Source organism: Marmota monax, unplaced genomic scaffold, assembly GCF_021218885.2.
Source record: "Marmota monax isolate L192 unplaced genomic scaffold, Marmota_monax_Labrador192_F-V1.1 WCK01_AAM20220418_F8-fsc00045, whole genome shotgun sequence".
In the NCBI taxonomy this organism is placed as follows: domain Eukaryota; kingdom Metazoa; phylum Chordata; class Mammalia; order Rodentia; family Sciuridae; genus Marmota; species Marmota monax.
The window spans coordinates 7,745,267-8,321,982 of NW_026692132.1; the positions used below are offsets into that span (position 1 = coordinate 7,745,267).

General features: G+C 34.3%; 3 protein-coding genes and 1 non-coding gene across 12 annotated transcripts; 1 reads left to right on the forward strand and 3 right to left on the reverse strand.

Moving 5' to 3' along the window:
• Nucleotides 1-5,604: 5,604 nt before the first annotated feature.
• Msantd4 (Myb/SANT DNA binding domain containing 4 with coiled-coils) lies at nucleotides 5,605-18,865 on the forward strand. 4 transcript variants are annotated; one of them, XM_046466471.2, is made up of 4 exons: nucleotides 5,640-5,736; nucleotides 6,417-6,562; nucleotides 15,795-16,415; nucleotides 16,640-18,865. In XM_046466471.2, the coding sequence occupies exons 3-4, from the start codon at nucleotides 15,954-15,956 to the stop codon at nucleotides 17,213-17,215; spliced, it is 1,038 nt and encodes a 345-aa protein (XP_046322427.1). In that variant the 5' UTR covers nucleotides 5,640-5,736; nucleotides 6,417-6,562; nucleotides 15,795-15,953; the 3' UTR covers nucleotides 17,216-18,865. The 4 variants fall into 4 exon arrangements, with proteins under 4 accessions (XP_046322423.1, XP_046322427.1, XP_046322429.1 ...); XM_046466467.2 differs by lacking the exon at nucleotides 6,417-6,562 and having other exon boundaries at nucleotides 5,605-5,736; XM_046466473.2 differs by lacking the exons at nucleotides 5,640-5,736; nucleotides 6,417-6,562 and adding an exon at nucleotides 5,764-6,192.
• Nucleotides 18,866-35,334: 16,469 nt separating this feature from the next.
• Gria4 (glutamate ionotropic receptor AMPA type subunit 4) lies at nucleotides 35,335-377,706 on the reverse strand. 6 transcript variants are annotated; one of them, XM_058586584.1, is made up of 17 exons: nucleotides 377,377-377,706; nucleotides 376,746-376,919; nucleotides 375,408-375,566; nucleotides 250,531-250,770; nucleotides 134,174-134,358; nucleotides 115,867-115,920; nucleotides 107,158-107,316; nucleotides 102,242-102,409; nucleotides 100,921-101,025; nucleotides 94,716-94,826; nucleotides 87,748-87,954; nucleotides 81,113-81,483; nucleotides 78,889-79,087; nucleotides 72,529-72,776; nucleotides 42,900-43,014; nucleotides 40,569-40,703; nucleotides 35,335-35,721 (listed from the first exon to the last, which is right to left on the reverse strand). In XM_058586584.1, the coding sequence occupies exons 2-17, from the start codon at nucleotides 376,831-376,833 to the stop codon at nucleotides 35,557-35,559; spliced, it is 2,709 nt and encodes a 902-aa protein (XP_058442567.1). In that variant the 5' UTR covers nucleotides 376,834-376,919; nucleotides 377,377-377,706; the 3' UTR covers nucleotides 35,335-35,556. The 6 variants fall into 6 exon arrangements, with proteins under 6 accessions (XP_058442567.1, XP_046322434.1, XP_058442576.1 ...); XM_046466478.2 differs by lacking the exon at nucleotides 42,900-43,014 and adding an exon at nucleotides 48,142-48,256; XM_058586593.1 differs by having other exon boundaries at nucleotides 35,585-35,721; nucleotides 40,456-40,703.
• On the reverse strand, nucleotides 205,457-205,558 carry LOC124108800 (small nucleolar RNA U13). Its single transcript, XR_006856784.1, has one exon. It is a non-coding gene; the product is annotated as a small nucleolar RNA U13 (small nucleolar RNA).
• Nucleotides 377,707-448,036: 70,330 nt separating the features above from the next.
• LOC124108447 (large ribosomal subunit protein eL32-like) lies at nucleotides 448,037-448,753 on the reverse strand. The gene has a single exon (XM_046466898.2). It carries the CDS (start codon nucleotides 448,550-448,552, stop codon nucleotides 448,037-448,039), a length of 516 nt encoding a protein of 171 aa, XP_046322854.2. The 5' UTR covers nucleotides 448,553-448,753.
• Between the last annotated feature and the right edge of the window lie 127,963 nt (nucleotides 448,754-576,716).

Genomic DNA, 576,716 nt, shown 5'->3' on the forward strand with positions numbered 1-576,716 from the left:
TTGCTACACTTTAATCAAACTGAAAAGAAAAAAAAATGCTTAAAAAAATAAAAAAAAAAAAAAAACGGAGGACAAAAACCCAGAAAGTAGAATAAAAGTAATTATTATTAGAACTCAGTCTTTGTCTTAAATATATAGAAAAACTTCAACTTATGAAATTAAATTTATTGAAATTTAAAATCCAATATTAATGCATAAAGAAGAGGAGAAACTTTTTTTTTTTTTAGTATGGTGGAATAAGTCAAAAGAGAACCCAAAAGTGAGTAATGTAATTACTTGAGGTTTAGATGGGTTTTTGTGTTTAAGAAAATATTTTATGATCTACTCAGTCACTTTCTCACTTATGACTGATAACCAGGATATTCTTACATTATTTAAAAATTATTATATGTAATCCTGTATACATACTTTGGCTACATGTTTTAACAATGGAGAAAATAGAGATTAAAAAGTAAACTGAGGGAGAGAGTAGTAAGAATGCAATGTAGGACTAGAGATGTTACAAAGGAAATTTATTGTTAGTGTAATAGAGTTGGGTTAGTATAGAAGAAAGAACAAAAACACATGAAATGATAAGCAGAAAGATCCTAAAGGAAACAGAGCCAAACATCCTGAGAAGGATGTTTTGTAAGATCAGTGGTTAGTGTTGTATGGTTTCTGGGCATAAGATCAAAGTATTTGGGTTATCAAGAGCTATGTAAGTTGCCAAAGACTTGTGAAGTTCATTCAGCTCTATAGTAACTTTGAAAAAAAACTGCTTCTTGCTGAGGAGAATAGATACATAATGATTAAATAAAGCATAGGGCCTGTAATCAGGCAGTTCCACCACTTCCTTGCTATGTGATTTTAAGTAAGCCTCCAAATTTCTGAGCCTCAGTTTCCTTTTTCATAAATAGTGACATGCATTAAACTCTGCCTCAGTTTCCCTAACTATAAATCTCTTAGAAAAGATATGTGTGCAAAGTACTTAAAGGTGGCTAGAAATTATAAGAATGAAAGGAATTAGGACTGCAAACTGGGGCCCATTTTGCTGTATACTTTTGGTCTTTTGCTTCTGAAGTCAGAAATTTTTAATAAACTGAATAATTTGATGGAGAAGAACAAGCTTTTTGAATGACAGAACAAGGTTTAGAAGTAGAATGTGATATAGTGGAGAAAAACAATTGACGCCAGACTGTCTTTGAAACTTAAAAAAAAAAAAAAAATCTGCCAGCCCTAAGTAGCTAGTATCTCAACAAAATCTAAAGGAAAATAATTGGAAGAATTTCTGTGGAAAACATACTGTTTTTTCATTCAAAGAAAATTTTTTTAGAATCATACAAATTTCTGTTTAAAAGCTTTCAACATCATTTTATAATTTGTTATGGTTTGAAAGTCCCCACCAAATATTGAAATTTAATTCCCATTGTGAAGATAAAGAGGTGAGACCAGGTGTGACCTTCAAGTAATTAGGAGTATTTCATGGATTAATGGATTCATGGGTTAATTGACTATCTTAAGAATAGGTTTGTTATAAAAGCCAGTTTGTTTCTGTTTCTTGGATGTACCCTTTGCAATATGATGCTTTATGTCACCTTAGGACTCTGAAGAGTACCCTCCAGCAAGAAGGCCTTCATGAGATGTGTACCCTCACCTTGAATTCTCCTTCCATAATTGTATGAAATAAATTTTTCTTCATAAATTATTTAATATTAGTATTAGGGTAGGCCCCAAAAGGCTACAGTTAGGTTCCCTCACCAAGACTTCCTGTGGGCTATTTTATGTTTTAAGTATATAACCAGAAATCGCTTGTTATTGTTAGTCAAGGCCAGAAATACTCTGATTCACTGGGTATACACAAGGTCATGCCTCCAATATGTAACCTGTTGGCTTTGTGCCCCCTTTGTTTGGCCTGTACATTAAAAAGTGTCAATGTAAAAGACTTAGGGACTAATGGTAAAATGGGGGCAAAATGGAACTGGCTGGGTGCTAAAGCTCGAAGTTGGAGGCTGGAGCCTATGACCACCACTGAATAAAGTATGTCTACTATCCTAACTGCATCTTGCATCTTCTTCCACCTGCCAGGCTCCAAATCTTGTTTCCTGGGCTACAGCCCCTGCATGAGAGTTAGCATCATGAACAGGAGAGTGTAGCTCAGTGGTAAAGCACCCTTGGGTTCATGGTACCGAAAAGCAAACAAACAAACAAGCAAAAACCCCAAAAGGTATCTGAAGACTAGGAGAAAATATATTCAAAATATATATGTAATTAATAAGGAATTTATACAACTGGATAGCAGAAAAAAAGAAAAAAAAAAGCACCAAATAACCTAATGGTTATTTAAAATGGGCAAATGACTTTAGTAAATATTTCTTCAAAGGAAATACACAAATGGTCCATAGACATATGAAGAGATGCTACACATTATTAATTATGAGGGAAATGCAAATCAAAATCACAATATATCACTTTATGCCTGCTAGGATAGCTATTGTTTTTTTTTTAAAGTAAGTGTTGATAAAAGATGTAGAATAAAGGAAAAGCTTGTACACTATTGTAGAAATATAAATTGGTATAGCCATTATGGAAAACAATATGGCGTTTCCTCCAAAAATTCAAAATAGAACTATCATAGAATTAGGAATTCAGCAATCCTTCCTCTCAATATATAGCCAAAAAATATTGAAATCACAGTCTCAAGAATCAGGAGAATATTTGCATCCCCATGTTTACTGTAGCAGTGTTCACAATTGCCAACATATGGGGAAAAAAATCTTAGTATTTATGGATGAATAAATAAATAAACAAACTGTGATACACATACAGAAGAATATTATTCAATCATAAAAATGAAGAAAATTTTGCAATTTGCAATAACATGGATAAATCTGGAGGACTAAGTAAAAACAAGCCAGACAATGAAAGACGAATACTATAGAATCTCACCTATATGTGGAACCTAAAAACTGTTGAACTCATAGAAGCAGAGGGTAGAACAGTAGCTGGAGATTGGGTGGCAGAAATAGGGAAATGTTGGTGACTATAGTTAGTATTGTATTGTTTACTTGAAATTTGCTAACAGAGTATACCTTCTTACTATACACATAAACGCTAATGTGACTGTGTGGTGATGAATGTGTTAATTAGCTGATTGTTGCAACCAGTTCACAATGTATATGTATATCAAATCATCATAGTGTAGACTTTGAATACATATATTTTTGTCAATTATACCTCAATAAAATTGGAAAATACTAAAATTAATTAAAAAATACTTTTCTTTCCAACTGTGCAAGACATTATAATTTCAACTCATAATATCTTAACAATATTACCAATGAGATATTTCACATTGTAAAATATTCTACATCATGCTAAGTCTTGATATCTTCTATATATCTTATGCTCACAGCATATCTCAATTCAGACACTACTTCTTTTATTTGGTCTGTATTTGATTTTTTAAAAATTATATTTGAAAAGTAGATTCATAAAACTTACATTTCCCAAACATACTTGGAAATCCCTAATAACTGAATTTAATTGTTTTTAAATTAAAGTTAAATACAATTACAATTTAGTTATTCAGTTGGACTAGCCATATATCAAAGACTTATTTGGTCATTACATTTGGGTGCAGTTCTAGAATAAGTGTGTAAGTTTAGGTAAAATCTCTAGCTTGACATTAATATTAACAAAAATCAATTCAGTGAACAAAATATCAAGTTGGTAATGGCGTACTAATATTGGATATTATAGATTACCTTTAATCTCTTTCTGTTGGTTCATACCCACTCAGAGTTGATAAAGCTAGAAGAAATAATGAGGTTATCCAGAAAAGATCTTGTAAATAGCAAGGAGACTGAGGTTAACTGGAGGAAGATTAGACTTCATGATATGAAAGAAAAAATTTCTCAATACTTAACTCCTTCTAGACTTTATCCCTAATACTGAAGGAAATAGATTCAAATGGTGGATAGATTTTGGAAGAGGACAGAGAGAAGGTGCCTGGTCATTATGGAAGTGGATAGTTCTGTTACTTTTTCATCACGTTCAGCCAAAAAGCATCCACCACAACAAAACCAAAAATTATAAAGTAAATGTTTCTGCATTTTCTGAAAACAACAAAACTTTCTTTTGTTCTACTTAGGCAAATGTATAAACATGTTTCTTTGATAAAGTCATTAAGTAAAAATCTGTAAGATTATTCACTACATTTTGAAGAGCATATTTCACAAGTGCTTCCTATTTTATGACCTAGAACTCCTCTTGCAATATCCAGAAAGGATTCTCCATTGATCAAGAATATTCCATCATTTATTTATCAAATCTTCTTTCAGTAATTATTTTCTAGGCAATTTGCTAGGCAAAGAAAGAGTTGTATGAAGAAAGGTACTGGTTGTGATGAGAGCTCTCTTGAGTAGGGTTGCTAGATTTTGTAAATAAAAGTAATTCCAAATCTTGCATGGGACGTACTTATATTAAAACTTAGTTGATATTTATGTAAACTTCAAATTTAACTTAGCATCCTGTCTCATGTGGCAAACCTACATTAGATGAACAACTTGGAAGTGGAGGTACAGTGGTTGGAGAAGAAAGGAAGGCTTCCTTCAGGAAGTAATTTCTAAAGTGAATCCTGGGAATAGTAGAGAAGAGGCAGGGAAGAACCTTTTGGACAGAAATACAGAAATGCAAACTGAGTCCCAAGGCCACTGTAGTGAAGGAACTGAAAGAAGTAAAAACTGGGGTGAGGAATGCTGAGAATATGATGCCTGAGGGAAAAATAGGAGCCTTACCTTGCAGGATTTTGTAAGCCTTTTAAGGAGTTAGCACTTCAAGGTAAGATTAGTGAGATTACATATGCTAACGAACTCTAAGCAACTCATTTTGGCTACCGTTTGAATGGTACCAGTTAGGAAGCTACTGAGATAATTTTGGTGAGAGTGAATTAGGGGCCTGAACAGAGAGGCAGTGGGAAGACAGGTTCACTAGCTCACACCTCAACTGGAGACTGCAGAGAAGGAGACAACTACAAAGAGGAATAGAGAAGAGGGTTGAAACGGAGGAAAACCAGAAGCAGCACGTATTAGGGAAAACACTGAAAAAAAGAGTCGACAAGTCAGTTTTACTTATGTATTTATTTATTTATTTTTGAGTAGTCAAGTAAAAGAAGTGACTAATGGATTTTGCCAAAAGGAAGTCACCAGTGACCTTTGGCAAAGTCAGTCTCAGGGGAATGGTTGACACCAAAGGAAGTCGCAATTGTTTCAGTACATGATGCTGGCCTGGGAAGCCCGTTAGATTCAAGAATGTCAATTCTTCTCTGCCCTTTTAACAGTCGGTCGAGGGTGAAGGACAGGAGTAGAGTTTGGAGATGGAGCGGCCAATTCTCCAATCAGGTGGAACAGCGCGGCAAGCTGATCGCTAGGGACCAATCCTTTCCTAGAGGCCACTTGACTGACAGAGACAAGCACCAAAGACTGAGCGCAGAACGGGAGGCGACTCACAAAGGGGCGGATTCCAGGGCACTAACCCGGAACCGGTTTGGGATTCGATTCCCATTGTGAGGCCTGGCCTGAGGCGGGCTCTCGCCCAGAATGGTAGTGCCCTTCGGACCAATGGATGAGCCGCATCTAATGAGCGGCATGTACTCCAGCCAATGGAGGGAGTGAGAAGTTGGTGGGCGGGGAATTAATGAAGCGTCCCTTTTTTACCACCCTTAGAGGCGATCTTGTGGAGGTGCTGCCAGGGTCGCAGGTGAGCAGTACGGTGCGGGAGGAGACAGCGAGGGTGACAGGCTCTACGGACAGTGGGTGTCCTCGCATGGGGGGAGGGTCCCGGCGGGGTCAGCGGCAGGTTGCGTCTCGCCGCTACCAGCCTCTGACCCTGGCTTTGCAGCGTTAGCGGGACTACAACATTTGAAAGAAGTACCTAGCGCGGCTGTCCCTGATGGGAGAGGGTTAGAAGGGCCCAAACCCCTGAAACAAGGCTGCGGAAGTTTCTGAACACCCAAATCGGGACTCCCATTAAATATTCGGAGAAAGGAATCCTTTTCCAAGTTGCCCTGGCTCTCACCAGGTGCAGCCGCATCATGTGGCTGAGTCAGGTGCGCGCCCCCTGTTCCTGGGTGGCCTCGCGGGAATCCTGTCCTCCTGGTTTCTTCATAGGGGGTGTTTACTGAGCAGTCCCGCAGGAGGCGGCAGCTTGGAGCAGGTGAATGATACTTTGGTGACTCTTTTCTAAACTCGTTTACCTACAAGTTTTAAAGAAGAACATACTATTCGGCAGGGAAGTTAATTTCCTATAAGAACATTGGGGGGCAGGAATCATACTTTAAAGAGGATTGGGGTGGACATTGAGGGAAGTTTTGTAGGTGTATGATACTTTTCTTCTCCAATTGCTTAATGAATTTACCCTTTCATTTTTTTTTAACGCAGATTTTACTGCCTGATTTTTCTCAGACCTCTTAATTATGTCTTATCATGCAATATAGGAACGGAACTTCATTCTCAATTGTTAGTCCTTGTTAAAAATTGCGTGTTATAATATTGTTTTGGTGGTGCGTCATCTGCATGAGGATTACGTAAGTGAACTGCATATTATTCCTATTTCCTGACAGTAAAGAATGATTGTGAGATGGGATTTCAGGAAAATGACTGTTCTCTGTGATTGTACATTACAGGTCTATAAGTTTTAAAGATTCCAACTATTGAATTCCCTCCTCTGAAGATGGGGATGGCAATCAATTAAAAATGGGATGGCATTTTATGGGATGTTATATTCGGTGTCTAACACATAGTAGGAACTTAATAAATATATATATTTTTTGATGGCAGAAAACCCAAGCTTCCAAAATATAAAGAAGACAGAAAGATATCCATTCCTGAAAACATAGCCTTTATGTGTGTTAGCAAATTTTAACAACACAATATGCACTGAGGCTGGCACTTTTTTTTTTTTTTAACTTAGAAAATGTCAAGCTTTCATGCAAAGGTTTGTTTTCACACAATAAGCCAAGACTGTCAGGAAGTCTAAGATGTGTTCCAATATTGGTTTTGATGAAATAGTTCATTAGCTCAGCATAGATCACTCATGGCTTTGCAGCGTTAGCGGTACTACAACATTTGAAAGAAGTACTTAGCGCACTAAGTAGTACTAAGAAGTACTTACTGTCCCTGAAGGGGCACCACATTAGAAGCTAGAAGTATGGAGATAGAAATTCTTGGGAAAAATATGAAAATGGCAACAACTGTTGTCAAATTTTGACAATGACTGTTGTCAAAAAATATATTGACTTGGTGGTAAAAGCACTGCTATTTCTGCTGTTCCAATAAATTTATACCAAATTGATGAAATGATCTCAGATTCTAAGAGCAATAAAACCTGATGGTGGTTATCTGCATAAATTAAGATTCTCTTGACAATTTCAGTCGTTGTTTATCATATATTTGTTCTTATAGTTTGTATAGTATTATAGTAATAGTGCCTCCATATAAAAGGTAACCCTGAATTTCAAAAAAATGTGAACTTTCATAGTTATATTTGTCTTGTTCAGTACATTTTCTGATCAAAGTTCAGGGTGTTATTAAACCAACATTAAAGATTAGCTGATATTTGGCCCCGACCTAGTTTCTTAGCTTTAATTCCTGATACCTTCACCTTTTTTCATGTCCCTCATTAGTCTATTCATGTATAAGACCCACATCAAAAGCTAATTCCTTCTCAAAACCCTTTTTGATCCCATTGAAGATTTCTCCTTCTGGATATTCAGGGTATTTTGTTAGTACTTCTTTATTGTACTCTTCATATATTAGCATTAATCTTCAGTAAAGAAACAGTTGCTTACTATGTCCAGTTACTGTACTAAGAGGTAATGATAGTACATATTTCTTGTGGGCTTACTATATCTTTGTCATTATAAACTTCTTAATTGCATTTTCTCTTTTATTTTTTTTATTGGTTGTTCAAAACATTACAAAGCTCATGACATGTCATCTTTCATACATTTGACTCAAGTGGGTTATGAACTCCCATTTTTACCCCAAATACAAATTGCAGAATCACATCGGTTACACATTCACATTTTTACAAAATGGCATATTAGTGACTGTTGTATTCTGCTACCTTTCCTATCCCCTACTATTGCATTTTCTCTTTTAAATCTTAAAACATCATGAGTCTTATTATTATTTCCATTTATAGATGAGGAAACAAGTACAAAAGGTTACTTTGCTTGTCACAGAGCTATTAAGTGGTGGAATTGGCATATAAGCCTATGTAGTCTATTCATGACCTTCACTTTGCCAGATTCATTATAATTTTTTATGTGCATTTCATTATGCATCTATGTTTTACTAATTTCACTAGATTGTAAATTATTTGACAACCGGAGTAATATATTTAGCTTTGATTTCCTGTTGCCTTTAATGTAAAATAAGTGACTGTAGTATAGTCTGATAGTAGAAGTATATGGCAAGAACATTGGACTTATGTGAATGAGAACAGAAAAGTGCTCTAGAACAGGAGACATTTAAATTGAGTTCTAAAGGATGAGTAGACATTTGCTAGACAAAAGGGCAGACACCATGGGAGTTGGGGAGATGGGCTAGAGAACACAACTGTGATAGTCCTCAAATAAATAGGGATCATGACAGAGCTGTGGTGTCCAGTGTAGTAGTCAGTATCCACACGTTGTTGTTGAGTACTTGAAATATGGCTAGATTAAAAAAGTGAAGTATAAAATACTGACTGGCATTTAAAAAGTATGTAAAATACCTCAGTAATTTCTTAAATTGATTACATGTTGAAAGGATAACATTTAGGATATATTGCGTTAAATAAAATAGAATTCATTTTTACATGTTTCTCTTTACTTTTTTAATGTGGTTACTAGAGGATTTAAATTTATATATAGCTCTTATAATTTCTATTGGACAACACAGTTCTAGAATTTAGAGGAATATTATAACTGGCACTGATTTCATGTGGACTGTGCCTACACGTTTGTTGGAGAAAGTGGGTTGGGGGTTGGTATTAGGGTGATGGTTAAAATTGGAAAAGGTAAATATGATAGTATGTTGGTAAGACTCCATAATGAGTTTATAACAGGAAGAGAGGAGGAGCAAGGTAAGCAAACTTAGCTCTTAAGTGCAGTAGAAAGCCTTTGAAAGGCTTTTAGGGACTCTACATATTTGATAAATGAAGCAGTATTTCTTAATTATTCAGTCTGATAATGGATATTTCAGATTTATATTCTTAAGTTAGTCATAATATTTTCTAATAAAGATATGGGTGTCTAAAGACATTCTTCTTATAAGAATGCTTTATTCTCAGAAGAGTAGTCTGTTTCTTAAGTCTAAATTGACTTACCTGTATTGGTTGAAGTGTTTCCAATAAATAGAGGTGTGAATTGGTTCTTATGATTCGGAGGCATTCTTCTGGCTTCTGACATAACATTATGTCAGTCATTCCCCCCACCCCTCAAATAAACTGACTTTTTCTACCTTGTAAGTCTTTTGTGGTAGGTGAGTTTTTCCTCAATGATCTCTGAAAAGAAATTTCTTAGCAGTAATAGCATTTGTACTCCTTGCTTTTCTGTATATGTTTGAACAAGTAGGTTTTTAACACTGATTGTCTAAGCAGGATTGTTCTCAGTTTTGTCTGCCAATGAATATTACCTAGAGATCTCTTTAAATTCTTAATGCCTGCCTCTATTGCAAAAAATTGTTTTATATGGTCAGAGATGGGGATTGGTCATAGATACTTTGAAAAACTCCTTAGGTGATTGATTGTGTGTGTATGTGTGTGTGTGTGTGTGTGTGTGCGCGGGCATGTGCCCATTTGCTACTAGGTAAATGGATGTGGCTAGTACAAAGTAAGTTGTACCTGTAACTATTAAATTCATACTGGATTTTAGAAACAGTGAAAAAACAAGAATGGAAATGGAAATATTACTCAGTAATTTTGTATTGATTACATAATACAATGATAATATATTGAATATATGGTGTTAAATAAAATTTGTTAAAATCAATTGTACCTCTTTGTTTTATTTTTACTGTAGCTACTAGGAAATTTTAAATTATATGCATGGCTCACATATTTTATTGGTTACTATAAAGAGAGGAGGAGCAAGGTAAGCAAACTTAGCTCTTAAGTGCAAACTTAGCTCTTAACTTAGTTAAGTTGTAGTCCTAGGACCAACAGTATCACATGCTATTATAAACATATATGATTTTTCTGGAAAGAATCTTAAGAAATTATTAGTTACATTGCTGGTAGGGAGACTTTAACTTCATTTTGTACCATTACTTAGATTTTTTAAACATATATGCATATTTTTACTTTTTGTATCAATAAATTTGTAAGATATATATTTGTGAGACTTAAAATATCTAATTTTCTATAATAAAAATCCCTCATAAGTAGATTTTTAACATAATTTTAATCTCCTCATAGTAAAATATGCCATGGGCTAACAAACAGTCACATGGTTAAAGCAGTGATGACTTATACACATGATCCTTAGAGCCAGTAATGGTGGTGGACAGAGTTGGTGAGCTTGCTGTCTAGCACAGCATGTTCTGTGTCTAGCACAGCATGTTTTGCCTCTGTGAATATGTGCACAAATGAACATGTATATATACATTTCCTTTCCCACTTTTGTTGACTTGTATTAACTATAGTATCCATACAGGGATGACGATACACTAATGCTGTGTCTATAATAATATGACATGGTGCATATAGTTCATCATGCAACATAGTATTTGGTTTATTCATGCAGTACCCTACTGATGAATGTTTTTACTTTTACTTTAAAAATGTAATAGTTCAAGAAACTATTTAAATGCTCTGAAACAGTCTGTATCTTTTAGAAACAAAAAGTCATTCTTCTTACCACATTTTAGATAATTTAATATGGAATTGGATGTCACTTTAGCTCTCTGTTCTATTTTTAGGACATCTAACCTCTGATCCCATTTTTCAAAATGTCTTTTATAACCTGCTTATACTCAGTAGATACCCCTAGGAAGCGAGGTAGTCTGTTTGCTGAAAAAAAATTTCAGAATTTTTTTAGCCTATTAACTGTTAAATTCTTTGGCATGGTTATGAGGTGAGTAGTTTAGTACCTAATGTCTTCACTAACTGATTCTTGCCTATATTGACTTAGATTGCCTTCTTCCCTTAATATTATGCTTTTTGTACCCGTGGAAATTTCAGTTTTTCTTTCTTACCTTCTTTCATTTATTTTCTGTTTTTTTTTTTTTCTTTTCCCATCTGCTGAGCACGTTCTTTTAATTTTATATTTTTTACATCCTCCTAATTGTTAGGCATACTACCATGTATTGAAGATACTGTCTTTGGAGCAGGTAGACTACCCTCTTCCAGGTCCTCAGTGGTGGGACAAATGATGAAAAAAGGAAAAGGCCAAGTTTGACTTCAGTAATTCCTTTGAGTTATCTTTCAACTTAGTGTACCAAGAAGCAGCAAACTGAGGCTGGGTTAGTGATGTATGTCAGTTTGCTTCATTTCTTTTATTGTGCACTATAAACATGGTACCTCATGAGCATTTTCAGTCTCCTCTAGAGGAAAGCTGAATACTTACCCATCCTATTAGATAGCTTAAATTGAAAAAGGAATGTTAGGCTTTTTAGGCCTGAGTGCTAGTTAAATATGATTCTCTAAAACTATTTTCTAAAATGTTCACTAAATTTGCTTGGGATCTAATGTTAAAACATACCATTTCCATTTCTTTCATCTTATTGGTGGATATTATTTGATATGTGCAAATATTGTAGCCATAGTGTTCTAAAACTGATATTTTGGCTGATTTTTAGCTCCCAGCATGACACCTGTGAAAATAGAGTTGAGATGTACACATTTGGCATTTGTGAGCTTTCATGAGTAGGCTCCATAATATCACATATATATATTATAAAGCATATTAATAAAGAACCATAGACCTCCCATTCAGCTTACCTGGAACAATACCAATATTGTGACCTCTGTTTCATTTTGTCTTTGATGTAATAAAGTTTAAAAGCTTTTAATAGTGCTTAATATGCCAGTAACTGTTCTCCATATTTTACTAAATCTTTTTTTTTTTGCTTGTATTGTCTCTGAAACAACATTATCATCATTATTTTCCAAATAAAATTGCATACAAAGAGCTTAAAGGCCCCCCACCTAAGAAGTGGTAGATCTAAATCTAATCCCTGGATTCTGACTCCAGAATTTGTGTTTATAACAACTATACATACTGTCTTTTTTAATGATGTTTTAATTTATTAGTATATTTTCTTATATTCTTTTGACAAAAGGCTTAGATTTGACTGAAAGGCTAGCATATACGTAGAATAATATTAAGCATGCTGTCACTGATTATATTCCAATTTAATGGATTTTAATTTATCAGTAAATGTCTTTGAGAAATTCTGTTTCAGACATAGTTTGCTTGCAGTCCTGTTTTTGTTTTTATATACTTTGCTCTTTTTTGTGTTTGTGGAATTGACAGTTGATTTTTTTGAGAGTACATTTTCTGCTGTTTAGAATTTTTCATTCTCTCTGACCTCTATTTCAACAGCAAGTGGCCATTCAGGAAATGATTATTTCACATGAGTGAGTAGAAACAAAAAGATAGGGTGTTTGGCATATATTTGGTGATTTTTCTGGATACACACAAAGCCTGTGGAACAAAGATTACCGGAAACTAGAAAAGATAAAATATGAATAAAAGTTTGATGAAATGGAAATAAATGCTGTCTTGGTAAAGTTTAAGAATGAAGAATTAGCAACCACTTTTAACTGTAAAAGAGTATTCAAACAGTAAAAGAAAAGATTTTTGTGTATTTTTAAAATTTAACCTTATTTGTTTATTTTTGCTTTAGTAGAAGGTACTATTTCCATTATGAATTAGTAGAGAAATATTTTTCACATCAATAAAAATTTAAAACTGGTAGTCATGAAAGTGTTTGAGAAAAACCAGGTTAAAAGGTAAACTGAGATATAATAAAATTTTTTAAAGTTTATTTGAGGAAACAGTGGTTTATAAATTGGGCAGCTCCAAACTAGGAGTGTTTCAGTGATTCTGCAGAGGAAGTGCCAGGAGAAGGCTTTTATAGAATGAACATGGAAGTAAAGCAATGAAAATATTTGATTCATTACATTTATATGGTTGCCTCCATCATTCTATAACCATAAGTTGGCTGCTTCTGATTGGTTGGCCTTAGTTTTTTTTTTTTTGTTGTTGTTTTGTTTTTTGTTTTTAATGTGGCATTTACAAGAAGTAGCCCAAGTATTTCACTTATATTTGCAAATCAAAGGAAGGTCACTTAGGAGATCTAACTGATTACTTTGTTCAGGGATTCTTCAGGCCTTCTCTCCATTTTTATTTACTTTAATACATGACAGGGAAAACGTAACTGGTTGAAGTTTGGAGTTTTTCTGCTTATATATGGAATTTATCTGGACATTCCACATAGATAGGAATCTGTTCCTTTTGAAAATCTGCTAAGTGGTATCTCAAAATTCATCAGCAACACATTTCTGATTTAGCTGTCACAAGCTGATAATTAAGTTGAAGTAGATGTGACACAGAGAACTCGGATATAAATCCTGTCATTTAAGTAGCTGTGTGCAAATTAACCTTTCAATTTTGTTTTAAAAATAGAAATAACTGGTATCTTTAATACAGTGCTGTGGTGGGGACTAAATGACAGGATTTGGAACTTTATGAGTATTTGGTATTTTTTCTTCATAATGTCAGGAAAGGTTTATAGTCAGGCAGTGAGAGAGTTGGAAAGGTCTTTAGCAATCTCATTCCATCCTCTCATTATGTAGGCTGTATTCTATGGCAGTATTCGTTGAGTGAATTTGAAGTCAGAAATATAGTTTTATAAGTATTGCTTGTTCTTTCAGTCATTGTTTTCCTTTACATACTTTTAAAACTCAAATAAGAGATTTTCTAACCTTTATTCCTCTCTTTTTTTTTTTCAGTTAAACCAATATTTATAAAGCAGTATGTGCTACATTATACAAGGCACTTGAACCTTTTTAGTAGATGGTTTCATTTTCTGCCTCTAGGAAAAAAAGTGAATTCCTGACTCAAGTCTGAATATCTGTCCCAATCTTCTTAATGTACCTTCCCACAATGCAAAGTCTGGATAGCAGAAAAACATTTCCTAGGTCCATTACAATGAGGATTTTGATATACTTTATATTCATTCCACCAACCAATTACTCTTATATCAGACTTGGAATCAAGGTAGGCAAGAGAGCCAGATGTGTGAAACACCCATTTTACTGATTGATATATAGGTCTTGTTCAGAGATTCTCAAACTTCAGCATGTATTGCAGTCTTCTAGAGGGCTTATTAAAACACATTTGCTGGGTCCTACCCCTAGCGTTCCACATTCAGTTAGTCTAATGTGGGGCTAGAAAAGTTGACCTTTTTCAGAAGTTTCAGATACTCTCTTGGATGATACTATAGCATAAACGTCATCTGGAAATTGGAGAAACATTCTGTTTTAGATCTTAAGTGCTTGAATGAGGATTCTTTTTCCTTCAGAATTTATATTGAAATTTTGCCACATGACTATTTTAAAAATTATTTCACAGAGACTGAAAGTATACCTAGTTACTTGCTAAATCACAATGTTTAAACTCTACAATAAAAAGTGGCCAGAATGTTATAAAGTATTGCTGAGAAATTCTCCGAAGAAAATAAATATACCATTCAACCTGGTTTTATTTCATGTTAGATGTTGGGGGTGGGTTGAGGGAATGGGTACGTCATAGTATGCATTGAGGGACAGAATTAGAGTGGTAAACTAAGAATTGTACCCTAGATCCCCAAAGATTTAGAAATTTAAATTTTTGGTTTTTCTTTTAATCAACAATGTTGTTCTTTTCTGATTAATAGGTGGGATGGCTGAGGAAAAATCTTTACCATTTTTACATTACCCCTTTAATTTGTTGTATCCTTATGTTTTCATTAAGGAAATTTTATTCTCAGTTTACAGATTCTAAAAGTGAGTTTTAATTGTTGAAGTGGTAAAATGTGGATAATTCTTATTTTTTTGAACAGACATTGTCTCAAACCAGTTTCTGAGTTTTATTCATTTTACAGCTTAGACTTTCAGTTTTCCTATTTTCAGTATTCCAAATGGCCCTTTTAACAGATCATCTTATTCATTCAGTGTATATTTGTGTTGTGCTTGCCACATGCCAGAAACTAAGGCCTGAGAAAGTGATGGTGAGCAGAAATATCTTTGTCCTCAAACTTATGAAGTGGGAAAGAGAGTCTCTGAGCCATATTTTAGCAAAAGTACAAAAGTTAAACAAAAGTAGAATAGACTTTATGCTGTTTGACTTACCAAGAAAAGCTTCAATGAAAACATGTTTAATTTGGGGGCTGAAGCATGAGGAATTGAGTAGGCCAAGAAGGAAGCAGTCCATTTTCTAGGCAGAGGGAACAGTGTGTTGACAAAGGCTTTGAAGCAGGGAAAGAACTTGAAAGGAATAGATGACTGAAAAGTCCTGTGTAGTTGGAGACTACAGGTTGATTTAAAGAGAGAAGGAGCTAGAACAGTAGGAAGTGGGTCAAGAGTGCAGCTGGTGAGCAGCCATTGTAGCATTCCAGGTGAGAAGATGGCAGCTGGGATCATGGTAGTATTGGCAAAGACAGAGAAGTAGGCAATTTTAAGCCATAGAATGTTGTAGGTTTTTGTTTCTTTTTAAATTAATGTGGCTTATTGGGGTTAACAGAAGTTGAAGTTTGATTGATTGATTTTACTTTTCTTTTTCCCTTTAGGAATTATTATCCAGCCTGCCTCTACTACTAGATGAGTAGAAAATTGAGTGATTTAAACTAAGTTGCCAACAAGGGTTTGTCCTTGATTCATGTGCTTTGCAGCACTCTTCAAGTTCTTTTCACATTTTCTGTAAAAACTCCATTTAATTAGAAAAAAAAATGAAGCAGTTAAAAAGAAAAAGGAAAAGCAATTTTAGTGTTCAAGAAACTCAGACCCTTTTGAAAGAAATTACCAAAAGGAAAGAAGTCATCTTTTCCAAGCAGCTCAATACAACAATAAACGTGATGAAGCGAATGGCTTGGGAGGAGATAGCACAGTGTGTGAATGCTGTAGGAGAAGGAGAACAGAGGACAGGGACAGAAGTGAAAAGAAGGTACCTTGACTGGCGAGCACTTATGAAGAGAAAGAGGATGAAAGCGAACATTAAGCTGGTTGGATCGGGGTTTCCACTTCCCACATCTGATTTAGATGACTCTCTTACTGAAGAGATAGATGAAAAGATTGGATTCCGAAATGATCCAAATTTTGATTGGCAAAATGTGGCAGATTTCAGGGATGCAGGTGGATCCTTAACCGAGGTCAAAGTGGAAGAAGAAGAAAGGGACCCCCAGAGTCCTGAAGTAAGTATTAGCTGTGACATTTTATGCCTGTGTGTGTGTATGTATAAATATATAATTCTTGATTGTTTCAGTAATATCTGGCAATTCAATGTAAAAGGTTTTCACAATTCAAATTAAATGGTTTTATGTGTTTAAACAATACAGAAGGTCTTTTAAGAGCAATTTGAACAAATTGGCAACTATGAAGTAGAAATAACATTGAAAATGATTTTCTCTTTTCTCAGTTTGAGATTGAGGAGGAGGAGGAAATGCTGTCATCTGTCATACCAGATTCCAGGAGGGAAAATGAACTTCCTGACTTCCCCCACATTGATGAGTTTTTCACCCTTAACTCAACACCATCCAGGTCTGCATATGATGAGCCCCACTTGCTTGTAAACATAGAGAAACAGAAACTAGAGTTGGAAAAGCGGCGACTAGATATTGAGGCGGAAAGGCTGCAGGTGGAAAAGGAGCGCCTACAGATAGAGAAGGAGAGGTTGCGCCATTTAGACATGGAGCATGAGCGGCTGCAGCTAGAGAAGGAGCGGCTGCAGATTGAGAGAGAGAAATTGAGGTTACAGATAGTCAATTCTGAGAAACCATCTCTGGAAAATGAACTTGGCCAAGGAGAAAAGTCCATGCTTCAGCCACAGGACATAGAAACAGAGAAGTTAAAACTTGAGCGAGAACGCTTGCAGCTGGAAAAAGATAGGCTGCAGTTTTTGAAGTTTGAATCTGAGAAGCTACAGATTGAAAAGGAACGCCTACAAGTGGAGAAAGAGAGACTTAGAATTCAGAAGGAAGGACACTTGCAGTGATTTCTTTAGGTGGCCATTTAGTGACTGTTAGTAGACTAGGTTTTTCTCATACCAGGTGATATAAAGGTGATTTCTGGATTAGCTTTTTTTTTTTTTTTTTTAATTACCTAATGCCAGTGTTTTCAGTAGGAAAAAGATAGATACGTGTGGGTGATTATATGCTTGAATAGTATATTATATAAAAATCTCTGTGCCCTAGTATAAACACAATAGCAGAAATTATTGTGCTAGACTCTTCACATTAGTAATATTATATAGAGTCTTGTATTATCTGTGCACTCAGAGTTTACAATTATGTCTGTTAAATTCTAACCCAGTGGTTCTAAACTAGGGCTGATTTTGGCCCCCAGAAGACATTTGACAATGTCTGGAGACATTTTTGTCAAAACCGGTATGGGATGGCAAGTTGCTACACCGGCTAATATGTAAAGCCCAGGGATCCTGCTGAACATCTATAATGCATAAGGTGCACAGTTAAGAATTTGCAAACCCAAAATGTCATTCATGCCAGGTTTAAAAAACCATATCCTAGCCCAACTAAGCCCCTCTGTAATGTTTTAGAATATTAAAAACCTCAAATTATGTAGGTAGATACTTAAATTGCCAAAAACTTTGAACTATGAAACATGACTGTAGTATATTGAATATAGGAAGTGATGAAGATTATAGGTATTTTATCTCCATGTTTTCATCTATAATAGCCTGATATTCAGAAAACGACAGGGAACTCAGAGATTGTCTAAAATTGGCCACTTTGAAACAAAGTTCATTCGTCTATTGATGCTTTAGAAGCAACATACAACTTGAAAACTTTGGTTCCCTTTCCCCTTTGAATCTGTTGTCTCAGTTTGAATATAAAAATTGTCATTTTAATGAAGTACTGAAGTGTTATGTAAGACAATGATAGAAGCTAGTAAAAATGTTACCAGTGTAAAAGTGGTACCAAACAATCTGTGAGCTTGGACCCAGAACATGGTTGCTTGACTTTTAAATAAAGACTGTTTGGGAGTAGGAAGTGGGGAGAATTTCATGTGTATCAAATAATGATGATGATGTTAAAATAATGAAATAATGATAATAGCTGAGTGTTATTGGTGGGGAAAGCACTAACACAAAATTTGACCTAACCTGTACAACATTCGTGAGAATAGTGCTGTTATTCCTGAATCTGAAGCTCATAGAAGTCACAGTGAGTAAATGACTGTTTTTTGTTTTTGTTTTTTTTACATTGTAGAATGTTTTGTCTTTGCCCCTCTGCGAGAAGCAAAGTTTGTACCCTTAGTCTCTTTGCTGCTCTGAGGCAAAGAGCTTGCTTAACCTGGTAATTTGCCTTCAGTTTCCTGAAGGTATTTTTTCCACAGTCAAGATGAGGCTGATATACACTGAAGTTGAAAATGGCTGCACAAGTTCACTTTGTGTTTTCTGATTTCCAGGGCTGATATGTAGCTTTAATACATACTCTTCTATTGGCATACTACCTTGATTCTGTGTTTGTTTCTTATTAAGAACAGCTTGAAATCATGTTGACATTGAGTATGGGTATGCAAGAGAAAAATATACTTCTGCTTACTTACCCTGATTTGAAATAGTGTTATTTTTCTATAACTATAATAAATGCTTCTACCATAGAAATAAATTTGCCTATCTATTTGTCTGAAAGTTTATCATTTCAAGTGATGCTCAGTGCTCATGGGTAGTGGTTAACAAGCTTGGGAGAGATCCCTATCATGGTGAATGGGGGCAAGAGCCTAACATTCATGCTAGGCTTGGAGCTATGTGTCACATAATTATCTCTTTGCCCCTCAAAACAACCCTTAAGCTAAGTCATGTTATCTTCATTTTTATAAGAAAAGAAATAAACTTCCTAGATTCAATTAACTAAATGCCTAAAAATTATATGCCAATACGGACCCAAAAATTTAGCATAAGATCTCCCAGGAGAAGTAGTGAATATATAGGTGTAATCATACTGTAGCTTTGCCATTTGCTATTGTGAACGTTATTTAACTTGCCCTTCCACTTGATTTCCTTGCTTGTAAAATGAGTATAATGCTACCTTATCTGCTAGAGCTCCATAGTTTGTTTTATTTAAAGAAAATGGTGTGTGCAAGTATATAAACCATAAAATGGTGACTAAGTGTGAGATTATGTTAGTATTGGATTTGAGATCAGAAGATTTTAATTTCCTAGGGAGAATATGAATATAGGCAGTTATTAATTTTGGATGTAACATCCTCAAGTTTCTTAACTCTGCCCAGTGCAAATGGGCAGAGTTAAGAATGTTATTCCCACATTTATGAGGTGGTCAGCACACTTGAGTAAGTAGTGTTTGTTAACTATTGCTGTGCAGGAAACCAAAATTGGGTGGCTAGAAACAATAGCTGTTTTGCTTATGATTTTAGAGAAAACTGGAGTGAATGTAGCTGGGCCATTTTGATCTTCACTGGGTTCCCCTGTCAGCTGCAGGTGAACTGAGAGTTCAATTTCTGGGAGTTAACTGGATATTGGAACCGAGTTTTGTTGGGGCTGAGCTCTCCTCATGGTACTTGATCCTCAAGATAGGCTATCTTGGCATGGCTCCATGTGGGTGGTACTTGTCCAAGACAAGAGGTGCTCAAAGTATCGAGGGACCTAGTCTCAGAACGGGCACTGAATTATACTCCTGTTGTGTTCTTTTGGCCAAATTAATTATAGTCCCGAATTAAGAAGTGGGAATGGAGTTTACCTCTTGAATTGAGGAAATGTGAAGTTCCTTGAAAGATAGGGATACAGAGCTGGGTGAGATATTGTGACCACTTTTGCAATCAGTCTGCCATACCTCCATTCTGGCTGGCCTGGGATACTCCTGATTGTATCAGTGACCCCTGGGTCTCATTTAGCATTTGTCCTAGACAAAAATGTCCTGGTAAGTACTCTGAATTACCATCCTGGTCACAAGGAACTTCTTCCCATCCTTTTTGTGATCATGCTGATTTAGAAGAAAGAAGGGACAATAAATTTGCAGAAAAAGAGCATTCTCTTAGGCTTTTCCTCTCAATTAAACACTGTAGTTTCTGTAATTGAAGAGAACTGCTTCACTTCTTCCATTTTCAGATTTGTCCATTTTATATTATTCTGGTTCTCTCTCACTTTTGTACCTGTTCATGCTTTGCCACTTCTATCCTGTGTATAAAAGCATATCATAATGCTTCCAGAATATTTTATTGTGAGTTAATAATTACCTTTTCCTATTTCTCTGCCCTTAACATACTTTGTTTTGAATGCAAAATGATTCTTACCGTGTTATTCTGCATTTGCTTTAACAACATACTTTTTCAATAATAATCTTATTTTTTAATTTTTTTATTTTTCAGGGCCTTTTCTTATTTCACATCTGAAGTTTTAACTTCTAAAGCTCTCAGAATCCTAACAACCTGTTTTCTTTTTCAGCCTTTAACTTCTCTTTCACATGTGTTCATGCTTTTATATACACACCAGGCAGTGTTTTGCATAGTGCCTTAATTAAAATCCAGTTGAGGATTATCTGTCAACTGTATCTCTGAAAATCTCCCTTAATGCATTTCAAAAGGGATTTAGCCTATGTATAGCTGGGAGACAGCTGGAGAAGAACATATCCTCTTGGGGAAAAAATAGGCAAATTGGTTGTTTAAACCTCAGAAGATTAATTTACCACTGAGGATAGAAGCATTGAGACTATACTGTTAATGCTTTAGGATGAAATTAAGAAATGACAATAATTATAGAATTTTAAATTGTGAAATATTTTGAGAGATTTTGAAAATCTCAATAATTTTCATCAGTAAAATACCCTTTATTATTTACCACTTATTTTTATGCTGTAATTTATCTTTTTAAAAATAAATTGGAATATGAAGTTCTCTAAAATCAATTCAGATTTAAATCTCCATTTCCAACATTTGAACTGAACTATAAACCTGTATATCCAATTTTTACAAGCACCTCACCCTATATTTTGCTGTTTTTTCAAATATATTATGGATGTCAGAACTGAATTCATTAGCTTCTTTCTCTAATGAATCCTTTTTGCTCTGCAGTGGCGCTATTTATTTGTACCTGGTTGTTTGGAAATTTTAAAGGTTTCTTCAGATCCCTTGCTTCCTCTTTCTTCCCAAATTGTTGCTCAAATTCTTTCTTTCCTTCAAGTAATTGCTCAGATCAGCCTCCTCCAAGCTCACGTGTTTTTAGTGTGGAGGCATCTTCAGCCTGTATTCCAGTAGCCTCCACAGTTTTTTTCTGATGAATCCTCCTGCATGACACTTTCAGAACAGATTTCCCAGAATATGTTTCTTTGATGTCCTGAGACTTGACAGGATATAAAGTGGTGGAAGAGAAGCAGAGCTCAGGAAATACCTTAGGCTAGTCCCAGCTCTGCTTCATTTTCTGGGTGGTATTAGGCAATCAAGTCTCTGAGCCTCACTGTTCTTGTCTGTTACATACGTATTAGTTCCTTACCCAACTCTCACCATGTTTGGGATGACAATACACAAGAATGTAGTTTAAAATTAATAAGCAACTTAGAAAATAATTGACTATAATTAAGAGAGGTAGATCACATCAGTATAAAATACATACAGAAATAAATACTGTTTTTATACCCTCCACTACCATAGGTGTGGAAGCATACAGAGGAAAATTTACTCCATATTTTAACTCATAGGTTTTCTGTGTGTAATTTTCTAATACAAAGCCTCAACCATGCTCTCTATTTTCACCAGTTATTTGTTTTAACATTGTTATGGTTTGGAAATGGGATGACACCCCTCTCCCCAAACTCACATGTGAGACAATGTTGGATTGTTTAGAGGTGGTATAATTAGATTATGAAAACTAACCTAATCAGTAGATTAACACATTTTATGGGTTAATAATTTGAATGGATTGATGGCTGGTCACTATAGGCAGGTAGGGTGTGGCTGAAGGAAGTAAGTGACTAAAGAATATTGTGGGGTTTATATGTTGTCCCTTGTCAGTAGGGACAACTTACAAGGGACAGCATATAAACTCAGCTTCCTTATTGTCATGTCCTGAGTTTTTCCTCCACCAAGATGCTTACCTCATCTTAGGGCCAAAACAATGGAGTCAGCCAACCAAACTGAACCTCTGAAACTGATCAAAAATAAACATTTCCTCTAAGTTGTTCTTGTTGTGTCTTTTGGTAACAACAACAACAAACCCTGACAAATACATTATTGAAAAGCCTAATTAATTAATTAAGCAGCTTGGAGGTATTACAGATTTATCACCCCTAAAGAATCTCTCTCATTCCATTGGGCATAAAATGTAAAATCTGTAAAAGGAACTGTAGAGGCATAGATACTCAAACTTGGAACCGAACATAAGAAATAATACATTAGAAACATGACAGCCTGGCTGGTGGCCACTGAGGAAAAGAGGAATGTAGGCACAGAATTTAAAGATGATCATTTTGGCTTGGGGGAACCTCTGTATTAGAGAAGGAAGCTGATTTGAATAAGCACAGAGTTGGTAGTGGGAGGGGTTCAGTTAAACTAACTGAATTTTTTGGTTTGATTTGTTTTTGGGTTCCTCTGTATGGGGCACAGGATTCAGTGGGAACAGATCCTGATGTGGAAATTGACCACAGGCATGGCAGTCAGCAGAGACAAATCAGGATCACATAAAGCCAGCAGTCACAGTTTATGACTTGTGAAGTGCACCTGAACCTGATTGAAATAGCCAAACAAAAAAATTATACTTGACTCAAGTGTGTGTGTGTGTGTGCTCTAGATGCACCAACAGGCTTGGAAAAATACATATACATTTATATAAATTGACCTTCACATTAATAGTTTGGATTTGACTTTGGTTGCATATAATTATATGGGAGTTCAAGTAGTTTTAATCTCACATTTGTGGGTTTGTTTATACCTTGGTTCCTGTCCCACCTATCTCCTATTTTTTATTCTCTTTCCCCACTAACAGCCACATTTTCCTGTTCCCTCTCCTCTTTTATTCATTACTTTCAGTTAATTATTTCTTGTTTACATTCAACATCTGCTACTTAACTCCTATCTCTCCTCTGATAATTTTCCAAAATATTTCAAACTCTCACCTTCCTACCCCATTTTCTCTTACTTAAAAAATAGTAATCCCACTAAATAACAGGCCTAAATAGTTTATGCAATTCCTACCCCATTCATGGTGTTGTAATTATGGATACAGTGGATGACCTAGTAGACACCTGATTTGGTTCACAGTTTTTTATTCTTGGTGTTGATGCTAAATGCTAACCTTACCATTCCTATATAAATGACAATTAGTGTTAAAGTAGACACTGGATGTGTATATTAAGGTTGTACATCTGTTGCTCACATTAATGCTATCCTTGGTTCCCCCTCTAAGAGGGGATGGAAAATGATTGGAATACTTCAAGATCACAGAGTAGAGCTCGTGCTATTGAGAAATACAACTCAGCAAAACAATTGTGTGTTTCACCCCACACATGATCTAGCTCCACCTAAACCTTACCATTGCTTCACCTCTTAGAAATGGGGAGGCAAAAACCTCAAAACAACCAGGTCCCAAGGAAGAACAACCAGAGCGAGACCGCAGGTTCTACCCTTAACATCTACTCACATATCAAAAACAGAAGTCCCATAACAAAAAAGATAACTACACACTAAAGGACATATGTATAAAAGGCAAGAGGAAACCATCTCAGTTGATGGATGTGTAAATCCAAGACTTTTAAAAACATAAGGAAAACAAATCTCCCCAAATTCAGTCCCCTAACAAAAGATCCCATAGATATGGAAGGACATGGAATTCCAGAAAAAGATTATTTTTAAAAACCTGATTATTGATATGTTCAAAGAAGACCTAAGTAATTAATTAAGTGAGCAAATACAGGAGATGAAAGACTATTTCAACAAAGAAATAAAGATACTGAAAATATACCAATCTGAATTCATGGAAATGAAAGACACAATCAAACCAAAAAATTCACTTGAAATCATGAAAAGAGTTGATTGTCTATAAAATAGAACTTTGGCCAACCAGCAAAAGCTCTCTCAAATTTGAGGAGGAAATAAAAACTTTCCATGACAAGGATAAACTAAAAAAATCATGAGCACTAAGCTATCATTATAAAGAATATTCAAACTACATACAGAGCAACCCAAAAACAAATCTTAAAATTCCTGTATAGAAGATAGACAGGAGAGTAATCTACTAAATGAAAATCAAGGCAGAATTAGATTCAGCAAAAAAATCAAAATGGCAGGAAACCACACCATATATCCATATCAACACTGAATGTACATGGTCTCAACTCCCCAATTAAAAGACATAAATTATCAAAATGGATCAAAAACAAGATCCAACTATATGCTGTTTGCAAGAAACTCATTTCACAGGCAAAGACACAGGCTGGAGGTAAAAGGATGGAAAAAAAATATTTCATGCAAATGGAGTCCAAAAACATATAGAGCTTTTTATTCTCATATCTGACAAAGCAGATTTCAAAAATTAATCAGAAGAGACAAGGAAGGCCACTGCATAATGGTAAAGGGAATAATCCAAGCAGTATAACAATAGTAAGTATATATGTGCCAAATATCAGTGCACCCAATTACATACAAAAAAAGTACTCCTTGCTATTAATCTCAAATATACCCCAATACAATAATACTGGGAGATTTTGACATATCCTTATTACCAATAGACAGGTCATCAAAACATAAAATCAATAAAAAATTTCCAACTTAGAAATAGTATAAATCAAATGGACCTAATAGACATCTAAAGAATATTTCACCCCAAAACTGCCTGAATCTACCTACTCAGCAGCTCATGGAACCTTTTACAAAATAAACTATATTCTGTGTCATAGTGTGTTAGCAAATACAAAAATTTAAATTTAAACCAATGTATCTCATTGGATCAGAATTAAACTAGAAATCAATAACAAAAAATAATAGAAACCACATAAACATATGGAGAATGAACAATAATATTCTTTGTTCTTTTTCAGATGAGTTTTTTTTCAGAATTGATTTTTTAATTTGTTCTTTTTAGTTATATATTACAGTAGAATGTATTTTGACATATCTTCCATACATGGAGTATAACTTTCCATTCTTGTGGTTGTACGTGATGTGGAGATACACTGGTTGTGTATTCACTTATGAACATAGGAAAGTTATGTCTGATTCATTATAGTCTTTCCCATTCCCAACCCCCTCCTTTTCCTCCATTCCCCCTGTCCAATTTGGTGAAACTCCGCTCCTCACTGCCCCCAGCCACAACCTAGTGTGAGTCAGCATCTGCATATCAAGAGAGAACATTTGGCTATTGAGTTTTGGAGATTGGCTTATTTTACTTAATCATGATGGATTCCATTCCATTTTATTTACCAGCAAATGCCAAATTTCATTCTTCTTTTTGGCTGAGTAATATTCAATTGTGTATATGTACCACATTTTCCTTATCCACTCATTGGTTGAGGGGCACCTAAATTGATTCCATAACTTAGCTATTGTGAATTGAGCTGCTCTGAACATTGATATGGCCACATCACTATAGTATGCTGATTTTAAGTCCTTTGGGTATAGGCCAAGGAGTGGGATAACTGGGTCAAATGGTGGTTTCATTCCAAGTTTTCTAAAGAATATCCATACTGCTTTCCAGAGTGGTTGCACCAAATTGCAGTCCCACCAGTAACATATGAGTGTATCTTTTCCCCACATCCTCACCAACATTTATTGTTACTTGTGTTTTTGATAATTGCCATTCTGACTGGAGTGAACTGAAATTTAGAGTAGTTTTAATTTGCATTTCTCTAATTGCTAGTGATGTTTAACATTTTTTTTCATATATTTTTGACCATTCATATTTCTTCTGTGAATTGTCTTGAACAATACTCTTTTATGTATAAATACACAGAGACACACACACACGTGTATATATATGTTTTTGATAGACCAATACTCTTTTAAATGAATAATGTATTAAAGAAGAAATGGGAGAAGAAATTCTTAGAAACAAACAAATAAGAACAAAGATACAACATATCAAAATCTCTGGGACAGTATGAAAACAGATCTAAGAAGAAAATTTATAGCATTAAATGCCTATATTAAAAGAATAAATAAATAAATAAGCTTATGCTTCACCTTAATGTTCTAGAAAATTAAAAACAAACTAATTCCAAAGTTAGTAGAAGACAGGAGATAATTAAGTTCAGAGCCAAAATTAATGAAATTGAGAATTTTAAAAAATGATACACAGGACCAACTCAATGAAAAGTTTTTTTTTTCAAAAGATAAGCTTGACAAATCTTTAGCCAAACTAACCAAAACTAAGATATAAAGGACCCAAATAAATAAAATTAGAGATGAAAAAGGAGATATCACCACAGACACTTCTGTTATCCAGAAGATCATTAGAAACTATTTTGAAAATTTATCCTCTGAAAAAACTTGAAAATCTGGAGCACATGGACAAATTTATAGACACATATGACCTGCCCAAATTGAACCACCAGGAAGATATAAAAAAAAACCCTAAACAGACAATATCAAGTAATGAAATTGAAACAGCAATTAAAATCATTCCAAAAAAGAAAAACCCAGGACCACATGGACTCTCAACTGAGTTTTAGCAGAACTTTAAAGAAGAACTAACACCAGTCTTTCTCAAATTATTCCATGTAATTGAAAGGGTAGGAACACTACCAAACACAATCTATAAAGCTAGTAACCCTGATACCAAAACCAGACAAAGACACATCAAAAAAAGAAAACTACATAACAATATCCCTGATGAACATAGATGTAAAAATCTTTAAGAAGACATTAAAAAAACACCTTCAAAAACATATTAAGGAAATAGTACAACAAGATTAAGTGGATTTTATCCTAGAGATGCAAATCAATATATGCAATTCATCACATATATAATTAAGGACAAGAATCACATAATCATCTCAATAGACGCAGAAAGGTCTGTGATAAAATCCAACACCCATTCATATTTAAAAGGCTGGAGAAGGTAGGGATCAAAGGAACTTACTTAAATATTGTAAAGAATATTTATGACAAACCCTAAGCCAACATAATATTGAATGGAGAAGCACTAAAGTATTTCCTCTAAAATCAGAAAGAAGACAAGGATGTCCACTCACCCCACCTCTATTCAACATAGTTCTTGAAACTGTAGCTAGAGCAATCAGGCAATAGAAGGAATTTTAAGGAACACTAATAGGAAAGGAAGTCAAACCCTCTCTGTTTGCTGATGACATGATTCTATATCTAGAACACTAAAAACTCCACTGGAAGACTTCTATAGCTGATAGATGAATATAGGAAAGTAGCAGGATACATGATCAACATCCACAAATCAATAACTTTCCTATAATCAAACAGTGATTCAGTTGAGAAAGAAATCAGAAAAACCATCACATTCACAATAACCTCAAACCACACACACACACACACACACACACACACACCAAAAAACAACAACAACAACAAAAACAACCCTTGGGAATAATCTAACCAAGGAGGTAAGAGATCTCTACAATGGAAATTATAAAACACTAGAATACTGAAAAGAGAAATTGAAGAAGGCCTTAGAAGATGGAAAGACCTCCCATGTTCTTGCATAGGCAGAATTAATATTGTCAAAATGACCATACTATAAAAAACAGTGTACAGATTCAATGCAATCTCTTATCTAAATACCAAAACATTCTTCACAGAAAGAGAAAAATGTCCTTAAAATCATTTAAAAGAATAAGAGACCCAGAATAGTCAAAGCAATACTGAACAAGAAAAGATATGCAGGAGGCACCACATATCTGATCTGAAATTAAACTACATAGGTATATTATGAAAAACAGCATGATATTTGCATCTAAATAGGCATGAAAACTAGTGGGATACAATAGAAGAAACAGAGATAAATCCACATACTCACAGCCATCTGATACTGGAAAAGGTGCCAATATTTTTGTTGGAGAAACACAGCCTTTTTAACAAATGGTGCTGAGAAAACTTGGTAGTCACATGTAGAAGAACGAAACTAGATCCCTTTCTCTCATCCTGCACAAAGTGGACCAGAAACCTTGCAACTGCTAGAAGAAAACAGAGGGTCAACACTCTATCAAATTTGTGCTTCCTAAACAAAATACCTAAAGCTCAAGAAATAGGATCCTTAATGACAATCTGAGAAAAAAAATTACTTTTCATATTCTGTTTTATAGTTGTGCATCTATTGTGCTCTCATATCTACAAATCTCCCCCATACCCAACAAGACAATATGACAAAAGGACTCTCATCATTATGGGTCATCTTGGCATTTTGCCAAGGCTAAAGTTTAAAGTCTCTGTTTTATAGTTCTAATACCTGAATATGTGAGGTGTTCCAACACCTGAATATGGTTCTGGTTATTGTTTTATTTCCTGATAATGGAGTATTTTTTTCTTTGCTTTGTGTATCTATCTTATAATCTTTTTGTGAAATACTGAACATTGTAGGTAGAAGAATTGTAGAAACTGAAGTGCGTGGCATTTACATATGAAAATGGCACCTCCCTTTATCTGCCAGGATATATATATATTTTTGGAGGGGGGCTGAGTAAATCTATTTCAGAATTCACCTAGATTTGGGTTTTGTAGTTGGTATCACCATCTTCAGTGCACTGACCTATCTAATAATATGCTCTTCTTGCTCTGTGCTTAATGAAGACACCAAGGTGTCAGAAAGTTTTTCTTAATTTCTGCCTATCCTGATTTCAGTAATTAAGCCTACATTTGCCATGATGGAGGCCTCCTTATCCCTCCTAGCAGAAGACAGGGGTTGTTGGCTAATAAGTACAAGACTTGTAGAAGCAGCAAGCAAGATTTAGTCTCATGTTGTCCAATCTTCCCTTCTCTTCTTGAAGGGGTTTGTACTTCTTCAGAATTCAGTTTGCTTGGCTGCCCTGAACAGTTCTCTGATTTGCACATAAAAAGTTATGATTTTGTAAATTATTTGGTGTTTCTCCTACTTATGAAGAAAGTGACATTTTTTTAAAAGCTTTTTATTTCCTAGGTAGAAGCAGAAGCCCAGGGCTATAAAGAGGAAATACAGTTTTATTTATTGAAATTCATGACCAGATGCTGTGATAAGTAATTTATAAACATTCATTCTCAACTTCATAACAGTATCAAATTCTCAGTATTGTTGTTCCCACTTTACATAGCTTTTTCTAAGGCCAGAACAAAGATTCATGCTTAGTTTTGTTTGCCTCTAATGCTCAAAATTACTTCTGTCCCTTACTCCTTGTTCCCTCTACAACTAAAGAACCTAGAGAAAGTAGTTTATAAAAGAAATTGTATAACAATGGTATATGTGCTGCTTTTTTATTTTTTAAAAATTGCTTTTATTTTTTAAATACATGGCAGCAGAATGATATGTGTTGTTTAAAGGTAGTTAGGACATAAAGAGATGAAAAGGAGGGACCTCCAAACTGAATGTCTACCTGAGGATATAATTTCTAGAAAACTTCTTGATGGCAAAGTAGGAATTAGGCACAAAGGGTTTGTGTTTATTCGGCTCCTTTGAATATATTCCTATGTTTATTTCTCACAATATGCCTCCCTAAAATGAAAACCAGTACTCGGTTTCCCTGCCTTTTCTTTTGCTAGTTCGTAGCCTCATTAGCCGATTTCCAAAGGTTCAAATTGGTAAGAAGTGGTTCAGGGAATCCCTTTCTTGAGAAGGTGATGGAACATGTTAAGAGGGATCCTACTTCTGATGCAGTCCAAACAGAAATCCCAGCAGCAGTGTCCCTTATTCAATGTTTTTGCTGCAAATTCTGATATATGTGTCCACTAATAGTTGGGATAGATTGGTGACATAATTTGTCCCTTGTTCTTGGCGTCTTTGCCTACAGACCTGGTTCTCTGTCTTTGCCCCTGGGAAACTATCTAATATCCATTCTGTGAACTTTGAACTTTAATTAATAAATTCACTTTTTGCTTAACCAACTTAGAATGGATTCTGTTGATTATAGTTAAGAACTCTATCTGAAATAGACAACCCAATTAGAGGAAATAATTGGAAAATTTTTGAAGGGAAAGAACATGAAGCATTCTGGAAACTGGAATGGTGAATAATTTGGTGTTAGTGTTGTAGAAAGTAGTTGAGAGAAGATGTTGAAGATATGGACAGCCTTCATATAATGGACATCAAATTATCTAACTAGATGGTAGCAGAATTATATTAATGATCATAAAGTTAGCTCTTGTCCTTTGGCACGAATGATTTAAATAGCATACAGGTTGGGTTGGAGTTGTAGCTCAGTTGTGGAATACCTGCCTGGCATGTGTGAGGCCCTGTGCTCAATCCTCAGCACAATATAAAAATAAATACATAAAATTAAAAATAATTAAAAAGAAATAAATAACATATTGGCAAAGATCAATGGGGAGTCAAGGAATTGTAGGGTCAGCAGTCAAATGAAGCATCTGTACTAACCTTTAAGTTGTTCAGGATGGTAATAGAACTTAGGGTGCACTGAAAGAATAAGTCAGATTCCAAAGTCTTTGATGAATGTGCAGCAATGACAGAGAAGTCAGTAGACAAATAGGTAGTCCATATTAGTAGCAGGGTTAGACAATACACTGGCAGAGGTGTCATTTTTAAGGGTTGCCATTTCTTTTCCTTCTGGGTTTGTAATACATGGAGTGATGCTGTAAGAAAATGGGATAGTGCTCTAGGGAGAAGTTGAGGATGTTTGGAGTTTCCTTACTTTGTACCAAGGGCAATAAAAAGAATGGTGGCAACATCAGGGAAAGAGGTTAAAAGTGGGAAAATGAATGTGGAGAAGAAAAATGCAGAAGAATATTGGGAGAAAATGTGGACAAGACACAGAGGGATTATTGGGATGATTTTGATATGAGGTTGTGAACAAGAGTGGTATGGATACAGATCTATTGAGTTGAGCCTTAGGATTTTGAGCAAAACTCAAGTTAATATGTTATAGTTCCTGTGCAAGTCTGAGTCCCAATGATCCTGAAGCTACCTACTCTAATGGTGATCTTAGAAACTTAATGATTCTGGAAGACTTTGTGCTTAGATTTAAAAATAGACTATTGATGGGAAATATGACTCTAGAGAAATTCCATGTCTTAGAAGTTTGAAGGTAACCAAAGGATTCACTGAATCTCTAGACGAAGCTATCTATGAACTAAAAATTTCCCAATCCCTTCTTTGTTAAAAAATGTTGAAAACATTCATATTTATGTCAAGAAATTAACTCCAAAAACTGGCAGACATTTCTATACAGGCAATAATCACTAACTTTTTATCATTAACCAGAACAGAGGACTTAGAATTTTCTACTTGATTCCTTCCTTCAAGACAACCATGACATCAATCTGTGCCATGTAAGAAAACTTAAATGAGGTATGCAGATCTTAGGAAGAGAAACACATCAAAATCACACACTTGGAGGTGTAAAAGCCATATGCCAAACCTTTCTGTCTCCCAAGTCCTTTTGACCGCCAGGGGCGTCTTGCTGGCTTTTTACACAGGCTTTTACTTTCTTATGGTCTCCTTTCCCTTTATGTTTCGTTTTTCCAGATTCTTTTGCCGACTTTCCTCACTCACCCCAAGGAAAATAAAATCAATATAAAGCAAACAAACAGTATTTTCTTATTTCAAAGGAAGCAATTTAATTCTTGTTATCTGAGATAATTATCCAGCTCTCAACTTTTTCTCATAATAATTTACCAAAATCTTAAATAGTTCTTTTTTGAAAAGACTACTCATATCAACTGCTTGGGAAAATGTATAATTAAGCCCCCTATTATATTTGCAATTGGTTTTACAAATACTAAGACTCTAGCCTGCTGGACTGTGTGAAACTAAAACCACTTTGTGAACATATATGAAAAGACATACTTCCACACAGCATCTATTAATAAATTTAAGGCAGATGACTTTATCAAATTCGTCTTTTCATCAACTCTCCAGGATACCACTTTTCATTTATTTCTTACTGCTATTACCACCACATTGGGTGGTGCAAATTGGGATAAGAGGTTTTCTTACAAAATTATTTAAACATTTTTCCCCTCCGCTGATACTGACTTAATATATAAAGTTGTGTTCGTGCATGGACAAATAAATGTGACACAGTTATCATGTACTATGCCTTAGGGAAAAAGAATTAATTGATCACCCTCAGGCGGGTAAACCAGGGAACTAATAACCTGAAAATATGCAGCAACCTGAAGCAAGTGCAGCCTTGGTGAGACGGGCATTTCAATGAGTTGTGACTGAATTGAACCAAGTGGTTCTCTTTAGATCTTTCAACTGTGGTCATTGCATATGTATATCCAGCTGATAGAGCTACATAGTTGGCTTTGTCTGGTATGTTCAGTATCACTAAGTTGTGATCTTTTCTTTTTGGTAAATGAGGTTTTTTAACTTTGTAGAATCAAAAATTTTAACTTAAATGTTTTAAACTTAAACATGTTTTAAAAACACATTTCCATGTTTAAGAGCATTTGGTCAGACTAAAATTCAGAGAGGTATCCCTTTTCACCAATGTAAAACAAACAAACAAAAAACCTCCGACTTTTCAGTAAAATTATTCTATTATTCTTTACTGTAAGAAATACAACTCTCCAACTACAATATAAATCCATTCCAACGCTTCAATGAAAGCTATCCTTAGTAATATATCTAAAAACCAAACCAAAATTCTTGTTCTGAATTAGTTTTCTTATGACAATTTCTCTTGCTAAACAAATTGTACCACATCTTTGTATGATTATATACAGAAACTTCTCATCGGATCAGAAAATTAACCAAACATATTCTTTTGGTTCCTTTTAAGCCATATTTTCCAGTGACATAAGGAAATGTCATAAAATGAGCCAAACTTCAGCCTTTATTTTGACCCACTGTATACTTAGTGAACACTCCAGGGAACTTCAGTGAGGAAACAGTTGTCTTTCTGCTTTCCCTTAATTAAATTAATTCAATTAATTTCATTTTTTCGTTCAACAAATATTTATTAAGCACCTACAATATGCCAGGCACTGTGCTGGGTGCTGGGGATACAACTGTGAACAAGATAGACACAGTCCCTGCCCTCAAGGAGCTTACAGTCTAGTAGTTTACAGACAAATACACAGGCAATTACAATGCAGTATGGCAAGTGCCGTGATGGGGGAGAAACATTAAGAGCGGCACCTAACTCGTAGGCAGGGGTGGTGGGCAGTCGTGAAAGTCCTCCCAGGACAAGTACAATTCAATTTGAGTACTGAAGGATGAGTGTTAGTCCGGTAAGGAGGAGACAGGGAAGAGTTATAGACTGAGGAAATAATACACGCAGTGTTCCATGTGCTGCTTGGGAGGTTCATTTTCTGTCAGAGGAGTTAGATAGAAGTGAGAGAAGTCCTTGAAGATACACAGCAAGGGCCTGATCACAAAGGGATTCATTTGCTCAAGAACTTGGAATATTTCTTGAAGGAACAGTGCACTTGTGCATTATCAAATTTATACTTTTAAAGATTGCTCTTCCTGTGGCAGAGATTGAACGAGGGATGGTAATCTCAAGAGGTAAGGGAAGGAAATTAACCCTTCACCTTCTCCATATTATTTTGCATGATTATCACACCAGTGCTCTTGCCAGCTCACCTAGATGCATACATTCCTCAAGCAAGCCATTGACATGCATGGTGTTGGACACTGCTCATCCATAAGGCTCTCGACACCTTCTCCTCCTTTTAAAACTTGACTCATCCTTCAAGGACAGAGTTTTGAAATCATCCTAACTTGTGCTTTCTGCCAAGATCCCTAAGTATGTGATTTTTATCTGTACTAGAGTACTTATTTATTATTTCAAATGAGCCAAATCTTCCTTTGAACCTTGTTTATTTACTACATGTATAACAAATTAATTTTTATTAATGAATATAGATATAATTTTCATTATAATTTCCAGGTGAAATCAAGGACTAATTATTCATTTGTGGTCCACCCCAAACTATTACTAGTGCCTTCAAAGGATTTAAATGGAACAATAGGAATGGGGGAAGAAGCCCACCAAACACATAATTTTATGCAGCAAAATACAGTCAAGTAAAATTTCAGCACAGGTACAGGGTATGGTTGCTGTAGGACAATGATTCATTCCAGACTCAAAGACTCCATCTTTAACAATTTAACCTGCTAACCAGTCAAAGATCTGCAACAAAAGGACAGTTTAGTATGCAAAAAGAATAAGGGCTAGCTACATTTTCCAATATGGCCCACCATTTGACTTCTACAATCCTTTGTATACTCTTGTAATTTCTCAAATAATGTTTATAATGATAAAAAAAAACCTTTTAAGCTTTGTAGATATTGTAAGAACATCTGCTGTTTTATTCTTTTTGGTGGGTACAAAAACCACAATTTTGTACACAAAACAAGATTATAAATAAGATCGATAACATGAGTGACCCGTAGTCTCTGTTGATTCTACATTGTAGACTGATGATTTAACGTCAACATTTTCTTCATTTTGTTTTTGTTCCTGGTAGTGGAGATGGATGCAATCTGTGAACCGGCTCATGTGACAGAGTGAAGGTTACAGCAAACAAGAAGATGACCAACAACTTTTATAGAAAAAAGTCTCTAAAGTTTATTACAGTGATGGCATTTATATCAATTATTGCAATGTATTGTTCCCTAAGATGGTTAGAAAAAAGAATCGTGTTGTCCTCTACTGAATTTACGTCAGTTAAAAAGCAAGCATGTTTCAGTATTTTTTTTTTCTCCAAAGTGTAAATACTTCCTTTAATTTTTTTTTTCCACAGGATTTACATGTTTGTTTATTATTTTCTTATCACAGTTTAGTGATTTGTTTCCTCAGCTGGATATTCTTCCATTGACTATATGGGTGTTCTGGAGACGCAGGTTAGCATGTTCATTGACTTCTATTATCTATTTTATCCCTTTCGGTGACGACAAAGGCCTTTCTGAGCAAGAACTTCAGTGTAATGCGCTAACAGGCAAGTCTGATTAGTTTTTAAGTCCACTCAGTGAAATTTGTTGTTGTTAATACACCCGTCCCGGCTCCCCCCCCCCCCCGAAAAAACCTAAATTGTGAGTTTTCCTGATATAAAATCTGAGTTTGGGTTTCCGAGCTGAGCTCATGCACACGTTGCTGCGGCTGAGGTCCCCCCGCTTTAGGACGTACTTCCCGCTCTCAGCCAAAAGATTGGTTTAGCCAAGACCCGCGCTTGCGGTGTCCCTCAGGGCTGTGTTTCCATCAGTCACCAACACAGTTTAATTAAGGCACTCAATTATTTTTTTGGTTTTTATGGTAGGTCCGATGCAATGACAGCCAATCCTGAACTTTGTCTAATTGCAGTTCCCGTATGTACAGCCTTTGGGCAGTCGGGTGTCAAGACGCGGCCGTTTTCTCCCACGCTCCCAGTGATGGATAACCTGGCTTTGTTTCTTATGGCTTCAGAAAAGGTCAGCTGGGTTGCATGGAAAGGAAACAGAGAATGTGGTGTGTTATGATATTACTGTTTGTTCAACAAAATATGACACAACAAACACCGATATATCAATAATTAGACATCTGCATTTTTTTTCCATATTTTTTGGTCATATGCAAACTGTTTATGAGGGAAAGAAAAGCTGAACTACCCCAAAGAAGCCAAGCTTCAACTACCCTGAAGTTTTTCTCTGCAGTCTAGAGCTTGTGGTCCTACCTATTTAAAAAAAACTAATTCTAAAACCAAAAAATTAGGTTCCATTTAGCAAATTTTGGGCAGGAAACATCTTTGAACTTGCTCTGCTCCATACCCTAGAACTTCTAGTGAAACTCAGAAGTTCTTTTAGGTTTTACAGTATTCTTTAAATGATATTATTGTTTTGTTAGACTGTCTTCTTCATGGTGCATGGATTAGACTCTTCAAATTATAATAAATTGCCTAAAATACTATATGTATAAATACTGATGACAGATATTCCTGTTTCTATAACACAAACCTATGCACAGACACTTTCATTCATTCACACCCATTATAGACATGACTCAGAACAGCACAGTTACTGACAGCTGGTTCATTCTATGCCTATTATGGAGGCAAGGGTCATATTTCAAAACTAAGCTTCAAGAGGGGACAGCAAAAAGAGGCCTGTCTCAAGACCTGCTAAATGTCCATCAATAGGAAACTTCCCAGATTAAGGCTAAGGGGTCAGGTCTCTCAACTCCTGATTCCATTCCTATTCCCAATTTATTAGGTAGCAGATAACAGTACTCAGAGGAGAAGCAGACATTGGTATGTAAATCTAATTACTATCCATTCACAACCTCTGAATTCTTTCTAGTAACTGACTTATAATGTTAACTCAAGATGTTCCTCAAGTTTTTTAATGACTTAGATCATAATTCTCTCACAATTCATAATGTAGTAAATTTCCTGTTGTGAATTTAAGTTTATCTAATTTTTTATGAAATTCTATCCCTGTATTTCTTCTGCTCTGGATTCTAATATCAAAATAATTATACATTAAAACAAGTAAGTTAATAAGTAGGTTAAAAACTGTTTGAGTAAACAATGTTTGAAAGTAATTTGTCCTGATAACTTCAAAAAGTTGAAATCAAATTGTTGGTAATGATATATTTATGATAAAATCCAAGGTAAATTTCATAGTTCCGTTTTAGTGAACAGTTTAAAAAATTAATACTTATTTTCATAATCAGGACTTGGGATTCATCCTTTACAGAAACATTAATGGTTTTTATATTTAGAAATTATGGAAATACAATGAAGATTTTAGGGGAAAACAGCAATTTCCCCTTGCCTTAGCCTGAGTTCCTGGGATTGCATATTGATTTAAATTGAACAGAAGGTGAATTTTAGTATGCAAATGAGGAAATTAGAAATGAAATTATTCCATCCAATTAATATACTGATTGGATTCCTTAATCAAGGACCTCACTCATATGACAGACTCTTACCTGAGGACTAGAGAATCTCGCCAGATAACAAACATGTCTGTAATAATCTTGTTCTTTGGAGTAAGACTCTTGGGAGGTTGTTATTAGAGATAAATATTTTCCTACTCAATATTAGAGTGAATATGCTTTGGGATATTTGTAAAAAAAAAGTATTATCAAAATAGTACCATCGTATCAAGAAAATAAAACAATGGAATCATACATTTACAAAACAGGCAGGGATTGCTATCATGATTTCTGGATAACTTTCCGATGTTATCCTGTTTTTCACTGTTGTGTTAGATGGATAGTTTGGGGGTCAGAGCTATGGGTTCCTGGATGTTTGGAATACTCCAGTGCTTTTTCTATGAGCTTCTAGAAAAAAATAATTTGGGGGGGCAGTTTTGACAGCTTAGGTTAAGTAAAGAAAAACTAGAAAAATGTATATCTATGAGTTTAATCTAAGCCAATATATTAGCCCATCTTCAACATTAGGAAGCTTTGGAATCCTAAGACCACTCAGGCTTGTTTATAGAGGACTCAGTAAGTGGTTCCAGATAATTCAAGTTTTCTACAGATACTACACTTAAATAAAACTGAGGCCAAAGTCTCAATATGTTTCTCTAGATTCCATTTCAATAAAATATATAATTATTAAAAAGTTTAGATTTGTTTTAATTTTTATGAAACACTAGAATATGATTAATAAAAACAGTATAATGTTTTTAAAGCATTTACAGAGGCTTTTGCCATGAATCTGTTTTTGTTTTCTTTCTTTTCTTGATCAGGTTTGTGAGGAAAAGAAAACCTTCAAAGCTCTGAAAATTTCATATACTCTCAAATAACCTCTCCTCTTTTATATTAATGCAAATGAGTATATTATTTAATGAATTTTTAACAACTTTCTGTTATCTTTTTAAATATGCTCTGCCATTTTTACATTCTATACTTACATCACCCACTTCTTCCATAAAATGTCTTTTCTATTCCTTTTGGTTGACCCTACGGAGCCCCCTCAGACTGGAAGATGTCCTACAAGTTTATCTATGGTGTGGATTCGGTTACATTATCATGGCTGTCACCGTTATTGTGCATGTTCCCCTTAAGGGATGGTGACTTTTAAGTAGATTTTCCAATATTTCTAGAAATTTGCAAGGTTTTTTGTTTTTATTTTGGTTTTGATTCTGTGACAATATTATCTAACTTATAAATCATTTATATAATTAAGTCAATAGAGTTTTTGAAAGGAAAAAGTCTTTTAATTTTATAGTAAAGTAAAAACTGCTTATGCTCAAGGCTTCTCTACAGGTGCAGATCATTTCATTTACCCTGAATGCCAGTGTCTTTTAAAATTTCAGATCTGAATGCCTTCCTTTTATTTAAAATGTATTGACTTAAAAGTTAAAATTTAGCTTTAAAGGTAGTTCATATGATGAGCTTCAATGCCAGGTTCTGACTCCAAAAATATTATTTAGTGCAAATCATATATGTATAACCTGGGAATTCATATCACTTTTTAGCAATTTCCCAGAACTTTGTAATAAACTGTTATCCTTGAGTATTTCTTTCTAAAGGTTTTAAATATTCTCTTTCTTTTTCTTTGCTTTCCAACCCTTGGACCTTGCTAATGGCTGGCATGCCAAAGAAACATCAGTTTTAATGAACTAATAACAACAAATTTTAGGCGTCTTGTAAAATTCATCTCAGAATGCAGTCCAAGTAATTGGCTCCACAAACTTGTCAGATATTGCTTTCTTAGTTTTGGAGAGTTTCTCCTTAACTCTGTAAAGGTTAAGATGACAGCATTCTCCAGATGGACAAGGTACCTTGACACCATCTCTGTTTGCTCTTTTGCTATTTAGAAGACATGGTCAGCATGTCTTAATCTGAGGGAATTGAGGTTTAGTTCTTAATTCTTTTACACAAAACTTGAAAGAACCACCTTGGAATTATCTGTGTGCAGTTGTTCTCAGTCATTAATTTCTAGATTGTGGATAAAAGCAATTAGATCTTGGTAAACAGGGATGACTTTGTTCTTTAACATGCCAACAAGTACTTGAATAATTTCTATATGAATAAATATCAAAATCGGGCACATTTATTTGGTATAACCTCAGATGTATGTCTTATTACAATTTATTTTGATTTTGAGTTTAGAGTACATCAAGTACTGAATGTCTCTTGAAGGTTCAAAGACTTATTTATCATGTAATCGGAATGAGAAGCCTATTCACTAGACTATTATATGTCATTTTAGAAAATAGTTTTTAAAGTTCTGGTTTTAGGAAGAACAATAAAAAATCCATTCAGGTCTTACTTTAAAATCACTTCCTATCATTAGAGGAAAGAAGAAGTGGACATTTAGATTCTTATAAAAAAAAAAAAGATCTCTATCTCCTGTGTTTTACTGAATGTGTACAATTTTTTATTGTGACAGGATGAGAGAATGTGAATAAGTAAGGCTGACCTGGCTTGTATAAAAGCAATTGAAATAAAAAAAGTATGTAATAACTCACTGCAATTTTTTATCATTTACTGTATCACTCCTATAGAACACATATATTGCTGACATCTTTGATGGAAAAACTGCTCAATTGTCTAAAATGCCTGTTTATTTTAGTGCAACTGTGTATTGTAGTCAGAATTCTGACAAATACTCCTCCCTAAAGGGTTGACTCAAGGACTTCTGTCATATGAACAAAACCAAGGATTTATGCTTTGAAAATATAGAAAGACCACTAATGGTCAACAAATTAGAATAGGAGCTGAAATTCCTTGAGAACATACTATGTGCCTTGGAGTTTTTACATGTATTGTTTCTCAGAAAACAATATGACCTTATCAAAATAAGAAATTGCCTAGGTTTCCATCATTCAAAACAGATTTTGTTTTCATTTTTTCAGCACTTATCCTAAACATGGGCTATTACAGAGAAGATTTGCCTGGTCTGTGTGCAAGGAGGCCCAGATCTAATTTCCAATTTTCCCCAAATTTCAGGAAAATAATACTGTTTAAATCATTTTGCAGAGCAATTCTGGTGCTTTTTTGTCTTTCTGAACCTTGCAATGCAGATATCTATTGACAACACAAAATTTCAAACAGTACATCTGCAGCCAAAGAAAACCGAACCACTTTGCACTGAAGTTTTCAAAAATATAAAGCTCTAATTAGAAGCAAGCAATACCACCACTGGACAGACAGGTCACAACACTGCGTTCACAGGATGCATCCCCCACTCACTGGAGTAGGCCCTAAGTCCTACCCCTAAATTTTAATACTTTCGGTTCCATATACGTTGTAACCTTCTCTATAGGTTGCTAAATTCTGGGTATTCTGCGAGGAAGTTGGGTTAAAAGTCTGTGCACTCTTTGCCACCTTCATTCTCTTCGCTTCTGCCCTGGACTTGTAACAGAACTCTATCAAAGCCACCAGCATTGCCAAGCCCAAGCCGCCAACCAGAATGTAGAAGACGCCTGCTACGTTGCTCAGGCTCAAGGCACTCGTCTTGTCCTGGGGGGATAAAGACACTTCAGTTAACTGTGGAAATGTCACATTCAAAAGGTAAAAGAAATACATGAAATCCAAATAGCCAATTAAAGTAAATGCTTAATTTAAACTGAAATTATCTATAAGTCACTGATGTAGGTTTATAAATTTAACTATAAAGCTTATAACTTTCAGGAGAAGTGAAATTATGATAATTATCAATATATTGAATATAATTGCATTCATTAAAATCTGTATCATTTTACCATTATGAAATATGCAATGAAAACCACTATACTTAGCCATATATAAGCATTTATATATTTACACATAGGGTGCCAGAAGTGGGTTTATTATAGAGTTTGAAAATGACATATTTAAAATCCAATTATGTAAGAAAGGGGACTTCTTTTTGGCTTTGCTTCCTTTAAAACTCAGTTTTAATGTTTGAAATTCCTCTTGAATAAATCTAACTCCATAATTCTCCTACTGAAGGAACAAGGATCTTCTAAGCTGATAGTTTCACATTTTGTTTATCAATACTTTACAAACTATATAAAAACAATATACTATGGTACATATAATTTATTTCTGTTATGTCTATATGGGAAATCTCATGAAAAATATCACTTTTGCATATTGAATACTATTTAGGAATAATTATATAGGCATAATACTTGGGTAGTCTTTTTAAGATAATTTTTAAAAATACATAAATTATCATGGTCAATTGAGAAATAAGTTATTTATATATGGACAAATTTATAATTATTTTTAATGCTTTAAAAATACAATTCCATTCCCACTTAAATATATTAGAGATTGATTAATATTTTAGACATTATTCTTCAGTTTTACTATATTACTGTCTCATAATTAATAGTCAAACATATGATTAGAAAATATTAAATTTTAAGAAAAATTCAGAATTTCCTTAATAAATTAAAATAGTTTTATTATATAACATTATTTCCAAAAGTATTTTTTAGACAACCTGGAAGATGCTTTGTGGTCATCATTTTCTCAGCAGTATGTTTTGTTCAAAATGTGAATCAGAACCTTAAATAGTTTTATTAGGAAAGTGTTCATTTCAAAAGATGTATTATATATGTTGTTTACTTAGTCATGATATCAACTAACTAGGCCAAAAATTTAGGGTAATTTCAGTTTTAAAATAATCTTTCATTAATTGTTTGTGTCTCTCAAACTTTACATCAGAATTTGAGATTGGTTCCTTTTCTGGCCAATCTTCTGGTTCAAATGCAGATGAAAGTGGTTGATATGGAGATCAGATCTGCAGAAGAATCAATTAACCTGACTTTCTTTCCTTCTTAAATTAACTGAGGTTTTCCAATTTAAGCCAGCTACTTGTTTAATGTCTTAGAATGACGAATAATTCATTTATTTTCTAGGAGAAGATACAGAAAAAAATAAAAGGGGATTCAAAGAACCTTCAACTATGACTTTCAGGCACTGTTAACTATTTTCTATTAACATGTTTAAGTACCTTATTCAAAGACATACATTATATATTGTTTTCTTCAGAATAAAAATATAACTGTACTTCACAGAATTTGGCCTATAGGTTTCTGCATTGTTCTGAAAAGAATTCATAAATTAAAGGTCTTAGAACTTGAGGATATTATTTGTAAACATTGATTACTAAAATAACTTTGGAGAATAGAATTGGAAAGTTCATTCTGTTTATCTGTTAGCACAGAAGTATCAAAGGGCCTCTTCAAATCAAAGTGGAGTGTGTGGCAATATGATAACAAAAGATTGAACTTTGGAATAAACATTTATTTAATATTTAGCATCTTTTTTTCTGGATGACTATGGATTAATTTCCCATTTTGAGAATGTATCAGTTCTTGAAATAATTGATTTCATAATCTTTAGCTCCATAAGGAAAACCTAAACCAAAAAAAAGCCACTACTTTTATTAGTGGTACGTAGTTTGAGAATAACAAGGAATTTTGTTATTTTATATATATTTGCAGTTAATTTAAATTATTTAAAAGCCTTAATATTGGGGAGCACGTTGTGATTCCCTGGAAAGTTAATCCCTGTGGTTGGAATTCATGATATTAGCTTCTGATTTAGGCTGTGGCTCAGTGCATAGAGAAATGTTCAGTTTTTAAGGTTTCCATATGATTTTGACAATTGCTCCCGTTTATTGTTTTGTGAACACAAGAGGAGGCCCGAACTGCAGCGACTGACCTTGCTTCCCGAGTCCTTGGGTCCACATTCACCTTTATCGTACCACCATTTGTTTTTCAGCTTGTCTAAGACGCCTGCCTCACTGAGTTTCAAAACGGCAAGGTTTACAGGAGTTCTTCACGTGGAAAATAACATAAATAACATTATATATGTTATTTTATGTTATTCAAGTAAAACTACATTAGAATCGCATGGTAAAGTGACAGAGCAAAGGCCACAGTAGGTGTTATGTCTTGTACTGTAGGCCCAGGTTTAGGATCAGACATAAAACTGGGGCCTGCTCCATCGCTTTAGGTAACAGGCACATACTGCTAGGGAGGATCTTTAAATAAAATGTATGCAATTACTGTGAATCCAAAACTATTGGCCTGGGTTGGGTTCCTTGAGCATTTATAATTTCCCCACATAAATGTGAGTCTCAATATCCAGAAGCTATCTTCTTTCCTCTTTAAGACTTAATGAAAGTGGCTGCAAGTTGACAGACAGACATAAGCAGAAGGTAGACAGGACTGCTTTCACTTCTGACATGCATTATGATTCAGCTACTAGGACTTTGCTTTCTGCTCTAAAAGTATGTCCACAGTATCCATCAATAGATTGACTCCTTACCCACTGTATTCTAAGACCTCATTGAAAGAAGAGAGTGACTCTAGTGTCACAGACTAAGAGCATCTCATAACTCTTGCAAAGATCCTCATAAGTCTAATATGTAAATTATTATTTAAAAATCATAGCCCATGCTGATATTTTGCTTCTGAATTGCAGTATTTACCCTAAATAATATCACCAGAGCCATTTTCATCTATCTTATCTTGAGTTTACTATGTTAATATACTCAAAGTACAGGTGAAGTGATTTTAAGTTAGTAATGATAGGTTAGGGGTTACTAAAATTTTTCTGACTAGAAAATGATTCTTACTATAAAGTCATTTGAAAAATGTTCTTCTGTCTTTGATTCTTTCAATACTAATAGTGTATAATGAGTCTGAGTGAGATGTCAGCTATCATCTAGTATCAATATCTTGAGTAATATAAAATTATCCCAGCCTTTCATTTTCTATACAACAATATGAAAGTCAAGAAGATGAATAGGAAGCACTATCTGCTAGGATCATTTGTTGTTACTATCTTTATGGTTGGTTGGTTTTGGTTTCTTTCTGCTGGAGGTTGGCTACATTCCTATGGACATTTTTCAGGCTGCCACAGTCATTTTGTCTGGCATATGATTCAGAGCCTTACATCTGATTGAGTGCATTTGGTGAAACACAGCATGCATTTATTTGGCTACCAGAAGATTAATTCCATAAACCCAGCTACATAACTAGGTGATGTATTAATAATGACAGTGATAATGATTAATGCTTATTGTGCACTGACTGTGTACCAGACAGTTTAAAAAACATTTTACCTCTTTAATACTGTCATTCAGATTTTGCAAATGAGAAAAACAATGAGAGCTTAACTCAACTATTTACATGGCTAGGTGATAGCTGAATCAGGATTTGTCATAATCTGACTTCATAGCATATGCAATTAAAAATATAACTGAAGAATCAGAAGATGGGTTTTCTGGGTGTAATTAAATTTTTTTCTAAAAGTTAAACTAAAATCTATTACTTTCCATAATTTAGTTTTGAAAAATGTTTCCAAAATACCACTTTTTCATTTTGTTTGTATGGTTTTTGAATACAACTTAAATTTTGTATCAGTGTTGTAAGATCTTACTATGGCTTATATTCACTAATCCATTGAAGAAGTAATATGCATTTGCCAGGATCCCAGAATATTAGGTTGTTTTTTGGGGCTGAAATCTGACATAAGCATGATTTAACACTCTAAATGCTGTTTCGAGATGGGGTAGTTAATTGAAGTGCTTAAGATGAACCAGAGGAATCTAGGTTTTACTAACTATACCGTGCCTCTTCCATACATACTTCAGTTCTACCTCCATTTATGAAATGATTGTTAAAAAGTCAACAAATGGGTTGATGGTAAACTGTGAAGGAATGAATTAAAAAACCCTTACACCTCTAAAATTATACCTTTTCACTTATCCTTTTTGAAAGATGTAGGGCCCTTTCTTCATACCTTTTGTTAAATTTTTATGGCCAAAGATTCCTTCACTCAGAATTTCCTAATACTGGGAATGGCTACCAGGTGAGTAAGGATGCTGATTATCTCACATTGTGGAGTGTGAAATGGAAGCTGAATAGTTCAGTTGTTGGTCATATAAGTAATAAATCCCTTGAAGGAAAGTACAGTGGTTAATTCTCTTTTTCTCCACAGGTTCTACCACACCCCCCAATCAAAGCAGAAGTTAGATAATTTGGTGTTGAATGGAAGGTTGGAGATGTGTTCCATTCCCTCAACTCCATCCATTACAATCCTATGAATGACAGGGGATCAATTTTCTTTGTATAGGAACCTTTCCATGTGTGGCACTTGTTTCTGTGTTTTCTCCTTTCACGAGATGAAACACTTAGGAAAATTAGTGTTTTCCTACCAAGATTCTATATTTCAAAATCAGATCAGCCAGGACTTTAGCCATCTTGTGCTAAGATCTCTTGGTATGCTCCCTCTACACTCAGTTGGCAGCAATTGTCTCTCCTGCTTCAGCTTCCCAATCAACAAAAGCTTTAGAGCCAGCTGCATTCCTGGATTCTGTACTTTTCCTTCATATTTTACCTCTTTTGAGGGAGATCAGGTCAAAGGGAGGGGTGAAGTAAGTTTAAAAAGAAAATCAGTCACCCGAAGAAGTCCAAAATGAAAATGAAAAAACAACAAATGATGTCTGATAATTTGGTTTGATCTAAGGTAGGTCAGGCCATTTAAAATAGCACCTTTCATTACAAATTCAAAGTAGGGCATTATTACCATTTAGATTGCAACAACCTATTCTGTTGGTGATAAACTTTAGGTCAATGTACAACCTATTAGGTTTTTTTGTTTGTTTTTTATGCAAACAAAATTCTTGAGGGAAAATAGAACATACTATAAATTTCATTTGAGGTGAACATTTTATGTTAATTTTTATAACATTTTGGAAAGCTACTTGTTAAGATTTGAAATAACTTTTTAAAATAAACTTTTCTGGTTCATATTTGTGAAAGCAATGACTACGCACCTGAAAGAAGAAGCAGTTTAATTTTGGAAATGATAAGATTAGATTCACATTTATTCTTTTGGACAACAAATATTTACTGAGTGTCTAGTATATAACAAACAATGTGTTCAACAAACAATGTGTTGAAATTGATTAGATCTAAGTTGTTTAATCATTCATTTAAATCAATTACAATGATTTTTATTACATAATTTTGTTCCCTAATATATGTACATTTCTGCTATATTTTTCTGTTTTTCTCTGGAAGGTCTTAAGTATCCACTAAAATGGAACTTCAATATATTTTTAGAAAATTTTATCTGTTATAGCTTTGTTATACTTCTTATGTTTGTGATAAAAATAAAGTAAAATTTGCAAACAAAAATTTTGTAGTGGAATAATATATATGTTTTTATTCTTTCTGGTGTTACTATAGGACTTTTTGACCTTTCTAGTTTACATAGAGGAATGCTAGAATATTAGTATAAACTTGAATAATTTTGTATATATATATATATATATATATATATATATATATATATATATACACACACACACACTTATTTATACGCTTATAGAAACTATCAGAAAAATTCTAGGTAATTTGGGGCTCCAAAATTAATTAATACTCCTTAAAATGATATTATCATGCAAATGTGATTCTTCTCCCTCAAGGCTCAGATTGAGGCTTAAACTCTCAATGTAACAGTATTGTGGTGAGAATCTTTAAGACGCCTTTGGTGATGAGAGAGCTCTGTCCTCACAAATGGATTAATGCTTTTTTTTGAGACAGGGTGTTTCCTCAAGATTAGATTAGGTTTCATGGGACTGGGCCTCTGGGTCTCTTGCTTCCTCTCTTACACAAGACCTCATTCTCTCTTCTCCTTCTCTCTTTCCCGCTCTTCACTATGAGATGCCATATGGAATTTTAAGGTGTGTCCAGGTATCCTAATCCACTCTGCTTCGACTTTCTATCCACCATAATGATGAGCCAAATAAATGTCTTTTCTTTACATATTACCCAGAGTTGGGTATTTTGTTGGAGCATTTCAGAATGGATTAAGACAGATGGTGCCTAGGATACAGGCAAACTTTTTACTTCCTCTTTCTGAAGTAGATAGACTCCTAATAACAATTTGAAAGGCTTTTGAGAATGGGTTTAGGAAGGATTAATTGCAGCCACCCCGAGAAAGATACTCCCTGAAAACAGTATTGTTGTGTGAATTAGATGGCCAAGTGAGATAACATATAATCCAATGAAGTTGCAGATAAGCAGATTTGGACAAATTTCTAGATTAAAAAAAAATCTATACTCTTAAATAGATACTTTAAAATTTTCATTATTTTTACTTATCAGTTGGAGGTAGTTATTCAGTCAGAATTTTTCCATCTGTGGATTGGTTTCTTTAAGTCTATAAAGAGGAATATTAGTATATAGGGGACACTATGTAGTATGTTCTGCTAATTGTATTTTTATTGCCACATTATTTTATGAAGATGAAAATATGACATGGATGAAGTAATGATAGATTTGTTCTTATTTTTCTGGCCTGATAATTTTGTAATTGATCCATTAATGGAAGGCAAAAAAAAAATGTGTACTTTACATAACTATCTTTGAGTTCTTATTTTTTCTTCAATAGAAGCCTGAGGGTTTTATATGGAAAAAAAAAAAAACTTTCTGGTAGGATTTCTTAGTTCAAGGTGGAGCCATATCATTGCTGTTATTTACAAATAATTGGTAAAATTTCTGGCCAAGTAATGGTGAAGAAAATAAAACAGATTTACCTTCTCTGTTCTTTGTCATCTCTTCACTAAATTGCTCTGCTCTTATAGAAACTTGCATCTCTTCCTGTTTTTTGAAAACATGGCTCTGAGGACTATCAAAAAAAATGTCTGATCCACAGCCTTTTCTAACTACAGTTTTTCAGTGAGTATTTTCATCAGATTTTTTAATGTGTCAACAAATTGATAATAGTTGCAAATATTTTTGCTTTGACAGTAATTGCATACTTAGTTTGTGAAGGGATTTGACAAGCAATTCAACTGGTATTAGTAGGTCCAAACCAAATGTCTCCCAGCAGATGCACCTATTACTTTACATACTGTTTACCCGCTTTTGGTGACATTGAGGCTAACCTTGGAGTCACCTCCCCCGCTGCCACATTCTCCTTTGTCGTACCACCATTTGTTTTTCAATTTGTCCAAGAGGCCTTGTTCATTCAGTTTTAAAACTGCGAGGTTAACAGCATTTCTTGAAACGATAAAACATATTTTGTAAGAAACTGCACAGCTGTTAAGATGTTAGAAGGAATGAGGACTTAAGCTCTTTTATAAGCTTCTCCCAGACGCTAAATAAACCTCTCATTTTGCCATCCTGCAGTCCCTTCCACCAGAGTCCAAACCAAAGGCAATTGTAACCAATTTCAAATGTATTAAACATGCAGTATTTGGTGCTGTTCATTTTCATGGTTCTTTTATTGTCAAATAACTGATCTCATCAAACAAATATATGATTGTTTTTTTTTTGCACAACAGTAATAAACTTGTATTTACTCTTAATTGAGAAAAAATTGTGTCTCTAATTCCTTTACCTCTAAGAATGTCAATGACCCAAGAGAGACTGGAATGAAAATTCATTCTCAGAAGGTAAAACAAAATGGCATAAACAAACCAACAAAGCAGTCATTAATTTTGTATACTGATTTTCTGACAGCAAAGATTATGGCTTAATTACTATTCCCTTTATTTATGTGGGTTTAGTTTGCTTGATTTAATTGGTCTCAGAATCCAGGTGAGCTCGGTTTCATGGGCTGAAAAGGACAGGCTAGTCAAGAGACAGTAGTAGCAGCTCTTAGGGATAAGTTCTTACATATAAAGTTCTTGTTGCTTCTTGAAGGCATTAGATTCTATTTAGAAATTAGGATCACATATCCAATTTGACTGTTTAAATTAAGCAATTAAACCCAGGAAGCAATGCTGCATGTGATATGGACTTTATAAACAAACACTTTAGATTAGATTTTCTCTATGTTTATGGGGGAATAGGGACAGCAAATTCTAATTATTCTAAGAGGATTGAAAAAAAAATGTTATGGGCTTTTGTTTCCCATGCATTTGGTTTCTTTCCTGCTTTCAAGTTACAGTTTTTAATGAACCATTAACTTTTCCAAGAGGTTTCTCCAGAATTTAATGAAATTTCTGTTTTATCTAAGGAGTGGTTTATACACGGAGGAATTCTGGCTACAGTCTGTGCTATTTGAGAAACACTGAATTTGGTGATTACCTAATGCCAAATGAATTACAGAGCAGATGAAACAACTACAACTGTATTGATGAATAGCATGATTTGCAAGTAAAATGTCATTTAGCTGACTAATAAAGTGTTGGCTATTTTACTACTAAATAGCCTGTTAAAGTGTAAAATGTTTTCATGGTATTTCAGGTGAATAATGTACTTTTCCACTGTTGTGATGTGTTGATCCACTTGAAGAGTGGACATTTCCCATGAGCAAACCATACGCTTTAGGAGCATTAACTCTCTTTAAGACTGCCATTTACTACATAGATAATTAAATGATTAGGTGTTCCCACATTCCCAAGTGTCACGTTAGTGGCATAAAATAATTAATATATTTCAAAATGAACAATATCAGGTGATCAGTTTAATCACCAAAAGGACCAAATTAAAATGTAAAAATAAATACATATTCAGTGAAGCTAGAAACATCTATTTTTTTTTTTAAATTCTGTTGGGAATTTTGTATTTATAAGAAACTACATTTGTCTTTCAATGAATTGAAACTACTAAAGTTTTCCTATTTTGGAGAAAATGACTCTTATAATTCACATTATTTTAGCTTTAAATATTCATTTTAGGTTTTTTTTTTTTTTTTAGTGAAGCAGTATCCAAATTATTTTATATGTTGGTTTAGACCATTCCTTTGATAAAATTAAAACCATTTCATGAGAGGGTTATTTAACAGGGTTATTAGCCATATCCAAAGACAGTTTCACAGCACAATAAAAAACAAAAAAGCAAAATAAAGGAATGGATAAGGAAAAAAAGCTTTATGTTGGTAAAATTGTTTGGAATCAAGCTATCTGCAAAAATTATTCTAAAACATTGTCTTTCTAATACCATATAATAGGCCATGTAAAAACAGATTAGTTTCACACTGCTATCCATATGTGTGCACATATCTATATTTGATTTTACATTTGATTAATAAATAAGTCATTGCCCCGTTCACAAGTAATTCACATTTTCCTTCCAGAAATATGTGCTCCCTCAGTAAAGTCCACTTAATATCATCATATATAAAATTTTCTTTTCTTTGATGATATATAGTGGAAGGCACTTATAATTAATATCTTCAGCATTTCAAAATTTCTTGATAGAGCCTGTTATTTTCTGTAATTGTCAAATTAATATGTCATTTCCTTACATAATAAATTTAGGTCTAAAGGCCTCCTTGGATTGCTATTTATACTGCAACATAAACCACATATATCAGGACCATTTGGACATCTGTTCTATTTTATGGAATGATTAGTCTTTTCATATTGTTAATAATAAGAATCATTAAATGGTTAAAAAAAAGTATAAAGTTGTTTCTGTCACTTTACTACACTAGGTTAAAAAGTATTTTTTTATTCAGCAAAAGTGAAAAGGGAATCCTGAAAGAACTGTAGTAAACAAGGTCAGGGCACCCTAAGCAGTCAGGTAAACGAGGGACACAGGAAGAGATCCTTACTGAAGCACATTTAACTACTGCTTTGGAATCTCCTTGATACATCTGAGAACTTGATTTCAAAATCAATGTCAGAAACTCATATCGATTATATGGGATATTTGTACTTTATAGTTAATTATTAAAGAAGGTGTAATAGTGGTCTGCTAAGCAAAATAGAGAAGAAAAATATTGTGGGTTATTTCCTACATTAATTATACCTTTTATTGTATTAAATGCAACTTTTACAGAATAAAGTCAATTAAAATGATTTTTTCCCCATTTAAAAATGGGAGGGAAGGAAGAAATAGTAGCTGAACACATTCTTGCTGGATATATAAACCACACTGGAAAACCCTGGTGTGTTGACAATGGCCTTTTACAGAGTGCAGTAGAACCCAGGAAATTTTCTTATTTGCCTTTGCCTTTTATGCATCATGTGAAGTCTACGTAAGAAAAAGTCTCCAATTAGTTTTTTTTCCTAGTGGTGAAATGATACGGAATTTGACTATGGGATGAAAATGCTCACTTGATCAAATTCCAGGACCTCTGGAAAACCTCCAAAGGTTTTATTCCTAGAATTCCCTTCAATTGAGCTTGAGATTATAAAATTTTACCTTACTGCCTGATTTGGGACTTAATTTTGTTAAGGATGTAGTTGAAATGTTACCTAAACAAAACTTTTAAAGCAGGGAACTAACAGATTTACTTTTTTCATTTATTAATTTTGGGTAAATTTAAAAAATTAAAAGTAAGATTTTTCTTATAAAAAGCATGCTTAACACAGGCTAACACATTTGCCACTCCCTTGACTCTTCCGTAATGACTTATCACCAAATTCTGTAGAGTCGAATATGCTCGGGATTACTTTATGCCTTATGCGTTATATTTACTTCTAAACTATGTGTCTTATAGTGTAATTTCCCGTTGGTGAGGTATTAAAGTGTACATTTGCTAAAACATGTATATAAATTAATGGGACAAATTTATAAAGCTTAAGTTTAGTAAAGTGTTTTTATGATTTCCTGTATTATTGTAAAGAACTGATGATATAAACACTTAGAATTAGTTTCCGACCGATCACAGGATATTCAGGGCATGTGTAGTTTGTAGAATAAATAATTTGCAATAACAGGTTTAGCCTGGCTAAAACAAATTCAATTCTTTTTCACTTACTTGGACAAACACTTTAATGTTGGATGGCCATAGTATGTGGCCCTACTACAATTTATTTCTCTAACCATTGTGTGGTGTTAGTGCTCTATTATCCTGTTAAAAAAGGATTCCTTAGTTTTATACATATGAAAACATCTCACTGATTTTTAAGATGGCTGTTTTCACTGACATACTATCTTTGTACTATGTTCTTTATAAAATTTAAATACCAGGTGTTATGATGTCTAAAATATTTATCAAAACAAGACTGAGATTTTTTTCATAGTTTCCATCCAGCACATCCTAATGTAGTTTAAAACAACTTAAAAATGATGTGAATTAACCAGAAATTGTGTAATGAAATAAGGAAATTCCTTTTGAATCATCAAAGGGCTTTGATAGATAATTTATGCAGGAAGAAATACAAATCATATACAAGTAATTCAATCTTAGTTGGAATTAGTGAGTTAAAGTACTATAAATTCATTTTTCTTCATTCATATTAGAAAAATAAAAGTAAACATGATGTTCAATATTGTCAAGAATTTAATATTGTGGGCAATCTCATAGATTGATGACAGTGTTAAAAACCAGAAAAAAAAAATTTGCCTTGATAGAACAGAAGCTTTAACCCAATCCTTATCCTTGATCCAATAATTCCTCTTTTAGCAATCAATCCTAAGAAATTAGTCAAAGATGTTGGCAAAGTAACCTGTAATAAATCTAATGGTATATTTCTTTTTGTTTCAAAACATAGAAGACAATGTGCATGTCCCAAACAAAGGGAGAATTAAATAATTTTCTGTTCAGACCACTATCTAGAAGCTTGATTTAAGCCTCAAAACTTACAAACACAGATGCTCAGACCTAAGCCTATTCTATCAGATTCTTCTGGATTACATGTAAATGTATGTAGGTTTTTATAAAGCTTTTGAGGTAGCAGTGACAAGTACCATTTATTCCTATGACATATTTCATAACTATTAAAATTTAATGACTAGGGAAAATACTGACAGTATGATGTTAAGTGCAAAAAAAAAAAAGAGAAATTTGTATATTCTTTGTGATATTAGTCTGACAATAAGCTATACATATATTTAATACTAATAAAAATATTGGCTAAAGATACAACAAATTTTTTTTTCTGGGTGGAGGGTTTGTGATTAATTTGGATTCCATTTGTTTTTTATGCTTCCTCACTCATTTAAAATTTTTTACAATGGGCAGTGATACTTTAGTAATTGGGAAAAAGCAAACCAAAAGACTATTCTCATTTATTTTATAAATACAATGCCTTATAGAATTGTTCTCTTCAAGCCAAAATTTATACTCTACTTTGTATCAAATATAATTTGAGAAAGAAGTAAAATCTAGGGGTTATTCTTCAGGATCTCAGAAAAACATTAATTGTTCTTAATTATATGATTTGCTTTGGTGCACTTGGTTTTGTGCCTCTGATCACAGGATGGAGAACATGTGCAGTACTTGGCTTCTATCAAGGTTCTACTTTATTTGTGGGGCATGGGTCAGGCAGAGAAGTATGAACACTGTAGGAGTTTCAGGCCTGCCCCATCAGGTAGAATCTGCAGGAGGTTAATAGAACTTTCAGTGGCCCAGAGAGAAGGCTTGCCCTTTCATACATATTTAGATAGACAAGGTGAGTCTTCTCCCTCAGGCTCCATTAAATGAAAGTGACTGAAATAGACTTGAGTCCTGATAAGTGGGCCATTTGTATTAGAAAAAAATGTATATAGATCTATTTCTAGAAAAAGAGGTTTCATGGCTAACAACTCTGTTCTTTCCCCATTAAGTGTTAGGGATCTTCAGAAAAATAATTTTTTTTTTGGTAGGAATTTTATAAAACACAATTTGTTTTCCATCATACTATATATTGACTATATCCCTTCCTTGAAACCAAATTTAAATTCCGAATTGGAAAACTCATCTGATTTAAAATTCATTGTAATGCAGATACACACACACACACAAACACATTCACCCATACATGCTAAATTTTTGGGGGAACTATTTTAATAAGAAAATAATAATTTTATGTAAAATGAATACAAATTAACTGTATATAGACGATTCATTTTGTTATTAAATGATGGCTGCAGTGTAAATATTGTTACAAGAGTTGCATGCATGAAAGCCTGTTCCATATAACAATATGAGTTAGGTAGAAGAGCAATATATAGGTAGAAGAGCAAATATCAACTAGGATCTACTTCTGTAATTTCATTAACGATGCTTTTCCAAATAAAGGTGGATGAAGCAAGTTAGCAGAAAAACAGAGTTTATAACTAAAAATCACAACTTTATATTGTCTATTAAAAACCAACTGCAAAAAATAACTTATCAATCAGGAAAATATAAAAAATAAATAAAAATCAATAGAATGGCATATGATAAGAAGTCAAGAGCTAAATATGTCTGAACTTAAAGAAAGGCATTTGTATTCACATTTCTAAACTTTATCGGCTATTTAGGCCTGGAAGAGTAACCAGTCCTAAGCATTATCAATGCTCCACTTAGTTTTCAATTTCACTTGTAGCTGTGCTATTACTTTTCTTGGCAAATTATTCCTTTCGATAGACAAGCACAAGGCACTTTTTGCTTCATTGGATTTGTGCACTCATTTCCAAAAGCAGACTTTGGGCCAAATTACTCCACATATACATGCAAAAATTTTAAAAAAATGATAATATGTTTTCACTTCAGTTTGCCTTTTCAATGACAAATAAGGTTTGCAAAAGTTTTGTAGGTGAAAAGACAACTCATATCCAGCATAATTTATGAGTATTTGAAAAACAATTTGATAAATCAAGATGGATTTATGTCTTTACATTGGATTTTATATAAGCAAGTTATTATACAGACCTTTGTATTTCATATTCCAAGTACTTGTATTCATATTGATTCCTAAACAAATGAAGTAGGTACTGGCTTAGCTTTCAAAAATTGTCTCTAAATTTCTTATTCTTTGGAATTGCATGACTAATTCTTATTGGAGAATTGAGCCTGAAGGATGTGAATCTTTGAAAGAGCATGGTGATTTTTAGGAGATTGTCTGTCAGCAGTTATAGCCAGAGCATTAGCTAAGGATTGTGATAATTTTAATTGTGTATTTTATGTTGAATGTTTTCAGTGGTAACCCTTACATATATTTTATGCAGTTTGGTTTCATGATTTCATCAATTTGAGATCACAGAGTAAATTCTCTAACCTACTTTGGGTCATGGATTTCTTTAAGAATTTAATGAAAGCTGGATACATTCTCAGAAAAATATACATAAACATATAAGAATTGACTGGCATACAATTCTAAGAGATTCACAGACTTTGGAAAGAAAATAATGAATATGGATTTAAAAAATCTGTTCTAGATTTTAGTACACTATTTTAAAATTAACTAATAATTCCTTTTATGTAGAAGAAATTAAATGACATTTTTATCGCAAAGATGTCTCCTTTCAATAGAGAAGGAGTTTTAAGACTGTCATTTTTCAGGAAGGGACTTCTAAGCTAGTGGTCTCAATCTATTATTATTCTTCAAACATATTATGTGTGAGACTCTTCACAAGACTGCATATTAAATTGACAAAATAAAAAACAAAACTGTAGAAGGATACTTTTAGTTATAGTTAAATAAATTGATAGAATATCAAATATTCATTTTATATAGTGTAAATTTTATTTATGGTATCCTTGGGGTACTTTTGAGATTATGAGGGCTAAAGACTTTCATCCAATTCACACTGTTGTTATTATTATCTGTGTTCGAATCATATAAAAGGGAGCTTTGTTTCCAGGTCAAATCATGTCTGCCTAGATTGTGAAACACTTCACGTATCCTCTGAATATTATTCGCGTTTCAAGTTGTGGTTATTATTAGTCTAAAGTACAATTTCAAAAATGAGAGTGCTGGTCACTGTCACATTCACAGCATGTGGGTGGTTCATCAGTTCTGGGCCTTTCATGCAGATGCCTTCCCTGGACCAAGATGTGCTGTGTGGACTTGCCCCTGTGGCTGACTTGGATGCTTCATCCTCTAAACCATGCTCCTTTCTCTCTTTCAATGATAACCAAAATACAAAACCATTCTATGAACCACAGGTCATGTTTCTTTTTCTAGTCTATGCTGAGGCTAAAAACTTTCATCAACTGCTTTAAAGACTTAGAATCCTAGAATTTTTGAGTCAAAATGTAGGTTAGAGGTTATCTCCAACCTTTTCATTTTACTGATGGTCACTGGGGCCTAAAGAAAGTTAGGTGACTTGTCCATCAAAGCCCAGCTGGACACAGGTCTTCTGCCTTCTGGTCCAGTGCTCTTTCCTAAGTACTGTGATGCTCTTTTGCTTCCTGTTGGTGCCCTTTCCTATATAGTTATGCTATTTATTCAGTCCTTCTCTGTCTTGCTATTTCTCTTTTTTCCTGAGAAGTTTCCTAGGTGTCAAAGAATTTTCCCTAATTAAGCTTTAGAATCAGACTTTCATATCCCCTTTACTAGTAAGTTGGCAACTTCTGATATCTCTGGCTAAATCCTCCTTGAGTTGAGATAAAACCTGAAAGGCAGTTAGTCTTGTTAACTAAATTGATCTTTCCTAAATACCCAAGAAGGAAGAGGAGCAGATAATTTTCTTTAAAAAGCATCCCAATTAATTATATGCTGACTTGATTTAATTAGATGGTAACATTTATTTTCTCCCAAGGTTAAAATGGGGTGTCTATTTAAATACATACAAAATTCTTAATGTTCTAAGTTCTAATCTTTCAGTACATATACTTTTGGATATCCAAGCATAATATCACAAAGAAATTTTCTAATCCAACATAACAGATTAGAACATTTCCCCCCCAGAAGAAATAGAACTGTAAAAATAAATAATAAAATAACAGCCATAAAAATTCAATTGACTACTTAAATTTTCATTTCCCTTCTTTTCCTAAAGCAGTTTATTCAGTAAGAACTGTTTTTCTGAAAAGTGCCTCCCAAATTCATACTCTCATTTCTACTAGACTGGCATCATGCAGTTGAGGCCCTTCTAACCCAAGACCAATGGTTATTTCGATCCATACTCTGCCACCCACAGTCAGAACAACCTTGCTCTTGTGCTTGTTTATAGTGCTTTGTTAAAAGCCTTCAGCAACTCATGATTACCTTTTTCTGACAGATGAGGTTTCTCAACAATTTACTTATAAAAGCTTTTAAAGTATAAATTTGGTACATTTTATTGAGCCAGATAGTGCATCAAGTTTTCATTGAATTCTAGTAATTGAATATGATAGATTTATTTCTACATTTTATAAATGAGCAAAGTAAAGCCTAAAAATTGCACAGCTAGTAAATGGCAAAGGTGGGATTAGAACCTGTGTCTGTCTAACACGGGAGTCTATTCTATGACACACTAACCCCCCTGCAGGCTCTCTGCCTCCAGTCATGCTAGTTTTTTTCTAGTCCCAAAGGTATTTTGTTTAGAATTGATTCCACAGTCAAAATAGAACTTTCACCATGAATTCCTTTTTTCCTTCCCCTTGTTGTTTCTGAATTTCTTATCATTTTCCGTAATCACTCACGACTCATTTATTTAATTAATATTTATCAGCTAATATGTCTGAAACTTACTTACTTGGAGTTATACATTACTTTGTGATGATACATGTGCACATATTTTTTCCCTCTTGGAGGGAAGCAACTGTGTCTTATGGTATATTATACCATTCTCAGCTCCAGTGTAGAGCAAGAAATGCAGATGATATGCAAATGACAACATACGGAATTGATATAACATTGAATTAACTTGAGCTGCTATTTTGCAAGTTACTCATTATAACAAAAGAACAGTGTGCTGGGTGGTGACAGGCATGCCTTCAACTGTGAAACCAAACAGATTTGGGGAAGACCTGATATAAAATGTATTTCAAAATTAAATTTAACAAGATTCTTTAAAACTACCTATAAAATGTTGGCAAGAGGAGCATCAAAATATTATTGACACTAGATCCTATTATAGCAGATAATTTGGTACATTGTGTAAACAAAATAATCTAGGAAGGTTCTTCAGTGAGATTATAGGTGGTTAAAATAAAGGGGTCACCAGTTCACTTCGTGTGGCAAAATAAGAACACTAAATGATTAAATCTATTACAATTTTGGCAGCATTATCTAGGGAAATATGATACTCCCATATAATTTAATTAAAATGAAAGTCCCAAGTAATGGTATTTTTATAAATAAATTTCAATATATTTATGTTTAATAAATAAAACATATCACCTTTGTAAAATTCTTCTCACCTTACCAATTAGAATATTTTAGCCTATTTTAGAAATTAAAAGTATTTATCATTAACAGATACTTAATGCCAGCTGTATATTTGGTTTAACTTGATTAAGATTTACTTCACTGAATAACTCACTAAATATGTCTAGCTAATCTTTGCATTCCAAGATTTTACATTTTCTGTCTGATTCTTGAGAGTAAACAAAAATTCAATTTGAACTTTTTTCTCTTATTTAGGGTTTCAGGTTCCTTAGCAGAAGGCAAGTATTTGGGTATAACTCTTATCATGTCAAATATGTTTTAATTGCTCTTGTTTCACCTACTTTGTTTTGTCTTTGCTTTTGTCTTGGTGGGATGACAGCACAAATAGAAAAAGAAGCTTGGGTGATAAATACATAGCTTTGTATAGAAAGAGGCCTTACAAATCAATGAAAGGAAGCTGTCTGCACTTCCATTAAAAGTTCAGAACTATGGCAATTAACATAAAATCAGGTTTGCACTACACTAAATAACAAAGCCAAGGAAATGGTGTTTTCATCTCAATTTCAGGTTGTCCTAAAGAATGTCACCACCCATTCTTTCCTTGAATGATATTACCATAAAATATTTCATAAGAATTCAAAGCACAAAACAAAGCTTCCTGACATACCTATTGTCCTTGCAGACATCAAATTCAACACATAAACAGTTTACTAAAAGTATTGTGACAATTTCCTTGTATTTTTTGGGTACAATTTCTTAAGCAGATATCCCATATGTCTGGCATATGGAATCAGGAATGAATAATGTGACTCAGATATATCCTGTTCTCTTTCCTAAAGGGGACAATGTGTGAGACAGTCTAACCTAGGTTTTGTGTGATGATCTGACAATAAATGCACCATGTGCTAAAAGTCCAATGCTTAGGTTTCTGGATTTGGCAGCCATTACAGTATAATCATCTGCATGAACAGCATGCATTAATATTAACATCATCTTCTTGATTTGTATATGTCCTTTCATTTATGTTCTCAATCACATGGCTACTATTGTTCCTGATCAGAAGACAACAGTCTGTAATAAAAATACAACTTTCTGAAATACTTTTCTTTCATTAAAAATCTCCAAGTCTCTTATATCAGGATTTTAAACACATTTGTAACAAAATGATATAGTTGCATTTCTGAAAGATGACTCAATTTTTGTACAATAAATTGATAAAATTCTTGTTCTTTGGGTATGTTTCTTTCTTACAAAGAATCCCTTCTTCTTGAAGCTCAAGTGCTTTATTTAATGGATCCTAAAATATTTCTAAAATCTACTTTAATAATATGAGATCTAGCCTCTTTGGAGGACAATGACAACAAAGAATTCTTGCTGAATAGGATCTAGAAGCTGGTGTCTTTTGTAAATTCCATGTGATCCATACTTGGACAATCTCAAATTCTAGTGGCTTTTTAGATCTCTCACTTGTATCTCCCCTGGGGTTCTCCCCTAAGGAAGGACCAATTTGGAAAAGATACTGAAGTCAGTGATTACTGATGATTTCCAAAGAGAACATAAAGATAGAGAGTACAGTGAAAATCACTAAAAGCAATATTAAAGAGGTCTGGGAAGGGTGTATCAGCACTGGGAAATAATGCTCAAGATAATACTTCCTCCCTTTCCTCTTATTTTTCTAATCATTTGAATCATTTCATTAAAAATCTCATTAAGTCTATATTACTACAGATCAAAAGTTTTGTTTGATTATATTTCAAAATTATTGAAATTATATCAGTGGCTTCTTTTATTAAAAACAATTTTAATAGTGACATATTTCATTGAACTTTAGTTTTAATATTTTAGTGCCTTCTTACTACTCATTATGGTTTTATTGTCAGTAACTATGCATAATTCTACATATAGAGAAATTAACAGCTGAAGAATATAAGCCTTAATGGAAGACTGGTGCTAATATTTAATGATGATGGAAAACACAAAAGTAGTAGCATATAACTGGTATGATTTTTGTGAAAATTTTTCTTTTTGCTTGCTATAACATTTGTAGGTGGATGTTCAGATAACTATTATGCACAGGTGGCAAGCTGGTTTCCTAATGCTGGTGGGTTAAAAAATATAAATGTATAAATAAAAAGGGATTAAAAAATAGGTGGGGGAGGGGTTTCCTTCAAATGGATGGAACCCATTCTTTTGAAAGAAAACTCCCCTCTTACCTTGGTCCTGGAGCTGGTTAGTTCTCCTCTGTCCTCCTCCTAGGGGAGAAATACCCAAAGTTAAACAATAATAGAACATGGTCTTGTATTAAAGTCAAGTTCAGTTCTGGCCAACCCTTTCCTCAGGTCTCACAAGACCCTACCAACTGTCTGATATACTGGGGCTTTCACAGAATTGAATTTTAAACCCGTTTTAAGGATTAAGCCAAAGGGGAATGAACATTAGCTTTGTAAAGGGGGAAAAATGTGTCTGCTTTTCAGTCATTTTGTCTTGTCAGAGAGCTCTTATAAATCAAAGATTGACTAAGAGCATGGAATTCAGGGAAGGGCATTGCTGGGTTAATTTTCATCAGCTGCAGTGAATAATGGAGGCTGTACCATGGGGAGCACCAAGAGTTTCCTAGGGAGCAGGAGGTGTGCTGTGGTGTTCTCTGCCAACCTCCCTGATATGCTCCTGGTCTGTTGATAATAAAATGATGGTGCTACAAGCAACACCCTGTGTAAAATGGCACTTAATCTCATATGAACAATAATGATTGTAAAAATCTAAGAAATAAAGGCTTATTAGATGTAAATATTAGAAAAAAGTCTGAGAAATGGGTATTATTAGATACTAAGTGCTTTTTAATTTTTTCAAAACAGGGAATTACATATTAAATAAACATAAGATGTTTCCCCCTTCCCATCCAAGTACTAACCAGGCCCAACACTGATTAGCTTCCAAGATCAGGCAAGTTCAGGGCAGTATGGCCATTATTAGATGACTTTCTTTTCCCCTTAATGTGTCTCTGGCTAACTGGGACTCCAGGTGTCATTGGAGAGAAACAGGAAGCACAGAGAAGGAAGTATGGATTTGGGAATTCAACACTAATGGCCCCAATACTGTTTCCGTCACTCATTAGCTATCTGACCTGAGATTCAGTAGCAGCATTTGGCCAGATAAAGATAACGGCACCAACTTCAAGGAGTTTTGGAAGTCGAGTTAGAAATACATTCATATACATATGCTTGGTATTTGGTATTTGGTTATTAAATTTTGACTTTTTTTCATTTATGTAGTCTCTGACATGGTTTTATTTGACTTATCTTTTTTGAGATTAACCCCCAATTAACTGGGCTTAGAGTCAGTTCTTAGTTACCCTTTGGCATAATTTCAGAGAAGGTGGGTGATTGGCTCCCATATAAAATAAAATACCAGACAATCGATTGAATTCTGTGAGACGTGAAGGAGAGTGGAGACCGAGAGTGAACCTGAACCCATACAAGATCATGTGCTATTGTTATTTAACTTTGGGTAACTTATTAAAATTCTTCATCAAGTAAAATGACAGTAGGTGAGAAGATGGATGTGCTTTGGAACCTCGGTGTGTCCCAGTGTATTCCAGAGACATTAAAATGAGGGATGTTGTCATCATTATTCTAATGGCCATCATGAAAATGTGCAGGGAAAAAACACTACATGACAGGTTCTATGTTACACAATGACATCTTGTATCCATATGTTACTGTCACCATTTGTTTTGCATTAGATTAATACTATGATCTTTAGTCACCTTAAAGTTTCATGATATAATATGGTATAATAAAATTCCTATAACTATAATATACATATATTCCCTGTGTTCTTGTCTGGGAACTTTAATTTCATTCATTATCTTTAATGAATGTACTAAAATTGGCTACTTTGACAAACCAACCTTTTACCCACAAAATGCTATAAAATCCAAAAAATGTACATATAAGGAGAATTTCCTTTTTTTCTGAAATAAATACAACCAGAAATTGTAAAGTTATGCTTACAATGGGCAAAAGAATTAAATTGTGTTTATGGAACACCTACTTCATCTACGAAAGTCAATTATATGACAGTTTTAAAGGAAATATCCTTTTATTTAGAAATAAGCTGGGAATCTATGAATAAGAACAACTATAGGTATACTGCATAGATTGAGTAAAATTATAGTGGCTGTGCAATATTCATGCTCCAGGGCATAAACTGATTGCTATTCTTGATGAAGAGAAAAATGGAAAAAGGATTAAATAGTACTGAAGTTGTTAGGGTTATTATGATGTCCTTAAAAATCACCTTCCCAAGCATTTTACATTGAAATGCCACAGGATACAACAGTACATCAATATCAGTTTTTATCATATCTAGATGTAGAAATACAAGCTTTGTTTTGAAAAAAAATCAAAACAATTCCTTATATACTCATGTGCCTTACTTTTGCTGTTTTATCCCCCCTTTTAAATAATCCAATGAATTTTGTCAGGTTTGAACCTTGTCAACATATAATTTTAAATGTCTGCTATATAGGAGCACAAAACCTACATCTATTTGCAGCTCTGTTGGTTTACACAGAGAAGTGCTCTCCTTAAATATCTTTCCATTTCACAATGTAGTCTGCAATGAAAGTAGCTATTCAATAACAAAGTGATTTATTTAATTCCAAAATCAGATGAGCTTCTATCAAGGTTCTGAGATTGAATTTTCTCACAGTCTGATTAAGTGTCCACACTCCAAAGAGGTATAAGAGAATTCTTAGGTTGTTCTGATAAATGTAGCCCAGGGTATACTTCAGATTGCAATAGTCTCAAAGTAGGAAGAGAATACAGTGGTCACTATCACTATCTCCTTTCTCTGAGATGTGAGAATCTTTTCTGCTTTCACTTGGACAAGTCTGATTTTTGGGGATCCTAAGCCAATTTTCTCCACATTTATTGGAACCAGCTTTAATTGTTGTAAAATCTTTCTTTGTGCTAACCTGAAATCTATCTTTGTGAAAGTTCTTCAACTCAACAAGAATATTCAATTTTTAACATAAATTTGAAATTGGGAAAATCGACCTCTATGTGGGTATTTCCAATATGCCTTGAAATTGCCAGTGTTGTCAAAACTGTAGCAGGGAAGAATCACAGATAGTGTTTAGTAAGTTTTAAGAGTAAACTGTATTTTATATAGGAAATACTTTTCGTTGTTGTTGTTCTTTTCCTACAAGAGCACTGGAGAAAGTCAGAAGATCTTAGTTCTAACCTCAGCTGACAGTGGGCAAGTCACTTAACGTTTAATTTACAGTGTCTCTATGATAAAATGACATCATAAAAGAGTTAAATGGAGCAAGTTATAAAATATATGTGGAATTTGTTTGAAAAGTATAACATTATACTATTACTGTTAACGTTATATTTAAGAAATATAGTGCTGTAATTTTTAGTTTTCTATATATGATATTCTCATTGTATCATTTAGTAAAAAGTAACTTTTTTCTTTTTTTTTCAGTCTATATTATTTGCTTTTTTACTCAGGGAGACAATCTGAGGTCAACTGTACTTGGATCCTATTTATGTTTACCTTTACTAGCTTCAAATTTAAGGTAAAGGTTAGGGTACTGCCTTAGGACTCTGAAACCTGCTTACATTTTAAATTTCTCTGTTTTTTTTTTTTTTTCTGCTAAAGACATTAGCAACATAAAGGAGTTGTACTTGCTAATAATGCTTTATGAGTATTTTTTTGTGGTTCTAGTTGTAAATTCCTGGAAAGAGGAGACACTGTGGACTGGGGAGCTGAAGATGCTTTTCTTGGTTACTATTGGAACTTTTGCCTATTACCACGTCAAAGGGTGAGATTCAGAAACTGCAGATCTTTCAGCACCATATATGAAATAACCAGGATTTTATAGCAGCAGAAATCCTATAGGTGGCTCCTGACAATTTTTATATCTTCTGTGAAGTGAAGCAACAAGGAAGAGAATCTGTATATTCTTTTATTTGCTTTAAAATCACAGAACTGTTTTTGTCACATTTGTTTGTTTAACTTGAATTTAATTCTTATTGCAGTTAACTCCCTCATATTTAATGCTTAGAGAAAAGATTGATTTTTTAACATTTCTGTAAGAATGTATTCATGGGTCAGTTTCTTCATTGAGCACTCAGAATTAAGAAGAAATGAAAGCCAAAAAATCTAATTTATTTCAGCATGATAAGAATAAGACTTAGTATTGTCAATGGTATTTTAAAATCATAGATCTCTCCAACATTTCAGCATTGTACATACACTTAATGTTTTTGTGTCTTTAATTTTTCTTTATTGTTGAGTTGGGTGACATTAAAGGATGCATTTAAAGAGTTTCACAAGCATCTTGAAAGTATATTTCATTATATATATATATCTTAAAAGTGAACTTTATATTTTCAGAAAGTATGAAATCTGTCCATTTAAAAGAAAATATTTTCAATTATGAAAAAGATTTTATATTAAGGAGGATAAATAATGCATTAGTTCATGGTATATATGAATTTTGTTAGTGTAATTATTGTTTATAGAATATTCAGACAATTAAAATCATTCTTTTTCTGAACAGGCTCAGGACCCAGACTGAATAGTGATTTTCTAAGGTGTTGCTGGGGGGTATGCTGCTATATATTTGTGGCAAAGTTATCTCAGATACATGTTATTTCACTGTGAAAACAGAGCTATAAGACTGATTTGTGCATAGAACAATCTTTAAAATAAATGATCTATGGTTTCTTATTCTCAGCTAAATTAAACTTGAAGAGACATCATGAAGAGAATCATGACCATATTCTAATCCATTCTTTTAAGTGGATGTTGATTATTAGCATAAAACTTCTTTACAGCAGCACAGTATAGAATTCTACACTAAAGAGTAGATTGTATCTCCATAACAAAGTGGACTTTATAGTATTTTATAACAGGCATTTTGGAGTTTTATGGTAAACTTGATTGTCACTCCCTCCAAAGCCCTGTTTTAGTTTAGTGTGTGTGTGTGTGTGTGTGTGTGCGCACGTGTGTACATAAAACATTCTCTATGTATCTAATTATTGAAAGCATCAAGAGCCCCTTCTACTATTCTTCAGTTTCTCCCCACTTTACCTCCACATTCTCAGCTGAGAGGTGGGAATTTACTTCAGCATGATTTGAATACTTCTCTTTTAGTCCCCATGAAACTATTCAGAGTTGTAAGAGTTATCTAAGAGTTACAATCTCTCTGAGCATCCTGTGTTGTCATCTTCCTGGCATACTTATGTTTAGGAAGGTGGCTCTTGAAGAATAGAATCCTATAGAAGAGATGTGCAAACAAGAGCAACGCAGAACTTGTCCTTGCACCTTTGCTCATGTTCTGAGGATAAATGAAGAACTACTCATAAAATAAATACAGATAACGGTGTAATTGTGAGTGTTTCCTAGCTATAGAAATCATGGTCCCATACCCTGAGATCCTATAGTGAAGAAAATTAACCTCAAACATTTTCTTTAGTTTTGTCTGTTTATTTTTGTTGTGCTGGGGATTGAATCCAGGCCTTTGTACATGCAGGGAAAGCTCTGTACCACTGAGCTACTTCCCCACACTTATTTTCTTAAATAATTGAATTATTATTAAAGTGGTTCATGAGTGGCTTTGTAGTAGTTGTCAAACGTCATATTATGCAGAAAAAAAAATAAAACACCTTCTTTCTTGGAGGATTTAAATCTTGTTCTGGAGAATTCCAAGAATGAGGAAATGAAAAGAAATTCAATAGCAAGGGAATACTATTGAAATTTGACATATTTAAATCTACTTTGACCACTTCTAAAGGCAAACAGGCACTGCCCTCCATACATGGATCTCCTGCATTTCTTAACTCCTTACCTTTAATCTGAATGCCTGCTCATAATGACATGGCATGCCTTAGTGTCCTTTCCTGTCATGGGAGTGCAGACCTCTTCTGCCTGCACACTTTGTCAATTCCTTGCCAGTTGAATCTGGGGATATTGAAAGCCTCAGATGGATAATTTCTCTGGCGCAGGGCTTTTGTCCTCCAGCTAAGACTTAAATGTAAACAACAACATACCCATACAATATAAAAGCCGAAACAGTAGCTCCCACATACTGATATCTGCTGCTCTTCCTTTCTTCAAGCTTTAGGATTCCTGGTTCCATAAATTTCCCTTCCATTTCTTTCTCCTACCTCCCAATTTTTGTTAGACAATCCTTTCAGATGCTTTGCTTTGACTGACTGGATTTCTTTCTTTCTTTTTTTTCCTCATTAGGATGTGCTTCTTTCTAGATCTTAGCATTGCCGGAAACCTCAGGGGGACTGTTTTTCCTCCATTGCTTTATAGCTTTAGTTCCAGAGAACTCATATCTGGGCTTCCGCCCATCAGTAGAGAAAGGGGATCCAAATTCACTGAAAGTTTCACACACTTGTTCTGTTCCCATGCCTCTTCTTAACCTGACTACTGTGTGTGTGTGTGTGTGTGTGTGTATGTATGTATGTGTGTGGTGGAGAGGGGAGTGTGAATTGTATCTGGAGATTATTCCTTATGTGGAGATGATCTGTGATCTGTGAAGATCAGTGACATAATATGAAACCTGAATGGCTGCTTGTCATATACCAAGAAAATACTTAAATGTAATATTAATGTATGGGTAAATTCACCTAGAGATTGTTCAGCACACTTATTATTAATCATATTATGAGTTTTGATTTTAGAATGATTTTGTTTCCAAAATACAGTTGGCATGTGGAGGTCCAGGCCACTTAACCTGATGGCTACAGGTTCTGCACTCATGTCAGGTGTATGCTGCCATGTTCAATTGTATGGGATACAGATATTCTTTGTGTGGAGATTCTTTACAATATTTGTCTATGAGGCAACTGCATGGATCAAAAGAACAACAGTTTGAAACTCTGACTTTTCTTAGAACCATCAGAATTAAGATCTAGTCTGAGATGGCTCATCAAATCAAGTTGTCAATATTTAAATAAGCTGCTAACTTTCTTTTATAGCAGTTTAATCTTATTAAATTTATCATTGTTGAAGTGGTAGCAACTAAAATGGTGACAAACTTTCCATTTTCTCAGGAACATTGCTAAAGTAGAATTCTAAGAATAGTGGTGAAAAGAACAAGTGTTAAAAAAAAAAAAAAAAAAAAACCACAACAAGTTTAAAAACTTTTCCACCTATTGTTGCAAAACATCCCCAAAGTGAACAATTTAAAAACTACATGATAAATTATCAGCTGGAAACTAGCAACCAAATATTGAATTATTTGTCAAAAGACAGAGTGAATATCATTTCAGAATTTTAAAAAATCTAATGAGGAGGGCACAAATGTACAATACCTGGTTAGTCTAACACAAAGTGGAAAAAAAAGTTTGTTTCCTCTTTATGAGGAGTTATGATTTTAGTCATTTTTTAATTATAGGAAAGAAGTAAATGAAAAAACTTGGAATTTTAAATGGTAATAGAAAGTTTTATGTTCCCTATTGTGTTCAGATTCAGAAAGGGAAGGTTGAAGTATACGGATCTTACTGTGCAATTATTTTCTCCTGGGACACATGTCCTATCGATACGTTTACCATGTGACATCTCAGTTTGTGAATGCAAAATACTTGGTGCCCACAATAAATATCAGCATCCCTAACAGCAAACTGAATAGTTATTTAACATAGTACCACAGGGAGTTTTGTGTACATTTGTGTGTATGTTGAGAGGCGCAATTGACTTTTTTTCTGTTTGTCTAATCCTTAGCCTGAGAGACTATATTCAAAACATAATGAAATCACAAAAACAAAGTTAGCTGTAGCAACTTTTAATGTGGCACTAAGAAAAATGGCATTTCTTTCCTCAATGTTAATATAAAAAATTGTGTACTAACCTACTGCAATTCCTTCCCAGAAGACATATATAAGTTTATTCATTTGAGGTCAAGAGATGCTTAGTAATATTAAGTACTCAGCCTCACATTTCTATGATTTTAAGCTTTTCTATTATTATGGTGCATACTAATAATTGACTTATTTTTAATAATAATGAAAAAAGAATACTCTTCTCACATACACTGTCTAGCGAATTTCTTTTTTCTAAACCTTCTAAGTACTTCTGAACTTGTGACTTGGTATGTGTTACAGGTTTATATAAGAAAGTGGTTCCTTAGGATAATACACTTTTCATACATGAATTTGAATATTAATTTTAATACATCTACTCTATAAAATGCTCCAAAGTGGAGGAAATACCATTTGTCGTACTGAGAATTCTACTCATTGTGAAGCAGAACTAGACTTGGGCCAAGTATCTGTGAGGTCAGTGATTTTGTTAAATACTGAGAGAGGTGGTATTAGACTTGCCTTTCTTAGTACTTCCTCCCCCCTGCTGTGGTATTTTGTGAGGCAGGGAGCTGCCTGTTGCATAGGAACTGTGATAGGCCTGCTTTCAAAAGCTTAGCTCTTGTTGCCATGGGTGCCTGCAACTGGGCATCGCCAAGTCCAACTGGGCATCATATTCTCCAGAGCTCACCCAGTGATGCAAGTTTCATTCTAGCTATTTTCTATTGAAGCATCTTTTTTTTTCTTTTTCCTCCCTCTTTTTTTTTTTTGCTGACAGGATATTTGTCTTATTTTTAGACACAGTCCTACAAACATCTTTTCAGCAAGCAAATTTGTATGGGAATTATTTCTATTAAATGGTATAGAAGACTACAGTATTTAAATTTGCTTTCAAATATAGGGGTCAAGTATATGAATTCTTATAAGGGCCAGCAGAAGTCTTCAGATAAGATCCTCTGCCTTGTTCAATGGAGACACTTCTGATTCTAAATATCGTGAATCTCTTTAAAAGGAGTATTCTCATCTAATAGCAGCTTAGTCAGTAAATCTGTGTTAATCAAATTATGATTCACTCTTAACTACTTTTAGTAGGTTTGTTTATTGCATAGTAAAATCAATAGTATAGTAACTAGTGTAGTATGGTTAAAATATAGTAAAGTTGATAGTATTTTGATAATACAGTATGTGTTTATTATAGCGTGTATCTATACTATAGTCAATTTATATAATAAAGTTGATAGTGTTGATAGAATTATTAGTAAAGTCAAAATAAATACAATTCTTCTTTCACTTAAATTTTATGTTTCATTACAATATCATCTGAAATGTATATTTTAAAACAACCTTTCACAATTTCTCAGCCAGAAGAAGTCTTTCACTATTCTTTTGGGTTGTCAAGGGTACTGGAGTAGGGAAGAGGAGGAAGCCAGAGTATTGATTAAAGTATAAATAGTATTGTGAGTGTAGAAAAAAAAAGATTCAGGAGAAATAAAAAGATTGATATACCTGATATTGTTCTGTCACCTAAAAATGGCAGAATTTACGTCAAAGTACAATAAACCAATAATTTCTGGGAATTGTCATTGGCCATCTAATGGATAGGTCAATTGATTTAATTCTCAGGTATATGGCCAGGTAATGCTCGTCTGAAATAGTCTATCTGAGAGCTCTGTATATCATTCTCCACCATAAAGATGTGTGATAGTCATCACTGTTGTGATATTTTTTCAGTCTAGTCACAAATATGCTGTAATGATTCTGACTGAATTTGCTTTAAAGTCTACAGTTAAGACCCAAGTCCTGATTTTCCATCCTGATTGAGTATCACATGCTTCCTTTTTCTGTGACATTTATTTTTAAGCATTTTGAACAGAAAGCAGGGATTGAAAACTTAAAACTCCCTAGACCAAAGGAACATTGCTAGTCATTTGTTGGCATTTTCTGGTTAAGCTTACATAGTAGAAACAATTACTATTTTTTCTTAAAGCCTTATGTTGCCTAATGAATCAAAACAGCAATCTGTGAAAAAGCCATCATTAATGACATTGAAATACACATGTCTGATCATATCCAGAGCAATTAACCTAAAGACCTGGTTAAGAAAAGATAGATCCTATAGGAGAAAAGACCTAAGTCTCTACTGACCTGAATAAGACAGAAGGCTTCAAAGACACTTGATACAGTTATGCCCTCTGGAACTTGTTCTGATGAATACAATTAATTTGAACTTGCTTCTACAAACTAAATAATTTATGCAGATGCCTGTTAGTTCATCTCTATATTAGTTTGTCTCTTTGAAACAAAACAATCCTAGTGGAATAAGAATGAGATTTAAATCTAGCAAGTCTTCTGCTTAGAGGCTGGGGATGGGGGAGTGGGGAGGGAGGGGGCAAGGTGAACGCTGGTTAGCCTTCAGTGTCCTTCTAATGTTCTCAAAAATAGGGCAAAATAACTGTAGTATTGGCATGCAGGGGCCAGCTTGCTCAGGAAACTGTGGCATATATAAAACAAAGTGCATAAACAAACTCTCCATCCAGGAAGCTGAGTTTAACAATTGCCTCATTAACAAGATCCAGGCAAGGACAGGAAAAGAGGGGGAAGCCAATGGCTGATTATTAAACAGTTCTAGACAGATGAAGCCCTTCAGCATCTTCCCAAACAATCCCTGTAGTGTGGATTTGACAAAGTGGCACATTTAAGAGGGAACTCTCTTGCCATCAATGGCAGTCAGACACTGCGGTATCTTAGGGCCAATTTTAGTCCCTGGAACTTGACTTTATCAGTACACACAAGACAGAGGACAAGGCAGCTACATCCACAGAGAATTAATTAAGAGCAAAAGAGACATCCAGTGAATGTAATCAATAGTCCTAACACTGATCTACATATCAACCACTGTCTCTTTCACCCCTTCTATTTTTTAAAAAAAATATTTATGTTAAGGTGCTCTTGTGACTACTATTACAACAGAAATTTATTAGCTTACTCAACCTCATTGAAATTACATATTTTTCATACTGCATCATACAAAATATATCATCAAAGGCCAACTACCCTGATGCCAGTTTAGGTTTCTGAATGATTGAAACCTTTTTGGATAGAATTCTATTATGGATAATTTATTAGTTTGGCTTTCTCCCTGCACATTTTTCCAGTTTTGTATGGGATGTATGTTCAAATAAACCAGAATTCAGAATTGCCAAAGTTCACACCCAAATTTGTCTTTACTAACTTTTATCAATCTTCTTTTGAAAACCATTCCTTTCATAATATACCATAAAACCCCTATTAGTGATTACAGTGTTGCTTGCAAACACACAATATTGGTTTAATGCAACCCTTTTCAGTACTGGTATTTGTTTCTTATATCTCTCAACCCTTCCCCCACCCAATGCACATTTTAAAGTATTCTGTAGTTCCCCTTTTGAAATCAATGAAAACAATCATATGATGTTTATATTGCTTTCATTTGTGCTGGGCAATAGTATAAGTCTTATTACCTTCATTTTTGAATGGCTTACCAGAGACATCATTTTTCAAGACCAGGTTCTTGGTTAAGTCCTTTAGCAAACATTCTGATTTCCTCTTGAATCTGTGCTTTGTGTGCATCTCTCCTAAGCAGCACTGAGACCAGAGTAATCTGTCAGTCATCACTTGTGATGGGCTCTAGCCCCATCAATTCAACAGCAGCCTTTATTGCTTAAGGAAAATAGGAAATTCTGCCTCCTGGACATAAACATGTGAATTTTCTATGTCCAGGACCAAGAGGATAAAAAGGGCAGATTTAACCAATATTTCCATAAGAATGAAAGTCTCACTTTTACCCCACATGTGTAACACTTGACTCACGAAGCACATTTAAGGGGCTTCTCTATAAACATTTTTTGTATTGTCATTGGATCTAATTTTACAGATCTTACTTACACCACACTCCCTTTAAAATAGGTGGGAGTGTGACTTGAGTAAGCACCATAAAACCAGAGCTTGTTTTTCCCTGATCTTGGTTGCTTTTATAAATAGATGTGGTTTTAAACTTAGCACCAATGTAATCTCAAGATAATATAAAATAGAATGACACCATAATAAATGAAACATCAAAATGGAAAAAAAAATATGGTTGGCTGGCAAGAAGCCAATTTCTTCTTAGTCAGAAACTAGAGGCCAGGCAATGTGTTTAAAAAAAAATAATGATAAAATGTAGAGTTATTACTGACACAATGACAGTGCAGATTTGGGTGGCCAAAAAAAAATGTTGATGAGATTTAGAAGTATATGCTACCCCTGTTTTAGGCCCACTGGAAACAGCTAGTGTTCAACCAGTTTGGTTTTTATATGGCCTTCAAAGGTTTATATCAACTAGATTATTCTAAAATTAAGAAAAAAAATTTACCTGATTGTTGACCAAAAAATATGAAATGGAGAAAAAGAAAATAAAACAAACAAACATACCATGTTTACACACAAAACAAAATAATTCTTTCAGGGACATCAGGGAAGGTGGAATACTATAACAACACATGTTATATTGTTATACTATTCCACCCACCTTAATGAGGAACCCTTGGGCGTTGCTACTCCATAGCCTTTCGAATCCAGATTTCCTCCCACTTTCATCGTGTCACATGGCTTTCGCTGTTCAATGTATTCATTCATAGTGGACTCCAGGAGAAAGGCAAATTTGCCCTTGGATTTGCGGACACGAGCCACTCCCTCAGCTGTAGTCCTAGTGAACACTGATGGCTCTGCTGATCGCATGTAGGTCCACATCTTTTCATACACTGCTATTTTTGATCTCTGGAGGAAATTAAAATAAAATTAAATACAGGAAAGAAGGGAACAACATGTTAAAATTGATCGAAGGAAAAAGAATGATAAAGCCCTTTAGTATCTTCCCATTGCCCTCTAATTTGCTATACAGTAACATAATAGTAAGGTTATTCTTTCACTATTGGAAAAATATCATTTGAAACTATTTAAGGAAATCACTGAAATGACAAACATTCAAAAATGATATTTTAAGAGGCCTGTACCTCCTGCTATAATAAAAAAATTACTATACTCAATTATTTTTAAATACCAACTTATTATTCATCTTAAACATACAAGGCCATGAACAGCAATGAACATTTAAAATCATGTTTTATATCACAGTCATGATAAACTCGAAAAAGACCAGACTGATCTAGTCCTTTTATCTTGACAGAACTCCTTTTAATATTATATCTGAATTAAACCCAATAAGGATAGTTATTTTTATCTTTCTTCATACCTCAAAGTAAGACATACATAAATGTATGGGTCATATCAAGTCAGTAATTGAACATCAAAGAAAGAAGAGAAATCTGCTATAGTATAAAAAGCAAATATTCACAACATACGAATCAAATTCTAGTTTAGTCAAAACATTTTTTTAGACATTGTCTGACAAAATCTCCAGATAGAATATACATCAAACTTTAAGGAGAAGTGATTCCTGTTTTCCTACTTTGTGTTTTGATGAGTCATTCTCATATCCTGACTCCAGCCAAGAAACATTTATTTCTATAAATTACTTCTGTCTACCTGAGCTCCGGCTACTTAATTTACCCAGGTCCTTTTATTAGAATCTGCATTGACATATTTTTTTTCATTCACACATACATTTTTAATGTGAAATTATACCCAAATGAACTCAAATGTCTTTCAAACATACATTTAGTAAGATAGAAAGTCTAACTCCATTTGATGTTTGATAATAGGATAATGCATACAAACTTTTATGATTACATTTTTTTCAATAACAAGTGCAAAAATTTTGTATCTGGATCTAAATAAAAAAAAAGTAATTGAGATTTCATTTAGATTTCATGTGTGAGGCATAATTCTAAATAATAAACACATTTATTAATATTAATATTCCTTTGTTTACCAAATATAGAATCCGATAAAGAAGCAGTTCTTCTTGTCCTGAATAGCAAATTTAGGGATACATGTATTTGGGCAAAAGCAAATTATTCAGGTGGACAAAGAAAAAACTGATAAAAGTGGGATTCAAAGTTTTGACTTTCTAAGATGGGAAACTAGTAATCAATAAACCTAAATAATAAGCCAAACAAGGATTGACTCAAATATTTGAACCAAAGCAAAGTATAGTCAAACACTGATAAATGTCAAATGGAAAATAGACATGCTGAGTTGTTCTGTGAAATAGTTTTATGCTACAAGCACTTGAAAATATCCCATAATGTGGATTGTGGGTTCTGTGTGTGTATGTGTGTGTGTGTGTGTGTGTATGTTTAGGTGTTTGACAGGTTAATTCTGGTGGGAAATTCTCATGTTAGGAAATTCTATGTCAACATGTCAATTCAGATGCAAATATTCTATGTGCATCCCAGATAGAGGAGTTCTGGGGTTCAAACCCAGCCACAGGATCCATTAAGCCACATTGGTAGGCCTCATTCAGCCTTTCTTTAAAACTAGAGTTCTGCTCCAGAGAATGATCTCTTTCATTTTATAATTAATTCTGAAAAATATAAACTCCATGGATCACATAATAGAGATTGTCCTCATATATTTACTCTGATGATTCCAAAATCAGACAAATGTTGGTAAACAACATCCTTTAGACATATAATCACTTTTTTAAAAATATAACTTCAGAGTTTCACCTCAAAAGGTATAGGTCTCCACATATACTGTAAACCCTACTATGTATAATACATTAAAACAGAAGAAATAAAATCAGTGAATTGTTTTAATTGAAATATTTTTTGAACATTTTAAGAAATCAGAAACCTGCCATTTATTTGGCAATGTTCCAGTTCCAGTTAAGTAGCATATTAAAGGAACAGGATAGTTAAATTAAACTAGCATAGCAAAATGGGAAAAAAATATTCTTAGGGCTTAGGAATTTTAGTTCACTGATAATTTTTGATAGTCCATTCTTATAATGCCAATGTGAATAAAATTACTGCTGCTTTTGTTTAAGTACATTGAATTATGTATACTTAAATGAGAAAGAATTGAACTCAAACTTTTTTTTTTCTTTGTGGTATTGGGGATTGAACCCAGTGGTGTTTTACCATTGAGCCACATCCCCCAGTCCTTTATATATTTCAAATTTTGAGATAGTGTCTTGCCAAGTTTCCCAGGCTGGCTTCAAACTTCAGATCCTACTGCCTCAGCCTCCAGAGTTGCTAACATCACAGGCATGCAATACCATGCCTGGCTTGATTCGATCTCTTTAAAATCAAGAAAAGGAAGAATCTGTAGAACAGTTGTGCTAAATTTGGGAGGTCTCAGGTACAATAGAAACTGTAAAATACAGACTGTCAGTGAAAAAAATTAGGAAGATGCAAGCAACTTTCTTTGGGTGGGGGAACAGCCCATTTGTCACCATGTTAATATTCAGGAATTCTGATTCTGATTTAAAGGGACATGATGCAGATAAGACCAGGTACATGGTAAAAGAATGAGGGGAAATCAAGAGGCAAAGGACTGGAAATGGCATGCATCACACTGCCTTTTTTTGTGACTGAAAGAGAATGTTTGTTGCAGGGTTAAAGCAAGCAAATATTTATAAAATTGATGAGAAAGGCTAAGATGAGGAAATTTTTGCAGACTCAGTAAGCTCATAAATACAATGAAAATGGAACTTTTAATTTACTTAAATTTTCCACTGTAGCATGTACTTTAAGGTCAGGCATGGGGAGTAAATATGCTGTTAGGTAATAAGCAAAGATAATTTGAGAGTTATTTTTTTTTTGTAATTAGGATATTAAGCTTGGGTCTATTTGTCTCATCACTGTTGTAAAAAATACTTGGGAAGCTATCTGATTTAAAGCATTATTTTATTGTTTAAAACAATTCTTGGAGTTTAAGAAATGTGCTACCTTTTAATTTCTCAAAAATTAAGTGTTTTTTGCTTGGTACATTTGTAATCTCAGTGGCTTGGGAGATTGAGGCAGAAGGATTGAAAGTTCAAAGCCAGTCTCAGCAACTTATCAAGGCCCTAAGCAACTGAGAGAGACCTTGTCTCAAAATAAAAAATAAAAAGTGCTGGGGATATGGCTCAGGGATTGAGAGCCTCTGGTTTAAATCCCTGGTACAAAAATAGATAAATAAAAATATTTTTCCATACCTTATTTTAATAGAAAATATGTATAAATATAATGCATTACAGTTAATGGTCATGTTTCTATCAGGTGGATTGCTTTCCCCTTCTTGTAGCTTACGCAGCAAGACTGGTATTCTAGTGATAGCTCATCAGTAGTAATTTGATAACATTATAAATCTTGAGATAGTAATCTACCCCACTTATGCATTCATGATTGCAGAAGACAATATCTGAATTGAAATGAAAACCAGTATGCTTGAATCAGGTGTGTAATATGCAAGCGTCTAAACAGCAAAATTGCCAGTAAGCGACAATTACAGATGTTCTTCTAATGTCTCTGTGTTTGTGCTTAAAAAGGTGCAGAGAACATGAAACATATTAAGTGTCATAATGGGGCAAAACCAAGATAAGATAACATATTAATTCAATGTCACCTTGACATGGCCTAATTCTTTTTTCAGTTGATTATAACTGCAACTTTTTTTGAAGTGCTGAGTGTAGGTCACTGCCTGAGGCAGCTTAGTGGGGCTGATAGATATGCCGTTACTGGGTTCCTAGGTGAAGATATTTTTGACAGGTACAAAAATACCCTTCACATCCGTTTCTTCCACCCATCAGACAAATCATTTATTGAAACCAGGTCATTGCAAAAAAGAAAGGAAGGAGGCAAACAAGGTAGGAAATGAATGACAATTTTACAAGAAAACTCCAATTTATGCATTCTTGAAAGTGTGCTACCCAGGGAAAATATTTTTTTTTGTTCCATTGGGATTCAGAGTGCTCTACAGCAATAAATACTTGTGCTTATAAATTTTTTTTCCCAATTTTAAAACTGAAGTTGTGGAGAGAGAAAGGAAACAAGGCATAGTGCTTGCCCAGCTTGCATGGAAAGACTCTGAACTTCGAAGACATGTTCTGTAGCCCCACACTTCTGATCAATATATTCTCTTGTCCACTTCCCCACTCTTGAGAATTTGAGCAATGCTTTTAAATTGTGTAAAGGTTATAAATACATATTTTAACTGGGCTTGTTGTTAAAGAGCTTTATAATGTGTTATTTGTGAGAAATTTTCAGGAAATCAATGTGACAATTCTTTTTACATTATCACTCAAGGCAGAATGATGAGCCCACAAATATTTTCTTTATTTAAATGACAATCAGCCATCACTTTTCAGTAAAATGCAAGTGATAGCAAAAACTTGCATTCTATTTTGATATATACACAGAATTGGTTCTAGGCAAAGCCAGTAAATTTTACCCACTTACTTTTCTGTAGAAGCAGTTTTAAACTGACAGACTTTCAGCAAGATGCTAAAATTATGCTAAAATGCATTGAGGTAGCATGTTTCTATTAAGCTTTAGTAGGGACATGATTACTAAGTTAAAAGAAAGGTTTGGTCAATTAATCTTATCCATAGGCTATTGTTAGTAAAACCTGCCATTATGACAATTACTTGAGTTTTAGAAAAATTTACAAATACTTTTCCACTACTTTTTAAGTTATATCTATTAACAATGCTTTAAATCATGTTGTTCATTGGTTTCTTTAAAAAGATGCCCAAAGATGTGTTTGACTGAGTTTTTGAGTGATTTGTTCCTGATTTAATTTTATGTAAACATTCGTAGTATCTTAGGATATCATTATCAAATCTTTTTTGAAAAGGCACCTAACTGAAATTCAAGTACATGAAACTTAAAACTGTCTTAAAGAATAGTTCATTTCATTTTAATTTTACAAGCTGAGTGAGAATATCTTAAATATTAATATATGAAATGAAATGTAATATGTCAAATGTTGTATATAAGCATGAATAATGAGCTATCATTAAAACTTAAAAATAATGAAATATATGTCTTCCAAACTATTAAATATTATTAAAATTCTAGTCTTTGAACAATTGATATTAAATACAAAATGTGTTCTATATTACCTAGTTCAATATTTGTGAAAATTTCAGCCTGGCTATTTTTTTTTTTTTTTGTTCTGAAGTCACAAAAAAACTCTTCTTAGTGATCAGACATTATCAAGTATATCTCTGGATTTAAGTGGAACCAGAATAAAAATACACTGATCAAAAAATTGAACCACATAATGGACCAAATATCTACAAACAGCAACAACAATAAAACTTGGTTATACTGATAGAAAACTCAAGGAATCATATCTATACATGTAAAACAATTGTATAAGTTTGAAAAATGTTATCTGCAAGCAGAGAAGTCTGCACAAACTAAACATCATATAATGTCTTACAGAAGGACCTTGAACTTAATAAGATCTTGCTATTAATATTTTGTGAGAAAACATACATTACTTTGAAACCCATTGTTACAGAATATATTACAGAATAATGAAACTCATAAAAGTTGTATAATCTGCAAATAAGGTTTTCAGGTTCAAATGCAGCAAGTTAAATGTTTCCTTTGAAAGTAAAGCTTGCTTTCATTTTTAGGCTCTTAGTGCAAAAATGTACAGAAATCCAATCTTTTCCAATCCAACACATTATCACAGCATTACCAACATTGGAAAGTTTTGAATAAATTATTCTATAAAGTTGCTTTAGTTACCTTTTCACTGATATGTCTTAGGGTTCCTCTTGCAATGTGAAAAAATCAATTTGGTTTTACAAATTAAATTAATTAAAAATTCAAGAAGTATTAGCATTAAACACAGTTGTTACCATTGTGTGTGCAGACTCTATAATAACTAAATCAATAATATAATTATTAAGGGAATGCCTGAATTTCAAAATGAGGAACATGTGATTTGTCATTGTTGGTTTTTATTTTTATTTTTTTTCTTAACTTACTCTGAAGAATTCTTTTGTTGACCCTGAATCCAGAGTTCCATAGGCAATTTCTGTTTGTTTGGCCAGGTCTTCTGCACTTTCTATTGGGGAGACCATTCGCTCAACAGTCAGAAAAGCAGCCAGGTTAGCAGTATAAGATGATATAATGATGAGTGTAAAGAACCACCAAACACCTCCAACGATTCGACCTGAGAGGGATCTAAACATGGATAAGGTAATTCATGTTTTTCTTTCTCCAACCAACATAGAAGAAACACCCTCAAGTCACTGAGCATATTTACAAATAACAATTGCAAGTATCATTTTATTTTCTGATAGTCTATTCAAGAATGATTCTAGTGTTTCTGTATAATCTTATATTTTGTATCTTAATATACAAGTGCCTCTGGAAATATGGAAAAAATTTCCTATTTGTCATTTCATTGTCAGAAAAGTGGAATTAATGGAGTTCCTTTAAATAAAGAAGAGAAATACATGCATAAACCCACTAATACCCTATGTCCCTTAAATTTTATCACTTCTGAAATTAGGCTAAGGTTGATGAGATAAAATATAGTATCATAGTTTATTTGGTAATGTTGTTACTCTCTTAATGGTACATAAAACAGCAATACATCTGGACAATGATGGGATCTTAGATTTGATAAAGTCATAGATACAGACCTTGTGTTTACCTTCCATCAGAGCCTGGCAAGGATGGATGGAACACAGGCTAAGGTGAGGCTAGACCAGAGGAGAGTCTAGAATTGGTCTCAAATTGATGATCATAGTTGAGGATAGCTTTTCATTTGGCATTCCAATTCTGAGCCAAGTGGAGGATAAGCCATGTCCTAAAATATCTTTCCATACTTGTATGAACATTTTCTCCCTTCACCTTTTCTCTGGTTATCAAGGATGTATAGGTGATTGTGAATGCAGAGGAAAAGTTAAAATGGGATGAACCAGAAATCCAGGGAATATACACAATTGATTTCACTCATGGGGATCAGTAAACTATTTAAAATTCTTGTGGAAAACAGTTTTTAAACATGTTTCATGTTAAACATGAAATGTGAAGTACCGTTTCATATTTTCCATGGAATTGGTAACTTTAAAGTGCTCCCTTATTACTTGTGATTATAAAAATGTTGCTGGGCACCAACTGTGCATGCCTGTCATCCCAGCAACTGGGAGGGTGAGGCATGAGGGTTGTAAGTTTGAAGCCATCCTAGGTGACTTAAGAGACCCTGTCTCAAAATTAAAAATAAAAGGGACTGGGGATGTAACTCAATAGTAAAACACCCTTGGGTTGACTTCACTATGTGTGTGTGTGTGTGTGTGTGTATGTATGTATATATATATATTTTTATATATATATACATATATGTGTATGTATATATATATATATATTTTACTGGTTTTAACTTAATGTTTGCTTTACCTTGTCTTTTTAAAAACACACTACTTGATTTACTTTAATTCTTTCTCTTTTCATTAATTGAAAGTTACTAATTTAGATTTCTATGTTACTGGAAATTAAGCATTTATAGTTTTCCTGGGTCTTAGGAATACCAATTACATTGTGGTTAAAATGCTTTTTTGAGAAATTTATATAAAAGAATGTATTTCCCTATTTCTTTCTGTCTCTCTGTGTATGTGTATAGTGCTAGTAAACAGTCAATTAAATTCACAAGCTTTGTTTTTGGTGAACACAGTAACTGAGAAATGTCTAAATGTTAGAAAAAGGAAGGGTACCATAGTCCTGTGCCTAAATGGTTGTTTTTTCTCCTACTGCTGAGCTTATTTATGTGTTGTTATGTAAAACAATCTCTGGTACAAACCATATTGACTGAAATTTTAGGAAACTCTATGGCAGAAATTTCCATTAAACTAGTGGGGTTGAATATCAAGTGCAACATTAATTTTTTAATGATGAATAGTAAAAGCAACATTTGTTTTTGAAAAGGATACACAATGAAAAGGAGTTCTATTTCAGTTTCCTTCTGTCAAAAGAGTGAGTGAAATATTGATACAAAATGATTTTCAAGAGTTCTTACACGTTTCATAGTTACTTTTCTATTGGTAAACTTGATCTATGAATATATTTATATTAATTTGGGAATTGAATTTTTTTCCCTGAATTTCAAATAATGCTGTGCAGCCAGGAAAAGAACTCAGAGAGATACTCCGTACAACATTTGGAATTACTTGGAAATTAGTGGAGAATGTGAGTTTTGAAACTAACCTGGGTGAGATGTCACATCCTTGCTGCATGAAAGCACCCAGGGAAAACCAGAGGCTGTTAAAGATGCCAAACTCATTGGGAGGCTGGTCGCTGGGTCCTTCTTTTCCATCCTCTGGCTCTTCTGTGTGCCACTCATACGGACTAAATCTACTAACTAGGAACAAGACCACGCTGACACCAATGTAGGCAAAGACTATGCACATCCAAATCTCATAGGCCAGAGGATCCAAGAAGGAAAACACTCCTGGTTTAGATTTCTGAGGCTTTTTGATCATGATAGATATACCCAAACTCATGAAGGGCTTAGAGAAGTCAATGACCTCCTCTCGTACCAAAGTGATTGTCAGAGGGGCAATAGCAATCTCTGCTTTCTATAAGAGAAAAGACACATGGAAACATACAGGTTAATCAATTTCATAAGCAATCAGCTCTGGGGTGATTCATTCAAAGGTAACTAGTCATGCACTCATTCTAATTTATTTCTTTCTTCTTTTTTTTAGTATCAACAACAAATGGTCCTAGATATAGGAATGAACATCAATAGTAATTTGTTTCCATAAGATATTACTTAAATTCCATGAAACATTTTAATTGGTGCTGGCAGTTAGATAAAAGGATGAGAAACAGAAAGAGTAAATAAGCAAAAGTAACTTGAACTCCAGTTACTGCTATTAGTCTTTAAAGAACTGGGACAGTGCAGCATTAGAGAAGTAATAGTCTTTCCGTATGGCTGAATTTCGGAATTCTTGGCCAGGAATGTGCTATGCTGCTGCCTTTTCTGTTGCACTTGGAATGTTGCCACTGATTCATTCCGTGGCCAGCCCTTAAGTTTATGAATTGCAAATTTCAAATAGTCTGTTCTTATTTCTTACCAACTCTGAGAAAACCAGTCATAAAGTCTGTGTTTGTATGATAAAAAGAAAACCCATTGTTTGACAATATTTTCCAATTAAGAGCACGCACAAAAATCTGGAAACTGGCATTTATTTCTTGCTATTCACATACTTTATTTTCTACTTCCAATTAAAAAAATAATTTTGGAACAAAGTTTCAATTCTCAGATATTATGATCATAAGACACCAACTTCCTTTTCAGAGTTCTGTGATTCTGAACAAAATTTTGAGCCTGTTTCTGTGTCTCTAAAATGAGGACATTTTTTTTTTGCCTGTTTACCTTATTGGGTTTATTGTATTAAATATTAAAACCATTAATAATGGCATTTATTAAGAGATTGTGTATCTGATGCTCATTTAAATGTTTTAAACTGCTCATTTAGTCTTCCCAACAGTCTTGTGTTTATTGTTGTCTTGTAGATGATGGGACTAAGACTCAGCCTGAGGGTTTCACACATTATGGCAGCTCTGGGGCCCAAGCTGCCTCTAAAATCAATAAAATAAAATAATCAAACAAAATTAAATCCTGCCCCCTCTAAAATCAAACTATGTGAAATATGGTGTAAAAAACAAGCTGTTACATGATCTAGCTGAAAAGCAATTTTGATTACTTCTTTTAAAAAGAAAATATCTGACATAAAAATAGAGTCAGAAACAGCCAGACACAAGCTGCTACTTATAGGCTGCCACTCTTACATTAACTCCTGTACATTCCAAGCTCCTGGTTTGATGCAGTGACCTCAGTTCCATACAAAAGCCAGAGGGATGTGAGGCTGGGTAAGGCACTTGTAGTGATGCTCTCTGCTGGGAGACCAGGAACTGGCCATATATATCTTCATGTGGGATTGAACTTCAATCTCATCACAAATGCTCACAATTTGCAAGAGCCAGAATATTAAGGGAAGCTATCACTTTTTCTATAGTAAGATATATGTAATTTTTCTTAAATAAGTAACATATGAACTGGCTATAAAAATTAGTATATAAAAACAGATAGAAAATTAGAAAATTATCTTATTCCTATCACTCTTTTTTTATCTTACAATATACCTTACTAGACTTTGCTCTACAAATATTTTTTTCTTTTTTAAAATATTTGATACTACAGAACATTATGCTTTATAATTTCTTTTCTCTTTCCAAAGAATATGACTAACACTTTTCCACTTCAGCTTCCAAATTATAAATAAGTTTTAATGCTTGCAAATATTTTATTAAATGAAAATATAAAATTTTATTCAAACACTCATATCATGGAATTTATTTATTTATTTATTTACTTTTATGTAATTTAAAACAGTGACTGCAGATATGTTTAAAGGCAAATCCTCACATACATCTTACTATTTAAAATAAATTTCTATGGTTTGAATGGTAGCACAGCAGTAAAGCACTTGCCAAGCCCTGAATTCAGTTCCCAGTACTGCAAAACCCCAAAGCAAACAAATGAACAAAAAACCAATCCAGTTTCCATAGGAAATTGTTAGTCCAAACAACAATGACCTTTTTAATGCTCATGATATATTTTACTTTACTTTTCTTCAGAAAAACAATGCAGATTTCTACTGGCACCAGCACTATGTGAAAAGAACATATAGCCTTGAACATCTCTTGTTGTTCTTTAATCTTATTTATCATTATCTGTTTTCTTTGTGAAAAATTAAATTTCATTGGTCTGATTTGGATTTTTTAATAAAAAATGGCTACTTTCACCTCTTTTATTCATTAACTATCAGAATCTGGCCCCATTTTTTTCATATAGAGTATTGATTTTTACTTTCCAATTTAAGAGTGGTTTTATTCTTTGTTTTTGTAGTACTGATGATTGAGCCAGGGGTGCATAACCATGGAGGCACAGCACCAGTCCTTTTTAAAAACTATTTCTTTTCATTGTAGTTGGACACAATACCTTTATTTAATTTATTTATTTATTTATTTATTTATTTTTTTGTGATGCTAGTCGAGTGCTCTACCGCTGAGCCACAACCCCAGCCCAAGTACCAGTCCTTTTTATTTTTTGAGACAAGGTATCACTAAGTTGCTGAGGCTGGGCTTTGAACTTGTGATCCTCCTGCCTTAGCCTCTCAAGTTGCTGGGATTACAGGCCTGTGTGTGTCACCACACCCAGCTATAAGTGGTTTTAAATTGATAAAATGTTAACTTTTATTTTCCATATATGTTTCTATATATTGTTTTGTTTTCACAACTTAATGGTGTTTTTCCACAATATATATGTTTTAAATTTGTTGTAGCTACATAAAATTATCTTTTTGGGTTAGCAGCCTTTGTTTCATACTTTAGAAAAATCTTTCTCATATCAATATTATTTTTTCTAGTATTTATAGTAAGTTTATAATTTATTTTGGTATATTCCATGATGAAATGTTACAGAATTACTAATTTTCCAATTGGTTGTTCTGCTGTCCCAAAAGGAATGAAAGAATAATGATGTGAAATGTCACTTTAAACATACTTTGTTCTATGTAGCATCTTCTATAATGTTTTAATTTATACATTATCACTGGCGGCACAAGAAACCTTAAAACAAAAGAAATGTAAACAGAAATTAAGGTGTTTTCAGCATACAAAAATAGATGCAACTGAAGGTGAACACTGGATGAAGGTGGTGAGAACAAATTCCAATAAAGGACATATTTTTGAAGCCTGAGATTTATGGGAGTTCTGAAAAAGACCAGTTAAGAAGACATAAATAGGCTTTCTCTAATAACATTGGGGATGTGTGTCTGCCTTGTCCTATGACCTCTCGGTGATGCCCAAAAGATAGTATGTAATACGTCTCTTTTAGTAGTTGGGAAGATTTGTATTCTTGAACATCTCTGGATGAGAGAGGGGTGAGGCTCATGAATCAACATTTTCATGCAGTAGTAAAATAGAACAACATTTACATGCCATAGGTAACTGTGATGCTAGTGGTCCATAGTTTGTGTTTTGAGAAATATTTCCTTAGATTAAATACACACACACACACACACACACACACACACACACACACACATATATATATATATTCACACACACACAGTATGGCAGGGCCCAGTAGAAGGCACCCTAGGGCAGCAGCACATCACAGGAAATATGAGTGAACTTGATATACAGGCAGGATCTAAAAATGTAAGAGAGGCTCTGAGCTCCTGGGCCTCTGTGTGGTGGGGTGTTGTGTCTCAGATGTGTGTTCACAAGCAAGAAATCTGTTCATACAGTTATAGTAGCAAAGTTGGAAAAGAGCAAGTGAAAAAAAATTGATTCAAAGTAAATAATTCAGCAGTCTAACAGCCTTTGTCTAGAAAAAGAGAAGATTGAGTTTTACCTGGAACTCTGTAAAGTGGATAATCATGTTTGTGTTAGCAGTAAAAAAGAAAAAAGAAATCTGAGAAGCAAGGAAGGATTTTGTAGACACCAGAAAAGAAAGTATAACACCTGTGGAAAGTTGAAGAGACATGGAAAAAAGATTCCTTTTGGGACAACTGCGGGCAACTCAAGTGGCAAAGATTGAGGTCTTCAAACACAGGTTAGCTGAAAAAATAGGATGACATTATTAATACCTATTATGTTAAACTTTTCTCTCTCTAAGAACTGCATGGCTTTGGAACTTTTTGTTAATGTGACATGTATTACTGATGTGTTTTTTGCTGTTAATTATGCTATTATCTTCATATCATTTGTTTTCATTATTTAAACAATTGCCCCCGAATAAAATTTGGTCAAAACACTTGCCAAGAGGTGATCCTGTGATGCTCAGTGGCTGGGGTAACATTATAGGATAGATGTGCAACAAATGCCCTAGAAAGTAACTCAGTTAGCTAGTGGATCCACAGTTAATTAGTAATCCAAGTATGATTTTTTTTTTTAGATAAAATACTCAGTAGTGTTTTCTGAAGGAATTGATTTACTGACCATGTTGAACATCCCTAATCTGAAAATCTGTAGTCTGAAATGCTCTAAAATCCAAAATTTTTTTGATTGCCAACATAATACCACAAATGCAAAATTCTATATCTGTCCTCATGTGATAGGTTAGAGTCAACATATGGTTTCACATATAGAAACTCTGTTTCATGCATAACATTATTTTAAAATATTTCATGAAATTACCCTCAAGCTATGTGTATAGGTTTATATGAACCATAAATTAATTTTGTGTTTCAGATTTGTGTCTCCAGGTATCTCATTATGTGTATGTGAATATCCCTAAATCTGAAAGAAATAAAAATTTTAAAAGCCTTCTGATCACAAGTAATTCAAATAAAGGATACCACACTGTAGTTTTGGCAACTTGGATAAGGTGCTTGTCTAAAAGTTGCTTACTGTAACAAAAGTTTAAAATATTAACCAAAGAATGTTTATGTTAGGAGTCCATTTTCCCTGGAACTTAAAACTCAATATGAACTGTCCAGGAATCCTGTGGTAAAATGTGTCTTGCTTTTTGTAAACTGCATTTTCTCCCTCATTTAGGGCCACTTAAGCAGTCAGCAGTTCTTTTCTCATGGATATAAAACTGATTGCTTTATAATGTCAAACAATTTCCTCTTTCTGCTGAGGTTGTACCTACTGTACTGTGCTGTACAGAAAATGGTCATTGCTTCATGGTCTGAAAAGCAGGATACAGAATCATGAAACTATTGAATTGCATTTCTGGTTGGAAAAGTGAGTCCCTCTGTAGACTTCAGTAATGTTCTAAATATTTCTATCTTTACTCTTTTTACACTCTGTATCATTTTTCATTTCAAAGGAGTCTTATGAGGATTAATCAGATAGAGTATACTTTGAAAATGAGATCTGTGAATTATGAATTGGCTCTTATAAAATTTCAGAATATATTTCAAGTGTATGTTACTTTTATTGATTACTGAATGAATAGAGCTGACTGTAAGCTACAGTTTTGGATTCTGGACTTTTGAAATATCATAGCACCACTAGCATTTGATAACTGCCAGCTTGATTTTGACACTGCAGTGGTAGCCAAAGCGAATGATCCTGATCTTGTTCATTCAGGCACGAATGTCAGCGCTATGTTTGCCCTCAGCTATCAATATATACACTAGATGTCTGACACACTCCAGGGAAGGGAATGGTGCACTTTGTGGGAAGCTCACTTCAGGAAAAATTCTAGCTTTTGTATTTTGCTCTGTATACTAGTGTGAAAAAAAGATGGCATTATATAAAGTTTAAATATACTGTGTTTCTGCAAAATTGGGAGAATCTTGCATGGTTGATGAATATTTTATAGAAACTAAAGCAGTGTAGTGATTGCTTCATCAGTTACTTTAAAGCTACTAATGAGTAATTACAAACAACAAGGATACAAATAACTAGGTAAAATAATGACCAACTTTATACCATTGAAGGAAGTCTGCTCTTGTAATTATCAAATGACAGACTTTGAATGGATTTGCTTTGTAGGTCTAAGGTTCTCTAGTATACCAGTCTCAAGCTTAAGGGTATCCTCAAGACAGATCCTGAAGCAAATGCTTTTGTTTTTTTCCCTGAATTCCTACCCCCCCCTTTTTTTTCCCTGATTTTGAAGCTATCAAACATCAGTTTAATAATTTGGAAATCACATTTTTACTGAAATGGGGAAATTATTGAATAACATTATGCCTCTTGAAACATCACTCTAAACTTAATAAAATAGTAATAGACATTTAAAAATTGATATGTGCCCAAGTGAAAAGTAATTTCAGGCCATGTAAGTAAATTCTTCAATAAATTGATTTGCTTACCCCGTAAACAAGTTCTCCTACCATCCCATTCCAGATTTTTGTGTCTGCATCCCTTGCTCCATATTTTCCATCAGGGACAATGGCAATTTTATACTTGATACCAATATGTTTTGCAATTTCAGATGCCAAATCTACACAGTATCCTTCATACTTGTCATTTCCTTCAAACATTTCGTGATTTTTCTTGTACATAACATAGGGGGATTCCTATAATGAGAGAAGCGAAACTGTAAAGGAGAAATTATAAAAACATTTGAAAACCTTTATGTAATTTGCCTTTACATAATTTTCAGAATTTAACATAAATAGTATATTCAGCACTGTTACACATGTGATTTTGAGTGGTCAGAAATTAATAAATAAAACAGATGAATACATAAATATGCTTAGGATTATATTAAATTGCTTTACATTGGATAATAAAAGTAAATCTTTAAAATAGTTTTCCACAGAATTATTATTACATATCCAGTACTGTGACTGTAATAAAAAAAGTCCATTATTAATTCTCTATAGAGCAGCTTAAGTTATCTTCTTTGGCAATGAAATTATATTCCCAAAATATCTCATGAAATTAGAGACTATTGAGTAGTCAGCTTCATTCAAAGTCATGTGTCTTAATATTCTTCTGTACTTTTTTAAAGCTATATTTAGCTGTGACTTCCTTTAGAAAGAGGCCTATATAATTTGTCTTTGATTTCTAATAATTAGTAAGATAATCTTTCTTAGAGCAGGCATTTGTCATACACAAAGTAGAAATAAATCAGTAATTTAAAAAATTTTACATAGTTAGTTATTTGCATTAAATTTACTTTCCTAAAGTTGTCCAGTATTTTGGCTTTAAATGCATGTGCTCTATGCATTTTAAGTCTATTATGAAATATGTTCCTATTGAAAGTTAATAATTTTCCTTCAGCTGTGATGAACACACACTTCAAGTGGTATTTCTATTTAGTTTTATGAGTGAGTTAGAAAATAGGAGCATCCTTACAATGTGGAAGTTTACCAGTGGCTAATAATTATGGGACAAGTTTCAGTTAAAACACATACTCCTAAACTGAAGCATTTAAAGGTCCTAACTAAAGAGACATGTTAGCAAAAGGCATTTTGTTTTTGCAAATGCCACCTAAGGCCTGGTGAACATGAGATAGGGATCTGTCACACTTCAGCTTTTTTTTTTTTTAAATATTTTTTTAGTTGTTGATAGACCTTTATTTTATTTATTTATATGTGGTGCTGAGAATCGAACCCAGTGCCTCACACATGCCAGGCAAGTGTGCTACTGCTGACCCCCAGCCTCAGCCCACACTTCAGCTTTTTTAATCATATGCAGATAAGAACTGACCACTTTTGGCCACAGATTTATTGATATAATGCATTTGTATTTTATAAAATTTTATTATAACTTTAATTGTTCCTAAGAATCTTTTTTCCCTAGAAAATTCACAGTCAAGGAAACTGAGCTCTGGATTAGAAGGCAATTTATTTTATATAAAATAGTAGTCCTACACTAATTCTGAATTTGCTTATAAGTACTTTGCAAATGTTGAAGCCCATTTTAAAAATAATAAAATGTGTGAATTACATGATATTTTCTCATAGAGATGCCCTAAATAATTACACAGTGGGAAATTGTTCATACTATTTTATTAAATACTACCCTGATAGGCATTATCAAGTGACCCAGAGGTCTCCTAATTCTTTGAATTTGATGAATATTCTAACTGGAATTGGGTAAAGAAAGTTTATCCACCTATAAAATTAAAGCACTCTCTCTTCTTCAAAATGAAAATTATTAGCTTACAGAAAATATTCTGAAATTTAAAGCATTTTCTAAATTATGAGTGTGATTATAGAGATTGGTGAATTGCTACAAAGCATTTCAATTTCTAAAATATGGTATAAAATCTTAGTTATTATAAGCCTACTCTTTTGTTTTATCTTTTTTTATAATAACCTAATCAAAATATGAAAGATAATGCAGAAAAAAGCAAGAGCACATATTTGTAAAATATTTTACATTCAAGTACATATATTGTATAGAAGTTTTCCTGGCTAGCAAATAATCAACTTTACTAAAGTGTCTTTTTACTACATAGTGAAAATTTTGCTTAATTAAAACAGCACATTTATTATTTAATCAGACATTTATTAGACACCCATTGTATGCCAGGCAATTTGCTGGGACCTAGGAATATAAAAATAAATAAAATAATAAAATATCCCCCTCTTCTAATCAAATTACTCTAAATTCTTTGTAATAAGGGTAAAGGAGTATAAATGGGTGAGGAGCAATAATGAAATTTAGTACTAAGAATGATAATAGTTCTTGCTTATTTAGTGCTTACTCTGTATCAAGTATGATGGGTTAATTATGTTCTTTCATCAACATTTTATATTGACATTTTAAAGTAGGCATTTCTTTTTTGCAGATGGAAAAGTTAAAAGACTGAGGGAATTTAAGCATTGTTCTGAAATAGAACTAACAAGTAACCAATGTGGGAGTTAGGCATACATTTTGAAATATCTGGAAAATTTTAAATTTATTATGGTACCCATTAAAAGATGTGCAACTAAGATTCCATATGATTTAACAAGAGAGGCAACAAGAATAAAGAAAACTATTTCTGTATTTTTAGCAAATGAAGTTGTTTATTTTATATTGTCTTTTGAGAAAACTATGTAAACCTTTCATTTCTCCTCATGGTGTCTGCCATATAGAAGGCACTCAATAAATCAGTACTTCCTAAATAAGAATTTCATTGCAAAGTAATTATAGTAGAACTTCTGATTTAGTTCTTCAAAAAGGGAGGTAAAAACTGACAAGTGCTAGGTTGTCCCTTTTGAATAAGGCATATGTATATATCAGTGAAATACTTAGTATCTTCTTTCATTTTTTTTTTTTATTTTATTTTTGGAGGGGGGTGGAAGTGCTGCAGGTCTTTGTTTTCCTGCCAAACACACCAGCCAAGGCTAGAAAAATCTTCAGCTTATTGAAGATGTTGATTGTGAATTGAGCTAGATGTTTTGCCTAACTAGGACCATAAATAATGACTGGGATTCAGAATGAATGATGCATATAGCTTAAAAGAAACAAGATGACCACCCTCCAGGAGGTGGGAAGAACAAAGAGAGAAAAACTAGGCTTTTCTTGCACAAAGTCTACCATATTGCTCAACTCTACCCAGTTTCTTTGAGTGTGGCTCATTTTGCTTTCCCTGCATGACAAATCCATATGAGTAGAAAGCAAATCCTCAACATTCCCAACCCTATTCGTCTCATCACTAATATGAGGAGTTGTCGGCATGTTTCTCTCAGAACACACTATCCTGGGGAAATTTATTACAATGTTTTAGGGTTACTAGGGGTGAACAAAATACCAAATCTTTTCAATATAACAACAACAAAAAAAAGAATTCTAGAAAACCCTTAAGAGGAACTTGTGAAGTATCTCTGCAAATCAATCCTATTGAGCCCCAAGTGTTCAATTTTGAATCACAATGGAAGGATCAGAGAGTGAAATATAACTTCTTCCTTCCAAACAGTGTAACCTTCCTTATTTATTATCAAGTACTGTGCTCTATGGAACAATACTTTCTTAGAAATTATTTTATATGAATTACTTGTTAGTGATTGTCAGTTTATTAAAACGATTTCCATAATAAATGTTGGTATTTATCTTAGTTTGCACTTGACATTTTTTTTTTTTGGTTTTTATTTATTTATTTATTTTTTAAAAAAAAATTTTATTGTTGGTTGTTCAAAACATTACATAGTTCTTGATATATCATATTTCACACTTTGATTCAAGTGGGTTATGAGCTCCCATTTTTACCCCATATACAGATTGCAGAATCACATCAGTTACTTGACATTTTTAAAGCTTAATTAGGAGAAACACAGTTGGATATTCTACATTTCCTTTTTTTCTTTTCTTTTCTTCTTCTTTTTTTTTAATGTGGCACAGATTTGGATTTGACCTCCTTAGGTTGTTATATAAATGATTACTTTGAAGGCAAAAAGTTAAATCAGTATCATCATCAGTTCAATAATACTACAGATTTTATAAAACTTCTAGTTAATGAGACTTAAAGATAAAAAATTATGATAGTGTCAATTTTATTTTCTATTTAGATTTAGCTATACTATATTCAGTATGGTTATATTCAAGTAAAATAAACTCATCATTAAAATGAAGATCACATTATAGATATATAACACTGTTGTAAGAAAACATAAAATTTCAGCAGTATAAAAAGTGACACCACATTTTGTTTAGGAATGAGAGCTATAATAATCATGGATTATGTTTCTTATCTGATTTTTCTTACTAGGATATAAATTCCACCGAGTGCAAGATTTTTGTCCGTTTGTTTTCTGACATATCCCCGGGGTCTATAACTGTGCCTAGCACACAGCAGACGCTAAATAAATATTTGTAAATGAATATTGGGAATTTCTCAATCAGTTTTATTTAACAATAGCATATATCATTACAGTGTATCAACATATAAATAACAGCATACACGAAGAAAAGACAAATGTAAAAACAGCAATATCATATCAATTTTGATCAAAATGGATGATTTCCAGTGCTCATTCTCAGACTTCTGTATCTAGAGATCTGTATTGTACATATTACAATGACCAGCGAACTCATCTGTATTGGGTATTTTCAGTTGAACTTGGGGAAGTATTACATGCAGTTATAAATATTAATCTACATGGAATCATATTTCTTTCAAAATGAATGAGGTGATAGAGTTGTTGTAAGTACTGGGCTACCATTTTCAACAAAAGCAAATAAAAAGAACACTTCCAGGGAAAGAATTCTAGTATGTATTTTTGAATTACTGAAAGATTATTTAGTTGCAAATACCAGAGGTATTATTTATATGAAGATTACAATTCATACAAAAAAGATAGATACTAGTATTACACTATTTGATAGCAAAAATAATGATGGCATCATTGTTAAACCACAGATAATTTTACAGAATATTCTTCATATAGAGAGAAAACAACTGGATTTTCAGTGACTTTTACTAATTTTTTGAGAGCATGCTTCCTGAAAACTAGCCATGCTTGCAAAATTAATCCAATATTTTGTGTTTAAGAATTTTATATCCAACCCTTTTAATAAAAGGGGTGGAAAGGAGATTCTCTACATTGTATCTATAATGCACAATAATACATTTCATTTCACAAAAAAACAAGCAAAATTCTCAAAAATCTCTAAAGAAAACAATTGCATATATTCAGAAAACAAGCACAGGAATTCAGAGATTTTTACTTTTAGAAAATCTACCCTTGGAAATAGGAGTGGTATCGTTCCATCATTTGTATACAAGGACCTCATTTCATGAGATGGGAACTGATATGTCATATCACTAAGTAATTTCTTTTTTGACATATATTTTCTTGGGGAAGATGAGGATTTATTCTTCTTTTCTTTTTCAGAAAAGTCACAGACAATTTTTTTTTAAATTGTTTTCTGGTAGTCCAGAGTTGGTCATCCAAGAAGATTCCCACATGAAAAATAAGCTTAAATTATTACACAGTAGAACAAGACTGGAGCCTTAGTTAGGAATGGTCGAACAGCGTGGAACTCTTTTCTTTCTTGATCAATTTCTTAAAATAGGATTCTTCATCAGAGGCTGAAAAGAGGAGGACTGTACTGAAGTATGACTTTCCATTACTGTGTCTTTTTTTTTTTTTTGGAAAAGAAATATAAATATATATTGCTTTTCAAGTCCCATGCAAATATTACACAATTAAATTAGAAGGTATACATAAACACTGCAGTTGGTTGGTTTGTATACTAAAATCATAAATTTCCAATCAGGGTTTGTCAGATTACATTAAATTGCTAACTGGTGATCCAACACAGATGTAGCTAATTGAAACATGTAAATGCTTCTCTATGGAATTTTCATGCTTTGACCTCAATGTCAGTTTTAGAAAAAGCGTGACATTACTAAAAACCTAAAGCTAAAAATTAAAATTCTGTAAGCTATAAACTAAATTATATAAAACACTTCCATTTTATTAGAGTAGGGATTCCATAAATAATTGATGATATATTTTGCCTGAAGAGACAGTAAGCTGAAGACGTTATAGCTTTAGATAGGAAATGTCACTGATTGTTGATCTCCTTTCACCACCATCGATTCTAATGAGCATGTTTGACTTTAGAAAAGAAAAGTACATAACATATTCTATTATTTAAAAGATAATTTCATAAGAATCTCTTGGAAAGTATAGCCTTAAAATTTAGAGTATTTTTTCATTTCATGACGTGAGCAAATGAAGCAATCACATTTTTCTTAATTCCTAGAAGTCCAATAGTTCATATGTGTATTTCTCACTAGACAATGAGAAAAATAATCAGTGCAAAAAACTCTTTTCACATTAAGAATAAATGCAAAACAAAATCAATTACTAAAACATTCTTTGTATAAAACATGCCCATTAAAATCTCTACATTTACATCTTTACTGTTATAAACAGACAATGTAAATCATTATCCAATGATTAAACTACCTGAAAAATTATAATTTTAAACACTATTAACTATTATTACATTGATGTTAAAGAAACATAATGACGATAATAATATGGTGTTTACTCCCAGATATCTTTATGATTGGAAGTTGGCCTTTTGCATGTTCACTGTTTGGTGTTTGGGTCTCAACACTTCATACATTTCCAACTAGATTTTGACAGTCTCATTTTTTTTTAACATCCGAGCACTTTTGCAAAAACAATAAATGCAACAGAAGATAACACAAATAACAGTACAGAAAAGACTCAAAGCTCAGGACAAACCTATTCAATAGATTTTGGTGGGTCAGAACACTCCCATCATCACTAAGATTCAGTTTCTGCCCTCCCTGTTCACTTTAGTTGGGGAGTTAATATTGCCTGTGGACAAAACGGAACACCACAAAGCATACACCAAAACTTACCATGATTGTGGTCACAACCACTGTTCTGTTCTCAATGGCTGCTGTGTCATTGCCAAGAGTAGGGACATCCTGAATCAAGACTAATTTGTCCATATCATTCCAGTAACCAACCTGCCAAACAGAAAAAATACTTGAAAACATGGAGAAGTGTTGGCTTTAGCTTTCTTTGGGATAGTGAGTGCTATAAATAACTAAGCAACCCAAACAAATTTAAAATGCAAATAAAAAAGAGTGATTGCAAGTTTTGTTAATTGATAATGAGCCGGTTTTCTTGGTTTTAAAGATACTGCCTTATTACATATTTACAACTTATTATCATGGTGTAGCCAAGATATTGGGAAGGGCTGGTTCCAAAGGGCATATGAGTTAGATGGAACACCATTTATGGTGATTCTCTCTTCTAGTGGTATAGACTGGCATAGCCTAAAATTGATTTATATGATCTTAAAATTAAAGCTACAAGTTGTATAGTAAAGGAAATAGCCAGCCTTTTAAGCAAAAGAAAATTTCATATCTGTTTATTTGTATATTCATTTATTTGGTACTGGGGATTGAACCCAGGGATGTTTTACCACTGAGCTACATCCCATCTCCTTCCTTCCTTCCTTCCTTCCTTCCTTCCTTCCTTCCTTCCTTCCTTCCTTCCTTCCTTCCTCCCTCCCTCCCTCCCTCCCTTCCTTCCTTCCTAAATTTTGAGATAGGTTCTCACTAAGTTGCTGAAGGTCTTGATAAGTTGTTGGAACTGTCCTTGAATGTGAGAACCTCCTGACTCAGCCTCCCAATTACAAAGTATGTGCTACTATGCTCAGCAGAAACTTGTTTATTAAAAAAAAAAAACATAGAAATGGACTTTGTCTTGCTACAATCTAACCACTAGATAATAATAATATCATTTTTGAAATGCTAACTATATCACAAATGAATATTAATGAATAATGTTTACAGTTTCAAAGCTTATATTTAAGATTACTTTTTTTGAGAGAGAGAAAGAGAGAGAATTTTTTAATATTTATTTTTTAGTTTTCAGCGGACACAACATCTTTGTTTGTATGTGGTGCTGAGGATCGAACCTGGGCCGCACGCATGCCAGGCAAGTGCGCTACCGCTTGAGCCACATCCCCAGCCCCTATTTAAGATTATGTTTGTATGCTTTTTCTTCTTCCTTCCCGGTACTAGGGATTGAGTCCAGGACCTGGCCCTGGCTAGGCAAGTGTTATACCACTGAGCTCCATCACCAGACCTTTTTTATTTTACTTTGAGATGGGGTCTTGATAAGTCGCTTGCCTTGAAATTGTAATCCTCCTGCCTTCAGCCTCCCAAAGTTATTAAGATTACAGGCATATACCAATATATGTGCACCTGGCAATATAGGTATTTGAAAGTTAACACATGTAGAAAATCTAAAAGTTGGTCCAAATATCTGCATTTTACAGATGAAGATTCATCTAAGAAGGTTTTAAACAAATCATACAAGGTTATGCTTTTGTGAGGCCAGAATTAAAAACCCAAGGTCTACATGACACCAAGTCCAAATACTTAACTCTTATGCTAAACAGACTTCCAAAAATAGTGTTCATTTAATTCTTCCAAACCTCCTTCTTGAATTTCCTGATGCTGTTTTTTTTTTTAAATATTTGCTTTGTTTTAGTTGTAGTTGGACATAATACCTTTACTCTATTTTTATGTGTTGCTGAGGATCGAACCCAATGCCCCACATGTGCTAGGCGAGTGCTCTACTGCTGAGCCACAACCCCAGCCCCCAGTAAAATGCATGTATTTGCTCACTGATCTGCATTCACTATTTGTTCTAATATGTTTGAGGAGTCTCTCTCTTGCCTCCTCCAAGTTTCTTAACTGCCATGTTAGTATTCAGGAACATATTACAATAAGGCAAAGACTAACATGTCAGCAAGAGGTGCTACAAGTATTGTGTATGTGATTCAGTAACAGAATGGACAGGAGAAAGAACTTCCATTAACATGGCTAGCTATACTTTTTGGTTTGACCCAAAATTATGGTATATTTACATTCAGCAATTGTTTTCAATTGTCCATGTGGATCCATTTCTAGCTGACATTTATTTAGCAAGTCTATGAAAATTTCAACTTAAAAACAAGTATGCCTTTGAGACTCTCCCTTTACTCAACTCCTGTGTGTACTTAAAAAATGCCAGTTGCTTCCTCTTAATTCTCCTTCTCATGTGACAGTTATGTGACATGAAAATGGATTTTACGGTTTAGTGCTTCATTAATGTGCAGCCACCCTACAGATCACAATAGTCCATTTTCAGGAAAGATAATTTTTCTTTATTAATGAGTCCCATCATGGAAAAAAACCAGAAATCTGGGGCACATTTTGGAGAGTATTCAATTATTGGCAAGACCTTAACATTTTTTACTTAACCTGTGTATTTGCAATGATCCCTTCAAAGAAAAAGGATTCAAAAGTGCTGCAAAATTAAAATAATAATCAAAATTTTGTCACCTTGTTTTTTATTTACACGCAATTCTAGTGAAAAGCCACATTGTGGGCTGGGGATATAGTTCAGTTGGTAGAGTGTTTGCCTTGCATGCCAAGGGCCTGAGTTCAATCCCCAGCAACACACACACACACACACACACACACAAAGCCACATTGTGAGATATACATTCAATTAATGGTAGATTTCATGAAGGCCATGGATTTATGGAAAAGTTAGACCATATAGGGGTTATTTCCTAAAGAAAGGAATTTAAAGTTTGGACCTAGACCCTCATTGGAGGTGGAGTTTCTCTCTAGTTAGTTTCAACACATTTTACTTTTAACTAAGAACTTTTCCCTTGCCTGGTCTCATTTAATCACACAGGGAAATAGCTATTTTTGCTAGAGAAAGAAAATAATGAAAAGTGGTTTTGTAAAACTGGAGCAAAAATATGAAAGCATTTAAATCACTAAACTTGTGTCAGATTAAATATCCATTAAATAGGGATGCCAGAAAAATACTTATCTTCTTTAGATTCTGAAAGGTAAATTGTGTGCAAATATAACCAGAACAAAGCATGTGGGTGAAAGTCCATGCATTTGTTGGAGGGTTTGGAGCCCAAAGCTGAGGGATTTGTTTGTATTGAGGAAGCCCCTGTTCCTCCTGTAAGGAACCCCTGTTCTATTTAAAGGTGGTTACTTTGAGAGCAACTTGGAGCTGTCCTGAAAAATCTGGCTTATTCTCCCACCAACCCTAAAAAGAATCTTATTAGCACTGGCACTGATGTTTCATAGCAGTCAAGAGAGTAGTCTCAGGAGGTATAGCAATTTTGTTCTGGCTCCCCTTGTTTCTAGCTGACTATCCATGGGTAGGTTAGTTTCTCTGAGTCTTTTTAGTAAAATGAGAAAAATATATCTTATTTCCATGTCATCATGAGGCTTAAATGTAAGAATGCACATCAATTTCCCATGACAGTGCCTGGTATATAACCTACTCTCAATAAGTCAAAGTTTCACAATTAAATCTGGTCTTGGAACACTGTCTCTGGAGCCCTGGCTGTCACTGTAATGTTAAGAAGATTCCACCTCATGTAGGGGCCTGGACTTAGAAAGAGCTTTGTGGCTTCAGCTTAATGAGACTCTCAATCTGTTTTTCTGTTACTGAAGTCAGACAAACTGATGGGTTGACTCTCTGATCTATTTTCAAAGATTGCTCCCTGGTTGGCAAGTGTTCAATTTACAAGAACGATCACTCACTTTGCAGACATATTGCCTGGTCTCAGCAGCATAGTGTTTCTCACTGTGGCTCATTTTTAAGTTTAATATTCTTGACAGAATGCCCAAGTTGATCATTGCCACAGGTAAAGGAAGACAGATGAATCTGCACCATTTTACACTTCACAGTTCTTTAAAGAGTCTTAGATGAATGTCAGCTGGGTGTGAAGATGTACTGTTGATTACTCTCCTGACTTACTCTAACTTTCTCCTCAAAAAACCCTAATGCTTGTTACCATCATGGTTCAATAAACCATGAAAAGATTCAGTAATATATAGATCACTTGATATTATTGCTCTACTTCCTGCTTCCTTTCCCCATGATTGTTTCTCTTATGGAGAATGATTTGAATTTCTGTACTTACTTTACAAAAGCATAGAGTTGTCTTTTGCCTTTTGAAAAGCTTCTGCTTTATGTGAATTTTGCAAGATCTGGTGCATGATGGGAAGGTGGCCTACCTTACCTCTCCCATTCCTTGGTCAAGGGTTTTAGGGGCCTCTGGAGTGCTCTGTCTGCTCCACAGCTAGTGGTACTTTCACACTTTGCTGAAAATGGGCCTTTTCCTTTCTTGTTGCTGGTGGTGTGGTAGCAGAGTGGGTAAAGTGGTATTGATGTGGGAACCCATGACTTTCTTTTTCCTTTGCTTTGGGCAGTTTCTTGTGGAGCTTAGAGGTGGTACAGCTAGGCTCCTCACCTGTCATCCAGCTTCCACTCTATCTGACCTACAGCTCCAGCCCAATGTGTGTCAGCGGCAACCTGCACAGAAGAAGATGCATCGAGAGGCCGACAAGCTGGAGGGGTTTCCATGCCAGGTGTCTCTTCACATGGATACAGGTGAAACTGAACACCATGCACTGGAGCAAAACACAACTTGGAAAGCCTTGGCCAGTTTCCATGAATGACCACAACTGCCCTGTCTCTAAGTCATTCCTCGGGTTGTTGCCTCTGCCTTGTCTGCCTACCTGAACCCTAGCTTCATGGATAAATTGAAATTCTCCTCCACGCAGCCTTCCTTCATCTCTTTCCCTCCAACTGGAAGTGGCTCTTCCTTTTAGAAATTCTACATGCCTTGTTTCTTTGTCACATGGACCATATATCCATCTCAGTAAAGATAAACTTCTGGAAATGAGGGTCCACACAAGACAAGGTGTGAGAAGGTTCTGGAACCAGACTCATGAGAATTAAAATTCTCTGTTTTCTCTTACAGGCTTTACATAAGCAACCATAATGTATTTGGACATAATTTTCTTGTTTAGAAAAAGGGAGATAATAATACTCAATTTTTTTGTTCTTCTTGTTGTTTTGTTCTTGTTCTTGTAAATTCTGAAAGTACCAGGTGAAGTCCTTGAGACTTAAAAGGAATTTCAGAAAGTACAGGTATTATTATTATTTTATTAAAGCAGGAAAATATATTTTGGAAAGATTTTAAACAGCCAAGTATTGACCCAGAGTATTTATTTATTTACTTATTTTAGTAAATATTTTTACTAAATATTTACTTATTTTTAGACACAGGGTTTTTAGATAAGTTAAACTGAATATCTCTTCCCTTGAAATCCTAGCCAAGCCTAGAGAAAAGGAATAGTAGAAATCACATGTGTTAGCTATAAAATGCTTACAACTAATTAATGTGGTACGATTGTATGGTTCCATTGTATGAAGTACTTTTTTTGATATTGGGAAAACTGCTGATGTATCTTAAGATATCTAGTTATATCTTAGGACCTACAGTTATCTTCTGAAATCCAAGACCCTGAAACCAGTACCTTCCTGAACTCAACTGGGGATTTGCTCTCCTACTCAGCCCAATAATAATAATCCTCATAATCTTATCTTCCACTTGCTTTCTCCTTTGCTCTTTTGAATTTGTCTACTTGCTTATTTCAACATCTATCCTGTTCTAAATACAACCATCCATTAGAACTAGTTTTTAAAACTTTGTACTCTAGTGACTTCATACAAGGTATATAGAGGTGCTATGTCTCTTTATTGAATTGTGTTCTTTCCTGCACAGTAGAGTTATGTTTTGTGGAATTTTTTTTCTGAAGCCCTTCCCCAAATATTGCTTCCATTGTGGAAAAAAATCACATAAATAGTGCATAATAAATTAGTAGTTTTAGCTTTGTCACACCACTGAACATACGACACCAGAATTTACCTCAGCACAGATTATCAAGATAGTACTATTTGTAAGTATTCACATTAAAAAAAGAAAGAAAGAAAGAAAGAAAGAAAGAAAGAGAAAGAAAGAAAGAAAGAAAGAAAGAAAGAAGGAAAGAAAGAAAGAAAGAAAGAAAGAGAAAGAAAGAAAGAAAGAAAGAAAGAAAGAAAGAAAGAAAGAAAGAAAGAAAGAAAGAAAGAAAGATCATATAGAATATCCAGCTGGCTTTCTCCTAATTAGGCTTTAAAAATGTCAGGTGCAAACTAAGAAACAAGATTTCCTTTTTTTGCAGTTTGATAGTGGCTTACCTTTCGAGGTCCTGTGCTCTTTAGCTCAAACACATCCATTGTGTAATTTACTCTACGTCCATAGTGGTCAAACTGAACATTCCCAGTCAGCCCTTGAATCCGAACCTATGAGAAAAAGAGAAAACCTATGCATGTATTTGTTTGCCACTTCACTACTAGAAATCTCAACTTCAGCTGCTGGGCTTATGACCACACACTGTGTGGAACTATAAGCTAAAACCACTCACTGGAATGCCATTGAGCATTTGAGTTTTGGAGTTAGAACCTGAAAGAGGGATATCACATTGAGGTAAAAGTGATTCTGCTTTATACCTAGAAGATGAATACACTTCATTTCTTTTTATATTGTAAAGTTTCCCTTTTAACAACAAGATTCTTCCTCAATATTGAAGTATTCTTTATAGAATAGAAATGTCATTTGTTTACAGCTAGTTTTCAATTTTATCTACGTATCTACGTAATATATTAGATACCCTTATTCCCATGTCAGATCATGTTTTCTCCTTGATAATACCAAGATATAAGAAACTAAAAAGTTGAATGTATTTTTGAAAAAATTCAAGTACATTTGATCCCAAATTTCCTTTTCATTCACTTTTACTTATGCTTTACCATGGCATTTAAAAACTTTTAAATTATAATATTTATATATGTAACATTCTGATATAATATATAGCATTATTTGAAAAATGGTATCCATATAATTATAAAAGAACAAAATAAATTGATTACTTAATACAAAGTGACAATTTAAAGATCTTCTGAAGTAGTCATTAGCTGTGTTTGCCAAATATTTCTTGTTCTTCTACATTCTGGGCCCAAGGTAGGCTTGTACTTCCTGAGTACCTTCTGGTTAGCTAGCATTATATAATTCTTTCTGATATATAACTTGTAAACAGATGTGATGAGCCACGTACAGCATTTAACTGCCAATTCAAAACCTGCCTGTAAGAATCTTTTTTCCTTTGCAGCAATCAAGATGACAGCTGTTTTGCCAGCCTGAGCCCCTGAGTGACTATAGTGGGCAGAGAGCCCTTGCTAATGTAGAGTGTGGCTAGTGAGCAAAGCTCCTTTGATTTTTGAGCCACAGGGATGGGGGGATTACTATATCACAACCCTGCTTGCTCTGACTATGCTGGTATGTTAAGATTAAAGCATCAAAATTTTTACTCTGCATTTAGAAAAAGATAATGATCCCTTGACTTATTAAATCGGCAATCGTAAATATGCATTTATGCTCAGAAAAATTAGTCAGCTTACTTGAACATTTCACTTAAACAAGATTGTCACATAAATTAAGCTTAATAAAAGTGCGAGTTACCTGTTTGAGTGTCCTCTCCATGTCAATTCCCTGGCCCCATGGGGCAGCAGGGTTTGCCAGACAATCTCCAGCATTTCCTCTCCTTGAGATATCGATTTTCTGCCTTCTGAGGCTTCGGAATGTTTCAGCCATCACCAGGACTCCGTCATAAGTCAGGGCAGAAGTGTACTAATCGAATGGAAGTGATTATAATGGTAAATGTTAAAAAGGTTATTTAACTCTAGAAATGGTCTGTGGGCTCTGTGGGCTCAATGACAAAGCCCAGTGTCTGGAGGATGATGAGATTAATGATGACTGATTCACTCTAGCCTCAAAAATTTGTACTGTCACTTAAATACAAAGACTGTATGCCAAATCTTATCACCCTAATTAAAAAGGCAAAAACACATTCTGAAAAATGGAGGGTATTAAACAGATTCCATCAGATGGGAGAAACAAGACCTCAGATGAAGACTTTCTGTTGTGTCCAAATATAAACAGCAGTGGAATAACAAAATCCTAGGTTCAGCATTCTTGGAATCTTCCTTGTCTGTTGCAGTTGGTAAGCTCCAGGAGTGCTGGGCTGTTTTATGCTATTCCTTCCCCAAAATGTCTATAGGGATTCTCTGAGATTTAATTTATCTATAATGACTTGAAGTGTATATCTTTGTTCAGTCTTCCAGAAGAATTAATGGGATTGTTTGTTGTTATTAAAAAATATGATGCCAGAAATTACATCTCCTTGCTCAACAAATGTGTATTCACCAGTTACTGCACTAAATATGAACAAGGATCATTCAGGAGGGTTAAATCATTTCTTGTAAGTTTCCATTATAATCTTGGATCAAAGTGCAGAGACAAAGCATAGACCATCTGCTTTCCAATGACCACCCCTGCTTCTTTGCAAAAAACAGTGAATTCCCCAGGAAAAATTATTAAGGTAAGAGAAGACATGACAAAAGACTCAGTAATTTGTTTAAGCTGAAAATGAAAACAATAGGGGGTTACATTTGGAAGAATTTGATTAGAGAGTTACCAAACACATGGGAAGCAGGATACATTTTTCTTGGTGCAAGGCTGAGCATCAATGACTAAGCATGACAAAAACTGTCATCTCTTTCAGAAATTCCATATGGCCATTTCCATGTGATGAATACCACCTCCACCTGTATGAGAGTAGATTTGTGCTGTGGAAAGTGGAGGATGATTTTGATTTTTACTTGCAAATGAAGAAATTTCAATTGTAGAAAGTAAACATAGGCAATATGACAGAGCAATCACTATTCCAGGGAAGAGAAAATCTAAATTACATATAAAAATAAGTTCTAATGCAGAACCTTTCAATAGTAGAGGACCTAACCATTAGGCTTGTATTAGGATTTATTAAGATTCATGTAAATTAAAAGACTTGCTGTATATATGTAAAGGACATGATAAAAAATAAAAGAAAAATAAACTTAAGAATATATACTCCCCCTCAAAACTGGGGTAGGATAGCTGAAGGACATTCAGGTGATTAGCAAGGTGATGTATCAACATAAATATGGCACGACTGTCCAAACCAATGCATCTTTGAGTAGATAAAGTCATCAAATCATCTTTATATAGGACAAGAAAATAAAAAATAAATAAAGTGAAACTTGCCAAAGGCATGAAGGTCAAGAGAAAAATGAATTACCAGTATTTCATGATCTACAGAGAGAAAAAAAGAAATACACTGTTGCTTTTTCAGTAGGAAGAAAGAAACTAAGAAGAGATGACATCAAAAATCAAACGCACTTGCTGTGGTTTTAAAAAGTTTATCCATTTTTGTGAAACAAGTACACTAGAAGAAAGAACAGGTATCACACAGGGTGGAGCATTAGCAAAGGAGGCAGTCAGAGCAGCAAAGACCTGGGCTTTGACAGGTCATAGAACTGGTAGACAGATAGAAGCTGTAGTTCAAATAAGTTTTCCCTTTTCAAGGGAGGTAGCCCTTTTCCATGTGCCTTATTGTATTACAACCCAGGAAACCACAATTATGGGCACACAACTTCTAGATGGCATCTAGAAAATCCCTATTAAATAAATATTTGGAAAAACTTGATCTTGGCTTAGAGTTATTTACAGCTCTAATCAATGATCAGAATGGTGGGAGGAGTTCTGTTTTCCAGGGTATAAGACAGAGATGAGCAGAATCATACTAAGTGGAAAGAATGTGGGCTTTGAAAAGAAAGAACTGAGATGAATTCTAATTCTGCTACTCATGGACGAATGGAAGAAAATGTGAAACCCCTTTTTTTTTCAGTTATGAAACATTAAACAGAGGAGTCAAATAAGAAAAGATAACAACAACTATATGCCATGGTCTTTTCCAGGATGAAATTTTGTATCATATTTGAGAACTCTAAGAAAGATGTACTGAAACAGTGGGTAGGAACTGGAAGAACGACAAAGGAGAGTGATAGATGGTTATTGCCCCAAAGGAGTTAATAGTTGTGAAACAGTAAGTATGCAAAGAAATAATGTTAAATCCTTGGTGAGAATTACACACTCAAATATTATGGAGAGTACAAAGGAGAAAGAAATGGACATTTACTGGAGAAAAAAGAAAAAGTTTCAAAGAGAAATTGAAATTGAGATAAAGCTTTGGAAGATGGTTGGATCTGGACAGGCAGAAATGAAGGTGGAGGACAATGGAAATGGAATCCCAGTCCTGGAGTGAGACAAGCATAGGGGCAGTTCTGATTGGAGCATTGGAAAGAGAGCACAGGGTCATGAAATAGAAATTGTTTAGCCTGCATTGGTGGAAGATATTTATTCCAGAAGATTGTTTAAAGCAGATATGTTTTAATATCAGAAATCATGTTGTTAATCTTGGCTGAAAAACTAAACAATTAATTACAATTGATCCTCATTATTTGCAGATTCTGTGTTTTTAAACTTGCCTACTTGCTAGTATTTCTTTTGTGATCCTCAAATCAATACTGGCAATCCTTTTTTTTTTGGTTATTTGTGGTCATGTATGGAGTAGTAAAAATCTGAATTCACTAAACATTGCAAATTCCCAGTTGTGATTGAGCAAGGAAACACTTCCTTTTCTTGTTTCTGCTCACATATTGGAAGCAAATAGCCTTTCTGTGGTCTATTTAGTGCTGTTTTTGCCAATTTTGTGCTTTTTGTTGATAATTTTACTGTTTAAAATGGACCTAAAGCATAGTGTTGAGTGCTGTCTAATATTTCTAAGTCCAAGAAGGTTGTGATGTGTTTATGAAGAAAATATGAATGTTAAACAAGCTTTATTAAGGCACAAGTTATAGAGTGGCTGGCCTTTAGTGCAATGATAATGAGTCAAGGACACATTAAACAGAAACACATAAACCAAGGTTATGCATTGACTGGTTGATGAAAAGGTTATATCCAGAGGCTCACAAAAGGTAACCCTATATTCTCCTAAGTGCAATGGCTTCATATTTGCAGATTCATTATTTGTAGAGACTTTATATAACTATCATAAATACTGAAAATTGACTGTATATATTTAATAATTGGCTTCTAAATGCATAGAATCATGACAAGAGCTATGAAAAATTACATATATTTATATGCATATATATTTGATATCTATTATATTGTGTCATAAAAGCTGTGTTTGTGAAAATATTGAAAATTGGCTTAAATTTAAATAGATGTCAACAAAGTAGATTATCACAAATGCCATAAACCAAGCTGTGGCCCAGACAAGTCTAGTTGGAGATTGTCAAACAGGAGACATTAAAAACGATTCTATGCTAGTATTTCATGAATTTGGTCCTCAATTTGAGGATAGCCAGTTAACATATCCATTTAACTTCTTGCATGTATTAATCTTCAATATCAGAAAGTAGGAATGCAGTGCTTGGCAGAGTGAATTCCCAATAAATGCTTTGTTTTGAAATTCCATGATTTTTTTTTTTTTTTTAGAGAGAGAGAGAGAGAGAGAGAGAGAGAGAAAGAAAGAAAGAGAGAGAATTTTTTGAATATTCGTTTTTTAGTTTTCGGTGGACACAACATCTTTATTTTATTTTTATGTGGTGCTGAGGATTGAACCCAGTGCCCTGCGCATGCCAGGCTAGCGCGCTACAGCTTGAGCCACATCCCCAGCCCTCCATGATTTTTATAGGCTAACCATCCAGATCCCAATATGGTAGTGGGGAAGTTGACAGCAGCAGTATGAAAAATTTTATAATTAAGAAATGGAATAGCTGAGACTCTCTGCGAGTAGATCTTAGTCTGTGCTTGAACAACCAAATTGTGTTTTAAGTCTCTACTGAAAAACACTGTCAGTGAGAGATTAGTAAATATTGATGGTGATGATGTCTCATTATGTGGGAGCTCACAAAACTGGAGTTGATATGTTATGCCATTATTTAATGATGTCTTAGAAAATCAGCTGTCATTTTTGATGAGAAAAAATGTACTCATTACCAGAAATTTACCAGCTTCCTTTGAAAATATTAACAAACACAACATGTAGTGTTTGTCAGAGAGTCAATGAATATGACTTTTACTGTTATTTTTAAAAATAATTTTTGCAAAAGTTCTACATTTTGCATTTCTACCAATTTCCCAATATTTCTACTCTTTATAAATAATCATTTTGCAGATATAGTTATTATCAAGGTAGAAAAATTAATAGTGGCCATTCACATTTGAAATAGTTAGAAAACAATGACCTATAAGTAAATTGGATGTTCAAAAATAAAGTTATAATAATAGTGAACTGTTTGAGTTAATATCTAAAAAACCCTTAAATACAGAAATTTAGAAATTTTGCTTGGGCAGTGCAGTATAATACCAAAGAGTTGCTTTCCCGAGCCATGCCATATCTGATGAAATGTTAGAGAAACTGTATAATGAACTTTTTATCATAAATTTTAAAAATACTAACAGTACATGAAATAAAAACAAACAAATACCTTTGGGGGAGTCTCAGATCCTGGATACTCTCTCTGATCTAGTTTCTTCCAGCGATCCATTAATTTGGTTACTATAGGTGTATTAAAATCTACCAACTGGAATCCTGTCACATTGGCTCCACCATGTATAAACCTCTCAAGTGAAATGTCCTTGAATCCCTATAAAATCCATAGAAAAAGTTGTTAAATTTACTTCATAATGATACATTTCAATTCTTTAATAGTAGCACAAATTAATGACTAAGATATATTTTAACAGATTTCTAATAGAGCAATGGCTAGTTGTCAGCTATTGAATTATGCCACTGTAGGCATTAAATCTGTCAGTCAAAATCCAATACATGAAAAAGCATATAAATATTTTCAGTTTAGCTCAACACAAGTATTTCTTGGATGCTTCTATGAATGCATGAGGGTATGGGAGACAAATAAAACAACATCAAAAAGTCTCCTGTTCAGGACGTAATTGTCCTCTGATACAGATATGTGCAAATGTGTATTATATAAAGGCAATATCAAGGTATAATGACATTCTGTGTCGCTGATAGGCGAAGTCATTTTAAGGGTTTTTGGTTTAATTGTAAAGTGGTCTAAAAGCAGAGAGAGCTGGGAATTTGAACCAGAGAATATAAAAATCTTTGATTATGTTAGTTACTACCATCCTGAGAATCCTGGGATACATTACTGCAAGAGAGGAGAGCAAGCAAGGCCATGCATGGGTTCCTGTGTTGTGGGGAAAAAAATGGTTTCCACTGGGTGGAATGAAGAAGCCTGGAGGAAAAGGGGTGTTATATTTTTGGCATAGAAATAGTAACCTGGGTTTCAAAAATTCTAGAAAGCTATTAATTTTCTATTGATTGATCAGTTGTTTTCTGTTGTGTATCAATTATATCTCCTCCTTCCCATCTTCCCTCTCTTCCTTTCTTTCCGCTTTCCTTCCTTCCTTTCTTTTATACCTAGCCCCTTTTCTCCATTAAGAATTTAAAGTGTCTTACAAAAATATGCACTCAAAGCAGGAAGAGGGAAAATGCATATTAAGGAAGTAAACTGATGAAGCCCAAAACATTATTAGCTCAGGGAAAGTGAACCACACTCTCACACACACACATACACGTGCACATACGTGCACACATAAACAGGCTTGGAGCATCTGTCATTGCTTTTTGCTTTATTTTCTTTTAGTGTTTTGTAAAGGATTTTAAAAATATATATACAAGGAAATTTATTGCAGGATAATTTGGAATGGCAAGACCTAGAAACAATCTGGGTGTTCTCAATAGGAGAATGATTAACTAAAATCATGGTGTTGATACTGTTTTTATTTGTTTATTTTATTTTTGTTTTTAGATATGCATGACAGTAGAGTATATTTGGGCATATTATACATACATGGAGTATTAAGTTACCATTCTTGTGGTTGTACATGATGTGGACTTACACTGGTTGTTTATTTATATATGAACATAGGAAAGTATGTCTGATTCATTCTCTCTTTCCTATTCCCATCTCCCCTCTCTTCCCTTCCATTCAGTCCCCTTTGTCTAATCCATTGAAACACCGACTTTTCAGTTTTCATCTTATGCTCCTGTGTATTTTCTTTATTTCCTTCTTGCTTTATTCCTTCCTTCCTTCTTTCCTTTTCTTTTCTTTTTAATTTTTTTAAATTTTTTCTACTTAGTTGTATATGGTAGCAGAATGCATTTCAATTTATCATACACAAATGGAGTGCAACATTTCAATTCTCTGGTTATACATGGTATAGAGACGCACCATTCATGCAGTCACACATGTACCTAGGGTAATGATATCCATCTCATTCCACCATCTTTCCTATCCTCATAATTCTTTTTCTTTTTGGTTTGGGAGATTGAACCCAGGGGTACTTAACCACTAAGTTACATCCCCAAGCCTTTTATTTTTTATTTTATGACAAGGTGTCTCTAAGGTGCCAAGGCTGGTTTTGAACTTGCGATTCTTTTGCTTCAGCCTCCTAAGTCACTGGGATTACAGGCATATGTGGTTTTGCCCAGCTCTTATGCTTCTGTGCACAAAGATGTGTTTTAATTTTATTAATTATCAAAGCCCTGGCAGAGGCACCATAATACCATCAAAAATAAAATAAAATAATAGCCCTGCCTTTGAATCCCACCTTTGTTACTTTCTAACTTAGGCTTCCTACATGCAAAGTGAGAAGCATTATTCAAAAGTAACTAGCACATCAGATTTGAATTCAGTAATTGATAGCAATTATTAATTCATTCACTCAACAAATATTTATTTCATGCCTTTTTATATGCCAGCTACTTTGACAGATAATCAGTAACATTCTGATTTCATTGAGAAATAAAGTAGATAGCAGAAAGCAAATCTATGTTTTGGAAATGGGAAAAACACTGACCATCAATCTTTAGCTACTAAAATGTCAGTTGAACATTTGTTTGCTTTTACCAGAGTATAGTGCAAACCCACAGGCAGGCAAATAATTTCAATATTTTCTAAAAAGGCACAGTAATTTAACTGTTGCATCGGTTGCTAATTGATGACAATATTATTTTCTTTCAGCCATGGCTGAAATGGAAGGTCTGTCAAGCCTTTTATAGCATTATCCACAGCTGCAAGACACTCAGGCAAAGCTGCAGCCTTCAGAAAAAAAAAAAAAAAACCATCTGATGTAAAGCCTGTCTAATAAACAACAGCCTACATTTCTCTTATTCCATCCTATTGTTACACTGAAGATAAGGGAAGAATTACCTTGTCACGATAAACTCATTTTACTTATGATTTGAATGAATGGTGGGTGGCTTAGTTAATTTTTGCTATGTCTGTTCTAGTACAGGAAATATTTTCTCTTTCATATATTTTCTTAAAATTTTATATAGAAAATGGATAAGATCTAGACAGAAAAGCAGTTTCCTTGGAAACAGTTACTTTAGTAGCCATTAAGTTTCAGTTTGTATCCATATAATATTGTGGAACTGAAAGTTCTGGGGCAACAATGTCATAAAATCATTTACTCTGCAGTCAGGGGGAAATCAGTGGGTGAGTGTCTTAAGCAAATTCTGCTTAGGGCTAGGTGATCAGAAGAAAGGCCCTCTACCTGTTGAAATTGGCTACTAAATTGCTTGTATTTAACCATGGTTAATGACCTTTCCAGATTAATTCCCATCTTAGTTTTCCTTAAATTTCCATTTGCAATTCACACATTCTCTAGGGGGAGAGGGGGAAATGTTTAAAATTATTAGCATCAGTTATCCTGCTGACCATGTTAATCTGTAGGTCCAATCACTTCACTGATATTTACTAAATGTTCATCCTTTACGTTTTATCTAATTCATGCAAATTTTCTGCTTCTTTGAATTTCAGGTTCACAGGTTGACTAAATCATATCAAGAAAGTTCCGGTGCAGTTTGCAGAAGGAACATCAAACAGAATGGGGAAATTCTCTCTCCTCATCTTTTAAAAATTAGTTTGAAGGAATGGACTTAAAGTATGTGCTTTTGATGTACATGTAGATGGTGGAGTGAGACCTGCTCCATGCAGAAAAGTTGAAACATAGGAAGCAGAAAGAAAAATGTAAAACAATATTGCCAAGTTGGTAAAATCTTTAACTGGAGTCACTGGACTTGAATTGCCTGAATAAAAATGTGTTAGATTGGGAATCTGGGGCACTGTTTCTAGGCCCCATTCTGAAATAAACCATACATATAAATGCAGACAAGTCACTTTGCTCTCTGTATATTTGTTTGCTTTGTAGGTGAGACATGAGTAGTATATTACATGTATGTGGCAGGTTGTGTGTGTGTGTGTGTGTGTGTGTGTGTGTGTGATGTGATAAGGGAGAGGTGAAGCATAGGTTTAGTTAGTCTTTAATTATATACCCTAAACATGTTATAGTTTTGAATTTCTTTATGTCAGAACCAGGTGTTTTCCTATATATGAAATGAATATATTTTTAAAAAATTAAAAATTCAAGTGATTGCAAGATTCTGACTTTGTCTTGCAGGTGCAACAAATGCCTTGTTGCTGTGGATGGCCACATAACTGTGAAGGAGGAGTGAATATCAATACCGAGCAATGTCCAAAGCCAGATTCCCCTCAGGGTGATGTGGGGGATGCTTAAATGAATGGTCACTTTGTGGCATTATTGTCACTGTGTGGCATTTCCCTGGGAGTTTAAATAACTCATATGTTATTTATTCATTAGTGAATTTATTTAATTTTTGCAAGTAGACAGGCCAGAGCTTCAAATTTGTCTTTGAGACTTAATGGTCTGTGTGATATTGGGTAAATTATACTGACCCTCATTTTCCAGTCTATAAAATAAACATCTATTTTTAAGGACTAATTAAAATAATTATAGTAACAAAACAAACACAATGACCATAGCTGGGTTCTGGAGGAAAAGCAGAAGTTGAACAGATAAAGAGGAAGGAAAAAGACCTGTTTCATAGACGTTGTAGGAACAACATCTTAAAGAGCCTGCGGTGTGCTAATGCCTTATTCACAGTTGTGCTACAGGCTGTTGGACAGTACTTGCTTCAAAGGAGGTTTTGATAAAGGAGAAAGAAGCCTTCACCAACACCAATGACATACTATCAAAGGCAAAAGGTGATGTTGAACACAGAAAAGGGGTCATCATCATGGTACTTAAGGACTGCTTTCAAAAAGAAATGGCTGTAACAATTAAGTAAGATTGGGTGGGACAAATGCTTTGAAGTAGAGACAGTGGCCAAGCTAAAGCTTCCAAGAGAAAAGCAGGTGTTTGGGAGTCAGTTTGATTAGGAGAACAGTTACACATGGGGTGGGCTCTGCATTGAGTAGGAATAAAGTCATTTCTTTTTTTCCCTGTGGTACTGGGGAGTGTGTGTGTGTGTGTGTGTGTGTGTGTGTGTGCATGTTAAAGCACTAAGGGTGCTTTAACACTGAGCTATATCCCCAGCCCTCCTTATTTTTTATTTTGAGACAGGGTTTTGCTAAATTGCTGAGGTTGACTTCCAACGTGTGTTCCTCTTGTTTCAGCCTTTCCAGTTCCTGGGATTACAGGTATGCACCACCACACTTGATAAGGGTGATAAAAACCTTAAAGGGCTATTTGCATTAAATAGTACAAAGAGTTGATCCTAAAGAATTTAAGTAGAGCAATGCTTCACTTTAGAATGCTTATTCTGGTAGAAGATTGTGAAAACTGGGGCAATGACTCAGAGTTAGACAGTATGTCATTTTAGAGAAACGAAAGTCCTATGGAGAGGTGAGACAAGTATTAGCAGGTAGGGCTGCAAGTCCACAGGACAGCATATCATAAAGGGTCTGATGTCTTTAACTATATTTGCAGTCTGGGACCATGGAAAAAAAATTAAGCGGGGAAATGATACAATCATGCCTGTGTTTAAAAAAATAACTGGCAGATCAGTGAAAGAACTAGAAAAGAGAAACTGTAAGGACTAAGAAATTGATTTCCTTACTTCAGTCTCTGAAAAACAACAACAACAACAACAACAACACAACAACAAAACAACAATGACATCAAAAAAAAAAAAAACAGACTACATGAACTGACAGATAACATATTCCTACTTCTATATCCTGGAAGAGAACACAATCTATTGAGAAACAATATTCTTTTCTAGTACCGCTAGATGGTTGGTGTATTGAAATAAAACATACATATGCCCACATACAAATCATATACAGGACACAGAAAAGATAAAGAGATTCTAGCAATCTCCCTTTCCTTGTGTTACTTATTCTTAATATGTAACAGTTAATGACAGTGGCAGTGAAGGTCATCGAGAAATTTCAAGAATCAGGGAGAGCTGTACTCCTTCCTTTAGCTATCAGCATAGTTCAAGCCCGTCAGATGATGTCAACTTCCTGTGGAGCTTATTAGACCCACTGCAGGCTGTGTGTGGCCTGAGTAATATGAGAAGGGATTATCATTTCTTTTAATCTGGCTAGAAATGAGATAATAGCACACTGCTGATAGTTGCAAAGGCTAGGGAGATCACTGCATGTAAAAAATGATTTCCTTTTTGTCAGGACAGACTGCTGTATGAGCTGTATGAGGATGATAGTTAATTAAGGAAGATAACTTCAACTCAGATAATGACAAGGCAGACTAAAGCAATGCAAAACAGAATTTCCAACTTACTTGCAGCCTTAGTCATAAATAAACTGAATATTATTTTATTTAAATACTTGGAATCTGTCTTCTTTTTTTCAGCCAAAGAGTTTAATGACCCTTGGGAAGTCAATATTTCTGTGACCTTCTTTACATTGATTCTTGGCTGAGAGGATTATCACCTTAAAAGACTCTAAAGGGTACTTAGATTTAAATTGTTTCTCCAGGGAGTTTAACTTGTGTAAATAAGGGATGTTCTTGGCTTTTACAAAATTCGTGTTTATAAATTGATGATACAATTGCTCTCATATTGATGTCTGCTAGTTTCATTCTTCCCTTTTTGATAAATATAGGTTGGACTTTACACTTTCTGCTTTGATTTTCAACATTGTACTTAAAATATTTGTTAGAATATTTCAAAAGAATATTTTAAATCTTCTGGAATATTTATAGCCAAAGGCAACCAGTAAGAATTGCTCTTTGAAAAATCAGTTCTTACATATTAAATCAGTCTTGAAGAGTTGGTTAATTAGCATATTTTTTAAATTATAAAATCTGAATTGTAAATTTTATATGAAATTATTTTCTTCATTTATTATAGAATGCTGCTATTATGTAGATTTACAATAGATTTTTGACTATTAACCTTGTATCCTGCAACCCTGCTAAACTCACTTATTGGTTTTATGATAATGTTTTGATTTCTTAGATTTTTTTTATAACAAAATCTTGTTCCTTTTAAATCTGGATTCCTTTTATTTATTTTCTCACTTAATTGACCTTGATGGGATCCTTGGTATGATATTCAATAGAAGTGGTGAGAAGATACCTCCTTATCTTATTTTCAGATATTAGGGAAATCATTCAGTCTTTCAACATTAAGTGTAATGTTAATGTAGCTTTTTATTTTGATTCTTGATTGGCTTCACATTTAAGACTCTTATGCACATAATTCTCAATAAATAGTTATTGATTGACCAAATGAAACAAAAATCACTCTGGTCTTGTAATTAAACGAGTCCTTTAGGGATAAATGAATGTCAACAGAATCTATCTGAGTACACTATATTATACAGACATGTTCATGTCAGTGATCTAATCATGTGATACAAAGATATCAACTGCATATGACAAAAACTTATTTTTAAGTGAAAGTGATGGTTCTATTGCTACCACAAGCAAAAGAGTTTTCCTGCTTCATATGTTGGTATTTTGGATAGCTTAAATATGCTGCCATCTACTAGGGCTGTTTATGACAGGTTATGCTATCCATTAGAGTGCTATAAATATTAATTCTTTCCATTTTGTGCTGGTTTATTTATTTTTGTTGCCAATGTCAGCAATTCACTTCTGGAAAGATAGTTTATAACATTGATTTTTTTTCCCCCTGCACTCTGTTGTTTGGAAAGAATAAATGTCAAACCCCTCTATTTGCAGTAAAGTAATTAATTAGAATCTCATTATATAATGTCACTGTAGATACAGACATCCCATAATCATAGGATCTTTTATAGTGATTAATGACAGAATATATTTGCTTTAAGATTTGAATCTTTATAAAAATAATAAAACACATCTATTGGATTATTAAAAGTAATGGAAAAGACAAGTAAAAAATTTCCAGTATTTATATGATAATCCATTAAGTTGCAAAATTATAGTTTATTCAAGAAATGCAATACGGTAATGACTCACAATCTATTGCTGCATTTCATTACCTTAGCTCCACACTGAAATCCTATTCACTAAAGACTAAAAATTTCTATCTTAACATGTGATGTTCCGCTCACTATATGAAATGAGGGACAAAGCTGAATCTCTTTTGTATCCTTTAGTTTCTTTCCTACTTCACTCAAAAGATACTCACCAAAGAAATGTGTCATGGGGGTAGATTAGAAAGGAGAAAGCATTCCTGACTTTTCCAGGATAAGCCACTTTGGGGATCAAGCCCTCAGGGCAGGTGGTACTTTAATAGAGCAAGAGAGAATGAACCTCCAGAGACAATTCCAGTGCATACCCCAACCCACACAGACATTGAAGGGCTAGCAAGAAGTATGTAGTGGGCCTTGTCAAGAGATCTATGAGTCCCTGTCTTAGCCCTCTAAGAACTTCATTAATGTGCATGTATCCTGTTCATTAGCCATCTCTGTGTAATATGTGAAAATTTGATGTAGTTTTTAAAAAATGTATTACTTCCAGTCAAAAGATTCAGTTATAATTATTATATTTTTCTTGAATTGGAGAACATAGGTTATTAGTTTAGATGATTCATGAAATACCCAAGTATTGGCAATCTTCATCCATAGAGAAGCATTTATCGTTTAGACAGACAAACCAGTATTTAACTTGACAAGTAATAAACACTACAATGAATTTTTAAGTCTCTTTGGCAGATACCCAGCTAATTTGCATAAAAATATTGAATTCTACATTAGAAATGTGATGATCATTGTAGTAAAATAGTCCATGAGTTAGAAACACAGTAGGCAATGTTGTTTGACTATTTATTGTAGCATTATTTTAAGGCATGGTTAAAATAGTTTTAATGCATGAGTGATTCATATGAAAAGTAGAAAAGAAAGAATTCTTACCAAATTTGCAATGATATAATGGTAGCCTTTAACATGCTTTCCAACACTCACAATCTGTGGAGATATAAGGAAATAAAATAAACGATTGTAGCATAATTTCATGTGGAAATATGATGGGGGAAATAATATAGTTTTCCTTATAAAAGTCAGATATTCTAATTAGAAGAACTTTATAAGCCACACTAAATATAAGTGGTTAAAATAAAAACAAACATTATTTTATTTCATTCATTCACTTTTGCTTCATTTATAACTAACCAATTATTTTATTGTACTTTGTTTCAAAAGTAGTTTAATTTCCTTAGAGAAAATGAAAAAGCTAAGAACCAACGATTTATTTCTAAAGAGAAATAAACTATTTCTAAAGAGAATATATTTCTAAATGTATCTATTTCTAAAGAGATTGCACTAACATAAATAATTATGACCTGAAGAATTTAGATGTAGTTTATTTATTGATAACAACTTTATTTTTCCTTTGGAGATTAAAAATTCTTATTTTCTATAAAACTGAAAATTCCTTGAATAAGAGAAAATCTAATTGTAATTGCTAATGAGCAGCTTTGCAACCTCTGATAGCCTAAAAAATAAAACAAGATTTTCATACTTTTTCATTATTAAGGAAAAAATTCATTTTTTAGCATTTTGATATCCTCAGAAATTCTTTTTGCATTTGAATGACTTGAGTATGAAATAAAGAAAAACCCCTGTAATACCAGAACTCAATTATGTTTCATGGGTGAAATGAAACTTCTGCCCATCTTTTCATTTCGATAGCATCATAGATACTCGTTGACTTCAAATTTCTACATTTTCACTATGACTAGTTTGAATTTCTAACTTTTCATTATTCAGGGTTTGTTCTACTGCCTATGAGGATTGCCCTTCAATTCTGGATAATTATCAGCCAAAATCCCTTAAATTATTACCACAAAGTGTTTTGAATTTGGTTCTAATAGATACTATGATACTAGAATCACCAACCTGTGGCTACTTTTTGATAATTTCTCAGATTATAGATCAGTGTGTGTGTGTGTGTGTGTGTGTGTATTCAAAATATAATCTGCATGAAGAAAAAGGCTCTGATAATTTTTGGCGAAATATTTCCCTCACCTCACTCAGCCCAATTGGGGACAGAAAAGACATAACTGACTTCAGGTATACATGGTGGATATTTTTCTCCTCCAGCTTTATTAGATTGTTACCTTTCGATGATTACACTTTATAAAGAGTCTAAGATCTAATTTGTTGCCTTGGCTGACCCCAAAGCTCTTGTTCTTGGATGAGCACTGAATCCCCAATTGGTTACCTAATCTGGTGAGTTCTCTAAAGCTCTTGGCCCCTGAAGATTTCCTTTACTTTCTCGAAATTCAGCTTTACATTTGTAACTTTATAGAGCTGTTCTACATTTTTAAAATTGCCAGATGTGCCATCAAGAAAAGGACAAGCAATAAAAAGATAAACTTATAAAGAGAGTTGAATAAAGAAGCATTTTAATGAATTGTTGTATTGGATGATCCAAACCTGTGTGATTTAGTATGAGTGTAGCAGGTTAGAGCCATTTTATTGTTTGGGATTCTCAGATATAGCTTGTGTAAAAGGGGAAGGGTAAACTTGATAATTGGTACTTGGTTAGGAAACTGCATACTCTAGTACTGAGTCTACCATAGATTCCTGCACTTTGGCCTCAGCAGGGATTGTTGCATTATTTTTTTCTTTCTGATTCACTACCACTTTCTCTTGGATGATTATTTAAGGCTTCTCTGCACTCTCTTTAAGCCTCCATGCCCAACCTGCTTCTTTTTATAACACTCTCAACTTATGGTCTTTGCATGACTACAGTCAAACACTTATGCCAGTTTTATAAAATATTCACTTTAAGGTATAATACAGTTGTAAATGTTAAAATATGTGGAACCACTGGAAAATTGGTACTGGGTATTTCCATAAAAATCATTACTGTCCAGCAAAGAACTGTAATCAATTAAAGCCACAAATAACTGAAAGGGATAAAAATCCTGACAGAAAAGTTCTCTCAGAACTCCATATACCTCAAGACAGGAGAATGTAGAGGTGAAGAGGCTGCATCTTTTAAATAGAAACAGATGATGCATCTAGACAAAGAATAACAACCCAGAGTCTGTTTAGAGTTCTGAAGATTAGATGAGGAAGGATACACGTTATATTGATCTCTGCTTTCAAAAGGCCCATCTTCACAAGAATTAAACATGTTATTGATTAATTGAATCCTTTAATTACATTTTTTGTTTATTTTCAGTAAATAAATAATTCTTTAGAAACATCAATGGTGTTGGCTGAATAATTTAGTTTTAAACTCAGGGTTATGTATATTTATAAGTTAAATACCAGATATAAACACTGTAATTGTTTTATTAACAAATTATGGCTTCATCAGTCTTTGTGAGTATAACTTCTAAGTCTTTTTTCTTTAATTAAAGTTAGAAAAAAATATATCCAAAGCACCATTTCTTCATGAGTTCACCTGTCAATTCAGCTTAATTCAGTGAAGTGCCTTCTATGTTTCAGTTTTGGGAGTAGGAGATTCAAGGAGCAGGATGGTAAATCATTCAGTGTTACTGTCACAAGATTGTTTATTATTCATAAGGGGATAAGACCCAAAGAGAAAAATCATAAATATAAGGAAAAGTGAGGAGAGTACTGTGGCTTTCAAAAAGAAAGCTATATTATTTGCTTGGGAGAACAAGGCAGATTTTTTTCCCTTCTTTCCACATTTTTTTGGTGTATTGTAGTTATATATATTGATGAGATTTGTGTTACATATATGCACATGTACACGATATTAAAATATAGTTTGGTCAATATCACTCCCCAGCACTTCACCCTTCTTCCCCAACTCCCACCCAGCCAACAAGATAGATTTTAAGACAATAGACACTAAATAAATATTGACTGAATGGTTGAATCTTAAGTTTAAGAGAATACAAATGCCACAAATATTAAAATAGTGAGGTTAACTTGAAACATGCAGATAAATAAAAGTTTGGCCTTCAATGCATAGACAGATCTTGTGGTAATTCTTTGTGGATCAATGGTTTATAAAGCACTCAGGAGTCCTTCTATAAGGGATGGCACATAATACCTGAAAGCATTATGAAACTGATTCTGTATCAAGCAATACCTTCTGCTAAAGACATGCAGTGGCACATTCAAGTATGAATGGTTCTGTTTTTCCTTTGAGTGTGATCTTATAAGTCATCTGGAACTTCTCTCAGATGTCATCATGTTCCAGAGAATTCACTGACATCAAGAAAAGAGTACAATGTGTATGGTTGTGTTCGGGTCACTACACTGGTAAATGCTGGAAGCTTACTCTCGTTAATCCTCCTTTATTTTTTATTTATTTTTTGTTATTAGTTGTTCAAAACATTACATAGCTCTTGACATATCATATTTCATACATTTGATTCAAGTGGGTTATGAGCTCCCATTTTTACCCCGTATACAGATTGCAGAATCACATCGGTTACACATCCATGTTTTTACATATTGCCATACTAGTGTCTGTTGTATTCTGTTGCCTTTCCTATCCTCTACTATCCCTCCTCCCCTCCTCTCCCCTCCCATCTTCTCTCTCTACCCCATCTACTGTACTTCATTTATCTCCCTTGTTTTTTTCCCTTTCCCCTCACCTCCTCTTATATGTAATTTTGTATAACAATGAGACCCTCATTGTTATACAAAAGTTAGTCCTCCTTTAGATAGAGTTCCTAACTCCCACATATCCCCCCAATGTTGATTTTTAAAGTGCTTCACTACACACACACACACACACACTTCTTTCCTTCCTTCCTTTTTTCCTTCCTTCCTTCCTCCTTTCATCCCTTTCTTCCTTCCTTTGCACATTGAACCTTGAACCTCTGAGCCATATTCCTAGCTCTTTTGATTTTTTATTTTGAGACAGGGTCTGTCCAAATTGCTCAGGGCCTCACTAAGATGCTGAGGCTGGCTTTTAAAAACAAAAACAAAACAAAACAAAACAAAGAAACACCTTTTAGTTGTTAATGAACGTTTATTTATTTATTTATTTTACTTATTTATGTGTGGTGCTGAGGATCAAACCCAGGCTCTCACACATGTGAGACAAGAACTCTCCCACTGAGCCCCAGCCCCAGCCCCCTAGGGTGGCTTTCACTTGGGATCCTCCTGCTGGGATGCTTCACAATATATTTTGGAAACAAAACTTTGGTTTTCACTGAAGAAAAAGGTAAGGCAAGGTGCTTTAGTAAAAAGGTTGCAGACTGAAACTACAATCTTGAAAAATAATATCACAACTTTAGTTTCAAGGAAAGATACATAAATGAAGTGAGGAAAATAAAGTACCCCAGACAAAGAACTAAGGCTGTTAAGTAACCAGAATTTAGGGAAAGAATAGAAATGTGAGTTCTCATCTGATATTTGAAGATAAAGATATGTATGTCTATGAGTATTGCATATGCCTGCATGTATATGTGTATGTGCATATATTTTTTATATTCTTCTATACTTGGAGAGGTTAGAGATTATAAAAGTTTCTAATTAGGAAAAATCCTTTTTTAGTGAAAGAGAAGGGTGTGAGAATTGCATGTAAAAGATTGGCTGCTTCTTAATGTAGTGGCCTTTCTCTCACTGAAGTTCAGTGTTTCATTCCCAGTAAAGGATGTTGGGGTAAGGTCCTTCTTTGGGTATAGAGTCCTATGTATCTTTGTGTCTTCATCAGGGACTATAATAGACTCTACTTACCCACCTTATCATTTCAATGCATACACACTCACATGTCCAAATTAGCACCTAGGTTTTCTTTCATCAGAGTTTCCTCTGGTCTTTAGATCCCATTCTGCCCTAGGAAGAGGGAAGTGGTCAGAAGTGACAGTGTGTTAAAGCCCTCTTCTGCTCTAGTAGTCTTCATTCAGTGTCTGACAAGTTGCTGTGTAAATCCTCCAAATCTTTCCCCTTCACAAGAGAAATGATCCCTATCTATGTGTCCTGCACTAGCTTCCTCCAGTAATTAGTTTACACTCATTCCAAACTGGATTAAACCTTTGTCACCCACATGCTAATTTGCTTGATGAATACACCTTTGATCCACTACATTTCTCTACTCCCTTTCCAGTATATTTTTCACCTCCCACACAGTTTGCACAAAAATTCTTGTCTTAAGGCTGGCTTCTGAGGAAAATCAAGCTATGCCAGTCTCCAAGTAAAAATCTCAGTGATATGGGAACAGAATCAGTAATGTAAGGGGTGGGGGAAGCTTACCTTTGTTGGCTTACTGTGTCATACTTTCATCTCAAGTGTAACACCTCTGTATTATATCTAAGTCCCTAATCTGTATGCATAACCAAGGACTCAAATTGCACAAACTGCCAGACTGTTATTTGGATATCTAAAATTAGTGAAAACTATTTATTCTCTCACATATATAAACAGGAATGATTTAGTGTCATTTTTTGATAATTTCTTTGTATTCTTAACACAGGATCTCCCCCCACCCCCATATTGTCTTATATACCCATTTTAAGCACTTATTTGTTACTGTTTCTTCTTTGCCTTTATCCAGAATGTCTCAACACATTCTTTAGTTGTTATCTTTTCCTGTAATAAAATTTGTATCAGTCTTTACCAATTTTACTAATTAGCAAATTGAAGGCCCTATAAGGTATACTGCACAAAGAGGGTCTTAGAGCTACAGGGTAAAAAGCTAGTGCTGAAATTCCGATGTTTAATTCCTGCTTTTGTGTGACATCCATTCATCCCTCTGTGGTATCCATAACTGACTACAGAAAGCATATTAAAGACTGTGTATACCCTTCCCTCTGCCTAGTATGATGGTTCTAAAATTCTACATCCATAAAGCTTGAATAATACGATTCTCATAATGTTAACTATGAACATCCCTTAGCAGATCTTCATTTTGATTTAACAGCATTTTAATTTACTGACTTAGATTATTTTCAAAGAAGCACCAAAGATTCTATAGCATATGTGATTATACATTTGAAGCACATATAATAGCTTGAAAGAACCAGTTAGAAACATGCTATTTTTTAATTAAAGACACATTTTGTAAGAAGCAATATAAAAGTAATTTGTATGAGATATAAATGGAAGAGGGTAAACTCTTGAAGGGGGTAAACAAACATATTTTTTAAAGATCAGTAAGTGATGAAACTGGGTCTCCAGTTCAGGTATTTTGAATATAGTTTTTGTATTTCTTTTATTACAGTCTTTCCCTTTAGACCATAGCCATTCACAAAAATGACTAATTTTGGAGCAATGATAATATATTTTTCATGAGAGGAGAATGAATAAAACATACTTAAAAGGGTGACATGCTTTATCACATTTGATATTTGATGAATATCATACTGGTTGATGAGAAAAATCAGCTTTCTCATAATGAAGCAAATGACACAATCCTTTTCTTGTAAATATCTCCTGTTTGAACATACTTCTTATTTGAATAATATATATATATATATATATATATATATATATATATATATATATATATATTTGAATAATATACTTCTTATTTGAACAATGTTCTTTGTTCTATTTTGTGTGAGATAGGGATAGAGACACATGGATGGAGAGCTACCAGGTAGGCTTAATGCATCCAAGTGTAGGTTTGCAGCTTCATCATACATCTCTAAGAAAGCTAATTAGCAGAAAAGCTTAAATAACTTAGATTTAATTTTAAATGGCTTGTACTTTACTAGATCTATATTTAAAATAACAGTTTGAGTATACCCCCTAAATTTAATACTCAACTAAATCCAATAAATGATTTATCAATTACAAGTTAAGCCATGTACACTATAATTCAGTATTAAATACCTTTTATGGTTCTCTCTTTGAAAAATGGCAATTCCATAAACAGAAGTACATAGTTAACATTTATTAATCAATAATAATAAGACTATTTCATCTCTTGAGCTGTCCCTTATTGGATATATCATCAACAAATCAACATCCATCCCTGCAAAACTTGAGGGGACTGTTGATGATAGAAATTCCAGTTATTTTTATTTATTTATTTTTTCTTTTTTGGTACCGGGGATTGAACTCCCAGGCACTCAATCACTGAGCCACATTCCCAGCCCCATTTTGTATTTTATTTAGAGACAGAGTCTCACTGAGTTGTTTAGCAACTCGCTGTTGCTGAGGTTGGCTTTGAACTTGAAATCCTTCTGTCTCAGCCTCTAGAGCCGCTGGGATGAGAGGCATGTGCCGCCAGTCGAGGCCGTAAGTTATTTTTCAATGTCATATATATCCCAAACAAATATATATTTATGATAAAATATTTGCTGAATTTTAAGACCAAATATGCTCAAGATGAAACCATTTGTTCAAACATGGCTGCATAGGCACCCTGTGGACATGGTGGTGGATGGATGACTTCTGAGACCCAGTCTCTCTGAGAGTCTGATTCTGTCACTGGTATAGAGGACTGTGTGAGCCACTAGTTCTGGGAGGCTTCTATTAATATAGCAGATTTCCACTCTATCCCCTTGATTTTATATTTCTTTCTTCATCATATTTGCACTATTATCATCTGAACATTCTTTCCTCTCTCATTTTAATTCAAGATTTCTGTAATCTTCTTGGATGAATACTAGGCAAATAAAATGTAAAGAGTGGCTGTGAAAAAATTGTTCTGTTGCCAATTTTGCATGGAACAGTAGGTTAAATAAGGCTTGAGAGGTTTCTTTAGGAATTTTTAGAGACTTTAATATGTTAATGTACACTGAAATCTCAAGAGCCAGATAGTGTTCAGTTGTGTTGAAGTTTTAAAAGGTGGTTTAAGGACATCCTTCCTCCAGCATTGACTTTCACTTACTTACCTCCTTCCTTAACTTTCACATGCAAGTCACACTTTGTTACTTTAGCACAAACATAAATGTTGCTGTAGAAACATTTAAAAATTTTCTTTCAGTATTGATTACTTTTTATCCACATTAACTCAACCAGATCATTTGAAGCATATTTAAAGTAAGTTCTGTCCATAACTTTTGGTAAAGCACCTTCCTCACTCTTTAATAACTTCAGTTAATAACTTTTTGATCACAAGTTTTAAAATTTGCATATGTAGTTATATTCAATGGATGAAAATGTGATCAATTAAATATATAAGACATATGATCCTGAAGTTATACTACTTGCATTTATTTTAGTAGGATAGTTCCTTTGCATTTGAGTTTATTTGGACTTTTTAATGGTACTCATCAATAAAAGTCAGGTAGTAGAGAATCAGATCCCTATATGGTAAATTCAGAGAGGAAGCAGATAAATGAGTATAAAAGTTTTACATAAACCCTTCACATTTTTTGAATGATTAACCCTAATATTATTTTAAAGAAGAAAAAAGTTATGACTACAGAGATAAAAGCCAGGAAAAAAATACCTCTCATAAATCAGATTGACCTATGTACTATAGGTATGTAATATTTACACCGAAAACTCCATAATAAGTATTTTGCCCGCATTTTATATGTGTCAGTCAAAATTTAAAGGCTATTTTTCCTTTTTTAAAAAAAAACCTAGTTAGGTCAGATCAGTTGTATTTCTCAAAAGCTTAATAAAGTAATGAAAACTATTAATCCCTAAAATAAGTGTGTATCATGGTTCTTGGCAAAGTAGACATTTAGTAAATAAGTTTAGTAAATATTATGAGTTGAATGTGAGATATCCCAAAGCTCATGTGTGAGACAATGCAAGAAGGTTTGGAGGAGAAATGAGTGTGTTGTAACCTTAACCTAATCAGTAAATTAATCCCTGATGTGATTAACTAGTGGTGACTGGAGACAGGTGGGGTATGGCTGGAGGAAGTGGTTCACTGGGGGCGTGGCTTTTAGGTACATAATTTTTTTGTATTTGGAGAGTGGAATCTTTCTCTCGCTTTCTGATCACCATGAGAACTGTTTCCCTCCACCATACTCCTCCATCATGATGTCAGCCTCACCTTGAGTCCCAAGAAATGGAACTGGTCTTCTATGAACTAAGAACTCTGAAACTGTGAGCCCTCAAATAAACTTTTCCTCCTTTGAAATTGTCCTGGTTGGGTCTTTTAGTGCCAGCAGGGAAAAAGCTGACTAAAACAGTAAATGACTTTTCATTTTCAGCTTTTGGCACCATCAGTTTGCTTGTTTGCCTTGATCATCTTCTCTTTCCCCTGTATTTGATGCTCAGTTACACTTACAAGCTTGCCCTGGATATACAGCTTTCTGTTGCTCTGTATTCGCAGGTCATCTGCCTCAAATTCCCATTCCCTGCTTTCCTTTCTGAGGAATTCTAATTTATCTTTCAACAATTGTATTTCATCTTTTCTTCACTTTTACACATTGTGGTAAATTATTTGTGTTCCTCTTTTTTTCTATTTGGAGTTTCTTCAAGAGATGAATTGAACTTTCATAAAAGACTTGGAACTTGTATGTATTAGTAAATTTGGGTAAAATAGTGACCAAAAGGTTGAGCATTGCATTCATGTATAAGACAGAAAACTTATTGTATGAAATGGGAAGACATAGAAAATCTGTTTTATCTTGTGTTGCCTGCAATATGTTTATATTGTTATGTCATTTTATCATAAGCACAACATTATAAAAGTGAAACATTGGTTCTGGTTCTGTGCTTTTAAAGGGGAGGACAAATGGCGAGTACAGAGGTAATTGAGGATTAGACATTAGAATATAACAATTGTTTGTTATAATTGCTCTCAGAAAAACCTTAAAAAAACAGAAAATAAATATCTTATGAACCATGTTAATCTTCTATTTTTTAATTTTTTTTTGTAAAAGCAATAGTAGTTTGATTTCCTTCCATAATATTAAACTTGAAACAAATTATATGCAAGCTTGGAGAAAACCTACATCAGTAGAAAAGTCATGTTCAGTTATGTGATTTATTTTAAGGGGAGAGTTAAGAATAAATTTGTTTCCTTACCTTTCTGACGGAATCAAAATGATTAAAAATGCATTATTTCATTTATTGGTGGCTATTTTGTTTTGTTGCAGAACTATATAAGTACTTTATGATTTATAAAAGTGTAGTTATATTTTTGATGCTTGAAAGACTCAGGACAGTGTCTTCAAAGGTACTATTGAATGTTTTCCTTCCTTTTTGTTACCCTCACCATCTTTTTAACATTTAGAGAGTAGATGTAAAATTCTATGGAAATGAATTATGAATTTATTTTCTCTTTTCTAATTAATAAGGAGTATTACATGCTTTTTCTTAAACCATAGTTAAATACTGGGGTGCAGCTTAGTCCGATTTAAGGCTAGAGAAACTAATTAATTTTAAACCTCTAAATTATCAAGGAGATTTTGCTTAATCTTTTTTAAAAGACTGAACTTTTGAATCTTCACATCCAAACAACAGAGGAAATTATCCTAAAAACTGTTCTTGTAACTAAAACAATTTAGTTGAACCAAACCTAATCCGAGAATTCTGAATTCTCCCAAGACAAAAAAAAAAAAAAAATTGCATTCTGACAATCATACTTTTCTTCTTTCTTGAAAAACTTATATCCTTTATTTTCATCATTTAAAAAACTTTATAAATGAGGTATAGCTGCAACATTGCAACAGTTGCTAGGAGACAATGAAACACACCCTGTTTCCATTTGCACTAGTCTGGCTGACATCTGTAAAGGTGTTTCTGTTTTCCATGAGAACAATCAGCTCAGTGTATTCTAATGGGACTTGTCCATTCAAACCAATTCAGACAAAAAGTAAGATTAAAGAAGTAAAATTCACTTTCTTAGAATAATTTTAAATCTTTTGAACTTCTTGTTTTGTTGCAGATCCTGACTGAGCAAAGCTTGATATGCAAAAGGAATTTTATAATGAAGCAAAAGCAGCCAGCTCTGCCAATGCTGCAGTGCGGGAAAACGCTGATATGATTTTTTTTTGCTGTAGTAATTTCTTTGGGTGCTTAATTTGTTCCTGCTGCATCTCATTCATTGTTACTTTAATATATGGAAATGAAACTCTAGTGGGTTTTTTAGCCTACACAACAAATTCTAGAATACATAGGTTTTCCTTCATTTTTTGGGGGTAAGAGTCTGAATAAGAAAGCTTTCCAGGTAATTGAAAGCTCACCTTCAGGAGCTCCAGGACTGCTGGGTGCTCTTTCCTTAAACACATAGAAGCAATGTCTCCTGCCCATGTTTTCAAGTAAGGCATATTCAGATTTTCAATTATTCGACAATTAGTTTTTGAGTGATATATTGGTAAATGATAAACTCTGCTCTGATGGAAAATGTATTTAATAAGGAAAGACAATTAGCTAAACTGATGCAATATAAGGGACCTACCCCTTTTCTCCCTCTAATCTTTACAACTTCATCCTCAATAATATTCCATTTTAATTTCTTCCTTTCCCCTTTACTCAGCTTTTATCATATAGAATACTCTTCATCTTCTTTGTATTTTTTTTTCTGCCCTGGACTATTCTTGCCCCTTTTCTGTACTTGGAAAAACACAATGCAATTTTAATTGAAATACCTGTTTTCTCTCTCAAACATTCCTGATTGCAGTGGACTTTACTTGTCATCCCATCTGCTGACTTCTGGATACATTTCATAATATTTCTGTTCCTGAAGCCATCAAATGGTCTTGTAATGATTCATTCATGCTTTTTAGCTCCCCGCTTGAGTGCAAGTATTCGTTGCAGGGATCTTCTATGACACTGCAGATCCTGCCTGGAACAACATCTGGCACGTAGATGTTGTATGAACCTACAAGGTGTGGAGCACAGAGTTGTTCTTCCCACTGCTATCCAGATGTTTGCTACCTCATCCTTGTATAAAAGACTTGAATGACCAAAGCCATGATCTCTAATTATCAGACAGCTTCTGGAGTGACTCCTTCTCCTCATAACTAAGGATCTTTCTTTTCTTCTTTTTGCTTCTTTTTTGTCTCTTCTGTCTCTTCAAGTTTGGTTCTGAGTTTTTAAAAAATTAATTTGATATGAAAAAAGAAAAAGATTTTATAGCCATTAGCCAGTAGCTAAAATTCCTCAACCAACTATGGGGTACAGTGGCTTTAAATCTCTAGCTTAAAAAAAAAATCCTTTATTTAATGTCTTTTTTGGGAAGTATAGGTAGAACATACAGAGTTTCAGATTTGGTATAATTCCTAATGTTTGAGAATTGTAAAAATTTGTAAATGCAGACTGTGGATGTACAATCTTGATCTTTCAGTCAGTGTTGTCATGCAATTGCCAATTTGCCCTAGATTCTGCCTGGGACCTGAGATCTCACTTTGGTGGTGCTAGACATGTAGATATCTCTGAGCTTAGAATAAGTTAATAGGAGCTAAGCCCATATTTCACCCTTATGCAAAAATGGTCACATTTATGTTGGGGGGGGGAAATTTCTTCTTTCTAATTGATCTTGCCCTGAGGTAGGATTATTGGTTTTCTTTGGTGATGCAATAAGCTTCTCAAAGGTCAATCATAGCCTCTAGGGATTTTTGATTAATTTGTAAACAGAATGGGGAGGTCACTGGGTTTGCCAATTATCTGAGGTTTACACTGTATCTCTTGGGACACTGACTTTCCCTCTCATATAGTGAAACTGGCAATACTGCTGAAAGGGGTGCCAATTAAATCTGAGATATGTCATAAAGAGACAGTTTGAGATATGCATGAGCCAAATGTAGAGCTGTTTTTCCCCCCCTGTCCTTTTATTAAATATCAGTTTCATACTGTAAGGCCAGCCTTTACTGTCTTTTCCTGATAAATACTAAGAATTCTTATCCAGCCATGATATGTCCTGGGGTTGATAGAGTTCCTATTCTCTTCCTAATGCCTTTTATGTCATCATCTATTCATGAAAACTGGCATTCATAGCAGATCCCTGAGGCAGTGTGAAATTCTTCTTCTCTTTCTATGAATTATATTTCTAAAAGAAAGAATATATTTTAATGGGATTTTGGCAAACAGCTTTGGTTTAAACTTAAGTAGATAGGAGTTACTAACCAAACATAAAAATTATCTGTTTAGTTTGTAATTTAGCAGAATATAGTACCTGCATTTATGTGGCTGTGTAGAGTAGATACCTGAGAAATATCTGAAGAATTAATAACTGTACAGAAAAGGCCACCCAATTGAGGTTTTACATCATACTTCTTTTCAAAACATATTCCATGTATAAAGTTATATATTTCTTCATGATCAAACACAATACAGAAATACTCCATTGGAAAGAGCATTATTGATTTTTAGAGCAAGCAAGGTTTTTCAAGACAATCTCAGATAAATTTTTCTTATTTAAAGTGAGAAGACAAAACATAGGTGATTCAAGAATAAAGTAATTCAATGTACTTTTTTTAAAAAATAAGCAATTGAAGATTTTTTATCTATCTCTCAAAGAGTGAAAATACCTCTGTTTTTAAACACTATAGTTCAGTTTATCTGTTCCACAGTATTAGAGTTGGAGGCTCAGTAACAAAAGGAAAACCAAACATCTAACTGCAGGACCCCAGGGTGTTTTCACAGTGAAGTGAAAGGTCTGAGCAGTCACTAAGTATTAAGTGATATTTTGCCAAAATGTATTTTGATGCCAAAAAGATAATTAAGGTCTAGTTTGTTGTTTTTTTGCTACTGGGTTAAAAATGTACATCAAAATCTAATATATTTAAATGTTCAATTGATAAGGTATAATGTAGAAACCCTAGGAATTCTGCAAGTATGAAATTGGGGATTTAAAAGTAATAGAAATGTGTGAAAATAATAGGTAGAAGGCTCTTATTGTAATCTGCTTATTTTGACATAAAAGCAGTTTATTCAATTTCAGTTATATTAACTCATTGTTCGATGTATTTATTTCTGTGAATATTTTAACAAAATCAACACATGTGCTTTAAGTTGGTTGGAAATCTTAATCTAGAGATTATATATATTTTATGTATATTTTCACGTATAGGAGAAATATGTTTATATTTTTTTCAAAGACTTTAATCATTCACCTATTTTCTTAAATGAATAGAACTCTAAAACATTTATTTATAAAGTTACCATAAGTGCTTTATATGTTGCTCAATTTAAATTGTCATGTGTCCCACCTTAAAGATGATGGGACTTAACAAGTTTGAGCTATTGAAAGCTATTCTAAAACCACTGATGCAAAATTACTCAAGAAAATTAGGTGAGATGAATAAAGCTAGTGTCCCAGATGGTACTTTATAATAGTACTGAGGATTGAACCCTGGGGAATTTACCCATGAGCCATCTTCCCAGTGCTTTTTTTATTTTTTATTTTCAGACAGAGTCTTGCTAAGTTGCTTAGGGCCTCGCTAAATAGCTGAAGATGGCTTTGAACTTGTGATCTTCCTGCTTCAGCCTTCCAAGTTGCTGGGATTATAGGCATGTGCTATTGTGCTGGCTGTACTAACTTCTAGTTCAGCTAGTAGTATTAATTCAAGCACAACTAGAGCCTTTTATCAAAAATTAATCACAAATACATCCAACATTTAAAAATATTGTAAATTTCTTTAAAAAAATTTTTCCCCCTGGAGATGGTGGACTGACTGAATGGTCCATTGAATTTAGAGAGCCAAAAATACAATTTGTTTGATTAAATTTGATACAAAGAAAGTCACAGTAGACCTAACTTTGTAGTTTCATTATATTTCTATTGCCTTAAATGGCCCAGTGGTGTTATTTACACAAATTCTTCCATTTTCTTATGTCATTTCATGAAAGGAAAAAATATCTTAAACTACACTTCCAAATATTTATTCTTGTCAAAAGATCAACATACAACTTTAAACATCTTAATTGACTTTATTTAAGATTCTAGAATTGGACAGGCCCTCAGAACTAGAGCAGGTTCAAAGATTTCCAGGGTTGTAAAGTAGTCAGACACCATTTATGGACAGAAAACAGAAGTGACATAAATGACAGCTTAATTGGTTACATTTCAGTGTTTTGCCTAGTTTTGAAAAAGCTGGCTGCCGGTGACTGTGCAGCTCAGCAGCTGTGGTGGACTAAGCCTCAGCTACCTGCAATAGGTTAGGTTGCACATCACACATCACTCAAGGATTCAAGGAGATAGCCTCAGGGCTAAACTTAATTTAATATTCTGATGCTCACTTTTTGAAATGTTTGAATGGGTATATGGCTAACTGCAATTTTAAACAGAAACACATTTATAAGAACTAATTAGTTCATGGCATAAAAATAAGTTAAAAAACATTTACAGAAGATGAAACGCTTCTCTATCCATTAACATATGGTTGTTGTCCATTAATATATGTTGAAAGAATATCATGTGGGCTATTTCTGTTATGTTTTTGCAAATTGATACAAATTAAAGTGTCAGGGAATTGATTACTGACAGCATTGCTGCCACATAATGTAAAGTGTGCTTGTCCTTCTAGAAATTTAATAATATATCCTCTTATCTTCATTTGGATTAATTTCATCATCTTCTGAGAGAAGGGCTACTTTTTCAAAAGCAATTGGCTGACTAAGTTTATTTAGCATTTCACCTTTTATTTTTAAAATTTTATTAAAACAATTTTTATTGCTGTAGTAATTGTACATCTTTATGGGTAAAAGTCTGATATTTTGGTACATGTACGTTGTATACTGATCAAACCAGGATAGTTAGTTTATCCATCATATCAAATATATATATATATATATATATATATATATATACACACACACACACACACACACACACACATACACATACATACACACACACCCCAGAGATTAAAACCAGGGCTACTTAACCACTGAACCACATCCCCAGCCCCCCCCCTTTTTTTTGAGACAGGGACTCACTGAGTTGCTTAGGGTTCACTAATTTGCTGAGGCTGACTTTGATCCTCCTGTCTTAGCCTCCTGAGCCACTTGCATTACGGGTGTGCCCCACTGGGCCAGGCTTCAAACATTTATTTTTTTCTTTGTGTTCAGGACATGTAAAATTCTCTTTGGTTATTTTTAAATGTACAATACAACCTTGTTAACTGTAATCACCCAACTGTATAATAGGACATCAGAACTTATTTCTCCTATCTGGCTGTGAGCTCATATTCCTTGACTAATCTCTTCCCATATCCCCCCTTGCTTCCCTCCCCAGTTTCTGGTAACCACTATTTGAAAAATGGTTGATTCTCTAAAATTATTTAATGGTTGGTTCTCTAAAATTATTTTCTATGTTATCTTAATTTATGAAAGAATTTTAAAATACAGATGTATTGTTGAAACTCAGGGTTATGTACAAATTTCTGACAAAATTTGGATTAGTTCTTCTGTTTGAATAAGAGTAAAACCAAGAAATACTAGAAGTCATTTTGCCTAAAACAATGAGGAATTAAATTACATATAATAAAAAATTATGTTCAGAATTGTTTTTAAAGTTTTTTTGGGGGGGGAGGAGGGAAAGTTATGGGAAAATTAAGAGTGCATTACTTTCTCACAATAGAATAGGTTTGTTCTAATATATGAGCTGTGTACCTGAGAGGCAGTTAAAGGGACAAGAGACTATTACCATTCTCATTTTTCCTATATAGTCTTGATAGAAACAAAACCTTTTAGAATTCAGCAAAAAGAATAGGCAAGGTAGGCACTCAAATTTTTACATTTCTTCAGAAAAAAAAAAAAGAAAGTCCAGTTCCCTTAGCAGGAGCTCCTTTAAGGCTTATTCAGAGTTTATCCAAAGCACAGGAGTGTGCTGATTTTCTTCTTAGAAACCAGCTAAGCCTCTGAAACGGGTCAGTGTGCTTTAGGCACTCAATTGCCTCCTCCAGACTGCATCTTTTAAGCACAGGTGCTAAGTGGAGGGTCTTTCTGAGCCTTACTCGCCCTCTGACAGGAACTTGGCAATGCAGGCAGTTCTTAGAATTGGCTGTTCTGTGGGATCATCATGAGTTATTTACAAAGCTTCAGTTGTTCAGGTCAAACAACTCAAACTCTCAATACAGGGTCGGGAGTGGGAGGGAAAGAGAAGGGGAGTTGGAGCTCAAGTGACTGCATTGCTTAAGAAAGTAGGGGAGAAAGTTTTTCTTGGATTCTATAAATACTACTTAAAAATGTTCACATGTCTTGAATCGCTGCAAGCTTAATAATTTTTTTTGGAATCCTTCAGGAATAAACCTCAGTGATATATATAAGCTTATAACTAATATTTCCTAGAAAAACAAATATACAATTGTATATACCTTTCTTCAGTGAAGTGTTTTTGTATTTAGTTGGTGCTTTTTCTTCTATAAAGGGATAATAGGAGGTAAATACTTTGTCAACTTCTCTTATAATGTTCTGGATTCAAGTCTTGAAAAAGCAACACACTTTTTACCATTATTATTATTATTTTTACAAATGCTAGCATATAGTTGAGGAATAAGACATCTAGTTCAGTGCCTTTAAGTATTAAGGAGGAACCTCTGAAACAATTTTGGTTTTGATGTTTTATAATTGAGTACTAAAATTATACTTAGAAATCAGCCTCCCAATTGCTAAGTTTACTATTACAAATCAAATCACATAATGATGCAGTAAAACAAAGTCATCAACTCCAAATCATGTTGCCTAGCCATTGTAGATAAATGAGTATGCATTTGTAAAACCACTAGAGGGCATACAGTCACTGCATTTTTGCTGAAGACTTCCACAAACCTTTATCATGATATGCAGGATTGGGGGAAAGCAAATATTATCTATTATCGGACAATATTTTCCTATCACTTAATGCAATGGCAAAGCTCAGTTTTATCTTTTCCTGCCTCCTTTAAAGCAAATAAAAATATTTATTGAAAGCTTGATTAAAGGATTCTTCCTTTGCAAAGTAGAGTTAAAGATCATCTTTACCATAGTAGATAATGTATTTACTTATAACATCTAGTAGAAAAATTGACCACACACAGTATTTACTTTAATTTTTTATATCAGTGCTTTGCCAGTTTGTGTTGCTGTTTTTCATGAAGCTGATTCTCTAAAGGATAAAAGGCCTACATTTTAAAATTTTGTAATATTTTCATAGCTGTAATCTTCAAAATTATTATTTCTTAAAAAGAAAGCCAAGAAGGAGCTCATGATGATTCACTGAGGGTACTTCTATTATTAAGAGTTAAAAACTGAGTAGAAATAGTGATCCTAAGTTCACGAGACCTAAGAACCAAAATGGACTTTGGTGATCAAGGACTATGATTTGGTCCCAGGGAAAAATCATGCAAAACTCACACTCTAAAATTCGATGGTTGGGAGAAGATATTATTTGAGACAAATTGGGCAAAGGTTGCCATTACAAGAATAATAAGATAATAGGACTTACCTGTTCTAATATATTTTGAAGTCTCTCTATCTCACAGTCTATCACAAATTTCTTCTCTTGTCTTCTGTCAAGTTCTTCTAGAAGTTGTCTGTAGCTGACGTCATTAAAATTTTCCACACATATAGCGCTGACATGCCAACCATTTTGTCCTGCTTTTTCCATTATAGCTTGAAGTATTGAGTATCCTATTGGGCAGGAAAAAGAGTTACTAAAAACCTGTTTATACTCTTTTTTAATGACATATGCAGGCAGTGAGTCTCCATCAATATTTTTAAGCTCCAAAATATACACTGATTGCTTAGAAACTTAAAAATCTGAGTGGCTGTTTCAGAATCATTTGATCTTACTTTCTGTATTCAGGGCAAAAAAAAATCTTGTAAGCTATTGATTGAATGAAGTAGCAACACCATTTCTTGTAAAAGCTCACAAAACTGCTCTATTGGAGAATATTCCATTGGTCTAGACACATTTTCGATGAGAAAACTAAAAACCAAGTCTACCATCACTTGTAGTCAATATCAATTTCATAAATGCTTTTTGTTTTTTTGCTCACTAGACAGAATTCATTTTGAAGAAATGTTTTGACTTCCCATTGGAGCAAAGTAGTAACAGCTTCGGTTCCACCATGGCAGAGAAGACGTAAAAGAAACAGTACAATGGTATTCATAGGAGAGCCATTACCAGCAGAGCCTCGTTTGATGATATGGACAGATTTATACTGCAAAGGCTTTATGTATTAAGCTTGTCCTCTCTTTACAGGAGTAATGTAGATTGGGAGTGAGTTGAATAATCACTTGGTAAGGGACTGGGTACTCATAAGACAACAGAAGAGACAGGCATTCAAATAAACAAATGCAACTTAGTTTTTAAAAGTGCAGTGATAGAGTACTCAGGATAAAGTGTTGACCAAAGGGAAGGCTAGGCTATGTCTGCCTGGGCTAGGTTATGTCTGCCTGGGACAAAAACAAACAAACAAACAAATAAACAAACAAACAAATAAAAACCCACAAAGGAGAAACCACTTGCATTGGTTTTGAGGGCTGAAAAGTGCTGGAGGTGAAGGTATTTTTTATGTGAAGACAGGAAGGTAGAACCACCACACAGATCTACCTGTGGGGAAGGAAAAACACCTGGTACAAGCATCTGGTTAAGGGAGGAATTATAAATTTATAATCATAGTACTGGAGTTATATCTTCATACTGCTTTCTCTAGCTCTCAGTTTTGAATTGTAATATTAGTGAAGAGAAAAGATCCTTCAAACCTATAAATACCCTTAAACATGGATTGGTTAGGATCACAGACTTTAGTAATTTTTTCACTTTACAGCTTAGCATAAACAAAACATTCTAATCCTCTTTAAGAAAATCCAACACTTATTTGAGCTCATGCTATATCACTTGCCTGTAATTTCTCCCTCCCTAAATTCTGGAGTTAGGATAGGGAGCTGGTGGTGGTAAAAGTGAAATGAATACACAGTGCTTGCAGGATAAGAGCACATTTTTTTTTTTTTTTTGGCTTTCTGATTATATGTGAGTCAGATTCAGAGACTTTGATTTTGAGTTATGTTTTCCACATGTCAGAGTTTCAAACATTACGATGCTCAGGTAATATCAACAGATGGAACTGATGATGAGATCATATTTGAAATATAAATTACCTGATATCCTGCCAAATGAAATACTGCAGCAGTCAGGATTCATTTTTAGCTAAATGAAAAAAAAAATCCCCAAAGAAGATAAAAGGGGGCATATTAATTACTCTGTTATTATTCTGGTGTATCTGTTGCTTTGCTTAGTCTTTCCTTTCGTAATGCAGGCCAGTAATTACCTTTTGAAATCTTCCCTAGCCCTCCCCACCTCTGTACCTTCCTGGAAACTTGGGACTCTTTATCAAAATTCCTATTCAATACATATGTAACATGATGGTATGCAGCCTTTCTTAATGCACATTTTCAGACCTCATTTCTTCTGTTGCTGGGAATTGCTCTCTGATGGAAATGAAGGCAACATTTCTTCTTTCTACTAACGTTTTGACACCTATGAATGTGTTCTTTGACTTCAAAGTAATACTTTAAAAAAATGCCTATTGACATTTTCCCCCTTTTCTCCTTTGACTTATTGTCATACAAAAATAATTCTAAGATTTTTTTGTTTGCTTGATTGTTTTATAAATGATAAAGATGGGCCACACACAGAGAAATAGTTTTTCTACTCCCTGTGATCAATCCACATCTTAGCTTAGTTCTCCAGACATTGCTGCTATTTTTCGGCCTCGTGTGGCTGTCAAGACTCATGTCGGTACTAGGTATCCTTGTTGTTATTCTACTGCTGATGTGACTTGTGCAGGATGCAGAGACACACACCTTCTGAACAAAATTTACATGTTTCTACACAGAATAATGAAAAGATTTACAATAATAAATCCATAATTCAAGTTTAGCATTTTATTATCTAATTGATTGGATTTAGAAATGATGCTAGACTTGAAATAAGAAAAAAAAACCCTCGGACACAATCTTTGTTAAATGTCAAAGAAAGTTGGCCACCTAAAAAGCCCCATTAATCAAAGTCAGAAATGAATGGCATCTTTTCAATGTGGTACAAAGGACACACAGCTACAGTTTCAGAGCCCTAGCTGAAAACTTACATTCTTTTATAAGCTATGTTTGATTTTAACATGCTCTCATATTATTCATTGCTGCTCAGATGTGTGTGTGTGTCTTATTTATTTGCCAAGATAGCTGGGAATAAATTGTAACTAGGAGAAAATACTGCTGTTGAATCTATGATTATGTAACTTAGTTGTTATATAAACTAGAAAGTCACATGTCAGGTCATACTATTTCTACATCTGGCTATAATTTATACCTTCTAGCTATTAAAAATGTGTAATATAATATATTGTGGTCAAAATATGAAGGCTGCAGATTTAGGTGAATTTCAAATGGTTGAAAGGAGATTTTCTACTGTAAAGAATATTTTAAATCTTGCTTCTCCTTAAAAAGCTGTTTTAACACTTTAATGTGTACTATTTACTGAAGACCTAAACCATCCACAATTTTATAAGGTATATCTAGATAAACAAAGATGTGATTCTTGTCTAGCAAAACTGATAGTTAGGTAACTAACCATTAAGCAAAATATACAGAATTATATAAATAACTTCAAAGGAATAAAAAAAAATTAGAATAATAGGGAGAGCATGCCATAGACATGATCACATTATCAGATTACAATAAGTAACCAAAGCCTTTTGCATAGACATCAGAGAATACTATCAACTGCACATAAAATATTCTAAAATGTTATCATACATATAATTATATGCACAATTTTTTTGAAATAAAATGACAGTGGGGTAAGAAGTCTTAAGCTACTGCATTCTTACACATCAACAATTTTTATATCATCCACAGATAATGACCTATTTTGGATGAGTAGCATCTCAGAGTTGCTGCTAACCACACAAATTCAGTTTATTTATTTGATATTCTTTTGCAAGAGTTATTTGATGCAATTGTCTGTACACAGAGCAGCAGGAAGAGAAGCCGGAGATATTTATGCCAGGGAGGAAATAATTTTTAAAGGACAGGAATCGTCCATATGCCATAAAAATTTTCACTTTGGAGAGGACAGAAAAGTGGCTGTTGTATTTTCAGTGAGAAGGACATTGACATATTCAACATGATCAGGCAATGAAATGCTGGATATAGAAGTCATATTTCAGATGGGTGAGACATTGAGGAGAAAACAGGAAGAGCTGACAATATAGAAATTTTCAAGGAATATAGTCAGGATAACAAAGTCATTAGATGAAGCATATGTCATTTTGATGAAGATGAGATAGAGAAACATCTAGGTTATGGGAACTAGTTTGGGAAGGAGAGACCTAAATGTGCCATAGGGTGTCACTTAATCTGAAAAGGAGAAGTAATAAAGGGAGATAGCAGCAGTTTGTACCTATTCACATTAGAGCCACCCTCATTGGTCTTACCAGTTGCTCTATAGGCACCTGATACTTCATCATCACTTGATTAATACAATCATGTAGCTAGTATTCTCATCTATCTGCCACAGACTCAAAACTCACTTTATCTGGTCTAGTGGACTTCAGGAGAAAGGTGTGTGTATGTTTGGAAATCTACTTCATGTTGCATATTGACTTGAGCGTAGGAGAGGAATAAAATTCTTCAATCCTCAGTGCATTTAATGTCACCAGACTGGAATTATAGAGCAGATTTAGTGACCATTTAGTTTGGACTCCAGCCAAAGCAACTTAGTCCTGAAATAATGTGTTCAAAGGCCACAGTCTGAACCTCAAGTTCTCAGTACACAGAAGGAGTAACCAACATTGTAGCTTGGTTAAAATTATCTGCAGCTGTGACTATGGCATTTACTTATGCCACAGTTCAAGAAGGGCATAATGAAATAAGCAATGATTTTCTTACTTACACACCTAGAAGCTATCTATGTAAACATGAGATAAGATGGAATTTTTTTTTTTTTTTTTGCTGCAAATGCAAAAATGGTAAAAAGAGTAAATCTATCTTCAGAGATGGATAGAAAATGACTATTTTCAAACATGGTCATTTTAGGTCCTATATTTTCCCCAAGTGTTTTTTAAAATATTTTTTTAGTTGTAGATGGACACAAAACCTTTATTTAATTTCTTTATTTTTATGTGGTGCGGAGAATTGAATCTAGTGCCTCACATGTGCTAGGCAAGAGCTCTATCACTGAGCTACAAGCCCAGCCCCTCTTGTATTTTTTGACAAAAAGATTTATTGTCTTGTGACCCTTATATTACAGTGCTCCTACCTAGTTCAGATGACACTTTATGAAGGAATTTGACAGATTAAAATTTTAAAGCATTATAGTAGAGTTTATTTTTTTTAAACTATCAAATCTCTCTTTATCCAAGACAATGGGATTTCATCCTTCACCATGTAAACAGTCACAATAAATGCATTTTCTTAACTCTTGTTCAGCTGGATATGGCTCTGTGACTGAGCTTTGGCCGACAGTTTTGTGTAGAAGCTTCAGGAAATTATCCTCCAAAGAGCATATAAGTATGCTTTATATCTTGTCTATTTGACCCTTCCTTCACCTTGCTGCCTAAATGGGAATTTCTGCCATTTGGTCATGGACTGTGAATGACAGAATGACCACACAGAAGGACCCTGGGTCTCTGGTGGACTACTCCTTCCTGGTCACCCATCCATATTTTCATATGACAGAAATAAATATATTATCTTGTTTTATCTGTTAATATGGCTTAAGCAAAGTTTTCTGTCAGTTACAATTGAACCTAATCTTGATTAATACAATCATGTAGCTAGTATTCTCATCTATTTGCCACAGACTCAAAGCACTAATCATCTCCTCCAAAGAATGCCCAATTTTCTCTTGTTTATCTTGACATGTTCCAAAACTGGGCCACTGGGAAACTCTTATTTCAATATTACAAATGGTTGATTCCCTTGATTCATATGTCCACTCATTTGCATAGCAACTGTATTGATTTCTGTAAACAGAAACTCTAATTATGGCATTTATTTACATAAATCCTTCAATGTTTTCATATTATTTTTATGATCCATACCAACAGCTGGTCATGCTTGTCCCCTACCTCTCTCTCCATGCTCATACTGGATCACTATCTTCCTTTCTCTCTCTAGCACTGGCCTTCTAGAGGAACCAGAAGGCACCACACAGTCTCAACCCAGGGTCTTTACATATACTAGTGCTCCCTTTGAAGGACGTCTTCCTTCCTCTTTTGCCTTCTATTTATCCTTAAGATATCATCTAAAACATCACATACTCCCTGACTAAAACACTTTCCACTGAAATAAACTCTCATAGCTTTCTGCACATTTTTTCAAAGATTTTTATTATAGTTTCTAATTATACATTTAAATGATGATCAGATGGGAGTCTTGTTTCTCTTACTATGCTATAGTTTCCATGAAAGTAGAAACTATTTCTGTTCAGTACTTTTCCTGGTAGCTACTCAGCAAAGTGATGTTTGGATGCATGAGTAAAGTAATGGCCAGCCTGGCATGGTGGGCATACCTGTAATCCCAGTGGCTCTGGAAGCTGAGGCAGAAGGATCTCAAGTTCAAAGCCAGCCTCAGCAACTTAGCAAGACCCTGTCTCAAAATAAAAAATTCAAAAAAAAAAAAAAAAGGGTAGGGACAGGGGATGTAGCTCAGTGGTTTAGCACCCTTGGGTTCAATCCCCAGAACCTTCCAAAAAAAAAAAAAAAGTAGCAGCCAGTTCACAAACAGAATCAGGGTATCAAAAGGCTCAGAGCTGAGAGGGAGCATAGCAGGTCACATGCAGGACCTAACTACTTCATTTTATCTTCTGTGTTTAAAAGGACAAGGAGTGTATGTGGCATGTGAAAAAACTTCTAAGGCTGGAGAGATAAACAGACAAGTGACAAATCAGAAAAACCTTTTGTATAATCTTAAGGAATTTGGTCTTTGATTCTCAAGGACTTAAGAAGAGATCCACAGTACAGAATGTGTCTTAGAGGGATACTTGTAGCTGAAGTGAGGAAAATGTGATATATGTGGGTGACGCAGAAAAAGAAAAGTCACTTAAAAGACCTTACTGCAATAAGAGAGATGGAAAGTAATCGGAGTGAGATTTGGGATCATGTAGAGATAGATTCTGGATTAAAAGGGAAGAATAAATCAACCTGGTGATAAATGAAACATAAGACAAAAAGAAAAGGATTTTGAATGCCACACTATGTTCTGGTGTTCATTCTACATTCTACTTTTTATTTTCAGAGGGAAGTCAGGTCTTTCAGGGGATATAGCTTAGTATTAGAGCACTTGCCTCATATACAGGAAATAAAAAAAAAAGAAAAGAAAGAGATGGAACTCAGATCTTTTTGGATCTCCAGAAGGAACACCTATTTTTCTATATGAATTTCAAGTGTCAATTAACTTCTGATGAAAAAAAATTTACAGCCACCTCTCTTTTCACCCAAAGCAGTATGATAAATTTTGATACAAGTTGGAGACACTCATTTTTATCTCTTGCTACAGGAATCAATTATTCCAGAGGTTTGAGTATTCTCTACAAATGCATTAAATCTCTTCAAGTTTGCCTCCAACACATTTTTTAAAAAAATTTTGTCTCATTTCCTGTGGGCCTTTACCAAAATCTTTTTGTAATATAAGCCAAAGTTTTAAAAATAAGCCATTCTTGAAGACTGATTTTCTACTTACAATAAATATTAAACATAATTTCTATATAATTACTGTTTTGCTTATAAAGTGAGATTTTAGCTGGGTATAGTGGTGCATGCCTATAATTGCAACTACTCTGGGGACTGAGGCAGAGGGATCTCAAGTCAGCCTGGACAACTTAGTGAGAACTTGTCTCATGTAAAAACAAAAGAGGTCTGAGGTTGTAGCTTAGTTGTAGAGCACTTGGCTAAAATATATGAAGCCCTGGGTTCAATCCCCAGTAATACACACACAAAAAGTGAGATTTTTATCTGTTTTCATATCACAGAATGTAAATTCACAATTCTAATTTTATTAATTTTTATATTACACTATACAAAATTTACAACTGAAACTTTCATAAAAACACAGCCATTGTATTCTCAAAAGGGAAGTAAAACATACGTTTGTGAATTGTCAAGAATCCGATGCCTTTGTCTTCTGTTAAGCATTTAAAATCCTTAAGACAAAAATCTTCAATGTTTAACTTATTCAATATCCAGTACTTGAGGGGAAAAAAAAGTGTTAAGAGGGAAAAGAGGGTCAGAAGTGACTTCACAGAGGAAGAATGCTCTGGACTACCAAGTGGTCCTTAGAGAATGAGGAGGGTCTACTGAATGGAGATGGTGAGGAAGAAAGAGCCACTAAACCACAAGGCCCATCCACAGATGCAGGAGGCTTGGGGAGCCCACAGTGCACATGAACAGTGGCTAGTTACTAGATTAGCTTGCCTGAGTAGAGGATTTACAAATGACATTCTGACCTAGTAGTGTTTAATAATATAATCAGAAGATCTTATCACAGCCCTATGAAGTAAGAATCATCCTGCCCTACGAAAAGGTTTACATGATTTCTATGAAATCATAACCCCACTAAGTGGCCAAGCTGTAAACTGAACTCAAGACTTCAATTCTCAAGTTGAAGGAGTTTTCATCACACTTTCTCCTGCAGATGATGAAATTAACAAGGAAGGGTGAGGCCATTTTGTGAAGGCCATTAAATAGCAGACAACATCAATTCTTCTTTCTCTCACAGTCCCAGCCCATATCATGTCATATGCTGTCAGTGCTACTTTAAAAATATACCAAGAATTTCTCCTTACCTGAGCCACCTCCACCTTAGCCCAAGTTTTTGGACAGGATTATTTCTAAGTAGCTGCATGGGTTTCTGGCTCAGACTTTGTTCTATTCTGTCAGTGCAGAAGCCAGCTTTGAGAATCAAACTTTTTAAGTAAGCCAATTCATACTACTAAAGGTCAAAACCCTCCAACTGCTTCTGTACACCAGCCTGCAAGACTCCAGAGCTCTGGCCTCCTGTAGGCTATCTCATGCTCAAACATCATGCTCAAACTGACCCCAAGTTTTGCCTTGGAGCGCTGTCCCCAAAGGTGGAGGTTCACTATTTCACTTCCTTTAGGTCCTTATCCAAATGCTGTCTTTTAAGTGAGGCCATCCCAGGTTACTTGATCTAAAATTTCAGCTCCCTCATCCTCGATCTCCTATCCTGCTTCTCTGCTTTACTTTCTCCAAGGCATTTGCTGCTATCTAGTGTACTCTTCATTTTCTTCACTCATCTTGTTTACTTTCTGTTTCTTCCACAGAATGTAAGCTTATGAAGTCAGGACTTTTGTTTTGTTCACTCTGCCTTTCAGTGCCTGGCATTTAAAAGGCATACAATAAACAATTTAAAAAAAATAATTAAATACTGTAAGTTAGAAATTCTTCCATTGATAGTAATAAAATATTGAAGCTTTGGAGGAAGGAAGAGACAGATTTTTAAATCTGCTTTTATCATGTTAGCTAGATATAGTGAAAATGATGGATGAGTGGAAAGAAGGAAGAAAAGGAATCCAAATGGGAGTTGACTAAAATTAACACAGGTATAATTCAATGACTCCTCTCGTCTAGCCTGATTCTGGGGGGTGTGGGATGGGAAGAAAGGAGACTGTCAGTTGCTTGTTTTATTCTAAATTATATTCTTGTTCTCTCATTCTGTACTTATCCATATATGATGAGGCCAATTTTTCTTACATCAACTGAAGCCATATGAAATTGCTATTTCTTCTGATCAAAAATAGTGAAATATCAGCAATATCTTATTGTTTGACCTAGAGATATCTTTTAAATTAATAATAAATAACACTCAGTGTTGTGAAAATACCTAAAAACTACTTAATTTGCAGTTTACACATTAAATCCTAAAAGAAGTAGGAAAATATAAAAATTCCCAAACCTAGGAATTGGGAGGTCATGAGTTGTAGGACCCAGGAGTACTATATGGGATATCTCAAGTTTTTCCCAAATATTACTCCAGTATTTATTATTCAATATTTATAACAAACATCCTGAGTCATTAATGAAAGTTAAAATAAACTTCAAAAATTTCAGAATTAAAGTAAGTTTGAAATACATTTTAAAGAGCCCCATTCTTGATTCCTTCGAAAGCTTGAAATGGCACCACTATTTGACCCAGCTATCCCTCTCCTCCATCTATACCCAAAGGACTTAAAAGCAGCATATACAGTGACACAGCCACATTAATGTTTATAGCAGCACAATTCACAATAGCTAAACTGTGGAACCAACCTAGATGTCCCTCAGTAGATGAATGGATAAAGAAAATGTGGTATATAAACACAATGGAATATTAGTCAGCAATAAAAGATAATAAAATCACGGCATTTGCAGTTAAATGGGTGGAGTTGGAGAATATAATGCAAAGTGAAGTTAGCCAATCATAAAAAAAATGCTGAATGTTTTCTTTGATATAAGGATGCTGATTCATGATGAGGTTGGCTCAGGGAGCATTGGAGGAATAGATGAACACTAGATAGGGCAAAGAGTTGGGAGGGGAAATGGGGATAAAAAAGATGGTGGCATGAGGTCGATATCATTACTCTAAAAACATGTATGAAGACACGAATGGTGCGAATATACTTTGTATACAACCAGACACATGAAAAATTGTGCTCTATATGTGTAATATGAATTTTAATGCACTCTGCTGTCATATATAACAAATTAGAATAGAAAAAGAAAAAAAATAGCTCCATTCTAAATGATTAAAAACAGAAATACTTTTGGCTTATAAAAACAAAAATGGAAACAATCAGGCATGGTGGCACAAGCCTGTATTCCTAGTGACTTGGGAGGCTGAGTCAGAGGGATGGCAAGTTCTAGGCCGGCCTTGGCTACTTAGTGAAACTCTGTCTCAAAAATAAACAAACAAACAAACAAACAAATAAATAAATAAAAAGGGTTGGGATGTATCTCAGTGTTAAAGCACTCCTGGATTCAATCTCCACTGCTCCAAAATACAAAACTAAAAACAAAATAAAATGATTAACTCTGAAATATTGGCTCATTGGTTGAGCAAGATAACCAATACTACATATAATTCTGGTTTTTAAAAGATCAATTAATTTATTCTACCTATGCTGAAGTTTGAGTCCAATAGATCTCATTAATTAATCATGAAAACAATCACTAGCAACAAAACACAGACATGTTACACAACATATTAAATATCAGTTTGTTATATTCACATGCCAAGCTGTGTACTGTAAATAATATTAATTTGCATCTGGCTTTTATACACAGAGCCAAAACCATTCATTTTGGTTGATTTGAAAGTGATGTTTTAAAATGTTACTTTTGTCTTTTCTTCAGCACAGGAGTAGCAGTACATAATTTTCTTGTGAAGATTCTGGTGAAAGGATTTGCATACAATTATCGAGACAATTTCTGCTCCTAGCAGGAACAAACACAGGATGAAGTAAGTATTCACAATATGATTAGCCTAATTTTCATATCCCACCGAGGCTAGCTCAATTCCAAGAAGTAATTGTAAGCTCGTGTCAGTGACTGAGAGTGAATACATTTGATTACTCACTATTAAATGTCTTTAGTGGGGAAATGGCCCTGAGCTGATCATCTAAACTCAGAGTGACTTCTTGAACGGCATGCCAGGCAACAAATGGTGGGTTCCTTGGCAGACTTAGTTACCTTCAACCATGAAAGCTGAGTTTCTTATTTTCACTCTGGTTCTAAGGCAGGTTATTTGAATTCCTTAACTTTCTACTGTTGCTTTCTATGTAACAAAGATGATTAATGTTGGGTTTTTATCAGTCATGATGTTTTTCATATTTATAATTCTGGACAATCATGGTGTATACTCAATATCCCACACTTCCCTCAAAAAGAAAAACAGAAACCTATCTCTTACTCTTGGTTCCTTATTTGGTTATTAGATACTCAGCCTCTTTATTCAGAAACACAAGAGATAGTCTCAAACTTGTCCCTCTTCTCACCTTTATGGAAACCAGTCCTGCTCTTTCTTCCTAAACTTGATATTTAAGACATTTTGTGACAATTACCTACTTGTTTATTCTTTCATTTTCATTCACTGCTTGTTTTCCAAGTGCTGACTGTATGCAAGTCCACTGCTCCAGATGTTGTAGATACACAAATAAGCAAAGTAGTAAGAGGAATCCTCTTTACAAAGTCTATGCTGAGACACACAATTAAAAAATACTAAATACATAAATGCATTTATAATATAATGACAAGAGGTGATAAGTGCTATGAAGAAAGGGTTGTAGGAGAGATGCTTATCTTCCCAAACCAAGTTCTCTCATATCAAAAAGTATAGTTCTCTGAATAAACCAGATTCACTGCTGTCTCAATGCTTTGTGAGGGCTGCTACCTGTGCTAAAATGCCTGCTTTCCCCACACTCTCTGGCAACTTCCAACCTTTCCTTCAGCTTCAGCTTCAGACCATTTTAGAAGACTCCCTTGACGTGTTCTATGTTGAGCCCTTTTTCTTTATAGTTCCCTAGCTAACTGTCTGAATGGTAATCACAGTTCATGCTACCTTGAAAATATTTATTTATTTATTTATTAAATAAGTAAATCCTATATGGTATTTTTGAAAGTACTAAATACAGTACTTGAGCCAGTCACTGATCTCAAGGATGTTCAATTACACAAAGTGTTAATTGCTGGTTTGCCTATTTAGCTCCCTTAAAGTCTAAGACTACTTTATTCATTTTTGTTTTCCTAGTTTTTTTCTAAATATGAAGAATGTATCAATAAGAGTTAATCAAAGGAGACAAGTAAAACTCCTGCCTTTAAAAAATGCCCCCCCCATTTGATCAAGTCTAATAATTATAAAGATAATAACAATAACACTTATGGAGGGCCTGCCTAATCCAGGAATATTGAATTAAGTGCTTTGTGGGAATAGTGTTAGTTTTATTATCTTCATTTTATCTAAAAGAAACTGGTGATAGAGAACTTAAGTTTTTGGCCAAGATCACTTAGCTTAATTGGTAGAGACTCATTCTGTCTGACATTAGAGCCTGCTTTTTATTCTTCTCTGAGATATGCTCTGTAATACAATGAAAACTTAATTCCATTCCGTTTGGGTTAATTTTATTCTCCTATTAAGAATTCATTTTTGGCCAAGAAATATCCCTGACCACAAAGCACTTCTAGGTTCTGTGGGTATTTTCAAGGAGTGCTGTGGCTTCTGCTTTTCACATTGGGAATGTGCTTGCTTTTTTCCTCCAAGCTCCCAGGGAACTGATAGCCCCTCCTGACAGCCTCTGCCAGATCTGGCCTCAGTGTTACAACTGCTACCAAGATTATAGTAACAAATACAGTTTCTTTTTCAGAGTAGATAGTTGATGCAGACCTGTGGTCCAGTTTGGTTAATGATGTGGCCCCTGGCACTGCTAAGGACACAACAGCAACTGCCCTCACTCTGCAGGACATCAAACATAAATCTAGAATTAGGTCAACTTTAGTCAAAAGCTTTTGAATCATTACTTAGATCCATCTATATGCTTGCCCAAGTTCTTCCCTTCTAGAAACAGTCACTAAGACTGGAAGTCACTAAGACTGGGAGTATTTCACAAATTAAATCTGAATCACAGTGTGAAATGACTTGTTGATGCCAGGATTAATGTAGGCAAGTTTTCTGAATAGGTATTAATACAGCAAATCAAAAATGTATTTCTAATTAGGATGAAGTTTTCCTGAAAGTTGTATTATATATTATAATGGATATAGAAATGTTTGTCTATAATTTATAATTTTAACAAATTTGGAGCCAAGTTGGTATTATCAACATGACATATGAGACCAAACTATTTTTAATCAATTATTTAATGTCAGTAAGTCATGATGTCACTCCCTCTTTTGCTTTCTGAATTGATCTGTACTGTTACCACTGACATCTTGGTTGAAACTTAATAAGGTTTTCACTCATTCTGATGAAACAAGGAGGCCCTATCGAATTAGTTGTGCTATTGAGTTTGATTTTATATAGATTTGGGAAAACATTGCTGTGATTTTTTTCTAAAACTGGAGAATTTAGGAAGGCAGTATGATATACAGAACATATAGAAATTATTAAGCAATTTATTAGGCTTGGTTCTTTTCAGAAATTTTGTTTTAAAAAATCCTGAGAACCATAAATTTGAGTGGGACATTTTAGGGTTGTTTTTTTAGGGCTAATTATAAAGTTTGATATTTCAGTGCCTATGATAAATCTTTGGTAACCAAGTTTGCAGGAGGGAAGGGATTGACATTGCTGTATGAAGTTCTATGCTTCTAAGTTTATATAGCTTGTCTCATGTGGGACTCGTATGCTGGTTCTGACTCATTCCATCCACTGCCTGTCAGTGAAGTCTGCTTTGGCTGTGCTGTTGCTGCCAATCTGCTTAAAGAGGTAGTCCAGCAGCACTGCCAAATTAACTACTTCAAGCGATGCCTCTGGAAATTTATCTTTAAGCTAGTGGGAAGGTAGGACCACCTTAAAAGGTTGTAATGATTAAACATAACATTTTAGGAAAGAGTGAAGTCAGTGTATTTTTCCCCATGATCCCTTTCCTACCAGGTTCATGTGGGACCTAGTACATCACATAAATACTGGCCATCCTCTTTGTTATTCAGTGTTCTCTATAAAACCAGTCGTCCCCTGCCTTGTCCATTCAGACTTATGGTGGTAAAGGCTCTGTGCTGTTGCTCCCTCTGGGATAAGGGCACCACCCCTTTCCTTATTGGTGTTCCTAAACCCTGTCTGCACCTTAAGTAGTTCCATTATTAAGCATTTCCTGATCACCCCATTAGTGCATACCATTGGTTTCCCAACAGCATAGCAACTAATTGAATTAACTTTAGTGTAAAGCAGTAAATTTGATAGAAGGAATATATAGGTATGATTTTTCCATCTGTCTCTTCTTGCTTTAATGTAATTTCCAAGAACTGTATGAGACAGTTTGTAACTTTTATTATGTTTTCACATCTTTCAGGAGATAAAAAAGGACAATGCTCAAGACTTATATTCTGAGGTATCACTCCTTTCAAATAAACTACATTTTAATACTGTGTCAAGTATTAAGAATGCATACACATATTGAGTCATATTATATATATACAGATATATATATATAACAATATATATGTATACATTGAATATATACAATCTTCAATAAAATATATATATATATATATATATATATATATATATATATTCTTTTTTTAAAATAAGGTGAGCTGGGTTTGTGGCTCAGAGGTAGAGCGTTTGCCATGCATGCATGAGGCACTGGGTTCGATACTCAGCACCACATAAAAATAAAATAAAGGTATGTGTTCACCTACAGCTAAAAAATATATTAAAAAATAAGGCAAACAATAGTTTATAATTACAGAGTTTTAAAAAAGCTACGTTTCAACCCTCTTTATTTTGGGGTTATACCTTAATTATCTTGCATTCCCTTAAAATTTAGACAAAGGAAAGAAAATGTTTTCCATTGTGATCATTATATATTGTTTTTATGAAGTAGATGTGCTAGAATAAAAAGGCTTTTGCTATCCAATTGCTGCCACAAATGATAGCTTACCTGACACAAACATGTCAAAATTAAAATTATTATTTTTGGTAGACATTATTCAAAATTAAATTGGTTAATTCTACAAACCCCTATCCAGCAAGTCTACTAATTAAATTACATGGAGTATATAGTCCAGTTTACTCAGCTGGCAGACACCTCAGATCTTTACAAGGTCTCTAATGAGATGAGATATTTAATAGAGGCATTTATAGGGGATTGTCAGTGGTTCAAGGATCAATTTTAATATCTATTCAGTACAGTTTTCCCAAATCTAAATATCTCTTCATTAGGATATGAAATTATAGGGTCACAATCAAAAAAATATATAAATGTTTGACCTGCCAGATCCAAAATTTCCTTGTGGGGAAAATGCTAGCTTTGTTGACAAGTAGCTTTCCACTGGGGAAGGGCGTTCCTTTTCTGTATGCTTTTAAGCCTGCAAAATAAAACGTCCTACCTTGCCACCTCATCATCTTTTTCTCAAAACATTTGATGCTGACTCAGTAAGTAGCAACAACAATAACAAAAAACCAGTGTTTTAGGCTCTCATTAAGCATACTCTTGAATTATCTGTTATTTTGGTATCAAATGCTGATAGAGGGAAAAAAAAAAGATTAGTTATGGACTGTTCCCTCTTCAGTAGTTTTTTTATTTTACATACAGCCTATATCCAAGTGAGTTATTGGATGGTATCTGGTCAGCCCCCACTGCACACATGGGTCAACAAGGTAAACAGTAATGTTATAACTTCAATTTTTATTGAAGGTCTTGGCAGTTAGTAGCAGTATGTAGATAATTTCTGATTTGTTGTAAACCTCTTTAAAGAAAATATTCGTACTCAATGTCCTTAAAGAAAGGTTTCATATTTAACCTTATTTTAAGACTTTCATCATCAGGGTGATCCTTGGAAAATTGGCATACTCAACGTGTGTGTGTGTGTGTGTTAATATGAATTAAACAATAAGTAATTTTCCACTTTCCCTACTGATTATCAAGAAGTTCAGAGCAAATGTTATGTTTAATCATTGCAATTGTTTTAGCCTTTATGTTTGCAAGTAAGTTTTTCATTCTTCATGACATTGGCTCCTAATTATTTATAAATACTAGGCACATGTGAAAATGTGTATGTGTGTGATAGTCATATATATATATATATATATATATATACATACACACACACACACACATATTGCATATTTACATGTGTCTATTGAACATATATAAAAACATATATATATGTACATTACATAATATATATTATGTATCTATGCATTCTTTACATTATAAAACCAGCACCCACCTTTTTTGTAGAAACAAGATATAAATACATATGAAAATACTTTCTGAAGTTATTATAGTCAATACTTCACATCTTCCAAATTATAGGTAATTGTCAAAATAACTTATATATAATGGAAATTAGAAAATCAGTAATTTAAAAGTGGACTTTCTTTTCAAAAATCTAAATCCAAGTCTTCTAATTTTTAGAATAAAGAAATATTATATATGTACCAAAGGAAATAGTATATATAGATTTCCAATGTTTAAATGTTGAGTCAGAAGCCTATTCTTACCATTAATTTTACAGATAAACAACATAAATAGTTCTTGATCAATTATTTGTCATTTTTGCTTGACAAAATGTGTTTCTCTATAGTTCGATTTCTTAATTTTCTCAAAATAACTGTATAGTATAGGTATTTTTATCCACATTTAATTTCAGATGAAGAAACTGGACTAGCAAATCTAATGGCAGATTGTATTTTCCAAGAGAGCTACAACAAAATCTCCTTTCTGACATGCTTCTCCTACCCTGCAACCCTGACCCTCCAAAATGTGAGAGTCAAGATTCACCTCCTCTTGAAACAAGGCAGGCCACTGACCATCAAGGAGGTGATGATACATGGCTTCCCAGATTGATCATGAGAAGCCAGTATTGTTTCTGCCTGGTTCTCTTGAGAAGGCTACTTTCAGAGTGCCAAACAGTCAGAGAAAAGGCTATCTTCATGTGTTAACAGCTAACAATCCCAGATGAAGCTTCAGGTGACAAGTGACAGCCATGATCAACCACCATACAAGAGTGAGAGATCTTTGAGGCCACCCAGTTCCAATGACCATCTGACTGAAATTTCATGAGAGATTCCTGAGTGAGAATCACCTGGTTAAGCCCAGTCGCCCCTACAACCATGTGAGATACTAATAAAATTGCTGATTGTTGTTTCAAGTCATTAAATTGGAAAGATTTTCCTACAGTAATAGATTACCAGAAGACTGACCAAATTCACAAACTGGGAGGCAGATCTTGGACATAGACCTTGCCAGTCCTACTTCATCATCTACACTTTCTAATACACCACTCTACCTCTTATTTACCATCATTTATAAACTGTAGAGAAACTCAGGTTTCTGTGTATGGATGCATGGAGCATTGTGTGTGTGTGTTTGTGCACATGGGTGTATGTGCACTAGAAGTAGCCGTATTAGCAGCAGCTGCAGCAGCAGCAGTAATAGAGTCTGGATGGCTCTGGCAGTAGAAATAATAGTAGTCTCAGGATAGCATCAGTGTATATTCTTTTAAAATGCTAAATAAAGGAAATCATTTCACGGAATAATTTGACTTTTAGAATATTTAGAGAAATGTCTAGATTCTTAAAATATATTCCCAGTAATATAAATCCTATAAACATACACAGACTACATTATACCCTGGATGGATAGTTACTTTAAAAGCTGTTACCAAATAGTTTGTTCTTAATGCCAAAGGTCTTGTTTTACAATTGCTCTGCAATTCGTTAATTTTCATTTTATTCCCTACAAGGACATTTAGAGTCTGGGTTATACATTTGTAAAATATAGCTCTCACTAGAATTATAATTTACTAGGCCTTAATACTCCATTTGAAGGGGTTCTTGGAACATGATGAGGTCAGAGGAGAATTAAAAAAGAAAACCATTTCCCATATCTAATAATAGACTATTTGTCCACAGAATAATCTGAAATGTTCTCAAGCATGACTGAAGGTGACTTGTATCTCCAATTCATTCAGATTGGTCAATTTATAGGAATTGGAAGAGGAGGTTATATACATTTAATTAAAATTTAGCTCAATGATATTAACTTTGGTGGCTTTTAATAAGTGGGTGACTCTACAATTTATCATACAGTCAGAGACATTTTCAAGAGAGAAAGTAGGCCCTTTTAATATTAAAGCAGGATATTCTGGACAAACCAGGACTGTGTAGGTAAACCTCTATGCATGAACCAGTTACAAGGCTGAATTGTAGAGGAGAATAGATAAAGACACTGAAAGGAGTTCATAATCTTCAAATTGTCTCTGTTTTCACTGAGAGCTAGCAAAAACATTGACAGAAAAAAAGATGACCAATGTAAAAGGACATGTGAAAATCCAGAGGTCTTATCTGTGAAGATGCTGTAGGTGTCCAGACAACGCTGTGCTTTTCTTTTTTTTTTTTAATTAATTTCTCATTATTATGTGGATTTAGAAGAATTACATGTGATCTCTCAACATTTGTATTTTGTTATCTCAGAAAGTTATGACCATCAGCCTTTCAGCTAGCTAGAGCTGGAGGGAGGATATCTAGTGTTTGAGAACAGATAATTCTAGATCTCCAATGTTTGCAGGATGTTGAGACCAAGATTATTGGATTGCGTTGCAATTCAATAGCAATGAAGGTTTTCTTAACTTGGGAAGGCAAGGACTTTTCAGTGCCTTCATTTCATCTTTAATGTGTTTGGGTTGAAGAATTTCATGGATTTTATTCCCCCAAAGCTTAATTAATATTTAGAGATATGAGAATGTCCAAACATAGGCTACAACAATTTATATATTGAATTTTGTTGATTGTATTATGTACTCTATGTTTTCAAACCAGTTTAAAAGTGTTGACAAATAAATGTAATAGTAACTTTTACAAAACAACATATTCTAGTAGATTGGAAGATCAAATGACCCTATTACACAAGCAAATTCTACTTCCAATTCTATCCATGTGGAATCAAAGCATCTTCCAGATGGGAAGAATCATAGTGACAATTTAATCAAACTCCTGACATGGACACAAAGGATGAGCAAGAGTGGCCACATGCCTTGCCCAAGGCAGAGTTAGTTATGGGAAAAGATAGTTGTTGGCAGATAAGAATCTTAAAACATATTCCTTTCTTATGGTTCTGAGGACAGCAGTGTCCTTACCCTTGGTGAAATCAGGGTAGGGAAAAATTTAGAGAAAGTTGTGTCTTCAAGAGAATTTGAGCCATTTGCCATAGTTGATATGAACTTTTGTTATGTCTGGGCAAAAGAGAGTGAAAAAAGTAAAAAGAGCAAAATAAGAATATGCCTATGGAATTTCCATTAAAATAAATCCTTTAAAAAGGTGCTTTAAGGGTCTGGGGTTGTGGCTTAGTGGTAAAGTTCTTGCTTAGCATGTTTGAGGCACTGGATTCAATTCTCAGCAACACATGTGAATAAATGAATAAAATAAAAGCCAATCAACATCTTAAAAATATATATAAATATATGCATATATTTAAAAGGCACTTTAATATGATCTAAAACTTTGGTTTTCTTTCGCTTAACAGTATATTCTTCCAGAAATAGAGGTGCATTTAGAAATTCTTGAATCATTCAGTGATTGGCTGGTTCCAGTCTCAGCAGACTAGAAAGCCTACTGTCCTGTGTGTTTCAGGGAAGTAGTCAGCTTTCTCACATCTCATTTGTCTTTAACTCTTTCATTTCATCTTTAAAATTAGTGGTTGCCTCATCATTGGAAGAGATCAAGAGGATACTGTCTAAGAATTATTACATGATCGTCTGAAGGCCTGCTCCAGAAAATTGACAGCTCAAGTATCTGCTGGAAGGTGACCTAGAAAGTGGCCAGTTACCCGTTCACGCCAGGAAAATAAACTTGTCAGTAAATCCTTCTGGATCTGTCTTCAAAATATATCTGGAAGCTTATCAACAGCTCAACAACTACTGTCTGGGTCCAATCCTTATCACCTCTCCTCTCAGTTACTGCAATGGCCCCCCAGAGAGCTATTTCTCTTTTGGCCTTGGACCCCTTTCACTCTGTCCTCAACGCGGAAGACAGACTGATGCTTTTAGATTGAGTCATATTATGTATGCTGTGCCTTGCTCAAAATCTTCCAATAGCTCTCCACATTACTTAGGTCAAAAGAAAACATCCTCACAATGTCATTTTCCCTCTGTACTTTTACATCTTGGGCTGCTTCTCTTCTCCTTGCTCCTTGATGTCTCATGTCCTAAGTAAACTGGCTTCATTGCTGAGCCTCAGTCAGCCAAGGCACATTCCCTTCACAGGTCTTCACACATGCTCTCCCCTCTTCCAGAAAGCCACTTGGCCCTGTCATCTTTTTCAGATTTCACCCATATAGTTCCTTCTCAATGAGATCTTATCTAAGAACCCTATTTTTAAAAATCAAGTTTAAAAATTTTTCAGAATTCCTATGTCCCTCATGCTTAGGACATAGTAGCCATTCAATAAAGGTTCATTCAGTGAAAGAAGGACAGTTGTTTTTATAAGCTGTGCCATTCACAGTTACCAGAACTAGGGCATTTCTTCTAAAATATGTCTGGCTCCTCAAACTTGTTTAGATTTGAGGACTGCAAACCCAGAACTGGAATTAGGTCTTCCTGTGATGTTGGATCCAAGGGCTCTGCAGTCTTTAGGATGGCAACAACAACAACAACAACAAAAATGGAGGCATCCACTTGGATTTGCCAAATTTTTTATCTTAACAAGTTAGGATGAGTTTTAAAAATGCAAAAACTTACAGCTACCCTCCATATCTGCATGGTTTATAAAAGACAATATCTTAAAGGAAAGGTAATTTTAAAATAAAGAAATTTTTTTTTTCAAAATGAAAAAATTAGCTTCAAAGAAAACTCTCACTGCAATTCTGATTTTCTTCCCCCCAACTCTGGAAAGCTGGGCATTGGACTTCAGGCCCACAATCCTGCCTTAACTGAGTCCCAACCATCCACAAGCAGAGATGGCTCCTTCTGTCCACAAGGTCACAAATAAAAAAAACATTGTGTCTGAATTTTGTCATCAAAAACCTAAGGGTTTAGGGAAACATGCCAGGGGTAAGATATTAATTGTAGAAATAAGGGTGTAGTACAAAGATGTTACAACTTTTCTTGGGAAAATCTACTGTTCATCCCATTTTCAGTTCAAGTGTCTGAATGTTGACTTTTTTGACTTTTCCAGTGAAAAATCACATCAGAGAGAAATGAGGGCAAAAGAGAAATCATTCAAATATACAGAAGAATGTTAATCATCTGAATTTTGTCATGGAGCAAATTGGATGCTTAAAAACATATTAAGTAGAATCAAACCTGTAAGGCTCCTTAATAAACAAGTACCTATTTCTACACAGGCCAACTTGTTTTCTTGCATTTGCAGCTTTCCATAAGTCATGGAGGGCAGGGGCATATTTTCTGAGGATTTAGAATGGTTGATTATGAAAAGGTCTACAAAGGTAAGGAAAGGTCAAAACCTTGTGGTTAATAATAGATGAAAAGGGAAAATTTATGAAACCACAGACATACTCAAATGGAAGAACACTCTGACTCTAGCTTCTATATGAGATCGTAAGTTTGTTACTCAGTGCACAATTTTTAATCATTTGAGTTTGTGAGTTGTTTGTAGTATTTTAGGTTTAATAAAAATCAAACTTAAGGAAAAAAAAAACTTCCAAAATTGTTCAAGGGCCTCTCTGAAGTAGTTTTGGTAGATTTTGTAATATAGTAAAGAAACTACATTATTCAAACCTTCTAAGTACATAAGTGCATGGCATCCAAACAACAATAATACACAACACCATGGGGTATATTCTTAAATGCCACACACACACAGACTGCAAATATATTTGGATGTTTCTGTCAAAATAAATCATTTGGGGGTCCCGCTACCATATTATATTTATTAAATTCCATAAGTTGTGCTGTCAATTTTGAGGCAGTCTTAGAGTTCCAAGCAAAATAATGTACTTAGAGAGCATTTATCTATGGTTCATCTAGTGCAAAAGAATAAATATGTTTTGGTACCAATATGACCCACTTTGATGTGGACAGAAAATTGGATATTGAAAATTTTGGATAGCATCAGAGAGAAAATCTTCTCTCCAAAATTTATAATGGTAGAGAATTTTAAGGTAATTTCTCCAAAGAAAAGTTTATTGCCTAAAATTTGAATGAAGGTCCTCAGGGATTTTAATATACTATTTTAAAAAAGAAACTTTGGTTTGTGTAGTGGGGAGTGAGTGGTGGGGATGGGAAGGATGGTAGAAAGAGACAGACACTATTACCCTATATACATGTATGATTACACTACTGGAGAGATTTTGCACCATGTACAGCTAGAGGAACGAGAAGTTGTGCTCCATTTGTGTACAATATGTTAAAATGCATTCTACCATAAAATAAATTAATTAACTAAAAAAAATCAAAAAAATTCAGAGACAGAAAGGAGAATTGTGGTTGTCAAGGGCTGGAAGGAAGAGAGAATATGGGTCACTGCTTGATGAGTGCAGTTTTACCTGGGGAGAATGAACATATTTTGGAGGTGGATGGTGGTGATAGTTGTCCAACAAGGAATATATTTAATGCCAATAAACTATATGCTTAAAAACACATGAAATGGTAAATTTTATGGTAAGTATATTTTATCACAAAGAAAATAATATAAAAAAGGAAAACAATTTGAAATGTTATAATATTATCTGTCAAATATTGGTCAAATTGTTTTAAAGTATACAATTTCTTTAGGTTATTTTCCAGGGTGGGACTGAACTCTGTATTCAGACATTTGTCTGGGGTCCTTGAGAGTTTAAGGTATGTAACTATAAGGTAGTGGACTGCGTCTGTGCATCCCCCAGTGGAAGAAATCCCGTAACTTTATACAGAAGGAAATGGGCCTTGGTCCTATGTAGGCACACAGGCTATATTATCACGCAGAAAAAGGCTAATATGTTGCTTAATTTGTAGGAATCGGACTTCCAAGTTTTAATTTAAAACTTAAACATTTTAACTCATAAAAGAACCATAATCATATGATTAGATTAGAAAACAATGCTAATGTTAGATCATTCCTGAAAACTTTATCTTCTATTACTGAGCATGGTAATCAGCTTTTTATCAAACTGTAATTTATTTTAATGATCGAAACCTTAGCACAGATTTGAAAATTACTAGAAATAGGTCAATAATTTTGAAACAATCCAAGTAAAGTGTCTTCAGATGAGAGGGGCTGAATGGGTTTTATCTTTCCCATCTCATTATAACTGATTGTAATAGAAAAAGAATTAATCATTCTGTCATGTTTTTTTCACCTAGCATTGCAAATCACAATAATAGTTCTTACTTCATAATTATAATGTGCCAACACTCAAATTTTCAATATTGTTGATAAAATTAAAAGATAAAGACAGTAAGTATTATATTAGAACTCAAGGAAAGTGACATTCAGGGGTTTCTGATTCAAAACAACTTCACACTTTAAGAACCTACCTCATGGTATGAAATGACCTCATTGATTTCTGATTGTTCCACCTGATAGTTTTCTTTTCCCTTGTGATTTCAAAATCTACTCTCCCTCTGTCTGTACTAATCTCCCCTTTAGTGCTTGTCCTTGCTGTTCATCCTTACTGAGAAGATGAAGGGCATCTGGATCCATTTCCTTCTGTTACCTTTAGCACAAATGAACATTTGAATCCACACTGTGCTATTATCCTTCCTTCAATAATGAAGGGACTAGGTGTACTTCCTATTCCTAATGCCAATGACTCTCTGGTGGTCTTGGTTCCAGCATGTGAAGATATAGTGTCTTGAGGTATTTATGAGAATATCCTCAGTCCTGGGAAGCATTAATTTTAAGTATGTTACTTGAATTATCCTATTGCTAATTCAAGAGTACTATAAAATTGATCAACAAATATATGAAAAAATGTTCAGTTTCTCTAGTAATTAGAGAAATGCAAATCAAAACTATTCTAAGGAGCTGGGGTTGTGGCTCAGTGGTAGAGAGCTCGCCTAGCATATGTGGGGCACTGGGTTCGATCCTCAGCACCACATAAAAAAATAAAATAAAGGTATTGTGTCCACCTATAATAAAAAAATGCTTAAAAAAACTAAGATTTCATCTCATTCCAGCCATAATGGCAATTTTCAAGAATACAAGTAATAAATAAGTATCAGCAAGGATGTAGAGAAAAAGGTACACTCATACAATGCTGGTGGCACTGCAATTGATGCAAGCACTATGGAAAGCAGTATGAAGATTCCTTAGAAAAGTTGTAATAGAACCACCATTTGACCCAGCTATCCCTCTCCTCCATCTATAGCCAAAGGACTTAAAATCAGTAGTCTATAGTGACACAGCCACATCAATGTACACAGCAGCTCAATTCATAATAACTAAATTGTGGAACCAATCTAGATGTCCTTCAATAGAAGAATGGATAAAAAAAAACTGTGGTACATACACACAATGGACTATTACTCAGCTGTAAAAGAGAATAAAACTATGGCATTTGAAGGCAAATGGATGGAGTTGGAGAATATCATGGTAAGCGAAGTAAGCCAATCCCCCAAACCAAAGGCTGAATGGTCTCTCTGATAAGTGGATGCTGATCCATAATGAGGAGTGGTGGCATGGGGAGAATGGAGGAACTTTGGGCAAAGGGGAGAGGGTTGAGGGCAGGAAAGATGGTGGAATGAGATAAGCATCATTATTCTAGATACATATGTGACTGCTCATATGGTGCAACTCTACATGGTGTACAACCAGAGAAATGAAAAGTTGTGCTGCAGTTGTCTACAATGAATTGAAGTGCATTCTGCTGTCATATATAACTAATTAGAAAAAAAATTAAAAAAAGAAAATGTCGATTGCAATATGGATTATCATACACATAAAATATAAATTCAAAGCTACCATTAGTAGAAGTAAAGTACATATTATAGTAAAGCCATCCTTGCATATTATTTAAGACTACTTCTCAATGTGTGATGTTTAGATCATCTACATCAGAATAACTACTCTGCTTTTTAAAAAGAACATCTTGGGCTGTACATTAGACCTACTGCATCAGAACCTCTCAGTGTGGGACTTAGAAGGTTCACATCTGATCATTATGGAAAATAAAGTTTGTGAATTATTGATTTAATATGATGACAGAGATAGTATCATCTCTGAGTGCTCTGAATGTAAAGTTTAAGATAAAGAAAAAAGTCCATAGCATGAGGTATGAAGATCTGCCAGGCAGGGAACCAGAGTTGAGTGTGCAGATGGCCTAACAGAGAGGACAGGTAACTATATCTTCAGCTAATCTGTGCTCTTCATGTCTCCATATTGCCTCCCAATTACTCCTAGTTGAAAGGTTAAAACCATTCAATTAAGTCACCCCCAAAATAAAACATCTCAATGGACAGCATTCACATTAAAATTAAGTCAGCCCAATATACACTCCCTGTCACTCTACCACCTACTCCCCCTTCCTGCCTTGTCCCAGCAAAGTAAGCTGGTCAAATAGAGCAAGTCAGCAACCTTTGCTTTCTCTGGGTCTGAGGGGAGAAAAGAGGAATGCAATAAAATTGATCCTAAAAGGGCCCCATGCTTCCATGACTATTTACTTTCCTTTTGAGGAGCTTATTTACTAGCCTAGGGGCTTAAACTCTTTACCACTGAGAAAGGCCAAAGAAGCAAGGAGTGAACTGAAATTCCATTGATTCACAATACATCTTTGTTATCACTTTTATCTCCTCCATGATGTTCTGAAACTCCCTTCTTTTATTGCCTCTTAGCTTCTACTCCCCAGTACATTGGAAGGCTTCCATCTTGATAAACTTTGTTTTATCCTGTCCCTTTTCACCGTATCAATTGTTTTCTTATTTTTATCCTTTCTTTCTTTACCAGATTTCTCAAATGATTAGCATATATCTTCAGGTTCATTTTCTTATAATTCTCTTTATTTTTAGTCCTTCACTTTAATGAGGCTGCTCTCTCAAATATCACAGTGTCTCTACTTTCCCAAATCTAGTAACTTTTACTCTTTTTCATATTAATTAAAAACTGTAAAGAACAATGGAGTTCAATGTGTATCAGCTGGGAATTCTCCAACCAAACTGCTAATTAATTATGAGTCTTAGTATAATAATCATTTCATAAATGCCCATGGATTTGCAGGTCTTTACTTGGATATACATGGATATATGTGGTTGCATTTCATCAACATTTGCTCACTGTTGCATTTAGAACTTAATTTATTTATTATTTCAGGCAGAGGATGAGAAAGGAAAATCATAGCATGATATGAGTTAAATATGTCACATCACATAGAGCAATACTTTTATAGATTTAGACCCTTGTCTAATTTATCATATGGTACACTACAAATGTATTATTCACCATGCCAGGAAACAGATGTATCACTCATGCATAAATCAAATTTTACATATCTGGTCACAGGAAAATTCTCTACTAAAACATTGGCAATGTAATAAAAATTTTTGCTTTGTTTTACTCCAATTTTAAATAAGTAAGTAGAAAATGTAATAATAAAATTACATAAAATATTAAGAGAAATTGTTAAATAAACCATAAAAAAGAGGGAAAAAAAGAATAATACATCTCAGCTCTTTTGGATTTTCTACTTAATATTATCATTCCCTTCATATATTATGACAAAATATAAGTAATTGGAAATCTTAACTATCCTCTGATAACTTACATGTACATTGATCAGAAACTCTTAAACCAAATACACTGTACTAATAAACTATAATTACTAGGATGATGTTAAAATTTGTGGAAGACTATTTGCAGCAGGTGACATTTAAACAGCCAACCTGAATAGGTTCTCTCTTTGTCAGTACATCAACTTGCTGCCAGCATGCTCAAGGCCTGGATGTCTGCTCCAACCCAGAGGGAACTGAACTTATAGGCTCCACCACACAGTGGTATCTAAAAATGGTCTTTAGGTAGCAGGATGGCAATACTTACATCTGAAAGTTTCTTTAAATAACTCTTTATGTTCCATTGCTTATTTCTAGGTAAAGGCCACATTTTCCATAGCTTCTTTGATTCACTTAAGACCTTTTCTATCCTTTTATCCTTAAAATGCCAGTACGCTCCCCACAGAGAATATGAGCATTGTTCTCTCAAAACACACTTCATTAGTGGAGTCCAAGCATAGCTGCATGCCACCATGTCACACCAGTTCGTGTCATCATAGTCACATAGTGTCTGGAAATATTTTAAAATGGTCAGAGCTCTACAATGCATGGGGCAGATGTAAGGGCTCCATCCCTTATCTGTCCTCACGTACTTTTCCACTGATCTTCTATTATACTTGTACAGATTAATTTTTCCATACTAATAATTACTATCCTGAATAAGATAGTAATTTAATCTCTTGGAAGAGATTAAAGATTGATATATGGAGAAGAAAATACATTTACATATATTTACATTATACACATTTTTTTTAGTGTGGAGACATAAAGACAGAAACTTCTGGAACAATGTCCGCTTCTGTGTAGAGAATGTACATTTTATTTTATCTAATTATGATTTATTCTTGGATATTCCTCTTGGTAGACCATAATGATAATATGGTATCATTCCAAAATCATGGTAATTAACACACCTAATTATAACTGTCATTTACATTGACTTCCTTGACACAATCCAAATAATCAACATGAGAATTAAAAGAAAGTATTCTAGAATGGAAAGGCACAGTAAAATGATTGCTGATGGATATTGATTCCATTAAATAAACAATTGAGACTTAACCAGGAATTATGGCTACAGGAAAGCAATATGAAAGTAATAAATATTAACCGTGTGAGATAATAATGTAATAACATTGGAAGGTGGCTCGGATGGGTGAGAGAATATGTAATGCCCCTCTATTCTGTACCTCTGACAACCCAGAGCCAATCTTGCTTCTTAAAATAGAAACATAGCTAAGAATGATTATACTGACTTCAGCCTCTTAATATTGTTTATTATCTTATTCTTAATATTAAAAGAATTTCATGGGAAGCAACATCTTTTTCAAAATTTACTTGAAGTTCATTGATTGCTTAAGCTTTTCCCCTTGGTCTGTTTCTATTTATCTATTTATTTAGTAGTGATGGAGATTGAATCCAGCATTGTGTATTTTGTGGTTGTACATTCAACTCCCTCTCTTTCTGGGGTATTAATTTCAGAGTATGGCATGAAGAAGGTTGATTGGTTATGTCTGTGTTTAGTGGTGCTGCTGAACAAAGCTTACAACTAGGAAAATGAACATGCTGCTTTTGTTGATAGAAGCGTCTGCCATTCTCTTCTCAGCACCCCATGAGAAGGGGCATTGTGCATGGTAGGCAAGTGCTGTACCACTGAGCCAGATCCTTGGACAGTGATTATTTTATGTATAAAAACAGCATTAGTGTTTGAACTCAACTTTGTAAAATTATTTCTATCCTACCAAGTTTATCTTTCTTTCTATCTATATTTTTCATTATATTCACCCAGTTTGATTTGCCAGGTTAATAATTATTATATTGGATAATTTAAATGTCATTAAAGATGGAAGAATTGAGATAGAGAATGTGTGTGTGTGTGTGTGTATGTGTGTGTGTATATAAGAGAAAGAATGATAGCTGAAATAATGTTCACTAAATGCTAACACTGGTTACTTTTGAAAAATACCCTATTGTTACCTAAGACTCTTACAAAATGTCTAATGTCTGTTCAGCATCCTATATATATTTGTTGCATGAATGATGAGAAAGGACAAGCTCTGCTCAGATATATAGGGTGAAACCTCTGTAGGGGAACACTGAAAGAAGGGGCTGCTGAAAGATGTGGAGACTTGAAGGAAATAGTATTGTTAGATTGCAAAAAAATTCATAATAATATGTTTATAATTGTATACGTTTGGGGCTGAAAAGATAACGAGAGATGCTTCTATCAATAAAAGCAGCATTTTCATTTTTCTACTTGCAAGCTTTTTTCAGTAGCCTCACTAAAGGCAGAGATAACCAATTAACCTTCTTCATGTCATACCCTGAAATTAATGCCCCAGAAAGAGAGGGAGTTGAATGCACAACCACAAAAGCTCAGGACAGGTGTCAGCCATCCTCAGATCCCAGATCCTGTGACACCTTCTCTGCCCAGACCGATAACGGTAAGACAGAAAACTCCCAATTTAGATAACCCAGGTATCTTCATGGCCGAATGAAAAGCAAGGACTTGATCCTTAATGTAATCTAGTGGCTTGGCGGAAACAGAATTGAATTGGGAGTCAGAGGACAGTTCCATTTTGGAATAATCACTTCTCTCAACTTCAGTTTGCTCATCTGTAAAATGAAGATACTAATACTTGCCCTTCGTACTTCAGGGGGTTGTGGTAGAGAAATAATTAGATAAGGGAAAAGAACCTGGCTTGTAAACTGTAAGGCACTACATATGGCAAATATATTATTTGAGGTCATCCTTGATGCTCTACAGCAGGAAGAAAGAGAGGAAAGAAAAATCAGCTTTCCTGTCAATTAACACCTTGTCTCTGGGAGCCCCTCAGGGAGATTGTGTAAAGACAGTGAAAGAAAGCTAATTGTCCCTAAGTAAAGATCTTTATGTTCATTCTAAGGAAATGGCTTTTACTGATCTGTCATTTTAGCAGACAGAGGTCAAGTTGCTGCAGCTTTCTGATTGTTCTTTCTCAGGATGCTTCTTCAGCTCCCACCTTTCCATCCCACCTTTCTATCACATCATTCCAGAGCTATTGTTTTAGGCTCTTCTTCCCCAATTTCTTTTCCTTTAATGACCCTGTATATCTTCTGCCTTATTCAGTTCTATATTGACATTCCTGGTCCATCACATACCTAGATAAGGATGTTGCACAGGCCTCTCAAATACAGCCCATTCAAAATGGAGCTCATCTTTTCTACTACACTTCCCCCAGGTTTTGCATAAACAGTTACTCTGCATTTCAATTTGGAAACTATAGAACAAGGGATATGGTGGATGGTTTTGTACTGCAAAATTTTAAGAGGTAGCACTCATGCAGAAGAGTCTCTGACTGGAGCCAAAGCTATGCAATGTACAATCTGTGTACTGAGCATGGACACCCTCCCAATACCACAGCCATTTGCTTCTTTACTCAGTGGTTACTAATTCCTTGATTTTATTCAACAGAGAAAAGTCTACAGACAATTATTATCAATTTATCAGAGGTGTTCACTTAAACACTAGTGGTATTTCACAATGGGTTCTATTTTCAGTTGATCAGTGCAGGGGAAATATCCTGAGTATGGGTTGTTGTGTGTGAAAATTACAGTGCAGGAAAGTTATTTATTTATTTACTTGGTTCTGGGGATTGAATTCAGGGGCACTCACTCAACCACTGAGCCACATTCTCAGCCCTATTTTATATTTTGTTTAGAGACAAGGTCTCATTGAGTTGCTTAGCACCTTGCTTTTGCAGAGGTTGGGTTTGAATTTGAGATCCTCCTGCCTCAGCCTCCTTAGCAGCTGGATTACAGGCATGCACCACTGCGCCCAGCCAGGAAGGTTTTTAATATTCATTTAAAATGCATATTTTTAACACTATATACAGGTGTGTGTTTGTGTGTGTGTGTGTGTGTGTGTGTATGTATGTATGTATTTAATAGAGTCTCCAAAGATAGCCCCCAACAATTTCCTTTCTGTACATGTTCATTCTGCTCCATGAAGCAGACATGAAGAAGAAGAGCCAATTGTTCCTCCCTTTGATCTGTCCATGGTAGCCACATGCCTAGCCGTGGCCAAGGAGATGTTATCAAGAGAGTTGCGGCTGAACGTTTGCCGAGCACTTGCACACTGCAACTTGCCCTTTGAATCACTCCTTTTTTGGCACTTGGATGTCATGTTTTGAGAAAGCTGCAAAGAGGAGGGATTAAAACAAAAAGCAAAAAATGCATGTTGGCAAACAGAACCAGTTGAGATTTCAACTGATTGTACCAACCTACCAGGCATGTGTATAAGTCATCTGGGATGGTCCAGTACCATCAAGTCCCTGAATAAATATAGCCCTAGCCATTATCATAGTGAGCAGAATTGCCTCACTAAGTCAATCACAGAAAGTCACTGGAAATAATAAATGCTTTTTAAAAGTCAGTAAATTTGGGGTGGATGATAAACCTTGTATGTTGTGTGTGTGTGTGTATGTGTGTGTGTGTGTGTGTGTTTATAAAACTCATGTCTTTTATGAATCTAAGATAGAGAAGATCATGAGCTAAAAATGATATGTATAGTTTTGATTAAAATCATTTTCAAAATAATTCTCTGCAATATTCAGTGAAACTATTTGTAAAGGCAGTGGGATCAATAACAGGAATGAAGAGGGGAAGGCTCCAGAGATGAGGTAAATGGGCCACTGACCTGAGTGGAAAATGTGGGAGGCGGGTCTCCTAAAGGACTTTCTGGCAACCCTGTAATATATTACGCCTATGTCCAATTGAGTACATAGGACTTAAAGCAAGTGAATATAATCTATGGCTGAGCTTGAAACACTTTTTCTACCATGAAATTCCATAATTAGAGCCCTTATCATCTTCTCACCTATCAGACCTGACAACCTGCTGAAATCTAGTACCATCATCTTGTGTAAGGGAGCTATGATCCAGCCAGCAGAGGAGTCTGCCTTTTTCCTATTAAGTCCTGATTTCGTGTGGAGCCTCCAGATTTCATATGAATAGCCTCATACAAAATATTTTGCATTCAAATAAACTTGATAAATATTAGGTAGAATTTGGAAACCCAAACCCAGCAAAATTCCCATTTTCATTTTCATTATTGTAGTTCATATCCTTGTCACCTTTGAGACTAACCTGAAACACTAATTTCCTACCTACCAGTCACCCTGTTTATATATAGTTCTATGTCCTTTTACCAATGTTTCACACTATTACCAGCGTTATTTTAAAAAGACAAATCTGTGACCTCACTGCTCAGTTAGAAAATTTGCAGCTGAAATCCTCAACATACAAAATGGTATAATTGTCAAAAGCAGCACTAGACAGTGGATGTCAGGCTAAAGAGTTGGGCTTTCTGCAGCAGGCAATAGGGAGCTGATAATGCTTTTTGTGGAGGGGAATGAAAAAAAATTAGTATTTTGCAAATATCCTTTCTATCCTCTCAATTTCAGATTCATTAATTACTATTTATTTTGACAAGGCTTACCCAACTATGTGGTCCAGCTTATAAAAAAATTATGTTTTGCTGGCTCCTTTTTTATATTTTTCCAACTTTCAACTGCACATTTTCTCATGCTCTAATTAATATCATATTCATATGCTTCCCAAACTCAGCTCTGCCCATGTCTCTTTGAGTCCATAACTTTAAGCATATATTTCATATAGTTACATATGGATAAAATAGCTTCTGGTAATTTCTATCTTATACAAATTTCTATCATATGCCAAAAAGTGGAGCCATTCCCGGTGGGTGATCTGAAACTCTCCCTTTCCTTTAAGCCTCTCCCCCAAACAAATATCAGCACCTCTGTTATTATATGTTAACATGATGGAAGGAACATGTCTTATAGATGGGCAACTCTAAGGGTCCCTCTGGTACTGGCACAAACTCTCTTGGTGTTGTTGATCGTGTTTCCGTTTAAACTGCCTGGCAAAGTCCTTTCACTTTCCACAAACTCAATTGTGCCGGCTGTTCCTGGAAGCTAGCAATCCTGACTGGTTTTGTCACTGGCAGATAGCAGTGATAATTAAAATCGTTCCATAGCCATCCGCTGAAGTCTGCTCAGTTTGTGGCAGATTGACTGAGTAAGAAGATTAAACATTAGGAGGCATTTCTTTTCCTGAATCTTTATATAACTCCTGCTAAAGAGCTAGTCATTCTTCTTGTGTTGCCAGAAGTTGAGATAGATGTCAGCTCAGAAGGGGCTTGATGTTTCAGTTCCTCATTTTAGGCATGTCTGTATCTCTTCATCTTACTGATTAGATGGTCTGCTGTGATTTACTATCTTAACAAGTCTCATTTTTCTCACCTATAAAAGAGTTACTATGTCATGTGCTAAGAATTAGAGATTATCTCTCTCTGTGTGTGCACTGCTTAATGTAATATGCAATAAATAGTAGCTATTACTATTAGGTGATTCTTACTCTTTCACCTGTTTCGGATCTGTCTCAGAATACTGAAAACTCTCTCTCCTTCCCAATTCAAAGTCTCCCATTTCTAACATCAGCAAGTCATTCTCTGTGGGTAAGATTACAATTTTTCTCTGAACATTTGGGGTTCTTTAAGTAGCTAACTATAAGGAATTTTATGTCAAAATCATGTCTTGGTACATCTCATGATGTAAGAGATAGTCCCCAAAGACATGAGTCTATGATGCTTTCTGATAAATCATTCTTCAAGTATTGTTCTCATTGTTTGAGAATTTTGTTACACCATATATTGAAAATCAGGTCATGGGGCACATAAAAATTGAAAGTCTGAAAGCTGTAGACTCTTTTTTATAAAAAACACTGGGATTTGTTTCACCAGTCTTTCATCTTTTAGAACGTCTGCTGACTGGCAAAATGTCATGTTTAAATCTGTTCTCATTATGCATTTTGACTGGGAAATGCTAGCTTTCCTAAACGTGGTTTTCATCCATTTTGGTAGGCTCAGTAATATCCCACATTAGTAGTCTCAAGTAGAAACTGCCAATGTGCTTAGGTAGCGTTTCTAACATATGGAATTATCTGGGTACATACCACACACAGGCTCAGTGGTGGCCACTGTGCCAACCACCGTTTCTCATGCATAAGAAATGTATCCTGGGCTATGTCATTTGTCCACCTTTAGAAATCCTCTAGGTTCAGCATGAGTACAGTGGCTCTTAAACAGAACAAAGTGGCTTGGGAGATTTTATTTTCCCTCTACAAAAGCCCTGAGGCTCTAGTTCAGTTAAAAAGCAAATTAAATTTTGTGGAGGAGAAACTAATATATTTGAAATATCCAGAGATGTCCCCCTTCACTTCTATTTAAAAATGGCCAAACTGATTTAGTTCATGTTTGTGATGTCAGTGGTGATATTGGAATAAGATCTTGTGGGCCTCTCTTTAATGAGTAAAAATAGAGTGGAAATAGCAGTTCAACTGAAAAATCTGCCTTGTTCCTCTGATAGTACCTTTACAAAGCATGCTATATAAAACATGCTTGCCACATGGTCTTTTCTATTGTGCACTAAAAACCTTCCTTGTACTAGAAACATAACAAAGTGTCTGGTAGAATATGATTCCTTATTTTAGCCTTGTGCACATAAGAAAGCAAATTTAGTTAATAGCCTATTGATTTAACTAACAATTATTGATTTAAAAAATTTTCTAGAGTATAATAAAATATAAGGAGATTAAATAAATACATATTTTCCTTGTTGGTAACTCAAATAATTTCCAATTAATTGATAGCTTGATCTCTATCTCTGCCCATAGTGCTGAGAAATGGAAGAAGATTTCAATAGTTTTTTTTTTTTTTTTAAAGCTCTCATTGTCTTTTCCTTTTATGAAGGTGGTGGTACCAGAATAGCCAAGCCATTCTCTTCTCTATCATTCTCTAACCATAAAATATAACTGGAGGACATTTCAATAAACCTCTGAAATGAAGATTTATTTTAAGATAAGTTGCTTCAACATGAGAAATATTTTGAAGTAGAAATTCAACATTGGGTTATTTTTTTCCAGTTTGGTGTTCTGTTGGTTTCTTCCAAATATTTTTTTATGCAGTTAAACAGTAATCTATCTGTAATACAATAACAATCACCACTATACTAATATCATTGATATTAGTAACTGGTCATATATAACACATAATCATTATTTTACTGTGGAAATATTTTCTGAATTTTTAGTTTGAATGAATAGTTTTAGAATTTGTTCAGATTCTAGGTATATATTTGGGAATTATACATGTCTGAAAACTATTTTCACATCCTGTTTTAAAGCAAGAACTAAATATTCTGCAAGGTCGTTAGAAAATAATAGCTGATCTTAAGGTTCTATGTGTGTTATCTGTGGAGCTCTTAAAAGCAATGATGCTAAATGATACTATATGCCCCAATTTCTCCTATGAGAAGTTAGAGTCCTTAATATTTTGCTTCTCCCGACCTCAATAGGCTCTTTATTTCCTCAAAAGGCTGTCATTCTACTTAAACATGGCAGACTGAATATTCAAACATGCATTTTTTCTTCCTCCTGGAATCCAACTAGGATGACATTGTAAAGAGATAAAACTGAGGTAGAAATCTACAAGTGGAGGAAATACAACAGCACATAAGAGATGTCAACAAAATATTGAAAGCTAGAAAGCAGATGGATGAGTGATGACATATTTAGACAAGAAGGGGAAACTGAAAGCCATGTGCTATTTGTTTAGAAAGCTAGAATCAAGACAAAAATCCTGCAAAACACCAAAACATAGGAACTGGAGGAGTCAGATGCTTCTGAAGGCTAAACCCATTAACATAATGGGTTAATCCCCTTTCTTCTGAATTTTGTCAGGAGACAAGTAGCAGTTCAGGTGCTGCACTGGATAGAGGAGGTAAAGTGAATGTGTATAAGTGAAAAGGTGAAGAAGCCAGTCCTTTCCTCTAGGTCCTTTTTGAGAATTCTGGAAACCAGGATAGTAAGCGACTGAGAATTCCTCTATGGGCATATTATCTACCCATGAAGGAAGGCCTAGGAAACAGAAAGAGCTGCGTTCTTGTCCAGTCTTCCACAGTGAGTGGGGCCAACCTCTTGACAAGCTCTACCTTCCCCCAGTGTTTCTAGTCAGCTCATGGTGCCTCAGTCTTACATGAGAGTAAATATGTTAGGAGTACCACACATTTCAAAGACTGTATGATAAAAGACTGACATCAAGACAAACAAACAAGGAACTTGAAGGTAACATGAAAATGTAGGGAACAAAATACGACTTAGGAGAAAAACCCACATTAAAAAAAAATTCTTATTATAGAATTAAGAGAAAACACTATATCCCTAAAACAAAAGATAATAAAATTTTGAAAAGAATCTTTTAGAAATTTTTATTAAAAAAACAAAGATTTTCAGAATTAAAAAAAGATAGTGGCCATTAAAATTTTAATAACTGAAACCTGAGGAAGAGAACATTGAGGAAATATCTAAGAAGGTAGAACAAAAAGAAAAGAAGAGAAAAAAGAGAAGATACACAAAAAATTAGAAAATAACTCCAGAATAACCTACACTTAAATAATAGAAGTTTCAGAAATGGAAAATGGGGGTCGGGTTGGAGGGAGGGAGATAGAGAAAAAATTACAAAAGAAACAATAAAAGATTCCCAGAAATGAAGGATATAAATTTTCACATTGAAATAATTTATTCAGCAATTAATTCAAGAACAAATATTTATCTCACAACTTGCATTGAGAGGCAGTTCTCCAAGGATTTCTCAAGTTTTAAATGTCTTGTGAGATTTGACTGCTTTTATTCCAGACTGCCTTTTCAAGGATACTTGGATAGCAAGAAGCTTTGGAAAATAGATAAAGTAACTTCCCCTGGAGCAAAAGGTAGGTTTTTTCTTTTTTTTCTTTCTTTCTTTTTCTTTTTTTTTTTTCCTTTATAGTTTTGAAAGTTCGTGTACCTCCATATGGTTGCAGGGCAAGTGTGCTTACTATCCATGATAAAAGATTCAGGATCCCTAAGCTTAGGGTTCCTTTCTTTTGATGCAATCTTCTGAGTATTCAGGTGTCATATGATCTTCTTAGTTTCACACTCTGGAAGATTTCACACTTGGAACTCGGGGAACTAGTACCATATAACAGATGATATCTAGTTATGACAGTTGTTGAGAATAATAAGTAGTCCTCTGTCTTTAAACCAGGAGTCTTATGACATTTGCCAGCAATCATGGAACTATGGAAAGGTAATTTGTCTGCTTGAAGTTTGGGTCAAACCTCAGACCCATCACAGTTGTTGACAATTTTGGCAATAATGATGAAATACATAGAGACATTGTTTTCAAGAAGAGGAAGGGTGGAGATATTACAGGTGATTTTAAGAAATCCATAAGAATCAGTAGCAAAGATGTTGACTAAACTGTATGGTTAACAAAACAATAAATTACCCTCCAGTAGATTGTCTATTAATAAGAAGGAATTGGCATGGTAATAGCTGACCAAGTAGCAGGAGGTAGATTCAAAGACAGCTACCCCAATAGTGCTCTATTGTTCTTAACTCTACTCAGGATGGGAACTATTGCTAATTTGGTGTTAAGTCTCAAGTCTGCCCTCGTGTACCAAGTATAGAATGAATTATAGTGATTTCTTCCTTTTAGAAAAATAATACAAAGGTACGCTTGCTGAGTGAGAAAGGAGAGAAATATGCCTGTTATGATCAGAAACTAAATTAGTTGTTGGGACTTTGTGTAATTTGCTTTAAAGATGAGAAATGCAGGTTATGCTTATTAAGGAAGATTGTCAACAGCAAGAGCTTCTAGGGGCTCAGACCCTCTTGTAGAGATAGCGGTCTATCATGATAGGCCTAAATTCATTTAAAAACAATAAAAGATCTAAGAGTTTATTTGTTTTTGCAGTGGGTGTTGGCTGTTATAAGGGGGAACTTTTGCTCTTTTGGAACTCCAGTAGGAAATCAGAAATGAGGCATTGATTAACTGTCAAACTCTTAATGCCCTGGGTTTGGCTTACAATGCTGACACAGGTATCCTCCTGGAAAATGAGAAGATGACATAAAGAAGTCTAGAATTCTAGCAGCAGCACAGCTTGAAATGGAAATTGAAAGCAAAGCCTTGTTACTGGCTCAGTCTTTCTCTCCGAGCCCTCTCTTCTTTATCCATATCTCTCCCATCCTCCCCCAACTGCAGTTGCTATAAGGAGAGAGATGTTTAGTGGTGGCACTGAGGCCTCTGTCCTCAAAGGACTATATACATTCATTTGAATATTTTGGGGAGGGAAAGAACTCAAACTTCTATGGTTCTGTTGTGTTCACATATCCACCATCCCATCTATCCTGCTTGGGAGAACACACACTCAAATTCACCTGATGGGGTTTGGATGGAGTTCACTGTGGGAAGGGAAGGTGAAGTGACCTCGTGAGTCAAACCCTTTGGGAGAATTCAATATACTATTCTTGTGGCTTCCACTGTGGTGTATATTAATTGCTAATGTATGTCTCTATTGTGATTGTTCATAAATGCCAGAAGAAATTTTCTCAATTGGGAAGAGCCACAAAATAGCATCTTTGATGCCTCACCATCCTCATGACCTTTTGAGCTAATTGCCTCTGTGACTGATAACTTTTCCAATTGGAGTCATCAGTTACTCCCTGGGGTTTGGGACTCTTTCTCTTTGACACAGCTACAAGGTAGGTATCTGCTTTGGTAAAGCAGCTATTAACTTGCTACTGAATTTTTATTGAAACTGAATGTCTGATGTGTATAAGCCTTGTGACTCTTTGACCTGATATTTCTGTTTTGGAATAGGCCAGCTTCTACTCTGCCTAACAAGGTGAACAGGACCACCTTGATTGTTAGATGGAAGTGATGTATTCAAGACTATAGATGGCTTGGAACGAGTAACATTTTAGCTTTCAGTGAAAGATGGCATTTCACTGCATGAAACCTTTCAGTTCATAGTATTTCCCCTAAATGTCTCAGCCTAGTTCACTGATGGCTCAGCTAAGCTGAAATCCAATGATGTTCTTCAAATGGCCACAGCTGTATGTGCTTTGCCAGCTAGGCAAAATTGAAAATAGACACAGTCACTTTGCTCAGTGGGCAGAACTCAGGGCTGCTCTCAGAGGTCTGGCCAATATTCTCCTTGATGAACCTTGTTATGTTTTTACTGACATAATGTCCCAGCTTTTTTGTCTGATGCTTGAAAAATTATACACTGACAATTTGTGAAACCCCTTTTCAGACCATGAATTGTGTAAACAAATTGTGACTGCTGATTGAACACCGCAGTTGCTCACTGGACTCAGTGACTAATGATAGGGAAGGGATGGTTTTCAGAGACTGTGCTTGAAGCCCATTCTCTCTGTTCCTAGAATCTAGAGCTGATCCAGCCTGTATCACCTGGATTGCTACCATCCTCTCTGATTAATCATCACATGGGCCATGGCAACACAAAATGAAGAACTTTAACTGTTGAGACAATCTCCAGCTGTAGCTAGGAGAGCCTACAAATGACTTCTCTCCAAAATGAGAATAACCTTGGTTTCTTGGGAAACCGTCCCTTTTTTTTTAAAGAGAGAGAGAAAGAGAATTTTTTAATATTTATTTTTTAGCTTTTGGCGGACACAACATCTTTGTTTGTATGTGGTGCTGAGGATCGAACCTGGGCCGCACGCATGCCAGGCGAGGGCGCTACCGCTTGAGCCACATCCCCAGCCCAGGAAACCGTCCTTGACTTCTTATTTATGCACACTTGTGAGGCAATTATAATTTCAGAGAAAACAAAATATGGAACAGATATAATCATGTTCTATATGGCTTGACTATCAATAATATTGAAATAGACATAGAAATGAAAACACCAAATATTTTGATCAAGTGCATTGTGAGACAAGAGAAATTTGCATATGGGTGTGTTTTGTAATAGAATAAGTTTTTGAAGAGCTAAATCCCCATCTTCCATTGTAGGAAATCAAGATGCTATCTAATTTAAAATTTGAGAAATGGTATAAAATGCTATTTAAGAAAAAGAAAATATAGCCAGAAGAAACAACTGAAAGAACTAAAAGTGATTGTCTTTGGGGAAATGGAATTGGGGTGAACAGGGGTAGAACAAGAAACTTTGAGTTATTTCTAAGCTTAACTAAACTGACTTTTAAAATCATATTCCCTCTATATTTGTGTGCTTGAGCTGCCACAACAAATTACCACACAATGAAAGGCTTAAATAACAGAAATGTATTATCTCATAGTTCTGGAGAATAGAAGTAAAAGGTCAAGGTGTAGGAAAGTTTCATCTCTTCTGAGGTCTTTCTCCCAGCAGGTGTCCTCACACAGTCTACTGTCTGTGTTCATGCATCACTAGTGTCTCCTTGTGTCCAAGTTTCTTCTATTAAGGACAGCAGTCAAAAAGGATTAGGGTCTACCCTAATGCTTTCATTTTAACTTAATGCCTTCTTCAAAGGCTAATCTCAAATTAAGTTCTGAAGAACTGAAGTTTAGGGTATCCACATATGACTGGGGAGATGAATTTCAACTCAGAACACAAGCATTAATTAAAATTTTAAAATTTCTTTCTCTAAAACATCCTTCAGAACCAGGTATGATGTTGCATGCCTATAATCCCAGCAACTTGGGATGCTGAGGCAAGAGGATTATAAATTCAAGGCCAGCCAGGACAACTTTGCAAGACCCTGTCTCAAAATGAAAAGTTAAAAGGGTTGAGGGTGTAGGCCAGTGGAAGAGTGCCCTGGGTTCAATCTAATTGCAATGTCTGTAGATATTATTATACTTTGCACATTATACCATGACTTGGAAAGTAACTTTTTTTTTTTTTAAGATTTATTTATCACATTTCAAGGAAAACAGCAGTAACCACAATGCCACACCCACTAATTCTAGCAGTCCTTTCCTCTCAGTCCTGGAAAACAGCTGCTTTTTTTGAGTTCACATCAGTTCTCCGAGCTTCTTATTCATGTTTCTGTGCTATTGTTTTTAAACCTCCTCTCTGGCTTAGGACCTAATTTTTTTCCACAAGAACCTAACTGCAGAATTTTTACTTTTCTTGTAGAAGAAATTGGGTGTTAATGACAAAAGAAAAACAGAAATCTACCTTTCAGGTCTGTAACTAGTTACTTCTATAATTCAAGCTGTGCTGTCTAATAAGTCAAGACTAGCTATGGTTAAATCCGTGGGGAGATATATGTGAATCTGCCAACAAGCATTGCAATTCAAAATGAAGTTTCGTAAGTAATGATAAGAATTCTGCTTTATCACAATGCATTTGAGAAGATCCTGACAGAAATCCTGAAGAAGATTAATGAGAAAATATGAAATGGGATTGAACTGAGGGAAAGTTAATATATTGCCTAGCAGTACTGTCTTTCTAAAATAACCAAAAAACATTCGGAAGAGTCTATAAATACTGAAAAGAAATGAATGCTTAGAAACTACAGAAGAAACATTCAAAAGGATTATTTGCATTAGAGATAGCAGGAAGGAAATGGTCAACAAAAATATATTTATTTGACATTTACATTGTATTTGGACTTTGCAAATAATTTCCAAATTTTATACATTCCCAGGGGGAAAAAAAAAAAGAAAGAAAGAAAAACTGTATTGGGAACTGTAGGTGTTGATATATCAAAAGGCTAACCAAATCAACTTCACCATAGTTTTTTTTTTTTTTTTTAACTAATTACCAAAACACATAAAATTTTAGTAAACTTATAAGAATGTAAAAAAGCACATATGCAAATTCAAAATGAAAATTCAGGTAGAAAAATCAGTGCTTTCCCTGAGCACTCTACAATTTGCCAGAAAGTATGTTAAATATTATAGACAGGGAAAGTATTCAAAATATATTTCCTTCCCAAGAGTTGACAATCTACTTGATGACATCGATCTGCATAAACAAACACTTATAGTGAGTATTTAACTTGCACATAATTCTCTAAAATCAAACAAAAGAAAAGAGAAAGGTCAATGGACTCCAGATTCCTTTACTCAGAGACCCACTCTGCCTTCCTCTGGAGGAAGCCTCAGGCAACTCTTCTAGCAATGCCTTCTGGCTGGCATTTAAACTTTATCTTGGTTATTATTGCTTACCAGTCATGAAAGTATATTTATATTATTTGTCAAGCCTTATTACTCTTGAAGAATGAGAGATGCTACAGGAGTTAAAATAACATTATGTCTACAAAGGGATGGCCTGGATTAAAGCTAAGCATTTCAGTTCCGTTTAAGCTTTAGGTATTACTCTCTCTTTGTGATGCAAATTGTTCTACAGCACAAGGATTTTCTTGGTTCTGGGAACCATCATGGGGAGCAAAGCTGAAACTAGCTCATCTGCAGTCTGCAACCATTCTGCTGCATTATGTGGATACCTCAGAGCAGCAGTGAAATCAGCCTGACTCTGTTTAATAGGATAAGTCATGGCTTAGGCCAGCCACTGGCCTAACGTGGAGGGTGTGTGTGTGTAGAATATCTTTTCAGCATAAATTTTATGGAGAAATTGTGAATAAGAAACAAAATATATAAATTCAAATTATTAAGACCCTGGTACAATTTCTTCAGAAGGAGCAATCTTACAAAAATTAAATTGCTTCAATACAATTTAGTAAAATCAGCACCACAATAAAAATAAATAAATAAAGGGTATTGTGTCCATCTAAAACTAAAAAAAAAAAAAAAAAAAAGAATTTGGACTTTTTTCTTTGTTTTTCAAGCATTTTTATGAAAATGCTTTTTAAAATATGACTTTGAGTTATAAGTTTTCATCTCACCCTTGTATTGAGACTAAGTGAGCTTTCAGCTAAATATTCAGTAAAATTTTAAATTTAGCAGAAGTTTCGTGATTAAAGAAAAAGGGTCAACCATGATATAAGTAGAAAACAATGACAACAACAACAACAAAACAGAATACTGTAAGACCAGGCCTCATATACTATCCTGATGTTTTCCCCTACTTCCTCTGTCCCTAACACACTACTGATCAATTTCTGGGTTGGAGAATAGGACGAAGATTGCATGCAGGATATTCAAATCATCAAAAACTACATTTCAAAATTGTTGAGTTACATAACATTTTCAGAATCTTAGTTTATTGTTCCTTAAAGGAGTATTACCTTTTTCATCTTCTGTCTAAAGACAGACTGCTGTAGACTACTAATTGTGTACAAACACAATGAAAAGAAATTAGAAATAAATGGAATAAGGAGGGATGAGATACAGAAACAAATCAGAAAAAAAGAGTAATTTTGACTATGTAGATAAAACAAATTCATGAGTTTGGAGCACTGGTGTTGGCAATTAAAGGATGAAGATTTTCATGTGAGAAAATTGGTAGAAAACTCATTTCACGTTGAGAGAACATATGAAGATTGCCTGAGTGATGCCTGCTACGGAGGAGCTAGTTAATAAATAGATTTTCCTTTCTGTGATCAATAAACAAAGCATGACAATGCCTGAATGTTTGAAGAAGGGTTAGTTTGAAGATCATAGCTCGAGTGGACAGTGTGTGAAGGACCCATGAAAAGAGAGAAGATGCTGGAAGCGAAGGAGTACAGTTTTTGAAGCCAGAAATGGGTTTCATTATTTACTATTTGTATAATCTTGCATAAATTTCTTCCTTGCGGGCCTGAATTTTCTCATTTGAGACATAGAGATTGTTTTGTTTCTTAGGGGCTATGGTAACAAAGTGCCACAACCTGGGTCATTTAATACAAAATAAATACACTGTCTCATAATTCTGGGGGCCACAAGTCTAAATCTAAGGTGTTAGTAGGGCTATGCTCCCTTTGAAGGCTGTAGGAGAATCCTTTCTTGGCTCTTCATAACTTTCGGTGCTTGTTGCAGATCTCTGATGCTTCATTTTTGCCTCGAGGTTTATAACTGTTATCTCTGCCTTCATTGTCACAAGGCTTTATCTTTATTAGTCTCTGTTTTCACGGCCATCTTCTTTTTTTTTTAATTTTTATTGTTGGTTGTTCAAAACATTACATAGTTCTTGATATATCATATTTCACACTTTGATTCAAGTGGGTTATGAACTCCCATTTTTACCCCGTATACAGATTGCAGAATCACATCAGTTACACATCCATTACATGGCCATCTTCTTATAAAGACATTAGTCACATTTGATTAGGAGTCTACCTAACTCTAATATGGCCTCATCTTAGCTAATTATATCTGCAGTGGCCCTATCTCCAATAAAGTCAAGTTTTGAAGTACTTGAGTGTTAGGATTTTAATATTTCCTTTTTGGGAACAGTGATTCTTATGGTTTGGATCTGGAGTGTCCCACCAAAATCTCATGTGTTAGGCAATGCAGTAATGTTTAGAGATGAAAATATTGGATTATCAGAGCTCACAAGGGGATTAGACCATTTGATGGATTAATAATTTGTATGGGCTACTGGGCAATGTGGTCCCTCTTTCTCTGCCTCCTGGCTGCCATGAGCCAAGCAGCTTTCCTCTGCCACTTGTTTCTTCCATGATGTTCTGCTTCCCCTCAGGCCCCAGAGCAAGACAGTCCCCTGATCATTTACTGAGACCATAAACCCAAAATGAAATTTCCTCTTCTAAATTGTTCCTGTCAGGTTTTTTTTGATCACAGAGATAAAAAGTTGACTAATATAGAAATAAAATTCAACACACAGCAGGAGTAGTAATACCTTCTAATTTCATTATGTTAATAGGAGGCTTAAATATGACAATGATGATGATGTATATATGTTATAACATACAACTTATCAGGTAATTCATCTACATTTAACTTCACCTAAGAGAGTTTCATGCAGCCATCACACCCTTAACCTAGGTGCCTCGTATGCTCCCTCAGAAATAAGAGAGCCTCCACAAATGTTATGTTTGAAACACTAATATGAAGTACAGTTGTTCCTCAACTGAATTTGTGGGAAATCATCAATGATATCTAATTTGATATATTTTTGAAATGGATTATGATTTCCTGATTGCTTATAAAAATGCAATTAAGAAGAGTTAAAATCAATTGAGTGCATGCTATGTCCTGAGCAAGGCTATGAATGATTTATGAAAATTAACTGTCACCCAAATAGTTACAGGAACATTCTCATTTTAACAAATGAGGAAAGTGAGGTACAGAGATGTTAATTGTCTTGCACAAGATCACATAAAGAGTAGAATCCAAAATCCAATGGTATAGATTTACATCACAGGTTCTAAGATTCTACCCTCTCTGTCTCATAGAGAGCAAACACATCAATAAATAAAGGAAAGAACCATTTCCATTTTTTCCCCCTTAGTTGCCCTAGTTTTTCCTGAAATCATAGGATGTTTCACCATGCCTCCAGGGACAAATTATATACTAAAATAAACTGACAGTGTCTCAACTCAAATGGCTGCTTTTTCCGTCCTTAATCCATGTTCTTTGGAAAGATGAAGGGAACAATTTCTTCCATTGTCCTGATTTCTTTATCTAAAATGCCTGGTCATAAAATTTAACCTAATTCACATAGCTGGACTTCGTTATACAATTATAAAAAGTAAATTAAAAACAGGGTAAGAGTTTAGGTTTAAAATGTGACTTCTAAAATCCCCATATCAAATTTGTAGCAATTTTCAAAGACCTATATTAAATGCATGTCAGCATCATAGAGTAAAGGTTACTTATGCAGGGCTATTAGCTCAAGCCCTCCTTTGCCTGCCTTTTCTGTCCTGCTGCTTGTCCTTTGGCCATTTTGTTCCCATTATGCCCTTGCCAGTGCGCATGAAGGAAAGATATCAGTATATGAAAGTTGTGTTTGTCCTGCAATTACTCTAGGCAAGCATTTTATGCTCTAGGCAATTAAAGCTTCATTCAGAGGATATGTTTGTGAACATTCTGAGATTGACATCAACCTAAACTATCTCTGTCACAGTTACTAGGTATAATAAAATATTAATTAAATATTTGGAAAAAAAATTACATAGCAAGCAAGGAAGGAGACTAGTTTTTCACGTGTAAGTATTAGTTGTTACAATGAAAGAAATTTTCACCAACCCACATGTATGTTATTGCCACTCTCTGAACATGAAGGAAATGTAACCATGGAGTTGAATTTGACTCTCCCCTAAGTAACAGACCTGTGCTTCTAGTCCTGCAAGAAATGTCCCCACATAAGTACAGCACAGGCAGTTCTAACTCCTTAGGGTCCAAACCAAGCATCATCTTTTCTTAGCCAACATGTGGTACTGAGACTATGCATTTGAGGGATCTCCTTGGATTATCTTCAATACCTGCAAGATGCTATCTAATCCTTTAAAAATGTTTAGCTATTTTAATTTTGGGTCACTTTTTGTGATCCAAACTATATTTTTGACAATGATGATTCTCTCTTGTCCTTTTAATTTTATCTTTATTTTTGGGGTTTAATTTTTTTCTTTCATTACCTTCTTGAGTTCTATTCTAGAGCATTTGTATCTCTGATTTGTGACCTTGCTTCAAATAGTTGTTTACATGATGAAATTAAAATTATGAATTATAATGCTTTCTTTTCTGCTGTTATGTATAACAAATTAGAATAAATAAATTTTAAAAAGAGAGATGAAGTTTTGCTTATGAGATTGTTAAGTTTCTTGTGTTTTCTAGGTAAAAAAATAAAATAAAATAAATACTTCCAGTGAAATAAATTTTGCACCTTGTGACATCTGATATGTGAATTAATCATTCAATCAATACATATTTATTGAGTATTTACTTTATGCTTATATATTTCCGTGTCATAATAATATGTCTATCATTTAAACTTGTCTTGACTATCAGAATTTTTTTTTTTTATTTTGGTAATCTGCAAAATTAATTAGAAGTCACAAATAGGTAAAAATACACCATAAATGTAACTTACTAATAATTTTCTGCAATATATTTAAAATACAAATTTTCTAAGAATAAATTACATTTTCATGAAGGATTGTAATTATTTTAAAAATAGTATTTATTCTATTATTTAAAAACATCATTATGAGATATTTTTGTGTCTGAAAATTTCAAAGTATCCTCTTTACATGGCAATTCTTGGAAATGGATGATATACCTAATATATCTAATATCTGACTGACATTTATAGTTATAAAAGGAAAGAATAGAAAAATATTTTTAAAAATTTTAGTGTTTTACTCTGGACACAATACATAAATGCTGTTCAAATTACTATAAAATACAGTGTTAATCAGCATTATATAACTAGAAACACATAAACACCATGAGGGTAAAAGTCTTTGTCACTGTTCTATGACATATACCCAAAACAGGCGTGGGACACAGTAGATGCTTGATAATTCCTGGATTCCCTCTCAGGTCATTCTGTAAGAATGTTCCTGTGTGAGAAGAAAGCAATAGTGTTGCTTTCGTGATAATTCTCTATTATTTCACTATGTAAGTTTTAGGAAAATGATGATTCATCAGTATTTCACTTAACTGCCAGGGCCAATTAATGAGATAGAAGGAGTCAACATTCTTTCATTACAGATGAGGATATTTCAGCTTTGGAAGGATAAATAACTTGTCTAACAGAGCAAATCTTGTAAACATAGGAGCTGGGATTCAAACCCAGGCCACTAGGTTTCAGAACCTGAGCTTTTTAACCACTACACTCTGCTGATAGAATCTAGTACAGTATGTATGATCCTATTAGACATGATACACGCACTAGTTCTAAATATGAGTAATCTTAAAGGGCAAGTATTATTTTCTTGACAAGGAAACCAATGCTTAAATAAGTAAAGTGTTTGGCCCAATGTCACAGACCTAGGGTAAGTGGGAAGGGACCTGGGCATTAGTAACTCAAAGCCCATACGTTCTATATCACATTGTGATGCTTCTTACCACTTGGTGCTTTCTCATATACCCAGAGTGCAAGTTGGAGTCAAAAGCATGGTATGTATCACATGGTGGGAGGGAGTGGATACCGGGGAGCAAGGAGAGGTGGTGCCTTGGTCCATTCCTGGAAACTCATAGATTTACTGCCTGCATAAATATCCTGGCACACTATTAAACCAAACCAACTTCAAAGTGATGGAGATTTTGTGAGATGATAAGATCTTAAAATCATATGCTTTGAATAATTGGTCTTTCTATAATATCTACTGAAAATTTAGATACAGAAAAAATTATTTCCAAACTCTGCTCTACTTTAGAAGTAATGAAGAAGATATACTCCTCTCAGGACTTATCCACACATTTCTTCTTTGGTCTTCTTTTTTTGGTCATTTCTTATTCATATAAATGCTTTAAACATAACTAACACTGTATCTAAAAGTTTTGTACTGAGGTTTTAGCAGTAACAGCTGGAGTAGTGTCAACAGCAGATGGAGCAGGAAGCAGAAAAGAGCCTAGAGAACTTTTAAAATTGGGGGTGACCTGGCATGTAAGCCAGATCAGGAGTTGGGTGAGAGGAAAGATAGATGGGAGAAGGAAGAATAGCAAGGCTCTGGGAGGGGAAATCCATTCCCATTTACTTTTCTGTAAAAAGGAAGTATTTTAATAGCAACCCTGTTCATGGCACCTGATAGTATTTCAAGTCCCTTTATCTAAAGCAGGTAAAAGATATAGTTTAGGAAATAAAATTTGTGATCAAAATAGATGAATGTACTTCTAGAACTGATTGTAAATTGCATTAGTCTATTAAGGAGGATTCTTTGATTATTTATTCATACTGGTTTATAAAAGTGGAAATGTTCAGTGGAAAGGGTAGCTTTATATATTGCTTTAGGGCCTTAAACATTGTCACCAGGACTCTGTATCTCTATCTGTCACTTAGCAAAAAAGACTAGTAGTAGCCCCTGAGTCAATTTATTTTTTTTTTTTAATTTTTTATTGTTGGCTGTTCAAAACATTACATAGTTCTTGATATATCATATTTCACAATTTGATTCAAGTGGGTTATGAGCTCCCATTTTTACCCCATGTACAGATTGCAGAATCACATCAGTTACACATCCATTGATTTACATATTGCCATACTCGTGTCTGTTGTATTCTGCTGCCTTTCCTATCCTCTACTATCCCCCCTCCCCTCCCCTCCCCTCCCCTCCCCTCCCCTCTTCTCTCTCTGCTCCCTCTACTGACATTCGTTTGTCCCCCTTATATTATTTTTCCCCTTCCCCTCACTTCCTCTTGTATGTACTTTTGTATAACTCTGAGGGTCTCCTTCCATTTCCATGCAATTTCCCTTCTCTCTCCCTTTCCCTCCCACCTCTCATCCCTGTTTAATGTTAATCTTCTTCTCATGCTCTTCGACCCTACTCTGTTCTTAGTTACTCTCCTTATATCAAAGAAGACATTTGGCATTTGTTTTTTAGGGATTGGCTAGCTTCACTTAGCATAATCTGCTCTAATGCCATCCATTTCCCTGTAAATTCTATGATTTTGTCATTTTTTAATGCAGAGTAATACTCCATTGTGTATAAATGCCACATTTTTTTTTATCCATTCATCCATTGAAGGGCATCTAGGTTGGTTCCACAGTCTAGCTATTGTGAATTGTGCTGCTATGAACATCGATGTAGCAGTGTCCCTGTAGCATGCTCTTTTTAGGTCTTTAGGGAATAGACCGAGAAGGGGAATAGCTGGGTCAAATGGTGGCTCCATTCCCAGCTTTCCAAGAAATCTCCATACTGCTTTCCAAATTGGCTGCACCAATTTGCAGTCCCACCAGCAATGTACAAGTGTACCCTTTTCCCCACATCCTCGCCAGCACTTGTTGTTGTTTGACTTCATAATGGCTGCCAATCTAACTGGAGTGAGATGGTATCTTAGGGTGGTTTTGATTTGCATTTCTCTGACTGCTAGAGATGGTGAGCATTTTTTCATGTACTTGTTGATTGATTGTATGTCCTCCTCTGAGAAGTGTCTGTTCAGGTCCTTGGCCCATTTGTTGATTGGGTTGTTTGTTCTCTTATTGTCTAATTTTTTGAGTTCTTTGTATACTCTGGATATTAGGGCTCTATCTGAAGTGTGAGGAGTAAAGATTTGTTCCCAGGATGTAGGCTCTCTATTTACCTCTCTTATTGTATCTTTTGCTGAGAAAAAACTTTTTAGTTTGAGTAAGTCCCATTTGTTGATTCTAGTTATTAACTTTTGTGCTATGGGTGTCCTATTGAGGAATTTGGAGCCCGACCCCACAGTATGTAGATCGTAGCCAACTTTTTCTTCTATCAGACGGCGTGTCTCTGATTTGATATCAAGCTCCTTGATCCAATTTATATATTCATCCACTCTAGAAAAGTCAGTCTTTTCTTATTGCTGTGCCATAAATGTTCCTGGATGAACTCTTTTGCTTGGGTAACTTGCCCTCTTTGCACCAATCATCATGGCTTATGAAAGAACTGTTGTTTGTCTACTTGTTAAGGGAAAGCAAGGTCTACTTTACCCTTGGTAATGACTCTTTATATACTAATTGGTGGAGATTCCCCATAAGAAAGGAATAAGAGGAAGAACTATGTAAGAATATAAGACAAAGGATGTTTATGCTTAGAGCTTTGCATTTATTTCTGTATGTTTCATGTTCCTAAGAGTCTGAAGCTGAAAAATGTATCCAATTATGTTTTCCCTTTGTGTATCCACTTAAAATGGTAATAATGGGTAACATTTGTTATTTGCTACTATCTGCCGCTACACTAGGCATCTTATATGTTTTCTCATTTAAATCCTACAATAGCCTTATCACCATTTTGCAAATCCAGAGATTGAAGTTCAGAGAGGTTAACTTGCTCAAGGCTACACATAAAGCAACATTTGCTGCAAAATAATTTATCCTACTGGATGGTAGTTACCATGTCATTTTAATTTTGCAAATGGTCATCACGACACGTCGCCATCATTAATACCCTGGGTGTGCATCAATAGTAATATAAAGAATAAAGAATAGTAAAGGTATCATTAAACAAACAAAATAATAACAGACTAATTACTAACATTTGACATTATATGCCAGATACAAATGGCCATTTTCTCTGTAGCAGCCACAGGAATTTTTCAAAACTATGAATCAAATCAGGTCAGCCCCTGTTTAAAAATCTCCATTGACTCACTTTGCAGATAAAATGAAACCCAACCTTCTTATCATGGGATAAAAGGCTCTGCTTCCCTCACTACACTCAACTCACACCCCTCCCCTCCATGCTCATTTTGCAACACATCAAGTTCTTTTTCAGTTCAACACATTTGCACTTGCCATTTTCATCCTCTGGCAAGTTTTTGCCCTTTTTGTGTGCTGCTTTTGTTGTTGTTCTTTGCAGGACTGGTTCCCTCTCACATCAGATTTCAACTGAAATGCCACCTGAAGGAAAAGCTTTCCAGGGCCATCTATTAAAGCCAGTCTCTCTCTCACACATCCTCTTAGTTACTTCCTTCGTGCTGTTTATAGTCTCTTATTGTCTACCTGGGGCTGCTCATGTGTCCTTAGCACTGTGAGCACAGAGCCAGGCACATAAAAGGTATCCAGTGCTTCTAGGGGAAAAGATTATTTATAGCACCCTATGAATTGGACATTATTGTAATCTTACTTTATACCAATAATGAGATGGGGGCAGGGGTGTGTGCGTTAAAGGGCCCCAGATAAAGTGTCGAAATTTTACCCAGCTAGTAAGCTGTGGAGCCTCCATTCAAAGCTCATTTCCTGTCCTTATTGGCTTGGGGCTTTCCTAGATCTTAGTTAGAACTGGAACTAAATAGCATAACTGTATGCTAATACCATTTTCTCTCTAGGGAGCAATATTAGTCATTTATAAGGTATAAGGCAGGGATGTGTCTGTCTTTTAACTCCTTCTAGCAATTTTTTTCACATTTCAGAACTATTCTTGGCACATTAATGACTCAGTATCAACAACATGGCTTTTCTTACAACTGTTCAATTCCTGAAAATATTTCAGGCTTCACATAGCATTGTTGAATATGAAATAAATTACACTGTGGATGCAATTTTCCTTATTGAAGATCTTCAGTTATGCCATCATTTAACTATGGGTAGACCAGATATACTTTTATGAGCCCTTCTTCTTTTCTCCTTTCCCTCTAGCCTTAAAAATGTCATTATTCAGTCTAACTCTGTATTTATTTGCTAGCCTAGATAAGTGACCAGATAGTTATTTCTAATTTTTTTTATAATCATCTTTTAAGTGGGAACTACTGCATTTATATCTGGACTTCCTCTTCAAAATCTATGGAGTTATCTCCATGAAGAGCAGAATAATTTGGAGAGAAGGGTAAGATCAGAAGCCCAGAATTTTAGTTGGGTTATAACATTATTTGGTTGTGATTTAGCCGTGTAAGAGAGAAGAAGGGGAAAGAAAGGAACACTAAGTCCCCATTCTGTGTTAGTCACTTGATATTTTTATTCTTTTTAAATTTACTCCCAAACCCAATTAGGGCACTATTATCACTGTTTCAAAGATGAGAAAAAAGGTTTGTGAATTATTTTCTAAAAGGAAAAGGCAGTGCTAGGTGACAGACACAGGATTCACAGGTAGGTGTCACTGAGTTTCCAGTCTGACAAAAATCTCCACATCACACTAGAAGATGACACCAGGTGGGGGAAAAGGACAGATCAAAATTTGTCTGGGTCTCAGTTCTTTAGTCTGGAACATGAGATGGCTGGGAAAGAGTTTCTAAGGGTCCCATTTAAACAAACTTAGAAAAATTCTCCGTTTCCAATTATTCTTAACTTATTAACAAAGCCCATTTTATCCATAAATGCTTATTAAATGAATCTGAAGAAACTCCGAATGTGACATGGGGAAAAAAGGAGAATAGGCAGGCCCAGAAGATACTGCACCAGCAAGTGGGCAATGATGCAGAGCAAACAGGAAAGCCAGCTCCCTGTACAAACTCAAAAGTTTGGGGGAATAAGTGACTAAATTCTCACTAAACAGAACTGGTTCTTGGCAAAAAAGTAAGCTAAAAGAAGTTTCTTTGACTGTTTCATTTTCACCATTCTCCTGGCCTGGCACATGCCCTCTCTGGGCACAAAGGGGCATCTGACTCTGCAAGCAGTCCACAAGTTCCCTTCCTGATAAGCATGGGAGGGCAGAGGATGGGGAGGGAACAAATGATTGCTTGGTCTCTGTGAATCTGAGCCCACAGGAATCAATTAACAGAGGAAGCAAGTATAAGCCCCGAATGTCATTTGCCTCTTTGTGGTTGAGCTTTGTGATACCGTCTCCATCTAGGGTTGCCAGATACAGTGAGTAAAAATGTAATGTGCTCATTTGAATTTCAGATAAATGTGAAATAATTTTTAGAATACCCCATGCAACACTTGTAACATAATTTTCCATAAAAATTATTCCTTGTTTATTTGAAATTCAAATTGAACTGAGAATCTTGTATGATTTTCAGGAAGCCCAATCTAAGTCACTTTTTACAAATGATAAAACATTCTGGTAATGTCACTCTCTTATTCATAGGTGGGTATTAAGAAAATTCTTTCTGGACTGAGCAATTCATCCACCTTTTGTTCACTGCCTGCCTGGTGCTCTGAAGCTGTGGCGACCACAAGCTGCCTCTGGGGACCTGACATTTGGGACTTGGCACACCAAAAGAATGAGAGAGAACTGGTGAGAGAAAAAAGACCCGGAGAAATGGCTGAAAGGTCTCTCTCTCCTTTGCCTTCCAGATAGACTGCGGGAAGAATTTTCATTTCTGTGCCTTTTAGTCTAAGACTGGGGAAGGAAATTTGAAAGTCACTTGTGTTGATTACTCTTCCCTCACCCTTGACTCTCTGGGTTGATTTGTTGATTCCCTGCAGCATTCCTGCCCACTGACTGTTGTGGTAGCCACCTTGCTCCTTCGACCACCTAAAGAATTCCTGCATGGTTAATTTTATAATTTTGGAAAAAGAGGATTATACCAGTCAAAAGGCAACTCTCTCTCTCAAATAACTCAGGCTTTTCTCTCTCCTTCCTTAATCTACAAGAGTTCATCTTGCATATAATTTGCTAAAAATTGTAGCACTAGAATCAGTATTACAGTGCATGCTAGAGAACTCCAAAATGGTACCCATATAAGAAAGTAAACAATAATCAATAATAATTTAAGAAATGTTTATACATAGTAGCAGATATTTCATTTTCTCATAAAAATAATTCTGGAAAAAGCAGCTTACAAATATTTAATTTTTCTTTTTGAGGGTTAATTCAAAAACACCTGTGTACTACTTTCTGTCTTCACATGTTAGGTGAAATTCTAGAAGGTTCTGGGAGGGAAATATTATTTGACTATCCAAGAAAAATTTAATATGTACATTAAAATTTCTTCTTCACAGGAAATTGCTTTGCCTTCGGAAGAAGGTGGAAGTCAGAAATATTCTGGATAAGTTCCTCAGAGTTTCTTTTCCTTCTGGCCCTACTAGCTATCCTCAAGGAGCTGCTTGGATAGGTCATCTCTAACAGTGGACAGATGGCTAGAGAGAGCAGCTGTGACCTTTGTTCTTGGTCAGGTTGAAATCTATTTCTCCCACTCTGCCTTTTCCCCTCAGAGGAAAGAAAGATAGTAACGATTGGCAAGCTGTCTTCCAGAGCCAAAACTAAATTAAATGACTGCAACTGCCACCCACAACCAGGCTGTTACAACATTAATTCATCAGCCAACAGTGTAGTAACAAACAGAATTTGTTCTTTTATGCAGAACAAGTGTCTCTCTTGAATGTTTAAGTTTTTAGGACTGTATTAGTGACCAATGACACAGTGCTTCATATTGATCATTTGAATAAAGATTCTTTTAGGAATCTTTTATCCTGTAATAGTCATGATTATTGTTAATAATACTATTGTAGGTAAAAAAATAAAAACATGGATGCTGTTTGTTTAGGTTCAAAGAAGGATAGTTCTGACTCAGAGGCCTCAAGCTGAATTCCACACTGGGCATAGGAAAACAGGAGGCACAATAAATTGAGGGCAATCCCTCGGCTTAGAGGCCAAGAGGGATGGATTGTGGAACAGAAACTGGGAAAAAGAGGAAATACTGTCTTTAACCAATAATAAATCTTACCCTTTTATCCATACAACTGCTTTAAACATTGTTAGAAATGATTACTAATTGACGTAGCCTCACTTTTATTTTGTAATCTGAATAAAAAATTTTAAATAATTTTTTGTGTATAAATATTTACCCCAGAAGTTCATTAAATGTTATACTTGTTTATATGTCTTGAATTTAGTCACATCTATTTTTGTTACTTATTTGTATTAATGTTTTATTTTTATTAGATATTAGACTTTTAAATAAGTATTTATTTTAAATTTATAGGCTGAGTCTACATTTTACTACTCTTAAGGACAGCATAGAAATTGGCATTAATTCATATTTAGAGAGAAAATAAACTTTGTTCAAATTTGTCTGTTGATTTACCATGTAACTTCTGTGACAAAGAAGTGAATTATATGCTCAAAGACCTTACCATTTCTTAGTTTCTTTTATTACTAGGAAAATGTTTTAGATCAAATAACAATAAAGGAAAAATGATAAGGATCATTACAAGTCCTAAAAGGATTTGTAACGGATTATTTACTTTCTCTCGGTTTGCTTTTCAACCTTGTACTTGGGGAGAAAGGACTCTAATAGCTCATGCCCTAAGGGAAAAGTAATTAAATGTTGCCCCTGAGGATTGAAATGGAGCAAATTATATTCCAGGAATGTGTAATTATGTAAAAATTGAACCCCACTATTTTATATAACCATAAGGCAGAGTTTAAAAGTTGCCCCAAACATTTTTTAAATGTTTTCTTTTTTTTTTTTTTTGTATGGTCCTAGATAGAGTAGGATTTCCTGTTTCAGTCAGTATTCTGATGGTGAGTTTTAGTCCTCCAAATTTGATTGAAATTAACAATGAAGATCAACAAATCAAATTCTTAAATGAATAAATACAAAACAATCACGCTGTATCCATGGAAAAGATATTTAGTTCATGCACAAAAAAGATAAACTATTCTGTAAAAGGTAGTGGAGGATCTATATTCTTAATTAGATTTAATATATTATAAAGAAAAAGATTTCAGAAATGGCTATTTTGTATTAAATAGAAACAAGATTTGATAAAAGAGGAGAATGATGAGATGAAATTGAAATGCAGGCACAGATTGAATAATGATGCTTTGGTCAATGAAGGATGGCATATATATTGGAGGTCATAGAAGATTATAATGGAGTTGAAGAGTTGCTGTCGTATAGTGGCATTGTAGTCATTGTTAACACTGTAGACTGTTTGTGGTGATGTTGTTGTAAACAGATGGACTATATACACTTCTGGGTAATGATAATAAACGACTGTTACTGGTTCATAGATTTACTATATTTAATCAATATTTTAGAGTACAATCTATATAGACATATATAAAAGTTAACTGTAAAACAGCCTTGGGTAGGTCATCTAGAAGTTTTCTAGAAGAAGCACTGTTAACATAGGAGGTGACATCACATATATGCCTCTTCCTCTGAAGACCTTCCAGTGGCCCAAAATGTGGACCAGGAGGACAGTGATATCAATGATTCTGATCCTGTGTGGCCTAGGCTTATGTGCATGTTTGTGTCTTAGTTTTTAACCAAATGTTTTTTTAAAAAATTAAAAATAGAAAAAAGCTTATAGAATAAGGATAAAATGAAAATTGTACAGCTGTGCATGGTGTTTATATTTTAAGTTGTGTTATTACAGGAGTCAACAAGTTCATAAACTTAACAATTTATAAAGTAAAAAATGTCACAGTAAGGTGATTTTAATTTATTTTTGCTGGGAGCCATTAGCCAAGTAGGTATGACAATTTCCTTGCCAGCGTACCCCACGTTGCAGTGACATTGAATGTAGGTGACCTTGCTCAAGGACCAAGGCGGATTAGGGCGTTCCCGGTTGAGGTTCCAGGTTTAAGGTTTAAGATTATTCCTGCTGGGAATAGGGTGTATCCTGCTGCCTGAGTTCCCCTTGAGTTCTCACGGGATTCAGACAGTATATTTTGGAGATAGAAGCCCAGTGGAGGTGGATTTGGGCAGAGAACGTGGATTTCCCCAGAACATGATTGTAGACGGCTGGTGTGAGTTCGGGAATAAAGAGTTGCTGTTTGAATCTACAAGCTGTGTGGTGGCTCGTGATTGTGTGCCCAGCCAGACTGTGGCATATTTTGAAGAAAGAAAAAAATTTTTAATAAATTTAACGTATCCTAGGTATGCAGTGTTTATAAAGTCTACAGCAGTGTCCAAGAGCCTCTGTCTTCCCCTTCACTCAGCCCTCGTGCACTGACTCATCGAGGGCAACTTCTGGTCCTGCCATCTCCATTTCTGGTTAGTGCCTGGATGAGTGTTCCATTCTTATGTTTTATATTGTATACTAGTGTACCTTATCTATTTAGGTATGCTCATATGCACAAATTCTTACCACTGTGTTAAAATTTCCCACAGTGTTCACTATATTACACTCACATGCTATACAGCTTGCAGCCCAGGAGCAATGTGCTAGACCACGTAGCCATGGTATATGACAGGCTGTGGCAGTTGGGTTCATGTTAAGATTCTGATGTTTACACAATTTAATCACTTAATGACTCATTTCTCTAAGGGTATCTCCTGTCTTTCAGCAATACATGATTGTAGACTAGACAAATTAATATTGAAAACAGTAAGAGGTAATAGACAATAAAGATTACTTGAAACTAAGCAGAAGAGAAATCTGAGAAAGATCCAGAACATGAAGAAAGCCAAAAATTCAGGGGGAAAAAATAAACAAAGTTATCAGAGTGGAGTATAGAAGGAGGAGACCTACTTTATGAATAACCAGAGTCACTAAAGAATAATAAACACAGTGGACTCAATAATTAGTCATGCAGTAGGATGAAAAATATAGGCTAATCATGTTTTGGAACTGGAAAAAGACTAAAACTGAATATTTATAGGACCCGCTGAACGTTTAAAAACCAAATAAGCAGAAATTAATATCAAAACATGCTGCTAATAAAAACAAGTCAAGGTTTTACATGAAGTTAGGCTAACAAGACAATTAGTCCTACAAGGACAGAAAGAAAAATATCTTTCTGCTCTAATCTCAATTTTCATCCCTTGGAGGTAGACACTTGAAATCCTTAGAAGTTTTTGATGGCTTTTTATTATAAATTTCTAAATATATAAGATCTAAGTGTCATATTGCTATTACTAGACTATTTTTAGTATTAAATATTATCTATTGACTTCCTGTATGAAAGATAAGGATCTAGCTGTCTTGATTCTCTTCAGCATCATCTTTTACCCTCTTCCATTCTAATCCTTCCAAGAAGTTGTTACAACTTTGACTTACAGTAATGTTATCCTTGTATTCCCAATTCTGAATCCTAATTATTTACTGTACCATTTTATTACTTCATCTATAAGCAATTAGAGTCTGCTCTTTTCATGCTGTTTTTAAATTACATAATGACATGAATAAGAATCCCCAACCCCATGTATTGAACCATCTGTGAATCTGTTCAATTTGAAAATTCTTATCCTTAGGGTCTATAGATTTTTTAACTTTGCTCTGTTTCCTTTTAGGAATTCCTATCAGTTGGACATTCAGTGTCATGAATTGGTTCTCAATTTTCCTCATTTTTTGCTTATATTTTTCCTTTTTTGACATTTGTTGATGCTACATTTCTTTTTTACATTTCATTTTATTTTTGTTGTCTTATTTTTAATTTTCAAGCGTTCTTTTTTGATTGGTTTATGAATATTCATTTTGTAGCCCTTTGTTCTTATTTCATGCATATATAGCCGATCTCTTTGTCTCTCTGAACAAAAGCATTTCAACATTTTAATTTCAACATTTTCCTTCACTAAAATCTTTTCACTTCAAAGTTATTCAAGCTGTTTTATTTTGCTTGGGCGAAAATTTTCCTATTAGGGGCTTTTCTCAAATTTATCATAGAGTGTGTGCTAATATTTAGAAGTATGGCACTAAGACATTCACAAGGAGGAAAATTCGACACAAACAATTTCCTTTCATAGCTTGTTTTCATAATGGCACATCTTCCCTAAATTCCTCATGTCCCCAGGATTAGACTATTCTTGATTTATTCTTTTAAAAGTCATATCCAGATTTGTGTGGGATGTGAGATGGGAAAAATGCCAGTTACCTGATTTAGGAAATGGTGGAGAGTTTCAAGTTTTCGAAACAGGTTTTAAACCATTATACCTATTTCCAGCCCCAGAGGTGTTCCGTGTTCCCCCACCCCAAGAACATCGATGCCTCCATTCTTGAACCTTTCTGGTGGTTTCTGGGATGTAGCATTCCTTCGTTTGTTCTGTCTTCCTTCTCTGGCTCGATGTCTGCTTCTGGTGCTTTGCCAAGTCAGGTACTTGGACTGTCTGCTTTACGGTTTCCAGTTTTGTTCTCCCATTCCTCTTGTTCATGTGGGGATGTGTCCACACTCCTCCACTTACTCATCTCTTCACTGTCAGTAGAATGATGGAGGATAGGGTGGCAAGGAAAAAAATTCAATTTATCTAATTTAAATAGAAATCTAACTATTTAAACTAAAAATAAAGAAGCCTAAAATTCTTTGGTCTAAAAGAAGCAAGGAAAAAAGAAATATAGATTACTTCTGTTTGAGTAAAATATCAGGCTAGCTTTGAATTTCTCTTCAGCAATTACAAATTGCTTTGATTCGGTGCTGTTTTAAGGCCTCTCTCTAATCCTTCTCTTCTCACCTTTACTGCTTAGATAATGCCAACTTTCCCCTAAATTTCTCGATTAAACAGAACTCTTCCGTCAGGCCCTTGGTTTCCAGTTAAGCCACATTTATGGGTTCCTAAGAAAGGCTCTCTGCCACAAAATAACTTTAACAGAATTTGACATTCTGCCATTTAATAATGGAATATACACTTTGTGTCTAGAAGGCTTTTAAAGTTTCACAAATCCTTATTAAAATGTAAATGTCTATGGATGGGATAACCTCCTAAGCTATTAGCAATTATTGTGGTCAAGAAAGTCCACTGCCTGAGGGAAGTGCAGCTGATCATGTATACTGACCTTTAGCATTCCAGAATTTTTTTTGGTGTGTGTTTGCCCTTTCTGTTGTATTGCTTTAATTTAGTCATTTATTTTATGCAGTTCTTTGACTTTGGTTAGTGCTTTTTGCTTCAATTATGCCAAATTTGGTTTTTGATATGGCTTCATCTTTTTGTAGCTGTTTTCCTTTCTTTTTGTTATTTCTTCCTCTCAATTTGGGTTTTACACTTCTTGGGCATTTTGGAGATTTGATTGACTTAAGGGCTATTTTAGACTCCTAATTGTTCATGTTTTCCCTCTTAATAAGCAGTTACTGGTGAGTGGGCTGTCTTATTAGATCATGGATGACCTCTTCACTCTTTCTATTTTCCATTCCCTGATCAATCTTTTCACTGATGAGTCACATTAATTGATTAATACACATTGTTTGCAGAAACAGTACTCTGAATTCTATGTTAGCCTACTCATTACTAAAAAATATCATGTTACAAGGTAAGTGTAACAGAAATGGAAAAAGAAAAGGCCAGCTTGAAATAATTGATGTGACAGTATTACTTTAAAATATTATTAGCAACCAATCTCAATTCATTATAGAACTGTTTCAAACTATAAAACTCTGTCTGAGGAGGTGGCCCTGAGATCAGTTGCTTTAGCTTATGAGGATACAGAGTCTTTAATGTGTTATTTCCTATTAGGTACTTGCACAAATCAAACCAGTCCTCCCCCACCCCCAGCAGTCATTTTTTGTTCTCTTTGGAAAAAGGTGAACTGCTGTGTTCTGGTCATTTAATTTAATTGAAAAAATTTTTGCAATGATCTTCATATCTAATGCATTTTCTGAGTGATTTTCACATAGGATTTTCAAGTAACGCACATTTTCAACCATTCAACAATGAGAACAGTTGAAAAACAAAGGACATTTTTTTAAACACCAGCTATCACCATGTTTTTAGACTTAAAATTATGAATTCATCCATAAAATTTTATTCATCTTTACAATACTTTGTTCCTCATTCCAATGAACTATTATTAACTATGACTTATTTACCCTCTTGACATCCTTCACAATTCTTATCAAAGGCTCCCTATGTCTACCATCATTTTTCTGTGCAAAAGCACACAACCAGATTTGTTTTTTTCTCTCTCTTTTTCAATATAATTCAGTTTCTTAAATCAGTTAAGAAGAGGATTCTGTTTTCTTTCCTTTAAATGGAAACATGTCATTTCCTGAGAATGGCTGTGTGTGTGTGTGTGTGTGTGTGTGTCTAAGTTCATTGTATGCACAGATATAATTTACTTAAATGGAAGCAAGAACTTTTGATGTTCATAAAGTTATGTTTATTTATTAGGGCAAACTGAACGCAGCTTTAAATCACAATATGCCTCTAATAATCAAGTTTGTATGCTTCACAGATTAAGCAAAATCATTATAAGAGCTTATACTATGAGAATCTATTAGTAAGATGTTTAATTAATGTTTCCTATGTGTGTAATGTGTGAGCCTCTAGATCACCAATCTTCCCTTTAAATAAACATAACTTCAAGTCCAATTAGATAACAATGCAGGGTTCAAAAATGTTTCAATCATATGTTATAAATGAACATGGATGACCTCTTCACTCTTTCTATTTTGTTAATTTTCTGTGCCCACATTCCTTATTTTTTCCATTTTTACAACTCCTTTTGGCTTTTTCAAATCTAAGAAAGGTTAAACATATGAGAGAGAGAGAGAGAGAGAGAGAGAGAGAAAGAGAGAGCTGTTCTCAATTGCAACCTTCAAGATATTAATAGCTGTTGCTCTTTACTTCTTCTGGTTTGGCATCAATGAGAATTACCTGTCTATCTAACCTACTAACCACGTTGTAAGCATACTTTGGAACTGGGGCCACATTTTCTATACCTTTGAAGCCCCAGAAAAAGCTCATTAAGGGTTCATGAAGTATTCCTTATCTGGAAGATACACAATGTGTGTTACTTAACTAATGGAAAATGGAATTATGATGGAAATAGCATTTCAATTTATTTAACTGTTCATGAACATTGATCTAAAATATTACTCAGAAGAGGCTATTGATTTAATCACTTCAATTATGCCTTAATGCAATTAAAACAGATAATTAACTTTTTAGCATAATTAAATTTTCACATTCACATGTATAATAAATGACCTTTGTTTCAATTTGTGAAGCATAAAGTAAAGTACATAACCTACAAGACTCTTATATGTATAAAATATTGTATGTTTACATCTGTATACATGTACATTGAATATAGCTTTATTTAAATAGTTTGGCATAAATATATGATTACCTAAGGAAATATCTAGACTTCACAGTGGCAAATAACCTAAAGTCTTGCAGTATGGATTAATGGAAAATTTGTAGTATGGAATGAGTAACATCTGCCTTGCCTATTGTAAGAAACTGTTAATCTTCAACAGAAATTCTGTAAATAAGAATGGTCTGAGGATGAATAAAATCAAAATGTTTCAGGAGACAATCTCATTAAATGTATAAAAATAAACAATTTTCACTCAAATAATGTACTATGCAAAAGATACATTTAAACACATAGACATTAATATATTAAAATACAAATAGGCATATCTATTTTTCCTGTGACCTGACAAAAGCTACAGTTAGAAAATGGTGGTCATGGAAATTCACATAGATTATCTCTGTTTTGTAACTTTTTATTTTCCAGTGATCTTTCACTGAAAAGTCGTGATTGAAAATTTCAAATGTTACTCACTGTGATGTAAGGTCAGAGATAGGTTTAAAATATCCTTAGTTAAATTCTAAATTGAATACTAATACTATGAGATTCTAGCATGCATGTGTGTGTAAGTGTGTGGTATATACAATGTTACACAATAGCTATGTTAATATTCTTAGCATAAATGTAATAAACCTGATATAAGTTAATAAAACACAGCTCTTAGTTAATAATATACTTTGAAAGAAGCAAATAAAAAATGTTGATGACTTCATAATGTACATTTGATAATTAATCAGCCTGAAAGATATTTTTTTAGTAAGAAATGCATTCGATATTCTTATAAAGAAAAAGAATTATGGTAAACAATAAGGTGATATTAAATATTTTTATTTGTAGGGATATCTGATGGAATTAACAAACAACATCTAGGAAACCTTTTAACAGATTCACTGAAATGTTGAATAGACCTAATTATTTTCCTTATTTTGTGCAGAGTTCAATTAGCTATTTCTTTCCACATTTTGATGGCTGAAGTTGCTGAAGAGGTCAGTGAATCCAAGTGTTTGGATTTTATTTTTTTTAAGTTGTGCTTTCTCATCTTCATTTTGTAAGTATCTAGTTATCTCAGGTGGTTTTCCATCTAGGAGACATTGACTCAGCTCTTATATAGGAATGCACAGCAGAAGCTGCATTTCAACATCATCTTGCCTAGTGCGGTCATTCTGGCTCTGGTTTTGGTGATCTACTAGCATATGGGTTTTTGCTGTGTGGTTTCTAGATTCCCTTTGGCTAATTTGTGTTTCTGTGTTCCTTCTACCACTGTCTGCTTTAGGAATATAATTACTCTGCATTTGTGAGTTTGTTCTAGGTCACTAACTAAACTGATGAATCTCCTTGATGTGGATGCACCTGCCCGCCTGTCCACCTGGGATTTTGTTCACTCACCAATTTGCCTGCCTTGTCTTGCTTGCATTGTCATCCCAGATATTGGCCTTTGCTTCAACTTTGCTTCATGATACTACGTTGTGCACGTTTTTTCTTTGTGATGTTTCTAGTTGTCACTCTCATAGTATTATAGAGCATTTTAGTTATCAAACTTCTGGTGATAAGAAGCACAATATCCACCATGGAACTCATTTTCATTTTTGTTCCACTTTTTATTAAAATGTCTTTTCTTATTTTGAGTTTAAATTAGCTTATTCATATTTTTTTTCTATTTTGGTCTAACTGAAAATGAACATAATGTTATTAGTACATTGTAGACTATAAATGGTAATTTATGGTACTGGTAGCTATATTTATACCTCAAAGTTTTCAATTCACAAAGTTTTCTCCTCATGTATAATATAATAGTAGAGATTTAAAAAAAATTGCCTCCAACTTTAATGGAACTCATTATGCTCTAAAGTTAAAATTCCCCCATTCCTTCCTTTAAAGTTTATTTGGTATTTTTTTTTCATTCAAAAAATAACAGTTATTGCAGTAAAACACAATGCCTTTTAACTTTTCCTGTTAAAATGATCATTTTTTCCATTCTCTGTTTATTATTGAAGTAAACCCCACATGCATTTAATCCAGTTCCTGCAAGTTTATTTTAAATTTTATTGACCTGGAGTTTGCTCTGACTTAATATTTCAGACTATACTCATATGAATCACACATCCCTAAATTCTATTCATTTTAAATGTTAAAGATTTATATATTTCAACAGCTGGATGCATTTTAATAAAGTTTCTTACTCTTTTTCCCCTTTTAGTTTTTAAGAGATATGATTTTGGTTTTTCACAATCTTTATTTTATTCTTAACTTCATCTTCCAAGAATCTTATTTTTGGCATTTTCTTGATTAAATAGCTAAATTTTATTAAGATTTCGTATATCTATTGTAAATAAATTACTGGGAAAAACAGATATATATTACTGTCTATACCATGCTACACTTAGTTAATACTTGATGTTAGCTGATTTAGATTCTGGATTGAATTCATGTATAATATCTACCTATTAATAGATGTACAACCTATGTTTCAGTATGTTTCATGATTCTAGACTAAAATCAAGAAGCTCACTTATGAAAGCAAACTTTGTTGGTTTATTCATCTATATTTTGGAATTCATTTTTAAAAGTAAGGCATTTTAATGTACCACAAATAATAGTGTCTTAGATGAGGCTTATGAAATACAAAATTAAAAGAAGTTTGGACAGTTTGCTTGTCATGGAAATAAAGAATGAGATTTACTTTCAGCTATATTTTTAAATTAAAATATTTTTTCCCAATTAGTTATACATGACAGTAGAATGCATTTTGACACATCATACATAAATGGAGCATAATTCTCACTCTTTTGGTTGTACATGATGTAGAATCACACAAGTCATGTAATCATATATGTACATAGGAAATAATGTCTGATTCATTCATTTACCATCCATTTACTGCAAATGCCATAATTTTATTCTTGTTCAAGCTGAGTAATACTCCATTGTGTATATGAACCATGTTTTCTTTATCCGGTCATTTATTGAAGGACATCTAGGTTGGTTCTGTAGTTTGGCTGTTGTGAATTGTACTGCTATAAACATTGATGTAGCTGCGTCCCTGTAGTATGCTGATTTTAAGTACTTTGGGTTTAAACCAAGGAGTGAGATAACTGGGTCAAATGGTGGTTCCATTACAAGTTAAGAATGAGATTTCATAATATATGAGTTCTTATTAATGCAGGATGTATTAATTATTTTAGCTAATTGGCCATATCTAAACTTAAATATGCTAAAAGGATTGATTTTTTAATATTTAGACTAAATTAATATTTATATTCTCTGATTTACAGCCTTTCCCCCTAATTCAGATTTTTGGTAATTTGAAACATCCAAATTCAGTGTTTTAGGGCATATGTACCTCATCTTGTTAGTTTCCAAACTCCTCATAGCTACATTTGGAACTCGGTATTATCTTCTTCATTACAATTATTAAGAAGCTAAAACTCAAAAAGTGTAAGTAATTTGGCAAAAGTTACAGTTAAAAAATGGTGGTAATGAAAATTCACACAGATTATCTCAGTTTTGTAGCTTCCTCTTTTCTGGTGATCTTGATTTCATCCTTTCACATTGGAAGCACTTACTTCCATTTGCCCTTGACAATGGCAAAAACTGTAACCGCTGTCTAATCTCAATTTCAGTCACTTACTTTGTGAATCCCATTGCCTGTCCCTCTGACTAATTCTCTCCACCAGCAGAACTTTGACCCTCCAGAACTCAGTGGTTCATTGGTTCTACTATTTTTGTTCTTTCCCTCATTGTCCTTAAGTGTTTTCTTACTCAAGATTTATGGGTAATCAGAGTAGTGCTTACATACAACTCCCTTTTTCTCTCTGATTTGCCTTATTTATTTGGCAAATTTAACCCAGATTAAGTCCAATTTTCATCACTCTGAACCTGTATCCTTATAGGTGAATGTGGCTGGCGAAAAACAAACAAACAAAAACCAGAAAAACCACAGTCTTAGTAACTTGTCTCCTTTTAAATTCTAAATGGTTTCTGGTGATCATATTTTGTGTTTGTTTTTCATTATCATTCTTACTTGCCCAAGTACTATTTAAAATATTTTTCTTCTCTTTCCTTAACTTCTCTACATATTCAACTTCAGCACGTCATCTTGACTTCTGCTTTATCTAAATATCAAAGCTCTCAGAACAGAACCCCTAAGAACTTCTACCATTCTATCTGCCCATGCATTTATCTTGGTGGGTGAACATTTCACGTTGTCTGCTGTTACTAGGGTGAACATTCTGTGCTCTAAGGTAGAACCAAGACTTTTATGTGTAGCGTAGGTCCCAACTTCTGTCACCTACTCAGGGACGTCTCCAGTAATTCTCCCATCTATCTCCATTATCATTATTATTTTTTATTTCTCTGGTGATCATTTCATTAGCTTGCTTATAAAAGTTGGAACTGAACCCTTTTTTCCTGCAGCTGCTGCCTCATTTTTATCCTTGTCTTTACAGAAAAATGTCTTTGGAAGAGTCCCTTTTCTTGTTGTCTTCATTTTCTTTCTTTCTTTCTTGAACAGCTTCTCATTAGGTGTTTGCCCTGTTCAATGAAGTTGCTCTTGTGGAAAACACCAGTGACCTCCATGTTTTTCCCCAGCAGGCATTTCTCAGAACTCATCTCACTTGATTTACAAAGAGCATTTGACCAAATCAGTCACTCTTCCCTAGAAACCATTTTATACTTGGCATGTAAACTGTCACATCACCTAGTTCTCTTTCTACCCTCCCAGCTACTCTTTCCCTAGTCTTTTCACTGATCCACTTTTTACTCAATCATTTCTAAAGCTTAGAGTGGCTCAAGGCACAGTTTATTATTATTTGGATCTATTTTTTTCTGTTCCAACTTTCTATCAGCTGATGATCTCTAGAGATGGCTTTCAGCATCATCTTACTACTAATAGCTCTCAAATTTATATCTTTATTCTGATCCTCTCTTTTGAATTGAGAACAACATATCTAACTGCCAACTTGGAATTTGTTCTGGAACAAAATTAGGCTTGGAACTATGTCTACTTGGAATTCTAATGATAAGCATTTCAAAATTAATGTTAAAACCTAACCTCTACCTGGTTTCCCACAAGTACTCTATCCTTTGTCCTCATCTCCTTAATGACAATTCTCTTTTCAGGTTCTAGAGCTCAATATCTCAGCATAATCCTGAATGCCTCCCTTCCTGTCCCACTCTACAATAGCAAACCCTGATGGTTCAACTTTTGAGTAAATTTACTAACTTTCTATATCCTGAACTCAGCCACCTCTCGTTACTCCCAGTGCTGGTCCAAGCATTCCACAATTGCCCAACTAATAATCAGTATCCAGTATCCCTTTTTAATCAGTATCCAGAGAGATGATGCAAAATGTAAGTCAGATTATATCATTTCTCTTCTCAGTCAAGATGAAATTCTTATCATATGCAAAGTCCCATGTGATAAAACATACATTACGTCTCAGATATTTTCTGTCTCTGTCCTTTGTTTTCTATTTCTAACCAATTTTGTTTTTTCACTTCTCCTCACACACTCTAAGGAAGCTGATGGTTTCTCAATCAAGGTGTCTCATTGAATGTTACTCCTGCCTGACAAACTTCCCCAGATAAGTTCTGAGGACGAATTTCCCCATTTTCTTCAAGTCTTTACTGAAAGTTACCTCTTCATGTGGTTCAATCTTTCCTTTCTCAACGTTTTTGTCATCTACTTTATTCTTTTCTTTGTTGATCTAAAAACAAATTTATCATTTTTATTATTCTCTTTGCTTGAATGCCAGCTTCATGGGTATAGAAAGTATTGTTTTGTGCGTGTGTGTGTAGGGGGTGGTGGCGTTGGTTGTGTGTATATGTGCTGTTATTGACTTTTTCTCATTTTTATTGTTGAATCTAGAACAGTTTCTGGAACATAGTGAGTACCCAATAAATATTTGCTGAATAAGTCAATGCACAGATGAGGTAGAATTCTAATTTGGAACTATCCTGTTCCAAAATTTCAAACAATTTTGTTATTTAAATATTAATCGGCAATCAACTAAATAAATGCATTCAGTTCTGTGGTAGACACCCGAAGGCAAGCAGATAGAGTTTGTGTTCTTGCCAGAAAGTAGATAACAACAAGAGTAAATAGTAGAAGTTAGCAGACAATTAATTTCAATGGTGTCATACTGATTCCAAGTCATACGAAGGGGAAAATGGACAAGATATAAAGGAACCCACTACAGTTTCAAAGTGGTAGGGTTATTAACTGATTTAAGTGAGAGATGACATTTAGCTAGATTATGGAAACAAAGCATTACTTAGATTGAAAGAAAACTGGAGTCCTAACTGCTGAGAATGAATTAGGGTTGGGATTAGGGAACAAATTTTAATATTGCAGATGATGTTCCAAGAAAATTGCAAGGGAATTTAGACTTTATGTAGTGGTAAATAGAGAGCCAGAATGTCCTCACAGACCCAAAAGCTCACTATGTAATCAGGCTACCTGACTATTTACACTGGTAGAATCAAACACTTTGATGTTTTCCCATTTTTAAAAATATTTGTTGTTTTTAGATATATACCACAGTAGACTATATTTTGATATATTATACATACATGCAGTATAACTTACTCTAATTAGGATTTCATTCTTGTGGTTGTACATGATATGGCATTTCACTGGTTGTGTATTCATATATGAGCACAGGAAAGTTATGTCTTTTTCATCTTACAGTCTTTCCTATGCTCATTCCTTCCCTTGCCATCATTTCCCTTTGTGTAGTCCAATTAACTTCTATTCTCCTCCTCCCCCTATTGTGTGTTAGTATCCATCTACCAAAGAAAACATTCAACCTTTGTTTTTGGGGGATTGGCTTATTTTACTTAGCATGATAATCTCCAGTTCTGTTTACTGGCAAATGCCAGTTTCATTCTTCTTTATGACTGAATCATATTTCATTGCATATATACCACATTTTCTTTATCCATTCATCTTTTGAAGGGCACCTACATTTTTCCATAGCTTAGCTATTGTGAATTGAGTGCTATAAACATTGATGTGGCTTTGTCATTGTAGTATTCTGATTTTAAGTCTTTTGGGTATATACCAAGGAGTGGGATAACTGGGTCAAATGGTGGTTCCATTCCATGTTTTCTGAGGAATGTTCATGCTGCTTTCCAGAGTGGTTGCAGCAATTTGCAATCCCACAAACAATGTGGGAGTGTACCTTTTCCCCACATCCTTTCCAACATTTATTGTTACTTGTATTCTTGATAATTGCTATTCTGATTGGAGTAATATAAAATCCTGGTGTACTTTTAATTTTCATTTGTCTAATTGCTAAAGATGTGAACTTTTTAATATATTTTTGACCATTCGTATTTCTTCTTTTAAGAAGTACATGTCCCCCAGTTCCTTTGCTCATTTATTGATTGGGTTATTTGTTTTTTTTGTTATTAAGTTTTTTGAGTTCTTTGTATATCCTGGATATTAATGCTCTATCTTAGGTGCAGATGACAAAGATTTTTTTTAAAGTTATACATATACCATGATTCTTTTTAAAAGAAGTGCATCACTAATTGGACCTTTAGGCTATAACTTTATATTGTTAGTAGGCTTGATTTGTGCATTGTTCCTTATCTAGACACAACTTCTTTGGCATTTCTTATGTGTTAGTGCTTCTAATAGAGTGCCTTTTGTATCATCTCTTGGATTTATTTCAGGCTTCTTCTTTTTATCAAGATAAGATGAAAACTTCATTGTAAAAAAAGGGCGATGATTAAAACTTCTTTGGGTTCTTTCTAAGACAAAATTATCAGTAGCTCTGGGAGTATTAATCTGAAAGTTAAGTCGAAATCATATCAAAAACATTAGAAGAAAATGGATGCTCACTTACTTACAGAAGATGTTACTTTACTATATAGTAAAAAGAACTTTTATTTCTTAATGTTATTTGCTTAGTTTCCCATGTGTTCATAACCACCTATTACCTACTATTGACTTGTCTTTTCTTTGGTCTCAAAGAATAACGGAGGGACAGAACACTGACGGCAGTCATATCACACTCAAGGGGAAAGTAACAGCAGTACTGATACCATGCTTATTGAATTCTGGAAATGTGACTAAAATTAATATCGATATACATAAGACTATTTACAACAAAAGCTAAATGTTTCAAGAGGCCAGCTCACATGATTTCCAAGTCTCATGCATTACTGCCAATATATACAATAAATGTCATAGTTTTTCATGTTTCAATGGGTCTGGAAAGAGAAAAAAGATTTAAGATGCGATCGATTGAAAACATCAAAATAAATAAATATATGTTAGGAAAAAATAAAGCAATCTTTCCAAAAATTCTGCATTTGATTGTAGGATAATGGATAAGTTGGATAGAATGAATGAAACTATTGAGTTGCATCCTGGGGAGGAGGATGTATGGACAAAAGAGGATTTGGCTGATGATAAAATTGAAATAGAAGCAGATAATAAAAAATTTCATGCAAAATGATGCAGGTTCTTGAAGGCTTAGGATAATGTTAGGAAATGGACATCACTACAGGCAGCATGTGGCTGGCAGGTCTTCCTGCATGGACTGTCAGTTAAAATGCCACTTGTCATTTGCTGAAACTCCTACTTATTTCCTCACTGAACTTCAATTACTTAAGCCACCCAGTTACTTAAATGGTCTGTATTATTAAGCAACAGCTATAAAGTTTATTGGTTAATTATAACAAATATTAATAACAATGGTAGTAATAATAAAGTTGAGTATAATTGCATAATATGTTCTAGAATCATGTCCATTTTCTTTATTTCCATATTTTTCTGAAGACAATGCAGGTTTCACACAATCTTCTTGAATTAATGCAACCATATTTCTCCTGGCTTAATGCTTACCTCTCCTCAAAGTGAATTCTTTTCAAAGTGATTTTTTTTTTTTACTTTGTTTTTAAAAATGCACCAGGAACTTCTCATAATCCTTAGAATAAAGTGCAAAATCTTTTGAGGCTTACCTTACTTGTTCTAATGTGATCTTTTTTTCTTCTTCTTCTTCTTTTTTTTTTTTTTTTACTTTTCAGTTTTCGGCGGACACAACATCTTTATTTCATTCTATGTGGTGCTGAGGATCGAACCCAGCGCCCTGTGCATGCCAGGCGAGCGCGCTACCACTTGAGATACAAGAGTCATAGGATCCTCAAAGTTCATGTCACATGGGTAATGTGCCGATGTCATAACAAGGTTTAGAGGGAGGCACATCTCACACTAGAGCATGAACACCCAATCATCACGCTCATGAACCGAAGGATCTAATGTGATCTTTTCAGCTTCATCTCTTGCCGCCAAGCATCTGTCTACCCACTCACAACTTCACATTCTAGTTCCTTTCCTAACACACTTCCTTTAGTTCCTCGAATGTGTGATGCCTTCCTACTGATTTTCAAGGGGAGCCATAGCATAACTTCTCTGGAAGTCTTTATAAGACCATCCCAATTTACCAGGTCACACATACCTGCACCTAAGGTAAATAAGTATTTTTCCCCTATCATGCATTCATCACATCATACATTAAATAATAATCACTGGTTTAATTAATTTCTTTTCTCTCCCTAGCCTGCAGTTCTTAATAATTTCTGGTATCACAGACCTATTTAGCCTATTTAGCATTCAGATGAGGTCTTTAGTTCCCTTATTTAGAACAATGCTTTTAAGTGCATAAGATGAATTTCATAGGATTACAAAAAAAGTAATTCAAAGTATCAAAAACTAAATTTATGATATCACAAGCTATTTGCTTTTTATTCATGCATTAAATAATAAAATCTAACGGCATATCAATAAACAAGAAACTTAAAAATTAACATGAGCAAAATGGTATTTTTAGATATGAGCAACCCTACAATGACACACGAAATTATCTATGATATTTTTTTAATGTTTGATGAAGTTACAGGTGCTGCTAAAATTTCTGTGGTTTGTGACCTATATTCACAATTGAAATTAATGCTAAATTCTAATTACATGTTAAGAAAGATAAAAGATGTAATTAAAAGGTAATTATTTTTCCTATATGAGTTACAACTCCCCTCACTTATTTTAGGTTAAAACCCTGGTACTAGAACATTTACACTACAAGGACAGGTACCAGATCTGTCTTGTTTATCTTTGAATCCCTATTTGTTACTAAATAGCCATAGTAAACAAACACCTGCATCAGCTTCTATTCTAGATGCTGGAGGTAGAGCTATGCATAGGGCAAAACCCCATATCATGGGGCTTTGATTCTCGTGGGAAAGAAAAGTTTTCCTTAGCATGTCAAAGACACCCATACTGTTTATGAACTTGAGTGCTTCTCTTCTGCTTTGTCTTCTAAGATCAGTAAGTGCCTATAAATACATACTGTAATAGTTTTTAATCAACTACGGAATTTCTGAATTAATTGACTAACAGAGCATTTTAAAAAAAATGCACACTGTCATAACCGTTGGCTACATTTAGGGATACTGGACATAAAGAGTTTAAGTCCTACATCTCTGTTCCCTGATTCACATGATTCTCCCTATTTTAAGTGCCTACTGCTCTGGTTACCTTCTACCTTTTCTAGCTTCACATATCACTTACTCTGGGGAGAGTTCTTTCGATTCTTTCCACACATCTTCACCATTCTGATTAGTATCCTTTTCTGGTTTTCAAACAGCAGGTTGATCAAATGTCAGGGACACTCGACTACTGAGCCACATCCCCAGTCCTATTTTGTAGTTTTTTTTAATTTAGAGACATGGTCTCATTGAGTTGCTTAGTGCCTCGCCGTTGCTGAGGTTGGCTTTGAACTCGCAATCTTCCTGTCTCAGCCTCCCAAGCAGTGTGCCACCGTGCCTGGCCAAATGTCTATTTTTGAACACTTTACAGACAGGAGTGAAATTAACTGCCAATGTATTCGTGTCCCCATTTTGCTTCCCCCCGACTCCATGATCCTGTGTCTGCTAAAGCTACAAGGCCCTTGACAAAGCAGGGCTATTGCTCCACCCTCTGAAAAACTGCAACCAAAATTTTACGGGGAGAACAATTTCACAGGAGGCTTTCTAATTTGAGAACATCCTTTCTTGCTTTATTAAGAAAGGTTTAAAAGTCCATTTTCAGAGGGGTAGAAGAGTCCTGCATTTAAAGATCTCAAAATCTTTTAAAATTGACAAAATGTGTACATTTTGAAATCTTGATGTGGGATTCTATGGGACTGTCTCTTTGATAGAGTAGGAGACAGACCATTTACAGTGCTTTGTCTGATCCAGGACTCCAAGGAGTGGTTGCCCAGTACTCTTACCATCCCTGGGAAACAGTATAGTACCCAGCACAAGGTGGTTCTCTATAAATGTCTCCTCCACAGAACCAAGGTGTATTTAATAGGATCATGAAATTTATTAGCTTGCTAGCAGAAGAATCTGTTTTTCTGGTAAGAATGTGTGCTTTTCCTAAATACGAGAATAAAGGAAACTTTGAGACTATGATACGACTTTACATGTATTGCTTTAAGTTTCAATAATTCAGTTTCTGAGTCAACAAGAGGGCTAATAAACAACGTATCTGTATGTTGAACAAATCTGGTTGGCAAACTTTTATAGACCAGACAAAGGCCCAGATTTAGTATTAAATATCAATTTAGTGTCCATCTCCTGATTTAGACTATAAACCAGTTGAAGAGCAGGTCTAAACTCATTAAATGACATTTATTGATCTGAACACTTTAGATAAAAATCTCAGTTAAAATTTAAAATTAAGCCAGTAGATGCAAGAATAATGGTTATGTATAGTGACTAAGTGCCTTTCCTTTTATTGATAATTATGGAAGAAATAAGAAAATATTTTCAGATATTTTATAAATATATGTTGCTAATTTGAAAAACTCACATCACCAATGTAGAGATAATGCATGCAAAAATTGTTGGGGAGATTGAACATGTATTAGGGTTATGATTAAGCACTTTCCATATGAAAAGGATCTAATTTACTCTTGACAAGAACTTTCTAGAAGGAATGATGCTTTTTATGACATACACACCCCCAAATTGTAATTGTAAGGTGGGAAGATTTTGTTACCACTTTTAATGTCTAAAACTTATTCTCTCCCAGGAACTTTCTTGCATAAATTTATGCAAAATAAATTGCATATCTGACTAAAGCCACACCTCTTGCAAATTACTTTTTATATTTGAGCATACTTAAAATATTTCCTAGATAATTTAAGTCTTAGCTCTTGATGTTGGTTTATTTCTTGTTGCACTTTATGTCTACTTTGTCATACTCTACAGCCTGGGGTTGACTTCTATCCTACAAACTTAATAGTCGTATGCAGTTCAGAATTAGTTTATTTCTGCTTTTCACATGAGAATATCCAAGTATAATTGCACTCTTTCACATTCCTGAAATGTTTTCCAAATGTTTTTAACATGCAAAATTTATAAGTAATATTTAAAAAGTGTTCTGTTACCTAAGGGAAAGTGATGTTACTGTTTATATTTTCATTTCAGCCAACATTAAATCAGTTCTGTCTGAACTCCTGTCACGTCTTATGTATCCTCAGAATCTCTCCAGCTCTCTCTAGCTCCTATTGGTCATTCTGGGATAAATACTTAATTATTAAGTTTTAGAACTGATGACATTACCCAAATGCAAATCACTTTGCCATTAAGTTTCTAATATTAAATTCAAATGAATATTTAACTGACAGCAAAATTCATACTATTATGATGTCTTTGGACACTGGATGTATCATCTTCCAGTATTGTCTATGATGACAGAATCTTCTGTGAACTGAGCCAGGTCATTCCATTTGGATAGTTGAAAGGGCCACTGAATGATTAATATTGTGCTGAACACATTTTTTTTGTGCAGTTATATGCTCCAAGTAGTTAATAAGACTAAATGTGACGAAATCTTGGCCCTTTGGGGCATATTCAGTAATTGGTAAAGAGAAACAATCAAGGAGAATTCAGGAGTGAAATGGAGGTAGTCTTCTCTACAATGAATATGGAAGACTCACATGCATATGTCTAGATATTTTAACCTTTAAAATTATATTTGAAATAATGTCCATGTCCTCTACATGAGGACACACTGAAATATGCAGCAAAGTATATATTAAATTCAAAATCATTGATTTTTGAGAACAATGCACAAAGCAGACTGCATTTGAACCTGTTAATAGTGATAGATATTCAAACACATATCAAAATTACTTCTCTTTATCACTGAGGAAATAACTTAACTTTGGTGATTATCTTTGAATCTTTTTAAGCTGCACTATAATTCATAAATGTTTTTTTTTTTTTTTTTTTTTTGCTATTTTAAGCTCTGACCAAACAGCTTCTGATATCTCCTACATTAAATGAGCCAGCTTAGGGGAAAGAAAAACAAAATAAAACAATCCTCAGACATGATCAGCAAGAAGGCCATCTGGGCTAGAAGCTCCCTCAGCACTTTCAGGGATGGATCAGTTGAGCTCATCATCCACCCAGTGGGAGGGCAACACTCAGAGCGGCCACTGGATCTGCTGACACAGACTCTATATGATGATAAATAGAGTGGAATGCTGCCAATATGAAGAGGGTTTTGCAATGGACAGCCAAGGTTCTTCAGGGCAGAAAAGTAAACAAATGATCAAGCCAGAGAAAATGTAAATGGAGGTATATATGGTTCCTCATGCAATGATTTGTTATTTAAACTTGCTTGTCCAAAACTTTGCTCTTCTCATCATCATCTTCAGATCTCAAAAAAACTTTTTTTTTTTTTTTTTTGGTACACCAAAGCATAAAATTTAAAGTGTCAATAGTTACACGATAATTCTCCTACATCTTGCATACCTGTATAATGCCTCCATGAACTGCCATATTTTTCTATTTATAGCATTGTATCTTATCCTTTTAGTTTTCTATCTTGAGACAGAAAGGTGGAAAGTAATGGAAGAATGGTGCACAAGGGCACAGGGTAATATTAGGGATGCTTCATGTTTTGTTATTAATGCATTGTGCTTGACAGGGTAGTTTCAAAACTGGAAAGTGAGCTATAGAGGTAGCATGTCATGTGAGTAGCCTGGGAGAAAATAACTAAGCTCATAGATCACTTGCTACTGGGGTCTGAAGTTCAGGATTGGGCAACACATGTATCTCTCCTTAGTGATTGACAGAGCAAAAGAGACTTTCAGACAAAGCTTGATAAACAGATTTGTTTCACAGTGTTGGCACTGAATAACTGAAGCATGACATACACCAATGTGCGTTGGCTTCTGTAAAGGTAACATGTCTTTCTGATAGGTTAGCTAGAGAAAACAGTTTGTATAGTAAACGGATGCAAAAAGGGGAACAAAATAAAGAAATCTGGAGAAGTTCCCACCCTGCTTGTGGTTCTTACCAATGCAGGTGGAAGGAAAGAATGAATTATCTTCTCTCTGATTTTGGTAGGCAGTTTTGCATTTGGAATAGCTAAAGGCATTTCATAGCTGTGTGAGAATGATAGAAAAAAATTCTGCATTTGTCTCCTCACTTGCAGAGGCATAAAGTCCCCTTGTGTGACTCAGACTGCCTTGATCATCCATCAGTGTTGCTGTCCACTCTGTTTTAAATAGGAGTGCTTCAGAAGAAGCGGCCTATTCTTCAAATTGACATTTAGAACTGTTAAGAATACCACAATGACTTCACTTAGCAATTTTTTTGTGCTGCTTCTTTTGATCAGTAAAGTCACCCTGAGCAACAATGAAATTAAAGACATTCATTTAGAGAATCTGCTTATGTAAGCTTAAATTTAGCTTCAACAGGTCAGGATATTATCTTTTGTGTTTTTCTTTTAAGTAATGTCAACAGAAATAAGGCTCTAATTTCCAGCTGAAAAAAAAAAAACCTGATGTCTAAAGAGGTAGAACTGCTCTTGGTCAGAGGGAAAGTTCATTAATGGCCTCTTGGATCCAACACAGAGAAAGCAGATTATGTTGAAAGAACAAAGCAGAAGCAAGAGGACCCACAGCCTGCCTCTGAACACTTTGAACATCTGTTTAAATATGCATTTTGGTTGGCGGACGTAAGTGTTAGATTCGTATTAGTTTTTTCATGTCCTAGATGAATTCAGAAAAGGTAAAAAGAAATGGGAACCCGAGTCATGGAAAGCTTCCTCAGCAGTCTAAGATCTAACACAAACCTTGAAACCACCGGAAGAGTCTATTTTTCAGGGCCTCTATAGTTGCAATTCCACATCATATCAAGGAATTTACTTCTTAGTTTGTTTTTCATACCCTTTATGTCTTTTAGTCATTATCAGTTCTACCTGTAAAGTAACAAAGTTTAGAATCTGAGTTTTTAAAATATTTACTCTTTAATTACATTTTATCTTCAGAATGAGGGTGAGATTCATTAGATAGTTTCATATAACTGTGTGTCACCAAATATCTAACTTCCACTTTTGGTTATAGACATTTTAGTCCTAAATCCTAATTCTGGAGAATTCTACCATTAACTGTTCAATTCACTTAATGTGATCTTCATGTCACTGTCTAGATTTCATATGCATATATTTTATCAACACTCAAAGATTTTTCCTTATTTCACTACCAGTTTGTGTTTTTTTTTTTTTTTTCATCTAATGAATGTCTTAAGTTTAGAACCATCAGGTACATTTTTTTTTTTTTTAGGTTGGGTTACATTTTTTGGGATTGGATTAAAGCACATGAAAGCCATTTTGTATATAGCATGTTACAAAAAATGAATTTAATGGGGATGTGGCTATTCAACTGAACATTATGCTGAACCTTATCTTATTGTCAACAGTTCTATTTGGTTTTAGTTTATGAATGAAGCCTGGGCTAATTCCATGCCTTCCTTTCTTTACTGTGAGGGGGAATGCTTGCTTGTAATGGATAGTCAATCCATAGCTGTTCATCAAATAGGAGCATATTATCATGAAGACTTAATTTTAGTGCTAATATTAATAAAATGAATACTGAAACCAACCAACCAACTACCCAAAGCTGAGGACACTGTCAAATCCATCTTTTTTTATTGAGGAAACAAAAATATCCAAGCAACATTTTTTTGTATGTATCAATAATCTGAAATGATGCTGCTGGCCTTCAGTTCTCTTGTTTCTGAACTTGCAGCACAGATCTATTACATAGAACTCTTTTTCACCACATACAGACTCTTTCGTGCTGTTTATAGAAAGCTCCCCTTGTCTTAGACTTCTCTAAACTTTCTGACTACAGGGACAATATCTGATGTTTTCTGTATGTTTCAGAGAGTCTATGGTAGCTCTACCCAAACAATGCAGCTTTATAAAATTTTAATTGATTGGGGAAAAATAATCACCATTTCTCATTTACTGAGTCTATCCAAATTTGCATTATAAAAACTCACATAGTAAGTTATTATTGACTCTGAGTGTGAATTTATCATAGAGTCAAATGCCTTTAGACCTCCAGCAAAAGAGATGGTGAACAGTTCTGGAGCCAATCTGAGATCAGTGTTTAACTAACTACCTTCAGTTTACAGAGACTACTTAGTCCCTAGCCTGGCAGTTTTGTTTTATTTTCAGACCAGAGTCCTCTGCCACACACATGCGTCACCAAGTCCCCAATGAGGCCAAGAAGCATTGATCCAGCGTGAGGCGCTGAAGTGGTGCTGCATGTGGTGTTGGCATCCTTCAACCCAGATATCAGCTCAGACAGAAAGAATCACCCAGATTCCTGGAACAAACTGGGTCCCGGTGATCAATACTTGGTCAGTGTGGATTATAGCAAACTGAAAAAAGGCAGGGTAAGACTTCTAAATGAAATGTTTCCTGTAAGACTGCATAGAATGAAAGCCTCCCAGAAGCCTTCCACACTTTTTTTCACTAACTCAGGAATATTTCTCCTTTAAAAGGAAATTATACTGATTTGTTGGAGTTTCTTATACTAATTAATAAATATCTGAAACTTAAATAAAAGTCTATGTCTTGCTCTACCCTGTTAGGTGGAGTCTGTCTAATCTTTTCAGAAGAAAGACAGAATGACCAGCACTGTGAAGCCTGAAAGATGAGTGAAGGAAGAGGGTGCTGTCAGCTCTGTCCCGAAGAGGGAGAGCAATGCCCTGTCCTCCTGGTGTGCGTGCTGGTTTGAGAGCCATTTGTTTGTGCTGAAGGAGATTTCTCTCTTTGCTGTGGAAGGCCATTTCTCTTTTCTGAAAGCCCAAGATGAGCCATAACAGCATGTTTGCAGTCTAATTCACAGTGGAATAGCTAGAGTGGTTCAATTAAAACCGCTGTTTTGTAGATTAAAAATCCTAACATGGCTTTCCCTGCAGAGTAAGGGCAACATTACTTTTAAGCTTACCTACAAAAACCAAAACCAAACCAAACTAAACCAAAACAAAACCCCCAAATCCCATTTTAATAGAATACTTTGCCTGGGGGAAAATATTCCCCTCTCTGTACTAAATCAGAAGAGAAAGAATAGAGTATATATTTTATTGTATTTGTCTTTCAACCTCCAGAATCTAGTACACACATAGTACAGAACCCTTATACAACTATTTTTTTTTTGGTTAAATGAAGGAATGATTGATTTGTCAGTCTTGAATTCAATTTTATATATATATATATATATATATATATATATATATATATATATATATATATATATATTTGATACTGGGGTTTGAACCCAGAGGCACTTAACCATTGAGAAACATCCCCAGCCTTTTAAAATTTATTTTGTTTTGAAACAGGGTCTTGCTAAGTTGCTTTGGAACTCACTAAGTTTCTGAGGCTGGTTTTGAACTTGTGATCCTCTTGCCTCAGCCTCCTGAGCCACTGAGATTACGGGCATATGCCACTATACCCAGTTAATTTATTACTTTTATCTTAAAAATTACACAAGGGAAACTACGAATAATAAAGCTAAATGTTTCACAAATTAATGGTATATTGAGACATAAAAAATCTATATTTCTCAGTAGACTCAGTTTGGAAATTTGCTATAATGAGTGAACCTAAGAAGAAACAACTTACTGCCTCAACTCCATCATGACTTGAGAAAATTCTCTGTAATAAAGATTTCAACTTAATAGTATATTCTTGAGAATCATAATGGGGCTTAGATATTTTATACAACATTGTCATAAATTGCTGGTCAACAGCAGATATTTCCTTCTAGGCATGGATACTCTTATACTAATCAATACATTGCAATTTATAAAGATTAAAGAAGGAGTTTTCCATTTTCCTTTGTTTTAATTATTTTATTTTAGTACCAACATAAAATATGGATAATAGCAATTAAGAGGGGTTATGAAATATGATACAAATAACATTCTGCTATCATATAACCCTGAAGATATGAGATGCCTTGATCCATATGTACATTTCCTATGGGAGAGACTATGATTTAAAAAATATTAGAAGTTCAAGATACACCAAAACATGTCTAATTCATGTGTTAGGAATGTGTGATGGTGATGATTAGTCATGACTCCCAAAGAAACACTTTGGGTCCTTCTGACATTTTATAGCAATCATTGAAATCGATCCTAAATTGTGTCCTATTATTTATCATTTTTCACTCCACCTTTTTATAATGTCTTGCTTATTCTTCATTTAATAATGGATAAAATGAACTGTATTGCCTTTCAGACTGATATAATCAATCAACCTAATAGCAATAACCAGTTTATGCATATTTATTTCCAGATGCAAAATACGTTCAGTATGTATTGGTGAATTTCACCTCATTTATTTCTCACTTCAAATGAATAAGTTTTGAATTTTCAAATAAGAAAACTGAAGTTTATGAAGATTACTTGCTTTCTGAATTACTTGCTTTCTGAATCCCCATATCTATAGTATGCACCAGCAAGAACCTGGGCTTGGAAGCAGGATTCCTGCGTTTGAATTTTGGTACAGGATGAGTTGGGGGATGAATTAGTTAATTTATATAGAACCTTTAAACAGTAGATATAATATTAATTGGGTTTAATACATGTTGATTTTATTATTATTACTTCACGTTTTTCAAACCCAGTATCCAGAATCAACCCAAATGCCCAAGACTGGGGATTCCTCAGAGTCACTGAATCAGAATCTCTAATTTAAGAATCATGACTGTATTCTTCCTAGTAACTGATATTGATCTTTTAAAAAATCATTTTTTCTTTGCAAAAGATGATAGGTTCCATTTAGCAATTTTTTTCCCTATGACACAGGTCTTATTTATGCTAGCAAATATTTAATAAGAAGCATAGTATGCTTAAAATTTTAAATATAAACTATACTGAGGAACAGGAGAATAGGTGATTTGTACAAAAAACATATGAAATTTCAAGAAGCCCAAGCCAATCCACCATTTACTAAATATTCACTAATCATTAAATAGCTCTTATTCATTCAACACATGCTAACCACCTAGCTTCTAAGGCCTAGCACTGTGCTAATCACCAGAGTGACAAAGAAGACTCCTGCACTCACAACATTTTAACAGTTTAATGCTCAGATTTGAAAGCATATATTGCCTTGAATATTTTAACAAATATGTATTTTGAATAGCTATTGATCAAAGCTATAGATTGTAGACATATATAAATTATAGGAATATTGAGGTGTCTACAGGAAATGCTTTTAAAAGTCTTTAATTCTGATTATAAGATCAGCAGCTTACATTGTAGTTAATTTTCTTAAACATTATAGGAATGCATTTATGGGAAAGTTAATAAGACTAATAACAACTACCATAACTTTCACAGTGCTTATAATGACCCAAGTACTATTCTAAGCACTTTTTTTTTCACAGATGTACTCAATTTTCCAAAATAACCATGTGAAGAAGGGAGTATTCTTGTCTGTATTTGACCTGTGAAGCTGAGGGACCAAGAGATGAAGGAATCCAAAGCTGCACAAGTATAAAAGACAAAGTCAGGAGGAAAATGCAGGCAGGCGTGGACCCAAGCCCCTACTCTCCAACAATCCTGTTACATTTAAATGCCCACTTAAGAGATTAATCTGTTCCAATGCATCTTTACATAGTCAAGTAATGTACAAGTATATGCTTGTGTGTTTTCTCACATTAATTCTTTCTGGTGATCTGAGAGTTTCAGTCATGAAATAGACTGGTAAGATTTGTACATACACCTTCACACATGTGTACACCCACATATATAACTAGAAGCTGTTTTATTTTTTATTATTTCAAGCTGTCATTTTTTTTTGAATAGCACAATTCATAAAATGTTTTAATACTGTGTGTAAAAAATTTCCAGTATAATTTGAAATTTCAACTATGTCAGGAAGAAACATATGGATAATAAAGAGGAACTTTGCAGCGTTTCTGATGAGCAGCTGTTCTGGTTGGTTGCATCCTTCCTTAGGATGACCGTTATTGAGTCTTTATACTTCTGCACTGGCATTATGCTGCTCTGAAAGGAATTCAGAATTATCCGAATGAATGGAAAGAGATCTATCTGTGTGCAATTGGATAATTCCCAGTGTAACAGCTGTGTGGGGCTAAGACTGAAAGTGACTCTGGAAATGAGATTATGTGACTTTGTGTTCCCTTCATTTTGCATTTCAACTTTCCTAAGTGTTTGGGAATTGCATACATTAAATTGTTCCTACAAGTTGAGTTCAGAATACCTTTTAGTTCACTTCAGTGGTAAAGCTAATATGTAAATTTTCTTTTCTTCATTGACAGTTATATATGTGGGGACAAAAAAACATAGTACAAGAATTTTCTCCCTGGATTATTTTACTCTTGATTCTATTCCAGGGCAGCATAGAATTATTAATATACGTATAAGCATAAAATTTGGTGTTAGAAGATCTCAATTTTATATTACTCTTTTAGTAAAGTGGGCATAACCTTTATTAAACAGCTCTTGGGAGTCAGACAGTCGATTGCATGTTGATAAAAGTTTACATTTTCTTTTTTTTTTTTAACTTAATCCTCAGCTCCTCCTGATATTTAGGAAGTTGAGTAAACATCTACAAAGTGCTGAAGTCAGAACCCAAACCTGAGCCATGTCTGTTCAAACCCAAAGCCCTTGACCTTCCAATAACACACTACAATTGCCCATCCTGTTCACAAACAATCATTCTGGGCTTAAGCAGAGGAGGAGAAGTGGGGAGTTTCCAAGATCTACCTATAAGTGATCAAATCCCTACCCACTCCTGCTTAGTTAAGTTGCCAAGTTAAGGTAGTGCTTCCTACAACTTGAGAAATCACAGACCCAAAGAAGATCTTTAGACTTCCAGGAGTCCATGGATACTAATGTTCAGAAACATCATCTTGAAAAGCTGAATGCTTTAACTTTACTTTCTGTTTTAAGGCAGTGTAACTGAGAATAAAAATCTATAAAGTGACAGAAACACTGAAACTATACACTACTTGTTTACAAAGGGATCCATAATAAGCCTTTACTAATTTTCTGTTGTTTGATTGGAATGAAAACACCCATTTTAAAAGTCTCGAAGAAGTTTATAATTTCTGATATGAAAACTTTGGGATATGTAATTTTGTTTCTAAGAAACTGTAAACATCAAACAGTTACCATGGCAGGTAGTACATTTATTCAGAATCATCTATTTGACACTGATTAATTTGTGAGATTACTTAGTAAATGTCTAGCACAATCCTGAAACAATGAGACAGAGGACAGAAATGAGTGAAATCTCTGCATCGCAATGGATCTTGATAAGGAAATAGATCAGAAAACTCAAACCCAGGACACCTTTATCACCCTTGAACTGACCATACAGGTCTCAGATTCAGCTAGGGAAACAGGTTGTGAGCTTTCATCCATGCTTTGGAAAAGATGAATTTTTCTGGGCATCATTTTCTGTTTCAGATTTGTTTATTTCATACTTAACAAAGGGGTTCTGTCTCCTCTGAATCCTTAAGCAAAAGTTCCTCAATTAACTTTTGTTAATTTGTAAAATAAACAAATCTGCAGTGAAGAAATAAATGCCTCCTTTTTTTTTTTTTTTTTTTTTGAGTGGGCGAGTGTTCTTATTTTAACTGCTCTTTCTAGGCCAGCTGGGTATGATTTACTCTTGAGTTCACTAGGACTTGAAAAGTAAGTACAAATTACAGTGCATATTCTAGCCTATCTAATTCCTGTGAGTTTAGAAGTGATTTTTAAAAGAAGGATGACTCAAAATCCTACCTACCTATAAATTAGAAGAATATCAATGAGATAACATTTTTCCCCCCTCTAGGAACGAAAATTAATTCTACATGAAAATAGTAACTTTGGCTTTCCACCGAAGCAAAATTATTAACATTACAAAATGAAATGTACCCTGGAAAGAGTGAATCAGGAAAAGGAAATAGGTAAGCAATTTATTTATCTAGAAACTTCATCTGTGATAAAAATGAAATTTAGGTTCCAAACCACAGGAAGACAACCAGAGGAGCCTGCTATGATAAAGGCAGTGGAATAACCAGGAGATTCAGAGACAATATCTCTGTTGGAGTCCCCATACACAAGAATGGAGGTGGTGGGGTTGAGGGGGGTCCTGGGAGGCAATTTCAGGTTGTGGCAAGGTCCCATGGAAACTCCAGGCAAATGAAAAAGTGGCAAAAGGGGATCCCAGGGGAACACGTGCTTCATGTTTGACTAATGCAGACGTTTCCAGATGGGTTGAGGTAAATGTTAAATGGGGAGAAACAAACACAATTCTTCAAGTTCCTATAATTAAATCAGTACAAATAAAGTTCAGCAGTTGTTAGCAATTTGAATGTATAGGGATCAATCTTGAAATTGACTTAAAAAATCAAATCATTTCTCCCTTTTGGTGGAATGAAATTGACCAAATTACGCTATGTACATAAATAAATATACCATAGTGAATTTCACCTTTGTGTATATCTAAAAATCACTAATCAAAAGAAGAAAATCCTATGATGAATAAATAGAAGGAAGTTCAGTAGCAGAGAGGAAGGGGAGCCAGGGATTAGGAGGGGAAGGTAAGGAAACACTGGGGACTGAAGTGGAGCAAACTATATTGCATGCACGTATGATTATGTCTAAATGAACCCCAATATTATATATAACGATACACTAATAAAATAACAACAAATCAAATCATGACCTTTTTCTTCCACTGCTCAAACATGAGTCAAATAATAATGGCAACTAATGAGATGAATTAGACAATGTTGACATGAATTAAGAGGTTGAATACCTTCAATTGTGATATGTAAGTGTATATAAAACAAAGGTTTGACAGTAATTTCCTGCTATTTTTGTTTTGTCACTTTAAACTGTTCATATCTGGAAAATAAGACGGTTATTTTGGAAGACAAGCAAAAAAAAAAAAAAAATGCTAGTATTTTGAGTGTGCCAAGCTCCTGAAAACTAACATGCATAAATTTTCATTGTTGATTTATGCTTATGCTTAGTTTTCTTTCAATTTATTTTCTAAGCCTTGTAATACACACCCACACATCAGTATGGAAGCAATAAGAAAGGAGAAGAACCATTACTTCTAGCAAGGCTTTGACTTTCAACAGTAGCAATATTTTTACTCTAGTTTATATCCACAAATTAAAAAATCTTAACTTTGAAACCTCTTACTTTTCTTTTTACACAATCCCTAAAATTGAAATAAACTTTAAACATATTTATGAGCAATATTTAAAGCTCAATTTGAAGTGTGAGCTAAATTTCTCTTGCAGTAGTAGAGAATCATGGAATATATCTGTATGAGCACAGATCTTATTCATTGACGATAGGTATTCTATAGTTGGAATGTTGAATAATATTTCCATTTCATAAAACAGAGATTCTTAACTAATTTATCAGAGATACATTTGGTCCCTGGAATGTGGTGAGCCGCTTCTGCCATTTCTGCAGACTATGGTCGCCTGCATGGTTTTTCACCACCCTATGAGAAAGCTCCACGTGGCAGCTTCGCATTGGGGCTTGAAATGCTTTATTAAGGCTGGGAGGGGCATCCGAGGGAGAGAAGAAGAAATATCAAAGGCCTGAATAAACTGCTGAAAGAAGATTCCTGAGTTGCGTCTTCCTTGCGGGCAAGGGGTCGCGACACTGGAAAAGTTCATGCTTGTTGTTCACATCTGCTACTTTTATGTCTTTTGCTGACACCAGTGCCTAAGTCATGCATCAGTTTTTCCAATGGTCTGTAACTTGGCTTTTTTTTGCCCCTTTTCTTGGTAAGTGGTAAAGTATGAATTCTTAATAGTTATGGGGGAAGACTAATTATAAAGAGACCAGTGGGTGTATCTTTGACTCAGTGTGTTGCAACTTATCTTCCTAAGAATGGTCAAACCTTTGTAATTCCACTCTCCTGATATTTTTTTTTATTTGTTTCAAATTTATTTCTTAAACCACTTGATCATTTTTAATTTCTTTTTTTAATTTAATTTTTTATTGTTGGTTGTTCAAAACATTACATAGTTCTTGACATATCATATTTCACACTTTGATTCAAGTGGGTTATGAACTCCCATTTTTACCCCGTATACAGATTGCAGAATCATATCAGTTACACATCCATTGATTTACATGTTGCCATACTAGTGTCTGTTGTATTCTGCTGCCTTTCCTATCCTCTACTATCCCCCCTCCCCTCCCCTCCCCTCCCCTCCCCTCCCCTCTTCTCTCTCTACCCCCTCTACTGTCATTCATTTCTCCCCCTTGTATTATTTTTCCCTTTCCCCTCACTTCCTCTTGTATGTAATCTTGTATAACCCTGAGGGTCTCCTTCCATTTCCATGCAATTTCCCTTCTCTCTCCCTTTCCCTCCCACCTCTCATCCCTGTTTAATGTTAATCTTCTTCTCATGCTCTTCGTCCCTACTCTGTTCCCAGTTACTCTCCTTATATCAAAGAAGACATTTGGCATTTGTTTTTTAGGGATTGGCTAGCTTCACTTAGCATAATCTGCTCTAATGCCATCCATTTCCCTGCAAATTCTATGATTTTGTCATTTTTTAATGCAGAGTAATACTCCATTGTGTATAAATGCCACATTTTTTTTTATCCATTCGTCTATTGAAGGGCATCTAGGTTGGTTCCACAGTCTTGCTATTGTGAATTGTGCTGCTATGAACATCAATGTAGCAGTGTCCCTGTAGCATGCTCTTTTTAGGTCTTTAGGGAATAGACCGAGAAGGGGAATAGCTGGGTCAAATGGTGGTTCCATTCCCAGCTTTCCAAGAAATCTCCATACTGCTTTCCAAATTGGCTGCACCAATCTGCAGTCCCACCAGCAATGTACAAGTGTACCCTTTTCCCCACATCCTCGCCAGCACTTGTTGCTGTTTGACTTCATAATGGCTGCCAATCTTACTGGAGTGAGATGGTATCTTAGGGTGGTTTTGATTTGCATTTCTCTGACTGCTAGAGATGGTGAGCATTTTTTCATGTACTTGTTGATTGATTGTATGTCCCCCTCTGAGAAGTGTCTGTTCAGGTCCTTGGCCCATTTGTTGATTGGGTTGTTTGTTCTCTTACTGTCTAATTTTTTGAGTTCTTTGTATACTCTGGATATTAGGGCTCTATCTGAAGTGTGAGGAGTAAAGATTTGTTCCCAGGGTGTAGGCTCCCTATTTACCTCTCTTATTGTTTCTTTTGCTGAGAAAAAACTTTTTAGTTTGAGTAAGTCCCATTTGTTGATTCTAGTTATTAACTTTTGTGCTATGGGTGTCCTATTGAGGAATTTGGAGCCCGACCCCACAGTATGTAGATCGTAGCCAACTTTTTCTTCTATCAGACGGCGTGTCTCTGATTTGATATCAAGCTCCTTGATCCATTTTGAATTCACTTTTGTGCATGGCGAGAGAAAGGGATTCAGTTACATTTTGTTGCATATGGATTTCCAGTTTTCCCAGCACCATTTGTTGAAGATGCTATCCTTCCTCTATTGCATGCTTTTAGCCCCTTTATCAAATATAAGATAGTTGTAGTTTTGTGGATTGGTTTCTGTGTCCTCTATTCTGTACCATTGGTCCACCCGCCTGTTTTGGTACCAGTACCATGCTGTTTTTGTTACTATAGCTCTGTAGTATACTTTGAAGTCTGGTATCGCTATACCGCCTGATTCACACTTCCTGCTTAGCATTGTTTTTGCTATTCTGGGTCTTTTATTTTTCCATATGAATTTCATGATTGCTTTCTCTATTTCTACAAGAAATGCTATTGGGATTTTGATTGGCATCTCGATAGTTGCGGAAAAAGCATTCGACAAAGTACAGCATCCCTTTATGTTCAAAACTCTAGAAAAACTAGGGATAACAGGAACATACCTCAATATTGTAAAAGCAATCTATGCTAAGCCTCAGGCTAGCATCATTCTGAATGGAGAAAAATTGAAGGCATTCCCTCTAAAATCTGGAACAAGACAGGGATGCCCTCTCTCACCACTTCTGTTCAACATAGATCTCGAAACACTGGCCAGAGCAATTAGACAGACGAAAGAAATTAAAGGCATAAAAATAGGAAAAGAAGAACTTAAATTATCACTATTTGCAGATGACATGATTATATACCTAGCAGATCCAAAAGGGTCTACAAAGAAACTATTAGAGCTACTAAATGAATTCAGAAAAGTGGCAGGCTATAAAATCAACACGCATAAATCAAAGGCATTCCTGTATATCAGCGACAAATCCTCTGAAATGGAAATGAGGACAACCACTCCATTCACAATATCCTCAAAAAAAAAAAAATACTTGGGAATCCATCTAACAAAAGAGGTGAAAGACTTATACAATGAAAACTACAGAACACTAAAGAGAGAAATAGAAGAAGATCTTAGAAGATGGAAAAATGTACCCTGTTCATGGATAGGCAGAACTAACATCATCAAAATGGCGATATCTCCTGATATTTTGACTCTTTAAAGCGATCCCTGTAGCCAGTATAACACGCCCCACTAAAAGTAGCCATTCCACAACTTTCAGATAACTACTACTGAATGGTAATGACTAATGTTCCCTAACCCACAAAGGAGGGATAATGCATATAAATGTGAACATTTCACCCTTCTATGGTTAGTTTACCACGATCATATAAATGAAGCATGAGCTAAGAGCTATACTCTGCTAGGATGGGATTTTAAATAGTGACTTCTTATGTTTAATTGGTGTTAAATAGCTCCTATTTTACTTTGTGTTGTTCATGTTTTATTTATACTCATTTAATTAAAATGGAAAGGCAATTATCCAATATATCTTTATGGATTGTGCATAGCATACAATGGTCCCCTTTCGTGATGTGATGTCCCATTTACAAAACTGAATTCCTGAGTTTATAATGACAAATGCAGCATAACATAGGCCAGGAGAACTTTAAAAGTGTGGGTGAAGATTACATGTACATAATTTATGTATCAAGTTGTTTGGGCAAGGGGAATTCCCTATCAAATCCAAGCCAATTGAATTCAATTTTCTAGAAATTTAGGATAAAAAATAAAAGGTCCTAATCTAGTTCAGTTTGGTTTAATTGCAGCATTTAAATTATATTTTTAGAGTGTTTATCTTTCAGCTTAAATACAGGGGAGAGAAAAATGAAGCAGAAGAGGATCCTGCTGCCTGGCCCTGATGGTCCTTTCAGCTCTTGACCTCTTTCACTTCCTGAGACTTCTTGGAAGTCCCTGAACTTTAGCTTAAGCTCTGTGAGACACTCCATAGGGACTGCAGGCAGTTTGTGTTGCTTTCAACTGAAGAGTTCAAAAAAGTAGCATTTTAAAAATTATTACTGTATATTTATTATTTCTATAGTTAAAATGATTAAGACACATGGTCATCACTTCTGTTAGGGAATGGATGGAATTACAATGTTGAACTTTCTCAGGCCCTCTGCCCTGTTTTTATGAATGCAGGTTTCATTTTTATGGCATTTGATGCTACAAAATTAAAGAAAAAACGTATACTCTTTGAAAAATCTATTATTTTTGACATATTAAAACAATTTCAAAGACTTTCCTGGATAGTCATGTATTAACATATATAATATGTATTTTAATCAGGTGATTAAAGCTTTTATTTAAATAAACTATGACAATGTAAGGAAGACATGACACATGAATATTGAACAGAATATCAGACCTCTTCTGGTAATGATATCTTCTAATATTGTAATTATTGGGTAATTTCACAAATCATCCCATTTAAATAAAATTTTCTAGCTTACTGAAGCAAAAACCTAAATTAAAAAAGCATATTTTGAAGGAGTATTTTCTTAAATGTATTACATATCCCATTGCTTCCTATTAAAACATTACTTTTTAAAAATAAAAGTAATATCTGTTCACTGAGGGAAAAATGTACAATAAATATGAAGAAAATATTAAAGTCACCTATAATCTCAATTCTAGAAATCAGCACCATTAATAATGATTGGATCATGGATTTCCATTGTAACATTCTCTGTGTGTGTACATGAGAGAAAGAGAGAGAGATATAGAAAGAGGAGAGAGAGAGAAAGGAGAGAGAGAGAGAGAGAGAGAGAGAGAGAGAGAGAGAGAGAGAGAGAGAGAGAGAGAGAGAGAGAGAGAGATTACGAGCTAGGTATTATTTGTCACTAAAACCTCCAAGATGGGGTCTCAGTGCTCTGCATAGATGAAACTGGGTTCTATGTAGCTGCAGAGCCAAGAGAACCCTCTGAAGTGTGTGGTAGTAGAAAATTTTATTGTATGTTTGTGTAAAATGCAATTTGAGACCAAATACTTTTGAGGAGGCGGTGCAGGACTTATTTTATTTTATTTTTATGTTTTTCTTTGCAACTTTGGCATTTGTATTATTTTTTGTTTACATATTTTTCTTAAGTAAACTTGCCTGTTATAATTACAAAAAATGGACTTAAAGCCTTAACTGTTTGTGGCAATTGTAAATATTTTAATTTCATTTTAGAGAAACAATTGCCTCAAATAATTTTTTTCAGTTGCAAATGGAATTTTATGTTTAATTTTTTTTTAAATTTTAATTTTAATTTGTTTTAATTAGTTACACACGACAGTTCAATGATCTTGACATATCATACATTTGAATCAGATGGGGTATAATTTCACATTTTTCTGAGTGTACAGGTTGCAAAATCACAATGGTCATGCAGTCACGTATATACATACAGCACTAATAATGTCTATTTTATTCTGCTGCCCTTCCTTTCCCCCCTTCCCCTCCCCTCCCCTCCCATCACTTCTCTCTACCCAATCTAATATGACACACTTCTTTTTTTCTTCCCCCTCACATCATCATACATGTATTCTGTATAACAATGAGGTTCTCCTTCCATCTTCCGTACAATTCCCCTTCTCCCTTCCTTTCCCTCCCACCTCTCTTCCCTATTTATTGGTAATCTTCTTCTAATGCTCTTCCTCCCAACCCCATTTTGAGTCACCCTCCTTATATCAGAGAAGACATTCGGCATTTGATTTTTAGGGATTGGCTAACTTCACTTAGCAATAATCTGCTCTAATGCCATCCATTTCCCTGCAAATGCCATGATCTTGTTATTTTTTAGTGCTTAGTAATATTCCATTATGTATAAATGCCACATTTTTTTTTTTTTTAATGAGTGATGCTTTATGTCACCTCTCATCACCAGTAAGGGCTACACACAAATGTTTGATGAGTGTCATGTTTCACTTGGACTCTCTGCCAAATGGGGAGAGATGGTAAGCTGAATGCCAGAACCAGGAAAACTATCTGGTTGTTCTAAAAAGAACAACAAACAAACAAACAAAAACCTTGATCCTTGGGTCTTTTCAAACTATGGAAATGGTAGTTCAAGGTACTTCAAATGGTAGTTCAAGGAGGCTTAACTTGGTATCTCACATACCTATCTTCCTTTAGCATCACCATGGCCCTGACACTTGGTTAAACAGTTTACAAGATTTATATCACTTAATTTCTGTAAAAATCCTATGTGGTTAATGGTAGACCAGATATTCAAATGTAGGCTATCAGGTTTATGAGTTAGTGTCTCTCCTTACTATTATCTATCTAGCCATATGTATCTCAAAGAAACTACTGTATTGGCAACTAATTTTCTCTTATTATTAATGTTAATACAAATTTGATATTTTAAAACTTTTTGAAAATATAATTATTCATTTTTACATTGTTTGTAAGTAAGTGCAATATGACTTTTAAATCCTGGTTATGTGCATTTAAGTATTTTTTCCTCTTACAAATAATAATGTAATGAATATCCTAATATTGTATTAAGTGAGAAGCTTTTATTGTCAAACTATACAAGTCTCGAATCAATAATTCAGTTTTAATTGTCATATGATTTGGGCCAATTTTCTTAGCCTCTTTGTGTCTTAGTTTCTTTTTCTTTAAAAATAAAAAATTTATGAGAACATTGTTAAGTACTATTCACTAAATGCAGAAATGGCATATGGTATAAAAATAAATAATATTTATTTTCTTATTAAATAATTTTTTATGAACATATTTTACATTAAATTTGTAAAATTTGCCTGTATGATTTCAGATTATCTTCTTAGGAAAGTTCTGTCAAGTGGAATTCTAAGTATATGTTTGAATCTTAAATTCCTATTTTGTAAATAAAGTTTGTATGATAAAATTTGTAAAAATTAATGGACAGTAGTTGAGAAGTTTTATTTCCTAACCCCGTTTTAAAGCCCAGTATCATTATTAGGAAAGGTGTTTTCTGACTTGATAAGTGTGTAGTAGTTCATCATAATTGGTTAATATGAGGTTGAAAATATTCTTTATATCTATTGGCTATTTATATGCTTTGTATATTTTGAAATGACATTCATGCTTTTTGTCTTGTTTTATAATTGAATTTATTTCATATTGATTTGTAACCACAATTTATATTAATTTCCAGTCATATATTATGAAAGAGTTTTTCTGGACTATTTGCCAATTTTGTTTTCATATAGAAATATTTAAAAATTCTCACTTTAAAAAAGTACATATATTTTTAAAATTGTCAATGGACCTTTACTTTATTTATTTATATGTGGTGCTGAGAATTGAACCCAGTGCCCCACACATGCTAGGCAAGAGCTCTATCACTGAGCCACAACCCCATCCCCAATATTGTCACTTTGTTTTCTTAATATTTACTTTTTTTTATGTCTCCTTCAGGAAAAAAGAAAAGAGCATAGGGTTTTTCTCTCCCTTTTTTTTTTAAAAAAAAATTGGTATTTAAGATTAAACCCAGGGATAATTTATCACTGAGCCATATCACCATTATCACTAAATTGTTTAGGACCTCATTAAATTGCTGAGGCTGGCCTTGAACTTGCAATCCACCTGCCTCAGTCCCCTGAGTGTCTGGGATTACAGGCATGTGCTGCTGAGCCCATTGGGTATATAGTTTCTCATGCCTTCAGATTTTACACTTACATATTTACTGTTTTGCATAACAGATTAAATAATGGCCCCCAAAGATATCCAGATACTAATTCCTGGAACCTGTAAATATTACTTTACATGGAAAAACATTTTTTTGCTTCCATGATTAAATTAAGGATTTTGAGATGCCGAGATTATCCTGGATTATCTGAGTGACTCTAACTGTAATCATAAATATCCTTGTGAAAGGGGTGCAGGGAAAAAGATACACAGACAGGAGAAGGCAACATGAAGGTGGAGTATAGAGATTTGAAGATTTAATGCCAGTGGCCTTGAAGGTAGCTAAAGGATGCAAAGACTGTGGCTCTAGAAGCAGGGAGTACAAAAAAATGAATTCTTCCCTACAGCCTCCAGAGGAAGCTTGGCCCTGCTAACAGGTCCAAGTTTTGGCCCAGTGAAACTCATTTCTCTTTTTGACATACAGAAGATGTACAGAACTGCGAGAGAATAAATGTGTGCTGTTAAGCACTGTGTTTGTGGTAATTTATTATAGCAGTCGTGGAAAACTGCACTTGGTAATTTATTATAGCAGCCATGGAAAACTAATATTTATTGATAATGTGTTTTGATAGGAGATACAAGGCAAGGACCTAATTTTATTTTATTTTTCAAATAGCCAAATGACCAAACACCATTTATTGTGTAGCCCAAAAGTTTCCAACTGACCTGAATTGCAAATTTTCTCTTTTATTTAATAAATTCTTAAAAAAATAATTCATCTTTTAAAATTAATGTTATCTTTTCTTGATATGTCTGGGTTTCTGGATCAGGAAGGCATTTATTTGAATGTTTTAACCTTATAAACATTAACATCTTGTAAAGAAGCACCTGCTCCCTGAAAACCTTTGTTCTACCAGCCCATACTTGTTTACATTTTTCATTTGCCTCAAACATTAATACTACATCCAGATGAATGTCAAACCATATTCACCTTTTTGAAGAAACAAGTTCTTGAAATTAAGTTACACATTTCCCTAGTCCTTCTATTTAAGCTTATGTCTTTATTCCTTCATGTTTCTAACTTTTTAAAAGAATTCTTTTGTGCTGTTTTTATTGTGCATATAAATAATTCTACTTTTATCTTCTGCTGTTTAATATAGTATTTAGTCCAAATTTGCATCTCAGTGTTGCTGTGATTCACTGCTTAAGTTTTTATTATTTTGAATTGGTTTTCTATTCATTATTTTTAAATAGTTTTACATTGAATTTTTATTTCTTCTTTCATTTAAGTTACTTTTTCATTATTTTCTTTTGTAATTTACATGAACTTTCATTTCTATTCTAAGTTTCTGTTATTAGCCTATACTTATTTATCCAGCATATGAGAAAATATGGTGTTATGATTTAGATAAGAAGTGTCCCCCTAATGTTCATGTGAGAGACAATGCAAGAAAGTTTAGAGGTAAATTGATTGGGTTATGAGAGCCTTAACCTTATCAGTGCATTAGTCCACTTGAATGTATTAACTGTGTGGTTAACTATGGCAGATAAGGTATGGTTGGAAAAGGTAGGTCCCTAAGGGCATGCTTTTGGAGACCCTGGTGAGTCTCTCTGTTCTTCCTTATTGTCATGTCCTGAGCTGTATTTTACAACTTTCCACCATGATGTTCTGCCTCACCTCTAACAGAGAGAAATGGAGTTGGCCATCTATGGACCGAGCTCTTAAATGCAGAGCTCTAAATAAACTTTTCCCTCTCTAAAATTGTTCTCATCAGGTCTTTTGGTCCCAGCAGCTAAAAAGCTGACTAAAACATATGGCTTCCTTATTATTTATTTTTTGATTCTAATAGTTTTTAAAGATAGTCTATTCAAACTGTGTCATGAAGAATTTACTTCATAAAGAATTTATAGTCTTCCTTTATAGAGCAATTCATTTTGTATCTTAAACAGAACATATTAAATATATTATATCCCCTATATCCTTATTATTAATTATTGTATTCTGTTAAAACAGTTAAAACCTTTTTGCATTCTTAGCTTTCTGATGATGTTTATTAGATGTTATGTAAGTTCATGGGTAATCATCATGGCTTTTGATATTAATTATGATTTCAATTATTATAAAGCTGGTTCATTTATTTTAGACATGTGATTTCATGCTTTATGTGAAATTAAAATACCCCTGTTATTTTTTGTTGGTTTCCTAAATAGTTGTTCTATCCCTTTTTTGAACCATTACCAATTTTCTTTTAGATTTTTCTCTTTTTCTCATTCTGCTCTACTTTGTAGTTTCTACCTGTGAGAAGGTCCAATTTCAGCAGATGAATATAGAGGACAGCACATTTAATGTCTCCAGTCACTGATTTAAAAAGTAGAATGAGGAAAAGGAGAAGTAGAGGAGATGAAGGAGAGAAAAGGGGACTATTTAGCAGTAAATGGGTAACTTAAAATTGTCTGTGGCTTTTAAAATCATGTGTATTCAATTCCTGCCCTTGTTTGCATTATTTAAATTCCTTTTCACATGCTAAGATTTATGATGTTTCTCTCCCTTAGTATTTAGTTTCTTGGTTGAAAGCTTAGCTTATTTGTTATTTTCTTGTTTTATAATAAATGTCTTCAAAGCTATAAAAATTCTACCTCAGTAAAACTCTGGTTACATCCCACACAGTTTTATAATTTTTACTTGGAAATAAATGTAACTTTACAGAAATTGAAAAATAAAAATAACAAGAGAAAGACCTGTGTATATACCCTTTGTGCAAGTTTAATCATGGTTAACCTTTTACATACATGCAACACATTCCATGGATACTAGACACACTTTCTCTGAATCACTATGTGTATGCCATGGTTCTTCACTCTTAATTATTTCAATTCATATTTCCTAGGTTTGAGCCAACTCATTATCTGTTTTATTTAAAACATTAATTATGCCTATTTAGAGGAACTTGTTGGAAAAGGGACTGAAGCATCAGCATGAGCTCACACAGACATGAGGGTTTAGGAATCAGTGACATCAAAATCATAGTGAGAGTGATCCAAGAAAGCACTGACCCTAGAGAGAACACTGAGAGAGCAGAAGAGTGTTACTTACACTTGGGATCAGAAACACCAGGCAGAGAACATGGTATTGAAAATGCTCATGGGAGTAGGACATTTAAACTGCAGAATGGTGTCAGATACCAAAGAGGAATTTAATAGGGTGAAGAGCAAGAGGCATTTAAGAGTGTGATGTTTCAAAATTATCTTTGGATTTGGATAGTTGAGGGTTCATTTTTGAAGAGGATGCATTCTGCCTGGTGAGAGTGGAAAGAATTCAAATAGCAAGAAAATGAAGACTGAACGTGCAGGAAAAAGGTTGGTAGAACAAGTGCTCAATGAATGTGATGAGAGAATGTGGAATGATCAGCAAATGTGACGACAGGCTTACAAGAGCACAGGTTTTAAAGGATATGTGATTCATAAGCCAGGGACGTTTGGCAATGTATAGAGTCAGAGCTGGGGAGAGACTGAAGCTTGGAAAGGGAGTATATATAATTGAAGAGAAACAACTTTGCTTATGAGGGTAAACATGGGCTCACTTGGAGGCTCAGCCTTAGATGAAGCGAAGAATGATTTCCTGATGGAAGAAAAAAATATATAGGAGGGAATAGATGAGCCTGCTGAGCTTTTCTATGTTGTAGAAGATAGAATGGTTCATGTTCAGGTTCTCAAAGTTGTCTGATCTGTAAAGAATTAAGACTGTAGAAAAAGTCCACTTTGATATTTGTGAAAACTGTAAAACACAAAAACAAACATGAGAATTAAGTGTTTTGAGAAAAGAAGTAAGGATTCAACTCAGGATAAATAGAGGAATGGCTCAGCAGGAGTGAGGGTCTTAGTCTATTTGTAATAGAATAAAGCGATAATATTTTATGTCTTTCTTCAGAACTGCTTGGCATTCTGGAAACAAGAGGAAATTGGATGACTCGGTTTATTTAAAAACAAATGTTAAATTTAAGGATATTTTAAAACAAGTGCTGTGTTAGTCAGCTTCCCATCACTATGACAAATACCCAATGTACATCACCTTCTAAGGAGGAAAAGTTCATTTTCATTAGCAGTTTTAAAGATCTCAGTCCATCACTTGACCCACTGCTTTGTGCCTGTGGCAGCATATCATGGTGAGAGCCTATGGAAGAGCAGAGGAGATCACCTCATGGCCAGAAAGTGAAAAAGAGGGAGGGGGAAGAGATCAGGCTTCCACAATCCCTTTCAAGGACATGCTGCCTATGATGTCAAACCTCCTATCTGATCCTACCTCTGAAATTTTACACTACCTCTCAGCAATGCCAAACAGGGAACCAATTCTCTAATGCCTAGGCTTTGGGAAACTTTCCAGGTCCAAATTATCACACACGCTTGAAGTAAATTTGGGAGTTATTTTAAGTGAGTGTAGGGAAGGCTGATAAAATTTGACTAAGTACCCAAACTTATTTAAATTACTCATATGAATGTAAGCAAACTAACAGAAAAATATAAAATTTGACAAAATATGATCAGTTAGTGGGAAAAGATATTGATTGGCCCATTTCATATATTAAACAAATGCTTTAAAGAAGGAAATGATTTTTTTCTTTATGAACTTGTAAAATTCTATAGAGTTAAACAACCAAATCACAAAACTCCTGCTACACTTAAAAAATCTCTCTCTAAATAGAGGACATAAGGATTGTCATGATTTAGATGTGGTGTCCCCCAAAAGCTCACATGTGAGACAATGCAAGAAGGTTTGGAGGAGAAATGATTGGGTTCTAGTTTTAATTTAATCAGTGAATTAATTCCGGATGAGATTAACTGATTGGTAACTGAAAGCAGGTGGGGTGTGGCTTGAGGAAGTGGTTCATTGGGGGCTTAGCTTTGGGGTATATATTTTGTATCTGGAGAGCAGAGTGTCTCTCTCTGCTTTTCTGATTCATTCTTCATGAATTTTACAAGTTCATAAAGAAAAAAAAATAATTTCCCACTGTCACACTCTTCTGCCATGATGTTCAGTCTTATCTTGAGCCAAAAGGAATGGAGTCTGCTGTCTATGGATTGGTATCTCTGAAACTGTGAGCCCCCAATAAACTTTTCCTCCTCTATAATTGTTCTGGTTGGGTCCTTTTAGTCACAGCAGTGAAAAAGATGACTAAAACAAGGATGATACATGCAAAGGGTCACTGTAGATTTAGCTCTCTCTGTATTAGGAGGTTAGATGTATTATAAAATTGTAGGAAATTAGAGCACTTTATCATCTGTATTCTATACGTGCATCATGTAAATAGACCAAAGAATTACATAAACAATGTATTATGACATAAGGAAAAAATATGCATATTGATATTTTTACTCATGTGTATAGTACTTATTGAAATATGTAGTGGGTGTAGGAATCCATAAGTTAAAAAAAAACTCATGATTTATATCTCATTTCTGTTACTTTTGAGTTAAATTAGAAGCAAAAATCTGTAAAAATAAGATCTGGCTCCAAACCAAAATGATAAACTTTGACTAAACCCAGCCTACTCTGATGACTCATGCTCTTGACACCTTCTTAGCATTTATGGATATGTGTTTTATGATGCTCATTTTCACTGTTCATGTGTCACATTGTGACTTTTCTGGTTGATTTTCTTGCCCACCAAACCTTCCATAATGGTTTAATGTTTGAAGTATAAATGTTAATCATGTCACTACTTTATCTTAAAATAACTATTGGTATCCTTTTACAATAGGTACAGAATCCAAATTTTCAGGTAAATAATTTACAGTCTGACATTATCTGTTCCCATCTGTCCCAAACAGCCAAAAGCCACAGAGCTCCATTTTCCCTGCCAGAATCTCCCATCCCACACCCTTTCTTCTCAAGCAATACTGAGTTATTTACTATTTGCATAACATCATACTCTTGTACATACTGTTCTCTTTAAAAAACACCCATCTTCCTCCACTTCATCTGGCAGGCTCAGTGCATCTTTAAGATCTACACAGCTCGAACGCTATTCTTTTTTTTTTTTTTTGTATTCAAATTTTTATTGATTTTTAAAAATAAATGACAGTGGAATGCATTACAATTCTTTATTCTTTCTACAACTTCCCCCTGACTTTTGTGTGAACAGAATGACCTGCTTTCTCTATAACTTTGTGCCATCTTGTAGAATTATGGTTTTACATTGTAGGATGTTTATCTGCAAAGGAGATAGACATTTCATTTCACCTAACATTAACCCAACAGCAATGGTAAGCTAGTATGCTAGCCTCTTACCCAGGTCAGCAGAGTCAAGAGCAAGAGCTAGAACTTGTCTTGTGGCGCATAGTTTTCTTAATAGATTAACACTTCTCATTCAACTGAGCCTGTGCTGCAAAAATGTGGGCTGCTCACCATAATGTTGACCCTTAACTTCTCTCTTTTTCTTCCCCTCTCCTCCTTCAGTCTCCCCTCCCTGGGATGCCTTCCTTCTCCTCTGGAAGCCTACCTTCACTTCTTCCTCACCAATTCAAATTCTACCCTCTACTCAGAATGTGTTGTAGCCCCAAATCTGATATGGGGTCATCTTTCTTTGAATTTCAACATTTTCCTTGTACTTCTTTTAGGTTGTATACCTAGGATACATTTTATTACAGGAGTTTGAGCTCAGCTCCACTCCCCCACACCCCACTGCCTCTGTAAAACCTGAAGTTTATACATAGATGTTTATACATACCTAGCATGGGACACACAGCAGATTACCCATGGGTATTTATTAAATTCAGTATAATGACTCAGAGTAGGAAGACTCTGGCCTATCACCTAGGCACCACTTATTCATAGTGATTCATATAAGCATTTGTTCATAGAAAGTACCAGGTGTGTGTGTGTGTGTGTGTGTGTGTGTGTGTGTGTGTGTGTGTGTGTTTAAAAGATGCTGGGTGTGATTTATTTCTTCTCTTTTCTTTTGAAAAGAATTTACATGAAAACCAAAGCAATTCTTTGGCATCCTAACATTGAAATACATGGATTCTGAAGGTTGTTTATGTCATCTTCATGAGATGATGTCTTGACACAACTGTCTGATTTTATCACTTCATCTTCTTGATCTTTAAGCAAAATTTTAATTGTTTAAGCCTGCCAATATCGCTATTTTTATGTCAATATCATTCTATATCTATCTATAGGTGATGTTTTGTAGAAAATATTGTTTTTCTTCAGTAAAAATTCATTTACAAGAAAACTGGCATATGCATATATTTCCCTTTCAGTATTAAACCTTGCACTACCTTGTGGGGCTGGCAGTCCCCATGATGCTGCCTGTCACCCAAAATTATGTGCTCTAGTTGTACAGCCAACACCTGTGGCTACACAAAGAACTGTCCATGGCAGCTGCAGGGCTCAGATGTCCATGCTGAAATACATTGCTAAAGCTGAACCACATTGGCAGCATGATGTTGTGGATAAGAGCACAGATTTTAAGGCTAAACTGCCTGCATTTGAAACCTGGATCTGCTACTTACTTCCTGTGTGATCTGGAAGAGGCCATATAACCTCTATGGCCTAAGTTTTCTCAACTATGAAATGGAAATAATGTCATCAACCTTACTGGAATGCTGTGAAAATGAAGTTCAGGTATGTAAAACTTTTAGAACTGTGCCACACATGGTAAGTACTATATATAAGTGCTTATTATTATTAGGTTATAAATTCTTGAAGAACCTCATTTATGATTTAAAAGCAAATTTTCACAATATTTATGATAAGCCCTTTTACTTGTTCAGAGGTTTCCTTTGCCATTTACAATTCTGTGGAATATGATTCTTGTTCATCCAAAAAATGTACAAGGGTCATCAATACATCTTGGTTTTATATCTAATCCTGGTGAATTTAGAACAAAATATCTATGAGTTTTTCCCTTTCTTTGAGAAATCCTTCTAAAGGCATTTAAAAATTTTTATTGGTACATATTAATTATGCACAACAGTGGGTTTCATTGTGACATATTTGTGAGCCATAATACATGGTTACCAACTATTAGGTGCTTAAAAAAATTGCACATTTTCCTTGCTCATTTAAAGAAAACTTTGTAGGGGTCAGGGATATCAGATACCCTGTGAATTCCACGCCTGTCTTCTTTGCCAAGTGCTCCTGGTCATTCATTCCTGGGCCTTAGGAGCTACTGAACATCTTATTAATTATTAAGTGACTATACAGGCTCAGTCCTTCATGACCTTTGTTAATTATTTTTGCCCATGTAAAAAATCGCACTTATCAAATTTTGACAAATATATGTGAAACCCTTTTTATGTTCCAGGTAAAATTCAAGACCCTGATGATATAGCAAGTGGATAAAGATGCAAAATGCTGTGTTGTAATGGAACTTCTGTTAAATAAGCAAAATGTGTGGAATATATTTTTCTCTATAGGAGAAAAATAAAAAAGGGAAAGGAGGAGGGAGAACAGAAGCCAGAGAGTCCCTCATTATGAGAAGGCAATTTGGAGCAAAGGCTTGAAGGAGAAGAGGGAGCAAGGTGTTGTTACATTTTTAGGAACAGTATTCCAGACAGAACAGAGAGCACACGCAAACGCTCCAGGGATGTGATGCACCTGGCGTCTGTCACGAGAGCCTTGATTTTACACTGAGTGTGAAAGAGAACACACTGCAGCTGTGGCAACACTGGGTGGCTCTGGGTGGAAAGGTGAAGAGATTTGCCTATTCTAGAAGGTTCACTCTGGCTGCAGTGCTGCAAAGAAACATTGGGGTTAGGGCAGAAGCCGAAATCAGTTAGGAAACTTTGATAACAATCCAGCCTAGACTTAATGGTGCCTCTACCTTTAGCCTGCTTCTTATTTTAGTGTGTAAGTCATCAAATAAAATAAGTCACACACACGGATCCAATTAGGACACTAGAAATAATTCTAAATTCATTTTATAGTTGAAAGTGCTGTTACTACATTACAGTGATTCCAAGCTTAATTTCCAAAGTCCATATGGAAAACTTACCATAAAATACAAGGCAGAACAAAACAAAAATATTAAATATAATTAAGATAAATGAAAACTCATTATTTTGTATAAAATTTTTCTTTAACTCTCATGTATACATAAATTGTAGAAATTACAAATGCCCAGGATTCCTTTCAGAAATAGCTTTTTTTTTTTAAACATAGACACATCTCTACATAGATACAGAAAATTAAACAAACATTTGGAATTTAGCCTAGTCTTAGTCTGTGATTTTTTAAAATAGAGGCTTTGATCAGACCTGAAATTCTATGGTATCTTGAAGAATGGAACATATTGTGCATTAAAAAGAAAGACTTGAGTTCTATATATGAACTTACAGAAAAGAATATTTCATCATTATTATGAAAGATGAAACCAAGACTTTGTTAGAGCAGGAATGTAATATATCAGGTACAATCACCTGTGTTTATGATATTGTGGATTCTCAGTAATGTTTCCATGGCATCCATAATTATATCTTTGCATAGATCCTGAAATAAACTTCACAAATATTTATTGAGTTGTTGCTTATGTAAAAATGTTTTAAAGGGTATTTTTGCATTATGCAAATTTGGTCTTCTTAGTGGTAGTGGTAATGAATGCAAGTACAGAAATCAATACAAACTTAAGAATCTCTTCTGTATAAGATCATTCCATTGAAATAGTCAATTTTCAATGAAAATTCTAAGTTTAAGATTGGTAGGTTTGCATAAAGGACCAGTTAGTAAATATTTTAGGCTTTGTGGGCTGTAGTCTCTTTTGCACCTACTGGGCTCAGCCACAGTAGTGGGAAAGCAGAGATGACACATAAATGAATGAACATGGCAGTCTTCTGATAAAACTTTATTTTAAAAATCTCTATTGGTCAAATTTAGCCCATAGGCTGCAGTTTGCTGACTGCTATTCTAGGATTTAAGAAGGAAAAGTTTCAGACCTATGAAGATTTGTGGAAACCACAAATTCTCTTATTATGTTGTTATCCAAGGGCACTGGTCCTGCATATGCACTTCAGCATCTTCCAATCCATAATGGTTTTCATTTAGATACTCATCTTCTCGTCATTGGTTTCTTTAGCAAGATGTTGGCTTCAGGAATTCTTCAAAGTCTCTCTGGTTTGTGTAATGTACAAGACTTTTCAATACTTTATCTCTTGCTAATGGTTGATACAATTTTACTGTTGCAATTTCTTAAATTATTATTTGTTGTCTTTTTAATTCAAACATCTACTATGGAATTATAGTGCTGATTAGGAGTATATGTCTGTGTTGGATCAGAAAAACCTTAACTATTTCATTATCCATTCCACTTTGCATCCTGGGTCAATCTGAAAGGAGGTTAGCTGCATAATGATTTTGCCTCTTGGGCAGCTCTTTGACTCCACCTTTCAAGGTTGTACTGCTTCAGTGATTTCCTCTCCTTCTGAAGATATTATTAGCCCCCCTTTAAATATGTGGCTGAAGGTACCCCTGGTCACATGCTTCTGGGTTTGCTGAACTCCTTGGCTATGGTAACATCTGGCCCAATAGATGGTACTAGCCTCATTCTGATAACTACATGACTTTTAGGGTAAATCTACTTTATTTCAATGTTTTTAGATAAGAAACAACAATTTTCTGTCCAGGAGCTATTAAGAGGGCTATTTCTAAGAAAAAAAAAATTCCTTCTGTTTAGTTTTTCTTTCTCTTTTCTGTTCATCTCTTCAAAAAACTACCTGCCTTCCTACCTCTCAACCCCACCCCAATTAGAAACAAACAAACAAACAGGAAAACAAAAACAAAGAAAGAAAACTACCTGCCTTTCCCCAGTTACAGTAACATAAAAGCAGAACATAATTCTCATGGAAGGACACAAATCATGGGAGACTTATTATCCTAATGGCACAGCCATCTTGGCCATGTCAAACCTGGTAACTTCTCAATGTAATGTAGGTGGCTCCTGTGTAAATCAATGCAGTTATTTTGCAGAGTGTTCTTTCTAGTATGAATACACTTCAAAAGGGTATTCTTTAAACTCAATAGGCATAAGGATTCTATGGTTCTCTATATCATTTTCCCCCTGTGTACTTGAGTAAAACGTTAGATAATATCAATAAGGTAAAAAAAAAATCACAAAACAAGTTAAGTAAAATGCTTCAAATAATATTTCCTTCAGATAAAAATCTTCATAGGAATTAACATAATTTGTCAAGTTTAATAATGGATTACAGAAAAAATAATATCTTAGGATATATCAGGGCCCACATAGTAGTGTTAATTTTAGATGCTAGTTATTGCCTATTTCTGAATTGGCCTTTTTAAGATTGTGTTTAAGGTATTTTAAGATACTTACAAATAGAAGAGCTTTTCAAATGAGTCATAGTTCAAATCTTCTCCAAGTGAGAATTGATAGAAATGTAACTCTTACATATCCTCTTCTAAAATCCATTTTTTAAAAACGTGGGGCTGAGGATCGAACCTAGTGCTTCACATGTGTTAGCAAGCGCTCTACCACTAAGCCACAACCCAGACCCTAAAATTCATTTAAAAAGATCTAAATGGTTCCAAATTGAGTGAGATAGAAAGTAACATGCACTCCCATAAAACACTCCAGGCAAGGTACTGATGCATCTAGCAGACATGCAGAAGCTGAGAAAATAATAACCTCCACAAAATTCTCTCATCTACCTTTTAAATTAAAGTGACAGACCACTGTAACGATGAGCATTTAAGTTGCTTTTCTCCATTAAAAGATGCTTATTTGTTATGATCTTAATCTGATACCCACGGAAACATACTTTAAAATTAACTTTGAAAATAGTAAGAGAAAAAGATTTTATATGATGATGACCATTTTCATTAGATACTAAAACAGGAAGTATGCATGTCATATAAAGGAAAATACAAAACAAAAATGCTGTCTGGACATTGTCATCAGTTCAATAGATCTGTTCTATTCTGATGTGACTGAAGGATTCTAGCTACATCATAGACTTGCTTATGAGTTTTCAAAAGAAGCCTAAATAAACACTCAGTGGCATAGGGGCAAAGCATCCCCCAGTGGAATGTAAGTGAAGCGTCATCATGATCACATCGCCAGCTTCAGCTTCTCCCTCCTGTAAACCCTGTGTGCCACAGAGTTTAATCAAATCAGACTTCTTCCCATTTGTACAACTCCATGAACTATTTTACCTCTAAGCAATAGTCTGTGCTGACTGGAGTGCTCTCTCTTCACTTCCATTTCTTCTAGAAAATTTGATTTCTTTAGACGCTTTAGTTTTCTCACAAAGATCATTATGGTCCTCTATTATTATTATTTTTAAAATATTCTTTAGTTGTTGATGGATTTTTATTTTATTTATTTGTATGTGGTACTGAGAATCAAACCCAGTGCCTCACACATGCTAGGCAAGCACTTTGCCACTGAGCCACAACCCCAGCTCTGGTCTTCTATTGTTTTGAAGCTGATATTTACTATGCCCTCTTTTTGTGTTGGATCTGTGCTCTTCACTCAAATTAATACAATACCAAGCACTGAAGAAGGGTCCCTAAATCTGATTCAGCAATCACTTCCCTGATGTAGATCTCAAATATTCTTTATGTCATTTGGTTTGCTATTCTACAAATTGTTAGGATGCAGTACACAGTTGAGTTGTGTGGTAACAAATGCTCACAGCATCTGTGGCAGGTACCTATTCCAAAAGAAATGGGTACAATATAGGATAGAGGTTTGGCTAATGTTGTGATGGATCAGAAAAATATTTTAATTATCAGCTTATCAGAGGGAAAATTCATGAAAAATAATTGTAATAAAAGTTATTACCCTGAATTCAAACAAGAATTTATCAATTTACAGGGTTTAAATATCAAGGCTTTCCAAAAGAATACAAGTAAGAGATATGAGGGGAATCTATGTGCATGCTCACACATGTGGGTAACACCTCTTTCTTTCTTATAATTTTGGAATTACTTCTAAAACATAAGAGAATTTTCTATTTAACACAGATTAACCTTATTAAACTATACAAAATTTACAGCATAGCTTCTTTATGAAAATCTGTATACATATTGAAAATATTGCCCATGAGCCAAGTATATCTGGCCCACTCCCTATCTTTGTATGGCCTATGAGATATGAGTAGATTTTGCATTATTATGTTTGGAGAGGAGGCAAAAGAATAAACAAGTTTCATGGCACATTAAAATTATTGAGAATTCAAATTTCATCATCTGCAAATAGATTTCTTTTTAAAACCCAGTTAGAGGGGCACGCAATGGTGCACACCTGTAATTCCACTGACTCAGGAGGCTGAGGCAGGAGGATCACAAGTTCAAAGCTAGCCTCAACAACTTAGTGAGACCCTATCTCAAAATTAAAAATATATAAAAAAGAATAATGTAAGGGGCTGGGGATGTGCCTCATTGATCAAACACTCTTGGGTTCAATCCCCAGTACAAAAAGAACAAAAACAAAACAAAACAAAAAACAGGCATATTAATTTATGTGTATGTATGTGTAAATTTTTTGATTTTTACTTTTGTGGGGATTGAACCCAGAACTTTATATAGGGGGTAAGCACTATACCACAGAGCTACATTTCTAGCTCTCCCCTTTAAAAAAATTTTTGAAGCTGGCCTCAAACTTGTGATTTTCTTGCCTCAGCCTCCCATTTAGTTGGGGATTTGGGCATGTACCATTATTCTCAGCTTGCATCTGTGTATATTCCTGATTTTCACTATAACATCAGAGTTCAATAGTTGTGACACAAACGATATGGTCTTCAAGGCCTAAAATAACTACTTCACAACCCTTTGCAGAAAGTTCATGGGCCCTGGAACAGATCATGCTCTCTCCTTAAGGTACAACAAATATGATGTAGGCTTCTTGAAATACATTAGAGTATATTGGGCAAAGATTAATAGTTGATTGATAGAGGTGGTTGAGTCCAATTCTATTACTCACCACTAAGTGGCTTTGGGTAAATTATTTAAACTCTTTCAATCTTAATTTTCTTAGGAATTCAATAGAATAATACTTCTATTTACCTTTAGAGCTTTGGGAGAAATAAATATGTAACCCACAGAGTACCCAGAGCATAATGGTAGCGTGAATGTTGAAGGTGGAAAGACAGCAAAAGAGACATTTAGAATATAGGAACCAAAAGAAAGCTTGAGAAGCTATGTTAGTATTGAAAAAAAAAAATGTAGACCTTGAGACAAAAGGCATTGCAAAGGGAAGGGCTCATTACATAGTCTAAAACTATTTGTTTACTAGGAAGATACTAAAGATTCTAAAGTATTTTGCATTAAAATATATCACATGTACCGTAATGGATTTGTAGACCTACATCAAGAAATTGACAAATCTATGACCAAGGTGAAAGATTTCCTTGGACCTTTCTCAATTCAACCAAATAGTCTGAAATGTAATAAAGATGTAGGAAATTTGAACAACCATATAATTTTTTTAAATAGTGGATAACATAATTACATCATCATAATTTGAGCATAATAATATTTAAGTTATAAGGATGAGCAAAAAAGACCATCATACTATGCAGTATATTTTTCTGTCTTCAAAAAAACAAAAACAAACAAACAGAAAATCACATTACTCACCAATATATATACATATATATGTATATATATTTTAGTTATAGTTAAAACAATCCAGAAATACAAAAGAACCTTAGAAACTTAATGGTCTATGTTCTGTTAAGTTTATTTAGCTACATGTGGATGCAGTGCAGACTTAGTAATATAAATGAACTCTTCTCTGCATGCATGACTTACGCGTCTGTACCTCATCAGTCACAGGACAGTTTTGGAAACTGAACCTCTGCAACATGCATATAACATATAAATTATATAGAACCTTGTAGCCAAAAATTAGAAAATAAATATTCTTCTTAAGTATGCATGAAATATTTTAAAATTTGACCATATGCTGGGATATAAAGAAATTCCCCAAAAGTTTCAAAGAATTATGGTCATAGAGACCACATTTTCTGGCCAGAAATTCACATGAATGCATTTTATGGATCTTAACAAATGTAACATAGAAAGAAAAGAAAAAAATTCATAGCCTTAAACTCATAAAAGAAATGGAAGTACTGGCGAGAAAGCCCATACAGTGCAAATGTCTAAGTCATGTTTTACTAAAATGTTGAGGAAAACTTCATTTAAACATTCGTATAAACTCATGTAGAAAACTGGAATATACGCTTTATTCTGAAATATACTCCTGAAGGAAAATATAACCTCACTACACAGTTTGCAAACACATTATGATATATCAAAACTATAGGTCACTGTGGAGCAGCATTCCTAGACAACATATTAGCTGGTAGCTCATCCTGCCAAGTCCAAACAAGATAGAGCTGAGCACAGTACGGGAACCAAGAAGAACAGTCAGTTGATGCAGAACACTGAAGAGGGCCTGAGCAATGGCAGCAGTAATTAGAATAGAGAATAGAGGAAGCATTTAGGTTATTTTTAGGAGATAAACATTTGGCAGGACTGATGATTGGCTGGATATAATTATGCATGCACAAGGAAGAAAAAAAGGAATAAAGACATGCCTTTCTAGCATGTGTGGCAGAGTGCCACCCTGGAAGATAGAGAATGTGCTCAAAGCAGCAAGTTTAAGGGGGCAGGTGGTTGACTGACTCTTGGAATATTGTTTTGAGATACAAATGGGACATCCAGTAGTTACTATTTAACTGAGTCTGGCCCAGGGGAGAGGGCTGAGTTCCAAAAACAGACTTTGAAATCATTGCTGCACAAATGGGACTAAGATTGCATGATTTACTCCTTCATATTGATTGAGAATGGCAATATTCAGGTTCAGTAAAATGTGATAAGACAGAGTTCCTGCTGTTGAAAACCTTAAAGAATCTTATGTGAAAGCATAGGATGAAACAAAGCATTTGATAGAGAAAATACCAATGCTGTAGAAGCACACAGGAGGGAGTTTCACTCATGTGAGGATACATATGTGGGAAAAGACTTCTTGAGGGAGGATCATGGGATGAATAGGAGTTATGCAGCAAAAATGTGTGCAAAAATGTTTGAGGTTACAGGAATGGCATTTTCAGTGCTGTTAAGGGAAGAGAGAGAACACAGGGTGCTCAGAATCTTTAAAAGGTCCATTTTCTCTGGGGCTTGGAGTTTCAGGATATCTGGGTTATGTGATGAGATGGGAAATGTAATCAGGAGACAGATTATGGAACATCTTTTAAGAACTGTGGACTTTATGTGAAGGATAATGAAGAGTCATGAAATGATTCTACTTAGGAATGTGACATATGTATTTTATATTTAAGAAGTTTACAGAGGAGGCAAAGTGGGTGAGGACAGAACCCAGAATTAGAAGGAGTAGTCAGAGGAAGGGAAGTCTACAAAGAAGAATAAGTAAGCAAAAGTTAAGCCTTGGTTTGTTTCTTTATCATTTTAACATTTACAATCAATGCTCATGTTTTTTAAAGGTCCATGTTCAATAAAATATTAATGAAATGACTTTGATTCATGATTAAGAATATTAAAATGATAAATATTTTTGGAGTTTAAGCACAAATGATTATATTAGTATACCACTAATGATGATAACAATAAAAACAGAATAATAGCTATAATTTATATGGTGTTCACTCTATGACAGGAACTTTATGAATATTTTATATATAATTCATAGTGGCCAGTAGACTGGATAAATAATATTATTCTTTTAGACTAGAAAACTGAAATCTAGTGGTGTTAGGGAATTTACCCAAGGTCAAACATGTAATTAATGGTAAATTTGGTATTTGAATCTATGTATTTATTTGTAGTCTCATGACTGTCCTACCCTGACAACATTCCTCTATAGAACTAAAAATTTCTCCCTGGACACGCAAAATAGAAAATTTCTACTTCTATTTGGACATGCAAAAGATTGACAAGTCTGTCATAGCTTCAATCACAGGGAATTTACATATTGCATAGAAGAACTCTGTTTCCTTGCAACAAATAGTAAGTTGCTGCTTTCCATAGTCCTGCTATCATACCTGTTATAATAACTAATTTATAAAGCACATTGTTGAGCAAACCTTATCTCTAACATGGGCTTTCCCCTGTAGGTATTTCAAATTTAATTGTGCATTACCATTGTACACATTTGTTTTATCTTTATAATAGAAAGAAAAATTCACCCAAGCAATCAGTCTGTTATATTGAAGCAATGTGCTCAATCACAGCTCTAAAAGGAAGATCTTTTTCTCCATATCTTCAGATCTTCAGAAATATTTTTTTAAATGAAAAACTTGTAAGGAAAGCATGAGTCATTTGCCAACTTACTACTTTAGAAATTCATGGGTCATTTGAAACACAGAACTGGAGAGCAAGCCTCTACAGCCTACTTCTCTCGACTAAAGGATTCTTCAGCAACATGATCCCACTCCTTAGCACTAAGACATGGCAGAGTAACTTAATTGATAGGTTCAGTATATGCTCAGGCTCTAGCTAAGTGAAAAATAGTTACACAAATATAATATTTTCAATGAAACATTAAAATAGTCTAAATGAGAAAAAAATCAGAACTTTGTTGTAATCCTATACGTTTATTTTTAAAATTTGCTTGTTGTAATTTTGAAATTCCATGAGTGAGGGCAGAATCACCTTTCCAGTGAGTAGGACCTCCGCTGGCCTTATCCAGATCTTCTCATGTTTCTTATTTGTGACTGAATACTGACAATGAGAAGGAAATAGGAAAGGAAGAACAGCCACTCTGGAGGTTTGTAATTTACCCAGCACAAACATCCATGGAGGAGATACTTTCTATACCAACCCTTCTGATGAACTAGTTGAAGGCTTCCTGTATCTCCACTCCATCTCCAGAATTTCTTTATTCTATCCACACACAACTTATTTTGTTGCTACTTTCCTTGCTCTTTCTTCCTTTGACTACTTTTGTTATAGTATCTTATCATTGTTCTTTGCTCAATCCCCTTGTTTGGCAGTCCTTGTTAGAATTTCAGCACTCCTTCAGGTTGAATTGTGGTATCTACTCCAGAATGCTTTGCTCTGTAACCAGGGACAGTGGTAGGTGGCAGGAAAGCATGCACCCCACTTTTCCTTTGCCTCCTCCCACCAGAGAAAAGGGATCCTATACATAACCCTCTTTATAAGGACATCAGCTGTTGTGTCTCCATCCCATTCACTCACCCCACAGTCCATTGTTCCCCTAACTATCCCAAAGTGGTAAAAATCTGTGGAAGGTAGGTTGATGAAGCCAGGGAATAAATGGTGCAGTGATCCAGAGGAGATGCTATGAGGGCAGTCAGGTCTGCCTGGCCTGTTTCTGATTGCTATTTCTTCCTCAGTTACAAGTGAGAATCTCCACATTCATATCTTTCTTTGCTCTCCCACTTGCCTACCTGGAACCTCCAGGCTCAGAAGATAGAGTTCAGTGTTCTCTCCCTCCTGGTGGAATGGATTATCCTTATACTTGGCAACTGGCAGCAAGTAAATATTTGATTTGTCATACTGGCTATAAATGTAATAGAACTTTGTAAGCAAATATATCTGGATGAGTTATAAAAATTAGACTAAATCCGGATAGGTTCACTATCGCACTGATAACAACCTATGATGTCATGGAGATGAAGGAAAGTCCTCCTCTTTCTAGTGAGAGTTTTAGGATTTTTCTTTCTTTGGGTTGAGAAATGAGTTTACTTTTTCTGGACTAGGAAAACAAGGTTTAATATTATCAAGTATTAAAGTTAAATTATTCATCCATTCTTGGATAATACCAGTTGAGAATCTGAAAGACTCTTAATTGTCTTGACTTTATATGTCAATTGTTTTACTACCACTTTTAATTTTATTTTTAATAAGGAAAATGGGTCAGAGGAATTTTAAGTGGCACCATCAATGATAGATGTCTGTTGATGGATTATTAGCAAATGTTGTAATTAGGAATTGGAGATGGAAAGAATAACAGGAAGAATGGTGGCTACAAAATGTGCTGCAGACATTGAACACTCAAGGCCAGTTGGCAAGAGGAGTATGGCTACCCTGATCTACCCCACTTCACTCCTATCTGAGATTTCAAAGGAGCAAATATCAGTAATTTTACTTTCGTCTGAATTGATTTCAATATGTTATATTTCTCTGAGTTATCAGCTCTGCCATCCTATCCCTCTATATTACTCATGAATTAAAGTTCAGAGGGTTCTTAGGCATTTTATTAATCAGGGCTTTATAGAGAACAGAACCATTAGGAAACACACACACACACACACACACACACACACACTTATTATGAGGGATTGGCTCATATGATTATAAAGGCTAAGTAGTACCATAATCTACTCTGTGAAAGATGGAGGCCCAATGGTATAGTATACATTCAAGCCTAAAGGCCTAAGAACCGAGAGCCAATGGCAAAAGTTTCCATCCAAGTCCTAAGGCCTAAGAATCAGGGAATGAATTGTGTGAGTCATGGTGTCAGTCTGAAAGCCTGAGAACCAAGAGTGCCAAAGTTTCAGCTCCAGCATGAAGAGAAGGTGGCCCTTCCTGGACCTTTTAGTTGTATTTGGGCTCTCAATGGATTTGATGACACCCACTCACAGGAGTGAGGGTGATCTTCTTTACTCAGTCTACCAATATAGATGCTAATCTTTTCTGGACATGCTCTCATAGACATATCCAGAAATAATATTTTACTAGTTATCAGGGCATTCCTTAGCCCAGTTAAGATGATGTGTGAAATTCACCATTACAGCACCCCTATCTAGTAACAGAAGAGAGAAGGAATCAGATTCTCAGTGTGCCTGAAATCATGTTGCTTATGTGCTCAGTATTTTATGTTCCCAGGGAAGGAGGAGAACAGGGAAAAGAAAAAGGAAATCTGACACTCTAAGAAGAACATGGAGAAGAAGAGAACTGAAGAAAAGGAAAATAGGAAGGCTCTGGAGTGATTTATACAGACTTATTATTGAAGAATAAAATAAACCTAATTTAAAGGTGTTTCATGCCCTTCCTCTTCATTTGTTCATTTTTAGTTACTTAGATCTTGACTTATTCCAAAACAATTTAAGGCAGCATAGAAATAAAAACGTGTGTGCAGTAAAACACAAAACATAAAAATAAAATAAACATCTCCCTTTCCAAACAAGCATACTCCTCTGTCCATCTCCTCATAACCTCTTGCACTGGCTTTCCACTAGAATAGCAGCATATAGACTTTATCCCATCCAAAACATCATTTCCTAGGTTTCTGAAAACATATTATGTAATTCATAGAATATATTTTTGTAAAAGCAACCCTAACAAGAAACAAAACAAACCAAACTAAACAAGCCAAAACAAGTCAAAGGAAATTTTCTACTGTATGCTTTGGCAAACATCTCTCTGCTACGAACAAAATTTATATAATGTTACAATATATGATATTGGATAAAAATATTTAGCAAGTCCTGAAGTAACACCACAAGCCTCAAAAACATTAATGCACCTAGAACATTGAGAATAAAGCATTCAAGGAAACCCGGATTAAGCAAAATATGCAATCGTTAGCCATCACACATTCTATTAAAATTGCTGTCCATCATAACAAGTTTGGAAAATAGCAATAGTGATCATTAGAATTTAAAAATTTTAGGATTTTTTTCCTCATAATTTCTTCCTTAATCATAAAAATAAAATAAACATCTCCCAGAAATGGCCAAAACCACATCATAAACATTTAAGATTCTGGAGAAACAGACACAAGTAAAAAAAAAATATATATATATATATATTCCTTTGAAAAGATCTATTTCATGTGAGAAAAATGGCCACTTTTCATATTATATATATTTAAATAAATATCCTTTTTTGCTTGATAAAAAGGACATCATATTAATTAAATTTGAAGAAATGTTCAAGGTTTCCATTACCAGAAAATCAATTTAAAACCCCAAATTTTCTAAACATTTACGTTTAAATTTAAATAAGAATATTACCTTGATCAACATTATAGTCAACATTTTTCATGGTAAGAAAACACATTTAATTCATGAAACATTGTTCTAGATGATTTTTAAAAAATTTTGGCTCTCTATTAACTTGATCAATAGTATAGCAAATTAATAAAAATGAATTATATAATCTGTTATTAGGACCTACTTATTGTCAAGCACTTCACTTGTTTAATTAGTTAATTCATTTTATGTTTATCTCATGCTTATCAGGGCATTACTATGCCAGAAATAAAAGGTAAAAGTGTAATACAATAAAATAACTGCTAGAGTTATACAATATAATAGTTATTGAAGAAACACACTTTTGGGGAAGAAAAGATATGCAAGATATAACTTGCATGTTCACTAAGTTATTTTCTAACAGAAAAAATATTAAGCATGAAGAGATTTGGCAATTTCACTCATAGTGAAATATGCTATCTTGTACAATGTGTTCTTAAGAATATTCTTTTTTTTTTTTTAAGATTTTTAATTACTAGAAAATAATGCCATGTGGTATGGCTAGGTTCCCTTATATCCAGAGAGAAGTAAAAGTAGGCTGCAAGCTTATAGAAAGTATAATGATGATAGTTTTTTGAGCTTGTTTCTGAAAGAGAAAATTACCAAAAATTCTAATACAAGGAATGTACTAGGAATATCATAGGTATGACATCTTAAATGATATACTGCTTCTGTCTAATTAAATACCTAAGTTTTAGGGATAAAGATGAATTCATTTAATGAGTTCATCTCTGAGTAACAGAAATGATACTTTGGATCTTTGAAGGTGGATAACACACACAAAAGATTTATTTTGCTTTTTTATTTTTTTTACAAGGGAATAAAGGCATTTATTGTCTTTACTCTTTAAATAGACAGAATTCTATTGAATGATGTTCTCAAAATATTGCCTGTTTCAACTTTTATTATAACTTCTCATCTTCTCGTAACTTTTAAGTCTACAGGAAAAGGACTAAATACAAAACCCAATCCCTAATGTTCACTTTTAAGTATAATATTTTGCTATGATTCTAGTCAATAAATAAAAAATGAACCTGAAAAAAATGTATATATAAACTCTGTAAGTTATGCCTGCAGGTGAATCCAACTATCAGACATTGTACAAAAATGAATGGATTGTCAATAGGGTAGTGTGTTGGTTATTTACCTTGTCTCTCCAACACAAAATCATGACTATGTAATCAAGTTTCCATGAAGACCTACAAGAACAGGGTATGGAGAACTTCTGGATAGCTCAGCATATGGAAATTCCAGGAGAGGGGTGTGCCCAGGGAGATTATGGAAGCCCCTGGCCCCATGTACCTCTTCCATTTGATTGTTTATTTGTATTCTTTGTAATATCCTTTAAAGTAAGTGTGTAAGCACAGGAAAAATGATTTGTGGAATTCTGTGTTTTCCTGGCAAAGTGACTCAACCCAAGAAGGGGTCACGGGAACCCTGATGTGTGGCTGTCAGTCAGAAGCACAGGTAAAATAATATGAAATTTGTGGTTGGCTTCTGAAATGGATGGGACTGAAGTCTCAACCTGTTGAATCTGATGTGTTTCCAGGTATACAGTATCAGATCCAAACTGAATTACAGGAAGCCCAGCTGGTGTCTGGTGGAAAATTAGTCAGAATTGTTGTTTAGTGTGTACATAAAAACCTCCGCATATTTTAGTGACCAGAAGTCACAAAGTATTCTGTGTTGGTTATTGTGTGATTATAGGAAAAGCACCTTAGTTTATTTTTCCTATCCACATAGTTATCTTAATTTTAATAAATTTATAGATCATGGTTTTCTTATTAGTATTTTTTTGTGGATTGTAAGAATATTTTTCTTTTTAGTTAGAAGTTTCTCCCTAGAGTCAAGGTAAAAATTCTGATAATACACATCAACTATTTTCTGATTTTAGCAAAGTTAAGGATCAACACATTTTGCTAAATCACACAAGTGATATGAGGCCATTTCACAATAAAAGTGAGTTTCCTTGAGAGAGTAAGGTATTAGGACTTACCCCTGTCTGTGTCATACAGGAAGACAAAACAGTTCCATTCATAGTGATCCAGCAGGCTCAGGAGTGCTCCTCGCAATGAAGGTCTTAGCTGCAGCACAAACTGGCTCTCCCCCTCAGTAGGGAAACTTGGTGTGATGAGGGAGATGTGTAAGGCGCTGCAGAACGAGGTCAAGGTATGTACTGACCTCTTATCATAGAGTCCAAAAATGGCAAATACTCCTCTAGAATACTGGGAACAGACTGGAAAAAAAAAACACAAAATATTAGCATACTTTAAAATTGTTGACTTTGTATCTATATCCTACAAAATTTAAAAATCACTGAATCATTGATGTTAGCAATATAATACAGAGTAAAATTAAAGTGTTCAATTAATTAATTTTTTGTTCTTGTATGCAAAACCATGTATTGAATGAAGCTGATCTGATTGAAAAGTCCTCTATTAAAAAGCCCTTTTGAGGGCTGGGGTTGTGACTCAGCAGTAAAGCACTTGCCTAGCACATGCGAGGCCCTGGGTTCGATCCTCAGCACCACATAAAAATGAATAAATAAAAAGCCCTTTTGAATTAAAGGGAAATATAATTAAAATGAGGTAATATATAGCCTTCTGTGATAATGTAGCAGATCCTATGGTAGAGATTTTAAGTGTGATAAATCCAAATGTTTCTCTATACTTTTTCTGTTGCCTGAAAAATATAATGAACTTTTGGAATTTTTGAGTATTAATTGAAGAAACCTTTAAATTATCTTCTTCCTAAGCTATATGCTCATCTTCTCTATTCTTGGATTGGGCAACATTTGTTGACAACTAAATTGTTATGTTTTTCTGCTTTTGTAATCAGTTTTATTTTTATCACAACCTTAGAATTGTCTTGTATCATTTTTGAAAACAGAAGTTGGATTTTTGGGAAAGTCACTCTTAGGATATCTGAGTGGTTTAGTGAATCTGGGAGAACTGCATAGCTATAGCACAAAGACAAAGCAATTCTAAAACCCATTAGACCAAGACTGCCTGAGGAAGAGAAGCAGAGGCAAAGCAGTGCACGACTTCCCCTGCCTTTCTGCACCCTCTGGTTGTTACAAGGACAATGAGGCAACATCACAGAATGCTCTATTCCTGTCCAATATATTTTGCTCACTCTTGACATGGCTGATTTCAGGAACAAACTTGGGTGACTTTTTCTGGTTTATTTTTAAAAGGCATAGATCTAAAATAGGGGATCCCTGTTTTTGTGTTCACACAGAAAAGCAAGAATGGATTCCAAATTCTTATAATTCTCCTTGTATGGCTAACTAACACTCATATTTCTCCTCAGTTTATATAGCTAGCTTAAGAAGTATTTAGTGCTATAAAATTTTTGTGTTTGGACTTTAGTTGCTAGTTTTAATTGTTAAATTTATTATGAAGCCCAGAGCATTGGATAAGCTAAAGGTACTAATTTTAGTGGAAGTTTATTATGATATAAATAAATTTTTCTTAAAACAGGCACTTGCAAAAATTATCTTAATAGAATTTAAATCTATTTTGTACAATATTTGGGTTTTAGGAAATTATAAAGCATAATTAAATGCAGATAATTTACTAAAACCTAGAAATTTTTCTTTCATTCTTATTTATTATGCTTCTTGAAATTGCAGAAAGAGTCTAAGCATTCTAATTATGACATGTACTAGAAATGTTTTATATATATTTTGAAGCCCACATAAAGGACCCAAGTCTATATTCAAGTGGACAAGACAAGGAAGAATTGACATTAAGATGGAGAAGAAGAAAATTTTGCTAAGTTCAAATCCTAATATTATCACTTAAAAGCCAGATGATTTGGTGTAAATTATCTTATTTGCATTAACTATGAATACATAATGTGGAAAGAATTCAATGAGAATATGTAAACTTGCTATCATGAGGTCATATGCAGCAATCAGTAAATGGCAGATTTTAGCACAAATTGTATGCATTATTATAGTTTAAGTATTTCTGTTGTTTGATAAGAAAGTAAAAGTAATTGAAGATAGATTACTACAGTTGATTTAAAGTCAAGAAAGGAGATTTCAGAGTCTATATAACAAATGTAATTTATTTTGGTATTGTAGTAGAATTTATAAAGAAGTCTATCAAAACATCCAGTCTAATTCTATGAATTATAATTTGGAACTAGAATTAGGAACTAGAATTTGATCACATGGGTGGATTGACCAATTAGGAAGGCTTGTTCTGACAGTTTGGCTGTAGTTTCTTGCAAGATACAAGGATCAATCATAATTTAATCATTAGGCATCTTGAGATTTAGTGTGATTCATTTCTTGTAACATAAGAAAGCCAGTAAACCATTGGCAGGATCAAACTCTAACTTCACGAATACCCCACCACGGCTTTGGGTGTATTATGCAAATGCTGTGCATATAAGTTGTAACCTGGAGTTACTAAACTCTTTCATATTTTCTTGTTGTCTGGATTTTCATGCAAATTGTGATTCCACTTTTAATCTCTACATGGTAAATAATCTGATTCAGTTAATTCATTTGTTTTGGGGTGATAACCACTGAACCCAGAGTCTCATGCATGCTAGGTTGGCATTCTATTACAGAGCTATCCTCCCAGCCCCAGGTTCAAAGGGTTTTTATTTTACTCTACTGAATAAAGTAAAGTCAAAGAGCAATAGAATTCAAATCTAAGATTCTGGCTTTCATTTAGTACTGAAAGTACACACAATCTTTAACACTTGTTCAAGAAAATGTAAGCAAACAGGATTCACAAATCATGTACATTAACTTGCTCATGAATAGAAAAAAAGCATTTGCACAATCTTGTCTGCTATGGCACTTTAAAACCATACTAGTTCCATGCTTTGTATTCCACACAGTGTTTTTCTAGGAATCGTAGGAGGTCCCCAAAAGACTCTGTACAGCTCTCCATAGGCCCTGTTGGACAAAATAATAGCATTTGTGGCCAATGCTGGACCCCCTTCCTTGGTGCCCCTCTTACCTCTAAAACACTTAACAGCTGTTCTGCTTTCATCTTTTAAAAATATTAAGCAAATGCCTATGTACAATTTTATATATAAAAAGTATTAAGTACTAAATAAAGTTCAAAAGCAACTAATATGCTATGCAAAAAGTCCCTCTACTGCTTATTCCTATTTTCAATCTAATCTTTATGGCTTCCAACTTTTCTGCTGCTCACTATATTACTTATTGCAGTTTACTCTTCTGGGACTCAACAAATTTAATATTTTCTGATATTTAATCACCGTTTGTTTATCTGTCTTCATTTGCATCATCATACATATTTATTTTTCTCTTTTTCATAGCTATCTGCCATTCTGCTACTATTTTTTATACTTATTTTGAAAATACACTAATGTCTCAGACTACATAACATTGCTTTTGGATGTATTCTGTCACTCACATTTTATTTTCCCTCTGCAAATTTCTAGTCATAACATCATTCTTTCAGACTTTTATTTTTGCTATTTAATCTCAATCCCAGGCTTGGCGGGTGAGGGTTATTGAGTTTTCTGTGCCTGAGAATAGGTTGTCATTAAAACGTTCAGTGTTATTATCTTCATGTGATACCCTGAACAATATTTTATTTGGTCCAATAGTTTCAAATTTTAAAGTATAATTATTTCCATATTTATTATTGTAATCTAGCTTTGAAAGCACTCATAAATCAAAATTTTGTTGGACATCTCTTATGTCATCTCTGGTTGCTTAGCATGCAAGTAATTGTTCAAACAATGGAATTTATTAGACTATACAAAAGTACACATAAATTAATGAAAATAAACAAGGGTAAATATGAATGTGGTCAGAATATATAAAAGGAAAACAAACTGAATTTTAACGTTCTCACATAAAATGACAAAATAAGGCAGAATTAATGCTTAGTCAATGAGTAGATGCAATATTAGATTGATATGTATTTTGGGATAATCAGGATAAAGCTTTCAATGAACTAATCCAATCATAATTTTAAGTGTCTACTCTATATTCTGCTTCACTAATGAGATCACTTGGATCATGTATTATGTAAATAAACACATAATATAAACACATGGAAAAATTCATTCATCTTTCACCTGATGGTGTCAATTAATTATGTCTTCTCATCAGATAATCACCCAGTTTCATTCCATATGCCATATTCCATATGCTTAACTAAGTCAAATTATTATATAATTTGTGACTTGTAGTTCTATATCACATACAAATAAATTGGCATGGTCTTAGCTCGGTATGTCCCCACCTGTGGCACACAATCCCAGAGGTGTGCTGAATTCAGTATGCCCACTGCAGAGTGGCACAGTGGTCAGAAAGAACACAGTCCACTTCTCCTTTGTCTTCAATTTTCCTCCCCTTAATATATTTCTCTAACTCTTTCTTAAACTTAATTCTTTCATTTTTTTTACAAGAATACACAAAACTTTTTAACCCTATGCTTCCTCTCTCATAGCCTTTGCAGTCCCTTTAATTGAAGGAATTTTATATTCAGTTTTTTTAACTCATGTGATGCCTACACTTCTCAGCCACCTAAACCACTCTCTGCTGAGAGCCATTGCCAAGTAGGAATGACACATCGCAATTTCTTTGTCAGCCTACTCCATGTTGCTTAGAGGAAGGACTCTCCATGGTGGACCCAGGTTTTGCAGTGACTTTGCATGAAAGGTGACCTTGCTCAAGGACCAGGGCGGATCCGGGTTTAGGGTAGATCAGGGTTTAGGGTGGATCGGGATTTAGGGTGTTCCCGGGTTTAGGGAGGTTCCAGGTATAAGGTGTACCCTGCTGGGAATAAGGTGTATCCTGCTGCCTCAGGTGCGCCCGCTCCTTGAGTTCCCCTTGAGTTCTCACGGGATTCAGAGAGTATATGGGATTCAGAGCCCGGTGGAGAGTGTGGATTTTGCCCAGAACGTGGATTTCCCCCAGAACGTGTTTGTAGAGTGCCGGTGTGAGTTCGGGAATAAAGAGTTGCTGTTTGAATCTACAAGGTGTGTGGTGGCTCGTGATTTTGTGCCCAGCCAGACTGCGGCAACTCTCATCAACTTTGTTAATGACCCAATATATCTTAAATCTTCTAATTTTGCTCCTATATTTCTGGGATCCTCTGCTGTGTTTGATATTTTTGGAAACTTCTTTTAAATTTTTCCTTGCCTTGGGTTCCCAGCACCACAGCTATTCATCTGATACCTGGGCATTTCTTGCTCTCTGCTCCTTTATGGTTTGTGTACCTTGTAATTTTCTTTTCTCTACTCACCTCTTCTTTCTAAATACATATTTCAGTGAACTCATCTAAAGTTTTGTCTTTAATTACCAAGTATGTGCTCCTGATCCCCCAGGTTATACCATCTACTTCAAATCCTTCCTTTGAACTACACAGATCAGTATGTCTAATTGTCTTTCACCACTTGGGCACAATGGTTTGTGACTGCTCTATTAACACAAAACAGTGATTATATGTGACTTCTGAGACTATGACTGTCCTTCTCTGGGGACACATGACCTTTGTATCTAGCAGCCATACTGTCAGGAGAACCACAGGTGATGTGAAGAGGTCCACATGTTAGGTAGTAGGAACCAAGAACATAGCAAGGTCCTGGGTTTTCTTTAAACTACTTTTAAGGAAAATGAATAATCAAATAACTTATTGAAAAATAACAGGTGCACAAACCTTGAGTATAAGCAGGTAGAAACAAAAGGAGCCAATTAAGAAACATGTCAAGAAAGAAAGATCAGTGGAATTAACTCCTGATAGGGTCTATTGGGGTCATTGTAAAGATAGGATTTATTGTCACTGGCTTCTCAATATATTTCAGAAGAGAAATTTCTTTAGTCGTGCAGGTGCAGTAAGGTAAATTCTATCAGGCAACTGACCCCAATTAAATTTACACACATTAAAATAGGATTGACTTGTAGATGAAGCCTCCTTGAATAAGATGGTTACCATGACAGTTCCAGAGAAGACCAGCTATAATCAAGACCTCCACTGCCAGAGTAAAAGAGGAGCTGAAGACCTGATTGGCAAAGGGTGCAGAAGGTTCTCAAGGTAACCCTAAAACAGCAATAAATTTGGAAACAGCACTGTTTCCTCTGTGGGTTCTCTGCTTAGAGAAGACTCACTCTTCCATTTGAGAATGCTTTTTGCCTAAGCCTTATGTTACTTTCACTTTAATTCTAGTAATAAAATTATATTCCTTGGCTTTTCTTGTTTGACTTTAACTTTCCTTTTGTCAGGACACAAAAACTGAGCTTTGTAGCTTCAGCTGTGACCTACTCTTCTGTGACACATGTAGAAAGGCACCAAGACACCTTACTCCTCAGTCATTGCTAGGTTCTCAACTGACAGCTAGATGGATGCTAAAGTGACGGATGCTCCAGCCTCCATTAAGCAGCTTCAGCTAATGTTTTATGAAATAAAGACTAAACCTTGCCCTATATATAAAGTCATGATCAAAAGAAATTATTGAGGCTCACACTTCAATCCCAGTGGCTCTGGAAGCTGAGGCAGGAGGATTGCAAGTTCAAAGCCAGCCTCAGAAACCTGGTAAAGATTTCAGCAATTTAGTGAGAACCTGTCTCAAAATAAAGTAAACAAACAAATAAATAAATAAAAAGGGCTGGGCTCAATGGTAAAGTGCCCCTGAGTTTAAACCTTGGTACCAAGAAAGAAAGAAAGAAAGAAAGAGAAAAAGAAAGAAGAAAGAAAGAAAGAAAGAAAGAAAGAAAGAAAGAAAAGAAAAGAAAAGAAAGAAAGAAAGAAAGATAGAAAGAAAGATCATTGCTATTATTTTAAACCACTAATATTGAGATTGGTTTGTTATATAAAAATACAAAAAAAAAAACAACTCTATTTGTACAGTACTTAGGAATAAGTGTAGACATAGTATACATTCAACAAATATTTTGTAGACAAATTAATGAATGTTGTTTGAAGTATGTGTAGTTTATGCTAATTCATATCTCTCCCAGTAGGACACTATCTACTGAACTGCTCAAGTTTTTAAAATTCTCCCCCCCCAACTCTTTAAGAAATTCTATATTCTATACTCAGTTTTAGTTATTGCTCTTGAGTGTTATATTCATACTTGATACAAAATTATAAATTTAATAAAGGTGTCCACATTATCAAAATAACAAAGGACTTTTAAATATTTTAACCTCAGACTTTATTCTCTTGTTACACATTATTGTTTTTCAGTGTTACAGCTTCACATTTAATCATTTTAAACATTTTGCAGCCTCTTTCAAATATTTCTATTTCTGAAATTCTTGCATCTTACTTTGTATATGTCCCAATTTTTGTTCAAGGGGGATTGAAAATATTTGCTTTATAATTTTGAATTAGGAGCCAATTTTTTTAATTGGTTGTTCAAAACATTACAAAGCTCTTGACATATTATATTTCATACATTAGATTCAAGTTGGTTATGAACTCCCAATTTTACCCCAAATACAGATTGCAGAATCACCTCGGTTACACATCCACATTTTTACATAATGCCCTATTAGTAACTGTTGTATTCTGCTACCTTTCCTATCCTCTACTAAAGCTCTGCAAGAATTTTAAAAGGTCTGTTTTTCAGAAACAATTCTACAAAATAGTTTTTCATTTACTTCTTCTAATTGTTCTGATGTGTTTATATGTGCTATATGTGTTTGTGCATGCACATGTGTCTGTGAATTTCTCAGTTTATGGGTTCCTAGAAAATGTACATAGTATAAATTTGAACAGAAAACTCATGTGACAGCAGATCAATATATAAAAATTATCAAAGGAAACTATCGTGTTTTCCATGCAGAACTCAAGGCAATCCAAAAAGTTTCTGGGTTAACTTTCTAAAACAAATAATTCTAATTGCTCTTATTAAATGTGTTTATGTTACAATATCAGAAACTTATGGAGCTAAAAATCTTTGCAGCCTATGTTTCAAAGATACTGTGATCTAAGGTCAGAATTTCATTCAACTCTATATTGGCAACACCAAATTATCAATCTTAGTGATCAAGAAATTTCATTTTTCAGCAAACTTCCCCCAATTTCATAAGAATGCATTAGTGGCTCTTCCTCTTGTGTCATAATGCTCCATGAACAGGAATTTCTAAAAATCTGAATTTCCTCAACTATAGTTTTCGTAATTATTTTGATGTTGTCCATCTTTAGGAATAACCATGAGTTTCTTGAGAGTCTTACTCATCTTACATTCTCAAGAGATACATTTTTTTTGAATGTACAAGAAAATAAACTTCATATATTATCATTTTCTCAGAGACTCTATTACTTAATTACTATCATTATATTGTAATAAAAATCACTTTCTCGCTTTCTTACATACCAGGTTTATGCATGCTAATATGATTAGCCATTACATGTCTCATAAATATTTATAAACATTTAAACTTATTATAGCAACAATTGTTGGGCATTATTATTACCAATTCCTGTCTATTATACTGTAAGGAAGAAATGTACTAGTTTCGGATACCACTAGAAGAATGTGTTGAGTTAGCAAGCAAAACCTTGAGGAGAAACAGGAAAGTTAAGAGAGAGGAGGCTACAGAACATTTACATTCCTAAGACCATGACAGTGAGGTAAGGTGAGAACAAGGTTGAAACTAGGTTAAATAGGACAAATCTCCGCATGGATTGAACTCCCTAGGTTTCCTTCCTGATTGTCATAATTCTGAGGGTTCTCCTCATATTAATGATGTTTTACTAATGCAAGTGGTAGTTAGGACAACATATGAACTAGCAACTACATTTTCAAGTTACCAAAGAGGATTTTGAGATAAGTTTTTGCACCAGACAGAGGTGATCTTGTGAAGACTGTAAATTAACAGCCTGGCACTGGTATGCTAGTTGAGTACTGGAGATCTGTTCTTCCCTCCTGTGGATTAGTCAGTGTAGGAAAAGTGGCTGTTCTGTGCTTATCTGCTCCCTCACTTGCTGTGCCTTGTGGCTGTAACAACATGGATAGAAACCCAAGAATTAACCCACTTCCTGCTATGATGGCATTAGCAGGTTGACTCAATTTGTTACCATCTGATGCCTTGAATACTCTTCCTAACCTTTGTTGACACCTAAAAGTGTTAGAATAAGTGGACAGAAGGCTACAAAATAACAATGACAACATACTTCTTTTACATAGATGTTTATATTTTACAAAGGACTTTTACATATAGCCAATTATTATGATAATTATTCTGTTGTCATCATCATTTATATTTTGTAAGAAAGAACTTCATTTATTTGTGAAAGAAAAGATAGGTTATGGAAATTGATACAACATTTCAAATTGCTCATTTTAGAACTACTGTGCTCTTCTTAGGTAGATTATAGAAATTTTTTAAAAATTCTGGTATTAAAAGGCTTAATGACTTATTTATTCCCTTTTTAAAACAATTCACTGTATCTATAGCAACAGAAACATGACTAGAGTCAGCAGCTGGAAAATGTGTCATGATGATGGAATCAATAAAAACTAGAAGCACTCTAAGTACTATGAGAAAGTTGACCCAGAATTAGCTGTGTGACACATGATCAGTTAGTGCCTGGGAAATAGGAGGAGAAAGAATATTAGAAAAAGGCAAAGGTGCCGGGCTCGGTGATGCATACCCTTAATCAGAGGGGCTCCGGAGGCTGAGGCAGGAGGATTGCAAATTCGTAACCAGTCTCAGCAAAAGCGAGGCACTAAGCAACTTAGTGAGACCCTGTCTCTAAATAAAATACAAAATAGGGGTGGGGATTTGGCTCAGTGGTTGAATACCTCTGAATTCAGTCCCTAGTACCCCCATCCCCTCCCCCACCAAAAGGCAAAGGTATTAAAAGGGGAAGGGAGGGGAGGAGGGAAGGAAGGATAGTAGAATGAAACAGACATTATTATTGCTGTGTGTATATACGTGACTGTGTGACCAGTCATATGATTCTGCAACCCGTACACTCAGAAAAATGAGAAATTATATCCCATCTGATTCAAATGTATGATATGTCAAGGTCATTGTACTGTCATATGTAACTAAATAAAAGAAATAAAAAAATTTAAAAAAACACACACACAAAAAAACACTTTAAATTGCCTTTTGCCTTATATAATTTGTATAGTGTATATAGAGCACATTTACCTAAAAAGTGTCATTTTCTGACCTAAGATAGCAGGAGTTCCAAGTTTTTACAGTGCATCTGCAGTAGGGATCACCAGCTGGAAACCCTGACTCTAGAAAAGATGAGGAAGATGAGTTTTACTTGTTCCTCCCCGTTTGTTTGTTTGTTTTTGGTATGAACACTCAAGGTGAGGTGTTTACTATCCCTAAGCTGCAGCCCCCATTCCCCTTTACTATCACCATGCCACGAAAGGTATTTATGATTCCTGTAGATATTTTGAATTTAGACAATAAACCTTTGGAGTTTTCAACATAAAAACAATTGTTTCTTATTTGAGGGAAAACTGCATAAGGCAGTGTAAAAAGTGTGTTTGGCAGTGTTTCTTCCTTGCATCGTAGAAGAAATACACAGCAATTTTTTTTAAAGGCAATATGGATTTGACATTTCCATTCATTCTCTTATTCAACTAATGCTTATATACTACCTAGTTTATTTCAGTCACTGTGCTAAGCATTTGGAAGAAAAACACATTTCATATAATATTCCTACTGAAAAGAAGTTCACAGTCTAGTGGAAAAGACTGAGATATGAACTGATATTCCAAGATGTAAATATTTAATGATAGACAGGAAATTAGGAAGCACAGAAAAGGAGTATTCACAAAAGGGGAGGCTGGCAGGAGGAAAGCATACCTGTCTATGAAGGTGGGGCTGAAGAGCAGTGATTAAAGACAGAAGCCAAAAAATGGGACATTGTAGTAAACCCAGAACAAGATAATAATGGGGCAAATCAGAGCAAATGTGATAGGCACAGAGTATAGAGGCTGAGTCTGGGAAATATTTAAGAATTAAATAAGAAGAATCTAGTAAAAAGTATTGTATGAGGGCAATGAATAAGGAGGAAAAGAAAGATGAAAGGTTTGGTTTTCATCTTAGGTGAATGAATGGATAGCTGTTGCTACACATTGGGTGATAGCCAGGAAACTTGGGAAGATTTACTTGGATACTATGAGAGAAGTATGGGTTACCAGGTATTTAAAAACAATGAATTTCATTTCAGATATCAGTTTCAGGTTTCAGGTGTCTAACAGGTAATTGCATATAATATGAAGTGGAACTAAAATAATTGAGTTAAATATGTATTTTTAAGGAAGTGGCTATAAAATTCAATGTAAGATTCAGGAAGAATGTTCAATGAAACTCTTATCTGAGGAGGGGAATGTGGGAAAAAATAATTTCAAAATTATAGCAGTGTAGGAGGCTTGGCAGATGAAATCAAAAGAAGTAGAAGTTTCCAGAGTAAAAGCTCAAAAGTATCAAATATTAGAGAAAATTTTGGAAATTTGCATTCAAGGATCTATTTTTAAATAAAATAATAACATTTTTTAATAAAAAGTCCATGAACTCTCTGTTAAACTTATGAAGTTACCATTAACATAATGTATATTTAAAAGTAGTATATGCAAATGGGATGTTGGATTACATAGATGACCACTTTGAAATAGAGAAATACTTTGGGATTTCAGTACCTGCATTTCCATTTTTTATTAGAATCACATTTAAACAATTTAAGGGACACATGGTGTCTAGACATGTTAAAGAATCAAATTATAACAATTGTTTAAATGAAAATATGGTGGGGGGAAGATGGGGTCATCATATGGGCACCTGGTTTAGGTACAAAATAGACAAAAATCTCTCACAAAGCAGTCAACACGCCATGCACTTTTTAAACATGTACATAGAAGTCCTGTCATAGTACAAGGCAACTTTTGTGAGATAATTAACAATATGAGTAATAACAAATTCTTGTAATACATCCTTAGGTTCACCATTCCATCAATTTGATTAGATATCAAAAAATTGAAGATTATGATTCAAAGAAATATAATCTTACAGAATATCCAGTTAGTATGTTTGTGTGTGTGTGCGTGAGCGTACATTAGATGCACAGTTGGTATTTCACATCAGCAGGTTCTTCATTCACAGACTCAAGCAACTGTGGTGTTAATTTTTGATCAAAAATACTTGGAAAAGATTGTGTCTGTACCGAAGACCTATAGACTATTTTTTCTTGTCATCATCACATAAAAATAGAATGTAATAACTATTTACACAGCTTTACATTATACTATGTACAGTAAATAACCTAAAGATCAATTAAAGGGTATGGGAGGATGTGATTTTGTAAGTGTGCCAGCATTTTATATAAGGAACTTGAGCACCCACAAATTTTCATATCCACAAGGGATTTTGGAATCAATTACTGGATGCTAAGGGATACCAGAGATTTGAGCATGTTTCTAGATTAAGGAATGGGATAGATAGGGAGATGGGATACAGAACAGGGAAGACATATTAATTAGGCAAGCTCCAAAAGGACAGAGTACACATGAGCAAGGGTAGATATAAGATTGACCTTGAATGAGATATGCAGGAGTATGGGAGATGCTACATTCCAAAGACTTCATACATCAAAAGGTTAGGTAAGATGTGTGTGGGTTTATAACTTTTACAGCTGTACCAACATAAGGAGCAAAGTGGTAGCAATGAGATTTGATGTTTGAAAGTAATACACATTACAAATAGTTACAAGAGGTAGGAGTGGAAGTTAATGAATAACACATAAAGCAGCTTTTTCCAGCATAAGGATGAGGCCTATTTTATATATAATTTTATCTAACATAACACATGCCACACAATAATTTGCATATGGTAAAAGTCTTATAATTATTGAGTGAATAACAAAACAAGAAAAAGCATATTTTTTTGGTATGTGTTTGTGTATGGGTTAATAGCACCTAAATCTACTCTTCTGGCACATTTTCAGTATATAATACAATATTATCAGCTATACTCGTCATGTGTACTTTGACTTATTCGTACTACATAACTGCAAATTTGTACCCTTTGACTTATTTATCTACATTGCCTCACCTTTTCTTGCCCCTAGTAACCATCATTTTTGGTTTTTGACTACTCTAATCATGTACATCTTAAACATATACAGTAAAACTAAATAAAAGAAAACTAAGGTGAATGGGTGAATATTGGCATGTTATAAGATTTGAGGATGTGAATTGACAGTGGCAACAGCTTAGAAATTCGCAATTTTTTGCGAGTACAGTATAAGGACGGTGACCAAAAGGAATAACCCGAGGAGCTGGTATCTAGGAGCTCACTCCTTTCCTTCTGCAAGCACACTTATCTCTTGGCTTCCTCAGCAGCACATTTTCTTGAGTTTCTTCTTATCTGAAAGCTTATAATCAGTTTCCTTTGCTTGCAGCTTCCTGTCCAACCAATCTTTAAATATTGAGATAGGACTTCCTCTGCTATACTCTTTCTTTAGGTAATTTCATCCATTTTTACATTTTCAAAGACCTCCATAAACCAGGCATATTGGTGCACACCTCTCACCCCAGTGGCTGGGGAAACCAAGGCAGGAGGAGTGCAAGTTCCAGTCCAACTTGAGCAGCTTTGTCTCAAAATAAAAACTAATAAAGGTTGGGAGTATAACTCAGTGGAAAAGGGCCCTTGGGTTCAATTCCCAGTACTGAAAAAAGAAAAAGGCTGAGGAGGGAGGATTATATAAGCTCATGTGCTGGAGACCAGTCTGTGCAATGCAGTGAGACCTCACTTCAAAAACAAAAAGCAGCTGGGTGCAATGGTGCATGCCTATAATCCCAGCAGCTCAGGAGGCTGAGGCAGGAGGATCTTGAGTTCAAAGCCAGCCTCAGCAATAGTGAGGCACTAAACAACTCAGTGAGACCCTGTCTCTAAATAAATACAAAATAGGGCTGGGGAAATAGGGCTCAGTGGTTGAGTGCCCCCGAGTTCAAATCCCCAGAACCCAAACAAACAAACAAACAAAAAAGCAAACAACAACAAAAAGCCAATTTTTTAATAAAAAAATCTATTGCTTCCATGGTTAATACATTTAGTCTTGTCTTTTTCTTTCCTATGAATTTCAGACTCAAATATCACATCTCCCTTTGATTATCTATTCAGCACATAAAACCAAATGGGCTAAAACAGAATTCTGCATCATCTACCCCTCCGCAAGCCTCTTCTTTGTTTTATCTCATTTCAATAAAAAGCATGACTGTCTGCCAAATTATTATTAATTCTTGTCTTTATTTCCTTCCCACATTTATCTCATGAGCAAACTTGAATGATTTATATTCAAAATATCTAAATCATCTTTAAATCCATTCTCTCCTCTACTTCCACAGAGCTGCTTTCTTGCTTGAATGGCTGCTTACTATCCTTCCCATTTCCAATTTTTTTTCCTCCCCAATTGCTCTCCACTGAGTGGAGGATATAAGTTTGAGGATATAAGATTGCCTTTTTACTTATGATTCCAGAGCTTTTTCATCATATTTAGAGTAACATGGAGTAACATAGTGGAAAATACACTCTTATTTAAGCTCAGCTTCTTGTCCTACTTTAGGACCTTTGCAAGAGCTGCTGCTCTGTCCTGCCTGATTTCCACGTGGCTGGACTTCTCACCATTCTTATCTCATCAAAATTTTCAAATTCAGAGAGATTCTGCATGACTCCTCCATGTAACCAGGCTCGCAAACCTTCAGTCACTTTCCACCATGTGACCTTGTTTCATTTCCTTTGCCTCACTATCTGATTTGTTTCCTTCTTGATCTATTATCTCTAGGATAATGTATGTTTCACAAGAAGAAGTAACTTGACTACCTTGTTCTCTAAACTTGGCCCTAAACTTGGCACATGGCAAGTTGTGAGTATTTGTTGGATGAATAAAATCATTGTTTCTGAAAGGAATAATGAAGGAGGGTGTGGAGTGACTGGCTGGAAGCCACAGAAATCTACTTTCAGGTCCCTGAGTTGATTCTGGCAATTAAAATTTTCTGTTTTTACAGTGAGTTCAAGCAATTTATTCTTGGTCCCTATGTGTATTCTCCCTTCTCATTCGACCATGCATCAACTCACCAGTAGTTTTTAATTAAAGCTCAGTTTCTGAACATTGCCAGCTATTATGACATAGACATTTAATGATTCCTACTGAGAAAACCAATTATAATCATAACTATGTATTAATTGTTTAACAATTTAAACTCAAGTAATGAGATAATCTTATTCATAGTTGACAAAAACATGCCTTTATATTTTATGGGTTTTTTTTTTAACCAGGGTAACATTATATTGCCATTTTCAGACGCTTAATTTTCCCTGTTTGGAACTTGATGAGGTTGTCGGTGCATTGGCAGCACAGAGATTGGAGCAGAGATTGAAATGCTATTAATTCCAGGTCTTGCAGCCTCTCTCCGCTCTCTCCCTGTAGTCCCCTGGTCTTGGATGTCCTCCTGGACTGTTCTCCACTCTGTATTTATCTAACAGCTCTCTGTTGATTTTCAGAATCCTGTTATTTACCTTTCTTTTAAAAGAAACCTTATTACCCACCTGGGTTTTAAAACTAATTTCTCTTAAAACACTAACATTTTATTGGAAAACTTTACAAAGTCAGGCTCTATTAAGCATTTTCCTCCTCTCTCTGATTATTTGATGTTCAAATGACGAGCTCCTCATGTTCAGATTTGAAAAGGCTCAATCAGACGAAGGATAAAGCATGCTGGGGCCAGAATTCATTAATTTATACCCTTAAGGCATTATCATAGGTTATTAATATGTAAATGCTAATTTTCTTAGAATTCTAAATGGTGGTTAGCTACAGTACATAAAGTTACTGAAGCTAATCACCATCAATGACAAGTTGAAATGCAAATTACACGAAAATATTTCACTTTAATTATATCACAATTAAGCACTTTCAGTTTCTCAGATGCCTTTTCTAAAGCTGCCCCTGGACAACACCATCCAAGATGACAATGAGATCCCATCAAGAGCTGCACTTGTACAGCCCTGCTCATGCTCCCTTCAGCTTTATGACATCTCAGCTAAAAAGCACATTGCAATTCTAAATTAAACTAATTGAGAGCTCAGTAAAAATATACAGGCTTGTTTGCACATTTCTTTCTGGAGTCAGGCCATCATAATGGAAACACATGGCTCATTTTCCTTCCAAGGCCTATAAAGGAATAAGCAGAAGGCTATTTGCAGTGCTCAGCACGAGAAGCAAGATTCCATTCAGTGCAAAGATGGCTTCCTTGGCAGTAATTTGAAAGCTGCAAAGATCACATCATTCTTTTATACTACTAATATATAACCATAAAAGCTCCAACAAGTGAGCCCTTGGAAGAAAAGAAGGTGAGAAAAGAGGAAAAAGCAATTTCTAAAAAGCACCTATATTAAAACAGGTGTGTTTGCTTCTTTACTTCCAATCATGGAGAAACAAAGTACAGCATAGAAAAAAGGCACCTAGGGATTTACTGTTTAGCACTCAATGATTGGGAATATATTTTTACCTGTAAGTGGGTGCTTAATGGAAACATTTGATTCATCATCTATATTTTATACTCTATAACTGAGTTGCCTAATTACAGTAAGATTCTTTTTTATGCTAGAAAAACACTTTTTCATGGGTCTAAATAACATGTTGAAAGCTTTCCTTCATCAAAGGAGACACAGCTATCTTTCTAAAAAGCATTTAAATGCATTTTGGAAGTAGATAACATCAATCAAAAATGGAATAGAATAATATTTGGGCAGATATTTGAGTGGGTTTTGGAAACAACTGTTCTCATGAATATTACATTTCCTGAATAACTGAACTGTCATCATTTATTTTGGATATAGAATTTTGTGACATTTGTTTAACATCTATTTGTACCTTTAGATATATCTCGGTGGTAACAAGGACTATGGTTGCTTTAATCAGCTTTTTCTCCTAGAGCATCACCACAGGCTTGGCACATAGTTGGTAGTAAGTAAATACATGCTGAACGAATAACTGAGAAAATGGAGGCAAAGAAGTGGTTATGTGTGAAAAGCACTTGAGACTCATGAAGGTATTTGACCTAATTAATTCACTGAATGAATAATGCCTCATTGTATTTGAGATTATGTAAGCTATCAAGGTTAATTTCTGTACAACTTATTTGAAATTTACAGTTTGCACAATTTTCATGGGACTGTCTGCACTATAATTTACCCCAAGTTTCTAAAGCTACATCTTCAGCATGAGAGGGAACCATTCAGGCAGCTAACCAGGGAATGGAAAAGATTAGCAGTCATTATACACCTACTGTATTCCAGGCTTTGTAGTTTTTGCATAGTCATTTTATGTTAATTGTCTTATTAAAAATTTATGACATTCTTATAGGTAAATATCATTTTCCTTGGTTTTTCTTTTCATTTTTAAAGATAATATTTGGTGAAGGGCTGGGATTGTGTGCCTCAGTGGTAGAACAGTTGCCTAGCGTGGGTGAGGCACTGGGTTTGATCCTCAGTACTACATATACAAATAAATAAAAGTTATTAAAAAATGCAATTTTTTTAAAAAAGATAAAATTTGGTGAATTTATGCTACTAATATAACTCTATATAGCTAATTGATGAAAGAACAATGTTTAATATAGGTGTGTTTCCAAAGTTCATGCTTATTCCATTCCACCACTTGAAAAGAAGATCACCAGCTAAGTATGTCTTCCATCCTGCTGTACTAAAGGGATTTCGGCCATTATACCTTTATTGCTACTGGAAGAGGCACTGTAAGAATACTTACACTTCATGGAAACAGAAGTAGGTCTTAAGGGATTATGGAAAATCGGTTTCTTGTTAAGAAGCCACTTCTTAAAGCAAACTGAGTTTTAGCTGTCAATTTAAAAAGGAGAAACACACATATAACTCAGACTAGTAAGACTGCAGAATCCAATGTTTCAAGATCTCTTTTTTGTGTGTGTAATTGTGCTTTGCTAAATCCTCCTGCATAAAATCCAAGTGGAGAAGTTGATGCTAACCATGGCTAGATGGAAATATTAAACATTTGCATGGATTAATTTCCTCATAAAAAACCAAGGCTAAACAGTTTTTGCCCTTCTAGAATGTAATGTAAGAAACATTTGTCAGATGTTAAAAAAGTATAACATGTCTGGCTCAATGTATTTAGATATATTATTTTGCCTGTATTCAAATTTCCAGACCAATTTTCAAACATTTGGGCCATACACTGAGAAGGAAAACATGAAAAAGAAATAATGAGCCATTTTAGCTCCTTTTTCTGTTAAAGATATATTTTTAAGATAATGGTGTTTTGAATCCTCAAAAACCTTCACAGAGTTTTGTGGTTAAATAAATACTAATTTATAAAGTCTCTCTCTTTATATCTCTAAATTATTAGGATGTTACAGAGCAGAATGATATCTAATAAAATGCTATTTTATTGCATATGGTATTAAACCACAATGTATAATTGAAAGACTAATATCAATAAGTTTAATCTGACTGCACCTCTGTGTGTTTGCATGTGAAGTAAGGAAAATGTTTTGGGGCTTTGGGAAATTATAATAGGATGTGGATTAGTGTAATAATCATTATAATCACAAAATTTGAAGTATACATTTTCTTCCACTTACACAACAGTATTTTTGATAATTTTTTATTTCTTAGGATAATTATAACTACTTATAATCCAAAAAATCAGACATTAAATTAGAACACAGACATCCAAAAAATGGAAGATATGTACCTCTATTTCCTAGTTTAAAAAAGTGAAGGAAAGTTTAATCATTCTACCTTAAAGTAAAATAATTACACAATATAAAATTTGATTATGTATACCAAGTAATTTATGTTAGATGCTGCAGAGATCAGCAGACACATACATTATACCAAAAATTATACAAGGAGACTTTTTTTCTAAACAACTTGATTATTTTGTATGCTATGTTAGAAAAGTAGAATCTTTCAGATTTGTAAAATAAGATCCACAGTTTTGAGAACAAATGACCACAAATATTTCAAATATAACAACTTTCTAAGTATCCCAGTGTTTCCTTAGAGAGATAAAGAATTATCGACTATTCTTTCAATATGGTTCATCAGCCTCCTAAATATCTATCCAGAGTTATTTTCCTCTAAATGAAAGCTGCAAAGTTCAGCACTCCCAGGGGGTAAGCATGTGAGCCAAGTGGGTGATCAGGCCAAGGGAATGGTGTCCACCTGTAGGGGCTAACTACTCTCATCTCCAGGTACTTGTTGATTGACAAGAGAGATTAAAAAATTTTGGCCACAAATAAAATATTTATTGATTTTAAAGTGGATCAAGCTATATTTTATTTGTGGATGGTGTATTCCCTAGAACTGGTAGTTTTCTGGGGCTGTTGCTGTCTGTCTTCATTGAGGTTTGACAATCTACTGCCAAACTACAGGAGAAGATCTTCACACTGTTGTTTTTAATCTGCTTTGAGAAGTTTGTCAGAATGAAAATGTATCCATGAGTAAGTTAGTGAGTATCTTCTAGTGTCCAGGAGAAATGATCTTGCCTGGATTATGGAACTCTGTGGCTGGAGAAGACTTGAGAGACTATTTAGATGAATTGAAACTTCTCACAAAGGAGGAATGGGAATCCCTAAGGTGTACAGTCACCTGTCTCCAGCTTTTGGACACTGACAAAGTAAGCAGATTTTCTTAGCTTACACAAAAAGCAGAGATGAAAACTCCATTCAGACAAGGGGAACAATTCAACAGAAAGAAACTACTTATAAGTTTACAGACATGCAAAATAAATGCGTATTTCTTGTTTCTGAAAGGAGGCAACACCTGTGAGCATGGAAAGTGTATACTAATCCATGTAATAATAATAATCCATGTATTATTATTAGTTAAACTATCTTTTATAAATTTTTATGTTTTCTCACAGATAATAATAAATATTTCTATAGATTTTTTGCTATGGAGTCTGAATGCATTCCAATTACTCAATTCTTTAATTGGTAATATTTGCATACTACAAAAATTATTATTTTTCTTCTGTTGACTAAGACAAATGAAATGCCTTATTTCTCTGATTCACTTACAGGGAAACAGATATAAACACCATGGTTCACTACAATGAGCCTATAGGCAGATTTTTGTGTGTTTTCTTTTTAAACTTGATTTTTCTTTCCTTTTTCTTGAAATTATGTGCAGACTTCATAGGCTGAAGTTTCTAAGCATTTAATTTTAAAGCTTATTATTTTGAATAATATTTTGTGTTTGATGTATGTTATATTATAGTTTGAGTCTGGAATATTCCCTCATGTTTTGAAGTCTTATTCCCTAATACAGCAATGTTCAGGAAGGGGGTGCATAGGAAATGATTGAATGATGAGAGCTCAAGCTCAGCAGTGGATTATTCATAAATTGAATGGATTATTGGGGAGTAGTAGAGACTGAAGGGGCATAGGACCTCATTGAAGAAAATTGTTTGCTGGTGACACACCTAGAATGGTTTATTTTGTCCCTATTTCCTTCTCTTTCTCTCTCTCTCTCTATCTCCTCTCTCTGCTCCTTGGTTGTCACAGGGTGAACAGCTTTCCTCTGCCCTGCCTTGGTGATGTCCCTATCTTGGAGCAAACTGACCATGAACTGAAACTTCTGAAACAATGAGTGAAAATAAATCTTTCCTCTTAAGTTGTTTTATCAGGTGTTTTGGTCACAGCAGTGAAAAGCTGACTAATATAACATAGCTATATACTAATCTAGTATATACTTAACTGATTTGCATATTATGTTTCAGGTGTTTTGGGATGTCTGAATACATAAAAACAAGAAAAACACATTTTATTATTTTGAAAATTTGCAAAATTAATGTTCTATTTAATAGAATTTAATTCCATCATGGTTAGAATAACTATTCATTCGGCAATATTGAGCATCCACTCTAAGTTAGATACCATGATAAGTGTTGGGAAATACACAAAAAAGAATTTAACTGTGATCCTCACTCTTATATTGAACTAATATTGTCAGTGCAATTAATACTTATAAAAGAGGAGGGCAGCTGGGCTCACGCAATCCCAGGTGCTCAGAGGTTATCACAGAAGGATCATAAGTTTGAGGCCAGCTTCAGCAAGATTCTGTCAAGAAAAGAAGGGATGAGGTGGTAAGAAGAAAGTAAAAGGGCTGGGGAGGGATGGAGTTGTGGCTCAGAGGCAGAGTCCTTATCTGGAATGTGTGAGAACCTGGGTTTGATCCTCAGCACCGCATATAAATAAATAAAATAAAAGGTCTATTGACAACTAAAAAAAACATTCAAAATTTAAAAAGGACTGGGGATGTAGTTAAGCCTTGGGTTCAATTCCCAGTACTACAAAAAAAAAAAAAAAAAAAAGGATTAAGGAGTGCTGCCAGGATGCAAACTTACTTGGAGTTTTATCTAGGAGTGTGCCAGTCACAAGTTGGTGAAACACTTTTTAGATATAAGAAAACTACAAAGAGCTTTATAGAAATTAAATTATTTTGTTTGGTATCTAAAGCAGGAGGGAAAATAGTGATTGCTATGGTTGCAGAAGAAGTACAAAGCCAGGTCTTAGAGGAAAGCATAAGAAACATTAAGAAAGTACTTAAGAAAGCATAAGAAAGTTTGGATCTAAAATTTGACCTAGTGTCAAAGGGACATCAATTTCCTATTCTGAAGCAGAATAGTGAAATATCTCTTTGTGGTCTTCAGAATGATAGCTGTTATGTGGGAAATTGATTAAACAGGTACAATAATGGTTCTTGTGAAACTTGATAGCTAGTATTGCAGCATTTCACACACACACACACACAAAACTGTTGATAGTTTAGAATTTGAAGACTAAGAAGATTGAAAGAAATACCTGGACTCAAGGTGAATACTTAACAAGTATAATTAACAGATTTTGGTTATCTGTCACATGTGAGCATTTGGCAAATTCACATCTTGGTCTCTTGCTAAAACAACTGGCTGAATGCTGCTATGTTCCCCACACATAAAGGTATGGTAAACTGTAGGAGGTTCATTGAGCCCATTTATGTATATGAGTTGGCAATGCTTGGAGGAAAGTCAAGAAGAAAGAAATGACAACTAGATATCTACCTATATCTGTCTATAGGTGAAGATAGAAATTACTGGAGATACATACACCACACACACACACACACACACACAGGAACACAGAATTTTTGAGAGCAGAAACAAACACTAGGAAATTTTATAGAAGAGGGCATCAAAGGGCCATCAAAGGAGTCTTAGCAGACAAGGCATGAGAAGTGAAAACAAGCCTAGTGTGATATCATGGAATCCAACAGAAAAATGTGTTTCAAAAAGAAGGTGCTTGGGGTTGAAGCTGTAGATCAGTGGTAGCGACCCTGGGTTTGACACTCAGTACCACATATAAATAGATAGATAGATAGATAGATAGATAGATAGATAGATAAGGATATTATGTCCATCTCCAACTAAAAAAATTATTTAAAAAAGAGGGGGACTGGGGCGGTAGCTCAGTGGTAGGCATTGGGTTTGATCCTCAGCACCACATAAAAATAAATAAAGATATTGTGTCCAACTACAACTAAAAAAGTATTAAAAAAAAGACGTATACTTATTAGTACCAAATGCTGCTGGGGCAGATTTATCATGCCAGGAACAAGTGGATGTCCTAAGAAATTAAAGAAACCAAAGAATGAAAACTGAAAAAAAACAATTCATTAAACATAAAAAAATATGTGTCACATTACATTGTGTAGAGAGAAGTGATAGGAGGGGAGGGGAGAGGGAGGGGGGATAGGAAGGACAGCAGAATAATATAGACACTATTATTGCTGTATGTATTTACTTGACTGTATGACCAATGTGATTCTGCAACTTGTATACTCAGAAAAATGAGAAATTATACCCCTTTTGATTCAAATGTATGATATGTCAAGATCATTGTACTGTCATGTGTAACTAATTAAATAAAAAATTTTAAAAAAAGATAACTTAAAGAAAAAAACATGCAAAGAATATACAAATTCTATATTAGGTGGGATCCTATTAATGTCTAACTTCCAAATTAACATCATTTTAATGCCTGCATTATATATATGTCCTATTCGTTTCTACTTGTACACATATATTGACACCACACATTGTTTTATCCAATACTGTGAACTGAAAATCTCACTGCTTATATTTATTTTCTCTGATTTTGTTAATTTTGTGCAGTTAGGTAAAATTTTATGCTTTAATGATCATGAAATATCTGACAAAGATTCTTTGCATATGCACTTTATTATTTACTCCAAGATGTTAATTTAGGCATGGGAAAGAAAAGATATGAAACATGAGATGTAAATAGAATGCTTAAATATGAGCTCTACAATTTGGAAATCTAGACACACAAAATGAGGTAATGAATGTGAGTGCAATTTGTAAACTCTAAAGCTCTGTTCAATTAATAGCAGCAAGGGTGGTAATGTTGTTAGTCCTTCTTTCGTGCTGCCTGACATCTGAAACACTTGCCTATGTTTAGAAAATTCACCACCCCATGGGTCTGAGAGCCTAAAAGTGCCAGATACTGTTCCCCAGCCCCCCTGGAAACTAAGCTATGTACTTACATACCGGTTACAACTTATTTCCTCTCAGCTTCAAATCTACTTTCCCTTGTCCTTCATTGTGCGATTGGTACTGGAACCAGTAAGCATTGTCCTTTGTCAGCTGGTAGAATACTAGGTTCTATAGAGGGCACAGGAAGGGGTTTTCTTTGGAGCTTGGTCCTCTGTCATTATTTTTCCATCCAAGAATATGGCAACTCACACTGAGGAATTCCAGTAGCACTTCAAACCACTCTTCTCCCTAGCCAAGGCTGCTTCTAAGAATCTCCTTCCCACAGTGATCCAGCAGCACAGGGCTGCTTATCTAAACTTTCACACTCCTCTCCCATTGCTTCTGTTACTTTTTATGCTTCCGCTGGCTCACACCCTCCATTCATAGAGAGCACTTTTATGGATATACTGTGGCCCTCCCATACCCTTATATCAAGGAGCTTTGCCAATTAAAGGTAAAAACTCCTGATAGCCACATCTTCTTCAAAGAAGTCTCAGTTTCAACCTTGAGAGGGATATTTAATTCCTTGCTGGTCACCCATCCTCAGCCTACAGGTAATAGCTGTGCCTTTACACTTGCTAATTCTGAACATTTCAGAGTCCTCATTTGCTTTTTTAGCACATAACATCCTTCTACTAGTTAATTATGCTTTATATTAATTTCCACACTGCAAGTGAATTGTGTGGTTTTTGATTCATGATTAGATGATAACTACTATAGGTCAAAATAAGGAATCTGCCAATCCAAACAGATATGGATAGTATGGAGAGGCAGTGACCACAGTATCTTCTGTGGCTGTGGTAAGGTTTGGCCTTACAGGTTCAGATGCAAGAGGCTGCCTGTTGTGTGCAGTACTGAAACCCAGCAATGTCACAAGGGTCCTCACTGGCCACTCATTTTTGTGTTTTCAGTTTGGGCAATGTTCATTTCTCCTTGTCCTAGATCTAGTTATCCAATCTTCCTGGCAATTGTTTATATATATATATATATATATTTATATTTATTTTTTTTTTAACTGAAGTGAGCCAGACCTATGTTGCTAGTTACTAAGAACAGTATTTGAAACAGTTAATGCTGAGGACTTAACTAACTCAGCCACTATGCTAATTACTCTATATGCATTATCATGTTTAGTGGGATAATGCTAATTAATTCTCATGCAAATCATAAATGGTATCAATTATCCACATTTGTAAAGCACAAAGACTTGTCCAAGATCATGGAACTAAGCAATGGAGTTGAGATTAAAATCCAGATGCTGATTTCTAAATCTCATGCTCATAATAGCACATGCAGACAACTTCTTTGTTATTTTTGTGACAGAAGGGTGATCAAAAAATAGTATCTCATTTTTCTCCAACAACATAGGAATTATGTATTTTTTATCAATCTAGAAGTGAAGAATATACTGTATATTATTAATATTCATGCCTGTAGCTAAAGTTTCATTGATCTTTAGGAAAGAACTAAATAGACTATTTCCATGACTATCTTGTTCTGATCACTGCCTATTTTTCAGAGTTCTACAAAAAAACCTGATAAATCAGGAAGCCCAAGCAAGACAATTAGTTCTCATTAGTTCTGTGTGTAGTGAACAGTCTAGATCAGGAATGAGGAATTTGGGGTTAAGGTTAATTCCTACTTAAAATTAAGGGAAATAAATTAGTGAGGAAGTAAGAAGTTTTATCCTGCCTTCCTCAAAATCTTAATTTTTCTTCCTAGAATTCATGTACCTAAATTCTCTAATTTATCTCTAATTTATCCTTCAGAACATTATCTGAAGGATAAATTAGAGACAACATAGAGCTGTCCCATTTGTCCTCTGGGAACCAATTTCTGACCAATCATTATTTGGTATAAAAGATAGTTATATCTTTTATTCTGGACAAACATAAAACTTATATTTTTATTTTAAAAGTATAATGATCTAATTCATTAAGTAATTCTTTAAGGATGTTGGTTCAAAAGACAGTTTAAGACACCAAAACGCTCAATTTCTGTACCTTTTTAGAAAAAGACATGGTTTAAACAATTTAAAGAACCCATTATGCTCAGCTACATTTTAAAATTGCATAATTTGATTAAATTGACATTTAAATGTCAAGTACTTTTCCAGCATTTCCTTTCTCATGATTGCTCACTACTGAGACGTTTGTATGTAATTAGAAGGGGTTTCTCCCTCTCTTTTTGATCAGTTTTATCTATTCAGTTTTTATACATTGAAAGGTTCCAGTGTCCAGATCTCTTGCCTGGGAAGTGATTATGGGTGGTCAAAACTAACCTGTAATAGTTCTGAAAGTGTTAATATTTAATTAAGTAAAAGTTTTTTAAAAAGATTCATTTAAGTGAGTTGACTCACAGAAGTGAAAAATTGTAAATGTGTGAATATAGGTTTGGTGGCAGTATGACTTCATTATAGCAATGCTTTGCAAGTAAATTTGAATGAAGAGTTTAAATCTTAAATATTTATCAATTTTTTACTTATTTTTTGTAGACTCCAATGGACATGGACTATAGTTATAATATCTTTATAAAATACATATTACATATATATATATATATATATATATACACACACATATATATCTAATTTAAAATGTAGTTTCAGGGAAATGCAAGTTAAATTTGACCACTTTGACCTCTGAAATTAAAAAGATTTTAAAGACATAATATTCAATGTTGGCAAGAGTGTAATGAGAGAGGAATTTTGTGTACTATTGATAGAAACATGAATTCATACAAACTTTAAGAAATACAATTTACAACTTCCTATAAGGAGTCCTAACTTTCTAAAAACTAGTACACAAAAGTACTCTCATATCAATAATGTAAGAGTAGAGGAATATTGAAAACTATGTAATTTTCTAGTATTGAAAAGTTTTGCTGTATCATAGTTACATATTGTTGTAGTTTGGATATTAGCTCAAAATCTCATGTGTGAGACAATACAAGAAAGTTTAAAGGTAAAATGATGGAGTGAGGAGAGCCTTAACCTAATCAGTAAACTAGAATGGATTAACTGGTAACTGTAGGCAGGTAGGGAGTGGGTGGAGGAGATAAGTCACTGAGGGAGTGCCTTTGGAGTTTATATTTAGTACCTAGTGAGTGAAACACTCCCTCTGCTGCCTGGTGGCCATGTCCTCAGCTGCTATTCTTTACCAACCTTTTCTGCCATAATGTATGTCACATCTTGGGTCTAGAACAATGGAGCTGGCTGTCTATGAACTGAGACCTTTGAAACCTTGGTACACCAAATCAACTTTTCCTTCTAAAATTGTTTTTGTGAGGTCTTTCAGTCACAACAGCAGAAATGCTGACTGAAATACATATACCACATGATTTCAAATTGGGAAAAAGTGTAGAGAGCATGAGTTAAGATATTAAGGAAAAAGTCTCTGAGGGATAAGTATATATATATATGTATATATATATATATATATGTATATATATATATATTTAAGTATTTATTAATATTTTACATATTCTTTTAAAATTTTCCATTTGCATCAGTTACTAAAATTGATCTTCACTACCTTTATATTTGAAAACAATTATTATTTTGAGTGAAGAAAGAGTGTTTCTAATGAGAGTAAAGCGGGGCTGGAGATGTGGCTCAAGAGGTAGTGCGCGCTCTGTTTCTCTCTCTCTAAAAAAATAAATAAATAAATAAAGAGAGTAAAGCATCTTTTGGATGAAGACTGAAGCCTTTCCCAATATTTCTGCTGCAGTGGGCCATATATGCTTTTCACACCCACTATCAGCGCCTGGGAGGATGAGAATTAGTGTCTTGTGGTATTAGCCCAGGGAAAAATGGTCTAGACAAAAGAAAAAAAATATATAAGGGTCGGGAGTAATAATTGCAGAATTAATTTGTGTAGTTTTTCTCTTCTGTTTTGTTGTAAACCATGCCAGGGGAGGACCTTCTATAGAAGGTCTTCTATAGGACCTTCTGAATTTTGTATAGTGCTTCACACTATTAATAAATTTTTGTAGAATCAAATGAAGCATATCCAATTATAGAGTATTCCTTTTTTAAAATTTTTTATTGTTGGTTGTTCAAAACATTACATATTTCTTGATGTATCATATTTCACACTTTGATTCAAGTGGGTTATGAACTCCCATTTTTACCCCATATACAGATTGCAGAATCACATCAGTTACACATCCATTGATTTACATATTGCCATACTAGTGTCTGTTGTGTTCTGCTGCCTTTCCTATCCTCTACTATCCCCCCTCCCCTCCCCTCCCCTAGAGTATTCCTTAATGTGTCACTTGAGTCCAAGTAAATAAATTATTTTTGTAAATAACAAGACACATGTTCCTAGATTTTATGCTAAACTTGACATTAAATTGTAAGAATTTTGGACCTGTTACTTTCCTTGCTTCTTTGTGAGAATAGAGGGAAGCAAGAAGGAAATGAAAATTCAAGCAGAGAACAGGAGAAGGAGGAGGGGTACTCTTGGTTCTTTGGTGCTTCTCGGAAATAAATGTGAGTCACTAATAGAAAAACTGGAATTTTGTCTTTATTTAAAACCATCCTACCTTTAGTAGTGAGCACCTTGTTATGAAATTGAAGGAGGCCACGTAATAGAGACAATTGCCTAGATGTAAAAAGCTCCTAAATATAGGCCCAAATCACAGTGTGATTAACAGGATGAAAAATGAAGAGCAGGCCTCAATTCCAGCAACAAAGCTCTGACCCAGGAGGAAAAACCAAACAATATAGATCTGTCCACAGTCATTTGTCCTCTGGGAACCAACATCCCTTTCTATTTAAAACACTGGATGAACCTCTCATAAATGGAATAGCTCAAATCCAGGTAATCTCTAAATACACTTTATTCCAGATATCCATAGATGGATCAGGACACCATTCCAAAGGAGCAGCAATTGGTTGAGAGCCTGAAATCTGTGATGTTGCAAAATCCTGCAGTTTTTCTGTGGCATGACAGGTTGGAGATTTATCTACTCAATCCTTTTGCATACTTCTTATTAATGTGGATAGCCACTTGATAGTGAGTAAACCAAGACATATATTAAAGCATTAATTTAAAACATAATTCCTAAGGCATTGAGCAAGTAAAGTGTGTAAATGAAACAATTTGAATGAGTCAAGAACCAGCCCATTTCCTACTGTGATTGTCTTTACTTCTGTTAAAAATATGAGCTTTTCCCACATGAACAGGGTTTCCTTCCTCATTAATAGTAAGAAATATACATTTTTCATTTTTTAAAAAAACTCATATAACTTCATAGGCCTTCTATTTTCTCAGGTTGGATATAATCACAAATACAAGAAACATTTCACTCTTAAGTAAGTCTACCATACGAAAGAACACAATTTTTACTATGATGAAGGGTGGCACGAAACTCTAGACAAATTGAAAAGAGCGTGGCTGACTGAGATCATTTGTTGCTATTCTGACAATGATTGCTATGTAGGCATGTGGACTCAGCAAAATGTTGCATTCTTAAATGTTCTGAGGAAAGTCAGAAATGGCATTTTACCAGAAACCTCACAATTTAAACATACTAGGCCCTAATTTTAAAATATTGTTGTAAAAAATATTGGTCTGAATGCCATGCATTGACAAAATTTTGCTCTTTGGTGTACAAAATCGGAAGAGGTTCTTTCCACAAATGGCAGGTAAATACATTTCATAAGACAGTATTTAAATTAAAAATACAATAATAGGACTGCTGAGAGATTCTAGGATGTAAGAGGTTGAGTGAAAAGCTAATTGGCAGGGTTCTTTTTTTGTAGTAATGTGAGCAAATGCCATTTTAAAGGATATTAGTTGCTGAGAAAAATATAGTATAGTACAGGTAACTTTCCACATTTGTAATTTCAATTCTCATTGTTTGGAAAATTATCCATGCCAAGTAAAGCTCCTTTTTTTTTTTTCAGTGATTTTCCCTGTTCCACAGAGCCAAAACCTATCTGAGTCAGAGTCACTTGTAAGGAAAAAGCTAAATGCCACCTTTATGGTTTGTGCCTGTGTCCCTTTTTACTTAAGGATCTCAAAAAAAAAAAAAGTCCAATGGATGTGGAATACTTCCACATTAGTGTGCAGAATAGACTGAGCATACATATTTATTAAAAAATATGATCTGTTATGTCTTGTTGTCTGATAAGACATGTCCTGAAGACTAAATAAACTCTACTGCTACTCTTACGTGGCTCATAATTATACATTCATTTTTCCAGCTCATATTTTTCCAATGATTAGCTGTTTCTAATACTAAGAAAAAATAACAGCATTCATGTGTACAAAAAGGATTACTATTTTGATGAGAGGAATATCCACCAATGATCAGAAATCCTAATTTCTCAAAGCATGGCAGCTCATGGAAGGACTCTATTATTACCTAATTCTTCTGATGGTTCCTAATGACAATCATAACTCAAAATTTTGTTCAATATACAATGATTGACAGGGAAAATGGAGGATACTATTTAGTCATTCCTGCCCTTTGGGTGATAACTAGAACTTTCTGCACCAATTACCAAACTCACAATTTAAACATTAAGTTCAGTTTTCTTATTCTAGAAACAACCAACATACTGTTAAATTTTAATCCTTTAACTTTCTTTAAATTAAAAAAAACCCCAACTTTTTAAATAATAAGGGCTGCAACAGTTTTAATGCCTCAGTTCTAGAGCTCCAGGAGAGATACCTCTGATGTAAACTCATTCATGCCTAACTTCCTACCTTGTGTTCCTTGGCTGGCTCCAAACTCCTAAGTAGGCAGCTGATTGAAATTGACAAGAATTTTGCTCTAGGTGTTTCAGCAAGCACACATCTTTTCCATTTCAATACTCTAGTAGCTCAAAGGAATGAGCTGCCAAGGGAGCAATGGAATGGAAAGTCAAGTGTGCATTCCTTCTTTCACCAGATCCATGTTAGCAGTGAACCAAGGCTCCACAGCTCCCTTTAATAATAGTAGTAATTAGTGAGTACAAAAAATAACCATTACCACCACAAACACCAAACAAAATGACCCCTGTGTGTGTAAGATAATTTTTCCATCTATAGTAAACTGAAAAGAGTTTCTTCATTCTTTTCTCTATATGTTATTGTGGAATAGCAATAGTTTCCTCTTGTTACTTATGTTGGCTTCAAGATCTTTGAAAACTTCATCTGCCTCAAACATCCATCTGCCTATCCATCCATTTATCCATCTAACCAACCAAATCAGTTGACATTTGCTTTATGCAAAGCGTTACAAAACCTAAGGTACTAGATTATTGATATGGCTGCCTGGTGTCTCATACTCCAGTACAAGCATCAGCCACCTGCAAATTATATCATGTCCCCTTAAAATAATTACACTAGTACTGTACTCATGTCCCTTTAAAATAATTACACTAGTAAAAGCTTGGCAGTGCTCAACCTATTGTCCCTCAGTCATTGCTACATATGCATTTTATACACTTGTGTGATGACACTGAATTTCATACATTAGTTTTATGGGTATGCATGCCCTTAAATAGTTTAAGACACAGCATTTATTCTTTTTCTATACCAGGCGTATGTTTGAGGTGAACCATAGTACATAAATTTGGTTTTAATTTTACTGTACAGTTAACCAATGACCCATTTCTTTTCCAAGAGAACAAAGCCTGCAATTGAAAATATGAGTCAGGTTGACTATTTTACATCTCTTCTTTGTTGTAGATCTTTGCAAAATGGCTTGCAAGTAAGGAAAATATACTTTCACTGGGATTTGTATTTCTCTTTCCCAGAATGATTAGAATCCCTTCCAAGAAAAAGAAGCTAATTTGTAATGATGTTTTCTTAGGAATTCAGAAATGTAATGTTTGACATTGGATTACTTAAAGAGAGTCTTGGGCGGAATTTTGCTTTAGGAGAGACAAAGAGGTTTATTTTTGTTTTTGTTCATTCTCTAAAGGATTATCAATAAGAATTCTCTAAGAAGATAACTGGTGGAGTGATTCAGGTAAGAGGAGGATTCCCATTTAGATTTTTTTCCTTTTATTTTTTGTTAGGTAAATATGCCCTATTTATAGTCACAGAAAAATGATCTGTTGGGGAGCATATTGTATTCTACAATGGAAAAATGAATTTTAAAAGGTGGCTTAAGTGACTGGACATGTTCATATTGCATTTCAGGAATTCAGTCTTTTAGTGGCTATTCTGAAAGATAATGTTAACCTCACTTTCAAAACAAGGGAAGATGTACTCACTTGTCATGTATATTTAGCAGATTAATGAATGAATCATCTATTGAGTATTTTTCTAAAATAAACATCTATATAAAACTGAATAATATGTATTACAGATAGTGGAAATGCAAATAGTTTCCTTTTTTATGGAGTAGAGCAAGTGCCTATCAAAAAAATGAGAACAATGTGCTCCTCTGAAAGTAAGGCATGAAAGTAATTTACATTATAATATAGTACCTTCTCTAGTTAAGGACCGAATTACAGTCCATCTGAGTGTGAATTTTTCAATCATTTTTCATTTATATATAATTTTTGCCCTCTGTTACACAGAGATATTTCTGTTGAGTTATGAAACTTCATAATAGTACATGTCTGGAGAAAGTGGTATTGATGTTAAATACCAAGTATTCTTCTCCAGGGGATTGTACTGGGGGACACTGATACACTTATAATGATGTACAGTGCTCTCCTTCCATGGTGATGCACAATTCAGGGGTTTCTGAGAAAGTGTCTACCAGTTACTCTAACTAGAAACAGTATATCACGTTTTGTAACAGTGCAGATATTTTGACTGTGAAAAATGACTATGAAAAATTCCAATTTAAATAATCAAATGTTCTATTTTATTTTAACCATCATCATTTAAAATTATTAAAATTTAGGAAATTGAGGATTTAACTATAATTAAAACCACTAAAGTCACTTGAAATGTATATATTGCAAATGAAATCTAAATAAGTTATTTTATTTGATTATGTAGATGGGAGTTTTTTCATTGTATTCTGTGCTTTCACAAAATTTACATTTAATCTTTGCTGAAATGTATTCCACATGATAGATTGGTTCCTGTCAATCACAATCCTTTAAAAGGTTCTGAAATCTCTGCATATGCAGTTGAAGTTCTTGTCTATGTGGAAACAGGGATGTTTTAATGGACAAGAAATTTATAAATTATTGTTGCTGTCTAATAAAAAAAATTACAGCTTTTACTATACCTGACTAGTTGCATATATATATATTTTTTCATACCAGTAATTGAACCTAGGGGCTCTTAACCATTGAGCCACATCACTAGCCCCTTTAAAAATATATTTTATTTAGAGACAGGGTCTCGCTGAGTTACATAGGGCCTCACTAAGACCCTCAGGCTGGCTTTGAACACGGGATCCTCCTGCCTCAGCCTCTGGAGTCCTGAGATTACTGTTGTGCGCCACCGTGCCTGGATGCATTTAAATTTTAATTTGTTATTTTGATATTTGTAAAGGAGACCTCTAACATCCATGATCCTCTTCTTCCTGGCACTTGGTTCTGATGAATTTTGGAGCCTCACTTGCAGTTAGTTGCAGCTGAGTAAATCCTAACAATGAGAGCTGAGTAGAAGTGTGGTGGGCTACTCTCAGGCCTGACATATTTCACCTGCAGCAGATCCACAGGTACTTTGTATTTTTTTTTTTTTCCTGACAGCTCCTGGGTTCCTAAAGGCAAGATGAAGAGAAGCCCTTCTCTATAGACTTTAATATCCACTGTAGAGTTACGACTGTTCCTTTATTGATGATTGAGTCTTTTTGTTACTACAGTTGAGTTTATCTTAATTAGCATTCTTTTCAATCTTTTATGCCTATTTACTACCAAAATATAATAGTCTCCCTTCATCCACTGCTTTGCTTTCCATGGTTTCAGTTGCACAATTAGTCTGAAAATGCTGCTATAGTGCAATGAGGAATTAATATACTGAGGTGGGGGTTGTGGGGGGTGGAGAGAGAGGGAACATTAATAGAACTTTTATTTTAATTTTTACTTTTCTTTGCAGTACTGGGGATTGAACCCAGGGCTGCTCTAAGAGTGAACTACAATACCAGCCCATTTTTATTTTAAGATAGGATCTTACTAAATTGCCGAGGTTGGACTCAAATTTGTGCTCCTCGTACCTCAGCCTACAGAGTCACTGGGATTACAGATGTGAGTGTGCCCACCTTTATCATAAATTTTTACACCATATTATTTTAATTGTTCTCTTTTTATCTTTATTACTTATTGTTTAATAATCTCACTGTGCCTAATTTCTAAATTAAAGTTTATCATATAGGAGAAAACATAGTATATATGGAATTTGGAATTATCTATAGTTTCAGACATCCACTGTGAGTTTTGAAATATATCCCTGAAAAATAAATGGGTTCAAGGTATATTCTATTTTTTAAGAACTACTCAATCTAGTTGTTTCTTTGCAGCCTTTTCCTTGGTCCTTTTGTCTCAATGTGAGTATTTCTTTTTGATCTGGTTTCTTGTACTAATATCTTGACAACTATTGAGAGGGGAACATTCATCTAGGGCTTCTTGCTCCTCAAAGCAGAAAGGGAAATAAAGACAGTTATATATTCCTATTTCCAGTGTGGATAATTCACACCAGTAACTGGGTTACTGAGAGCTAAATTCTAAAAGATATTTCCAATGTGAAATTTCACACAGAGAAGAGTAGTCAAATACTTGAAAATGTCTTCAATAACATTCTTAGAGCAAATGTAATTAATAGATGTAATAGTATGATAAGTTATAGCACCTTTTGATTATGACCATTGTCATAGTTGGTGACTCTGCAGATGTCAAGGTAACATGTAGCAAACATGTAATTGCTATTTATTGACTACAATCCAAATATCAGATTTACACTGATTTGACAATATACTCAAATTCTCATAAAATATAATAGCTGTTTATCGTATTTTCTTAAAAAATGAGAACTGCATTGCAGTCAGTTGTGATTGTGATTGCTTTCAGGTTTGGCCTCATTGACAGTGTGTACTATATTACTGGTTGAAAGTGAATCCATTACATAGGTGACCAGAAAAGCTGATGGTTTCTCTATAAATATTAAGGAACCTGATTTAATCTTTTTACTAAAAGAGTATGTATGTGAAATTGTATTACATTTCTAAATCAGATATCAAATCATAGTTCAAAAAAAATCTGCATTAGCCTGTCTAGTTTCAGTAATATAGATTCTTGGTAAATCTAAACAAAGTAGTTATTTTGAAATACATCTACTAAAATGGGCTTATTATGTATATTTATTATATATGAGTCAGTTACATTTGTAAGATAATTAATGCCATTTTGTAAGAGTCTTAGAATAATATTTAGGAAACAGAATTCAATATTGATTGAGGTCATGGCTAATTTGTGGTAGAATGACCATATGGCCAATTCATAATGGGACTTGTCCATCTATTTATTGTAGGGAAATCAGTCTACTAGGTTAACTAAAAAGTTCTATCACACTGTCTGATGTAAAGACATTGAAAAATTGCACCCAAAACTTTGAGTCTCAACTATATGTTAAGTTGAGGGTTTTTTGGTCTGTTTAAAATTTAAAATATTTCCTGATTAATCTTTGTGATTTTTAGTTTAAAGATTACTGAAATAATCGTGAGATCATCAATTACTGAGAGACAAAAACTTCTTTAATTTTATATATCAATGCAGCCTCTAAATAATAATTCCAGAAAATTAAATTTGGAAGTTGAACATAAATTGCATAATTCTCATAGATAAGAAACTCTCCAAATGGTTTACAAAATTTACATCTTAAAGACTGTCTTAAGGCCTAAGTTCAGTGGTTTCTATATTACTGTGGTGACAAACAAAATGAGCTTCTAACAGATCAATTCACTGAAAGATCACACAAGGTCCAAAGCCCGCCAGTGCACACATAATTCTTTCCCTGCAGCTGTTCTCTACATAGGTCCTGTAGGTCTATTGTTAATAATTTTTAAATTGTCCTTTGTTACTTCAGTGGCCTCAAGCTACTTTTAAAATTTCCATTCTGTTTCTGTTTTTGCATCTTTAAAATACTTTAGTCTTAATTAGCATATATTAATTAATAAATTCCAAACTATTTCCCTGAGTAATTTAACAGCAACCTCAAATTTAAAAGCTCCTTGTACAAGGTACAAAAGTTGAAAATTGATCAAAAGCTTTTATCGCTCTCAGATTATGCAGGAAAGAACAAAAACTTGCAGGTAAAATTGCAATGTATGATGCACTGTAGTGGGTTCCCCCCAACACACAAATTGAGTGTTGCTTTTATTTATAAAAGCACTGGAGAAAAAAAATGGGAAAGAACCCATAATCCTATAATTTTAATAAATTATTTTATTTTATAAATTTCCTTTTGAGTATATACCTATGTGTAATCAATTAAATGTATACTTTTAAAATTCTGTATCATAAAAAAACCCTACTGTTATTTAGTAAAAGAGTTCCATTTATGGTTCTAAAGATAAGTATACATTTTTATATTTCTTCCATGAAATTCAGCATCTTATCATATATTAGAAAATACTTAGCAATATATAACTTTTCTGAGATATTTTAAAAAGAAATATATGGTTTTCCTTTATTAAGTAATTTTTTTTCTTTTCTTACATGGTGCTCACACTTTTTGAGCTTTCATGAGTTATGAGGAATGGACTGAGATCAAATGTACTTTAAAATCTGAGCTGCAATGATTTATTCATAGTTAATTCAAAGTTTTTCCACCGTAAACCAACAGAAGATATATATATATATATATATATATATATATATATATATATATATATATATATGGCATTACCCCATTCAAAATAATAATAATAATAATAATAATATATTCCATATAATCAACATAGAAAATAATCAGAAGTTTAGACAAACTAAAATACAAATATTCTGTACCATATCGATAAATTATTCTTTTTCTTTTCATCATAGTTTTGACTTTGGAACCTAAGTTTGGCCCAAATTTGGTAAGTAAATTTGAATTATACAGGTGAGAAATACATTGTGTGTATGTTTACAATAATAATGTCTAGTACTGTCTCACTATCTTAGAAATTAGGAATTATAATCTTCAAATAAATAAATTGTCCTTTGTTTAATAACTTGGCTAATTAAATTTTCTATTATAAGTAATTCTAAATCGCTGATGCTTATTTTACTTCTTGCTTTCAAATAAAAGCAATGGGAAAGCAAAATGAATATATGCTTATTCACCTATTTAATATCAGCTAGATTTTGTCCATTTGTATCTTTTTGAAAACATGTAGAAGAGGTTCTGTACTTGATATTGAAGCTATTTCAAAGAATTCACCATGAATCTTATGAGTAGAGCGTTTAACTCCATTTTACACTCTAGAGAAATGAAGCTTAAATCATTTGTGCCAAGTGTCAATGTTCACAGGTATATATACTGTTGGTTAAGTAGGAGCCTTGAAATTTAAACCCAGACTAGTAGATCCAAAGACCATTCTATGATTCCAGATATTTTAGTATGGTGTAATGTGAAAGGTACTCTTAAGTATCTTATATGTACATAGAAAGTAATCTAAATAAAGTTGACATCATGAATTTAGTTTTAATTATCTTGTACAGTGATGTATGATTCAATGTGAATTTTACTAGGTACAATACAGACAGACTTGTTCATTATTTACCTCATTGTTTCATAGGCCCACAAATCAAAGAATCTGATAATAATATTTTAACTAAAACTGTACTTCTGGTTTATCTTCTGCAGTTGTGTGTATTTGCCATTACTGGGCTTTCTTTTTATTGTAAAAATAAAATTAATACAAATGGTGAATAGAAAAGATTTCCTGTAAACCCATTAAACATATCCCAAATTAAAAGTTTTATCATTCATTAATTTTTCAAAATTTAAAATGATTTTCTTGAATGATTTTTTTCTTGTACTACTTTTAAAAGTATTTTTTATTTGTGATGTATTTTAGTACAAATTACCTACTGTTGAACTTATGTAGATAATTTAGTATACTCATGCTTTTATACTTTAATGTCAGAAAGATTGGATTGTTCTGGATTGTACAAAAGGTTTTTAATTTGATGCCCCATTTAATATTTTCCCTTTTTTGTTTGTGCTTTTGATATCCTATCAGTGAATTCTTTGCCATGCAAGAACAAGGTCATGACACTTTTCTCTTATTTTCTTCTATAAGTTTTACAGATTCTGGTCTTAAATATAAATGTTTAGTCCTTTTCAATTGATGTTGATGTTTATGTATAGTACAAAAGTACAATTTTACTCTTTTACATGTGGATAACCAGTTTTCCCAACATCATTTGTTGAAAGTATTATCTTTTTCCATTGTATATTCTAGTCACTGTTCCTGAAGATTAATTGACTCTGTTTTTGTGGATGAATTTCCAGGCTATTCATGTTCATTGATCTCTATGTCTGTCTTTATGCCAGTACCACAGCAAAGGGAAGAGTTAACCAAGTGGTTAACTCTTTGAAATTGAGGATATGTATGCAAAAAAGTGTATCTAATATGGAGTCAATACCCCAAATACATAAAGAACTCATATAACTCAATAATAAGAAAACTAATTGTTATGGTTCAGATATCAGGTGTTCCCCAAAAGCTTACGCATGAGGTAATGTAAGGATATTAGAGGTAAAATGATTAAATCACAAAACCCTTAACGCCATCGATAGATTAATCTATTGATGGATTTATCAGGTGGTAAATGTAAGTAGGTGGGGCTGAATAAAGCAGGTCACTGGAGGTGTGCCTTTGGGGTTTATATTTTGTCCCTGGCATGCAGAGCTCTCTCTGCCTCCTATTGCCATGCCTCGAACTGCTTTCCTCTGCCATGCCCTTCCTCCATGAGGTTGTGTGTACCTCACTTTGGGCCCAGAGCAGTTGAAGTTGGCTATCTATGGAATGAGACATATGAAACTGTGAACCAAAATAAAATTTTCCTCTTCTAATTGTTCCTGTCAAGTCTTTTAGTCACAGTGATGAAAAAGCTAATGGAAACACTAATAATCAATCCAGTTTAAAATGTGCTAAGAACTTGAACAGAAATTCAGCAAAGAAGGGACACAAATGGCCAACAGGGACATGATAAAGCACTCATTGTTACTGTCAGAGAAATACAATCAAAGCCATAATGCAGTATCACTTCACAACTGTCAGGTTGGGTCCTATCAAAAACAAACGAACGAAAAACAAGTGTTGGTAAGGAGTGGGACAAACTAGAACCTGTTTTAATCAGCTGTTTTGCTGCTCTGACTAAAAGACCTGACCAGTAAAATTGTAGAGGAGGAAAAGTTTATTTGGGGGCTCACAGTTTCAGAGGTCTCAGGCCATAGACAGAAACATTCATTCCATGGGGCCTAAGGTGAGGCATGACATCATGGTGGAAGAGAATGCTGAAGGGATGCAGCTCACAAATTGTGATCAGGAAGCAGAGAGAGACTACACTTGCCAGGTAATAAATATATACCCAAAGGCATGTACCCCAGGACCTACATCCTTCAGCCACACCCTACTGACCTTCAGGTACCATCCAGTTAACCCATCAGGGGATAAATTCAGTGATTGTTTTAAGGCTCTCATAACCTAATCATCTCTCCTCTAAAACCTTCTGGCATTGTCTCACACATGAGCTTTTGAGGGACAACCACATCCAAACCACAACGGAACCTTTGCACATTTTTGGTGAAAATGCAAAGTGGGACATCAGCTATGGAAAACAGTATGCAAGTTCCTTTAAAAATGAAAAATAGAGCTATCATATGATCTGACAACTCCACTTTGGGGTACATACTCCAAATAATTGAAATCAAAATCTTGAAGAGGCTAGCACTTCCATGTTCATTGCAGCAGTTTCTATTATAGCTAAGGTGTCAAAACAACATAAATGTCCATTGAAAGATGAATGGGTAAAGAAAATGTAGTGAGTACATATACCCAAAGGAATACAGTTCAACCTTTAAAAAAGAGGAAATTCTGAAATATGAGACAATGTGGATGGACCTTGAAGATATTAAGTGAAATAAGCCAGATAGAAAGGCAAGAACTGCATGATTCCACTTATAGCATGTATTTAAAATAGATAAAATCATTAAAAAAACACTTTATTAATGGTTGTTACCAGGTACTGGAAGAAGGAAGAAATTGGGAGTTATTAATCAACAGACATAAAGTGTTAATTAAATAAGATAAATAAGCTTTATAAATATGTTCATTGCACCTATAGTTAACGATAGTGTATATTAATTTAACATTTGTTAAAAGAATAGATCTCATGTATTTTGAATATTGTGTTCCTACTATACTGACATTATTTAATCTTAATTGGCTTTTTAATTTTATATACATATATATTTAATATTTCATGTAATATTACCCTTGTATTTTGTTGTATTGCTCCATAATCATCTCATGACTTGGACATATAATTCCATTTTTAATGTAATTTTTTTATTTATATATGACAGCAGAATGCATTATACTTCTTATTACATATATAGAGCACAATTTTTCATATCTCTGGTTGTATACATAGTATATTCACAACAATTTGTGTCTTCATACATGTACTTTGGATAGTAATGATCATCACATTCCACCATCATTAATTATCTCATGCCCCCTCCAACCTCTCTGCCCTATCTAGAGTTCGTCTATTCCTCCTGCTCCCTATCCCACTATTAATCAGTCTCCTTATATCAAAGAAAACATTTGGTATTTGTTTTTTTGGGATTGGCTAACTTCACTTAGCATTATCTTCTCTAACTCCATCCATTTACCTGCAAATGCCATGATTTTATTCTCTTTTATTGCTGAGTAATATTCCATTGTGTATATATGCCACATTTTTTTAATCTATTCATCTATTAAAGGGCTTCTAGGTTGGTTCCACAGTTTAGCTATTGTGAATTGTGCTGCTATAAACATTAATGTGGCTGTGTCCCTGTAGTATGCTGTTTTTAAGTCCTTTGGGTATAGACCAAGGAGGGGGACAGCTGAGTCAATGGTGGTTCCATTCCCAATTTTACAAGAAATCTCCATACTGCTTTCCATATTGGCTGCACCAATTTGCAGGATCAAGGACTTAGGAATACAACCAGAGACCCTGGGTCTAATAGAAGAAAAAATAGGCCCTAATCTCCATCATGTTGGATTAGGCCCCAACTTCCTTAATAAGACTACTATGACACAAGAATTAAAATCAATCAGTAAATGGGACGGACTCAAACTAAAAAGCTTCTTCTCAGCAAAAGAAACAATCTGTGAAGTGAAAAGAGAGCCTACATTTTGGGAGCAAATCTTTACCTCTCACACATCAGATAAAGCACTAATCACTAGGGTATATAAAGAACTCAAAAAGCTAAACACCCCAAAACCAAATAACCCAATCAATAAATGGGCCAAAAATCTGAAGAAACACTTCTCAGAAGATGATGTACAATCAATCAACAAATACATGAAAAAATGTTCTTTATCACTAGCAATTAGAGAAATGCAAATTAAAACCACTCTAAGATTTCATCTCACCCCAGTCAGAATGGCAGCTATTATGCATAAAAACAACAATAAGTGTTGGTGAGGATGTGGGGGGAAAAGTACACTCATATAATTCTATTTTGACTTGTTTCATTTATATTTAATTTATTATAACTTATCATTGTTACCATAGCTTGGACCCCAGGTGAGACATGTTAACTTTTTCTCAAGAAAATATCATTTTATAGTGCAATGGCTATAGAATATGTCTCTATGATAATATATTTAATATTTAGTAAAAATATAAATCAAACCTACCTTTAAGGAAAGTTACCTTAAAATAGTATCAGGTCTAAATGTGATTTATGCTTATAAGTTTGTTCTTCATTTTCTGGTGCTGTCACTTAGATCTAACAATTAGCACTTTAAAGGTGGAAGAGGCTAAGTGAATGTGTAATCTTAATCAATGTATCCCCCATATCATTTAATTGCATTTAAGGAGTTTAAAAATTATGTTTGACTCACACCTGCTGAAACTAACTGCCAATGTTAAATAAATCTTGTTTCATATTCATATGAAAACGTTCTGTTCTATATTAGAATTGAATTCTTGATCATCATGAAATGGCTACACTGTGCTTTGAAATACAGTAACACTTACTTTAAAATTCTGCAGTTCATAGTCTATGAACTGTGCAGAAACTGTGAACTTCCCAAGGAGATTATAGGGAGATGTGATATGGAGTCATACCCTATCCATACCATTGCCACCCATATGGGTATACTTTTATTGCAGTGAAAGATTTATTCAACAAAGCTGAACATTTACTATGTGCCAAGCAAAGTAAGTAAGTAATTTCAGTACTGTGTGATAAATACTATGATGAAAGTAATCATACCATGATAAATGGTCAGAGATAAAAAGCCCCTAATTGAGTTTCAGGAGCAAAAGACAAATCTCTCTGGGTATGAATTTCTGGGAATGAAATTGGAGGGAGGAATAAATTGCAACAAAATGGGAGGCAAGCTTTACTAATCACAGGGGATAAGATGGACGAAGCCCGGATTCAGGAAGAGTAACTTCCCAGGAAACTCAGAACTCAGCTAGATGGAGATTAATTGGGAAGTTGGAAAATTAGACTACTGCATGAATGGTCTTTTGAGCCACATTAAAGAATTTCACTACATTCCAAAGATAATGGTAATCCAACATAGATTTGCATTTTTATAAGACCATTTTGAGCTCTGTGAGGTGAACACATGGGAAAGAAACAGTCAGGAGAAAGTGCACTAGTCCATGCAAAAGTTAATGGTAGCTTGAACTAATTGTATATCAGTGGGATATAAAAGAATAGGGTGGTTTCAAGAGAGAGCTGACTTAGCATATTGATGCTATGTACTCTCAAGAAGGGAGGAGCCAAGGATGACATCCCAATTTCAAGCTTAAGCATCTGGGTAAATGTAAGCCATCACTAGTGTATAGACATCTGCTGACAAATAAAGGAAAAGGAGAAGAGAGATTCAATGCAGGATTAGACAAATTCATTGATAGCTTGCCAGCATCTGTCTAACTAATAGTCACATGGGATTTGAGCACTTTTGTTGGCAGTGAGGCTTAAATATGGAAGAAAGTAATTGGGCCACATGGGATTGGAACTACTAATAGGAACGATCTACTCTGGTTTAGTAAGATGTGCCTGGCATCGGCTTTCAATTGCCAAAGCAATTGTCTCTCTAATTAAAGAAGAGGAGGATGATGTGGTAGATTTTTGAAAATATTTTCACTTATCTGAGGTTTAAGTATTACACCAGAAATGAGGTGACTCATTGCCCTCTTTCTGCAGTTATATAATTAGTACATCACATACAGTCAGTGGTTACCAGAAATGTTTGTAACTGCAAGCTGTGTCACCCTCCCAGAGGGGTACTAACTGTAGCATCTGCCACAAATAGAGGCACTCTTTATGTATTAACAGTGCCATATAATAAAATATCACAACTCTCTGTTTTGCCAGGCACTATATATTATGCATGAATTTACAACAGATATTCATTCATTCATTCCACAAATATTTATTGAATGTTCCACTAGATTCTAGGCATGGGGAAAAAAACAGTGAATCAAACAGACTATGTTTATACTTTCATGGGGTTTTTAGGGAAAACAGAAGATAAGTAAATAAGTATGGCAGATGGTGATAAATGTGATGAAGAATGTTAATAAATGTAAAAATAACTGGTGGGATGAGTGATGGTGGGATGGAAAGTTACAATTTTAAGTAGAGCTGCAATGGTAAGCCTCTTTATAAGGTGATGTTTGAGAAAAATAAAGGGAAAAGGGTGAGGGCCATGGGGATATCCACAGATGACTGTTTCAGGGTGCTAGCAAAGATAGGACCTTGACATGTCTTATGCAAGGTGCAGTAAGGGAAGAAAATAAGTAATAACAAAATCCTTACCCTCAGGCAACTTACACCTTAATACAGGAAATAAAAAGGTGAAAAGTCAGTAGGAAGAAAAAGTATTTCTTCTGGCACAATGGACTGGTAAACAGTCTAAATTTAGCACAGGAGCAAAACCTGCCATAAATTGTTTATCCATCTTTGAATGACAAAGTAGATTGACAGTAGCTGAAGTTATGGTAATGTTCAAATTTCCAGATGGTCATATGACACAAACTTGTTCTAAGGAGTACAACTACTTTCCTGAGTAATTCTATCAACTTCATTCATAGGTTACTTTTAAAAATTAATACAATTAGTTTGGATCTGAAATGGTCGCCCAAGGGCTTGTGTATTGAAGGCTTGGACCCCAGTGCAGCAATGTTCAGAATTACTTGGGAGTTCCCAGTTACTTGGAAAGTAACTGGATCAGAGGGGTCTGACCTCACCGGTGGATTAATAATAAGATGACATTATTGGAGATGGTGGAACTATATGAGGTAGGGTCTAATTGGAGGAAGAAGGTCACTGTGGGCATGTACTGGAAGGATGTATCTAGTCCCTGGCACCTTCTTCCCCTCCCCTCTCTCTGCTTGCTGGCCACCATGAGATGAGCAGCTTTGCTCCACCAAGCCCTTTCAGCTCACAAGCAATGTAGCCAGCCAAATATGGAATGAAACTTCTGAAACTGCAAACCCAAATAAATCTTTCTTCCTTTAAGTTGTTTTTCTTAAGTATTAGTCACAGGAGAAAAAGGCTGACCAACACAAATGTCACATTTGGAGCATCTGAAAAACAGGATCCTGGAAGGGGTTTGTCTTCTTTCTCCTCTACCTTAAGCATGTAGCACAGAAGTAGGTCCTCAAAAAATACTTTCTGAATAAATAGATAACTGAATTAAAAGAAAAGAAATGCCCAGTATTTAAATGATATTTATGAAAACATGATTTTGTCAATTTCGATATTTATAAAGAGCATAAAGGAAGACGTGTACTTGGGGAAAGTTCTGTGCAACCTGTCAAATGTGTTATAATGGTATGAAGTTGGGGTAACTCAGTGCAAGCAACCAGACTGACAGACACATTCAGGAACAGGGTGGCTCTTTTGTGTAAAGATTTGAGACTGACTTCATATCTAAATGGCTGCCCAGTAAATAGCAGTATGTCTCTGAATAGCAGTTGCAGCTGCAAAATTCAGGGATCTTTAATGGCAATGTGCAGAGTAAAAATGCTCATTGTTCATAAATAAGACTTTGAGCTACATCTGCATGTGCATCATAATTAGTGTGTCTAGTGTCATCATCAATTATAACAGATAACAATGTAAACATAGTCTTATATCCTCATTTCCAAGGTGACCATGCACATTCTCTCTGGTTTTCTAATAGATTATATACAAGAAGTTTACCTCAGTTCTGTTGCAGTCTACTTGATGCCACATTGTTTCTACAGTGATTTGATCAATATCTCCCCTTGTGTCTTAAGGTGAAGCATTTCCATGTTACTAGGCAAACAGATCCAACTCTGAATGTCAATGAATGCCTGAGAGAATAAAAATGTCAACCTGGGTTCAAATGAAGCTACAAGACTACTATCTTAATTTGAGACTTCCCTGTAAATACAAATAAATACAAATAATTCAACATAATCAAGAGATGTCACTTTTTTTCAGTAAGTTTCTGTGAAAGTATCACTTCTGATTTGGGCACTACTATGATTCTTAAAACTGTAATTGTGCAAAATTACTATATTAATTAAGTCACATTAATATTTTTCTGTTACAGTCATTTATTATTAATATAATTAAATTACATTATATGATTCTAGAAGTTATTAAGGACTTCATTTGTTTGCACATAATATCAATACTAATGAATAATTAAAAATGGCTAGTGGGCATAAAATCTGTGCGGGAGTAAGCAGAAACTTCCAAATGAATTCTTTTTTATTATCTCTAACACAGCATATAGTATATGTAAGAAACAGAAGATCTGCCTGGTTTACAATAATAACTGTTTCTCTCTGAGTTCCAAGTACAATTATTACTACACAGTGGAAGCAAATAAATGTATATTAATTGAATGGGTAAATGAATGGATGAGTGAGTAAGCATAAGTGTTTTGGTTTCAAATAATATAATCATCCTGTTGGGTAGCTTCTAAAATGGGCAGGATTCCACAGAGGCTTGTACAGCACTGGGCATGATTCTTTTCTGAAACATAAGTGTTATAGCCACTTTTTTTCCAGGGTTGGGGATTGAACCCTGTAACAGGCAGGTGCTATACCACCAAGCAACATTCCCAGCTTTCTTAGCTCTTGTCCTTCTACCTTTGTCCCACCTCTCAGCAAAGCCAATGTTCCTTTCAGGTTGATTTTGCTGTAGGATTTTTTAAAACCTATTTCTCTTGGATGAAATATGAGAGTCCTAAATTGCAGGGAAAACTGCTGAGTATATGAGCACGTGGGCATTTTTCTGGAGAGAGAGAGAGAGAGAGAGAGAGAGAGAGAGAGAGAGAGAGAGAGGAGAGAAAGAGCACACAAGAGCAAGAGAGAGCACACCTATAGCTTTTATTAGTTTTTCAAAGGCATGCTATTTCCCAACACATGTTAAGAACCATCTAAGTACCTTTTTCACATTTTCAAAACTGTCACTTGCTGCTCTACTTTTAAATGCTTGGGGTTTTTTAAAGAAAAAAAAAGTAACAAGTATAGAAAATATGAACAATAGCTATTTTAGAAGATGACATATGCTAGTAGGAATGTTTTTTGGGGGAGGGAGTTACTAGGGATTGAACTCAGGGGCATTTAACTGCGAATTACATTCCAAGCCATTTTTAAAAAAATATTTTTTAGTTATACATGGACAAAATATCTTTATTTCTTTTATTTATTTTTTGTGGTGCTGAGGATTGAACCCAGTGCCTCACCTGTGTGAGACAAGTGCTCTGCCACTGAACCACAACCCTAGCCCCCATTCCCAGCCATTTTTTTTTTTGAGCTAAGATCTCACTCAGTTGCCAAGGTGAACTTCTGATTTTCCTTTCTTAGCCTCCAGAATTACTGAGATTACAGGTAGGTGCTACCATGCCCAGAGGAAAAGTCTATTCTTACACTTCTTGGTTATGTATTTTGTATAGAATAAAATAAAATTCAAAAATATTTTTCAGGACTAAACATTTCAATTAACAAAATTTTAGCAAGAAGTGGTATCTAGAAAATTGTATAGCAGTACTTATAGAATACTTATACAGAATGCTTAATATCATTAAATTTTAAATACCTTCAAGAGAGAAATGTCACTTTGATACATACTGAATACATTTAAGGAATGCACAAATATGATAAAATAATTATATACAACAAAACTTTATTTTATTTCCACATTTCAGACAAATGGTTAATTTAACCTGATCAATACTTCCTGAGCCCCCCCCCCCCCCCCACACACACACACTTTGTTGCTAGGTTCTATGGTGTATGTACAACTTGACATATAAGAAATCATCATCTTGCCTTCACGTTTATAGTCCAGTGATGGAGACAGTGGTGCACACTGCAGGGTGAGAGGTCTTACCCTCAAGGAAACAATTGTGAGCAAAGGTCAAGTGCCTACCATGCCTTTGAGGTTTAGGAGGAGCTTTGGAGAGGAAGTAAACTTCTGAGTTTTAAGCATGAATAAACCAGATTCGAGGGAGATGGGATGGGAGAATGTGGTGTGTGATCAATGAACCAGGTAGAGGGGTCAATCAACATAAAAGTGCAGATATGACAGGGAGGGTGATGCCTTCAGGAAATTGGAGATTTCCTTGGGAGAGCTGAAATGCTAAAGCATTGAGTCCTTCATGCCCAATAAGAATTTGTCCCTTATCCATAGGGTAGTGGGGAACTCTTCATAGGGGTGAATTGGACACAAGAGAGACAAGAATGCCATGCCACATGTTACCTGAAGTGTTTAGATGTCAATAGCTGAGAGAAGTTACTTCAAATACTGAAGCCTCTAAAACTTGGCATTTGTAATCTTCACTTTTAACTAATAGCTTCTAAAGTAGGAAAAAAAAAACAAAAAATGAGGTTCTCATTTTTCTGCCAGGGAAACAGTCATTGTATCAACAGAAACATGTGACTATAAAGAATAAATGACTTTAAAAATTGTGCTCCAGTCGCAAATTAGTTCCTCTTAAGTTAAGAAAGAAACATTCATTAATGTTGATTAGAAAATGCCACTTTTTCACATCCAATTGAGAATAATGTGAGAAGCAAGAAACAAGCCTGCCCCTGCCCCTATCACCCACCCATCCTGGGTTGAAAAGCATAAAGAGCTCAGCAAGAAGAGGGACAAAGGCCATGCAGATGAGCAAGAGTGACATGAGCCATGGGGCAGTGACAGGAAGACACCCTCACAGCAGGAAAGAGAGTGGAAGGGAGTAAATGATGGACATTAAGGCTCTGTGATAGGGCTGAAAAACAAACAAACAAACAAACAAATAAAGCAAACACCAAAACCTGAGAGGACAAATACAATGCTCTGTAAGGCTCATACACAAGTAGAGAACATGTAGTTAATTTTTTTTCTAAACTTTTTCAATTTAGTTAAACAAATAATGCCTTGACACGTGAAAGATGAACCAGAGTGGTTAAAGAAAAGCTATGAATTAAGGCAAAATCTGGATTTCAACTCTACTATTCAAAGAGCTATATCCATGGACAAGTTACTTTGTTAACTTTAGTCCCCAGATTCTATATCTATTTAGATTTTTGCGATGAAATAAGTTGTCAGTCACAAAAATTAGTTATTAGAAAGTTTTATTAAGGCATATTAGAAATCATAGAGAAAACCTATTACAAAGCATACTTATGTTTGAAAAACCATGAATATGTGATTTAGCTTTTTGGAGTATAAATTTTGTGAGATTTAATTCCCATAAGAATTCAGCATTCAAATTGAGATGTGTACTAAGTATAAACTACACACAAGAATTTGAATATTTAGTTTTAAAAAGAATGTAAAAGCTTTCATAGATAGTGTTTATGTCAATTGTATGTTGAAATAATGTCTTACATGTGAGATAACATTATTGAGTTACAGAAAACATTATTAAAATAATGTAATCTGTTTTCTTTTTAAAATGCATCTACTTGAAAATGTATAATGTGTCCTTCTGTCTGACAATGTTGGTGTGTATATATATCTAAATTATATATATATATATATATATATATATATATATATATATATATATATATGTATATATATATATATATAATTTTCATTGGACTGTGTTGGTTTGCCTGTACAAAACAAGCAATTCTTCAAGGCTTCAGATTAAAAAATAATTACCACTTATTAAGTACCTGCTATGCTGTAGACCGTGGGTGGATTGGCAAACTTCTTTAAAGACCCAAGAGTAAAAATTTGAGGCTTTTGGGCCACAGGGTCACATTCAATAGCCTTTGTAATATGGAAATAGCCATGGAAAGTGCATCAGTGAATGAGCATGGCTGAATTCCAGGAAAACTTAACTTTCAAAAAGAGGTGGCAGGCTGGATTTGGCCTATGGGTTGTAATTTGCTGATTTCTGTTCTAGATCTTTCTGAAGACATATTTTAAACAATATATCTAATCATTATAACAGTGCTATCAAATGGAGCCTGTTATTCATACATAGAAAGGAAATATAAAATACTATGCCCTTTAGTAGAGTTTACAATTAATAAAACAAGCGAGAAATTATAAAAGAATGAAATAACATTCTACAAATATTTCCTGCCTATATAAACACACAAGAAAAAAAATCCAGTTTTTTTTTTTTTACACTGGTCATCAGGGAATGCATCTCTGAGGGAATATTTATACTATCCCTTTTAAAATCCTTGATTTTTTTTTATAAAAAGTGGGCTACTCTGTAATCAAACATTTTGAAAAGTTGCTGTATTTTCTCAGTTAAAACCACTACTTGAGGTTTTTTTTTTTTTTCAAATTGACTATTTTCAAAAATCCAAAATCTCAAATAGTGTTCTCTTTTCCCTTGACCAGATGTTATTTGCTGGTAACCTGTTGATTAAACAGATGCAGGAATGAAGTCACAGATAAGAATTATTTTATAATTCTTATTATAAATTATTTTATAATTAAATATAATTATTTTATAATTATAATTAACAAACTTTATTATTAGTGATGTTTTTACTCTAGTTTTTATTTATTTAGTTTTGAAGGATGATTTGACCATGGTCCTTTATTTTATTTGTTTAGGTGTTTTAATCATTAGTTGCTTAAAAATCTAAAAAAATGATTTAAAAAATGACACTGTTAATGACATAAAGTGGAGGGAAATAACTGAAGCCTTTCATTGCATACTCTCTATGAAGTCTGAGGCAGATAATGAACATGCAAGTTGATAGCATAATAAGAAGCCAGAGTCTAGAGAATATGGTTTTTGTACTGTTTTTGACAAACAACACATACACCAAAATGCCATAATTTTCCTTTGCATGTCCACTTATATTTCAGTAATGATACAAAGTCACATCATTTAACTTACATAAATAATATTAGAAATTAAATTAGTAATTTATATTATGTTATTTGCATTATCTCATAAATGAAAAATTATTCAATAATGAGATTGTTCTATTTTAAATGACTGAAATTCACACATAGATGTATGAATGCAAATTGTCCACATCCAGAATTCCATATCTTTGGGAGTAGTCAAATTTAAAAGCTGAAATAATGAATTGCCAAGAAGTTACATAAATGTATATTTGGACAAATGGCTATTTTGAGCTTAGCAGTTAACCAAGTATATTGATCTATTCTGAGTTAAGTATCAAGGGGAAGATGTTAAGATCGACTTTTTTCCAGGAAGATTTCCTATGACTGACTTGTATTTTCTTCCACTTTTCCTCTTTTCCACCCTATCCACGATCCCCTTTCTTTTCTCTATTGGTCTTCATTCTCTCTTTTTCTTTCTTTCTTTTAATTGGTGCATTATACTTATATATAAAAGTGGGATTCATTGCAATGTATTCATATATGCACACAGCAAAATCTGGTGGATTTCATTCTGCATTTCTTCCACTTTCTTTCTCTCCTCCCTTCCCCGGGACCCCTTTTTCTACTTATTGCTCCGACTTTCTAAAAGAGTACTATTCTCCATTATCAGAGTAGAGCCCTAGAGGTGTGGGACAATAGCAAATGTTTAATGGATGTTTAACTTGTCCCAGTGCCTATGATATGTCACTAACAGTACCAGTGGCCTCAAGAGTAGAGGCTTCACTGAATTCTGAACAGTCCCAATAGAAAAAAATATTTCTTTCTTTCTTTTCGTTTTATTTTTCAAGTAAGGGATGTGTACATGTAAGGTGCCCAGCATGGCTCTGACTCATGGCATGCACTTAATAAATGAGGACTATTATCCAATCTATCAAGATCATTGCCATCACCATAAACGTTATCAATTTCATACATTCTCTAATTCTTGCTCCATCCTGGAGATCATGCATCATTCAAATAGGTCAGCATCATGGAGTTCACTTTTATTCAGTTCTTGTTGATTTTTAGATATTCTCTTTAATGTATGATTTTATAATCTAGCAATGTGTATTTATTATTTAACATGTTCTCTAATTTAAAATATTTTAATAAAAATAACTAATTTTAATCCTCAGAATTATTCTTTGAGGTAATTACATTGATAATGTCATTTTATAGATGAGGAAACTGAGACATGGGTATCTACAGCTAACTTTTATTGATGCCAAAGAAACTATTAAGTATCTGGACGACTGCATAAAATTCAAATTTTACTTTCATGAGAAAATTTAATTGTGCCTTCTGACTAAATAAAGTACAATAAAGGAAACAGACTACAATTTTTCTAAACAATATTTTATTTTGTATTGTTTTTATTTTCTGACTTTTATCTTCTATGTTTAAATGCTACTTTCTGGAAGCTTAATTTGTTGTTGTTTCTGGTTACTCAGGTTTTGTCATTCTCAGGAGGAATACAGCTATCTATCCAACCAAGCTGTTGTTATTTAAAGAAGCAAGTAACACAGAATCATTCCAGCCTGCAAGTCTCAGCATCTTAGTCTTAGAGAACTATATAACTAATGAACTAAGTGTTTAATTAAGTGGTTATTGGAAACACTGGAGCCCTTCAGTGCAGGGCATACAGGACTTTCCTCTCATCCCCAGCTAGGTGCCCGATTCCTCCTTCTAGTCAGTGCAGACATCTAGGAAGCACCTGATTTTGCTTGTTCCCCTCAGGATTCCACCACCACGCTTCTTGGTCTCCTGCTCTCTGCTTTTGTTTGTTCAAGTGCAGTAATTTATTATGAAGGCTTGCTCCACCCAGGAAAAGTATCCATCTATTTATATTTCAAGTCTAATTTTCAAAAGTTTTCATGTTAAAGAAAACTGGCATTATCAGTTATTTTTATATAAGGGAAAGATAACATGATTCATTCCCCCCACCTTTCACAGAGTATTATAAAAAGCTTGTTCTAACCAATCTCCTTATAAGAGAATGGTCAAACCTCAGCATCCAGTGACATGCCCAACCTTCTCATTCTAAAGATAAGGAAATGAAAACTGAGGTCACAGACATACATTCACATAAAGAAAAAGAAGAAAAAGACAAATAAATTATTTCATAATTTAAACACTTATTCTTTTTTAAAAAAATATCATTATTTCATTTTTATCTGGTGCTGAGGATCCAACTCAGGGCCTTGCACATGACAGACAAGAGCTCTACCACTGAGCCACAATCCCAGCCCTAAATACTTATTCTTGAACTTCACTATGATACTTTAATAACTGTGCCTTGTTGGGCACAGTGGTGCATGCCTGTAATCCCAGCAGCTTGGGAGGCTGAGACAGGAGGATCTCAATTTTCAAGCCAGCCTCAGGAAAAGTGAGGTACTAAGCAACTCAGTGAAACCCTGTTGCTAAATAAAATACAAAATAGGGCTGGGGATGTGCCTCAGTGGTCGAGTGCCCCTGAATTCAATCCCCAGTTCCAAAATAAATAAATAAATAAATAAAAACTGTGACTTTATTAAAAGTGTTATCTGAGATGTAATTTTATTCTATTTTTTAAAATTCCTAGAAGAGGTCACATAGTTCAGCCTCCAGCCTTGGTAACATGCTATGCAGGGCTGGTGCATGAATATTCTCTTCTCAAGGTTCTGAGATAAGAGTGTGTGTACCTATCCTTTAATCTCACTGATTTACAAACATCTGTTATTCAAACATCTTAATCACAGAAGTCAGGATGCTATTGTGAAATAAGCCTCATCTTCATACTCGATTTTTGTTGTGAATGCTTGTTCAGAAATATCCTTTCCTTGTCAAGAGCTCCATTCAGACCCTCATTCTCCTATGGTTACTGAGAGTAACCCTATCCAAGATGGTTACTTTCCACTAGGGCATAAGTAACTGGTTACCACTTAAAATACTAAGTCAAACAGAGGAAATTTTATCACATATATTGTGAAGACCACTCAAATATTGTTTGTTCAAGTGCCACTAGTGCCTTAAAAACAGTTGCTTCTCTAAAGAAGTGAATACAAGCTGGGATAAGAAAAATAATGCAAACTCTATGACACAGAAGGAAAAGGTAGGGTAAACGCCTAGACAGGGGCAATGGGGGACCCCATGGAAATCAAGATATTCTGCCTTCTTGATTGGCCACAAAGTTATAGGATCAAGAGTGATAAAGGCATAGAATTTCTTCTTTATCTCCCTCTCAATCTTTCTCTCTAAGTTTAAAGGGAAAAAATATGTAAGCATAGGCACTAAGGGCAAATGCAATAAATGATTCTTAGGTCCTGCCAGGACTAGCAGAAGGTCATCCCAGATAAGGGAGTTAGCTAAAGTGTAAGGATAAGCATTAATTAAAAACTTGTGGCCCAGAAGCTGCTGGCAGGAACTTGATGGCTTTTCAGTAGAAATTCACTAAGCTTCAAAATAAGAAATAATCATGTTTCCCAGTATCTACCCATCACAACCTGACAAGGTCCTACTTTGCAAAAGCCAGCTGCTAGAGAGGCCAGACGTTGAACCACAAAGTTTTTTTCTGACTGCACAGTAGAGATTGTAGCACATGGTTTGCTGACACAAAGGAAAAGGAGAGAATAAAATCATAGTAAAGACACATCTTCATTTAAATGTGGTGTATATTATGACTTACTTCTGTAAATGATAATAGCTGGCCAAATAAAATCTGTAATCTCTTTAAGAAAATAATTATGACACTGAAAAATTTAGAGGCCTGTTTATAGAAGGAGAAATTCACTGCTAGATTTAATTTGTTCAAAATTCAGTTCAATTCATATTCATGTGTTTTTACAACAGAACTGAGACTCCAAGTTCTGGGTCACCAAAGGGGTCAGAAAAGATGTACACCTCTCACCAAGCTTTCTTGCAGCATTTGCCTTCTGGTAGGACATAAGCCTCAATTTTTGGCATCGGAGAGCAGGCAGAGAATGGTTTGGACAAATGCCATTTGAGCCATTTTTTTGTCTTTTAAATCACAGAAGTACTGTCCCCTATCCTAATGCATTTTTCCTTTTGCCTAATTAAAATTTCTCCAATTTCACCAAATCCCACTCTTCCTTGGCATACCCTTCAAATAAGCAGAGTCATGAATGATTGCTAGACCACTTAGCATCTTCATCATAAAATACATTTGTTAAATTAAAATAGCAAATAATGTTACATTTTGTTTAATATCAAACAAAGGGGAAATCTAAACATATATTCTCTACCGGTTGCACTTAACTTCTTTTTCTCTTTGGCATTGCTGTTTATCTCCATAGAATGTTCTTCCTTCAGTTCACATACTGGACAAGCCACCCCAAGCTCATTTTTCCCTCATCAAAAATCCCTCTCTTGGTCACCTACACTAGGTCAGACACCTCTGAGGTCAACAAAGCCCAAGACTTTTTCGTCCTCGCACTATCATTTTTGCTAATGATCTATCATTTGTCTTTTATGTCTACTGTGTACTACTCTGGTAACAAAATTTCCTTTAAATAATATAGGGTGCAAGTACTATGGATTATAAGCACCATAGGGTCCTGACTATTTTATTAACTGTTTTGTCCTCAGCACTTAACACAATCTCATCTCATATCAGTAGTTTAATAATATGATTAAAGTATGGATTTTTCCTGTTTCATTTTATTTTTACCCATTTTTTCTCTATTCTCTTCTACAGAGATCCTAAAGATTTCTGATACGTGCTAGTTATATATTTGAGGGGTAGGCAATGTAGTGGGAGGGGAATTTGAATGGAAGTAAACCTTTAGAGTACTGGTTAGTTTCTTCCTGGGTTACAGGGTTTTGTTCTCTACTTAGGGCTGAATATAAAGTCCTTTTTTCGATGGTGATTGAAATTTCATTTCTTTAAAAAAATAACCTATCAACTGATGCTAGTGATGGAAATGAAGAGAAAGTGAAGAGAATTAAATCTTGATAAAGTGACTTTATGAACATATGTGGAAACATTAAGGATCAGTTATGTTCTCTTGTATTTTGAAATCATGTAGATATTAACCATGTGGAGTTTTGAGAAGGTCTAGTGTATCAAACATCTTCTAACTCTGATCCCTCCCAGTATGCCCAGCCCCACACCTGCATCCAACTTCACACCTCTGACCTACATGACCTGAAGTCATTCATCACTGCCTCTCTGAGAACAGTTGCGTTGCCTCCAAGATGTCTTCATTCCTACACAGAGCAGTGCCATTCTGAGAGTTTGGAAATGTTTCTCTAATTACTAAATTTCTTGTACTTCATTCGTTGCTGAGTCATCCTGATGTATCCAAAGTCTGCAAATATTTGAACATCCAAATAAAATGCTTCCCTCTTTACAAAGCCTATCTGGTCTGTTCCCCAGGAGAAGCTCCTAGAGCACCATGTCTTTCTCGCACAACCTCACCTTCTGCCTTCTATGTGGAGCACACCTGGCTATAATCAGCACGTAGGAGCACCACTCAATTTAATAATAATAACAATAAACATGGAATTACTCTTGTTGCCCTCTTCTCTGACCACTAAGATCCCTGGAGACCAAATTTATATTTCACAGGACTTTACAGAGTATATGCTCTCATAAAAGCAGAGCAACAAATGTGTTAATTCCTTAAAGTCTTCTAATGTACCTCTCTGTCTTTCTCTTTCCTATGTCTTTTCTATGTTAACCACCTTTACTCTAGTCTTTGCTGCATTTATCTACAATAGTTTCAATTATTTTCTTAGTTTTGGTGTCTTCTGTTCCTTTGCCCAAGGTCCACACAATTGCCTTTCTTTCCTTTTAAATTTGTGAAAGTTGGTGTGACTTTTATGACTTGAAAATCTTTTAATGACATTTTCCTATCATATATTAGATTTCAGCATTAGTCACATAATTTTAAGGATGTTTAAAATTGGGCTGCTGTTGACTCTTGTTCTCTTTCCTTGTACATGTATTATCTATACCAGGCTAACTCCTGAAATTTTCCACCTTAATATATTTGTCAATGTTTCTCTCTTTTTTTGCAGAACATCTTTAATCCTACTTTCATTCTCAATCCAATATAATCCACCTTGAAACATTTCTAATCACATATAAATCATAAATGTTGACAGGTGTCTTCCTTTTCTTATATCATTAAGAAAGCACTCTTCTATTAGTTTGAGTTACATGAAAGTGCTGATTCAACATTTTGACCCTCAAAATAGAAATACTATGTAATTTAACACAATATTTTGATAGTGTAAAAAATTCAATTTGACAGTGATTTCAAGCCAAGGGAAAAGTGGGGTAAGTTTGGATGCAAAATTATTTGAAATTTAAACTTTAGTTTGAAAATTGGAGTTTTGGGTAAGACTCTCACTTGGAAGACAATCCAATTTCTGAAGAAAGACAGGCTGCAGCTTTTGGGTGTATGTCAGCCTTCTGGATGCACCTGAAGAATGGGAGTCCCCTTTCAATTTTCTTTTTCCTTTCTTCCTACCTTTCTTCAGATCATAAGAATCCAGGTGGCAGATAATCCATAGGAGGATCTACCACCTAATTATAAATACATCACAAAGATAACCCTGGAGCATTATCCTTTTTTTAGCTAAGAGACCAGTTACAGTACTTTTGACCCACAAGAGAAATCAATGTAAACAGTTATTCAACATTTCAAATTTTCACATGACATGAAAAAAATATATGTACTGAATATTGTTAGGTAATCTTTGTAAAGAGAGTTAGTGAAATAGAAGAGTTTCTGAAAATCCACTTTCCTTATAAGAACATCAGACAATGTAGTGCTTTAAAAATGTACTGCCTTAAAAATATTGATGCAATCAGTGTAACTGCATATCATTTACAACAACAAAGGTGGGAAGTTATACTTTATGTATATGTGATATGTCAAAATACAGTATTCTGTCACGTATAACTAAAAAGAACAAAGAAAAAATAAAAATACCGGTGCATACATTTAAGTAATATTAGCTATTGTGAAAAAGTTAATTCTGCTTCCAAAGTGCCCTTCTTATGAATAGAAAAAATTATTTAATTCAAATTATTTTCCTTTGCCACTAAAATAAGAATGAAAAACACTGTTTGGACATTGTTAACACTATTTATATTAAGAAAAGAAAACACTTAAATTTTTTTCAAGTGTAGTCACTCTAAATCAATATAATCTTCATATAATTTTATTTTAGCAATAGAATGAAGCCAAAGTTATTCATCCAAACAAATGTCTGAAACAGAATTATATGTAGGTGTTACTGATACATGGTGTGACCACATATCTTGTACACATATTATCACTGTGATCCCCAAGTTTAATCTCATTGAGATATTTGTAGGCTAACAACATATTGCAGACAAAACCTGTCCTCTCACATGAGTCTCCCCCTGAAATGCTTTGTTTGACATTTCCCTGCTTTTAAAGTCAAGCCCATCTTACCATTTCTTATATATTTTGTGCTTTCTCCATTTTCTCTTTTTTCATTCAGTCTGTATGATTTCATTTTTCTCTGCTTTGCTTTTTTTTTATAAAAAATTAGATATTTTATAACACACGCACACACCCCTTGCCTGTTCCACAAATAGGCTCAAATAGTCAAGTAAATGTATGGAGTGTTGTTTGCTAAAGGTGATGGTAGTCACTTAAGGTTTTACTTTAAAAAGAAACACATGTTGGGGTTGGGGGTATGATTCAGTGGTAGAATGCCTGCCTAGCATCCAGCATGCATGAGGCCTTGAGTTTGATCTCCAGCAATACAGACAGACAGACAGACACACACACACACAATCAAATATGAATACATATATTATACAAATATACACAAATACATACACACATATGTATGTGTATATATATATATATATATATATATATATATATATATATATATATATTTCAACCTTAGTAGTAGGAAATCTTGGCAAATATTCCCATGAATAACAAATGAAATGAAATATTTTATATACAATTTGATGAAAATCTTTCATAGCTGACTCATAAATTAAAACTTGAGGAATATATATAATAATTTTGTATATATATATAAAATTATTATATATATTATATATATATATATATATATATATATATATATATAAAATTTTGTACTGATAAGAATCTTTTGGACTTTACAAGCTTTGATTTTAAGCTTAACTTCAGCTTTAAGTAAACTCTCCTTTATTACACATTTTTCAATCAAAATACAGATTTTTAAATTTCCAAAAATACAAATTATTTGTTGCTTTAGATTAGCTTTGTAGAAGTAGACAAAAAATAGGGATGGGAGTTATTCATTGATATCACATTATTTTAAGATGAATCATATACAAGGCTTTTAAATTTATATAATGTCATGCACATTTAAAGTATAATTGTTACAAAATATCCTGAAATTAAATATCTGAAGAAAACTACCTCACATTTTAATGTACACAGATAAAAAGTATGAATTATTTGGGGGATTTTTTTTGTACTTACATCTTTGCTTTAACCTTAGTTTAGTGATTTAAGCCCTTAGAGTTGTAAGAATAGAAAAATCTAGACCCACCACTATTATAAATAGGTTATGGACTTCAGAGTCTCTATTAATATAGAGAACACATTTTTCCTCTCTGAGTAGAATGTATTTGACCTATCAAAAATAATGAATGACTTGTGGGTTATTTTTATACAGTGGGTGAAGGCTTTGTCATTGTTCAAACCAGGACTATGCATTATCACTTCAAGCATAAGATTTTTGCTAAGACACCTACATCTCCAGTTCAGATCATTCATTACCGTTAAGACTAATGCCATTTCCTAAAGATTAGTACTAGGGATGCAAGTTCTATTCTTTAAATTGTAGTGTTGTTTAATTAATCATCTGAACCAACGGAGGCCCTGAATTAAAATGAGAATGCAAACAGCAAAATCATAAGCGTGGCTGCTTTTTTGCACAGGGCTGGATAATACAGCCAGAATTCTGAGTAAGAACAGGCCTATCCCTAACTCTATTCTAGAAGTGAGTTAGGTGTCACCTGCTTAAATCACTACTAAATAGTTAGACCCTAAGTATTATCTATTAACAACAAAAAAGGAATCTAGATTGAAAACTTGTCTTACCAGAACTTAAATAAATTCTGGTTTCTACCATCATCTTTTCTTCAGGGGTAAGGACAGAGCAATGACCTATAAGAAATGCATTTATTCAAGACTGCTTCAACAAATATTTATTGAATGTAACCAATATGCTAGACCAGCATCGTCAGATAGAAATGTAATGTGATCTGCATGTATAATGTAAAATGTTCTAATAGCAATATTAAAATAGGGGGAAAAGAGAAATAGGTGAAATTACATTTTTTGGTGGGGAGATACCAGGGATTGAACTCAGGGGCATTCAACCACTGAGTCACATTCCCAGCCCTATTTTGTATTTAGAGACAGGGTCTCGCTGAGTTGCTTAGCACCTCATTTTTACCAAGGCTGGCTATGAAGTCACAATCTCCCAAGCTGTCTCAACCTCCCAAGCTGCTGGGATTATAGGCATGAGCCTGGCTTAAAATTACATTTAATAATTTATTTAAACTGATATATCTAAAATATTGTCAATTCAACATAATCAAATAAGATCTTCTACATATGTTTTCATACTAAAATCTTCAAAACATGGCATTCATTTTATACTGCAGCACATTTCAATTCAGACTAGTCACATTTCATATATTCAATAACCACATGTGGCTCACAGCTACCATTTTGGATTGTTCAGGGCTACACACTGAGATTTCATGATAAACCAGACAAAGTACTTAGCCTTATAGAGATAATGTTTAAGAGATATAGATATTTTGATATAATGTAATACAAATATTCCTTTTGTTTGTTTGTAGTACAAAGGATTAAGCCCAGAGACTTGCACATGCCAGGCAAGAACTCTACTTCTGAGCTACTTCCCCACCTTAAAATTCACCTTTTCTAGGAACTTTTAAGTGAAGCCAAATTTATTCTTGACTTTCCTTAAGTAATGTGTTATGATTTAGATATGAGATGTCTCCCCCAAACTCATATGTTTCTGAAAGAAAGTTTAGAGGTGAAATGCTTGGGTTAGGAGAGTCTTAATGCAGTCAGTGCATTGATCCACTGGAAAGGATTAACTGGGTGGTAACTCTAGGCAGGTACGTTGTGGTTGGAGGAAGTGGGTCACTGTGGGCATGTTTTGGGGTTTATATTTTGTCCTTTTTGAGCAGAGTTCTCTCTCTCTCTCTCTCTCTCTCTCTCTCTCTCTCTCTCTCTCTCTCTCTATCTCTCTCTTTCTCTGTTTCCGGTGTCATGTCCTGAGTTGCTTTCTTCTTCCACTGTAATCTTCTACCATGATATTGTGCCTCAACTAGAGCCTAGAACAATGAAGCCAGCTTTCTATTGCCTGAGACCTTTGAAACTGTGAGCAACAAATACATTTTCCTCCTTGAAAATTGTTCTTGTCAAGTCTTTTGGTTTCAGCAGCAAAAATGCTGACTAAAACATACTGCTTCTCAAATATTTAAAATAAAATCTGGTCAAAAACAGTGAACAACTCTGACTATTCCATCTCCTATCTCCCTCCTAGTACCTCAGGAAATTTCTTTGAGATCTTTAATTTTAGCAACAAGTACATGTAAAATTACCATTTTACTCCATAGCATTTCTATTTGCTTTACAAACTAGTGTTTTAAATTCCTAACTATTGAGCCAAATGATTCTCTAAGGATCATATGCTGTCTTTTCACGTCATAATGAAAAACATTCTTAAGTCTTGTGGGAGACTCCAGTCTAAGCCACATGGCTTTAGAAATAATGGTATTATAAAGTTGAACTTTTGGATACAGGAATTTAAAAAATTTCTCCAGAGAGGGCTTACACAGAGGTCACAGTGGTTGAAATGAACTGTGTGGAAGAATTTGTAGTGTGATAGCAGGGTTGACCATGGATACCTTAGAGAGGATATTTACTTATAAAGAGCAGGATTATTTGTAATTGGAGTATATTATGCACTCTGAGATTGGCACTTGTAAAATAAAACAAGGAGATAGAAATCACTTCCCAGAAACTCACAGAGAAGTAATATTTCCTGCTTAAGAGTCAGTTGAGAGAGCTCATCAGGGAAGGAAAGAGGTTAAATCCAGAACAGAATTTGAGTCAGTCTTTAACCTCTACTGGGAAGATTTAATTTATTTACTTATTTGGTCCTGGGGATTAAGCCTAGGGCATTGCACATGCTAAGCATGTACTACCACTGCAATACATATATTCCCCATCCATGGGTAAAATTATTAAAATTGTGTTCCAAGACCCCATCAGAGACCTACTGTAATGGTTTATTTTTACACAGCATGGTTCCTGATCAATGAATTCACTTCACAATAAATGAATGTGGCAACTAGCCTATATTCACAGTATATATTCCTTTCAATGGAATGACTCTGGTAAAATACAAGCTATGTAGCGATACCTTGCAGATCTGGAGCAAGGATTTCCAAAGTTGTGCAAGCTCTGTATCAGCATCCCAAATATGTTACTATTTCTTCTGTAACAGGTTCATGGGGCTAGTAATTAAGAGATAGAAATGAAATTGCACCACTCAAAATTCTTTGTGCCCACTAGCTAAATTTTTTATTTTGTGTCTCTATGTTCTTATGCTATGTTGTACTAGAAGACCTGTTTTCAAAAGGAGGAGTGCCATCACCAGAAAATTCCACAATGATTTCACTGAATTATAGGTTAAGATTGCCACCCTGCCACTTTGAGCTCCCTGCATCTCTAAATCAAAAGGGAAAGAATGGAGTTACTGCACTGGATAGAATTATTGGTCCTGAATACCCAGGGGAAACTGGATTGCTATTTCTTGGTGGAGTTAAGAAAAAAGTAGGTCTATAATACAAGTGATCTCTTAGGGACTCTCTTTCTATTACCATTCCTTACAGTTAACATTAATGGAAAACTAAAACATAGTCCAAGCAGGAAGGTTTGGGTCACCATATCAGATAAAGAATTATATGGCTGAAGTGCTTTCTAAAAGCAAAGGGAATATGCAATGGATAGTGTAATAAGGTAATTGAATATACCAGCTATGATCAGGTGACTGTAATTGTCATGAAACATTTCTTCTTTATTTTATTATAAATGTTTTTTGCATGTGTGTATAGGTATGCATGTGCAATATCTTTACTTTCTTCTTTTATTCTCTTATGTAATGTAAAATTTATTGACAACTTTATAGCAACATTTAAATATTGCTAGGTTTACATTATAATTTTTTTAAGTTATACAGTATATCAAGAGGAGTAAACAGTATATCCAGAGGAGTGAAAATTAGCCAAAGATTTTGAATCTGCTTATGAGGAGAATGATTCAGTTGTATGCAGGATAACTGTATCAGGTTGGACAAAATATGGCTTTGTTATTGTCCCTATTTGGAGATTAGGTATAATTTAAGGAAATGTATATGGGTGCCAAGTTGACTTGGGTGGACTTGTGATGGTTAATTTTATGTGCCAACTTGGCTGGGCCAAAGTGCCCCAATATTTGGTAAATCATTATTCTGGATGCTTCTGTGAGCAGTCTTTTGGGTGTGGGCATGGGAGGAGGGGTGAGGTTAAAAGAGGACTGAATGAAACATGTTGGCTTTCATAATGTGAATGGTTCTCATTAAATCAATTGAAGACCTTAATAGAATAAACCTGCTGTTCCCTAAGCAAGAAAGGATTCTGCCAGTGTACTACCTTTAGACTTCAACTACAACACCTCTTACTTAGGTTTTCAGCATCCCTAGTTGACTGGAGATCTTGGACATTCTAGCCTATATAACTCTGTGAAACAATTCTTTAAATCTCCCTCCTTCTCTCTTTCACATCCTATTGGTTATGCTTCTCTGAAGAGCCCTAATATATCCAATAAACCAAAATATCCTTAGTGGAACCTCCAAATAATTTTTACATGCTGGAAAGGCATTTTGATTCATAGTTAGAACCTCTTAAAGTGGGGAAAAAAACTACAACCTCCCTTAATTATAACCTGTCTATCATGAAAAGCCTCAAATAATACCCTCCATGATCAAATAATATCTTCATTTTTATTTCTGTAAATGTATGCACTTAGCTTAAAGATATGAGAAAATTGCCCTGGAAAGATTTATTATGATTTTTATCTAGTCATAATTTCTTGATTTGCTCCACTGACGTCAGTATGAATGGGAATTTCAATGAGAGTGTTCTGTGGAAAAACACTTGAAATTAATTTCAAAAGCTGAAACTCAGGAGTAAATATTAAAGCCTACACAAAGAGCCTATTCAAGTAGCAACAGGTTATGAGAGTTGCCTAAACAAGTGTATAGTACAAATTCAGTGTTGCTTACATGAAATCTCCAAAGCCATATTACACTCACAAGGAGACAATTATGAATAAAAAACTAAAATAGAAAAGCATTAGCCTCCCCAATTAAATACAGCATTAGAGTGAATAAAACAAGTACAAATAATTTTCAGCTATTACTACTCTCTTTTATCTTCTGTAATACTGGCTTACTAACAATCAGGATAATGGAGATAGCTCATTACAATCCTAAGTGAGAAGAAAAACGTCATAATCAAAGCTGAAATGATTTAACTTAAGGCATTAGCATAATTTGCCCCCCCCATGTGAACGTTACATATATTCATACTTTCTTGTTACTACAAGTGACACAAATGGAGCTTACTCACAGGCTATGAAATGTACATAGTTATGATTTCATAATCCATAAACTACAAATCTGAAATCTAACAGGCCCACAAATCTGAAACTTTGTGAGTGTTCACATGATTTCTATAAGTGGAAAATTCTACAATTGACTTCATAAAATGAGTTGCAGTGAAAACATAGACAGACAAAAACTATTTTATAAAATTATCTTCAGGTTAATTGTATAATGGATGGGAGACTTAAGTGAATTTTGTATTTACACTCAGGTCCCATTCCCAATTTTATATGCAATTTTCCAAAATCTGAAAAAGCTTCAAAATCCAAAACATTTCTGATCCCAAGCATTTTGCATAAGAGTTACTCAAATGTATAATGTTTACTATGTATACTTCCATAAACATTGTATGCAGAAGCACCAAATTAAACAAACCAACTTGCTCTTCTACCATTTCATGCAACAAATATTTCCTTAGTGCCTACTTCATGCCAAGTAGTTTGTGGATCATCAGTGATATACTAGAAAGTAAGATAGACATATTCTGTCATACTACATAAAACATGTTTATGTGAGAGGCAGACAAGTAAATAGATGATTCCAATGCAATAATTCTAAATTCCTTCTCATAATCTACAAGTTCTTACACTTTGACCTGATCATTGGAGAATGTCCTCTTTTTTGTTGCACTAGCCATGTTGGATTTTGCAGATGTTTCAAAAACCTAGAATTCTTTTTTCTATAGACCTTTGTATGGCTAGTTCTTTTCCTTCATTCAGGTCTCAATCAAATATCTTCTGTTTGGATTAAAATTCTGCATGATTGTAGTAATTCTTAATTTCAAAGGGAATACTAGGTAGGAAAGAAAGAAGTATGAGAGTTTGCAGGCTAAATTACATAGAAGTGGCAGTTGCAATATTCAGCACTTGTTTTCAGTTTTTGATTGAAATGTTTGCATGTAAGTTATCAAATGAATGTGTTTTACAAATAAGAATAAACTTTTGTCTTATTCATTCAAGTTGTTCTGCAGTATTATAATGTGTAGGAAAATAATCTATTTAGTCATTGCTGACAGAAACATTTGATTTATTTCTCTATTTTGCCTGACACAGTTTAAAATAAACTACCAAAACTGTCTCCTGGTGCTTGTGTAGGTTATTTTATAAAGAGGATACCAAATGCTGATTTCTAGGGAATATGTATGCATATGTAACTCAATATGTATTACCAAATATACTGATGTACTTATAATAATGTGTATGTCAGCACTGTATGCACAGATCTACTTTTTATTCTTTCCAACATTTATGTTCCTTATTGTATATGACCTTTTAAAAGAACACTCTTTTATTTATTAACACATCCCCTGCATATATTTTTAAAGTTTAGAGATGCTAACTAAATACTTTTCAGATAAATTAATAGATTTAAAATGCGAGAAGACTAACATAAAAGGATCAAAGAACACTGACAATGTTTTACATAAAATGTAATTAAATTGTTGGGATCAATATAGTCAGAACAAGTAAAATGATTCAGTATGTCTAGAATGTGTCTACATTTCTCATTTTTGTTTGGTTAATTGAAATAATATAAAAAGCAGAATATATAGATTCATAGATTATATTTGCCAAAAGTATATGATCCCTATATTTAAAAAGAGGTATTTGAATTCTGAAAGAATGTAGAGTACATAGTAAGCCATCCCTACCATCTGTTATAGGCAATCAAGCAGTACAATGTCAGGTTTTTTAATTCAAGATTAGAGAAACACCCAGATTAATTGGGCAATGACTCTACTAACTGATGTTCTTATAGACCTCATTCTTAAGAAAATAGGCCAAAGACATTAAATTGAATTGTGATTGGGGAATCATATGCCATCTGAGATAGAAAATTTTAATTGTTAAGTCATGTTACCTTGAAGTTTTCTTTTAAAATTTAAGGAAGAAATGGACTCTAAGACTGGCAATTGACTTAAATCCACTGGTCAATAAACCTTTGAGTCCTAAATATTTGCAGCAATTATTCTTTGACCATGTCAATAAGCAGATAATTCAAGTAATTAAATTTTTAATAAATTTAAAATGTGCATATTTCAGTTAAGAATTAAATTGGGTCACAATCACATACAATTTTCTATTTTTTCACATAAATGAATGATAGTTAACTTTTTACTAAGATAGTACCAGTACAAGGGGAGGCAGTTTTTCATAGGAATTTGTTCTACATTGCCATCAATTCATACCTAATTACTTGAAAGTAAAAATCAACGCAAAGCATGTGCCATTAATTGACTACCTTTCCTGAGTTTCAGCTATAATAAAAATCTTGAAAAGAACATGAACCCTCTGCCTGTCAGCTACTGTAAGAACATATCCCCCGAGGAGCTCTTTTACTGCTTTAAAATGGTCTCCATGCAGAGATTTCCTTTTTTACATAGGCACTTATACCTTCAATTCTTTACAAGTCTCTGAGGATTAAGATGAGAAGGTTAATACCTTCATCTGTAAGATGATGGCTTAGCACTACTGAAGTTTTGATTTTACAACTGAGCTTCTTGCTCAAATCAGCATTTGTTTTATTTTTCATGGAGTAAAAGATTTGTTTTATATTGCCAGATAGTGATACTAAAGTTACCATCCTTTTTTTTTTTTTTTTTTTTTTTTGCAATGCTCCTTTTTTGAACTTGGAGAGTAGGTTTTCCTTTGGACGCACACTTTTAATTCCTAGCAGTAGCAACTATGGTAATAGAATGTGCATAGGCATCCTATGTGGCACACATATCTTAATGGAAATGCTAGAATAACTGAACTTAGAGACAATTTCAAATGTGCTGGCAAATTGGAGCCTTGTGGTCCGACTGAATAGAAATTCAGAATTTTTGCCAGTAAATGTATTGAAACACAACTTATATTTGGCCACAAATACTATCACAAATGTTCCTGCTATCTTCGTAGATTGTCTGCTCCATCCTCTTCTTTTAACTAAATCACTTCAAAAATCATTCTAGACAGATGGGTTTGTAAATCTTCCAATATCCATTGTTGTAAAGACTTAACTTGACTACTGGAATAAATTTAAATTCACCAATTCCCTGAAACTCACACACATGCATCATCTATTTTGCTAAAGACATCCTTAATTTAACATTGCCAAAATTTTTGGTAAATTTGATTTATTTGCTCAACAAAATGTTAATATACCATGAAATATTAAAGTCATCAAAATAAAAGTTACATATTTTCATAAGTATGATTGTAATAATTGGTAGAATGTTCATTATTAAACAGAAAAAATAAATATTTAGAGTGCTTGCTATCCAATTATACATATATGCAATATAATCCTTTACACATCTTTCAGGTAAATTATATACTTCAAATTCAAAATATAACATAAATTTGGTTGTATATACAGACGGCTGTTTAAAATTATTTTGAATCTCAGTACATTTAAAAAGCACAGGAACACATAAAAATCCAATGCATTTTTAAAATAGCAGATATCATTTTCCTATTTAAATATTTGCCTCTGAAACCATGACTGTGTACTTTGGTATAGCTAATTTAAAAACAGTCTTAACAGTAATAAAATTATTAATTATAGTAATAAGTATTTTGCACATATTTTAAATATTTCCTAATTTTTATCTAACTACAGAAATGTTAATTAAATGCTCAAACTTTATTATAAAGTAGAATAGAAACTTCAAAATAAATGTAGGAGAATTTTTGCATGTGAGATGAATGTGGAAAAGTGAGAATGGTAAATTATGAGATGATATCTTATTATAATTCATGAAGTTTCTAAAAAGTAGATAAAAGTCTATCTGAAGTCCTACAATAAAAGGAGAAGTGATGAGAAAAACTGTTTCTTTTTTCATAGAGAAGAAAACACCTGTTTTCATGACATAAATTTAAGCAGGGTTTCAACTTGGTTATACACTTTGTCAACTTCAGCGAGAAAGTTAGGTAAATAATCTGGATTTGCAAACCCTCTTTCACATATTCACAGCATTCTATTAATGCTATGATTTAAGCATTTACCACACAGCCCTCAAATCCTTGTTCACAGGTTATTCATTCTTTGAATATTTTGTGAGCTGCGGGAAATAGACACCATCTCGTCATGTCTGTACTTTCAGCACCTAGGACAGCACCTATCCAGTTGCTCTCTTGGATTCTACAACATATTTAAGGTGCAAGGACAATGTCAGAACATTGTCCTTAGATGTGATAGACAGATAGGTAAGATGACAGGTCATGCTGAGGTCACAAGAGCTGGTAGATTGGCCCTTTATCTGGGCCAAACAGACGATCTAAACAGATTTGTGAGAATGTAGATCATTGCATGTTACAGTCCATGTATATAAGGGAAACTGGTCTTGTGAAGACAGAATATAATTTTCCTATTTAGATATTTGCCTTTGAAATGGTAATATATTGAAATACACCATATTTATTTAAGAAATTAAATTTGAAACTTAAAAATAATTAGCAAATTTCCATGCAAGATGTGGAATGTTTGTGGCATAGGAAAAAAAAAAAAAAACATGACTATTGGTTTAGAGAAGTGAAAGAGCATATGGTTTCCAGTTACTGGATTTTACTAGTTAGATGGGTAGAGGCAAGTGGTGTGCAGTGAGATCAGAGAGGTAAGTAGGAATCACATGGTATGTAATTTTTCAGCTACATTGAAAATTTTATAGATTACTCTAAGAGCATAGGGATGAATTAGAATATTTTAATAGGAGAAGATAAATTGAACCAATCAACCTGGTTTTCAATAAGGAATGTTCAGTTTGATTATATTTAATCAAATACAAATAATCTTAAAGTAGATCTAGATTGTCAATCACTTCTTGGCTATAGTAGTCTTAGACAAACATTAATTTTCTGAACACATCATTTCTTATCTGGGAAATAAGATGATGTGGAGATTTGTCCCCTCAAATCTCTGTTCTATTAAAATGAAACAATGCATGCAAAGACAGCTGCTAAAATTCAAATGTTCTACAAATGTAAGATTCAACTGGTCCTAACTTAGAATAGTTTGAGTTAAAATTCCTCAAATTTCCAGTGATACAAAAGTTATATACATTTAGTAGAAACCCTACTTCAAATTTTTAATTTTTTAATGGCTCTAGGGATTGAACCCAGGGCCTTATGAATACTAAGTACACACTCTACCACTAAGTCACACCCCTAGCCATATACATCAAATGTTAAATTTTGATCTTTTCTTAAGTGAGCAGTATTCCAGACAGTTCTCTCTCTGGATGCTGGGCGGTAGCTCTGAGCCACAGTTCCCTGTCAGTCACACAATCATAAAAGCAAACAACCAATATTATTCAATATATTGCATTGCTAAGCTATGATGCTTGGCAAGTTAGGTATATCATATTCATTATTTCAGGGTATTTTAAATTTAAAACATTGGGGTTTAAATATGTAACTCCATCTTAGATCAGACACTTCTAATTTAAAAATATTACAGTAAAGTGTCTATGATAATTAAGCTGCATTAAAATACGTCAACCTACAAAGGAAACAACAGAAGGATTCAATGTTCATGCTCTACTGAAATACAGAAACACAATATATCTTAAAAGTTTTTGGTTACATTCCCAGAATCTAGAAATAAATTTACTTCAAAGTGGTATATTATAATTACTTATCTGTTCTAGATGTGTCTTAAATTCTTATTACATCTCACATTTACTATATCCATCTAATCTAAAGGGAAGAACTTGCAATGGTTTGGGAGTCTAAATTTTACAAGCACATCTTTTATTCTCTGAGTCCACATGTTATTTTTGAAGAATCATCCCACTGGGTATAGAAACACAGGTGTCCACTTAAAATAGATGCCTGTTTTACAGATGTACCTACTCAGGATCAGCTGTCTGTAGAAACAACTTTGCAAAACTTGCATCATTGGTCTCACTTAAGGGAATTCTTTAAAAGAAAAATGACTAAAACAGACAAAGAATCATGTGGTAAATGAAACACTTCAACACAGAATGTTTATTTACTCATGAAGTTAGTACCTACCTAATTTGAACAAGCAGGCTACCATGTATCTGAGATAGAAAGGATAATATACATATGTATGTGAAGTCTCTGAGGTCTCTATGTTGCTAGACTCTGCTGTTTAGAAGCAATGTAGCAAGCGTGACAGGCACTAAAAAATGACTCCAAGTTTTCTGGGATCATTTGGGAATAGAACTGGGAAGAGGAACAGGTAAAACACAGAGTATGAAACTTGTGATTAGACGATCTAAACAGATTTGTGAGAATGAAGATCATTGCATGTTACAGTCCATGTATATAAGGGAAACTGGTCTTGTGAAGACAGAATTATCTTTTAGACTTTGATTGAAATATTTCTAGTCAGAAAGAATCAAATGGATAAAGACAAAAAGACATGATTGTGTTTCCTGTATGGGTGAATTTGAAGATGGTAAGAAAAAAAATTGGAAATTATACTAAGGAAAGGGTATTAACTTATTTTAAACAAAGGGATAAAATTATATATATAACATATATATTAATATATATATTTTAGCTGTATGGATAGATGATAATACAGAGAGACAAGTGTAAATAGTTTTAAAAAATAGAGTTAAAATGCCATTGTAATTGTCCCAGAAGAAGATAATGGTTGAAATTAGGACAGCAGCTATAAGAATGGAAAGAGGAGACAGTGTGAGAGAAAATGTAGGGATATCACTATAGGAAAGATCAAGATTTGGAGACTGTTTAAATGTAGCAGGTGTGGGAGGCACTAACAAATAATTTCAAGCTTTCTGCACACCTGACTGAAAAGCTCTAAGAACAACAGCAACAGATTGAGGGGTAAAGGATTTTTGACATAACACCATCTGAGACATCTATGTGGCAGTAGCAAGCAGAAAGTTAGACCCAGTCAATGGAGTGCAGAACAATAAATTAAATTTAGAACAATAAATTTGGAATTCATGTCTTATTCACCATTTTAACTACAATGACTAGCAAAAAATAAAGAATGAATGAATTATATGATTGCATCAAACTAAAAAAAAATCTTCTGCACAGCAAAGGAACTAGTCATTAGATAAAAAGACAAATTTCAGAATGGGAGAAAATATATGTAAACCATATGTCTGAAAAGAGGTTAATATCCAAAACATTAGGAACTCAACTCAGTACCCAAAAGTTAATAGCAGCAATGTGTAAATTGATAACTTGGCAGAGTGGCTAGCTAAGGACTTAAATAAATATTACTCAAAAGCGCACATACAAGTATCCAACTGGTGTATACAAAGGTGCTCAGTTTCACTAACCATGCAGGAAATTCAAAACAAAAACATAATAAAATATCACCTTATACTTGTTAGGCTGTCTGTTTCACAATGTATTGGTAAGGATGTGGAGAAAAGAAAACCTTTATAACCTGCTAATGGGAATGTAAGCTGATTCAGATATTATGGAAAACATTGTAGAGTTTCTTCAAAAAATAAATTTATGCTACCTCTGCTGAGTATATGCTCAAAGGTAATGAAACTAGCACCTCATGGCAGTATCATTGCTCCCATGTTCGTTGCTACATTATTCACAATAGTCAAACTGTGTAAACTATCAAAGTGTCCACTAATGGATGATCAGGTGAAGAAAATGTGACTTGTACACACAATGAACGCTGTTCAACATACAGAAGGACATACTGCCATTTGCAGTGGCAAAAATGAACCTGTAGTGTATTATGCCATGTACAGAAAGACACATACTGCATGGTATCACTTCTTTGTGGAATCTAAGATAGTCAATCTCATAGAAAAAGAGTATAAAATGGGAGTTGACAGAGGTTGGGAGAGGGGGAAATAGGAAGATGTTGGTTGAAGGGTACAAAGTTTTAGTTATGCAAAATAATTGAGTTCTTAATATTTAATTTGCAGCATGGCGACTATAGTTATAACCCTGAATTATTATTGTAATTTTCTGTGAGGGGAGGTCTTAACATATACACAAAGGTAACTATGTGAGGTGATTGAGATGCAAATTGGTTTCACAATAGATATATACTTATATCTAAATATCAAGTTGTATACCTAAACATATATATTTTTTTGTCAAGTATATTTCAATAAAACTGAAGAAAGAATAAGTGATAGTGATAGATATAAACCATTGGTTAATACACATTTTTCTGACAGATATAGTTCTTCCCAGGTTGTTCTGAACCACGCTTTACTGGAAAATTAATACAAATAGTGGAAAATCACAGAGATCACTAAAATAGGGTAGAAACTGAAGAAGACTTTTAGTTCTCTTAACATCTTCAGATTCTACAAAGGTTACTTGCATAATTAAAGATACAAGAAAGAAATCAAATCCCATTTCTCTCTGAGATGTTTTTCAAAACAGCCTTGTCAAGTGATAAGAATGGGTCAACTTTCAACATGTTCATTTTCATCTTCATTTCACACCACTTTGATTTCTCAGTATCCAGGGCCTTTTTATATTATCATCCCTAACTGTTTATCATTGCAGCACACATATCATGCCCTCTGATACATATAGGGTATCTTCATAAATAGAACTTTGCTATAAAATTTTTCTTTGCTAGGTACAAATAAAATCCAACATAAAGTACACGATTCCTTTTCTTAATCATTTTTTTTTCTAAATTAAATCACCTTTCTACAATATGTATCTTTTAAATGGCTCTGAATACACACAGTTATAGGACTTTATATATTTATGCATGTAATTAGAGATGTTCATTATAAGAACCACTTCATGCCATTCATTCATGCTTCCAAAGGAATAAATGAAAAGATCAAATGATCTTGAGAGTATGCACAGACCATGTGCTCCAACATTCATTGGAGATGCAGGTAATTAATTTAGGAATACGCTTAAACCTGATAGTGTAAGTATGACCATAAGAAGTAGAAATAAAAAGAAATAGGGAAAGGATATGCTCAGAAACAAAAGCAAACAAAGGAAGGCATTTAATAATGTTTTGTGTAAGGCAGACAGATTATCTCATTAAGTAGTTTTAAAAAAGAGAGAGAAAGAAAGTCAGTATAGTTCAGGTAAGGTAACCACAACATTGGCTTAACTATTCCTTTATAAATAACTAATTCAAAACACATTAAGATAATTTATTGCCATACATTAATGAAATATCTTTAGTAATTTTTTATATAATTTTAATAACACTGACAAAGAATAACATCAAACATTTATTGAGATTTTACTTTATGCAAAGCATTGCTCCAAGTTGACAAGATGCATTGTCTCATAATTTACTTTACTATCTCACATTTTTTAAAAAGGAAATGGAATTACCAAAATATCTTGCTTAAAACCAGACAATTCAGAACCATGAAGGAATCAATTCATTTTAATATGCATATGACTAAATCTTTGGCAAAATTTTTCTCAGTTTTCCACAGATAAGAAAAGACATACCATATATAGATAAACATTTTAACATCAACATAATACCCGGCACACTGAAAAATGCCCAACATACATTGTTTGGATGGATTAGGGGATAATAAGGTACTATCAGTATAAATTAGTAAATTGCTCCTTTGATTTTATAGTCAACTAAGATGATTTATTTCGTCTTTTTCATCTGAGAAAGAGAGACAGTGGTGATTAATGCAGGATCATGAATGTGTACATTTAGAAACTCATAGGCCAATGTTCAAAGTCATTTCAATACACAGCCTCATCTATTTTTAGCCACCACTTTGCCACTGCACAGAAAATCACTGAAATAATCCAAATTCAGAAAAAATATGAAAACTCTTGCTTTTGATGAATAACTGAATTTTACTTAACTGATATTTCCTGTCTAGGGAAATGTGGGAATGGGATCGTTCTTCATCAACAGCACTGATCCATCACATATGCCTGACTTAAGAAAGAAACCTTTCATAGTAGCACAGAGATGGAGCTCAGAATTTCCTTGTGTAAAAATATTTAACAGGCATTAAGTTCATTAAAAAAGAGTCTCACAAATAGATGTGCTATATTAATGTCTCACTTATTTGAATTGCATAGGATAATTTAACACAAATATTCTCCCAAAGTAAAAATTTTTAATTCCAGTGATGATTGAGAAATTAGCAGTCTTGGATACATTTTATTTTGGTTTTGTTGAAAGAATAAATTAATGGCTATGTATTGATATTGAATTGGGCAAAATCATCTTACACTCTGTTTCCTATTTTCTGGGCTCTCCCACCTTTAACTCCCAGTGCCCCATTCTGTGCCCTGACTCTGTAGCATAACCCTGGTCTTGGATCTCCATGGCCAATATAACATCAGAGCAGAGTGGTGGTTAAAAACCTGAAATCAAAGCCAGATAGGTTGTGTTCAAATCTTGGTTCTGTCATTTAATGTATGCATAATTGAGACAAGTTCCTAAAGCCTTCAAAAGACCAGGTTTCTTTATGCAAAATAGAAATAAAAATATATAGCTCATAAGATAATTTGAGTGTTATTACTGCCAAAATACTTGAAGGCATGTTTGTTATGAAGGAACAAACCATTATTATTATCCCATAACTAAATATTTTATTCTTTTCATGCCACTAAATAATTACTGGTGAAAGTGTTTTGATAAATAATGCACATTAAGACACTTATTTGAATTGCATAGGTTACCAATTTGATGTATAAAAGAGAGTGTCTATGATACTTTTCTTAAACATTTTTAGTAGTAAACTTACTAGCCAGGTGAGGCCAGAGCCCTTCCTTCTAAATACCTTCAAATTCTATGACAGAGGTCGCCACCTGCTCCTCCCTAAGCAGGCCCATGCTACTAGAATTTGATCTTGTGTTTAATATTAAAACATTACTTCAGAAAAGCATCCTCTCACAGTATCCATGTATTAGAAAAAAACAGATGGCCAGGCATAGTGAGACACATTTGTAATTCCAGCAAGTTGAGAGGAGATGGAGGCTGGAGGCAAGAGGACAGCAAGATTGAGGTATGTTTTAGGCACTTTTGGGGGTCCTAAGCAACATAGATAAAATAGAAAAAAAATAAAAATTGGGCTAGGGATGTAATTCTGTGGCAAAGTGCCCTGAGTTCAATCACCAGTACCAAAAAGAAAAATGAAAAGAAAAGAAAGGAAAAATTATTTAGAAAAATGAAAAGAGCAGATAAAGAAAAATTTTGAAGTAGCAACAAAATCACAATTTTGTAATAATGCCTTAAGAACTGTACTTTTTGATATTGAAATAATGTTTGAGAAACAAATTGATTTGTGTTATAAATTGCCTCTCATAAAACCAAACTTGTATTTGACTGCTAACCAATTGAAGAAGGATGTTGAGAAAAATTACAAAGATTTCTTCTCATAAAAGGAAGAATGTATTTTCCTTTTTAAAAATTTGCTAAAGCTAAAATATTTGGTAAATCATATCACGAGCAGGTGCTTTGTCATTATCCTAAATTAATTCTTTTGAATTATCTCCCAAAGATTGCCAAATCATCTCCCAAATAGTGCCAGTTTGAGTTTGAATAAATTAATTGAAAGTGCTTCTGATAATTGCTTATCATTTTTGAAAGAGAATCAAATGTTTGGATCCTTGGGGCATCATTAAACGAAATGAAAATAACCCAATTGATTCTATTGTGAGCCTATTAGAAAAAGACAAAAACCCAAAATATTAGAACTAAGCTTATTTCCCAACCTGCAAAACTAATTGTATTTGAGACCCTGTGAAATCTTATCTGATTTAACTCTTGGCCAGCAATGATTTACCTTCTGAAGATTGCCAAGACTATTGCTCTTTCTCAGAGGGGTAATTAAATCACACTAGTTAAATAAAATAAGGTTATTAAAAGGTTGTTCCAGCTACCTTACATGTAAAAATGACTACTGGTTCTGCCATAGAAGAAAGTGCTAGATGATATTACTAGCAAAGTGTATTAAAGCTACAAAATACAGACAGTATAGTAGCTCCCCTTGGTTCTCAACTTTGACTTCCATATTTCAATTACCAATGGTCAACTGCAGTCTGAAAATGATACTTGTCTTGACTCTCAAGGGACAGAGACCATAACACTCATAGTTTTTATTACAGTATGTTATTATAATTGTTTGAGTCTATTATTATTAATCTGTTACCTGATCTTAATTTATAAATTAAATTGTATCATAGTTATGTAGGTATAGGAAAAACATAGTATATATAGAATTTGGTACTATCCATGGTCTTAGGCATCCACAGGGGTCTTGGCCAATATCCCGCATAGGTAAGTGGGGACTACTATATGTATGGCTGAAGTTATCTTCTTAATTTATAAATCAAATTGTGTTGCTTTTCTCCCTTTATCCTTACTTGGGATAGAACTCAAAACTCCTTACTCCACTTTGTAAGGCTCCCACCCCACCCCCCACCACCAGAGCTCTTCTTGTCCTTTGCTCTCATCTGCTTGCTACACAGGTTTTCTTTTTGTTCTCAAGCTCAACAGCTCATTGTGATCATAGAGCTTTTCATTTGGACTTTTTCTTATCTTCATTTCCCTGGCTCCCAGTCATTCATATCTTGGCTAAAAATGTGACAATGTGAGAGACTTTTCCTAACCCTCCTCATTACTAGAATATATACCTTGCCTTCAATCCTGTACCTACCACATGATGGACTATGTCGTTAGTGATACAAGCCCAGACTCATGTGGTATTTCTAACTCCAAAACTTATTTTTCTACCAATTTACTATGGAGGGTTAAAAAATATAAGTGCATACTTGAGTACTATAAATCCAAATCCCACTCTTCATATTTCAAATGTTCTGTTCTGTTCAGGAAAATTTTATTATGACATAAATGTCAATGCCTTCATTCTTATTCCTTAAATGGACCTTACGGAACTTTGGAAGTCTCTCTATGCCAGTTTTAATTTTTTTTAATTAACTTCTCAGTGTCCTTGTAATACAGCTACCTAATGCTGGAATGCTTTTCTCCCTGATGTCTATCCACCATGATAAATGACCATTCCTCACAGATCCATCTCAAATGTTAGACCTCCTTTGCAAAGCCTTTTCCAAATTCCTTAGCAAAGCTTGTTCTCTCTCAGTTTCTACTTAAATACAAAAGTATAAATATTTCTGTTGCAGTACTTATCACCTTAAAACATATTCACATGTTGATTTTCCACATGAGAATGAGTTGCATGATAGTAATGACTGTGTCTTATATACCTGCATAACTATATAGCAGAAACATTAAATTTGCAATAAATATTTGTTGAAGAGATAGATGAATTTAAGGAATCCCATTTATTTATTGATAACTGAAATAAAATCTAGTTATTGAATTGATGCACTGTGGTGAGCTTTATAATATAATGAATTTTATTAACCAAATAATTGTTAATTATAAATTTTATGTATCTTGAATATATAAATATTTCCATATTAAAAAGTGCTGGAATGAATAGATGAATCTGACATAAAGAATTTAGGTGTTTTTTTTTTTAATTTTAGACAGTTTCAGTTATCATTCCCAGAAACTAAAGTTTATAGTAATTACTGGTATTCAATGATGATATTTCTTTAAAAGGGGAAAGGATATTTGGATTAACTGCCATGTAAGCATTTTTATCAAGACTGTTTCCATTCATTTTTACATAGTAAATTTTATGTATTTACCTCTGTGTCCTGGCTGTAATACATCAGGCAATTTGCTGTGAGACAAAGTGTGAGTGCTACTGCATGAATGTTGTTATCTGGATTTTAAGAACCAGATATGGCAATCTGCAATACTTCTGCAATACTGAGAAAACCCCAGTAACAGACTGGGAACTTCCTTCTATCTGCCTTTAACTATCTATCTTTTCCTGAAGTGTTTAGCTTCCTGCCACATCATTAATTTTCCTTAATTTATCTTTTTTACAGCGGATAGCCTCTTTTTTATGTAACACTTTCCATCTCTCAAAATTATACTTCAGTATAAGAAAGTATGTAAAACCCATTTTCCTTCCTAAAAATTTACTACATGCACATTAAATGGCCTTTTACCCTTATGGATTCTTCCTAGTGTCTGAAGGATTCCCTGCTCTCCAGTGTAACTCTCCACTTTGGTCTTTTGACTTTCTAACTTCCTACACTATTCTACTCCACCAAATGCCAAGTGCATTTATGAATTTAACATTTTTTTCCTATAGACATATGTGAGCAGTTTTTTTAAAAATAAAATAGTTAAAAAATAAATAATGATAAGGAAAATCCTATAATGGCAAGGAAAATCTCTCTCCTTAACCTTAATCTTTTTCTTGAGGGTCGGAAAATGTTTAAAATGCTTTCTTTACCCCTATATTCTACCACCCCAATCTGATAGTTATTAAGAATTTACCATATTGCATATATATTTCTCTTCACATTCTTTGTCTCAGCTAGAATATTTAAAAGCAGAGTACAGATACAATGTTAATTTAGCAGTTTATATATCAGCTTTTATAAAAAATAAACATGCATTTCTTTAAAAAGTATATCTTTTCATGTGCAAGATGCTGCCTTTATCTAACCTTATAAAATTAATTATTTTTTTCTAATACAGCCATTGTTCATATTTTCTACTTATCTCAAAATTATTATTTCTCTAAATGCTGTTTGAATCAGAATCCAAACAAGGGTCACATATTGCATTTACTCATTTTGAGTAATCTCTCAATCTACAGCAGTAATCTCTCAATCTACAGTCCAGTCCAGGACTGTTTTACACTCACTTTCTAGCGTATTTCACCATATTTAAGTAACATTCTTGTGCTTCTATTGCCCTATACACTGAGTGAAAGCACAGCCTGTGATAGACATAAATGTGACTCATTTTCTCTACCCACACCCCACTCCTCCCCTCCCTAGATCCTACCACATAGTGTTTATCTTTTCCAGATATGGATTGGTCACCTATGTATCATTTAATAATATAATTAACTTTTCATGACATCACTCTAGAAAATATCTCTAAGCATTCCACTTTGAAAAATAATATCAATGCTTCTAATTGCTTCAGTGTTTCTCACTCCATTTTCTAATTTTGCTCTGTGAATTTTTACTTTTACTCTGAGAAGGTTAACAACCTATACCTTCTCTTCAGTGACTACAACTAGGTCTTCTTTACCTTCTCTGCAGACCCATCTACAGGCTGTTTTCTCACGAGTCTTTCTTAGAAATTTCTTGAAAATTTTTATCAAAGTCTTCAAGAAGATTTTGCTCTTTTCACACCTAAGTCCTAAATTTCTATTAATTTCTTCTTGTACAGATTATGTCAACTGTCACTACCAAAATAATTTCTCTCACCTGCCAAATTTTACACAGGACTAATTTTTCCTTCTTATTCTCATTTCTTTATATGTGAAATTACTAGTATTTGGGTTCATTTCCTCACATAAATAACCTCCTTCAATCCCATATCTATTCTTTTTCTTAAATCTAGGATAATAACTTTGTTTTCTTTTTCTAGACACACTCCAGATTTTCCTTTGTTATACAATAGATTATTTTACACATTGCAGTCAATTTTAACTACTCTGTCTAAAGCTCATTTACATGTTATTCTGAACCTGATTTTTATAGTCAAAGTTTTTAAAGATTAAAAGATTATAGGTTTAAGAAGAAGAAAAATTATTCAGGATGAAAAATCAGTTATTTCATATTCTTTATCATATAAACTCACCAAAAATAACAGATTCATCTAAAAGAATATTTTGCATTTTAGTACTATTCCTAAATTTCTATACCTATTTCAGTAATATGACTAATAATTGGAATGAGGAAAGACCAGACACACAAACATTCTTTGAGACTACATGATGTTTATATTAATATTTCTCAACCTTTTGATATTCAACTCTATTTTCAAACATTCTGTTAAATTTTTTCTAAGAATAATACTTAAAATGAGAAATTTCTTCTTGATAAACATCTATAAACACTGACAATTAAAAGACATAATAAAATCTAACATTATTTTTAAACAGACTTCATTTTTATTTTTATGGGAGTTTAAGATTTCAAGAAAAATATCATTATCATGTATTTCCTTTGATACCTTTGATAAATTTGTACCTTTTAAATATTTCTTTTTTGGGGAGGCATACGGGAGATTGAACTCAGAGGCCCTCAACCACTGAGCCACTGAGCCACATCCCCAGCTGTATTTTGTATTTTATTTAGAAACAGGGTCTTGCTGAGTTGCTTAGCACTTCGCCATTGCTGAGGCTGGCTTTGAACTCATAATCCTCCTGTCTCAGCCTCCTGAGGTGCTGGGATTACAGATATGTGCCACCACACCAAGCCCTTTTAAATATTTTAATTCTGACTTTTCTTTTCATATTTCATATGTTCCTGTAATTCCATACAGAGCACAAATTGCACTCCTATCAGATAGACCACCCTGGTTGAGATTCTCAAATAAATTGCTGCTTATATGGTTACTAAATAAAATGGAACACTCATGCCAAGCCTCAGTCCTCAAGCATACTTGTGTTCAGGTATTCAGGTGGACACTTTTGTATCTGTTGTTGGTCAATCCCATAGCATAAAAGCCACCATTTAAGCGTTTATTCCATAACTGCTGCCTTTAGTTATAAGTTTTAAAAGTACATTTCCCCCTATGGGAATAAGAGTTTTATAAAAGCAACCAATAGATTCTAATATCTGTAAGAACAAAGTGAACATTTTGTCTTCACCTTAAAATCCATTGCTTCTTACTTCTTATTAGCACCTACTTTGTGGCTGTCCAGAACATATTGCAGTGTTATCATTGTGATGTGATATATATTCTCCTTCAAAATTTACCACACCTTCTAACCATAGATTTAAGAAATGAATAACTATCAAGTAATTCTATGTGATAAGATGTGAGAATTTACAAACCATAAGAAGATAAAGGTATTACATTGCTTTTCAAACACAACTATAAAACCAGTAGAGACGTGTTCAATGTTAAAAGGGCCAAAGAAAACACTCAAAAGAATTTTTTTTTCTTTTATGAAGAGAAATGTTCTGTTTTGTCTGTTTGGGCAGGAAATATATTTTCCCTAGTTCTAGTTTTTCATTTTATATGGCTGTTTAGTTACTTGGGTAGCAACCCTCCATTTTTCCCACAAAAGAAAAAACTACTGATGAGTGGAACCAACAGACTGATTTTCTGAATATCTGAATTACCACTTAGTGCTACCTGAATTATTGCAAATACAAGCTTATAAAGATGAACAATACTTGAAAAGTGGAAGGGAAGAATGTAACACAATTCCACTCATTCTGAAATATCACCTTAATCATTCCAACAAGTTGTCAAGGTCAAACCTAAGTTCACAATAAAAATATTGTCAAAATGATTGACAATATCGCAATAAAAGTGTACTAAGTAGGTTCTCAGTAAATACAATCCATTTTTAAGATTTTATCCTTATGGATTTTAATCTATTTATTGCTTGTTATTTGGGTAATATTATTCTAGTCTTTGGGAGGAACAACAGTGGCCTTAAACTTCAAAGTGCTCCATAAATAAGTCTTGCACTGTTCATTTAATTTTATTTCAGATTGCCACATCTACTTGGCAAATTTCTGAGTAGTCTATGATCATGAAGTTTGTATGTTAGGGACCATAGAGTTTGCGTATACTATCATGTTCAGAGGAAGATTAGGCATATTACTGTGTAGCACCAGTAGGTGGCTGATTATGAACCTAAAAGATGGTGCAGCAATCAGAAACACATATGAGCCAATTTTCCATAGGACTTGGAGAGACAATGTAGACTAACAATGCCTTAGCAATACTTTTCACTGAGAGTTTTATAGAGAAGTCCTTGTATCTATTCTCAAGTTTTGGTGATCATTCCTAACATGAAGTTAGCAATTCTCAACCAAGAATGGTGTGGGAAAATGAACAGATGACCATTTTGTGTGTGTGTGAACAAGCGGGAAAAAACTTATTCATATATTTGTGTAATATTTTGAATATTATATTGAGTAGCTTTTATAAAGTTTGGTTGTTGCAATAAAATAAGTAAGAAAAGTGTAAACTTCTGTCAATCAACAACAATTACTTCCTTAGTATATTCTTGTTACTTCTGTAAATAAGTGCTTGAAATGACTGATAGCCATCAAAGTTACTTCCTTGATTCTCATATGTTTTCTAGGGTTTATATTAGCTTTTAGGATATCAAGAATGCACTTAATTAATTTATAATCTTTTTGTTTCCTAGAGTAATGAACCTGTCTTTATAAATGTATAGATCGAATGTACAGTTTATATTCAGAACTTTAAATTATTTCATTATGAAAATCAACAGAACTTTAACATACATTTTCTTTCTTCAGTATCAAATTAATAAGTATTTATTTTTGATAGTCTTCCAACTGACAATTCATTCTAATATCATTTTTGCCTTTTGAAATCAAAGTTGACTTTTTATAGGATAACTATGAACTCACTTAGTAAATACAAAACCCATAATGATATTACTTTTTAAAGAAAAAAATAGCAAATAAAAAATATATACTTATTTTGATAATTGACATGAGGGTTCTCAAAAGCTACATTAATTAGAAATATCATGACCTTGAGTGAAATAAGTCAAACAAAAAATATGAAAGCATTAGAGAACCTCTAAAGGAAAGATGTATACAAAAACAATGAATGAATGTAATGGCTCAAAGCCTTAGAAATACAAAAAATTATTCCTTTGTTACAACATCATTTACATAGTTATTTCCCTTAAATGATAATATACAAAGAACCAGAAGAAGAAACCTGTTGTGTTAGAATATTAATAATAATAATCATGAGTATAAAATATAGTTTTTCCTTCAGCCAAGCATTATCATTTCTATCATAGCACTGAGGCTGTGTTCACCCAGGAAGATGCCTCTGGAAAACCTTTACTCCCATTCAAATGACAATGACCTAATTGATTGTTCAGTATAGCTAAATAATTTATTAGCATTCTCAGTACATATATGAATGAGCATAATCTGATACTGCTATTATAAAGAAGTCCACTTTCTTGGGGCAGAAAAGACCAGAATATCTGTGAAATGAGGCAGAAAGCTCTAGTTGTAAGTTTCATATCACCTGAAGAACCAAGTTTCCTAAAACTGTTGGGTGGCTATTATATTCTCCGTCTCAATCATGTTAAAAACAAATAAAGGAATGTAGTTTCAAAAAAATTCTCTGAGAGTTAAGAGTATGTGTCTGCATCTTACTGGTTAACCTGGAAGCCTATGTAAATGTAGAAATGTCCTGTTAGCCCAGTCCACCTGGTGTCAGCTGGGTTAAATAACCTGAGGAGGATTTGGTGAGATTTTCCTAGTTGCCAGTGTGTTCTTATTTCAGTGGGTGCTAATTTTCTACTGTCCTATTTTCATTTGTTCTATTCTTCTCTACTTTAAATCAAAATGATTTAAAATCTGATCACGCAGCGGCCCGCCGGCGTGATAGACACCTCGCCCCAATTGGAGGAGGGGCGGGGCAGAGCAGAGCCGCGGCCCACGACCGGAACAGGCCCAGCGGCCCGCCGGACACGTCACCCCAATTGGAGTAGGAGCAGAGCACAGCCGCCACCCGCGCCTGTAAGGTAGGCAGACCTGCGACTGACCGGCAGAACAGGCCCAGCGGCCCGCTGGCGTGGTAGACACACTGCCCCAATTGGAGGAGGGGAAGAGCCACCTCCCGCGCCTGCAAGGTAGGCAGACTTGCAACCGACAGGGAGAACAGACCCAGCGGCCTGCCGGCATGGCAGACATATCACCCCAACTGGAGGAGGGACAGAGCCGCCGCCCGGGCCTGCAAAGTAGGCAGACCTGCGACCTACTGGGAGAACAGGCCCAGCGGCCCTCCAGCGTGGTGGACACATCACCCCAATTGGAGGAAGGGCCCAGCTGCAGCCCTCAAGGTAGGCAGACCGCGAGTCCCAGAGAAGGGGCCCAGCGGCCCGCCGGCCTAGTTGAAAGATCACCCCAATTGGAGGAGGGGCACAGCCGCCGCCAGCGCCTGCAAGGTAGGCAAACCTGCAAACTGGAGAACAGACCCAGTGGCCCGCCAGCATGGTAAACAGATCACCCCTATTGGAGGAGGGGCCCAGCCGTTGCCCGCAAGGTAGGGAGACCACACGACCTGGAGAAGGGGCCCAGCGGCCCGCCGGCATGATAGACAGATCACCCCAATTGGAGGAGGAGCACAGCCGCCGCCCGCCCCTGCAAGGGAGACTTTGCAACTATACAAGAGCAATGTAAATATATAGGGGAAAATTCAATAACACAACAGTTTCACCAAGCAGAAAGAAATGCGAGGAGTATGAAAAGACAAGGAAAGAAAGGACCACAAGCAATGCAGGTCAACTCAACTTTAGAAGAGGTAATAGCTGCAGCAGATGGAATGTCAGATAAAGAATTCAGGATTTACATGCTTCAGATTATCTGGAATCTCAAGGAAGACATTAGACAGCAAAATCAGACAATGAAAGATCACTTCAACAATGAATTACATAAACAAATCCAGGAAGCAAAAGATCAACTAAACAGGGAGATAGAGGTTATAAAAAACAAACAGAAATCCTAGAAATGCAGGAAGCAATAAACCAACTTAAAAACTCAATGGACAATACTACCAGCAGAGTAGAACACTTAGAAGATAGAACATCAGACAATGAAGACAAAGTATTTCAACTTGAAAAGAACATGGACAGCTCAGCGAGACTCTTAAGAAACCATGAGCAGAACATCCAAGAAATATGGGATAACATAAAGAGACCAAACTTAAGAGTCATTGGGATAAAGAAGGTATAGAGGTCCAAACCAAAGGAATGAGCAATCTGTTCAACGAAATAATACGAGAAAACTTCCCAGACTTGAAGAATGAGACAGAATCCCAAATCCTAGAAGCCTACAGGACGCCGAATGTGCAAAATCATAAGAGACCTACACCTAGACACATTATAATGAAGATGCCCAACATAGAGAATAAGGAGAGAATTTTAAAAGCTTCAAGAGAAAGGAAGCAGATTACATTTAGGGTAAACCAATCAGGATAATAGCTGATCTTTCAACACAGACTCTGAAAGCTAGAAGATCCTGGAACAACATATTTCAAACGCTGAAAGAAAATGGGTTCCAACCAAGAATTGTGTATCCAGCGAAATTAAGCTTCAGGACGGAAGATGAAATTAAAACCTTCCACGATAAACAAAAGCTAAAAGAATATGCAGCTAGAAAACCATCTCTTCAAAACATCCTCAGGAAAACATTACAGGAAGAGGAAATGGAAAATAACAATGAAAACCAACAGTGGGAGGTAGTACAGTAAAGAGAAAAAATAATCAAAGAGGAAAAACAAACCATGTTAAGTAACATAAATAAACAAATATGGCTGGAAGAACAATCCATATCTCAATAATAACCCTAAATGTTAACGGCTTAAACTCACCAATTAAGAGACAGAGGCTAGTAGAATGAATAATAAAAAAAAAAGATCCAACAATATGCTGCCTACAGGAGACGCATTTGATAGGAAAAGACATACATAGATTGAAGGTGAAAGGTTGGGAAAAATCATATCACTCATATGGACTTCGGAAACAAGCAGGAGTGTCCATACTCATATCAAATAAAATAGATTTCAAGCCAAAGTTAATCAAAAGGGATAAAGAGGGACAATACATACTGCTTAAGGGAACCATACACCAACAAGACATAACAATCATAAATATATATGCTCCAAACAATGGTGCAGCTATGTTCATCCGTTCATCAAACAAACTCTTCTCAAGTTCAAGAGTCTAATAGACCACCACACCATAATCATGGGAGACTTCAACACACCTCTCTCGCCACTGGACAGATCTTCCAAACAAAAGTTGAATAAGGAAACTATAGAACTCAATAACACTATTAATAACCTAGACCTAATTGACATATATAGAGTATACCACCCAACATCAAGCAGTTACACTTTTTTCTCAGCAGCACATGGATCCTTCTCAAAAATAGATCATATATTATGTCACAGGGCAACTCTTAGACATTATAAAGGAGTAGAGATAATACCATGCATCTTATCTGATCATAATGGAATGAAACTGGAAATCAACAATAAAAGAAGGAAGGAAAAATCATGCATCACTTGGAGAATGAAAAATAGGTTACTGAATGATCAATGGGTTATAGAAGACATCAAGGAGGAAATTAAAAAATTCTTAGAGATAAATGAAAACACAGACACAACATATCGGAATCTATGGGACACAATGAAAGCAGTGCTAAGAGGAAAATTAATTGCCTGGGGTTCATTCCTTAAAAAAAGGAAAAACCAACAAATAAATGATCTCACACTTCATCTCAAAATCCTAGAAAAAGAAGAGCAAAACAACAGCAAAAGAAGTAGAAGGCAAGAAATAATTAAAATCAGAGCTGAAATTAATGAAATCAAAACAAAAGAAACAATTGAAAAAATTGACAAAACTAAAAGTTTGTTCTTTGAAAACATAAATATGATCGACAGACCCTTAGCCATGCTAAGGAAGAGAAGAAGAGAGAGAACTCAAATTACTCGGGATGAAAAAGGCAATATCACAACAGACACTTCAGAAATACAGAAGATAATTAGAAATTATTTTGAATCCTTATACTCCAATAAAATAGAAGATAGTGAAGGCATAGATAAATTTCTTACGTCATATGATCTACCCAGATTGAGTCAGAAGGATATAGACAACCTAAACAGACCAATATCAATTGAGGAAATAGAAGAAACCATCACAAGACAACCAACTAAGAAAAGCCCAGGACTGGATGGGTATACAGCAGAGTTTTACAAAACCTTTAAAGAAGAACTAATACCAATACTTTTCAAGCTATTCCAGGAAATAGAAAAAGAGGGAGAACTTCCAAATTCATTCTACGAGGCCAACATCACCCTGATTCCTAAACCAGACAAAGACAATTCAAAGAAAGAAAACTACAGACCAATATCTCTAATGAATCTAGATGCAAAAATCCTCAATAAAATTCTGGCGAATCGGATACAAAAACATATCAAAAAAATTGTGCACCACGATCAAGTAGGATTCATCCCTGGGATGCAAGGCAGGTTCAATATACTGAAATCAATAAATGTTATTCACCACATCAATAGACTTAAAAATAAGAACCATATGATCATCTCGATAGATGCGGAAAAAGCATTCGACAAAGTACAGCATCCCTTTATGTTCAAAACTCTAGAAAAACTAGGGATAACAGGAACATACCTCAATATTGTAAAAGCAATCTATTCTAAGCCTCAGGCTAGCATCATTCTGAATGGAGAAAAACTGAAGGCATTCCCTCTAAAATCTGGAACAAGACAGGGATGCCCTCTCTCACCACTTCTGTTCAACATAGTTCTCGAAACACTGGCCAGAGCAATTAGACAGACAAAAGAAATTAAAGGCATAAAAATAGGAAAAGAAGAACTTAAATTATCACTATTTTCAGTTGACATGATTCTATACCTAGCAGACCCAAAAGGGTCTACAAAGAAACTATTAGAGCTAATAAATGAATTCAGCAAAGTGGCAGGATATAAAATCAACATGCATAAATCAAAGGCATTCCTGTATATCAGCAACAAATCCTCTGAAATGGCAATGAGGACAACCACTCCATTCACAATATCCCCCCCAAAAATAAAATACTTGGGAATCAACCTAACAAAAGAGGTGAAAGACTTATACAATGAAAACTACAGAACCCTAAAGAGAGAAATAGAAGAAGATCTTAGAAGATGGAAAAATATACCCTGTTCATGGATAGGCAGAACTAACATCATCAAAATGGCAATATTACCAAAAGTTCTCTATAGGTTTAATGCAATGCCAATCAAAATCCCAATGGCATTTCTTGTAGAAATAGAGAAAGCAATCATGAAATTCATATGGAAAAATAAAAGACCCAGAATAGCAAAAACAACTCTAAGCAGGAAGTGTGAATCAGGCGGTATATCGATACCAGACTTCAAACTATACTACAGAGCAATAGTAACAAAAACAGCATGGTTCTGGTACCAAAACAGGCGGGTGGACCAATGGTACAGAATAGAGGACACAGAAACCAATCCACAATATTACAACTATCTTATATTTTATAAAGGGGCTAAAAGCATGCAATGGAGGAAGGATAGCATCTTCAACAAATGGTGCTGGGAAAACTGGAAATCCATATGCAACAAAATGAAACTGAATCCCTTTCTCTCTCCATGCACAAAAGTTAACTCAAAATGGATCAAGGAGCTTGATATCAAATCAGAGACATGGCGTCTGATAGAAGAAAAAGTTGGCTATGATCTACATACTGTGGGGTCGGGCTCCAAATTCCTCAATAGGACACCCATAGCACAAGAGTTAATAACTAGAATCAAAAAATGGGACTTACTCAAACTAAAAAGGTTTTTCTCAGCAAAAGAAACAATAAGAGAGGTAAATAGGGAGCCTACATCCTGGGAACAAATCTTTACTCCTCACACTTCAGATAGAGCCCTAATATCCAGAGTATACAAAGAACTCAAAAAATTAAACAATAAGAAAACAAATAACCCAATCAACAAATGGGCCAAGGACCTGAACAGACACTTCTCAGAGGAGGACATACAATCAATCAACAAATACATGAAAAAATGCTCACCATCTCTAGCAGTCAGAGAAATGCAAATCAAAACCACCCTAAGATACCATCTCACTCCAGTTAGATTGGCAGCCATTATGAAGTCAAACAACAACAAGTGCTGGCGAGGATGTGGGGAAAAGGGTACACTTGTACATTGCTGGTGGGACTGCAAATTGGTGCGGCCAATTTGGAAAGCAGTATGGAGATTTCTTGGAAAGCTGGGAATGGAACCACCATTTGACCCAGCTATTCCCCTTCTCGGTCTATTCCCTAAAGACCTAAAAAGAGCATACTACAGGGACACTGCTACATCGATGTTCATAGCAGCACAGTTCACAATACCAAGACTGTGGAACCAACCTAGATGCCCTTCAATAGATGAATGGATAAAAAAAGTGGCATTTATACACAATGGAGTATTACTCTGCATTAAAAAAAATGACAAAATCATAGAATTTGCAGGGAAATGGATGGCATTAGAGCAGATTATGCTAAGTGAAACTAGCCCATCCCTAAAAAACAAATGCCAAATGTCTTCTTTGATATAAGGAGAGTAACTAAGAACAGAGTAGGGATGAAGAGCATGAGAAGAAGATTAACATTAAACAGGGATGAGAGGTGGGAGGGAAAGGGAGAGAGAAGGGAAATTGCATGGAAATGGAAGGAGACCCTCAGGGTTTTACAAAATTAGGTATAAGAGGAAGTGAAGGGAAAGGGAAAAAAAACAAGGGGGAGAAATGTATTACAGTAGATGGGGTAGACAGAGAAGAGAGAGGGGAGGGGAGGGGAGGGGGAATAGTAGAGGATAGGAAAGGCAGCAGAATACAACAGACAGTAGTATGGCAATAGGTAAATCAATGGATGTGTAACCTATGTGATTCTGCAATCTGTATACGGGGTAAAAATGGGAGTTCATAACCCACTTGAATCAAAGTGTGAAATATGATATATCAAGAACTATGTAATGTTTTGAACAACCAACAATAAAAATTAAAACAAAAAAATAAAATCTGATCACGTTTTATATGCTCATGTGTTTATTGAAAAAAATCATTGTGTTCTCATCTTAAGACAATAAGAACATGGAGTGTTTCTCTTAAAATATAAAATTTCAATCCCTTTTTATGGACATGAGATTTTTCAGTAACTATCTTAAGGACGCTTTACAGAGAAATTCTTTTTGTCTTATTAATAAGTCTAAAATATCAAGAAAGGTGCCCCCCTTCTTTGCAGAAAATATAACTTTGGCAAATTAAGACCCAAATTAAGTTAAAAGTCTGTAATATAACTCACTTTGTGCATGAGATTTGGACCTGTTTCATTAACAATACTTAATTACTATGTTGGACATGAAGTGACAGTCCCATTAATTAGCTCAGGGACTGGCATTATTCATTCTTTTGGCATTGAAGCAAATCTCATTACAGTGAAGTTGATATGGGAATGATAAATGACAACAGGCTACTACAGTTGTTACTATGTATTAAGCCAAAGTCATGCAACCCCAAAGAGAAGTGTGCAGATGGAAATACTGTAGTGATATGGAGACAATGTGAAGCATTATCAATGTATCTGAGAAATACCCTTTGGTATGTAATGAAGCCAAAAGATAGGTCTTCATTAGGAAAGAACAGTTAAAGTACAGCCCAGCAGGTACACCCAGAAGAGTGGTCTGCAACATAACTGATCTCAAAATTATTCCAGAGAACGGGGAGTGGAGGGGAGAGACACAGAGAGAGATTGAGATTCCTGTATCCTTTCCGCCTGAAGTTTCTAAGTCCACATATCCAAGTATCTTCAACAATATCCCAGGTGCTGCTGATGCAAATTGGAAATTACAGAATATTCAAGTGTACAAATCCTTTAGTGAATCCAACGTAGTTGTATGCTGCAGAGAGTCCATGCACCAAATCAAAGTGGGGAATCATTTGAAGAAAGTATTGTTTGAAAAGCATATTTATATTTTCATTTATAATTGTATTTTATTGACTTTATCAATTGGGCATGAAAATCACATTTTGTGGATGTCTAGATTTACCAAAGTAAAACATAATTATTGTTTTCTATGAGCACTGAATCTGTCACTTAAAAAAAAAAAATTGATAAGAAATACCCACAATGAGATAATGGCTTTCTAGAATTTCATTTTTAAAAATTAACTATTTTTTAAAAATTAACTATTAACAACTGATTCCAATTGATTTAATTGCAAAATGTCCACTCAAATATACACCTACTTTAACAGATTCTGACAGATATAATCTTTCCAAAAGAGGGGCTAGAGATAACTTGTAAATATTCACATATTATCTATTTTACTGAAAATATTTATCCTAGATGTTAAAGGAAAATTCAGTTTTGTTATTTGCGAGATTAAAGGCAATTTGGACAAATTGAACCATCTGTATAAATAGCATAGGATGTTTACAAAAAAGATAGTAGTTCCTGTGCCCTCCTAGACCAAATGAATCTGATCACCAGAGATTAAAGTCCGGGAATTCATATTTTTAAGGTGCATCCCCACCTTGACCAGATATTCTTATGTACACTAAAATTCTGATTAGAGTCTAAATTTTTTCTTTGTGTTGATGTTTAAAAGTTTTATGTTGTTGTCAAATCTTTTTCAGCCAAGGAAACATTTTTCAAATTCGAGTTATTACATAATAAAATATTTAAATTGTACACGTTGTCATAACTGATGTCCTATTTGCCATTCTCAGGAAGTTGCTTTATGTAAAAGGAAGCCTGAGGGACCGTGTTGGTTTTGGGAATTCCCAGTCTGTGGAAACAAGACACACTACCACATTTTATCTGACAGTCCTTCTCCTTTAGGGAAATACTTTCTCCTCAGAGATCTATAATCTTCAAAGCCTCTCATGAAGAGGAAAAATGGACAAGCCCTCAAAGAGAGAGGGTTCTTGTAAAACAAAAAGAAGCATTTCTGCCATTTTCAAATTATAATTTTGGAACATCTTGAACAACAGTTTACAACAGTTTAATGATGTATCATTTCTTTTCTCACTCTGTGAATATTTTCACACATCATTATCCTAAATGACTTTTCATATAATTATTTATATGGAAAAGATCATATAATATGCATGTGGTTTGGGGTCTGGATTTATTTTTTTTAACCTTAAGATATTCTCTCATAGCTATTTTCTTAAATATTTTAAATTATAAGCATAATTTCTGTAATGTTTTAAAAAGGGTACATTTTGTGGGAAATTCATTATTTCAATAATCACAACCCTATATTAAAAGATCTAAGTTGTGAATTAAGATAGTTTTCCATTTTATAAGTAGTGCTGAAACCTATTTCTGAGTTGCTGAAATAGTCATTAATGTACAGGTTGAAACTTAAAAGCATTTTAAAGTTCTTGAAAAATATGATAAAAAATTTGCTTTCGGGAATAATTAAGCTAATTTAAAATCTCACTAGTTATGTGCAGGCAAGAAATTACACAAGTTTAATTTAATTCCTTTTCAAATTTTTGCTAATTTGTTGTGGAATGGGCATGTTGCCTTTGCATAGGTCGTTTTCAGTTACATAACAGGAGGAAGGGTCACATTCATGGGCCAGTGCTCATGAAGAACAAAGAGAAAGCCAAAGTCCTTGATGATTCCTATCTTAAACCTTGTTTGTCAAACATAAGAATTATCACACCAGTGGAATGATCAAAAAAATTATTAAGATTAAACCAAAGGCCAAGATTGGACAAAATAATTTTAATAACATACTTATTTTTCTAAATTAATTCCAATTCTATACTAAAGTATTGAAAGACCTTATAAATGAAAATGCGGAAACATTCTTAAAGATCTCTAGCTGAGGTAAACCAAAGAATTAATGATATTTATACATATGTTATAGCTTTACTTTTTAATTCTCTGATTTATTATGGTCTATTACTACTAATGCATTTCTATTGATTTCTTCCTAATATATTTTATGGTTTTTATTTCATGTACATCAATAATTCAATGTTTGGTGTCTAAAGATTTATGAGAACTCCATTGTCACTTAAAATTTATAGATCTGTACATGGCAAGTGACCTCCCTGGTCAGATTTACTGTGTGTTTGCATGAACATTGGCTTTGTCTAATAGCCACAATGGCAGAAGCGTGGTAGTGAAGGCTGTGGGCTGTGTGCCAGGTTGCTGATCTGGAACCCCAGGCCTTCCCCTTATAAGCTGTGGTACCCTGGGCTAGTCAGTTTGCTTCTCTATTCTGCAGTGAGAGAAATGGCAATGATAATGGAACTGTCCGAAGGCTTTATTAAAGGGCTGTGTTCATTATTAGGCCAAGGGCTTGAAGGACTAATATACCTGTGGTTGGTTTTTATTATTGCGATTTTCTATGCTTTTCCCTGTTTCTCATCTACTTTTTCTTTCTCCCTCCCTCTCTTTTCCCCCTCCTTTCCTTCCTTCTTTTTGCATTTCTTGATATCTTCGAAAATATTTAATCTTTAAACCCTCTGAGGCTTTTGAGTCACTTAGGTAACCCTTGGGTTACAAAGTATTTTTATATAACCATAAGGAACAATATTTTAAAAAATTGAGCCAATGCAATTATATTTATCATTATAACATAAACATCTTATTCCTATTAACTTATTTTATATTTTTTATTTTTTTATTTCATTAGTACTTCATTTGAAACCTGTTGATATGTGGTTTGCATATTTTTTGCCCCTTTTTTGCTACTGGGTATTTGGAGAGAATATAAAAGTGTTACCTCTATAACTTACGCTTTTGTCTCAATGTATCAACTTCAGCTGTTAACAACCTCTGTTATCATACTTCTCAGCTTCTACTTTTTAAATGTTGTTTTTCTGTAACAGTGAATTGTGTTCAATTTAATATTCTTTAGAACTTATTGTTTTTATTTCAAGAATAAAAATCAGTTTATCCAGTATAAAAAAGTATGAAATTTCCTCAAAAATATGCAATACATACACCATATGCTTTTGCATTTATACCAAAGACAATGAAATCAGACCACAAAAGAGATACCTATATACTTACATTTATTGCAGCACTGTTTACAATAGCTAAGATATGAAATCAGTCTAGGTGTTATCAACAGATGAATGTATCAGGAAAATGTGGTACATATAAACAAGGGAATATTATTCATTCATAAAGAAGAATGAAATCCTGTCATTTACAGCAAAAAGGACGGAACTGGAGGACATTATATTAAGTGAAATAAATAAGACATAAAAAGACAAGTACGACATAATTCTTCTCATGCATGGAAGCTAAAAATGAAAATAAAACCCAAAAAAAACCAACCTTCATTCAGAATAGTGATTTATAGAGATTGGAAAACTTATATAGGGGAATGGATCAAGGGGAGGTGGATCATATCATTGCACGCTATATATATGCATGAAAATATCACATTGAACTCCTTTAATATGTACAATTAATATGTGTTAATAAATAAAAAAGACATAAAAAGTTAGCCTGGATCCATTTTTTTTAGTAATAATGATTAAAGCTTTATAACATTAGGAAGGCCCTAAAGTTATGTAAATAATTATATTTATGTCTAGATCATTAATACCGTAAGTTTCCTATTAATAAGTTTAAGCATTATAACCAAATTTTCTATTTATTGAAATACAAATTGTTATATTTAGAAACACAATGGTAACTTATGTTCTTACTTACTATATTCTTTATACTGCTTTTAATTAAATCTTGGCTAACACTCATAGTTAATATTTTTCCCTCAGTAGCTATAGTTAATATCACATTGGCATTTCTTTGTTAATATTGGTAAAAATATGTCAGAAACAATCCTGAATTTTTTCTTGCTTTTCTTTTTAGGTAACCTCCTTCATTTATGACATATTAGATTCTTTATCGTGATTTCAACCAACTCAATAAAGTATGTCTATTAATTTTTCTTAATATAACAAGCTCAGGCTCTTTCTATATAGATCATTTTGCACAGAGATTGATCAATATAATTTAACCTTATTTGGTACTCATATAAGCCCAAGATAATGCCCAAATTTTAATTTTAGGCCATGTGGCCAAGATAAATTTGACATACCTGCTGTTTTATGGAACTTGGTAAGTAGATGAGTGGAAGAAAGTATTGGTCCCAATTATCTTTTTTTCCTAAAAATTGAGAATTTTGATGGTATTATCTAATTAAGAAATGCTCCTACATGAATGTAAACATTTAGGGCCCTATTTAGGAAGAAAGTTGCCTCTTAACCTTCCAGAAAGTGTTGGATGTGCCCCTCCCCCCCCGTATGGATGCAGTTTCATCATAATATTTAAGTGAGAATGTGTAACAGGTAATTTTATGAATAATCAGCTTCCCTCAGGGTTCACGGATGATTCAGTGTAATTAACTGTGGGTTCTCAGCTTGCTACCAACCAGTCAGTCCTTATTCCCTAAATGTTGATTTCTTCTGAAATAATTCAGAAATGTTATAAAGATGTTATGGAATAAATTGTGTCTCTCTAAAATTCATATGTTGAGGTCCTAACTCCATGTAGTCAGGATACCAATGTATTTAGATATAAGGCCTTTAAAGAGATGATTAGTTTCAAGTAAAGTCATTAGGGAAGTCCCTGATGTGACACAGATCGAGTCCTTATGTAAAGAGATTAGGACACAAACATACAGAGAGAAGAACATGTGAAGACACAGAGAAGATGGCCATCTATAAGCCAAGGATAGAGGGCTGAGTAGAAATCAACTGTGTGACCCCCTGATATCAGATTTCTAGCTTCCAGGATTGTGGAAATAAGTTTCTTTTGTCTAAGCCATCCAATCTGTGGCACTTTTCTATGGCATCCTAGTAAACTAATACTAGGCAGTTTTTATTTTGTGAGAAACAAGCAACCAGTAATGCTGGTGATACAATATGGACTGGAGAAACATTCTCCCTAATGCAAGATAGTGAAGGATGGGGAGGTCACTAATTTTATGTGTGAGAAGTGAAATTGATGAATGACATCACTGTGGAGACTTCAGGATTCATATACCCAAAATGGGAAGTAGCAAAGTATGTGTCACACGGTTGTCCATGTTTGTAAGATGTGCTGTCTCTTGTTTTATTGAGTTTCTCTATAGATTAAACAACAACAAAACAATCATACCCAATGAGAAATGTCTCACCTGGTAGGTCTGCTTCCATTTAACTAACACTCTATGGGGGTTGGGGGCATAGTTCAGTGGTAGAGTGCTTGCTTAGCAGACATGAGGTCCTGGGTTCAATTCCAAGCATTTCAAAACAGCAGAGCAACAACAACAAAACAGTTTCTATTCTAGTCTCAGTTCAGTTAACTAAATCTCCTGAAGCAAAAAAGTTCTTCCAAGTAGAAATTCTGCTCAAGTAACTGCTATAAGGAGCATCATTAATCCAGAGATGAGAAACATCACAAGAGAGAATAATTGCCATGACGGGTAGGGAGCAAAAGATGAATATAACACAACCATTTAAGTTAACCTCTGCTAGGATTAATTTCTGTTATTCTCAGAATAAAAGTGAACATAGCTACTAATTTCAGAATTTCATTAAACACATGAGGGTACCATTATTTTAACTAGTTAATCATTAAGTGCTAACAATTAACTATTTTAATTAGTTATTAAGTTTTAGATGTAAATGATTAATGAAAATTATATTTTGTTTTACTTTTACTTTCTTCAATATCATCATGACAAGTATTGGGTAAATAATCACCATCATAAGCATTACATGTGTTCATTAAAAGCCACAAGACAACGTTCTATGATTTTAAACGTAGTCATTTATCATAAAAAGAATAATTCAGATAAGAATGTTATAAAACATTTGCTTGCAGCTATAAAAGGCTAACTTAGTTTAATTTATTTTTACATGTTAAATGAATGGAAATGGAATTTTAAGAAATTAATTACAAAATAATCAAATAAAACAAAAATAATTTGCTATAATTAGTCATCTACCTAATTAAAAATTAAATAGCAGTTAATGCTCAATGTGATAAAAAAAATCATCACACAATCTCATGGACACATATATCCATTTAGGAAGCAGTTTCATAGTATGTGTCAAGAATCTTTAAAATATGTGCACTCCTTCGTTTAATTCTTCTACAAAAATACTCAAGAGAAGTATGGTCAAATTGTTTCTTAAAATTGTAAATATAGAAAAAAATGAAAAAATTAAACATATTTGTATTAATAACATTCATAAACTAAATTATAACTTGATCATAAAAAAGTATTTAAAAGATATTTAATAAAAATGCTTAAATAAAACTTTATTTCAAATAGAATAATGCATATTACAAATGTTTTTAAAATAGCAAAACTATTCTTATAGTTAAATTATTTAAAATTAGGATTATTATTATTATTTGAAATTCTGGGGATAAAACCCAAGGTCTCATGCTTTCTCAGCCCTCTCCCACTGAGCTTCATCTCCAGTTCAAGTAGACTTGTGATTTTAATTGTTTTATTTGTTACAACTGTATTTTTCAATTTCCTACCACAAGGAAACATTTACCCCAGACCCTTAGAAATAAATCTAGATTATATTTCAAATGATTATGTTATGTTGTAGACCTATATTCTACATTACATTTCAAATGGTAACATTATATCATATAACCTACATGTCATTATTCACTAATATAAATATTGCAATTCTGCTAGTGAATTTTAAAATCTCTATGAAAAAATAATGATTTTAGTACCATGACATTTGCTGACCAAGATGTAAGCAGTCTAAGAATATAAAAACATATTTTAGTCAAAATTGAAGTTAATTTATAAAATAACGGAGGTATGGAAAGCAAAGTTTTTATTGCTCTCTAAACTCTATGATTCTTGCTATCCTTATATTAATAAGGCTCCTATGAAATACTAGAAGAACCTGGAACTCTAACTGATATACATGGATTAATAGTCCCAGCTGTGTCCAATGAGTCATGTCATTTTAAGAATGTCATTTAATTTTCTTGGTAAAAAGAACTACATAATTTAATAGGTACTTTCCAATTTAGCTGTTTATAATTGTTATATTTTAAATATGAAGAGTATAATGTAACATCATTATAAATTAAAATTTTGAAGTAAAATATTATATTGCACAACCTTAAAGTAAAAATATTAACAATAAATATTTAAGATGACCTCAATATTATTGTAAGATAATTTTTTAAATTTTTTTCATTCAATATTATTTCTTTTACTTTCATAATACTGTAAAGTAACCAGGCATAACAGCCCATATCTGTAATCCCAGAGATTCAGGAGGCTGAGGTAGTAGAGTCATAAATTCAAGGCCAACCTCAGCAACTCTGTGAGGCCCTATGGAACTTAAGAAGACTCTGTATCAAAATGAAAAGTAAAAAAGGGCTAGGCATGTAGCTCAGTGGCAAAGTATCTCTGAGTTCAATCTCCAGTACTAATAATAAATAAATTACTTACTTAATTAAATACTGTAAAGAAATGGTTGACTCTGGCCATACACAAGATGTATTATTGTGATGCTGAGTTTTTTATCAAAAAAGAGGAACTGAGTCCTTTTTACAGTTATTCAAATATTTTCATTTATATATTGCATTCATAAAAATAATTCCATCTGCTTAAGAAAATTTTTAAAATATATTTTGCATTTACTCAGACACTTGTCCCATCCCTAAAACATTTTTTTTCTTTTTACTCTCCCTAAAAGCAAATCTGTTGCCTTAATGAATGCAGACATGCTCAATTCAGAGTTGGAAAGAGAAGGAGTAGTAAATTAGATCTGGCATAGCATAAATATTCCCTCCTCCCTATGGAGCTAATGTGATTAAATAAGTATTCCCTTTCCAAGTGAGAGGGAGATAAGATGAATTTTCTACTTTATTCATTTGCTTTCTTGGTTGGTTTATTGTTTTAAGAGAAAATGAAGACACGTTATAAGAATACTGACTATTTAAGAAAATATTTGCTGATTGTCTACTATGTGTACTGCATTGATTTGAAAGCTGAAATTAGATAACAGAAATGGATTTTTAATAAAAATGTAAATGAGGATAGGAAAGGAGAAGAAAGAATAAATATTATTCTGAGAAAGCTAAAGAAAAGGAGAATGGATTCTGATAACTCAAGAAAAAACGAATAAAGAATGAATCTCCAGAAGAGTAGGGATAATGTGAAAGAATAGCACTAAGCTGAGGTATCCAGTTGAGGCAACAATGTGAGAAACTGCAATGAATAAAAGTACTTTGAAATAGGGTACATAAAAAATAATGATTTCTAATAAAAATGGAGACTAAAAATCAAAGATGTTATTTAAAAAGCAGGACCAATAATATGTTCTAATAAAGAATGGAGAAAAACCTGAGGTGCAGATTGCTTTGTTTTATTTTTATTGTTGTTGTTTTGGTACCAGGAAATGAACCCCGGGGCGCTTAACCACTGAGCAACATCCCCAGGCCTTTTTTATATTTTTATTAGAGACAGGGTTTCATTAAGTTGTGCAGGGCCTCCCTAAATTTTTGAGACTGGCTTTGAACTTGTGATCTTCCTGCCTCAGGCCTCCTGAGCCACTGGGATTACAGGTATGTACCTGTGCACTAGGCTGAGGTGCAGATTCCTGATGAGAAAAATCTATATTTGAGCACATCACTACTTTATATTGATTATATTTTGTTAAAGTTATTGATATATTATTTATGGACTGATATAATATGATTTGGAAAAGCAGGTGTTCAACAGATCCAGGGCATTGGATGCACACTCTGCTTTTGGGGTGAATGCCCTGGGCCTTGTATCCTCTAGTTAGCACAATGTTCCTGATCCGTCTCTTCCACTACATCTCTCACTGTTCATATCAGCATGATCTGACTGCTGCTTTGGTTCCACATCAATCACTGTGCATGGCTTCTATCAGTGCTCCAATGCACAGCTTCAGGATTTCTTTGGGGACGTTATTCATAATTCCATTCTTGCAGTTCCCAGAATAAAAACTACTCTAGTTCTTCCAGAAAAAAGCCACCTATATCATCTATCAGGTGACTTAGCGAAATCAGTTCAAATGTACATGATATATTGATAGCAAAAATATTCCATAAGAATTTAGAAAACATTATGTTGTACATCATAAAAACATGCAATTTTTGTTTGCCAATATAAAAATAATTGATTTAAAAAAAAAATAAAATCTTAGAATCTTAAATATTGGTGATAAACCATCTTCCTCCATGATTATTAAGAATCTTCAAGTTTGAATTGCATTTTCTTCTACTTACTTTCTAAAAGACATGTCATAATGATCCTCAAATATGAGTTATTAAAATCTGTTCAGGTTTAAGATGCAGTGCCAGATTCTCCTGACTTGAAATGCTCTGTTCTTAGAACGTACAGAGCACACTTAACACCATCTAGTTTACATGATAATTACCTATTTACATGTCTTGTTTCTGCTACTAGGCTTCAAACTTCAGGTAGGCAGAGCATTTATATAGCTTTTCTTCGAATCTGCTGTAGTACTTAATATGGATAGGCACTTAATATTAAAATAAATGAGACTTTGAATAAATAGTCACTTTTAACTTTCAAAGAATCTGACCTTGAGCAAAATAATAAATATTGACAAATAATTATGCTAACAAACAAAAATGTTTTTCGGAAATGATTCATATTAAACAATATGAACTAAATCCAGATATTCTATTCCTCAGAGAAATTCAGTCCAATTTAAAATAATTACTTTTAGCATAACAATGATATTACAATAAAATTCTTATCATGCTGTTGTAAGCAAAAGAATTTTTTATAAGTAACAGCTATGGATTATATTTTTAATATCATGAAATGAATTAAAACTAATTTTGTATTTCCCTTTCTAGCATTAAGAGTAATACAGCTTGTATCCATATATCATACAATTAAAATTATCTAGCTTTCTGGAAAGCATTTCCAAAAAAGTGAATATTTTCTGAACAATATTGAGGAGCCCCAAATACCTAAGTTGAACCACATTTTGGGGAGTTTTAATCTTATAAATGTTCAAAATCCTTCTCTTTCCTTATACTTGAGATTTTTAAAATTAACATTATCATTTTGTATTGCTGCTCATTTTGATATACATTCCATTAAAATCAGCTGGAAAATCAAGAAACTGATTGGAGGGTAAGATTCAACACATCGGCCTGAAGAGAACTGGATGGGTTGGTGGTAGCCATAGACACTACACTAATTCCATTCTAGCCAAGCACAATGAGAACCAAGCATTTCTGCCTCTGTACTATATTTGCAATGATTTATTGTTGAGGGATACTGTCACTCCATGTCACTGTTTTAGGATTTCTCTTTACAAAGAACTCATGGATTAAATAAGCATCCTTTTTTCCAAAGCATATGTTTACAATGACCTTGTCACACCAGTGAGGAAGCATCACCATATGGTCTCACTAAATGAGGCTAGACTTTAGACAACGGACTTCCGAAACCTGGGAACACTAGGGGAAGTGGGGGAGGGTGGCACTCTTTTCCATTTAATCTGGTATTTATTGCTCAGGTAACTTGTTTTATTAAATCTGTGGGGAAAGGAAGAGGATGAAAATACATGATGTTTTGATTGGTAGTGTGTCCAGTGGGCTAAGGAAAGTAAATGAGACTTCGAATAAATAGTCACTTTTAACTTCCAAAGAATCTGACCTTGAACAAAATAAGAATTGTCAAAAGTACTTTAAATGATAAAATGAAAGAAGTGTCAGATTTTAAGCAAAATCAAGAAAATTATACTATCCACACTCTTGCAATTTCTGTCAGCAATTGCCTTAGGACGTTAATTTCATGAACGATACCTTGTCTTTAATAAACATAAAAATTTTATCCTATTAGACGTCTTATTTGAGGGATCATTTAATAAAAACCAAACTTATGAAAATGAAGCCAGTATTTGTCTATTATTTGCATTGCCCTGGAAGCTGTTCATTTTGTATCCCAAAACGATCAGTTTCAAGTTCCTAGATTATAAATGCACTTAATAATTAAAAGCAGTGTCTTGAATTCTTGCTGCACATATGCATGAAACGAAGATGTGAAGCAAAGCTGGCTTTGGATTCATATGAAACACTCATCTCTCTAGGTCTTCTGGCAGACTTCCACCTGAGCAATACAGAGATCACCTTTTAGAGCTTCTTGTTTCTATATTACCTTTCATACATTTGCTTTTTACATGATTTGAGTTTATGGGAAAAAAAGTTGAAATAAATAAGGTTAAGACTTTCTGGGATATTTAAATTTTAAGTGTGAAAATTAGTTTGTATTACCTCACATTCAAGGGTCAAAGTCTGCCCTTAACTGTAACACAATTTCCAGGGCAGTGATGGTGAGGGTCACTGGAGGGGGACCATTTGGCTGGATGCTCAGAGCTGGAGGCTCTGCATGGACTGATGCCACAGCCCCAGCAGGCGGGAAAGAGCAGCCTCCTTTCATGTCTCTAATGAACTGTGAAATGGCATGAATCCAGGACAAGACTCACCCCTGTGAGTCCCACTGAAAATTTAAAGTGTCCTTCATAGTATTTCCCTTGTCAAAAAATGTGATTCTCACAATTCCTATTTCAATTTTATTTAGCTGTTTCTGCTATAATAAAACCAAGGAAATATATAATGTAGATTCTTATGCTTGACACTATGTGGCTGTCATTTATCAATACTAAGACAGATTTTCCTCATACTGGCTTCCCCCTTTCAACCACTGGCTTTTGTTCCTCCAAGTTGCAAATGGTATATTTAAACTAAAGTTTCTTGGCATGCTTGTAATTCAAATACTAACTTTTTTAAGTTACTGATACATAAGTCCAAGAAGATATTTTTTCAACCAGAGATAATTCCCACTGTTCTATTTTGTATTCCAAAGAAAATTAAAAATAATCTAAAAGTCTCTAGTATCCTTAAAGAATATTTAAGTATGAGACTACTGTATTTTATTGAATATGTATTTTTGATTGCAGATATTTAAGAAAGGAGACACAGATTACAGTTTTAATTTCCAATATGCTCATCTAAAACATTTTATATCACCTAATTTCTTAGTGCCTTATTTTTGAAACACTGTGAAGTACTATACATGCATAGCGTGTTAATTGCATAGATATACAAGGGGCTGCAGATTCCTCAAATCCCATGCCCAAATTATACACCTGAACTCTTTTAATAAAATATTATTGCAAGCTTTCAAGAATGAATGCTTTTCACAATGAATTTTGCTAAGTTTTTTTTTTATCATTTGCCTATACTTAAAAAGTAATTTGCAATTTTTTAAAAAAAATATTTTTTAGTTGTCAATGGACCTTTATTTTGCTTATTTGTATGTGGTGCTGAGAATCAAACCCAGTGCCTCACACATGCTATGCAAGCACTCTACCACTGAGCTATAATACCAGTCCATGACCTACAACCCCAGACTTAACTTGCAATGTTTTACTTTCACAATCATGCAGCAAGTCCCGCACGTAATTTCCCATATGTTATATAATAACTCCATATGGGCAACCTAAGAAATCTGTGGACTGTCAGAATCTGAAGTATAAAAAAGTGACAACTTTTAAGAATGTGTAGTTATTTGTGAGAGAGGGAGAACAATTATAGACTTTGGAGTTCGAAGACCTGGATTAGAGTCTGCTTTCCAGGTGAGGGACCTCAGACGTGTGGTAGTCATAGCAAAAGTCATATTACCACGAACAACAGACACAATAATAAGCATTTCTCAAGCACGATCTCCATTAAGCTCACAGCAGGCTGTAGGTTACTACTATTAGTCCTGGTTTTGCAGATTAGGACTGAGACTCAGAAAGTTTAAGAACCTGAATAAAGTTACTGATGCATAAGTCCAGAAAGTGGCAGATACTGTTTTCAACCAGAGCCCTATCAGGAAAGTTCTAGAAGTGGCAGTTTGCAGTTTGCTATTTCTAGTTATCTCTCAGTTTTTTACATTATGCTTATTGGTGGATAAAGATAGTACATCTCTATTATGTCTAATGTGACATTTTGGTACATTTGGTACATTGGTACATATACATTTCATTTATTTGGTACATATACACTTTCAACTTGGGAAACAGTTTACCCATCATGTCAAACATTTATCATTTGTGATGAGAACATTTAAATTCCTTTTTTTCTAGCTATTTTGAATTATATAACACAGTATCATTCACTATAACCATTCTTCTGTGCAAGAGAACATAGGAACTTATTTCTTTTGTCTGGCTGTGACCCACCGCTCCCTGTCTCCCTGTCCCTCTGATTTCCTTCTCCTCTGAACTATAACCGCTATTCCACTCTCTATGTCTCAGAACTGGGTTTTTAGATTCCACATATAAGTGAAATCATGTGATATTCTTCTTTCTGTGCCTTAGCATAGGTCATATGTTATTTGAAAGATTTTACAAATGGTCAAGTGTTTGTCATTGAAATAATTTGAAAAATGCTATTCTAGGTCTGTTACTTCGATTTTGATATTTAGCTAAACTCTTTCCACTAGCAGAATCTGGATTTTTGTGGTGCTAGAGATTTCCAAACTTGTCTTCAATTATTCTAATGAGTAATATCTAGAGACTCCTTGAAAGAAAGCATGGTCATGACAGATAAATTTGTTTTTCTTTAATGGTCTCTAAACTCCAGTGCAATTACACTTGATCTGTGAAGTCACAGCATGAATAATAATGCAAATTTACATTCAGAAATATTTACTGAAATATTTACGGCGGGTTTACAATTATATATTATGTGTGTATGTACTGTTCTCAGAAACTTTAGTAGAAAAACAGAAGCAGTTTTTGCCCTCAAGAATCTTATAGTCTACTCAACAGATTTGCAATTTCCAGATATTATAAATTTACACTTCATATGGGAGGTATAGAACACGTGCAGTTTTAAAAAGGAAAGTTTTGAAATTAAAGTCATTTGCAAACAAAAATCCATAAAAATGGAATACTAACCATCATCTCTTTAAATTGTCCTCAGTCATGAAGACCAATTTGTGCATCTATGGAAGTTTTATTTCTCATAAAATATGAAATATAGCACACTATGGAGTAATTGCCTTCAAGGAGTTTTTAAGTTTAAATTATAATTTTTTATACATTATAAGTTTCTAGGAAGATTACTTGAGCACGTATCTTTAAGGTGAAAAGTACCTCCTAACCAAAGGCACTTCAGTTCTTACTTTCCACCCCTATCTGAAGTATGTAGTAGGGTTTGTATCCTATGGAGGATTCTGAGAAACTGCCCTCTGCTTATTTGTGACTCTTTTTTTTTCAAGAGTCATAAAATCAAACCTATAGGAAAAATAAATGTAAAGTACGTCTCCTGTTTTCTAAGGCTCCACTAAGGAGAAGAGACCATATCTTACTGGGTAGGAGCTACTTACTAAAGTCCAGGCAAATTGTTGCCAACAGAAAATCCTGGTGTACTGTAATAAAAATTTTCCAGAAAAGTCACAAATGAAAATTTTCATGAAAATATGCTGATTTTAGGTTGGAAGTAAACTAATTTTTAAGTCTTGTAGACTTTGTATCTTCTTTCTCATGGTATATATCTTAAATAGAAATATTTGTATTTTTAATGCTAATAATATTTTCAAGATCGGTCTTTCCACAGCTACTTGACTACTTGTCCACATTCAAAAGAGCTCTACCCAACAGAATTTCTAACTCAATCAGCTCTATAATGAATCTATAAAACAGGTGAGTATGACTTATCAGAACTGCTTGGAACCAGAGTATTTCAGATTTTTTTTTGGTGTATTTGCATTTGCATTTATATAATGAGATACCTTGGGAATATGAACAAAATATGAATATGAAATCCATTTATATTGCATATAAACCTTATACACATAGTTCACAGGCAATTTTATACATAATTTTTAGTGTGCCTGCTTATGACCTGTCACATGAGGTTAGGTTGAATTTTCCATTTGAGGCATCATATTGATACTCAAAAAGTTTTGGATTTGGGAGCATTTAGATTTTGGATTTTCAGATTATGGATGCATAAACTGTTTGCTTCAGCACCTTCTATTCTATCTGCATTTCATGGCAAATACAACTATCCTCTACCGTCTTCCACATGACATCCCTTTTCTAATACTCCCATCAGTCATTAAAGTCTGTATTTTGATTTGTACATATGAAGCTGAGTGATACACATGATTGTTGCAATAATTACTGTGGTTATACAATGCCTGAAATGTATTTCAATACACATCACCTTACATGTTTCTAATTAAAAACAAGGCACGTCCCCCAAGCTTTGATTTTACTCAAAGAGCATGATTAACTTACCAGCAATTTATACAGCTAGTAAGCAGCAAATCTTGGAACTGAACCAAGGTCTAGCTCCAGTGTATGTGATCTCCTCCTATATTAGAGTGCTGGGTTAGAAAGGGTGGAAGTGTTTCTATAGATATAATGTAGGTGAATAAATAGTCAAAACAGCAGTGCTATAAAAACTGGTGTAAGTGTAAAAGAGCAGAATCTGGAAAATGAAAGTGTAAATAAAGAGCTACCTATAGGTAGATGTTCTTGTGTGGAGATGAAATGAGATTTTCAATTAGAAACTGTATGTAGAAACTCTAGAACAATGAAGGACAGATGTGACTTCCAGTTGCTTCATTTCACTTTCTTGAGCCAATCCTCCTTGTTCTCTAAGTTGACCCATGTTGTGGTTTGGATGTGAAGTGTCCCCAAAAACTCATGTGTGAGACAATGCCAAAAGGTTCAGAGGAGAAATAATTGAATTGTGAGAGTCTTACCCCAATCAGTGAATTAATCCCTGATGGGATTAACTGGAGTGGTGACTAGAGGCAGGTGGGATGTAGTTGGAGGAAGTGGTTAATTGGGGGCATAGCTATGGGGTATATATTTGTATCTGGCAAGTGGAGTCTCTCTCTGCTTCTTGACTCCATGATCTGAGCTGCTTCCCTCGGCCACACACTCCGCTATGATATTCTGCCTCAACTGGAGCCTGCCTTCTCTGGACTAAGACCTCTGAAACTGTGAGCCATCAAATAAACTTTTCCTCTTCTATAATTGTGCTGGTTGGGTCTGAGTCACAGCATCAAAAAAGCAGCCTAAAACAACCCACATACCCATATTAGAATAACAGTCCTCTGACTTTACTTTCTACCATGCCATCTCCCTCCCCAAATCTTCAGATGCCTTTTTAGGTATGTAATAAATATGAGCACTAACCAATCAGGGATAGCTGAAAGTAGTCATAGATTTTCAAATTAAAATCTTCCTTTTTCTGGCTTCTGAGTCCTGGATTTATAATTGCTTTTGCCCTGCCTGTTTTTCCCCACTTGAGTCTAGTCTGATCCCATGAGGCATCCCCTGTGTAGCCTCTCCCTTCTCTTTGCCAGAATGTTTGCCTTCTCTCTTCAACACCTCTTTATATCCCTCCCTTTCCTCCTCATTCATTCACTATAAAATCCCACTTCATTAAGATTTATGATTATAAAGTCTGATTCCTCTGATATTTCTTCATTATTATTTTACAATATGGAGCACCTTCTAATTTAACGTATACTTATTTTTCTATCTCCTAGTAAGTCAATTCTGTCTCTCCAGCAGATTATAAGCTTTTTTAAAAATCCAATATCACATTTAACATTTCTTTCTTTCTTTCTTTCTTTCTTTCTTTCTTTCTTTCTTTCTTTCTTTCTTTCTTTCTTCTTTTTAGTTGAAGATGCACACAATACTTTATTTATTTATATGTTGTGCTGAAGAATCCAACCCAGTGCTTCACACATGCTAGGCAAGTGATCTATTACTGAGCTATAGCCCCAGCCCTAACATTTCTTTTTAATAAAGAATCTAGCACAATAAAAAATCAAAACTTTCACAAAGTGAACATTCAATTAGCAAAAGTTACAACTGAACACTTACAAAGCTGCACACTAATAGGGGGAGAATAACTTGGTAGCAAACTGTAATAGATGCATAAGGAATCTAGAATACAGAAATGATGGGTAATTTGGTATGAGGGGTTCAGATTCATAATAGTTGAGTCTGATACAGAAATGTGGAAGGATTTCTCTCCATACAAATTCTAGCATATAAATGAGTCCAATCTTACTTCATTAGTCAAGTTATTCTGGGCAACATAGTCTTTTCTTTAATCTATTATCTTGGCTTTATAAGAGAGAGTCTTTCTAGTCTCTGAGAAAAGACAAGAGCACATGCCTTTTTGGTATGTAATAAATATGAGCACTAACCAATCAGGAATAGTTTGCCTCCTTCTGAAAGTAGTCAGAGCTACTTGGATCTTAATTAATATAATCATTTAGTGCTACTTTATTGCCAGGCATTGTACCATGAGCCAAGCAGTAAGAATCACTTTAAAAACAATGGCATTCCAGTCATTCAGAAGCCCATGTTCCAGAAGGTGATGCACAATCAAACAATAACATGATATAACCAGGTGAATCCAAAGTGCCACAGGCCAAGTGAAGATTAAATCAGACTGAGGAGGTCACAAAAGACTCCCCAGAGTAAGTCACCAGATATTCAAGACCCATCAGTTCATTCATGCAGCTGCTGTCCTTCCTAGAGAATTAAAATAACATGCGCAATTAAAATTGGGGAGTTAACAGATTTCTACTGACTATGACAAAAGCTTGTAATCACAAATTTTCTTGGCTATTTTATTTATTTATTTGCTTTGTACCATTTCCTATTGTTTCTTTTTAGTTATACATAACATTAGGATTTATTTTGACATAATTTAAAAAGCATGGAATATAATTTGCTCTAACTCAGTCCCCTGTACTTCTATGTTTCTTCCCCTCCTTTCTCCTGTTCCCTTCTATTCTGCTGAATATTCTGCTACTTACTTTTAGGTTTTTGTTGTTGTTGTTTTTAGTGTCTTGTGGATGTACATGATGGTGAGATTCACTGTGGTATATCCATATATGCACATAGGAAAGTTAGTCAGATTCATTCTACTGTTTTTCCCTTATCCCATCCTTCCCTCCCACTCAGTCCCCTTCATGGAGTTCATGGGCCTGGTCTTTCTTCTCTTTTGATGGATTTCCCCTCCTTCCCCTTTCTCTCTCTCTCTTTTACCTTTTAATTTGGAATAGCTTCAGTCAACAAATATAATGACAATAATCAAAGTTATTTTCATTTTAAAATAATAAAGTTTGCAGAATTACACTGATCATGCAGTCACGTATATACCCACAACAATAATAATGTCTATTTTATTCTGCTGTCCTTCCAATGTGATTCTGCAACCTGTACACTCAGAAAAATGAGAAATTATATCCCATCTGATTCAAATGTATGATGTGTCAAGATCATTGTACTGTCATGTATAACTAATTAAAACAAATAAAAAATAATAATAATAATAAATAAATAATAAAGTTTATAACCAAACAGATCAAATGTGAACTGACAAGACCAGACCCTGGCCAAATATCTTCAGTTTTCTCTAATTTATGTTTTCCATGTGGGAAGAGCAAGACAAATTCAGTACATAATGACAACCCAGCTACATTTTCTTTTATTTCGTTACTGATAATCAGTAAAAGAATAAATATATACTTTTGTATTTGGAAATAGGTAAAAAAAAATCAAGGACTATGTAAATGAAAAATAGAAATACTTCAAAAAGCACTAAAGAAAATATAATCACTACCACCATTTTGGAATACTCTTTTCATTCTATTTATTATGGTTCTTATGAAATTGCTATCAAAAGAGAACCAATCTTTTCCACTCATCATTACATGTTATATATTTCTCATATTGTAAACATAAATCATAACATAAACATGAACATCTAAATCATGATGTTTGATCACTATACACTATGCTGTTAAATAGCACATTATTTGCAGTCTGATAACTAAAGCACTATCACTAAATAGAACATTTCCCTTTGAAATGAAAAAAAGTATAAAGTGTAAGACGTTGCTATTTTGAAAATAAAATACCACTTTAGTAATGGTTCTCTTTCAATAAAAAAATTCACACTTAGTTTCTAATCTGTGATTTTATCACTTCTCTAAAATGAGGGTTATTTTCAAACTTGTTTTGTAAAATGTCATCATTACTAAATCTTGTAAAAACAACAAGAATCAAATGCTACAGGTGTGCACTTTATATATATATATATATATATATATATATATATATATATATATATGAAGTTTTGATAAATGATACAGAGTATAGTTATTTATAGTTAGTCTGAACTATATGTATGTGTATAGTATATATATTCTTCTATTTTTATTTCAAGAAATAAATATGAAGAATGTTGCACAAAGGTATGCACATAAAATTTTAGTTTATTATTTTGAAGGGCACAAATAACCATATCTTGCAAATTATATATGATACTATCTTACTGTACTTTTTCTGTCATTAGACTGAGTATAAAGATAGTAACTGTACTAATTATTGTTTTAGCATTACAATTGTTCAACTCATGTACTTAAAACTATTCTTACTAATCTACAGTATGTAAGTGGCAAGTTGTAATTTTGGTATAGATTCTTATTTGTGCCAACTAAATTGAATAATTAACTTCTATAAAGAATGAAAACTAAAAACAAGGGAACAGTATGAAATTTAGTCAGGAATAGAATGTATAGTATTCTATCAGTATCTACATTAATCAGTAAGGGGATTTAATTAACTTTACATATAGTGTAGGCAATGTTCACCTTTTTGTTGTTGTTGTTTTTATTTCATCGCAGCAGTGCCAGCTCTTTTACAGTTTATAATCTTTAAAAGATCTGGTTTGCAATTCTGAAGATACATGTTTGAGATTATAAGCTAAGTATTTGTTACTGAATATAACAGTTCTTACTGAAAAATAGCGAGCAGAACACATACAATAATGGGCTTTACAAGCAGCAGCTGAAGTAACACAATTGCATTTCTTGTCTAGCAAACAGTTTCTTAGTGTAGGATTTGGTATGAGAAAGGAGCCATGCTTTGCTATATACATGAATGATGAACAGTGCTGCTGGAAGTCTTTCTAAAACACAAATATAATTATGTTATAAACTGCTTAGAATAATTCTTACTGTCTTCTCCCTCAGAATAAAGGACAGCACCCTCACCCTGGCCTACAGAGCAGTTAACCAGGTTCTCTACCACCTCTCATTGCTATATGCCCCTCCTACCCTTCCTCTCTGCACCTCCTGCCAAACCTTGCCACCCTACTATGCTCTCCAGACACATACTGATCCCCAGAGGCATCCAAAAACATTTACACTTTTTTTTTTTTGCTATTATGCTCTTTTTCTGCCTGGAATACTTGTATTTCTCTTCACAACATGGGCAAATTTCATGCATCTTTCAAGGCCCAAGTAGGGTCACATAATTTCTGAATCTTCTCAATACATTATGAGTTTGGGAAAATGAGAAGTCAGGATAAAGAAACAGAGAACATATTGGGACAAAAATCAACCAAAGTGATTTTTCATATCATTAGTTGACTAGATTGCCAAACATCTGTGCAAGGTCTGGCGTTCCACTTCCTCCAAGACAAAGTGCCTGCTTTTATCTGGACACTAGCCAGGAAAGGTGTGGAAGATCTGTGTTCCTCCAAATAATTGATACTTAGAAATCACTTAACTAGACCTATGAACTCCAGAAATCATTATGGTACTTTGAGGACATCCTTTTTTGCATTTGACAAGAGCATTTTCTTCCCCTACTATGACACTGGTACTTCTGTAAGGGGTGAAAAACAAAAGAAAAAGAAAGAAAGGCAAAACCAAGATAAAATACTAAAAAGAAGCACACTCAAAGAGTCTCTGCATACATAGAAAGAATTATTGAAATCAGAACCGTTGACACAAGTCAGTTGGAGAGCTTTTACAATGGACAGTCTTCCTCAATAGTCTGGTTGGGTCTTAATTAATATAATCATCTCCCAACTAAAGATTACTAAGTAATGCTTTCATGAAGAATTTCATGTTTAGAGATTTTTCCTTGTTCATGGTATCAAATAATTCACAATTTTGATGGCTTCTGTGTGTGGCAAACTGATTTTCAAAAATTTTAAATGCCTTAGCTAGCTTGAGTTTAAAATGCTTTCCATATTACTATCTTCAGCTTATTTATTACATAGAACTATATCTCTCATTTTAGTTTTTTTCACATTATTGAAGTTTATTTGTAAGATTTATTTATTCTAGTATGAAGTATCTGTTTTATATCATTTGTACATTCTTTCCAATCTAAAAGTTGTGTGTGTGTGTGTGTGTGTGTGTGTAAGAGAGAGAGAGAATATGTGAGTCATCCTTTATCCTATATGGTTGAAGGAGACATTTTTTTCAAGATTTTCTGTATTCATTTGTTTTAATGTTTAAAAAGTACAAATGCAGTGAAATAGCAATCTTTATGTGTAATACGAAGACATTTGATCAAATTAACTATTCTTAGGAGAATTCACATTCAACTGCCAACATATATCTAAAAGTATCGATTCAAATGCTAGTGTCATCTAATATCTATCCTATATTCCAACCTATTTGAATTTTAATCAGCAATATAGATAATAATAAAGAGTCACATAGAATTTTAAATAGTTTATAGCTAATTGAATTAATATTGAGGGTGGTCTTAATGTTTCCAAGCAAGGTGAAAATTAAGAATGTATATATAAAGTCTTTCATTGTATATATTTTAAAAAAGCCCCATGGGAAGGGTAGTTTGTAGTGATCCATGTGTGAAAAAGAACAGAATGTGAAGTTTTAATGACCACAATCTTAACATGAACCAACAGAGTGCTAACCTTATGTGTGCAATACCTAAATAACTGAAATTCATACTCTCACCTGGACACTTCATATCAGATAATATCCATGAGTTTAAGCAACGCTGGACAGGAATAACAGGAATATGAGGGTAATATAGGTCATTATAATTGAGGGAAATTATGGCAAATCTAGAGGATACCTATAACTTTAAATGAAAATGATTTTAGAAACTATGTTTTATAGAAATCTATTAAGCTTAGGAAAGTAGTGAGGGGGAATGTAATATTTGCTTTCTAAAATGTGGAGGGTGTGAGTCACATAGAAAATAAACTAGTTTTATTTTTGTGCTATTAAATTCAGGTTAAGAATGAGCTGTTACCAACTTCCAATCAAGAAATATGTTGTCTCCTTTCTTTCCTTTCTCCAACAATTTTTCAGCAAACAATTATTGAGTATGGAGCATTTATGCTCCCTACACATTGGCAGACGCTCATGGTGAAAATATTAACAAGGTATCATCCTTTCAGTCAAGGAACTCACAGCCTAATGGAGTAGACAGACTATCTATGTGTTTACCCACCATCCATTTTCTAAGGAGTATACAGGATACAGAGATTTGACCATTCAAGTAAATTCTGACCAATATCTATAATGAATGGGATCCATTTAGACTGTTTTAATTATAACTATAATACCTATGTGTTACTTTCTGAAAATGATTTGCTTATAAGATACATATATGCATATTAATAGAAAGTATTTATGTTATATTTAATATTAGAAAAGTCAAATATATAAAAACAAAGAAAATATTTAAAGTGATTAATAATGTTGTTACTAAATTAAAAATATGGTATTGAGCTTCCTGGATGTAAGAGTAATAAAAAAAATATTTATTATATTAGAAAGGAGGAGGCATGCAAACTTTTTCAGGGAAAAAAAATAATCACTTTCCTTTGATTCTAATTCTTCGGAGCAAAAAAAAATCTAAAATGTCTTTCAAATTTGCCCGGGGTAGACTGTCTACATGGTTAAACATTAAGTAATTATCTAAAAGATAAGTTAATTTCAAACAGGAGAAGGATAAGGGGCCATGAAAGCTAATCAATAATGAAATGTGTGAGAGAAGGTACAATGAAGAAAATCCTGAACTATTGGGAATGACATTATGTATTTGACTCCCAACCCCTTTGTACAAATGTCTTCAAGTTCCATGAACTTTAAGTGCTAAGGAAGCAGTCAATGTGTGAGATGGGACTCCTGAGTGTGTTCACCACTTCACCTGGCTTCCCAACTGGGCTCTCTCCTACTTTCAAAGTATTTGCTATCTGTATTCTCAAGTTCTTTTGTCAGCAGACATCAAATGTTATAAGTACATAGAACACTCCTCTACCAGACTTAAATTTATCTAAGAGCCATTTGGATAGCACCATGTACATCAATCTGCATTAATGGTCCCAACTTCTTTCTTACTTATTTATCTTACAAATAGAATCTGACAGAAACAAATGAGAAAAAAATGCTTAAGATAAAGTATGTTACATTTCTTTTGGATGTGTTCTTTCTATCCTTTGCTTGATATCTCTAAGAGTACACATGAAAAGTGTTAGATTAAGGCTGTCCCAAAACAAATAAAGAGAAAACTCATTACATATTTCTCATTCATGCATGCATTGATATTTGTTGATTCCTGCTTTGTATCAGGCATTGAGTGACCAGTACGAGGACATACCATTTAACAAATCAAACAAAGCCCTTTATTCTGAAAGCACTTATTCCAGTGGAAAATATAAATGATATATAGGTTAAAAGATAAAAATAATAATTACAGATTGCAAGAAAAGTAAAGTTAATCATTTGATTGTAGTCTCAAATAGCATACATGGGGTTTTGTTGTGGGAGGGTTTATGCTGGAAAGGTGAGCCAGGAAGGTTTTTCTTAGGTGCTGATATTTGACCTTAGCCTGAAGATTCAGAAAAATTGATCGAAGTAAGTAATTGGATCAGAGGAGTGTAGTAAAAGTGAATGAAGAAAGGCATGAAGAAAAGAAGACCAGAGTAGACTCCACCATGGTAAGAACAAGGTAAGAGTCAAATAATGCAAGACATAGAAAAGCTGGGATTTCACATTAAGGAATGAAAAGCAATTGGAGGGTTTTATGTCAGGAAGACAGTCTCTGACTTTTAAATTCAGGAAGGCAACCCTGGCTCAAATATATAAAGTAGCTGGAGAAAGGCAAAGTATAGAACGAGGAGATTAATTATGAAACCATTGAAGTAGTGCCATTGACTTGTACATGAATGGTAGGGTTAGAAATGAAGAAAGTGAAAATATTTGTGGTATACTTCGGATATAGAAGCAAAAGGACTTAGTCAGATGGTGAGTGATAATCAAAAAAAAAAAAAAGAGAGAGAGAGAGAGAGAGAGAAGAAAAAACTAGGAAGTATTAGGAGTAATAAACAAGCAATAAAAGTATCAAAACCAGCAATAGAACTGTCAGGAAAAGGTGGGTACGTAAAGAACAGCAGATAGCAGAACTTTCAAAGAGATAAAATTGAGAATTTTTGTACAAGTTCAAATTCGGTCAAAAAAAGGCACAAGTTGTGCAGAAATGCAGCAGTTCAAAGCAATTGGAAAAGATAAATAAACAGTGAAGAAAAAAATGAAGATTGATTTCCAACATACATAAGACAATATATTCTGGAAAAGTTAATATTAACAATATAAAATGTAAAATCACAAATATACCACAAAATGTAGGATAATCTATTGATAGCTTTAAGAATAGAATGCTTTTATATAATCTTAACACAAAACCCAGAGGTTGCAAGGAGAAAGATCCACATATTTGATTAAATACAAGTGTAAATTGTCTATATAAAAAATATATCAGAAATGGAAGCCAAAGGAAAAGTAGAAGAATACATGGCAAAGAGTTAATTTCTGGAGTATGTGCAACACTCCCACAAATGAAGAAAACTTTCAATGGCAAAAGAAGAACAGACAGTTCACAGAGAAGGAGGTACACAAGTCTTAAGAACAGGAAAATTTTCTCAGCCTCACTATTAATCAAAACTATGCTAATTAAAGCAGCAATTAGATGTCATTTTCACCCATCAGGACAAGTGAAAATTCAAGAGACTGATAATGGCTAGTGTTGGCAGGTCATAGAAAAACAATTATTCCCACATACTGGTGGTTGTAAATTTGAATAGCATTTTTAAAGGAGACTATATTATTTATTAAAAGCAAAAATTGAAATTTGAGATAGTAATTTCACCTTCAGCAATTGATGCTAAAGAAATATTCACACAGGTTCACAAAGAGTTTTATTGCTGTTCTGCTTATAATATAAAAAATGTAGAAACAATCTAAATGTTGATAGAAGATAGAGTACATTAATCATATGAATTTCTCACAATTGCAACTTATGTAACCATAAAAGAAAATGAAATAGTTCTTATAAACTGAAATAATTTTATGATTAAGTGAAATATAGCATTGTAAAATATAGGTATAAAATGATACTTTTGTATCAAATACTTACATTTCTAAATATGTATAACAGTTTATATTTATACTGCTATTCCTGTGTGTGTGTGTGTGTGTGTGTGTGTGTGTGTGTTACTGGATTGATCCCCTATGCACTCTGCCACTGAGTTATAACCCCAGATCTTTTTATTTATCATTTTGAAAAAGGGCCTCTCTAAGTTGTCCAAGTTGGCCTGGATTTTGCGATCCTCCTGTCTCCACCTCCAGAGTTTCTGGGAGTTGGGATTATAAGTGTGCCCTCATTCACCTAGTTTTATAGTACTCTCTCTCTCTCTTTTTTTTTTTTTTTTTTTTGTGGTACTGGGGATTAAACTCAGGCATACTCAACCACTAAGCCACACCCCCAGCCCTATTTTGTATTTTATTTAGAGGCAGGGTCTCACTGAGTTGCTTAGCACTTCTCCTTTGCTGAGGCTGGCTTTGAATTCGAGATCCTCCTGTCTCAGCCTCCCAAGCTGCATGTGCCACCACGACAGGTGGTTTTATACTACTCTTATCTTTCTAAGTCTTTATAGAAAAAAAAAGAAATACAGAAAGATCTACAACAAACTGTTTGCTCTGATTGTCTCCAAGTGGTAGAATTAAAAATATTCTCACTTTTTATGATGTGTGAATTATTTAAAATTTCCTGAAGTATTTGTTAGCTTTAATATGAAAAATGGGAAGAGCACAAAGTATAAAAATTTTAAAGTTACTGATGAAGAATACATTATGGAATAAGTATATAATAAAAAGAAGCAAACAGTGATTACAGCTTCTGGCATAAATTTTGCTCTATCTGGAGAAATAGATTATTGAATGATGCTATAAATCTTGAATATTTTTCGCCTTTTATTTATAATATAACATTGAAAATTGCATTCACAATATAGCATTTTTATTAAGTTGGAAATAAATGATGATGCTGTAAAGACTAGAAAAATTTTGACTTAGGCTAATATTTTTTAATTATCAACTCCATGTTCATGTGGAATCCAAAAACATGTTAAAAAAAACTGACAGCTGAGCACATCTTAGAATATTTCGCTCAGGAAAATAGTTGTGAAATGTATAGTTATTCTGAAATCAAATATTGTTCCTATAAAAAATTAGCTGGCCAATAGGCTGGACAACTAATGAAGCATCCAACACTGTATAACAGTTGAGTGTCATTTAGTCATTTTTTACACATGGTGGTATTTATGACATGAATTTGGCAATATGCAATAATGGGAGTGTTGCTATTTAGAACTCTGAAATTTTTGTGCTGCATTACAAATGACATAAAAGAATCACAAGTTTCAAAGAACAAGGTGCCATCAGCAAATCCTGCAAATATTCTAAGGCACTGAGGACTAAGAGACAACAATTGGATTTACTAATTTGTAAAGCATTCATGACCTTCAAGAACACAGTGTTCCCAGAGTGGTGATGGTGACAAAGGTAAATAGGGATAAAAATAGAAGGAGCTGAGGTAGAAATGTAGTACTTTTGATAGAAAGGGAAGGAGTAAAAATCACAAGATGACAAGTAGGGATAGATTTTCTGGAAAAATTCCTAGTTGATTTTAAGAATAAAATCCATTTTGTTTCTCAAGTGGCAAAGGGAATGAAGAGCTGTTAATCTAACTTAAGTGTGTCTCTTGTAGGACTGTAGTCCTGGGCCCTTTCTGTGACTGGAGCTCATCAAGGAGTTTAAATTCTCTCTCTGTAAATACATATGAATACAACACACACTACACACAAGCACACACAACTGTGCCTAAAATTAGAAGAGTTCATATTCCTCCCTTGATCTACCAGTGAAATAATCCTCTGTGAACTGTTCATAGATCCCAGATAAATTTACCTTCTCATATACTTCAAAATACTTTGGACAAATACAGCTTCAGACTTAAGTCAACTGAAATGAACAGTTAACTGAGAGGTCAGAAAAGTTTCTATGAAACATCAACCATACTCATTCAAAACATAAATTGCCTTGTCAAAATATAATAGAATATATCCCATTTATTGATTTTTAATTTTACTCTTGTGCTTTAAGAGTCTTATTAAGAAGTCAGTTCCTGAGCTGACATGTAGGAATGTTGGGCCTACATTTGTTTTTTCTAGTATGTGCAGGGTTTCTGGTCTAATTCCTAGATCTCTGATCCACTTTGAGTTGATTTTTTGTGCAGGGTGAGAGAGAGGGATTAAATTTAATTCTACTACGTATAGATTTCTGATTTTCCCAGCACCATTTGTTGAAGAGACTACTTTTTCTCCAATGTATGTTTTTGGCATTTTTGTCAAGTATGAGATAACTGTATTTATGTGGGTTTGTCTCTCTGTCTTCTGTTCTATTCTGCTGGTCTTCATGCCTGTTTTAGTGTTAATACCATGCTGTTTCTGTTACTATAGATCTGTAGATAATATAAGTAATTTGAAATCTTAAGTTTGCTCAGGAAAAAGTCTACTCCATATGAAACAGAAATAAATTAATTGAGTTCTATCTGTTTGTGGAATATTACTCACTTTTTTACTATTCATAAAATTTATATGTGGTAGGTGTGCTTTTCCTGTGTTGAGAAGAACAACAACAACAACAAAAAAGCTCAGAATGTTAAACAACTACTCTCAGATTGCAAATTTAAACATATCAGACTCAAAGGTCTGGAGAAGACTACCCCACCATACCTGTAAATAATAGATTAAAGTATTCTGAACCAACATATATATACAAAGGATTATATATAAATTGAATCTACATGGTCTTAAGACAACGCTTTTTTTCCTGTCCAAAATACAAAAGAACACTATAAAGAGAAAACAAAGATTTATGTTCAAGATACTACACATTTCTTTGCAATTCATTATTTGAACTCTGAAGCTTCTGCCATGGTTGATCACTATTGACTTAAAATTCTGCCCCCTTCTGGGCTGTTGTATAATCACTCTTGCCTCAATTTCCTCTGAACTCTCTGACCCATTTTCCTTCAGCCGCTTTTGTTTTACCCTTTTCCTCTCCCAGCCCCTTAGCTATTGGTACTTCTTGGCATTTGGTCCTCCACAGTCTTTCATTGCTGCTGCTCAGTCTGGATGAGCTCATTCATTCTCGTGTCTCTAGCCATTGCCGGTCCTCTGTCCTCAGTTCAGACTAAACCCTGAGCTCCAGACATTCATGCCCACATCTCTACTGAATATCACCCTCTAAATATCTTTTTAACACTGCAAAACCAGTGTGGTCACATGAAACTCATCTTCCACACTCAAATCGGCTTCTTCTCCTGGATATCCCTTTCTGTGATTAGTACCACTAGTTAAGCATATTCACCTAGGCCAGAAGTCTGAGAAACCATCATTTATTCTTACCTCATTTCTTTGCCACTTTTCCACAGAGACATCCAATCAATCACTAAGTTCTGTCAAAAGTTCTGCATTCCTGGATCTATGAGCTCTTCTCTCTTCTCGGTGCTTCTACTTTTATCCAAGCATCCATCATTTTAAATTGTATTATTTCGACACACAACTAACAGGGCTTTTCCTTTCTGTTTTGTCCTCTTCCAATTTATTCTGTCTCTTGCATCCAGCTTGTTCTTTGCAAAATATAAATCTGATCATGTCATTATCTGTTCAAATAATTTATGAGTCCCTTTTTTATTCCAAAGAATCTCCTTGCCACAGCTATAGATCCTCTGTAGCTATACAAATCTGCATCCCTTAGCACACCTCTCCTCCTCATACTCAATACTACACCCAGTTTAAATGATATTCAGTCGTTCAACACCCACCTCGCTCCTATTGCCTTTTCATGTACCATTCCTTTGGCCAGGCATGACTTCCTTCCTCCCTCTTCTTCAATAACTCAACTAGAGCCTTAACACCCAGATCAGACAGCATCATCCTGTCTGGTGCCAGGTCAAGTTTGTTGTAATAATCCTCCGAGTGTTCCTCTCTGTCATAGTACTCTGTTTTTCTGTCAGAGCATTTTACCTTACTGTACTGTAATCAGTAACAACTGGTTTGTTTACCTTTCCCACTGAGTTATGAGCTCACTGAGGGCAGCAACTACTTTTATAAGTTTTGTATTCTCCTTTTCTAGTATAGTATCTTGAATAGAATTGTTTTTGATAAATGTTTAATGAATATAGTTGTATGCATTATCTAAAGAATGAACGGATGGCTTCATTGTGTAATATGACTTCAGCCTTCGCTATATCATTCACTATCATGTGATTAAATGAATAAATCGCCCAGAACTGTCTTGCCCTATTTTCTTTAAAATGTTGCAATTAAATTAGAGAAAAGATAAATGGAAATTCTTTTCTTTTTTTCTTCCTTAATTCATGCAATCTCAGTGAAGGTTTATATTTCTTACACCAGTATGGCCTCTCAGTAGGATACTAGGATGGAAGTAAGAAGATCAGGTTTGAACTTTGGCTTTGAACTATTATTACATAGGCTTTGGCAAATTAATAACTTCCTTGAGACAAAACATGCCAAACAACAAAACAATGCCTGTCTTCCCAGATTGTCTCACTGTGAGATTCACATAGGGTCAAATAAAATCATGTACATGAAGACAGTCTAAGAGTTGTGTGAGGTTATGAAGTGTGTTATATGTATTCTTCATTTTAAAATTCAGAACAATAATAATAATACTCTTCAAATTATGAAGATAGATAGATAGATAGATAGGTTGATTGATTTTCTAATGCCAGGGAGTAAATTCTTTTTCTCTTTGGGAAATGAATAACACTGGAAAGAATCCAGACTGAAAACAACAAGTATTTTTTTCTGAAGTTTTAGGAAAGATTAATCTTGTTACAACTCTGAAATACATCAATGCAAATTATACATCATCTTATCATTTAAGAAAGGGACAAACCATAGAAATATGACTCATCTAGTCATTAATTTCAGGATGGAAAATTATGGAGAATGGATAAAAATTATAAAACTAAAGAACAGTTTCAAATCAACATAGGATGTTGCTCTCAATTCAAATTAAGGAAACCTAATATGAGTCACAGTAGAGTCACAGCATTATTTACCTAAAAATAAGCAAAACAGTATATTTAATTCTAACATCTTTCCTATCAATTTTGCAGAAATAGAATTTTATCTTTAGCATGTATTATGGTAACATAGTGTAAACTGTTAGCGTGCTTGTTTTGGACATCCTGTTTCTGGAAGGAGAACATACAACAATATTAAGATTTGAATTAAACCCCCAATATTATATTGCTTAGTACACTTAAGTTCAGTGAGTTTTTATTACATACCTACCAAATAAGTGGAAAATCCCGCAAAATCAATTTGGTATAGTGTCACATTTTCCTAAATTAACTAAACAACTGTATTTTACATACCTGGCTATTTTGAAAAATATCACTCTTTTGGATTATTTAGACAAGTAAATTGGTCAGAAAAAGAGAACTAATACCTAACTGTAAAAATAAGACTTTTTCATCATTTCTAGAATACAATATCTAGTGGGTTTGTGATTGTTGCAATCTCTCAATCTATTAAACAGTTGAAAAGAAAGATTTTGACAGAAAAGGAATATAAAATAAACACATCATTAAAAAAATCAGAGAAAAAAATTATTGTTCCTTTCTGTTAAGGTTTAAAAAGTTGGAACTAGTCTATATTTTTTTTCTTTTATGAAGATGACAACGTGTAAGTACTTGATATATTTATTATATATTTCCAATTACCCACCTGAAATTTAAAAATATTATTTATATATTATTTTATTATTATTATTATTATTATTATTATTTAGAAACAAAATATGTGTAGATTTCATTTTATAGAGACTGCCTTATTACAGAATTGATTTTTTGTCAAATTTTTAATGTAGCTGGATTAAACAAAAAATAGCAATGTCTCAAGTATTTTTGTCTTTTAAAAAGTTTGGTGATAGACATAATTTTATATTTTAGTTATCACTTTTGGTCAAATTTAACATACATTATCCTTCAAACCAAAATATCTCTATTCATTAACTACTAAAAAATACTTTTTAAGTTAGCCTACTTTAGGTTGTCTCAAGCATTTTTGGAAAAGACATTATTATAACTGGATTGTTTGTCTGCAAAGATAGTCACTTTAATATCTATCTCAAGTACAATTGTACAATATTTTCATTAAAATAAATTTCCTATATTTAATTCACTTTTAAAATATTCTTTTTGTCACTCTGTATAAATCACAATAAAGTACATTTAATTACATTTTAAAATTTGATTACAAAGAATATTTATTATACCTATATTTTTGTTAATGAAATAGATCATAATTTTTATTAAACATGTCTTATAATTTCAGTTTAATCAGCAAAGTGTGACTTTCAAACAATGGAATAGCTAAGAAAGAAAAACAATATTTTAATTGTACAAAAATATCGCTGAAACCGAAATAAAAGAGTAAGCTAAAATTATTCCTCCAGCAATTTGGGATTTATACCTGAAATGTAAGTTTGAGTTAATCAGGTTTGGACTTCTGATTATATAAACCCTACATATAAAATAGTTTTTTGCCTACACTTTTTGCAGAGCACTAATTTAACTTTGAGTATAAAAAACAGCATTACAATATATTTGTACAGTAGGTGACCAACACACTTTGTTCTTCAATCTGTCTTGAGTGAGTGTACTTTCTATAAAATATTTAAAGATAACCTGTATACTGGCCCTTATTCACAAGGAGACTACACTCTGAAGTTTTACAAGGAGCAACTATAGGAAAGTCAGCATGAAAATAAATCTAATAGGCCACTTATTCTATCTTTATATTTAATCCAAGACAAATCTGAAAATCTAGTCTGTATCACAGTGAAGAAAAGTTCAATGTTAATTCTTCATGATAATCAATTTCAAGACTTACTTATACTCTTTCGTATCCAAAGGCAGAGAGCTTGATCCATGAGGTTATCTTACACTTACTGCTTATGTTTTACCTTTAATTAGACTGGAAAATCATGCATGTGTATGCTTTAAAGTATTCAACAAACACCAATCACCTGACCCAAACTCTCCATTGATTTTCCCAAAATTCAGCTTAGATTTGCTTTGAGGACATATAGTGTACTCATTTGTTAAAATAATTAACATTTTCTTCACTAGAAGATGTTTTCTTTTTTACCATTATTTACATTTTTAAATGTTTGTTAATCCTACACAAAATCATTGAGTTCACTGACATTGTGCTATACTTGGATTCAAAACAAATTTAAAGTTTACTTGTTTTAATTTTCTCAGTGCAAATATATTAAATAATAGCATTCTCTTTATTTCATGATTTTCCTCCTTTTTTAAATTATATATACAACTTCCTATCAGTTTCTAATATTTACAAGGCATTTAACAATAATATCTCATTTCATATATATTCTGTTACATAAAAAAATAAAACTAGTTAAAATGGTCACAAATTAGGTTAACAAATATGGAAGAGGAAAGAATTAGCACTTCATAGTTTACCTAGCTGGAAGTCACTGTGTGAACTTCAGTATATTGAAGATCTTAATTTGTGAAAAATGAGACAAAATGAAACTAAATGATCTGCCACTTTTAAGAAAATCATTCAAAATTTAATAACAATATTTAAAAAATAATATACTGCTGACAAAGTATCATCACATATATTTGGAATATGAATTGTTTTTAAAACTAGTAACATGTATTGACAGAATCTTAGGAGAGACATGAGAAAAATATCTAAATAGACAAATAATTTTCAAGTGTTAAGGAGAGTACTTGCTGAGTACTAGTTGAAGTGTTGGCATCCCTTTTCAACACTTGGAATATAAAACAAATAACTTGAAAACTCTATAAAACTCACTATTCACAAAACTAGCTCTAATTTGTATGCATTTGAGCTTAAAAACAGCTCCCTTTTGCTATAATATTAATTTTATCACTAAATGAAACAAATTACTTTTAAGTAGTACTCATAGGAACTATAGCATTCCTGAAAAATAATATAATTATGGTATTTTATAAAACTGTCAAATGCTTCAAACTCTATAAAACTAAGTTTTAAGAATCAAGGAAAAGTGCTCATATTTGTTAAATGAACCAATGAAAAATAATTGTGAATTAAGATATATAAGTTAATAAAATAGATTTCCTCTAAACATTTAAAAACTCTGTTTTCAATTTCACTTGTTTCTTTGTTCAGTTACTTTCTTGTACTAATAGGATTTTTTAAATTAATATATGTCCCAACTTACTATAATAAAAATGCTCTAGAATTCTGATTAAACATTTTATGGCCGCTATGAAAGTATGCAAAATTTTATATGGAAACCATTCTTATATGTATTAATCTATAATCATGATCTTAGTATATAGAATTCAAGCAATGGTAAATTAACATAAAACTGAGAAAACATTTTAAATCTGCACTTCCTTCAAGCATGAGAAGGCAATACAATGCTATCGACTGATCACGTTTCTGAGTATTTTAAATTAATGCATAGTTTATGGTATTTTTGTACATTTAGTCATATAGGATCTTGATGGGTGAGCACTGTAAAACTGTTTCCTTGTAGCATTAGGTGAGATCACCCATTTAGTTTCAATGTATGGGATAATATATCCAGCTGGGTTGATTTGTGTATTCAGGTAGATCAGAGACTAATTTGGTTTGGCCTCAAGGTAGGATTCATGGAGTTATCCATAGAATATATGCATTACGTGATAGTAAGAGACATTTACAACCTAGAATATAAGAGCAGGGCAGCCTCAAGTGACATCACCAGATCATCGACAGCGTCAACCAACCGACTCAAATATATATCCTCCACACCACACTCCCCTCTCTTTCTCACTATTAGCAACCTTCCATTGCCTTTACCAGTGTAAAGAAGCATGTGTCTTCTTTAAAAGCAAAGCATACGCTTACTCAAGTGAAAAGCAAATAAGAAAAACCAAAGGAAATGAATAAAAAACTAGATGGAGTACAGTTTTCATTAAATTCACATTTAGATTATAGAATAACACATAAAGGAGAATTTGCCTTGGATATCCAGACAAGAAATAAAGAAAAGAAGGAAGAAAGGGAGAGACAGACCAGCTGCATATCCCTAAGACCAAATTTTGTTTTTAACTCTAATTGTCTCTGAAACAAGGCAACTGTAGGAATCTTGAATTTCTTTCTATAAAACATTAATAATGTTAAAGAGGAAGGGGAGTCCATTCCTTCCTTTAAATTATCTTCCAATTTATCCATAACTTATCTTTTACTTACAGGCATTTGTTACAGCAAAACTGTTGGCTGTCTCAATGTTGTCCACATGAGGTACCAAATTAAAAGGAGCTTCCGACGCATTGGGGCTGGTGTTATGAAGAAAAATTGCTAATCGAAAAGCGGTGTATTCCTGATCTGTGTTTCGGATGAAGAGACCACCTATTAAAAACAGCAGGAAAAGCACATTCACTGTTTTCTCTTGTGAATGTTATACCCACCCCAAACACTGTCAAATCTGCCACTCGAAAGCACATACAATCAAGGAGCTATCTTTGCCACATCTTGGGAGACTGCCCTTTGTCACTAAAGTGCATGCTTAGTATTTTAGTCTTTAGGACAGCTCAGCTTTTTCTTGTTCCAATTTGTCATGTTCACAATGACCTCTGAGACCATTTAGTGTGTTTTGCTTTCTCTCTCTTGCCCTCCCCAGGATTCCCAGCACACTGCTACATCAGCCAGCACAGGGCATCTCTCTTAAGAGACATGCAGATGAACGGAAAAGAGATTTACATTATCATAGAGAAATGATGGGCTGTGGTGACATGTAGGATAGAGGGAAATCAGAAAGGGGAAATGAACTTTGTTTTTCTGCAGCTCGTGGACTCAGCCTAATCTCTGTTTTGTGCACAGTCCATGAGAAATGATGCAGTGTTGAGGCTGGGCTTAGCTGGAAGAAATTCAATAGCTGCGTCCCATTAAAAGACAGGAGAGGAGAATAGCAAGAAAAGCCAAGGATGTAGGGGTTGGGGGGTCCCTGGAAATAGAGAGGAGGTAGAGGAATAAGAGCAAAAGCTTTAAGAGGAAAACAACATAAAAGAAGAGAAGGTTCCTGGAAAGGGATCTAACTTTGGAATCTACTAAAGGGTAGCAAGAAAAGACAGGGAGTGCGAAGGAAACGCTTTTTTTGCCCTGTCTTTCTGTAATAGCTAGAAAGCTGTGGTGTTCAGCATGTGAAGAAGAAGTGTAATTCTGAAAAAAATAATAATAAAAAAACTCGACCTCTCTACATGCTCTTAGAGAAAAGGATGAAAAGAAATACACAAAATATAATCAACCCCCACTAAGGTTTTTTTCCCCCAACTTATTCCAATCCGATTTAACGACTTGAACCCAAGGTGGAAATAGGGTAAGGTCTGAGGAAAGATGGGTGTTCATATTCAAAAGGTACTTGCACCAAGAGGCAGTCTTTTTGTAAAGGAGATAAAAAAAGAGAAAAGCAGAAGGGAAGGTAGTTGCTGGGGGTTTCCCCGAATTGCTTATCAGCAACTCATTTAACTCACTTTCGGAGGGTATCTGCTACAACCAGCTCCATGCACACCCCACCGGAACAGAGCTTACCTATTTGCACGCTGCTCGGAAAGGCTCCCATGGCGAGTCCCCAAAAGCCAGAAAATAACAAGACAATCTGTCTGCAAATAATCCTCATCTTCTTTTCTCCTCTCCCTGGCGCGCGCTCTCTTTCTCTCACACTCTTCCTAAAGGGTGTTCAGAGAGGCATTGAAGACGATGGCGCTAAAATTAAAAACAACCAAAAAGAAAAAAAAAAAGAAAGAAAAGAAGAAAGGTTTGGGCGGTTTACGATTACGACTATTTCCCTTTAGCAATCCATCGCGAGCTGCCAGATTTTTCCCGCAGTCTCCATAGCCCTGGGAGAGGTTTTCTGTCCGACTGCAAATGTTGCACATGCAAAAGATGGTGGTGGAGCGTCTAGTGGCTGCTCGCAGGGATGAGACATGCGCTCTATCTTTGCCTCACTTGCACTCGCGCTCGCCCCTTGCTTTCTCACATACACACAAACACTGGCGCCGCTGGCGCCGCACGCGCTCCCCAGCTCTCACCCGCCAACATCCCCCCAAGTCTGCACCAGCCCCGGGCTTCAATGCCCTCCTGGTGTCCCCTCACCCAGCGCGCACTAGCTCTGCACGCCCCTTGCCCACGGCTCAGCTGGCTTCACTAGGTGGGTGCTCACCGGAGCGCCCCAGTCTCTCCGACGCTCCGGAGCCAGTCTGGAGACAGGTTTTTCCTTCCCCTCTTCGCTCACTGACTCCTTTTTCTTCTCTCCTTTACCCCCGTTCGCCGAGGGACTGACTCTAGGGATGGGCACCCCCAGTTCTCCCTCGGCGCCTTTGCTTCTTTGCTTCACTTGGCAGGAAACTGACCCGCGAACCCGGTCTGTAAGCCCGGATCAGGGGCTGGGGGGTGGGGGGGGTTAGTACCTCCCCATGCCCCCGGTCCCCTGCCGCATCCTGCAGGCTCGCGGGGAGGGCGGGCTGTCTCCCTCCTCTACAGTCCTCGCCTTCCCTCTCAGCCTAGCCCTCTTCTGCCACTGGGCTGCGCGCGCGGGGGACTCCGGTCCTCTCTGCAGCAAAGATTTCTCACCAGCAAACAGCCCGGGAATCTGGAGAGCCAGTGACTGGAATGGATGAGGTGAAGGGGCTCAGGGAGAGAGAAGAGAAAAGGGGCAGAGGTCAAACCTCGGCGGGCCAAGGAGGAAAGAATTGGAGGACATAAGGCTTGGGGGAAGATCCAGAGAAGTTTAAATATCCTAGGAAAGAGAGAAGGAAGGAAAAGGTTAATTCAAGGCGCAAAGTTAAGGTTAATGAACAGGATGGGGGAAAGACTGAGAAATGAAAACGGGACGGGGTTTCTAACATGTTCTTTGAAAGATGTGAGGCAAAACTATGAATAAGAACTGTGTGAAGTGTAAAGTGGAAGAAGCCATTAAAAAGACTCTACTCCTTTCTTTCCAGGGGCTCCTTTAAGAGGCACCTTTCCCTCTATGCGTGGCCCACTTCAGGAGCAGGATTGCTGCCCTGCAAGGCTGATGGACAAGGCCAGTTCTTGGGGAGGTAGGCACAGATGTCTCCTGGAAAAATGGAGTGTTTTTCATGCACACCTCTCTGTGGCTGGGGCTCTAGAATGCACACTCTATTCCCTGTCACTCCAGGAACTCTTAAATACTTCATTGTTGTCAGTAATTGTTTAACTGTGTGGGAGAAAATGAAAATGAATTATCCTAGACGCTTCTAGGTCTACATTCCTCCCAGAGTCACCTTTAAGATTGTCATTTCACCTGGTTGTCATGGGTGGAAGCCCTGCCACACCCAGAGAAGGTGACTATGTTCCTGTGATAACTGTGGTAGGAACAAATAACAAGTTTCGTATTTCCTCTGTATGTTTTGAGGTTCCCTAATGCCTAATGCCATTAAACTGACAGCCATTAAATGTACAGATTCTTTTCAAAAGAATATAGCCAGAGCCTATGTTTGTCTGATGTAATGTATGGGAAAAGAGGAAAATGGAATGGTAAATGTGGAATTTTTCAACCCCCCCCCAAGTCATTATGAAATATGAGTTTTGTTTATTCTTTCAAGCCTCCTTTCTTTGAGTTTTTATTTTTTATTTTTAAATTGATAAATGCAATGTTATAATTTATGAATACAATATAGAATAATTAAATCTACATAATTAGCATATTCATCACTTCAAATACTCATCACTATTTGCATTGAGAATGTTTGAAATTTACTCTCAGGGATTTTTTATTGACAAAAATGTAGATAAAAGGGAACCCTTTACACTATTAGTGGTAATATGTGCCAGTATAGCCATTATGGAAAACTGTATGGAGAGTCCTCTATATACCAAAAAGTAGGATTGCAGTATGATCCAGAAGTCCCACTTTGGGATACCCTCCACCCATATCCATTGAGACACTATATGCATACCTCCTTTTAATTTATTTTAAATATTTTTATTTGTAGTTGGATATAATGGCTTTATTTCATTTATTTGCTTTTTTAATGTGGTGTTGAGGATGGAACTCAGGGCCTCATATGTGCTAGGCAAGCGCTGAACTGAACCACAACTCCAGCCCATGCCTTCTTTTATTAAATGTCACCAATTATCTGTATTTGTAATTTGTAGATGATGCTTAAAAATCCTTGCCAAAACTCCAGAGTGCTTTTCTATTTCCTAAACTCTGGATTTTGTTTTTAAAATAACATCTTTTTGTTTCATTTATTCATTTTCCTGTTACACTTCATCACAGATTGTTCTGACAAAAACAACCTAATTGTGAGTAATTGGAATACACAAATCATACATTTTTCATTTTAGTTTATGAGGTTTTAGTCCTGCACATCAAGTGGGATTTGAAATGTTTCCCTTCTTATCATTTCTGTCAGTATGAAAACCAAAGCTGCAAATAATAGCATTCTGTTTCCTCTTATAAGAAGATAATAAAATAGGCCACATAAAATTCAAGTTGAATTTAAATTAAATTAAAATTTCAAAACCCTCTAAACTGTTCATCTCATCACCTGCTTGGGTAACTAGTGAAGCTCTGCCTGATTCACAAATGCAATTATTAACTTTTATTATTCTCAAATTAAAAGGTCCGGGCCCTCAAATGTTAATAACACCTTTGCTATTGATGCAGGACATGCTTTATTTCTTATCCAGATGTAGAGAAGACACCTATATGACTACACAGGACACAACTTTATTTTTCCAACAAAGTAGTCTGTCTTTTTTAAATTTACCTTTTGCCAATCAATTATTACCTCTATTTTACTTTATTAATATGAATACCTCTCCTTCTCTGCCATGTAAGGGTTATATCATATATTAAGCACCTCTCATATATTTACTGTCCAAGTACTTGAAATAAAAAGGTAAACAAAACAAAATCTCTGCCATTTTTAGAAGATTCTCCATATTTATGAAAGCTCCATAATGTACATGTGCTCAGGTCTCACATGTACACTTACACGTTATCTGTGGAGAACTTTAGGTATCATTGTATTGATTAGAAAACCCATCTAAGTTAAAATTCTTCCTTATGCTTATTTGCTAATAAATGATAAAGCCAAAAGCTAGCAATGGAAGTCAAATTTTCTAATTTCAGACACTGTGCTATCATTGTAAAAAAAAAAAATCCTACTGAATCGATGAGCTTATGGTTTAGTGAAGGGTCTGGGAGCTCAAAAGAAAATTGGAAGAATTCACAACACTGAGAAAGATAGTATGATCTACTCAAATGTCTTCGGGCTTTTAGGGTAATTATCAACATCTGGCTTAAATGACAAGCCCTCATGGATGTTACTTAACTTTTCTGTTCTAACAGAATACATGCAAACTTTTGCCCACTTCTGTCATAGAATAAGTTATTCTTATTAAAGACTGACAGAAAATCCATGATCAAGGTTTTAATAAAAGAAGGTGCAGTGTGCCATGTGAGCAAAACAGTATCTTCTCTGACCTGGAGGGAATTCAGGAAGAACTTACAGGAAAAGAAAATTTAAACTGAATTTTTATGCATTTGTAAAGATTATCAGTTAGAGAAAAGTTAGGTGCAGAACATGAAATATTGTATATCTTTCTGGACACTGTTATTTCAAGTTGTATGGTAGTAAGACCAGAAAGCAAGGGAAGGTTGTGAACCATCTGTCTTAGCAGTTCTGTTTTCATGTCATAGAAGGGGTGCTGGGGTGGGGGACGACAAAGATTATGATCAAAGAAGTGAGATGATCAGATTTTTCACTTTAGGCTTTAAAATCTCTACATAAGTGTGGTAAAAGTGATACAATGAGTTATAATAAAACAGAAATTTGGAAACTTTAGAGTCACAGTGAGAAATGACCATGTGAACAAAACTGAGAACATAAAGATTTGCTCTTTGACCTTGAAATCATACCTTCAGTTTTTTTCCTAAATACATACACAAAATTACAAAATTTTTATACACAAATATATTTTACAGCAGTGTTAAATCACAACAAAACATAAAACAACCTACATACCTTTTGGTAGGAGGCTATTTTACTAACCTATGTTCTACCTAGATGATTCCACCTAGTATAGTTTCCTATACACAAGGAAAAAGAAATACCTCTATTTACCATTACGGAATGATCTCAAGGGTATGTGGTTGCTCATACTGGTCCAAATTTGGACATTGGGAGCTATTGATGTGTTGGAATCCTTTCCTCTTTTGAATATTTTCATGCTTGTTGCTTCTACACGATGTTCCAGAATCATCCGGTATGAACTATTATCTAAGGAGACCTGTTTCCTTTTACAAAATAAAAGGTCTGGACAAAGGGTTTGTTCAGTGTACTCGGCTGCCATTCCTTTCAGATTTTTCTCACATAAGACAGTTCTAGGTAATACACACACACACACACACACATACACACACAGAGAAAGATACACAGATGCATATATGTATGTATGTAAATATATATCAGTCTATGTATACATACATAATTTTTCAGTTTTTTCATCTACATATATCCATTTTATATGGATATATGTAGTACAGTATTACAACATTCATTCTGGTTTTGCTTCTAGTTTATCTGCAATTTCACTCTCCAATATTAAGAAAACTTGTTCCACAATAAATTAAAATATATTTATTATGATATTAAGCCAAAATTTTCCAAAAGCAATTGAAATTTTGATACCATATTTTTGTTTTCAGTCACTGATAATGACCAAAAAGCTATGTCTATTATAGTTAATTTTCTGCCTTCCCCCAAAACATTGAATTTCATAGACATTAATACAAATAGATGAACTTGTTCATGATATTCTGTTCTATAAAAAGTCAAGGCAATATTCAGACTGATATCAACAATTTAATAAATTTATGTATTTATTAGCTAAATCATCCTTTGCAGGGCCTGGTTTTTTCAATGTATATATGGTTTTGTTTTTCCTCCATTTGAGTTGATACATTTTAATTTTCATATAATTTGCTGCTGTCACTTTCCAATGATAGGAACAGTACCCTGGTGCTTCACAGAGTGCATTGCTTTACCTTTTTATCTATCTGTCAACCTTACTTGAAATCAGCACACTAATCTTGCCCTATAGCAGTTGCTTGATTAATCTTTTGTCATCTATCTACCTCACATGGTCTCTCCATGAAACTGATTGACATTGTGTGTGACTTTAATGCTGATAAATTATCTCTCTTCCAGGACCACCAGAATCCTTATTACACCAAAAGATTACTTTTCTTGTTTTATGTTCCTCATTCCTCTCTGGAGTCACTGTAATTGAAAGGGGTCACTGAGTAGAACTTGGCAGTCTTCCCCTCATCATGACTTCACCATGTATTCCTAAAACATTTCCTATGGATCACAATATCCTGAGAGAATGAATAGAAAAGAGTTTTATCCATCATGGCATTGATGCCTACCTATAAAAGGATTCTAAACATAGATACAAGTATATAAACATGCATAAACATGAATACAGAAAATTATGGTGGGAACCTTGTTAATAGAAAAACAAAACCAAAAACAAAACCCTAACATGATCTCGTTTCAGGCAGGGAGCTTGTTAAATTTAACATGGATCTTCTTGTACCCCAGTGCTAGTTCCTAAAATGGAGCTTCCCCCTGGCTTGTTAATAGAATATCGCCTATTAAGTCACAGGCCATTTTTCTTAACTTGGTTCATGTTAGACAGTAGATGGAGACTTGATGACATTATAAATGTCACAAAATACATGTTCAATCTTTTTAAGTTTAATTTTAGTTTGAACAATAAAACAGATGGCTATAATTGTCTTATATGAAGCAACTGCTGTAAGAATGTAATTTTTATTTATTAAAACAGTCCTTTGGTTTAGGTAGCATTAGTTTTATTTTAGAGATGAGAAAATTGGGGTTTAGAAGGACTAAAAATCCAGCTGTGCCATGGTTTGGATGTGAGATGTCCCCGCAAAATTCACATGTGGGACAATGTAAGAAGGTTTGGAGGAGAAATGATTGGGTTATAGACTTAATCTAATCAGTTAATTAATTCCTGATGAGATTTACTCATTGGTAACTGGAGGCAGGTGGGGTGTGGTTGGAGGAAGTGGTTCATTGCAGGGCATGGCTTTGGGATATATATTTGTATCTGGCAAGTGGAGACCTCTCTCTCTTTGCTTTCTGATCATCATGTGAGCTGCTTCTTTCTGCCACGCTCTTCTGCCCTGATGTTCAGCCTCATCTCTAGCCTGGAGGAAACCTTGAGCCCCCAAATAAACTTTACCTCCTCTCAAATTGTCTGGTCAGTCAGATCCTTTAATTGCAGCAGCAGAAAAAGACTAAAAGAAGCTCCATGTCTTAAACCTAGTAACAGGACAGTGGGATTCAAAATAATGTCTTTCTGACTTAAAGCCTGTGTTCTTTAGACTATATTTCTCATATATCTTTATGAGAAAAACCAACTGTTTTTACCAGTTATCTTTGCCTTGGCTGTGACTTAAGCTGAAGTTCAAACAACTTTAAGGTAAGAAAAATATATACATTTACATTTTTAAAGAAATTTTAATAACCTTTGAAACACAAATGACACAATGCTATGGTAACAACATTAGAACAATATTTACCTATTTTAGTTTAACAAATATAAATATCTGTTTTGTTAGAAAAAATTAAATATAAAGAAAGAAAATAAAGGTAGATACACTAGTTATGTTATCATCTTAATTGATTTACACTAGAGTCACTCCTCCATTCCTGAGTGTCTGTTATTAATCATATGCATCCCTGGTTGTTGGGTTTAAGTCCTATCCTAAATGTTCCCTCGCCTATTTTCTGATTCTTTTTCTCCTTCCCTTTTTAGCACCTAAGATTGAGTTGTATGTATTTAGTCACACTATCCTATGGCCTTCCGTAATGTCTTTTCTTTCAAGAAGGTCCTTCCCACAGAAATCTGTTCCTACACAGTCTTGTATAAAGTATTTTCTAAGCACAACTCTAGTCCAATATAGAGATTGTAGATAAAGTGTTAATGACAGTGTACCTCCATATGGACCATTTATATCTGGACATTATTTCTATATGTTTACTTTACTCTAGAAGAATACGAAAAAGAATTTTAATAAGAAAGCGTAAGATGGTGTGAATTAAGATAGAATTCTACATGTAAAATCAGACGCATATCTAAAAATACATTAGTGGTTATTTGGGGAATATGGGATCATAGGTGGATTTTATTTCTTTTGCATGCTTTTATTTCAAACACTATTCAAATTAAAGTTTGGTGGTGGTGTTGCCATGGTGATGGTGGTGGTGCTGGTTTTATGTGGCCTTTAAAATCATCAAACAAGTAATGAATATAGATTTTTTAAAAAGCCAGTATATTTTAACCTGTTGCACATGAATATTATACCAAATTACTTATACTTTATATGTAATTATTAAAAAATAGATTAATATATCTACCTATCACATTATTTTTTCTGAAATAGTAGGTGGGGCAGCTATAAAATAAGTTGACAACTATATTCCTCATAGGAATTGTATGGGCGGAGATATGTTATGCAGTATACAAATGTAATGTCATTACTTGGGAGATCCTTTTATAAAGCCACAAATAAATAAGGATAAAATATACCTTAAGAAAATAAAAATTGTGTATGTAATAAGGAGATTACTTTCACAACAAATGTAAAGGTCCATTGAGATGTGAAACTTGCTTTGTAATTGGAGGAAATAAAATGAACAAAACCAAAACAACCAAAATGCTTCCAGAACAAGTATTAAAGCATGTAGATATAGACAAAGCAATTGATTATAGACAAAGAAGATACAAAGCATCCTGTGCATACCTGAATCTTATGAAGGACTTTAATACTACATAGAGATGACAATGCTATCTCAATTTTTTATTTCATTCTTCTTTTGGCAAAATAAAAATGAGAATCCAGACACACACACAATCATTTCAATATATTAATATATTTGGATATGAAACAATATGTAAATTTGAAAGTAGAAAATAATATTTAAGTGTGTTTTATTTTGGTAAAAATAAAATATTTTCTCTAAAATACTGTTTTATAATCTGTTAACCTGATCTAATAATATTGCATGCCTTATAATACTGGATGTTTTTATTTTATTTTTTTTTAATTTTTATTGTTGGTTGTTCAAAACATTACATAGTTCTTGACAAATCATATTTCACACTTTGATTCAAGTAACGGATGTTTTTATTTATTGATATTTTCATGAAAACCACATGATAAAATGTGCTTCATTAGTTTTGAAATTTTGTTTTAATACTTTATGGTACAAATATCTAAAGATATGGTTATGATTTCCATTTGTTTTGGTACTGGTTTTAATGGATATCAAAGCTGAAAAATTCATCATAAAGATATGTGGATCCACATGGAACAAGTTTTGTGTTGTAGTCATCCAGTCACCATTTTTATTTTTCAGTATTCTACATTAAGCATTCAATGTTTGTGTATTGACAGCTTTTATTTGATTATATTCTTATCAAAAACTCTTATTTTAATTCTAGATTAAATATATACTGGGATTGTTTATTTGAATACTATTTTCTTGAGTTTTTCAATTATGTGGGTTTGTGTTGTAAGAGATCCAGCCATTTCTCAGCAATAAAATCATATAATGATAGAAGTACTCTCAAGCACCCATTTTCAGGATGATTTTTCTATAATATGCATTGTTTTTCAAAAACTCATTTATTTTCTCAGTGGATAAAGTTCCATCTATACTTTAAAGTGACAAATAAGTGTATCTAAGTATTTGCTACAAAAATACACACATAAAAATATGCTATATCTCATTTTCTGACACCTTTTACCTAATAGATCAGCATATTTGGAATACTATATTTTTTTATAAGCTTGCTGACTCTGTTCAGTAATTTTCCCTAGGTAAATAGCAGTCCTCCATCCTGAATGAAAGATTTCATAGTTAGTGTTCCACTAAGAACAATTACAAATATTGTAGGATTAAATATTTGCTTTTATAAAATTGACTATGAGAGCATTCTGTGGTTAGTAAGCTACTAAAAGAAAACATCCTTATTAACCCCTTTGAATTGTATAAATCCCAGCATTTTGTATTAAAAATATCTATATACTATGGATGGATAAATGGCTGACTAATGTATTGACAGGGTACTTACCCACAAATGTAAATCCATATATTAAAACTTTTAAAACGGTAGCTTCTAATTTTCAAATAAAGAAGTGGCACAGAGACACAGTTGGATTTCATAGATAGCATTGGTGTGGACTTCTTGACAACCTGGACTGAAGGAGGGCATAGGATTTAGAGATCAAGAGAAGGAAAAATGGCTGCCAGGTTTCAGCTTCCGTGAGTAAGTTCATTAATAGGAGTACAATATGAGACATTGTATAGGCAGTAGGATGAAAACATTTGGGGTAAAAAATGAATTCAATTTGTGACTTTTCAAATTAATTTGAGGAACATACTTAATAGAGATGTCCAGTGGACAATAGGCTAGATGGATCCCAGTCTCAGTTGAGAGTTCTGGACCAGATAACATATATCTAGGGAAGGCCAGCCAAACTGTGGTTGTTCACACCACAGAAAGGACACAAAACTCAGTTGGGCCAAGGATCTACCCTAGAGAATTGGGTTGGGCAAAGAAAAGAAGCCCATGAAAGATTCAGAGAAGTCGGACTAGAGGACAACCTTGAGAAAGTGGTTGCCAGGATTTCAAGCATAAAGGGAGTATTCAGAAGAGAGAGGTGACAGCTGTGCCAAACTCTACAGAGATCAGACAAAATGTAAAATGAAAATTTGTCATTAATCATTAAAAGCTATTGGTGAAGCTCTGAAAAGCAGTCATGGTTTACCAATGTGTGATAGAAACCAGTTTTAGTGGGTTGAGGGAGAATAAAAATGAAGGCATGAAAACCAGTAAAGAGGGGCATTATGTCTTGTTCCTGCTTTTGAACATATTATTTTCTCTACTTAAAACATGGCATTTTTCTTCTCATTTCTCTGTTTCACCTCATATTCACTGTTTCAATGCTTCTCTAAGTAAATGCAATTGGTCAGTGCCCTGAATCTCTATAGCACCATAGTTCAAGTAGTTTAATGCTTTACTGAAAACACTTCAGTCTATGTTCATTGAAATCATGGGAGATGAAGCTCTTTTAGAGCTAGTTATGTCTGTGATTGGTCCTGTCCTGTTGAAGAAGGGCATTTCCCTTTTTGTGGAATGGCGGGTGTAAACTGAAACAGATTTGAAGGCATCTATGTTAGGCTTAATGAAAAATCTAACTTCTATAATGTTGAGAACAATTAACCTCAAAGTAGTAAGGGAAATAGTAGATGATAAATTTATATCAAATATGAAAATATTTTTCCAGTTTTTGAGGAGAAACGAGTTTCCTGAATCTATATAGATTAATTTTTTAAAATTAAGTTTTATGCTTCGAATGGATAGATGCAGTTCTTCATGACTTTTCATTTTTGTCAGTTCTTTTCAATGAGAAACTTTGACCACAGAACTTGATGATAAAAATGTCATCTATTTATTTAATAATCATTTAACAGTTTTTCAGAGTTGAAGTTATTAAATAATTTGTCTTCTTTAGTTGACCACTTGTAATTAAACTCTTATAACAATAGGTATGAATTTTGGATGTAATCAAGGTGTTTCTTGTTAAATCTTAAAAAATAATGACCTTTGGTTTATAGAGCCCATATACACAGTTGGAACAGTTATCCAGAGTCAATGTGAAGCCCATACAAGGTACATCAAGCACAAAGAAACAAAAATATTCAGTGTATGTGAACAAATTTTAGAACAAGTACCTGAAGAGTTACCTGTCAAAAGTCACACTTGAACTTTCTTGCCCACTCCCAGTACCTTGGGCTGAGTGGTACGCTCCATGAGCACCCACTGGAAATTCCATAGGCCCCTCTGTAATGGATAGTGTATGTTGTCTACCTGGCTGCTGAGTTAGATCACCTTGTGGTTGATCTCAATACCTTATATATGAGCATTGAGCACTCATTATCCTTCTTCAGTGTGCTCAGTACCTACAAGAGAATGACTCCATATCACTCAAATTTCCTTAGAGAAACCAGTGACAAATATACTTTAATCTAGTTACAAATAGGATAAAGATGCTCTGTCTCCCACCTGTTCATCACAAGGACTAGAGCTAATATTTCATGACATATTTATTTACTATAAACTTATAAACAATAAGTAAAATATTTTATTTATTGAAGAAGGAAAGGTATGGAAGTGAGGAGAGGAGAGGAAAAGTAGAGAACATGGGAGGACTTGGGAGCTTTTCTGCAGAGACTAGAAATTTAAGGAGTGATAACCATTGTCAATCACAGTTGAGAAGTACAAAGTTTTGCATTATTATTGAGCATATACAATACCAAGATGCTGTGTTTTAGGGAAAGATGCCAAAATGTATGTAAATATTTGTTTGAAGACATACATGTCACAATAACTATAATACAAAATAAAGTATAGTAAACCTAATGAAGGTTAAAACTCAGTGTTATGAATTTAAGATTGACTAATCTAGACCCATAGGAATTAAGGGATCTCAAATATGTAACCAATATATAATATGAAAAATGGTTTCAATTTTTATCATTTCTTCATATTTTACACAGAAATATCAAAGCAGTTTGCAAACTTGGAGGGACCGGGAATAGAATTTAGGGGTACTTTACCACTGAGCTATAATATCCAGCCTTCTTAAAAACCTTTTGAAATTTTGAGACAGGGTCTCACTAAATTGCTGAGTTTGACCTTGAACATGCTATCCTCCTGCCTTAGCCTCCCAAGTACCTGGGATTACAGATATAATATGCACCACTGCACCCAGCAGAATTTGTAAATTTTTAAACAGCCAACAATTTTGGTTATGAAAGATAAATGACAAAGACTAAAGAAGCAATACCTGAAAATGAAAATACTTTTGATTCAGAAAAAGTATTTTAATCATTTTCACTAATTTGCTTATACTCTGGATGTAACAAGAGACATCTAAACTATGAAACAATTATTATTTTATTGTCTTGTAAAAACATACAAAGATTAAGATTGTTCAATAATTTGGATATTCTGAAGAATTCTAAAAAAGATGTACATTGTATCAGAATTGACATATTACCTTATATTAATATGTGTTCACTACAATACTAAATGTTATTTTCAGAGAAGGATTATACCAAGTTGTAATCTCTGCATGAAAAAATATGAACTTTACTCAAAGCTCTTCATATTTAAGTAAAGGAAAACTCAAACCACATATGCTCTTACACTCGTCTCTAAAGGAGTGTTGCAATGACATCACCATTTTCAGCAGAAGGTCACAGTAGCTGGTCATGGAATAATTCTGTTACTATTATATAAAAGAGTGTGTTAACAGATTTCTTAATGTCTTGTCACAAACAATAATTTGAAATGTTAGGTAATATTTTATATAGTGATTCTTGTTGATGAATACATTTTAATAGTTTACATTAAATACTTCATACACTTTTATAGTACGATTTAATACTCACAAAACTATTTCTATTTCCGACACTAATATTAATTTTATAACCTTTTGTTAAGACAAGAAAAATAAAAGGTAAATTAATCATACAAAACTATTTTATCAGATTACTCATTTAATTTATAATTAAATCATAAATGCTGAGAAGGAAAAGGTCTTTTGGTGGTGTTATTGGATCCAGCCTAGGGTCTCAGTCTTGCTAGGCAAGTACTCTATCACTGTACCACATCCCTAACTCTAGATTAAATATTTAAATCATTTCATAACAATAAGCAATGCTTGATATGTTCCAAACTATCTGCTTTTATAATTAAAGATCTGTGCTTCTATTGAAAAATAAGGTTATATATTTTGTAACTTAATTTCATTTTTTTCTTAAATATGTAACAAATCTTAAATCATTTTTTGAGATTTAAAATCCATTATTATGTAATTTTTCATGTATAATATTGACAATTTTAAATACACTAAAAAATCTCATCTGTATTTTTCATGTAATTTTTATTTTAGAGTAGTTTTAGCTTTACAAAAATATTGTATAGTACAATTTCCATAAACATTATACCCAACTTCCTTCATTATTAACTTCTTGCATTAGTTATAGTACACTGTATTCTAGCTTAGGGTTATTTATATTTGTTATCTTCAGTAGGAATTTGTGAAGGTAAAATAGAGGAGGTGGGGGGAAGGAAAGAGGCAAGAGAGCAAAATATAAAAATATATTGAATGATATGATATTATATTTATATGCAATTCATAAGAAGAGTTATAAAAAATATTCATCAAAGCATTGATTGTTACCTCCAAAATAGTCAATTTTAGAAGATTTTAACCACTATTTTCTTTCATATGCTATGTAAATTATTTACAAAAAAGCATATTGTGGTTGTAATTTTTAAAAGATAATTATATTTAATTTGTATGTTATAAAAATAATTAATAAATTTAAATTCACTTTACAATTTTAAGAGCTTGTTTTTCAGGGTTTTTTATTATTTGTTGATTATATGCTAATATATGTTTTGTAATGAAAAAAATAAAATAAAATTTTGGGGGGGTTCTTCTGAACGTTTATTGACATTGTATATTTCTATAATGTTTTTTCTACTATTAAACAGCTAGTTTCCATTTTTCATAATGCAGTAGACATTTCCATAATGTAGGCTTCATACTGACCTTTCCCTCAATAATTGTGTATCACAGAAAAGATAAATTGTGAATCATGGAAAAGATAGTTAAATATTTATTCTTTTCAAAGTTTGAAGCCAATTGAGTGTTTTTGTTTTTGTTTTTTTTCTAGCTTAGGTGCACTGCCACTGACAAATTAACTTGCCTTTTACAGTGTATTTCAATATCATACTTCTTATTATTTCATGGAGAAAATAAGCTAAAAGACATTTTCAAATTTTGATGTCTGTAGCCAGAGTACAGGACGGTATAATGTTTCAAAAGCACTATCTTTGGGATTCAAAGTTGCACAGGAAATAATTCTTATTTTTTGTCATATTCTAGTTCTCTACTTTAACATGTTGCATAGAGTTTTATACTAATGTACAAATGATGTCACTACAGTCATGATTCTGATTGCTAATATTTTATCTGTTTTCTTTAAAATTTTGTTCCAATGTAATCCTATTGGCAATGGTACTTCATCTATTTTAGTTGCAAAATGTTATGTAAAGGCTTAAAGTGATGGTTTCTGTATTTGGGGAGTCGGAAAGAATTATTACTATGACACCAGTTCAGATCTATGTTGGATTTTAAGGCCTGTGTTATCTCATCTAGCACTAGAATACAAAACACTGCAATATAAAAATGATTTAAAGTAATTAACTAAGTGATAGGGGTCCACAGTGTCTATGCTGTGCCATTCCATCTTAAAATCTGACACCTTTACATGAACATGATGATGGGTTTACTGAGCTGTTTCAGTCCCACAGTGACCGAAGCTCAACCACTGGGGAGATAAATGCTTTTCAATTATTCAAGGATTCACTGGGGACCCTATGGAGCAGAGAACAATTAAGGAATAGATAAATCTAAAGCACAGAATACAGAACACTAGGAATCAAGGATAAAAATAACAGCATGTTGATAAATGCTAAGCACTAAGACTCTTTCCATTTTACCCCAGTCTGGTTATCCGTTCTCACTTAAAATGAGATCTGCTAATTCCTACATGGAGACTTTGAAGTCACCAACTACAATGCTAAGTGTTCATTACTTTCATCAATTCCTTTAGGCCAGAGATATATAAACTAAATTCTCTAAACCAATGAAGCCCCTATGAATACCTAAGCAATGACAGATCAGCATGGTTATTTTATTTATGCATGCTGACCCATAGATATAATAATATTTAATCTTGGAAATGCAAAAAGGTAACCCATAACTGACTATTCTTATAAATAAATACTCTCACTTTTGCATATTTTTTCAGTCTTTCTATATAATTCTGAAACTAAAAACACTTTATTCATTATCATTTAAAATATTTTGTCAGTATTTTGAATTTCTCTGGATTTTCCTTTGGGTTGGTATTGGTTAGGTGAATGGACTCTAAAGAGAGGAACTTAAGAACGTGGCAAAGCATCTAGAAATCAATCAGAGAAAGCCTACACTGCACACCTGAACATACCTTCTTATTCAGTTAAAGTTTCAGAACTCTGGCTTTTTTGATGTAGGTAAATGGGAAAAAATGGGACCATTTTTATAGCTAATGAAATTATTTAAGGAACTATTTTTCCCTTAAGAAATAGCTAAACATCTTGAGATCAATATTCACCAATCCATCCTGAATAACTTCTTTGCCTATTCTCATTGCTTTTCTTCAACTAATTCTACAAAACAATTATCAATTAAGTGACTATGTAAAATAAAATAGAAACAATATAATATTCACTAAGACATATGAATATAAGTGATTACTAAATTTAGTGACCTTTATGAAGGAAAGATATGTAGTGGAAGGATGTGTGTGTGTGTGCGTGCGTGCACACACTTTTAATAATTTTCTAGTGTAAATTCAATTAGTCATGCTTAATATTGCCTTATATGAGTATATAGATTGTATAAATGCACCAGGAATCCAGTTTTCAAAAAAACAAAAAATAAAAACTCTCTTCTTGAATAAAATGCCACAAGACTCTCTTAAATCCAGAGGAAAATTATTATGTTAACACTCACTCTTCATTGGAGTGTCACTCTTTTTCCATTCTTAAAAATAAAAATGTTTCCTGAGTCCATATTTTATCTTTTCAGTGTTTTTAAAATGCCATTTTATCATAACATAATGCATTTTTAATTGACAATGGTAACAAAAAGTATAGTTTATGACTAAATTTTTATAAAATATTATAAAATAATTTATTATTATTATTATTATTATTATTATTATTATTATTATTATTAAGACTTCCATCTATTCTAAACACTATGTGTTATTAATGCCTTTGTGTCCTGTATGTCCCTTCACCATGGCAACAACAAATATATTGATCCTGGTCCTTATAGGATCATTTGAAAGGAAGTTCTAACACTTTGTAGTCTGTCTTCCTCAAAGCGTCTTCAGAAGATTGCTTCATAAAGGCAACGGGGAAAGGTGAAGTAGGGAGTTTAAATTATAGCACTCTGGTATAAGCAGTAGCAAAAGAAAAAAGTGTTAAATAAATTCTACTTTTATAGGATGTCAGGTTTATTTTCTTCAAGTCTCAGATCAGTTTTTGAATCCTCAATATTTTTAAGGCTACATTATTATTTTTAAAGCTCAATATTTTATATTTGTGAAACACAAACAGGACATTTTTATTGAGCTAAGTAAGAAATAGTAAATGCAGATTATGCATTTTATCTAAGAAAAAAGGAAAGCTGTTAGATATTGTAGAGTTAAACTAATATTTCTGCAAAATTAGCATTATTTAGACTACCTAGTAAATATAATTCATTTACAGATTGTTAAAATTATCATATAAATTTAAAAAAATTCCTGCTTTATGCTATGTATTATATATATATATATATATATATATATATATATATATATATATATGATATATGTAGATGAGTGGATACTTGCTGATGAAATATATATATATATATATATATATATATATATATTTCAAATATGTAGATGAATAGATAACTTTGTGGCATATGCTTACACGAAGTGCCCCTATATAGAACTAAGTGAATATTGATTATATAATGGAAGGAAAAAAAAGATGGTATAAAGAGTAAAAGTAGTAAGTGCAAAGGAACTGAGTTGGGTGGAAACTTTCATCAACTTGGGAAGGTAACTTGATGAAACTAAACTAAGGCCCATTTAGCTAAACCCACCCTATAAAAGACCTAAGTGATCTAAGTTTGGATGCTGCATGGGTATAGACTTATCATATATCACTTCGTGTTCCATATTAAGCTTTAATCCTTAGGTCAATAAAGGATGTCTAAAAGGCATTCATCACAATTTCAACAGAATCTTGTTTGTAATTATAAAAAGTCACTCTGACTGCAATATGGACAGCATACTAGAGCAGAGGATAATGTGGGTATAGAGAGACTATTACAATGCTATTATATTTGTGAAGGTGAAAAAATGATGTTTTAGGAGAGAGTAGTACTTTTGACTGATATTTAGAAGGCAAAATTCATTGGGTGATTGCATTGCATATAGAGACTGCACCCAAGGTATCACAGGTGCCTCAGTGCCAATCTTGTCCAACTGGTTGGTACCAAACCTTGAGATTGAAAACACGTAAACCTCAATGATAGGAAATCCTGTTTTTCTGTTTCTGTTGATTGTTTCAACATTAAAGGCAAATTGTAGTAGGTGACAACAAATAAGTAACACTTGAGGGCAAACATTTTGTATACTGCCCTAATTTCTGGTTCATCTTTATTTGCAATTTCTTTTCTTTCTTTTTTTCTTTTTTTTTTTTTTTGCTATGGAGAATTTAACCTAGGGGCACTCCACCATTGAGCCACAGTTACAGCCCTTTTTAATATTTCATTTAGAGACAGGATCTCTCTGAGTTACTTAGGGCCTCGCTAAGTTGTTAAGTCTGGCTTTGAACTCACCATCCACTTTCCTCAGCCTCCAGAGCCCTTGGGATTGCAGACATGTGCCACCACTGTGCCTAGCTCCATATTTGCAAATTTTGATTTTACTTGTCTCATTTTTATTAAATGTTTTCAGGAAAATATGTCTTTCTGAATGGTTGGTACTCTTGCAAGACATCTTAATTATTTTTAAAACAAAATGAAGCATGAAATATTGAAACAAATGCAATCTCAAAATTGTAATAAATTTGTTGATTTTTTTCCAACAGGATGGTTGCAGATAAAGTAGAATATTTATTGGAATATTGGTAGATAATGGGGATAACCAAAATACTTATGAAGCAACTAGCACAATTACCACTACCCTCACCTTATGTCTATTTTAAAAAACACTCTTCCAATTAGATTGCTATTGTTGCATTATCAGGAAAGACCAAAGCTTATTTTAATTTAAAAAAACAGTTAGTAAGCATTTATTCTATGATATTGGCTTCATTGACACCAATAACTTAAAAATTAATAAAATATAGCCTTATTCTTTAGATAATATTGTAATACACATAGAGAAATTTTGGAAAATAATTTTGTAAACACCAATAGTAATCACTATCAGTAATAGTAGTAGCAACATTTTCCTACCATGATATACCATGATATATATATGATATATATTGGTAAAACATTGTAAAGTTGGCTAAAAATAAGCACAATTGCTAAAACCTGCTAAGAGCCAAGTATATGATGCATGGCATTTTTGGTAGAAAGGTGACGCCAACTAGCCATTGAGATGATATGATTATGTTAAGATTTGCATTCATATGGATATTGGACTCCTGCTGTTCACCTAGGCCGGCTATGGGACTCCTGGAGGGTTCCCATTGGTTGGGGAAGTACAGTAGGAGGGAGTTCCGGGGGAGGAGCTCTCTGTGGGTCCGGGAGGAGGCCACGTGGGTGGAAAAAATCTTCCCGGGCGGTACCGGACATTACATTGGCGGCAGTTTCAAAAAATAAACTTTGTTCCTGCTTGAGTGGCTCTTGATTTTGTGCCCAGCCAGACTGCGGCAAAAACCTATAATGTTCATATCATTAATGACCCAAGGAAGTGCAAATCCAAACTTCAATGAGATATTATCTCATACTTGTTAAGATAACCATTGTCAAAAGACAAAAGATAGTATTTGTGTAGTGTGAAGGTAAAGAAACCCTTATATATTGTTAAACAAAATGCAAATTGTTCAGTTTGGCCATTGTGGAGAACAGTATGGAAGACCCTCAAAAAATTAAACAATAGATCTACCACATGAGCCAAAAATATTTTTGTTGGGTACATACCCACAGAAAACAAAATTGGAACCCCATAGAGATGTCTGTGCTCTCATGTTCTTTGAAGACTTTTTTCACAGAAAATAAGACATGTAAACAACCTAAGAGATTTTTTTAACAGATAAATTGTGTGATGTGTGTGTGTGTGTGTGTGTGTGTGTGTATTGGAATACTATATATGGTGTCATGTATATAACTCAGAAGTAGCCACTGTGACATGAGTACATTATATTAAGTAAAATAAGCCAGATTCAGAAAGAAACATACTGTAAGACTTCAAGAATACAAGTATATATATAATATATATATATACATATATATATTATATATATATTACTAATATTAATATATATATTAATATTAGTAAGTTGCTTATAGCCTCTTTAAGTTGCTGGGGCTGGCCTTGAACTTGCAATCCTCCTGCCTCAACCTCCTGAGCCACTGAGATTACTGGCATGTGCCGCCATGTCTGGCTATGTGGAATCTTAAATATCAAAAAGAGTAAAATAAATAGAATCATAGTGTTAGTTACCAAATATAGGCAGGAGAAGGAAATAGGCAAAGTATACAAATTTGCAAAAAGGTAGAATGGATAAATTTAGAGGTGGAATGTACAACATGAGGACTATAGTTAACAATAATATATATTAATGAAAATTTGCTGAGCTGGGCTGGGGATGTGGCTCAAGTGGTAGCGCGCTCGTCTAGCGTTCATGAGGCACTGGGTTCGATTCTCAGCACCACATAAATGTGAAATAAAGATACTGTGTCCACTTAAAAAAAAACTAAAGAAATAAATATTTAAAAAAATATTAAAAAAAAAGAAAATTTGCTGAGAGAAGAGATTTTAGGTTCTCTACACCAAAAGGGCAACTACAGAAACTGATGGATATGTTAATTTGTCTACAGTAATTGTTTCACTAGTTATGTGTCTATCAAAACATCATGTACAACTTATACGATAAAAATAAAATAGTCTTTGTGGCTACATTAAATGAATGCTGTGTTTGGTTTTGGACCCCATGTTTTGAGATGCATGTAGATAATCTAGATATGTTCAGAAGAGAGCAACTGAGATAATTATTTGTCTAGAAGCAGAAACAACTGTAGAACAGATACAGACTGAGTGATGTTTAGTCTACAAAAATGATGGCTAGCAAAGAGGAGACACAGATGATTTAAATTGGCTATCAGAAGAAAGTGAATGTTTATTGAACAACCCCACTGCATTCTAGGAAAAATATCAGTTTTTCAAATGCTTTAGGAAGACAGCTTTCACTGAATATAGGAAAGTCATTTCTACTTTCAAAGCCATCCAAAGAAAATGTGTCCTGCCTTGAGGACTACAGACCCTTCAGTGACCTGAGATACTTAAAAATAGGCTGATGCTTATTTGGCATTGTTTAGTAGAATTTAAATATTAGAAGAAAGTTCTCATATTACTCCATTTTGCTTCCTAAAATGAGACTTGTTATCATTAATCTTTATAATATCTTTAAAATTTTTCTATTTTGTCTATGTGTTCTTATTAAAATTTTAACAATCTAAAGGTCAGTAAATACATTCATAATTAAAAGATCATACCTGTCTAGGACACATTATATTGCCAGATATATGTTTATTTGCATATATCATTAAAGATTTATTTGCAAATTTACTGCCCTGAATTTTCAGTTGATCAATAAAATCAAGTAAAACAAATCAATACTGAAAAGTAGGTCCAATTTGAAAATTTCATTAATGTTAAGGCTACTTCAGAAGATTATTTACTTCAAAAAAAAAAGATTTCCTTCAAAACTATTTTACAAAGGATTAGGATCAAATGCCTCATGATATTTGACATGCTTTCTTCCAGCCTACTGTTTGTGAAGTTACTAGTGTTTGCTTTCTTGATTGTCATTTTGATTTTCAAAAGTTTTAAAACAAAGTAATTCAAGGAGTTAAACATTTATATAAATAGTTGTAGAAATAGATTAATGGTTAGAATCCTTATTTTTTCTCATCCATACTTTTCTCCTTGGTGAGCATCTTAATGAGGTCAAAGATGATAAAGATTTAGATTTACTGAATTAAGCACACAAGATGATTTCACCCATAAGGCCACAAGACAGCCCTGAATCAACTCTAAGATAATTAATTTAAATATGCAAATATATTATATATGGCATTCTTCTTATGCAAATATATATTATATATGGCATTTAAAAAATTTATTTACATATGAGATTGTAAAAAAACATAATTTATCCTCTTTCTATTCATGGACTATGTGCTAAAATTGTCACTCAGTAATAGAAACTACAGTATATTTATGTCATGCTAACACCTAGCTCCTATTATTGATGTTTTTACCTTACAGATTTTCATTTAATTCAATTTGTTGAAAAATATAACTAATAAATTAATGTTTTTAGTAGGAATATACATACATGCTAGTAATTTTTCACTTTTGTAATGGGATATATATATATATATATATATATATATATATATATATATATATATATATATATAAGACAGTGTGACAGAGTCTGATTGTAATGATAGAATATGATTTCATTAAATCTAAGATAATAATTTGTTGTTTCAATAAGTCAATCAAAATACTTATTAAGCGTCTATTATAATCAGTTCTTAAAATTCTACAATACATTTCCTGACAGTGTTATTTCACTTTGGAAACACGTTCAGGAAATACCATCATATGAATTATGGAAAATTAAAATGTTCCATATCATCAGCATAGTACAGATGAGATCAGTTTATCATATTCAAGGCAACCCTCTTAAGATACAACTTATCTGGGATATATTTTTGTAACTGTAAGATAATAACTTGAAATATATAAAAAGTTTTTATTGAGAATATGATCATATTATACCAATAATATATACATAATTAATACAAGTAGATACAAATACATTCAAGTGCTTCACTACATCAGTAATAAAAGAAATGCAAATCAAACTTCCAATGTCTTCCTCATACTCATATAATTAGCACATATTTTAAATGTAGTGTTTGATACTGGTGATTTCATAATGAGATGAACCCATCATTAGAGAGCATATAACTATGATTACTTTGTGAAACAGGCAAATGGTTATGTTTATTTGTATAACTCTTATTCTACTTTATAGTAGACAAAAATAAGAAAGTTATTTAATTTATGTGTGGAAATGGTTTTCAGTGTTATTAGTGACAAATATACAGAAAAAAAACTCAAATGCTTAATGGTGATGGAAATTCTTATATACCAATTCAAATAAATATTATAAAGCCTTTGAAATAACATTTACAAAAATATTTAGTTATGAGAAAATGCTTATTACATAATGTTGAGTTTTTAAAAAGAAATCAATTCTGATAAATCAAATAAAAAATATAAGAGAAGGTAGATCAGAAATAAAGATGACAAAGCACTAAAAAGTTTGGCACTATGTGATAAGGTCATGGGCATATATTTTTCTGAGCCCTTAAATTTTTATGTCTTTTCCAACATTCTAAGATGAATATTATCCTATCAATCAAGAATGAAAATATAAGCAGATACTTTATATTCTGGTGATAACAAGCCTGCATGAAGAACTAGGTAATTTCCAAATTCAATCTAAAGACTGAAGTGTTTGTGTTTCATTGTCTAATCCAGACAACAGGGTTTTAAAATTCATATAATGGTTATGTGTGAAAGAAATCTTGGGAAGTACAAAAATAAACCCCTATAAATGTATCAGTTACAAATCAATTTCTGAGATATTAGATTGTTAAGAGATTGGAAGGAATCTGCATGAAATCTTGACAAACTTGATCCATCAAAAGAGGAAATATCACAATTTATTTGACACATTCCAGAAAGAAACTTTCTATTAAAATTCTAAATAATGTCATTACTTCTTAAGGTAATAACCCAATCTTCATAATCTGTCCTGAAGAAATAAATTTAGGTAAAGGTTTAGGATTTTTTTGTTTGTTTGTTTCATTTTGTTTTTGTACTGAGGATTGAACTCAGGGACACTTAACCACTGAGGCATGTCCCCAGCCCTTTTTTAGTATTTTAGAGACGGGGTCTCACTGAGTTTCTTTGGGCCTTGCTGAGACTGGCTTTGAACTCTGCCACCCTGCCTGGCAGGTTTAGATTTTAAAGTAATAATTGTCTTCTTGAAACTAAGGAAGTTTAGGAAACTTTCTCTTGTCTGATGATATTTTAGAAAAAAATAAACTATATTACATGAGCCCAAGTCTATACTATAGTTATTTTAATTATGTTTTAGAAACTATGCATATATTTATTAATTATGAATTATTTATATTATATATTAATAAATACTTAGAATGCAAGGTAAAATGCAGTAAAATTCCAAAACAGTAGATTCAAGATCCCAATGGGATAAAATTAATATGCTCATTTGTATATAAAAGGATGTGAAAGAAACACATGAGGATATTTCCAGTGATTATCTCTGGTTAATGAGATAATAGATTACCTTTTTCTTTACTAAGTGCAATCCACACTTTAAGGTTTTAAAACTTATTGTATCGTATCTATTTATTTATTTGGTAATCTGAGTACATATTTTAATAACTTTTATTCTTTTAGGACAGTTCCAAATGTACAGAAAAATTGCAAAGTGTGCAGAAGGTCCTCATATGTCACACTGGCAGTTCCTCCTATTGTTAGTATTTCATTTGTTGCAATTACCTACCTAATGCTGGTAGTTCATTACTAAGTAAGTCTGTAAATTATTCAGATATCTTTAGGTTTACCTAATATACTTCTTCTGTTCTAGAATCCTACTCAGGACACCATATTACTTTTAGTGTTTGTGTCACTTCGGGTCCCTTATACCTATGACAGTTTCTCAAACTCACCTTAATCTGATGACCTTGACAATCTTTCAATATTGGTCAGGAATTTTTCAGAATGCTCTCAGTTGTGACTGTCTGATATTATTTTTGTGATTAAACAGACATTATGAGTTTGGATGAAGAAGGCCACAGAGGGAAAGTGCTATTTTTAATCACATCATGTCAAGGGTGTGTACTAACAATATGATTTTATCACTGCTGATGTTGACCTTGATCATTTGGTGAGGTATCCTTGCTCAGGTTTCTCCACCATAAAGTTACTTCCCCCTCATCTCTGCTTGCCTCATTATCCTCCTTGGAAGAAAGACTGTATAGCCTACACTGAAGCAGGGGGAGATAAAGACCACCTGCTTGAGGGCAGAAGATCTACCTCTTAGCACTCTTCTGCATGGAAATTTTGTTTTTTGTGTTACTAAAAATATGGAATGGAATATAACACTAATTCAGTATTGAAATAAGATTAAATAATTTTCTGAGAGAATTATATTTTATTAAGTTCTGATAATTGCTTGCATAAAGTGTAATTTCAAGTACAAACATTTTTATTTTCTTTTGTTGTGGTGCTGGGATCGAGCCCAGGGCCTTGTGCATGCAAGGCAAGCACTCTACCAACTGAACTATATCGCCAGCCTCAAGTGCAAACATTTTGGTTAGAATTTTCTTTCTGGGGGAAAAGAATAAAATCTACTATGTTATACATTTAAAAAATTTTTTAGTGCTGGGTAAAATATACTTAGGGGAGAAAATAATTTTCCCATTTATATTTCATTTCTGAAATTTCTTTTACAATTGATATCAATAGCTTACAAGGAATACAAATGTTGGATTTCAAAAAAGGACTGGTACATACACAATTATAAGAGAAATTATGTATAATAAAATATTTATACTAAATAGATAATTTTGGTTATTCTTTATTAGATTAAAAGTAAGTTTATAATTTATTCTATATCATGAGTTCCACAATAAAAACTTCATATTCTTACAATATGACCAAGAAGAAGTCAAATTATTCTATTAAAGATCATACTAATCCCAAGTTACACATCACTATTAGAATTTATAACAGATGTAAGACAGTTTTAAAAAGAGGAAAACTAAAAACATTTAGATATTAACATACTCCTTACCCCATGCATTAGGTGGTAAAGATTTTATTTTTATACTGTCATTAATTCACATTTATTCAAAAGAGAATCATTGACAAAGAAAATTTAATGTGCAAATAAAATCTGTTTATATTCTAGAGGATCTGAAAAATATTATAATATAGACATTGGAAATCACATTATTACTAGCTTTTCTATTGATATGCAAATATTTTGCTCCTCATGGAAATCTTTCCTCTTTAGGGTTTCTTTACAGGAGTGCAAGTCCTAGAAGTAGGTTGTGTAGGTTGGAATCCCAATTTTTCTCCCTTAATGTGTGATCCTGGGCCAATTACAGATTTCTTAACCCCAAAGGGTTTCTTTTCTCTGTCATAACATGAAGATATTAGGAATACTCCTGTAATTATCTTATAATTGGAAATATATTTAAAGGTATTAAAATAGTTCCTAGCATATGTAGGAATCATTTGCCAAATGTTCCCTATTTGATTATGATTTTAATTATTCCTGTTATGGTTTAACCTATAGTCCAAAGGTGATGGATAGTGAAATGAAAAAAAGACTTCTTCAGAAAACTGTGGTCATATGAATGTGTATATTTTTAGTATAATTGTCATGGCTTTATAAACATACACATACATGTATACAAGCACATAAATACATATGGAAAGTTTTTATAATATAATGTACTAATATTTTAACAAATTTATTGAGGTTTAAGCCTGGATATTTTGTATCAGTGTTTCCCTAGACCTCCTTGGAGTTTTTTAGCATGATCTGAGTGATATTCTGTTATAAATATAATATCTTCTCAAAGACAGTATAAACTTTGAATCTTAAAATATTTCATATCCCTATATATTTAATACACTTATCTAGATATTTATTCTTCTGGCAGTATCCAGTAAATTAAATAGCAATCCTTAAATTGATTTTAGATAGTAATTTTTAAAAACCTAGGCTTAATCAAAGAGCTATTTTATCAATGTTTAAAATATCTCAATGTATCTTCTAAGGTAACAACTGGCATGTTTTATTCATTTATGATCTTCTTTTATTCTTACAGAGATTTTTTCTTTTCTCATTTCCTTAGATTACATGGAAAAAGAAAATTGATTATTACTCCTGAGTCATTTTCAAACTACTAGAAACTCATGGGCTTCTCTTTGGTTAAAATTAATTCAAGACATAAAACATGCAAATGGAAAGACAGACAATAAGCATTTCTATTAATATTTGGGTCTGTTTATGTATATATGTATGTATGTATGTATGTATGTATGTATGTCTATCTATCTATCTATCTATCCATCCATCCATCCCTCTATCTAGACATATTTTTATATACCATGCTATTTCAGGTAAAGATTAGTGCAGTGAGGAAAAAAATGGTTATGGCAAAATACTAATTTAATATAACAACACTTGCTGAAACCATTTTTTCCTGACCCAATTTCAGTTATCTATCTTCATTCACATACTCACTACCAAATGTTTTTGAGCATTTAATGTGTTTCAGGCATTCCGATATATAATAGTTGCATAATAGTGAGTAAGACAGACAAAATGCCTGCTCCCAAGTATCTTAAAATCTAGTAAAGCCAGGCATGGTGGTGCGTGACTGTAATCCTAGCAGATGAGAGGTTGAGATAGGAGGATCATGAGCTCAAAGCCAGCCTCAGCAACAGTGAGGCACTAAGCAAGTCACTAAGACCCTGTCTCTAAATAAAATACAAACTAGGGCTGGGGATGTAGCTCAGTGGTCGAGTGCTTCTGAGTTCAATCCCCAGTACCTCACCCCTCCAAAAAATGTAGTAAAACCCAGAAATTTAAAATATTGCTGAGCAAATATCATGTTATATAATAACATGTAATAAAAACACATGTATATAAATGTTATTTACATATTAAATATAGTAATCAATAATCATTAAGTCTTGTAAAAATGTTCAAATATAATTAGCTTCAAAAGTATTTGGGCTGTAAAAGGAAATGTTGCCCCAATTTGTAAACAGAGATCATTTCTAGGTTCAAAAGAACACTTAATATACATGGATTAAATATATTTTTTTACTTAAGTGCTCCCTAATTATATCTCACTTTGGGAATTGTCTCCTCTAGTCATCCAGGGATTTCTAATAGACTATGGTTAAAATGAGAAGAAAAAATTATTCAAAATATTAAAAACCCTTGTGACTCTCTACTCCTGATATTAATTCAAATCAAAATATGTTAAATATTTTAAAGTTTTATTTTAAACTTACCTATCCACCCACATCCCAACCATTATTTTTTTTTCTTTACTATTTCTGGTTTTCTAAAGAAAAATCAGGTTACTTTTAAAAAAATATTTTATTAATGCATTACAGATATACATAATATTGAGAGTTATTCGAGAATAATTATACAAGAATGGAATGTTATTTGTTCCATCGCAGTCCCTACTACTTCCTCTTTCCTTGCCTCCACGTCCCCCTGTTCCTGTTGTCTACTGTTATTCCTTTTATTTAACTATTTATTTTTTAATTGGCACTTTATAGTTATACATAGAGATGGAATTCACTGTGGTATATTCATATATGTACATAGCTTAATTTGGTCAACTTCCTACTGCAGATCTTCCCTTTTCCTGTCCCTCCTTACTCCCCATCTATCCTATTCCTCTGCTCCACCCATCTCACTTCTATTTTCATGGGAACCACATCCTCTGGCTACCCCCCTCCCCCTTACTTTTGCTCTAGTTTCCACATATGAGAGAAATCTTTCCATCCCTGACTTTCTGAGTCTGACTTATATCATTTAGAGTGATATTCTCTAGTTGTATCCATTTACCAGGACACACCACAATTCCAGATTATTAACTTCTATTTTTATTTTATTGTTAACAGGCAGAGGTTTCTCAAAATATTTGTAAGATTATCACAAATATGGTGAAGGATAGTTGAAAATGGAGTTTTGGTCCTATGGGGTGAAGAAAAATTCCAACTCTATTCAGCCCAGAATATTTAAAAATACTTGAATTGCAAATATCCTCTCAACAAAACTGTCTCTAAGGAGATCAGAGTGGGAGTCCATCCTACACTGCACCTACATTAAATAAAAGGGGCTGACATTTTCTCCAGTTCAGGATTTTATTGAACAAATGTGAAGTCAGGAACATAGAATGTTTATATTTCCTAAATTCTTGATCACTATATTATTTATTCCCAGTAACATCTCTAGATGTTACTAGTTTTATCCATAGTGAGCTTTCCCACAGATATGGTTAATATAAATAGTGTTTGGCTCTATAAAAAAAAATCTGGCCTGTATTTTGCCTTCAACAATATTACCTTTTTCTTCTTTATTTTTAGTCTTATTTGAAAACCTAACTACCATTCATCATATTCTTACATTAGGGAATATTTTTTATGTTCCAAACATTTGATTTTTAGTTATATTTAAGGTACAAAGTTTTGGTGCAATAATTAAAGATTATCTATAATAAAACCTACTCTCCAATCTCACACACACACACACACACACACACACACACTCACACACACACACATTTTTTGTTAAAAATGTAATTAAAGATTTTTTATGACCTCATAAACATATACATATTGCCATTGAGCATATTCATTACAAGAATTAAGAGACAAATGTTTTGTATGTTAAAGGCCAGCATGATCAAAGTCTGATAAAAATTATTTTGCTGACATTTTAAACTTCATACACCTAAAACATGTGTAAGACAAGAAGGGAGAACATGGAAATATTTCCCTATTGATCATAAACTCTTATATCAACACTCAATAACCTGAAGATCTAACTTTTAAATAAGTGTTCAAAACATATGTTGTTTGTTTGTTTGTTTGATACTGGGGATTGAACTCAGGAGCACTGGAACACTAAGCCACAATCCCAGTCCTATTTTGTATTTTATTTAGAGACAGGATCTCCTTGAGTTGCTTAGTGCTTCGTTTTTGCTGAGGATGGCTTTGAACTCAAAATCTTCCTGCCTCAGCCTTGAGAGCTGCTGGGATTATCGGCATGTGCCACTGCCCCTGGCTCCCCATATTTTTTTGCCTATTTAAATTTTGTTTTGGGGCTGGGGTTGTGGCTCAGTGGTGTAGCACTTGCCTAGCATGTGTGAGGCCCCGGGTTTGATTCTCAGGCACCACATATAAACAAAAAAATAAATAAATAAATTTTTGTTTTGTCTTTGTCATTGTTATTGATTGCAAGATGATTTTACATTATCTGAATACAACTTTTATAGTAAATATTTTGTCTGTGTCACATCTAAACATTTCCTTTTAAAGATTAGTAATTTTTAAATTTGCTGCAAGTTCTGGATTAAATTCCACTTGTGATGTTTTTCTCATTTTATGTATTTGTAGATTATATTTACCAATATTTGTGTTACATTTATGAGGTATATTTGCAGTTTTCTCCTTACAAACTTCTATTGAAGTTTTTCTTTTCAGGGTTTTATCATCTCCCAAGATGAGTTAGGAAGATTTTCTTTCTCCTCTATTTTCTGAAACCATTTTTATAAAATTGATATAATTTCTTCTACTAGTATTTGACCAAAATCTGTTTTGTGAAACCATGTGGACTTGTCCCTGGAAACTTTATAAATTGGGAATTCAATTTCATAAATACATGTAAGTTCATTCAGGTTTTCCATTTCCTCTTTTATCATTTTTAGTAGTTCGCATTTCTCGTTTTATCTAAGTGGCTGTATGCATTAGCACAAAATTAATCATAATTTTTTTTAAATTTTCCTTCTGTTGCTTCCAGTATTTGTGGTATATCTCCTTTTTATTTCTGTTGTTGGTAATTGATTTCTCTCCCTCCCTCCCTTCCTTTTTCTCTTTTATTTCTTTTTTGTCTTGCTAGATGTTTAGCAATTTTGCTCATCTTTTCAGACAATTGGCTTTCCTATTTTCCTCTATTGTTTTCTATTTCATGAATTCCAAAGTTCTCTCCTTTTTCCTCCCATTATTCCACTTCCTTTGGGTTTATTTTATTCTTCTCTTTGTAACTTCTTAAAATGGAAATTTACATAAGAGTTTTCCAGTCTCTCTTGTTTTCTAGTGTAATTATTTAAAGACATAAATTTATTTGTGAGTATTGCTTTAGATGGACTTCACAAATTACACATTGAATTTTTATTGTCATTTAATCTGCAATATTTTCTTATTTTCCTTGTGGTTTCTTTTTTGACTCCAGGAATATTTAGAAGTATGTTATTTAATTTTCAAATATTTTGCATTTTCTAGGTATCTTGTTATTGCTCAAAATTTTCATTCCAGTTAGTTGTGAAATATTCTTTAAGATTCCAATGCTTTGAACTTTATTGTCTTATTGATGGCATGGAACATAGTCTGTGTTGGTGACTGTTTCATAATGAAAATAATTAAAATTCTCAAGTGTTGTGTGTATTATTCTGTAGTTACCAATAACAATATATTTTTCAGGAGTGTTGATTTGATTTTTCAAAAAACTATTTTATCAGTTACTGAGAGTACAATGTTAAATATCCAACAAATAATTATTGTAGATTTTTTTATATCTCATAAAATATTTCCCTTAGTTATTTTTTTCATGCATTTTGAGGCTCTGTTATTTATGGCATATGCATTTATAATGGTTATATGTTCATATTAAATTGATTATTTAATCATTTTGTATTATCCTTTTTTACCTTTTTCTGATATTGATGCAGCTATATTAGCTCTGTTATGTTATGATTGATACACAAGGTGTGTGGTGGTCACCTTTTACTTTAAATTGTCCATATTATATTTGAAGTGCATTTCTTCTAGGCAGAATACTATTGGTCTTTACTCTCTTCTTCTTTTGACAATATGTACCTTTTAAATGTAATGTTTAACCTTTTATACTTAATATAATTATTGTTATTATGGGATTTAAATCTTCCAGTTTGTCTGTATTTTTTTGTTTTTCTCTTACAGCTCCTGCCTCTGAAAACTGTTTTTAGTTTTTTGCCTTCATTGAGAAAAGTTGAATATTTAAATCATTCTATTTTATTTTCTGTTTACTTTGTAATAAATTTTAAGCTTTCCTTTTTAAATTGACATGCAATTTACCACATAATTCCCCATTTCTAAGTAAAAAACTCACTGATTTGTTGTGCAGTTTTTGATTTGAGCTATCTGCATCTTAAACCAGTACAGAGGACATCCCTCAGCCCAGATGGGCTACTGCCTGATTGCAGTTAAACTAAACTTTCTTCCACAGCAGTAGACAACCAAGGCAAATGATAGATTTCTATAGTTTCTACTTTTCTTGGGAAAGTTATGAAATCAGTATGCTATTATGACTATTGGCTTCATGATATAGTATATACTGATACATCATAGTTTGTTCCTTCATCAACTGATAGACATTTAGCTCATTCACAATTTTTGTCATTCAGTAATAATTTGCTATATTATTTCATGAATAATATTGCATGCCAGTTTTGAGATAGACATATGTTTTCATCTTTATGGAGCAAGTTCATAGGGAGGAAATTGCAGGATAACACTAAATTTAATTTTGAAAAAACATTCTGGTTTTACATTACATTGGGGTAAATTTTGACATAATTATACAAGTGTTGACTATAATGTGTTCCATTGCAGTCCCCATTACTTTCTCTTTCCCTCCCCTAAACTTTTTCTGAAATGTATATTTAAGAATTTTTTCGGGGGGGGGGGTGGTGGTACTAGGGATTGAACTCAGGGGCACTCAACCACTGAGCCACATTCCTGGCCCTATTATGTATTTTATTTAGAGACAGGGTCTCACTGAGTTGCTTAGTGGCTTGCTGTTGCTGAGGCTGGATTTGAACTTGCTATTCTCCTGTCTCAGCCTCCTGAGCCACTGGTATTACAGGTATGCACCACTGTGCCCAGCCTACATTTGAGAATTTTTGTAGGTTGATGTAGTTTTTTCAGCAACAAAATTATGTAACTAGGAGTGCTTTTAATATCCTCTGTTTTCAAAGGTGAAGTGCCATTCTTCATTTTCTCTTGGAAAGGAAGAGTTTTCCAGTTTCTCTGTGTGCTTGCTAGTATTTGGTACTCTCATCCTTTTTATTGTACCAATTAAATATCAGTCATTGCAGTTTTTATTTATATTTCCTATATGACTAATGATGTTATGTTCATTTCTCTACCTATTAGTTACTTATATGTAGGATTTTTTGTAAAATAGATATTCAAATTATTTGTCAATTTTTAAATTTGTGTTGTTTTCTTCTTATTGACTTGTATCCTAGATACAAGTATTTTTAAAATATATGACTTGCAAGTGTTTTCTCCCCATCTGTTACTTATTTTTCATTTATTGAATTATGAATTTTAGGACCAAAAACTTAATTTTACTGAAAGTTCAATTAGACTTTTTAGTCATTAACAGATTGTGCTTTTTGTGTTATAATAATTATTTCTGAATCTAAAATCACAAATATTTTCTTCTAGACATTTTTATAATTTAAGCTGTTGGATGTAGGTGCATGTTCCATTTTGAGTTCAGTTTGTGAATAGTGTATGGTAATTTAAAAAGTTTGTCTGAAAATATACATTTGAGAATTTTTATAGGTGGATATATTTTTTCAGTGACAAAATTATGTACTTAGAAATTATGTACTTAGAAATTATGTAACTAGAAAAGTAATATTTACTCAAAAGTAATGTTTACATAATTTTGTGTTCAATTTTCTGAATCTACCTATTGTGTACTATTGGTGACCACCAATTATCACACACACACAAAAAAAGTGTAAATTTTTGAACAAATAGGTAATCACTGCCTGTAAGTATTTTATAGAAGACAACCAGAGAATCTTTGTGTGGTGGAAAACAATACACAATCAGTATTTATCTCATTAGAAATATTTGTTAAGATTCTCCTGTGTGCTTTATTGCATTAAAAATAAGTTAGAATGTCTTTATAGACAATACAAATATTGAATCAAAGAGTTTTCCAGTGTTTGCAGCAGAGATTGAAATGAAAAGTGCCTATAGTTCCTCTCCTCACCTTGACTATTTTTTTTTATTTCACTTAGAGAGCTGGCCCATCAATAGAGAAAATTAAATTTTCACCATAAATTTTTTTAATCAAATAAGTAATTTGTTGTTGATTAAATATTTCCCCATAAATCTTTCTTCTTGTACTCAGAGAGGTGAAGTTAACTTATCCATGATTGATGCCCTTCATGCTGGCTTCCCTGAGGAGTTAACCTCCTGTTCAGCAGGACCATTAGTGAGCTGAAATCGTGTCCATTAAAAGACACTAACTAGTGCTTAGATAATCATTCCTAATAGAATGATGAGGTGGTGGGAACAGGGCTTGAAACCACTGGTTCATTATATAACATGTCTACATCCACAGGCTTGGGACCCTGTCTATTTACCATCCCAGGGTTGATGCATGCACACTCAACAGAGGTCTCACTGGTCTGCCTTATTATACTGCAATTAATGTATGATGGACCCTTGTCCTTGATCATTGCCAGAGGAGGGCCTGATGCTTCTCCAAACATGAGTTTAATAAATTAAATTGTCTGAACACAAAGGTTCTTCTTTCAAAATCTGACATCCAGCTTTGCTAGACCCCATTCCATTACCCTAGAGTTGACTGTGCACCTGCCACTTCTCTTGCATTTATATTTTTATCTAAAAATATTGTTCTGAAATTGGTGAGTGTCAATTCATCCTGACATGCTTTGCAGGAACACACACACGCTCGCACACACACACACATTTGTTCTTATTATATTTCATTGTTAAAGCAAAATATAGTAAATAAAATAAGTAAAGGGCTATTATAAACACCTGTGCCTTCAACCAATTGTAAAGCAAAACTGCACATTGCATGGTTTTTCTAATACTTGTTTTCTGTTCCTTTAGTAATGTTTTATGTGAGATTTATGATGTTATTGGCTGAGAAAGAAAGGCATTATGTTTGCTGCTCTATTGTTTTCTATGTATTATTTCTACCATTTTTATTGCAGCAGAGAAAAAATGTAAATTGTGTTTTTCTAATGGTATGTGTCTTTCAATATTAAGTAATAAACCTCAAAAGAAGACTCAAGCACTTATTATTAAGTGCATTGAAACTTTATACAACACTGGACAGAATATTATATGACTTTAAGCACAAAAAATGTAGAGGTTTGTATTGTTTTAGAGTCTATTTACTTACAGTTAATACTTCAAGTAACTAAAACTCAGGGCATACTATGCACATTTTGCATTCTTAATGACAGAGGATGTGGATACTTATTTCATGCAAATATGCTAAAGTCTTACAATGCATCATCATCATCCTGTTCTGGAGCACAGCTCAGATCTTCCTTCCTGAGTTACACCTGATCTTATTCTCATTAAGGGTAAATCCTGAGAAGAATTAAGATTCTGAATTAAGATTCTCTTACAAAGAAAATGCCTAAGTGTATTCACTTCCAAATTTTACATAAGAGAATATTAATTCCATAAGGATAAGGAAGAGTTTCTTCTAATAGCAAAGGATAGTCGAAGGAATTTATGAAGTCCGAAGATCTCAGCTTCTATGTGTGCACAAGTACCTCCACTTGGCTTGGAGTCCCCAATCATTCCAGCTAGTATTTTCAATTTAGTGAAAGATATCTGGCAGGATGGGGCACTGAGCTGATATGACAATCCACAAATCTTAAATCAGTTTTTATTTGATCTGGAGGTATGTTTACCCAAATGAGTGATGACCATAGAAAGTCTCTAAAATCAATATGAATTGACCAGACAATTTCCTTCCCTAACTGGCTATGTACCACTGTTCACATCATTCGAGAACATTGTTGACTATGATTCTTGACACCATATGTAGAACTTTGAGATCTGAAGGCCATTGGTGTTATTTTAAGTGCAATTATAACAAGTATTCACATTACCTTATTTGATTTTAAAATTTAACGTTCAGTCCAAATATGTTATATCACTTAATCCTCATGGGTGTTCAATGAGGAAGATATTGTTATTCTGTATTTATAGGTGAGGGAAATTCCTGTCCAAGTTCACAGAGCTCAAAGGCAGGCCCCTTTATCCAAGCTTTTGCTTTCTCACCTATTTCATAGTTGTTTAATTGCTTTTAAAGTAGGATCAAGTGATGCCTGTGCATTGTGAGACATAGATTTATATGTGTCCCTGGGAATACTGCTTCAATTACTAGAGTGATTATTTCAAATAAATAGCTGCAGAGAAGGTAAGTGTATATTCTTTAGAATAGATAAGTGATTGATTTAGAAATTACTCATTTTGTTGCTGCAGCATTATGTGTAGTTTTGTGTCCCAAAACAGATTATGCAAGGTATCAATGACTCAGCTTTTCTCTTGAGTTATATATTTTTTGTAGGTCAAGCACTTTAAGAGATGCATATACATTTTCTATTCATACACCTTTGATTTTTGTGTCTTCAATAGCATTCTATTTTATGATAGGAGTGTTCCAGAATTGATATGTCATGGGATCATAAAATAAATAATCATTGTTTTTAGGTATTAATTGTTTAAATGAATGTATTATTACTTATTTTATCTAAAAACTAATGGAATTTTTTATATTTTATGTACAAGTGTATTTTTTCAGTTAACAAATCATTAAAACCTTCTTTTTCTTTCTCTCTTCTTTTTTTTTTCCCATGAACTTTTCCACAACAATCTTTTTAAATTCAGAGAAAGCCTTTGGGTGCAGCATTAGTCATTATATTTAAGTATGATAATTAGCTTACTTAATTTTGTTGGCAGATTTGCCTCTTAGGAAATCATTTATTTATTTGGCTAGTAGGTTTTGTAAACATCACTTAAAAAGTAAACAGCACTCAAAAAGATTGATTAATACATAATTTCAAATGCACACATAGGTATCTCTGAAATCTAATTTTAGGATCTTTATGTCCTAGTAGAATACAAAGTAAGTAATTCTAGTAGTTATTTTTCATCTCCTTATGCATTCCTCCTCATAAATTCTCTCCTAGGCTCAAGGAATGATGGACCCCAAAATGTATTGAGAAACAAAAGCAGATGCAAATGAACTCTCACATTTTTTCCCTAGTAAGAGTTCTTCCATTGACCGTGGAACAACCTGTAATTTTCAAAACCACAAGGAAAGATTGTTTTATGAAAAATTTTGCTGATGACCTGAGTTGTCCCTCAAGTGTTGGAGACCCTGAAAGTGCAAGGAAAAGGAAACAATTGGATTTGCACCTAGAGTTTCTCTAGGAATCTGGTGTGAATATGTAGAGATTCCCAAAGCAAGTGAAAGCATAATTAAAATCAGCCTCTTTACCTGAGTTAAATAAAATTTATAGGAGGCCATAGATTTTAGACCAAGCTCCTGAATAAAGCTACAAAGACAAAACTCAAATATAAAATGGAATCACTCATGTTGAACTACCACACCAACAAGCAGAGCCTAAGTTGTTTAACCTTCCAAGAAGTCAGGGGAAGGGGAGGGAAAAGTCAAATTCTCAAACAGGCCAGTATTTTTTTGATGTTAAGGACATCTCTGCTTTAGTCTTTACCAGGAGAAAGACTGGAAATGACCAATCCTTTTTGTTTTCTCTAGTCCTTTTCTGCCTATAAAGCCAAGCTCCATTGTTCAGTTAGTTGGAACACTCAATTCATAGAATGAAATGTTACCAAATTCTAAAGTTGCAAATAAAAGCCTATTAAGACCTTTAAGCTAAATTTGTTGTAATTTTGTGTTTTGACACCCGGATATTCTAAATATACTAATTGTACCTGTTTGTTCAACATGAATTACTTTCTTTGTCAGACAGATTAATTAATTCTATTTTCCCATTATCAAAAGTTCACCTGTTTCACTCAGTGAATTTCCATAAGCATGAATAAATTTTATATTTAGGAAAGAGAATGAAAGTTTTTAAATATTCCCACTGGAAAATTTATGATAGTTATACAAATAGACTTATCATAAAAGTTGGTCTTTGAGGGAAAACATTTCATGTCTTGTCCCTGCTTATATACATTTGTATTCAAAAGTCGTTTTACTCAGGAAAGTGTGTTACTTTTAAAAGAAACGGTTGTTGGAGATAAAGCAAATGCTGCTATTTGTGGGCTTCTTCTCTTCTGGTAGGTAATTACTAGGCTTCTGTGCTGCATCTTTAAAATTGGGCTCATGCATAACCTGTTCTGTAGTATCTTCCATGGTCATTTTTTTTTCCTTTATAATGTCCATGATTTCCAATTGCTACCCTTCAATTAATTTTAACATTGAAGGAGAAAAACTATTATATCAACCCCAAATTTAACTTGAGTGATTTTAGAAATGAGAGCTCCTCTATTCCAACCTGCACTGCTCTGCACTGGCTTCTTTACATGTCTTTCTTTATTTATTCATTTTGAATTAAGAGAGCATAGTTTTAATCACCAATTAATAAAATAGGTACTATTTTATCAATTAATTACCTCCACAGTGGATATTCAGATGTTTCCTGTGGAAGAAATAGAATATCGCATCTTTTCATGGTGGAGCATAATGATAGCTCTATGTTATTTTATATTTTTATATCAAATATCTTGACACAGACATGCCTTCATGGGTAACTTTCAAGTTTTTCCTTTTAATCTAATAAGATGCTTTCATAAGGAGATAATTTTACAAAAAGTTTTAAGTTGCCAATTTTGACATTCTCAAAAAATAAAATATTTAAAGCTAATATAATAAAATGTCTTTGGCCATTTTATTTTTAATATGTTTTTATGATTTAATATGGGATGATTTTAAGTTGGCCTGTGAACAAAGGTGCAGACATAAAGTATGGTTTTATAAAATTTATTAGAAAATAGGTGCTGTATTTTATGTTGAGGTTTAAGTTGCTGTAGAAAACTTGACCACTTTAAAAAGCAAGCTTTCATCAATGTACAGAGGCTGGAGGGAATAGTACACTTGTTTGATGCGGTGGATGATCTGATTTTCGATTTTCACTTGTGAAAGCTTAATTAGCAGAGAAGAGAAAAGAGAGAGGAGGGGACACTGGCAGAAGAAACTAGCAGATGTCCTAGTCCCTTCAATTGCCAGTTTAGCCTGGGGTCACCAAAGTGATGGCATGATAACATTCCACTTTTAAAATTAAATTCAAGATATTTGCCAGTGGCTTACATCAGGCTTAAAACCTGCTAGCAATGACTTTTTCCAGCAACATGTCAGAATAAATATTCTCTTTCTCTGATTAGGTATGAAACATAATCAGGCACAATCATTCAGCGCTAGGCTCTAGAATCTGCAGGAATTGACTTAAATAAGTTTCCTGTTGTCATGGGTATAATTCTAGAATGCAGCAAAGGCAAAGGATTGAGAAGTTAAATAGAACAGTTAAATAGAACAGTAGTTTCCTAAACATATTCTACAACATATCCCAGTTCATGATCTTATTAATACATTTTGGAGAAAGGCTTTTATGTTACATCAGTTTGAGGGACTTTTGCTTAAATTGTTACTGAAGTATCTGTTAAGATTTTTCTGTATAGCAGGAATTTTCTTTTTCTTTTTCAATATCCCAAGGTGTACAGATTTGATTAAATTACATTTGTCCTTGAGCTGCATCTCTTGTACATTCCTATTATTTATATGAAAGATTTCTTAATTTTTGGTCATCTGGAAAACCCTCACTCAGAGAGAAATTTTCTTAGGCTGTTGCTACCCATTGTAACCACCCTGGCAATAGACTCACGTTGAAGGCACCATGTATGGTCCAGGTGGATACTATTCCACCTAAATGCACTATTTTCCTCTGCTACTGTGAGTCCCAGACTACATTTACCAGGCTCCTTTAGTGCTTGTGGTGATGTAATTACATTCTTGTCCATGGAATATGAATGAAAAGGCAAGTGCCTCTACAAATGCTGAGCCTTAGGCATTAAACATGCCTCCTCCATGTACTCTTGTCTTCTGGCCAGCTGGAGGATGGCCATGGCTATGACCCACTTTGATTTTACAGACAAAAACAAAGCCCTCAGAAGCAGCAAAACAGCATGAAAACAACCTGAGTGCCTGAATGTCCCAACCAGCTGAGACCACTCACCTTGGAAAAGATGTTTGAAAGAGAAGTAAATCGTATGTTCTTTTGCCACTGTATTATTCAGTCTGTTTTCTTCAGTTCCTTTGTATTTATCTGACTACATCCACCACAGAATAACTACTACCTAGCATTTTATGAACATTTACCCCATGCAAGGTGGAATTATCATCTTGAATAACTGCATTCTGTGTGATCTATGCACATTATTTAATTTTTAAAGTAATACATTGACCTCTGTGTGTGTGTATTTATTTTTTCTGCAGATGAAGTAACCTAGGTACAAAGAATTTAAGTAGTTCATCTGATGTCCTTCAGCAAAGAAGTAACAGATGTAGAGTTGAAATCATTTAGTTTGGCTCTAAATCTAAACACTTTATATTGTCATTCTCTTGCAATCTTTGAACAAAAATATTTTTCTCATACTTATTGAATATTTGTCAACAAATCATTTCATACAATCATACATATTCAAGTCATGTAATTATAAATATCTTAGTATATCAATAGATCCACAAAAACATATTAATCACATTTTATTCAACATTTTAATAGCATTTGTATGAAGTTTCCAGAGTTTTTCAACTGTGAGAGATGCAGCTAACATATTCATAGTGCTTGGAATGAAAAGAAAACCAATGATGATTGCTTTTTTCCTTTTTTTACTATAAACAAAAATTAAAATATATTTTAAGAAGTTAATTCTCAAATAATAGAACTAACCAACTAATCATTTACAGGGATACATTACAGTTGGGCCAACACCAAAGAAAACCTGTCCAATGTAGAATTAAAAGGGAAAAATATCATTTTGAATTGTTTGGTGGAAAACTTGAGTGGCTTAAGGAAACACAAAATCTAATATTTATTTTCCAAATAAATTTTTAAATTTGCTTGTCAGTTTATTCTCTCTCTCTCACACACACGCACACATACACACACACACAAAGTTGGCTAGGATTCTATGATTCAGATACATTTGGAAAATAGTTTTGTGATACTGTTTGTTCCAATCAACAAATGGACTACAGAAAATTACTATTTTACAAAATAATATTATGCATTTTACCGTTTCTTAATTCATTTTTTGCTCTACTTTTTAGATACTTATTGCTTTTAGTGCTACAGTTAATATCAGTTTCCTATATCCTTATATATATTAAATATATGTTTGCATATATTTATGTATGCATTTAAGATATGTATGTGTGTGTGTGTGTATATATATACACACACACATTTGGCATATGGAAATAGAATTTACTTTGGAAAATATTGTACTTATACCTAATGAATTTGTTAAATGTGCTTATTCAATTTATTTTAATTGAAGATTATTTTTAATTTTCCAAATTTGGAATTTCTAAATGTTTGGAATCAGAATTATTAAATTTTCTAAGTTTGCAAGAAAATTGTGAATATTTATTATTTTGTTTCTTTTGTTCTTACACTTATATCTCTGCAGTGGGCAGACCACCTAGTACAATGCTGAGTACAAGCAATGATAACAGACGTTCCCATTTTCCTCGTCTGTAATGCAATATTTTATCAAAGAAAGAAAGAGAGAAAGAAAGAGACAAAGAAAGAAAGAAAGAAAGAGACAAAGAAAGAAAGAAAGAAAGAAAGAAAGAAAGAAAGAAAGAAAGAAAGAAAGAAAGAGAAAGAAAGAAAGAAAATTGCTGCAGGTATTTTGTTGTAGTTTACTTTTAACAGAATCCTCCTAATTCTATTTTTCAAAAACCATGAATAAATGCTGGAATTTATTTAATACTTTTCCACATTTATTAAACATCCTCATCTTCCTTTTTCATTCTATGAATGTGGTGATTTCTCTAAGACATTTATGTAATGTATTGTATTCCTGGAATCTTCCTCCCTTGAGTATGACATTGAGTATCTGTTTCATGCTTTGCTGAACATGGATTGCTGTTTCTTTGTTCAGGATAATTCCATGAGACAGGTTTTGTGAGAGAGATTGCCTGGTGATATCCCTTTTTCATACTGTTTTAGTCAGATTTTGATAAAAATTGTAGTTATTGTAAAAATAGAGGACTCTATATTTTGAAAGAATTTAGGTAATATTTTCCCTTTAAGTGTTTCTTACTATAATTGTTTGAAAGAATTAATGATGATGTTATCTGGAACTTAAAAAAATTTATGAAGTTTAAATTGAAAATTTGCTTCTTTCAAATAATTAAAACTTCATATTTTTTTAGTGCTGTCTTATTCTTTGTAAAATGTTCCCCCCCAAATTGTCCATTTAATTTAAATTTTCAAATCTTTTATGAGCATGTTCTATAATATTTTCTTATATACATCATAAAATTTGATCTGTACTTATGTTCTGCTTTCCTTTCCTGAAATTGACAAATTAGTCTTTCTCATTTTTTCTTTGTTACTATTATCAGGATTTTTTCAATTTTATCAATCTTTTCAAAGAACCAAATTCTGGCTTTGTCGATTTTTTTCTAACATTGGTTTCTATGTCATAAATAGCTCCATATTAAATTTGCTACTCTTTCTCTAAGTTCTTTCTTTGATTCTCTAAGTTCTTAAGATGGATATTTATTTATTTATTTATTTATTTATTTTTTAAATTTTTTATTGTTGGCTGTTCAAAACATTACATAGTTCTTGATATATCATATTTCACACTTTGATTCAAGTGGGTTATGAGCTCCCATTTTTACCCCAAGTACAGATTGCAGAATCACATCAGTTACACATCCATTGATTTACATATTGCCATACCAGTGTCTGTTGTGTTCTGCTGCCTTTCCTATCCTCTACTATCCCCCCTCCCCTCCCCTCCCCTCCCCTCTTCTCTCTCTGCCCCCTCTACTGACATTCATTTGTCCCCCTTGTATTATTTTTCCCTTTCCCCTCACTTCCTCTTGTATGTACTTTTGTATAACCCTGAGGGTCTCCTTCCATTTCCATGCAATTTCCCTTCTCTCTCCCTTTCCCTCCCACCTCTCATCCCTGTTTAATGTTAATCTTCTTCTCATGCTCTTCGACCCTACTCTGTTCTTAGTTACTCTCCTTATATCAAAGAAGACATTTGGCATTTGTTTTTTAGGGATTGGCTAGCTTCACTTAGCATAATCTGCTCTAATGCCATCCATTTCCCTGTAAATTCTATGATTTTGTCATTTTTTAATGCAGAGTAATACTCCATTGTGTATAAATGCCACATTTTTTTTTTATCCATTCATCTATTGAAGGGCATCTAGGTTGGTTCCACAGACTTGCTATTGTGAATTGTGCTGCTATGAACATCGATGTAGCAGTGTCCCTGTAGCATGCTCTTTTTAGGTCTTTAGGAAATAGACCGAGAAGGGGAATAGCTGGGTCAAATGGTGGCTCCATTCCCAGCTTTCCAAGAAATCTCCATACTGCTTTCCAAATTGGCTGCACCAATTTGCAGTCCCACCAGCAATGTACAAGTGTACCCTTTTCCCCACATCCTCGCCAGCACTTGTTGTTGTTTGACTTCATAATGGCTGCCAATCTTACTGGAGTGAGATGGTATCTTAGGGTGGTTTTGATTTGCATTTCTCTGACTGCTAGAGATGGTGAGCATTTTTTCATGTACTTGTTGATTGATTGTATGTCCTCCTCTGAGAAGTGTCTGTTCAGGTCCTTGGCCCATTTGTTGATTGGTTTGTTTGTTCTCTTATTGTCTAATTTTTAGAGTTCTTTGTATACTCTGGATATTAGGGCTCTATCTGAAGTGTGAGGAGTAAAGATTTGTTCCCAGGATGTAGGCTCTCTATTTACCTCTCTTATTGTTTCTTTTGCTGAGAAAAAACTTTTTAGTTTGAGTCAGTCCCATTTGTTGATTCTAGTTATTAACTTTTGTGCTATGGGTGTCCTATTGAGGAATTTGGAGCCCGACCCCACAGTATGTAGATCGTAGCCAACTTTTTCTTCTATCAGACGGCGTGTCTCTGATTTGATATCAAGCTCCTTGATCCATTTTGAATTAACTTTTGTGCATGGCGAGAGAAAGGGATTCAGTTTCATTTTGTTGCATATGGATTTCCAGTTTTCCCAGCACCATTTGTTGAAGATGCTATTAAGATGGATATTTAGATAATTGATTTTTCAGGTTTTCTGCTGTTGTTTGTTTTTCCTAATAAATGTTTTGAGGCAGAAAAATATACTTCTATGAACTGTTTCAACTGCATTTCACAAATTTTAGTATGGTATGTTTTCACATCATAAATACAAGTATTTACTCTTTCACAATGTTTCTCATTTGAGTAATAAGCTATTTGAAGTTGATTCTCTTTTAAACAGATTTTTAATTTTTATCCTTGTTATTGATTTATAGCTTAATTCTGTGTGATCAAAGGATATGTTTTTCTGAGACTTCTCTATGGCAGCATATATTCATTTTGCATAAATGTTTCACGTTTATGGAAATTGAAAAAGTGTATCATATAGTGGATTATGTAGTGGCTTATACATGGAAATTATGTTATATTAGCCATGATGTTCAAAGCATGTATATTTGTTGTCTACTTGTTCAATTAGTTCCTATGTACTGTGTGCTATAATGTCCAATTATGATTATTTAGTTACATCTCCTGTAAGTGTTTCACTTTTTGCTTCCTATGTGTTGAAGCTGTAGTAACAGAATCATGAACAATTAGGAAAGCTTTATTTTCCTTTGTTAAAACTTTAATATGATGGCCCTCTTTACTTCTTAGCTTAAATTGCATCAATATGTGTTAACTTATCTATTTTTATTTTCTTCAAGTTTGTGTTTGCAAGGTAGATCTTTTTCCACTCTTTTACATTTAATGTTTTTCTATTCTTACATTAAGATAATTTCTCATCTTCATTATGCACTCTTCAACCTTTGACTATTAATTGGGTTATTAACCTAATTTGTAGTCAATATAATTATTGAAACATTTGGAGTAAATCTTCTCTCATTATTTGTTTTTAATTTGTCCTACATTCCTTTCTTGGTTTTGACAATTTTGTTGAAATATAATTTAATATTAAAATTTCACCAATTTTATTGTCTATGATTGAGTGGTATATTTAGAATTGTGTTATGATCATGACAATGAAATTGTAGAACTTTTCACTACTCTTAAAAGAATTAGCTCACTCTAAATCCCTACATACCCAAACCTAGGCAACCATTAATATATTTTATGTCTCTGTTACCTATAACATTTCCAATAAGTGAAATAAAATAATATGTAATCTTTTTTGATTACCTTATTTCACTTAGCATGTTTTTAAAGTTCATTTATATTGTAACAAGTATCAGTACTTCTTTTTTACATGTGACTGAATAATATTTCATTGTGTGATTATAGCACACATTTTATTTATCCACTCCAGTTAATGGACCAGACATGAGCTTTTTCCACTTTTGACTATTATTTATCAAGTTGCTCTGAAGTTTGTTGGGTGTCTATTTTCATTTCTCTTGTGTATATATCTAGGAGTGGAATTGCAGTATCATGGTAATTCTGTATGTAATATTTTGAAGAGCTATAAACTTTTTCAAAGTGGCTATACCAGTTTGCATTCCTCTCAGCACTGCATGAGATTTCCAGTTTTTTCCACATCAACATGAACACTTGTCATTGTCGGTTTCTATTGCAGCCACTCTCCAGTATGTCATTGTGGATTTGATTTGCATGTCCTAAAGTTGAATGATGTTGGCATTGTTTCTGGTGCTTACTGGTCATTTGTACCTTCACTGGAAAAAAAAATCTTTTCAAATTCTTTACCCATTTCAAAATTTTTGGTTGTGCTTTTTTCAGTTGAGTTCTGAGCTTTTATATATTCTAGATACGTCACTTATGAGATCTATGATTTGCAAATATTTTATCTTACTTTTTGCATTGTCTTTTTAATATTTATTATTAGCAACAAATGTTTTAAATTTTGATTTAACACTGTTTATTATTTTGTCATCTGTGCTTTTTGCATTACAGCTAAGAAACTATTACTTAAACTAAGGTTATGAAGAAGACCCCCCTGTTTTCTTTTAAGAATACTGTACTTTTGACCCTTACATTTATATCTGATATCCATTTTGAGTTCTTGTATAAGGTATGAAGTATAGGTACAAATTCATTCCTTTGCATGCGGGTATCTAATCACTTTAATTCTTTTAAATGGCTTCCCTTAGTTCTTTGTTTATATTCATGAGAGCAGGTTTAAAATTTGTCTAAGGTAGTACAGTATCTCAACTTCCTCAGGGATAGTTTTTATTTAGTCTTTTATCTATATATACGAATTATACTTCCCGGTTTGTGTGTCTTCTATTTTTGTTAAAAAGTGAATATTTTGGATGATTTTGCCTGGCAATTCCAGAAATCAGAAATCAGATACTTTTCTAATTTCTTGTTTGCTAAGTAAATTTTCTGGACTGATTCTATAAGAACTGTATTTTCTTCAGTGTATATTTGGTTAGCTTAATAGTCAGCTAATGATAAGAGATTTTCTTAAATGTAATCAATAAGACTTTAATTCCTGTATCCAATGGGTTTTGTATTGTTTTGGAGCACAACATCAGCACTCAGTTTAAAACCCTGCTTTAGCTTTTCTTTCCCTCTTGCATAGGGTCTCTATTGCAGGCAGTGGTGACAGAGGGGAACATTGTGGTGTCTCTGGGCCTGCACAAAGCACTACACATTTCATTATCTTCTACATCCTGAGGAACATGTCAGAGCTTTTAAAGCCCCTAGTGGACATTTCATTCCACAAATCTCAAATCTTCCTTTTAGGGGTTCTCTTTGTTTGAAATTATATCATAGACTTACATAGCTGCAATATTAATTGTTGATATTTTTGAACAGCTGCTTTATAACAGGACATCCTTGGTGGAACAAGCTAAGTCAGGTCAAATGAAAACAAAACCTTGTGAATGGACCTTTCTCAGGGAGAAGAAATACATATCAAATAGTGACAATATTTAGGGTTGGGATCTTTTGAAAATCTCCAAAGCCAGTCTGCCCTTCCCTTAGCTATAAAGCTGCTGCTGTTTCTCACAGTTACGGGGGTAGGATTTCAGATTACTAAAGACCTAAAAGAGGAGGATGAAAGAACATTAAATTAAGATGCCACCAATCCTGCTGGATTCACTGAAATTGAGCAGTTTTTCTTGAACTACGATACTCAAATTGCAGCTAGTATTTGGTTAATTTCTGTTATAGTTATCTTTTGTGTCTCTGTGATCTGGCAAGAATGGCTTACAGAAATAAAAACTTAAAAGTTTATGTTGGTTCACTGATTCAGAGGTTCACCCAGGGTTGGCTAACTCTATTGCTCTGAGGTCAAGTGGGGCAGAATACCATGATGGAAGGGTATGGTGGAGAAAAGTAGCTCAAGAGATGGCAACCAGGAAGCAGAGAGTAAGCTCCATTTACCAGGGAGAAAATATAAACCTCCAAGTACACCCCACCCCCCGTGATCTACTTCTTCCACTCACACCTTACCTATCTACAGTTACCACCCAGTTAGTCCATCAGAGAATTAATCCACAGATTAAGTTATAGCTTATACTCTGATCAGTTTACCTCTTAAAAGTCTTGCATTGTCTCCCACATAAACTTTTGGAGGGGCACCTCAAATCTAAACCATGACAATTTCTACAGCTTGGAAAATGGATTTTCTAGTGTGTTTTCCTCACTTTTAAGGAGGAGCAATTGTATATATGTTCTCACATCACTATTCTAGAAGTTATCTTTGGAGTTTTTTATTATCTTTTTTTACACTAATGAAATATTTTGTTTCATGCCATTTCCACATTTGTTTACTTGTTTTAAATCCTTGGTTTTTCTTCATTTAGTAAATTCTTGAGAGTACAATATATTTAAGAATAAATTAATTTAATACTTTTAGTATTTCTCAGATAACTGAAAAATATTAGAACTTCATTTTACCTCTGCTTTAGTGTCATTTTTATCCTGAACTTAAATTCTGTATATAAACCATTGTCTTTGCAGCCAATATTCATTAAATTTTACTCATATGTTAATGATTTCCTTTGCTTTTTATATTTGATTGCTTTATTGTCTTCTGTTTTGAATCATTTTCTTTCTGCTTAAGAACTGTCTTGAATGTGGGTCTGTTGGTAGTAAATTTCCTTTTGTATGAATAAAATTTTTAAAAATTTCAATGATTCTGCATTGAACACAAGTTTAGGTTGACAAGGATTTTTGCTATTTTTTGCTGTTTCAACTCTTTAAAATGCTCTTCAATTTTGTTCTGGATTTTATCATTTCATTGAGAAAGAAAATTCACTTTTATTTTGTTTTATTTATTTTTTTTGAAGGTAACATGTCCTTTTGCTCTAGAAACTTTAAAGACTTTCTCTTTGCCTTTTATTTTCAGAAGTCTGACTACGATGTGTCTAAGCATGTACATTTCTTTATATGCATTTTTCTTTGGATTTGTAGAATTTCAGTAACACTTTCAAATACTGCCTAAACTAAACTCTCCTATTTTTTGCTTCTGGGACTCTTTTTACATATATGTTCGACCTTTTCATTAGTATTGAGTTTCTTATTTTCTTTTCTGTTATTCCTTTTTATTTTTGATAATATTTAGGATTGAATGCAGAGCTTCATGCATGTCAAGCCTGCACCTTCCTACTAAGCTATACTGCCAGCCTCTATTCATTACTATATTTCTGTTTTTTCCCCTCTGAACCTTCAGAATAGGTATTTTTTATTATTTTATTTTACCACTTAATTATTTTAACTTCTATGTCCTGTATTCTGTTAGACTTTTAGGTGTATTAATTTCAGCTATCAAGTATTATGGCCCCACAGTTTTGATTTTTTTTTCTTTCTTGGATTTTTTTTTCTTCTTTTTTTTTGTACCAAGGAATGAACTCAGGGACACTTTACCACTAAGCCACATTCCCAGCCTTTTTTGTATGTTATTTAGAGACAGGGTCTCACTGAGTTGCTTAGTGCCTCACTAAGTTGCTTTGAACTCTCTGTCCTCCTGTCTCAAACTCTTGAGCCACTGGGATTACAGATATGTGCCACTGTGCCTGGCTGATTTTGAACTTTATTTAAATAGATTTAATTTTTCTTCTTAAATTCTTCATTCTTGTTATTTACTTTCTTGCTTTCTTGAACAAATGGATGCAAATTATTTTAAAGTCTATTTCTAGATGTGTAAATAACTTTTGTCACCTATAATCTGATTTATATTTTATATATTTTTTTCTAGATTATTATTCATTTGGTCCTCTGTTGTATTTGGCAATTTTTTTTATGGGGAGCCATCTGTTTGATATGAAAACCTGTCATTTATCATGATTTTGTCTTGTTGATATTATCTTTATTCAGAGTGTTATATTTTTTCTCTTTGGAAGTCAGTTGAACAAAGGTCAGATCACATTAATGCATGATCAGGTTGAGGCTATTAATTTCAAGTTTGTGAGAGTTAGTCTGTTTGAATTTTGTCCTATTATTGTTTGTTAATTTGCAAGGATTCCAGCTGAAAGCCTGGGGTTTTACCAAGACCTCTCCTTGGGTAGTTTTAAGCTCCATTTTTTCTCCTTTGCTCCATAGAATGGATTAATATTTTGCTTAGCTTCCCAGTTCTTTGGAAGCCACTTGTTTTCCCTCAGCTTTTAGTTCTTGACTAAGTCTCAGTAGTGACAGCTTTCTTGATGGGCAACAGCTCTTGAAAGCGTTGGCTGATCTCTTTACATTTGCTTTTTTTCTGTGATTTTTCCTCTTAAGTTCTTTGCCTTCATAGCTCTCAAAAATCTTGAAAATGGTGGAACATAAAATATTTTGTTGAATTTTCCTAGTTTGCCTTTTTGGAACCATTGTGCCAATCAAGCTCATCTGCCATAATTATAAACAGATGTCCTCCACTATTTTTATTTTTGGAGAAAAATTAATGATTTCATAACAATATCTATAACATATTCCTACAGCAAGATCAATAAAATGGCAGAAGTCTAGGAAATTGCCATTTGATAAACAAATGAATTCATTATTGATGAGTAGTATAGAAGAGATAATGTATTCAGATGTTTAAATGATTGTTATATGCGGGAAACAATTATTCTATGTAATGTTGATTCACAAATTATGACCTAAAGTGTTAGAAGAAAATTTATGTTCCATTTAAATAAAGACAATCTTGATAATTCAAATGTTTCTGAATAGAACAAGTCATTCTATATTCTCTAACACAGGGAATGAATGGATAGTGGTTCATTTAGTCCATTTTGAGATGTTTGTAAGAGGGTATGAAATGAGAAGAGAACCAAATTTTCAACAAGCTTTGAATAATATTTAAAATTAATGCATGATCTAGGTAAAGTGAACTTTCCATACCTGAGGAAGGTCCTGATTGAATGGTGATGAAGAAGTGCAAAGTTCTTTGAGTGGAAAGGGGGAATGGAAGGGGAGCTTATAGTTGCAAATCAGAAAGCTGCCTTCTACTAGGAAGAAACTTCCATAGATGCTTTAATAAAATGCATTTATGCTGGCATTTTCCTACCAGATTATAAGGTCTTTACTAGAAGAGATGATGTTTGTCATATCTCTGTCCCTCCCTTCAGACAACAGGGAATCTCAGGAGGTTTGGATTACGCAGGAAATAAGCTAAAATGAGGATTTTGAAAATACCATTTTGAGGGTGACCCAAAGAAAGAACAGAAATCCCTGGAGGCTAGAGGCAACAGGTCTGGCTAGGAAGGTTTCTGAAGTGGAGTAGAAAAAAATAGGTAGGCATGAGAGATGAAGGAAGAAGAGCTGACATAACTCACTAGACCAATTGAGGGCTGAGGGTAATTTCCACATGATTTGGGGAAGTATTGAATTATTTGTAGAAACTGGTGAAAATCAGTTGCTCATCAGGAGATATTTTTCTCTCATAGGGTTCTGATTTTATCACCTTCCTATAATTTGTAATAATTTACAGTCATATTCTCACTTTCACAGACTTCTGTATCCCTCATTAATATCACATCCCTCTATTTACATAGCATTTATAGTCCTTGACACATCTTTGGGTAATTGCTATCTGATGACATTTTGTTTATTACTGTTAAATGATACTACATATGCCTGCAATGGGATTATGAATTTCTGAATGCTAGGAGCTTATTGTTTAAATTCTTCCTTCTTTCATCTTTGATGTGTTCTGATATTGCTGGGGATATAGCTCAGTGGTACTGTATTTGCCTAGCATGCATGACGTCCTGGATCTGATCCCCAGCACTGAAAAGAAAATGATATGCTTTACTAGACTAGAATTGGGCTAAAATGAACCTTCATTAATGGATAGAAATAATTTGTTATCATCACCATACCAAAATATAGGATTTTCTAAGTTTCTTAAACTTTAACTTGAAATCAAAGTGACATAAACAGAAATGTTAGTTTTACTATATTTTCCAAGAGTGCTCTTAGTTTCTAATTATATCTAATATACACTTCCATCATTCCATTTGTTTTCTGCTGCAGCTAACCTTAATGTAATCTCTTAAGTGTTTGCAATTTGGAAAGCCTTTTCACTGAATTATAAAGATCAACGAACTGCTTTTTAAAAATATAATAAAGTCCACCTGAAACTGATGTAAAAAATTATTTTGTCCTAAGACAATATGTACAAGTCAAGTAGAACCCAGGTCTAGAATCTCAGGAGTTGATCCTCCTCCATGGGATATGAATAAGAAAAACAAATTATTTTCTTATCAATAATCACAACATTTATGATACTGAATGTAGGTGGGGAGGTTCTCACACCAAAGAATTCTCTGATTTTTTTGTGTACACAAACTAAATTCAGCTAAATTCTGATGCTATAAAAGTGACCAAGAACACATCCAGGTTGTCACCTGTGTTAAGGACTATCTGGCTATAAATTGGAGTTTCCTGTGGCCATGCCTCACTCCACTCCTAGACTATTTGATAGAATGGCTCATAGAATCCAGGAAAGCAGTATACTTTTACTAGAGTACTAGATTACCAGTTTATCATAAAAGGATGTGACGCCGAGCAAGGACTTCTGCCCAATGTGTCCTGAAGCCAATATGTGGCACTGGGGTTTTGCAAAAAAAAAAAAAAAAAAAAATCTTTCTTTGAAGTTCAACCACCAAGAGAACAGAAAAGACAAAGCTCAACTCTTTCTCTAGAATAGGTTGGTAGTGGGGGTACTTATAGGAAGGGAGAAGGGAGAAGCTGCTTATTTTGGGGTGGCAAAGGGAACATTTCAGGAGTTTCAGGTCTGGATGGTCATCATGCCTTTTCAGAGGATGCATGCTTCTTTTTTTTGGACAATTATATTTTAAGGGGTGAGGGGCAGGTTTTGTGCCCCTAACATGAAAAGGTCATTTACCAGACAAAGGCTACTTTCAAACCCTGAAGTTCTCTGAATGTGTCCTTTTTGTTTTTATGAAGCCTTCATTACAAGGATCATCACTGGCCAATGGTGATTAAGTCAATCCAATTCCTGTCACCTCCTCAGACTCTTGGTTAGTTCCCCTGGCAATCACTCCCCACCATTATGTGATCATCCATGGTCATTCCAAAAGTCATTAACTTAAACTCAGGTGTGGTTGAAAAGGATTATTTCTATAATTTAGAAAATTCCTGTTTTAGTCAGATTTTTCACTGCTATGACTAAAAGATCTAATCAGAACAACTGTAGAGGAGAAAAAAAATTATTTGAGGGCTCATAATTTCATAGGTCTCAGTCCATAAGAGGCTGGTTCCATTCCTCTGGGCTCAAGGTGAGGCAGGAGATCATGGTGGAAGAGTGTGGCAGAGGGAAGCTGCTCACATGGTGATCAGAAAGCAGAGAGAGAGAGGTCTCCACTTGCCAGATACAAATATATGTACCTTAAAGCCATGCCCCAAATTCCCACTTTCTCCAGCAACACCCTACCACTTCAATTACCATTGTTAATTTCTATCAGGGAATTAATTCACTGATTGAGTTAAGACTCTCACAAGACAATCATTTCTCCTCTGAATCTTCTTGAATTGTCCCACATGTAAGCTTTTGGGGGACAACTCACATCCAAACTATAACAATTCCAAGGTTTTAGGAGCTCTGGTTAAGAACATGACAAAAACCAGATACATTCACGTGTCAATTTTAAGAACAGGGATAGAGAGATAGACTATGAGAAATGCATCTTTAGGTGATTTTGTTGTATGAACATCATAAAGTGCACTTACATAAACCTAGGTGGTATAGCCTACTATACAGATAAGCTTTGTGATGTGGCCTATTGCTCCTAGGCTACAAACCTATATAGCATGTGACTGTAGGGAATGCTGTGGGCAACTGTAACACAATGGTAAGCATTTGTGTACCTAAACATGTCTGAACACAAAGAAGTAACAGTAAAGAGCAATGGAGGATGAAGACACGCCTGACCAGTGAGCAATACCCGTAAGTGACTTTTATGTGAATTTAGGTTTTGAAAACTCTTTAAGATAATGCATTATAAAAATCACACGCAAAAATCTTCCAGTTATTTCAGCAATAATTATCTACCTATCTATCACTTATCTATAATTATGTCTATGTATTAGTCTTCTCACCATTGTGATCCACTACAGTATTTTTTAAATGATTTTTTAACTTGTAGTTGGACACAATATCTTTATTTATTTATTTATTTATTTATTTATATGTGGTGCTGAGGATGGAACCCAGTGCCTCACATGTGCTAGGTGAGCGCTTTACCACTGAACCACAACCCTATCCCCCCCACTACAGTATTTTTAGGCTTTAAGTCTAATATATGCCTTCTGCACCCATTCTTTCCCCTCCAGTCTTCCCTGGCATTTTTGTAAAGAAGACATTCTTCAATCACAGAAAAGCTTGGGAGACAATCTGGTTGACATTAAAAGGAGCATTATTTCTCTGTAACCATTCCACTCAGTGACCCTCATCCCCTTTGTATATAGAAAATATATGCACCCTTAGGTTCACTTACTATCTCTTCTTTCTTTTATTAATATAGAACTTTTATCTTTATCTAGATAGCTTTATATTTTTTACATAAAACTAAGGCCCAATGAATATCTAGAGAAAAAAGAACAATCTTGGAGTTAAACACATGATGAACATCTTTTCTTTTGTAGCAGCAAGTGGGTTCCTGTCTCTTTCTTGTGTGTATGTGGACATAGAAGATGCTTATTTATTCTTCCTGATTTCTTTAGAAGTCAGCACCAATTTTGTGGGTTGGAACTGTCCCCAGCTCATGAGACACACTGAGTACTCCTCTGGAACTCTCTGGGTTTGCATTCACTTGTAGGGTCTCATCTTGCTATATGGTTTGTAATTGGTCTGTATTAGACAACAATGTGGATTTTCATTTCATTTCTGGAGAAACAAATGCAAGGCTTCATTTTAGGCAGCTTCAGTTTCCACATTTGGTATCTTGCTACAGTGAGGGTGGCTTCAGTGTATAGCAGTGGTAGTGGCAGTGAGATAGGGGCTGTTTAGAATTTACACTTACAACAGAGTTTAGAGACAAATATGGAGGGTAGCTGAGATAGTAAATGTCTAAGCATTAGAATAGCAGTCACTAGAAATTCCACCAGGTAACATTTTTCACTCACTATGAACAGCTGGATGAGAAAAGTGTGACTGGTAAGTGTTATCAAGATTGAGTAATGGGTGCTGGGGGATTAGCTCAGTGGTGGAGTGCTTGTGTAGCATGCATTAGGCCCTCGTTTTGATGCCCAAAACCTCAAGAAAAAAAAAGGAAAAGATGGACTACTTATGTATATACTGATTAGCTGGTCAGCTCTGACTAAAATACTGTGAAGGGTGGGAGCATCATTGTACACACAAGCTCATAAAATAATATCAGACCATGACAGTCTGTGGCAACAGGTGATCCTCTGTCATCATATGTGAGACAAAACAGGGTTACATTGTGTGAGAAAATGGCATAGACAGTGTTGCTCCTGAAAACCCTAAGCACATTAGCACCATCCCATGCACAAATGCCCAAGGAGGAGTCAGTATAGAAAGCAAAAGAAAGTGCAAGTTATATCTGCAGAGGGAATAGAAGACTTCTGAACCCAGGCAAAGTATATGCACACATAAGTTTAAAGCATGTATTTTATTTTAAAACATCCTTTGAATCTCTTGGAATACATTTTAACAGAGAATTTAAAAATTAATTCTAATTATCAGATCAATAACTGCATACCTTCTCTCAAGTTCTTAACTAGTATATAACTATTATAGTAGTTCATTGAGAACTTACTGATAGTCACAGCACTGAGTGAATAACGTGTATTATTCCATTAAGCTTTAAGCTATCCTTAGAAATACACACTTTAATTCTTTCCATTTTACATGTAGAAAAACCAAGGCTAAGATGGGTTAGAAGTCTTCTTTAAGATTACACAGGTTGCCAAAGATGCATACCTAGATTTTTATTCATATCCAAAGCTGAGACACCTAAATAGTTTGCTATAAACCTCATGTAACTTAAGGAAATAATGTTAAAATTGAGTTAGATTTGTTTCCCTCAAGCACATGAACTGTTTTCTCATTCAACTCCCATGCAAATTCTCTAATAAGCTCCTAAATATCTTACATTTACATGGAATTCAGATTCAAAAGGAATGTAGTGGTCATGCTACTTGACAGCAATCTTGACAATTAAGCAGCAGTCCTAATTGGAAGAATTTTGTACTATGCATACGCATTTGCTGGGTTCTCAGTGAGCTTGCAGCTGCTGGCACAGACATCATTAGAATTTAGGAAAACAACTATTTCCAAGTGAGCATCAACATAATGCCAAACATGATATGTCAGGAAGTGAATAAATTTGAATAAAAGTTAGTGAATGGGAAAATAGATTATAATAAACCAAAGTGGAATCCTGCCTGATGCTCATGAAAAAGAGGGAGTAGGATCTTTAACAGAAATGGATGGTCAGAAATTTTGTTTTGCATTTTATATGATAGAAGTTAGAAATATGATGCCACTTTACCTTGTTTTTTTTAACTTTAGGACTATTTGTGTGTACATTTATTTTAACATTTTAGTTTTCATGTCTCTTTCTAATTTTTTCTGAATAATACATCACTTGATAGACACTGGATGTAAACTTTTATTTTTCTTAAAGCAAGACTATCATCATTCTTCCCTGGATGACAAGGTGGGTGATTTTATAACCTAAGGTAAGTGGAAAAGAAAACATATATTAAAAAACATTTTTCATGTAGTGTCCATTTAAAACTTAAATACCTCTATTTCTCCTTTTCTATATCACAAGTCCCACCCCCATTCCCTGTAGAAATTATGCAGGGACTTGGTTTTATTTAATAGAGTTTACAGTTGTAATTAATTATGGGGTAATATGTTGTTTTGTTAATATTTATTTCAACAAAGAAAACAAGCTACATCTCTGTCTTTCCTGATACTTTCCCCTTCATCCTTTCTCCTCTGTGATTTACCTAAGAAAATGCTGTCACGTTTCCTGTGATTGATAGGCAAGATCTTAAAGCATTTTCTACCACTTCACTAATTGCAGATCGTGGGTATTCCCATTCACTTTTTACTCCTATCCCTGTGAACATTCATAGCCCAGTCCAGAGACCTGTCTTTAAGCTTCACCTCCATTTCCTCCTGGCTCTCTTCCAACTCTAACACAGCTTCTCTTCCAATTACCTTGCTTTCTCTCTTCTATTGTTAGCCAGGTCTTGAAGAGCTGCGGGAACTTCCATTCAGTCCTCAGCTTCCTGCAGTTTGATTTCTCTCCCCCACCTTGCAGGTGAAGCTGCTCCCATAAAGCTCAACAATGGCCTCCATTCAATGGAAACCTTTCCAAATTTATACCTTCAGGTTTCCTGGACACAGTAGGCACTATGAACATACCTTAATTGTTGACATTTTTCATTCGTTTGCCATCAGTATTCCTATGACCTACTGTTAGTGTCCTATGCTTCTGACCTCTCATTCTCTGTTGTCTTGGTGGGATTCTCCCCTTGGCCACATTCTGTAATTGTGTTTGTTCCTTTGCTTCTATTTTTCATCTACTTCCCTGTCCACATATCCCCTTGAACAATTTTATCTATTCTCATGTTCTATGTACCTGACATACTTGAAAACAAAACATAGAAAATGTCCCATTATCCACAGTAAGGTGCATATTTGGTACCAAGAAAGTTCATATTTTTGAATACTTATTTAGAAACTACATTAATCTCATTAAATTTTTGCTACAGCCGTCCAAGAAAAGGTTCATTATTCCTATTTTTATAAATAAAGAAACTCAGTCTCAGGGGCTGGAGTTGTGGCTCAACAGTAGAGTGTTGGCCTAGCACATTCGAGGCACTGGGTTCAATCCTCAGCACCACATGAAAATAAATAAATAAATAAATAAATAAATAAATAAAATAAAGCTATTGTGTCCAACTATGACTAAAGAAATTAAAAACAAACAAACAAAAAAAAAACTGGTTAAAAAAGAAAGAAAGAAAGAAACTCAATTCAAAGCATGTAGGTAAATTTTCCAGATAACATTGCTTGTTATTATAAAGATAGGATTGAGAATTATGATTATTTTCTGGCTCCAAAATCAATAATCATTTCATTATAATATTTTATTTTCTTTGTCCTTATGCTTTAATTCTTGCTAAGCAGATGGAGCATCTAAAAATCTGTCATTCAAAAACTTCTCTGAGGCATAAGCTATCTCTTCACTGAAATTTGCACAATCATGTTTATTTCAACCTTCAAATATTTGGTTGCCTGAAAATTGGTAAAGGGTTATTCAGTGCCTAACAAATCTTAACTCATGTGTTCATCTCTACCACAAAACATCTCTAGCTCTTCCTGCTAACATAGTCCTTGTCCTCATGATTCTGAATTCTTACAATAATTTTTTTTTTAACTCAAATTCTTGAAGGCCCTATTTTGATGTTCTGCCATTTTGGAGGCTTTAATAAGTGTTGTAGAATGAACTTCTCATAAAATTAGCAGCCTGTGATGGTTAAAGATTCTGGCTTTGCTGCAGTACCTAGAAAAGGATGAACAGAGAACCACTGCTCAATAAAAATATTGTTAATTTTATCAAATTTAAAATTGAAGTAAATTGCTTCATGACCTGCTTTAATACTGGAAAGTAGGAGAAAAGCTTAGTAATGTAAAATGAATGCTGATATGCAGGAGAAAGCAACAAATGATTGATTATGCAAGTCTGTAAGAGGAAGTATTTTTGCAGCTATTCCTAGCTCAGGAAATCAAAAATAGCTTGCCAGATGTGACTCCTTGTTTTCTATAATATTCATCATTTTCTATATGCATTTAAAGAAGAAAGGAGAATTTTATATACATCATACCCCCCTACAAAATTAGGCTAGCTATACAATCTCCTTTCCTTCCTTCCTTCTGTGTATTGTTATGTTTGTGCAAAACAAAGTTGAATACAGACATTGAGCTGAGTTGGGCAAGTTTTCAAATTCTGAAAAAATAGATTTCAACATTATAAGGATTTGTAAGACTGATTCTATAACAATACGTGTATAATCACGGTGAATTTTAAAGACTCATCCAGTTCTATGATTCTGTATTTTTCTTAATATAGTGTTTGTAATAACCACATGCTAAATATTTAATAAAACCTAATTTTCAACTTGAACTTGATTGCTCTCAGAGTTAGCAAGCTCTACTTTGTGGCTGTCTTGTCTTTTCAGTTTCCCCATACTAATTAACTTTCATTCAATCCCTCTTGCTCAGACAAACCTTCACCTTGCATCTGCCATAGAAGTATATACCTCCAAAGTGGTATTTTTAGGTCAGAATCATCCATAATGTTTTCAGTTCTTTACATTTCCTTAGTTACCAGGCCATGTAAATCATGGTTTAAAATACAGTCTGTTTGCATATGTTCCCATATGTTGTCCTCTGCTAATAGAAAATTCCAAAACTTCAGTGTTTATAAGAGTCATCTGGGCTATATGTAAAAAGACAAGTTCCTAAGCTCAACCCCAAATATTCCTGTGTAATAGTTCTAAAGAAGAACTGAGATATCTGAATTTTTATTAACCACTCAGGGTAATTTTGATATTGGTTATATGGCTTTCTTTGGAACAAACTTTGATAGCTTCTAGTTTTTGCCATTTGGTTGATAAATTTTTGCATGCCATACAGTAAAGAATTTGACTCAATACTAAAAAATATCAAATATCACAGTGATAGTGATAACATCAGAAACTTTCTCTGTATGTTGACATGATGCTCTCATTAGTGTAAAGACTTCTTATCACAAAACCAAAACCTTTTATGTTGAAAACTGTATTGAGAAATCGTATTGGAGCACTCACAAATTATTTATAATCTTATATAGTATACTTTTTAATATTAAGGACTAAACTGATTCACTAAATATCATGATGATATCACATGATTACTAATTAATATGCTTATTTTTAAATTTTTTTGTTGTAACTAGTTATACATGACAGTAGAATGCATTTATGCACTTTGATATATCATACATAGATGGGGTATAATTTCTCATTTTTCTGATTGTACATGTTGTATAATCACATTGGTTATGCAGTCATATATGTCCATAAATTAATAATTTTCATTATTAATTTCATTCTACTATCTTATCTATCCCTACATTCTCTCTCTTCACTCCCCTCTACCTAATCTAAAGTAACTCTATTGTTCTCTAGTGTTCCCCCTCTTATTGTGAATTAGTATCCACATATTAGAGAAAACAAATGGATCTCTCCATGATTCTGATGTCAACAAAGATGACAACATACTCTGGGCTACCACCTTAGAAGACAAATTGCCTTAAACTAAAATCCTGTGGAAATTTAGAATCCAAATATTATTGACTGTGATCCAAGATAAAACTGCCTTAAGCCAAACACTGGTTCATAGCAAATCCAATAAAGGACATCAATGACTTACTTTAAAGCTTAAATATAGTTTTAGTTAGAACTGCTCAATATATCATAGAGCCAAGTTTTAGAAGCAATGAAACTGAAAGATCAGAGAAATGATTAACAGTATAATAATTATAACTTCTATCAGGATGACTAGATCAACACAATCTTCAAACTAGAAATAACCTTTGTCACTATCCAGTCTCATGTGGTTTTCAAAATAAGAACTTTACATTTTCAATCATTCATTTCCTAAACAGAGACAGGGGCAAGGGAGATCTTCCTTATATTTGACCCAAATCAGTGTTCTTACAATGTTCTTGTCTGAATTAATTATAGAATAATCCTGCTTCCTATTTTGCATGGTGGTAGGTGGAGGAGAGATGCTGTGTAGGGCAGACTGAACTAATATTCATATTTTTTTCTTCTCTACTGGATGTTTAAAATGTATTATTTGTCTCCTCATTTGCTCTGTATTAAGAAAGTAGTCTCCCCTCCCCCTCATCTTTCTTAAGAGTTACAAAGGCTGATCCTTCAGAAGTTAAGAAACTTGCCCTTGGTCATAGGTCCTAGGGATGGAAGTCAGATTGAAATCTCTATCTTCAGTCCAGTCCATGTTTTTGAACTGTGTATTTTGAACGTATTGAGAATTGTCAATCAGCCTTTACTTCTTACACATCTCTTGTGCATCAGGCACTATGTTAAATACTGAATATATAGTGCTGAATAAACAATATGGTCCCTGGTCTAAAACATTCTAGTGAGAGAAACAGACATAAACATAAATGTATAAAGTACATTAACAAGGACATGAATGTAAAGGCCAAAAATGATAGATAATAGGAACAAAACAGAGAATAAATGGGGGAAGTTTTAACTAGGATTCTCATGGAGTTTTCTTCTCTCTCTCTCTTTTTTTATACCCTTATTTTATTATTTTTATATGGTGCTGAGGATTGAACCTAGTGCCTCACAACACTAGGAAAGTGCTGTACCACTGATCTACAACCTCAGCCCTCAAGAAGTTTTCTTATAGAATGTAACATCTGAGTTGAGACTTGAAAGAGAAAGTAGGAGGAAGGAGCAAGAATATCCCAGGGATAACTTTCCATCATTTTGGCTTAGGAACCGATATCCTCAATAGGACACTTAAAGTGCAAGAAGTAAAATCAAGAATCGATAAATGGAATGTTATCAAACTAAAAATCTTCTTCACAGCAAAGGAAAAAAGAAACACAAAGTGATAACCTACAGAATGGGAGAAAATCTTTGCCACTTTGCCACCTGCACTTCAGATAACATTAATGTCCAGAATATACAAAGAACTCAAAAAACTGAACACCAAAGAACAAATAACCCAATCAATAAATGGGCAAGGGAACTGAACAAGTACTTCACAGAAGAAGAAATATGAATGGTTAGCAAATACATGAAAAAATGTTCAACATCTCTAGCAATTAGAGAAATGCAAATCAAAACTAACTGAGGGGCTAGGGATGTGGCTCAAGCGGTACCGCACTCACCGGGCATGTGTGGGGCGCTGGGTTTGATCCTCAGCATCACATAAAAATAAAATAAAGATGTTGTGTCCACTGAAAACTAAAAAATAAATATTAAAAAAATCTCTCTCTCTCTTTCTCTCTTTTAAAAAAAACTACACTGAGATTCCATCTCACTCCAGTCAGAATAGGAATTATCAAGAATACAAATAACAATAAATGTTGGCGATAATGTGAGGAAAAAGGTAAATTCATACATTGCTGGTGGAACTGCACATTGGTGCAGCCACTCTGAAAAGCAATATGGCTTTTTTTTTTTTTTTTCAGAAAGCTTGGAAGGGAACCACATTTGACCCAGTTATCCCATTCCTTGGTTTATATCCAAAGGACTTAAAATCAGTGATACAGCCACACCAATGTTTATAGCAGCTCAATTCACAATAGCTAAGCTATATGGAAACCTAGGTGCCCTTCAACAAATGAATGAATGAAAATGAAGTGAGAAAAATGTGGTATATATACACAATGGATTTTTACTGAACCATAAAGAATGAGATTGTGGCATTTGCCAGTAAATGGATGGATTTGTAGATTATCATGCTAAATTAAATAAGCCAATCTGAAGAAAACAAATGCTGAATATTCTCTGATATGTGGATGCTCATACACAAGTGGGGGAAGGAAGAATAGAAGTTTATTGGATTAGACAAAGAGGGAGATGGAAATAGGAAAGACTGTAGAATGAATTGGACATTACTTTCCTATGTTCATATATGAATACACCACCAGTGAAATGCTACATCATGTACAACCACAAGAAAAGGATCTTAATTAGAATACTTTATACTCCATGTATGTATACTATGTCAAAATACACTCTACTATTATGTATATCTAAAAAGAAAAAAATAAAAATTTTTAAAAACACACGCAAAAAATAATATTCCCCAGACAATATGGAAGATTTTTCAAAAGACCCCCAGTGTGACTGGAACAAAGAACTTACTTGACAGAACTGCCAGAGACCAAGAAGCATCCCAAGGGAGCCTCCTAAATTATGCCAAGGAATTATCTACTATCTACTCTCAACCATTACTCTTCTTTTATTTTTTATAGTGACTGTATCAAAACCCCAAATCTTGTCTTCGGTAGGTACCCTCTCTCCTTCTTCAGCATGATACCATCACTGATTCTCAATACCTAACTATTTTTTTTTTCTGTGCAACACCAATTTCAAACTTAATGACGCTCTTTCAGCTTCAAAAATCATCAATCAGCTCAATCTTTTAAAAAAGTTTTTCCATGATAAATGGGGTAAATCATAGGAGTAAACATAGAGCAGAGGAGAATATTTTTTTATTGAAATTCCAGATAAGAAAGCAAGGCTGGACTTTCTAATGCCTGAGACTGGAGATGGTCCTTGTTACACATAGTAGTCTATAAATCCTTCCCTGCATCCCAGAATTTTCGATCTAATTTGTGATTAATTTTAAAATCACTCCAATTGTGTTTGAAAAGAAAACACATTCTTTAACTTGTATAAATGATATGTATGTCCAATTATATTAAGCTCAATTTTATTACTCTAATTTTTAAAAAAAATTCCTAATTTTGCACATTATATGTATCAATATTTAAAAGAGGAAAGAGATAGATTGAAATCTCTAATTCTAATTGTAAATCTGTCAATTTTATGCTGCTTTTCTTCACTTTTGCTTTATATTATGTTGTGATATTTTATTTGTACACATATTTAAAATTGTTAAACCTTTCTAGTAAGTTGAGTCTAGTGATTATAAATCTAATAAAAATTTTATGAAAACTTCAATATTCTGAGATGAATATTGCTATGCAATTTGTTTTTGATTATTATTTTGTGTATCTTTTTATCCCTACAATATTCTGTTTAATCTTTTCATATACTTAGTTTTCACATTATTAGTGAAAATTAATTAATTAATTAATTAATTTTGGTACTGGGGATTGAACCCAGGGATGCTTAATACCTAAGCCATGCCCTCAGCCCTTTTTATATCATTTTTAAATTTTGAGACAGAGTCTCACTAAATTGCTAAGACTGGCTTTGAACTTGCAATTTTTTCTGCCTCAGCCTTTTGAATTTCTAGGATTATAGGAAAATTCCCCAGAGCCTGGTCAGTTAAAATTTTTTTTTAATCTGATCTAAGAATCTCTATTGTATGAATATTCAGTTTACATTGAATTTCATGCTCATATATTATTTATTTCCATTGACATACCATATTAAAAATGCTTTTCTGACTGCTGCCTTCTTCCTTTCCTTTCCTTCTATTGCCCTCTTCCCCCCACCACCCCCACATCCCCGTCTTTTTCTTTTGAAGTGCTGGGAAATCAAACCCAAGGTTTTATGCATGCTGTATGCATCACGCTATATGCATTCAGCCACTGAACTACATTCCCAGCCCTCAGAAGATCATGAACTGGGTTTTACATCTCATTATAGGTATTATGGATTAAGAATGGGGAGTAAAGACAGATATATTGTAACCTTTCTCTTTTGCAATGAATCCTTAACTTATACTGCTATTATGTTTAGTAACCTACTTTTAGGTTCACCTTTGTCTACTATAATAAAATGATTCATTTTTTGCAAACAATTGTTACTTTTTAATTTTCTATATTTTAGTTTATAGTAAAGACAACTGCGCTGTGGGGCAAGAAAGAAAATAATAGGGATTTTGTCCTCACATAGATGTTCATATCACAATAATACTTATGTTTTCCAACAAGAGGGTTTGTAGATCAGTGTGCAATTATTACAAGGGAGTTTCTGTATCTTAACTTTTACATTTATTATTGAGGAAATTTTTTACATGTTAGTACTAGGTTTTAAGATAACTGTTTGATTTCACTCATTTTACATAAATGATGATAAATTTCAGTTAATCTGTTTAATGCAATTGTTTTGACAGTATAATGGCTGCAATATTACCAGATAATGGGCTGGCTCTTTGACATATGGCCTTGAACATGATGGGTAGACTGCTCTCATAAAGATAAGAGAGATACACACAAAAAAATACAGCCTGCTGTGGTTTGAATGTCCCCATCAAAACTCATGTTAAAGTTTAGTCTCTATTGTGAGTATTAAGGGGCGGGACCAAGTAGAACCTTTAAAAGGTGATTAGATTATGCGGACTATATTTTCATAAATGTATTAATCCATCCATAGATTAAAGGGCTGGTGGTCAGTGAGTAATGGGTTATCTGGAGAGTGGGTCTGTTATAAAAGCCAATTTTGTTCTGTCTCTTGAGTGTACTCCTCTCTCCATGTGGTGCCCTGTGTCATCTTTGGATTCTTCAGGGTGTTCCCACTAGCAAGACATTCACCACCTGAAGTTCCTTGACCTTGGATCTCTCAGCTTCCACAACTATGAACTGAATAAAACTTTATTATTTTTAAATTACCCAGTCTTGAGTATTTTGTCATAGCAATACATAGAAGAGTAAGAAATAGGATCAGCAAATAATGGTAAGAGTATAGTGGAACCATAGGATTGCAAATATAAACAATATACCCACTATTGGAGTTTAGGGAGAGCTTCCTAAAAGCATTCCTAACTAGATTAAGTCTAAAGACTAAAGGAAAAAATTTCCAGTAAAGACTGGAAATGAAGAGCCTTCTAGGCAAGAATACTAGGATGTGTGAAGGCTGGAAAATGGGAGAACATGTGATATTCGAAGAAATAAATAGAACCTAAGTGACTGTTACAAATAAAGTAAGGATAAGGAAATGGGAAAAGTTAAAATAGATGTGGTAGAAAAGATGGAAATCATGCAAAGTCAATGAGAAAATTTTGGAGATTTTTAAATAGAAATTATTAGTCTTTATAGGAACCTATTTTCAGAGCTGATGCAAATGTAAAGATGAAAGATCCTACTAATGCAGAGACATAGTGTCTTTGACCCAGACAGAAATATAATTGGCCTAAGGGAAGAACTATCTCACGAGCCCATGCACAATGAGAGATGAATAATAGCTACATCTTCCACATTGAACACTGGGGGTTCTATTTCTCTGAAAGGGACTAAATGATTCTAATGTGCAGATTTAACTATATGGCTGAATAAATCCTCCCCCACATTATATCTTCAAGATATAATGCATACATGTTTTCTCAATCTGTGAGATGTTTGCCTTAATGAACTGCTGTACTTTCAAAATCTCTGGTTTCTCAGCAATCATCTCACTCAACAGTTGGCTTTTAAAACTCAATAATTCTCATTTCCACCGCATGTGTCTAAGAAGCAAAGCACTCTCTCACACTGCATCTTTCTAGCAACATGGTACCCGCCAACAACACAGCCAGCACATATGTTGGACACTTGTTTGGCAGCAGGGTACAGCATTGTCACATACTGAACAATTGCTCGAAAGGCATGCATTTCTCAACACATCCCTTGTGGCTAGTGTCTTTTTGCTTGCTGTCATGTCTACTACAGTAAAAATTTTATCAATTCTTCAAGACATAATGCATTTCAGAGTAAGTATAAAAATCAAGGGATTGATTTTGATATGCATGTTTCCATTTAAATATGACTAGAGGAAGTTATTTATTTGGAGGTAGGATTGTTGAAAATGTTATTAGTTAAGATAGTGTTGTACTAAAGTTTGTTATGCTCTTAATTCAATATATGACTGATGCCTTTATAAAAAAGGAGAAATCTGCAGATAGAATCACATATCAAGAAGAAAATGTGACAAGACAGAGAAGACAGTCACCTACAATCCAAAGACAGAAACCTAGAACGAATCCATCTTTCCCTCAAAGCCATCAGAAGGAACCAACACGGCAGACACTTGGGTTTAGAATTTCTAGCATCCAGCTAAATACTAGAAGTAAGAAAAGAAAGTGTGAGAAAAGAAATTTCTGTTTGCTAAGCCATGCACTTTGTGACATTTGATTACACCAATACTAGCAAATTAATTAGTGGCATTGTTTCCACTCTTAAAACCATAGCCTTTCCCACAGGTGTCCAAAGGTTCATACATCTCTTATTTCAGAAAAATAATCTCTGGGCTGCTAATTTATCCAATGATTTTGTGTGGTACATATTTTAGGAAATGTTACATTTTTAGAAGTTCAGTTGGGAAGCAGTATTTTAAAAATTACCAATGCCAGTGACTATATCTTTTTTGGGAAAAAGTTTCCTTATATTCCTCAGTCTATTCAAATCTCCATTTAAGGTCAATACTGAGGTTTGGGTCAGTATCTCAATTTTTGATGGAATATTTCAGAGAACATTTTGCAGGGGCAAAGCATTTTATTTTCAACACATACTTGGCATGATCATATTTACATAGAACATGAACAGGTGGAACAGACTAGGGGACAAGTTAATTCTAACTCAAAGAAATTTCTATTTGTCACTAATTGTATAAACAATTGACAGAACAATTGTACAGCCTGCTGCTCTCATATAAACAGTGGAATAAGCTGAGTTATGGCAACCAAACAATATGAAAACAGGAATTCTAATTAGCATTTTGATATTTCTGCATTATGGAAAGTCATGAAAATAATAGAATGTTTTAATGAAGTCTGTTTTGAATTACCCTTATTTGAAATGATCAAATGCTATTTTTGTGTTTAATAGCTTCACTACCACTGTCACATTAAGTTATGGGAGAATCAAAATACACATGCCTGATTAATAGCATGCCACAGGATTTGGAGCACATCCTTTTCTCCGCTACAGAGAGGAGGACAGGTACACTTCTGATCTACAGATAAACATCTGTTCAGATAAGAACTACACAATGGCTCTCAGTAACCAATGCTGGAGTTAATCGTTTTGAAGTGCAAGTGTCACAAATCTTTTGAATCTTATCCTACATATGTTACTTCTACTTGTCCCTTCAGAGTGGAAATAACTGACAATTGATAACACATAATAAATACACATTGACAGAAAATTAAAAACAAAATATACAACTTTAGCCTATTTTGTGGAATAAAAAGTGAGTTCCTTGAATTAGTGCACGCACACTGAGGACTAAGAGGAGACAGCCCTGTTCTCAGTGCTTGATTGAGAGGTGAGGAGGCAAAGCCCTTCCCCTTCTCTTGGTGGAACTCATATATTCTAGTAAGAGTGAAAGATAATATTGAAACAAATAAGTTAAAAATAACTTCAGGTAATGGCAAGTTCAGTGAAAAAATATAGCAGAATTGGGTATAGCAAAGGGATGAGGTGGGGTTGGGATGGTGAGGAGCTGAGATTTAGTTAGGATGGTTTAGAAAGGCCTCTGAGTACACATGTTAATGGCACAAAGAAACATTCAAAAAATAGTTTTAGACAAAGAACTTTCCAGGTGTGTGAATGTGTGTGTGTGTGTGTGTGTGCGTCTCTGTGTGTGTAAAGATTAAATGCAAAGTCTCTGAGTCAGTAAATACTTAGTTACCACAAGTTGAACCAGAAGGTCAGTGTGTGGCTGGAGAGAATAACTGAGGGGTAGGGAGGTCAGAGACATGGTCAGAATCCAGAATCCTCACCTCATTGCAGGTTATTTGGACTAATCATCATCTTTAATTAATAGCTAGGATAAAGTCACTTTATAAAAAATGCGTACTAAATGTTAACATTGCAATAGACAGATTCCCTGTACCCTGAATTGCAATTCATTATGATTTCATGAAACCTTCCTATGGATATAATCTGTTGTGCCTCTAAATGTATGCCAATGAGCACTTACATATGCATGTGTCAAGTTATCTATGATTTGAAGAGAATTTGTCACATTTTTATACATCTTTTCCTGAGAATTAAATTTAGATACTTTTCCCCATAGATTGAAACAATAATACAAAATCAACAAGCTACATTATAATAGGAATAAATGGAATCACAATTTTCTTTCAAATAATAAATTATCATCTCTGGGAGTTCAGAATTTCCTAAAAGTGTGTAGGATGTTGCAATTACTTTCAGGCTTTAGGAAATAAGAGGACTAAAGAGATAAAAAATATTAGAGAAGTCTAATACAATCTGATTTAAAGCTTTGAGACTCAATTTGTATCTAATTTTTCTAATTATCTAATCTGGTAAATTTTTATGACATTGCCAAATATTTCATTCATTATATGTTTCACGCTGGATCTTCATTTTTTCTTTTGAGATATAATTCACATATTATAAAATTTACCTTTATAGTGTATGAATTACACAATTTTATTATATTTACAAGGTTGTAAATCCTTACTACTATGTGGTCATAGAATATTTTTATCGAGACAAAAAGAAAACTTGTATACCTTAGCAATCAGCCATTTTCCCCTCACTACCCTGTCTCGGGAATCACTGATCTATGTTCTGTCTGTGTGCAGGTATCTATTCAGAACATTTCATACACACACAATCACACAATGGGATCTTTTGTACTGGTGATACTTTCAAGATTTGTCCATGTATCAGTATTTTTCCTTTTTTAGGACTTAATATTTTATTGTGTGCTTATTATTTCTCCATTCACCATTTGATAGACATTAGAGTTATTTCCACATTTTGTTTGTTATGAATAATGCTACTGTGAACATTTACCTACACATTTTTGTGTAAACATAGGATTTCTAGGAGTTGATGGGTCAGATGGTAAGCCTAGGTTTAAATTTTTGAGGTACTACCAAACTATTTTTCAACTTAGCTGTATCATTTTACATTCCAACCAGCAGTGGATTAAGGTTCCAATCTTTTCATATCTTTGCTGACACTATAATATAATTTTTGATTAATCAATAGACTATTCAGTAGAAGAGATAAGAAACTGAATTATTTTTCAGATGGCATGAGAGTAGAAGACAAATTTAAATAAATTTTAAATAAACTGTTTTGCAAATACTGTGCAATAGTTTATAAAATTAGTCTCCTTTATGGTGAGTCTGAAGAATGAAAGCATGTGGATGCCATTTTGGGCTCTTTTATATCTTCTACAATTAAGAGATATTGTATGTATCTGAAATTCTATGCCAGGGAAAGGAAAATTTATAGATAATGTCTGTCACATCTCAGAATGAATTGATAGAACATGACTACTTAGTGACAAAAAAAAAAAAGAGAGAAAACAGAACAGGATTGGAGCCTGTGCTGGACACCACTCAGGTTGGGCTGAGTAAGTAGGGCAGGTGTGGCTGACAGTGGACGGTACTGGGTTCCTGGAGTAGTCTAGACCCAGATTGTTTCTCATATATGTGACCAACATCAGGTAGCCAAGAAGCTTCATCTGGGGACCAATAATCTGTGAAAAGTCAATTGGAAGACTTTCCAAACTCCAGGGGTAGTTTTCGGGAAATATGAACAATAAGTAACTATCTCCCTAACTGGGAATGAGAATTTATGGTCACGGTTTATTTCCTGGAGCGTGGACCTGGCAAAAGTGCCATGGTCATAGGAGAAGTTCGATGCACTAAGCAAATTTCTAGAAGAAGCATGTGGGAAAAGGAGCCCACCCACAACAAACTCAAAGGATAATTATGGCATATTATGGATAATTAGTGCACAAAGCCTCATTATCTAAATAGAAGCATAAGAGTGAAAATTGTGAGTCAGATATCATTGCTCAGCCATAACTTCGCTCCAGGATCAGGGGAAGCAGATTGAATGCCCTGAATCCCAGTGATGGTCTGGGGTCTGATTTCCTTGGTTGCCCTGTTGGGAGGGGCATCAGTCCAGTTAAAACAATTTGTCTGTGACCTTGGGGTTTCACTCAGCTTGCAGTCTAGTTATGTGGCAAAGGAGCTAAATCTAGCCTTACCATGTGTAAGTTGCTTCAGCTCCTTTCTCTAGTTTGCTCTATTCTGAAAATTGTGGAACTATTGAAATTCTGGGTGGGTAAGTAGGGCTTGATCTTTGAGAGGTGAAAAGTAGAAGCAGGAAAAAGGAGGATAAAGTGGCTAATATATACAGGGAATCATATTTAAAGAGGAAAACAAGATGAAGGCCATTATCATGATATAGTTTAACAAGATGGGACTCATCCTTGGTTGTTTTAATTGTCACACACACACACACAACACAGATTTATCTAGTTTGCTTATTGTTTCACTCATGTTAATGTTTCAAATCTGTTCTTGTCTTACTAGCTTTTACCATCTTTTTAAAAATGAATACAATTTCCACATATTTCTAATTATTTCTTTTTTTTAAAGAGAGAGAAGAAAGAGAGAGAGAATTTTTTAATATTTATTTTTTAGTTTTTGGTGGACACAACATCTTTATTTTATTTTTATGTGGTGCTGAGGATCAAACACAGCACCCTGCGCATGCCAGGCGAGCACGTTACCGCTTGAGCCACATCCCCAGTCCTTCTAATTATTTCTAATTCTTATATTCAACATCAGTTTTCCCATTATCCCTCAACATCAATTTATACAACACTACTTGAAAGATATTATTGAACCTCAAACATTATTCCCATGATGAATAACCTTTAGAAGATCTGCATCACTTTTAGCATAAAGACCCAAACTCATACACATGTCTAGATTTGTCTTCTAATAACCATTCAGACTCACCATACTTGAGGGCCCATTTTCTACTTCATGTTCTTATTACTCCTAAATAATTACACATTGTCTAAAATAAAAATTTGATCTCCTAGATTCTGGGTATTCACATTTGCTGTTTAACATTCTAGAAAGATTTTGCTTCCTGACCCTTCACCATTAACTCTTTCTATGAGTTTTCCACTATTGTGTAAAACTTATCACAGCATACTACAATTATCTCCTCCTGATGGTTCACCTACATTAATATCACTCTCATCTGTAGGATGTGAGCTCTATGGAATAATAGATTGTATCTATGCATATTTATTTGAATATATTTGTGCTTGGATTATGGTGAATTATCTTTTTTAAAATTTTTATTGTTGGTTGTTCAATAAGACAGACAACTCAATCATGTTTATTCAAAAGTATAGATAATGAAGAAAATAAAACAGAACTTTCTTTTAACCACAAGGTTCTTAGAGTTATACTCTACTATGGTACCTCATCATTAGCTGTATAAATGAGTAGATCAACTAGTAACTTTTCTGTGCCTTACTTTTCTCATGTGTAAAATGGGGTTAATAAACATAATTCACCATGAGATGAATGCAAAAAATAAATTAAATGAGATAAAAGGTGAAGGACTGAGAAAGTGTCTTGCACACTTGCTCACAGTGAGTATACTTAATTTTTTATTGTTGTTGTTTTGTTATTTACAATACAGAGGGGGTGAATCCAGGGCTTCACAAGATAGGCAAGTACTCTCCCACTGAGCTAAATGCCTAGTCCTTTTGCTTATTTTATTTTGTGATATGGTCTGGCTAAGTTTCCAGGCTAGCCTTAAACTTATGATTCTTTTGCTTTAGCCTCCAGAGGAGCAGGGATTATAGGTGTGCACCCCCATGCTTGGTACATCTTTTTTTTTTTTTTTTTTGCAGTTTTTGTGCTTTTATTTAAGCACACAAAAAATGTGCGTGTGAACTGTCCACTCATTTTCTTCATTGCTCCGCCTGGCATTGGGATTGGTGACTCTGATGGCCAGTTTGGCTGCCCTTTCAATGATGGCTTTGCAGTTATTGGAGGAAACATTGTGAGCAATGTCAGCATAGTAAGATTTGTTGCACATGAGCAGCACTTCCAGCTCCTTGATATTGTGGACCAGGAAATTCCAGAAGCCACCGGGCAGCATGTGCTTTGTTTTCTTGTTTTTCTCATAACCAAAGTTGGGCATCAAAAGCTGGCCTTTGAATATTCTCTGCACCCTGTTGTTAATACCTCTGGGTTTCCACCAGTTGAGCTTAATTTTGACATATTGGTCTGACTGGTGCCCAATGAACTTCTTGGTACTCTTTTTGATGATTTTGGGCTTCATGTGAGGTCTGAGGGCAGCCATGATGCTGGATATGGATGGTGGCCACCTCTGTAGGCAGTGCCAAAGAAGAGAGGGGGAAGATATTGTGCCCATCAACTGCTTTTGATGATGATAATGATGATAATAATGATGATATTGATGTTGATGTGTGCCATTTGAATAAGAAGTTTGTCCTGCATTTTAGGGTTCTTTTTGAAAACTGTGAAAAGAAGGAATGGAGCTAATATGTGTTCAGTTTTCTTCTTCTCCTCCTCTTCCTCCTCCACCTTCTCCTTCTTCTTCTTTTTCTTTGTTTGCTTATTCTGATTTTGGGGTTGGAATACAGGAACATTTACCACTGAGCTACATCCCCAGTCCATTTCTCATATATATATATATATGTGTGTGTATATATATGTGTGTGTATATATATATATGTGTGTGTGTGTGTGTATATATATATATATATTTTTTGAGACAGGTTGTTGTTGAGTTGCTGAAGGTTTTTCTAAGTTGTACAGCCTGGCTTCAAACTTGCAAACCTCATGCCTCAGCTTCTGGAATTGCTGGGATTATAGGTATTTACCATCAGGCCTGGCAAGCTTTCTTATTTTCATAATATTATCTTACTAAATCCATATATCCCATTTGCAGAGGAAGGAAGTTATGAATTAAGTAGGTCATAACTTTCTCTATTTCACAGAGCTTGGAAATGTGTACACATTAGCTTCAGGAAATCTCTTTAAGACTCTAGCATTGGTCATTTTGGATTATCTCCTGTAATTCTGATAACAACTACTTTGCATACCCAAATATAATTTCATTTCCAAATTTTATAATCATAATTGTTAAAATATTTCCTCTGAGCATTCACAAGGACCTGATCAGGATGATTATGTGACTCAAATATCAGTAATATTAAAAAAAAACTTAGAAGAAACAATGAGAGTAGATATAAGGAACAACAATAGCTTTCTTTAAATAGTTGATGTGATGTAATGTGAATGATCCTATAGGACTACAAAAGGGAGAAATGAACCTACTGGGTATAAGACACAAAATATTCATATTTATAAAAATTTTAATATAATTGTACAGTATTTGGCCTTTAATATAAGAAGAGTTTTGGTAATTAAAAAAAATTTAAAAAGATTCACTTATTAGAAACCAAGGTGCCAATTCAAGGGGTGATTTCAATGGAAATTCACTTCATCTTAAATTAGATGACTATTAAAATTCCTCTTGGTCCTGACAATATCTGTAATCTGGGCTAGTCCACAGTGAATAATGCTATTCATAGCATCATCAGCTTCCTTTGCCTCTCTCATCATCTCATTCTGTAAAGATATAATAATTAATTTTGTGCAAAAAAGGAAAGTATCAATTTTTTTCTGTTATAATGTGGCCACAAGTTACATTAGAAATATGAACTTGAAATGGAAAAGAATTTCCTATTCCTAGTTTTGCCATTTAGTACTTTGAGTTTTTCTAAACCTCAGTACTTTTATCTCCAGAATAGGAATACTACCCATTTCATAGCAAAATTTAACAAAGCAACATATGTAAAATGCCTACCAGATGCTGGTGTCGAACAAATAAAGCTCAAATAAACAGTACTGACATGAATGACTGAAAAGGGACAATTTTAATTATTTTTCAAGTTATTAAAGTCTGACATACAAACAAGTGTACAAAGTCTAATGATCGGTTGGATATTTTATCATCATTTAAAAAAATCAAGAGACAAGTAAAACAGCATGTCCTTGGATTCCCTCTTTTTCTTCCCCAAAACGTAGCCAAATTAAGGGAACAATAAGAGCAATTCTGGACCAGAAAGTCCAAATACATATTATCTTAAAGGACACTGGCTTTCTCTTATGCACATTGGGAACCAGGCAAGTTAGTGTTGTCTGTAGAAAGCTACCTTCTTGCACATAAGCCAGGACAGTTAGTTCCTCCTTGGGATGCTGTCAGGCAATCAAACTTATCAAATCAATGTTCACAATGTTACTGTTTCTGCAGCTGAACATATGAAACCCTCTCTGAGTGGAGCAGGATCAAAAGGGAGGAAAGTGTGGAAAGGATATGTGTCACGCATCCAGCCGCTGCTACTGGACAAAATGCTGTGAGGGAGAGGAGGCACTGCTTGGCAAAGCACTGTGAGGGGCTGAGATGCTATCTGTTCAGCCTGTCACTATTAAATTCTTGTGGAGAATTATCTAATTTTTTTCTATGCTTTCCCTAACAAACCATGTCTCCCATGCTCTCTCTGGGCACTTTCTTTGGCCGATCTACAACCTACCCTCATGCCATGGAACAATTGGGCTGTGGATGAGACAGATATATTTTCTTAAAATAAATACTACTTACTTTCCCCAAAAAATAAATAAGTAAATTTTATTATGCATGTAGAAGGATAGCGCACAATTTAAGAAAGAAAATAATCACATATTATCAGACATATGTCATTAAAAGAACTGAGTTAGCATTTGAGTATACTATATTTTACACTATTTTATTATAATGATGCATATAAGTATAAATTATCAAATTCTATGTACATGTTTATGGATTTTGTCAAAGTAGACACCTGGTAATCAGCATCCTAATAGAAAACTACAGCAGGAGTTCCCTTATACTCTCCATCAATGTCTAACCATAGTATTACTCTTGGTTTAGCATAGGACAGCAGTTTTTCATATATTTGCTTTGTTTTATTTTATTTTTGCATATAAATCAGTGCTTCTCAACCTAAACATACATCAAAACTTCCCTGATGATTTTTTAAATAAATTCTTATTTGATTCTCTAAATAAGAATTTGCAGTTCTAACAAATTCCTGTCAGTATTGATGCCCATGGCCTAGAGACACTGCTTTAAAAACTATTGATCTATAATCTTCCAGTTCATAAATGTACCACTTTTGATTATCAATCATACACTTGGTGGAAAGTTATGAATAATATAAACTTGGTTACTCTTATGTGCATGTGGGGGAGGATATATGAATAGATATATAAGTAAAAACTACAGGGTCATGTTTTATCATATAATTTTACACAAATCATATTATCCAAATGTTTACAAATGATATTAACCAACTTATATTTCATCTCTTTAGAGATGTAATTGCTTTATATACAGAACACCTTTGTCATTTTTCAAAATGTGTTAGACAAAATACACAGTCGAATTTCACTGTCAATTTATGATATTTACGATATTGATGATATTTTTACATACTTTATTTTTGAATATCTTCATTTGAAGTACCTTTTCAAGACTACTTTTCTGGTTTGCATATATTTTTTGTGAATAAGTTATATACATTATTTGGATTGGGGGTGTAAGGCAGATTGAGACACCAAATAGTCTCAGGGGTGTCCATGCTCCAGGGCAAAGGGCAGAGGCACCTAATAGGTCCCAGTCATCTAAGGAGAGATAGAAATATGTGAAAAGATCTCCCAAATTTTAAATGAAATTTATGGAAATGAGAAGCACCATCACTCATTCTGTCCAAGCTCAGATGGAAGGACAGGTATCTCCACAGAAACCTACAAGTATAAATGACTTGAAAGTAAAATGACAGCTTCTGCAATTCTTCAGCCTTGTGTAACAATGCTAGTTTGAACCAGAGATGAAAGAAAGGGGTGACCAACATTAAATTTTCCATAACCAGCAGTATAACCATCAAAATGGAAGTAAATTTGTTATTTCCTACTATAATGGATTTATGGATGAAAACTGTAAAGACTGTGGATGATTTCAGTTTCCAAGAAAATTTAGTTTTCACAATTTTAATTTTATTTTCAAAAACTAAATTTTAATATTTCCTGTAATAGATACCATTTCATTGATTATTTCTCAAATTATAATCTATATATTGACTTAAATCAAATATTGATCTGGGAAAGTTAAAGTAACAAAAAACAAATGGATGATAAATTTCCATATGTCTGTTACCACAGTTTTGACTATACATCAGTATACTGCATGGGGGTGAAAACAGGGTTTTTGAAATTAAATCAAGACATTGCATATGCATTTGACCAATAACTTTTACATATCTTTTAAGGGTGTAGCAGGAGAAGGAAAACTGTCACTTACATGGGTCCTTCTTAACCAGTATCCTCAGGACTCTACACCCTTGACACAGAAATCATACACTGTGCCCATATAACTGATTTTCAATTAAGAGGCAAATAAAACATAGCAATGAGGATCAGAAAAGTAACTCACTAAATGACTAAATCTTTCTCCTAGAAGAAGTGACATTTGGAAGTATTTTTGATTGAATGGATTTAAATTTCTATGAAACCAAAGCAAGATTAAAATGAAAGCCATGCTCTATGACTAACCTTAACTGACATCATTCTTTTCATTTCCTATTGGGTTGTAATGTTCTTCAGCTCTCACAGCGATTCATGAATGAAAGAATTACAAAACAGTAAAATTAGCTAATTACTAATGTTCCAAATTAGAATTCACATTTAAGTTGCAGTTCTATTTTTTACAATTGAAGGAATACAAAGCTTGCATTTTTTTTCATTCTATGAACCTTATCAAGAGATTCCTTAGTAGATTTAATACAACTTTATTAAAATAATTTCAAATCAAGAATTATTGAACCATATACAGGAAGTAAAACTATTACAGAGGATTTGCTTCTCTAGCTTTAATTATTTTGAAATAGGCTATCATTTGTTTGCTTCAAGAAGATAATTTATGAATCTGAAATATTTAAAATCACTTTGAAACTAAAATTTCTGGCATGTTATGATTCCTTAAATGTAAGATTCTCCCCTGCATCCTGCACAGGTAATGGAAGTGGGGTTCCCCTCAGTGGAATGGGCTGGCTGAGAAATAAAAGAAATAAAAAGAAAAATAGAATGGCGAAAAAGTCACAGGACACAGAAAAGAATTTCAAAAGCGGGGGCAGGACAGGCAAGCCGATCAGACAGATGGAGCTTCTATACTATGCCAAAATGGAGCCCTGAACCTGCTTTATTTATATTGGGAAATATCAAAGGCTTTCCATAGAATATTCTTCTCTACAAAAGATTAAAGGTGGGCTGTCCAGTTCCCAACTGGTTACAATCATCTCTGGAGTTACCATGAGGTTATCTTCCTAGCAGAGCTGAGATACAGGTCACGTGCACTAGGCAATCTATTGCCAAGGGAGAGCCACAAATAGTATGCAATGCCAAACCTAAATCTCCCTGGCTACCATACTAAGAGAAGACACTGATGTAATTGGCGGATGTCTTCCTGCATAAAATGAAAAGGATTTCCACCATTCTTTGAAAGTTGTAGTGCTTTCTTTCTGAGACACTAAATGTTTTTCAAGAAAGTATAAAATGCGTAATATAACAGTAATATCATAAAGGTCCATGTGGGTCCACAAGCTGAGCTCTTACATTTACTTCAGATAGTTCATTAAAAAAATAAATAAAGTAAAACAATGTAGATGGAGTTGAAGTTTTTGTTTTAAGATCACTATTTCATTTAGCCCCTCCCTGCCTCCACTTTGGTTACCATTAGTCTGAAAAAGGTGTCTTAGCAAATTGTATTTCCCAAAAGAACTTCAAATAAGAATCCAAAACCCACTTGTGATTCTCCACACCGTCTTGTAAAGCCTGTTATAATGAGTTGGGTTTATTGCTCTTTCTCCTTGAATCAAGCTAATTCCATGACTACTCTGATCAATGGCAGATAGGATATATCATTTCAGGGCAAAACCTTCAACTGGTTGGCAGTTACTGAGTCTTGACTTTCGAAAAACAGCCACCATATAAAAAGCCTGAAAACATTGAGATTACCTTATTGTACAAAGCCTAAATTCCATGGATAGGCACTTAAGGATGGGCCATAAAGAAAGAAAGACCATGGAGCATTTAGGTACAGAACTTGCTAGTGACTTAAAAGAAGCTGTAATCCTTCAGTAGCCTTATGAAAAATCCAGGAATAAACCATTTAAATCTGCCCACACCCACAGAATAAAGACACAAAAATCAATAAATCATTGTTATAAGCTATCAAATTTTAGGTTGATGTGTTATATTACACTAGTAAACAGAAAGGTCTGTATGATTAATGATTTTATCCATGTTTCTACATTACATATTTATAGGGTATCCAAAATACAGTATTTTTGCTGATTTTTGCAATTTGAGTAAGTATCATCACATTTTACAAATTCTTTTGAAATCTTAACTTCTCTGAATTTAAATATGTTTATTCATTTGCCTTATTTATTTATTTAATTATTTAATGTTATGCCTATTAATGACATACATGTGGCATAACAATAGCAACTGTGTGGATGAATGAAAATAAAGCTTGAGTCTATTTTGTCAAGTGAATATTTCTGGAAAAATGCACTGTTTTCCTCATTGAATTGCATATGCACTTTGGCAAAAATAATGGTAGTGTTCACATCCATCTATTTCTGGATTATATTCAATTACATTGGTCTAATTGTCTTTTTATTCCAATATCACAATTTATTTGTTTGTGTTGCTTTATATAAGACCTTGAGCTTTGTTCTTTCTGAAGATGATTTAGCTTCTCTATGTCTTTTGGATTCTACTTAATCAAGTAGTGTCAGTTTTGACCTAGAGCAATATGCTTGAATACATTTTTATTGGGTTTACATTGAATTTAATGTCTCAATACTTGGCATGTATTTTATTTTAGACTGTCTAATTTCTCTTGGAAATTTTTGGGATTTCACTATATAGATCTTACACATTTCATTTAATTTGTTCAGAAATACTTTAAGTCTTTTGATATTAGGCTTTTTGGTAATTATTACTGTAAAAGTCTTACAATTCATTGAAGATATTCATAAGTATTTTATTTTTTAGCCATATTGAAAATTATATTGTTGATTTCTTTTTCCAATTGTTTTTTGCTAGTATGCAGGAGAAATTTTTTTTGTCCTTTTTGCCAAAATACCCATGTAATCCAATCAGGGAAGTAAGGCAATTTTCAAAGAAATATTGTTGAAAAATATTCAAACTTCACTGTAATCATTATTTTTTTTTTTTTTACTTTTCTACCTGCTATCTGGGATCATCTTTCTTTAGCCCAAGGGAAATTTATTTTGTATTTCCTTTATCATTTGTATGTGAATAATATTATCAATCTTGTTTTCCTGACAGATTTCATTTCCATTTTTTTCAGTGCATATGAATTTTTGTGCTGAAAATATATCATTATCATCTTTCTTTTAGTTTTTTCCTTTAGAAGTTAAAAGTTAGGGTTTTTTTTCCTTTAAAAGTAGTATGCTTAATTTATTTGATGGTTTTAAAGTTGTTTCTTCATTTTCTTTTGGTTTCGGAAATTAAACTATGTTTCTCTGCTAAATTTCATTTAAAAGTTTTTCATTCTTAGGTCTGATAGGATTTGACTTATGGATTCTTCTATTCTTTGGCTTATTTTAGGAAAATTTAAGCCACTATCTCTTTTTCAATAATACTTTTTCCTCTATACTTTTGCTCCTTTTTTGTGTGACATCATTTAGATATTCCTGTCTTTTCACCCTGATTTGTGTGCTTCTGTTTTTCATCATCATTCCAGGTGATACTTTTTGATTTATCTTCAGTATCACTAATTCTCTCTTTCACTGTGTCAAATACACTAATAAAATCATATTTTGAGCTCTTAGCTTTGTAATTTTGGGCTCAATTTTTTAGTTGTTTATTAAAATATAGTATATTACTTTTAATTGCTTTCAGATGTTTACAAAATTTAGAAATTTTTGTCATCTGTTTGAACACGTTAAAAAGATATTTTTAATATCTGTTATATTTTTAATATCTTTGGCCATCTTGTGCAACTTTGAGGGCCTCTTAATTATATACCAATCTTTGCTGGTTCTGTTTATATTGCCTTATCTCCTTCAGTCTTTAGTAATATGTTAAAAGTTGTATTTGGAAAAAAAAAAGTAACAATAATTTGTTCTAGGATGAAGCTTTTCCAGACAGAAGTTTGTTTCCTTATCTAGGCACTTGATGGCACTAGCAATCTAGAATCACCCTAATCCAAAAATCACAGAGTAAGGATTCTTGGCAGAAAAAGGAGTTTATTTGCCCAAAGTTGAAAAAGTGTTAGTTTATATATTTACATTATTCTATTCCCAGCATGTAGCCCTTAACCCTGGAAGACTTCTATATCCTATCATATTGTCTGTACCTATATTGCAACTGTTGTTTCCAAGTTCTGAGAGACTGGCAAAAGCTCTCCTGTTGCCAAACACCCAGAGGTAAAACAATCACTAAATTGAGCATACCATCATCTCAGAATCCCAGAACTTCTTCCAGACCTCATTTACTATGTCATAAGTACTCTGCCTTTAAAATGATTTTTTTAAAAAAAGTAATGTGGACTGCTATGTTAGTTTTCTACAGTGGGTTTTAATAGTTCAAAATATGTTAATCCGTTATTGATAGAATATGGGGACATTCCATCCACAAAGTCAGACCACCATTATCTTTCCAAGTATTAATTTTCCTTTACTCTTTCTACTTTATGTCACTGAATTGTTACAATGTCTCAATCTGTCTTCAAAGTTTCATAACTTTCCTTTTATGTGGTGGATTTTTTTTTTATCTCTTCTCTCACATTTAGGCAATTTCCTGAGTTGTTTCTTATAATCATTGAAGTTTTTGTTTGATTCTGACTCATCCTCTGTTCAATCCATTAATTGAGAATGTGCTATAAGTTGTTACAATTACTTTAATATTGAAAATTTTCTATTTGTAACTTATTCAGATTAGGTGACCCTTTTCCCAGAATGTTCGTTTTTTATTCATTGTGGTTTTCCTTCTATCTCTTACAGCATTTTAAACATATTTTGTCTATCATCTCTTTCATATAAATCTGTGGTTTCTTGTTCTTAATGTAGCAATTTCTTTGTTAGTTATATTGTAAAACTGTCTCTCATATTGGTTTCCAACTATTTAAACATGTTTATAGAAAACTCTCCTTTAGGGTGAGTTATGTCTTGGTTGTCTTTTGCTGTAACAAGATACCTGAGACCAGGTTATTTATAAATGAAAGACGCTTTTTTTGCTTCATAATTCTGAAGGATGGGAAGCCCAAGAGCATGGGAATAAGGAGGGTTTCATGCTGCTTCAACTCATGGCAGAAAGTAGAGGACAAATAGACGAGTGCAGATGAGACTAAACTCCACGGGGGGCAGTCTCACATTATAAAACTTGCTTTTGCTCTAACAAATCTAGTTCTGGGAAAACTGCATTTATTTCTCTTAATCACCTAATCACCTCTTAAGGGCCCAACACTATAACAATGGCAAATGAAATTTCAGTATGATATAATTTGGAGAAGATAATCCATATTCAAACTACATCTCTTGATTTTTAACTTTCAAAAAACACATATACCCTTGTTGTTGAAGTAGCCTTATATATTAATTTGAATTAATATAATAGATAATTAAATTAACAGATAACTTTTAATGATATAGTAAGAAAGTTGTGAGAGCAGAGAGGAATAATGAGGAGTGAACTATTAAATTTTTTGAAAATGCATCTCATTATTTTGAAGATTATATATAAATTCATATAAATTACTCTCTGTGATTATCTCTAAGATGCATCATAGTTTCCTGAAAATATTGATATGTTCAGTGCAACTAGCATAGTATGTAGCCCAGAGTAAATGCTCAATAAATTTGTCTGATTTGTAGAGGGAAGGCATTGTAATGGAAAGATTTCTCCACTACTGAGTTTTAACGCTGAATAAGATTATTCAAGAGTGGTGTATATGTGTGTGTGGGTGGGTGTTGTGTGTGTTGGTGCAGAGAGGAGAAGGTAGTGCTCATGACAATATGGTCAGATGCTGATGGCATATCCTGAATTACAAGGCGCAAGGCAAGAATGGCTTGTGAATACAGACTGGAGATATTAAAATAAGAATTTCCATAGAATATTAAGTACACTGCTCTTCATCCTATGAGAAATAGGGAGCCACAGATGGAATCACTCTGGTAGCTCTTAAAGAATATTTTGGAGGAAAAGAGAAAGAGGAACAAGAAAATCAGTATACATGTGATACTAAGTGATTCATTTTAAACTTAGATAATATTACTTTTCTGTTCAAAACCCTCATTCCTAGTTAAATCCAAAGTTTGCCAGGGATGACTTACCTGCATCCTGGCCTCATCTTCTGTCAGACATTGCTTCTCACACACTCCATTCTTGCCTCCTTGAAGCATCCTGCAGACATCAGGCAGGATCTCTTACTTAGATTTTCATGCTGGCCCTTCCCCTACCTGGGATATTCTTCCTTCTGCCTGTGGGTTCTTTCTTTTGATATCTCATAGCTTATTCCTTCCTGCAATTTTGTTCAAATGCTATTGTCTGAGTAAAATTACCCTGAATGCCTCTGTAAAAATGGCAATCATCATGTACTCCTAGAGCAGGTACTCCTAATATTATTTTCCTTTTCTATTTCTACTCTTCTGTAATGGTTAATTTGAATTGTCAACTTGATTGGATTAACAGGTACCAAGGATTAAGGAGTTTATTGGTGTGTCAGTGAGGATGTGTCTAGAAATGATTGGCATTTGAGATAGCCAATTAAAATGGGGACCCTCCCTAAGCATGGGAAGCACCATCCAATAGAATAATGGCTTGGATAGAATAAATGTTGGAAGAGCAAGGAAGCAGCAGCAGATGCAAGCTTGATTCTTCTTCAATGGGTTCTTGATGGCTGCTGAGATCATCTAAGGGTATCTGACTCTCATTTCTTCACTCTCCCAAAGTGGACTCTGACAGTGATTCTCCAGAAGCCTTTGGTCTCAAACTAGGGTAGCACCATTGATCCCTCTTGTTCTGGGGCTTCAGCCTCTGGGACTGTGCAGCTACTGGTTCTCCCAGCTCTCCAGTCTGCAGTTGACCATTGTGGGCTATTCAGCTTCTGGTCGTGTAAGCCAACATACTAAGTCCCCTTTTTATAATTGTACTTCCTGTGCATTTTGTTCCTCTAGAGAACCCTAATATACCTCCAAAGTACTCATTACTTAATAACATACTATGGAATTTATTCACTTATCAATTTGCTATTGGTCTGCTCCTTCCCTGCTGCTATAATGTAAGGGATAATGATAAAGAGAGTTATTTTATTTACAGCTGTAATACAACTTCTAAGGGACAGGATCATAGTAGATTTTCAATAAATACTTCAAGAATGACCAATAAAGAAATGGCAGAGTCTACTTGTGGAACCTGAGACACTGGAAACTGTAATGAAGTTTTTGTTGTTGCCTATACCATCATACACTTAGGTAACTGTTCTGCTTTCACACAATGCCAGATTCAAGTACAATTATTAATTAAAGAGGAAATAGTAATCTTAAAATATCAGTGCAGATTTTACAACTAGAATGTCTTAATGTATTTTTAAAAATTATATTCCCTTTCAGCCTAATAGAGAATACATTTGCCTTGGTATTCTGTATAATTGATTTCTAGGAAATTAATATTGCTATGAGTTTGGTATTCACATGTAAATAAGCTCTTCACAATCTGATCATCACTAACCTCTCCAAAAACTCTCACTGAACTGTCGTATCAAACTGTATCAAAGGTATGCTTCAGCTGCTCTGTGCTACACATCTTTATTGCTCCTTATTCTATCTTAACTCAAGAATTCTACATGGGCTGTTCCTTCTGCCCCTGTGTAGCTCTTACTCTTATACCTGTCCCCTTGCCTGGCTTATCAGTACACATTTTCTGGGTTTTGTTTTAGTTTCCTGGCACTGTTTCAGGGAAGTCTTCCTTGACTCTCAATATTTGGATAAGATGGCCTTTTTTACATGTTTTCATGATCTCTACATTTTCCCTATAATACCACTTTTAAACTGAAGCAGTTTATTTTCTGGATTCCATTCACTAGACCAAAATCTCCACAAGGCAGAGAACCTGCTGCTCTAGTTTGCCAATACACACCCAGTGAGTAGCAAATATATAATACACATAGATGATTAATACATAATTTCTATGAAATCAATAGTGCCTCCCCAAAATTCAAGTTTTGAAGACTTAACCCCCAGTGTGGAGACAGGGCCTTTAGGAAACAATTAAAGTTTAATTATCTCCTTTAAGAGATAATTAAGTTAGTTGAGTTCAAAAGGATAGAGCCCTCAGGAAGGGATTAGTACCCATATAGGAAGAGATAACAAACCTCTCTCCCTCTTTTCTTCTCCACAATATTAAGACAGAAACACTGACAGTCTGCAAGTCTGGAAGAGAGCTCTCACCAGAATTCTACCGTGCTAGCACTCTGATCTTGGACTTCAAACACAGGAACTGTGAGAAAATAAATTTCTATTGTTTAAGCCACTCATTACATAAAATTATGACAAATCTAACTGAAAAATACACATTTGATTGATTAAATGAACAACTGAGTGATTATTGATAATATTTAACTTACAATTCAAAGTCACTTTGATGTCTTGGTTGACTTGGTATCTTGGAGTCTATAAATGATATATTTTGTCACTTTTTTTGAGGATGTTTTCTTAATCAATATAGCCTTAACTTCCAGGTTATATAAACAAGATTTTGGATTTTATATTAGTACAGTATTTCCCAAACTTGATTTAGGAAGAACTAGTATCTGGCTCTAGAAATATTGGTACTACCAAATCCAACATTTCTGACTATTTATAAACCTTTGCTATAATTACATTGATCATATTAAAATATATCTTTAAGCCAAAAGACCCTGAGATGAGGAGATAAGAGGTACTTTGCACAGATAAATTAAAAACATGAATAAGATAGAGCATTTGCATTGCTTAAACCCAAAAAGATCAATGTATTTGTGGGCTGGAGAACAGAGGAGGATCATGTTTTGGGGGTTTGGGAAGATGGAAACATTCTCAAGGGAAAATGCATACCGTGTTTCCATATATCTAGAAATAACTTCTTTAAGGAATAAGGCATCTTTACTTGGGAAATTCTGTGATGTTAAGTAAAAAGAATTTGTCTAATAAGTAGGCTTAAGTTTTGGTCAAATATTACTAAGTGGTGGTTTACTAACTCTGTTTAACTCTGTGAAGCTTTTTCCTGCTAAGGTACATATTTACACTAGACTGTAATTTCTTCTCAGGCCACAAACACTCCTCCTATTGAAGGTCTGTACCTCTGGGGTTGGCAGGTTTTGCTCCATGCTATTACTATCTTTTCTAGAATCTAGGCAGAAGGAGGTGTCATTATCTAGATCTTGCTGAGGTTTTTGCTTGTTTGTTTGGTTTTGAGCTTGTAATACCATTATGCATTTAGTTTTTAAATTTATTTTAACTGACATATAAAAACAAAACAATTCATATACATGGAGTAATATGATTTTTTTTTGTACTGGAAATTGAACCCAGGGGCACTCAACCACTGAGCCACATCCCCCGCCCTTTTTTATATTTTATTTAGAAACAGGGTCTCACTGAGTTACTTAGGGCCTTGCTTAGCTTAGTTGATGAAGTTAGCTTTGAACTTGCAATCCTCCTGCCTCAGCCTCTGGGATTACAGGAGTATGCCACTGCATCCAGCTGATGTGATGTTTTGATACATGTGTACATTATGAAATATTTAAATCAGGTTAGACGTACCTATCTCTTAAAACACTGATCAATTTTTTTATGGTAAAAATTTCAAAATCCTCTTCACTTTTTGAAATGGATAGTAGATTATTGTTATTTGTAGTCACTCTACTGTGCAATTAGCACACCAGAACTTACTTCTGCTGGGTGGGAGAAGCTCTGGGGTGATTCTTCTGGCAGCCTTTCTTCATATTGTCCACTGACATCCATATACTCTTTATTGACCAAGGAAAGGCAGATGGTCAAACTGAACATCCAAGGTTGTAATAGACTATGCTTTGCCTAGTAGGAGGGAAATTGATGGAGGCAACAATTCAACATACTGCACTACCTCATTGAGTTGTTGAGTAAATTAAATCTTTTCATTTAATCTATTTTCATGAATGGCAATTATTTAAGCATAAATGGTAGCATTAAAAATAATAGAGAGGAACAAGGACATTATTGTGAACTTTAGCAATGGGTTGAAAAATGCCAAGAGGCAAAGAAAAACAACTAAAAATATATGACAAATAAAACTTGATGGAATTAAAAGAACAAAAATTGGAATAAGTAACATAGCTTGTAGCCATATGGTAAAGACTTAAATAAGAGAAAGAAATTTTGTCTTAAACGTTATCTAGTATTGTCTAGGTTGACATAGAGTTTGATTAAAGTAATACTTATTGTAAATTATTTCTATACAATAAATAGTGTGCAATATGTTCTAACAGCCTTCAGAAAAATCTTTTCTGTTGTTAAAACATTGAATATATACCTTATGTTTAATATATTTTTTTTCTTTCTGAAAAAGTAGGGAACAAGCACTGTGTAATGGTGTGCCTAGAGAGCACCGCAATTCACTCTTGGGTTTCCCTGACTCCAGCTTCTAGGTAAGTAGTGACTTTACTGCACATGCATCCTCTAGTGCCAGGATGCTCTGAATTCTTGCAATATTGTTCTCTCCACTAATATCCATTTGCCCTCTTTTCTGTGGCTTCTTATTTGAGAACATAGAAAAGATGAAGCATGTGATATGAATAGTGGAGGGAAATGCTTCCCTCAGATCTGTGGGGTTTTCCTACCTAACACTATATAAAGCTTGAATGATCAATCTAGTCTTTTTTTTAGACCTCTATTCCTTCTTCAATCCATTACAGTCTTTTTCTTCCCCTGTTATTCAATTTAAATTATTAAGATGACTGCTGCTAAAGACTTCCTAATATCCAATGCGATAGAAAACTTTCGATTCTTATTTTACTTTGGCCCATTTGATATTTGACACGTTGAGACTCTCCTTTGACATTTCCTTCCTTTCACTGTAGTAACATCTACCATCGCTACATCTTGCACCTCAAAGACCACTCCATCTTCTTCTTTTATGATGTCGGGTTTTTCAAAGATTCACCCTTAAATTTTTTGTAACTTTTATGTGCCCTCATCTACCTCCTAGATCTAATCATTACCATTCAGCTGAAATGCCTAGTCTGAATCTATTTCTGAGCTCCAGACTCATTCCTCTACCTACTGGTTATCTCCACATGGTCAACATAAGCGTCAACCTCATGAGTCTGATTAGATCTCAATATTGTCAACATTTCTCTCTCCTCCTTTCTTCCCCTGTATTTTATATCTCAGTAAATGATGATATTTAGAAGGATCTCAGTCCTACACATTAAATGGAAATAGTTATGGGATAAAATTATTTTCATTCCTCCTATTTTATAGATAATGAAAGCAGAGTCAAATAGATATAGATTTTGCTAAGTAAACATTAATTTTCTACTTGGAAAATGTGCTGAAAACTTTTGTAAGAAATAATTGTGTTCACTGCTCAAAGTGGCTTTACAACTGAAAAAATGTCAGTCATATCAACATGGAAACATTCATTCCTTTAATTTATGTTTTAGTGCCTAATGCATTGCCAATTACAATAGCCACTAAAGTGGAATTTCATTACAGTTTAGCATCACTAAAATATATTTATAGCACTTTGTATTGTATAAAATACTTTCAGCCATCCAGGTTTTTCTTGGACCTTAAACTATTAAATAGAATTATAACTAAAAAATACAAAAGGACACATAAAATGAAGGAAACAATTGGCAATTTCCATGGCATTAATGTGGCAAAGCAGACTTTCTGAAACTCAGTCAGAATGGTGACAACATATGACACTGAAATTCATTGCTATGTGAATGTTGATTATTGAGATTATTGACCAATTAAATAATTTAAGAAAGATAAAGGGAATAAAAAGATAAGACAGACTAAAAATTGGCAAGGACCAAAAAAAGGAGGTTCACTAAAACCTCAGAGTCAGAAAATTCCATATAAACCTTCATTGAACCGGAATTTTCTTAAGTACACTAAAAAGTGAAGGGTGACTTTTGCTTTGCCTTTTATATTAAAAATTTATTTTTAAACATGCTCTTGTGCCTATAATCATGCCACCATAGACTGAATTCTACTTCTGCATAGAATAGAGAATACTAATAGATTAATTTATGCCTTGTGAAATATATGTACTTTGGATTCTCGAGCAAAACTGATTTAGTAAAATCACTTAAAACTAGAAAATGCACCAACTGTGAGGTTTAAATGAAGAAGCTTCTTGGCTTTACACATTCTCAGGCAGTAGAAAAAAAAATGTTTGCTTTGTACTACTTACCAGAATTATTCCTTCAGTATAGCATAGGGTGAAAGAAGAACCCATTTAGATGTAATTGTCCACTTGAAAAATATATTAGAAAGAACTCTATTAACTTTTGTCCCCAGAAATATATAGGTACTCACTTGTATCTGGAGAGGGTCATTGTTTTGTCCCCATCCCCTCCCATTGTTCTTCATCTCTGGGAAACCTGCAGCCTTGTAAAAGGCAATTAGGACTGTCACTTTTCTCCCCCGGGATGGGTAGAAGGACGAAGAGGGGCAGGAGTGCAAAAGGGTGGAATTCCTTGAACAGCTAGTTGACTTCATTACCTTCTTACCTCAGTCTCCCAGGATTTAATTTTTCAGCTTAAGAGAGTATTTTCACTTTTTTTATCTTTGAATTTTAACCTGCAGATCATGTATCAATTTAAGACAGTTGTTCACAAAAGAAAACTGAAACCTGTATGCCTTGAATAAACTGACATCATGTATATTTCTAAATGATGAGAAAGTCATTGATTTACCCTGGCATTTTCCCATGTCCTATAGTTTCATTGTCTCCATGAAATATTTCACATGAAATACAAGTTATAATAGAGAATAACAGTGTATGTTTTTAATTCTGATACTTTTCATCAGGAACAATTGTTGATAGCCCTTTATATTACCTTAGTCATAAGATCTTTCTGTTGTGCTGTTAAGTTCCTCACACCTTTCACTACAGAAGTAATCTATGCCTAATAAAACTGCCTTGGAAACTCAAAAAACAAAGTGAAAAAAAGTCACTCACCAAAATTAGTTGATGTTTTGGTAAATTCATTTTAGTTTCTTTCTTTCTTGTTCTCCCCATATAAATATACACATACATATAAACACACACAACTCAGACACATGCTCATGAACACACACATCATATATTTATATCTATATCTGGATAGGTTAGTCACTGACATAAATAACAGAGTATTTTTACTTTAAAAATATGACATTATATCTTCTGTTTTCCACTTGATACAATAATACATTACCCATATTTTATATAAAAGAATAAGGTAGCTAATATTTCTCTGAATTGGTACATCTAGATTCTTTGACAACCTACTAAAGCTTGCAAATGTAGATTCTTTTCAATTATTTATGTTGCATAAATGCTTTTATTCTTAATGAGTTGTTAGAGACTATTTTTCCAAATAAATGTTCAGTATCAGTTTGTGAATATCATACAGTTAGCAATAATACCTGATATTAGATTTTACTAGCATTATTAATATATAAAAATACTTTTTACTTCGCTATAGTAGCATTGGGTATTTTCTAATGTAAATGGTTGAAACACTATATTAATATTAATATTTTAAATGTATAATTCTGGTATTATCAAAGAGAATGCTATATGTTCTAGAATTATAATTTTATTGCATTTATTTCTATATGAATTATGAAATTGTTCCCATTATCCATTTACATATTAGAATCTTAGAATTTCTCTTGGCAGTTTGTGTGTTTTCTCTGCTTCTTTTATAGATGAAGAATATTAACTATTTGGGTTGGCCATAGTGGCACATTCTTGTAATGTCAGAGACTCCAGAGGCTGAGGATAGAGGATCAATTTTGCAAGACCCTCAACAATTTAGTGAAGTCCTGCCTCAAAATATAAAAGAAATAAAAAATGTCTATGGATGTAGCCAGTGATAAAGTGCCCCTAGTATCATCCCCCAGTATCACCCCCTGCCCCCTACAAAAAAGATATTAACAATTTCTTAACAAATTCAACCTATAAAAATCCTTATATGATAATGATAACTTTTGATATTGAATTTACTGCAAATGTATTCTTTGTATATTCATTATTTGGTTTTGTTTATTAAAAATTTTCATGATGAGTTGTAGAAGATTTATGGCAGTGAAATACGTTAAAACTCTTTCTATTTTCTCTAAACTTAGAAGTTTTTCTCTTATTTACAAATTTGGTCACCATCAGATCTATTTTTCTATGTGTATATCTATTATTTATGTTTATGGCTTAATTTTCATGTAGTTAACTTTAATTCATTCGAGATTTATTTCAGTCATGAGTGCAAGATATTTGGAATATTTTTTCATTTTTAGTTTGATAAACTGTCTCAACATTTTTTGGTGATTCACTTTAAATTTTATATAGTGCTAAATGTAAATTGTATTAAAGATTAGATTCTCCTAAAAAATTGTATGGGTTAAAATTTCTCTTTCGTTTTCTATTTGTAGTGTATCTTTTCTTTTAATCTATCTCAGTTTCCTCATATGTTGAAGGGGAGCAGGGATGATAATAATAAAAACAACTCCTACGACAAATAGTATTTTGAAAGATTGAGTTTAGTCGTGTTTGACAATTATCCCATGACCAGGCTGTTCTTGATGTTATTGCTATTGCTTTGATTAAATGTTTTACTAGGATTTTTTTGGATTAATAAAATATTTTAATGATCTTTATAGCTGTCCAAATCTGTTACAAGGTACTAGATACATAACAGATGTTCAATAAGTATTTATTTAAATAGTGTCAACTAAATATTAACAAATGTCAAGGATTTATTGCACAGAGATCACAGTCAATCATGAAGGTGAAGAAAACCAGTTCTGAAAGACTGAATATTCAATCACAGGCTCACAGGTAATGAATTGTTCTGATCTCATTGCCTCTCTATTTCAATGGTACAGCCACTCCTTTTCCTAAGAAATATCCCAACAGCAAAGAGGCCCTTGTATGTCCCTTCTTCTCTCTCTGTTTCCCTCCCACCACCCTCCCTAATTATCTCTCATTTATCTGTACTACTTTATAAGCCTATATGACTGGATTAATCTGCTTTAATCAGGAGTGTATATTTTGCCTGAGCTGGGCCAAACTTATGTGCTTTGTTCTGGGACTTAGAATTTAAAAGATTATTATCCCTGGCTCTGAAGACAGGGAAAAGCAGAAAGAATTAGTACTAAAAGACAGTATGTGTCAGTGAAACAGAAATGGCAAAGGGGCTGGCATTGTTAATGTTAACATGTTAATGGCCAAGCACTGCTCTCTGAGTTGCCAAATTAAATGACAGAAATTATTTCCTTGTGACAGAGAAGAAAAAGAAGTCTGAACTTTGCATAAATTCAATATGAAGAGTCAGTTACATAGTTTTGATAGTCAATTATTCCATGGCAAAATCATTTGTATGATTTGTGTGAAATAAATAAAGTTGAATATAACTGTCTTTTGATGAAACTAAAACTTCCTAAATTGTCACTTCATAAAGATTTTATCCCCTACATAAGTGGTACAATTATTAGTTAACACAAAGATAATGGTTAAAAAGGAAAATAAGAACCCCCAGTATCAAATTTAGGGAGATAATATCTGATAATCATTGTGATGCGTATCTATATGGAAAATTTTTTCAAATGTATTTTGAAAAACAACTTCAGGAAAGCTTGTTTATTATTATAACAAAAACTATACATTTGCTTTATCTTAAATTCACTTTGTTGTTAACAGTTTGGAAATACATTAAACACACTACACATTCATTAGAGCTTGAACTACATTAAACACACTATAGCTCATTCATTAAATACTTAACATTTTATGCAAAATATTATATATATTTATATATGGTATATAATTACCATGAGAATTAAGAATCTATAAGTGCTAAAGTGTTGTTTCCATTCTAATGTATGCTACTCTCTTATGTGTGTGTGTGTGTGTGTGTGTGTATATCTTTCTTGTACATGGTTATAAATCTTTGTATCCCCATCAAACAACACACTACTTGGTTCAATTAGAGATTCAACAATTAATATATTGAATAAAACACATTCTTTGTAATTTTAAAATTTGTTTTTAAAAATAATTTTAAAGATTTTTTTTCTTGTATTTTCAAATTATATCAAATTCATGCTGTCAGTACTCTTGTTAGTTGGTAATATTTAATTCATACCTCTGAACATTAATGTGCTCTCTTATAATACACTTTATAAAACAGTACAGATCTGCATTTTTTGTCTATTTTTCTAAATTTTGTCTTTCTCCGATGCTCATAAAAAATTCTTCAAATTTATGAACCCACAAATTCATAATTTTTTACAAAACAGATGCATTTGTTAATTTATTTCTTAAATTAACTGCCGTTTAGGTATATTTGATAATATTACTTCAAATTTCCTTTTCATTGATTAAGATTTAGGTCTTTTCAACTTAATTATTTAAGTCATTTTCTCCTAGTTCTGCTTTATTTTATCTTTTAAAGTTTCCTTTGTGGGAACAAATCGCTGACTTTTAAAGGAAACTGATGAAATTTATAGAAGGAAAGCCACCCATAGGGTTCAAGGCCTCTCATGACAAGGAAGACCAGGCACAAGAAAAGATGAAGGGTGGTGCAGGGCCAGGGCCCACATGCTGGTGTGTGGTTCTTCCTCCTGTACAGCATATTCATGATCACTACCAAGTTACGGTTTTCAGGGTAGGAAGTTATGACATCCTTTATTTAAACAATTTTCTAGATATTTTAATAATTTAAAGAGTTGATTTTAAATTTTAAAATATTTTGATGTATGATGTGTGGAGTTCTTTTATAAAATTGTCACAAGTTCTACAAGTATTAAGGGTGCATCTGAAGCAAAGAGATCAAACTTGTGGGCATGCATACAGATGCAATTATGTGTAATCTGAATCTGTTATGAGATCTTTAACAAAGATTGGATAAAATTGAATTAATCTCATATCCAGGACTTCTCTCATAGGAGTGTTATTATAGACTCTCTTCCCAGCTTATGTCATGTGTTAAAATGCAGTTAACACTTCTTTGGAACCAAAAATTTTTTTAGAAATCCTGTATATTTGCACATTCAGCATTACTTCTTCTGTTTGAAGATCTATTACAGATTTTTAAAAATTATCTCAAAATTCAATTTTCTCTAATTAAAAGAAAAATAAAATGTTCTTCTCAAGAAAGATGAAGAATTACCCTTTTGAAATACATTTTTTCTCCCCAATATTATCAGGTCAGGGCTATTGCTCTGTATTCTATATCTATCTCAAATGATATCTTCATTTATGGCAGCCTGGGGATTTGGGGAAAAATATAATTGATTAAACTGTCAGATAGAAATAGCCAACACTAATATGAAATCTTACCATTATTCATATCTTAATTAAGAATAGCGCCTCAAAACAGATTTAATATGTGTATAATGATTTAAATTTCTGAAACATACAATAAGATCCTTCTCCATGAACAAAATTTAAAAAAACTTTGTCTAATATATTCATTAAATCACTTCTTCATATACCTTACTCTGTAATTTTAGAAACAAAGTAAATGTAACAGTAATAACAAAGGTTCATTTCAGCATATGCTTTAAGCTAAACATACTTTTAATCTTCATGAAAGCTATCTTTTATAAATTAACTAAATCATAAATTTCTGAATGGAAGAGATATCTTAATATGGCAAAATTCATTTGTAGAACCCAGATGTAGATGGGATAAGGTACTTCAGTGCTTGCATACTTACCACACTTTTTTACCCCATCCAAGCCATAAGAAGTACACTTCTAGTCCATCTTAACATCCACACAAGATAAAAATTTCTTTTGCTATCTATCTCCCTTAACAAATATAGAAGCTTGAATAACTTTTAGTAGATTAGAAACAAAGGAATGTGTTTCTGTTAGACATTCCAGGACATATATAATTGTTCACATAAACTCACTAATTTGGGGTCAAATGTTAAGTAGTACTTACATTAACTGAAACAACAGGAAACACTGGATTTCTTTTTGATGACAGAATCAATGATTGACTGCTAAGATGATATATGGAATTCTTTTTAAAATAAAAGGAAACAAAATAAAAGTACTCTTTAGTAACATAATTTTTATTGACTTAGGAAATAGTTATGATGTTTCTTCTCAGAATATCAAATATTTACTTAAAATATTATATTGCAGATATTAAAAGCAAAGTATATTTCTAGGTAAATTTGGAAATTGATGAAAACTGAGTTTCTTAACTCATTTTATAATGAAATTTTATTTGTATTAAAAGTGCAATGTAGAAAAAAAATCAAACAATTGTTAAGAAAGAAAATAGGAATGAATATTTGTTAACTCTTTGATATAAGAAGTTTTCTAGTTTAATAGTAGTTGAAGTGCATGGCATCACATTGATTACAAGCAAATTGAGATTTTTTCATATTGGAAGAAAGACTGGAATCTACATTTAAAATTAATAAAATTTATTTGAGAAGATAGAATTATTTGTGCATCAGAAATACAAATAATTTAAATTTCTAACTATAAAATAATTCAATAAATTAAGTTGTTTTTATTTAATGTATCTTAAACACAACTTCAATGCTTTAGCAGAAAACTTTATGGTATTAAAAATGCTAGCAGAGTTGCAAAGAATGCTAGTTTAAGTTTCAGAAGCAAAAGAAAAGTTCTAAAGAAAAATTACAGTTGTTCAGTAGTATGAAAACAAAACAAAACAAAATTTGAAAATTCAAACCTAGAGAAGACTCTGGAAGCCTATTTCTTGTGGATACTCAAGGTGATAGTAATCAGTGATTTTTCTCTCTCATATTTTCCCATATGATCTCTAAGTTCTGAGTATTTATTACTTTCAAAATTAAAACTAATTAAACTGTTTAAAAAAGTAGGATTTCTAATTACTATGATGCAGTGAATGCATTTGTATTTTTACTTCACAAAAATCTATTAAAATGGCTATAGAGGTTTAGCACAGGTGTACAAATTGTTTAGTACTCCTTCCTTCCAATAGTGGGGATCTCTGTCTTCTTTTCTGACTCTGTGGTGACCTTGATGATTCTCTTGTAACCAGTAAAATGCACTAGGAGTGAAGCTGGGCATTTCCAAAGATAGGTGATAAAAAACAGTACCAAAGTCTCCTGAAGCAGACTCCCAACCATTGAGTCACCCTCCTCTAGCTGCTGCTGAGTCTTCCAGCTGAGGTTTCAGATATTTTAAAGGAGAAAGAAGTCATTCTTGCTGTCTTGTCGAAATTTCTGAGCCAGACACACACACAAAATCATAGCTTTTTATATGATAAGTTTGAGGAGTTTTTTTTTTAATGCAGTGATAATAAGCAAAATGGCAGAGAAAATCATCAGTATCTGTAAGTCAGGTACTGCCATCACAGAACCTCACACATCCAACGTTGACCTTGGAACTGAGCATGGAAGAGCCGGGAGGATCTGCATGCACCTCCCTGTGTTCTTTATCTCTCTCAACAATTGCTAATTATTACCTTAAAACAAAGGTATCCAATCATTACTATTATGAGCAGTTCTGTCAAGAAGGTATCTGTTAAGAATAGACATTCTTTGGCTGGATATAGACTTTTGAATAAAAGAAACCAGGAGTACTATGTTTGTAATAAATAATTTTTCTTATGGTTTTAAATATTCTTGCTATACTGTAAAATTATGGAGGCATGTCATAGACAAAAATTCTACACAGAGATGACCGAAGACAAACTCATAGTAAGAAACTTGGTAATGAACAGAAAGACACACTGTGGCTTCCTTCCACTTTCTTCCACACAGAACTGTCGTCATGCAGGTATTATGCCTGTTGGTTCTCTCTACCCATTTATATTTTGCCACTATATGGATAACTTCTCATCTACTTTTGAATTTTATTTTATTTTACTGGTACCAGGGATTAAATCAAGAAGTACTTAACCACTGAGTCATATCCCCAGAACTTCTTATTTTTATTTTGAGACCAAGCCTCACTAAGGTGCTTAGGGCCTGGTTAAATTGCTGAGGTCAGCTTTGAAATTGCAATCCTCCTGCCTCAGCTTCCTAAACCTCTGAGATTACAGGTGTGTGCCACCAGATTCAGCTCATCTACTTTTTACAAAAAAGTCAGGAGTTTACTTTTGTTTTTACTCTACTTTTATGTGGGATTTCAAAGAAATTTAAGAAAGCAACAGACAAAAATGCAATGAATGTTCTCTATTTATAAGTAAATATGTATTTCAGTGAAACATATTTGGCATAAGAGTATGATCACACTCATAAGATCATCACCTGAACAAAATAGAGAATGTTGTCAGCAATCCAGAAGCACCCATTTGTACCCTCTCCTGGTCATTTTACCACCTTCTACTATCACTGTTCTGATTTCTTTTAGCAGAACATATTACTTTTATTTGTACCATAAGTAAGTGAAGTTATTCAGTAAGTACTCTTTTGGGTTTGGTTCTTTGTTCAGCATTATTCTTTCTTAAATACCTGTGTCATTATGCAGTGCAGTAGTTTCTCAGCTTTTTTTTTTTTTTTTTGCTGTATACTAGTTGACTATATGAATGAATATACCAAAATGTAACTGTGCATTTACCATTGAAAAACACTGGGGTTTTGTCCCCAGTTTTTATCCACTACAAATAGTGCTTCTACAAATATCCCTATACATGTCTTAAACATGACTATGTTTTTCTTGCTGCTATATCATTGACTTTGAATTCTTGAGCTATAGGCAGCTACACATCCTCTGTAGCTTTATTACTTATTTGTTTTTGTACTCCAGATTAGATACAAGGGTACCTACCACAGAGCTACAATCCCAGCCCTTTTTGAGACATGGTCATCATAAATTGCCAAGATTGGCCTTGAATTTGCAATCCTCCTGCCTTAGCCTCCCAAGTAACTGGAATTTTGGGTGTGTGCCACCAAACCTGGCCATTTGCAGCTTTAAAATTTTATTTTGTAAATTTTATCACCTGCTCTGTTACTTGCTTTTTAAATGGCATTTTTTGATGGATGGAACTTGTAAATTTAAATGAAGTCCTTCATCTGTCAAGTTCATTCTGTTAATGTCTTTCATATACACTTTACACCTCCCCCCAGCCCCCACTAAGGTCAAGAGGATATTTTCTTTTGTTTCCTACTGGAAGCTTTATTTAAGTATGCAATTCATGTGAATTTGGTTTTTGATTATGGGTCATTCACAGATAAAGATCCATTTGTTTTTTCTTGTTTTTCAAATAATTCATTATGTGATTCTCTCTTCTGTTTTTGGTTGTTGTCCATTTTCATACTAGAATATTTAAGTATGTGATAAGATGAGAAATTTGATGTAGATAAAAGAAAATAATTTGAATGTGGAAAGAAATACCTATGTTCCTTCAGTGTTGCTAGTATTCATTTCCTCTCCTTCTCTCTCTCTCTTTCTCTTTCATCTGATCATTTCACCAAATTCTGTTGATTATGTTTCCATAGCTATCAGGCCTATCTTTTTCATTTCACTTGCCAATACTCAGTTATTCAGTCTTCTGACTGCTCTTACTTTAATTTCCCTTCTAGTCTTGGTGATTCACTTCTGTTCACTTCTCAGTAGAATAATTTGATTCACAAGATAAGACATAAATAATTTAACAATATTACTTGGTAGCTACTGAATCTTAATTCCTAAACACTTTAATTTCTCACTTAGGATTCTTATCAAGTTTCCAATGCATATAATAAGAACCATTTGCCAATACAACCATGATTCTGTTGCTGGAATAAACATGTGACTATTGCTTTTATTACCTATTATTAAATAACTTCTTTTAAGTCTTAAAGGCCCACCTGGGTTTTAAAGGCCAAGCTACAGTCGACTTGATCTAGTTTGAATCATGCACCCACTGATGAGAAAGTACAGCAATTTGGTTTATAGTAATACAAAAATTGCAAATAATGGTTATGAAGCATTTTGATACAAAGAAAAGATCAATACTCTTAACAAAGCATGAATTCTAAGCTGATGTAAAACCAATTGGTTATTTGCAATGATATGATCTGATTCATATTTCAAGAAGATGACTAAAACTATGTGCAGAGAATATACCATATAGGGTAAATGTGAAACATTTTGTAGTTGTCAAAGACAGGAGATTATAAAAGCTTGCTCTCAATAGAAGCTATTAAGATGATGAGAAGTAGTTACACTTGGAACATTTTCTGAATGATTAGCTGGCCAGATTTTTAGATGGTTTGGATGTGGAATGTGAGAAAAAGAGAAAAATCAAGGAAAACATTTTGAATTGTTCTGTGCAAATAGGTGAAAGGTATTAGAATCTTTTTAAAAGAATGGTAAAAAGCAAAGTTAGATGGATAAATAAAAAATGAATTTGGAGCTCTCTTTTCCATTTGTTCAGTTCAAGATGCATTTTGCATTTATGTGTCAAATAAAAATGCTGAGTGTGATTACTGATGTAAAATAGAGGCTGATTTGGGGAGTAGGTTGGAGATGACAATACAAATTTGGGAGTCACTAACCTTATTAACTGATGGGCTATGATGAGATAAAAAAAGGAATGAAAATAAGTAAAGCAGACCAGAAAGAGAGGGGAATCCCTTTTTTGTCTATCTATATCCATTCCTCATATGTTTTCATTAATGAAATGAGAAATACAGAGCTATTTGGAACATTAAATACAGGATAAAATATATAACCCAGTGTTTGTCCCATAAGAGGTCAATAAATGTGAGATATCATCAAACTGACATGTTTTAATTAAATTTTAAATTTAATTTTAAAATTGTAATTTATTTTTAATTTTGAAATAGTAAAGATTTATAGTGCAAACGTATAAGCCTTAAAATAATTATTATTAAAAATACATGTGGATGGCTGGGTGTGTTGGAGCATGCCTATATTCCTGTGACTTAGGAGGCTGAGGTAAGAGAAATGCAAGTTGGAGGTAAGCTTCAGCAATTTAGTGGACCCTAAGCAACTTAGGAAGACTCTGTATCAAAATAAAAAATTGTAGGTCTGGGGACATGATTCAGTTGTTAAACATATCTGTGTTGAATCCCCAGTACTAAATATGCAGAGATGGAATACTTATATAAATCGAAAAAAGCATTTCACAAAGTGCAACTCATGTATGATTAAAAACTCTCATCAAACTTGGAGTAGATGGGAACTGCCACATTTTGATAAAAAGCACCTACAAATACCTTGTAAAGAACATCAAACTTTAAAAAAAAGAACATAAAACTTTATAGTAAGACAAAGGATCCTTCTCAATGCAATGTCATTAAGGCAAGGATGTCCTCTCTATTGACATTACATTCACTTAATATTGTTCTGAAAGTCATAAATAGTTCATAATATTTTTTAAAATGGAGATATGATATAAGATAGACACATACATAGACAGTATACATATTGAAAAGAAACAAAGAAAACTGTTTTTAATTGTAGATAACATGATTATCTATGTAGAGAATCCCAAGGCATTTTTATAGACAAAAATAAAAAGACAGAACATGTGACGATAGTAAGCATGAAGTATGTAAAGGTAATTAGAGAAGCCTATTGCTTCCCTATATACCAGAAATAAACAGGTGGAATTGGTAATTTTAAAAATATTAGCAGCAAATATGATATACTTAGGTACAATTTGAACAAAATATAGACCTACTATATCGTTAGAAAACTAAAGAACTCAGATTAAAGGAATCTAGGAAGATCAAAATGAATGGCAACTTACTCTGTGTTTACATATTGGAAGACTCAATTTTGTTAAGATGTCAATACTTCTTTATTTATAGTTCCAATGTAATTTTTTTAAAAAAAATCCCAGAAAGCCATTTTGTAGATATAAGAATAGTGATTCTAAATTTACATAAGTAGTATAAGTCCTAGAACAATGAATAAAATAAAAGAAAAAATAAAATTGAATATTTGGTCAACCTATCAGCTTTCAAGAATCACTATGAAGTTACAACAGTCAAGATAGTATAACACTGAAACAGAACAGAGAGCCTCCGAAGACACACACAGTACAGATAAATGATGTTTGACAGACAAGTGGAGCTGGAACTGTTGCATGTCCATATTCAAACACTTGAACCTGGTCTCAGATCTTATGTTTATCACAAAATTTGACTCAAGAGAATGACAGACTTAAAAATATCCTTAATTGTAGGATGCAAAACAATGAATATTCTGGAAGAAGATATAGGAATAAGTAAACCTATTTGACCTTGTGTTTGTCGATGAATTTTATAATATCAAACGAAAAGCATGATCCATGAAAGAAAACAATTGATAAACACTTAAAACTCAACAATAAGAAAATAGCCCAACTGAAATCTGGGCAAATATTTGAACATACACTTCCCCAAAGGAGATAGATATCAAGTAAGCATCTGAAAATATGCTCAATATTATTTGCCATCACATAATTAACAATGAAAACAATGGGATACCATTATATTTATTAGCATGTATAAAATCCAAAAATCTAACAATCCAATTACTGGCAAAGATATGGAACAATCAGAATTCTCATTCATTACTGGTAGGAACTTGAAATGATTCAGTCACTTTTAAACAGACTGGCAGATTCTTACAAAGCTCAACACAATTTTATCTTTGAATTCAGCAATTGTGCTTCTTGATATTTGCCCAGCTGATTTAAAGTTTTAGTTTCATATGAAAACCTGCACATGAATGTTTATAGTAGCTTTATTCAAATTTCCAAAATTGGAAGTAACAGTTCCTCAATTGGGGAACATGAATACAAAGGAATATATTTAGCAATATCAAGGCACAGAAATATATGTAGGTCACCTGAATGCATACTGATAATTGAAGAAAGCTATATTAGAGTCTATATAACACATTATTCCATTTAGGAATTGCTGGGAATTAAACTTATGCATGCTCACAAGTGCTCTACCACCCACCTACACTCCCAGCCAGTCTAACATATATATAATATAATTTGTGGGGGGATGGTACTAGGGCTTGAACTCAGGGGAACTTGACCACTGAGCCATATGCTCAGCCCTATTTTGTATTTTATTTATAGATTCACTGAGTTGCTTTGTCTCCAGATTTTGCTGGGGCTGGCTTTGAACAAGTGATCCTCCTGCCTCAGCCTCCTGAGCTGCTGGGATTACAGGCATGTGCCACTGCACCCAGCCAGTATAACATTCTTAAAAAGGCACACCTATGTGTTTCATGTGTGTGCATGTGCATGTGTGTGTGTGTGTATATGTGATATATATATAATCTGCAGCCCCTATGAATTTGTGGGGAGGAGAAGATTAAATAGTTTAAATACAGATTTTTTTCAGTGAAAACACTATTCTGTATGATATTATAATGGTGGATATATGACATATATTTGTAAAATGCCACAGGACTTTTATATCACAAAAATGATCTTAAAAATAAGCAAATTTATAAAAATTATTTAGGAATTTTGGAGAATACAAGGATAGATTGCCAAGTGTACAAGAGAATCTAACTTTGTTTGTTACAAATATATGAAATTACCTCACTAAAGAAGATGGAATAATTCAGAAACTATCTTTTGGTTCTAGTCTAAAATGGATTTTAAGTGTGGGTAACACAGAATAATTTACACTGTACAGAGAATTTTTTATCTTTCCAACTTTTAAAAACATGGTTACATATACCTTTATTTTCTTCATACTGAAGCAGTAATTGGTGTGACAAAATCTCTAACATTTTTTTCTAAAATCAGCAGTATAAAAACAAATGAGACAAATGAGGTTTTCATAATACGGAGCACAGACAGATGTAGACACCTGCATGTTACAGAGATACAAAGAAGAATGTGGCGGGGGGGTGGGACATAAGAAATTCTTCTATGAAAGTCCTATATGTTGCATATATACAAGAAACCTTCCTCCCTGGAAAGTTTATCTCTTAAATGATTTTGCAGAATGGAATGTATGAATATTTATAACTTAATCAGGTAAAATTAATTTTTAAGCTGGATCAAATATTGGGTATCCATGTTCACCACGTATGTGAGCAATGAATCCATGTTCAACTATATTTCATAGCTTTCATTAGTACTTCCCATTTCATTAACAAGATTGATAATTTCTCATATTTCTTGGCATTTTTTTCTATTTGTTATTCTATTTTATGCAATTATTATGTTTCTCATTTTACTATCAAGATGTAAGTTTCTCAACTTTGAGTTGTTTATAATATAGTCTATATGCATGTAATTTGACAATTATGAATAGTAAACCATCTTCCAGTTGGTGGACTATAAGTGCAACAATAATTACTTACAATGTTGTTGATAACAGCATAATAAGTTTATTGGTATTTTTCTCTGAATGACATTAAAACCTTCTCTTTCTTTGTTACAAAAAAGAAGATAAAATAAAAAGTTGCTGGCATAAGTAACTTTAAAAATGGTTGAATTCTGTAAGACTAAAAGTGATTCTATATAATCATTGTATTCTAGTTGATAAAACCATTTCTCATGGGAGTACAGGTTGAAAATTCCAAGATTTCTGAATAATGAGGTGAACAGAAAACAGTAGGAGCCAGAACTCACAGTTTGATTAGGTTATACAATTGCAATAGGAAGTGACTAAAGTGATCCATGTGGCAGTATATTAGGGTGGAAGATATCAGTATGATTTCACATTTGGTGTATTAAATAGAGATACAGATATTTATATATGGAGTCATTCATAGATACATTTATACACACGGGTTATTTACACACATATAACTGATTTGTTAGCTGAGGAAGTCTAGAAGCAACAATACCCCAATGGCAATAAGCACAGCTAGTACCTTATCTTCATTTCTAATATTATTCTTCAGTAAGAGGGACCAGACTTTCTTGGAGAAATGACTCATTCTAGGACTGAAATATCCAAAAGGAAATATCCAAAGCTAAACAAAATCCCATTATGATGAGGAATATAAAAAATACAGGAGGATCAAGGTGCCTGCAGGTTTGGTTACACCTGAAGTCTTCCTGCTACATGTTCTAATAGCCACCAACTTGCTGCTTCTTCATACGGTCACTCCTTTGTATGTGCCCATCCCTGGTAGTTTCTCTAATTGAAAATTAAAACAACATTGAGTTCTTGGGACTCCAGCATGCCTGAGCCTACAGAAACTGAAACTCAGGTCTGTGAGTTTGCAGGTAGGACTATTTGGGCTGGTCTGAGCCTAGAAATCCTGTGGAGAGTCAGAACTGGGAGCATTTCACCCCAGTGAGCACAGGTTAGAGAGGCTGGAGAGAGCTGTCTCTGCTAGTCCTAACATGCATGGGGACTGAAGGAGTTTGCCACCGTGAGTTGGAAGGCTGGAATGTGTTAAGGAATATTGTTATTGGCTTGCTCAGTCAGCTGGTCTGGCAACCACTGGGTTCCCAGGGCCCACTTGGGCCAACACTCCATGGGTCCCAGCAGCAGCCTGGTCCCCAACTCCCATCCCAGTCTGGCATCCACTGATGGATCCCCTGGTCCCGCCAGGTCTACCAACAGTCCAGCACCCACATGGCCTTCTGGCTTTCCAATCTCCAGTCTCCCAACCCCTCCCTACCCCCCAACTTGGCCCAGCTCTTGCAACTATGCAGTTAGCCATCAGGTCTCATCATCTGGTCTTGATCCACCCAATACAGAACAGTTCTGTACTACAGGGACCCAGGTACCAATGCCCAGCCCTCAGGACTACCTGGGATAGAAGTGCCTGACCGGGAATTTAAAAAGGCAAGGACAGGAGAGATTGAGTTTGGAGACTAAATCAGAGATCAAGAATTATGGGGTCCAAAGGTGATGTAAGGGGCTAAATTAAGATCAGGCTCCTACATCACACAAGTAGAACTCAAAGGAGATTCCTGGGATGCAGTCTTCCAACATAAATCGCTATACTCCACTCCAGGACTTTCCTATTCAGGATGAAGCCACCCACCCTAGCAACTCTCACCATTCTGAGGGTAGAGCTACCATCAAACTCCAGATAACCCCACCTATCTGCTAAGATGAGAAGCTGATAAACTTTTGATTGTCAGCAGAAATAATTGTTCAATTTTCCATCAAGAATTTCTCTCTCTCTCTCTCTCTCTCTCTCTCTCTCTCTCTCTCTCTCTCATATCACTACAATTTTTGAAGACAAGTATTTTTTATGCATCAGTTTATTGAGGACTGGAATGTCTGAATAGTATATTACAGTTATGTTGTATGCTCTTTTTACTTTCTTTTTCTTTGTAATTTTGTTTGTATTATGTATATATATTTCTTCTCACTTAACTGTTTGCCTGGATTCTCTTTCTCTCTTTTCTGCTGCTAACAACCAACCTCTATTAATTTCTCTTTCACTCTTTCTTTAATTTTTGACTTCCATCCTCTCTCCTCCTTCCTTGTACACATCACATCCTACACCAATTCTGTTCTCTGTTTGTGTACCTTTGAACTTGTAAACTCTTTTAGAAACTTACTGTTTATATATTGTAGACAATAATTGAACATATCATTTCTATTTATTGCTACAAAACTGTAGATGTCTTAATAGGTGCTTTTTGGTTTAAGGCTGTATATTGTTTGCATTTGGTGCTGTTAATATTAGTATCCCTTTAAAGGCAAAGTACTGGAAACCTTCAGGGACACTATAAGTCTACAGGGTAGAAATTATACTGCTTGAGATCCACACTGCCAGATGGGTAGAGACACATACAACATTTAAAAAACAACAACAACAAAAAAAAAAACCAAGGGAACAAAGCACCCCACACAAACCAAGATGATCCAATAATAGAATCCACTGACAACACAATAGAAGAAATAACAGAGAAAGAGTTTAGGATGTAATACTTAAACTGATCTGTGAGTTAAAGGAAAATGTAGGGGGTTAAATCAGAGATAAATTTCAAGAGGTGAAACATTGCTTCAATAAAGAGATGGAGATTATGAAAAGAAAACAAGCAGAAATTCTTGAAATGAAGGAATCAAGCCAAATTAAGAATTCAATGGAAAGTAGCATCAAGAGACTAGGCCACTTGGAAGACAAAACCTCAGGCAATTAAGACAAAATATATAGTCTTAAAAATAAATTTGACCATGCCCAGAAGATAATGAAAAACCATGAACAGAACTTCCAAGAATTATGGGATGATATTAAAAGATCAAATTTAAGGTTTATTGAGATAGATGAAGGAGTGGAGTTACTAACCAAAAGAATGCACAGTCTTTTCAATGAAATAATATCAGAAAATTTCTCACACCTAAGGAATGAAATGGAAAATCAAATACAAGAGGCTTGAAGGACCTCAAATGTACAAAATTACAACAGACCCATACCAAGGCACATTATAATGAGAATGACTACATACAGGGCAAGGATAGAATTTTAAATGCTGAGAGAGAAAAAGGTCAAATTACACATAGGATGAAAATAATTTGTATCTAAGCTGATTTCTCAACCCAGATCCTCAAAGCTAGGAGGGTCTAGATTGATAATATATATCAATGTCTGAAAGAAAATGAATGTTAGCTAAGTGTTTTATATCAAGCAAAATTAAGCTTCAGATTTGAAGATGAAATAAAAACCTTCCACAATCAACACAAAGAGAAAACATGTACTATAGAACATTCTCAGTAAAATATTCCATGAGGAGAAAATTTTAAAAAATGGTGAAAATCAGCAAGGGAGGAACTACATTAAAGGAAAAGTCAATTAAAGGAGAAAGTAAGTCAAATTAAAAAAAAAGAAAAAGAGAGCTTCCAATCACTCCTGCAAGGTAGGCGGGCCTGCGACCCACCGGCAGAAGAGGAGCAGCGACCTGCTGAGATGCAGAGCCGCCCCCTCCCCCTGCACCGGCAAGGTAGAGGGAACTGTGACCACACACAGAGCAGGCCCACCGGCCTGCTGAGGGGCAGAGCCACCCCCCACCCCCCGCGCCTGCCAGGTGACCACTGAAAGAAAAGGCCCAGTGGCCCGCGGTGGGACAGAGCTTCCAATCACTCCTGCAAGGTAGGCGGGCCTGCGACCCACCGGCAGAAGAGGAGCAGTGTCCTGCTGAGAGGCTGAGCCGCCCACTCCCCCTGCGCCGGCAAAGTAGAGGGAACTGTGACCACGCACAGAGCAGGCCCAGCGGCCTGCTGAGGGGCAGAACCGCCCCCCACCCCCCGCGCCTGCCAGGTAGGTGGAACTGTGACCACGGACAGAAAAGGCCCAGTGGCCCGCGGCGGGACAGAGCTTCCAATCACTCCTGCAAGGTAGGCGGGCCTGCGACCCACCAGCAGAAGAGGAGCAGCGGCCTGCTGAGAGGCTGAGCCGCCCCCTCCCCCTGCGCCGGCAAGGTAGAGGGAACTGTGACCACGCACAGAGCAGGCCCAGCGGCCTGCTGAGGGGCAGAGCCGCCCCCCACCCCCCGCGCCTCCCAGGTAGGTGGAACGGTGACCACCGACAGAAAAGGCCCAGTGGCCCGCGGAGGGACAGAGCTTCCAATCACTCCTACAAGGTAGGCGGGCCTGCGACCCACCGGCAGAAGAGGAGCAGCGGCCTGCTGAGAGGCTGAGCCGCCCCCTCCCCCTGCACCGGCAAGGTAGAGGGAACTGTGACCACACACAGAGCAGGCCCACCGGCCTGCTGAGGGGCAGAGCCACCCCCCACCCCCCGCGCCTGCCAGGTGACCACTGACAGAAAAGGCCCAGTGGCCCGCGGTGGGACAGAGCTTCCAATCACTCCTGCAAGGTAGGCGGGCCTGCGACCCACCGGCAGAAGAGGAGCAGTGTCCTGCTGAGAGGCTGAGCCGCCCACTCCCCCTGCGCCGGCAAAGTAGAGGGAACTGTGACCACGCACAGAGCAGGCCCAGCGGCCTGCTGAGGGGCAGAACCGCCCCCCACCCCCCGCGCCTGCCAGGTAGGTGGAACTGTGACCACGGACAGAAAAGGCCCAGTGGCCCGCGGCGGGACAGAGCTTCCAATCACTCCTGCAAGGTAGGCGGGCCTGCGACCCACCAGCAGAAGAGGAGCAGCGGCCTGCTGAGAGGCTGAGCCGCCCCCTCCCCCTGCGCCGGCAAGGTAGAGGGAACTGTGACCACGCACAGAGCAGGCCCAGCGGCCTGCTGAGGGGCAGAGCCGCCCCCCACCCCCCCGCGCCTCCCAGGTAGGTGGAACGGTGACCACCGACAGAAAAGGCCCAGTGGCCCGCGGAGGGACAGAGCTTCCAATCACTCCTACAAGGTAGGCGGGCCTGCGACCCACCGGCAGAAGAGGAGCAGCGGCCTGCTGAGAGGCTGAGCCGCCCCCTCCCCCTGTGCCGGCAAAGTAGAAGGAACTGTGACCATGCACGGAGCAGGCCCAGCGGCCTGCTGAGGGGCAGAGCCGCCCCACACCCCCCGCGTCTGCCAGGTAGGGGAACTGTGACCACCGACAGAAAAGGCCCAGTGGCCCGCGGCGGGACAGAGCTTCCAATCACTCCTGCAAGGCAGGCGGGCCTGTAACCCACCGGCAGAAGAGGAGCAGCGACCTGCTGAGAGGCAGAGCCGCCCCCTCCCCCCAGCGCCTGCAAGGTAGACGGAACTGTGACCACCATCAGAGCAGGCCAGACCTGCAACCAAGAGACAGAACAGGCCCAGTGGCCTGAGGAAGGGTAGAGCCGCCCCCCCCCGCCCCTGCAAGGTAGGCGCACCTGCCACCCATTGGCAGTACAGCCCCAGAGGCCTGCAGAGGGGCAGTGCCGCTGCCTGCGCCTGCAGAGTAGACAGAACTGTGACCACCGACAGAACAAGCCTAGCGGCCCGCAGAGGGACAGAGCCGCCGCCCGCGCCTGCGAGGGAGACTTTGCAACTATACAAGACCAATATAAATATATAGGGGGAATATTCAATAGCACAACAGTTTCACCAAGTAGAAAGGAACGCGAACAGTATGAAGAGACAAGGAAAGAAAGGACCACAAGCATTGCAGGTCAACTCAACGTTAGAAGAGGTAATAGCTGCAGCAGATGGAATGTCAGATAAAGAATTCAGGATATACATGCTTCAGATGATCTGGAGTCTCAAGGAAGACATCAGACAGCAAAATCAGACAATGAAAGATCACTTCAACAATGAATTACATAAACAAATCCAAGAAGCAAAAGATCAACTATACAGGGAAATAGAGGTTATAAAAAACAAACAAACAGAAATCCTAGAAATGCAGGAAGCAATAAGCCAACTTAAAAACTCAATTGAGAATACTACCAGCAGAGTAGAACACTTAGAAGACAGAACATCAGACAATGAAGATAAAGTATTTCAACTTGAAAAGAACATAGACAGCTCAGCAAGACTGTTAAGAAACCATGAGCAGAACATCCAAGAAATATGGGATAACATCAAGAGACCAAATTTAAGAGTCATTGGGATACAGGAAGGGACAGAGTTTCAAACCAAAGGAATGAGCAATCTATTCAATGAAATAATATGAGAAAACTTCCCAGACTTGAAGAATGAGACAGAACCCCAAATCCTAGAAGCCTACAGGACGCCGAATGTGCAAAATCATAATAGACCCACACCTAGACACATTATAATGAAGATGCCCAACATACAGAATAAGGAGAGAATTTTAAAAGCTATAAGAGAAAGGAAGCAGATCACATTTAGGGGTAAGCCAATCAGGATAACAGCTGATCTTTCAACACAGACTCTGAAAGCTAGAAGATCCTGGAATAACATATTTCAAACACTGAAAGAAAATGGGTTCCAACCAAGAATTGTGTTTCCAGCGAAATTAAGCTTCAGGATGGAAGATGAAATTAAAACCTTTCACGATAAACAAAAGTTTAAAGAATTCGCAGCTAGAAAACCATCTCTTCAAAACATCCTCGGCAAAACATTACAGGAAGAGGAAATGGAAAATAACAATGAAAACCAACAGTGGGAGGTAGGACACTAAAGGGGGGAAAATAATCAAAGAGGAAAACAAACCATGTTTAGTAACATAAATAAACAAATATGGCTGGAAGAACAACCCATATCTCAATAATAACCCTAAATGTTAATGGCTTAAACTCACCAATCAAGAGACACAGGCTAGTAGAATGGATCACAAAACAAGACCCAACAATATGCTGCCTACAGGAGACGCATTTGATAGGAAAAAACATACATAGGCTGAAGGTGAAAGGTTGGGAAAAATCATATCACTCATATGGACTTCGGAAACAAGCAGGAGTATCCATACTCATATCAAATAAAATAGATTTCAAGCCAAAGTTAATCAAAAGGCATAAAGAGGGACACTACATACTGCTCAAGGGAACCATACACCAACAAGACATAACAATCATAAATATATATGCCCCAAACAATGGTGCAGCTATGTTCATCAAACAAACTCTTCTCAAGTTCAAGAGTCTAATAGACCACCATACAATAATCATGGGAGACTTCAACACACCTCTATCACCACTGGACAGATCTTCCAAACAAAAGTTGAATAAGGAAACTATAGAACTCAATAACACAATTAATAACCTAGACTTAATTGACATATATAGAATATACCACCCAACATCAAGCAGTTACACTTTTTTCTCAGCAGCACATGGATCCTTCTCAAAAATAGATCATATATTATGTCACAGGGCAACTCTTAGACAATATAAAGGAGTAGAGATAATACCATGCATCCTATCTGATCATAATGGAATGGAACTGAAAATCAATGATAAAAGAAGGAAGGGAAAAGAATACATCACTTGGAGAATGAACAATAGGTTACTGAACGATCAATGGGTTATAGAAGACATCAAGGAAGAAATTAAAAAATTCTTAGAGATTAATGAAAACACAGACACAACATATCGGAATCTATGGGACACATTGAAAGCAGTTCTAAGAGGAAAATTCATTGCTTGGAGTTCATTCCTTAAAAAAAGAAAAAACCAACAAATAAATGATCTCATACTTCATCTCAAAATCCTTGAAAAAGAAGAGCAAAACAACAGCAAAAGAAGTAGAAGGCAAGAAATAATTAAAATCAGAGCTGAAATTAATGAAATCGAAACAAAAGAAACAATTGAAAAAATTGACAAAACTAAAAGTTGGTTCTTTGAAAAAATAAACAAAATCGACAGACCCTTAGCCATGCTAGCGAAGAGAAGAAGAGAGAGAACTCAAATTACTAACATACGGGATGAAAGAGGCAATATCACAACAGACACTTCAGAAATACAGAAGATAATCAAAAATTATTTTGAATCCTTATACTCCAATAAATTAGAAGACAGTGAAGGCATAGATAAATTTCTTAAGTCATATGATCTGCCCAGATTGAGTCAGGAGGATATAGACAACCTAAACAGACCAATATCAATTGAGGAAATAGAAGAAACCATCAAAAGACTACCAACTAAGAAAAGCCCAGGACCGGATGGGTATACAGCAGAGTTTTACAAAACCTTTAAAGAGGAACTAATACCAATACTTTTCAAGCTACTTCGGGAAATAGAAAAAGAGGGAGAACTTCCAAATTCATTCTACGAGGCCAACATCACCCTGATACCTAAACCAGACAAAGACACTTCAAAGAAAGAAAACTACAGACCAATATCTCTAATGAACCTAGATGCAAAAATCCTCAATAAAATTCTGGCCACTCGGATACAAAAACTTATCAAAAAAATTGTGCACCATGATCAAGTAGGATTCATCCCTGGGATGCAAGGCTGGTTCAATGTACGGAAATCAATAAATGTTATTCACCACATCAATAGACTTAAAAATAAGAATCATATGATCATCTCGATAGATGCGGAAAAAGCATTCAACAAAGTACAGCATCCCTTTATGTTCAAAACTCTAGAAAAACTAGGGATAACAGGAACATTCCTCAATATTGTAAAAGCAATCTATGCTAAGCCTCAGGCTAGCATCATTCTGAATGGAGAAAAATTGAAGGCATTCCCTCTAAAATCTGGAACAAGACAGGGATGCCCTCTATCACCACTTCTGTTCAACATAGTTCTCGAAACACTGGCCAGAGCAATTAGACGAAAGAAATTAAAGGCATCAAAATAGAAAAAGAAGAACTTAAATTATCACTATTTGCAGATGACATGATTCTATACCTAGCAGACCCAAAAGGGTCTACAAAGAAACTATTAGAGCTAATAAATGAATTCAGCAAAGTGGCAGGATATAAAATCAACACGCATAAATCAAAGGCATTCCTGTATATCAGCGACAAATCCTCTGAAATGGAAATGAGGACAACCACTCCATTCACAATATCCTCAAAAAAAATAAAATACTTGGGAATCAACCTAACAAAAGAGGTGAAAGACTTATACAATGAAAACTACAGAACCCTAAAGAGAGAAATAGAAGAAGATCTTAGAAGATGGAAAAATATACCCTGTTCATGGATAGGCAGAACTAACATCATCAAAATGGCAATATTACCAAAAGTTCTCTATAGGTTTAATGCAATGCCAATCAAAATCCCAACGGCATTTCTTGTAGAAATAGAGAAAGCAATCATGAAATTCATATGGAAAAACAAAAGACCCAGAATAGCAAAAACAATGCTAAGCAGGAAGTGTGAATCAGGCGGTATAGCGATACCAGACTTCAAACTATACTACAGAGCAATAGTAACAAAACAGCATGGTACTGGTACCAAAACAGGCGGGTGGACCAATGGTACAGAATAGAGGACACAGAAACCAATCCACAAAACTACAACTACCTTATATTTGATAAAGGGGCTAAAAGCATGCAATGGAGGAAGGATAGCATCTTCAACAAATGGTGCTGGGAAAACTGGAAATCCATATGCAACAAAATGAAACTGAATCCCTTTCTCTCGCCATGCACAAAAGTTAATTCAAAATGGATCAAGGAGCTTGATATCAAATCAGAGACACGCCGTCTGATAGAAGAAAAAGTTGGCTACGATCTACATACTGTGGGGTCGGGCTCCAAATTCCTCAATAGGACACCCATAGCACAAAAGTTAATAACTAGAATCAACAAATGGGACTTACTCAAACTAAAAAGTTTTTTCTCAGCAAAAGATACAATAAGAGAGGTAAATAGAGAGCCTACATCCTGGGAACAAATCTTTACTCCTCACACTTCAGATAGAGCCCTAATATCCAGAGTATACAAAGAACTCAAAAAATTAGACAATAAGAGAACAAACAACCCAATCAACAAATGGGCCAAGGACCTGAACAGACACTTCTCAGAGGAGGACATACAATCAATCAACAAGTACATGAAAAAATGCTCACCATCTCTAGCAGTCAGAGAAATGCAAATCAAAACCACCCTAAGATACCATCTCACTCCAGTTAGAGTGGCAGCCATTATGAAGTCAAACAACAACAAGTGCTGGAGAGGATGTGGGGAAAAGGGTACACTTGTACATTGCTGGTGGGACTGCAAATTGGTGCAGCCAATTTGGAAAGCAGTATGGAGATTTCTTGGAAAGCTGGGAATGGAGCCACCATTTGACCCAGCTATTCCCCTTCTCGGTCTATTCCCTAAAGACCTAAAAAGAGCATGCTACAGGGACACTGCTACATCGATGTTCATAGCAGCACAATTCACAATAGCTAGACTGTGGAACCAACCTAGATGCCCTTCAATGGATGAATGGATAAAAAAATGTGGCATTTATACACAATGGAGTATTACTCTGCATTAAAAAATGACAAAATCATAGAATTTACAGGGAAATGGATGGCATTAGAGCAGATTATGCTAAGTGAAGCTAGCCAATCCCTAAAAAACAAATGCCAAATGTCTTCTTTGATATAAGGAGAGTAACTAAGAACAGAGTAGGGTCGAAGAGCATGAGAACAAGATTAACATTAAACAGGGATGAGAGGTGGGAGGGAAAGGGAGAGAGAAGGGAAAATGCATGGAAATGGAAGGAGACCCTCAGAGTTATACAAAAGTACATACAAGAGGAAGTGAGGGGAAGGGGAAAAATAATATAAGGGGGACAAACGAATGTCAGTAGAGGGAGCAGAGAGAGAAGAGGGGAGGGGAGGGGAGGGGAGGGGAGGGGGGATAGTAGAGGATAGGAAAGGCAGCAGAATACAACAGACACTAGTATGGCAATATGTAAATCAATGGATGTGTAACTGATGTGATTCTGCAATCTGTATATGGGGTAAAAATGGGAGCTCATAACCCACTTGAATCAAATTGTGAAATATGATATATCAAGAACTATGTAATGTTTTGAACAGCCAACAATAAAAAAAGTAAAAAATAAATAAATAAATAAATAAATAAATAAATAAATAAAAAAGAAATTCAAATGATGTTCCAATAGTAACTCTGAATGTTAATGGCCTAAACTCACCAAACAAGACACATAGACTAGCAAATTTGATATAACAAAAAAGACCCAACAGTATGCTGTCTCCAAGTGACTACCTCATAGGCAAAAACATTCACAGACTGAAGGTAAAAGGATGTCCATCAGATAAAGCCAAAGTTAATTAGAAGGGACAAAGAAGAACATTTCATACTGCTTAAGGACATAACAGTCATGAATATTTATGCCCCAAACAATGGAGCATCAATGTATATCAAACAAACCCTTCTTAATTTCAAGAATTAAATAGACCACAACACAGTAGTACTGGGTGACTTTAACACATTTCTCTTACTACTGGATAGATCTTCCAAATAAAAACTAAATAAAGAAACTATAGAATTAAACAATACAATCAATAATTTAGACTCAATGGACACATATAGAATATTTTGTCCATCCGTGAGTGAATACACTTTCTTCTCAACAACACATGAAGCCTTCTCTAAAATATATCATATGCCACAAAGCAACTCTTAGAAAATACAAAAAAAATAGTGAATATACCTGTTTTCTATCAGATCATAATGGAATACAATTAGAAATCAATAATAAAATAAAAAAATAGAAGCTACTCTAGGGCTGGGGTTGTGACTCAGTGGTAGAGTGCTCACCTAGCATGTGCTGGGCCCTGGGTTTGATCCTCAGCACCACATAAACATAAATAAAATAAAGGTATTGTGTCCTACACAACTAAAAAATAATTATTTAAAAAATTGGAAGTTACTCTAATACCTGGAGATTAAATAATATGTTATCTAATGGTGAATGCACAGAAGAAGATATCAGGGATGAAATTTAAAAAATACTTAGAGGTAAATGAGAGCAGTGATACAACATTTCACAATCTCTGGGACACTATGTAGGCAGTGCTAAGAGGAAAGTTCATTGCATTGAGCTCATGCATTAAAAGAATAGAAATTAAACAAATACACAACCTAACATTATATCTCAAAGCCCTACAAAAAGAGGAACAAATCAACAGCAAAGTCAGAAGACAGAAAATAATTGAAATCAGACCTGAAAGCAATGACATTGAAACAAAAGAAACAATTGAGAAATTGACGAAAATAAAAGATGGTTCTTTAAAAAAATCAATAAAATTGATAAATCTTTAGCTATTCTAACAAAGAGAAAGATAAAAAACTCAAATTACTAAAATTCATGATCAAGAAGAAAATATAACAATGGACACTACTGGAATACAGGAGATAATTAGAAACTACTTTGAAAATTTATACTCCAATAAAACAGAAAATCTCAAAGACATCAAGAAATTTCTAGAGAAATATGATCAATCCAAACTGAATTAGGAGGACATACACAATGAAATAGAAGACACCATAAAAAGCCTACCAATCAAGAAAAGCCTACACCCAGATGAATTATCAGCCAAGTTCTACAAGACCTTCAAAGAAGAATTAACACTAATATTCCTCAAATTATTACATTCAAGAGAAAAGGAGGGAACATATCCAAACTCATTCTATGAGGCTAGTATCACCCTGATATCAAAACTAGGCAAAGACACATCAAGGAAATAAAACTTCAGACCAATATCCCTGATGAACATAGATGCAAAAATTCTCAATAAAATTCTGGCAAATTGTATACAAAAACATTCAAAAGACAGTGCACCGTGATTAAGTGCAGTTCATCCCAGGGATGCAAGGATAGTTCAACATATGAAAATCAATGAACATAATTCATCACATCAATAGACTTAAAGAAAATGATCATATGATTATTTCAATAGATGCATATAAAACATTTGACAAACAAACAAACAAAAAACAGCACCTTTTCATAGTCAAAACTATAGAAGAACTAGGGATAGTAGGAACATACCTCAACATTTTAAGAGCTATATATGCTAAACCTGAGGCCAACATCATTCTAAATGGAGAAAAATTGAAAGCATTCCCTGTAAGAACAGGACCAAGGCAAGGATGCCCACTTTCACCACTTTTATTCAACATCTTCCTTGAAACTCTAACCAGAGAAATAAGACAAAAGAAAGAAATTAAAGGGATATGAATAGGAAAAGAGGAACTCAAGCTATCACTATTTGCCAATGACATGATTCTATATTTAGTAGACCCCCAAAATTCCACCAGAACACTTCCAGAACTAATAAATGAATTCAGAAAAGTAGCAGGATATAAAATTAACACTCATAAATCAAATTCATACCTATACATCAGTGGTGAATCCACTGAAAGAGAAATTAGGAAAACGACCCCATTCACAATAGCCTCAAAGAAAATAAAATATTATGGAATCAATCTAACAAAAGAGGTGAAAATGTTTCACAATGAAAACAATAGAACACTATAGATAGAATTTGGAAAAGATCTTAAAAGATGAAATGATCTCCCATACTGCTGGATAGGCAGAGTTAATATTGTAAAAATGGCCATACTACCAAAACCATTATACAGATTTAATGCAATTTCTATTAAAAATTCAATGTCATTCTTAATATAACTAGAAAAAGAAATCATGAAATTCAACTGAAAAAATAAGAGACTCAGAATAGCCAATACAATCTTTAGCAAGAGGAGTAAAGCAGGAGGCATTACAATACCAGACCTTAAACTGCACTACAGAGCCATACAAAAAACAAAAAACAAAAAACTGCATAGTATTGGCACCAAAACAGACACATAGATGCATGGTACAGAATAGAAGACACAGAGACAAAGCCACATAAATACAGTTATCTCTTACTAGACAAAGGAGTCAAAAACATAGATTGGACAAAAGATAGCCTCCTCAACAAATGGTGCAGGGAACACTGGAAATCCATATGTATCAAAATAATATTAAATCTATTTCTCTCCCCTTGCAGAAAACACAACACAAAGTGGAGTAAAGAGTTGGGCACTAGAACAGATACCCTGCACCTAATAGAAGCAAAAGTAGGCCCAAATCTTCATCAGGTTTGTTTAGGAACTGACTTTCTTAACAAGATTCCAAAACTGCAAGAAGTAAAATCAGGAATCAATAAATGGGATGGATTCAAACTAAAAAGCTTCTCCTTAGCAAAGGAAACAATCAATAACCTGAAGAGAGAGCCTACAGAATGGGAGAAGATATTTACCATATGCATCTTAGATAGAGCATTAATTTCCTGGATATATAAAGAACTAGAAAAACACCAAAAAAAAAAAAAAAACCTAATCAATAAATTGGCTGAAGAACTTAAAACACATCACAGAATAAGAAATATAATTGATCAAAAATATTTGAAAAAATGTTCAACATCTCTAGCAACCAGAGAAATGCAAATTAAAACTACATTGAGATTTAATCTCACTCCAGTCAGAATGGCAATTATCAAGAATAAAGCAACAATAAATGTTGGCAAATATATGGAGAAAAAAATACACTTATACATTGCTGGTTGTACTTCAAATTGGTATAACCATTATGGAAAGCAGTATAGAGATGCCTCAAAAAACTTATAATGGAACCACAATTTAACCCAACTATCCCACTCCTTGGTTTATACCCAAGTGACTTAAAATCAGCGTACTACAGTCACACAGCCACATCAATGTTTATAGCAGCTCAACTCACAATAGCTAAACTATGGGACCAAACTAGGTGCTCTTCAATAGATGAATTGATAAAGAAAGTGTGGCATATATACACAATGGAATATTACTCAACATTAAAAGAGAATAAAATTATAGCATTTGTAGGTAAATGGATGGAGTTGGAGAATATCATGCTGAGTGAAGTAAGCCAATCCCCAAAAAACCAAAGGTCAAATGTTCTGTCTGATAAGTGGATGCTGATCCATACTGGGGGTGGGGGTGGAAAATAGGAAAAATGGAGGAAATTTGATGAGGCAAAGGGGAGGGAGGGTGTAGAGGCGGTATTGGGGTAGGAAATGTGGTTAGAATAAGATGGACATCATTTCCTAGGTACATGTATGACTGCACATATGATGTGATGCTACATTGTAAAGTTGTGTTGCAATTGTGTTCAATGAATCAAAATGCATTCTGCTGTCATATATGCCTAATTAAAATAAAGTAATAAAAGAAAGGGTGGTCTATATATTCAATGTAATATTACTCAGCCTTAAAGAAGAATGAAATTATTGCATTTGACAGAAAAGGATGGAACTGTAGAATATTATGCTAAGCAAAATAAACCAAACCCTCCAAACCAAAGGCCAAATGTTTTCACTGATATGCAGACACTAATTCACAATAAACAAGGGGTCAGGGTGGGTAGGGAAGAATAGAGGTAGTTTGGATTAGGTGGAGGGGACTGAAATGAGAGGAGGCAGCATGAGGTTAGGAAGGACTGTAGAATAAATTGGACTTTATTACCCTATGTGCATATATGATTACACCACCCCTGTGATTCTATATCATGTATAACTAGAAGAATGAGAAGTTATACTCCATTTATATAACATGTGTCAAAATGCATTCTACTATCATGTATAACTAAGTAGAACAAATAAAAAATAAAACAAAGTAAAAAAAAATGATACAAGCGTCAGTTAAAAGCTTCCAGTTACTAAGCTGGAATATCATGAACAACAAAATAATCATGGAATCATTGGATCATAACCTAAAATGAATATAATTACCTGCGTTCATATTGATGGAAATAACAAGTGTAAATAAATACATGGGGGAAAGCAGTCAAATCTCCCATGCCTACAAATTCTGCTTATATAGATGTTCTGTTTCAAAGGAGGGAGAATGCAATTCCCATTCCTTAAGTGTGATCTCTGCATGTCACTGTTTTTAAACTCAGTATGGAAAGGCTGGTGGAAAGGGCAGTAACTTGACAGTGGAAAAGCCTGACAAACTACCTCAGCTGGGTGATGAGGGTCATACCAATAGTAGTACATCCTGCTGGTAGTAGGCACCCTTGATATAAATTGATGAAATATCACTTTACCTCAGTAACTGTCCTCTCTCCAACTCATCACTGCTGTCTAACAAGGAAGAAAATATCAGACTGAAGGACAAATTGAGAGACATTATGGAATACCCTTCTTCAGTACTCTCAAAACTGTTTGGGTCTTCAGCAATAAGGAAAGTTGACAGACTGTCATAGCCAAGAGGAGCCTAAGGGGATTCAAAAAAATGTATATATATATATATATATATATATACACACATACATACATACATACATATTACATATATATATGGCATATATATATATGGCATATATATATATATATATGGCATATATATATATATATATATATATATATATATATATGGCATTGAGATGGAACAAAGAAATTAAGTTACAAACAAAGGAACTCTGAGTAAATCCTGGCCATAATTTAGTAATTCTATATCAAATGATTTTCTTAATTGTAATAAATAGGCCATACTGACATAAAATGCTAACTAGAGAAAACTGGGTGTGGAGCATATGGAAACTCTACTATCCAAGCAATTTTTCCATAAATCTAAAGTTGTAATGAAATTTAAAAATTTATCTAAAATATTTCTATGGACTCCCTGATTATGGTAAATTCCACAGTAATAACCATTACTATAAAGCTCAATTTCTGTTTGCATTCTAAAAACTTGTATGAAATTGCTGATTATCTTGTACTTATAGCATAATTCAAAATAAGGGAAGAGGTGAGAAAAAATACAATATTTCTTAAAAACAACTTGAATAAAAGGCTTTACATTTTGTCTAGTTTTGATGTTATCTGCATCTACATATTTTCAAACCCTCTTTCAAGCACAAATAGCAAGATACTTTATATCTAATGATTTTCAATCATAGGAAAAATAGATAAAATATTTCATTTGGGCAATAAAGGGAGAGAGATTTATAATGAATGTGAGTATCCTTTTATTAATTTTTGTAGAGTCTTTCTGCATGCTGGATCTCATAATTTTATGTTTGTTACCTAGAAATTTTTATTATCCTTAAGCAATTTGCTAATAAGTTGCTGAGTCTAACATATTAGTCCTCCTTTGCCAAAGGACAGCAAGGAATAGAAATGGCCTTTTTGTTGTAGTTCTTGTTATAGGACTCCATAATCCTTAAAAGTAATAGTCTGTGCAGCTATCAGCATGAAATGAATAACCCCTATACTTTTATCATAGAGAATTAGTAAGAATTACTGTAATCCATGAAAGTTGTAAGATAAAAGGATGATGTTTTTACTTCCAGGAAACAAAGCTATAATATAATCAGCAAAATATTTTTCCAGAAAATAATTGATGACAAATATAAGAGTAATTTAATTAAAGCATAAACTATTAGCAAATGATATTCTGGGAAGAATGAATACAGTATCAAAGTTATATAAATAGGAAAACTGAGTACAAAGATCTTAGAGCACCTGTATGGAAATAGCGAGAAGTGGGGTGTTGGAAAATTAAAAGACCTTGAATTTGAGTTAATAGCCACCCATGAAGTTCTTGGGGGAATGAAGCTTCTGGAGTGAAGTTCTTGAGAGAGTGAATTTTTTAAAATAATAATTCTCAGAGAAATGTAAGGAAAATTAGAGTTAGAGAAAAGGAGTGGGGGAGTATTAATATGACAGACTAATCTAGTCATATAATTTCCTTAGATAAATCCATCTTTCTATTGCCCTTAAGTCCACATTTGTTCACATATCTACTTGTTTGTTCATCTATTCAATTATTTAAGAAATATTTGTATAGAAGGAAGACAGATGGAGAGAGAGATGAAATAATCAAATTATGTTGTCAGAAGTGTAAGGAAAGAGGCGCTGAATTGGATATCACAAATCCTGGAGCTGAGATATTCTGAAGGTGACATTATCAAGAATTATTGTGAAAGTTAAAAGACTCTGAGATCAAAAACAGAGATTGAATTTGGAGATTGGAAAGTCTTCTAGTGATGGCTGTTTTGAGAATGTGAAGTATGAATCCTGTTCAAATGGCAAAGGAATCCGTAAAAGATAAGAAAATTGAAATGGTAGTAAAATAAAAAGGAAATAAAGTATTATTTTTCAAGAAATGGATTTTACATGGTTATAAAAGTATTACTTTTATAGATCTTATCCAGGATACTCAATGTTCCCCATATTTCACAATTTGTTCTTTGAGTTGGTCTAAAATAAGATTTATGCAACAAGGTTTGTGTGCAAGCTACATGATCAGAAGTACTATCATGAATTCCATTGCATCCCACCTCCCAAATTCATACATCAAAACCTAACTCCCCAGACATGGCCTTTTTTGGCAACTTGGTCTTTGCAGATGTAATTAGTTAAGATGCTGGAGTAGAGTAGGCCCTTTAAACATTAGGGCTATTGTCCCTATAAGAAGGGGATGTTTGAATGGAGATACACACATGGGGAAAGTGTCATGAAAACATGAAGAAACAATTAGAGTGTTGGTCCTATAAGCTAAGAAATGCCAAAAATTGGCAACAAACCACCAGAAGTTGAAAGACCTGAAAGAGCTCTCATTGGAGCCCTCAAAAGGAGCTGGACTGCTTATCCTTGGGTTTCAGATTTCTAGCTTCCCGAACTGTGAGACAATGAACTTCAGTTGTTTCATCCACCTGTACTTTGTTACAGGAACCCTTGCAGTGAAAGAGCCACAGCATGAAGGACTAAACCTGAAGAAACTTAATTTGTTCTCAAATCTAAACATAAGAAAATGACACAAAGGTAGAAGATCCAGAGACTATGAAGGCAATGAAACACAACAAGAAAAAGAACAGGCATTGAATTAACATTTTATTTTTTTTTTACTGAAAAAATAAGAAGCTGTGCATATATTGGCAAAGCAAACAAACAAATAAACAAGCAAACAAAAAACTATGAAGACCAATGAAATAGACTAAATAACACAGAGACAATCTACATAAATGCAGTCATCTGGTCCTTGACAAAGTTCCCAAAAACTTAAATTGGAGAAAAGATAGCCTCTTTAAGAAATGGTGCTAGGAAAACTGGACAGCCATATATAGAAGAATGAAACTAGATTTTTACCTCTTACCCTGAACAAAAAAGAACTCAAAGTGAATCAAGGACCCAGGATTAGACCAGACACAGTAAATCTGCTAGAAGGAAACACAGGGAAAGAACACTAACACATTGATGTTGGCACCGACTTGCTTAATAAGACACCTAAAGCTCAAGAAATAAAATCAAGAATCAATAGTGGGATAGCAGTAAGTTTAAAAAGCTTCCTTACACCATGTGAAACAATTAAGAACGTGAAGAGAGAGACAACAGAATGGTAGAAAATCTTTGCCAGCTGCTCCTTAGACAGGGTATTAATAACCAGCATATATACAGAACTCAAACTCAACACTGAAAAGCTAATAACCCACTCAAGAAAAGGGCACAAGATACAGAGCCATTTTTCAAAAGAAGAAATACAAATGACCAACACATACATTTTAGAAAATTCAACATCTTCAGCAATCAGGGAGGTTCAAATCAAAACTACACTGAGATTTTACCTCACCCTGATCAGAATGGCAATTACCAAGATTACAAATCATGACAACTGGCAGTGAGGTTGTGGGGAGAAAGGTATACTCAAACATTGTTGGTGGGACTGTAAATTAGTACCACCACATTGGAAAGCAGTATGAAGATTCCTCAAGACTAGGAATGGAACCACCATATGACCAACTTATCCCATTTCTTGTTATTTATTCTAAAGCTCTAAAATCAGCATGCTATATATGCATCCAAATATTTATAGCAGCACAATACAAAATAGCCAAGCTATGGAATCAGCATAGGTGCCCTTCAATAGATGAGTGGATAAATAAAACAATATATAAATGAGTTTAGATATTTATGCTTATACCAAATACTAGGGATTACTCTTGGTATTTCCCAATTGGAGTGAAGAATCTTGGAAAGTCCTTTCAGTACACAGCACTTGTACTAAGATATAACATACCTGGAATACCATAGACTTTGTCCTCTAATAACTGAGTCCTCAAAGGCATGCATGTTATATGGTCTCTAATCAAATTTATTCTTTACACAAACTGTGGACTAAAAGGATAAATTTTCATTACTCAAACTTTGTAAGAAACATGTAGGTGCTGAGGTGCTATCTTGAAATAGGCTAGTTTTTAAGAATTTGTTGATGTCTTAAGGCTACTTAAATTATTTTTTTTATTATTTGCAATCTTTGCTAATAAAGGATTGCAAAGCTACAACTTTCCCATGTTTGAAGTTTTACACTAATTACAGATATGCTGCTTTAATAATAAAGCATTACATTTTCTATAATATTCTATCATAATTAGCATGAAAAAACCTTCATTACCTTTGATCATATATTTTTAACAATTTTGGCTATTATACTAAGACAGGTGTTTAGGGCAAGAACTTTCTCTTATTTTTTGATCAGCTTTGCTTTCCCAGTAACCTTTCTGTGGCTCTTCAAATATTTCTGCTCTCTATGACAATTCAGTCCACATTAATAGGCAATAAAACCCCTTATCTTTCACTACACTATAGGTGATTTTGTTTTTTCCTAATTCTATTTCAATCATAGCATTAATTATATGAATTTCTTATTCTCTTAAGTATCTTAATGTATTTCCATAAAAAACCCATTTTTAAATATGGCTATTTAAAAATCATATTGTACGAGTAGCAAAACATAAAATAAGAGAGATGTAAATAGAAGTAAGAATAAAGGAGAAATAAAGAAGCAAGAATTGCTCTAAATTGATATCTCACTATATCCATCAGAAAAGAAATCTAGCAAGGGAGTTTGAAGGAATAATGGCTTGGAAAGTGAACACTTAGAATCAATCCCTAGATTCCCACAAGGAAGGATTTTCTATGGTAATTCTTACCTCTTCCCTATTTCCTTTTGGTCCTCACTATTAGATAAAGAATTTGGGACTGGTGAATTTTAGAAAAGCAATTCTTTCTTGTTGCTCCTTCCTATGGTGTTTTCATTGTTTCTTCCTGTTGTAAGCTTTGGAGGCAAAGCCCCTTTAGAGGAGACCTGGAGTTTTTCAGCATGGCCTATGACAAGATGGGTACATATGATTCTGAAGTACAATATTAAGAACTCCACTGTTGCCATAAATCTAAGCTGAGCTTCTCAAGTAGTCCTAATTGCTATTATGCAGGCATCTGGATCTTGATTTGGGTAACCTCTCCCTTTCTCACTTCATGATTTCTGTATTGTTTAGAAAATCGTGAAGCTACTTATTAACCTCTTAAAACTCCATAATAATCTGTTTTCCATTGACATAACAAAGTACTTGAGGACTAACATTTATTTAAAAAAAGTGTTTGATTTAGATCATAATTTTAAAGACTAAAAGTCCAAGACCAGGCAGCTCCCTTGATTATGCCTCTGGTGAGGACTCCCTTAGCTGTGTTATATCAATGGTGGGAGTGCACAGAAGAGGAATAGATCATATGGCAAGACAGGAAGTGAAAAAGCAGGCAGAAGTCATTCTGGCTTTTTTTAGTAGCACTCTCATGAGAACTAACTGGGTCCCAAGAAACTACATTAATTCCTCCCTAGGACAGCACCCCAGTTACCTCCGAATAGGTCCCATCTCTTAAAGATTCCATTACTTCCCTTCATCACTCCACTGAGGATCAGGCTTCTAACACATGAATCCCTGGGTGACATATTCAAGCTGTATTAAAACCACAGCAAAGCCACAAGTAAATCCTGGGTGTTTTACGGGGAACAGTTGAGTTCTACTCAAATTTCCTCAGTTAAATAATAGACCTGTCAATGGAGACCACCTATGCTCTGTCCCAATAAGTGAACTGATACATTAAGCTTTGTTGAAGGGCACAGAATCCTTTGCCATGTTGTGCATCATGTAATCTAACTCCTTGACAACACACAATTGAACTAGATTTGTTTCTACTGTATCAGGTTTGGGATCTAGGAGCAGTTGGCAGCATTCTACTACCACAGGATACCCATATAGGAAGTCTTTCACTTAACAGTAGGCTCATATGTAATCAAAATGCAGGCAAATGTTTTCCTAGATTTTCAATGTTTATTATTTGCTCATTGTATTAAAAGAATCGCCCATATGTATATCCTCTAGAGATTGTAAAGATTATATAGACTAAAGACACTGGTTTTTAGGATTTATCTAGATCTTAGAAACAGTATTGCAAACTAAGAAATACTGTATTTAAAGTATTGCATTATATTTTTACTGCATTAATGGTATTTTATAATAGGGATGCTTTTCAAAATATTGCTAGCTTACTTTTTTAAAAAAAGAGACAATGTTGTAAATTTGCATTTCCTCCCACTTTAATGAAATCACCCCATATGTCACTTTTAATCTGTAAAAGCTCTTAAAAATTGGATGTCTTTCCAATAAAGAGATGGTATTTGGCAGTAAAAGCTGTTGCTGCTGAGCAGTGTTAAAGTACAGTAAAGATGTTCACTTTTCATATGTAATAAAACAGAGATTATAACTGTATGAAAAATATCTTTGGATACATAATGTATAGTTTATAGTTGAGCAAAAATCCAACAGAAAAAGATAGCAATTGAGCAAATTCACCAAATATTTATAAAGCAACTGATATATGCTGATCTTAGGCCATAAGCTATGGGTATAGTCATGAACATGACAGATAAGGATATCACTCTTATTCTATTGGCAGAATATAGAAAAATGATAAATGTGCAACAATATCAAGCATTATCCAGTAGTATATACATATAGGCACTCAGGCATAGGAATTAACATGATGAATAATTAATTCAAGAGAATGCTTTACTTAACCTCCAACTCTCAACTCCTTGTCTTTATTTCAAAAGCACAGTGTTTAGATGGCAGCTTCAAAACACTGCAATGTCAAAACCTATAGTACTTGCAGGACTCACCTCCAGCCACTCCTTTTACCTTTCTGGGTCCTGATTCAGTTAGTTATCTTGAACTATATACTTGCCCTCTTACCCCCTGGACTTTCTGTCCTCTGACGCCTGCTGGCTAAACCTAGCTTTGCCTCTTGACTCTGCCATGGCCATGTTTATATTTATTTACTCCTGGTTCAGTGTGGGTTGTTGTGCTCTTGATTTCTGCCTTGCTGTGTACAACATGGAGCTTGTAAATGAAAATTACTATAGAATTTTTTTATATAACCACTATGCTACTTTATTAAGACCATTTCCTCTATTCTTTTCCCCTTTAATAAGGAATCAAGAAACATCATTTGTTTAGAGCAACATGATCTGAAATTTCTTTGTTTCATGCTAGTTTATTGGTATTTAAGCTACAATATCTTTGTGCCCACACAAAACCCCCTTGCCAATCTGAAGTTAAAGTTTAAAGCTGTGGAAAAGTTGAGTGGTTATTATATATTAATGACTTCAATGGGACTGGAATTCAATTGATTAAGCACTCATAGATTCTTAAGTGTTTATTTTAGAAAATTGGGTTCAGGAGTTTGTATTATTGAATTTGTTAGAGAGATTTGCTATTTAGTTTTTTTCTCCAACCCCATTTGGATTATTTAGAATTTTTCTTTTTCCCTTTTGCTCTTATTTTTCAGTTAAATTCCAGTCAGTCCTTACAAAAGGAAGTGTTGTCAATGTAATGATGAGCTGGACTAAGGCGAAAACACTGTGTCTTTTCCAAGAAGAAGGTTGCCACAAAGCTTGATACCCTGGAAAACTGAGCCTTTGTAAATGCTGTTTATGAGATTTTGTTCTTTGGGCCAAAAAATCAGATGCTGGTAAATGAGCCAGATTGTCCCCAGTGTCCAAGTCACTCTGAAAACTCAGTACAGCCAGCTGGGTTCAGCCAGCCTTGATGCACACTGGAAGAGTCTCCTGTGGTGAGATGGAGCAGAGAATCAAAAACAAAGAAGAGAAAGGCTGGCTTTGGTCTCATAAGTAAAAAATGTTCTCCTTCATAGCAATGGTGTTACCAAGGAGAAAAGGTAGGAGTCCATGATCTAACTGCTCTTCACCAGCTATAAAGGCAGGTTGACGGTAAATTTAAAAAAAAAAAGGAAATAAGTAATAGTGGCCTAAATAAGACAACCAAATGGATTTTTAAATTTTAAATTTGAAAGGAGGAAAATAAAGCAAAAACGAATAATTGAAAGGTAAAAATCTAAAAGATGTAGTAAAACTAAAGCTTTCCAATCGCCATATTAAAATTGGTAAGATAAAAGTAAGCAAGTCCAAATTGAATAAAACCATAAAATACCTTTATTATGACCAGGTAAAAACTAGAATTATTCTGTTTGACTTCTTTTTCTATAAGAACATAAATATCATATAAGTTGAATATTCCCTATTTTGGTAAATAATTTTTGAGGAAAAATAGCTGAGAAAATGTTTGTGACCACAGGTGCCCATTAACATATATACAGTGTGTTACTTGGTGCTTTTGTGTGTGACTTGTTTGCCAAAGGTTCAAATACTGGAAGCTCAGACTCTGGATAGGTGATGTGAGAAGTGGTGGAACCCTTACCACATCAGGCTTAGTGCAAGGTCATTGGGGGCACGGCCCTAAGAAGAGATTAATATAATTTTTCAGGGAACTCTGGTAGGGTATCATAAAAAGAAGACACACCTGTACCTCTTTCCGGCCTCCTGTGTTACCATGAGATCTCTTCTCACATGCATTCCCACCATGATGCCATCCACCAGGTTGTGAAGCAGTCTTCACCAGAGACCAATCTTGGACTTTTAGCCTTCAAAACCTGTAAGGTAAATAAACCTCTTTCCTTTATGAGTAACTAGCTACAGGTATTTTGTTCTGCAAGAGAAAATGGACATTTAACAGTCCAAAGAGTTCTAAATACCCCTCATTTAGTGACTATCCTTTGACAATATAATTTTCATAAAAAATGACTGTTTTCTTTGGGTTGGCAAAACATGCAATCCATGATGAGTAAAAGGAACAACTGGAAAATCTTTAGCCATTTAAAGACAAGGCGATACGACATGATTCTGAGTTAAGCACACAGACATACTTGAAGTTACTGTTTTTCACAATCCAGTGAAATCTTTGTGAACAGATTGACACTAATGTCCTCACATCTTTTTCTCAGGTTGTTTATGTGATGACTGTGTGATGGTTGTTTGATGAAACTAATCAGTACCTTTTGATTTCACAGGTTCTCTGAAGTTTTGCCCTTGGTGGCTTTCCTCCTTATCAGCCCCCACACTGATGGTGATGTAGCAGTTGCTAATTTTCAGTGTATGGCTCCTGGTTGATGGAGAGACTTCACTGCAATTACTTGTGGGCATTCTTCCTCACCTCCATCCCAGAGGCCACCTTGGGAAATTCTGCAGAAATAATTTTCATATATTAGAATTTATGTGGACAGGGCATAAATATTTAATGGAAAATAAAGTGACCAAACACCTAGTGTACTGTGCATTTAAGTGTTTTTCCTCTTTTTAATCGGTTCCTTTATTAGCTATCAACTGATGTAATGGATTTTGTAGAACAGAAGATATTTTTAGAGAATAAAACTTTGTAATAAAATGAAAGAGATTTTTCATGGTCAGAGAGTTTATTTTCTAACATGGCAATGGAATGAAGATATTCAAAGGAAGCAAAAACATTCTCTTTTTGTGAGTATTTAGTATCTTGAAGTCCTTTCCCAGTCAAGAATTTAATCACCCTTCCAGAAGGGGAGAAAAAGAGGATGAGTAAAAGTATAAGTAACAGAAGACACATTTATGAAAGAATTCAGAGTACCTGTGGCCAAGAGAGCTACTTTTCTCTTATCATGGAGATAATGTAACAGGATAATGATATTAGTAACTCCTGAAGAAAAAGTCAGTTTGATATTATAGTTGTGCAATGTGCAACAACAAAGTCATGAGATTTAAAAAAAATTTTTTTCTCCTCACCCTTACAAAAACAGCAAACTTTTCTTCATTGAAAATTTAAAGCATCCTTTTAAAAAAATTGTTCTCTCTAGTTATACATAACAAAAGAGTATATTTTCACATATTTATGCAAACATGAAATACATTTTATTCTAATTAGGATCCCAGTCTTTGAAATTTACTGTGGTGTATTTATATATGAACATAGAAAATGATGTCAGATTCATTATACTGTCTTTACCATTCCTTCTTACCTCTTCAGTCTCCTTTGTCTAATCCACTGAATTTTCTATTCCCCATCCTTCTTGTTTGTGAGTTAGCATCCACATATCAGAAAGAACTTTCAACCTTTGGTTTTTTGAGATTGACTTATTTTACTTATCATGAGAGCTCCAAATCCATCTGTTTACTCACAAATTTCATAAAGTGATTCTTCTTTATGGCCAAATCATATTCAATTGTGTATATAAACCATATTTTATTGGTCTAATAATCTGTTGTTGGGCACCTAAGTTGGTTCCTTAGCTTAGCTATTGTGAATTATGTTGCTATAAACATCAATGTGGTGCATCAGTGTAGTATGCTGATTTTAACTTCTTTGGATATAAGCTGAGGAGTGTGAAATGGTGGTACCATTTCTAATTTTTTGAGGAGTCTGTATACTGTAAAGCATCTTTGGTAATTATGGATCATGAATGTGGAATACTATTTTAAAAGATTTGCAGTTATTCAGGTTTGGATTAATTACTACATTTATTTTTTAATTCAATTTAATATTTTCCCCTGTGTTGGTGATCAAACCTAGGGCCTTGTGCATGCTAGGCAAATATTTTACTGAAACTCTATTTATAGTACATTTATTTTTTAAAAAAGATTTGATAGTTAAAATTTTAATTTTTGTCCCTGTATTACTAAGATCACAGGGTTGATAATATGGGAGTTAATTCTTCATGAAAAAAACTATACAATGTGTTACCTTTATTAAAAAAAATAAAATTCTCTGTAGTGCTCTTTAATTCAGGTTTATGTACCTTTTACCCATGGGACCATTGAAGCCAAAACTGTTAGATAATTGCCCAAGGTAAACAGTTATTAATTGACAAAGTAAAGTTTTGTCTCAAGAGTTAAAATTCTTAGCACTGCATCATACTCCTTTCAGAGCTGTGTAATATAGTACATGCACGAAATTCAATTTGAACTTAATCTAAGTGCTTTTGAACTGGCATGGGGTATAATTATTTCATGGAGCTACCTGCTCCATTTATCTAGATTTTCTTCTGTATTTATTCTAAAGTCTCTTTCCAGGCTATCTAGTTTAATCCCAGAACCCCAATCATTACTTACATACACATTATTTCCAAATGAATTGTCCAGGATGGCATCTCTTCTGAATTCAAAATATTAGATGTCTTCAAGTGACTTCAAACATATGATATCCACGTGGCTCAATTTCAAGCCATCACCCCCTAGCAATTTTTCTCTAGCTGTTTTCTCACTGAATTAAATGCCTTCCAACTAACTTTTTAGGTCAAAATTTCAAAAGACTCCCTTAACTTTTTATCTCTTACCTATTTCCAATATATCAATTGACTTTACTTTTTAAATATTTCTCTGTTGATCTACTCTCTTAAATCTCCTTTGCCACAAGCCAGTATGAGCTATCACCATCTCTCACCATGAATGCTTTAAAACTAAATTTATTGTCTCTTATTAACTGTGATCCATTTCCAATCCATTCAACACACTGGTGCTAGGGAAGCATTCTCAATACATGCTTTAGATCAAATCTCATGTAAGCTAAGACCTCTCCATGGTTGTTCACTGCTTTCTATTTAGGGATGAAGCTCATTGAAGTCATCCACAAATTCCTGCATGGCTTGCCTCTCAAACCTCCTTATATACTACACCCCAACCAGGTCCAAGTCATGAGGGTTTTGTGAGTGGCATACAATCCTTTTTGGGGGGCAGGACATTTTAATCTAATAATCAATAAACAAAATACAAAGTGACATGGCCCCCAAGAATCCAGTATGGATATCTGCAAAATGAACTAAAAGTCATTTGGAAGAGAAAGATGAAGATTCTGTAGCAATGTTGAAATCCCTACAGGATTGACTTTGCAGACATTTTGCTCTGGTTACAAAGAAAATTACTTGTGTTGCCATTGACTCTTCTCTTTGGAGATAATCTTCTTCTGTGACTCTAAAATGGTCATTAGTGAGTATGACTATCTTGCAGAATGTACCCATCTTGTACGTGAAAGTTCAGGGGTATTTTTAGGTTAGGCTTGTAGTTTGGCATTATAATTCTTGCACCAAACAACATAATACTTCAGTTTATGCAGGTAGAATACCCCTTATCCAACATGTTTGGGATCAGAAGTGTTTCAGATTTTGTATTTTTTCAGATCTGGTATATTTGAGTATTTATAATGAGATATCTCAAAAATGGACATAAACACAGAATTCATACATCTTATACACATAGCCTGAAGGTAATTTCATACTATTGGAGGCTGTGTATGAATTATGGGTTTGTCGGAGCCATCACAAGGCAGGGGTGTTGGCTTTTCTGAGAACTATTGTGAATCCACAGGATATAGATTGCTCAGATTAAAGCTGACACCCTACCTTAGCTCACAACCTTAGGTTCAAACACAGCCCTAGATATGGGCATAATCTCCCTAGCTCTAAATAAATTGCTTTTCCCATCTTTATCCTGTTTTCCTCAAGAAGCCTGCCATACTGAAAGCTTTTGATAAATTTCCCCTTAAATAAAGGATTTTGGCTTTTTTCCTTGTTCAGTTCCAGTTCCTAACAGGGCTGGAAAACCTGCTGCATCCCAGCTTTGAAAACTATGTTCTGCCTATTGTCTTCTGTTCTTTACTGATTATTTTCAGAATTTTTATTTTGCCAGCTGGTTAACACCTCCAAGCAGGAATTAGCTCTCATGATGCTGGTAACCCCAACATCATACAGTACTTTTAATGAACCTGTATTTTGACTATCACATATCACATGAGGTCAGGTATGGAATTTTCCACTGGTGATATCATTTTGGCAGTGAAGTAGTTTTATATTTTGGAGCATTTCATATTTTGAATTTTCAGATTAGTGTGCTTAACCTGTACCACTTTGAGCTACACTCAAAAGTTTTTCTATATGTAACTATCTAGCATGATTCCCTTATTTGGGTTTTACCTCCTTGCTATCTCTGTCTCTCTCTGAAACAAGTGATGGCTATCCTGAGGCTATGTGAGTTTCACCCTGTCACTACATCCTCCCTAATCTTCAATTCCTCTCATTAAAGACTGTCTTCGCTTAACTAAACGATCTCAGGGGGCATTTTACAGTTTGGGCTCTAAAAGCAATTGGTTTTCAATACTGCACTGGTTGGTTACTAAATACTAGTTGGTTAGCTAATGGCTCTATCTATATCTGGGGTTCGTCAACTATACCAATGTCCTGAAAAAAATGTGTGTCTAAATTTCCATATTTAAACTTATGATAAGTGACAACTAGGGACTAACTCTGCAATTTAGCAGAGTTCAAAAGAAAAAAGAAAGAAAAAAGATAGCACAACACAAATACAGTTTTAATATATAAAAACATGAATATTGTAATTTCAGTACTTCTGAAGAATACAGTTTTATAATTTACGTATGTATTTAGAATGTCGATAAAGAAATACCAGCATTTAAAAAAATGTTAATGGCATATTCTATGTTTGAAAGTTTACCCTGATCCATCATCTCCTGACTGGACAGGAGAAATAAGCAGAAACAGAATTTATTAGAAGATACAGATCAGTGTTAACCGAGCTCATGATTCTAGTCATGTAGGAAGGACAATGGAGACACATAGAGAAGGGGAAAGATTATGAGTTAGATAAAAGAGAATAAGAAAATAGCACCTTTCACCCAGTACCACTGGTTGACAATGCCACTAAGAAAATCTGAAGAGTGTGGACTCTGCTTTGAATTCATCCTGAGTTCCAAACTTGACAGCATATTAATAACTTATAAATGGCTGAGGAAACTATTATCTGATGTGATTTTTATTGGCACATCCTGGATTAGTTCACTAATTGTTGAGGTGGTATGATGAAGTTGCTAATTGGATATGACATTTCTATAAAATGCTATTAAAAATATTGCAGTGCCTATTGCCAGGTGAATTGGGCATACATTTCCTGTTATGCCAAATGATAAATTTAAAGGTAATAAAAAAATAACTGTGTCACCACATTCAAAATTCTTGGGGTAAAATCATTTCTCTGACAAAACTATGACATTGGAATTTTCTCATTCAATTTTTCTCAATTAATCTTAAATTTGACTAATTCCTTAATATGTACTCTTATAAAAATGTTTCCTGTGAGTGAATATGAAGGAAAATACATTTAATCTGAAGGACAACAAAGTGACTGCCTGTTCAAATGGGTATTCTTTATTACCTGCTAATTTGTTAATTGATATTATTAGAGCCATTCATTTGAATCAGGATAATGTTTCCACACGGCAGCCCTGAAAACACACTACGTTGTTTTAAAGTACATTCTGTGGCCTTACATAATCACATCATTTTGAATTTGAAGAAAGGGAGGGAAAAACAAAAGACAGATGAGGTTTTGTATTTGGCATTCTGATCCCCAAGGAAGAGTATTTTGAAGAACAGAATTATGTGGTCCTAATCTTTACAACATGATTCCAATATTCCATTCCACTATTATGCAAGAAATAGTTGCATCCTGTGAGCAAGAAATAGTTATTGAGTGAGGGATTTTTAAAGTCTCACAACAATCATAGGAAAAGATTCTTTTTTTATCATTTTGAGCATCCACAATTAGAAAGATATTAAATAACTTTTCCAAGTTCAGACAACTTGTAAGTGGTTAGATTCAGGCTTACACAAAGTCCCATACACCACCATGATACCACTACAAGAGAGAGGTTGAAATCTCTTTCTTTCCTCACTTAGTAATGTAGAATTTAATGATCAAAAGTGTTAAATGAAGCCAGTCGCAGTGGTGCACACCTTTAGTCACAGAGACTGGGGAGACTGAGATAGAAGGATTGTGAGTTCAAAGCCAGCCTCTGCAACAGCAAGCCACTAAGCAAGCCACTAAGCAACTCAGTGAGACCCTGTCTCTAAATAAAATACAAAATCGGACTGGGGATGTGGCTCAGTGGTTGAGTGCCCCTGAGTTCAATTGCTGGTACCGCCCAAAAAGTTGTTAAATGAGCCATGGAATAGTCCAAAATACACAATGGGTTTGCAAAAGCAGCCAAATCAGGTAGAACCCCTTCTTAACATGAGCAGCCCTTTCATATTATGGGTTCATAGATTCCCTTTCTGAAATATAGATGACTTCCTCATGGATTCTCAATTTCTCATCCCTTCCTCCATTCCATCTAATACATAAGTAACCTACCCCAAAATAGTGTGATCAACTGTTTAACCATATGTTCAACAGTTTATTATTATGTCTAAAGCTACCGCACAAATCCATGCTATCTCTTTTACCTAGAATACTACTTTAAAATGTTCCTGATTAGTCTTTGTGATTCTTCCTTCCTGTAAGTACCCTTTGTCCATATCTCATCACCTAACATCAGGAATGATATTTATGCAGTATAAACAGACCATAGTACTCCTCTGTTCAGAATCACCCAATGCCCGCCTCCCCGCCATGGTCTTCAATGCTTATACAATCTGGCACTGTAACTTCTTGCCCATCACACATCACTCTTCTTGCTCACTCTTTTCTACTCATAGCAGCATTAGGAAAAAAAAAACAAAAAAACAACAACAACAACAACAACAACAAAAAACATACTAAACATGTTCCTGCCTCAGGGACTTCTCTTATTCCCCTTCCTATAGGTTTCTTTTTCCTCAGACTTCTTTGACATCTTTGCTGAAATATCACTTCTTCCAAGCAGTGTCCTCTGGCCACTCTATCTCGATCACCATACTCACTCTGCCTCATCCATCATCCCTATTTTCAACCTTTACCCTGCTTTATTTCTCTTCAGAGATCATCTCCACCAAAATCAAGATATCTATATATTTGATTTTTGATATCTACATGTTCACGTATTTGTTATATTATTTTTATTATGCCCACTGGAATGTAATAGTCCCTGAGAAGAGTGACTTCCCCTATCTTGGTTGCTGTTGCACCCTCAGGTACACAGTGCCTGATTCAATGAAGGACGACCCTTCGTTGGGGAGAACACTGAGCAGGATCTTTAGAATAAGAACGCTTTTTTAGTCATCACACTCATGAGATAAAAGATGTAGTTAACAGAAGCGTGATGGCTAAATAGAACATAAATAGGGACAGAATCAGATCTGATTTAATTTTGCAAATCATTAAACTGGGGCCCAAGATGACCAACCAATTTCCCAGTATCATATAGCTGATCAATGGCAGGGCCAAACGCAGAACTCAAACTTCTAATATTCTTTTAACTACTTTATGAAATGTAACTAGTCTAGGATGTTAGAATAAAGATTAAAACATCCTTGGGATACTCTCCTGGTTGAAGACAATGCTATTCTTAAACATTTTTAATGGGAATGTGGAGATGGGTTCTGAGCACAGCAGAGAAGATGAATGTGTCCGTAGCCAGGAGAGGTGATCCAGTCACAGTCTACACTTGCCACCTTCCCAGCCACTCACTCTTGGGACAGTATTCCCCTCATCTCCAGTAAACTTCGTTTCACTATATCCTTAAAATAGTCTTTACAGTGACAAGGGGTTTCTGTATTGCCAAATAAGATGTTTGACACTGAATCAATCCTCTGTATCTGTTTGGCTCAGGGGTGACCATTCAAAGTAAACGTCCAAATTCTAGAGTGATCAGTCTTTTCATTGTCATACACCAGAGCTACCAGAAACAGGCTTCTTATTCCTATATCATTGATTTGCTCTTGCAAGCTCCTGTTTGGGATGAGATGCCTTGTGCATATCAAGTATCTGAGAGCCTATAAACAGACTTCCCGATGACAGCCAAACTTCTTACACTGCTCATTGTCTACCTATAATGACAAACTACAACAATTTATAAAGTAAGCCTAGCTTATGAGCTCTGGGCCACCGACCACTTTCCATAGATAGATTCTAAATGTCTCCCCAGCATCTGTTCAGCTCTACTGAGGGTGACAGAGAGCTGGCACCTAACCCGTTCCTTCCTTCCTTTCCCCAGTCACATTTTCCCAATCCATCTGGGTTTCCATACTAAGTTCTCTGCCATATGCCTATGGACTGAGAAAAAATACCCTGAATTAAACATGTAACAATGCCAATCCCAATTTAAAATCATACAAGTTAGCATTTATTGAGAGCTAAGTATGTGGCAAAGTGCCTAGCTCTTTATTATTATTATCTCATTTTCTCCGGAAAAGTTTAAGATGTAAATAAAATAACTATCCCCCATTTTCAGAGGAATAATAAGCTTAGAAAGATTGAGTGTGTGAACAAAAACAAGGAAATTGTATTTGAAATGAGTTGTTCCTTTAAATGTCAAGATCTAGAAGGGAAAACTGATCTGTAATGTCAAGGACAACAGCTGTAAAAACATTAGAAATATCCTGCTAACAACAATGATATGATGATTACAGTTATAATAAATGGACCAGATGTTTTTTCTAGATTGTTTTTTTGTTTTGTTTCTGACAAAATTCACATCCTAAACCACCCTCATCTCCCAGACTCACCCTCTATGCCCTGTATTTGCATTACTTTGCAGTCAATCTATACTAGTCAGTCAGTATTTTTTTTTTTAATTGTGGATAAAAAGTTTTGTTCTCTAGACAACTGAGCCCAGATGTCTTCTCAGGGCTTCTTCTAGCCAACAACTCCAGACACGTGAACCCCAAGCCTCTCCCTGTCTCAAGACACAGGTGAACCACCCAGCCTGTGGGAAATGGTTTCTGGGTGAATCTCTGATTTGTGAAACATTTATAAAATATATAGCATTTGTAACACCAATTGTTCCTTAGGAAAATCAGGTTCTCCCCATGCTCTGTGCTCATAAAGCTGCTAATGGGACTACATCACAGGCCCTGGTCAAAGTCTGTATCTAAATCATGGTAGTCTGTCACGAAAGGCAGATGTTATGGTTTATATGTGGTTTCCCCAAAAAAACTCATGTGTGAGACAATGCAAGAAGGTTTGGAGGAGAAATAATGGTGTTATAGTCTTAACTCAATCCGTGATTTAATCCCATGATAGGGATTAACTGAATGGTAATTGAAGTTGTAGAGTGTGATGGGGGAGGTGGAGGCTTTGGGGGTATATATTTGTATCTGGAGAGTGGAGACCTCTCTCTCTCTCTCTCTCTCTCTCTCTCTCTCTCTCCTTTGTGATCATCATGTGAGCTTCTTCCCTCTGCCACACTCTTCCACCTTGATGTTCTGCCTTACCTTGAGCCCTGAGGAATGGAGCCAGCCTTCTCTGGACTAAGAGCTCTGAATCTATGAGCCCTCAAATGAAAGAAAAAAAAAAAACAACAACCCCTTTTTTCCTCTATAATTGTGCTGGTCGGGTCTTTTAGTCACATCAGTGAAAAAGCTGTCTAAGGCAGAAAATGATACCAGGAGTGTGGTGGTTGCTGTAACTAACCTGACTATGTGATTCAAAATTTTTCAGAAATTTTGAAATTGGTGGGATGAATTTTGAAATGTGTAGCAGTGCAAGCTGGAAATGTCTTAGACTGTGTAAGCAAAACTTAATGGCTAATTCTGGCTGGAGCTCCTAAGACCAAAATGCCAAAAGGAGAGTGGACTATGAAGACAGTCCTCAAAAGAGTTTAGTAAAGGAGGACTCTGGAATTTGGAATTTGGAGTAGACCCCATTCTTGTTATATTCTGGCTAAGAAGTTGTTTGCATTTTGCCCTTGTCCTGAGACTTTCTGTGAAGCTGATTTTAAAAGCAATGGACTTCTTAATCTGATGGATGAAATGTCTAGGCAGCATAGCATTCAGGTGGTGGCATGCATATTGGTTTTGAGCCAAATTTATTGTGATAATCAGGAGCAGAAAGCAGAGCAGAAAGATTTGAAAAACTTGGACTTAAAAGTTGGGAGTAAAACTGGGGCTAAGGGAGTTGCAGTTAAAGACCTTACAGCCACTATTGAAATGCTAAAGACTTTTGGGGATAAGGAAGTTGCAGTTAAAGACCTTCAAGCCACTAATGAAATGCTAAAGACTTTGCCCAGAGACATTAAGAACTATGGCTTGGGAGTTGGCAAGACCACACCCATCTCAATCTCAAGGGAGTAAAAGTGAAAATTCTTTTGAGAAGAGACTAGTGGGGCACCCTTCTTGCACAAGGGGGTCTAAGGAAGTTTTTTTCAACACGTTCAGATACCCAGGCACTCAGGGGCTGCTGCAGCCAGGGTATCTGGAGGCTTGGCTACTGCTCAAGAGGATGACAGACTTTGGTGTAACCACATGGTGCTGGTTCTGCAGGAATGCAGGATACTGTAATCAGGGATTCCTGGAGGCTTCCACCAAGATTTGAAAGGAAGGCCTTGAAGGTCAGGCAAAATGCAACCTGGTCAGAGTCCCTCTGGGCATCCCCTGAGAATGCTAAATATGGAGATTTGAAGAGGAAGCCAAAGTTGCAGTAGAGACTCTCAAGATTAAAAAATGCCATCATCCTAGGAAAGCTCAGGAATTGAGCAAAGACAAGCCAACAGGAAGGCCATCTGGGCTGCAACCAACAAGGCCACAGGGGCAGATCTTCACAAGCCCTTTGAAGAGAACATCAGATGTTATGTGCTCCAGATGCCAGATATGGAAGTACTGGACTTATTTGCCCAGCTGGATTCTGGTCTTGCCTTGGTTCTATCCCTTCTTTCTATGCCCCTAATTTTATGAATGGAAATTTTTACTCTGTACCATTATATATTGGATACTGTCGCGACCCCTTGCCCGCAAGGAAGACGCAACTCGGGAATCTTCTTTCAACAGTTTATTCAGGCCCTGGATATTTCTTCTTCTCTCTCTCTGATGCCCCTCCCAGCCTTAATAAAGCATCCCAAGCCCCAATGCAAAGTTGCCGCGTGGAGCTTTCTCACAGGGTGGTGAAAAATCATGTGCCAACTTTCCCAGATAAGAAGTTGTTTGTCACAGACCACAGCGGAGCCAGTGTCATCTTGTAATGGTGACCATAGTCTGCAGAAACGGCAGAAGCGGCTCACCACAGTTCCCCCTTTTCTGTTTTCTTAAAACAATACAGGCGAGAGTAGAGGTCCTATCCCACTGTGCAGAAGTGGCTGCATAGTATGACTCAGTCCTAAGGAGGCGCCTTCCCCAGATCTGAGGCCATATCAGCCGACGCCTTTTTTCGTGGGGCGGGGCGTGAACGCGTCTAACCCGCATGCAATAGGACATGCTCTCCTTGAGGTCCACGTCAAGGATCACTCAAGTGCAGTGCCTTGCCTTGCATCCTGTATCGTGATGATGGTGGACGAAGGGGGATAGCTGAGGCTGAACTGTGGCTGTTTATAATGACAAACAAGTTGACAGCACCCTGAAAGAAAGGCACGGACTTTAAGACGATAGAAAAGCACTAGTGTGGAAACCCATCTGCGTGCAATGGCAGTAAGACCGGCAGAGTGCAAGGGCTTTCCAACACTAAGAGAATAACAAGGAAAGTCATGTCTATCCCAGTGCAATGTTATAATAACTTGGGGTGTAACGACCATGACAAAGGTTTACTGCTTAAGATGCGCAAGCCAGACTTGAGGCGAGTTGCCATTTTCTAAAGCTGCAAGAGCTTGTATGATCATAGCCTTTTCTTGTGCATGGCGAGTTTTAAGGCGACAGAGAAGCCACAAACGGAGTACAACACCGAAGCAACACATTGCACCAAAAATGCCTACTCCCACCCACTCTTTGAAGAAGGAAAAAGCAGAAGATATCCAATCGGTGAATTGACCCAAAGTCACTGGTTCAACACGGGTACTATTCAAAACAGCAATCTGAGTTAGTTGAGACTGGATCAAGTTTTCTGCTTCCATGGACCAGGTTCCGGATAGATACTCTCCAATGATGCGGGAGGCATTTCTGGAATCATAAAATCTGACAGAGGTTATACATAAATGTGCACGTTGATCAACACAACCCAAATGTACTAGGTCAGACAATTCCTCAACTTGAGCTTGAAGCAGATCTATCCTTTGATTAGCAGCTAGAATCCCAGATAAAGTGTGTTGATTAATTCTACTTTGAGATTCAAGTATGGTGGATGTTTGTTGAATAACCTGATTAATAGTGGCAGCAGTTTGTACCTGGCTGGCCATGGCTACTCCAGCTGTAACTGCTGCAGCAGCAGATACCGCCACAGCTGTCACTATGGCTGCCGTAATTCCAAAATCTCTACGGGCTCTAATCAGTTCAACAATAGGAAATGACTCTGGATCTGTAGTAACCGGAATCGGGACAAAGGTTGGAATTTTCATAACCACTGCCGTAGTCCAGGAGCCATTCCAACACTCAGACAAGTAGCAAGTAACATTAGAACAATTAAGCATCCCCTGTAATGTAACATTAGCCAAAAGAAACAGGAACGGAGATTGGAGACGGACTGCTGCGGAGGGTAATGTAGCATTAGATAATTGTGAATTATTTGCAGAAATTTTAAGCCTCCTATCTAGCTCCGAGTCTTGGGTACTGCCAGAAACATTAAACAGCCAACTTTGGACTCCTAATATTTCCCTGGGGAAACACAAGCGCGGACTAGACTAGCCCAATCTGAGGGAGTCATGCAAAATCTAGTAAGTCCCTCCACCTGAGTGAGAGTGAAAGCGGCATCTATGCCATAAGTGCGGACAGATTCTGCCAAGGTTTTAATTATCTTAAAGTCTAAAGGCTCATGATATCTTCCCCTGTTATTGTCCTGAAATACAGGGTATGCAAGTCCCATATCTGTATTAACTGTCCTCCAAACTTGTGCATGAAAAGATCTCCCGGAACCTTGGCTCCCCCCCACATACGGAGGTGGGGCAATCGGCACCATATCTTCTTCTAGATATTCTACCTCCTCCTCCTCAGAGTTTTGTTGACCGATGTTAACTCCCTTCCCCTTCTTACAGTAGGCCTGCGTGCCCTGTGTCTCCTTTTTCTTCTTTTTCATTTTTATCTTATGTAGTTGTTGTAACAATATATCAAGGTCCTCAGAACTCTCTGAGTCGCTTGTGTTCTCAGGCGTTTTTAATTCGGTCAAGTCTGGGTAGAGCCTTCTCCTATTTTTATCTTCAGGCTCTTTTGCCTTCTCACTACTGTTACTTTTAATACTCTCTGCCACTTCACTACATGATCCTTCAGATTTTTCCTCATGCAATTGCTCAAGAATAGCTTGACCCTCTCTCACAGCTTCCTGGCATTTACCATCTGTAAGGCAACCACGGACCATTTTCCAAAGGGGTATCACCCCACCCTCTAATATGCCCTGCTCAGAAGCAAAGTCAAGATCTTTGCCTAATTTATCCCAACTAGGCACAGTAAGGCTGCCCGAAAATGCAAACCACGGTGCAGCGATATCTATCTTCTGTAAAAATCTCTGTAAAGTACTATGTTTCACTTCCAGTCCCTTGGAACGTAACAGGCCATCTAGGGCCAGGAGAAGCGGACTTGAAGATGCGGCACCCATGACACAACAACAAAGGAAGCACAAAAAACAAAAGCAAACTGACACAACAAAAAAAACACAGAAGACAAAAGCGAAAGTAGGAGCGAAAGTACACAGTGCAGCTGCAATAAAATATAAGGCTCTCTCTTTCATTACAGAGGAGCTGCCCCGCTTTGATCGCAGATCCCACTTACCTGGGACTAACCCCGCTTTGATCACGGATCCCACTTACCTGGGACTAACCGGTGCACCACCCCTGACTGTTGAAAGTTCTGGTTCCCGGGTTTCGGCACCACTTGTCGCGACCCCTTGCCCGCAAGGAAGACGCAACTCGGGAATCTTCTTTCAACAGTTTATTCAGGCCCTGGATATTTCTTCTTCTCTCTCTCTGATGCCCCTCCCAGCCTTAATAAAGCATCCCAAGCCCCAATGCAAAGTTGCCGCGTGGAGCTTTCTCACAGGGTGGTGAAAAATCATGTGCCAACTTTCCCAGATAAGAAGTTGTTTGTCACAGACCACAGCGGAGCCAGTGTCATCTTGTAATGGTGACCATAGTCTGCAGAAACGGCAGAAGCGGCTCACCACAGGATACCTGTGATTTCCTTTTAATTTTATAGGAGCTCACAATGTGAGATTGTGTTGAGCCTCAGAGATTTCGACTTTGAGCTATTTCAGAACTGTTGAAATCATGGTGACCCTTGGGAATGGACTAAATGTATTTTGCATTGTCAGGTGAGTGTGAGCATTTTGGGGCCAGGGATGGAATGTTATGGTTTATTTGTGGTGTCCTCCCAAAGCTCACATGTGTGACAATGCAAGAAGGTTTTGGGGAGAAATAATTGTGTTATAGCCTTAACTCAATCAGTGAGTGAATTAATCCTCTGATAGTGATTAACTGAGTGGTAACTGAAGTGGTAGGGTGTGGCTCGGGGAGGTGAGAATTGGGCATGGCTTTGGGGTATATATTTTTATCTGGCAAGTGGAGACCTCTCTCTCATTGTCTGTTTTCTGATGATTATGTGAGCTGCTTCCCTTTGCCACACTATTCCAACATGATGTTCTGCTTCACCTTGAGCCCTGAGAAATGGAACCAGCCTCTTATGGACTGAGACTTCTGAAACCATGAGTCCCCAAATAAACGTTTCCTCCTCCAGAGTTGTTCTGTTTGGGTCCTTTTGTTACAGAAGTAAAGAGTGAACAAAGAATAGTGTTAGAGGATGAGCTCCTTCTGAGAGGCCTGTCTCAGCTAGTTTTTGAGACAACTTGCCCATAGTTAGAAGCTATGGAAAAATACACATTTTAAATTGTGGAAGCAGTAACTACAAATATGAAATCTTTACTCCAGTACTTAGAATGTGAGTTTATTTGCAGGTGGCATCTTTGAGGAGATGATTAAGTTTAGATTACATCAATACTACTGACTCTTTGATCTTGGGCTTTCAACTTCCAAAACTATGAGGAAATAACATTCTGTGGTGTAATCCGCTCAGCCTGTGGTACATTTTTATGGTAACAAATGAATTAAGGTATAAGATAACTTTTGTGAAACTAATCTCTGTATAATAGTACCTTATGAATGTTTAAAGAGGGAATTTCTAAGGCATTGGTGGGCAATAAAGACCCTGAGCTTCCCTCTTCTAGTCTTTAAGTTTTGGAATGTGAGAAATCATTTAGAAAATAGTTTAAACTAATTCAATCTTTTCTTTTATTCTTCAAGTGAACATTTCTGTTTGCATGAGAAATATAATTGTCTTCCTTAAGCCCCAGAAAATGGGCTCAGAACCAACTCTCTGGAGGAAAATATGCAGGACATCAGTCAGGAGACCCTTAGGAGGCGGTTGGCCTGAACACACACAGTGACTACCCAAGTTCTAGCTCAGGGGCACCATTATAAGGTGAAAGCAATAAGCTAAACATACAATTCTGTCCATATACGATGCAATGCATGGCTTATATATATTAATTTTAAGAAAGTGACCTCAAAAGACAAAATGGAAGATTTTTTTTTGTTTTTTAGAATTCGTTCTTTTTAAATATTTGTTTTTAAAGTATTTTTAAAGCCTAAGGAAGAATTCATGCATAAATGTCCACATCCATTCTTGATTGATATTGCTATAATAAAGATGTATTTTCTGACCAATATGAATATCAGAACATTGAAATTATTTTAAACATTGATTGTTTATTTTCTTGCAACAATACAGTATTCAATGTAGGATGACTGACAGTATAATATTGTCATATGTTCAGTTCTTTCTTTGCTCTAAAATAGAGGATTGAAAATAATGCAAAAACAACAAATGCTTTTTTCTAGACTTATTAAGCACCAAGCTAACTAGTGTTTGTACTCACCAATTTCAAAGCTTTATTTTACATCTAATTTGGCATTTATGTTGCAAGGTGATTTTATTGCATAAAATAAGATAAAATTTTAAACTATCAATTGTGATTATAAACCTATAGTGGGGTGAGTCCATATAACTTTTTAAAAAAATATTTATTTATTCTAATTTGTTATTCATAACAGCAGAATGCATTTCAATTCATAGTACACATACAGAGCACAATTTTTCATGTCTCTGATTGTATACAAAGTAGAGTCACACCATTAGTGTCTTTATGCAAGTACTTAGGGTAATGATGTTCATCCCATTCCACCATTTTTCTTACCCCCATAACCCTTCCTTCCCTTTGAACTACTTAAAGATCCTTCATTCCTCCCATGCTTCCCCCCATCCCCATTATGGATCAGCATCCACATATCAGAAAGAACATTAGGCATTTGGGTTTTTTTTTTTTTTTTGGATTGGCTTACTTCACTTAGCATAATATTCTCCAACTCCATTCATTTACCTGCAAATGCCATGATGTTATTCTCATTTAATGCTGAGTAGTGTTCCATTGTGTATATGTACTTATATACATTGTCATTATCCATTCATCTACTGAAGGGTATCTATGTTGGTTCCACAATTTAGCTATTGTGAATTGTGCTACTATGAACATTGATATGGCTGCTTCATTGCAGTATGCTGTTTTTAAGTCCTTTGGATATTGACTAAGGAGAGGGATAGCTGGGTCACATGGTAGTTCCATTCCAAGTTTTTCAAGGACTCTCCGTGCTGCTTTCCACATTGGTTACACCAATTTGAAGTCCCACCAGCAATTTATGTGTGTGCCTTTTCCACCACATCCTTGCCAACATTTATTGTTACCTGTATTCTTGATGATTGCCATTCTGATTGGTGTGACATGAAATCTTAGAGTATTTTTTATTTGCATTTCTTTAATTTCTAGAGGTGTTGAACATTTTTTCATATATTTGTTGATTGTACATCATCTTCTGAGAGGTGTCTGTCCAGTTCCTTGGCCCATTTAATGATTGAGTTATTTGTTATTTTGGTGTTAAGTTTTTTGAGTTCTTTATATACCCTAGAGATTACTGCTATATCTGATGTGTATGTGGTAAAAATTTGCTTCCATTCTATAGGCTCTCTATTCACCTCACTGATTGTTTCTTTTGCTGAGAAGAAGCTTTTTAGTTCAAATCAATCTCATTTATTGATTCTTTATTTTTATTTCTTGTGCTATGGGAGTCTTATTAAGGAAGTTGGGGCAAAATCTGACATGATGAAGATTTGAGTCTACTTTTTCTTCTATTAGGTCCAAGATCTATGGTTTAATTCCTAGGTCCTTGATCCATTTTGAGTTGAGTTTTGTGCATGGTGAGAGATAGGGGCTTAATTTCATTTTGCTGCATATGGATTACCAGTTTTCCCAGCACCATTTGTTGAAGAGGCTATCTTTTCTCCAGTATATGATTTTGGCACCTTTGTCTAACATGAGACAACTGTATTTATATGGGTCTATCTCTGTGTTCTCTATTCTGTACCATTAGTCTACAAGTCTATTTTGGTGCAAATACCACGCTGTTTTTGTTACTATTGCTCTGTAGTATAGTTTAAGTTTTGGTATATTGAGGCCACCTGCTTCACTCTTCTTGCCAAGGATTTCTTTAGCTATTCTGTGTCTCTTATATTTTCCAGATGAATTTCATGACTGATTTTTCTATTTCTATGAGGAATGTCACTGGGATTTTATTAGAATTGCATTAAATCTGTAGAGTGCTTTTGGTGGCATGGTCATTTTGATAATATTAATTCTGCCTATCCAAGAAAAAGGGAGATCTTTCTGTCTTCTAAGGTCTTCTTTACTTTCTTTCTTTAGCATTTTATAGTTTTCATTGGTCTTTCATCTCTTTCATTAGTTGATTCCCAAGTATAAAACTGACTAAACAAAAAGTTGGTTCTTTGAAAAAATAAATAAAATTGATGAACCCTTAGCCATGCTAACAAAGAGGATGAGAGAGAAAACTCAAATTTCTAATATCTCTGATGAAAAAGGTAATATCATGATGGACACTACAGAAATACAGAAGATAATTAGAAATTATTTTGAAAATTTTTACTTCAGTAAAATAGAAAATATGAAAGGCATTAACAAATTTCTAGAGTCATATGATTTTCTCAAGTTGAATCAGGATGATATACACAAGTAAAGAGATCAATTTCAAGCAATGAAATAGAAGACAACATCAGAAGCCTACCAATCAAGAAAATCCCAGAACTAGATGGATACACAAATGAGTTCTACAAGACCTTCAAAGGTCTTCTTCTTCAAAGAAGAACTAATACCAATACTCCTCAAATTATTCCATGAAATAGAAAAAGAGGGAGCACTTTCAAGCTCATTTTATGAAGCCAATATCACCCTGATTCCAAAACCAGACAAAGACACATCAAAGAAAGAAAATTTCAGACCAATACCTCTAATAAATGTAGATGCAAAAATTCTCAATAAAATTCTGGCAAATCAAATATAAAAATAACAAAAATATAGTATACCACAATCAAATGAGGTTCATCCCAGGGATACAAGGTTGGTTCACCATACAGAAACCAGTAAATGTGATTCATCACATCAATAGGCTTAAAGATAAGAATTATATGATCATCTCAATGGATACAGAAAAAGCATTTGACAAAATACAGCACCACTTCATGTTCAAAACACTATAAAGACTAGAGATTACAGGAACTTATTTCAACCTTGTAAAAGCTTTCTATGATAAGCCCTAGACCAACATCATTCTAAATGGAGAAAAATTGAAAGCATTTCCCCTAAAAACTGAAACAAAACAGGGATGCCCTCTTTCACCATTTCTATTTAACATAGTTCTTGAAAACCTAGCCAGGACAATTAGACAGATAAAATAAATTAAAGGGATATGGATAAGAAAAGTAGAAATCAAACTATCACTATTTGCTGATGATATGATTCTATATCTAGAAGATCTAAAAACATTTCACCAAAAAACTTCTAGAACCAATAAATGAATTCAGCAAAGTAGCAGTATAAAAAATCAACACCCATAAATCAAGGGCAATTCTGTACATCAGTGACAGATCCTCTGAAAGCAAAACTAGGAAATCTACCCCATTTACAATAGCCTCCATATAACTCTTTTACCTTCTCAAGTCTCTTTGAAATGATAGTAAAGAAGCATGAAAAATAATATACTCATAAAAACGTTGGAATTAGTGGATTGAGAGAGGAATGAGGTATGGCCAACAGTGTGCCAAAGATTAACAGAACTGTAGATTTTGTTAAAGGTGCTGAATTATATATTTAAACTGGAACAGAACTCAGAGTGTGCACAGAAGGGAAAAAGCAAAGAAGTTATAAGAATATTAAGAGGCCTCTGTGTTCTGATTAGGTAGACATAGAAAGCCAAGAGCCAGGAAAAAACATTTGTTTCAAAGACTGTTAAAGAGCAGTGTGAGTAACACTTCCTCTTTTCTATCCAATCCCCTACCCACCGTGGAGTCATCTCCAGGATGCAGTCAGGGAGATATTGTTCAAGAAATTAAATAATCCACTTGAGATTATATCAGGTTCCAGGATGGGGATTGCACCACTGAATTGACCTCTATTTAAATCTCTCATACTCTTCACTTAGACATAGAATATACATCCTACCTACTACATACCTACACTACCTGCAAAGAACAGATAACCTACCACCTCATTTAGGAGAGGAAACTCAAGGGAAGAATTGTTTGTAGAAAATCTGTTGTGTGTGCCATTCTCTGCCCTTTATAGTTGATTTCATTTAAGTTTAAACAACTATTATTATTGCTTGTTACACAGGCGACAAGTGAGACAGAGAAAATAAATGGCTTGTCACAGTTTATTCCTAATTATATGTAGAGTGGTAGAATTATTCAACAGAACTAATAAAACAACAACAATAAAAAATGAACTATGATAAAAAACAGGAGTCAAAAAACAATGGCCTAAACTGTACTTTTGTATGGTCCTTAAGAGTTTCTTTTTGCTTTTTCTTTTCATTTTAAAGAAGAAGGAGGAGAGCAAGAGAAAGGGAAGGAAGGGAGAGAAAACTTATGTAACATATTCCCAAGCCTACAATATATACCACAATAATAAAGAAATGAAAAATGAAGAAGTGGATACAATCAACGAATTTATGAAAAAGAATTCCCAGAACTTGAAAGGATTCACTGAGGAGTCAGCAGGATGAAAAATCACACATAAGCATGTGTGTATGCTCACACACACACACACACACACAGTCAAGTGCCCCCACATCCACTACATTTAAATGTATTATAGTAAACTATATGAATACCAATGATACAGAGACCTTGTCAATATAAGAAAAATAAAAGAAATAAAGAAAAGAAGGAAGAAAGAAGGGAGGGAGGGAGAAAGAAAAGGAATGAAGGAAGACATAATAATATTGGTATCAGAATTTTCATTAGCATGACTGTATTTTGAGGTCATCACTGTATTTCCATAGTGTGGAACATTGCTTGGCACATAGTAAGTGCAAAATAAATAGTTAAAGTTATTGAAGGAATAAAACATTCAGGCTCATTAAGAACAGTACTGGAAAACCTGCTCCAAATCTTACCTGCATAAATGTCTGCTGAACTATGCTAACACTTCACCTCTCTGTGATTGCCTGCTTAGGAAAAAGGATACTAGGAATTATGACTCTCAAACTTCTTTTTCACTGTTTCTTTTTTATTTTTATTTTTCAATTTTAATGGATATCTTAGATACAAATATTTCTAAGAAATCTTAAAATTTTGGGCTCTTTTCCAGGTGTTTTTCTTATCGAGATGTGCACAGATGGTTGGGTGAAACATAGTGAGATGTAGAGAATTATTTTTAATTTTAATCTTTTTTCCAGAGTCAGAATTACTGATCTGAATGTTCTGAAGTTGTCTATTTTTGCAAAGAAACCCTTCACAATACTGGCTATCTATCTTCCTATCTATCTATCTATCAATCAATCATATCTATCTATCTAATAAAGGTGTCAAGGTTATGGTAAATTTGTTGTATAAGCATTACTTCAGCTATTTTTCTTTTCAATTCATAACTCCTTAATGATAACCTTTCAGGTAAAGTACAATAATTGAATAATACAAAATTTCTTTGTTAAAAATAAATACAAATTAATTTTTATAATCTGAAAAGATTCCTTTTCTTTAAATATTAGTTTAATATGATTTATTCTCATAATTTAGGTGCAGAGAAGATATATAACTTGCCTCAGTTCACTCTGACTTTAAGTGGTAACTGGGATTCTCACTACTGTGAATGAAATATGGCATAAATTATAATAATTCAGCATTTATATGACAGTTATTATCCTAAGATGTATAAATTGAAGAAAAGCAATAAACATATCTTATTGAAGATTATGATACTTCTGAATGTTGAGGTTTGCAATATTCAATGAAAGTTGGAATAACCAGGTTATGATGCTGGGGCTCTCCAGTGGACAATAGACCAGGGAAAAAACAGAAGAAAAGTTAGTGCATTTTATGTAAAAATTTCATATATATGTATACGTGTACGTGTACGTGTGTGTGTGTGTGTGTGTGTAAAACCAAACTGCATTAGTAAAGAAATGATTTCAGAAACATATAGCAAGTCAGGGTGAAACTTAGATTAGAAATTGAGAGCTACTATCTAGCTTTACTTGTGATTAATTTGCAAACCAACACCCAGGAAGAGGGATTGACATTTGTGTTATTTCCCTTCTTCCAATTTAACACCAATTACAAAACTGCAATGACAAAATATTCCTTCAAAGCCCAGTGAAATGTGAAATTTGGCCAGTGTGCTTTTTATGTGCTATTTTATTCTAGTCTATAATTCATTATGCTATATTTATGGATCTATTTTTATAAGCTAAGTACTACTTTGATATTATGTTTGTATTTTCTTCTGTAAAATAAAATATTCTTTGGTAAGTCTACTAAATAAAACAGACTGTATTTATTCTAGCGTAATGTCACCCTGGGTTAAGTTTTACAATACCTAAAAGCTTTCTGGAGTGTCTGACAATGACAGGCTGAGTGCATTTGTTTTTAGGCATAGTGCTGCATGGATATGGGTCAACAGTTTCCCTGGACTTTAAGAAATCAGAATGGTTTCAATACTCATTATACTGTGGAATAACTGCCAACATTTTAAGGATGGAAAAACTGATGGAAATTCAAAGTAGAGCAGTATGTCTACAATAAATTAAATGAAAACCACTCAATTCCTTCCTCTACTAATCAAAAATTCAATTGTAACTTAAGTGCCATTCTGATCATTAAAAATATATTCACAACTTTTAATAATATTAATCCTTCCAAATTATTATTAACATAATCAGCATTAAGTCTTAAAACTATTAATTTACTGTGAGTTTCATCACAGGCATAATGAGCAAACCAACCATTAACTGCTGAATTTGCATAAATCTTTAGGGACTTAGAAGCATTGTATAAATGATGCTTGGAATTAGCACTGTTAACTAGAAAAAAGGAAACTGTACTCTCATTCTTCAGTTGAAAGTTAGCACTGGTCTATCTGTAGGTGAGTTGACAAGCTTAAAATGTTAAATTATTTTATTGGTAAACTCTATTGTGTGCATAAAAATAGTGCCTTTATTTTTAGTTATTGAAAATTATTAGAAACTTAATATCAAGAAACAAGGCATGACTAACTACCAATGAATTTTCATACACATGAAAAACTACAATAACAACATATCATCAAGACTTTTCCTTTGACAATGCATACACATTCTTATAAAGTAAATACATTAAGATTTTGCATAATCTGGCTTTTATTATCCACAAGATATTCACTGATTTTCATAATTTTCTTATGTTTATGCTCGTGGAAACTATTTCCAGCAGTTTTGGTGAAATTTGCATTACTCAGTTTTCAGACATGGTTATTTACTTCATTAGCTTTGCTAAAGATATATTACTTAAACTTGGTGCTTATAATACCCAAATCTTTTTGATTATATTATTAAAGATTTATCCCATTTGAAACTGCACATAGTCGATTAATTTTAGCTTATTTCGAACAGATTTTTGCTTGACTTATTTGTTTAGGAACTTATCTCATAATATTTTACCTACTATTTAAATTTTTTTTTGGTTGTAGGTGGACACAATATGTTTATTTTATTTGTTATGTGGTGCTAAGGATCAAACCCAGTGTCTCATACATGCTAGGCAAGTGCTGTATCTCTGAGCCACAACCTCAGCTCACTACCTACTATTTTAATACAATAGAAAATTTTAAAATGTTTTGATAACTGTTCTGAGATATATTTTTACCTTTTTATATTAAAGCAACTTATTGAGGAAGAGAATGCAGACACATCCATTTATCAATTTTTACATATTCTTTGTGCATTGAAATACTTGCTGGTTGATTTCATGAACAAATAAATTACTGGCTGACATAATTTATTATACTTACATTTAAAACTAACATATTTTACCCTTTGATAATTTTAATGCCAAATTTGTTCATTATAAAATAATTCAAAAGAGGCTAGATATTCAGGGGAAAAATGAATGTGTGATCAATGACATATATTTATAGAAAGCTGTGTATCAATCATAAGGTTAGTATGTACATTTAATTTATTCTAAAATGTTTACTAAGATTTGTATAGGAGGATAATTGTATTAATCAATTTCTTTTGCAAAAACCTGATATACAATGTAAAATACTATATTTAAAAAATTTAAAAATCCTATATTTACTTTAAAGCTACACTTTCCATTCCACTTGTAGGGAATTAGTTCTACCAATACGATCCTCTAAGTTTTTAAATATCCTCATATTTATGCACCTTCATATGTCCCATTCCTACTTCAGGACATCCTTACTTCTTACCCAGAATATTAAGACAGCCCATGCATTCTTCTCCCTTTAATCACCCTATCATCTTTCAATATACCTGAATTCCATACCAGTTTGTTTTCTGAATTTATGTATTATTTGCTTGCCAAAATTGTTCATCCACACTCTGATGCCTACAGAATGATACCTTAATTCCATAACATGATATGTAAAACTTTTATACACTTGTTCTTTCTTACATTATTCTCTGCTTTCAATAAAATAATTTGTAGTTACCTAAGCCCTCTGTGCAATTTAATCCATCATCACTTTGACCCATTGTGTAGGATAATTTTCCTCTATGTATCTGTAAACCTATTACTCATGTTTTGAAAATCTGCTCAAGTAAGATAGAACTTCTGGAATGGGGGAATGAGGACCTCCCAAAGGCAACAGTAAAAGCCCCCTAATATCTTAAACCAACCATTTCAGAACTCAATTAGCCAAAGGGATTTAAAAAGCTAAAAAAAGAAAAATTACACAAAAGTAACTACTGAATCATGGTACAAACTGTGGAATGTGTGGTGCTTTAACCTGCTCCTGCACAACTCTAAAAGGGCTCATTGGTCAGAAGCTACACCAGGAAGAATTTCTCAAGGGACTTTGAAAAAAATGTGGCAAATAATTGGACAAAGTTCATGTCTCATCTGGGGAAGGTGGTGATCCTGGTTGGGAATAGGAAAAAATATGGCAAAAATTTAACAGGGATATCTAAGTAATAATGTAATGTTAGGAGGCTTTGAAAAACTTCAGTATATTGTTGGTCATCTGGAAGGCTGTGTGTTTGTGCAGGGCTGTACTCTGCACCAGGCTTGTAGCACATTTAGGAAATAATACAGGTACTTAAACCTGATGGGCTATGAGACACTTTACCAAAAGAAATTGAAAGTCAAAGTACACATGTAAATTGCCTAAACTTGTATCACAAGCCACACACTGTTTCCCTCAGCAAATGATTGAAGCTTCATTTGCCCATGATATTTACAGAAAAGTTTGGCCCAATCAATGGATGACAACTAATATATGCTTAAGAAACGGACATTAAAATAATTGTAATAACCATTAATTGTAAAAATAAAGCAGAGATTTCAGTGTTTGGAGACCTTAGGGGATACAGTTTGTATTAATTAATCTAGGTGAGTTACTAACAATTGAGCAAGACAATAATGGGAGATATTCAGAATACACAGTTTCTATAATAATTCACCTAAAATTCTGGTATTTATGTAATTTTATGAGACATACAGAGAAAACAAAAACTGTGTTCCATGTGAATTAGAAAAAAAGAATCAACAGAAACTGCCCTTGACTTTGAGTTAATTGTTAGAAATATGTTCAAACAACAAAAAGAAATATATTTAAAGAGTTAAAGGAACTCATCACATCAATGATTCACCAAATGCATAATAATGCAAAATATGAGTAAATAAGTATAAATTTTGAAACTTGAAATTTTGAGGTTATAAAAGAACAGCTAAAGAAAAAATTCCCTAGAAATGCGCAAGTGCAGATTTGATTTGTCAGAAGAATCAGTGAATGTGATGATAGCCAATCGTGATAATACAAAAAGAATAGAATGGAAAATGATTGAAGAAAAAATGAACAGATCCTGAGACATCTCTGGAGCACTATCAAATTTACTAATATATACATAAAAGGAATCCCAAAGAGAGTGGAGTGAAAGAAAGTAATAAAAATAATCTTTTTTGAAGAGACTCTGATCAAAGTCATCACAATTTTATTTTATTTTTTTATTTATTTTTTATTATTTTTTTTAATTTTTTATTGTTGGCTGTTCAAAACATTACATAGTTCTTGATATATCATATTTCACACTTTGATTCAAGTGGGTTATGAGCTCCCATTTTTACCCCATATACAGATTGCAGAATCACATCAGTTTAAAAAGTCTTAAAATACATGTCTAAGAAGCACAATACAATTCAAGTAAAATAAATATAAGGAGACCCATACGTAGACCCATCATATTCAAATTACAGGAGTTAAAGAGAAGATTGTAGGAATTAAAGAGAAAAATGTTGAATGAAGCAAAAAGCAATGTTCTGTGATGTACAAGGGAATCTCAATAAGCAGGCCAGCTGGCTTCTCATCAGAATAAATGAGTGCCAGAAGGCCATAGGACTATATATTTAAAGGGCTGGGAAAATTGACAGTGAACCACAATAAGGATATTTCCAGATAGACGAATATTGAATAAGTTAATTTTTGTTTTCTTTTATTTGTTTTTCTACCAGAACTAACTTACAAGTTAGTTCACACTGATGAGAATTGGCTCAAATCAACCTGAAGAAATAAAGGACTGATAAATATGTAAATATCCATTCATACATTATAGCCTTCTATTAACTTCAGAAACAATATTTATAGCATTTAATCTGGGGAATTAAAAGATTAAAATGTAATTTGTGTTATAATAATACAAAAGAGGCATTAAAGTGAGCATATTGGAACATGGTTTCTATACACTAATTAAATAAAGTTTGTATTAATTATAAGTAGTTTGTTTTAAGTTAGCACACATTTAGAAATTTCCAGAGCAACACCAAGAAATATTAAGAGTCTAAGAAAATAACAAAAAACAATGGTGCATCTATGTACATAAACTAACTCTTCTCACTTTCAAGAATGGAACAGACAAATTACAATAATCCTGGGTGATTCAGCACACCCTTTTACTTCTAGATAGATCATCCAGACATAAACTAAGTAAAGATTCTTTAGACCTAAAAAATTATTTCAATCTAAAAACTACTATTAACCAAATGGCCCTAATAGATGTCTATAGAGTGTTTCATCCATCAATAACTGAATTTATCTACTAAACAGCACATGGAACATTTTCTGAAATAGATCATATTTTATATCACAAAGAAAATCATAGCAAGTACAAACAAAATGCAGATAATTACTTGCATCCTCTCAGATCATAATGGAGTGAATGTAGAAATCAACGATAAGGAAAAAAAAACACACCAAAACCTCTGTAATACCTGGAGATTAAATAGAACACTTTTGAATGACAAAAATCCTTAATAAAATATTGACAAACTGCATACAAAAGCACATGAAAAAGATAGTAAACCATGATCAAGTGGGGAATGCAGATTGGTTCAATATACAAATCAATAAATGTAATTCACTGCACAGTTAGACTTAAGGACAAGAAATAATGATTATCTCAGTAGATGCAGAAAAGGCAGTTGACAAAATTGAGTACACATTCATGTTTCAAACACTAGAAAAACTAGGGATAGAAGAAACTGGCCTCAACATTATGAAGGATATATATATATATATATATATATATATATATATATATATATATATATATATGACAAACACAAGTCTAATATCATACTGAATGAGAAAACCTGATTTCACCTAAAAACTGGAACAAGACAAGAATGCCAACTTTCATGACTCCTTTTCAACACAGCCCCCACTTCCACCACCCCCATCCCCCCCCCCCCAAAAAAAAAAAACCTTCTAGCCAGAGCAATTAGGAAAGAGAAGAAAATTAAAAGAATACAAATAGGAAAAGAAGAGCTCAAATTATTCCTGTTTGCTGTCAACATGATTCTATATTTAGAAGATCCAAAATTCCACTAGAAGATTTCTAGAGCTGAGAAACAAACTTAGTAAAGTATTAAGATATGAGATCAACATACATAAATCAATTCCTTTCTGATATTCCAATATTGAATATGCTGGAAAAAAATTAAGAAAACTATTTCATTCATGATAATTTCAAAAACAATCTTGGAAATAAATCTAAATAAAGATGTGAAGCATCTCTACAATGAAAATTATAGAATGCTTAATAAAAAAATGAACAGGATCTGAGAAGATGGAGCAACCTCTCATCTTCTTGGAAGGTAGAATAAATATCATCAAATTGGCCATAAAACCAAAAGTGTTATACAGATTGAAAAAAAGAGAGAGAGAAAGAAATGTGTTACAGTAGATGGGGTAGAGAGAGGTGATGGGAGGGGAGGGGAGGGGAGGGGGGATAGGAAGGGCAGCAGAATACAAGAGACACTAGCACGGCAGTATGTATAAACATGACTGTATAACCAATGTGATCCTGCAATCAGTACACGTGGAAAAATAAGAATTCATACCCCATTTGAATCAAATGTATGATATGTCAAGATCATTGTAATGTTTTGAGCAATTAATAAAAAAAAGAAATACCAGTGACGTTCTTCACAAAACTAGAAATACCAGTTTTAAAATTTATTTGGAAAAATAAGAGACCCAAACAACCAACACAATTCTTATCAAAAAGAATGATGCTAGAGACATCCCAATACCAGACCTCAAATTATTCTACAGAGGTATAACAATAGAACAGCTTGGTACTGGCACTAAAACAGACATGAAGACCAATGGAATAGAATAGAAAACACAGAAACAAATCTACATAAACACAGTTATCTGATACTAGCAAAAGATGCCAAAAAACATGTTAGAGAAAAGATAGCCTATGCAACAAATGGCACTGTGAAAACTGGAAATCTGTAGAGAAGAATGAAACTTAACTCCTATTGCTCACACTATTCAAAAGTAAACTCAATGTGGATCAAAGATCATGAAATTAGACCAGAAACTCTCCAATTGCTAGAAAAAAAAATATAAGCCCAACATGTTGGTCCAGGAACTGACTTCCTTAACAAGATTACTAAAGAAACAGAAATAAAATAAAAAATCAATAAGTAGAATAGAATCAAATTAAAAGGATTCTGTACAACAAAGGAAACAAAAATGTGAAGAGAGATTCTAAAGAATATGAAAAGATCTTTCTCACCTGCTCTGCAGGGCATTAATATCCAGAGTATACAAAGTACTCAAAAAACTTAACACACACACACACACACACACACACAAACACAATTAATAAATGGGCAAAAGAATTAAAAAGACACTTCTCAAAAGAAGAAATAGAAATGGTCATGAAATATATAAAAAAATGTTCAACATATTTGGCAATTAGGGAAATGAAAATTAAAACTACACTGAGATTTCATCTCACTCCAGTCAGAATGGCATTTATCAAGAATACACAAAATAATAAATGTTGGTGAGGATGTGCGGAAAAAGGTACTCCATACATTACTGATAGGATTGCAAATTATAGCAGCCCCTCTGGAAAGCAATATGGGACATTCCTCATAAAACTAGGAATGGAACCAATATGTGATCTAGCTCTCCCACTCTTCAGTTCATATCCAAAGTACCTAAAATCAGCATATTTAGGGATGCAGCCACATAGTGTTTATAGCAGCACAATTCACAATAGCCAAGTTATGGAACCCACCTAGGTGCCCTACCACAGATGAATGGATAAAGAAAATGTGAATATACACAATGGAACATTACTCAATTATAAAGAATGGAGTGAATTGGAGACTATGATGCTAAGTGAAATAAATCAGACTCAGAAAGTCAAAGGTCAAATGTTTTCTCTGATATGTGGAAACTAATGCAAAATAAGGGGGTAGGAGGGAAATATCATCTAAATAGAAGAAAATGTTGGACTAGATGAAGGAGATTGATGGGAAGGAAAATGGAATAGATAAAGGAAGAACAGTGGAATGAATCTAACCTAACTTTCCTATGTCAGTGAGTTTCACCATTATGTGTATCCATACAGTAACTGAAAAACAAAAACACTTAAAATACCTAAAGTCAATAGCAGAATGATCAGTAGACATACAGGAAAAGGAGAATGAAGGAAGGAAGGGAAGGGGGAATATCAGGGACTGAATCAGAGCACATTATATTCCATACCTTTATAATTATGTCAAAATGAATTCTACTGTCATGTATAAATTAAAATAATCAATATAAAGAGCAAATGTTTTGCAAAAAATAATAACAAAAATGAAACAATTAAGATGGCAGCACTGAAAATGTCTATGAAACACATAAAAGGATCATGAAGGAAGGACAGAAGGACAAAAATAATATGGGACACAGGGAAACCAAACCATCTCACTAATTGATTAAATATAAATGATTAAACACTGCAATCAAACAGTAGAGATTATCAGACTAGATAAAAAAAAACAGGATCCAATATATACTGCCTAATAGGGGACATACTTTAGAGTGAAAAAAAAACCCACAAAAATTTAAATTAAAAGAATGTACAAATCACACTATGCTAATTGTAACCATAAAAGAGCTAAAGTAGTTACACTAAGAACAGGTAAAATAGATGTTAATAAAAAAAGTTGTTATTGAAATCATTAAAACATCTTACAGTGTTTAAATGCCCCAGTCATTAACTCATTCATTAACTCATCCCAACAGAATTTATTCGGTGCCTATTATTTGCCAGACATTATCCTAAGAATTCGGAATGCAATGAAATATAAGTAACTTCAATGTCCAATATAATAAATTCTGTAACTGAGAAATAGGATAATTACATCAAAAATTATTACAAATGGTAAATTTGCCAGAGTTTTCATGGAAGACTGTGAAAAGAACACAAAATAGAGGTAGACAAGAGGCAAATTGCATGTGAATTAAGACTTCTCAGGGGAAACTGAGATCTAAACAATGAGAAAAGATTAGCAAAATTGGGGAACTGGAAAGTGCAGGCAGGCTTGGGGAATGAGATACCTTGAGGGATTCAGGAAGAAACAAGTGTGACCCATCCTAGGACGTGAAGTCATGGTACATCGTGATCTTACGTATCTGAGGGGATAGGAATGTTGAGAGAGAGGAGGATACAGAAGACCGATTCTTGACGTTTTAAAGGATACTCCAGTGAGTGTGGATTTTATGAAAACTTTGGAGATTTCAAACAGCAAAACAATGTTAGATTTTAATGCTAAAGGATCATTCCCACTGACTTTAGGGGTCATGTGAAAGATGTGAAAGAGTGAAGATAATGATGAGGTTGTGTGGGGAACCCAGGTAATGGTATGCAGGGACTGGCTCATACTGACCAAAGGAGCAAGTGGCTAATTTTTTTTTATTGATTGTTCAAAACATTACAAAGCTCTTGACATATCATATTTCATAGATTAGATTCAAGTGAGTTATGAACTCCCATTTTTACCCCAAATACAGATTGCAGAATCACATCGGTTACACATCCACATTTTTACATAATGCCATATTAGTAACTGTTGTATTCTGCTACCTTTCCTATCCTCTACTATCCCCCTCCCCTCCCCTCCCATCTTCTCTCTCTACCCCATCTATTGTAATTCATTTCTCTCCTTGTTTTTTTCCCATTCCCCTCACAATCTCTTATATGTAATTTTGTGTACCAATGAGGGTCTCCTTCCATTTCCATGCAATTTCTCTTTTCTCTCCCTTTCCCTCCCACCTCATGTCTCTGTTTAATGTTAAAATTTTTCTCCTGCTCTTCCTCCCTGCTCTGTTCTTAGTTGCTCTCATTATATCAAAGAAGACATTTGGCATTTGTTTTTTAGGGATTAGCTAGCTTCACTTAGCATAATCTGCTCTAATGCCATCCATTTCCCTGCAAATTCCATGATTTTGTCATTTTTTAGTGCAGAGTAATACTCCATTGTGTATAAATGCCACATTTTTTTATCCATTCATCTATTGAAGGGCATCTAGGTTGGTTCCACAGTCTAGCTATTGTGAATTGTGCTGCTATGAACATCGATGTGGCAGTATCCCTGTGGTACGCTCTTTTAAGGTCTTCAGGGAATAGTCCGAGAAGGGCAATAGCTGGGTCAAATGGTGGTTCCATTCCCAGCTTTCCCAGGAATCTCCATACTGCTTTCCAAATTGGCTGCACCAATTTGCAGTCCCACCAGCAATGTACAAGCATACCCTTTTCCCCACATCCTCGCCAGCACTTGTTGTTGTTTGACTTCATAATGGCTGCCAATCTTACTGGAGTGAGATGGTATCTTAGGGTGTTTTTGATTTGCATTTCTCTGACTGCTAGAGATGGTGAGCATTTTTTCATGTACTTGTTGATTGATTGTATGTCCTCCTCTGAGAAGTGTCTGTTCAGTTCCTTGGCCCATTTGTTGATTGGGTTATTTGTTATCTTATTGTTTAATTTTTTGTGTTCTTTGTATACTCTGGATATTAGGGCTCTATCTGAAGTGTGAGGAGCTAAATTTAAAAGTGTCAGTTCTGCCCACATAAGGAATTCAACTGGAGATGTCCTTAGGGAAGAAGTCAAAGGTATGGATTCAGGGCTTGGAAAAGAGACCTGAAGAAGAGAAAGCTAATAGATGCCCGCAGAACCTGAGGGAGTGAATGAGACAACCAAGGAGGGCACTTAAGGTGAAAAGAGCAGAGGGTTCTAAAGAACAACAGCAATGAATGCATTATCATATAGAGAAATCAGAAAAGCTGTGGCCAGAAAACTAGGACAAACACAATGAGAAAGTCGTGTCACAGAAACAAATGTTTAAAGAAGGAGCAAGGACTTTATAATATACCTGATTTAGCTACCACAATAAAGATCTTTTTAGGCATGAATTGACAATTAATTAATTAATTGATGTAATTGATATAAACTTAGGTTTTAAGGACCATCCCCCTTTGTGCTCTTTTTGTAGTTTGCTTTTGTAATACCTTCCCTCAATTCTGCTAACCCATGGAATTCCACTTTATTAAGAATGTACAACTCTGATTACATTGTATACTAGTTTCTTGTACACTTTTGGATTAGCTACTTGAGAAATCTGTCTCAAATATGTTGAAAATATTTGAATTCTTTATTTTAATTGAAAAACATTATATATATATATATATATATATATATGTATATATATATTTCATGTATAATATGCTGTTTTTAAATATGCAGACATAAGGGAATGCCTAAATCCAGTCCATTAACATTCATTGACTAATGTACTTATCACTTTTTGTAATCAGAAGACTTAACATCTATTATGTTAGCAGTTTTTAGGAATATAGTATGTTGTTATTAACTATGGTTACCATTTTGTATAATAGATTTCTGGAACTTTCTTCTATCTAGCTCAATTTCAGAATTCTGTGACCAACATCTCTCAATCATCTGCTCCTCTTCCAGTCCGTGGTGACCACCATTCTACTCTCTACTATAAATTCAACATGTTAGATTCCATAATAAGTGAGATCATATAACATTTGCCTTTCTGTGCCTGCTTTATTTCACTTTATGTCTTCTAGGGGAATCCACATTGTCTCAAATGGTAGAATTCCCTTCCTTTTATGGCTGAATAGTATTCCATCGTGTATATATACCATATTTTCTTTACTCTTCCATCAACAGCTATCTAGGTTGAATTCATTTCATGGCTATCGTAAATAATGCTGCAACAAACAGGAGTGTAGATAACTCTTTGGCATACGGATTTTAATTTCCTTTGGATAAAAACACAGTAAGGGGATTGCTAGATCAAGTGGTAGATCTATTTTTATTTTATTTTATCTTTTTGTTTTTTTTAAAAAAATAAATGACAGAAGAATGCATTACAATTCTTATTACACATATACAGCACAATTTTTCATATCTCTGGTTGTATATAAAGTATGTTGACACCAATTCGTGTCTTCATACATGTACTTTGGATAATGATGTCTATTTTGAGAAATATCCATTCTATTTTCCTTCATGGCTGTACTAATTTACATTTCCATCAAAACTGTGTGAAGGATTCCTTTTATCCATATACTTGACAATATCTTAATCATTTTTGATAACTTATCTTAACGTGTGTGAGGATATATCTCTTTGTGGTTTTAATTTGTGTGTCTCTGATGACTAGTAATTTTTCATATACCTAGCAATCATTTATATGTCTTCTTTTTTTTAGAGTCAAAAAAATATTCAATGGTGTTACCTTTTACATTCAGGTCTGGAGCACCTGCTGTTAGGAAAGCTGCTATCTACAGTAAAACAATGTGCTTTGCCAACATGCCTTAACTTTGCACTCTGGCTGTGTGGGTTTCAAATAATACACACACTGAAAAGGACCCTTATGTCTTTTTCTCTTCTTTCCATTAAGGGAACTCAAGTGTGCCAAGTTACTAAGAAGTTCCCCACTTCTTTTTTTTTTTTTTTTAAGAGAGAGAGAGAGAGAGAGAGAGAGGAGAGAGAGATAATTTTTTTAATATTTATTTTTTAGTTTTCGGCGGACACAACATCTTTGTTTGTATGTGGTGCTGAGGATCGAACCGGGGCTGCACGCATGCCAGGCGAGCGCGCTACCGCTTGAGCCACATCCCCAGCCCCCCACTTCTTGATTAACTCTGAGTTTGACACTTTTCACAATATATCTTCTTTTTTTTAGTTTTTTAAATTGGTGCATTATAATTGTTTGAAATAGTGAACTTTTTTGTTACATAATTGTACATTCACATAACATAATGTGTTCAATTTCATTCCCCATTACCTCTCTTTTCCTTCCCTTCTCCCTCCCCCTGATCCTCTTCTTCTGATCCTCTTCCTCTACTCTTCTGGTCTTCCTTCTATAGGTATATATTCTTTTTGACAAATTTCTATTCAGATCTTTTGCTCAATTTTTTGAATGGATTATGTGTTTTATACTATGGAATCATTTGAGTACCTTATGTATTTTGAATATTATACCTCCATTAAGGGATGGGGTGTAGCTCAGTGGTATAGTACTTTCCTAGAGTGCATGAGGGTCTGGATTCCATCCACATTTTTAAAATCAAGACTCTTATCAGATGCATGGTTTGCAAATATTTTCTCCTGTACTGGTTGTCTGTTTACTCTGTTGATTGTTTCCTTGACGGGGCAGAAGTTTTTAGTTTGATGTAATCTCATTTGTTTCTTTGCTTTTATTGCCTATATTTTGGGGTCATATCAAAAAATCATTTCTCAGAAAAATATTATAAAGCATTCCTCCTCTATTTTCATGTCACATTTTTCACATTTTGACATCACAATTTACATCTTCTTATATTGCATCTCCCTTAGCATAGTATTGCATCATTATGATTTTTGATTTTTTTTCTTATTCATTATAATGTAGACATAATTTTTACTCAACCACTACAGTAATAGAATATTGTAAATCTGACCACATCCTTATTTTTTAACATTAAGTTTCGTACTTTCGTGTTTTCATGTTACTGTTTCACATCCCTTTCCTTCAATATGAAGAACTTCCTTCAGGATTTCTTATAAGACAAGTCTGGTGGTAATGAATACCTTCAGCTTTTGTTTGTCTGGGAAAGTCTTTATCTCACCTTCATTTCTATAACACAGTTTTGTTGAGTGCAGTATTCCTAGTTGGAAATTGTTTTCCTTTTGTAATTTGAATATATTGCACTACTCTCTCCTGGCCTGTAAGGTCTCTGCCAAGAAATCGCTCCTAGCCTTATTGAAAATCCTGTACATGTTTTTTGCTTCTTTAATCATTCTGCTGTCAGAAACCTTTCTTTGTCCTTGGTTTTTGACAGTTTGATTTTAATATATCTGGGTATAGTCTTGTTTGAATTTTATCTAATTGAATTTTTTGAACTTCTTGTACTGGGACATTCATATTTTTCTCTAAATTTGGAAATTTTCTACTATGATTTCTTTACATAAGCTCTCTATACTTTTGTCCTTCTTTTCTCCTTATGAATTCCTGTATATTGAATGTCTGCTCTATTGATGTTGTCCCATAAATCCTGTAATCTTTCTTCATCCCTTTTCATTCTTTTTTATTTCTTCTCTTATTATATATTTTTAAATAACCTGTCATTATGTTTATAGATTACTTCTTCTACTTGATGGATTCTGTGGCTGATGCTTCTGCATTTCATTCAAAGTATTTTTGTAGCATCAGAATTTATTGATTTTTAAAGAAAATAATTTTAATTTTTCTGTTAATTTTCTAATTTTTGTCACTCATTCTATCCTGGTTTCATTCAATTGTTTCTCAGTATTTTCTTAAAATGATCTGAACTTCCTTAGAATAATTATTTTGAATTTTTTTTGTGAGGCGGTTTGTATATTTCTATTCTTTGGAATCTGCTTCTGGGAGATTATTGTGTTCTTTTGATGGTATTATGTATTCTTTGTTTTTTAATGTTTCATGTTCTCTTATTTTGACATCTGCTCATAGGGAGAAATAAGGAAATATTTCAGGCTTTGCACATAAGTTTTCTATGGGAAATCACTTAGCCAAATCACAGATACTGAGCAGTCTGTCTGATGTGGTCCATAGGTAGACTTGTTGACTGATTCATTGGGCAGACTGGCTTTGTGCTTTGCTTAACAAGTGGGCAGGCATGGTACCCTGATCTTTGGGATTTGTTTTAAACCATGGATCCTTAGGACAGGCCTGTGGATTGGGTCTTTAGGAAGGGCCTGGAACCAGAGGACCTGACCTTGCGCTGGGATGGGCCTGGAGCCTGAGTACATTGGGGTTTGACTGGCACTGGAATGGATCTGGTGCCTTGTACCACATGGATTGGCTTGGAACTTGAGTCGGTGGGAACTGACTTGGAGCCTGACATTTCAGGTATAGTCTTAGTCCATGGGGTTCAACCTGGCATTTGGGCTTACTAAAGAGGGCCTATAGCCTGGATCTAATGGAATAGATCTTTGAGCTCTGTGATCACAGGGGCTAGCCTGGTGTTGTGGCTAATTTGGAGCCCGGTTTTCACAAAATAGGTCTGGAGGCTAGAAGGGTTGGATCTGGCCTGATACTGTTACCGCTGTTGACTGGTGAGGAGTCCTTGCTTCCCCAATGTTGAAGAATAACACCAAAGAAGCACGCCGAGGCAAGGTCAGAGTAGAAATTAGAAGTTTATTAAAGGACAGCAGAAAAGACTTCTCCCAGAGGAAGAAGGGGACCCAAGAGGTGGAATCCGTGGAAGGGATGTTGTCTCCCCTTTTTATAGTTCTTTCAGTGATGGAATGTAGGTGGGAAGGCCCGAGGGGTGGGACACAGGTGGGCCAAAGAAGTAATATGGTCAGGAAGGACTTCTGAGTCAGCACCTTTTTGCTGGGGGCTGTTCATTGACATTTCTTTGAGGTGGACTTTGGCCTAGGGCCTTTTCAGGACTTCATTAACATTCCATGAGTTGTCCTGCGTTTCCGGAATCATTGCCAGCATGGCCTCCATTTTAGATTTCACTCTGCATTAGACCCGATTTACCTAACTACACTGACTACCTAACTTTAAATCTGGCTTCAATACCTATAGCCAATGGTGTTGATTAAGAGTTTGGAACCTTAGAGACCAGTCTGGAACCTATATTCACTGATGCTGGACTGGGGGCTGGATGTGAAAGTGCAGTCTAAAAATCAAAGGGAGATCAGTAGAGAAAAGTTAAATGGGGGGGGGGGCGGGATGTTAAGAGGAGAGGAGGGAGGGGGAAGTACTGAAGGGTGATATTGGCCTCATAGAATGAGTTTGGAAGTGCTCCCTCCTTTTCTATTTCACAAAATAATTTGTAGAGTATAGGTATTAGTTCTTCTTCAAAGGTCTTGTAAAACTCACTTGTGTATCCATCTGGTTCTAGTCTTTTCTTGGTTGGTAGGCTTCTGATGGCATCTTCTATTTCATTGCTTTGGAATTGATGTGTTTAACTTGTGTATATCATCCTGATTCAATTTGAGCAAATCATAAGACTTTAGAAATTTGTCGATGCATTCGATATTTTCTATTTTGTTGGAGTACAACTTTTCAGAATAATTTCTAACCTTCTGTATTTCTGTAGTGTCTATCATGATATTTCTCTTTTTATCACAGATGTTAGTGATTTGAGTTTTCTCTTTCTTTTTGTCAGCATGGCTCAGTGTTTGTCAATTTTATTTTTTTTCTTGAAGAACCAATTTTTTATTTTGTCAATTTTTTCAATTTTTTTTGGTTTCAATTTCATTGATTTCAGCTCTGATTTTAATTATTTCCTGTCTTCTACTATTTTTAGTGTTGATTTGTTCTTCTTTTTCTAGGTCTTTGAGATGTAATTTTAGGTCATTTTTTGTTGATTTTTTTCTTCTTTTAGGGAATGAACTCCATGCAATGAACTTTCCTCTTAGTATTGCCTTCATAGTGTCCCAGAGTTTTCAATATTGTATCAGTGTTCTCATTTACCTCTAAGAATTTTTTAGTCTCCTCCTTGATGGCTTTTGCAACCCATTGTTCATTCAGTAGCATATTATTTAGTCTCCAGGTGTTGTAGTAGTTTTTATTTTTCATTTTATCATTGATTTCTAATTTTATTCCATCTTGTTCTGATAGAATGCAGGGTAGTATCTCTACTTTTTTGTATTTGTTAAGAGTTGCTTTGTGGTGTGGTATATGGTCTATTTTAGAAAAGGATCCATGTGTCGCTGAGTAGAAAGTGTATTCTCTTGTTGAAGGATGAAATATTCTATATATGTCATTTAACTCTAAGTTATTGATTGTATTATTGAGTTCTATAGTTTCTTTGTTCAGCTTTTGTTTGGAAGATCTATCTAGTGATGAAAGAGGTATGTTAAAGTCACCCAAAATTATTGTGTTGTGGTCAATTTGACTCTTTAACTTGAGAAGAGTTTGTTTGATGAACATAGATACTCCATTGTTTGGGGCATATATATTTATAATTGTTATGTCTTGTTGGTTTATGGTTCTTAATCAGGAACCTTTCTTGTGTGTTGCACTCTGGTGGCTGTACACCTATAGCAGAGGGCTTTTTATATTGAGCAGTCACTCTGCAGAGTTAGCGGCTGCTGGGGATTGGGAGAAATTAGAAAACTATGGGTACCTGGCTATCTGGTGTTCCAAACTGGGAGTTGCCCCAACCAAAGATAGTGATGGAGGTGACCCAAGATAGAGGCAGCTGCTTTCAGCAATGGGGTGTTGGGTTGAATGGGGAAAGCCGGGCGATGGCATTGTGTTCAGAGATGAGCTCTTTGTTGTGCAGTATTATGGCTGTTGGCTTTCTTCAGAGCCTGTGATGTCCCCAGGTGCAGGCAGGCTACCCTGAGTAGGGGACTATGGCAGTAGGTGCCGAGTCCCAAGACGGAGGAAACTGGGGGAGCTCCAGGTTGGTAGATGAGGGTTCACGGGGAGTGGTGACTGAAGTTCCTGCGTGTGGGTAGTAGCTGCGTGTCCTTTGTTTGAGAGGCGTCTGGGAATTCTGTGTTTGTGCTGATGCCAGTGGTCCTGCTAAGGCACACATGAGACCTGTGTGGGTGAGTAGTTGGGAGTCCTTTTCTAATGCTGAGGACCAGGGACCTGCGCAGCATGGCTCATGATTCTTGTGTGGGATCGGCTGTGGAGGGGTCCTCTATCACTTTCAGCAAAACAATATTCCCACTAGTGGAGACCTGGGTCACAGAGCAACACAGAATGCTGCCTCCCTCTGGCCAGCCATCTTGGATCCCCCAGATGATGCAGTCTTTATTTTAGAGTTTGTAAAACTTACATGCAATATAAGATTTATAATAAATAAATAAACAAATAAATATTGATACCAGTTAAATTTATGATATTTTAAGGAATATATGTCCATTTTTTAAAACATCTTGTTTCAAGTATAAAATCCATGAAATGCAGCCAGCAAAAACTTGACTTTTCAATGACTGCTTTTTTGACCTCAGAGATGATCTTTGGCTTTAAGACTTGCAACAAAGCAGATGTCTTCTGAGAGCTTAAAATGTTAAAAAATGGTTTATGTGTTATTGTCCATTAACAATAACCGACAAAATAAGAGTAAGGGAGTATACTTAAATGTAGATGACAGTCTTATAAGATCGAAACCTCTGCTTAAAATATTCAAAAATATGTTCAAAGAGTATATAGTTAATTAGTAAGTAAGCCAAATAAGTATTATAAAGTGTCTAATTTCTTTTTCTTTCCACTAATAATAATGAAACTATGACACTACATGGTTTTATTCTTTTTTCTTTTTTTTTTTTTTAGTATGGAGGATTTAACTCAGGGGCACTTGACCACTAAGCCAAATCCCCAGCCCTATTTTGTATTATATTTAGAGACAGGGTCTCCCTAAGTTTCTTAGTGCTCAGTTTTTCTGAGGCTGGCTTTGGACTCATGATCCTCCTGCCTCAGTCTCCTGAACAGCTGGAATTACAGATGTGCACCACTGCACCCAGTTTCATTCTTTAGTGAGACTGTTTTAACGTCAATTTATTTATTTAGTTAGTTTTAATTTATTTCTTCTAACTAGGTATATATGACAGCAGAATGCTTTTCAATCCATTGTACACAATTGGAGCACCATTTTTCACTTTTCTGTTTGTACTCAAAATAGGATCATGCCATTCATGCAATCATACATTTACTTAGCGCAATGATGTCAGTCTCATTTCACCATCTTTCCTACCCCCATGTCCCCTCTCTCTCCTCCCTCCCCTATGCTCAATCCAAAGTTTCTCCCCTCATCCCATGCCACACCCCCCATTATGGACTAGCATCTACTTGTCAGAGAAAACATTCAGCCTTTGGCTTTTTGGAATGGATTTACTTTGATTAGTATGATATACCAAGAGAAGGTATATAATCAATCAACAAATACATAAAAATTTCAACATCTCTAGTAATCAAAATGCAAATCAAAACTACTCTAAGATTTCATCTCACTCCAGTCAGAATGGCAGTTATCAAGAATATAAGCAACAATAATTGTGGCAAGGCTGTGGGGGGAAAGGCACACTCATACATTCTGATGGGATTGCAAATTGGTGCAGCCAATTTGGAAAGTAATACTGAGATTTCTTAAAAACTTGGAATGGAATTACCATTTGACCCAAATTATTCCACTCCTTGGCCTATACCCAAAGGTCTTAAAAACAGCATATTACAGTGACACAGCCACATCAATGTTTATAGAAGCACAATTCACAATAACCAAACTGTGGAACCAACCTAGATGCCCTTCAATAGATGAATGGATAAAGAAAATGTGATATATATATATATATATATATATATATATATATATACACAATGGAATATTACTCAACAACAAAAGGGAATAAAATTATGGCATTTGCAGGTAACACCATTTTTTTTTTAACCAGACTCAGACTTAATGTCAAATTGGACAAGGAGGCAATAGAGATTCCAAAGAAAACATCCATTATTCTAGGAATTTTTTTATTTTACATGAGTATGTACAAATAATTATTATTATTTGTTTTGTTATATATGATATGAAAATTTAAATTAATGAGACTTCATTTTGGAGTCATTATTTGAATTTATCCGTATTCCCTTTCACTGTGAAATATTGAGCTAAAAGATAATGTATAGAAAATGTTTACAAAATAAAAAACAATATTAACAACTTTCTTTGGGAATATATGTGTGTTTGTAAATAGCAAAAAAAGAAAAAGCAAGAAATGGAAATACATACAAATAATCTATTAGGAGAAGTTAGCTCTTGGAAATTTGGAAGAGGGAAATTGGCTTGGATTGACAAGTATTTAATAGTGACTTTAGATGCATTGATGTTTTAAATTTAAAAAGAAAAATGCATTCAGGTGTAATTATAATCACTGGTATATTTTCACTAATTTCGGAAAAATTAAATTTATTATGGGGCTAGCCAAGTGCAATGGAGCACGCCTATCATCCCAGTGGCTCAGGAGGCTAAAGCAGGAGATTCATGAGTTCAAAGACAGGTTCAGCAATTTAGCAAGACCCTGAGCAACTTGTGACAGCCTGTTTGTAAATTAAATATAAAAGGGGCCACGGATGTGGCTTAGTGGTTGAGTACCTCTGAGTTCAATCCCTGGTACAAAAAAAAAAATTATTATGGTGCTATTGGGTGTAAGTAATGTGTCAAGACACTAAAATTACTGTTGCTTCCAGTTCATTCTTATAGAAAAGGAACTAAGGCAAGTGACTTTCATTATTTTTAGTAAGGCACATACTACATTTGCAGGTTATTTCCTCCTAAAAAGACACTATGAGCTTCACTCTTCATAGGTCTTCATAACAGGCCAAGCTTGATAGGTGAACCTATTACTTTGGCAATTGTACAGAGGTAGAGGCTTAGAGAAAGGTTATATGACTTGCCAGCAAAAGCTTGGGCTATTTTTATTTAAAAATAATATCTGTTAATAAATGATGTCCTAAACATAAGGAATTTTATTGATCAAAAAAACTCAGGAATGGGTAAATCACAACCAGTAAAATGTTTTGGAAAGAGATGGAACTCAATAAAATCTTGTAACCTAATGGATGCTGAAAAGCTAAATATCTGTATAAATTATCATTTGGTTTTTCTTACTCATTAATCCATAAAAGTCAAGACAAAAATATTGTACTTTCATTATACTTTAAATAAAGTATATGGATTCTAAGTTTGTTGACAGTAAAATCAAATTCAGAGTCACCTTTCAGACTCTTTATTTTAGAAATGAAGAGCAGAGAACAAAAATAAAGGGCTGATTTTAACAATAATGCTAAAAGGTCCTTAATTTCAGTCAGCAGTCAACCTGACTTTTTTAATTGATTCTTTCAATAATTAAGCAAGGCGGTTACTACTGTCTTCTTCTTGTGTATGGAAAAAATAAGACTGAAAGGAGTTTAAGACGTTATTTAAAGCTTTGACATTTAGACCTGTTAAAACATTATTTCTTCAAAAGTTCCTGCCTTTCCTGACCTCCTTAAAGACTTCACCCTCCCTGGCCTGTCCTATGACATTGTCCAATTTATTTTTATTTTAACATTTCTCATGGCCTACTGCTTATTTAACATTCGTCTTCCCATCTAGCAAACCTGCATATTTTGTGGAAGAAGGGAACCTTATCTGTTTTGTTGACCTAGAAGAGTGTTTGGCACAAGAATTACATTCAATAACTATTTAATGAATATATAAACATAATACAACACTTCTGTTTGTGACTTTACTCAGACCTTGGGGGAGAAGGAATTCTGCAAGTATCTGATTGTTTTCTCCAGTGTACTTCTTTACCTTGACATATAATAGATCGCCTTTATCTTACTCATACATTGTATCATTTCAAGCATATCCTTGAAAGATAAGAATGGGAAAATATGTTCAATGTGAGGCCCATTAAGTACTTGACACATGTTTATAGAAAGGGAAGTTATGATATTTGGAAATACAATCTTAAAAGTATTTTGGTATTCTTCAGTAAGCAATCAAGATCCCTCAAAATAAATGGTTTAAAGGCTCATTTAAATTGTATCAATATTTAGAAAAGACTTTAGAAATTTGAGATATATTATGTTTTATTCTGTTTCACTAATTTGAAGATATGACAGTATTTGTGACTGAAAGATAAACAAAGTGTCATGAAATTAAAATTGCCTCTCATAATATTGTTGTCTGGTTGTTTTCTTGCTTCAAAATTTGAACGGCTGTTGTACATATTTTCAAGTGTGAAGTATTTTTCATTTATATCTTGAGAATAACAATACCTGACTTATACATTTAGAAACTCTACCCTTATGTTATTTTTATAACAAAATATAATATCTCATGGCAATATATGTCTCTTCCTTATAGTTACCGGGAAAAGTGTGTATTAGAGAGACAGTCCTGACTTTTGTTTTAAAACCTGAAGTATCTCCTGTGCTACAGTCAGAATGTTGCAAAGCCAACAAATTGTAATTCAGCTGTGCAGGTTTTATGAGTCTTGGCAAGGTCTTAAATCATTGTGATACATTAAAAACTATAGAAGCATCTACAGGAAGCATGCTGTGTTTTTCATTGTTGCTGTTATATCTTTTTGCTACTGAGCTGTCTGGGATATTGGTTCCACACGATCAGCTCCTTTTGGTATAGGTAGACCCTAAAAATGACAGAGAAAATCTGTTTGTTTCAGGAAGCACAGAAGGTTGTCAAACATAAATTATCTAATATATACAGAAAATACCAGCTGTGGTAGCTATTTTTAAAGCATATTTTAGATTTTAACTTACCCCAAACAATACCAGTAAGAACTTGAATATATGTATGTATTAGTTGCTCAATGGGGAATGATGTGCTGCTAAAAATAGAAAAATGTAAGACAGATTTAATTAGGAATAGGAAAGGAGAATTTAGTTGACTCCCTTGGGTGCCCCAGGGCATTCAACCTAAAAGAAACATTGGTAATTATTGCTCTAGACATCAAAATTTGTGATTTGTTTAAAAGTTGGACTACTTTGGATATTTTATTAACTTGCCTTCTTGACCCAAAGATACCATGTGGTTGGGGAGACTGTAGTTTGGATCTTGCCACCATAAGGGACCATATCCTGAAATGCTCCTGGGCCTGAGATTCCCTTCCCCAACTGAGTCACTAGGCTGCGAGGGGGAGGGAGAGTTAAGAAGAGAATCTGCCACAAAAACACTGATCCTGGAAAGCTCTTTGTTCCTGTGGGCCTGAGACTCCTCTGGTCCACCCAGACACTGGAAGCCTATAGCGCCACTACTGGCCTGGAAGGAACAATGACACAGTACTTGTCATGGACTGGATACTTCCTCTCCCACCTAGAGGCAGCAGCTGTCCCAGACTGGAGAAACTGTTTCTTCTCCTCAGGAAGCAACGGGAGGGACCAAGGGACCAAGGGAAGCCCATTGCAATAAGATCAAGCAAGAAGGCCCAAGTAGCAACCTAAAGACTCTGAAAGTAGCTTATCCCCTAAAATGGCCCATAAAAATAGGCCAAGACCTATGTGCTACAGGTAAATAGGGTGACTGCCTGCTTAACCCACAAACAAAAAACACCAGATGTTCTCACATTGTAGCCTAAATGTCTAGTATTATAATAAATTCCTATTACACCAAGAGCCAGCAAAATCATGCCTTCAATGAGAAGAGACAACCAGACACCGACATTAGGATATTGGAATTATGTGAAAAGTATTTTCAAGTGAATGTCACAAAAATTATCCAATAAATAGTTTAAAGTTCTCATTATTGAAATGAAAAAAAAGTGGAAAATATCCATAAAGTAAAACTTTAATGAATAACTAATAAAAATGATAAAAGTGAAAAATATAATAACCTACATCAAGGAAAGTTGCTAGATAGGCTCAATATCAATAGTGGAATGACAACAGAGAGAATAAGTAAACATGAGAAAAGATCTAAAGTATTTATTTAAGTTGAAGCAAAAAAATAAATGCAAAGATCCTTAGGGACAATAACTAAAGATCCAATATTCATACCATTAGAATACTAGAGTGAATGGATAAAAGGGGGGGCTTAAATGGTATTTGAAGAAATAATGCATATTTCCCACAAATGTGGGAAAATGGCCAAAAGATATAAATCCACAGATTCAAGAAGCTGATAAAACCCAAACAGAATAAGCCCCACAAATCAACACCAAGACAGTCATAATGAAATGTCTAAAAACTAAAGCCAAAGAAAAAAAGCCTTAAGAGCAGTCAGAGAAAAATGGCACATTACCTCCAGGGAACATCAGTAACCTCTTATCTAAAATCACAGAAGCTGGAAAGAAGTGGCACTGTATTTTCCAAGTACTGGCAGGGGGTGGGGGGAGGTCCATTGCAATCTCTATTTGGAGTGAAGGGGGAAAGGAACAGGAAATAGGTATATATCAATAGTTTCTTTCACTGAAAATGGTCTAAATATTACAAAGAAAGAGCAGAGAATGGACAACCAATAATTCAATATTCTTCAATTCACATTCAATAACAAGGTTTGAAAGTAAATGGATTTAAAAATTTACCATGAAATATTAATTAAAAAATATTAATATCTGATGAGATAGACTTTTTAAATTTTTATTTTATATTTGTGGTACTGGGGATTGAACTCAGCGGCACTCTATCATTGAGCTGTATCCTTGGGCTATTTTAGTTTTTAGAAAAAAAAATTTGCGAAAGGGTTTCACTAAATTGCAGAAGCTGGCCTTGAACTTGTAATTCTGCCTCTACCTCCTGAGTCGCTGGGATTACAGGTATGTACCATCATGTCCAGCTACAAATAGACTTTTAAGTAAAGAAAATTACTATAGACAGAGGGATATTGCATAATCATAGAAACATGCCACACAGAAAAAATGTCTCAAAATGCATGAAACAAACTGATAACACCCAAAAGGGAAAGATATTCTACTTTAAGAATGTCCAAGATATCTCTTTCTCTCCAAACAGATTGATTACTGGCCAGAAAATTAGCAGGGAATATAGGTAATCTGACCAACACAACAGCCAACAGGATTTGCTTCATTTAATAAGCATTTATCCAGCAGAACACATATTCTTTCTTTTTTATGGGTTCTTTTTAGTTAAACATGGCAGTAGAATCCATTTTGACATAATCATAAAAGCATGGAATATATCTTGTTCTAATTTAGTCTGCAGTAACTTTCCTTCTCCTCCCTGCCCACTTTACCCCTGATCCTTTCCCTCTACTCCACTGATCTTTCTGCCATTTCCAAATCATTTTTTAAAAATTAATTTCTTGTGTATATACATGATGTGGAGATTCACTATGGCATATTCATATATGTACATAGGAAAGTGATGTCAAATTCATTCCACGCTATCCTTTTCCCATACCTGCTCTTTTCCTTATATTTCCTTCTGTCCACTCCACTAAACTTCTGTTCTTTCCTTCTAATCTTTTTATTTTGGATTAGCTTCCACATATCAGAGAAAATGTTTGGTTTTTGGTTTTATTGGGATTGGCTTATTTCAATTAGCATAATAGGCTCCAGATCCATTCATTCTAGGTTGTGTTCTAAAAAGTGATCAATTATTAAACATCAGGGACATATTTGTTGTTACCCTGACTCTTGTGTATCTGATGATTGAACTTTAGTGGGAAGAGATCAATAAAAATTAATAGAAATAAGAAACTGTAGCTTATTAAAATGTAACTAATATACTTAGTGAAATAAAGATTATTGTTTTTCATGTGCTGAACACCTCTTCAGTGTTGCAAAATGCATGATAGAAAGTTAATTTAGGCAAGTTCACTAAATTGCATTTAGTTTCCACATCAAACATTCAGAAGGCAGTGAGAATATATGGTGACTTGTGACAAAATGAACATCATATATTGCCTTTACCAAATAAATAGAATTATTTTGTCACTCCAAAACAATTGTTTTGAAAGTACCAGTAGGATTTTTTTTTTTAACTTCCAATGTGGAAGACAATAGGCACACTAAAATTTCCTTGGGATTCTGACCTTAGTCACTTGCTAACCTCTCAAGGTTATTCTATCTCTTGTCAACAACTGATTATTGACCCCTGATGAATACACAAGGAAAGCTCTGAAATCACATTTGGGTCAACTAATCTATTTTTTTAAGCCATGAAATCAAGAGCCTTAATCACATTAGTGATGCCTGACCATTCTGTTTCAATTCCAAGGCTGTCTCGTGAAACTAATGAACTGTCTTGGTGGCTCCAAAGCACAGCCAGGGTCTCACAGGCCAGTTGTGAATTACGAGCACATTTCCTTTTATTGCCCATAAATCTTTTCCAGTTTTATATTCACAGTAGCTTAAAACACCTAAATTCACATCAGTGACTATGCAGCAGTGCTCTGAATGTTTGGGATTAATAGTGGAGTTAAGTATAGACCCTATATTTAAAAAATGCATTTTCAGTATAGTCCAACCTTAATTACAGTAAATCAGACCTTATCTGCTGACAAGGTTGATAAATGTCAGTGCCTTTTTTTCCAGGATGTGTCATAATAACTCTGCACACTGCATCATGAAATAGTGTTTTGGAGAGAAATGCACCTGGAGTTAAATACTATAACATCAGGTTTGAAAGGTAATATTGGTTTTGACATGAAACCAATGCATGACTGGAGCAGAATGACTAAGGTCTGTGCCAATGGATGGGTGTGGAAAAGTTGATTTGGCCTTTATGTGCATGGAAGTTATGGATGAGGATTTGATTTCAAATGGAATTTCTCAGGGAGGCCATAAAAAGTTCATTTTGACATAGAATTGGGGGATTGTCTATAAAAGATACAAAAGAAGGGGAAACAAGTTGAAGGTCAGCAGAGCTGATGTTTCATAATTGAAAGGAAGGCAGTGGACATGGATGCAAATGTAGATGACTGAGCAAATAGTGCTGAGGGTCTTTCTTCAGGCAGTCATTTAATATAAGACAGGAAAAGGAGGCATGGACAGGGGGAGATGGTGTTGAATTAAACGAAGAAAGGTGTAAAAGAGGATTGGCTGGAAGCCAGTTCTGAAGATTTAAGGGGAACCCCAGAAAGGTGCTGCAGAGAGTGGTAACTTGCTTATGCTCAAACCTGCTGGGTGGAGAGGCAGATGGAATGAAAATCAGCTGTAATAGAACATGTGCATGAAGAGTGTGACTGCCTAGTGGAATATGCTGGGTCTCTTATGTGTCTTTATGCAGACATTTGAGTAGCTAAGGAATCCTGACCTCAGTAATTTTTAAATTTCTTTTCCACATTCCTCTACTTTAACACACACCTTGGTTTATAGCTAGAAGAACCATTCTAATACAATTCACTTGGTTTATTAAATTAATTTTCCTCTAGTGCAAACATTTTTAGGTGTTTTTGTTTGTTTGTTTCATTAGCTTGTTGGTGGGTTGGATTTTTAAAAATATTTTGCCAATTAATTGTCGTTCATAAATTCTGGCTAGTGAAAATTAGACTGTCACAATGATGGACCATTCTGATGTGAATTTATCCTGTGGTGATTTCAGGAAGGCGAGGACTAGGCCAGTATAATGCAGAGGGGGTATAAGACCTGGAGCTCTACTACAGCCCAAGTTCTAAAATTTCTCTGAAATTGCAATAATATTTTAATGGAACAGTGATCATTATGTGATACATCAATAATCATAACAGACCCTAATTTACGTTAAACATGTGTTCTATGCCAGGGGTTCTGATATGCATTTTATTTTATCCATTTTAATCTTAGCATTAACCCTATGATTTAGGCATTATTTCTCCCAGGTCTCACCTGAGCACTCTGGAGCTCAGAGAGATTAAGACACTCTCAGTAGTTAGAAGAGTTGTTGAATCTGGTCTGTTCTGCTCAGTGCCACAGACAAACATTTTTACATGTTTGCAATGTAACTATAAGTATTTTTACCTTGATTAAAGACTATCTTTATGATTGTTTCTTTTAGCATGGAAATATTTAAAAATATGGGGTAATAATAAAATTGCATTACACTGTAGTTTAAGTGAATGTCTCACTTATTTTCAGTTCAGAAGGCATGGATCCAATCCACTGTAAAAACCTGGGGCATTTATAAGGGAGCATGCTTAAATGTTTGGTGAGAGGGAAGAAAAGAGACAGGAAAATGGAAGCAGGTTTCTCCCACTTCAATTTTTTTTTAATTGTGTCTCTGAGTGGCGGTCTTTAAGATTAATTTGTTTCAATGAAATACTAGAATAAATGCTGTTTCATAAAAAGATAAAAAATTTCCACTAGTGTCTCAGCCTTGAGATTTCCCCAATAATACAAATATCAGCAGTATTAATCATAAGTTGTTTGCTTAATATATCCCTAGTAGAATCAGAAATGACAAGAGTCCTATTTTGTGTTGAAAATTCATCACATACCAGGGATGCTAAAATGTGTTTTTATTTTTTTATCTATTCTAATCCTTCAGCCAATATTGTAACAAAACTGGCAAATATTCCCTGAAAGCATTATTTCCTAATATGTTAGAGCCACAAGCAACAGCATCAGAGCTGCTTATGAATTAAATTTGGGACTTTTAGAGAATAAAACTAATAGGAAGTAATGAGTGACAGTAAGGACTCTGACTCAAAACAAAATTGAGATGGAGACCATGGGTTAAGCCTAGCTAAGTCTTATCCAGATGTAAGACATCAGTTCCCTTACATTTTCAAAATGGGTTCTCATAATTTCAACTTCAGATAAGCTCATAAAAAGATTTCAGGTTAAACACTACAGGCACTTGAAGGAAGGAAGAAATAAGTCAGAATTATGCTTATCTTTGAATAAGACCATCAGTTTAGTTTAGAAGCATTAATGAGCCCCTACCATAGTCTTTGATGCACTTGGGGGGACAGCTATATGTCATGGTTACTTCCCAGAAGGGTCAACAATATAATGGTAACTGAAATCACATAGAGAATATATTTCAGTATAAAATTCAAGTTTTAGAATAACTGCACTTAATCTAAAAAAGAGGAAAGATTTCCTGGAAGAGACATGATGCTTAAACTGAATCTTGAAACATGAGAAAGAGTTCGCTCACAATGAAAACTAGGTTTTCACCTCTAGCAATATGGCAGACTAAACACGGCTCTTTCAAATGAAACATCTGAAATGTTTCTTATAAGACATTTAAAACATCTTTTAAAATGCATCGCTCATCTGACATGAAAACAAGAATTTTGTAGAGCTTATAAACAAAGGGAAAGAAAAAATACTACTAGTTGTGCATTGTAAAGTAATCCTCTCCATTGGGGATTTCTGCCATACTCTTGAGACTGTGAGCTTCTGGGCATTCTAGGTAAAGCAGAATGCATACTGATAATGGAGAGTCTTGGAAAAAACCTTGATGGAATGTTGGGACCCCAAGGGGCTATTATCTTAGTGTGCCTGAATAAGAAATAAATTTTCTACTTATAATGAAACAGTAGGCAAGACTGACCTGAGTAGACTGAGTAGACTAGAGTGAGGGAGGGTGACAATCTCTCCTGAGAGTTTTTGAAACCAGGCAACTCCTGTTTTATGTCTGAATTCATAATAGTTGTTTGTTCTAAAAAATAGCAAGCATATAATTTACTTTAAATTGGTCCCTGGTTGATAGGGCCTCGTATCAATTGATGTAATCAACCAAAGCTATTTTCCCCAGACACGTTTCCAATGAGAATATGCAGCTAATAATAAAATGTCATATAGCACACATGGAAACAAGGTCCCAGGATAAGACCCAGAAGAAATATTAGAAAATTCAATGAAATATACACATATTATAGATATTGGAATTATCAGAAAAGGAATATAACATGATATGTTAAATACATTCAATGATATGCAGGACATCAGAAAAATAAAAGCAAGGAATAAAAAATTTGCAAGAATAACAAAATACAGTAAAATAACATTTGAAGAAACATTAAAGGCAGTATAGGTATATGCATAATATATTGAATATCTAACTGAGTGTTAAAAGTCAAGGATAAATCAAAGAACAGTTCAATACAGAACTGGAAGATGGGAATAATTTTAAAAAATTACTCAGAATGTATAGAAATGAATATATAAAAGAGTATTTTCAAGTCAGGGAAAATAAAGTAGGGAAGTTGCAACATGAGTTTTTTGAGATCCTGAATGAGCATGATGAGAAACAACACTGGGAAAAGTGAGTAAAACAATCACCCAAAACCTGTGCAGCCCCCTAAGCTCAAGTGATTAATGAAAAGAAATGTAAGCTAGACACATCACAGTGAAAGTGTTCGGCACAATGGGACAAGAGAATGTCCTAAAAGAAATCACCACCCCAGTTACCACAATTTGATGACCACCTCTTAATAGCAATGAAAACTAGAAGAGTGGGAATATGTTCCAAACTTCTAGTGAAAATAACTTGAGAGAGCACATCACCAGAAAGCACACACATGATGGTGTTCTAAGGCAGAACTCGAGGAAGTCCTGCTCTAGCCCCAGATAAAAGATCTGTGGTTGATGCCAAAGTGAAGGCTAAACAGAAATATTGGCAAATGTGGGTAAGTTTTAAAAAGCATTGTAAAAAACAATAATAAAATGCCTATATTTGTAAAATGGAAAAGAATAAACTTAAAATGCCAAACCACAAAATCATATTACATTGGGTGAAGTGTGGTCTTAGTTAAAATGTTTTATGATTCCTGTGTTGGAGAGGATATTGATTACCTATAGACTTTAAGTTAAGAATGCATTTTAAATGGGAACTCAACACACTTTGGATGTCTATTTACAATTTAAAAAAAAAATGTTAAAAATACATCTGTCCTATGATCCAGGAATTCCACTTAGGTATTTATCTAAAAGAAATAAAAATCTCTGTCCAAAAATATATCTTTGAAGAAGAATAGTCCTAGTAATTTTTTAGTAATAATCCCACACTTGAAATAGCCTAGGTGGCCACAAATAGGAGGATATATTTTGATAAAACTAAACTCTAAATCACCTCTAGAGTATATTCATGCAATTTAAAGTAAAAAAAAAAAAAAGACCAGATATACACATGATGGGTGCATTCCAAAAACATTATTCTAAGAGAAGCCTAATCCAAAAAAGCATAATACTTGATTTATGTGAGGTTCTTTAACAAATAAAACTAATCTGTGCTGGTAGAAATCAGACGAATGGTCGCTTCAATGAAGTTGGGGTGGGGATTGACTGAAAAGGGGCAGAAGAGATATTTTGGGGTTGATGGAAATGTTCTATATATTGATCGAGTAGATAAACGTAGATACATTTCAAGATACTCAAAGCAGACCATAAGATCTGTGCTGTTTGTAGCTATGTATGTATGTGCTATGTATGTTTGTAAAAAGAGACCTAGACTAGATATCTGACCACAATTAAAGGAAGCAAAAAATGAGAAAATAAATTTACAAGTGCTTGTCAAATAAAGCAAGAAACTAGCAAAAAAAGAAAGTAAAGTTTGAAAAGAGGGACAAGTAGAAAGCACAAAACAATGGGCACAAATTCACACTTAATGTATGCAGTCTCAAGTATCTAATAACAGAGATTATTACTCTAAATATATTAAGAAAATATAACTATATGGTTTTCATCTACATATGAAAATAGAAGTGAAAAGCAAGTTGAAAATCAAAGAGTAGAAAAACATATATTAGGCATAACAGCAACTTAAAGAAAGATGATATGTATATATTAGTATCTGACAAAACGAACAATAAGACAAAAAACAATATCGGAAATAAAGTAGGGCTATGTCAAGTAATAGAAAGCTCAGCAGAGCTTTTATACATATTTTATAAAGATATGTATAAAATTCTAAATGGTGTTGCTCTAATTACAGTCACACAGTTTCAATGCATATAAAGAAAGGAAACCTTGACAATGACATCATTATGGAGGAAGGTTTCAGAAGACTTTTTTTTTTTTTTTTTTTGCAATTCAGAGATAAATCATACAATGTATTATTAAAGACAGAGAAAATTTATACATGATATGAGTCCATGTACTCTGGATCTAAGTAGAATGTGAAAGTCAATAATTAGAAAATACAGTCTTCTAAGGCTACTATAGATTAAAAAAAAAAAAAAAGGCCGCATTTTAAAATTGAAATTATTCTAAAACTTTTCAGAGAATTGAAATGATGCCAAGTTTTTTTCTCTGAATAAAATGTGATGAAGCTAAAATCCATAGATAATAAAACATAACTAAGAGTATTTAGCATATATGATAAATATATGTACTCACATAATTATATATAGATGTACAAGTAAGTTAGATCCAGTCCTTATATATAACTAAAATAATACCAAATGCCTGGAAGTTACAGAAGGACATTTTTAAGCAAGTCATGGAGTTTAAAGAAAAACTAAAAAATGAAATTAGGTAACATTTTGAAATTAGCAGTAATGAAAATACTATGTGGTATATTTTTAAGAAATATGAACCTCTTGCTGACCCAATGAAGGATTTTTACATATAGAAGTTTAGGGAGGTCAATCATGCCACAGAGTGGAGAATGTATAAAGGTTATTTGGAAACACAATTTGAAATAAAAATATGATAAAGGCCTGACAAGTTATAAAAAGAAAGAAATGGGGAGAGATCAGAAAGTTTTACAGGATAAAATGGGCAATGTTCGATGTTCAGATGAAGAGTTTCATGGAAAGAATTTCAGGATTTCTCTGAGGTTTCTGATTTTGATGTTCGTTAGGTGCAGAGAGAGCCAAGTTTTCATTGAGTGTGGAATACAGATGACAGCATCGGTTTGAGAGTAAAGGAAAGATAATGGGTTCAGATGAGAAGAATTAACTATGAGACAATTATGAATTTGTCCATATCATTAGATGGTTTGAAAGCTCAAATGGCAGGGTAAAAACACAGATTTGTGAGTGTCGTGAGATGTGATTAAGAGTGAGAAACATGAGGGTGGGCCGCCCTGTCTATTGCAGCAGGAAAGGCAGGGAGATGATATCTTATTGCTGATACATTAGCTGAGCTGTATTTACGGGCAAGCTGTCAACCATTGGGGAAGCAAGTGCAGTGAGGACAGCAGGTTCCAAGCTCGAGCTGCTGACCGTGGTCTTCTCTTTAAATAAGATGAGAAGAAGAGAAAAGAGACAATTGGAGCTTTCATTGAGAATAGGAAGGTTTTTTTAAAAAGTGTTTTTATTTGTGCATTATAGTTATACATAACAGTTTGATTCACTTTTACATAATCACGCATGCATGAAATCTAATTTTATCCATTTCAGTACCCAGTACTTTCTCTTCTCCTTCCCACATTCTCCTTCCTCTATTCAACTGGTCTTCCCTCTATTTAATTTTTGTTTTTAATTGGTGCTTTATAGGTATACATGAAGGTGGAATCCACTGTGCTATATTCATGTATGTACTCAGCATAATTTGGTCAGTTTCATTCTTCAGTTCCTCCTTTGATGTGTTCTTCCTCCCTCTCCCTCAACCACCTTCCTCTGCTCTACTGATCTGCCTTCTATTTTTATAGGGTCCCTCTCCAATTTTTCTTTCTTATTTTGCCCTAGTTTCTGCATGAGGAAAAACATTTGACCCTCATTTTCTGAGTCTGGCTTATTTCACTTAGAATGATGTTCTCCAGCTCCATCCATTTACTACCAAATGCCACAGAACTCAGGGGCACTCAGCCACTGAACCACATTCTCCTTATGGCTACAACTTCTTTGTGTGTACATATCACATTGTCTTTACCCATTCACCCAAGAGTCCTTAGTAATGAGAATATTTTTACGAATGGGAAAATGGGACAACATTGAATGTGTGTGTGTGTGTATTTTTTCCCCATCTCTTTATGTATTGACAGCTTGCCCATAAATACAGTCTAAGACGTAGCAGTTAATACAGAAAAACATGCTAAAGATGAAATAGAAAGGAAGAAATTTTACTGAAAAAAGATTGCAGAAAAGGATAGATGAAATCAAAAGCATTGACGAAGGAATTGACCTCAAATATGACAGGTTAATCTCAACCTCTGTGACTAAAATCCACAGAGGATATAGATATATGGGTATATCCATATTATGGATATAAATTCAGAAATGTTCTCTCTAGAGAGCTGAAACTTGAATGTAGTTCATACATAAATCCCATTTGTTGTTCCAGTGAGAAATTGTGCTCCATCTGTGTATAAAGTATCAAAAACATTCTACTATATTGTCCCATTCTATTCTCATATATAATAAATTTTAATAAATTTAAAAACCCTCTTAAGGTCATCAAAAACAAGTAATTCCTAAGAAACTCTAACAGCCCAGAGGAGCCTAAGAAGACACAATGGCTAAATGTAGTGCAGAATCCTGAAACAGAAAAAGGGCATAAAGTAAAATCAGGGAGATGCAAATAAAGGCTGGTCTTTTACTGAAAACATTGTATCAATATTGGTTCATTAGTTGTGACAAATGTATCATACTAAGAAGTTGATAATGGGGGAACTGTACTATCTTGGTAATTTTTCATACAGCTTAAAGTATTCTAAAATAAGGCTTTAAAAATTATGTGTTTATCTGGGTCCATTGTTCCTTTTCAGTATGTGAATTTTTTTTAAAGGAGAAAAAGTCATTGTGGAGTGGTGGAAATGGAGAATGAAGCTAGTCTCCATTACAAAGAAACTCACTGGCTTGATAGACAAAATAGTTTTAAGAGTTAGACCCAGTTTCAATCCTATTTTTGAAGATATGGGTGGAGATCTTATATTTCTATTCTTCTAAGTAGTCTGCTGCCAAAATTTTTAAGATTCAGGGAAAATGTGAAGCATATTAATCTCACTCAGAGCTTTCTACTTGCCTTGTAATCTTTGTAGTCTTCAAAACGTTTTCACTCGTGTATTTGAATACATCGCCACTGGTGATTTATACTCTAGTAAATTTGTGTTCATTTGCTGTAGGCACACCTATAACATTTTTAAGTAATAGCAGTTTGGAGTGAAAGGAAACCTTCCTCTTGTACAGCGGTATGGAAGGAGAGAGGTATTATATGTTGCTTAAATATACAGAGACCACATAAAAATCACTCTTTGTCCTAGCAACAGAACTTCATTTAATTTGTATTTCTGTTCCTTTTGGACACTTTTCTTCACCACTTTAGGGAATTTAAAAGAAAAGAGTTTTTTTTTTTTTTTTTTTTTTGTCATTTCAAGGTATAGTTCACTCCAGAATTCCCATGAAAGCATTTTTAAATTGCTGAGGACCAGACCTTAGTATACATGTGCACAGAAATATACACATCTTTGTGGGAAGAAAGTGTTGGGGGTGGGTTAAAAGTAATTGTGTCAATATTTCAAAAAAAATGAGTTGTCAACAAAAGCCCAATATCCCCCTTTATCTCTTTGTGTCTAGAAATGATAAACACCTTTGCCAAGTTCAATTTTAAAGTGAATATAGTCCTGTACCTGCTGCTATACCAAGATAAGCTTCAGAATTCTTTTTAATCAATTAGGTTATTATATTTAGAGAAATTTCATCATGCATTCATACGAAGAAACCAAATGGAGACAAGGTGTAAATGCAGAACCATGAACATCAACTTAAGGATAAAGCAGTATTTTCTCAGAAGTAGCAGAAGGTGAGCATGAGGAGGCTAGATATTACTGATGCATTAGGAAAGATGCACAGTCCATTTTTAAGTGTGTTGGGAAATCCTTTGATTAAGCACTGATCATGTGAAGGCCACTTTAAATACTTCATCTCATTCAATCTTTGAAATAATTTGATGAGATAGGAATTATTCTAATATTGCACATAATAACACCAGAATACCAAGGTTTAGAATTGAAATGACCTGCCCAAATTCACATGTCAGACCACAGCTTTGAGAGAATCATTATATGCATTGCATGCCTTAACTTTTTTTTTTTGTACTGGGGATTGAACTCAGGGGCACTCAGCCAATGAACCACATATCCAGCCCTATTTTGTATTTTATTTAGGGACAGAGTCTCACTGAGTTGCTAAGTGCCTCAATTTCCACCCATCTCTGGTTTTGAATTAGGGCCATAATGAGTATTAGGCACTTTTAGAGAGAAGTAACTTTTAGGAAACGAAGAAGAAACTCATGCGATGGGATTAGTGTGCAGTCTGGAAATGAACTAAATGGGATTGTCAGTAAGCTTTTGGTTACAGTGTTGTCAGGAATTCAGGACTGTATTTCCTTAACAAAAGCTACTGCCAGCAGAGATAATTTCAGAATCTCAGGGTCATGAAGATTGCTGATGGTTCTTTGCCAAAATTCAGGACTCAAAATCTACATCAGTAGATGTGAAGATAGCAAGCAATGTGTAGGGATGATTAGGGAATCACAAACAGGTGCTCTCTGCTTGGGGGTAGATGAATATTCAGGCGAGAAGGACAATTTCCTACCAAAAGAATCAACCCATGGAAGTGTTGGTTCTCTTCTGCACTAATAGAAGAATGTGTGAAAAATAATATGCTATTTAGTTTGCTTTGGAATTTTTCCTATTTATAATAAATATCTAGGAAATAGATAAAATATTCATTTTAATAAGGTGTGATCCAAATTTTTCATTTTCTTTGCTGTTTTCCCTGATGGATTCTGAATAATTCAAGTGTCTATCATATAAGCACAAAAGTTAGACTCCGACACTGATATGATTTATTTTTAACTGCTTCAGAGTTCCTAATGCCCACATCTCATAGGCCTTCTATTACCTTGAATGAAATTTCACAGTTTTTATGAAACAATACAGTTTGGTGTTTCTGAAGTGCATTTCCCCATAGGCTTGTTTTCCCACCATATTTATTAATTTTATTGTTATCCTGTATCACTGACTCTAACAAAGCAATAAATTGTCTATTAAAAATATTGACTCAAAAAACTAACTTTCAGAGAATGTCTCTAAAAATATATGTCATTGCAGAGATACTCTTTAAAATGTTTTAAAAATTGTATTAAACTGTAAAATATATAAATCATGAAAGTAATTTAGCCATATGAGTTGTGTCTCATGTAAGAGACAACAGTTAAAATTACATTAAGAAATTTAAAATATTTTGTATATGTATTGTGTTATATAAACTCATACACAAGTACCATGTGCCAACCAGGTTTTGAATGCTTATTGAGTTTTTTATAATGGGTTAAGATCTTCAAAGTGCTATCTCATTTCACCATTATAATTACCCTAGGAGTTGAACTATGTTATCCTTATTTTACAAATAAAGAAATTGGAACTTACAATGTTTTGAGTAATTCTCCCAAGGTCATACAGTTATTGAAATGAAAATGCTATATCTCATTTTAGTGATATTATTTTAGTAATAATGGGAGCAGAATAGATCATAGACTTAAATGTTAATGCTACAACTGAATCTAGTTGTAGAAAATGTTAATGCTACAACTGAATCTGGTTGTAGAATCTAGTTCTAGAAAAACATTAGAAAGAATGTCTATGCAAATTTGAGTTAGGCAAAGATTTCTTTTTTTTGAGAGAGAGAGAGAGAAAGAGAGAGAGAGATAGAGAGAGATAATTTTTTTTATATTTATTTTTTAGTTTTTCGGCGGACACAACATCTTTGTTTTTGTTTTTTGTTTTTTGGTTTTTTTTTGGGGGGGGTTTCCAAAAAAATTCATTCATTCTTTTTTTTTTTTTTTAAATTTTTATTGTTGGTTGTTCAAAACATTACATAGTTCTTGACAAATCATATTTCACACTTTGATTCAAGTGGGTTATGAACTCCCATTTTTACCCCGTATATAGATTTCAGCATCACATCTGTTACACATCCACTGTTTTACATATTGCTATGCTAGTGTCTGTTGTATTCTGCTGATTTCCTATCCTCTGCTATCCCCCCCTCCCCTCCCCTCTTCTCTCTCTACCCCATCTACTGTAATTCATTTCTCCCCCTTGTTTTTTTTCTCTTACCCCTCACTTCCTCTTGTATGTAATTTTGTATAACCCTGAGGGTCTCCTTCCATTTCCATGCAATTTCCCATCTCTCTCCCTTTCCCTCCCACCTCTCATCCCTGTTTAATGTTAATCTTCTTCTCATGCTCTTCGTCCCTACTCTGTTCTTAGTAACTCTCCTTATATCAAAGAAGACATTTGGCATTTGTTTTTTAGGGATTGGCTAGCTTCACTTAGCATAATCTGCTCTAATGCCATCCATTTCCCTGTAAATTCTATGATTTTGTCATTTTTTAATGCAGAGTAATACTCCATTGTGTATAAATGCCACATTTTTTTTATCCATTCATCTATTGAAGGGCATCTAGGTTGGTTCCACAGTCTTGCTATTGTGAATTGTGCTGCTATGAACATCGATGAAGCAGTGTCCCTGTAGCATGCTCTTTTTAGGTCTTTAGGGAATAGACCGAGAAGGGGAATAGCTGGGTCAAATGGTGGTTCCATTCCCAGCTTTCCAAGAAATCTCCATACTGCTTTCCAAATTGGCTGCACCAATTTGCAGTCCCACCAGCAAAGTACAAGTGTACCCTTTTCCCCACATCCTCGCCAGCACTTGTTGTTGTTTGACTTCATAATGGCTGCCAATCTTACTGGAGTGAGATGGTATCTTAGGGTGGTTTTGATTTGCATTTCTCTGACTGCTAGAGATGGTGAGCATTTTTTCATGTACTTGTTGATTGATTGCATGTCCTCCTCTGAGAAGTGTCTGTTCAGGTCCTTGGCCCATTTGTTGATTGGGTTATTTGTTATCTTATTGTCTAATTTTTTGAGTTCTTTGTATACTCTGGATATTAGGGCTCTATCTGAAGTGTGAGGAGTAAAGATTTGTTCCCAGGATGTAGGCTCCCTATTTACCTCTCTTATTGTTTCTTTTGCTGAGAAAAAACCTTTTAGTTTCAGTAAGTCCCATTTGTTGATTCTAGTTATTAACTTTTGTGCTATGGGTGTCCTATTGAGGAATTTGGAGACCGACCCCACAGTATGTAGATCGTAGCCAACTTTTTCTTCTATCAGACAGCATGTCTCTGATTTGATATCAAGCTCCTTGATCCATTTTGAATTAACTTTTGTGCATGGCGAGAGAAAGGGATTCAGTTTCATTTTGTTTTATATGGATTTCCAGTTTTCCCAGCACCATTTGTTGAAGATGCTATCCTTCCTCCATTGCATGCCTTTAGCCCCTTTATCAAATATAAGATAGTTGTAGTTTTGTGGATTGGTTTCTGTGTCCTCTATTCTGTACCATTGGTCCACCCGCCTGTTTTGGTACCAGTACCATGCTGTTTTTGTTACTATTGCTCTGTAGTTTAGTTTGAAGTCTGGAATCACTATACCGCCTGATTCACACTTCCTGCTTAGCATTGTTTTTGCTATTCTGGGTCTTTTATTTTTCCATATGAATTTCATGATTGCTTTCTCTATTTCTACAAGAAATGCCGTTGGGATTTTGATTGGCATTGCATTAAACCTATAGAGAACTTTTGGTAATATCGCCATTTTGATGATGTTAGTTCTGCCTATCCATGAACAGGGTATATTTTTCCATCTTCTAAGATCCTCTTCTATTTCTCTCTTTAGGGTTCTGTAGTTTTCATTGGATAAGTCTTTCACCTCTTTTGTTAGGTTGATTCCCAAGTATTTTATTTTTTTTTGAGGATATTGTGAATGGAGTGGTTGTCCTCATTTCCATTTCAGAGGATTTGTCGCTGATATACAGGAATGCCTTTGATTTATGCGTGTTGATTTTATATCCTGCCACTTTGCTGAATTCATTTAGTAGCTCTAATAGTTTCTTTGTAGATCCTTTTGGGTCTGCTAGGTATATAATCATGTCACCTGCAAATAGTGATAATTTAATTTCTTCTTTTCCTATTTTTATGCCTTTAATTTCTTTTGTCTGTCTAATTGCTCTGGCCAGTGTTTCAAGAACTATGTTGAACAGAAGTGGTGAGAGAGGGCATCCCTGTCTTGTTCCAGATTTTAGAGGGAATGCCTTCAATTTTTCTCCATTCAGAATGATGCTAGCCTGAGGCTTAGCATAGATTGCTTTTACAATATTGAGGTATGTTCCTGTTATCCCTAGTTTTTCTAGAGTTTTGAACATAAAGGGATGCTGTACTTTGTCGAATGCTTTTTCCGCATCTATCGAGATGATCATATGGTTCTTATTTTTAAGTCTATTGATGTGGTGAATAACATTTATTGATTTCCGTATATTGAACCAGCCTTGCATCCCAGGGATGAATCCTACTTGATCATGGGGCACAATTTTTTTGATATGTTTTTGTATCCGATTCGCCAGAATTTTATTGAGGATTTTTGCATCTAGGTTCATTAGAGATATTGGTTTGTAGTTTTCTTTCTTTGAAGTGTCATTGTCTGGTTTAGGAATCAGGGTGATATTGGCCTCGTAGAATGAATTTGGAAGTTCTCCCTCTTTTTCTATTTCCTGAAGTAGCTTGAAAAGTATTGGTATTAGTTCCTCTTTAAAGGTTTTGTAAAACTCTGCTGTATACCCATCCGGTCCTGGGCTTTTCTTGTTGGTAGTCTTTTGATGGTTTCTTCTATTTCCTCAGTTGATATTCATCTGTTTATGTTGTCTATATCCTCCTGACTCAATCTGGGCAGATCATATGACTTAAGAAATTTATCGATGCCTTCATTGTCTTCTAATTTATTGGAGTACAAGGATTCAAAATAATTTCTAATTATCTTCTGTATTTCTGAAGTGTCTGTTGTGATATTGCCTTTTTCATCCCGTATGCTAGTAATTTGAGTTCTCTCTCTTCTTCTCTTCGTTAGCATGCCTGAGGGTCTGTCGATTTTATTTATTTTTTCAAAGAACCAACTTTTAGTTTTGTCAATTTTTTCAATTGTTTCTTTTGTTTCGATTTCATTAATTTCAGCTCTGATTTTAATTATTTCTTGCCTTCTACTTCTTTTGCTGTTGTTTTGCTCTTCTTTTTCAAGGATTTTGAGATGAAGTATGAGATCATTTATTTGTTGTTTTTTTCTTTTTTTAAGGAATGAACTCCAAGCAATGAATTTTCCTCTTAGAACTGCTTTCAATGTGTCCCAGAGATTCCGATATGTTGTGTCTGTGTTTTCATTTATCTCTAAGAATTTTTTAATTTCTTCCTTGATGTCTTCTATAACCCATTGATCATTCAGTAACCTATTGTTCATTCTCCAAGTGATGTATGCTTTTTCCTTCCTTCTTTTATTGTTGATTTTCAGTTTCATTCCATTATGATCAGATAAGATGCATGGTATTATCTCTACTCCTTTATATTGTCTAAGAGTTGCCCTGTGACATAATATATGATCTATTTTTGAGAAAGATCCATGTGCTGCTGAGAAAAAAGTATAACTGCTTGATGTTGGGTGGTATACTCTATATATGTCAATTAAGTCTAGGTTATTAATTGTGTTATTGAGTTCTATAGTTTCCTTATTCAACTTTTGTTTGGAAGATCTGTCCAGTGGCGAGAGAGGTGTGTTGAAGTCTCCCATGATTATGGTATGGTGGTCTATTAGACTCTTGAACTTGAGAAGAGTTTGTTTGACGAACATAGCTGCACCATTGTTTGGGGCATAAATATTTATGATTGTTATGTCTTGTTGGTATATGGTTCCCTTAAGCAGTATGTAGTGTCCCTCTTTATCCCTTTTGATTAACTTTGGCTTGAAATCTATTTTATTTGATATGAGTATGGACACTCCTGCTTGTTTCCAAAGTCCATATGAGTGATATGATTTTTCCCAACCTTTCACCTTCAGCCTATGTATGTCTTTTCCTATCAAATGCATCTCCTGTAGGCAGCATATTGTTGGGTCTTGTTTTGTGATCCATTCTACTAGCCTGTGTCTCTTAATTGGTGAGTTTAAGCTATTAACATTTAGGGTTTTTATTGAGATATGGGTTGTTCTTCCAGCCATATTTGTTTATTTCTGTTACTAAACATGGTTTGTTTTCCTCTTTGATTATTTCCCCCCCTTTAGTGTCCTACCTCCCACTGTTGGTTTTCATTGTTATTTTCTATTTCCTCTTCCTGTAATGTTTTGCCGAGGATGTTTTGAAGAGATGGTTTTCTAGCTGCAAATTCTTTAAACTTTTGTTTATCGTGGAAGGTTTTAATTTCATCTTCCATCCTGAAGCTTAATTTCGCTGGATACACAATTCTTGGTTGGAACCCATTTTCTTTCAGTGTTTGAAATATGTTATTCCAGGATCTTCTAGCTTTCAGAGTCTGTGTTGAAAGATCAGCTGTTATCCTGATTGGCTTACCCCTAAATGTAATCTGCTTCCTTTCTCTTGTAGCTTTTAAAATTCTCTCCTTATTCTGTATGTTGGGCATCTTCATTATAATATGTCTAGGTGTGGATCTCTTATGATTTTGCACATTCGGCGTCCTGTAGGCTTCTAGGATTTGGGATTCTGTCTCATTCGTCAAGTCTGGGAAGTTTTCTCGTATTATTTCATTGAATAGACTGCTCATTCCTTTGGTTTGGAGCTCTGTACCTTCCTGTATCCCAATAACTCTTAAGTTTGGTCTCTTAATGTTATCCCATATTTCTTGGATGTTCTGCTCATGGTTTCTTAACAGTCTTGCTGAGCTGTCTATGTTCTTTTCAAGTTGAAATACTTTGTCTTCATTGTCTGATGTTCTATCTTCTAAGTGTTCTATTCTGCTGGTAGTATTCTCCATTGAGTTTTTAAGTTGGTTTATTGCTTCCTGCATTTCTAGGATTTCTGTTTGTTTTTTATAACCTCTATCTCCCTGTATAGTTGATCTTTTGCTTCTTGGATTTGTTTATGTAATTCATTGTCGAAGTGATCTTTCATTGTCTGATTTTGCTGTCTGATGTCTTCCTTGAGACTCCAGATCATCTGAAGCATGTATATCCTGAATTCTTTATCTGACATTCCATCTGCTGCAGCTATTACTCTTCTAACGTTGAGTTGACCTGCATTGCTTGTGGTCCTTTCTTTCCTTGTCTCTTCATACTGTTCGCGTTTCTTTCTGCTTGGTGAAACTTTGTGCTATTGAATTTTCCCCCTATATATTTATATTGGTCTTGTATAGTTGCAAAGTCTCCCTTGCAGGCGCGGGCGGCAGCTCTGCCCCTCCTCCAATTGGGGCAATGTGCCTACCACGCCGGCAGGCCGCTGGGCCTGTTCTGCCGGTCGGTAGCAGGTCCGCCTACCTATGTCATGTAATTTATATCATAAATTTATGTTATATAATACTATATATTACATGGTATATGATTATTTATCACATATATAAGATTGCATATTATGTGTCATACATATAATTATATAACATGAAATATATCATACCATGGCATGTATTTTACATATATATACATAAATACATATCATTTATTTTGAAGAATACCATCAAGAAAATGAAAAGAAAAAGAAAAGTCATAGACTGGGATGAACTAATTGTTAACTATGTGTATTGGAAGTGATCTGTACACAGGATATGTAAAGAACACTCAAATCTATATTTTTAAGAATTTAGCAAATATTCTGTATAATGATTAATATGCTACATTCAATTTTATCTCCCAATAGTAGAAACTAATATTTAGAAAATTAATTTATATGATGTACAATTTACCAACATAAATGATAAAAACATGAATAAAATCAATAAATTCTCTCAGTATCTAGGTTGTATTATACCAAAAATGTGCATTATCATTATGGAAAAATAAATAAGACTGACTGAAAATTATCCAATAATCTAAATAGATGAATAGATGGATCACATTCATGGAATTTTTTCAATTTTATGTAATTGAATTCTTTCATATTTATTATACATTCAGGCAATACCAAGAGAATCCCAATAAAGACATGTGTGTGTGTGCAGGGGGCGGGGGAGGCAAATGTAACTTGACAATCTGGCCTAAATTTCCCATGGAAAATGATTAGGATTAACTAATAAAATTGGAAAATTATGTTTAGAAAATCCCCTACTAAATACTCTTTTTACAAATGCAACAAAAAAGAATATGGATGAACAAATAGGAGTGAATCATGTGAGAGCCCATATATATAATGATGGAACAATTTATCACTGGAGAAAAAAAGGTTATTCAAAAAATCATGTTGGAGAATTCACTATCCATGTGAAAAAGATTCTTTGGTTCTCTTTGCCACGTGTATACACACGAGAAACCATGAAAATATAGATGTTTCACTTTCTTCCTAGAAGTCTCCATTTACATCCATAACCTAAGGTAATTATGATACCACCCCTTTCACTGTTAGAGATTTCAAGATTTGGATGTGAAATACTGTGATAAAAGCTAAACATGAAAAGCATGACTTTAAAGTTATAAACAAAAATACCCAAAACACAGTAACTAAAAAACAAAACAAAACAAAATAAAAATCTAAAAGTACAACATTCAACATCATTAGCAATTAGAGAAATGCAAATCAGAACTATGCTGAACTTTCATTTCATACCAGTCCGAATGAATACAGATAATAATAATTGCTGAAGAGGATGTAGAGAAAAGGGTCACTTTTACACTCTGAGTGGAGCTGTAAATTAGTACAAACTCTATGGAAATCAATATGGAGTCTCCTCAAAAGACTAGGCATGCATGGAGCCACCATGCGATCCAGCTATATCACTTCTTGTCATTTACCCCGAAGAAGTAAATCAATCTAACTATAGTGATACATGCATACTCATGTTTATAACAGCACAATTCACAGTAACCAAAATGTGGTACCAGCCTTAATATCTATCTATGAATGAATGGATAAAGAAAACATGATATATGTATACAATGGAGTTTTATTCAGCCATAAAGAAAAATAAAATTATGGCATTTGCTGGAAAATGGATGGGATTAGAGACCATCATGTTAAGTGAAATAAGTCAAACTCAGAAAGTTAAGGATCATATGTTTCCTCTCATATGTGGAAGCTAGAGAGAAAAAGGGAAAAAGGAAAACAAAGGTGGGGGTGGATCTTCTAAAAGTCAAAGAGAGATTAGTAGAGGAAAGGGTCTTAGAGGGTGGGAGGTGGGAGGTGGATGTTCAGAAGTGATACTGACTAAATTATGTTATATTGTGTGCATGTAGGAATATGTAAAACAAATCCCATCAATATGTACAACCATATTGCACAAATAAAATTATATATATATATATATATATATATATATATATATATATATATATATATATATTTTAAAGTGAATAAAAGAAAGATCAGAAGAGTAGAAGGAAGGGAAAACGGAAATAGGGACTGAATTAGAGTAATTTATATTCCATGCTTTTTCAATTATGTCAAAATGGATCCCAATCTTATTTTAGACCAAAAAGAAACAATAATAATTATAATTATAATAATGATAATGATAAAAATGGTAAAAATACAAATCCAGACACATATTTATATTGTCAGGACTGGCAAAGAATTTCTTAAATGAGAACCAAAGGACCCCACAACATCTACATTTCAAAAAAGGGTTTAAGACATTACAATTTGGATTTCTAGAATAACACAGATTTAGAATTTGTCTTTCTAAAATTGATTTGAGATTTAGGAATAAAGGCAATACTCAGATAATTTGAAAGATTATATAGGATAGTTTTAGAAGAGCAGAAGGCAGTACCTAATTATCGTGAGAGACTATATTACTCCAAGATTTAGAGAATCCCTATCCTTTTAAATTTTCTTTTTTTCCCCTCCAATAGGTAAAAGCTTTCCCCAAGCTTTATTGATTTATGATTGGTATAAAAAAAATCTGCACATAACTGATGAATACAATTGGGTGAGTTTGGACATATGCATACATTTGTATCACCATCTCCACAGTCTAGGTAAAAAATATTTCTAAGACCTCCTAAATTTTCTTTAGGCCACTTTGTTGTGTTTTGTGATAAAACAAAATTAACATGACATGTGCCTTCTTAAATGTTGAAGTACACAATACTTTATTATCAACTACATGTACTATGTTGATTAGAAGATTTCTGGAACTTACTTTGTATCGCTGTAACTTTATACTTGTTGAACAACACACTGAATTCCTCCCCACAACAGTCCTGTGATAATGAATCTCCCACTGTCTAATTATTTGACTATTTTACATTCCTTCTATAAGAACAATAATGCAGTATTCATCCGTAATGATTTTTATTTCACTTAACATAATGTCTTCTAGGCCCATTCATGTTGTGACAAATGGTCAAATTTTCTTCTTTTATTTAGGGGTAGTAATATTCAACTGTGTGCAAATACCACATTTACTTTCTAGATACTTGGGTCAATGGAAATTGGTATTAGTGGACTTTTAGATTGTTTTCATGTCTGAACTGGTGTGAAAAATCTTGAGTGAACCTGGGAGTGCAGATGTTGCTTTGATATCTGGATTCCAGTTTTTTTGCCACCCAGAAGTGGCATTACTAGATCAAGGAGTTTCATTTTCAATATTTTGAAAAGCTTTCATATTGTTTTCCATAGCAGCTACACCATTTTCCTACTATCAGCATATCATCTATGAACATTTAATAATTGTCATTTTTTTAGAAATAATATCCATCCTAATAGGTGTGCAGTGATTTGTGAATGTGGTTTTGATTTGCATTTCCCTGATGATTATTGGTAGTGACTTTTCATATATGTGTTGGTCATTTATATACCTTTGGAGAAATGTCTTTTCAGTCCTCTCACATCTTTTTAAGTCACATTATTGGTTTTTTTGGTTTTTGCTTTTGTTTTTGCTATTCAGTTCTAGGAATAATTTGTATATTTTGGAAATTTACCCCTTGTCTGATATATGATTTGCTAATATTCTCTTCCATGCTGTAGATTATTTTTTCAATTTATTGTTTTCTTTGTTGCACAGAAACTTTTTAATTTGATGAAGAGTCACTTTTCTGTTTTTGCTTTTTGTGTCTGTGTTCTTCGTGTCACATCCAAGAAATCATTGCTGAGACTAATGACAGGAAACTATTTCTCTATGCTTTCATCTAGATTTTTTTGTTGTTGTTTGTTTTAAATCTTACATTCTAATGTTTAAGCTATTTTTTTGTTTTTTTATGATTCTTTTTTTTATTATTAGTTGTTCAAAACATTACAAAGCTCTTGACATATCATATTTCATACATTTGATTCAAGCAGATTATGAACTCCCATTTTTACCCCGTATACATATTGCAGATTCACATTGGTTCCACATCCACTTTTTTACATACTGCCATATTAGTGTCTGTTGTATTCTGCTGCCCTTCCTATCCTCTACTATCCCCCCTCCCCTCCCCTCCCCTCCACTCCCATCTTCTCTCTCTAACCCATCTACTGTAATTCATTTCTCTCTCTTGTTTTTTCCCCTTTCCCCTCACTTCCTCTTATATGTAATTTTGTATAACAATGAGGGTCTCCTTCCTGTACCATGCAATTTCTCTTCTCTCTCTCTTTCCCTCCCCCCTCTCGACCCTGTTTAATGGTGATCTTTTTCTCATTCTCTTCCTCCCTATTCTGTTCTTAGTTGCTCTCCTTATATCAAAGATGACATTTGGCATTTATTTTTTAGGGATTGGCTAGCTTCACTTAGCATAATCTGCTCTAGTGCCATCCATTTAAGCTATTTTGAATTGACCTTTTTGCTATCTTTGGTGAATGATAAGGGTTCAACTGCATCCTTTTGCATGTGGATATAAGTTTCCCATGACCATTTATTGAAGATATCATCCTTTTCCCAACCTATATTTTTATCAACTTGGTGAATATCAAGTTAACTGTATATGCATAGGTCTATTTCTGTAGTGCTCTCTATTCTGTCTCATTGTTCAGTACATTTGCTTTATGTCATTATAGTACTGCTTTTAATCACTGGATTTTTGATATACTTAGAAATTAGGATGTGTGATGCTTTTAGTTTTGTTTTTCTTTTTTTTTAAAAGAGAGATAAAGAGAGAGAGAGAGAGAGAGAGAGAGAGAATTTTTTTTTAAATTTTTTAAAAATTTTAATTGGTCCATTATAATCATAGATTACATTAGGATTTATTGTGATATATTTGTACAGGCACAGATATAAATTGGTCTATTTCATTCTCTTGAACTTCCCCTTTCCCTCTCCTCCTAATTCTCTTTTCTCTATTCTACTGGTCTCTCTTCCATTTTCAGAGGTCCCTTTTCTTTCCTTTTTTCTCTCAAGATTCTGCATTTGAGAGAAAGTGCATGACCCTTGACTTTCTGAGTCTGGCTTATCTCACTTAACATGATGTTCTCTAGTTCTATCCATCATAACATCATTTCCTTCTTTATGGCTGGGGAAAACACCATTGTGTATATATACCATATTTATTCATCTGTTGAGAGATACCTATGTTGATTTCATAACTTGGCTATTGTGAATTGTGCTACTATAAACATGGGTATGCATATATCACTATAGTATGCTAACTTTAATTTTTTGGGATAAATACTAGAGTGATAGCTGGGTCATAATGGTGGTTCTGTTCCAAGTCTTAAGGAACTTCCATACTGATCTCCATAGTGGTTATACTAATTTATAATCCCACCAACAGTGCAAAAGGGTCCCCCCACCCCATCTTTAAGAACATTTATTATTTTTTGTGTTCTTGATTGCTATTCTAACTGGAATGTGATGAATTCTCAGTGTAGTTTTGATTTGCATTTCTTTAATGGCCAAAGACATTAAATATTTTTGCATGTATTTGTTGGCCATTGGTATTTTTTCTTTTTTTTTTTTTAATTTTTTATTGTTGGCTGTTCAAAACATTACATAGTTCTTGATATATCATATTTCACACTTTGATTCAAGTGGGTTATGAGCTCCCATTTTTACCCCATATACAGATTGCAGACTCACATCAGTTACACATCCATTGATTTACATATTGCCATACTAGTGTCTGTTGTGTTCTGCTGCCTTTCCTATCCTCTACTATCCCCCCTCCCCTCCCCTCCCCTCCCCTCTTCTCTCTCTGCCCCCTCTATTGACATTCATTTGTCCCCCTTGTATTATTTTTCCCTTTCCCCTCACTTCCTCTTGTATGTACTTTTGTATAACTCTGAGGGTCTCCTTCCATTTCCATGCAATATCCCTTCTCTCTCCCTTTCCCTCCCACCTCTCATCCCTGTTTAATGTTAATCTTCTTCTTATGCTCTTCAGAGAGAGAATTTTTTAATATTTATTTTTTAGTTTTCGGCAGACGCAACATCTTTGTATGTGGTGCTGAGGATCGAACCCGGGACGCACGCATACCAGAGGAGCGTGCTACCACTTGAGCCACATCCCCAGCCCTTGTTTTTCTTTCTCAAGATTACTTTGGCTATTTGAGATCTTTCTGTTTCATGTAAATTTTAGTTTTTTTTCTACTTTAGTTAAAAAAAAGAAATTTAAGAATTCTATAAGTATTGCATTGAATCAGTAGGTTACTTTGATATAGATAAATTCCTAGAAATAGGAAAAACTATTGAGATTTAGGAATACTGAATCAAGAAGTAATAGAAAGCTCAAACATATCAATAGTGAGGGCATGGATCTGCAATCAAAAGCTTTCCCCCCAAAGGAAGCCTCAATAATACCTTACCTCACAGGTGAATGTTACCAAACATTTTTAAAATGATTAATATCAATACTTATTAAGCTCTTCCAAAAAATGAAAGAAGAAGGAATTAGGTCATTTTGTTTATGCGTTTTATGAGGTCAGTATTATCTTGATACCAAGGTCAGACAAAGACTTGACAATGAACAAAACCACAAGCCAATAATTTTTGCATTATAGACATGATGCAAAAATGTTCAATGAAATATTATCAAAGATAATTCAATTGCACATTAAAAAAATCATATACCATAATCACAACAATTTATCCCTGGGATGCAAGGATGGTCAACCTATGCAAATTAATATGATACAACATATTAATGTAATGAAGTGCAAAAATCACATGACTATCTTAACAGGTGCAGAAAAAGCATTGATAAGTTTCAATATTCTTTCATGATTAAAAAAAAATAAAAAACAAAACAAAAAAAAACATTCCCACCAAATTAGATTTAGAATGAACTTGTGTGGGGACAAGTGCATGGAGTACTTTACTTCATTCATGGCATACTTTAAGGGCGTGTGATTGGCAAACTGCTTACCCTGTAGGACTGGCCCTGGGAATGCAGCCATGTGTTTTAGTCCCTGCCCTTGCTCCATGGCCCGCTCCTCGATTGGTTGCTGCAGGGACAGTTGTCCAGAAATTGCATTGGTGGCTGCCTGTAATTTGCTTAGCTACTGCCTGAGTATATATACTTGGTAACTGAGCAATAAAATCAGACCTGCTTCCTGCTTAGTCTCTGGAGGTCTTGGTTAGTGACTCCGCAGCCACACTCTCCTCTGTCCTGTTCCATGGATCTTCTTGCTGGACGAGAGAGAGCCCACAGAAACTTGCATGAGCACATTAAAGAACATATATGAAATACCCACCATTAACAATACAATAAAAAGCTGAAAATTTTTCCTACAGAATCTGGAATAAAACAAGATGCCCATCCTCACCATGTCTAATCAATAAAGTTCTGGAAATTCTAATCAGACCTATTAGACAACAAGAAGAAATACATTCATTCAAGTAAAAAAAGAAAAAGTAAAATTATCTCTGTTTGCAGATGACGTGAACTCATCTCTAGAAAACTTTAAAGACTCCCCAAATATTATCAGATCTAATAAACTAATTCAACAAATATGCAGCATAAAAATTAAAAATACAAAAATCAATTGTTTCTCTACACGAACAATGAACTATGTGAAAAGAAAATATAGAAAGAAATCTCATTTCTAAATACACCAAAAAGAAGAAAATACTCATCAATTAATCTGAGCAAATGAAAGACTTGTACATTGAAAACTGTAGAATTATGAAAAAAACCAAAGAAGATATAACGGAATAAAAAAGACATCTTATGTTCATTTATTGGTAAAATTTAATATTGCTTAAATTTCCACACTCCCCAAAGTTAACCACAGGTTCAATGCAATCTCTTTGGAATTTGTAAGCAAGGGTGAGATGCTTGCTGGAAGGAAGTAAACCCTTGAGAGATGAGGACCCCATAAGGATGACAGCCCTTGAACGGTGGGGGCATATTATCATTTGAATGTGTCCCCCAGGAAAGTAGGTGTTGAAAACTTAATCCTCAGGGTACTAGTGTTGGAGATGGGTTTTAATCATAGGAGTTTGTATCAATGAGTGCTCCGCTCTTATTAATATAATAATGCCAATTATAAAAGGGCATGTGGCTGTGAGTTCTACCTCTTACTTGCTCTCTTAGACATACTCTTTGGCTCTTTCTTCTGCGATGGGATAATGCAGCAACAAACCACTTGCTAGAGGTGCCTCCCTCTCTGTTGGACTTCTAGCCTTCCAAACTATAAGAAATAAGTCTGTGTTCATTACAAAATGCTCCACTTCAGGTATTCTGTTAAGCAACACGAAATGGACTAGGACAGAGTATATTTTAATTTGCCTACAGAAGTCTTTGTATCCATAGCAACAATCCACAAATATAAAACAACCACTCTTCAAAAATTTATTTGAGATGTGTCAGATCACATTGTCTATTCTTAAAATGTCATGTCGGTTTTACATGTGACCTTCACTGAGTGGGATATTAAGTGAGATATTTGATCAGGATAATCTGTTATGGGATATAATGCCATGTCACTATGCATTAGTTTCTTTCTCTGTTCAAACTCATACCTTCATTATTTAGAGGTTAAACATTCATTTTTATCCATCAGTAAATATAGCATGAAACTCAGAGATAAAAGTATTATCATGAACTAATTGAGAAATTAAATATGTTGCATTGTTTCTCTCTTTTCGGAACTTCACTGTTCTTAAAATTTTATTCTTTCATTTATTTAGCAAACTATGAGCATCTTCAGTGGGACAAGTAGTGGACTGTGTAAGAAGAGTAAGTGGATGTTGGGGGTGGAGGGGGAAAATAACAACTACAATGTGATTAGAAAACAAGTAATGGGGCTGGGATTGTGGCTCAG

Bases quoted from the DNA above. Each gene is read 5' to 3' on its own strand.
- Msantd4 (XM_046466467.2), top strand. From the start codon at position 15,954: ATGAAGCAGTTAAAAAGAAAAAGGAAAAGCAATTTTAGTGTTCAAGAA. The intron at 16,416-16,639 runs GTAAGTATTAGC...CTCTTTTCTCAG, and splicing joins GGGACCCCCAGAGTCCTGAA to TTTGAGATTGAGGAGGAGGA.
- Gria4 (XM_058586584.1), bottom strand. From the start codon at position 376,833: ATGAGGATTATTTGCAGACAGATTGTCTTGTTATTTTCTGGCTTTTGG. The intron at 94,827-100,920 runs GTAAGCCACTAT...TCTGTTTGGCAG, and splicing joins AGAGCACAGGACCTCGAAAG to GTTGGTTACTGGAATGATAT. The intron at 87,955-94,715 runs GTAAGTTTTGGT...CTCTCATTATAG, and splicing joins TGGTTGTGACCACAATCATG to GAATCCCCCTATGTTATGTA.
- LOC124108447 (XM_046466898.2), bottom strand. From the start codon at position 448,552: ATGGGCACAATATCTTCCCCCTCTCTTCTTTGGCACTGCCTACAGAGG.